This window comes from Artemia sp. Qi Xiang Cuo, chromosome 7 (assembly GCF_049724085.1).
Source record: "Artemia sp. Qi Xiang Cuo chromosome 7, ASM4972408v1, whole genome shotgun sequence".
NCBI classification, from domain to species: Eukaryota; Metazoa; Arthropoda; class Branchiopoda; order Anostraca; family Artemiidae; genus Artemia; species Artemia sp. Qi Xiang Cuo.
This window is the reverse complement of record NC_142800.1, coordinates 126204-675369: the sequence shown is the minus strand read 5'-3', so window position 1 is coordinate 675369 and position 549166 is coordinate 126204. Positions and strand designations below refer to the sequence as shown.

General features: G+C 36.0%; 4 protein-coding genes across 7 annotated transcripts; 1 reads left to right on the top strand and 3 right to left on the bottom strand.

The window, feature by feature from the left end:
• Positions 1-42074: 42074 nt before the first annotated feature.
• On the bottom strand, positions 42075-63098 carry LOC148949837 (dol-P-Man:Man(7)GlcNAc(2)-PP-Dol alpha-1,6-mannosyltransferase-like). Its single transcript, XM_089091321.1, has 5 exons — positions 62896-63098; positions 57568-57721; positions 52366-52510; positions 48992-49218; positions 42075-43169 (listed from the first exon to the last, which is right to left on the bottom strand). The coding sequence occupies exons 1-5, from the start codon at positions 63062-63064 to the stop codon at positions 42311-42313; spliced, it is 1554 nt and encodes a 517-aa protein (XP_088947447.1). The 5' UTR covers positions 63065-63098; the 3' UTR covers positions 42075-42310.
• A 32451-nt stretch (positions 63099-95549) lies between these two features.
• Ced-12 (engulfment and cell motility Ced-12) lies at positions 95550-129995 on the top strand. Of its 2 annotated transcripts, none has more exons than XM_089091946.1 (5): positions 95550-95564; positions 107568-109341; positions 119114-119289; positions 123612-123742; positions 125608-129995. In XM_089091946.1, exons 2-5 carry the CDS (start codon positions 107587-107589, stop codon positions 125763-125765), a joined length of 2220 nt encoding a protein of 739 aa, XP_088948072.1. In that variant the 5' UTR covers positions 95550-95564; positions 107568-107586; the 3' UTR covers positions 125766-129995. The 2 variants fall into 2 exon arrangements, with proteins under 2 accessions (XP_088948072.1, XP_088948071.1); XM_089091945.1 differs by lacking the exon at positions 95550-95564 and adding an exon at positions 95566-95589.
• A 1472-nt stretch (positions 129996-131467) lies between these two features.
• Dtd (D-aminoacyl-tRNA deacylase) lies at positions 131468-219633 on the bottom strand. Of its 3 annotated transcripts, none has more exons than XM_089091948.1 (4): positions 219502-219633; positions 171963-172053; positions 154594-154829; positions 131468-131646 (listed from the first exon to the last, which is right to left on the bottom strand). In XM_089091948.1, exons 1-4 carry the CDS (start codon positions 219542-219544, stop codon positions 131525-131527), a joined length of 492 nt encoding a protein of 163 aa, XP_088948074.1. In that variant the 5' UTR covers positions 219545-219633; the 3' UTR covers positions 131468-131524. The 3 variants fall into 3 exon arrangements, with proteins under 3 accessions (XP_088948074.1, XP_088948073.1, XP_088948075.1); XM_089091947.1 differs by having other exon boundaries at positions 131468-131803; positions 219502-219632; XM_089091949.1 differs by lacking the exon at positions 171963-172053 and having other exon boundaries at positions 131468-131803; positions 219502-219598.
• A 7867-nt stretch (positions 219634-227500) lies between these two features.
• On the bottom strand, positions 227501-518416 carry LOC148949834 (RAS guanyl-releasing protein 2-A-like). Its single transcript, XM_089091320.1, has 13 exons — positions 518376-518416; positions 495897-496006; positions 478256-478426; positions 427019-427550; positions 386429-386576; positions 361617-361751; positions 333870-334043; positions 315585-315799; positions 282370-282547; positions 279916-280230; positions 276090-276269; positions 270497-270620; positions 227501-228978 (listed from the first exon to the last, which is right to left on the bottom strand). Exons 2-13 carry the CDS (start codon positions 495943-495945, stop codon positions 228527-228529), a joined length of 2673 nt encoding a protein of 890 aa, XP_088947446.1. The 5' UTR covers positions 495946-496006; positions 518376-518416; the 3' UTR covers positions 227501-228526.
• Between the last annotated feature and the right edge of the window lie 30750 nt (positions 518417-549166).

The window sequence follows — 549166 nt, the reverse complement described above, 5'->3', positions numbered from 1 at the left end:
TTAGCATGTATTATATATATGTATATATATATATATATATATATATATATATATATATATAGAGAGAGAGAGAGAGAGAGAGAGAGAGAGAGAGAGAGAGAGAGAGAGAGAGAGAGAGAGAGAGAGAGAGAGAGAGAGAGAGAGAGAGAGAGACAGAGATAGAGAGAGAGAGAGAGAGAGAGAGAGAGAGAGAGAGAGAGAGAGAGAGACAGAGACACACATAGAGAGACAGAGAGAGAGAAACAGAGACACAGACACACACACACAGACACACACACACACACACACACACACACACATATATATATATATATATATATATATATATATATATATATATATATATATATATATATATATATATATATATATATATATATATATATATATATATATATATATATATATATATATATATATATATATATATATATATATATATATATATATATATGTATATATGTATATATATATATATATATATATATATATATATATATATATATATATATATATATATATATATATATATATATATATATATATATATATATATATATATATATATATATATATATATATATATATATATATATATATATATATATATATATATATATATATATATATATATATATATATATATATATATATATATATATATATAACAAGCCCAACTTCAAACTAGCTGGAAATACCACAAATTAGACATGGACTGTCCCCCCCTTAATGCACGCACGTTACTTGTAGTTTACTGGGAACAACCGATTCCTTTAAAATTGGCACTTTTGAGTTTTAAATTTTTATGTAGATATCAGTTTTCCATACTTTGAATGAAATGTAATTATAAGAAAAATAATGAAACTAAATTGATTACTCCAATTTTATTTATTCCGAGAACTATTTTGTTGCTTCCTGAAAACTTCATAGTTTCTTTTTTTTGTGTGTGTGTTTTCAATGGCTATCACAAAAAAGATGTCAGCTCCGAATATACGTTGTTTTCTGTAAATCGCAAATGACGTTTGTGTCTTTTGAAAGGGGCTTGAGGGGATGCAGCTCAACTCTTATTTTGTGGTCAATTTTGTTATATAAATTACCTTTGCAGCATTTTTTATTTTTGGCTTAAAAAATGAAATACTACATTGTAATTGAGATTATATGTGAAATTAAAGTAAGCGGTACCATCTTTCTGCTAAAAATTCAGTGGGAAGAGGTCTTTATTGGGACCAGTCCCAATTTTACCACCATTTAAACAAATTGAAAATTCATCAAGGAGTTCATTTCAGTCAAGGTGCTAAGTGCTTATATGTGTGCCAGAAATTGCGTTTGGGGGAAGGAGCGCCCTTTGGTTTCCAATTCGTACAAAAGGATAATTCTTTCATGATCCAGATTCAAACGAGGTATAACTTGCCTACCTTTCCGCTTAAACGTTTGACGGGGCCGTGAGCCAATTTATGCATCTAGTCATATAGCACCATCACAGGGAGGCACACGGAACAGCCTTTCGTCGAGAGGCAATGCAGTAGAGTTGTCAACTACGAGCGGTAAACCATAATGCGGTAGACAGAACTTGAAAATACTGGATTTGATTTCAAGATAGAAAATATGTTTTGAGGAGTACTCCCCTACAACCCTTGGGACAAGGGTTTTAAGTTATGCCTTGGGGGCATATAAGGTTTTTATAGAAGGCGTTGTCGTAAAAACTTCAAAAAACAATCATTCGATTTGAAATTCAAAGGGCTAGTGCCTTTTTTAATAGTCGAAAGTGATAAGAGGGCAACTAACCCCCCTTTGACGCCCACCATTTCCCCAAAAACATCCAATAAAAATTTTGAGATAGCCACATTATTCAACGTAGTTTCTAGGTTCTTTAAATTAAGTCTTAGAGGATGACAACCCCCTCACTGCCCTCAGGACAAGGGTTGTAAGCTATGCCCTAGGGGCATATCAAGTTTTCGTAGAACGCGTTGTCGTAGAAACTTCAAAATGGGCTCATTCAGTTAGAAATTGAAATGGCTAGTGCCCTTTTTAATAGTCAAAAGTAATTGGAAGGCAACTAACGCCCCTTCCAAGCCCACCATTTCACCAAACACATCCAATCAATATTTTGAGATAGCCATTTTGATTAACGCAGTTAAAAATCAGGAAATCATACCTTTGAGCAGGACACTCCCCCCACAGTCTTCTGGGCAAAGGTTATAAGTTATGCCCTGGGGGCATATACGTTTTTACTGTAATTTTTGTCGTAGAAAATTGAAAAAGGGCTCATTCGATTTGAAATTCAAAGGTCTAGTGTCCTTTTTGATAGTCAAAAGTGATTTGAGGGCAACTAGCCCCCCTCTCTCGCCCACTTTTTCCCCAAACACATTCAATCAAAATTTTTAGATAGCCATTTTGTTCAGTGTTGTGGATTTCCAGATAGAAAATATGTTTTTGAGGGGGACACTACCCCACAGCCTTCAGAGTTGTACGTTATGCCCTGGGGGCATATAAAGTTTTTATAGAACGCATCGTCGTAGAAACTTCAAAATGGGCTCATTCGATTAGAAATTGAAATGGCCGGTGCCCTTTTTAATAGTCGAAAGTGATTGGAAGGCAACTAACACCCATTCCACGACCACCGTTTCCCCAATCATATCCAATCAAAATTTTTGGATAGCCATTTTGTTCCACGAAGTTTAAAGTTCAGAAAATTATATCTTTGAGCAGGATACTTTCCCCACAGTCCTCAGACCAAGGGTTATAAGTCATGCCCTGGGGGCATATTAGGTTTGTACTAATATCTTTGTCCTAGAAACTTGGAAAAGGTCTCATTTGATTGGAAATGTAAATAGCTAGTGCCCTTTTCAATAGTCGAAAGTGATTTGAGGGCAACTAACCCCTCTCTCAAACCCACATTTTCCCCAAACACATCCAATCAAAATTTTTAGATGTCCATTTTATTCAACCCAGTTGAAAGTTTTGGAAATTAGGTCTTTAAAGATGACAACCCATCCCCCCACAACCCTCAGGCTAAGGGTAGTAAGTTATGTCCTGGGAGCATGTAAGGTTTTTATAGAAAGCGGTGTTGTAAAAACATCAAAAAGGGCTCATTCAATTGAAAATTGATAGGGCTAGTGTCCTTTTAATAGTCGTTTGTGATTGATAGGCAACTAACCCTCCTCTTACGCTCACCAATTCCCCAAACATATTCAATCAAAATTTTGAGGTGTCCATTCTCTTCAACGTAGTTGAAGGTTCTGGAAATCAGGTCTTTTAGGATGATAGCCCCATCAGAGCGCTTAGTGCAATGGTTGTAAGTTATGCCCTGGGGGCATATAAGGTTTATATGGAAAGTTGTTGTAAATATTTCAAAAGGGGCTCATTTGATTGGGAATTAAAATTGCGCTTTTTAATAGTCGAAAGTGAGCGGAGACTAACTAACCCCCTCTCACGCCCACCATTTTCCCAAACATGTTCCATCAAAGTTTAGAGATAGCCATTTTGTTCAACCTAGTTGAAAGTTCTGGAAATTATGTATTTAAGGATGACAAACTCCCCAGAATCCCCAAGGCTAAGGTTGTAAGTTATGCCCTAGGGGCATAAAATGTTTTTAATGATAGAGTTGTCGTAAAAAATTCAAAAGGGGCTCATTCAATTGGGAGTTGAGAGGGCTAGTGCTCTTTTTAATAGTTAAAAGTGATTAGAGGGTAACTAACCCCCCTCTCACGCCCACCATTCCCCGACACATCCAATCAAATTTTCAGATAGCCATTTTGTTCAAAATAGTAGAAAATTCTGAAAATTAGGCCTTTGAGGATGACAACCCCTCCCCTCCCCCTCAGCCCTCAGGGGGAGGGTTGTAAGTTAGCCCCTGGGGGCATATAAGTTTTTTATTGAAAGAGTTGTCGTAGAAACTTCAAAAGGGCTCATTTGATTGGAAATAGAAAGGGCTAGTGCCTTTTTTAATAGTTGAAAGTGATTGGAGTTAGACTAACGCCCCTCTCACGCCCACAATTTTTCCAGACATATCCAATCAAACGTTTGAGATAGCCATTTTGTTTAACGTAGTTGAAAGTTCTGGAAATTAGGTCTTAGAGGATGACAACCACCCTCACAGCCCTTTGGGTAAGGGTTGCAATTTATGCCTCTCGTTTATAGAAAGTGTTGTCGTAAAAAGTCAAAAAGGGCTCATTAGATTGAAAATCGAAAGGCCTATTGCCCTTTTTAATAGTCGAAAGTGATTGGAAGGCTTGACATTTTTATAGTAAAGATCGATATGGGTATAATATGTTAGTTTTTGTTGTTGGTGTTGTTTAGACCAGGGTACTTTGTATCAAAGGAGTTGTCGTAGGAACTTCGAAAAGGGGTCATTCGATTGAAAATGGAAAGGGCTGAAGCCCTTTTTAATAGTCGAAAGTGATTGGAGGGAAACTAATCCCCCTCCCACGCCCCCCCTCCTATTTGACTTTGTGTTTAAAAACTAAACGTTGCCAGAAGATTATATCAAAATGGACTGCGTTAATGCTAATTCCCAATAAGGCATCTCAGCAGTATCAATCTTGACCTGATCAATCTTTTCATTACCCAACGTCACCTTTTCATCTTCACTTATTCCTAGACTTAGTAACTTAGTCTTCCTAACCCAGGAGACTTTTTCCTCCCCATTTGATTCCGTGGTCTCCCATTGCCTTTCCTGTGCTCCTTAAAACAAAGTCCAACAAAATAATCCATACAAAGGGAGATAGAACATAACCCTGCTTAACTCCTGATTTAATACAAAACCAGCTGCTAACCTCATTTCCTACCTTAACCGCAGCAGTGTTATTCTCGTATATAGCACTAATCACTTTAATGTATTTGTCTGGTATACCATACAAAGATAAAAACCTTTACTAAAGCTCTTCTATCAACAGAATCGAACGCTTGCTCATAATCTATAAAACTGAGGACCAAAGGTAGCCTGAAAACTCAGGCACTTCTCAATTATTAGCTTAAGCAGTGAAAATTTGGTCGACACATCCTCTACCTTTCAAATCCCACTGTCTCTCTTAAAACTTTGTCTACAGCATCTTTCAGTCTAAAAAGTATCATATTACTAAGTAATTTACTACCTACAGAGACCAGACTAGACTACCTACAGACCAGACTACCTACAGAGACCAGACAGTGTGATAATTACCCACTCACTTTTATCACCTTTCTTACAAAGTGGCTTAATTAAGGTTTTCCTAAAACCGTTAGGTACTTCCCCTTTTTGAAAAATCATATTCATTATCTTCAGTAACTTATTTCTAACCTCCGAGCCCCCATATTATTTATGAAACTCATTTACCACCCTATTAGCACCTGAAGCCTTATTATTTTTTAATCCTTTTCGTACTGTTGCTAATTCCGCCTCACAAAACAAATCTTCCTTCACATTCAAGGTATTACAAACCAAAAATAAAGTTTTACTTAAACAATTTGTTGAATTTTTATTAAAATATTGTTTTAAAACAAAATGTTCTTTATTTTCTTGTTTGTTGACTCAGGAAGCGGTTTCATGGCTGAGGAACAGAGGCCATACAAGGAGCAGAAGAGCTTGGATGAGCAGCAATTCGTTTATCAAAGGGTTGAGCAAAAAATTTGAAGGGTTCTATTTCTTTTAAATTGTGAAAAGGGGAGAGAAAGAAGCACAAAAAATTTTTTACTGATGATTTAATAAATTTAAGGTTGAGAACCCTTGATATTCATTTAAATTTTACGATTAGAAGAAGTCTGTTCTGTTGCAACGACTTTTTATGTATAAATGAACGACATGGAAAACGATTATTTAAATAGCAGTACGGACAACATCTATTGTTTTAATACGGGATTAAAATATATTTTAATAACAACTAAATTCAACTTAGAATAGAAAAAGGACGTCAATCGATTGAAGATAAAAGACATGAAAGGAAGTGATAAAAAAAATAAAATTCATGATTGTCAAAAATTTTAAGTGCATTGATGGGCTGCTGCAACTCAAGAAGGGGTATGTGCAAGGCCGTTGTCAAGAGGGGGTTACTGGGCTTGATCCCCCCCCCCACGAAAATTTCTGTTCAACTCTCGCTTTTTGTGGGGTAGTCATTCTAAATGCGTTTATGGATAGGTACAGGTTCAAGGTCATCTTTTGATTTGATATTACTAAGAGAGGGCTGGAGGATGTTAAAACAAAAGATTAGACTTTATTAGGGATATTCTTTTTGGCAATGGTTAGTTTACCCTATCGTTTTCACAGACAATGTAATTGCTAAAATTTTAATAATACCCAAACCCTAAGATATAGTTTATTTTCTCATATCTCGGAGGTTATTTGAAAAATTGCCCAACGTCCATCTAATGCCAAGTGAGAAAAAAATAAAGTGGGTATACTTTTAATGACGACAGTTATTAAAAGTATACACTTTCCCCATACACTCAGAACATAAGGGGAAATTTGTCAGTTTTAGATTCTATCAAAACTTCTGAAAGTATCATAAAGAGTCTGTGACACTTTTATTTTTAAGTTTTTAAACTTATGTTTATTTGAATAATATTGGAATAATATGACATTCTAGCTAAATTCTACTCTATTATAATCCATTCTCTGCCTTTATTCTATTACATGTTCTTTATTATTTTTAAGGTTTTTAGCTTCTGGACAATAAAAAAACTTTTTCAAAGAACTTCAATGTCCGTATTGTTTTCATTTTCCCTTTTACGCGACTTTATATATTATATAAGTTATCATATTATATATATATATATATATATATATATATATATATATATATATATATATATATATATATATATATATATATATATATATATATATATATATATATATATATATATATATATATATATATATATATATATATATATATATATATATATATATATATATATATATATATATATATATATATATATATATATATATATATATATATATATATATATATATATATATATATATATATATATATATATATATATATATATATATATATATATATATATATATATATATATATATATATATATATATATATATATATATATATATATGTATATATGAATATATATATGTGTATATATATGGGTAACCCCTGGGTGCAGACCTAGTTCTAGTGTCGACAAAGAAAATCGCCAACGCCATCTAGCTTTTGGCGTTTTTAGATTTGCTTCAGGATTCAAAATTGTATTTTTTTAGAAAACGAGGTAGAAAGTTATTGCTACATTGATTTTTCCAGTTATACTAATTTTGCTTTATTATTACACTAAAAAAAAATGTCCAAAAAAGTTTGAACGCTTCATGGCGATGGTAGTCTTTGTCGACTCAACCGCCAGTTTCCACTCTTATACGTTAGTCATACTTTTTGACAAATTTATAATCAATACAATCAAAATAACTTTCATAAAGCCAATATTTCATTAAGACGAAGCCATAATATTACTGGTTTGCATATTTTGTGAAACAATTTCTGGATATTCCCTTCTGGTTACTGATGACCCATTTTGTCAAGATATTGACAACAAATCTTGTGGAATAGAATATTTAGAGTCCTGGAATCAGAAGAAAAGATGAGGGTAGGGACAGGGAAACAAAACAGAAGAAGAACACAGATACGTAAACTCTAACAAAACTGTTACCGAGTCCCACTAAAAGTAGCATAGTCAGGGGTAGCGATTTTGGGCTTTTACCACCACCCTCTCTTCCTCCTTAAAGTTCAATTTGAATGCGGACTTATTTTGACATACTGGCAAAGAAAGGCATTTTTCGTGAGCCCCCTCCCTCAAAAATGGTCTTATTTCTTCCTTAAGGCCCTTCAATTACTGGAACTTGAATCACCGAACAACAGCTGCCAAAATCTTATCATCAATTTTGGACAATATAAGAAGCTTATTAAGAGGACAATATTTAAGAACCTTAAAACACAGGTGAATCCTCCCCCCAAACACACTCACCAGAGGACAGAAAAAGTTTGAACCAGTATTTTGCCGCACAACGTGGTAGCAGCATTCTTTTATACCCTTTTTCACAGGTCTGTTTAACAGCATAAAGTAATTGTAACTCGTGTTTGTGCAATTTTTATGTACCTTGTAAACAACTCGGTTTTAGTGCTTCTTGGTGCTATGTTGAGTTTTTCAATAGATATGTCTATGTCTAGCAGAGTTTGAATTTCACAACTTATACCAATTTAGATAGTATAGTGTTTACTATATGCTATGTTGTAATATACAAAGGGTTTAACATTTAATTTCAAATATTTCCATATTCTTATTAAATTGTTTAATAATTTTATGTGAACAAAGAGTGCTAAATTAGGACTGTACAGTGAGACAATCAGAATCACTGTTAGGCTCCTCTAAAATAATCAGTTCCTCTTTTCCTCAACAAATTCCTCACCTAAACACGTGAGTAAAGTTTATCATAAAGTAGAAAATTGAGCCTAAGACTGTTGACGTTATTGATGATGATAGGAATTGGGAGAACTGTTCCAAACGAATGAGCTGAGGCTGCTTATCTCATCTACCCCCCCCCCCCCTAAGACACAAAAAAATCTAGCTGTGTACATTTAATTTTGCTATTTGTGTAGGAATCAATAAATGACAGAAACTAAAAGTTGACATTTCCTTAGAGAATCTTATATATATATATATATATATATATATATATATATATATATATATATATATATATATATATATATATATATATATATATATATATATATATATATATATATATATATATATATATATATATATATATATATATATATATATATATATATATATATATATATATATATATATATATATATATATATATATATATTATATATATATATATATGTATATATATATATATATATAGCCTTTATGCCGGGTTGTCTGACATCGGGCTGTCAGTCGCTTCGGCTAAAAATAAATTTCTCGTTTTTGGTTGTCATTACCCTCCCGATTCAAAAATTCAGGTTGGCCCTGATTAAATTTCTGCCACTTCTTCACTCAAGTACCTTGGAGTTGCATTCGGGACTTCAGTTCGAACAACAAGATCATTAAAAATAAATGTGTAGAAAGCGAAGTTGAGAAAGTCCTGTGGACGTTTTTCTAGAGAAGAAGGTCAATTTGACAAAAAAAACACTCGTTGAGCTTTATAACTCGTTTTTACCCCCCATGTATTTTTTATGGTGCCATTATGGAAACTTTTTACCACGTCTGAACGTCAACAAATTCAATCCGTCTATTTCAAATTTGTAAGTATTTTCTTCGTGTTCCTATTTGGTCTCGTAACAGTTATATCTCCAAATGTTACGGTGTTTTCGAGATATGTGATAAGATAGATGTTTTAGAAGGGAGATTCAGACAGCAATCTGAGTCAGTCGTAGATTTTCCGTTGGGATGTATTAATCGTTTTGTGCTTAGTGTTTTTTTTTGTGTTTGTGATGATAAGTGTTAATATTTTGTTTATATAAACACTACATATTTGACATGCATATTTGTGCTTCGACGTGACGCACAAGGCCGTCTTTTTGACTGGTTGAGGCCGATCTCTTGTGTTTTTCTTCCAAGTAATGATATAAAAAATGTTTTAATGCTTGCCGATTGATCGAGCCGATTCGAACCAAAATTTAGGAGTTTGAAATTCAATTTAAAGAGATATGGAACAAAAAACACATATTAGGGCGCATTCAACCTAATCCTATGTATTCTGATTACTATGTATTCTGAATTCACGAATCATAATATTTTACGCATGATAACATCCACAAGATTGATTAAAAACCCTATACAAAAAAGGATAAATTTAGTCAACAAATCAAGGTCTTTTTAACCCCCACCATTTTCAAGGGAGAAAACAGGTAGAGTACAAAACCTCTCGGAATTAAGTTCAATTTAAAATAATAACAAAAAAAATATATATACACCTTGTTAATATTTTAAACAGTTGAAACACTTCTAAAGTTAAAACAGTAAAAGGTAAAAAGACCCAATTGTATTCACTATGAATATTTTCTTTTTATTTGAGTTGCTTACTCTCGCCAACCCTCCTTCAAAGTACGCTTATGATGGTGACATTGCAAATCATTTTCTACTTTAAAATTTCACAGTTTCACTTTATACTATGCTGAGTAACACCAGATGGTGTTGGTTATTTTATTCTTCATTACTAAGAGACCTACCTACCAATATCGAAGTAAAAAAAAGAAAAAAACAGACGAGGTAGGTCTATTTTTTTTCAAAACTAACTTTATACTATGCTGAGTAACACCAGATGGTGTTGGTTGTTTTATTCTTTATTACTAAGAGACCTACCTAACAATATCAAAGTAAAAAAATCAAGGAAAAAACAGACGAGGTAGGTCTATTTTTTTCCAAACTAACTATATACTATGCTGAGTAACACCAGATGGTGCTGGTTGTTTTATTCTTCATTACTCAGAGACTTACCTACCAATATCAAAGTAAAATAAAGGGAAGAAAAACAGACGAAGTAGGTATATTTTTTTTTCCCAGACCAGCTTTATACTATGCTGAGTAGCACCAGATGGTGCTGGTTGTTTTATTCTTCATTACTGAGCGACCTACCTACCAATATCAAAGTAAAAAAAGGAAAAAGACAGACGAGGTAGGTGTATTTTTTTAAAAACTAACTTTTTACTTTGCTGAGTAACACCAGATGGTGTTGTTTGTGTTATTCTCCATTATTTAGGGGTGAAACTAATTTTTTTTTCTTTTCTTTTTTGTATTTGTTTATTTATTTATTTTATTTTTTTCGGTATCCTAATACTTTGGGTGCTACTATGAAAACTAAGGTTGAATTACCTCAATCTTAACAATTTTCGTTGATTGCTCAGAACTCCCGTCACTTTTCCTTTTATTTTCTACTTGAATTCCTGTCTTCGTCAAAATGTCAAATGTGAAGCTGCTGTTCAACGCCATGCTCTGATCAAGGCTATTGTCTTGTTTGATATCACTAAACAAACATGGTAATAAGTTATTCTTTCCTAATATATAACTTAGATTATAACTTAGTTTGACATTAGAATGAAAAGCTGAATTCATAGCAACTCAGGATTAATGTACCTTTCACAAGTTAGCAATACCTACAGTTGCGAACACCAAAGTAAACAGAAAAACTGAGGAAACAATTACAAAAGATTTTCTTGGTCTTTCAACTGGATTAAATTTTCCCACGGGAGGACGAATCACGCAGATTTTAAATTTCGTTCTTTAAACTGGCGTAACATTACATAAAGAATCTCCGATCAAGTTTTTAAAACGCTAAGTAATTTCTATCTCCAGAATAAAGAGTAATATGATTGGCTTACGACGATAATAATCAAATATCAAAGCACAGATTCTATCACTGAATACTTTTAAAATAATCATACTTTCTCTTTTTGAAAAATATTCATAAAAACAAATTATTTAAAAGAGAAAAAAAATTGTTTACCAAGTTACAAGCAGTCTAATCTCAAAATTTATTTCAACATCCAGTAGCTGTTAGGCTGCTTTAGCTATTCTGAAAGGAAAAAGTTACATTTTTATAGAATTGGAGAAGGATTAATCTGGGATAACTGCACTCAATGAAGCTTCCAGTATGATTTTTAGGGTGGAGGGTACAAAAGAAAACTCCTCCTCAACCCTCCCTCATTACACCGAAGTTTTATAGTCATTTAAAAATAGTCTTTGCTCCAATTCAATGGCACTTGCGTTTGAGCAGTCGTTCTTAAAGTATTAGGACAAAAAACCGAATTTAAAAGAATGGAGTGTGAGGGTTGAGGATGGGGCAGCCCTCCAGATATACAAAATAGTTTCTGTTCCTTTTAAGTTTTGATGTTACTCTTTAGTTTCGTATGAGAAAACTTTTTTTTTCAAGCTTAACCCAGGGTTACCCTGGATACCAGAAGGTTTACAGTCCTCCAAAGCCGACTCTTTAGAGTCGGTTTTTTAACAGAAATGTTCTAAGAAAAATTTATCATTCAGTGTGTTTGCTTTTTGAGAACAAGTATATTCTCAATCATAATATGTTAATATGCATTTTTACTACTTTGTTTTACGAATCGGACACAAATTTTGGAGCGGGGGGAAAAGGCTGAACCGGGTAGCCCCTCTCCCTGGATACTGCGTTGACTGCATCTACATTCCAAGCTTGTGCTGAAAACACTAAATATAAGAGTTTTTTGGCTATCCCACACCGGACCATTAGGCGATTAGCTTTGATAAGTTACTACCTGTTATGGCAGTCAAATCTTTAAGCGCTCTAAATCCTTAGCGCTATGCATTAAGTACTTTGACTTAGGTTATACAGAAAATGATGGCACAAATTGAAGCTTGATTTAGGATTTATAGAAAGCTTTGTCAAAGAAACTTCAAAAAAGACTCACTCGATTGGATATTCAAAAGGCTAGTGCCCTTTTTAATGCTCGAAAGTGATTGGAGGGCAACTAACCCCCCTCTCACGCCCACCTTTTCCCCAAACACATCCAATCAAAATTTTGAGATAACCATTTTGATCAACGTAGTTCAAAATTCAGGAAATAAGGTCTTTGAGGATAACAACCCCCCACAGCCCTCAGGGTAAGGGTTGTAAGTTTTGCCCTGGGGGCATATAAGGTTTTTATAGAACGCTATGTCGTATAGACTTCATAAAGGCCTCATTGATTTGAAATTTAAATGGCTAGTTCCCTTTTTAATAATCGAAAGTGATTGGAAGGCAACTAACACCCTTTCCACGCCCACCATTTCCCCAAACACATCCAATCGAAATTTTGATATAGCCATTTTTTTCAACGTAGTTGAAAGTTCTGGAAATTATATGTTTAAGCAGGGCACTCCCCCCACAGTTTTCAAGGCAAGGGTTAGAAGCTATGCACTGGGGGCACATATGGTTCTTATGGAAGGAATGCTCGTATAAACTTCAGAGAGGGCTCATTTGATTGGAAATTGAAAGTTCTAGTTCACTTTTAAGCGTCAAAAGATATCGGAGGGTAACCAGCTTCCCCCTAACCCGTTTTTCCCAAATGCATCCGATAAAAATTTTGAGATAGCTATTTTGTTAAAAATAGTTCAAAGATCATATAACAAAAATTCCAGACTCGACACGACACCCCAGGGCCCGGGGGCAGGCGCTGTAATTTATACCCTGGGGACCTATATTGGTGTTATGGAAGGGATGCTCGTATTAACTTCAAAGAGGGCTCATTTTATTGGTAATTGAATGTTCTAATTCCCTTTTTAAGAGCCAAAAGAGATTGGAGGGCACCTAGCCTCCCCCCTCCACGACCTTTTTTCCTCAAACCCATCCGAGAAGAATTTTGAGATAGATTTTAAAAAATAGTTCAAAGACCATATAAAGAAAACTCTGGGGTCAACACAGCCCCCCAGGGCCCAAGGGCAGGCGTTGTAAGTTATGCCCTGGGGGAACATATGGTTCTTATTGAAGGGATGTTCGTAAAAACCTCAGAAGGGGGCTCATTTGATTGGAAATTGAAAGTTCTAGTTCCATTTTTTAGAGTCAAAAGAAGCCCTCCCACCCTCCACAACTTTGGGTTTATCGGATGGATAAACCCATCCAATAGAAACTTAAGGTGACCATTTTGTTAAAAATAGTTCAACCATCAGATATTAAAACTGTGGGGTCGATACAGCCCCCCAAGGCCCAGGGACAGGCGTTGTAAGTTATAGTCTGGGGACTTATAAATGGTTCTTATAGAAGGAATGCTCGTATAAACTTCAGAGAGGGCTCATTTGATTGGAAATAGAAAGTTCTAGTTCACTTTTAAAGAGCTAAAAGTGACCGAAAGCTAATTAACCCCGTCCCCCATGCCCTTTTTCTCCAAACCCATCCGATCAAAATTTTCAGATAGCTATTTTGTTAAAAAAAAAGTTCATCAGACATCAAACATCAAACATCAGATAATAAAAACTCCGAGGTTGACACTAACCCATTTTTTCACTATGATATTGTTACTTTGATACCAGTTTTGATACTTCGATGAACATTTGATTTTGTTTTAAAGTTTTATTTTGAAATAAGGAATTTTAAAAAATTTAAAACTTTTTGCAATCAAAACCAAACAAAAGTTAATTAAAAATAACTTTCCGAAAAATAAATTTTTCAATTAAAAGTAAAGGACATTTTAAATTTAAGCTCAGCAGATACAAATTCCTGTTAAAATTCAAACTTAGAACGTCCAGAAATTAATACTAAAGAATAAACGAAACCTAAAGAGGACAGAAATTAAATAAACAATCATAGAAAATAACATATAACAAGTAATATTATAAATGACTAAATTGATCTTAAAGCGAGTAATGCTTAGATTGAATATGAAAATCAAGCTTAAAATAATAATAAAAAATCCTATTGAAGTATAAATGAAACTAAAAACGAACAGAAATTGAATAAACAATCAATGCAAACAAACATACAATATATAGTCATAAAAATGAATAAATAAATCTTAAAACGAGTACAACTTAAATTGAATATGCAAATCAAGCTTGAAACAAACAAAAATCACAACAAACAAGAGTTTTTGTTTGACCCCCTTCTCTCACTGTAAAAGTCTAAAACCTACTACGTCAATTGCGCTTTACTGAAAACTATGTGGGTTTTGAACAGTCTTGGAAAGTATAAACAACATCAAACTGAATGTTTCATGTATAATAATATTAATTGATGAAAGATCAATTAGTTCAAGAATGTTATTTCACTGTAATTTTATTTTCAATGCTGTAAGAGTTGGAAAAGAAAATATTTTTTAAATAATTCGTTTTCAGTTAAGCTCCAATGACGCAGTATTCTTTTGGTTTTTATTTACAGTTAAGGAAGGGGACAGTATTTAAACGCTTGTATTTAGTGAAACTGTATTCGTCTTGAACAACTTTAAAAAGAGCTAATAAATTAAACTGAGCATTTGATGTATAATGATATTAATTGCTGAAAGCTCATCAGTTCAAAATGTTACTATAATTTTAAAGTTTATTTTCAATATTAAGTACAAAAGAAAATATTTGTCATAAAATTGGTTTTTAGTAAAGCGACAATGACGCAGTAGGTCTTGGAATTTTACAGTGAGAGAAGGAGGTGACACCAAAGTTCTTGTTTATAGTGATTTTTGTTCGTTTCAAGTTTGATTTGCATATTAAATTTAAGTTTCACTCGTTTTAAGATTTATTTATTAATTTACATTAATATCTATTGTGTATTTGTTTGCATTGATTGTTTATTTAATTTCTGTTCGTTTAAAGTTTCATTTATGCTTCAATAGGAAATTTTTTCTTTTCGTTTTAAGCTTGATTTTCATATTCAATCTCAGCATTACTCTTTTGAAGATCTATTTATTCATTTATGTTATTACTTATTGTATGTTTTTTCTATGATTGTTTATTTAATTAATTGTTCTTTTTGGGTTTCATTTATTCTTTGATAGTATTTCTGGTTGTTTTGAGTTTGAAGTTTAGCAGGTATTTGTATCTGCTGAGCTTAAGTTTAAAATGGCCTTTACTTTTCATTTAAAAACTTATTTTTCGGAAAGTTTTTTTTTTAATCAATACGTCTAAAGGATTCATTTAGTTCAGTTATACTGAGGGCTATAAGGATATTAGGGGCTTCTTGCTTTCAGGAGTTCTAGAATGGGTCAAATGTTGAAATTTTGGAAGAAAATAATTAGGTAGCCTAGAGTTAGGCTTCTTAAGTAAGCTTGTTTGGATAGTTTGAAGGATGATAGACGTTATTCGTGGTCTGAAAATAACCTTATGGATGGTAGCGTGGGCACATAACAACAAAATGTACACCCTTTTTTCCTTTCCGACGAGAAAATAATTAACGAATTTTAAGCATTCCAATCACAGCTATTCTGACAAGCTGTCGCGAAAGTATTCCACGAAACATTCCATTGTCAATTTTAATGCAAAAAAAAGCAATACTTTGCCTATGTCGATTAAATTTTTCAGAGAAAATTTTTCAAATTGATTATTTTTCTCAGAGAATTTCTACCACCAAAGAGAATCGAGTATGCAAATACCAGCTTGACAGATTCTAAATCTGTACAATGTCAGAGTAATACTATGTATCTTATCGGCGGAGTTTTAATGAACAAAGACTTTTCATAATAAACTCTAACAAAGAGTATTGTATATTCTAAAATATTCTTTACAGATTCTTAAATGTAACAAATGTATTACTTTGTATTGTCAATAGAAATTCAACCTTTTTTAGCATGAATTCCTTCCAAATGTAGCAAAAAGTGTTACACTATTTGGTCAATTGAATTCCAGTCCTTTTGTGTTACTACTGCAAAATTGTTTGAGTATTTTGTAGTGCCTAATAAGGGATGAAATTATTTGGGCATTTCATAGTACATAATACGGGAAGGGGCAATGCCCAAGAACGATTTGGGCCAATTATAGATTAGGCTTTAGCGTCCCGGAAGAAAATAAGAAAATATATCTGAGTAAAAATATGCGTTTTGAGTTAGTCTTTTTCAGTCTGGAGAAATTTAATTTAAATATTATATCCCTGTGTTAGACTCAAAATTATGATCTATTTGACAGCCTAATGTGTGTTGCCCAGTAGCACTCAGTGTAACAGACCCAAGTGATTTTTATTATACCCGTAGCCAATAAACGTATCTTGTTCATGCCTGAATATTAAAGTGCTCTTATATAATGCTTACATGTGTGCGTTCCTGTCGTCACCCATATCATGACAGCAGAGCTGAAACCTATTCGAAAAGCAATCATCGATACAGAATTTATTTCAATAACAAATGCGAAGGAAAACGTTATATACGTAGCGGCTATGAAAGTAGTGGACGAAGAAGGGAAGGATATATATTTGGAAAGTTGGGATCTTACTTATAACTTCAAAGGATATGCCCCCCACACCTATAGATATGGTTTAGCACTTGCCAATTCCCCCAAATATCGCCCGGCCAGAGGGGAAGAAGCAACCAGGTATTGAAAAAAAAGTGCGAAGCAACTTGGTTGTTTACAATTAACAATAAGTAGATTACAGAAAAACTTAAACATTAAATATTTTTAATGCCAAAGGGCCCACTCAAACAGATCTTTTGCGTCTAGGAAATTCCGTGCCCCCATTATTTGCTATATACTCGAAAAGAACCCAAAATGCGTCAAAAACAAAGGCGTGCACCATCCTTTACTCGAAATCTAATGCTACAAACAATTTTATTTGACCGAGAATCCGAGGAACAGGAAGCCAAATGAAGTGAACTATTCCTGAGATGTAACAAAGTACAGCAAAGTAAAAGAAACGCCCATAAAAATGAAAAGAACAAAGAAAGTAACACAAAATTCTAAATCTAGCTCTATCACCATATAAATTGATTCAAAGCACTTCAAGTCCCTTTTCCCTAAATTAATTAAAAAAAACTTTCCGAAAAATAAGTTTTTCAAAGAAAAGTAAAGGCAATTTTATTCTTTAGCTCAGGATACATGAATACCTTTTAAAATTAAAACTCAAAACGACCAGAAATTACTATTAAAGAATAAATGAAACCCAAAAGGAGCAGAAATTAAATAAATAATCATAGCAAAAAACACACAACAAGTAATAATTTAAAATAATAAATAGAATTTAAAGCGAGTAATGTTTAGATTGAATATTAAAATCAAGCTTAAAACGAAAAAAAATAGTTTGCTATTAAAGTATAAATGAAACTTAAAACGAACAGAAATTAAATAAACGATCAATGTAAACAATCACACAATATATATTAATGTAAATGAATAAATAAATCTTAAAACGAGTGAAACTTAAACTGAATATGCAAATCAAGTTTGAATCGAATAAAAATAACTGCAAACAAGTGTTTGGGTATCGCCTCACTGCAGAAGCCTAAAACCTACTGCGTCATTGGCGCCTTACTGAAAACTATATGAGTCTTGAACAGTCTTGGAAAGTATAAACAAAATCAAATTAATATTCGATATATAATGATATTAATTGTTGAAAGATCAATCAGTTCAAGATTTTTTTTCACTGTAATTTGTATTTTCATTATCAATGCTGTAAGAACCGGAAAGAATAAATTTTTAATAGACGAAAAATTTATTTTTTTTGAAATGCGAACCATGTGGATTATCTTTGGCTTCTACCGTGAAGGAAGGGGGCAGTGTTAAAGCATCTCCTCTTTCAAAACTATATTTGCTTTAACCAATTATGAAAAGAACTAACAGATTAAACTGATTATTTTATGCATAATGATATTAATTGCTGATAGCTCATCAATTCAAAATTTTACTGTAATTTTAATATTTATTTTCAATATTAAGTACAAAAGAAAACACTTGTAATATACTTCGTTTTCAGTAAAGCGCTAATGACGCAGTAGGTTTTAGTTTTCTGCAGTGAGGCGATACCGAAACTCTTTTTTGTAGTTATTTTTATTCGATTCAAACATGATTTGCATATTCAATTTAAGTTTAACTCGTTTTAAGATTTATTTATTCATTTACATTAATATATATTTTATGTTTGTTCGCATTGATTGTTTATTTAATTTTTGTTCGTTTTAAGTTTGATTTATAATTTAATAGCAAACTATTTTTTTTTCGTTTTAAGCTGGATTTTCATATTCAATTTAAGCATTACTCGCTTTAAAATCTATTTATTCATTTATATTATTACTTTTTTGTATGTTTTTTGCTATGATTGTTTATTTAATTTCTGTTCGTTTTGGGTTTCATATATTCTTTAATAGTAATTTCTGGTCGTTTTGAGGTTGAATTTTAACAGGTCTTAATATATACTGATCTTAAGTTTAAAATTGCCGTTAATTTTCTTTTAAAAACTTATGTTTCGGAAAGCTTTTTTAATTATTTTTTGTTCGTTTTTTATTGTAAAAAGTTTCATGTTGTTATTGCATGGGGGGGGGGGGTTGCTTACTGTCCGATTATTCCTGACTTCAAAAATCGGATCTAAAACTTTTAATTTAAATCGAATGAGGCTTTTTTCAAAGTCTATACGATTACCTCTTTGATAAAAGCCTTATATTTGAACAATAGACAGCTTGCATAACTTGTGGACAGCGATTGGCAAAAATGAATGGATTGGAAAAATAGCTCCAATAAGGGTGTTTTGAACATTTCACTTGCTGACACAAAGAGATCACGACTGTTTGGAATTGACCTTAATAGGATTTTGTGTGCCAAAGTAATTTTGCATCTATCACAGAGTATGTATTTTAACCTTATAATTGGATAATTATAATTGATTTATTATGTGTTCTTCCCATACAAAACTTTACCTTATTAAAGTCTTTAGAGTGGGGGAGGCGTAGTTGGCAGAAGGAAGAAAACTTTAGCGTAGACAGTAGGGGAGGGAGAGGGTGAGGTTGAAGAATCATCCAATACGGGGCAGAACTTCACTTATCTCCTCAGTTCCCGATTTCGGAGATTAGACAGAATCATTGGGCTGTAGAATGTTGGACCGTTTGAGTTGTGGAAGAAGTTAAAATACTCGAGAATACTTTATATTTTCAGTTATTGCAGGATTGATTTCATAGATTGTGGAATGGTGAGCCACCTGGCCCATCATTTGGGTAAGCCTCAACACATAATATGCAATTTTGATTAATTGTTCCGTGTTATGTGCATATATTATTCTATATATGTTATTTTGAGTTATACTTTAATCGCATTGCTTTCATTTTTAAGGCTTGAGATAAAAACTGAAACCTTAACGGAGACAGTGGTGGGGGGAAGTCTCCCCCCTCACATGCATAATTGAGCAGCCACAGAGAAAATAAAACAAATGAAATTAATCAGTCTTTTGAAAATGTTTTTTTCCAAAGACACGAACAAAATCGTCTAAAGGAACCTGAAGAGCTATCTCTTTCAGATGTAAAATTTAAAATATTATCGAATGGATTTAGTCGTTCCCTCCCTCAATAATTCACATTTGGAAAACCCACCCCTGGAAAATTCCTCCCCCCTCAAAGAACATTTTCTTTTCCTGCTGATAATTCCCCCGCGTTAAATTCCACCCTGCAGAAATTTCCCAGCCTTGGAATATGCTCCTCTCAGATAATTTCGGATATTCATAAAAATGAAAAATGAAATTTCTACTCAGCTTTTTAGCTCAGAAGCAATGCTATAGCGTTACCTAAGTAAAGAGCAGTAAGGGTTCAATGAATTAATACTTTTTTATTTTTCCAGGGGCACTTTATGTGGAAGAGGTGTTCGCATAAACTTTGGAACGGGGTTCATTGAATTACAAATTAAAATTTATAGTGCCCTTACACCAGGAGCGGATCCAGGATTTTTTAGGGGGGGGGGCGCAAAATAGGTTGATCCGATAAACTTGCGTTAGGAGCAAGTTTGATTAACGCAATATTGCATTAATTAAGTAAATTACATTGCTTTATACTACGTTAGGTGGGGGGGGGGAATCCCTTGACCCTCCCCTGGATCCGCCACTGCCTTACACTCTCTGTTTCTTTCCTTGTTAGGGAGGAGAGCAGATGCCTAATAGGTGTGTTAGTACCAAAACATTCTAACTCTCATTGGGCCTTCAGGTATAAACAGAATTATTTCAAAGGGACGGGTGGGGGAAAAGGACGTGGGGGGGTATTTGCCCTTCGATCGATTTTGACTCGTAAGAGCTGGACTAGAACTTCCAATTTCCAATCAAATGAGCCCTCTCTGAAGTTTATACGAGAATCCCTTCCTGCCCCCGGGCCCGTGCCCGGGTTTCGTCGACGAGTTTGTTACTTAACCTTTCAACTATTTTGAACAAAATTTTTATCTGATGCATTTAGGGCTTGGAGGAGGGGGGGGAGCTAGTTGCCCTCCAATCTCTTTTAACTCTTAAAAAGTGAACAAAAACTTCAATTTCCAATCAAATAAGCCCTCTCTTAAGTTTATACGAGTATTCCTTCCATTAAAAATAATATGAAGGATTCGGAGAATCCTTAAATTAAACCCTTGCCCTGAGGGCTGTGGGGGGGTTGTCATCCTCAAAGACATAATTTTCAGAGCTTAAAACTACGTTCAATAAAATGGCTGTCTCAAAATTTTGAGTGGATGTGTTTGGGGACAAGGTGGGCGTTAGAGGGGGTTAGTTGCCCACAAATCACTTTCGACTATTAAAAAGGGCACTAGTCCTTTGAATTTACAATCGAATGAGCTTTTTTTGAAGTTTCTACGACACCGCCTTCTATAAAAACCTTATGAGCCCCCAGGGTATAACTTAAAACCCTTGCCCTGGGGGTTGTGGGGGAGTGTCCTCCTAAAAAAAATATTTTCTATCTGAAATTCAACTGCGCTGAACAAAATGGCTATCCCAAAAGTTTGATTGAATGTGTTTGGGGGAATGATGGTCGAGAGGGAGGGCTAGTTGCACTCCAATAAATTTAGACTATTGAAAAGAGCCCTAGTCCTTTGAATTTCCAATCGAATGGGCCTTTTTTGAAGTTTCTACGACAACGCCTTCTACAAAAACCTTATATGCCCTCAGGATATAAATTAAAACCCTTGCCCTGAGGAATGTGGGGGATTGTCCTCCTCAAAAACTTATTTTCTATCTGAAAATCAACTACGCTGAACAAAATGGCTATCTCAAAATTTTGATTGGATGTGTTTAGGGGAATGATGGGCATGGGGGGGGGGGGCTAGTTGCCCTCCAATCACTTTCGACAATTAAAAAGGGCACTAGCCCTTTGAATTTCCAATCGAATGAGCCACTTTTGAAGTTTCTACGACAAAGCCTTCTACAAAAACCTTATATGCCCCCAGGGCATAACTTAAAACCCTTGCCCTGAGGGTTGTGGGGGATTGTCTTCCTCAAAAACACATTTTTATCTGGAAATAAACTACGCTGAACAAAATGGCTATCTCAAATTTTTGATTGTAGGTGTTTGGGGGAATGATGGGCTGGGGGGTGGGGGGCTAGTTGCCCTCCAATGACTTTCGACTATTCAAAAGGGCACTATCCCTTTGAATTTCCAATCAAATGAGCCTTTTTTGAAGTTTCTATGACTACGCCTTCTATAAAAACCTTATATGCCCCCAGGGCATAACTTAAAACCCTTGCCCTGAGGGTTTTGGGGGACTGTCCTCCTCAAAAATATATTTCCTATCTGGAAATCAACTACGCTGAACAAAATGGCTATCTCAAAATTTTGATTGGACATGTTTGGGGGAATGATTGGCGTGGGGGGGGGGCTAGTTGCCCTCCAATCACTTTAGACTATTAAAAAGGGCACTAGCCCTCTGAATTTCCAATCGAATAAGCCTTTTTTAAGTTTCTACGACGATGCCTCCTACAAAAACCTTATATGCCCCCAGGGTATAACTTTGCCCTCCAATGACTTTCGACTATTAAAAAGGGCACTATCCCTTTGAATTTCCAATCGAATGAGCCTTTTCTGAAGTTTCTATGACAGCGCCTTCTATAAAAACCTTATATGCCCCCAGGGCATAACTTAAAACCCTTACCCTGAGGATTATGGGGGATTGTCCTCCTCAAAAACATATTTTTTATCTGGAAATAATTTACGCTGCAAAAAATGGCTATCTCAAAATTTGGCTGGATGTGTTTGGGGGAATGATGGGCGTGGGGGGGGGGGGGGCTAGTTACCCTCCAATCACTTTCGACTATTGAAAAGGGCCCTTTAATTTCCAATCGAATGAGCCAGTTTTTCAGTTTCTACGACAACACTTTCTATACTTAATTAAAAAAAGACTTTCCGAAAAATAAGTTTTTCAAAGAAAAGTAAAGGCCATTTCAAACTTAAGCTCAGGAGATATGAATACCTTTTAAAATTCAAATTTCAAAACGACCAGAAATTACTATTAGAGAATAAATGAAACCCAAAACGAACAGAAATTAAATAAACAATCATAGGAAAAAACATACAACCAGTAATAAAATAAATGAATTAATATATCCTAAAGTCAGTAATGCTTAGATTGAATATGAAAATCAAGCTTAGAACGAAAAAGAATAGTTTGCTATTAAAGTATAAATGAAACTTAAAACCAACAGAAATTAAATAAACAATCACTGCGAACAAACATGCAGTTAAGAGCAGGAAAGAGAAGTACCTAAGTAAAGAGCAGTAAGGGTTCAATGAATTAATACTTTTTTATTTTTCCAGTGGCACTTTATGTGGAAGAGGTGGTCGCATAAACTTTGGAACGGGGTTCATTGAATTACAAATTAAAATTTATAATGCCCTAACACCAGGGGCAGATCCAGGATTTTTTAGGGGGGGGGGTGCAAAATAGGTTGATCCGATAAACTTGCGTTAGGAGCAAGTTTAATGAACGCAATATTGCGTTAACTAAGTAAATTACATTACTTTAGACTACGTTAGGAGGAAGAACCCCCTCGCCCCTCTCCTGGATCCACCAATGCCTTACACTCTCTGTTTCTTTCCTTGTTAGGGAGGAGAGTAGATGCCTAATAGGTGTTTGTTAATACCAAAACATTCCGACTCTCATTGGGCCTTCAGGTATAAACAGAAATAGTTCAAAGGGAGGGGTGGGGAAAAAGGGCGTGGGGGAGGGAATTTGCCCTTAGATCAATTTTGACTCGTAAGTGCTGGACTAGAACTTCCAATTTACAATCAAATGAGCCCTCTCTGAAGTTTCTACGAGAAGCCTTTCCTGCCCCTGCGTCCTGGGGGGTTTTGTCGACGCCAGAGTTTTGTTGATTAACCTTTCAACTATTTTTAACCAAATTTTTATCTGATGCATTTAGGGCGTGGAGTAGGGGAAGGCTAGTTGCCCTCACATCTCTTTTGACTCGTAAAAATTGAACAAGAACTTTCAATTTCTAATCAAATGAGCCCTCTCTAAAGTTTATACGAATATCCCTTCCATAAAAAATAATATGAAGGATTCGGAGAATGCTTAAATTACAACCCTTGCCCTGAGGGCTGTGGGAGAGTTGTCATCCTCAAAGACTTAATTTACAGACCTTAAAACTACATTTAATAAAATGGCTGTCTCAAAATTTTGATTGGATGTGTTTGGGGAAAAGTTGGGCGTGAGACGGTGGTTAGTTGTCCTCAAATCACTTTTGATTATTAAAAATGGCAGGAACCCTTTGAATTTCCAATCGAATGAGCCTTTTATGAAGTTTCTACGACACCGCCTTCTATAAAAACCTTATATGCCCCCAGGGTATAACTCAAAACCCTTGCCTTGAGGGTTGTGGGGAGTGTCCTCCTCAAAAACATATTTTCTATCAGAAAATCAACTATGCTGAACAAAATTGCTATTTCAAAATTTCGATTGGATGTGATAGGTGGAATGATGGGCGTGGGGGGGGGGGCCCTAGTTTCCCTCTAATCACTTTCGACTATTAAAAAGGGCACTAGCACTTTGAATATTCAATCGAATGAGCCTTTTTTGAATTTTCTACGACAACACCTTCTAAAAAAACCTTATATGCCCCCAGGGTATAAATTAAAACCCTTGCCCTGAGGGTTGTGGGAGATTGTCCTCCTCAGAAAACATTTTCTATCGGGAAAGCAACTACACTGAACAAAATAGCTATCTCAAAATTTTGATATGATGTATTTGAGGGAATGATGGGCGTGGGGGGGGGGGGGGCTATTTGCCATCCAATCACTTTCGACTATTAAAAAGGGCGCTATCCCTTTGAATTTCTAATCGAATTAGCCTTTTTTGAAGTTTATACGAGAACTATCCCTTAGAATTTTCAATCGAATTAGCCTTTCTTGAAGTTTCTACGACAACGCCTTCTATAAAAACTTTATATGCCCCCAGGGCATAACTTAAAACCGTTGCCCTGAGGGTTGTTGGGGATTGTCCTCCTAAAAACATGTTTTCTATCTGAAAATCAACTACGCTGAACAAAATGGCTATTTCAAAATTTAGATTGGATGTGATTGGGGGAATGATGGGCGTGGGGGGCCAGTTGCCCTCCAATCACTTTCGACTATTAAAAAAAGGGCACTAGCACTTTGAATATCCAATCGAATGAGCCTATTTTGAATTTTCTACGACAACGCCTTCTACAAAAACCTTATATGCCCCCAGGGTATAACTTAAAACCCTTGCCCTAAGGGTTCTGGGGGATTGTCCTCCTCAAAAACATATTAGCTATTTGAAAATCAACTACGCTGAACAAAATAGATATCTCAAAATTTTGATATGATGTGTTTGAGGGAATGATGGGCGTGGGGGGGGCTAGGTACCATCCAATCACTTTAGACTATTAAAAAGGGCACTATCCCTTTGAATTTCTAATCGAATGAGCCTTTTTTGAAGTTTATACGAGAACTATCCCTTAGAATTTTCAATCGAATGAGCCTGTTTTGAAGTTTCTACGACAACGCCTTCTATAACAACTTTATATGCCCCCAGGGCATAACTTAAAACCCTTGCCCTGAGGGTTGTTGGGGATTGTCCTCCTAAAACATGTTTTCTATCTGAAAATCAACTACGCTGAACAAAATGGATATATCAAAATTTTGATTGGATGTGTTTGGGGGAATGATGGACATGGTTTGGGGGGCTAGTTGCCCTCCAATCATTTTCAACTATTAAAAAGGGCACTATCCCTTTGAATTTCCAACCAAGTGAGCCTTTTTTGAAGTTTCTACGACAACACCTTCTATAAAAACCTTATATGCCCCCAGGGCATAACTGAAAACCCTCGCCCGGAAGGTTGTGGGGGAGTTTCCTCCTCAAAAATATATTTTCTATCCTGAAATCAACTACGCTGAACAAAATGGCTATATAGTTGCACTCTAATAAATTTTGACTATTAAAATGGGCACTAGCCCTTTAAATTCCAATCGAATGAGCCTTTCTTGAAGTTTCTACGACAGCGCCTTCTATAAAAACCTTATATGCCCCCAGGGCATAACTTAAAACCCTTGCCCTGTGGGTTGTGGGGGATGGTCCTCCTCAGAAACATATTTTCTATCTGGAAATCAACTACGCTGAGCAAAATGGCTATCTCAAAATTTTGATTGGATGTGTTTGGGGGAATGCTGGGCTTGGGGGGAGGCTAGTTGCACTCCAATCACTTTCGACTATTAAAAATGGCACTAGCCCTTTAATTTCCAATCGAATGAGCCTGTTTTGAAGTTTCTGCGACAACGCCTTCTATAAAAACCTTACAAGCCCACAAGGCATAGCTTAAAACCCTTGCCCTGAGGGTTGTGGGGGAGTGTCCTCCTCAAAAATATATTTTCTATCTGAAAATCAACTACGTTGAACAAAATGGCTATCTCAAAATTTTGCTTGGCTGTGTTTGGGGGAATAATGGGCGTGGGGGGGGGGGGGCGAGTTGCCCTCCAATCACTTTCGACTATTAAAAAGGGCACAAGCTCTTTGAATTTCCAAACGAATGAGCCTTTTTTGAAGTTTTAACGACAACGCCTTCTATAAAAAACCTTATTTGCCCCCAGGGCATAACTTAAAACCCTTGCCATGAGGGTTATTGGGGTGTGTCCTCCTCAAAAATATATTTTCTATCCAGAAATCAACTTCGCTGAACGAAAAGGGTATCTCAAATTTTGATTGGATGTGTTTGGGGAAATGATAGGCGTGGGGGGGGCTAGTTACATTCCAATCACTTTCGAATATTAAAAAGGGCAATAGCCATTTAATTTTCAATCGAATGACCCTGTTTTGAAGTTTCTACGACGTCTTCTATAAAAACCTTATATGCCCCCAGGGCATAACTTAAAACCCTTGCCCATAGGGTTTTGGGGGAGTGTCCTCCTGAAAAAAAATATTTTCTATCTGGAAATCAACTACGCTGAACAAAATGGCTATCTCAAAATTTTGATTGGATGTGTTTGGGGGAATGATGGAAGTAGGGGGGCTAGTTGCCCTCCAATCACTTTTTACTATTAAAAAGGGCACTAGATTTTTGAATTTCCAATCGAATGAGCCTTTTTTGAAGTTTCTACGACAACGCCTTCTATAAAAACCTTATATGCCCCAAGGGCACAACTTAAAAACCTTGCCCTGAGGGTTGTGGGGGAGTGTCCTCCTCAAAAATATATATTCTATCTGGAAATCAACTACGCTGAACAAAATGGCTATCTCAAAATTTTTATTGGATGTGTTTCGGGGAATTATGGGCTTGGGGGGGGTCTACTTGCCCTCCAATCACTTTCAACTATTAAAAGGGCACTAGCTCTTTGAATTTCCAATCGAATGAGCCTTTTTTGAAGTTTCTACGACAACGCCTTCTATAAAAACCTTATATGCCCGCAGGGTATAACTTAAAACCCTTGCCCTGAGGGTTGTGGGGGAATGTCTTCCTCAAAAATATATTTTCTATGTGGAAATCGACTACGCCGAACAAAATGGCTATGTCAAAATTTTGATTGGATGTGTTTTGGGGAAGTGATAGGCGTTGGGTGGGGGGGGGGCTAGTTACACTCCAATCAGTTTCTACTATTAAAAAGGGCACCAGCCATTTAATTTCCAATCCAATGAGCCTGTTTTGCAGTTTCTACGACAACGCCTTCTATAAAAACCTGATATGCCCCCAGGGCATAACTTAAAATCCTTGCCCTGAGGGTTGTGGGGGAGTGTCCTGCTCAAAAATTTATTTTTATCTAGAAATCAACTACGGTGAACAAAATGGCAATCCCAAGATTTTGATTGGATGTGTTTGGGGTAATGATGGGCGTGGGGGGGGGGGGCGCTAGTTGTCATCCTATCACTTTCGAATATTAAAAAGGGCTCTATAACTCTCGATTTCCAATTGAATGAGCCCCCTTTGTAGTTCCTACGACGAACCCTTCCATATGAAGTGCCTCTGGGAAAAAAAATAAATAATAAAACATTGGAGCCGTACTATAGGCAACTATGGCCTTTACTATAGGCAACGCTACAGCGTTGCCTCTGAAAACCTTATATGCCCCAGGGCATAACTTAAAACCCGTGCCCTGAGAGGTGTGGGAGAGTCTCAAAATATATTTTCTATCTGGAAAGCAACTACGCTGAACAAAATGGTTATCTCAAAATTTTGATTGCATGTGTTTGGGGAAATGATATGCTTAGGGGGGGGGGCTATTTGCACTCCAATCACTTTCGACTTTTACAAAGGGCACTAGCCCTTTAATTTCCAATCGAATGAGCCTATTTTTATATTTTTACGACAACACCTTCAATAAAAACATTATACACCCCCAGGGCATAACTTAAAACCCTTGCCCTGAGGGTTGTGGGGGAGTGTCCTCCTCTAAAATATATTTTCAATCTAGAAATCAACTATGCTGAACAAAATGGCTATCTCAAAATTTGGATTGGATGTGTTTTGGGGAATGATGGGGGGGATAGTTGCCCTCCAATCATTTTCGACTATTAAAAAGGGCACTAGAACTCTTGATTTCCATTAAAATGAGCCCCCTTTGAAGTTTCTACGACGTTCCCTTCCATATGAAGTGTCTCTGGAAAAAAATAATAATAATAGAACATTGGAGCCGTATGGCCTTTACTATAGACAACTCTACGGCGTTATCTCTGATAAAAGATTTTGAATAATACAAGTTCTCTTAAATCCCATAAAAATATGCCATCCATGAAAATTGAAATCACGCATTTTCAGATACACGAGCAGCCATCAATTACTGGCCCAATGAAACATCGAAAGAGGTAATTTATATGGCATATTGCTAACCCCACTACATAGAACATAACTTACTAACCAGAAATAAATAATAACTTTCAAAAAAATTGAAAATGATAAGATCACGCAGTAATTCACAATTAAATAAACCAAATCCAGCAACCAGAATCCTTTAGGAAAACCGAAAAAGTATTAGTACAGATAATTTAAATGAATTATTGAGAGAACATAATCTAGTTAAAATAATAGAAGACCTCAACTTCAACACACTGCATATCCTCCTGAAATTTCCTAGGAAAACCTTGGAGGACAGGGTAATTCTAAGAATAATTGCAATTTTATTATATTATAACTTTAATGCACGTTTTTTTACGAGAACAATTGAATATACAAGGTCAGCTTCCAACTCGGCGTTTAATATTTTCATACAAAAATCCCAAGGTTCAAGTACCCCCTAGTATCTGAAGTCCTCGTAGAAAACCTTTAGCACATTAATGACGACAATGATTTCACCACGAATTAGCCCCTTCGATTTCTTTCCATATTAATAGATCAGGGATATAATCAGTTGAGGGGAGGAAACTTCCTTAAAACCCTATATAACAACTGTAGAACCTTACTCATATAAACCCAATTACAAAATCTAGTACATTCTAAGTTAGCCCGAGGGATACCGATATTAAGAAAATTACCTTAAATCTCTTCAAAGAAGATGAGAATTTCGGGTCCAAAGTGTTCTCTGGCTTTGAAATCATTGTGCGTGAACTAAGATGTTGCAATGAATCATATATACAATTAATTTTTACCGTTGTAGAAATCATAAAGAATTCTCTTTCCTTGGCCGAATGGTGCCGCAAGGTCATTCAAGAAAGTATACAAAAAGGTGACATAGCTACCACATTGAGAGGTTTACATCCTCCAAACCAGCTACTAGTGTGTTTAATGCACTTAAACAAGAGCAAACAGGACGATAATAACACAATTTTTGAATTAAATTTTTTTAGCGCAAATATATCGCTTTAGGAAGGCTACTGACTTAACCACACATTGATTTTGTTAGATTCAAACATCGTAAAACCCAAGGATATGGCTCTATTTAAACTAAATGCCGATGACCATGGACTGAACCATATATGCAATTAATTATGCCAAAAATTTCGCTAAAATCATCAATACCTCAAAATAGCATCTTAACTTTTTCTTCCATTTACAAAAAGAAATCGAAATCAAACAGTCGAAACAATCGAAAATAAAATCGCTAATACCACCGCAAGTGCTTTATGCTAAAATAACAAACCCTTCACCCCTACAGCTTAAAAGTGACTGTCTATTGTAGTCACCCAACTATCTAGTGTATTACTATCTATTTTAGTAATCCATTATAATAAAAAGATCTTATTTAAGTGGTGCATGATAAAATTAGAACACTAGTGTATTAATATGATATTTACTCCATGATTCAACAACCTATATATCCCACAATATATTACACAAGATATATTGTCCTTTATAAAACAGAAAAAAAGCTATAACATAAAAAAAATTGGAAAAAATAAGGATGCAAAGTCCAAGATAACAATATGTCATACCTTAACATAAAAATCCTTGAAATAACAATACGTCATAACGTGACATAAAATTGTTTTGAAAAAAAGAAAAGAGAGAATATGTATATATAAGAAGGGAGCCGATGTAAAAACAAAGAATGATTCACAAATAGCTAAAACCCTCGAACCCCTAGTTTAAGAACAATAAATTCGATATCTTAATTTCATTCGTCAATCTCCCTAGTAAAAATTATCCTTTAACAAATCGATACGGTCAAAAAGTCCATGCAACAACAACCCAAACTGACTAAAAAAACCAATAGCATAAAAATTACTGAAAGAAAGAAAGAAATATAAAAATTTGCTTTATAACACTATAAATTAATAATAAATTAATTCTAGAGAAAAAAAGATGTAACTAGCGAATATCATCATAATTCTCATGGGTTCACCCGGCAGCCCAAGAGATCGTAAAACATGGAATCATATTCAAACATGATAATTCATTAGTAGCAAGCGATAACGCATAAAAAATATTTATGAAACTAGATCCCAAAACATTTGAAACCTTATTCCAACCAGTAATGAGACTAGAGAAAAAAACCAACGAGCTCAAAGAATCCATATTTCAATTCTTAAGATCAGATAAGAGCTTACAAACTTATAAAATCATGTACGGTAAGGATCCATTCCCACGATTCCAAAATTAAAGTCAAAGTATATAATACATGATTTAAAAAATGGCAAAATTTGATGTGGCTCTAGGAACCAACACAAGAGAAAGCAGAAGGAAAAGATTACCAAATGATACTGAAAATTCAACAAGTGGCCTTACTACAATGACATCCACTGAAAACCCACACATACCTACTACCAGGAAAAGAAAACTCTATGATAGAAATTATGCCATGTTGAATGAATTACTAAGCATATGGACTTTTTCTTAGAGAATTGTCGCTATACCACACATAAACCAACATCATTAAGGAGGCACCACCTGGAGTAAAAATAAAATTATTATAGACAAACCCTAGATCACACCAGAACCTGATGTTCCAAGTACTTAATTAGGAAAAGTAGAATTTGATAGAGAAACAACAACAGTTGATACAACACATGAAATGTTAGATGAATCAACAAAAGAATACTCAACCCCCCAACTAGAGTATGAGTATACAAATCCAACACAGGAAATTGAGACAGATACACCGACAACCACCCCTATATCCGAAACACAAGCCGGAGAAGTACAGTCCTTGATATAAAAAACTACAACCAATAGTCTCCCAGGTCTAATCAAACTCAATAAAGAATCATCAAGGAAGTCAATTACAATAACTTATCGGAAACTAACTTCACTTACAAAATGGGTATGGACAACACAAACAACACTAACAAAAACCTATTCTTATGGCAAATTCCTAATAAAAAAAATAGCAAGGATCCCAATAGTTCACACCGAATACGGTATCGACAATAAGAAAAGAGATGAAAACGTTCCCAAAAAATGCTGGACAATAGACGGCAAGTATATGTGTGCCAGATTATCAATGGCCGACGAGCCAGTAAAGGATGATATTAAGCCCTTACCTGAACTAAATGAGAAAAAACCTTGAAATTATCAATCCACCAATCCTTTTTAATATTATATAGGCAAAGATTACATTCAATACTGAGATAAAAAAAAATAAAAACAAAGTGCCACGAGAATCTTCGAAGTAATCTTTCGAAGAAGCAAATACTAATACCTGAAGTAAATGAGAAAAATGCCTTCAAAGTCTCAATCGACCAATCCTTCTTAATATTATATAGGCAAAGACTACAAACCCTATTCAAGTTATTCAATACTGAGATAAAAAATAAAAACAATGTACCGCGAGAATCTTCGAAGTAATCTTTCGAAGAAGCAAATACCGTAGATCCATCAGTCTAATTCCCCATAGTTGGAGAAGTCACTTTCCGCCTATTCGGCAATCAGCAGAGGAAGATATGAATATCCTAAGGGAAAACTGGAAGGAAGTGAATCACGCCATGAACGTAACCCTACACGTCCAGAAAATGCAATCTAGCATAGTCAATTATCAAAGAGATAAAATTGAAGCGATATCATAGAAAATTTCAAAAACAGTAAGCGTAATGAATTACTTAAAAACAAAGTAGATGGTACAATAACAGATTCAAGCATTACTACTGTATCACTTGATATAGTCACAATGTCATTGGTAAACCTAGCGACAGATGTTAGTAAATTCGAGTTCGAATTATGTGCCCTAACCGGAGGAACCTTATCATATGACCTAGTAGGTCCTACTAACCTAAAAAATACACTGTACTAAATATAAACATATCTAACGTTTGGTCTACATCTGCCCACAGAACCCAAAGTAGCAAACTTATTCCTATATTACACAAAACCACAGGTCCACATCATAAAGATATATGAACAATTATTCGCGGCTGTAACAATTCCGTTGATAAATTAGCAATCCATATATGACTTGTAAAAAATTTCCACCCTTCCATCTAACATTAAAAGGAAAAATTCATTCATGACTATTACACCCAAAGGAGAATATTTACTTGTTGATCAAGACAGAAGAAAATACGCCTTGACCACGCCCACAACGCCAAAAAGAGTGCGTATCATTCTAAAACCTAGTTTCTCAGCTAACATTGCCTATTTACAATGTCAAATCTGGATCTTGTATGTTAGATATATTCTTAAGGGAAACCCAAGAAGAGGAAATCTATAGTACTTGTGAAGCTTAAATGGAGAGATATTCATGCATCTTAAAAAAGACCTTTGGCTATTTTTGAGTCCTAAAGAAACCGTCGGAACCATATCTTGTTATAATAACACGGAACGAATCGACCCAGGCTATAGGACCAAATTATTATTACAAGATAGAACAATAACCCTAAAACAGGGATGTCGACTAGTAACCAAAGGAACGACGGTACAAACGCCATTATTTACTACAATCAAAATATAATAAGTCCTAACATAACCGATTTCAAGGAATCAACTTATCGTACACCATTCTAAATATTGATGATGAGCAACTAAGTACCTCAATATGGTGGAGAATAGAAAAGTTTAAAGGAACATTACCGTTCGCAAAAATGAGAGAAGCATTAGACTCCCAGATTCCCCTGTTCACTAATGCAGACCAAAGATTAACGTATGCGGAGAGTAGATACGGGTTATTTTCAACAAACTTCTTGTGGCATATACTTTCAACCATATGTTTTGTATTCATGATGTCCGTGACTATAAAGACTTTGATAACCCTAAATTATGGAAGAATTCTGAGACCACGAAGACAAAACCCGAAGGAAGACCATGCAGAAACGACTGGAATGCAGAAGCTAAGCCCGAAGCCTTTAGAAAATGTTTAAGCCAATAAAAAGGGAAGACATTATCAAAAGAGTAGGTATAGAGGTTTGCTCGCTCATGCCAAGACCAGTCCCCAACACTAAGTATTTTTTACATACAACCGTGTGGCTCTGATGCTGCAATATGTGTTTCTTAAACAACATGGACGTGCGTGAACAATAAAGGCATGAAAATGTATAGTAATTTAAGACCTCATAATTAATCATGTAGTCTACCTCATGTTTCATTAAATAGTTAAACTTTATTGTAGAATACGACAAGCGTTAACGGACATTTATAATAAGATAAGTGAAGCTATATATACTAAAGTGTATATTAAGATTTTTGCATGAATTTATTATTATATTAATCTATTTGACGATATCATTTTTCTAACTGTTACTGATTTTTTCTGACAGTAATTCTATGCATTTGAAATAGAATAAGCACAGAAATAATGCCAAGACGTACATGAAGTTTTATTTTTGAATTGAATATTGTATTAATTGATTATATAATGTCAGTGCATTTACCCATAACTGATTTGTCCAATAATAATTGCCATTGAATGAGCTTCCTTATGTTACATACTATCATTTTTATGTATTATAGTCTGTGCGTTATAGAGAACATGTGATTCTGCGTAGGTATTTCTATTTCGGCAATTGGAGCGTTGTAGTGGAAGTCAATCATTATGAATATACGATTCAGTACAGATACAACCTAGTACCATCTATCATTATCATTCGACAACCAACGAAGAGTACTCACAAACAAGACTTCAAACAGCAATGTTGTGACGATAATCGCAGTTACCACAACCTGTTAACAGGTAACACTGCCTTATAAACCCTATCGATCGGCACGTCGTAAAACTGGATAAAATCTGTCAAATACCTATCTTGAGATTCCCATCGATTTGCTTGTCAGAAAATTGCAAAACAATTTCCAGAATAACTATTTTGAGGACCCCATTGACCAGTATGTCGTATATCCCCGTAGCATAATCTTCGATAAACCCCATAGACCAACATATCGCAAAACTGCGTAGCCATAATCATCGACAAACCCCTACAACCGGCATGTCGTAAAACTATGAGATCGTAGCCGAGTGATTATTCTGAAGACACAAGTATTGAATCCTGAAGACCCAAAGTAATCCCAGTGATGAACCCCTTGACGATTAAGTACCTTAACCATGGACCAAAGACAATATGTTGAAACCGACCCTAAGATTAAGTTTCGACCCATATGTAAAAATAAGTATTAATTCCCTTATGATTAATTAGAAACCGGTCCATCGTGCATGATAAGAGCCACGCACGAACGTTTTTATATTTGAAACACAAACTGTAAGCGTTTTGAGAATTTCTCAAAAGTATAGTGCCCAAAAGGAAACCCAACCCAACTATTAACAAAATTCATATCTCAATGACTAACCGCTCGACCTTTAACCCCTCGAACCGATTAACCCCTCGTACCGATTAACCCCTCGTACCTTAATTACAGATCAAGAACAATACGTTGAAACGGACTATAAGATTAAGTTTCGACCAACCTGCAAAATACAAGTGTTATGCCTTATGATGAATTAGAAACCAGCCCATCGTTCATGATAAGAAGAGCCGCGCGAGAACAATATTATACAGGAAATGCAAACTATAAGTATTTTAAAAATGTTTCCAAAGACAAAGTGCTAAAAAGGAAACCCAAGAAGACAAACCCATAAACAATTAAACCATCAGACAAAAACCTAGGGAAAACCAATGGTCAAGCAACAGAATGTGTGACTACGGTAGAGACACGTACAGTGATGAAATAGATCTGAATTTACATGTATCAATTAATAACAATAGTAACATATTGTCCGTGTTAGAAGAGAAATGATACAAGTGACATTTTCAATGCTACTACCAGTGAGCATGTTAAACCTTGTTGTCATGTATATTAACTTGGCCATACATATGTTGCTATTTACTTAGATAGAATTATGTTAGAATTTACTGCCATATCACATTAATTTAGCGTCAGGTGAAGGTATAATTATCCCATATATTTAGCGTCAGGTGGAAGTATAATTTCAGTATTATAGGAAAAATAGCCTATTTTCAATCAATATGATTACTATCATATTAAGTGAAGTAATAATATTTTGCAGTAGTAAGAGAATATAGTCTCAACCATGTAAAATAATATCATAGCAGGTGAGGGTTTTTCCAGTATCAGGAGAAGAGAAAAAATATCAAAAAGTAGCACAGTCTATAGATTGTAACCATAGCAAAACTTTAGTCTGGTGAAGGAACCTTGGAAAAGAAAAAAAAATAAGAAATGTAATTCCTGTATAAGAACAACAAAATAATTAGGAATCTTTACACAAAAGTATTAGTTGTATAGAATGTTGATCAAAATTTTAAAAGAGCGTGGCTTCACCAGAAAAAAAAAAAAATAAAAAACGACCGATCAGGAGAATAATGATGGGGACATCATTAAACAATGGGAAGGGTAATATGTATTGTGTGCTGATAGCAAAAAAATCAAACCCTTTTTTTCTTTTCCGACGAGAAAACAATTACGAGATTTTAAGCATTCCAATCACAGCTATTCTGAACAGCTGTTGCGAAAGTATTCCATGAAACATTCCATTTCCCATTTTAATCCAACAAAAAAACAATACTCTGCATATGTCGATTGAATTTCAATATTTTTTTCAGCACATATTCCTTCCAAGTACTTCCAAAGAGAATCGAGTGTTCAAATACCAGCTTGACAGATTCTAAATCTATACATTGTCAGAGTAATACTATGTATCTTATCGACGGAGTTTTGATGAACAAAGACTTTTCATAATAAATCCTAAAAAAGAGGATTGTATATTCGAAAATACGCTTGAAAAATTCTTAAATATAATAAATGTAATAATTTGTATTGTCAATGAAATTTCAACCTTTTTTTAGCATGAATTCCTTCCAAATGTAGCAAAAAGTGTTACATTGTGTGGTCGATAGAATTCCAGTCCTTTTGTGTTATAACTACGAAACTATTGGAGTATTTTGTAGCTCATAATAAGGGATGAAATTATTGGGGCATTTTGTATTGCATAATACGGGAAGGGGCAATGCTCGAGAACGATTTGGGCCCATTATAGATTAGGCTTCAGCGTCCCGGGGGAAAATTAGAAATTATATCTTAGTAAAAATATACGTTTGAGTTCGTCTATTTTCAGTCTGAAGAAAGTCAAGTTCGATATTATATCCTTGTGTTAGACTCAAAATTATGAACTATTTGATAGCCTAATATGTGTTTGCATGTAGCATTCACTGATACATACCCAAGTGATTTTTATTTTTCCTATGCCCAATAAACTTATCGTGTTCAGGCCTTAATATTGAAGTGTTCTTATATTATAACACCTGTGTGAATTCCTGTCTACATCCTTGTGAGTAACAATAAAACTATAACCTTCTTATTTACGTCTTTCCATGATAGTATATCACAGAAATTAATCTCGTGTCTCTAATCACTCCCTAAGGAATCTGATATTTATGACCTAATGTATAGGCATTAAAAAGTAACCTAGTAAAGCGACCGCTCTAAATGTTATGGCTATGCCATCGTAGTAACGGTTCTTTAGCAGTAGAATTGAGATTCAGTGAAAAAATAAGGCAATTAACCTAACTAATTACCATAGCCCCTCCCCCGTAACAGGATGAAAGCGTGTCAGTGTGGAAGGAAGTGCAGCTATGGAAGAAACCCCAAAACAATTCAAAAATTAAAGGATGGCAAGCCCGAAAGAACCAATCTATGTCTTAGAAGTTTTACTCCTGAACTAAAGAGTGTAGGAGGAGGAGGATTTTTAAATTCAGGTTGAGAAAAAAAAGATTTGAAGAATCAGTTTTTGGTGGGGGGATACTTCAGATTTCGGAAAAAGAAGAAATTTTTTGGGGAGAATTAGGTTTGTTGCCGATACCTACTTTTTCTAGATGTGTGACTGAGAATATCTTTCATCTTGCATGCAAGTCTGAATAGTTATCTGAGTTACGTAGCGAATTTTTAACAGTTCTGTAAGTTCGTTCGTATGGGGGCTAAAAATAGGAAAATAGTTTTGAGGGAATAGCTTTTTAAGGGTTGTAGGCGTTCTAATTTATTATGGTTGTTTCTGTCGATTCGAAATATTCACCTTGTTGGGTTTTTGTGTGTGTGTCATTGGACGTTGTGTTTTGTTTTTATGTAATTTTTTTTATTTGTGTGTTTAGCTACGGCCCACGTACTTTTACAACTAAAAATTCTTATCTATCAGGATCAATAGACGGTAACCAACTAGGAAAGTTTGTAAACCCCCATCGACAAGGATGGCCTCAGTCCTACTGCCGAGTGGAACTTCCAAGTCTATAAATTGTCTGCCACTTTTAATCCAAGTTCTTTTTTCAACGTGTACGTAAAAACTGAAGTTGTCAGCCAATCGAAACTTTTTAGATGAAATTTGTCATGAAAGTGCCCAAAATTTATAATATAATATTATCGCACCTGGTTGGGACTATAAAGCTAAACGCCGTTCCTTATAGTCATATCACTCAGTAGATAAATGGTACTAAAAATAAATGGATCGTCTGTCGATTCGAAATATTCATCTTGTTGTGTTTTTGTGTGTATAATTTGAAGTTGTGTTTTGTTTTTATGTGTTTTTTTTTATTTGTGTATGTAGCTACGGCCCGCGTACTTTTAAAATTCAAAATTCTTATCAATCTGGAATCAATATACAGTAACCAACTAGGAAAATGTTTAATCCTCCATTGACAAAGATGGCCACAGTCCAACTGCCGAGTGATACTTTCAAGTCTATAAATTGTCTCCCACTTTTAATCCAAGTTCTTTTTTCAACATTTTCGTTAAAACTGAAGTTGTCAGCCCTTCAAAACTTTTTAGATGAAAGTTGTCATGAAGGTGCCCAAAACTTAGAATACAATCTTATCGCACCTGGTTGGGACTATGAAGCTAAACGCCGTTCCTTATAGTCATATCACTCAGTAGGTAAATGGCGCTAAAAATAAAAGGATCGCGCACCAGTTAGAAAAAGTACACAGGCGCTCTTCCTCGATGATTATCCACTGGGCCTTTATCAGAGAGTTTTTCTATCTGAAGTACCTTTAAGCGGCGTCCTTTTTAACTTAATTGCAATAAAGTTGCATCAAGCTCTAAGTCCGAAACAAGAGAATTTTCGATAGACACAACCATATCGCTGTACTAGTCCCGGACTATTTTATATCTAAGGTTTTCCAGATACAATAATTTATGTCCAAAACGACAATGTGTCAGGAAAAAAGGCTGTAAATTTAGAAACAATGTATATCATTTAAAAGATATCTTGTGTTCTGTAGAAGAGGTCAGAATTTTGACACCTAACTAATGTTGAATAGTCATTGTCAGCAAATTTGATTGGCCTGGTTGATAGACGTTTGAAGGACATACGATAGTTTCTCTAAGGAATCAAATGATTCAATTCTAACGTATGTTGTACACATGGACGTAAAATAGTTTGATGTTAACAGTCTGGATAAAACAGAAGCAAAAAATTGATGACTCAATTCTCTGATTACTCCAGATCCAACATTGATCATGTTTTTTCTGCTCAATTAACCTGTTCCAGACCCAAAGAACTAATTAATAAGGCAGTACTACCTTATGCAATTAAGTGCAAAAAAATGGATTGACCCAGTAAGAATAGTAATGACACGATTTCTATTTACCCTTTTACCAAGATTATCGTCGTAGCAAAAACTGAATATTGAGCCGACGAGGAGAGTAATCTTCCCAGGTTTAAAATGATAATTCCTAGAAATCTCTTTAAAACTCACATTTTTGTGTATTTTTCTATAAATAGTTGTATTGTCATTAATTCAAATATTTTGATTAATCATCAAGATATAACAACTCAAGCACAAAGAGTTAAACGTATGATCTTTTATTAATAAAACTTGACATGTATCAGTGGTGTCAATCATTAAAATGTAAAGGGGACCAAGGATGTATATATTTTTAATGTAGATACAAATTAAAAGGCAATTTTTGAAGTCTATAGGATAATTGTCCCCCTCCAGTCGGCATTCCTGCGGTACAGATGCTAAAAGATGTTATTCTGGTGTTGGGTTGTTAATAAATGTGACGGGATTTTACAAACAAACCACAAACCACAAAAATAAATTCAAAATAAATATTTCCACATCTGCGAAACGTCGTATATAAAAATGAAAAGTCCCAAGATATTTTATAGAACATCTTTTTTTCTATACAAAATTATAATTTTCGTAATAGTTGTTTAATCATTTCTTTGGCTTCTTTGTTTATAAATTACCGAGTTTAACTTTTTAATCCTTATTCAAAGACATGCAAAAAAAGAGTTCAGCACTTTGAACCTCAAAACTGATGAGATTTCTGTGATTCCCCGCCAACATCTAATATTCCTGTATCATTGCCCAAATTATGAAGTTGTCTCTCACTCTTCAATGCATGCTCCCTTCAGACTAAAATCTGCTATATATTCCCTGTTGTAATTCTGGAAGATTTTATGATAAGAAAACCAGTTCAAAGCATCATGAAGATGACAAATCATTAGAAATAAATGCAGTAAAGAAGTATTAGGTAATCAACTGAGATAAACTGAATACGAATATCATCTTAACTTAATCAATGGATCGAAGACATGGCTTCTTTAAATAAGTAAGGTACGCCAAAAGGCTTGGGATAACCATCCCCTAGAAATAGAAAAATACCTGTTTGTGGTATTTAAACAGTAACAAAATAGAAAAAGTTCCCTCCCTACCCTAATTATTAACAGCAAAAGCATGAAGAACAATGAGGAATTCCTTTTGCAGGACAGTGAAGATAATTTAAATGAATGTTTCGGCCCTTTGTCCAAGGGCCGTGCTCAGAAAGACAAAAAATATATAAAAGAAAAAAGACTCACAACAACAAACGACCAATAAAACCAAAAATAAACAAATTTCAAAGCAGTCTTAGCATCCTTACCTCAATGAAGTTCAACCAGGACTGATAAAAAGTAAGTTAAAACAAGGCGATTCAAGGAGATGAAATAAAAAGAATTTAAAAACACGTTCTTATTGCTAATCCAGCCGTTTTGGCAGCTAGCCCCAACGATCTTTTTGTGACGAGTTCTGTGTTTATGTCTATTGGTTTTTTAAAATATTTTGTAAGATCATTTCTGTGATTCCCCGCCAACATCTAATATTCCTGTATCATTGCCCAAATTATGAAGTTGTCTCTCACTCTTCAATGCATGCTCCTTTCAGACTAAAATCTGCTATATATTCCCTGTTGTAATTCTGGAAGATTTTATGATAAGAAAACCAGTTCAAAGCATCATGAAGATGGAAAATCATTAGAAATAAATGCAGTAAAGAAGTATTAGGTAATCAACTGAGATAAACTGAATACGAATATCATCTTAACTTAATCAATGGATCGAAGACATGGAACTTCTTTAAATAAGTAAGGTACGCCAAAAGGCTTGGGATAACCATCCCCTAGAAATAGAAAAATACCTGTTTCGTGTATTTAAACAGTAACAAAATAGAAAAAGTTCCCTCCCTACCCTAATTATTAACAACAAAAGCACGAAGAACAACGGGGAAATCTTTCTCCCTAATATTTTGGCCTTCGTCAGGCTAATCTATGGCCTAATCTGTTTAGTAAAACAGATCACGGTAAATCCTGATTTCCACCATTTTGTGCTGCAAAACAACTTGTTGTTCCAAATAAGGCCAAAATAATAATACAAAATATACCAAAATGCTCTAAACACGCTCGAAGAAAGAAACGCGTCTATATGACCCTTGATTGAATATGACATATAGCACATATTTAAATGCGTCGAATTGCATGCGCCTTCTAGCTTCCCTTTCTATTCGTATTGGTTTTACACGACAAGTTTTGTTGGATTTCCCCTTTGAGTTTGTGTAGATTTGTTACATTATTGTTTTTTATTTCATTGTTTACGCAGTTGATCTATAATGACTCATGACAATGTTTATCCCTTTCTTTGTTCTTTATAACTGCTCAAAGATACAAACTCGGGGTGTTTCACTTATGATAGTTGTTATGAAATAAAATTTTTGTCTTATCTTAAGCGAAAACCTCCCCATTATTTTTATTCAAACAGGAGGGGGGGGGGGATGGAGTGTCAGCTGTTGGTATGTAACGCCCTTTTCATAATATTTGCACTTTATGTAGTATGCTCGACTTCCCCAAGTATGTTTATATTTTGTATGTGTACCTTTTAACGTTATGAGTTATGTAAAAAAAAGGTTATGATCCAGTTCTTAATTGGCTGGCCTCAGCTAAACTTCAAAAATATTCAGGCAAACTGGATTTCGGTGCTATTGCAGAATTTGGTTAAACCTTATTATGAATGGGTCTAAAACTAGCTATTTCCCAATTTTCGCTTGAACTAATTTTCATTGTCGATATGCCCTTACTTGGAACTACTCAACCATATGATTTCATCCTGAAATAGTAAAAAAGTTAAAATAAACTGGACTTTTCATAAATTTTCAAAAAAATTTATTAAGGCACGAAAACAATCCATCGACTAGTTTCATCACAAAATACACATCCTATCTCCCCAAAGTGTTGTCAAAAAAGGTTAAAAAAAACAATGTTTCTGGGATAACTGGATCTAAAAAGATCTCTAGACTTTGGAATCAGAAATAGACTTAAAATACTTCAAACTCCAGTACTCCTTGGGCGCAACTCTGTCAGACTCCTTTTTGAAATTCATAAATTCTCATTAGATTCATTTCCTAACCACTGGCCAATGTCTTCCAAGCTATCATGAATTAAAAGGTGACCTGGATTTTCTTCATGTTCAACTTCATAACTATCAAGTACATAATCATTCAGGAATTTATCATTCAAGTCAATAAAAACATCCGGATCAAAATTTTCTGTTTCATCACTTTCAACGTATAAATCAGCTTTCCTTATTACTTGATCATTCAAATTTTCTTTCTTCAAATTTATTTTTGCAGCGCTGTCACCTTGAGAAGAGGGCTTTCGTGGTGAATCTTTGACTTTCCTTACATTTGTATCCGGCACTTCATTTCTTTTTAACTTGTTTTCTAGCGTCTTTCGTCGGCGATTTTTCTTAAAAATGGGCACGTTTCTATGTAAATTTTTTAAAATAAAGATCGACGGTTTCAACCGTACTTTAAATGGAGGAAAAGAGGAATAAGAAAAATGTAGTTGGTTAAAAGCCTCCTCAATGGCAAAAATTTGATGTGTTTCTATAAAAGGCTTCAGCGTCGTTGAATATTTACTTCTGCCTTCAACTAACAAATACTCAAATCTATGCAAACTGACAACATCTAAATTTTCACTTTTGTTATATTCCCAGTGGGGGTTGAGTTGGGAAAATCTAGAGATTCCAGTTTGGGCTGAAAATACGTCTATATGCACACTTTGATTTTTGGGAGAATGTTCCAAGCTGTGAAGCTTAGCTAAGGCAAAACCACCAGGATAGTTGGTACTTGAAACGCTTAGAAGAAATAAGCTGAGAAGTGAGTTGGCAAGTAAATGCCCAATAGCACTTACGGCTAATGTCATTTGCCAATTTCCCTTTAGTCGATTTTCCCACCTGAAAGGAAGAAAATGTTAGAAATAAATTTCTTCACTATTATTTAAGCTCTGAGACGACGATAGATAAGATAATGAAAAACAACAATGAAGCAAAACAGAGGAAAGATTTTCTACTGATGAGCAATTATATCGAGAAAGCAAAACCTTGAAAAAAAATAAACAACCGAAACAAAAACCATGAATAAGCTAGATAAAAAATAAGCAACCTAAAAAACGTGAACTAAAAAAGCTCCACATGAACTCTTTTAGTTTGTTTTTAAGATTGGGTTTAACTTTGGCTTTATTTGCAGTTTTCACCTTTCAGCTGTATTTTTATTTCTTAGAGTTTTTTTTTTCTTGCACTGAAGACGACGGAGCAGAGTTCTCTGAAAAGACATTTACTTTTTCTTGAAATTTTTGTAAGGCCGTGAAAGGGCTTAGGGGGAATCTAAAAAACTAAACAATTTTTTAAGGAGGCTTATTGAGCTAATCTTAAAAAAAAATTACCCAAGTACAATATCCAATAGCTCAATAAAAATCACCGCAAAGTCACAAGAAACAATACAACCATACTAGCTTGTATATAGATTTGACTATTTTGCCAAATCCTCAAAGGTTTCTTAGTGTTTTGAAATGTTTAGGCTTTTTTTTTTAAGTGGCTTCAAATGTAACCTTTTTTATGCTTTTATAGCTAAACATTAGCTATAAAAGGTACATATAATACATATAATAAGGTACATATAATAAATAGAAACTCAATAAAAAGTCCAAATAATTCGGGACAAATGTCTTCCATGAAAGCAATTCCCTGGGAAAATTTCGCCAGGTAGAAAAACTGATCACTAAAATAAGTAACAAATCACATGGAGATGGCGACTATAGCTGCCAGAAGCTGCTTAACAGTAAAGTTTCTAGCTTCAAATTTTCGTAGTATATAGATGGGGCACTATAAAGATGGCATAATGATATGAAAAGTACAGCTTCCAAACGAAGAGCAGGCCGTCCCCAACTTGGGTGGGAGAAGGTCGCAAAGAAAGATTTAAAGGAAACTGGAACTTCTTGGGAGGGTCTTAAGAATGAGGCTAAGGAAGGGTCTAAAACTAGATTGGGATGGAGGAGGAGGACGTGAAGCTGTGTCGACCTCAGGCAGCTCGGGGCTGCAGTGAGTTGTACATATATGCAACCATGATTAATGGGGATGGGAGGAGAGGGTAAAAGGGACGGCTTCTTTTAAACCTCCAGGGAAGACTTTTGGAGCATAATTACAAGGATGGTACCGTTTTATGCTTCCAAGTTTTTCCACTTAAGAAGTGGCACCAAAGGTACTGTGTTTAGTGCTATATCACACTTACGGATGGTAGAATTGATAAAAGCACGTAGATATAAGTAATAGCTTTAAACTGAGCTATTAAACACCTCTCTAAAAAGTTGACGTATCCCACGCGTTCCAGCTTTTGCACTTTAGACATGTCACCAAAAGATCCATTTGGCACTTGCAGATGGTGGAATTTATAGGAAGAACGTAGACATGAATGATATTAGCTAGTAAATGTCGGTATACGATGTTCTGGTAGCCCGATAGCCCCGACCCTTGAGAAATGGTGCAAAAAGTGCCAATTTTTGTGCCATATGGCACTTGCAGAGTATACGGGAGGGGTTCTTGGAAATCTGCAGATAAGAGTTTTGGACCATAATTGTTATAACGGAACCGTTTTATGCTTCGAAGCTTTTCCACTTAAGAAGTGGCAGAAAAGGTGCCGATTTTGTGCTATTTGGCACTTACTAATGGTAAAACTGATTAAAAGCACGTAGATACGAGCAATGCCTTTCAGTGAGTTGTACGCATATAACATATATGCGGGGATACGACGGCGTCAATAAAGTTAATAAAATTTTTCATAAAAGTAAGAACCATAGTTTGTTCCACTCCCACAAGGATTTCACCTTTTTGACTTTACAGCAATTTTTCATTGAAAGTAACTGAAATAGTCAGACATGGAGCTGAGAAAACCATCTTCTTAAGTATTGTTTCCTTTAATAATAAACGGAAATATTTTTTTGTTTCTTTTACCAAGCTATTGGTTGAACTTTACGAACTTTCTTAAAAAGTTAAATAAAGTTCAACTTTTTCCCGTAAGCAATAAAGGCAACAAAATAATGCGAGGAATATGGTTTATTAACTTTGGGGACAGTTTTGTTAACTTTATTGACACCGTGGGAGCCCCGCATTAATGGTAACACCCTCAAGATCCTCCCCATAAATTCTCAAAGCAATAAACGCTTTGTGGCTCAGTCTTTCTGAAAATTTCTCTGTTAAACGCTAATTCAATTAACGTTAATTCAAAAACGTTAACTAATTCAAAAATTTTCTTCAAGAGAAGTAGAGGGTCATTTTAAAACCTAAACTTCAAAAAAACTTTTTCGCAGGCCTACCAATAGTCTTCGTTGAGCTGGTTCCGATCTCCTGATTCACGGCCTTCAGCGGGGAGTGCAATGCGTGGTTGAGGGCAAATCATCTCACCCTTCTCCTGTTTTTGCTCCAGATTTCTCCTAGGTACCCATTTAAAGTTGGGTCGTTTCCAGGGTTGCCAACTGAACATATTTTATCCAAAGGACATATTTCTATGTGCCTGGACACAATGACATAATAGGGCAAAAAATGGACACATTTTAATATAATATATATATATATATATATATATATATATATATATATATATATATATATATATATATATATATATATATATATATATATATATATATATATATATATATATATATATATATATATATATATATATATTTCAGGGGGGGACAGCTCTTTTCATATACGGATTAATTTCTGTTCGTTTTAATTTTTAATATTGCTCCTTACTTTCAGTTAAAAAAAAACTTGTTTTTTTTTATTTAATTTCTTAACGTTTTTGAGTTAATGCAGCTTTGATGTTGGCTCACCGTACATGAACAATTATACCGAATAATTATTTACATATTAATTTTACTTTTTTTGGTAAATGGCTTTCGCGTACTTTTGATCTGACGTAACTTACGAATTAACTTACGTAACCCCTAGTTAATACCTCGCTCTTTACGCCAAAGTTCAAATTTTCTTCCAGTTTTCTAAGAATGGCCCCATAATCACAAATGCCGTTAATTAGAATAAATAGCTCTGATGAAACTAAAAAAAAAAACAAATTAGTGCAAAGAGCGAGGTAATGACTAGGGGGCGAACCCAATCATGTACGTATTAATTTCTGTTTGTTTTAAGTTTTGGTGTTGCTCCTTGCTTTCAGTTGAAAAAATAGTTTTTTATTTTATTTCTTATCGTTTCTTAAATAATGCTGGGAAATCCGGCGCCCCCTTCATAGCAATGTCTCTTCCTCCATGGAAATATCCTCCCACGTAAAACCCGACCCCCCCCTCCCCCAACTACCAGAAAAAATTTGCCCTGAAAACTTCTGTATACTTCCCAATAACCAATATTATATGTAAACATTGGACATAGTTCATAACTTGTAGACCGTCCCCCGGAGACTGTGGGGGTCATCCTCAAAGACAGTTATTGTATTTTTCGAACATGCTGAACAAAATGGCTATCTAAAAATTATGATTCAGCGACTTTGGGAAAAACGAGCGGGGGGGGGGGGCTTAGTTGCCCTCCATTCTTTTTGGTCACTGAAAAAAAGCACTAGAACTTTTAATTTCCGTTCTGAATAAGCAAATCCATCAGTTTTCTGGTCTGCCCTAAGAAAATGTAAGGACGCCAAGGATCAAGAAAAATACAAGGATCTTTTTGATTTTATGCTAGCGTTATGTGGCCTGCCACAATCTTCAGCAGCTGTTGAAAGACAGTTTACGCTACTTGATAACATCAAAACCAAATTGCGGAATGGTCTTCTAATACAAACGACTAGTTGTTTAATGCATGTCAAGCAACTAATTTGGCGTTCTGGAACGTTGCTGGAATCCTGGATTATACATTTTGAAATGCCCAAGAAATACTCCGATTGGCAAACAGCTATCACAGGAAGAAATAAGGCTGACTCTCAAGCTGAACATAATTTTCAAGATGAATTCTTGCTAAAAGACTAATCTTAGACCCCATAAACTATTTTTAGTTTTTACTTGTTTTTATGAGTATTGCGCTTGTATTAAATTTTCAATATATTTAGTGTTGACTGGCCATTTTGAAAGATGTTTCCAAAGCGTCTTCTGGTCAATATCCCAATTGATAAGAAAAATATCCTATAGGTTCTAAGGTTTCAAGATGGACATATTTAAGACAAGATAAGAACATATTTTGGCTTAAAATTACACAGTTTTGGATGATGTGGGGATTTATTTATGGGCTAAAATGTTGGCAACCCTGTTCGTTTCTAGCTGAGCTTACAGAGTCACACTATTGACTCCCTTCCCAAACCAAATAACCATCGACACCAAGACTCGAACCCCTGTCCTCAGGATTTCAAGTCTAACGCTTCGACCACTCGGCTAGGACGGCTCAAAACATAAAACTTAATACAAAACATTATGATTCAAGCTTAAAATTAACAGAAATATACGATTGAATAAAGGAAACCCCAAGCTCAAATAAATTAACATGAATGAATAAATGAGACCCAAAACGAACAAAAATCAAAATGAATAATAAGACCAAACAAAACGGTAAAAACAAAGAGAAATTACACAAATAAGATTACACCCTTGGAGTCTGTAAATGATAGAACGTCAATGGGGCTTTGCTGAAAACAATCTAAATTTCAATCGATGCCTTTCTATTTGTCATGACAACAACAAAATAATACTATATTACTATATAACTAATAATACAATAAGAAACATACTAAGGAATAATTCCGTTTGTGACTTTCAATTTAATTTTCTATTTTACAAGGAAACTTTTTTATCAAATTTACCTTTAGATTCTCATTCAAACAAATGAAAAAAAAAGATACCTACAAAACTTTTAAATTGAACATTGGTAATTTGTGAAACGGTTGTTTAGTTTTCTTAAACAATATGCGGAATCAGCGAGTTAATAAACGATTTATCACTTGATTTTTCCTATATTTGAAAGGAATGTCATTAAAAGGAAGAAATAAGGAATAAAAATTTACTGTATATCCGACTAATGAAACTAGACAGATTGGTAAAAATATAATGCGGTTGTTCTCGAAACCTTTTCTTTTGATATGACAAAATGTCAAAATGATAAAATAATAAAAAAGGATGTTAAAATGATAAAAGGGAAACTGTTTAAAATATATTTTGTTTTCAGTAAAGCATAAATCACGCTCTGGCCTTTAGATGCTTTAGCGAGTAGAAAGTGGCAGCCATACTACTATTTGTGGCTATTGCTGTTGGTTTTTACTTATTTTAGTTTCTATCTTTTATCTTTATGTTTGATACGATTATTCATTTTAATTCATGGTCATTTTGGGTTTCATTTATTCATTCATAGTATTTTCTATTAGTTTTAAATCTGAATCATTATCTGACTTTATATCTGTTCGTTTTATGTTTTAATAAAACGCTGCAGATCTGCTGTTTTGATAATTTCTCAAGACGTACCGTCTCTTGATTTACCTCGCCACTTAACCATGTAAGATTATAATATAATATGATATACTAAAATTATAGATTCTATTATAGATTAACCATGAATAGATGGTAAGTGCTTAAGGGCTTATGGTACAAATACGTTCAAGCGGATCGGAGACAGAAAATTCCAGCCGCAATATTTTACAACTGATACATTGTGCGTTCCAACTGGCGAACCGAGGTCAGGCAGATCTTTCCCCTTATATTCATAAATACAATAAAAAAAAAAAAACTTACAATCTATGGCAGCCCATTGCAGCCGCCAAATCCAGGAGAGGAATGGCATAAATAATAAACCGAAGTTCTTTATGCCCAAGAAAAGAATAAATCAAGACGAATCCAACAGGTGGTAATAAAAATTCGATTGTTCTCCTATCGAAGTAAACGCTAAGAAGCACTAACAGCAATGACACATCCAGGGCTCGAGGCAAGGCTGAATAGAAGTACCAAAAGAAAGGCGAGGTCTGAAAAAGAACAAAACAAATGATCCATAGTCACAAGATGATTTCTTAAAAGAGGGCGGGGTTTTAAATCTAAACCCCCTGAAGTGATCAGTGACATAATTACCAAAGATCGCAATATTAAACCGACTGATTTTCAACTTTTTGTTGTGTTTGGCTAGTTCGTAAAACATTGAATCAGTAGAATTATGGCGTCAGGCATGCCTCAGCTTTGGAACTTTGTGATACTAAAATATTTGGCCTGTATTAAGCTACGTTTTCATTCTTTTATGATATCCACTCAAAATATCTTGGATCTAATAGTTGTACTTTTTGGCTGGTATAGTGGTAAAAAACACTTCCAGCCACTTTTGCGTAATTTCTGTCTGGGAAGTATCACAAGTATCTTTGCAAGAACGGCACAAATGGGTGCCGAAAGGCTTTACTTATTCATTTTTTTATCTTGGTTGTCAAACCCATAGAAATCATACATAAACTACAAAAACAGTCAGGTAATGTTTCAGAAGAAACTAGCGACTATCATACTTCTCTCCAATTTTTTTATTTAGCTCCACAAAATACAAGCTATAAGGCCTAAAATATAACAGGTTTTAAATCCAAGACCCCCCCCCCCGTTCACTCAAAAATAAGCTCGGATTTGAACTTTCCAGATATCTTGATAATTGGTTGCACTGGTTTCCAATTCATTGTAACAACAGTGAATTCAATATTAAATAAGATTAGAATAATAAGATTTTGAGCTTTAAGAATAATTGTCTCTAACTCTTTCTTGATTGGCTAAGTTCTATCGTGCTTTTCAAAAACTAACACACAAGTACTTGTCCAATAAGAGAGTCATACTTCCTCCCACCATTATACCCGTGCCATTTAAACATTTTTGCCTCTCAATTACTCGGACTATCTGTCTTGGCTTTTTTCCTACAATTAGTCTTGTTTTGATGCCTACTGCCGAATACTTGATTTTCAATATAAAATCAACGGTAATTCAAAAACGATAATTTTTATGATGTTTATGATAACAAAGATAACAATCGTGAATGCGTAAAAAATATATGGAACAACGGAGAATCTTTTTTTTTATACAAGACAGTGGAACGCAACTTTTAAATGAATATTTCGGCCCTATGTCCAAGGGCCGTCCTCAGCAAGACGAAAATATATAAAACCAAAAAGATTCACAACAACGTGTGACCAATAAAACCAAAAATTAAAAAATCTTTCAAAGCAGCCCTAGCATCCTTACTTCAGCGAAGTTCAACCAGGACTGATAAAAAGTAAGTTAAACAAGGCGATTCAATGAGATGAAAGAAAAATAATTTAAAAACACGTTCTTATTGTTGATCCAACGTGTTAAATTATTAAATTATGTTTATATTATTAAATATATATATATATATATATATATATATATATATATATATATATATATATATATATATATATATATATATATATATATATATATATATATATATATATATATATATATATATATATATATATATATATATATATATATATATATATATATATATATATATATATATATATATATATATATATATATATATATATATATATATATATATATATATATATATATATATATATATATATATATCAAAAGAATCGCATTTGTATGTTGATTTAAAACGTTTAAGTTTCATTAGGTTTAGTCTTACCCATCAAGGTTTACGAGCCTGAGAAAATTTGCCTTATTTTCGAAAAAGGGGGGAAACACACCCTAACAATAAAGAATCTTAATGAAAATCACACCATAAGATTCAGCGTATTAGAGAACCATACTGTAGAGGTTTCAAACTCCTATCTGCATAAATGTGAAATTTATATTTTTTACCAGAAGAAAGATCATGGATGCATGTTTATTTGCTGTTTTTTTCCCCATGGGTGATAGTATCGATCCAGTTGTCCAATAATATCGGGAGAGGGCTCATTCAAACGAAAATCAAAATTTTTACTGCCCTTCTTAAGCCATCAAAACATTGGAGGGCAACTAGCCCCCTCCCACTCCCCATTTTTTTCTCAAAATCGTCCGATCAAAATTTTCAGATAGCCATTTTGTTCAGCATAGTTGAAAGGCCGAATAACAAAGCCTTTGAAGATATCATGATCCTCCACAGCCCCTGAGGAAAGCTCTTTAAGTTAAAGAATTTGCCCATTGTTTACGTATAGTTTTTTTGTTATGGGAACTATGCATATATTTTTCAGATGGGGGGGGGGAGGCGATTTTCTGCTGGAGGGATTTTCCACGGGGATAATTTTCCATAGGGAGGGAAGTTTCCAGGGAGTGAATTTTACACTGGGGAATATTCCAGAATTCCTATACCAAAATCGTCTTATGTCTTGCTTTCTCTTTGCCAACTCAATTTTACGCGTGGAGATGTTAAGAGTAATTGTCCGGAGTAAATTCTCACCAAGATTAAATTGTATAGAGAATAAATCCATGAGGAGGAGGAATTTTCCAAAAGCGATCAGAAATTAAATAAAAAAACAGGTTTAATTCAACTGAAAGTAAGGAGCAACATTAAAACTTAAAACGAACAGAAATTGTTACGTATATGAGAGGGGATGCTGTTCCTCAACACCTCACTCCTTACTCTAAAGCTTTTCTGCTATCTTTTATGCTATTTTAACCAATAAATCGTATTCTATTCTATTTTAAAGTTTGAATTATGTCCCAACTCTCTAAGAACCACTCCTGAAACACTATACTCGTTTAATTAGAACAATAAGAATCTTTTTTAAAAGTACTAAAACACTTTAGCGTATAGAACGAGGTTTCGAGGAAGAGCAACTCTCATATACGTAATAATTTCTGTTCGTTTTAAGTTTTAATGTTGCTCCTTACTTTCAGTTGAAAGAATTTGTTTTTTTTATTTAATCGTTGGCAAATTCGACAAGATACATTTGAAACTAAATTAATTTGATTTTCCTTTGGCTGACTAATAGCGACAGTATCGTAAGTGCAGTACACTTGCAATATGATATTATTTATTGCAAAATTCCAAGAATTAAGTTTAATTGTTTGACAGTTGTAAGGTCCCCAAACTAATTCCTCTGTGTTGTCATCATCACATAATTAAAGCCAAATCAAAACTAAAATAATTCTTTAAGAAACATTTTACATACCCCCCAGTCTGAGCTTTTATTCTCGACAATGTTAAACCAGAGAACCTCTCCTTCAGGCCATAGCAATCGCTTCCGAAATATAGAATCGATCATAATGGTGGCTGCTAGAGAGACTACGCCACACGGTACAGCAATCCTAATTGCCCTGAAATAAAAGGAGGAAAAATTCCAAGGTATAACAAATATAAGGAATAAAATAGCGTATGTTCCTTCAAATGTGTGATAATTCTTGAAATCAATAAATACACTAAATTTTATAAGAAACTAATCATAGGGAATAAATAGTCAAGACGAAACACACAATAGATCACAGCTATTCCTAGTTCAGTTAATATAGTTACATCTTTTTCATAGACAGTGCAATAGCGCCGCATAAGTAAAGAGCGATGTGAGCAAAATGTATTATTTTTTTTTTTCACCAAGACACTTCGTATAAGAGTTGTAGAAACTTCGAAAAGGGCTCATTCGATTGGAAATTGAAGAGGTTAGTACCTTTTTTAAAAGCCAAAATTAATTAGAGTGCTACCAGCCCCCATGACACGCCCATCATTTCCCCAAACACATCCAGTCAAAATTTTGATATAGTCATTTTGTTAAGCGTAGTTGAAAGATCCAGAAACTATATTTTTGGGTTGACAGCCCCTCTACAGCCCTCAGCATAAGGGTTGTAAGTTACGCCCTGAGGGGATGTAAGGTTTTTATGGAAAGGATAGTCGTATAAACTTCAGATGGGGCTCATTGGACTGGAGATCATAAGTTCTAGCGGCCTTTTTAAGAGTCATAGTGACGGGAGGGCAGCCACCCCCCCCCCTTCACGTTGTATTTTCCCCGAATGCATCCAATAGAAATTTTGAGATGGCCATTTTTTGTCGTAAAAACTTCAAAAAGGGCTCGTTTGATTGGAAATTGAAGGTGCTAAAAGGGCTAGTGCCCTTATTAATAATCAAAAGTGATTGGAGGGTAACCCCCAACCCCCCGCACGGCCATTATTTCTCCAAACACATCCAATCAAAATTATGAGATAGCCATTTTGTTCAGCGTAGTTAAAAGGCCTGGAAATTATGTCTTTAAGGATGACAACAGACCCCAGCCCTCAGCGCAAGGGTAGTAAGTCATGCCCCAAGGGCATATAAGGTTTTTTATAGAAAGGGTGGTCGTATTAACTTTGGATACGGCTCATTGGATTGGAAATCAGAAGTTCCAGTGCCCTTTTAAGAGTCAAAGTGATCGGAGGGAGCGCCCCCCCCCACGTCGTATTTTCCCCAAATGTATCCGATAGAAATTTTGAGATAGACATTTGTTCAAAAATCGTCAAAAGATCATATAACAACGCCTTTGTGGTTGACAGAATCCGCCAAAGTCTGGGGGTATGGGTTGTGAGTTATGCCCCAAGGGATAAGTTTTTATGGATGGGGTGGTCGTGTGAACTATAGAAGAGTCTCATTTGATTGGAAAATGTATAATCCTAGTTCCCTTGCAAGAGTCAAAAGTGATGAAGCAACTAGCCCCCTCCCCACTCCCTGACATCCTCATTTCCCAAAACGCATTCAATTGAAGTTGTGAGATAGTCATTTTGTTACTTATAGTCCAAAAACCATACAAGAATGTCTATATGGTGGAAACACACCCTAGAGCCCAGGGGAAAGGGTTGTAAGTTATAACCTGGGCCATATAAGATTCTTATGGAACGGGTGGTCGTATAAACTCTGGATCGGATGGAGCTCATTCGATTGGAAGTCGGAAGTCTTAGTGCTCTTTTTAAGAGTGAAAAGTGAATGGAGGGCAATCAGTCCCACCCAAGCCTGCCATTTGCTAAGACACATCCGATCAAAATTTTGAGAGAGTTATTTTGTTCAGTATAGGTGAAAGGTCCAGTAATTATGTCTTAGGGGATATTAACCTTCCTACAGTTCTCAGGGCAAGGGCTGTAAGTTAGGCAATTCGTTCTTTGTTTAAATCACTGTTAAAGCTGAAATATCGGAGGGGTAACTACCTGCCGGGAAGTTATTATGTTGGTCGATTCAAGGATGAGAATTTGAGAGAAACCTTCCAGGAACAGTTGAATACTAAACTTCCGAGTTTGAAATTTGATAATGTGGAAGATGGTTGCAATAACTTTAGAAAAATAATTTGTGAAGTTGCTGAAGGTGTCGTAGAGAAGAAAGCTAGAACTGCAGCTAAGAATATTGGTGAAAAAGCTTTATGTTTAATAGAAAGAAGAAAGGACTTGTACAAGAACTATCTGAGTGATAGATCATATGAAAACAAAAGAAATGTAAAGAAAGTAGAGAAAGCATTAAAATATGAACTAAGGAGGTGTGAAGTGGAGGCCATGGATAAAATTGCTGAGGATCTGGAAGATGCAGCTAGACGCCATGATAGTAAAATATTGTACTGGCATGTTAACAAATTGAGAGGGAGTAGTCAATCCGGACTTGGCCCAGTTAAAGATAGGAATGGGGTCGCAATTAGCGATAAGGAAAAAACCAAAGAGAGATGGGCCGAACATTTTGAGAATTTTCTTAACCGAGATAGAGTTGCAGGAAAAAATATAGAGGAAAATGAAAAAGTTTGTGATACCTTGGATGCGAAGGAAGATTTGTTTTGTGAGAGGAATTATCAACAGTACTAAAAGGATTAAAAAATAATAAGGCTCCAGGTGCTGATAGTATAGTAAATGAGTTTCTTAAATATGGTAGCTCTGAAGTTAAAAATGATTTACTGAAGATTATGAATATGATTATTGAAAAAAGGGAAGTACCTAATGATTTTAGGGAAACCTTAATTAAACCTCTGTATAAGAAAAAATACAAGAGTGAGTGTGGTAATTATCGAGGCATTAGTCTGGTCTCTGTAGGTAGTAAATTACTTAGTAATATGATACTTTTTAGACTGAGAGATGCCGTAGACAAAGTTTTAAGAGAAGAGCAGTGCGGTTTTAGAAAAGGTAGAGGATGTGTCGACCAAATTTTCAAACTTAGGCTAATAATTGAGAATTGCCTGAGTTTTCAAACACCTTTGGTCCTCAGTTTTATAGATTATGAGCAAGTGTTCGATTCTGTTGAAGAACTTTGGTAAAGGTTTTATCGTTGTATGGTATACCAGACAAATACATTAAAGTGATTATTGCTATGTACGAGAATAACACTGTTGAGGTTAAGGTAGGAAATGAGGTTAGCAGCTGGTTTTGTATTAAATCAGGAGTTAAGCAGGGCTGTGTTCTATCCCCCTTTATATGGATTACTTTAATGGACTTTGTTTTAAGAAGTAAGGAAAGGCAATGGGAGACCACGGAATCAAATGGGGAGGAAAAAGTCTCCTGGACTTAGATTATGCTGATGATTTAAGCATCCTAGATGAAAGTTTGAGCAAAATGAATGAGGTTTTAGAGGTTTTGCGAGTTCAGGGTGCTAGAATTGGTTTGGAATTTAATGTTAGGAAGACTAAGTCACTAAGGCTAGGAATAAGTGAAGATGAAAAGCTGACGTTGGGTATTGAAAAGATTGATCAGGTGGGCAGCTTCACTTACCTTGGTAGGATTATTAGTAAAGATGTTGGGAGCAGTGAAGAGGTTAAAAATAGAATAGCCAAGGATCAGGGTGTTTTTTTTCACAGTTAAAAAAAAGTCTGGAAGAAAAGGAAGATAAGTCTGCAAACCAAGATTAGAATATTAGAAGCTACAGTAGTCAAATATGGCTCTGAAGCATGGACGCTTCGAAAAGCAGATGAAGATTTGCTAGATGTTTTCCAGAGAAATTGCTTAAGGATTGTTCTGGGTATCCGACTGACTGACCGTATTTCAAACAATAGGCAGTACGTAAAATGTGGTTCAATACCGCTCTCTAGGGCTATAATGAAAGAAAGGTTGAGGTGGCTATGGCACGTTGTGCGGATGAAGGATGACAGATTGCCGAAGATTGTTCTTTTCGGCCAACCATATAGGACTAAACGGAAAACAGGTCATCCCCGTCTGGGGTGGGAGGACGTCATAAAGAAATATTTAAAGGAAATGGGAACTTCGTGGGCGGGTGGAAAAAGGGAGGCTTTGAATAGATTTTGGTGGAGGAGGAGAGTGCGTGGCTGTGTTGGCCTCAGGCGGCTTGGTGCTGCGGTGAGCTGTTTGTAGTAGTAGTGGTATATTCTTACTCGTATGTAATGACCTGAGGAGTTTTCCTTTTATAAAAAACTTAAAAACCAAAGTAAAACTGGTCTTGACTGTATTTGAGATAAGACTTATTGCGCCGATTTAAAATAAACACAATTTTTCGAACAAAATTCTTAAAAGTTTAAATAGGACAAATATAGAAATTAGAATCCCGCTGAAAAAAGTCAAATTTGCATGGAAGAAGCAACAAAAACTTTCATTTTCAGGGGGTGGGGGACTTTTATACAGCAGCTAATTGTCTATTACTGGTTTGTGACGCACGTAGAACAAATTAAAATCTAAAAAGTCATGGAGTATTTATCTTCAGGGCGAGGGGTTACATACTTGTACTAATGGATTTACCCTTTATTCACTACCTACACCTTTTCACGGGGTGGGGGAAAATATGAGAATTTTCAGGGGGTGGGGGGACTTGCATACTTCAGCTAATTGTCTATTACTGGTTTGTGACGCACGTTGAACAAATTAAAATCTAAAAAGTCATGGAGTATTTATCTTCAGGGCGAGGGGTTACATGCTTGTACTATTGGATTTACCCTTTATTCACTACCTACACCTTTTGTGTTTCACAGGTTTAGTACAATTGAACGAAAAGAAATCTATTTCACATATCCAGCGATTACATTTCGTGAAAGACGGTTAAACAAAATAGTGGATCATGCAAAAAAAGCTGGATTAAAAATAGTTTAAGTTTCAAATTTATTGAGTGAATTCATGATAAACTTCTATATGACAGGCTTTTTGCTCTCTTTGAAAGTAGCCGAATGAATTATTCAGGTGAATTAAATGTTCAGGAATATATCCAGTGTCTAAATTATGCACTGAATATTTCAAGCACCTCCCTCTACTCTTTCTCAGTTTCTAAAGCTTAGAAGATTGCTAGGTACGCCCGTCTTAGCTTTGGCAAGAAAAGTATTTGCGAATACGAATTTGCGAATTTTACATAAAATAAGAACCAAGCACACAAGACACTTTTCTGCTCATTAATCTTATTCCTAGGAGTTAAAACAAAGATACCGAATACTAAACAATCTTACCTTTCAATTGTTATTCTTTGCTTCACAAGATCAGAAAGTAGAAACAAGCCTAGAAGAATCGCTAATTCCCCGCGGAATATGAGAATAGCAGCCGCAGATGTGGCAATGAAGTTCTCATGCTTCTGTTCAAACCAAAACTTGTAAGACCACAAAACTGCAAAAATGTCAATGATAAGGATATTTTCTAACATTAGTATAGCACCTTTCATACTATATTTATTCCCAATTTCTAGAGTCACGTACATTGCCAATCTAAGAGAGAACGGTATGAAAAAAAAAATCAAGAAAATACCAGGCTTTTGTAAACTAACAAGAATATACTTAAGATTTTGCCGGTCCCAGGTTTTAAAGTTTAAATTTTCTCGGTCTCAGGTTTTCAAGGTATTTGCTCAAGGGCTCTGGAACATGAGATTTTCTGAATGGCCTATAGCGGTAACTTGCATCGAAAGGACAAGGTATCCTTCAGGTCTACACATTCACCAAGACAGATTTATGATATCGCTTGGACTTTTTCTTAGAGAATTATCTAAACTTGGTTAAAAATCAGAAAATTATCCAATTTTCGAATGGTTCGGCCATTTTCTTAACTTTTTTTTTATTAAAAAAAAATGGAAGACCAATTTCAAAAATGTAATTCGATAGACAGTGCATCCTCATACACGAGAGGTTTCACAAAATATAGACACTACTTTCAATAAAGTATAAGCTAAGCTTTACTTAGCATAAAGAGTAGGTGTTCAGAAGTGCAGAACCTCCCCCCCCAGAAGTGAGGAGTGAGAGGTCTCAGAAGTGAATAGTGTAGTAGGTGTTCAGAAGTGCAGTAGCAACCAGATGTGAGAGGTCTCAGAAATGAGAAGTGCAGTAGGTGTTCAAAAGTGCAAGTGTAGAATACGAAAAGTGCATTCTTAAGCTGCAATTTATCCAGGGTGAATCCGTCAGACCAATTCGGGAAATGGAAAAAGATTCAAACATCTGCCCTCTAATTGCAGACATGTTCTTAAGCTTAATCTCGGATACCTTTGTATCAAAATCCTCCTTAATGTTTGATATATTAAAAAGATATATATATATATATATATATATATATATATATATATATATATATATATATATATATATATATATATATATATATATATATATATATATATATATATATATATATATATATATATATATATATATATATATATATATATATATATATATATATATATATATATATATATATATATATATATATATATATATATATATATATATATATATATATATATATATATATATATATATATATATATCTCTATATATATATATATATATATATATATCTATATATATATATATATATATATATATATATATATATATATATATATATATATATATATATATATATATATATATATATATATATATATATATATATATATATATATATATATATATATATATATATATATATATATATATATATATATATATATATATATATATATATATATATATATATATGGGAAATAAGAACTAAAATACAACCCACCTATTTACTAGCTTTTTGAGGGACAAAATAGGTTAAAAGATTTTTATTCAGGTGCAGAGCTAGAACGTGACAAAAAGACCTAGTTGTCAATTGTCACTGCCAATAGGTCTAGTTGCCACTGCCAAGTGCTGAATCAACAATGAACCACGTGTTACAGCTGCAGGGCCACAAAATCGATTAAGCAATTTACTAACCCAGTCTAAAAATGTTGTACCTGAATCCGTTTTAGAACAGCAAGAAATGTGTACTCGTTTATGTCCATTGTTGTTGGTTTTTTTTTCATTTCCAAGTTTGCTATAAACGTGCCCTGGATTATCTTCACTTAAATACTCTGAGTAAATCTTTAATTATAAATCCAATTTAGTGACACTGTTCGCATTCCAGCAACACCAAGACTGTAGTCAGATTTTAATTGATTTATTTCTTCTTGAGAAAGTAGAACAACCTACACTTAAGTGCTCAGAAAACTCATATGATTGGCTCGAGAGATGTAACCTTACATCATACAATTGGTAAGCGTCTGTAATACACAGCCAATCACGTGAGATTATACGGTAGGTAGCTACAATTAATGTTTTTTCTGAGTACTTTTACTGTCACAATCAAGTTGGTTTACAATGATCACACAAGATTTTTCTAGGGGGAGGCTTATAATTATGTTTTTGCCGGGAAGCAGGTAAAAGATTTTTTTTAAAGTAATCAAAAAGGAGTATGCACTACAGTTTTTTATTTAATTTTTTACACCTTTTGTCCGACGGGCTTTTTGGATAGTAATGTATGTTACCTGCTGAAGTAACACACATATAAGACGAGCACATAATAAAGAAAAAAGAAAAGTCCCAAGATAACACGGAAAACTTATTATTAAAATACCAAACAAGATATTGAGTTAAAAGGGCCAAAGGGTTAACAAAATTCAGGCACGGAATCCAGTTTAAAAAATTATTTGTCAAAACATGAGTTGCTAAGACTAGATATTTCAGGAAAAGTATTTAGCTAAAAAAAAATTTATTCTGGCGCATAAAAATTTGGCGTATATTGGATAAAAAGTTTAAAAAGAATACAAATTTTTATTCTGGCGTATAAAAACTTGGCGTATATTGGATAAAGTCTAAAAAGAATAAAAAGTTTTATTCTGGCGTATAACAATTTGGCGTCTATCGAGTAAAAAGTATAAAAGAATAAAGTTTTTTCTGGCGTATACAAAATTGGATAAAAAATTTAAAAAGTTTAAAAAGAATAAAAAGTTTTATTCTGGCGCATAAAAGATTGGCGTATATTGGATAAAAATTTTAAAAAGAATAAAAAGTTTTATTCTGGCGTAAAAAATTTTGGCGTATAGTGGATAAAAAGTTTAAAAAGAATAAAAAGTTTTATTCTGGCGTATAAAAATTTGGCGTATATTGGATAAAAAGTATAAAAAGAATAAAAAAATTTATTCTGGCGCATAAAATTTGGCGTATATTGGATAAGAATTTTAAAAGAATAAAATTTTTTATTCTGGCGTATAAAAATTTGGCGTATATTGGATAAAAAAATTAAACAGAATAAAAAGTCTTATTCTGGCGCCAAAAAATTTGGCGCATATTGGATAAAAAGTTTAAAAAGAATGAAAAGTTTTATTATGGCGCATAAAAATTTGGCGTATATTGGATAAAAAGTTTAAAAAGAATAAAAAGTTTTATTCTGGCGCATAAAAACTTGGCGTATATTGGATAAAGTCTAAAAAAATAAAAAGCTTTATTCTGGCGTATAACAATTTGGCGTCTATCGAATAAAAAGTATAAAAGAATAAAGTTTTTTCTGACGTATACAAAATTGGATAAAAATTTAAAAAGTTTAAAAAGAATAAAAAGTTTTATTCTGGCGCATAAAAGATTGGCGTATATTGGATAAAAATTTTAAAAAGAATAAAAAGTTTTATTCTGGCGTAAAAAATTTTGGCGTATAGTGGATAAAAAGTTTAAAAAGAATAAAAAGTTTTATTCTGGCGTATAAAAATTTGGCGTATATTGGATAAAAAGTTTAAAAAGAATAAAAAAATTTATTCTGGCGCATAAAATTTGGCGTATATTGGATAAGAATTTTAAAAGAATAAAAATTTTTATTCTGGCGTATAAAAATTTGGCGTATATTGGATAAAAAAAAATTAAACAGAATAAAAAGTCTTATTCTGGCGCCAAAAAATTTGGCGCATATTTGATAAAAAGTTTAAAAAGAATGAAAATCTTTATTATGGCGTAAAAATTTTTGGCGTATATTGGATAAAAAGTTTAAAAAGAATAAAAAGTTTTATTCTGGCGCATAAAAAATTTGGCGTATATTGGATAAAAAGTATAAAAAGAATAAAAAATTTATTCTGGCGTATAAAATTTGGCGTATATTGTATAAGAATTTTAAAAGAATAAAATTTTTCATTCTGGCGTATAAAAATTTGGCGTATATTGGATAAAAAAAAATTAAACAGAATAAAAAGTCTTATTCTGGCGCAAAAAAATTTGGCGTATATTGGATAAAAAGTTTAAAAAGAATGAAAAGTTTTATTCTGGCGTATACAAATTTGGCGTATATTGGATAAAAAGTTTAAAAAGAGTTTTATTCTGGAATATAAAAATTTTGCGTATATTGGATAAAAAGTTTAAAAAGAATAAAAAGTTTTATTCTGGCGTATAAAATTGTTTTGACCTCTATCGACAACAAATTTTGCACGGCTAATATTTAATTACCATCATTATTTTTTACTAATGAAAAGAGAATTTAGCCATGCTAAATTCTCACCCTTAGAACTTCAAATGGATTGCAATTAAGAAAATTGTGCTCATTTGAAAGGATATAGAAAGCCCTAGCGCCCTATCTAGGATATAAAAAAGATTGCATCACAGTCAAGTGGAGTTTTATGGCACAAAACAACAATTTTGGCCTAGAAGGCCGAAACTGTAGAAGGCCAAGAAGGCCGAAGCATTATAAAGTGAAAATTCTGAGATAGTCATTCAATCTAGAACAATGCCAAACTATTTATATAGCCTCTCCATTTCTTCGTTCATCAACATAGTAGCGAAATAAACCAATGGTACACAAAATTATTATTATAATTCGTCATAATTAGTTGATTCATTTGAGGCTGCATTAACACATGTAGATTGGGGTATAGTCATGCACCAGCTGCTGGGGTACAGGTTCTGTGGGTGGAAGGGTACCAAAAACCTTAAAAAGTGCATTTGTAGGTCTAATTTTTCGAGCTTCCAGTGAGAGATGAATGTAATTGAAGAAAAATTTAAGTATAGCATAAAAAATGACATTAATTTACTGACCTGTTTAGTTGGGGGGGGGGGTCATAATAGGTGGGTCATAAGGGGGGTCATAAAGGGGAGTCATAAGGGTTATCATAAGACAACTTCCATAACTCCAGGTGATTAAAAATGACAGTCTATTAAGCACCCATACAAATAACTAAAAACAAAGATTTTACTTAATTATAATAAAATAATAATATAATAATATTTTCTTAAAATAAAAAAATAATATTTTCTTAATGAGACTAGAAATGCAAATTCAATTATGCGCAGAGGCCGAATTATGGCCGAATTTTAATGATTATGGCCGAATTTTAGAACTTCAACAAGAATGACTGTGGTGGGTAAATGGTTTCACCCCACTTTCCACCCGTCTAGCATATAGATCGACATAACACTTTAACAAAAAAGGTGATTTACAGAGCCAGATCATAAAACCGTTTGGCCAAATTGGGCGATTAAATAGTCCTAAACAGACCAACAATTTCTTACCAATAATCAATGCAAAAATATTTGGGAGAGGTCGACTGAGATAAAACATGAAATGAAATTGTGTCCCAATAATGAAAGTAAACCATGAGGTAACACCTTCGCCAAAGTGCTTTTGGGCACTGGATTTGAATGCTTCCAGTGAGACTAGAACACTATAGCCAATAGTCATGCGAACTGAAAAAGATAAAACGAATATAGGTACATTAGGATGCGGGTGCCTTCAAAATGGAGGAGATGAAGCCTCAAATGTTACATACTGATGCTGGTGGTGTATTCTATTCTATGCACCATGCCCAAGGAATATTACAATTTTCATATTATTTCCTAATAAGATTTTTCTTTACATTTCTCATTTCCTTTTATTCTCGTCATTCTCTAAAAATAGCGCAAGTTTTCGTGAGCAATGGGTCTAAAACCGTATTTTCTAATACATCAATGTATTTTCCATCGTGGAATTGTTACCTAATTCTGTCCTTTTTTATTATCTTATTTCAGGCTCAATTGAGCTGTCTGGACTAGCTTTTACCTTAGGACTAGCTTGAATTGTATTTAATAATATATTATACACATATATAAAGTACCGCCACCGGGCTACGTGGCAGGCTTCTATACATAGATTGATATTGCTGCTTGTCTTCTAAATGCAGACAGTGTGAATTTATTTTTCATGATATGGCGTCACCAAAGGTTCGATAGAACCACCCTGGAAGAATACGAATTCTTCCTTAAAATTGTGACCTATTTAGATCGCTTTTATGGCCAGAAATGTTAATGTGCCAGTTTTAATAGAAAAAAAACCTATGCAGTTGATTTCAAGGCCGGGTAGCGGCACGGCTACTCGCCAGGCGTGTATATATTGATTCTTGTTCTTGCTTGATTTGTAGCCGCAGATGATGTGAGACTCTTCTTGACGTCATGGGGTCGCCATAGGTTCGGTTCAACAACTCTGGGAAAAATATAAATTCTTCCTTAAAAGTGTGTTCTTTTTATATCGTTTTAGTGGCCAGAAATGTCAATATACCAGTTGAGAAAAAAAAACAACTGTGTAGCCGATTTAGAAGCCGGGCCCCGGCACTCGGCATATAATAGGCTTATATATGCTGATTCTCGTTGTGAGTAGCAACTTCCAAATGAGTCATCTTTGTCTGCTACTTTTACTCAGGAAAATGGGGGGCTCCCCAGGGAAAACTTATAACGTTGAAGTGTCCCAATGACTTGTCACCAACAGTTCACCTTGTGAAAGCAAGAACGTCGTAACCGCACTATTTAAAATTCCGAGAAAAAAGCAATCGAAAAATCAGTTTTTCTGGAGGTGAACGTATGGTAGATAGAGAAACGAATGAAACGCCAATTTAAAGTCATTAATCAGGGAGACTGCAGCTTCTTCTTCAGGGCATGCTCTCTGTACTGCAGTAGTTGGGTGGTTGTTGTCTTGATTTATGCTTGCAAAAACACACTTGTAGTACACCATATTTAGAGGAGACATAAATCTGTAGGTTGATTGTACATCTTTGATTTTTTTTTTTTTTTCAATAGGAATAACAGGTATGAAATCCAACAGCTTTGGGACAACAATAAACTCAACCACCTTTGTTGAAGAAGTATGATTCCTCGCCTCCAGTTTACCCTAGATAGCAATTTTTATTTCAGAGATCGACTTGCTAGAAAACAGCAGTTTGTAACCGAGTCTTTCCAAGAACCTTATTTAAATTGAAGTTGTTTAATTTTGGAAAAGGGAACAATAGCGAATTTATAGACCTTGGAGGTCTGCTGAAAATCCAGCATTTTGTTTATTTTATGGACAAATTTTATTCATTTAATGTCGTAACTGGCCAGAGGTTAATCAGGTCAGTTACGACAATTTCCGCCTTCACAAAAGTGAAGAACATGCACTTACGATAAAGTTGAATTTTTTATTTACTCAAGCCAGGAGGCATCGTACAAAAAAAAAACTAAACCATTAGAAATCTCGTAAAAAATAGCTCTAGCAGGCTTAGTAACTCAATTTTGACTAGGGGTGTCTGTTACAACATTCTTGCATTGACAAGGCGAGTTGCGTAATTTATGGCATCTGTGTATGTTTTTATTGAGTTTTACGCCGCATTTTGTTGGCGTCGAAGATTTTTGAGAGAGATAAATTTATTAAAAAAAAAAAAAAAAAAAAAAAAAAAAAATATCAGTATTAACAGCCACCCCGAGAAGTAGAAAAACACATTAAATTATAATACAGGACTAAATAAATTATAAAAAAACTAAAACAAATCGTACATCCTATTCGGCATCACTGACCTTACAACAAAACAAAACAAACTCAACATTACTGCTAAGGTCGTACCCCAAGATGCCATAATAAGCAATTCAAATATTTATTTGTTTCCCCCCCCCACAAAAAACAAGCAACAAAAGAACTAACACTTACTAAAAAAGATCTCTTTAATTGCACTCTTAAATATAGAAATATCACTATTAATTTTATTACTCTGATCTAGATGATTCCAGCTTCTCCTCCCCCTATGAAGCACAGAAAAAGTCGACAGGTCGATACGATCAATGGAGTATTAATCTTCCCAGAGGATCGAGTGTCATACTAGTGGATCATGGATCTCAAATTAACTAAAGTGTCAAAACATGAGAGATTTATATCACGTTGGAGTCTAAAAATAAACAAAAGTGTATATAGCTCTCGTAGTCCAGAAGCTGGCAGTATCCTTATTTGCTCGTGGACGTTCCGTACTGAATTTTGGGGTTGCAGGCCAACCAACAAACGAACAGCGTTATTTTGAAGAACTCGTACATGCCGGACAATGGAAGTAAATTTACCAAGCCAAACGCTACTACAGTACAGAATATCTCGATGGATAAGGGAAAAATAAAAGAGGTGCAGGACATATGTAGGGAGAAGATGTTTTAGTTTTCTTATTGTACCTAGGTTACGAGACAAAATTTTACTCACAGATTGTGCCTGGCACTTGAATGATAGAATATCATCAATATAAACCCCTAGGTACTTAATCGATAAAGCACACTTTAAAATTTTACAATGCGTTACAATTTCATGAATCCAATGATAAAAAACAGGAGATCGGGAAAAAAGACAAAATTTGACAAAGATTAATCTTAAGCCTATTTACTCTCAACCAGGAATGTAATCTATTCACATTATCTTCCATTGATTTCAGGAGTAATTTTTCCGTCTTTGAGGTGCTGATAGCCACAGTGTCATCCGCAAATAATGACACGGTTTTATTCCCGAGACTTTTAGTCATATCACCAACACTAAAAAAACAACCATGGATACAATTTGGCATATAATTGAAAAACAAAAGGAAGAGAATCGGGCCAATAACAGATCCCTGAGGGACACCACAAGTGATTGGGCGCAATTCAGACAATTTGACGGCGTTGTTCTTCTAACATAATATTTATTTTCATTTCTAATTCGTTCTTCTCCTTATTGTCGCATATATTGTAACCAAATATTTATTTGTTCTTCACTTTTGTTTTGACTTGTTTTAATTCTTGCTGCCGCTTATACTCGAATCGGACATTTCTTCGTTCTTCACTTTTGTTTTTGACTCGTTGCAATTTTCACTGACGCAAGTATTCTGACTGTTTATTACTTTGTTTTTTATTTTCGTTTATCATTGCTTTAGGCAATATATTCAATACCCTTTACCTTAGCTGCTCGGATTGGTCAGATCTGGTCAGACCGGATTGGTCTTGTCACGTTTGATGGTTCTTCATTAGTCCTCTAGGCATTATACTTACTCTAAGCATTATGAAACTGCTTAAAACGCGTTTTGTAATAATTACACTTGTTATTTTATACTTAGCTATGTTCCTTTTGTAATGTCGCATGAGTCATAGATACAAAAACGGTAAGTTCACTCCTGGGGGATGGGGGGGGGGGAGCAGAAATGATGTGATTTATTCGCTTGAAATTTAATTAAATATGACGTCACTCACATGAATCTTTTTTTTTTCGAAGTGAAGGCGCTTAAAAAATTTCTCAAACTTCTGACCTATATAGATCGTAAACACTCATACAGATATTACACACACAGAGAGACGACACACACACAGAGACGACACGCAAGAAGAGACTACACACACACAGAGACGACAAACAGACAGAGACGACACAAACACAGAGACGACACACACAAAAAGACGACAAACACACAGAGACGAAAAACAAACAGAGACGACACACAAACAGAGACGAAACTCACAGAGACGATTTACAAACAGAGACGACACACACACAGAGACGACACACACACAGAGACCACACAAACACAGAAACGATACTCACACAGAGACGACAAATGCACACAGAGACGATACACACACACAGACTACATACAAACAGAGACGAAATACACAGAGAAACAACTTACACACAGAGACGACACAGACACAGGGACGAAACACACAAACAGGGACGACAAAAACACAGAGATGACAGACACACAGAGACGACAAACACACAGACTTGACACACACACAGACACGACACACATACAGAGACAACAAACCGAGATACGACACAAACACACACACACACACACAGACGACACACACAAAAAGATGAAACACACACAGAGAAACACAAACACAGAGACGACAACAAACACAAACAGACGACGCACACAATGAGAAACACACACAGAGACGACAAAACACACACAGAGACGACAGACACACACAGAGACGACACAAACAAAGAGACAACACACACACAGAGACGACACACACACATAAACGACATAAACACAGAGACGACACACACACACAAAGACGAGACACACACAGAAACGACACACACACAGAAACAACACGCATACAGAGTTGACAAACAAACAGAGGCAACACACACATAGAGACGACACAAACACACAGACGACACACAGACAGAAACGAAACTCACACAGAAATAACACACAAACAGAGACGACACACTCGCAGAGACGACACACACAAAGGCAACACACATACTGAGACGACACACATAGAGACGAAACACACACAGAGACGACACAAACAGAGACGACCCACATACAGAGATGACATACACATAGACGACACAAACACACAGAGACGGCACACACCCAGAGATGACACACACAGAGACGACACACAGAGAGAAACAACACACACAAACACAGACAACACTCACACAGAAACGACAGACAAACAGAGACGACACAAACGCAGAGACGACACACACAGTGGCAACACACACACAGACGACACGCACACAGAGAAGACACACCCAGAGACGACACACACAGAGACGACTCACACAAACAGAGACGACGCACACATACAGATATCACACACGCACGGAAATGACACACACACAGAGACGACACACAGAGAGACGATACACACACAGAGACGACACACAAACAGAGACGAAACACACAGAGACGACAGACAAACACAGACGACACACACGCAGATACGACACACACAGAGGCAACACACAAACGGAGACGACACACAAACAGAGACGAAACACACACAGAGACTACACTCACAAAGACGACACACACACAGAGACGACACACACCCAGAGATGACATACACAGAGACGACTCACACAAACACAGACGACACCCACACAGAGACAACACACACAGAGAGACGAGACACAAACAGAGACGAAACACAAATACAGATATTACACACACACGGAGATGAAACACACACAGAGACGACAAGCACAAAGAGATGATACACACACAGAGACGACACACAAACAGAGACAAAACACACAGAGACGATACACACACAGACTAAATACAAATAGAGACGACACACACACACACAAACGACAGACACACAGAGAGACACACACACACACACAGACGACACATACACAGAGACAAAACATACACACAGAGATGACAAACACACACAGAGACAAAACACATACAGATACGATACACACACACACACAGACGAGACACACAGAGAGACGAAATACACATACAGATATTACACACAAAGAGAGAAAACACACACAGAAACGACAGAAACAAAGAGACGACACACACACGGAGACGACACACTAACAGAGACGACACACACACAGAAACAACACACACACAGACGACACACACAGAGAGACGACACAAACACAGAGACGACACACACACACAGACAAAAAACACACAAAGACGACACACTCAGAGACGAAACAAACACAGAGGCAACACACAGACACAGAAACGACACAAGCAGAGACGATACACACAGAGAGGAGACACACACATAGACGACACACAAACAGAGACGACACACACACAGAGAAGACACGCAAACACAGAGACGACACACAAAAAATGATGAAACACATACAGAGACGGAACACACACAGAGACGAAACAAACACAGAGACGACAACACACACAAACAGACGACACACACAAAGACAAACACACACATAGACGACAAAACACACACAGAGACGACACACACACAGAGAAGACACATACAGAGACGACACACACACACAGAGACAACACACACAAAGAGACGACACAGACACAGAGACTATACACACAGAGAGACGACAAACAAACACACGGAGACGACACACAAAGAACGACAGAAACACAGAGACGAGACACACACAGATACGACAACACACACAGACAACACAAATACAGAGACGACAAACACATAGAGACGACACACACACAGAGACGACACACACACATAGACAACACACACACACACAGACGAAACACACACAGAGACGACATACACACAGAAACGACTTACAAACAGAGACGACACAGGCACAGGGACGAAACACACACACAGGGACGACAAACAAACAGAGACGACAGACATACAGAGACGACAAACACACAGAGACGACAACACACAGAGACAACGAACCGAGATATGACACACACACACACAGACGACAAACACAAAAAGATGAAACACACACATAAACGTAGTACACACAGAGACGACACAAACACAGACCTGACGACAAACACAAACAGACGCAGCACACAATGAGAAACACACACAGAGACGACAAAACAGACACAGAGACGACACACACACAGAGACGACACAAACAAAGAGACGACACAGACACAGACACGATACACACACAGAGACGACAAACAAACACACGGAGACGACAAACACAGAGACGACACACACACAGACGACACAAACACAGAGACGACACACATACAGAGACGACAACACACAAAGACGACACACACACAGACAACACAAATACAGAGACGACAAACACATAGAGACGAAACACACACAGAGACGACACACACACAGACAGAGACACAGAGACACACAAACAGAGACGTCACACACACAGATTTGACACCCACACACAGACGACACAAAAACCTAGACGACACATACACACAGAGACGACACACACACAGAAACAACACACACACAGAGTTGACACACACACAGACACGCACACATATTGAGACGACACACACACACAGACGACACATAGACAGAGACGACACAAACACACACACAGAAACAACACACAAACAGAGACGACACACACGCAGAGACGAAACACACAGAGGCTACACGCATACAGAGACGAAACAGAGAGAGACAAAATACACACAGAGACGACACACACAGAGACGACATACACACAGAGATGACACACACATACAGACAACACACACACACACAGAGACGAAACACACACACAGACGACACACACACAGAGACGAGACACAAACAGAGACGAAACACACATACAGATATTACACACACAGAGAGACGACACACACAGAGACGACACGCAAGAAGAGACTCCACACACACAGAGATGACAAACAGACAGAGACGACACACACACAGAGACGACACGCACAAAAAGACGACAAACACACAGAGACAAAAAACAAACAGAGACGACACACAAACAGAGACGAAACACGCAGAGACGATACACAAACAGAGACGACACACACAGAGACGACAAAAACACAGAGACGACACTCACACAGAGACTACAAACACACACAGAGACGATACACACACACAGACTACATACAAACAGAGACGACATACACAGAGAAACGACTTACACACAGAGACGACACAGACACAGGGACGAAACACACAAACAGGGACGACAAAAACACAGAGACGACAGACAAACAGAGACGACAAACACACAGACCCGACACACACACAGACACAACACACATACAGAGACAACAAACCGAGATATGACACAAACACACACACACAAACAGACGACACACGCACAAAGATGAAACACACACAGAGACGACACAAACACAGAGACGACGACAAACACAAACACACACAATGAGAAAAACACACAGAGACGACAAAACACACACAGAGACGACACACACACACAGAGACGACACAAACAAAGAGACAACACACACATACAGAGACGACACACACACAGAGACGACACAAACACAGAGACGACACACACACAGAGACGACAAACACACACAAAAATGACACACACACAGAGACGACACACAATGAGACGACACACACATAGAAACACCACACACACAGACATGACATACACACAGACGACACATACACAGAGACGACACACACACACAGAGACGACACACACACAGAAAAAACACGCGCACAGAGTTGACAAACACACAGAGGCAACAAACACATAGAGATGACACAAACACACAGACGACACTTAGACAGAAACGACACTCACACAGAAACGACACACAAACAGAGACGACACACACAGAGGCAACACACATACAGAGACGACACACACAGAGACGAAACACACACAGAGACGACACATATACAGAGATGACATACACACAGACGACACACAAACAGAGACAACACACACAGAGACAGCGCACACCCAGAGACGACACACACAGAAACGAGACAAATACAGAAACGACACAGACAAACACAGTTGACACTCAGAGAGAAACGACAGACAAACAGAGACGACACACACGCAGAGACGACACACAAAGAGACGACTCACACAAACAGAGACGAAACACACATACAGATATTACACACGCACGGAGATGACACACACACAGAGACGACACGCGCAAAGAGACGATACACACACAGAGACGACAAACAAACAGAGACGAAACACCCAGAGACGACACACAAACAGAGACGATACACACACAGAGACGACACACAAACAGAGACGAAACTCACACAGAGACGACAGACAAACAGAGACGACACACACGCAGAGACGACACACACAGAGGCAACACACAAACAGAGACGACACACACAGAGATGAAACACACACAGAGACGACACACACAAAGACGACACACACACAGAGACGACACACAACCAGAGATGACATACACAGAGACGACTCACACAAACAGAGACGAAACATACACAGAGACAACACACACAGAGAGACGAGACACAAACAGAGACGAAACACACATACAGATATTACACACACACGGAGATGAAACACACAGAGAGACGACACGCACAAAGAGACGATGCACACACAGAGACGACACACAAACAGAGACGAAACACACAGAGACGACACACAAACAGAGACAACACACACACAGAGACGATACACACACACACAGACTATATCCAAATAAAGACTACACACACACAGAGACAACAGACACACAGGGACGACACTCACACACAGAGAGACGACACACACACACAGAGAGACGACACATACACAAAGACAACACACACAGAGAGATGACAAACACACACAAAGACAAAACACATACAGATACGACACACACACACACACACACACACACACAGACGAGGCACACACAGAGACGAAATACAGATACAGATATTACACACAAAGAGAGACAACACACACAGAAACTACAGACACAAAGAAACGACACACACATGGAGACGACACAAACAGAGACGACACACTAACAGAGACGACACACACACAGAAACAACACACAAACAGACGACACACACAGAGAGACGACACAAACACAGAGACGACACACACACAGAGACGAAAAACACACAAAGACGACACACACAGAGACGAAACAAACACAGAAGACACACACACAGAAACGACACACGCAGAGACGATACACACAGAGAGGTGACACACACAGAGACGACACACACAGAGACGACACACAAACAGAGACGACACACACACACAGAAGACACACACACACGACCCACACACACGCAAACACAGACACGACACACAAAAAAGATGAAACACATACAGAGACGGAACACACACAGAGACGAAACAAACAGACGACAACACACACAAACAAACGACACACACAAAGATAAACACACACAGAGACGACAAAACACACACAGAGATGACACACACAGAGACGACACACACACACAGAGGCGACAAACACAAAGAGACGACACAGATACAAAGACTATGCACAAACAGAGACGACAAACAAACACATGGAGACGACACACACGGAACGACACAAACACAGAGACAACACAAATACAGAGACGACAAACACATAGAGACGACGCACACACAGAGACGACAAATACACACAGACGAAACACACACAGAGACAAAACACACACAGAGACGACATACACACAGAAACGACTTACACACAGAGACGACACAGACACAGGGACGAAACACACACGCAGGGACGACAAACAAACAGAGACGACAGACATACAGAGACGACAAACACACAGAGACGACACACACACAGAGACAACGAACCGAGATACGACACACACACACAGACGACACACACAAAAAGATGAAACACACACAGAGACGCAGCACACACAGAGACGACATAAACACAGACCCGACGACAAACACAAACAGACGATGCACACAATAAAGAAACACACACAGAGACGACACACACACAGAGACTACACAAAAAAAGAGACATCACACACACAGAGAGACGACATACACACAGAGACGAAACACACACAGAGACGACAAACACACAGAAACGACACACACACACAAAAACCACACACAAACAGAGACTACACACAATGAGACGACACACACACAGACATGACACACAAACACACTACACATACACAGAGACGACACACACACAGAGACGACAAACACACAGAAACAACACGCACACAGAGTTGACGAACACACAGAGACGACAAACACATAGATACGACACACACACAGACGACACACATACAGAAACGACACACACACAAACAGACGACACTCACACAGAAACAACACACAAACAGGGAAGACACACACGCAGAGACGACAAACACAGAGGCAACAAACAAACAGAGACGACACACATAGAGACGAACCACACACAGAGACGATAACCACAGAGACGAAACACACACAGAGATGACACTCACACAGACGACACACACAGAGAGACGACACACACACAGAGACGACACACACAGAGAGACCACACACAGAGAGAGACGAAACACAAACAGAGACGAAACACACATACAGATATTACACACACAGAGAGACGACACACACACAAAGATGACACGGAAAAAGAGACGACACACACGCAGAGACGACAGACAGACAGACACGACACACACACATAGACGACAAACACAGACGAAGATCAAACAGAGATGACACACAAACAGAGACAAAACACAGAGACGACACACAAACAGAGACGACACACACACAAAGACGACAAACAAACAGAGACGACACTCACACAGAGACGACGAACACACAGAGACGACACACACACACACACTACACACAAACAGAGACGACACACACACAGAGACGACACCGACAGAGAGACGACACATACATAGAGACGACACACACACAGAGATGAAAAACACACAGAGAGACAAAACACATACAGATAAGACAAACACACAGATACGACACACACACATAGACGAAATACACATACAGATATTACACACACAGAGAGACGACACACACAGAGACGACACACACAAAGAGACGAAACACACACGGAGACGACACAAACAGAGACAACACACACACAGAAACGACACACACACAGAGAAGACACACTCAGAGACGACACACACACAGAGAAGACACACACACAGTGGCAACAAACACACAGAAACGAAAAACACAAAGAGACGATACACAGAGAGAGGCGACACACACAGAGAGACGACACACACAGAAACGACACACAAACAGAGACGACACACACACAGACGATGCACAAACACAGAGACGATATGACAAACACACAGAGATACCACACACACAGACGCCAAACATAGATAGACAAAACAAACACAGAGACGACACACACACTGAGACGAAACACACACAAGGACGACACACACAGAGACGACACAAACACAGAGACGACACACACATAGAGGCAACAAAAACACAGAAACGAAACACAAACACAGAGACAATACACACAGAGAGGCGCAACACAAACAGAGACGACACACACAAAGAAGACACACAAACAGAGACGACACACACACAGAAGACACACACACAGAGACGTGACACGCACACAGTGACGACAGGCACACAGAGATGAAACACACACAGAGACGACACACACAGAGACGACAAACACAAAGAGATGACGCATACACAGAGATGACACACACACAGACGATACAAACACAGAGACGACACACACACAGAGACGACACACACAGAGACGACACACACAGAGAAGACACACACATACGACACACACAGAGACAACACACACAGAGAGATGAAACACACACCCAGAGACAATACACACAAAGAGGGGATACACACACAAAGATGACACAAACACAGAAACGACACACACACATAGACGACATACGCACAGAGATGACACAGAGACAACACACACACAGAGACGATGACACACACACAGAGACGATACACAATGAGACGACACACACACAAAAACGCCACACACACAGAGACGACAAACACAAAAAAAACGACACATACACAGAGATGACACACACACACAGACGAAACAAACACAGAGACGACAGACACACAGAGACAACACACACAGAGACGACACACTCAGAGACGACACACACACAGACGACTCACACACAGAGACAACACACACAAAGAGACGAAACACACACCCAGAGACGATACACACAAAGAGGGGACACACACACACAAAGACGACACAAACACAGAGACGACACACACACATAGACGACATACGCACAGAGATGACACACAAAGAGACGACACACATACAGAGATGGCGTCACACACACAGAGATGATACACAATGGGACGACACACACACAAAAACGCCACACACACAGACATGACACACACACAGACGACACATACACAGAGACGACACACACACACAGAGACAACACACACACAGAAACAACACGCACAAAGAGTTGACAAGCACACAGAGACGACACACACATAGAGAAAACACACACACACAGACGACACACAGACAGAAACGACACACACACACCCAACGACACTCACACAGAAACGACACACAAACAGAGACGACACACATGCAAAGACGACACACACAGAGGCAATACACATACAGAGACGACACATACAGAGACGACACACACACAGAGACGACAAACACACACAGACGACACACACACAGAGACGACACACACACAGAGATGACAAACACACACACAGACGACAAACACACAGAGACGACACACACCCAGAGACGACACACACAGACACGACTCACACAAACAGAGACGACACACACACAGAGACAACACACACAGCGAGACGAGACACAAACAGAGACGAAACACACATACAGATATTACACACACAGAGACAACACACACACAGAGACGACACGCAAAAAGAGACGACACATACACACAGACGACAAACAGACAGAGACAACACACACACAGAGACGACACACACACAAAGACGAAAAACACACAGAGACGAAGAACAAACAGAGATGACGCACAAATAGAGACAAAACGCAGAGACGACGCACAAACAGAGACGACACACACACAGAGACGACACACAAACAGAGACGACACTCACACAGAGACGACCAACACACAGAGACGACACACACACACAGAGACGACGCTTTCATAGGACGACACACACGCAGAGATGAAAAACACTAAACACACTAAACACATAAAGATACGACACACAGACAGAGACGACACACGAACATTGACGAAAGACACATACAGATATTACAGACAAACAGAGACCACACACAAAGAGACTACACACACAAAGAGACGACACACACACGGAAACGACACACACAGAGACGACACACAAACAGAGACGAGACACACACAGAGACGACACACTCAGAGAGGACACACACAGAGAGACGACACACACAGAGGCAACAAACACACAGAAACGAAACACACACAGAGACGATACACACAGAGAGGCGACACACACACAGAGACGACACACTCACACAGAGACGATATGACAAACACAAGGAAACAACACGCACAAAGACGACACACACAGAGAGACGAAACAAACACACAGACAACACACACGCAGAGACGAAACACACACAAAGACAACACACTCAGAGACGACACACACATAGAGGTGACACACACACAGAGACGACAAACACAGAGACGACAGACAAACAGAGACGACAGACACACAGAGAAGACACACATACAGACACGACACACACACAAAGACGACACACACACAAAGACGACACACACAGAGACGACAAACACAAAGAGATTACACAAACACAGAGATGACACACACACAGTCGATTTAAACACAGAGACGAAACACACACAGACACGACACACACAGAAAGACGACACACACAGACACGACACACACACAGACGACACACACACAGAGACTACACACACACAGAGAGTACACACACACACAAAGACGACACAAACACAGAGACGACACACACACATAGACGACATACACAAAGAGACGATGACACACACACAGAGACGACACACACACAGAGACGACATGCACATAGAGACGAAATACACACACAGACGACACACAAACACAGAGACGACACACACAGAGAGACGACACACACACAGAGACTACAAACACACACACGCAGAAGACACACACAGAGAAGACACACACATAGATACGACACACACACACAGACGACAAACACACACAGAGACGACACACAGACAGAGAAGACACACACAGAGACGACACACACACAAAGATGATACACACAAAGAGACGACACATACACAGAGGCGACACACACACAGAGACGACACAAACACAGAGAGGACACGCACACAGAAACGACATACACACAGAGAGACGACACACACAAAGGGAGGACACTCAAATATGGATGACACACACACACAGAGACGACAGACAAACAGAGACGAAAGACACACAGAGACGACACACACAGAGACGACACACAGATAGAGACGACACACACACAGAGACGACACAAAATCACAGACGACGATACACACACGCAGACGACACACACACACAGATAAAAAAACAAATAGAAGACAAAACACACAGAGAGACGACACACACACAGAGACGACACACACACACAGACGACACACAATGAGACGAAACACACACAGAAATCGTCAAACACACAGAGATGACACACCGACGACACACACACAGAGACGACACACACACACAGAGACGACCCATACACAGAAATGACACGCTCACAGAGTTGACACACACACACACACAGAGACGACACACACACAGAGAATACACACACACAGAGACGATACACACACAGAGACGACACACACATACAGAATACACACCAACAGAGAAGACACACACAGAGACGACACACACACAGAGACGACACTTTCATAGAGATGACACACACGCAGAGATGAAAAACACTAAACACACTAAACACATAAAGATACGACACACAGACAGAGACGACACACAAACATTGACGAAAGACACATACAGATATTACAGACAAACAGAGACCACACACAAAGAGACGACACACACACTGAAACGACACACACAGAGACGACACACAAACAGAGACGAGACACACACAGAGACGACACACTCAGAGAGGACACACACAGAGAGACGACACACAAAGAGGCAACAAATACACACAAACGAAACACACACAGAGACGATACACACAGAGAGGCGACACACACACAGAGACGACACACTCACACAGAGACGATATGACAAACACAAGGAAGCAACACACACAAAGACGACACACACAGAGAGGCGAAACAAACACAGAGACGACACACACGCAGAGGCGAAACACACACAAAGACAACACACTCAGAGACGACACACACACAGAGGCGACATACACACAGAGACGACAAACACAGAGACGACACACAAACAGAGACGACACTCACACAGAGACAACCAACACCCAGAGACGACACACACACACAGAGACGACACTATCATAGAGACGACACACACGCAGAGATGAAAAACACTAAACACACTAAACACAAAGATACGACACACAGACAGAGACGACACACAAACATTGACGAAAGACACATACAGATATTACAGACAAACAGAGACCACACACAAAGAGACGACACACACAAAGAGACGACACACACACGGAAACGACACACACAGAGACGACACACAAACAGAGACAGAGACACACACAGAGAAGACACACTCAGAGACGACACACACAGAGAGACGACACACACAGAGTGGCAACAAACACACATAAACGATACACACACAGAGACGATACACAGACAGAGGCGACACACACACAGAGACGACACACACACACACAGACTATATGACCAACACAAGTACGCAACACACACAAAGACTACACACACACAGAGGCTCAACACACCCACAGACGACACACACGCAGAGGCGAAATACACACACAGACAACACACACACAGATGACACACAGAGAGAGATGACACAAAAAGAGAGGTGACAAACACAGAGACGACAAACAAACAGAAACGAAAGACACACAGAGACGACAAACACACAGAGACGACACACACTAAGAGACTACAAACACATACAAAGACGACACACACAGAGACGAAAAACACAAAGAGATTACACAAACACAGAGATGACACACACACAGTCGATTTAAACACAGAGACGACACACACAGACACTACAAACACACACAGACGACACACACAGACACGACACACACACAGACGACACACACACAGAGACGATACACACACAGAGAGGACACACACACACAAAGACGACACAAACACAGAGACGACACACACACATAGAGGCAACAAAAACACAGAAACGAAACACAAACACAGAGACAATACACACAGAGAGGCGACACACACACAGAGACGACACACACAAAGAAGACACACAAACAGAGACGACACACACACAGACTACACACACACAGAGACGACACACGCACACAGTGACGACACGCACACAGAGATGAAACACACACAGAGACGACACACACAGAGACGACAAACACAAAGAGATGACGCATACACAGAGATGACACACACACAGACGATACAAACACAGAGACGACACACACACAGAGACGACACACACAGAGACGACACACACAGAGAAGACACACACATACGACACACACAGAGACAACACACACAGAGAGACGAAACACACACCCAGAGACAATACACACAAAGAGGGGATACACACACAAAGATGACACAAACACAGAAACGACACACACACATAGACGACATACGCACAGAGATTACACAGAGACAACACACACACAGAGACGATGACACACACACAGAGACGATACACAATGAGACCACACACACACAAAAACGCCACACACACAGAGACTACAAACACAAAAAAACGACACATACACAGAGACGACACACACAAAGACGATACAAACACAGAGACTACACACACACAGAGACGACACGCACAGAGACGACACACACAGAGACGACACACACACAGACGACTCACACACAGAGACAACACACACACATAGACGAAACACACACCCAGAGACGATACACACAAAGAGGGGACACACACACACAAAGACGACACAAACACAGAGACGACACACACACATAGACGACATACACACAGAGAAGACACACAAAGAGACGACACACATACAGAGATGGCGTCACACACACAGAGATGATACACAATGTGACGACACACACACAAAAACGCCACACACACAGACATGACACACACACAGACGACACATACACAGAGACGACACACACACACAGAGACAAAACACACAAAGAAACAACACGCACAAAGAGTTGACAAGCACACAGAGACGACACACACAAAGAGACAACACACACACACAGACGACACACAGACAGAAACGACACACACACACAGACGACACTCACACAGAAACGACACACAAACAGAGACGACACACATGCAAACACGACACACACAGAGGCAACACACATACAGAGACGACACAACCAGAGACGACACACACACAGAGACGACACACACACAGAGACAACACACACACACAGAACCGACACACACACAGAGACGACACACACACAGAGAGACGTCACACACACAGAGACAACACACACCCACAGACGACACACACAGACACGACTCACACAAACAGAGACGACACACACACAGAGACAACACACACAGCGAGACGAGATACAAACAGAGACGAAACACACATACAGATATTACAAACACAGAGACAACACACACACAGAGACGACACGCAAAAAGAGACGACACATACACACAGACGACAAACAGACAGAGACAACACACACACAGAGACGACACGCACACAAAGACGAAAAACACTCAGAGACGAAGAACAAACAGAGATGACGCACAAATAGAGACAAAACGCAGAGACGACGCACAAACAGAGACGACACACACACAGAGACGACACACAAACAGAGACGACACTCACACAGAGACAACCAACACACAGAGACGACACACACACACAGAGACGACACTTTCATAGAGACGACACACACTCAGAGATGAAAAACACTAAACACACTAAACACATAAAGATACGACACACAGACAGAGACGACACACGAACATTGACGAAAGACACATACAGATATTACAGACAAACAGAGACCACACACAAAGAGACGACACACACAAAGAGACGACACACACACGGAAACCACACACACAGAGACGACACACACACAGAGACGACACACACACAGAGACGACACACTCAGAGAGGACACACACAGAGAGACGACACACACAGAGGCAACAAACACACAGAAACGAAACACACACAGAGACGATACACACACAGAGGCGACACACACACAGAGACGACACACTCACACAGAGAAGATAGGACAAACACAAGGAAACAACACACACAAAGACGACACACACAGAGAGACGAAACAAACACACAGACGACACACACGCAGAGACGAAACACACACAAAGACAACACACTCAGAGACGACACACACACAGAGGTGACACACACAGAGAGACGACAAACACAGAAACGACACACACACACAGACGACACACACAAAGAGACGACAGACACACATAGACACGACCTACACACTGAGAAATGACACACACACAAAGACGACACACACACAAAGACGACACACACAGAGACGACAAACACAAAGAGATTACACAAACACAGAGATGACACACACACAGTCGATTTAAACACAGAGACGACACACACACAGACACGACACACACAGACACGACACACACACAGACGACACACACACAGAGACGAAACACACACAGAGAGGACACACACACACAAAGACGACACAAACACAGAGACGACACACACACAGAGAAGACACACACACAGAGACGACAAACACACACACGGAGACGACACACACAGAGACGACACACAAATAGGTACGACACACACACAGAGACGAAACACACACAGAGACGAAACACACACAGAGAAGACAAACCCACAGAGATGACACACACACAAAGACGACACACACAAAGAGACCACACATACACAGAGACGACACACACACAGAGACGACACAAACACAGAGACGACACGCACACAGAAACGACATACACACAGAGAGACGACACAGACACAGGGATGACACATACATAGGGATGACACACACACACAGAGACCACAGACAAACCGAGACGAAAGACACACAGAGACGACACACACAGACACGAAACACACATAGAAACGACACACACACAGAGACGACACAAAATCAGAGACGACGATACACACACGCAGACGACACACACACAGAGAAACACACAAAGAGACGACAAAACACACAGAGAGACGACACACACACAGAGACGACACACACACACAGACGACACACAATGAGACGAAACACACACAGAAATCGTCAAACACACATAGATGACACACTGACGACACACACACAGAGACGACACACACACACAGAGACGACACACACACAGAAATGACACGCACACAGAGTTGACACACACACACAGAGACGACACACACACAGAGACGATACACACACAGAGACGACACACACACACAGACTACACACCCACAGAGACGACACACACAGAGACGACACACACACACAGAGACGACACTTTCATAGAGACGACACACACGCAGAGATGAAAAACACTAAACACACTAAACACATAAAGATACGACACACAGACAGAGACGACACACAAACATTGACGAAAGACACATACAGATATTACAGACAAACAGAGACCACACACAAAGAGACGACACACACACGGAAACGACACACACAGAGACGACACACAAACAGAGACGAGACACACACAGAGACGACACACTCAGAGAGGACACACACAGAGAGACGACACACAAAGAGGCAACAAATACACAGAAACAAAACACACACAGAGACGATACACATAGAGAGGCGACACACACACAGAGACGATATGACAAACACAAGGAAGCAACACACAAAAAGACGACACACACAGAGAGACGAAACAAACACACAGACAACACACACGCAGAGACTAAATACACACAAAGACCACACACTCAGACACGACACACACACAGAGGTGACACACACACAGAGACGACAAACACACAGACGACAAACAAACCGAGACGACACACACAAAGAGACAACCAACACACAGAGACGACACACACACACAGAGACGACACTTTCATAGAGACGACACACACGCAGAGATGAAAAACACTAAACACACTCAACACATAAAGATACGACACACAGACAGAGACGACACACAAACATTGACGAACGACACATACAGATATTACAGACAAACAGAGACCACACACAAAGAGACGACACACACACAGAGACGACACACACACGGAAACGACACACACAGAGACGACACACACACAGAAACGACACACACACAGAGACGACACACTCAGAGAGGACACACACACAGAGACGACACACACAGAGTGGCACCAAACACACAGAAACGAAACACACACAGAGACGATACACACAGAGAGGCGACACACACACAGAGGCGACACACACACAGAGACGACACACTCACACAGAGACGATATGACAAACACAAGGAAACAACACACACAAAGACGACACACACAGAGAGACGAAACAAACACAGAGACGACACACACGCAGACACTAAATACACACAAAGACAACACACACAGAGACGACACACACACACAGGCCACACACAAACATAGACGACAAACACAGAGACGACACACAAAAAGAGACAACACACACAAAGAGACGACACACACACAGACACGACACACACTGAGAGACGACACACACACAAAGACGACACACACAGAGACGACAAACACAAAGAGATTACACAAACACAGAGATGACAAACACACAGTCGATTTAAACACAGAGACGACACACACACAGACACGACACACACACACACAGACGACACACACAGACACGACACACACACAGACGACACACACACACAAAGACGACACAAACACAGAGACGACACACACACATAGACGACATACACAAAGAGACGATGACACACACACAGAGACGACACACACACAGAGACGACACTCACATAGAGACGAAAAACACACACAGACGACACACACACACAGAGACGACACACACATAGAGAAGACACACACACAGAGACTACAAACACACAGAGACGACACACACAGAGAAGACACACAAACAGGAACGACACAGAAACAGAGACGGCAAACACACACAGAGACCAGACAAAGATGCAGACGAAATACGCAAAGAGACGACACACACACAAAGACGATACCAACAAACAGATGTCTCTTACACACAGGCTACACAGAAAAACAGACGAAAAAAACATACAGAGGACACACACACAGAGACGACAAACACACAGAGAGACGACACAGACACAGTGATGACACATACATAGGGATGACACACACACACAGAGACGACACACAGACAGAGACGACAGACACACAGAGACTACACACACAGAGACGAAACACAGATATAGACGACACACACACAGAGACGACACAAAAACACAGACGACGATACACACAAGCAGACGACACACACACACAGAGAAACATCCAAAGAGACGACAAAACACACAGAGAGACCACACACACACAGAGACGACACACACACACAGACGACACACAATGAGACGAACCACACACAGAAATCGTCAAACACACAGAGATGACACACTGACGACACACACACAGAGACGACACACACACACAGAGACGACCCACACACAGAAATGACACGCTCACAGAGTTGACACACACACACAGAGACGACACACACACAGAGACGATACACACACAGAGACGACACACACATACAGAATACACACCAACCGAGACGACACACACAGAGACGACACACACACACAGAGACGACACTTTCATAGAGACGACACACACGCAGAGATGAAAAACACTAAACACACTAAACACATAAAGATACGACACACAGACAGAGACGACACACAAACATTGACGAAAGACACATACAGATATTACAGACAAACAGAGACCACACACAAAGAGACGACACACACAAAGAGACGACACACACACTGAGACGACACAAACAGAGACAACACACACACAGAAACGACACACACACAGAGAAGACACACTCAGAGACGACACACACACAGAGAAGACACACACACAGTGGCAACAAACACACAGAAACGAAAAACACAAAGAGACTATACACACAGAGAGGCGACACACACACAGAGACGACACACTCACACAGAGACGATATGACAAACACAAGGCAACAACACACAAAAAGACGACACACACAGAGAGGCGAAACAAACACAGAGACGACACACACGCAGAGGCGAAACACACACAGAGACAACACACACAGAGACGACACACAAACTGAGATGACTCACACAAAGAGACGACAAACACACAGACGACACACAAACAGAGACAACCTACACAAAGAGACGAAAGACACACAGAGACGACACACACTGAGAGACGACACCCACACAAAGACGACACACACAGAGACGAAACACACACAGAGATGACACACACACAGAGATGACAAACACACAGTCGATTTAAACAAAGAGAAGAAACACACACAGAGCCGACCAACACACACAGACGACACACACAGAGACGACACACACACACACGACACACACACAGACACTATACACACACACAGACGACAAACACACACAAAGACGACACAAACACAGAGACGACACACACACATAGACGACATACACAAAGAGACGATGATACACACACAGAGACGACACACACACAGAGACGACACGCACATAGAGACGAAATACACACACAGACGACACACACACACAGAGACGACACACACAGAGAGAAGACTCACACACAGAGGCTAGAAACACACACAGAGACGACAAACACACAAACACAGAATAGGCACACACACACAGAGACGACAAACACACACAGAGACGACAAACACACACAGAGTCGACAAACACAAACACAAGCGACAAAAACAAACAGACACGACAAACACACACAGAAACCACACACACACAGAGAAGCCAAACACACACAGAGCAGACACACACACAAAGATGATACACACAAAGAGACGACACATACACAGAGGCGACACACACACAGAGACGACACACACACAGAGACGACACGCACACAGAAACGACATACACACAGAGAGACGACACAGACACAGGGATGACACATACATAGGGATGACACACACACACAGAGACGACAGACAAACCGAGACGACAGACACACAGAGACGACTTACACACAGAAACGAAACACACACAGAAACGACACACACACAGAGACGACACAAAATCAGAGACGACGATACACACACGCAGACGACACACACACAGAGAAACATACAAAGAGACGACAAAACACACAGAGAGACGACACACACACAGAGACGATACACACACAGTGAAGACGCACACACAGAAACAAAACACACACACACACAGACGACATACACACAGAGACGACACAAAAAAAGAGACGACACACACGCAAAGACTACACACACGCAGAGGTGACACACATACGTAGACGACACACATTGAGACGACACAAACACAGAGACGACACAGACACAGAGACGACACACAGACAGAGACAATACTCACACAGACGACACACACACAGAGACAACACACACACAGAGACGACACCCACACAGAGACGATACACAAACAGAGACGAAACACACATACAGATATTACGCACACACAGAGATGAAATACATACAGAGACGACACACACACAGAGACGACAAACACACAGGGAGGACACAAAGACACAGATTGTCAACACAGAGAGACGACAAAGACCCAGAGACGAAAAACAAACAGAGACGACACACAAACAGAGACGACACACACACGGAGATGACACACAAACAGAGACGACACACCCACAGAGACGACACACATACAGAGACGACACACACACAGAGACGACTTACACACAGAGACGACTTACACACAGAGACGACACACATACACACAGACGACACACAAACATAGACGATACACACACAGAGAGACGACACATACAGAGAGAAAACACACACGCACAGAAACGACACATACACTGAGACGACACACACACACACAGACGACAAACACACACAGAGACGACACACACACAGAAACAAATCACACACAGATACGATACACACACAGAAAGGCGACAAACACACAGAGAAGAAACACACATACAGATATTACACACACACACACACAGAGAGAGAGATGACACACGCAGAGACGAAACACATAGAGACGACACACACACAGAGACAACACACAGACAGAGACGACACACACAGAGAGACAACACACACACATAAACGAAACATACAGAGACGACACACACACAGAAACAGCACACAAATAGAGACGATACACACACAGAGACGACACACACATAGAGACGACACAAACACAGAGACGACACACACACAGAGCAGAGACGACACACTCAGAGACCACACACGCAGAGGCAACACACACACAGAAATGACACACACACAGAGACGACACATACTGAGAGGCGACACCCAGTTGGTTCCAGGATGAGAACTTGAGAGAAACTTTACAAGACCCATTGAATAATAAACTGGAGAGCTTAAAATTTGACAATGTATAAGATGGATATTTTGGGAAAACAATTTGTGAAGCTGCTGATAGCGTCTTAAGGAATAAAGTTAGGAACCCAGCTAAGAATATTAGTGAAAACGCTTTTTGTTTAAGAGAGAGGAGAAGGGGCTTGTACAAGAATTATATGAGTGATAGATCATATGAACAAAACGACTCTAAATTATGTTAATATTTTAACATTAAAATATTAGCTAAGGAGGTTAGAAGTGGAGGCCATGGATAAAATTACCAAGGATCTGGAATATACAGCTAGACGGCATAATAGTAAAATATTGTGCTAGTATGTTAATAAATTCTGAGGAAGTAGTAAATTCGGATTTGTCCCAGTCATTCAGATGAGGGTAACAACTGTAAGTAAGGAGCGATGTGGCTCAAAAGTAACTGAAATTCTAAATAACGGAATTTTGATATGAAAAGATAAATCAAAGAATTGGCTTATTATGTTGATTCCAAATATATAAGATTCATAAGTTTAGTTTTACGTATTAAAAGCTACGAACCCAAGAAAATTCGCTTGATGCTTGAAAACGGAGGAAACACCGTTTAAAAGAAAATGAATGTTAATTGGAATCTCACCATCACATTCAGCATATCTGATAACCCTAATTTAGAAATTTCAAGGTTCCGCCTGCAAAAAAGTGGAATTTTGTATTGTTTGCCAGAAGATGGATCACGTTCGCGTGTTTATTTGTTTTTGTTTTTTCCAAGGGGTGATTGCATTGAAGCGTCAGTCCTAGATTATCGAGCAAGAGCTCATTCAAAAGAAAATTCAAAGTTTTAGTGCCCTTTTTGAGTGACCTAAATGATTTGAGGGCAACTGGCCCCCCTCTCGCCACCTTTTTTTCTAAAATTCATCCTATCAAAGTTCTGAGATAGCTATTTTGTTCAACATAGTTGAAAATCCCAGTAACTTTGTCTTTGAGGATAATATAACCCCTCGTAGTCCCTGGGAAAACGTTTGTAAGTCAGGAACTTTCCCATTGTTGACGTATGGTATTTCTTATTGGAAAGTATGCGGACATTTTTCGAAGAGGAGAAGAATTTTCTACTGAGGGGTTTTCTACGTGGATAATTTTCCGCGGGGAGATCTTTTTTGGGGGCGTTTACTATCCAAGAGAGATTTTTACGCTGAGGGATTTATCCAAGATTCCTATACAAAATTATTTTTGTTAGTCTTACTTTCTCTTTTCCAACACAATTTTACATGTCGAGATATTAAGGCGAATTGTCCGGGGAAAATATTTAGGCTACCGGGTTGGAATTATCTAGAGTATCTTTCCGTAAAATGTTTCATATTTTATTGGCTGTTGGAAAGCCTACAGGTATTTTCTCAAGGGAAGTGTTTTCGGTGGGGGAGTGGCCATTTTATACCGGGTGCATGGGGATGGTAGTTTTTGGAGGGAAATTTTCCAGAGGAAATTTTACATGGTAGGAAACTTTGCCATAGTTAAATACACGAATTCCGTTTTAATTTTATATTTACAGTGAGCCCAATTCAAACCTGCATTAGTTGAAAAACGTTGATAAATTAAATATAAAAAAAATTTTTAACTGAAAGTAACGAGCGACATTAAAACTAAAAACGAACAGAAATTATTCCGCATGTGATAGGGGCTCTCCCCTCCTCAACACCTCGCTCCTTACGCTAAATGTTTGACTCTCCGTCACAACTCTTTTGTTTAAAGTAACAAAAAAACTTTAGTGTAAAGACCCGGGCGTTTAGAAAGGGACATCCCCTTTCATATACTGAATAATTTCTGTTAGTTTTAAGTTTTAAAGTCGCTTCTAACTTTCAGTTTAAAAAAGTGTGTTTTTTTGTTTAATTAAAGATCGGAATGCAGCCACAATTAGTGATAAGGAAAGAGATAAAAAGAGATGGGCAGAACATTTTCAAAATGTGCTAGACAGAGATAGAGTTGCAGGAAAAGATATAGAGGAAAATGAAAAGTCTGGGATACTTTAGCTATGAAGGAAGATTTGTTTTGTGAGGAAGTATTAGCGACAGTACTAAAAGGAATAAAAAACAATAAGGCCCTGTGTGCTGATAGTAGGGTAAATGTGGTTTTTAAATATGGTGGGTCTGAGGTTAGAAATATGCTACTGAAGATCATGAATATGATTTTGAAAAAAGGGGAAATACCTAGCAATCTCAGGGAAACCCTAATTAAACCCATATATAAGAAAGGTGACCAAATTGAGCGTGATAGTTATTGAGGCATTAGCCTGGTCTTGATAGGTTAATAGGCATTATATGCTATCCTATCAACCATATCCTATCCCTATATCCTTATATCCTATCAACCATGATAGGTTGATAGGCATTATATGATAGGCATTACTTAGTAATATTATACTTTTGGACTGAGAGGTTTTGTGGACAAAATTATAAGAGAAGAACCATGCAGTTTTAAAAAGGGTAGTGGATGCGTCAACAAAATTTTCACTCTTAGGTCAATAATTAAGAAAAACCTGAGTTATCAAACACCTTTGGTCCTTGGTTTAATAGCTTATGAGCAAACGATCGATTCTAATGCTAGAAGAGCCTTAGCAAAGGTCTTATCCTTGTATGGTTTACTCACTGAATATAAACAATATACAATAGAATCATACCCTATCACAACCATTATACAAAGCCTTTCCGAGATGCAAGTGCTCCAGAGAGCATTTAAACAAGCAGAAACATAAGCGACATTAGATTTTTTCACGATTAGACAGGTCAGATTTCTCTTGAACACAAAACTTGGCTTCACCTTTGTAACACTAAATTTTAAAGAATCTAATTTTAAATTAATTTATTCCAATGCATACATAAAATTGGTAATTACTACTACAATGTTAGAATTAGATGTTTTTAGAAATTAAAAGTAGGTTTCGAAGTTTCAAGTTGGTTTCAAAGGCATTTAGAGTAAGTTTCTGCGAAAATACGTGTTCCAAGGTAATATACACTAAACTGTTGATGGACGAGGAAGGACGAGGACATAAGCAAACTATTATTTATATACTGTAGGTATACCAGACAAATACGTTGAAGTAATTAGTGCTATGTACAAGAATAACACGTCTGCGGTTAAGATAGGAAATTAGGTTAGCAGCTTGTTCTGTATTAAATCAAAAGTTAAGCAGGGTTGTGTTCTACTCCCCTTTATATGGAACATTTTGATAGACGGAGCACAGGAAAGGCAATAGGATAACAAAGAATCAAATAAGGAGTGAAAAATTTCATGTACTTAGATTATGCTGATGATTTAAGAATCCTAGATGAAGTAGGAGCAAAATGAATGAACATTTAGAGGTCTTGCGAGTTCAGGGCGCTAGAATAAGTTCGAAAATTAATGTTGAAGACTAAGTTGCTAAGGTTAAGAACGAGTGAAGATGAAAAGGTGACGTTGGATAACAAAAACATTGATCAGGTGGAAATATTAGCTTACCTTGGTGATATTATAGGTAAAGACTGTGGGAGCAGTGAAGATAATAAAAGTGATATAGCCAATGTTCCGGGTGTTTCTTCAAAATTGAAAAAGATTTAGATTGAATAGGAAGATAAGTCTGCAAATCAAGATTAGAATATTGGGAGCTACTTTAATAACAATAGTCTTATGTGGTTCTGAAGCATTGGCGCTCAGAAAAGCGGATGAAAATTTACTAGAAGTTTTTCAGAGAAATTGCCTACGTATTGTTCTGAATACCCAGCTCACTGACCATATTTCAAACAGTAGGCTGTGAGAAAAAGAATGATCCAATCCTGTTTTATAGGGCTATAATAAGAGAAAGGTTGAGATGGCTAGGGCACATTCTGTGGATGAAGGATGACAGATTGCCGAAGATTGTCCTTTCCGACCAACCGCCTAGGGATAAACGGAAAGCAGGTGGCCCGTGATTGGGGTGTAAGGATATCATCTAAAGAGGGAGGCTTTGAATAGATAGAAATAGAGAGAAGAGCGCGTAGTTGTGTTAGCCTCATATGGCATCGTGCTGCGGTGAGTTATTAGTAGTAATAGTAATAGTGGTAGGGTGTTTTTCAAAGTCGGAAAAAAGTTTGGAATATTAGGAAAATGTCTTTACAAATCAAGAAAAGAATTTTGGAAGCTGCAGTGATATGTGGTTTTAAAGCATTTGCACTCTCATAAGCGGAGGAAGATTTGTTAGATGTTTTCCAGGGAAAATGGTTTAAGGATTGTTTAGGCTATCTGACTGACTGACCGTATTTCAAATAGAAGGCTGTACGAAAACCGCGGTTCAATCCCGCTTTCTAGGGCTCTAATAAGATGAAGATTTAGATGGCTACGGCACGTTCTGTGGATGAAGGATGACAGATTGCCAAAGATTGTCCTTTTTGACCCACTATCTAGGGATAAACGGCAAGCAGTTCAACTATGGTTGGGGCGAGATGATATCGTAAAGTAAGATATAAGAAAAAATGGTAACTTCTTGAGAGAGTGTAAAAGAGGCACGCTTTCAATACATTGGGATGGAGGCGGCGCGTGCTTAGCTTTAATGGCTTCAGGCAGCTTGGCTCTGCGGTAAGTTAGTAGTAGTAATGTGGAAATCTATTCAATATAATGTAAAACTGTTCGAATTGCAGCTTAAATTAATTGTATTTTTTCAATTTTATTTTTAATTTTCTTTTTTTCTTTTTTTTTGGTTTGAGTGAGGTAAATTTGTTCAAAAGACTCATTATGCATCCTTATCTGTCGTTTGTATGTATACAGAAGAGAAGAAGAAGATTAAAAAACAAATAAACAAACAAAAATCAAGGAGGCACACTTGTGCCTCTTTAAAGAGGCAACCCACCACAATGTTAAGCGATTTCCGGTCCTATCGCTCGCAGAGAGACGGCGGTGATCATATTTTGTAGGCTAAGCTCAAACTAAGAAACATGCAAAATTTCATCCCCCTCCGACTTTATCTTAATGGGGGAAAGTGGGCTGGAAGTTTCGACCCTCTTACCACAGCCCCCCTTTAACGTTGTCCGATCTGGCTGAAATTTAGAGGATAAACTTTCCTGGGCCCTGGGAGCCTATTCTCAAAATTTCAGCTCAATCTGATCACTCCTTCCGTGTTTTCCAAAAACCAAACATAGCCACTTAATGTTCATCAAGTTATTTTTTTTATCAGCCACGCCTACAGGCCACAGTTGGCAACGGATCCGGGTGAATGAGGACTCATTCGAAGCGGAATTCGACCTGTTAGGGCCTTTTGATATTTTCAGACCGAAAAAAATTATCCCCCAAATTTACATTTACAAAAAACCTCGTTTTTCTATAAAAGCTCATGTTAAATTTTCCCACTACAGCCCCCCTTTAACATTATCCGATCGGGCTAAAATTTACAAGATATTTTTTCCTAGAGCCTGGGAGCTTATCCTCAAAATTTCAGCTCAATCCGATCACTTCTTCCCTGTTTTCCAAAAATCAAATATAACCACTTAATGTTCATCAAGTTATTTTTTTTATCAGCCACGCCTACAGGCCACAGTAGGCAACGGATCCGGGTGAATGAGGACTCATTCGAAGCGGAATTCAACCTCTTAGGGCCTTTTGATATTTTCTGACCGAAAAAATTATCCCCCCAAATTTACATTTACGAAAAACCTCGTTTTCCTATAAGAGCCCATGTTAATTTTCGAAATTCCTAAAAGCATTGTATTTCATTATTAAATTAGATCAAAATAGTCCTCTTAACCTAACAAGACCGACTGCAAGCTTCCGAAAGTTCTAGCTCTTTCCCAGAAGTTTTTTTTTGTCGAAAAACGGAAATCCTACTTTGTATTTGCTTGCGTCGAAAATAGATTGCAGAGACTAAAAATAATTTAACAAGAGTCTCTGATATAACAGTGGTCACAATTCCAGTCTGTCATTCGGAAGACCCAGGTTCGATTACCCGTCAGAGTAAATTTTTTATATATTGAATTTAAAGTTGTGTCTCTTAAATTTAAAGTTTAAAAAAGAAACTCAGCTTCTTTTCTAAATCTAATCTATCAAATCCTTCGGCTCAACAGGCGTCTCCATAAGAATATCACAGTCGGCCTTCAGCTTACAAGTAAGTCTCCACTGCTTTGATAACATGCCGTATATCCGCTTGCTCGAGGAAAAGTTGAAAAAAGAAAATCTTACTGTGCATTTAATTTGAGTATTCAGGAATTGAAAGTCTTAACACAAGAATCTTCAAAAGCGGGGGGTTTGGGGGCGGCAGCCCCCCAACTTTAACTACTGACACGATCAGCTAACAGTTAGTCAAGTAATAATAAGTAATAAACTGTACAAATCGTGTAAAAATTATTTGAAAAAAAAACACGTTTTCTAAAGAGTTAATGAGGCTGAGTCACAAGTTCGAACCTTAAAACGTACAGGGATTAGGAGGTACAGTTGGGGGGCTGCCGCCCCCAAACCTCCCGCTTTTACAGCCTCTTTTGTTAAGGTTTTTTAAGTCCAGTAGCCTGCAATCAGTTGGTCGTACCAAGTTCATCACATTATACCTTGTTATCGGTTAGGGAAAAATCTCCTGTAAAAAATCCAGCAAACAGGCTCAGAACTGTTTCTAATCAAAGAGATGCAATAGGATGTTCTTACGGTAAAAAATTCAAGCTGACTTCGTTCGTGTTGAAAAGCATTTCTTTGCAAGGGAAAAAGCGGGGGTTTAGGGGGGCGGTAGACCCCCAACATAAAAATCTTAACAAAAGAGGCTGCAAAAGCGGGGGGTTTGGGGGGTGGTAGCCCCCCAACTGTACCTCCTAATCCCTGTTGTTTTAAGGTTCGAACTTGTGACTCAGTCTCTTTAACTCTTTAGAAAACGTTTTTTTTTCAAATAATACCAAAAGAAGAAGAATATTAAAAAGAATTGTGTTAGAGAATTTGTAAGTTTTGTGAAAAAAGGACTAAGTGAAGTTTTTTTTTACTTTTGATTTAAATAAAGTGGGGAATTTATCTCAACCATGATCCCAATGAAATTACCCCCTAAGAAGGGATATACTGATAACCAAATCTTAGGCCCCATTACCAAGTAGGGTAAAAGACCTCTTTTTGGGAAAGACCAATTTTCTTTGGCATTCCAGAAAAATAGCAATGGGTTTTTGGACCACCCCTTTTTACTACAACATGAAGCAATGTGAGGGAAGTAACAAGAACCCCGCCTCAAATTTTCACCAATGATTTGTCAGCATAAATTGAAAATGTGGTCTGTTTTCAAAAGCAATTGAAAAGAAAATTAGGTAAAATTCTACTTTAGCTACTTTTGGCTATCTTGGAAAGGGGTTAGGTTAGGAAAATGAAACTTTCAGGGATAGGTCCACAGGCTAAAGTATGTCCAGGGAAGGCATTTTGGAGTCCCCTATCTCCACTCCTTCTCCCTCTAGAGGGTCCTGACCTCTGATGACCTTTAAAAATCTGTGTGTTATAAAACTGAAACCTAGTACAATAGATCTTCTGCTTAAAATGCAGTCCAACAAAATTGTTTTCAGCCTCACAACTTTGCTCAATCATGATTTATAGAGTTTTAAAGATACGCAAATACATTTCCAAAATTTTGATAATTAACATTGATATGGCTAAAAATACTACTCAAATAACAGAAATTGCATTTTCAGAACTAAAGCCAGAGAAAAAGAATCTTATAACTGAAAATTAAGGTAAAATGTTGTTTTGTCAAAATTTCAATAGGTATAGGACCTGTCATGTAGGCAAATTTCAGGATCCTCTAGAGGGAGAAGGAGAGGAGATAATTACTTCAAAATACCTTCCCAGGACATATTTTAGCCTGTAGACCCATCCCTGAAAGTTTCATTTTCCTAACCTCACCCCTTTCCAGGATAGGTAAAAGTAACTAAAGTAGAATTTTACCGATCTTCAGACTATTTTGAAAAAATACGTTTATTTTTATTTTGATTGGATGTATTTGGGGGGGGGGGGGTGTCGGTTAAGAGGGAAAGGCTGATTGTCCTGTGATTACCTTTGATTCTTCAAAATTGAACTTGAACTTTCAATTTTCAATTGAATGAGCCTCCTTCATAGTTTTTACAATCATCCCGTCTATAAAAACCTTATATTTTAACAATTTGTAACTTGCAATAACATTCAGATTGCTGATACAGGTGTATCAGCAATTTTTTTTTAAACAGCTTAGAGTATCAAGATGAAACTTCTGGGTCATCTACCTGCTACTACTGCTATTAATACTGCTACTACTACTACTAATTCAACACTATTATTACTTCTATTGCTCCTACTATGACCTCTGCTGCTATTAAACTACCACAATTAAGGCTATGCATATCAAGTTGAAAATTTGACAGATTAAGGTATTTGAGGTGCAACTTGAACTAAATCAAAAGACACTATGTGTATGCAGATTTTCAAAATGACATATCCCAAAAAGAAATTTGTGTATTAAGTTGGAACTTTCAGAGAGTGCTTAAAAGGAAAGTCAGTTCACCAAAAGGAAATATGTGCAGGCTCAGGTCTGGATTTACCACTAGGTCCCTAGGCCCAGATCTAGAAGCTCATAATGCTAGCAGGAGCAATAAATTATCCCTGAGTAATTTTTTTCCTGGCAAAAACTGGACTGATGTGATTTATTGTTGTCAGGTGCACTCTGCTGCCACTCTGCCTATTCACAGAAAAGTGACTTTAAAACAACACAGGAATTCCATGGTCACTTATAAACTGTCAGATGTCTCCCAAGAATGGTAGATGAGAGTTTGGTATTACCCCTCTCTTTCATCACTTTTTGCTCATCAGTTGTGTTCTGTTAACACACAGTTTCATGGTTACACACAGTTACAGTTACATGGGGGGTCAATTACACAGGGGTTTAGTTAAATGGGGTTGAGTTGCACAAGGATTCAGTTAAAGGGGGTTCAGTTTCACAGGGGTTCGGTTATATGGGGGTTCAGTTGCACAGAGTTAAGTTACAGGGGGTTCAGTTACATAGGGGATTAATTAAATAGGGTTGAGTTGAACAAGGGTTCAGTTAAAGGGGGTTCAATAGCATGAGGGTTCAGTTGCACAAGAGTTCAGTTGCACAGGAGTTTGGTTTTACAGGGGCTCAGTTGCATGGGGTTTTGGTTATACGGGGTTTCATTTGCAGGGGCTCAGTTGCTTGGGGTTCTGTTACAATGGAACCCTGGCAAATAGATAGAGGAATTCCTCACCAACTTTACCAATATTGTACTAGTGACTCCTAGACATCTAAATGCCTACTTCAGTAAAAGAAGTGGGAGCTATTCAACTATTGGTCTTCAATTAATCTCATCAAATCTAATAAATAAAATTACTGTCAATAGAATTGACAACCTCCTAAGCAACCATTTTGCCATATGCACAAAGATTGGCGACCCAGCCATCATTGATAACTTCATTCCCCATTATGTGTGCCAAAAAAACAGATTGGCCAAATTTCTCCCATATTCTCTCAGACCATGACTACTCTTCACTATCCACTGGCCAAAATCAGCTCTCTGAAAATCTCACATCAATACTTCTTGATGTTGCAAAACTTACCATACCCTAGTCCCAATGCCCAAAAACATTGAAGAATAATAAACCCCCTAATCCATGGTGGACAGCCTTTTGCCAATAAGCTTGGCCTCAATAAAAGGAATGCCATCAGATCCTTTAAGAGAAATCCATCCACTGGAAAATATATAGCAAAACTACATGTAGAGGCAAAACTTACAAGAACAATCAAACGTGCAAAAGAACAGGCATTCAAAAACTTTCTCCTATCAGTTTCCCATGAAACACGAGAGTCAAAGATTCATAAATTTCTAGAAAAGATGCATGGCAGATTCTCCACACAGAACCCCTTCCATTATCAGCTAACTCTAAATGGTCAGCAGCTGGAAACCAACAAAGAAAAAGCTGAATTTTTTGCAGATTTTTTTGAGAAGAAATTCAAAAACACCTCTCATAGTTCACCTCAGATCAGCCTAACACCCCATTTTGACTTGCCTGAGTCCCAGTATCTACTCCAAAATTTTACAATGATTGAGCTAGATAAAGCAATCAATTCAATTAAACCTAAAACATCTTGTAACCATGACCAGATCCATCCATCTTTGCTCTGACACCTTCCAATTGAGTTTAAAAAAGCACTTTTGTCTCTCATCAACAATGCTTGGAGAAATTCCTTCTTCCCATCCACTTGGAAAGCTTCACTTATCATCCCTATATCAAACCAAAATAAACCCAAAGATGACCCCAACTCTTTCAGACCCATTATGATTACCCCAGTTCTGGGAAAATTATATGAGAAGATAATTCACTCCCAATTGTATTGGTTTGCTGAGTCTAACCACCTCATCCCACATACCCAAACAGCCTTTAGGAAATATCATTCTTCCGTTGACACATTTGTTTGCTTAACTGTATTGGGACAAAAAACCAAAATTTAGCGTAAAGAGTGATGCATTGAAAAGGGGGGCATCCTCCCTCATTTAGTGGATAATTTCTGTTTGTATTAATTTTTAATTTTGCTCCTTACTTTTAGTTGGAAAACATAGTTTTTTATTTAATCTCTGTTCGTTTTCAAATAATATAGGAAGATCCACCTTCTCTCCATGTAAAATTCCCTCCTTCTGCGTAAGATCCCCCTTCCTCTAGACAATTCTATCCCTGCTTAAGACTCCACCCAAAAGATTACTTGCGAACAATTCCGCCTGAATTTTTTAGCCTACTTTCATTTGAAAAAAGACTTCGTTTTTTTAAATTTCAAATCATGCCAGAAATCCTCCCTCTGTGAAAATTTTTTTCTGGTAATTCTCCCCTCCCAGTATCCCAATGGAAAGTTTCTCCTGCAGAAAATACCCTCACTGGTGAATTTCTCCCGCTGAAAATCCCCCCCCTCAGAAAAATGTACTAGGGAATTTCATTTCCATTGAAAATTTACCAAGGGGAATTTCTCCGGAATATCTCCACATGTAAAATTGAATTGACAAAGAGAAAGTAAGTCAAATAAAGAGAATTTTGTATAGGTATTGTGGTAAATTCCCTGTCTAACAAATAAACACGCACCTGGCAAAAAAATATAAATTCCATATTTTTGCAGATGGAAGCTAGAAGCCTTTACAATGGGTCAGGCATGAGCCTGACCCATGCGGCTACTGGTGAAGCTTGTCTTGCATTGACTACTGAAATTTCGTCGTGTGATCCCCACAAACTAACTCGATTCTGTAGGGGCTGAAGCACATGGACTGTTACGGCACTTGCATTTATTGATAAAGATTCCAGCAAGGCCAAATCCTTGTCTCTTGCTATTTTACTCTCAACTTGGACAAAATCATCCGAGGATATATACAGTTCCTAGAAACGCGGGTTAAGGTGTGTAGAAATTGTGACGAGTTTGATCTGAACAAGGCCTAGAAGGTATTTTATCTACTCAAGCCTTTCGGAGGTCCTCAGCATTATTTGAGAGTCCATCCTCACTAAACGTAGTTTGACTTTGAAAACATGCTACGCCAACTTATGGATACAGCTATATATGCTGTGTATCAGTGTGTATGTCTTCTTCTATTTCAGCAGACGGGCTTTTCAGTCGAGACTATTCGAACCTTTTCATTTTGCTTCACTCTGTGTGCTGAACAGAGCTACTGACTTCGTTGCCTCTTATTTAATGGATATCCTCAGATTTCTTTCAGTAAATCTTTTGACTCTAAGAGTTGAAATATAAGAAGATAGATATTGACTTCTGTGCTCTGAGGGCAGGTATAGTCAGCTAGACTCTTGGCTGATAGTGAGATTTTGTGGCGTTTGAAGGCTGCAGACGTCAGCATAGTACATTCAAATAGGCAATGGTCAATTGTCTCATTATGAATATTACAATACCTGCAAAGAAGGGAAGAGGAAACTGAGCCGCTTGAATTAGCGAACTGATAAGAGAATGCCAGGAAATTTAGCCCATTTGAGCCAGAACAAATTCTATGATAAATTTTAGAAAAATCCTTGTTGGGAAAGGGAGGTAAAATTGGATTATTTCTTATTAACCATAACCTTTGATAATCTCCGGCGGTAAATATCTCTAATAGAGATTGGTCTCCCACTTGGCTCGTCAATATTTATAGCATTTTTTGCTATTTCATCTGCCTGATGGTAAGTTCTTATGCCTTTTGTAGCTAAATTATCAATAATACTAAGACAATGATAAGTGTCAATATCCAACTTATACTGAGGAGTTGAAGAAGTATGAGTCGATGGATTTAAGACATTATTCTTCTTCTTCTCAGTCATTTGCGAAACAATTTTCTGCTAGAAGTTCACCAGTAGATATCAGAAAAAACGAAAAATATTCGAGAATTTTGCTTTCAATCTCAATATTTACATTTCAATATTCGATGTCGATATTTGGTCCAATATATTGACATATCGAATTCGATATCCAAAATTGTCCACCAACTATTTTCTCTACTCAAAACGAAGAAATCTTTCTGGGGCTGCCAGATATTGCTCTGAAGCATCTTAGCGTATATGCTATTTACAAGTGTGTCAAGCAAACCAGCATTTTTGATCACCGATTATTTCACGCGAAAGCAGTATGCCAGGATAATGTGTTAAACGCTGTAAAAATCGTATTTTTTAAGCGATAAGCATTAAAGTGGTGTTCACATGCGTGTTTAGCTAGAATCCCATGTCTAGACATGTTTCCGGACAGACATCAATGTCTAGACAACTACCTTTCACAAGTAAAGTTTGTGCTTGGCTAGACAAGTTACAGCTAAGTATCCAGTTCTTGACCCTATAACTCAAAGTCTTGGATTTTTGATTACAGTCAATCAGATTGCGTCACGTTCCACTATTTTCATCATCTATGTTTACATTTTTAAACTGAAATTTTTTTCTCATTAACTGTTTCTTTTCATTTAAGGCAAATATACAACACCAGACATAATAGTGAAGCACACTAAGGCAATTGTTTGGCTTGTCTCATCCATTATCTTCTGACAGTAAAAATTGGGATTGCAATTTTGAAAGTTTCGCCCGCATAAGCTCTGTTGATTGGCTAGAAATGACAACTGTAATCTATTTGAAACTAAATTTGTAGTTTTAGCTATCCACTGACTTCTTGTGAATCGTAATTTTCTAGACATTGATTTCTGGCCAGACACGTGTCTAGACATGAGATTCTAGCTAGACACGCATGTGAATGCTACTTAAGGCTTGAACAAATGATGCTATTATTAACTTCTTGATGATAAACTAAAAATTATCACTTAAAATTTCTATAAGCTTAGTGCAAAAGCTTATTTCTCTTCCCATCACCCTCCTTCTGTTAAAAGAGGGGTAATAATCTCTTTAGTCGACCGAGTTTTAAAAATTTGTTCCCGTAATCATATAAATTCTGAATTAAATTATGTCAAGGATATTCTTTTCTGCAATGGTTACCTAATCAAACTCATTGAAAATATAATAGTTAAAAGATTAAAAAAGATAAAAGAACAAAATAGGGAGCTTGTCCCCCTTGATTCAGTTACACCAGCAATTGAGAAAAAAACTTTCATTGTTTTACCATACATCCCGAAACTTGGCGATAAACTTGCAAGAATTTTAAAAAAACATAATCTCTCTGTTTCTTTCAAAACCGAACAAAAAGTTGAACACTTTTTTAACTCAGGAAAGGATAAAACAGACCCTGTACTGGGTAGTGGTGTCTACAGAATCCCGTGTTCTTGTGGAAAATTTTACATTGGTAGGATCCATCAACAACTAGGTGAACGTTTGCATGAGCACAAAATTTCAATAGATAAGTCCCTGAGATTAAAAAATAACAATGACAACTTTGACTCGGCATTGGCTTCGTATATTTTCGTAAATCCGACCCATCTAGTTCTGTTTGACGAGGCAACCTTAATATCAACTGTAAATGGCGTACCACAAACTTTTAAAGAGGTAATTGAGATAAAAAAAACATATAAACCAAAATTTAGCAATAAATAGAGATACTGGAGATATTTCATTAAGCCCAATTTACGACAGTTTAATCTTGAAGGACTCAATCAATATTTTCACCCGAAATAACGAAAAAGAACCTATTTGCATATCTAATGAAAACCGAAATTGTAGACCAGCTAAAACTATTGCAAGGCGAAAGATCCTTGCCCAATCATCTTGGTAAATTCATTTTCATTGATTCCTGCCTGGTTTTTATTCAGTGTCTGTTCTGTCTTTGTAGGGTAAACTTCGAAAGGTTAGAGTTTCGTGTTTTTTTTTCTTCTTTTTTTCTTTTTTGTTTAGCACTGAGGACGACTTGGCGGAGGTCCTTGTCGAAATATTTGCTTATACTTTGTCATTTTCATGATTAGCCACTGGCTGACAAAATCCTCGTTTTTTCACCCTTTTTGATTTTATTTTTCATTTTGTTACTTTCTCTCCTCTCTGAGTTTCATTTGTTAAGCTTAGTGCTAAAAAAAACCAGCTGTCTTCTGTTTTTGTTGATCTGTTCTGTTGCTGTTCTGTTTCATTCAAGCCCTTTATATTTTTTTCTGTATCTTCAGAAAAACACAGCAGTGCCCATGCTTGTTCCTGATGCTCTTACTATTATTTCTGATACTATGACTACTACTATTGATGTTGCTAAGGGTAGACCCAATTGGTAAAACTGTCAGGCAATGGTGAGGATGGTGTTGAACTGAATGAAAATACAATATGTACATGTGGGTTGTCAGAGGCCTGTATTAGCAATTTACCAGGAACGTCCTAGGTTATCAAGCTAAAATTTCCATTGCTACCAAAATTACTACCACTTTCGATACTACTTCTAGTGTTACTGCTGCTACTGTTGGATTAAACCAAAATAGTTTAAGTACATCCAGGTTTTAAGCATAGACCAGTTTATTGGGACAGGGATAGGGTAAAAGTAGAAACCTCCTGGGTAAACTTATTTTGCTTTAAAATGAAAATAAATATGCTGGTTGCCAATAAGACGTCTGTAAAGATTGTTGCTAGGCTTACGCAAGTTAGATATAAGTGTATTTCTCTTATTTAGTGTTTTATTACCTTAAGGGTATATTTTTGGTATTTAGTGCATGTTCCACTTCAAGGGTATAGTTGGGTATGTGTTGTTTTTAAGTACTTGTTTCTGCCTTCTTTTCTATTCAAGGTAGTGGGTCACCATGACCAAAAACCTGCCAGCCAATGAGAGGCTACTTTGAGGGGTCATGGAACCAGAATTCTATGCTTGGGCCTTGGAAGATAAGAAGGGGGAAAAGACAACTTGTGGAGAGTTCAGCTTTGAGAGCCAACAGTGACAAATGGTTAGAGGAACACCGCTGGGAGAGTTCGTGCAACCTCCACCTTTCTATAATATACGGTGCGCTGGGAGAGTTTAACAATAACCTCCACATCAACTGCCGTCGGAGAGTTCCAGTAACCTCCACTAGCCAACCATAGACGGCGAGCTTTTAGGATGCAGCAGCAACCTCCAAATCAACTGTGCCAGCCGGTGCAAGTTGACTATAGCTCGGATTCTCTACGGCTTCAAGAAGACTGTTCACGAGTTTACTCTAGTATTGTATTTTGTTCATTAGTTTATTAAAGTAGTTTTAGCAACATCTTCAGTAGATACGAATCCTGCCTATCACGCTACCCAAGGTCTTGTCCTCGTGGAGGCTTGATCACCCCCCACTGAGGACCAATAAGACGGTATTTCTTTAGAGAAATATACCATACATCACACGTCTCAGCAATATCTCAAGAATGGCTGGGGGTATCAAGTTGAAACTTTTAGGGCCACTAGTATTCCTAGTTGTGCTCTTACTTTTGGACTAATTGAAAACGGTGGAAGTACACTCAGGTTGTCAAAATAGCATAGATACAATGTCTTAGGAACATAATCCGGTATTAAGTTGTATTTTTCACGGAAAGTCGTGGTGTGTTATTCTAAATCAAAATATTCTATGGGTATCCAGATTTTCAAAAGGGTTTATCTTATTAAGTATTTTTGAAAAAAAATGTCCAACACATAAGACAAAATCTGAATTCTTCCAGAGAAAAATCAAAAAGTTTAAAAATATTACTTTCTTAAACAATTTAAAGGATTATATCAGTTAAAAATAAACAGAAATTAATTTTAAAAGATTTTGTCCACTTAAGAAGTTTGTTGAAGGAAAGTAAAAAGCTAATATTAAACCAAATATTAACAATAAATTTTTGAAAGATTTGGTCCACTTAAGAACTTTGTTGAAGGAAAGTAAAAAAGCTAACACTAAACCAAAGATGAACATAAATGAAGTAAAATAATTTTTCAAGCGTAAAACTACTATATATCACCATCAATAAGTAAATGAAACCCAAAACGAAAAGAAATTACAGTAAATAAGCGATTCTAACTCAAAAGCAGCAGAAACTTTGCTGGTGGTGAAAAAAAGCTTAGCACTTCAGATACTTGAATTATTAGATTGTATTAAAAAAGAATGTCTTCTCTGCATTTTCACTTAATGCACTTCAGTCTCTACGGGAGAGGGGAGGGTATATGTAGGGACACATCCAAAGGGGGGGGGGGGCAAATATCCAAGGTTTCGGCTCTACTTGCCGACGCCTTGGAACTTTGGTTGTCTTTGGCGTCTTGATTTAGCTGACGTGTCCACATTTGTTGGCATATTGGTTGATTTGGTTGGCACATTCTTTATATCACCTCTCAAAGCTTAAAACTCTAGCTTCGTCCTGAGGTGGATGTTTTTAAAAATTAGGCAGTATTTTCCCAAATTTTGTGTAATGATAAATTGCATTAAATCTCTTGACTTAAGAAAAAAGATTTATAGATTCGCCATCTACTACTTTTCACCATGACCTATAGGCTTTTCGAAATTTACTTCGATTTTTCAGAATTTTTGCTTATTTTAGACTTGACATGTTACATGAGTTAATTTTTTAAGTTTAATAATTTTTTAAGTTTAAGATTTTTTAAGTAAAATTTTTATTTTTTTAAGTTTTTAAAGTTCTTTAGATTCCATATAAAAGCATAAGCTTATAAAATTAACGATTAAAGAGTAAAAACAATGGAAAGAGCATAAGAATGTGTTTTGGGTGTATTTTATTTTCTTGTTACTATATAAATTAAAACAAAGAATTTTGTTGATTGTTATGACTCCAAGGGGGATTGGAGGATGGTAGTAAAAAAAAATCATGCATATTGTTAATGCAATGTTTTCTTTTCTTAATTGAAGCGTGTATTTTTTTTTGAAAAATTGTCCTAGATAACCCTAATAGGAAGCAAATATGAACCTAACGGACAGAGAATGTTAAAAAAAAAGAAGTAAAGTTGAATTGAAGTGCTGGGAAATAAGGAGGTTATTTGATACAATATTCAGTAATTTAAAGCTTAAATTAATTTAAAACAAGTTTAAAACAAACCAAGAATAATTTTAATTTAATATTTTCCTTTTTTCTTTAAGTATTCTTTAAGTATTTAAATTGTTTTAGATAACCCTAATGGGAGTGACCCCGAACGTTTGTCAGGTAGAAAAAAGTAAAAGCGGAACTGAAAAGAGCAGAAAAAAGTACAAACTGAAGACCATTAGTCCTGAGAAATGAGGCTATTTGAAAGAATAGGAAATAATTCGAAACTTAAATTAATTTTAAACAAAAATTTCTTTGCATGAACGACAAAGAAATGACCAAGCAAACTCTGCTAGAATTGCTGGAGTCAGCACTAACATCATAAGCCATTGTACTCATATGGAAGGATTCACATTAGAAACATTTTTGAATGCCAAACACTTCAAAACCTATCACATGTGAAGAAGTTTGGGTAAAACTAAATCTTTGTAAAAGCCATTAAATCATCTGGCTTTATATATGATTTTATACCAAATCAGGGGTCAAAATCTCTACCATCTCTGGATACCGATTTTTGTGGACGTAGGTTATAGTCAATCCCTTATTTCAACTTTATTAATTCAATAGAATAAAATGTTGAGACTATGGTGCTACTGCTAGTATTTCATTCTTCTTCAGGGTTTGGTCATTAAGTTAGAGTATTTTAGAGACGCCAATTAGAGGAAGGGGGTAGTCCCAACACTAAATTCTCCCCCTTCTGGATTTTGAAAATAATTGGCCCCTTTCATCACTACTTTTTAGTGACCTGGCATGACTAAGTCTGTTGTCTCTAAGAATCTATTAAAAAACACTCAGTTACAGCTTTACTGGTAGTGAAAAAGGCTTAATACTTGAAATACTCGAATTCTTCGACAGCATTAAAAAAAAATTGCTCTTTGCATTTCCACTTAATGTGCTTGATTCTCTATTGGGGAAAGAAGGGTTAGAGTTCCTTTCCAGAAAAGTGAATGTTAGGCAATATTTTCCCAGACGTTATTTATTTAAAAAGATTAATAAATCTCTTGACTCGAGAAAACAGATTTATAGATACTCTATCTACTACTTTTCCCTGACCTTATTAGTTTTCACCCTATCCTCCTAAGTTTTTGAGAAATTGCCACCCCTGTAAATGTTGTGAATTGGTGTCCCTGCGATCATATTATATATAACCTCCTTATGACTAGGAATTCATTAATTAGTGACCTCCTAATGCATAGGAGATAGACTTACCTTGGTTACGTCCTTTGTATGCCAAAGGATCTCAAAAACATTATATGAGTGGCGCCCCGAGGGGAGACGCATAAGAGGTTGACCAAGACACTCCATACGACGGCAATTACTGGGACCTCGGAAGTGTAGAGCTGTCTCTTCAACCACAGTGGGAGGACTTCACGGCTGCAGCTCAGTTCCGAGATGTCTGGCGAGGCTTCGTAGACGCTCTATGCGCCTTTCCTGGCTCTGGAGGGTCTAAGGTAAGGTATGACTAGGAATATTTGGAAAATCATTAATTGTTACAACCATTCTCAATATTTTTAATAAACTTTGTTTCTTTTCAGCCCTCCAATTGATGATACAATGGCAGCAGCTCATAATAGCACAATTAAAGTCAGGCAAGTTCCATCCAAGGGAAATGTAATTAAACTTGCTGTCACATTCGACAAATTTCTTCTTGATAAGATAAAAAGTATGACTGATCTTGATGGAGCAAAAAAAAATGAAGCTGCTGTTGGAACTCTTGTGGACTTTGACCAGACTGAGACACTATCCGTTATACTATCTAGGATATTATCTGCTTATCGTCTTCAAGATGAAGGATATGATCTTTATCTAACGACCAACACTAGAAAATATGTCACCAGTGAAAATCGAAGTGACCTTAGTGACGGGGACTTCGTAATGATAACCACATCTGTAAAAAAGCTAGTCGATGATATAATGCAGAAACTTGGCCAATCTACTAATGAAAGAAATGAGACTTTGAAAAAACTGAATTTGCATTTAAAAGATGCTACTGTAGCAAGGGAATTTGTGCGCAAAGAAGGACACAAAATTTTGACCAATTTGATTGAAAGCTCGAAGTTGGACTCTTATGTAACAGTCTATATCCTACAAAGCATAATACAGCTTATGGACCATAATATTCTCTCTTGGGAGTTTGTAGAGGCTGCCTTTGTGAACAAAGTGACTGGTTATGTAAATTCTAATGTTTCAGATGCTCAATTGCTACAGCATTCACTTTCAATCCTGGAGGCTTTATTAGGGACTTCAAAAGCACATTATGTTGAAAGAGGGGTGACTATACCTAATTTAGCCAGTAAGGTTCAGTCAAAAACAAATGATCCAAAAGTTCACTTAAACGCAATATCATTAATTAATGCTTTATTTTTAAGAGCAGATGAGAAGCAGCGAACAGCAATCGTGCCCACAATTTCTACTAGAAATATTCGAAATTTGATTGCAGTAAACATCATCAAAGATGGCTTGAATATTGGAGCTGAGATGCTTCATCAACTTTACATTTTACAAACTCTCTGCTTGAGTACCCTGGCAGAAAAGAAAAATGCGATTCTCTGTCCACAAGACCCAGAGGTTCTCGATAAAATAAGAGAACTAAGGGCAATAGCGTTTGAAGTCGAATATGGAATGACAGACACTATTCGGCAGCATGGTCTTACAAGAGAATATAGGAAACTTGGATTTAATAATGATGTTAATCCTGCTTCTGAGCTACAAAACCCTCCAGGTAAACTAGCTCTCGACTGCATGTGTTATTTTGCTAGGAATCATACAGATCGTTATAGAAAATTTATCTTCGAAAACTCTAAAGGAAGTGATCGTGACTGTCCGTTTGGTTCAACGGGTATTGAGCTGACAAGACTTTTGTGTGATATTCTTCAAATAGGTGAGGCAATGCAAGAGCAGGGTGGGACATTTTACCCTATGTTTCTTGGCAGTGATAGCCCATTCTTTGAAATGTTTAGTATTAGTATCCAAGCAGTCAATAAAACTTGGAAAGAAATGCATGCCACAACTGCGGATATAAGCAAAGTCTTTCAAATAGTTCGTGAACAAGTAATTCGCACTTTAGTCAAAGAAGAAGAAGTTCGTTCTTTTGATACATTCCGTTCAGAATTGCAGAGGCTTTCATATAATGAAATTAATAATCTCTTGCAACAAGAGAGGCAACTCAAAGAAGAGTCTGGATCAAATTCAAAGCAAATTTTAAAGTTACGAGAAATGCTTGCTCCTGAGCTATTAGAGCTCGTCCAGCAGCAACGCATTGGTTATCTTGTCAGAGGAACAAGATTTACTAAATATGTCCGCGGACAGGTGAGTTTTTGGATTCTCTCTCTGAATATTTGAAAAGTTGGGTATCTTTTCTGATGTATATTAGGCCATATATGCATCAAAACGCATAGGTTACGTTACAGCCACTATCACCATAGCTTCTTCCAGAAGTTTATGCTGACTAGATCCACGTGGTAAAAAAAAAAACAAAAGTTTGTACATTTCCTTAAAGTATTTGAAACCTAAAAAGCCATGAAAAGGGCTTATAATCATTTGCAAATGCGTCTGAATGTAACAGTGATTTCTAAGTTCTCATGTTAAAATTACTATACCAGTTACAATAGTAAATTCTTTTTTTTCATTGTAATGAAAACTACACTTAATAAGACAAGTCTATGATACAGGGCTCCTATGAAGGAGGGTGGTTAACACCAGGCATTTGCACCCTCCTCTCCAAACATTAAATATACATAAAGTATTTCACTCTCCTGAACAATAGGTTTTCTTTTAATCTTTGTCTCCTTCAGAAATCATTTTCAGGGCTGCTTCCCTCCCCAAACCACTTTCTCTGTAACTTATGAATGCAAAGCTATACACGGGAACAGGTTGCTTAGGCTTGCCGACAAGAAACCTCCTCCCATAGTTCCTTGCATCTTTAATGTAATTTTATCTTTTTTTATGCTGTTTTGGCCCCCACATGCCCTAGGTGAGATTCTGTGCTCAACTTCCAAAATAAATTCGTAATCAAGCACCTTGTTCAAGAATTTTTTTTTCCGTGACAGAACTGTATTGTATACTTGATGTGAACATAACAAGTGACCTATGAATCTATTAAATAAAAAATTCTAAATGAAAGTAAAGAGCAACATTAAAATCTAAAATGGAAAAATATTGCTCCTTATACGAGGGAGGCGGTCGCTTCCCCAACCCCTTGCTCTTTACGCTAAAGTCTTATGGTTTTTAAAAGGAATCTTATTCCGATTAATTGGTCCTTGTGTTTGAACAGCCGTTCTGATAGAACTAGGAGAAAGTCATACTTTAGCATAAAGGGCGAAGGGTTGAGGAAGGGACAACCTCCTTATGTAGGCTACAGAAAAATTTTTGTTTGTTCTAAGTTTTAATGTTGCTCTTTATTTTCTTGTGGAAAAAAACTTTTATTTGATATATTTTTGCTCGTTTTTCTAAACCACATCCTGGGTTACCCTATATTTGAGGAGAGCAACCACCCTCTCAAACTCAATTTTTTAAATTAAAATTCAGCTTTGGAACAACCGTGCCTTTAGAGCAAAAGCTCATTTGGTATATTAGATTTCGAAATAAAGTATGATTATCTGAATTATAGTCATCGCTGCCATATGAGAGGCGTCTTCACCCTCTCAGGCCTCTAACTGAGCGATTCATTTTGTATTCATGTATATATCAGCGCTGCCACCAAGTCTGATTTTCTACAAAATTCAGGAATTCGGTGAAGTCAGAGAAAGGGCAGAAATTTGGTGAAAAGTCAAAAACGCCAAATTTTTCTCTTTTTTGGCAAGCAAACAACTTCAAATCGATCAAAATTTTGTATTTTCGGTCACGAAATGTCTGCGAGGTTATTTTTTTTGTTCATGCAATACATTACCAGGATTGATTGCCTTTGTTTCTTTCTTTTTGTCACTACTGATTGATGTTGTTCTCTGAGATCTCTTTAGGTGAGAATGATTACGATGTTATAAAATTCCTTTTCTTCCCAGTTCTCTGTTGGTTCTCTGTATCTAATTCAATTCTTTTTTGTCTTTTAAGTCGCGTAAATTTTGGTTACAAGGAAATTCTATTTCTGCTATTTTTGGCTGTCTGTATTAAATGCAACTGATAATGTAACTTGGTTTTGGAGTGCTTGAGCAAAATTAAATGCTGAGCTTGCTTTCTGGAAAATATGTGTTTGAAACTTAAATTTTGCTGGTGGATTCCAATCGTTTGTGCGATATGCCGTAGGCTCAAAACATACGGAAATCCTGAAGTAAGGAATTCAAATCAGCTGATAATCGAAATGCCTAGTGGCTGACAAATAGAGCAGGTCTCCCTTCCGTTAAGATTGATTCGTAGCACTGATGCTAGCCTGAAAAAAAACAGATTTTACGTACTGTTGAGAAGCTTATTCATAGATATGTCTTCTTTATCTTGCAATGAGATTAGCGAACTATTTCGAGCAATGTTCTCATCACTTTATGGATCGAAAGACTTCAGCCTTTGCAGAACTAAAATTAGCTGTGTACTCACAAAGCCATTATATCCCTACTCTCCGCGACATTCAGTGGGAGATATTGGTGACTTATGTAATTTTCTGATATAAAATGAAACAATTAATGCCGAACGCGTTAAAGAGATCAGTTTGATGTTAAAGTCTGACGGGTCTGAGAACTATTTAATAGTGGTCACGATTCATTTGGAGACTTTGTTCATGGAACAAGCCACTGATGAGGAGCTGCTTGAGGGATTGAAGATTGGTATCTCTAACGTCCCTCTGAAATCAGGAAAGCTTTTGATGCTGGAAAGCAATGATGAGATATTGGTAAATCATGTTACTTTCTTACATACGATGAAACAACTAATGCCGAACGTGTTAAAGAGATCTGGGTGATGTTAGGGTCTGAGAACTATGGACAAGTGGTCGTGATTCATTTTGAGACTTTGTTCATGGAAAAAACCAAAGATGAGGAGCTGCTTGAGCGATTGAAGATTGGTGTCTCCAACATCTCTCTGAAATTATGAAAGCTTTTGATGCTGGAAAGGGATGGTTCCAAGCTACTGTTTCTTTTTTTCACCAGGCCACTTCATATGGAAGGAGTTGTAGAAACTTAAGAGGAGGCTCATTAGATGGGAAACTGAAAGTTTTCGTGTCCTTTTTAAGAGTCAAATGAGATTGTAACTCAACGAGCCACTCCCACGCGCTCTTTGTTTTCTCTCTGTCCCCTAATTGCTCATTTTAAAAGTAGGGAGAAGATACTTTTGTTTGAACTTGACATAAAAAAGATGATTTTATGTGATTTTTTGTCTGTCCGCTCTGTTCATGAAAAAAAAAACGAGTGTAAAATTACTCCTTTGATTCATATTTTCAAAAATTTATAAGTTAAAGTTATGAATCAGCTATCAGCCAAGTAACATCGTATGGCTAGTGCTTTTAACCTAGGTTGATGTGAGATAAAATGAATTGAAATAGCAAAGTGGGCGGAGTTTTGCTCTGTGAATGCGAACAAGTTCTTTTTATGTAAGGAGTCTGCTAATTAATGATGACGCATAAAAAGAAGTCCATTTATTAGCTGAGGGTTCCAATGCGAAGATTTGAGGAGTTCCTGTTTGGCAATTTAAGTGTTAGCCGTGCATTAACGGCTTAGCGAACTGCACGACGGTCCTTACGTGGATAAATAAGAAGTACTTTTTCCGGTAAGAATATTCTAATTTTTTATTTACTGGTTTGTGATGACGAGGAATAAGCGTAAATGTAAAACAGAGGACCAATTTGGATCGGTTTCGCATGACGAATCTGGGCTTTCATCTTCAAAGCAAAAGTCAATAAGTCGTGCTTCGATCCAGTCATTAGCGGACGATTTCTTGAAAATTCTTGAAATCGTAACGGAGTCTCAAAGTACATTAAAATCAATTGACACGAGATTGGCTAATCTAGAAAATCGAGTAATTTCTGTGGAAAATCTTATAATCCAATGTTGCTCAAGTTGATAAAAATTGCGATGCAGTAAATGAAGAAGTAATTTCACTAAAAACGCAAATGCATATTGTATCCACTGAAGCAAAATATTACCGTGAAATGACGTCTTCGTTGTCGGCAAGATTAATGTCAGTGGAATATTTATCTACAGAAAATAACATTATTGTGTGGAATACGGTTTGTGATGATGTAGCCACTGCTAAAAGTTTATTTCAAGAAATATGTACCATCGTTTTAGAATTAACAAAGGTTCCAGAATTTACAATTGTTACGAACAAAAAAGAGCACAAGTTTTCAAAGTGAATGTTAAATCACGCGAGGCGAAGTTTATGATCTTACGTAATGGGAAAAAACTTAAGAATAAGACTTTCGGTTCAAATACAGCTATGAACAATGTTTACGTCAGCGATGATGCTCCATTGTGTTTTCGTGAAGCGCGGAAGAGACTTTACGAGACTAAATCTAAATTGAGTAGAAAGAGTATTCCAGCTTGGGTATCTAATACTGTTCCTCCCTTCATTCAGATTGAGAGAGAAGGTGTTGGAAAAGTGAAATATATGTATAATGAGCCAATACTAGAGCTACTTGATTGTTGATTCTAGACTTTCATTTGTTTTGTTTTGAAGTTAAGAGTCATTTTTTGCTATTATTAGATGAATTTTTTTTATCGTGGTTAGCGGCACTAGCACAAGTATGTGCCTGATGAAGAAAACCAATTATATTTTTCTTCGATTGCATTATCCTGTATTTTTTAATTTGAGTGAGATGTTTCCCTTTTTATTTTCCATGAGTTTTTTTGTTATGTTGTATGGGCAGTGGGTGGAGCGTCGGGGAGGTTTTTTTTGTACGAGACGGTGGAACATGTTCTACTGTCTTGTATGGAGGGTTTCATGTTGTTATACTTATTGTTTATGATGAAATGGCAGGGTGGTCTTCGTCGTTATTTATGTTATGTTGTATCTTTTTATTTTGTATTTTATTTATGATAAATTTTATTTTTCATTTATTTTCTCTTTTTCAGTTTTTTTTCTTTTGTTATTGATTGCGGCCCTCCTGGATACTGGAGATCACTTGTGGTTTTTGTAAGTAGAGTTAATTTTTCTATGAGTTTCCTCGTTTGCCTCCTAAGCTTGTGTCTTGAAAAAATGAGCTGGATTATGACAATAATAGATTGAAAAAACTTGAGAGAAATTCGTTGAGTTGGGATATTCTGGAGAATGGGGTCTTAAATCTGGATTATGATGAAGGATCGATGGAGGATTTTCCAGTGGTTAAATATAAATTTCCAGTTGATATTGGAAATAAATCTACTATGGGTCAGCAAAGTTTGAGCATTTTCCATTTGAATTGTCAAGATCTTTCTAGTTCATTTAATTTTTTAACCGAACTATGTAAGTTTTCTGAGTTGGATGTGCTTGCATTGAATGAAACGTGGCTTCGTAATCATGCAATGAGTCTACTTGAAATTGATAGTTATGACTGTGACGCAGAATAGGGAATCACGATTACATGGTGGATTGGCTTTATATTGCAGGAAGAATATTGCAATGAAAATACGGAATGATCTACGTGTGAATAAAGAGATGGTTTTTGAATCAATGGTGGTTGAACTTTGTAAGTCGGGAAAAATTTTCTTTGTGGTGGTTGTTTATCGACCTCCATCTGGAAATGTGCAGGAATTAAATGATTTGCTGGAGCGGCAAATGGATAAGTTGTCAGGTTTAAATCGCCCATACTTTGTTTGTGGAGACTTTAATCCTGATGTATTTTCAGTAAATGTAAACCCGAGAGTTCGTGATTTTTTAAATGTTATGTTGGGTTACGGTTTAAGGCCGACAGTTAATATATGTAGTCGAGTGACTTTGGGCTCAGAATCAATTTTGGATAATATATTTGTTAATGTGAAGTATGATTTTGCTGATGTTATTTTGAATGATGTTTCTGATCTATTTGGTGTTCTTGTTGTTATTAGAGAGTTTGGTGTCCCTGCAGCTATGAATATACCACCATAAATTTCTGCATTGAAAATGGATGCTGAGGCTCTTAACATATTCAGAAGAAAATTAAAGAACACTCAATTTGACTTTTTAGAAAGTAGTGATCTGCAAGTAAATGAAAAGTTATCATTGTGGTATTCAGAAATAACTAAATTACTAAAAGAAAGTTGTACAGTTATTAAAAATCAGACTTTTCATGTCACCCCTAGAAAACCCTGAGTTACTAGAGGACTGACGAAGGCCATACCAAATTGAAGACTGCTATATAAATATTATGTATTCTCTTCTGAGGCGAAAGCGAGATACTAGAAATATAATTTTGAACTCGATAAACTACTACAAACAGCGAGATTTAATTATTATAGAAATGAGTTTAAAAAAAGTGTAGGTAATCCCAGGCAAACGTGGAAAGTAGTTCAGTCTGTTCTCAGCCCTTCCAAAAGTTCAATTTTACCTGAAAATTTCAACACTGATGCTTCAATTGTTGATAATATGTGTGACCATTTTTCTATTGTTGGTAAACGGATAGCGAACTCCACGAGAAAATTTCCTGAGGATGGAACATACCACCAGTTTTTACATGAGGAAAGTGATGTATCTGCATATCTGAAACCAGTAACTGCTAGTGAATTATGTACCACATCGTGGAACATGAGAAATAATGCTTCGGGTGCTGACTTCCTTTCATTGCGTGTACTTAAGTATGTTTTCTCGGAAATATGCGACCAGGTTTGTGTTCTATTTAATATGTGCCTAAAAGTTGGTGTTTTTCCCGATTTTATGAAAATTACTAGAGTGGTTCTGCTTTTTAAGGGCGGAGAAAAAAATTTGCCGAATAATTATAGGCCTATTTCATTGCTGCCAGTTTTATCGAGAGTTTTTGAAAAATTGATTAGTGGCATTAGTATTTTAGTAAAACTCAGTTTGGATTCCGTAAAGCAATGTCGACAGATCAAGCTCTTCTTTTTCTCACGACTTTTGTGAACGATGCTCTGGACCAAGGGTGGAAAGTTGCATCTGTTTTTTTGGACATTGTGAAAGCCTTTGATGCAGTAGACCATGGAATTCTTCTGGTGAAGCTGAGGAATTTTGGTTTTCGAGCTATGTTTTATCGTCTATTGGAATCTTTTCTCCAGGATAGAAAGCAGTTTGTCAGTGCTGGTGAAATTAAATCGCAAGTTAAAAGTGTTGAATTCGGTGTCCCTCAAGGGTCTGTTTTGGGGCCATGACTGTTTCTTAGATATATTGATGACCTGCGAAATGCTATCAATGGACTGTCTTTTGATTTAAAATCTCGTGATACTGGAGCATCAAAATCTATTTTGCCTTATTTTGCTGATGACACGCATCTAACTGTTGCTGCAGAAACCGGGGAAATGCTTATACAGAATCTTCAGGCTAGCATGTTAAACATTGAAAAATGGATGAGGGTTAACAGATTTCAGCTAAACCATGCAAAATCCCATTTTGTAATGTGTGGGAGAAGTAGCAATTACTACCCTTGGATTGACAAAATACAGTTCGGTGAAAATATTCTGCCTCGGGAAGTTTCGACAAAGTATCTAGGGGTGATTGTTGATGAGTGCCTTAACTTCAAAGAGCACATTTCATGCGTTAGTGGCAAGGTTTCAAGATATGTTGGGACGATGAGGAAACTGAAGCACTTTTTTCCGAAAGACATTATGAGATTGCTTTATTTTTCTTTTGTTCACCCATACCTTCTATATGATTGTCTTGTGTGGTCAAGTACGCTTTTAATTCACCTTCGTCCCCTTAGAAGCTTACAAAATAATGCCCTACGTGTTTTAACTGGAGATAATCATAATATGTCTGTTAGACATGGATATAATCAAGTAAATATATTACCGATGGCTGGATTATTCCGTTTTTATAATGCTCTTTTTATGTTTAAATATACACACGCGTTATTACCTGAGTGTTTTAGGGAAATGTTTACAAGTGGTGTTAATGTTCATAATTACTCGACTAGAACATCAACACTAGTTCGGCGACCTCAGGTTATTACAAAGCGATCCGTTTTTTCCATAAGACATGTTGGCCCTCGGGTGTGGGAACCATTAACGCAGGCAATTTCAACAATTGATGAGCTAAATGAATTTCGCAGTAAATTAAAAGGACAGTGTTTGTCTACATAAGAGTTTTAATCCTTGCTGGACGAATTTTCTCTCAAGTGATTGTGACACTTTTTTTTTGGGAGGGCGACGAGGAGGTAGAATAGAATGAATGATTTTTAGTTTTGTGTCTTCGGTATCCAATTAGGTCGTGAAATTTTTAGATATTAATTTATTTCGTTTATTTTTATTTATTTTCTTATTATTATTTTTTGCTCTTTTTTTTGGGGGGGGGGGTCGAAGGATGGCTGGTAGTAATTGTGTATGTAGGGTTTTGTAAAGGGTGATTTGTCGGGTTTCGGGTTTTGTTTTTAATGTGTTATATTTTTTTTAATAAAACCTTTTTCTCTCTCTCTCAAAGTCCTGAGAAAAAATCCGTCCTGAAACTACAAACGTTGTTTTTACAGAAAGAAAAAAATCGCGACTATAACATACATATACCATTTTCATTTCATATTCTAAAAAAAATTCATAACAAAACTTTTCGGCTGAGGACCTGGAGCTCAAGATGGTGGGAGGTATGGAGGGCCAGGATTATATTTCCTTTTTGGGGGGAGGTCGGGCAAAGGAGGGCCAGGGGTCAGCTTCCATAAGTTTTGGAATAAAATATCGTTAAGAAGTGTTTTTGAGGGAGGTAGGGGTTGGGCCCTGGAGGAACCAGGAGTCTTTCGTCGGCCCTGGAGTATTGCCAACATACGAGGAATCACAGTATCCATATAACCGTTCAAAATAAACCGGTTTGGTACCTATGTGAAATGTTGGGAATAAAGTGATTTAGTATAAAAGGTGTTTTATACAAGCAGTAGTTTTCATTAGCTTAAAATATGCCTTGAAGACGACCCAAAAAAAAGTTTAATGGCCTTTTAATGTTTCTTCAGGTGAATGCACGTAAATTTTTGAATACATTTTTGAACTGTTGTGCAACTAGTTAAGCGACGGGATGCTCCTATGGCCACCATCTTAACTCGTTGTGCATAAAATCATTAACCTTTACTCAATGTCAAAGAATGCTGTTACACAACTAGTATACGAGCCAATTGAAAGTTTATTGGCCCCAAGAGTGCCGGGGGGGGGGGGGTGACCATGGTACATAGGCTCCCACAGAAGTATAGCTCCATATACTACTTAAGTGATATCAGTAGTACGTCGTATTAATTTTGTTTCAAAGGGGACTGGACAGCACTGGCCATTTGTTTTGAGTCCAAGTTGCACAAGCATAAATGATATTAGGGATTATAAGCAAGTTTTGTAGCTTCGCTAAGCTTTGTAGATCTAGCTCCCCCTGATGGGCCTCAAAGTTTTAAAGCTAAGATTTGAAAGTGGAAGGCGTCTCTTCATGTCTGTAGAGTGGTGTAGGTAAAATAGGAGAAAGATACCAAGGTAGGTAAACTCCTCGACCCAATGTGTTATCATACCAAAGCTGGGGGCTGGGATTTACCTGGGAATCAGGTTTACATGAGCAGCACATGGCTTCCGTTTTTGAGGTAGGCCACTGGTGATTTCCCAAAAAGTTTGGTGGTGGGGTTTAAACTTGTTGTTTAAATTAAAGGACAGAAGTTTTCCTCGAGTTTTCTTGATCAATTTTAGAAACCAAGAGGAACAAAACCATATACCCCTGTCTTTCAGAAATGCAAAGAACACTTTTAATTGCAGAACCTCAGGCATCTTTTAAGGGATATTGACTAAATGAATTTTTAGGTTTTCATGAAGTTAATCATTATAACATAGCTTGTTAGAATTTTTTCTTTCAGTTTCTTACTTCTCTATTTGTTGACATAGCTTTTTTTTGGAGCGGGGAAGACATGTAAGGCGTATCCCAACGCCATCATTCAAGAACGTGTATGTTGTGGTATCAGTTAAGGTGGCTGTTTGCTCCCTTTTCTTGTTTTCCTTCTACCATTGAAATTGTCATATTCTGTTTCTTATTTTCTACTATGTGCTATAACCTTGATTCTAACTATTTCTGTATATTGTAATAGAGACTCAAAGACAAATTTTGGTTTATACGATTGACTCCTAGTCATAAAGTGTTTCATTACGGAGATTGTGACGACAAGACTATTCCGTCTCTTGAAGATCTAAAACATAAAGTACCTGTCATGGAAATCAAAGATGTGCTTATTGGAAAAGATTGTCCACATGTCAAAGATATCAAGTGAGTTATTTTCAAGGCATTGCTTAAAAGTATGTGGTTTTGAGGCCGATTTTGTGATCCTACATTATAACTAGTAAGTTTAATGTGTTTTTATTTCATTAGTAAATGGAAAGGACATTAGCCGTTTTTGTCTGCCAGCTTGTAAGGTGACTATAAATTGTCATAATGGGAAGGAGTCATTATCTAGTTTGGGATTTATTAAAACCTCCCAGCCAAATCCTGGGAAAGGCTAAGACTCCCAGTATCTCCTGTGAGATGATTGACTCTGACTTGGAAAAAGAAAAAAATAAGCGTTGAGTATTTAAGTTTCAAAGATTGCTTGCGATACAAATTATAAAAAAATGTGTTCATAAACAAAATAAAAATTAGAAAACAAATACAAGGTTCTGATCCTCATAAAAACTCCATGGTCTTTCAAAGAAGGAGAAGATGCACATAGTATTTAAACACTGGCTCATAAACCAAGACAATGGAAGAAGAGATACAGTAAAAAAAAATTCACCGATGTTTAGGAATTTATTCTTTTCTCAGCAACAATTTGTGCGGCTCAAATCAATCCGTGACGTAAGTAAGAAAAAATGTAAGTAAACCAAATAATGGTAGACAAAAATATTTGTAAGTTTTAACCAATGCAAAACTATGAAATTTCATTCGCAAGCTCCTTCCTCTGTCTGTTCCCGACAGATAATGGCGTCAGGATGGACCATTGACGACTTTCCCTAACCAGAACTGTGACTTCAAACGGCGCTGAAGGGTCACCTTGAGAATTGGTGCCCCTCAAGGATATTGTAATCTATTAAACGATACAGTGTTCGCACTGGATTCTGATTGATGGAGGATTTTTCTGCATTTCTTTGTTTTGAAGGGATATTTTGACCTAAAAATCATAGCTACTTATCTATTATTGGCTTCCCCCCATAGTAGCATGAGTCGTATATAATATTTGTATGAATTGGAGGTAATAAGCTTGAGATTACTTGTGTAGGATTTCGACTCTCGTTGACAGACGGACATCACCAAGTGTGGAAAACCTTTTCGTCACCAAGATGGTCCCAGGATTGAACAAAGCCTTCATTCTTACGAGAGGTCCTATGGAATTCTTTTTGTGCGGTTTTAAGGTGGCTTAAGCACTTCATGTAGATTTGAGGAGATGCATTAGTCCCTATTCTAATTTGGTTTAGGACCCATTGCTTTTTCTTAGGCCATAATAATTTCAATAACATGGGAATTTAGACTTAGAATGTTACAACGTTAAAAAAACAACTATCGTATTGCCTGACGAATTCAGATGTTTTCAACTGGGGGAAAAAGGGTAGTGCCTAAAGACTTTTAGGAAAACTGTATGTAAACCCTTTTATAAGAAAGTTGAAAAGAGTGATTGTGATAATTATAGGGGCATCAGTTTGGTTTCTATTGGAAGCAAATTACTTATTAAAATGATGCTGTTTAAAATTAGAGATGCTGTAGATAGAGTTTAATCAGAAGTACAGTTTGGTTTTAGGAAGGAGAGTGGGCGCGAGAATGTGCAAGCGAAATTTTTACTATTAGACTCGTAATTGAAAAGTGCCTGAGCCATCAGACCTCTTTAGTTCTCAGTTATATTGGCGGTTGATTCAGAGGATAGAAGAGCTTTAGCGAAGGTTCTATCCTGGCATGGTATACCGGATCAATACAATTAAGTGATTAGTAATGTGTGCAAGAATGAACTCCTGCTGTTAAGGTAGGAACTGAGGTTAGTAGCTGGTTTCGTTTTAAATCAGGGGTTAAGCAGGGTCGTGATCTATCCTCATTTGTATGGGTTATTTTGATGGACTTTGTCCTAAGAAACACGGCAATGAGCATGGAATCAAATGGGGAAGTAAAACTCCTTAGACTAAGGTTATTCCGATAATTTAATTGTCCGAAATGAAATTTTTAGGCAAATTAACTAATGTTTGGAGATTTTGTGGGTTCTGGGTGCAAGAATAGATTTCAAATTATTAAGAAGACTAAGGCGCATTGACTGGGAATAAGTGAAGGTGAAGAGGTGAATGTTGGGTAATTAGAAGATCAAGGGGATAGCTTCTCTAACCTTGGTAGTATTATTGGTAAAGATGATGGATGTAAGGGAGATCTTAAAAGAGAAATAGCCATGGCTCGTGGTGTTTTTCACAGTAAAAGAAAGTTAAACTGTTTGCGAACCAAGAATAGAATATTGGAAGCTATAGTGATGACAGTGGTTAAGTGCGGTTATGTAAAGTAGGCGCTTCTACTTGAGGAGGAGGAGCATTTTTTAGGTGTTTTTCAAAGGAATTGTCTACGGAGCCTTTTGCGTACCCCTCTTACCGAATTTCAAACAGTAAGCTATATTAAAAATGTGGTTCAATCCCGCTCTCTAGGGCTATTAAATAAAAAGCAAGTTTTTTTCTCAACAGAAAGGAAGTTGCAACATAAAAACTTCAAACGAACAGGAATTATTCCGTATATGAGGGGGCTGCTCCATCCTCAACGGTTCGCTCTATACGCTAAAGATTGACTTTTGATCTGAATTCTGTAAGAACGACTCCTGAAGCACTTATTAGACCATTTATTAGAGTAAGAAGGTTTTTCTTTAATTACTGAAAAACTTCAGCGTAAAGAGCAAGGTATTGAGGACGGGGCAGCCTCGTGTAAGGAAGACTTTCTGTTTGCTATAAATTTTAATGTTGCTCCTTACTTTCAGGTGATTTTTTTTAATTTATTTATTTAATTTCTAATCATTTTTCAAATAATGCCAGACAATCTACCTCCCTTCTCCGTCAGAAATTCCCTCCACGAAAAAATCGTCCACGGAAAGATTATCGCGTGTAACACCCCCCCCCTCACCCGGACAATTCCATCCTTACTGAAAATTCCCCTCGGAAAACGTCTTCAAGACATTTCCGCCTGGAAAATTCTCCTTATCCTACTTTTATTTGAAAAATGACTTCTTTCTTGTTAAATTTTTGGTCATTTTTAAATCATGCCTGAATTCCCTCCCTCTGTCAAATTGACAGAGGGAGGGGGGCAGACAATTCAAACCCCACTTACAATTTTTCCGGGACAGTACCCACCTCCCCCTAACATATCCATGTGTAAAATTGAGTCGCCAAAGAGAAAGTAAGACAAGTCATAAGAATTATACCAAGAATGCTTGCAAATTCCCTAATTATGAAATTTCCTCTGGAGAGTTCAACCCCGGAATCTTTATTTTCACACAAAACACTCTCCCTGTCAAACCTCCCCCCCCCCCCCTCTCCCAAAAAATGTTTATACATCCCAATAACGAATGCATTATTTGTATCTTTCAGCCCTTTTTCCAGGAGCTCTGAGAGGTCACGTTATCCCCAGAGATATGGGTATTTAACTTGTCACGGATCCTTAACAAGATGGCTGTCTCAAAATTTAGATCGGATGACGCTGGGGCAAAAGGGGGTTGGAGGTGCGTCTAGTTGCAATCCGATCATTTGGATCTCTGAAATAGAACACTAGAACTTATGATTTCCGTTTGAATGAGCTCCCTCCCAATCTTATAGGACCATTGGTTCGAAGTAATCCCCCCTGGTGGAAAAAAGATAGCACCCATCCCTGATCTTTCTTCTGGCAAGAAATATAAAAATCCCACGCTTTTGCGGATTTGAGCCATTTATTGTAGGTTTCTCTGGTACGCTGAATCTGATGGTGATATTTTCATTAAGATTTATGGCCTTTTGGGGGGTATTTCTGTTCTTTTTCTGAAACTGACACAACTTTTTTCAGACTCGTAGCTTTTGATGGTTAACATTAAATATGATTAACTATATGTAATATTACTCCAGGCCAAGGTTGTATCCAGGGAGAGGATTATTGGGTTGGACCCCCTTCCTCCGAAATTTTTGTACAACTTGTAAAACGTAACAAAATGCAAATTAACAATTTTTTATTAGTTTTTAAAAAGTTCTTTTAGTAAGCCCTTCCCCCCTTCGGAACAAAAATCCTGCATATGCCCTTGTTCAAGGCTTTCCTTTCTCACCGGGCTAGAAGTCCGTTACTCTACCTGTTTTCGCCATAGCTGCATATAGCCAAACTTTGAAAGCTTGGTGCTGTGAGAACGTTTTGGAATAGAGATTGTTGTAAAGTAGGTGAAAGCCCTATTTTATGTCTGAACTTTTAGTTTCTCTGTAGGAGTAGGAATCTCTCTGACCAATTTTTAATAGAATTCCTTCTTACTTTCCCCCTGTATAGTGATGCTGACATCACTTTCTAGGTATATAGCTTCTTTGATTCGACTGATAATATGTTAAACAAAAATTCACTGAAAGCAACCTACTGCTTTTGTCTTTTAGGAGTAAGAAAATGACGCATCCTTACGTATTTTCTATCGTCTTAGACACACCTGAGCCATCAACTCTTGATTTTGTTGCACCAGATGAACAGACCTATGAATACTGGCTTGATGGCATCAATTCCTTGCAGGGTAATTATTTTCTTGAATTGTTGTCATTTACTTTTATTCTGATCTCTTTGAATTTTCAAATTGGCATGCTGATATTGAACATTAAGCTTATAGGCCATTCAATAGAAATTTGTGAAGAAAAAATTCTTCTTTTTCGTTGCTGTTAGTATATTAGTAGAAAAGAAACAAAACTACAATAACAATCAAACACATTGAAAGAAAAGGGAATATCCTATAGTTATCGCCTGAGGCCTCACCAAGAAAAGTTGCAAAAAAGTATGCCCCAACGAACAGAAAAATTTGACCTGGAAACTGTTTTTAATTAAAACTGCATAGTCAAACTGACTTGCCAGATCAAAATAAACTGGAGCGACATAGGAAGTGCTCTTTTTTTTCGCTTTTTTCTAGCTCAGTACAAGGATATATTTTTTGTTGACCTTCGACAAATTTCGAGACAAGTTCAGTTCCCAAGTTCGTTTATTAACAACATATGTAGAACAACAAAACACGAGAATAGACATATAACAAATGGCTATCTGCATCTAACAAATAACTTAAAACCAGCTCTTCAAATGACCAAAGTTGACAATGATTACAAATGACTTTGTATGCCACTGTATCATCCAAACTGCAACGGGATAAATTGATGACGTTAAACTAAATCTAATAGAAGTATCAGACTATGCTGGCAAAACTAAATACTTTCAGGCATAAGCTAAGTTCTGGCCAATAGGGAAGTTACACCAGTGGTAGAAGAGGACCGTTTTACTTATTTAAAACAATTTTTTTCCCTGCCAAAATAACGGCTGACAAAGAAAAGGCTTTAGTCTGATATTTCTACGTGACTAAGTTTAACGCTACCAAATTATTACGTTGAAGTTTAGATGTTACAGTGCAATCCAAAGTCATTTTTGGTCATTGTTGACTTTGGTCATTTTAGAGCTGGTTTTAGGTTTCTTGTTAGATGCATAGACATGTCTGTTAGATGTCTCGTCTTCATTATTACTTTTTTAGCTCAGTACTAGGATATATTTCTTTGTAGACCATCGGTAAATTTAGAGACACTAGAAACAAGTTCAAGTTCGTTTATTAATAATTTATGCACAGCATATGGGCCCAAATTAGAGTCTGAAAAAATGTTTTGAAGGATCCAACTTCTGTCCATTCTTCTTCCAGAGCCCTGACTTCAAATGGATTTGTAAAATCGTTTAGGTTAATGAAAATTGAGTAACGTGGCTACAGCCTAACTTTGGCTGTCGGAACGGGGTAGCGGTAGAAACTTATGTGCCCCTGAGTGTATCGAGCATGCCAGAAATTTGCCGCCAGATTAACGCTAGTGTTCAGACATTCTTGAAACGCGAAGCCAGAGCTCTTTGCAAGTCTTCTAGCAAGAAGACAGCACTAGAGGAGAAGAGATGTGGTGAGGAATAAAGGGTGCAATGAAAGCTGCTGGATTTCTCCCAGCTCGTAAAGAAGCAAAGCACAAAGGGGTGTGAGAAAATCCTATATTTTCGTGACTTGTAGCCTCTGAAAAGCCACACGTAAGCTAAAGTAACCTTGTATGAGAGCCCGGTGCTACAAAATTAAGCCTTGTTCCCTAATTATGGGGTTCTCCGCCCGTTCTTGGCTGCTGGTTTTAAAAATGACAAAGTAGAGGTAAAAGGAGGGTACCGCTAGAAGTTTGGTCTAAAGAATATTTCCAGGGAAAGAGTTTGACATGACAATTATTTTTGTTTCTGAACGCTAAATTTACGCGCCGAAAAAGTAATAAGCTACCCAATTTTCGATTGGTCTTTTTATTTTGTTTCTTTTCTGATCCCCGTGGTATGTAAGCAAAGATTCTTCCTAAATATCAAGTGATATACGTCTAGCACATTTATTTTCAGGTCGACCCTTAGTCAGTAAAGAAGCGAAGAATGATCTTGATATGTTGTTAGCTATGGAAGTTAAATTGCAAACACTTGAATTAGAAGGAATTGAGATACCGGAGGAGCTGCCAGTGTTGCCACCTGAGCCGGAAACCTACGAATTCTATTTCCAATGAAACTTATTTTGTCATTTAACATTCCTGTTTCTGATTCTTGTTAAAACTTAGTCTTGTCTAAAGATTTTAAATACCGAAAAGCAAATTAAACATCATAAAAAATCCCTGGGCAAATTTCATTGTGGTTGCAGATGGAATAATTTCTTCGACTGCCTTAACTTTTACAAATATAAATAAATACTCTAAAGAGTCGTATAGACGACAATCGTGGCTAGAACTTGACTGAAGACCAAAAATAAGGGCGTGCAGGGGCGGATCCAGGATTTTTTTTTAGGGGGGGATTTTTTTTTTATAAGGATTTTTTTTTTCATAAGCGTCAATTCATATTTAAACATTTGTAATGACAAGCTTTAATCATTAAAATTTATATTTTGAAAATTTCCCCCTGAACTCACCATAGTTTTTTATCTTATTGTTTCAAAAAGTCGAGTGAATACTAACAAATAAAAATTATTCTCGGCCTAGTCTAGGGAATAATATTCAAGTCGGAGCTGTGAAATTGCAATTCAAGTTGAAATTGCAACCTGTCAACATTTGTTTAAAATTTCACGATATATGAAATGATTGCCACAATGACTGCTTCTGAAATAATGGTGATAATATCTTAAACCATTTAGCCATTGATTTAATTTAGGCAGTCCAGATGCTATTATTCCTCAAATATTATTTTCAATTTCATGTTTACATTTCGGTTGCGTAACGATTTATTTTATGTAAAGAGTGATTATTGGACTTAAATTTATCTAATATCCCATACGTTTTTTGTGGGGTTTTCTCCTTTTTTAAGTTTTATAAATGGTAAATATAGAATTGAAAAATAAAATACAAGGCGAATCAGGCGCGATTTCATGAAACTTAATTTCGTCCTTGCTGATTCCAAGGATTTCAAAGATCGATGTAGATTATTGCTATTCTTAGCCTCTCGGCAAAATTCTTTTATAGTTGGAAAAGAAGAAATTCATTCCTGGATCCCGCTAGAGCAAGAAAATTAGCATTGTCCATCTGTGTTTTCGATAACTATTAATAAAAAAGAATTCAAAGGAGTAGAATTCCTAGTTTTTCATGATTAATTCATCTAATAAACAGCCAATAGATTCTGATGTTATGCGTAGACACTTACAGGGGTTCCCGGGCATTTTCCCAAAGAACGGCGAAGTCTACAGAAATTGTGAGGAGGATGCGGTTATGGACAAAACGACTTTTTTGACAGGAATTTCCAGTTTTTCTAGTATTTTGTCAAATTTAGTACTTTTTGGTCCGAGAGGGTGGGCGGAAGCTATGGATTTAAATTTCTAAAACTCGATTTTATTTTGCAGAGATTGTGAATATTTACTGAACAACTGAGAAAAATTAAAATATGGGATAAATGTCAGGGAAGATAATGGAAATAGCTAAATAGCTCAGTGGCTGTATCATGACATTGAATATTAATCTGCATCTATTATTCCATATTTTCTGGATATGTCATTCAGATGTTATACAAATTAAATTAAAGTCTTGCAAGTTAATCTGAGTTTATTACTGCAAGTTATATTAGTTCAATTTCACCAAAAGTTTAAGGTTTTTTGTGGAGGGGTGGTTCTGACGGTCCCCACGTGCATACTTGCCGGACACCGAGTATCGGAAATAGAAGAACCTAACAAAGACGATGTAGACAAGATGTGAAAATGTGCTTATTTTTTCAAGATATATGTTTTTTTAATTTGAGATATTATTTAAGATGTTTTATTTGTATTTATTTCTGAAAGAGAAATTAATTTTGATCAGTCTGGCTTTTTGATTGTGCAAAGAAAAGGGTGCTTGCAGCCAAGGTTCCTTTAAAATATTGTTATTTCTACGATATTTCCGGTAATTTCCTTAATATTTTTGCCTCTTCTTGTTACCAATTGGGAGTTGCGAGAAAAAAGACGCTATACAAAACTAATTTACTACTTAATCTGCTTCAGGCTCACTTGATTAAATAGCAGTTTTAATAAAATTTATTAAGAATCGTCCCGCAAAAAAAAACAGCACATTGTTTTAAATGTGAGAACAATTAAAAGTGAGAAAACTTATGAGAAAAAGCAAGTATTTCACCGCTATCTATTTAAATCTTAATGAATGTAAGACAATCCGCCTGAATGAATTTGAATCTGTTCTAGCATATTGTTCAGATGTGTTGTTTTGGAAGACTGCTCATACTGAAAGAGCGTAGGTGTAAGTAGGAAATTAAAATCAACTATAAATAGTAATTTATATAGCATTAATGTAAAAAAAATAATCAGCTGTGTAAATTATTTTTTTTGGGATTCAGAGTCACTCCAAGATTTTCGGCTTATAATGGTGGCTAAAAACACAGGCTAATTATCAAACACTGTTTTTAAGTTTCTTTTTAATATTGTTCTTTAAATACTTGCCACAACTACTTGGCGTTGTCCGGGAATCTTTATAATAGTTTATTATATACTTTCGGTATCACAACTCGTGTTTTTTTTTTTTTTTTTCTGAACTTACATAATGTGATGGAAATTGAGGCTTTTCCGGGTATTAAAATATATCTAAGATGTGTATTTGCTCGTCTGGATTTTGTAAAGGCTTAGTGATGTCTGGAGATTTTTTCGTAGGAAAACCTGAGTTAATTTTATACGCCAATTATGAGCTACAATGATGGGACTTTTGTGTGTGATCAGTAGATGTGAAACAGAACATGATGTAGGATCTAATGACTGACCTGTCCAAGTTTTTGCACTGGTGGTTAAACTTACGTCCCAATGTTTCCAAAAATTGTTTGTATTGACATTTAAGAAGTCTTAGAATTTGTAATAAATTGTTTTTAAATAAGTCAATTAACTATTAAGTTCATTAGGGGCGTCGTGATTTCCTGGATATTTTTGAAATAGTCAAATATTAAACTTTATTACTTTAGGATTTCTGCTGGTGACTTAAAATTATGTTTATGTTATTTTTTTTTAGGGAGATCTGACTAATGTCGAAAGGGTCGAAATGGTTTCGAGTTCAGAAAGAACTGTTCTCACAGCTTTTTCTATACAACAAAATTATTGTTTTTTTGTTTTTTTTAATTATAAAATCAAAACAACGTAAGTCAAAATTGCCTTGTCTTTAGATAATACAATTAAATATACTACATTTTCTACCCGACATTTTTGGGATGGATGGTGAATTTGTGATCGATCGAAGGCAGTGTAACCAAAATTTAAATTCGGCATCATTTGCTTTTTTCAGGGGGGAGTGTGGAGGAAGGGTCAAGGCACTTCCTGATCACACTAGTGGTCAACTATAAATTAGTTGATAATATTATAACGCACAGAAAAGATTGCTCCTTTTGCGTATCAAGTAGAAGGAAATCTTTGTCTTTGTTTGCATCCAGGATAGGCTTTTAATCATTTCCCCATTTTAGATTGTATCCAGTGGTGTCAATTCGGGGGGGGGGGATTTGACCCTATTCCCCCCCCCCCTCGTATATTTCCATTGATTGACGCTACTGGTAGTATTTACGAAGTTCAAACGAATTGAACTTTTTCTGTATACGCTTCAGTTTGTTTTAAATATTTGTGCTGATTTTTTAGCTTTGTTTAGTCTCTTAACTATATTGTGTTGTATGTTTTAGAAAATGTGTGTTCGGCAAGAGTACAAATTCTGTTATGGTTTGCCTTTAGTAAAAATAAATGCCCTTTGCCATCAAATGCATTTACAGTTTAATGGAGTGGAGCCATAGAAAGTGGGAAAGAGGAAAGAACACAGCTATTGCTCATTAAGTGTCGCTTTTGAAAAAAGAAAGCATAAAAGATTTAAAAAAAAATGTATTGTTGCAAGAGTGAATTGTTCTTTTTATCTTAAAAAATGTATGTTTTTAGCCTACAGATCAATTTCTAGATAATCAGCATTTTAATAAAATAGTCAACTGTATCAAACTATTAATTAAGACTAGTGTTTGAAATAGTTTTGTGTTCCATTGTTTTTATAAAAAACAAAGTTCGTCTAACTGACTTCCCTCCTGAGCCTAAAAGGGAAATTTTAAGAAACCATAACCTTTAAATAAAGCCATTTTACTTACTTCTTATGGCTTTTCTGTTTCAAATGAGCCAAACACTAATTCTCCGAATTTTTATAGGTATTTTTAGAAGGACCGTCTTATAACTCCTCCACTGGAGTTTCCATACGCTGCCCAAATTAAGGCTTCACTTTATTTGTGCATCTTTGAGAGCGTCTCGGCGTGCAGAGTTGTCTTGAACTCTGATAGCTTTGTGCTCCCATTTGTTATTAATTACAGTAATTTTTAGATTTAAATTAAAATCTTTGCATTGGCACATAGGGTAAGTTGACGCTCAGAGGCGCAAAAAAAATGTAGAAAAAGAAGTATAATATAGAAAAAAAAGCTCCCGCTCCTCCCTGAGCCCATCTATGGTTTATTCATACTCAAAAACCGCCGCTTCCCATTTTGGTTGTTTCAAAACAAAGTTATTATAGTGGCACATTTTCCTCAATGTCGCCTTCACGTTGGATCGTGAAAACGAATAAGCTGCTAATAATTTAAACTTCATAGCGCTTTTCGTCTCTAAGGAATAAATCATTAACCCTCTGTTGATTTTCAAAACAGCTAAGCCTTTAAAGGAAAACTATACCTTCTTGATCTATTTGGGGCCATATATTTTTGCCAGCTTTTTCACTCACGTTTCTATCTTCTAAATTTGATGCCTGGTTCTACCAAAAACTGCACAAGGAGATTGCTTTCAATAAAAGTAGTATTCTCGATGGTATTCATATTTTTCAAGACTTATATGGTTGTGTAAGTTCCTATTTAACCAATTCAAACTCACAAGTTTCCCTTTCACTGTCCTTGGTAATTGGACATTTATAATTAGGAAAACAATTCAAAATGTAATTGTTTTTCAAACTAGGTATAGTTGCAGAAGAATGCGTAGTTGAATTGGGAAACCTTAAGGCACTAGGGTCACAAACAGAATAACGGCAACTTGATGAAAAATTAAAATGCCCCCAACATAGTTACAGAACTCGGTCAATAGATGGCGATGGTGGTTTTTCAAAAGAACGTATTTTTAGTTTCTGATTTTTATAGAGTAAAAGATTAACGCTCCTTGTAACGTGGCAAAGACCCTACAGATTTCTCAAAAATGTAATTAACATTTAAAATGTTCACTTTATCCTTAAAGTTCTCGCAGTCTTAAGTCATCAAGCCAAAATCATAGCATTAAGGCAAAGTAGAACGCTAGTATGCACTTAACTGCAAAAGTAAACGTTTACAGATGTTTGATTTTCTTTGTTAAAATTAAGACACACGCCTCACTCTATGCAAAGGATTCAGGTATCACAGTTTCCTGACTTTTCTTTGAAAAGTATGTTTTTATAAATTTCATCAGAAAAATACGTGTTTTTTTATATCACGAAAGCAGTATTTATTCTTTCGAAGATTTCCTATTTACTTTTGTCCATAAGTTGAAAAAAAGGAAAGAATTCACGTCCAAGATTTACCAAGCTTTTCGGACATACTGTGAATGGTAATTGAATGAATGACATTCACGGACATGCATAAAAATTCAATTCAACTGCCTGGTAAGCGTTACACTGCCCCTAGTCTGATATCTAGCGCAAACAAAGACACAACCTTCCAGAGAATAATTTAAAAATCTTTACTCCATATTAATCTCCATTCAAAAATGAAGTTCTAAAAAATGCAGCGGTCGTCACTCTGATTCTTTTATTTGCAAACACAAGCTTGGTTAAAAATGCACAAGTATGTTCTATTTTTCGTCCTTTTCCAGTTCAGCTTTATCTTTGGTGACTTTTAGAGGAGATTCAATTTCAACAGTAAGGGGCCCGTCACTTTCAACTAGCACTGAACGAACCTTTCCAAAGACCCCATCTGAAAAAGATATTAGAAATTCAAATAAATCACTGGCGTTCATTTTGATTGATTCCGGTTTTAGAATCGTTTTGCTCATCTTTTGGCGAAATAACTTCAACAGTTACAGGGCCGTCATTTACGATTTGAACGGACATCATGGCTCCGAATATTCCATCTGGAAAAAACCAGTCGATAGAAAGTATATTTGTTGTCTTCGTGTAAAAGAGTGAATACAAATAACCCAATCGGGGTTACTGTTAGTATAGAACAGAACTAACTCAGCTAGAACTAACTAGGCTCAGCAAGCCTTAAAGGAATGTGATAGCTTAAAGAATGTCTCGTCCTTTATAAACTTTTTTAGTTTGTGTGGCTAGACTATTCAGAATGGATTCGGTTGTCTTGACATAACTTATAAAACTTGGATAAGAGAACCGAATAAACGACAAAAACTAAAAGCGATACCTATTTTCCTGTTTTCTTGGAAAAACTACTTAACTTCCCCGTTTTCAGCCGGAAATGGAGCTATTCAGTTTTAATAAAAAAAATACATCATCAGAATTTTTTTTTTTATTAAACGGAGCAGAATTTTCTTTTTACGGTTCAGGAAAGAGAAGTCCCTAAATACGTTCTAAAATACGAAAAATTGAGCAAGAAAAAACGGGTTTCAATTTTGATAAAACAGTGAAATAAAACAAATAAACACTTTAATTGAAAAATATTCGGAATATTTCGGCCCCTCGCCCGGGAGCCTTTCTCAATGGGGAAAAAAAACCGGAAAAACACAAAAAAATGTTTTTCTTTTAAATAATACATATAAAAAAAAACGAAAACTAAACACAAGAAGAAGAACAAGAAAAAAAAACATATAAAGAAATAAGTAAGAAACAAACTTACATATTAAACAAACTTCCAGCACTGGCGTTTTAACACAAGAAACAAAAGCGAATGTCTAAAGTGAAATCATGTGTCACTCTCCTCTTACAATCAGTGTATAAATGGGAATATACGTATTAAACAAACTTCCAGCACTGGCGTTTTACCGCAAGAAACAAAAGCAAATGTGTATATTGAAACGACGTGTCACTCTCCTCTTACAATCAGTGTATAAATGGGCTAAAACCCTAGTGCTGGAAGTTTGTTTAATATGTTAGCTTGTTTCTTACTTATTTATATTTCTTTTTCTTCTTCGTGTGTTTAGTTGCGTATTTTTTATGTGTGTTATTTCTTTTAAAAAAAAAACTTTTTTTTTTTGTTTTTTTTTTCATTGAGAAAGGCTCCCGGACATGGGGACAAAATATTCGGAATTTTTTTAATTAAGTGTTAATTTGTTTTTATTAATTTTTGTTTCACTGCTTTATTAAAATTGAAACCTGTTTTTTCTTGCTTTATTCTTCGTAAATGAAAAAGCAGTGGGGTGTGAGAAATTATTTGTCCTAAAATACCTACTCGGAAAATGCTAACTATCATTCCAAAGGAATTATCATTTGAGTAATTTAGCCGCTTTAGGACTTCCCTGTGGTGGTGCCTGCTTTGATTGGCAGTAACAGCAGAAAACTAGCAGACAAAAAGGAAGTAAAATTTCACAGTGTTGTCGGTCAAATTGAAAAGTAAAACCACAACATCTCGACAAAATCCCTGGGAGAATTCGCCAACGGACTCTGTGTCTTTGACCGGTCAGCCGACTGAGGCTCGGAAAATGATTTTTAAGGTATCGTATTACCTTAACAAAATAAGTAAATTAACACAACAATATAATAATTAGAAAACAAACGCACATAATCTGACAAATCTTAAACTTTTTTCTTTAAACAAAGCAAAGGAGGAACATTTTAAAGAAAGCAAAGAATAAAATATCATATTGCCAGATGACAAGAGTCAATTTATCATTTGAGACATGGATACGCTAAAATTAAAAGGCTGCCCCCATCTAATCCTTGTAAAACTTTGATAATTAACAAAATAAAATTTGATTGGCATTTAACTTTTTATTTCTTTTTTTATTTTATTCAGACTAGTATTATTTATCCAAATTTCAATCAATGGAAAACTCTAGTACAAAAGAAAAAGACATATACAGATGTTCATTTGAAGGGGGAGGGGGTTTCAGAATCGAGAAACCACACAAAACAAGTGAATTAGATGTGGGATGCAAGAGGTTCTAGGACGTTATTAATTTTTTTTTATTTAGGTTGGAAAGACAAGCACAAAAATTGGTCACTGTTAAAATCATAGGATGAACAGGTATGCTAGAATTATCAAATTAATTAACAGAACAGCTTTTTAAAACCAAGACATTTGGAACAGTTGTTATTCTTAAGCATCAAGTAATTATTTAACTCGATTTCTCTTCATTCTGAAAAGTCAAGCTGAAGTTCCATTTATTTCATTAAATATACAATAACACGGACAATATCCCAAAAGGCTCGGTGGCCCGTTATTTGGGAGGGAAATTACAATAGCTAGTTAATAATAAAACTGGACATATTAAAACTAAACAACGCCTGAAACTAAATCGATAAGGAATAAGAAATCAGCTCGCCAATACTCCCATCATCCGACATTCAAAATCAGAATGAGGTTGTCTCTACGTCATCGAGAAACCAACGCTAACTATTCAACACTCAACAAATCAATAAAATCTTATAACATATTACTGAAACTTATTCAACAATTACTCTTAATAAAAAAAAAAATCTTTATCTGTTTCTTGAAAGAACTTAGTATTTGGGACTACCAGATCTCAGCGGGGATCGATCCAGAAAAACAACATGGGAGCTCTTCGTGGAAGTATTGATACACCAGTGAAGATAGGGAAAGAATATAAATATTTTTCCTCTTTAGGAGATCACAGGAGTGTGCAGTTGACTGTAGGACTCTAGTCACTTTCTCTTGAACCTGGCGAACAGAAAAAGTAAAGATTGAAATGTAGACATCGAAACAGTAGCGCGCATAAGGACAAAAAGGAGAGAACTATAAAAGACGGAGCATAGGAAAATAGGAAATTTTTAATCTGGTTACCTAAATATGCCACTTAAACGATAGGTTTTCATCCGACAGGTTTTTAAATTTCTAGGAATCGCACACATCGATACAGGGGGTTGACTTCTGAAACTTCTTAGTGAACGACGTTTAGTTATTTTTGGGCAGCTCTTACCTGCACGAGAAAAAGCAAGAATGTACGAATATTTTACATTTAAAGCTAGCAGATTTACGTTAAACCAATTGAATATGTTCTCAGCCATTCTGTTGAACTTGAATATAAGGGATGATTCATCTGGAGCTACGGTACGTAGAGTACAGTCTTCTGCATGTGCCACTAATTCTTCCTGGCTATCAGGTGTAGACGTTGACGAAGTCCGAGAGTAACTCTTCTAACACAATCCGCAGCAGACATTGTTAATTGGGATGCTAAAAAGTCATTAGAGGTCGTTAACATAGATGAGGATGAGGGTTGGCCCAAGGATAGAACCTTAGGGTACTCCGTATTTAATTGGAACTTGCTCGTCTGCAGCTTCAGCAGCAATAAATCTGCCAGCTAGGTATGAAGAGAACCATGACAATGCTTCCCGAAGTACAACATGATGAAAAAGCTTACCAAAGAGGATCTTGTGTGTAATGCTGTCAAAAGCTTGGCTGTCAAAATAGAGTCTAAATGGATGTAAGCATCGTTTGCAATGTAGAATAAATCTTTCAGATCCTAAATTTTTCCCAGAAAATCATGGATACACAATTAATGTGTTGTGATCTTTGACGGCCAAAGTGAACTAAAAGAAATCTTGGTTCCCCAATTAACAAACTGAGCCAAATCAACTTGTCTTTGTTTTGATTTGTTCTTCTTAGTTTTTACTGGATCTGATCTCGCAGAAGAAAATACTGTTCTTACAGAATTGTTTGACCAATGTACAAAAAGAAGGTGTAATATCACCAATGTAAATTTCTGAAGTAACTAAAAATATATTTTGGCTCCCCCCATGGTAACAGCGAAGCAAATTCACTTGCGGTTACACATGATTGCAGGCAAGAGTATACCATCCGCCCGCCCCTAAAAGGGACTTGAGCCCTTCAAAACAGTATGCACCCTAGTCCTTGTACAAGAGGACTCCTGGTCATACTTCTGCGTGTGAAACATCGGTCGTGTTGATGGTTCCTAGCAAAGTTAATGATATAAAAACAACTTAGAGAGAATAAAGAACTTGAGCTAAACCAGCATCCTTGGAAGAACATACAAAAGATAGAGACACAAGTACGGGCAGCCAAATGAGAAGCTTCTCTACCCAGTGTGCAGCAGCTTATTATACCCCTATGACAATTTCATCCATTTTCTAGGGGCGGGCCTCCTCCGGTCCTTTTAATACGTAGGGTAAATCAATGTTCTCCACTAAAAGTGATTAGGTAGTGATTATTTAGTGCCCGATAAAAATCAACTGTGTTTTCACCTATAGGAAAACCAACGTATGAGAGCTTCAAAGAACAAAATTTCATGCATTCAAATAAACGAAATTTCAACAAGTCCTGGTTTACTAAGCATCTTAACCAATACTTTCAGCTGTTTTTTATGTTCTGGATCAGAACTAGTATTACCTGATTTAAAAACCAAATCCTTAACCATACTTGTACCTCATTTTTTGCATATTTTGGGTTAGAATCAAGAGTTCAGTTTTCTGAAAAATATTTTAGCTCCTTCTTCTTAACATTTTTGTCAGAACTAACATTTCCTGAATTAAAAAACCAAATAACCCATTAGAGCAGCAATTTAGCTCATTATTTTCACATTTTTTATCAGAGCTAAGATTTCTTAATTTAAAACCGAAATACGTCCTTTGAGTTTTAGTATTATCTTTAATTCTTTTTTCATATCTGGCGTTAGAACGAACATTTCCTGACTTGAAAACCCAACCATGTCTTCTGAGCAGTATTTTTGCCCCATTTTTCAGTAATTTTTATAAAAACAAAAACTTCCTGAATTAAAAAAACTAAATAGCTCGTTTGAGGAGTATCTTTAGCACATTATTTCTCATTTTTGTCCGAACTAAGATTTCCTAATTTAAAAGCCCAAATGCGTCCTTTGATTTTTAGCATTAAAACTAAAACTTTAACTAATTCTTTTTCAAATTTGATGTTAGAACTAACATTTTCCGATTTTAAAACCCAGCCATGTCTTCTGTGCAGTATTTGTCTCGATGTTTCTATATTTTTTATCAAAACTAAAATTTCCTGAATTAAAAAAGTACATAACCCATTTGAGCAGTATTTTTAGCTTATAATTTTTCACATTTTTGTCAAAACTAAGATTTCCTAATTTAAAACTCCAAATGCGTCCTTTGTGTTTTAGCATTATCTTTAACTAATTCCTTTTTTCCATTTGGTGTTAGAACTAGCATTTCCCGGCTTGAAAATTCAGCCACGTCTTCCGGGCTGCATTTTTGTCTCGTTTTTCTATATTTTTTATCCAAACTAAAATTTTCTGAATTTAAAAACCAAAAAAACTTATTTGAGCAGTATTTTTAACTCATTATTTTTCACATTTTGTCACAACTACAATTTCCTGACTCTAAAAGTCCAAATGCATCCTTTGAATTTTAGAATTATCTTTAACTAATTCTTTTTCCCTATTTGGTGTTAGAACTAACACTTCCCGACTTGAAAACTCAGCCATGTTTTCTGAGCTGTATTTGTATCTTTTTTTTCTATATTTTTTATCACAACTAAAAACTACTCTAATAGGTTTCTTCAGCAAGCTCACTGTTTTTTAGCTCTCTGTTTTTATATTATTGGTCAGAACTAACAATTTTTAGTTTAAAGACAGAAATATGTCTGTTAATCGACATTTTGGTCCATTCTTATTTATCTATCGCTTTTTGTGCCTCAAACTGAGATTGCTGTGGATGAGTTGGGTGAGTCTTCTTTTAGAACTTTCACAGATAAAGAAATATCTAATTTAATACGTAGTCTTCAGAGTAATCATTGGCCTAGTGTTCTTGAAACTAGTAATGTTGAATGTGCTACGAGTTTATTTTTGTGTCGTATGGGAGGTCTGTTGGATAACCATTTTCCTCTTAGAAAGAGGCCAAGGAATTCCACACCCAAATGCCCATGGATGTCTAGAGGTCTGATCAATGCTACACATATGAAGGCGTCTCTGTTCAAGGCTGCATGTAAAAGTAAGACCCAGGATGATCTTTTGAAGTATAAACTTTATAAAAATGTGCTTACTTCTTCAAAACCTGCAGCCAAAATGCTTTATATTTGTGTCGAATTGATGAGTGTAAGGGGACTTTTCGAAAGGTATCAACTGTAGTTAATGAAGCTCTTTCCCGCAAGAAACTCAAACAGTCCCCCCAACGCCATTATAGGAAAGGTGATGGATCTATTGTGGAAAAAAATTCTTCAACGAGCGTCTTCAATTCGTATTTCACCAGACTTCCTTTGGTTCCTATTCCACCCCGGAGTAGAGTAAGTAGTTTTTCCTTAGCAGAAAAGCCATTTTTCCTTTCCCCATGCAGTGATATCGAAATTTCTAGTATTATTTCTCAGCTTTCAAGTAGCCGTTCAGTTGATGGTTTTGGTTTGAGTTTTAATGTTCTTTGAAAAATTCGTCAGTTTCTTTCTAACCCCATCTCACTGGTGTTTTTCCTCATTTATTCAAAGTTGCTAATGTTGTACCTTTGCATAAAAAAGGTGATTCATCTCTAATTTCAAACTATAGACCTATTTCTCTTTTTCGTGTCATCTTTAAAGCTGTTGAAAAAGTAGTGTATCGTAGACTCTCTTGATTTGTATTTAGTACTAATACGACTGCAGGAAATTCCCTCATAACTAACCATCAGTGTGGCTTTCGTCCCAGTTTTTCTACCTTGCATGCACTTTCAGACTTTTCAAAGGTATTTGATATAGTCGATCACTCTGTTCTTCTGTCTAAATTATCTTTATTTGGAGTGCATGGAGTCCCACTTGAATGGTTTAGGTCTTACCTCTCAGGGAGATCTCAGTATGTTTCGGTTAATGGTACTTCTTCCTCTACTTTGCCTATTTTGAAATGTGGCCCACAGGGCTTTGTACTTGGCCCACTTTTGTTTTTAATTTATATTAATGATCTTGTTGATGGTCTTCATCCCCTTGTGCACCCTATTCTTTTTGCTGACGACAGTAACTTTTTCATTGCTGCAGTGGACCTGCCATCTGCCACTTCCCTAGTTCAAGGTTTTCTTGATAAAGTAATTGATTGGTTCTGGTCAAATGGCATGACTCAACAGCCGAAAACGTTCCATTCTACACTTCAGGACCCCATATCGTATGAGAGCCGTACTGGAGCCAATCATCCTGACTTATCGGAACGATGTTATCCCGCAAGCTACTATGGTGAAATTTCTTAGTGTGTATCTTGACTGTTTTCTTTCTTTTAAACCCCATATAACTCATACTCGCTCCCTTGTCCTCCGCCAGTGTTCAATGTTACACAGGGTTGACTCATTTCTACCCCAGATGTTATGCTTTCTCTTTATTATGCCTTTATTTTTCCTTGTCTTTCTTATTGCTGTTCTGTCTGGGGTAGTACTAATAAATCTCTTCTCTGCTCACTTCAAAGAGCCCAAAATAGAGCAGTGAAGGCTACTTTTCTTCTACCTTGGTTCTACCCTTCCTCTGATCTTTATAATGATACTGGAATAGCTCCACTGGATCGTATTGTGGGTAAAAGTTACCTTTATTTAGTGCATTCTGCTTTTCTAGGTACACTTCCACCGCCTCTGCAGCAGTTTTTCTTACGGACAGGCTCAGGTAGATACTCTTCTTCCTTACGTAGCGCGAATTTATTTTACCCAAACGATCATCAACAGCAGCTCAGAGGTCTCCTGTTTATCAATCAGTTCTACTATGGAACTCCATCCCTCCTGATGTACATCTATTTCTCTCTGTAAAGGCAGTTTCTCGTCGGGTGTTTCATTTTAGAATTTTCTTCTTTTTTTCAATCCTAATTTATGTTTCTCTCTTCTCTTCATTTAATATATTTTTCAGATTATTAAATCTTTTTGGATTCTATCCTAGTTATTTATCTCTTTTCTTTATTTAATTTTTTGCTCAGTTATATGTTAAGTTTCCTTCTAAATCCCCTATTCGATAAATGTCCTTGTCTTGTTTTTTTCTTTTCTTTTATATATATATATATATATATATATATATATATATATATATATATATATATATATATATATATATATATATATATATATATATATATATATATATATATATATATATATATATATATATATATATATATATATATATATATATATATATATATATATATATATATATATATATATATATATATATATATATATATATATATATATATATATATATATATATATATATATATATTATTGTAATAAAAATACTTTTATATGTATGTGCTTTATTGTATGTGCTTTTTTGTGTGCTTTATAAAAGTGTTTTATTTTTGTTTTGTTGGCCCATTACAAGCTAGGCTTTTTGGGATTGTAATTACTTTACATTTTGTGATTGTTTTCTTTTAGTATTAATAAATTGATTGATTGATTGATTGATTGATCAGAGGGCAACTATCCGCCCACTCCCTCTTTCCACCAAATGTATCAGATCAATATTTTTAGATAGCCATTTTATTCAAAATAGTCCAAAGATCATATAATAATGCCTGCACGGTTGACACAACACCCCAGGGCCCGAGAACAAATTCGTAAATTATGGCCCGGGCTATATTATGAGGCTTGTTTGATTGGGAATTGAAAGTTCTAGTTCCCTTTTCAAGAGAGATCGAAGGGCAACTATTCCCCTCCCCCTCCACGCCCTCTTTCCCCCAAATGGATACACTAAATTTTGAGATAGTCATTTTGTTCGGAAGAATCGAAAGATCAGATAACAATACCTACGGGGTTGACACAAAATCCCCAGAGCTTGAAGGCAAGAGCAGCCTGGGTTGTTTGATCCTGAGTCTTTTCAAAAAGGCTAAGAATATTAAGGTAAGGCTTTTAGAAAATATCGAGAGGATATCCAACAAAATCAATGCACACTATATGCAGGAGGGTTTTCAAAAGAAAACAACAGTAATATCTAAGAAACGGCTAAGAGTGTTAACTCGAAACTTCTAAAGCATGTTGGGAGGCAAGCTGAAAAAAATGAGTGGCAGTCGCCCCTCCCCCTCTTACCCTTTTAGATTATCTCCTTAGCACTGATAGATATCTTAAAGTCATTTTATTAAAAAAAAGTCGCAACTTCGAATAGCTAAGCCTCTGTGGATACCATGCCCCCGAAGCCCCCGGATCAAGGAATATAAATTATATTACGACTGCAAATGAGACTGGTTATGACTCCAACTGTGACTGCTTGAAATTGCGACAACTTGCAACTGTGACTGCTTGCAACTGCTACTTCATCTATTTTTGACTACTTTCAGGGAATATTGAGGGCGATGTTGAATTTTAAAACTTTAAACATAGGCGCTATAAGTAAAGAACGATGTGGGCACAATGTGTTATTTTTTTTCCTCCATACCCGGGCACTTCGTATTGAAGGAGTTGTCGAAGAAACTTTGAAAAGGGCTCATTCGATTGGAAATTGGAGTGGCTAGTGCCCTTTTTAATAGTCAAAAGTGATTGAAGGGCAACTAGCCCCCTAGTTGCCCTTTAGTCACTATGCGACTATGTTTAGCATAGTCGAAAATTTAATAAATATGTCTTTGAGGATGACTTAATCCCTCACAGTTCCCGGGGGAAGGGCTGGAAGTTATGAACTTTGCCCATTGTCAGACAGTTCGTGGTAACGAACTGCAAGTAAGCAGCGACCCGGCTCAATAGTGACCGACACTCTAAAAAAAGGAATTTTGATACCAAGAGATACCTCAGAAGAATCAGATTCATCTGTTAATTTCAAATATATAAGGTTTATTAAGTTTGGTTTCACCTAGCAGAAGTTAAGCCTGAGAAGATTTTCGCTGATTTTCGAAAAAAAGGGGAAACAGCCCCTAAAAATTATATAATTTTAGTGAAAATTCCCCCATTAAGTTCAACGTATCGGAGAATCCTACAATAGAGGTTTATAGCTCCTATCTGCAAAAATGTGGAATTTTGTAATTTTTGCCAGAAGAAAGATCACGGATGCGTGTTTATTTGTTTGTTGTTTTTTTTTCCCTAGGGGTGATCGTATCGATCCAGTAGTCCTAGAATATCGTGAAAGGGCTCATTCGAATGGAAATTAAAAGTTCTAGTGCCCTTCTTTAGTGATCAAAAAAATTGGAGGGCAACTTGGCCCCCTCCCAAGCTCATTTTTTTCCCAAAGTCACCCAATCAAAATTTTGAGATAGCCGTTTTTTTCAGCAGAGTCGAAAATCTAATTAATATGTCTTAAAGGATGACTTAATCCCCCACAGTTCCCGGGGGAAGGGCTGCAAGTTATAAACTTTGCCTATTGTTAACATATAGTATTGGTTATTGGGAAGCACACAGGTGTTTTCAGGAGGAATTTTTTTCTAGTGGGGGTCAGGGTCGGAGTAGGGGTTACGGGGGAGGATCTTTCCATGGACGATATTTCCTAGGGGGAAGGAGCATTTCCATGAAGGGGGCGCCAGATTTCGCAGCATTATTTGCTGCGAAATAATGCTAAAACGATCAGAAATTAAATGAAAAAACAAGTTTTTTTCAACTGAAAATAAGGAGCAACATTAAAACTTAAAACGAACAGAAATTATTACGTATATGAGAGGGTTCGCCTCCTAGTCAATACCTTGCTCTTTACGCTAAAGTTTTTTAGTACTTTCAAAAGAGCTATCTATTCTAATTAACCGGCCTTTGTGATTCAGGTGTTTGTGATTCGAACAATTTTCGAACTTTAGCGTAAAGAGCGAGGTATTGACTAGGAAGTGAACTCCCTAATATACGTAATAAAAACATACGAATATAGAAATTTGTTACGTAAGTTAATTCGTAAGTTACGTCAGAACAAAATTTCCAGAAAGCCAATTAGCCAAAAAAGGGAAAATTAATATGCGAATTTCGTTTTAATTATTCATGTACGGTAAGCCAAAATCAAAGCTGCATTAATTCAAAAACGTTCAGAACGTAACAAAAAAAAACAAGTTTTTTTAAGTGAAAGTAAGGAGCGACATTAAAACTTAAAACGAACAGAAACTATTCTGTATATGAAAGGGGCTGTCCCCTCCTCAACGCCTCGCTCTTTACGCTAAAGTTTGACTCTGTCTCACAACTTTATTATTTTAAGCAAGAAAAAACTTTAGCGTAAAGAGCGAGGCGTTTAGGAGGGTACAGCCCCTTTCATATACAGAATAATTTCTGTTCGTTTTAAGTTTTAATGTCGCTCTTTACTTTCAGTTAAAAAAACCTGTTTTTTTAGTTAATAATAGTCGAAAGTGATTAGAGGGCAACTAACCCACCTCTCACGCCCACCTTTTCCCCAACACATTCTAATCAAAACTTTGAGATAGCCATTTTATTCAACGTAGTTTTAAGTTCTGGAAATTAGGTCTTTGAGGATGACAACTCCCCCACAGCCCTCAGGGCAAGGGTTGTAAATTATGCCCAGGGGGCATATAAGGTTTTTATATAACGAGTAGTCGTAGAAACTTCAAAAAGGGCTCATTCGATTGGAAATTGAAATGGGTAATGCCCTTTTCAATAGTCGAACGTGATAGGAAAGCAACTAACACCCCTTTCACGCCCACCATTTCCCCAAACATATCCAATAAAAATTTTGAGATTGCCATTTTGTTCCACGCAATTCAAAGTTTAGGAAATTATACCTTAGAGCAGGGCACTCCCCCCACAGTCTTCAGGGCAAGTGTTATAAGTTTTGCCCTGGTGGCATATAAGGTTTTTTATTAAATCTTTGTCGTAGAAACTTAAAAAAGGGCTCATTCGGTTGGAAATTCAAAGGGCTAGTCCCCTTTTTAGTCAAAAGTGATTTGAGGGCAACTAACCCCCCTCTCACGCCCATCTTTTCCCCAAACACATCCAATCAATATTTTAGATAGCCATTTTATTCAACGTAGTTGAAAGTTTTTGAAAATAGATCTTCAAGGGTGACAACCCCTCCCCCTCCCCCCACAGCTCTCAGGGCAAGGGTTGTAAGTTATGCCCTGGGGACATATAAGATTTTTATCGAAAGCATTGAAACTTCAAAAGGGCTCATTCAATTGGAAATTGAAAGGGCTAGTGCCTTTTTTAATAGTTGAAAGTGATTGGAGAGCGACTAACGCCCCTCTCTCGCCCACCATTTTCCCAAACACATCCAATCAAACTTTTGAGATATCTATGATGTTTTCCAGAGTAATTTCTTAAGGATTGTTCTGGGTACCTGGCTGACTGACCATATTTCAAACAATAGGCAAAATAGGAAAAATGTGGTTCAATACCGCTCTCTAGGGCTATAATGAAAGAAAGGTTGAGGTGGTTAGGGCACGTTGTGCGGATAAAGGATGGCAGATTGTTCTTTTCTGCCAACCATCTAGGGCTAAACGGAAAGCAGGTCGTCCCCGTCTGGGGTGGGAGGACGTCATAAAGAAAGATTTAAAGGAAATGGGAACTTTGTGGGAGGGTGTAAAAAGGGAGGCTTTGAATAGATTGGGGTGGAGGAGGATCGTGCGAGGCTGTGTTGGCCTCAGGCGGCTTGGTGCTGCGGTGAGTTGTTAGTAGTAGTAGTAGTAGTGCCCTTTGTCATAGTCAAAAGTGATTGGAGGGTAACTAACCCCTCTCTCACGCCCACCATTTCTCCGAACACATTCAATAAAAATTTTCAGATAGCCATTTTGTTCAACGTAGCAGAAAGTTCTGGAAATTAGGTCTTTGAGAATGATACCCCCCTTCCAGCACTCAGAGCAAGGGTTGTAAGTTATGCCCTGGGGGCATATAAGATCTTTATTGAAAGTTTTGTCGTAGAAACTTCAAAAGGGCTCATTTGATTGGAAATTGAAAGGGCTAGGGCCATTTTTAATAGTTGAAAGTGATTGGAGAGCAACTACCGCCCCTCTAACGTTCACCATTTCCCCAAACATATCCAATAAAAATTTTGAGATAGCCATTTTGTTTAACGTAGTTGAAAGTTCTGGAATTCTGTCTTAAAGGATGACAACCACCGTAACAGCCCTTAGGGTAAGGGTTGTAATATATGCCCTGGGGACATATAAGCTGTTTATAGAAAGCGTTGTCGTTTCAAAAAGGGCTCATTCGATTGGAAGTCGAAAGGCCAAGTGCCCTTTTTAATAATCGAAAGTGATTGGAAGGCTTGACATTTTTATAGTAAAGACCGATGTGGGTATAATGTAGGCTATTATTTTTTGTTGTTGTTGTTGTTTAGACCAGGGCATTTGGCATCGAAGGAATTGTTGTGGGAACTTCAAAAAGGGTTCCTTCGATTGAAAATAGAAAGGGCTGATGCCCTTTTTAATAGTCGAAAGTGATTGGAGGGCAACTAATCCACCTTCCACTACCACCCTACCACGACCCCCCTCCCATTTTCCCATTTTGTTTAAAAACTAAATGTTGCCTCAAGATTAAATCAAAACACACTGTGTTAATGCTAACTCCCAATAAGGCATCTCAGCAGTATCCAAAGAACGACTGAGGGTATTATGTTCAAACTTTTGGGGCTACTTCTGCTCTTAAAATTTAACCAAATCAAAAAAGCGTAAGTGTATCCAACCTATCAAAGAAATTAAATTGATTTTTTTGCGAATGGTATCAAGTTTTCCATTTCAGGTCAACTGGAGGAGGTATGAAACTAAATTAAACAGTACTATTTGTGTCCAGATTTTTAAAAGGGTGTATATTGTTAAAAATTGCTGAAAATTTTTCTCCAGCATACAAATAGCAGGCCAAACTATAAAGTCTTAAAAAACCAAAAGATTTAAAGTATTATTTGCTTTTTCCCTGGAAAGACTATGTCAATATAAAACGAACAGAAATTAATTTAAAAAAACTTTCCACAAAATAAGTTTTTCATAGAAAAGTAAAAAACTCCATTAAACAAAAAATGAGCAAAATAAAATCAAATAATCTACCAAGCGTGAAACTACCACAAATCAGCATCGATAAATAAATGAAACCCAAAACAAACAGAAATTACAAAAAATAACCGTGCCAAACTCAAAACGTGCAAAAATTAACATAATTTTGGCGCAAAACCCCTGTGGCTTCCCAAGGCCAGAACATAATTTGCACTTTACTGAAAAAAAATACAAATGAATGTGCATTGTCAGTTTAATATACATATACTTATATTTAGTAATCAAAATGTTAATATTATTTGATTTATTAAAGTTATAAAAGTAAAAACATTTATATTTTTCAGTAAAGAGCAAATTTTGTTCTGATCTTGGGAAGGCATTTTTGCGCCAAACTTATAATGTATTACGGTAATTACTTGGCTAAAAAAAAAAAAAAAAAAAAAAAACTGTCTTCCTACTTTAGTAACTGAAATAAATGAGCACTTGAACAAGGTCTAGACCCTACTCATCCATCCAGTTCCCCAGGACAAAACAGTATATCCAATTCGACAATCCGAAAATCAAGTCCAAAATAGAGCGAAAATCAACATCAATAAGTTTACGTCAATGTTCCGAAACCAAGCTATAGCACCTTAACTCTACAAACACATTATAGTCTTAAGGTGATCACCACATATAGGGGCGCATCAGATGAAAACTCATTGCCTAAATGAGTTTTAGTGCTTAAATTTCATTACCCAAGCACTATGAGCAGGCAATGCCATAATCTGGCATACCCCAATGTAGTGACACCTATGGAATAAACATAAACAAAATTCAAAAATTCAAAAAATAAAAATAAATACCCCAGAATGCTCGTTTGAGTTTGACTCGGTTATTTATTGTAATTTCTGTTTGTTTTTAGTTTCCTTTATTTATAGATTCATATTTGTGGTAGTTTTACACATGGTAGATTATTTGATTTTATTTTTGTTCACTTTTTTTTTAATGTAGTTATTTACTTTTCTTTTAAAAAATTATTTTTTTTAGAAAGTTTTTTAAATTAATGTTTTAAAAATGCCACTTTGATGTTTTTATACTTCGAAGAAACTTTGATGTCGAAAAAAAAATCTGATTTTGAAAAACTTTAAACTTTGGCAATAAAAAACGAACAGAAATAAAAAAAAATCGGAAAAAATAAGTTTTTCAAAGAAAAGTAAAGCAGATATTAAACTAAATATAAGAAGAAATAAATTTCTATCATAATTCAAACTTAAAACGACCAGAAATTACTATTAAAGAATAAATGAAACGCAAAACGAACAGAAATTAAATAAACAATCATAGCAAACAAACTTACAACAGGTAAAAATATAAATGAACAAATAAATACTGGAACAAGTAAAACTTACATTGAATACGCAAATCAAGCTTAAAACGAGCAAAATCACTACAAACAAGAGTTTGGCTACTGTCTCCTTCCCTATCTGTAAAGCCTGCTATGTCATTTGCGTTTTTTTAACTATATGTGTCCCTGGAACAGTCCCATATAACGGCCCCTGGAAAGAACTCATAAAATTAAACTGAATATTTGATTTACAATGATATTAATTGCTGAAAGCTCATTAGTTCATGATTTTATTTCACTGTAATTTTTATTCTTATTTTCAATGCTGTAATAACTACAAAAGAAAATATTTGTAATATAATTCGTTTTCAGTTAAGCGCAAATCATGATGTAGGCTTTAAAATTTTACAGTTAGGGAAGGAGGCTGTAGCCAAACTCTTGTTTCTAGTAATTTATGCTCATTTTGTGATTAATTTGCATAATCAGTTTAAGTTTTACTCGTTTTAAGATTTATTTATTCATTTATATTAGTACCTGATGTATGTTTGTTTGTTATGTGTTTTTCTGGTTGTTTTGTGTTTCATTTATTTTTTAATAGATATTTCAGGTCACTTTGAGTTTGAATTATTATAGGAATTTATTTCTGCTGATCTTACGTTTAATATGGCATTTACTTTTCTTTGAAAAACTTCTTTTTCAGAGAGTTTTTTTTATCAATTGCATATACATAGACAAACTGCTGACTGATTCTGGTGCGTTAAGTACTCTGACTGTATCTAGATACTTCGCATACTTCTATTCAAGTTCACATTCCCATAACCTGGCGAAAGCCTAGATCAATCCCTTGCCATCTCAGATAGTGTGTATAGACTAACACGAAGAAGAAATTATGAAAGGTTCTGAACTGACCTCGTAACCACTTTCCGTACATATAATGAAAAATCTAAGCTGACATAAAATAGAAAGGTAGAATTTACGAAAGGTTATGAACCAAATTCGTCCCCCTCTTCTCGTACTCATAATGAAAAGTCTAAGCTCACATAAAATAGAAAGGTAGAATTTACGAAAGGTTCTAAACCAACTTCGACCCCCTCTTCCCGTACTCATAGTAAAAAGTCTAAGATAACACAAAATAGAAAGGTAGAATTTACGAAAGGTTCTGAACCGAATTTGACCTCCTCTTCCCGTAATCATAGTAAAAAGTCTAAGATAACATAAAATAGAAAGGCAGATTTTACAAAAGGTTCTAAACCAAATTCGTCCCCCTCTTCCCGTACTCATAATGAAAAGTCTCAGCTGACATAAAATGGACAGGTAGAATTTACGAAAGGTTCTGAACCGACTTCGCCCCCTCTTCCCGTACTCATTGTAAAAAGTCAAGGATAACATAAAATAAAAAGGTAGAATTTACGAAAGGTTCTGAACCGACTTTGACCTCCTCTTCCCGTAATCATAGTAAAAAGTCTAAGATAACATAAAATAGAAAAGTAAGATTTTATGACAGGTTCTAAACCAAATTCGTCCCCCTCATCCCGTACTCATAATGAAAAGTCTAAGCTGACGTAAAATAGAAAGGTAAAATTTACGAAAGGTTCTGAACCAAATTCGTCCCCCTCTTCCCGTACTTATAATGAAAAGTCTAAGCTGACATAAAATAGAAAGGTAGAATTTACGAAAGGTTCTGAGCCGACTTCGACCCCCTCTTCCCGTACTCATAGTAAAAAGTCAAGGATAACATAAAATAGAAAGGTAGAATTTACGAAAGGTTCTGAACCGACTTCGACCCCCTCTTCCCGTACTCATGATGAAAAGTCTAAGCTGACATGAAATACAAAGGTATAATTTACGAAAGGTTCTTAACCAAATTCATCCCCCTCTTCCCGTACTCATAATGAAAAGCCTAAGCTGACATAAAATAGAAAGGTAGAATTTACGAAAAGTTCTGAACCGACTTCGACCTCCTCTTCCCGAACTCATACTAAAAAGTCTAAGCTGACATAAAATAGAAAGGTAGAATTTACGAAAGGTTCTGAACCAAATTCGTCCCCCTCTTCCCGTGCTCATAATGAAAAGTCAAAAAGCTGACATAAAACAGAAAGGCAGAATTTACGAAAGGTTCTGAACCAAATTCGTCCCCCTCTTCCCGTACTCATAATGAAAAGTCTAAGCTGACATAAAATAGAAAGGTAGAATTTACGAAAGGTTCTGAACCAACTTCGGCCCCCTCTTCCCGTACTCATAGTAAAAAGTCTAAGATATCATAAAATAGAAAGGTAGAATTTACAAAAGGTTTTGAACCGACTTCGTCCCCCTCTTCCAGTATTCATAATGAAAAGTCTAAGCTGACATAAAATGGAAAGGTAGAATTAACGAAAGGTTCTGAACCGACTTCGTCCCGAAACGTTTTGAATGGTTCTGAAACGAACCTTTTATGTCAGCTTAGACTTTTCATTATGAGTACGGGAAGAGATTGACGAATTTAGTTCAGAATCTTTCGTAAATTCTACCTTTCCATTTTATGTCAGCTTAGGCTTTTTATTATGAGTACTGGAAGAGGGGGACAAAGTTGGTTCAGAACCTTTCGTAAATTCTACCTTTCTATTTTATGTCAGCTTAGACTTATCATCATGAGTACGGGAAGAGGGGGACGAATTTGGTTCAGAACCTTCCGTAAATTCTACCTTTCCATTTTATGTAAGGACGAATAAAATAGAAAGGTAGAATTTACTAAAGGTTCTGAACCGACTTCATCCCCCTCTTCCGGTACTCAAAATGAAAAGTATAAGCTGAAATAAAATGGAAAGGTAGAATTTACGAAAGGTATGAACCGACTTCGACCCCCTCTTCCCGTACTCATAGCAAAAAGTCTAAGCTGACATAAAATGGAAAGGCAGAATTTACAAAAGGTTCTGAACCAAATTCGTCCCCCTCTTCCCTTACTCATAATGAAAAGTCTAAGCTGACACAAAATTTAAAGGCAGAATTTACGAAAGTTCTGAACCAATTTCGTCCCCCTCTTCCTGTAATCATAATGAAAAGTCTAAGCTGACATAAAATAGAAAGTTAGAATTTACGAAAGATTCTGAAATGACTTCGACCCCTCTTCCCGTACTCATAGTAAAAAGTCTAAGCTGACATAAAATAGAAAGGTAGAATTTACGGATGTTTCTGAACCGAATTCGTCCCCTCTTCCCGTACTCAAAATGAAAAGTCCAAGCTGACATAAAATAGAAAGATATAATTTACGAAAGGTCCTGAACCGACTTCGTCCCCCTCTTCCCGTACTCATAGTAAAAAGTCTAAGATAACATATAATAGAAAGGTAGAATTTACGAAAGGTTCTCAACCGACTTCGTCCCCCTCTTCCAGTACCCATAATGAAGTCTAAGCTGACATAAAATGGAAAGGAAGAATTTACGAAAGGTTCTGAACTAAATTCGTCCCCCTCTTCCCGGACTCATAATGAAAAGTCTAAGCTGACATAACATAGAAAGGTAGAAGTTACGAAAGGTTCTGAACCGACTTCGACCCCCTCTTCCCGTGCTCATAGTAAAAAGTCTAAGATAACATAAAATAGAAAGGTGAAATTTACGAAAGGTTCTAACCGACTTCGTCCCCCTCTTCCAGCACTCATTAAGAAAAGTTTTAGCTGACATAAATTAGAAAGGTAGAATTTACGAAAGGTTCTGAACCGACTTCGACCCCTCTTCCCGTACTTGATGCCCGTTCTTGATGCCCTGGGTGCTTCTAGAGGCACAGGCGGATCTAAGGTCTAAGGTCTTCCCGTATTCATAATGAAAAGTCTAAGCTGACATAAAATAGAAAGATAGAATTTACGAAAGGTTCTGAACCAAATTCGTCCCACTCTTCCCGTACTCATAATGAAAAGTCTAAGCTGACATAAAATAGAAAAGTAGAATATACGAAAGGTTCCGAACCAAATTCGTCCCACTCTTTCCTTACTCATAAATAAAAGTCTAAGCTGACCTAAAATAGAAAGGTAGAATTTACGAAAGGTTCTGAACCAAATTTGTCCTCCTCTTCCCGTACTCATTATGAAAAGTCTAAGCTGACATAAAATAGAAAGGAAGAATTTACGAAAGGTTCTGAACCGACTTCGACCCCCCTCTTCCCGTACTCACAGTAAAAAGTCTAAGATAACAGAAAATAGAAAGGTTGAATTTACGAAAGGTTCTGAACCGAATTCGTCCCCTCTTCCCGTACTCAAAATGAAAAGTCCAAGCTGACATAAAATAGAAAGATAGAATTTACCAAAGGTCCTGAACCGACTTCGTCCCCCTCTTCCCGTACTCATAGTAAAAAGTCTAAGATAACATATAATAGAAAGGTATAATTTACGAAAGGTTCTCAACCGACTTCGTCCCCCTCTTCCAGTACCCATAATGAAGTCTAAGCTGACATAAAATGGAAAGGTAGAATTTACGAAAGGTTCTGAACCAAATTCGTCCCCCTCTTCCCGTACTCATAATGAAAAGTCTAAGCTGACATAACATAGAAAGGTAGAAGTTACGAAAGGTTCTGAACCGACTTTGACCCCCTCCTCCCGTGCTCATAGTAAAAAGTCTTAGATAACATAAAATAGAAAGGTGAAATTTACGAAAGGTTCTAACCGACTTCGTCCCCCTCTTCCAGCACTCATTAAGAAAAGTTTTAGCTGACATAAATTAGAAAGGTAGAATTTACGAAAGGTTCTGAACCGACTTCGACCCCTCTTCCCGTACTTGATGCCCGTTCTTGATGCCCTGGGTGCCTCTAGAGGCACAGGAGGATCTAAGGTCTAAGGTCTTCCCGTATTCATAATGAAAAGTCTAAGCTGACATAAAATAAAAAGATAGAATTTACGAAAGGTTCTGAACCAAATTCGTCCCACTCTTCCCGTACTCATAATGAAAAGTCTAAGCTGACATAAAATAGAAAGTTAGAATATACGAAAGGTTCCGAACCAAATTCGTCCCACTCTTTCCGTACTCATAAATAAAAGTCTAAACTGACCTAAAATAGAAAGGTAGAATTTACGAAAGGTTCTGAACCAAATTTGTCCTCCTCTTCCAGTACTCATTATGAAAAGTATAAGCTGACATAAAATAGAAAGAAAGAATTTACGAAAGGTTCTGAACCGACTTCGACCCCCCTCTTCCCGTACTCACAGTAAAAAGTCTAAGATAACAGAAAATAGAATTTACGAAAGGTTCTGAATTGACTTCATCCCCCTCTTCCAGTACTCATAATGAAAAGTCTAAGCTGACATAAAATAGAAAGTTAGAATTTACGAAAGGTTCTGAGCCGACTTCGACCCCCTCTTCCCGTACTCATAGTAAAAAGTCTAAGCTTACATAAAATAGAAAGGTAGGTTCTAAACCAAATTCGTTCCCCTCTTCCCGTACTCATAATGAAAAGCCTAAGCTGACATAAAATAGAAAGATAGAACTTACGAAAGGTTCTGAACCGACTTCGTCCCCCTCTTCCAGTACTCATAATGAAAAGTCTAAGCTGACGACTTCGTCCCCCTCTTCCAGTACTCATAATGAAAAGTCTAAGCTGACATAAAATAGAAAGGTAGAATTTACGAAAGGTTCTGAACCAAATTCGCCCCCCCCCCTCTTCCCGTACTCATAATGAAAAGTCTAAACTGACATAAAATAGAAAGGTAGAATTTACGAAAGGCTCTGAACTGACTTCGACCCCCTCTTCCCGTACTCATACTAAAAAGTCTAAGCTGACATAAAATGGAAAGGTAGAATTTACGAAAGGTTCTGAACCAAATTCGTCAACCTTTCGTAGAATTTACGAAAGGTTCTGAAACGACTTCGACCCCTCTTCCCGTACTCATAGTATTAAGTCTAAGCTTACATAAAATGGAAAGGTAGAATTTACGACTGTTTCTGAACCGAATTCGTCCCCCTCTTCCCGTACTCATAATGAAAAGCCTAAGCTGACATAAAATTTTAAGGCAGAATTTACGAAAGTTGTGAACCAATTTCTTCCCCCTCTTCCTGTACTCATAATGAAAAGTCTAAGCTGCCATAAAATAGAAAGGCAGAATTTACGACAGTTTCTGAACCAAATTCGCCCCCCTCTTCCCGTACTCATAATGAAATGTTTAAGCTGACATAAAATAGAAAGTTAGAATTTACGAAAGATTCTGAAACGACTTCGACCCCTCTTCCCGTACTCATAGTAAAAAGTCTAAGCTGACATAAAATAGAAAGGTAGAATTTGCGAATGTTTCTGAACCGAATTCGTCCCCTCTTCCCGTACTCAAAATGAAAAGTCCAAGCTGACATAAAATAGAAAGATATAATTTACGAAAGGTCCTGAACCGACTTCGGCCCCCTCTTCCCGTACTCATAGTAAAAAGTCTAAGATAACATATAATAGAAAGGTAGAATTTACGAAAGGTTCTCAACCGACTTCGTCCCCCTCTTCCAGTACCCATAATGAAGTCTAAGCTGACATAAAATGGAAAGGTAGAATTTACGAAAGGTTCTGAACCAAATTCGTCCCCCTCTTCCCGTACTCATAATGAAAAGTCTAAGCTGACATAACATAGAAAGGTAGAAGTTACGAAAGGTTCTGAACCGACTTCGACCCCCTCTTCCCGTGCTCATAGTAAAAAGTCTAAGATAACATAAAATAGAAAGGTAGAATTTACGAAAGGTTCTGAACCGACTTAGTCCCCTACTTCAAGTACTCATAATGAAAAGTCTAAGCTGCAATAAAATGGAAAGGTAGAATTTAAGAAAGGTTCTGAACCGACTTTGACCCCCCTCTTCCCGTACTTATAGTAAAAACTCTAAGCTGACATAAAATGGAAAGGTAGAATTTACGAAAGGTTCTGAACCAAATTCGTCCCCCTTTTTCCCGTGCTCATAATGAAAAGTCAAGCTGATATAAAATAGAAAGGTAGAATTTACAAAAGGTTCTGAACCGACTTCGTCCCCCTCTTCCAGTACTCATAATGAAAAGTCTAAGCTGACATAAAATGGAAAGATAGAATTTACGAAAGGTTCTGAACCAAATCCGTCCCTCTCTACCCGTACTCATAATGAAAAGTCTAAGCTGACACAAAATGGAAAGGTAGAATTTACAAAAAGTTCTGAACCAAATTCGTCCCCCTCTTCCCGTACTCATAAGGAAAAGTCTAAGCTGACATAAAATGGAAAGGTAGAATTTACGAAAGGTTCTTGAACAGACTTCGTCCCCCACTTCCCGTACACATAATGAAAAGTCTAAGCTGACAAAAAAAAAGAAAGGTAGAATTTACGAAAGTTTCTGAACCAAATTACTAATTTGGTTCAGAACCTCCTCTCTCCCGTACTCATACTGAAAAGTCTAAGATAACATAAAATAGCTACAAGATAAACAAGGTGCTGATCTTCACTTTGGGGCAAAATCCTGTTTAGATGAGAAACACGAAGAATGAAGACATGAAAGAATAAAGATGTAGATTCAAATTAATTTAATCCCACTTATAAAAAAAAGAAAAGAAAATGTATATGTGGCATATTGTTATAGGGAAAATTAATCAGTAGCGCCAGTAGTAATTTTAGTCTCTTGTAAGACAATGAGAAAACACAAAAGATTCCCTTCTTTTCACTTTCCTATTTACGTTGAAACAAACCTTTGACCAGTTCTGGTTTATGAAGTGTTTTTACTCTTTCCAGGAATGCATTATACAATTTCTTTGAGTCTTCCGTTGGCATGGCCTGGCGAAAGTCTGGCTTATTCCCTTTCCATGTGTGATACAAAGTAAACTGACTTATACAAAGAAGCTCCAGTGAAAGATCTTTGACTGACTTCATCCACCTCTTTTCATCTTCATCATCGAAAAGTCTAATTGACAAAACTTTCTGTGCCCTACAAGAATGTAATGACTGAACAGGTCAGTGGTAAAGTATAAAATTCACAGTGCATCACACATCATAGTAATTACAATGCATAGCTAGTCGCACAGAAACTTGTCACGAAATTTAATATTAACTTCTCATAGTGAAAATTGCTGCCTCTTTCTTATCAAATAGATCAAAAGTAGTAAAGTACCAGAATCATTATGCAAACCCCTTCTTGCTTACAAAGAAGTAGGCTACTCCGAAGTACTTCTCGGAAGGAAAGAAATAGCCCAAAATTTTCTAAATCTATGATAATACCAATTTGTTTCATTAAATCTACGCCTTTTTTCAATTCTATCCCTTGAAAAATTTTCGCACCCAGTTTGAAATTACTTGGTGTCACAGTTTCTTTTAATTTAAAGTGGGATATCAATATCAATAACGTTTTCCGCAAAGCCGGTGGGTCTATCTCATTATTTAAGCTCCTAAATAAATTTTGTATCCCTCCTTTCCATTCTTGACAGATTTGTACCTTCTTTGTCTACCCACAACTTGAATATACTTGTCCGGTTTGGAGCCCTAGTATTTCACGAGAAGAGTTAGATAAAATTGAATTTTGTCGACCTCCGTTTAAAAAAAAAATGCAACACAAAACCATCACACGCAAAAATCTCTTACCTAAAGACATTCCTAACCCCCGGGCCGTCTCTCAGCCTGTTCCTATCTTGTCCCCCATTTGCAGCCTAACTTAAAGATACGAGAAATGTCTGTGCCTTATATTACCGAAAAATTAACAAAATATTATTCATTGCTTGTTATTTGTTTGCTTTTCTACTCCTTTCTGTGCTTTTCATGACCCTTTTTAATTTATTAATTTTATTTGCTTTAATTTTTAGGCAATTTTAAGGCACGAATGTGTATATAAATGTTTTTTTTTATTGATTTGTTTGTTGTTTTTGACAATTTTGATAAAATGACAATGCATTCTTTTGAGTTATATGAATGATTATTTTTTAATCTTTTTTGACGTTATTTTGTTTTTGTTTTGATTCCAAAATACGAATTCGGCCCAGCCAGGCTTCCATAAAAAACCATGTTTTCAAAACCAGAACAAAAAAGGCCTCTGAATATTGAAAAAAATACTGATGAATATTTTCTGTTAAATAATCTTACGTATTGAATTGGCAGGTTAGCTTAGCAGATAACGTCGACCTGATGTTACAGACATTCTAAATTGGACATCTAAATTGACATCTAACAATGAATAGATATCTAAATTGGTTAAAGACAATGCAACTACGTAAGATGATCACTATGTAAGAAGACTTAAACCGAGGATGACCGAGATTAGACAACCTGTAACAAAGTCAAAAACAAAAGTAGGACAAACAAAGGTAAAAGCGATTATTCTTAAGTCTGACAGTAAAAAACTAAAGAGCCGTATATACATACGTGCATTTAAATGCCTGTGATCATATATACAAAAACAACCCTTCTATCCTAGCCAGTGAAAACTAATTTTGAGGTCCCAGTTACCTAGGATGAAATTAAGAAAGTAAAGACATATTTCAAACATGTTAGTGTGGGGCAAATACGATGAGACATTAACTATGAAAATTAAAAGCACGTGATACAGAAAACACTAGAACTATCTTTAATTCTGCAGTTTAGGATAGTGTAGGTATAAACGATTGGTAAAAGTGCAGAATAGATGATTTTATTTAGTCACAATTTTAAAACAGATCAAAGAGCTCCGTGATAAACATATTTTAGGAATAAAAGAAAAAACAACTGTTTTGAAAGTATTGATTCTGCGAGTTTCTTATATTTTGTCGAAGTTAAATGCACTAGCTTCGAAGCTTAACTTTATAGAAATCAAATAACTGAATACTGATAGAACTCAATATTTTATTTTCAAAAATCTAAGAGAAAATTTAGCATTTCTCATAATTTTTTAGGAAATTATACTATATATACTGAATTCCATCACAAGTTCTGTTCGAATCTTTTACTTTACCATTTTAATGTTTGTTGCATTTTAGATGGTATGAAACATCTAAAATATAACAAACATTAAAATGGTAAAGTAAAAGATTCGAACAGAACTTCTAAAAAAAATAATTTCCATTCTGGAAATTATTTTGTTTAAAATTAAACAAAAGGACGTGTACTCTACTATATCTGAATATGAACTGTTCACTAAGAAATAATTTCTAAATTTGTCATCGCGCATCTATTTCCTTGACATCGTACAGGTAACATTCGTTACAGACAAGGTAGACTTTTTTTTCCAGCGCAGATAGACGCATCTTAATTTTCTAAGAACTGAAGCCCACAATACTAGTTTTCAGTTGAATAATACTGGAAATCCTGATTTCGAAATAGAAACCAGATTCTTCTATACAACCAAGAAGATCCTCCAGTTCTATAAATTTCTATCCCTGTCAAAGCAGCTCGAAGACCACTCGCTGCAGTGGTACAGTCATCTTCTTTGCCTGCTCACTCAAACACCCATCCAACATATCTTCAGCTTGGATTCATCGGCAAACGGCTGGAAGCGCCACACAGGTAAACCCCAATCAAAATAGACAATTTTGCCACAGTACCCGGATTTGACCCCAGCGAAGCTCTAAACCTTACCTACAACAGACCATTCTGGAGACGACTCCCTCATTGTATTCAAGTCTGGGTTTGAATAATTTAGGGTTTTTATGCCAAATAATCATTTATTGAACTATTTTAAATTTGTTTTTAACTTAACTACTCATTTCTTAGAAAAATAAAACACTTCAATCTTTAACTTCCAATGAACAATAAAAATACTTGAAAGTTCAATATTGTGCTACTAAAAGACTAAAAACTTGTTTAATAAGAAAATATTTGTATAAAATCTACTAGATTAGCTATGATGCTGAGCAACACCACTTCTTTTGTGGGGTTTTTTTCTCGTAATCGGCGGTCTGCAGCTCAGGAATTATAAGAAATACAAGCACATAACTAAAACTGGGTATGAAAATCGTGAAACGGGGCAGAAAAGTTCCAGTGAAGTTTACAAAATTTTAAATAATTTTACGAAAAAAAAAAGAAGATTATTTTTTATAGTGCATAGGTGTCGAAACAAACTGTCAAAGCTTGGAAAGTAAACAGTTTCAAAACAAATTTGTATCATACTCCAGGACAATAGATTATATCTCAAAGAACCGGAGAACAAGATTCGTAACTGTTCTAGATTTCATGGAAATAATTCTGGAAAAGACGATCTTGAATGCCAAATTCAAACTGTTTGGGTTGTTTTTTAAAGTTTCTGATTTGATGAGTCAAGTACTTTTATCAAGTAAAACTGAGAAAAGTGCGCATGATGACGAGAAATTTTTTATATACAAAATTGCTTCGTTTACTTCGAAATGATTTCGAAAGTTTTAACGAAAAGTTAAGTTTCTTTGATACCCTAGAGGTAACTTTTTTTGACAAATTGCTTCTGTGACTTTTTCTATTTTGGAACATTGACTTCAAAAATTCCCTGCATTTTGTCTCGTTAAAATGCCTTAGCTTCAAAGCTAAACTTCATAGAAATCAACTAATTTTGCATACTGGTAAGCCTTCAAATTATATCTTCAACACCACCTTAGCTCAACATATTTATGATAACTCTCACCTTTTCATCATAGGCAGCGCAGTAGCGCTGCCTAAGTAAAGAACGATGTTGGCACAATGTATTATTTTTTTTATTTTTTTTTCTAGACCAGGGCACTTCGTATCGAAGGAGTTATCGTAGAAACTTCGAAAAGGACTCATTCGATTGGGAATTGGAATGGCTAGTGCCTTTCTTAATAGTCGAAAGTGATTGGAGGGTAACTAACACCCACTCACGCCCACCATTTCCCCAATCACATCCAATCAAAATTTTCAGAGGCATTTTGTTCAACGCAGTTGAAAATTCTGGAAATTAGAACTTTGACGATGACACTCCCCCCAGAGCCCTCAGGGCTAAGGTTGTAGGTTATTCCCTGGGGGCATATAAGGCTTTTATTGAAATCTTTGTCGTAGAAACTTGAAAAATGGCTGATTCGATTGGAAGTTCAAAGAGACAGTGCCCTTTTTAACAGTCGAAAGTGATTGGAGGGCAACTAACCCCCTATCACGGTTATTTTGGGCATGTTTATTTTTAATATATTAAAAAAAGACGTTACAGTCAGCATAACTAAAATAAAACATTCCAAAATTCTTTTAAATGTTTTCGCTTTTATAACTTTAAGAAATAAAAAATTAATTCAGATTTTAAGGAATAAATATGAGCATATGTATATTAAACTTACAATGCTCATTTTTCCAGTAAATTCTTTTGAATTTTTTTCGGTAAAGTACAAATTATATTCTGGCTTTTAGAAATCATAGGGTTTAGAACCTTACTTAGATTGGTGTCTAATCATTCTGACTTTGACTAATATTAATATCTGTTTGTTTTTTGTTTCCTCTATTTATTGATATTGATTTGTGATAGTTGTATACTTGGCAGATTATTTGGTTCTATTTCTTTTCATTATTGGTTTAAGGTATGTTGGAACCCTTGGTCCCAGTTTTGTCAGATAAATGTCCCTCCCAGATTCAGTTCTTTCGGCCCCTTAATTATTTTCCTTCCTTAAGTAAGAAATATTAATTTTCCTATTATTTTTTGACGCCATTTTGGGTCCTCTTAACTGCGTACGTGCTTAATAGACCACGAGGGAAAAATTGCGCAATTAGGGCGGTTGACCATTTCAATTAGTAGTCCTAGGATTGGCTGGAAAGATTCATTTACCACCCTAGTAACCCCAGCCGAGCACGCGGCTAGCGGGCCGGGAGGAAGTGTTCATTTTTAGTGAGTTCATTTTATACCGCGTGATTGTGAATACAGTAAGCATTTTCTATGTACTCTTTAACGTTTCAGCTTAGGTCGAATCTAAAAGAGTTAATTAAAGATCTTATTGGTAAACTTTGACTTTAAATGTGGCCATAGACCATGCCACCACGTTAGTATACGGAGCCGTTGGAGTAACCACGCAAATCCCTCTAATTTTGGGCCAAAGAGGGATCGTCCCCCTTTGAGTAAGTGGCATAGCAACCTTTTTGCGCCATTTTTGCCTTTAAAAGTGGTGACCCCGCACGATAAACCTCCAATAAGTGGTGCCAGCGGTGCCCACCATCCAATAAGTGGTGGCAGCAAAAACAGGAATTATTAACAGCGTTGATAATAAAAGAATTCCACGTTTTCGAAGAGACGATTAATTCGGCCTAGACTGTAGCCTATTGTGGTGACATATAAAAAGACAAAATTACGCATTTAATTACTAAAATTATGAAAGTCTATAATGGACTGTGGGCCTTGTTAGGCGAAAATAAAAAAGAATCACGTGAAATTAATGAGTCGAGTCTACAGTGGGGGAATCTCCGTATTTAAAAGTATTACAGGGTTTAAGGACAGATAAGAAAACGTTGAAAGTTGGGTTATTATTTGAGTGAATTGGCGGACTTAGAGATAATCTTCAGTAACGAAGGTTATAAGAGTATTGAGGACGGCAAATTAGGAGAATTTGTCAGTTTATGCGCATATTGGACAGGCAAGGAACCACCTGTCCTATTGAGTAATCTGCCCAGGAGGAGATTATATTTGGAATACGAGTATCCACGAGGGATACGTGATTTGTTTTACAGGGTAGTTCCCCTGTTTGAGTTTAGTCCAGCTAATTCACTAGTGGAATATTTGCGCGGTTTTTCTGATTATTTTCTCGTCCAACCCCTGTTAATTCATTTTTCGGAGATATATTTCGCTCGCGTACAACTGCTTGTTGTGAAAGAAGTCGTTAATCCCTAATGAAGTCTAGACATTCCGGTTATTTGAAAAATTGTTGAATCTTATTACACGGAGCTGATAATTCACAATAGTAATTGCGTACCATAATTTTTGCGTGACAGTTTTGAACTTACCAAGATTGACTAATTGAATAAGAGATAAAATAATCGGAAAGAAGTATACGCGGTAAAATGAGAGGGTACGAAATAAACAAAGAAGAAATAATATATGAAAAACAAGACGAACTCATCCCACAGAGGCTGTGCCAAATGAAGGGAAGTTGCGGGATAGAGATAGTACAGATATGGAACAGGTGAATTCAGAAAAAGAATTGAGTAGAAATAATGACAAATGGAATTTTGAAATAATGTCGGACAGAGATAAGATGAACTCAAAACCGAGAAGGGCGAGTGAAGCCCATAAAAAAATGGGAAAATAGAAAGAAAGGCAAATATAGAGGCCTTTGAAAGAGAGCACCAAGAATATAAGGGAAAAATGCAAGCTGAGAAAGATGAAAGTAGAAAGAATAGAAAACAGAACGAAAAGGCTAGAGTAGCCTATAAAGAAAGAGACAATACGGATAAAGAACGAACAGATTCAGAAAATGAATTAGGAAGAAATAATTACAGAAGGAGTCAAAGTAGTCCAAGTAGAAGGAGCAGTGTTAAATGGAGGCCCAGCAGGAACTCACGAAAAAGCACTAAAATCGATATGACACAACGACTTTTAAATTTCATAGAGAATGAAAGAATAGTCAGAGAACGATAAGAGGAAAACGATAAAATAGCAAGAGAGAAAGAAGAAAGATATCACCAGGATTTTAAAAAAACCCTGATAGGCCTAACCGAAGCCCGCTGGGGAAGTCCAGAAAGGGAGATTTTATCACAACTAACTTCTAGGCCCTCAAACAGGCATAATAATTTGTCTAAGAATCAATTGGGAGAAAACAAAAATTACAAAACATTAAACACTTTCACGAGAAAATATAATACTTCGCTAACTACGGGAGGAGGTGAACCGGCCCATAAAACAAATGGGAAGGTTGTGCCACCCTATCGGAAAAACGAAATACATGAGACGTTGTTCAAAATGTTGATAATCCACAAAGGGGTTCGGAAATAAATAGACAAGATAATATTGAAAATAAGACGCGCAAAATTGATTTTTCAGGAAAATTTACAAATAATAGAAAACTTGAAAACACTTTTAATGAATATGAGACACGAACAAGTATAGGCCAAAACGAAACGCTAATTGTACCAGAGAAAAAGGAGAAGAAATTTATTGTACGCGCTTTTCCTCGGAAAATTCGAGAAATTTTTGTAGAATATGAAAAACCAAATGTCGGAGTACAGTTCCCATTTGATGACGAAATAATTGTTTCTGCGGTAAGAATAAAGAAGACTAAAAGAGAAAAAAAAAATATTAAACGGAGATACAATGCAGAAATGCAGTCAAGGATGAACACTGAAGTCCAATTCAGATTTCATGACGATTTATTTAATGCTACTACAAAACAAAAGAAAACTAAGAGAGAGAAAAGAGATATTAAACGGAGCTACAATGAAATTATTCAGTCAAAGATAGTGGACACTGGAGTCCAAATTAGATATAACGGTGATATATTATTTTGCGCGAATGACAGAATTGAGAAAAGTAGAGACGAAAAGAGGAATGTAAAGAAGAGACAAAAGTTGGAGATTCAGCCTGCAGTGGCGAAAAATAAAAAATGTTGGATGGGCTATGCCTTGAAAACCTGGATAATAGGGGGGACAAAGAGGTGCAAGAGCCACTAGGAAAATTACGAAATTATGATAAGACGAAAAAACTTAGGAGGGAGGAGAAGACCCATGACATAGAACTGACTTGTCAACAACGACTTACGGAAAAATTGGGAGATACAGAATTGTGGGTTGGATTGAAAAAAATTAGGAAGAAATCTGAGAATGGTTTTATTAAATCAAAAGAGGGTTTGTTCCTTTATGAGGGGGAGTAATCCCTTGGGGAAGATCCCCTGCGGGAAGTCGCAAAAGATAGCCCTTTTCCTCAATGCACAACTGGCGGACAAGTTGTGATCCCTTTACCGAGATCTTGCCTTTCTGATCTGGAGTCCATGGGGGATACTCTCTCCCAGTCACCTTATACTTCACCCAAACCTTAGTCCAGTAGCCCTATTCATAGTTGTTATTCTTCATGTGAATCGACAATTATTTCCGGCAAATTGTATTCAGTGGGAGATGTACCCAAATTTCATTTTCAATTAGCATCAACGCATATTCTGCATTTGATTATCCCAGGGGAGGGAACCCAGAAAAAAGGCGATTCATGGTTCGCTCAGAATTTTACTTCATTCCCAGTACCCTTATCGTTGTCATAGGCCTTTGCATTTTCGGCCTTAGATTATTTGAAATTATGCCAAGGGGCAATTTACTTTTCGATTGAGATGTGGGGTTGTTTCCACAGATGGAAATTAAGAGGCTAGTCCAGCCAATTTTTCACGATGGCTGGCATCATCACATGTGCCAGAAACTGATTCTCTGCTCCTCTCAAATGTAAATTCGTAAGAGCAAGAAAATTTTTGTTTTTGATTGTGCTGTGCACAATGAATTTCTACGAGTCCCGAAGACGACATCCTGCAATTATTTCCAACGGAGGAGGAAGAGAGGCTACTGAAAAACGAGGAAAACTTCATAGTACCCCATACTACTCGGCAGGGCAGAAACCCACGCACGGCAGGAGCTCTCAGGAAGAAATGAACCTGGAAGACCAGGAAGACCAGAGGAAGAAAAAAGGAAACTTAGTGTTTATTTTAATTTGATATTGTGTTTGAATTTCCAGCCAATCCAACGGGGATGTGGGCAATTTATCTTAGGAGGGAGGTGTTGGAACCTTTGGTCCCAGTTTTTTTAGATAAATATCCCTCCCAGATTTATTTCTTTGGGCCCCTTAATTATTGTCCTTCCTTAAGTATTAAATATTAATTTTCCTATTATTTTTTTTGACGCCATTTTTTGTCCTCTTATCTGTGTATGTGTTTAATAGACCATGAGGGAAAAAGTACGCAGTTAGGGCGGTTGACTAGTAAATTAGTAGTTCTAGGATTGGCTGGAAAGAGTCATTTACCACCCTAGTAACCCCCGCCGAGCACGCGGCTAGCGGGCGAGGAGCAGGAGGAAGTGTTAATTTTTTAGTGAGTTCATTTTATACCGCGTGATTGTGAATACAGTAAGCATTTTCTATGTACTCTTTAACGTTTCAGCTTAGGTCGAATCTAAAAGAGTTGATTAGAAATCTTATCGGTAAACTTTGGATTTAAATGTGGCCTTAGACCATCCGACCACGTTAGTATACGGAACCGTTGGAGTAACCGCGGAAATCCCACTACTTTGGGGCCAAAGAGGGATCGTCCCCCTTTGAGTAAGTGGCATAGCAACCTTTTTGCGCCATTTTTGCCTTTAAAAGTGGTGACCCCGCACGATAAACCTCCAATAAGTGGTGCCAGCGGTGCCCACACATCCAATAAGGGAGTTCTTTACTCTTTTTTGAAAAATTTATTTTGTGCAAAAGTTTTTTTGATTAATTTTATGAAAAGCCGAAGGCATTTTAATTTTATGACTGAGAACCTTTGATTTGACTGAGGAAAAACACCAGGTAGTCTTTTTAGAAATGTGATCCTAAGCCAAAAATACTGCCAAATTTTGGTTAAGGATATGGGTTGCCTGTGGTAGGCCCCTTAGTGGCCAATTTTTTTGTGTAAAACAGAAAACAAAGCGTGAATTTCAGCATCATCAGCGCGCTGTTCCGTCGTCTGGCGATGAATTTCTTAAGAGTTAGGATTTACAAAAACATTTTACAAACATTTACAAACAGTAAAGAAATGTTTTGAATGTGTCTAAGCTCGACCGTTCACCAACCGGTGATATAATTCCCCATGGATAAAATACTATTCACATATTTCTTCCAAACTTAATCATGAAGTACATTGTCGTTTTACAATATTAGCTACTAAATTTTTGCCGTCTACAATCAGTCAGAAACATTTAATACCGGTTGATAGATATGGTATTGTAAAGAATATTCGTGCCTTAAATCAAAATTTGACGAACTTGACGGTATTAGCGTTAACCATCTCAATATAAGCTCTCCTGAACTTATTTTGTACCTACAGTTTTTGTTTCAAATGTGATTTGCTATGTCTCTTGTCCCTGAATCTTTTCTATATGGTAGGATTACATCTATCTTGAAAAAAGGCAAAAATCCAAACTCTTGCAATTCTTACAGGTCCATTACTGTGGCATGTGCGCTAAGTAAGCTTTTTGAGTAAATATTGCCACCACATATTTCTGATTTAGTTAAAAATAAATGCAATCGATTTGGTTTCAGGGAAAATCCTAGTTGTCAACATGCTCATCGGTCATTAGTTCATATTTTGAAGATAGCTAGTTAAAATCGGTATAGTCATCATCAGTATATTCGGTTTCATTTGGTTTCAAATCAATTTGGTTTCAGAGCAAATCATAGCTATCAAAAACATGATCATCGGACACTAGTTCATATTTTGAAGGAGGCTAGTAAACATTGGTAGAGTCATCATCAGTATATTCGGTTTCATTTGGTTTCAAATCAATTTGGTTTCAGAGCAAATCATAGCTGTCAGCATGATCATCAGACACTAGTTCATATTTTGAAGGAGGCTAGTCAAAATCGGTATAGTCATCATCAGTATATTCGGTTTCATTTGGTTTCCAATTAATTTGGCTTCAGGGCAAATCATAGTTGTAAACATGATCATCGGACACCAGTTCATATTTTGAAGGAGGCTAGTCAAAATCGGTATAGTCACTATCAGTATATTCGGTTTCATTTGGTTTCAGAGCAAATCATAGCTACCAACACGATCACCGGGCACTAGTTCATAATTTGAAGGAGGCTAATCAAAATCAGCTGGTTCCAATTTGTTTCAATCAATTTGGTTTCAGGGAAAAACCTAGTTGTAAACATGCTCATCGGGCACTAGTTATATTTTGAAGGAGGTTAGTCAAAATCAGTATAGTCTTCATCAGTATATTCAGTTTAAAAGCAAATCATAGCTATCAACATGATCATTGGACACTAATTCACAATTTGAATGAGGCTAATCATAATCAGTTGGTTCCAATTAATTTCAAATCAATTTGGTTTCGGGGCAAATCATAGTTGTCAACGTGATCATCAGACATTAGTTCATATTTTCAAGGCGGCTAGTCAAAATCGGTATAGTCATTATCAGTATATTCAGTTTCATTTGGTTTCAGAGCAAATCATAGCTGTCAAGATGATCATTGGGCACTAGTTCATAATTTGAAGGAGTCTAATCAAAATCAGTTGGTTTCAATTGGTTTCAAATCAATTTGGTGTCAGGGTAAATCATAGTTGACAATATGATCATCGGACACTAGTTCACATTTTGAAGGCGGCTAGTCAAAATCGGTATAGTCATCATCAGTATATTCCAAAAGCATTTGTTAAGCAGATCCGGACTTTCTATTTCAGATATTGTAAATTTTTCCTTTATCTCCCCCCCCCCCCTGGAATAGTAATGGTAATTCGTAAGATTGATGTCCCTGATATAACTGCAAAGTTGGCCTTGCTGCATGGAAGGTTGTCCGAATCAGCTTTTTATCTTTTATCACCTCATCGTCCTTTGGTCGGTTTGTTCGGTTAATCTCATTGTAGTTTTTTTATTTTTTTATTTGTAGTGTATTTTATTTGCAGTGTATTTCATTTTCTTTTTTTTTTCCTTGTGTTACTCCACAAGTATCATAACTTGTTATGATGTGGGTTATAAATAAATTATTATTATTATTAGTTGAAAGTGTTTGTCATTCGAAAGCACGGTTTGCTTTTCATCAGCTTGTGGTTAATGCTTCAGTGATTTTGGTTTAAAGTTTGGTATTCGCATTCCTTTTTGCGGCTTAAGTTGGACTGTGGAGAATGTTTTGGGCATATCCCTGCGCGTAGTGGAGTTAGGCAAGGGGAGGTACCTTCACCCCATATTTTTCACGCTTATATGACTAGTGTACTGTCTGGGATTAAAAGTACTTGTCTGAGAGGTTTTTCAGACTCATTGTATTAAGCATATGAAGATGATTTGCTTTTAGTTAGCTGTTCTAAAGTTGGTCTTTTGCGTTCAGTCCAGTGATTTGCCACTTATACTGAAAATAGGTGGTTATTTCTTATTGTAGGTGAATGTTAATATCTTGTGTTTAACGGTGTTGTTGGATCCCTTCCCTTGTATTGCAACCTTTTTGCTTATTCGACAAGTAGATTCTTTTTGCTGGCTAGGTCTAACTGTTTGTAGATCACTTGAGTTTTTCCGGTCTCAAGTTCTTAAGGTTGTTAAAAAGAAACTTAAGCTAAATTATCCGAAAATTGATGGAAATCGGAGCTATTATCGAAGACGAGCTTAATCCGGACAATTCTCCAGCTTTTGTGACCATTCTGTACTTTTTATGCCGGTTTTAGCAGTATTCTTAATGTAAATGCTTAAACGGATAGAAATTAACTATTACCGGTATGTCAAATTTCTGCTTTATCTTTCCGAACCTTTCCGGAACAGCAATTTAATTTCGTTATCTTCAGCGATAGATATTATTCAAAAACTACAAATATGAAGTTTTAAACTGTTAAATGGTACTCCATTACGTCTTGGTCCGTTCCACCGTCTTATCCACCTTTTTTCGTAAACAGTTTAATTTTTTTGCGTTTTCGTATTTTGAATATTTTTTTCCTTTGATTAGGCTACTCTGTTCTTCTAAATTTTTAAGTTTTCATGAATTCATGTATATATTAGCTAAATCAAAATTTATTTCAAAGTATAATAAATCTGATAAGATTGTTAATAAGAATAATAGATTATATTTGTTTGTTAATTTTAGTACTAAACAAATAGAAGATAGTAATTTACCCGGGATCTTAAGCCAGCGGAGAGTGAAAAATGCCCTTCCAAGTAATTTGGTGCATAAGGATAGTCAGATTTTAACATATAAATTTTCAAAAACGATGGGTCAAATGATTTTTAACTATAATTTAATACTTGAAAAATTTGACAAGGAGAGTAATTGGAAACCGGTTTGTAGTTGCGATCAATTTTTACTATATGTGAATCAAACTTACGAACATGTTGTAACAGAGGATTTGTCCATTATAAAGCATCTTAATCTTCAAAATATAATGAAGATGGGGTCTGAATTACGTCTTTCCTACCACATAAGGCCAGCAAGTATTCTTATTGGGTTAAATAATGTCTTAAATTTACTTATTGATAATTTGTGCAAGAAGGAGAAAATTATTAAAGAAAGTTTCCAAGATAGGAGGAACTTGATTTTGACTAGTGCACGAAATAACATATATAGAATTAATCCAAATAATTCTGAGAAAAATTCAATATTTTATAATGCAAATATGAAACAAGCAATAGCTAATATACAGAATGAATTTGTAATTGTACCATTTGATAGAGCTAGCAATAATTTTGCCATAATTTGTCAGCAACTCTATTGTGATATTTTATCAAAAGAGTTACAAACAAAAAATACCAACGAAAAGGCTCATCTAGAGGAGAATAGTTTAATTGAAAATATAGAAGGTAAGAATTTTCAAAAAATTCAATATTAAAATTAATGATAATGGTAAAAAGTTTCCTTTCTTATATTGGACGGTAAAATTTCATAAAAATCCACCAAAACCCCTTTTTATTGCTGGGGCAGCGAGGTGCCCAACCAGAGTTGCGGCCACTGACCTGTCTATAATTTCAGGAGAAATTAGAAATAAATTTAAAGCATATTGCTCTGGAATTAAAAATTTTGGTAACTTTAATCCATATTGGAGTGTCAGTAATTCATTACAAGTGATAGATTCTTTGGCTGTTATTTCAGCTAAAAGAGTCACTTCATTTGATTTTACTACTCTGAATACAAATCTGTCACTTAATTTAGTATTCAAAAAATTGAAAACTGCCATTAAGAAATCTTTTCTTTCGTCGAATATCGGATTTTTGAAAATTGATACTTTTAATAAAAAAGCCCGATGGACAAATTTCTTTAGAAGTACTATTAGTTCAAGATGTTATAGCTTGGATATGATATGCAATTTATTCGACTTTGTTCTGGTCAATACTTTTATAAGGTTTGATGGAAATTTATACAAGCAAATTGTTGGCATTCCTATGGGTGGGAACGGTATTCCATTTATAGCGGAGTTGTTTTTAAGTCAATTAGAATATGAATATATGATAAATAAAAATAGAGCAAGTAGTGTAAAATATTACCTTTCAAATAGTAAAAGATATCTGGATGATCTCTTAGTAATAAATCGCGCGGAGTTTACGAAGATTTCAAAAAAAAAATTCCCACAAGAGTTAATTCTGGAGCCTAGCTATGGGACAGGACACTCTGAGCATTTCTTAGATTTAAACGTTAATATTTCAGATAATAATAAATTAGTTCTAAAAATATATTATAAAACTGATGATTTTAATTTTGAAGTAATTTATTTTCCATTCCTTGAAAGTAATATACATTCAAATATTACTTATTCAGCGTGTTATTCCCAATTACTTAGGTATGCAAGAATTTGCAGTAATTACACAGATTTTAAAAATAGATGTAAAACGCTGAGCCAAAAACTGGTCTTAAGAGGTTTTTCTGCCAATAAAATTAGTTGGCAATTTTAAAAATTTAGTTTTCTGTATCATGAGCTTTTAGGTAAATATACAAAAAATTATAATAAAATACTGAAAGATATTTTAATATAATTTCTCTTTCACTTTTCTTTTTTGGAATTTTGTATTTGTACATTGTTTCCAAACCAGCTTGAAGGACTTTAAATCTATAATTGGTTCCAGATACCAATAAAACACTTTGTTTTATAACTCACGTCCAGACCATAGTCTTTAATTGTTCCAGAATTGTTTTTACGTTTCATTGACCCATGGGATTTAGTTAAGGGTTGAACTAATCTTATTTTGTATGTATTTTTTGAATAGTTTTACTAGTGTGCATGTATTTCACAAGTTTTACCTAATATAGGGATACCATAAAAGATCTTATGGTAGACGCTCCACTGTGCCGGGTAAAGAAAGTAAAGCGTCGAAACCCATTAAGGCAAGTGGTATTCTTCTGATGAACTCTAATCAAAGGTTACTAGTTGGAAATATTTCGTTAGATTTAAGGTGCTTTTGCTTGTAAATTTACAACGACTTACATTTATTGATGACGACTTTCCATGGATTTGGACATTTCGATTTGGTTGACGGTTCGGTTATACTGTTTTGTCCTAGGTAATTGAATAGATGAGTAAGCTTAAAACCTTGTTCAAGTGCACATTTATCTCAATTGCTGGATTAGGATGACAGTTCTTTTCTTCGTCTCTCGCTTTTTTTCTTTTTTAGCCAAGTAATTACCTCTAAAACATTATAGTGTACAGTTTTCTTTTTTTTAGAGTCCACAATTGCCATTTTTGTATATGATATGGGTTTAAATAAAAATTCAAATAGATATAAAATCCTTTTAATAGATAGTGATGATGATTACAGTGATAAGAATTCACAAAAATTACCAGATATTTCGGTTACATATGCAGTGACCGTCATCAGTAGTAAAACTAAACTAAAACAATTTAAAACAAAAGTTTATATACAAAATCAAATAAAACTACATATTGTTTAATTCTCTAATTCTTTTCGTAGCAAAGGCGGAAGCTGGCATCTTTGACCTTCTTGGATTCGGTTCATTAGCGTTCAATGATATAACGCATAGCCAGAGGTCAACTACATTGGGTGAATTGAACTTTACTCTGTCAGATTTAACAGATTATCGTAGATAGAATTTAGCCCACATTCACCTGTGTTCCGATTCAAAGCAATGTTCTTGAATAAAATTTTCTTTATTTCAAGAGTTTCACGAAAATTTTGCGCTAAACCCCGATCCCTAGAAATCAAAGAGACATTATCGAACAAAATAAAATGGTCTGGAAAATTGAAAATATGTTCTGAAAGGGCTGAAGTAAAATCTTCAGACTTAGAATCTTGCTTTAAAGCCGAAGAAATAGAATCTTTATGATTTAACAATCTCATTTCCAAATTCTGGTAAGTGCGTCCCACATATGAGCTTCAGCAAGTACATGGGATCTGATAGACCTAACTTTGTTACCCCAATGAAGTTAGATCCTTCCCAGGATTTAGAAAACTACCCAAGTATTACTACTTTTTAAAGCTACCTTTGGACCATTAATCTGTAAAATTCTTTTGAGTTTTTCACTTCGCCTAGGGACATATGGTAAGGAACAAAAAACACTCTTCTCTCGAGTTGTTTCCAAAACTTCCTTAGAAACCTCTAGAAACCTTTTTCTTCTATTTGAAAAAGTCTGGTTAATTAACCACTCTGGATACATGTTGCTTATTAGCATTTTTCTTAGAAAAGACAACTCCCCAAAAAATTTTGGAGAGCAAATACTAAAGATCCGGTCAGTTAAAGAAATGATCAAGCCAATTTTTACTTGGCGAGCGTGACCGGAACTATAAGACAAAAATCTATTTTTATTTTTTGGTTTTCTGTGAATTTTAAAATCCAGAATATTTTCATTTCTTAAAGGAAGAACATCAAGAAAAGGAAGTTTCCCATCCTATTCTAATTCAACATTAAATTTAACCCCCCCCCCCCAAAAAAAAAAACAATTAAGATGTTCCAAAAATCCTTTTAATTCCTCCTCCCCATAATCCTATACTGATATTATGTCATCCATATGCAGGCCCCAAAAAATATGTTTTAAAATATATGAATCTAACGCAATTGTTTCAATATTCTCCACAAAAATATTAGCTAATAAAGGAGATAACGGAGCCCCCATAGGTAAACCATTTACATGTTCGAAAAACTCCCCTCTAAATTGAAAACAAAGAGAACTTATTGCACAACCTTACAAAATACATAATTACAGAAACTTCCAAATCTGTTTTGTCTCTAATCAAGTCCAAATTTCTTAACAGCTTCCTTTCTAGAACAGTTTCGGCTGCTCCTACATCAATATTTGTGTACACTGATACAACGTCGAAGCTTGAAAGCAAAGAACTTGAAGAAATTTCTACTTTTTTCAGTTTTTCAACCAAATTCAAAGAATTTTTAATGTACGAAATTTGTGTAGACAAAAGTGGTTCTGGGTGCATTCTGGATGGCATGATTTACATAATTCTCTGTTGTAGATTCCATATTTGTGTTACTAAAGTATTATACTTTCATCATTACAAAGGATATTTGAATAATCACTAGTAATTGGCGACTAAAAGTTACTCACATATAATTCACATCCTCAATTTTGTCATCTTTTGAAATTCCAAGAAAGATACATAGTCCTTTTTTAATCTCACTGACCAGTTCACCATCAACTGAAACAGCAGAAAACATTTTGCGCATTAGAAATGAAAAAAAGTAGTTTTAATTTGTCGAGAGATGAGTAATCAGACTCAAAAACAGGAAGCAAAAGAGAAAAAGCTCGCCCAGCGTACTGTTCGGTGGTACGGCCACCTCCTTCGCATGTCACGCGACACCCCAGGGCGGGTCACATTCGACTTCGACCCCACCCTACACGGATGGAAGCGAATCAGAGGACGCCCTCCCCCCCCCCACTAGGTAGAAACACAAAGCCGATGAATTCCTCACCCAAGCCCACATCCTGGTGGAAGAAGCTGCGAGCCTGGCAAGCGACAGGTAAACCTACAGGCGCCGGGTCTCATCGTTCTCTACGCCGAACCCTCGGCAGGAGCCTTAAGTCAAGTAAGTAAGTCTTATTGCTGTTAAGTTTATCCATCAAATCTTCGATAATAATACTGGAATGTGTTTGGCTAGTATGATTGTCTCTAATAATGTGTTACAATATGAGGCAGTCTGATTATATTAAGATGCAAATAACATTCTCAGTACCCTCAGAATTGCATTTTCTTGTCCAGGGTCCTATAAATTGGTCCAAAGTTCTTATAATGTTCAAAGTGTTGTAGACCCTAACACTTTTAAAAATAACATTAATAAAAATGTTATTTCGTGTAGGGTCATGGTCATTAGTTGCTCTCCAGAACAGATCTTTTCTCCCCTTTTGGATAGTTTAAGGTAAATTAACATATTTCTGTTTTTTCTAATATCCCCTTATTAATATTGTTTATGTATTTTCTAGGTTTAGAAGAACTACAGTAATTTAATAACGCTGAATAAACTTGTTCATACAAAAAGTTTTTTGTAATTTGTTTTGATTCTTTTTTTTCTTTGTTTTTTTTCTCTCTTGGTCGTTTTATGAAAGAGATATCGTATAGCCTATTCTAGCCAAATAGGCTTTCTAGAGCTTAATGCCTGACGGTTTTCACATAATTTTTTCCTTGTATTCCCCCTTTTCAATTATTTATTCTTCTTCTTTCTTTTCAAAAATAAATTTAGGTAGAAACTATACCAAATACTTTCAAGACCTACTTTCAAACCTAAGCAGCCCACCCCCTCTCCTAGCCTCATCATTTCATTCACCCAATATAAAACTTCAATTTTCTTTTGACTCTATTTTGAAAATTAATTACATCTAGTCCTCCTAAGACTTTGTTTCGAGATTTTGAAATTTTCCCGGGAAAAGAAACGAAATAACAGATAATAATACCAACAAGGCTGACAGAGCTTACCCCATATCCCTAACATTTTATTTACTTATTATATAGTTCTATTTTCCTTTTCAACTTTGATTTTAATTTTGTACTATTTAAACATCAGAGGCAACGCTATAGCGTTGCCTAGAGTAAAGGCCATACGGATCCAATGTTTGATTTTTTTTTTCCAGAGGCACTTCATATGGAAGGGGCCGTCGTATAAACTTCAAAGGGGGCTCATTCGATCATAAATCGAGAGTTCTAGTGCCCTTTTTAAGGTTCTAAAGTGATTGGAAGGCAACTAACACCCCTTCCCCACCCACCATTTCCCAAAACACATCCAATCAAAATATTCAGATAGTTATTTTGCTCTACGTAGTTGATTTCCAGATAGAAATTATGTTTTTGAGGAGGACACTCCCCCCACAGCCCTCAGGGCAAGGGTTACAAGTTATGCCTTGGGGGCATATAAGCTTTTTATAGAAAGCTTTGTCGTAGAAACTTCAAAAAGAGCTCATTCGACTGGAAATTCAAAGGGCTAGTGCCCTTTTTAATAGTCGAAAGTAATTGTAGGGCAATTAACTTTACGCCCACCTTTTCCCCAAACACATTCAATCAAAATTTTGAGATAGCCCTTTTGGTTCAACGTAGTTGAAAATTCTGGAAATTAGATCTTTGAGGGTGACAACCCCCCCCCCCCACAGCCCTCAGGGAAAGGGTTGTTAAGTTATGCCCTGGGGGCATATAAGATTTTTAGAGAAAGCGTTGTCGTAGAAACTACAAAAGGGGTTCATTGGATTGGAAATTTAAATGGCTAGTGCCCTTTTTGATAGTCGAAAGTGATTGGAAGGCAACTAACACCCCTTCCATGCCCACCATTTCCCCAAACATATCCAATCAAAATTTTGAGATAGCCATTATCTTCAACGTAGTTTAAAGTTCTGGAAATTATATCTTTGAGCCGGAAACTCCCCCCAAAGTCTTCAGGGCAAGGGTTATAAGTTATGCCCTGGGGGCATATATGGTTCTTCTGGAAGGAATGCTCGTATAAACTTCAGAGAGGACACATTTGATTGGATATTGAAAGTCATAGTTCACTTTTTAAGCGTCAAAAGATATCGGAGGGTAACCAGCCCCCCCCCCCCCCCTCACACTCTTTTTTCCCGAATACATCCGATGAAAATTTTGAGATAGCTATTTTGTTAAAAAATGCAAAGATCATATAACAAAAACTCCGGTGTCGACACAACCCTCCAGGGCCCAGGGGCAGGCGTTGTGAGTTATGCCCTGAAGGCATATATGGTTTTTATGGAAGGGACGCTCGTATAAACTTCAAAGAGGGCTCATTTTTTTGGATATTGAAAGTTCTAGTTCACTTTTTAAGAGTCAAAAGAGATTGGAGGGCACCTATCCCCCCCCCCCCTCCACGCCTTTTTTCCTCAAATCCATCCGACAAGAACTTTTGAGATAGCCATTTTTTTCAAACAGTTCAAAGACTATATAACAAAAACTCCAGGGTGGACACAGCCCCCCAGGGCCTGATGACAGGCGTTGTAAGTTATGCCCTAAGAGATTATATGGTTCTTATGGAACGGATGCTCATAAAAACTTCAGAGAGGGCTAAATTGATTGGAAATTGAAAGTTTTAGTTCAGTTTTTGAGAGTCAAAAGAGATTGGAAGGCAACTAGCCCCCCATGCCCCCTTTTCCCCAATTGCATCCGATAAAAATTTTGAGATAGCCATTAAGTTAAAAATTGTTCAAAAGTCAGATAACAAAAACTCAGGTGTCGACAAAACCCCCCAGGGCCAGGAGGCAGACGCTGTAACTTATGCCCTGGGGCATATATGGTTCTTATGAAAGGGATGCTCGTATAAACATCAGAGAGGGCTCATTTAATTGGAAATTGACAGTTCGAGCTCACTTTTTCAATAGTCAAAAGAAATCCGAGGGCAACTAACCCCCCCCCCCACACGCCTCCTTTTTCCAAACCCATTTGATGAAAATTTTGAGATAGACATTTTATTAAAAAATACTTATAACTTCGGATAAGAAAAACTCCAGTGTCAATACAACCCGCCAGGGCCCGGGGGAAGGCGTTCTAAGTTATGCCCTAAAGGCATGTATGGCTCTTATGAAAGGGATACTCGTATAAACATCAGAGAGGGCTCATTTGATTGGAAATCGAAATTTCTAGTTCACTTTTTAAGAGTCAAAAGATATCCGAGGGCAACTCTTCCCCCCCCCCCAAACCCTTTTTCCCCAAACCCATCCGCTACAAATTTTAAGATAGCCATTTTTTTAATAGTTCAAAGGTCAGATAACAAAAACTCCGGTGTCAACACAACCCCCCAGGGACCGAGGTATAGGCATTCTAAGCTATGTTCTGGGGCCATATATGGTTCTTATGAAAGAGATACTCGTATAAACTTCAGAGAGGGGTCATTTAAATGAAAATTAAAAGTTCTAGTTCAATTTCTCAGAGTAAAAAAGATCGGAGGGCAACTAGCCCCTCCCACCCTCCACACCTTTGGGCTTATCGGACGGATAAACCCATCCGATAAAAATTTGAGATGACTGTTTTGCTAAAAAAAGTTAGAACATCATATATTAAAACCCCGGGGTCAACACAACCCCCCAGGGCCCAGGGATAGGCGTTGTAAGTTATATTCTGGGGGTATATATGGTTCTTATAGAAGGGATGATCGTATAAACTTCAGAGAGGGCTCATTTGATTAAAAATAGAAAGTTCTAGTTCACTTTTAAAGGGTCAAAAGAGACCGAAGGGCAATTAGGCCCCCCCCCACGCCATTTTTTCCCTAACCCATCTGATAGAAAATTTGATGTAGCCATTTTGTTAAAAAATAGTTCAAACATCAGATAATAATAACCCTAAGGCTAACACATACCCATTTTTTCACCTTGAAAGGGCTACTATGATCGCAGTTTTGATACTTTGATAAGCGTTTGAATTTTTTTTAAAGTTTTATTCTGAAATAAGGAATTTTTAAAAACTTAAAATTTTTTGCAGTAAAAAACGAACAAAAATGAATTTTAAAAATAATTCCGAAAAATAAGTTTTTCAAAGAAAAGTAAAAGCAATTTTAAAGTTAAGCTAAGCAGATACAAATAACTGTTAAAATTCGAACTCAAAACGACCAAAAATTACTATTAAAGAATAAATGAAACCCAAAACAAACAGAAATTATATAAACAATCATAGCAAAAAACAAACAAATAAACTTTCAAATGGGGATAAATCCATATATATAGACAAGTGAAAAAACAGGTACAAAAGTCCAGATATTTCGGTCACATATACAGCAACCGTCTTAAGTAGAAATGCTGAAATGATAAAATTGAAACTAGCATATTTATATAAAGCAGAATAAATAAATTTTCGGTTCATTCACAAAATAATGAACTTCTGGATTATTCACTAGATGATTTTCAGAGAGAGTTCACTGACAAAGTTCATTCAAAGTTCTTGATGTAAATTTTCTACTTTAATCTTGCCCAAATGTAAAACAAATTTCCAATGAAAGTGGCAAAGCCTTCCGTATCTTCTAATTCCTATCAATGATATCTCATCAACCCAAGAATCCCAGCGCAAACGCTTGGAAATTTATTTGGCATTATTTGAACTCATTTTTGGATTAATAATGTGGCTTTTTACTTTTCTTTGAAAAACCTATTTAGTAAAATAAAACATTTTCTAATTAATTTCTGGTTGTTTTCATTGATATAGTCTTCTTCACTGGAGAACAAAAGAATATTTTAAATCTTTTCGTTTTTTTTTCAATAGTTTGGCATATTATTTATATATTGGAGAAAATTTTCCAACATGTTTTTATAAGCCCTTACAAATATTTAGTTTTATACCTCCACAAGTTTTCTTGAAAAATAAAACTTAATACCATTCCCAAAATATTGTATCTATGCTATTTTGACAACCTGGATGCACTTACACTCTTTTGATTTAGTTCAATAGTACGAGCAGAAGTAGCAATGGAATTAGCCCCGAAACTTTCAACTGAATACCCTCTTTCGTTCTTGAGATAATGCTGAGACGTCTTAATTGTCACCATTATACACATAGTGCCTTTTGATTTAGTTTTGAAGCAGCATAAAACTTTCCGTGAACGTTTCTACTTATACGCTATTCTAGGGTATAGGGTATACCTTATTCCTTTTTTACCCTATACCTAAGCACAAGTAATAGTTGGAGAAATAGGAGTAATATTAGTGATAGCAGTAATAGTGTTAGTAGTAAGCAGCAATGGTATTTATATTTCGCCTTTTTGGTCTGATACAAGATCCTCCCCCCCCCCCCGCCTGGCAGTTTCAACTTAATACTTTAAGTCGTTTTGAGACATTTCTGATACATCTTGATGATAACCTGCATGCACATTTGTTTTTATTTAGACCAACATGCCCTATAACAGTCGCTGAACGTTATACGTTAATACAATCATCCTTACTAAAGTTAGTACTACTACTAGCTGCTAACTACTGGCTACTAATGGTAAAAATAGTATTACTACTAGTAGTAGTAGTAATATGCACATAGTGCATTCTTATTAGCTCAACATACCCCTAAGCATGCTTTAAAAGTTTCAACATAGTACTATGAGCTGTTCCTAATATACTGTGGATCAGCCCATTTCAAAGCCAGCATACATGCAGTGTGTATACTCCCTAACATTCTCTGAAAATGTCTCCTTAATAACCTCCTTAATAGTGTTTGTTGTAGTAGTAGACACATAGTATCTTCTGGTTGGTTCAATATCACCCTTAACATGCACTGAAAGTTTCAACTCTAAGCCGTTCCTGGTATATAGCTATTATGGCCTTTTAATAGCCTCTTTTCTACTCTTTTCTTCTGCATTCTATTTTTTATTTCAACATTCTATTTTCAAGTAGTAGCAGTAGGAGTAATGGTTGTAGTAGTAGTAGCCATAGTAGTGCTTGTGATTCAAAACTGCAAGAAATCCGCAACTAGTCTAAAGAGAATCCCCAGCTAGTCGCACTCAGAAAAATTATAGAAGCTGGCTGGCCGTCTTGCCGCAAGCTATGTCCTAATCATATACTGCCATTTTGGGGAGTCGGACATGAACTGTACATCAATAAGAAAGTCATCTTCAAGGGAGACAGGATAGTGGTACCAGCATGTTTGAGATCCGACACGTTAGAAAAGCTACACGCTTCCCATCTAGGGTTGGAGAAAACAAGACACAGAGCCAGGATGCTCATCTACAGCAAGAAATCCGCAAATAGTCTAAAGAGGATCCCCAGCTAGTTGCACTCAAACAAATCATAGAAACTGGCTGGCCGTCTTGCGGCAAGCTATGCCCTAGTCATGTACTGCCATTTTGGGGAGTCCGATATGAACTCTACATCAGTGACGAAATCATCTTCAAAGGAGACAGGATAGCGGTACCAGCCTGTTTGATATCCAACACGTCAAAACAGCTAAACACTTCCCATCAAGGGTTGGAGAAAACAAGACAGAGAGCCAGGATGCTCATCTACTGGCCTCGACTAAACACAGACATAGAAAGTCTGATTGTCAGCTGCTGCACATGCCAAAACATAGCAGGAGTCTACAAAAAGAGCTACTAATCTGCTCACCAGTATCAGTTCTCGCATGGCAACAAGTTGCCTGTGACATATTCTCCTGGCATGGAGCCAGCTTCTTCCTAGTGGTGGACTACCATAGCCGCTTTTTCGAAACTGATCTGTTGCATGATTTAACATTGGCAGAAGTCATTTTGAAGCTGAAGTCGCATTTTGCCTATCATGGCATACCCCAGGTCATGATGTCCGATAATGGTAGCCAATTCGTATCCCAGGAATTCAAGAAGTTTGCCAGAGACTGGGGATTCGAGCTAAAAAAAAAACTTCGAGCCCAATAAACCCCCTGTCAAATGGATTAGTGGAAAAGATTATCCAGACGTGCAAGAGCATCATGATCAAGGCAAGTGAAAATGGACTGGAGCCATACCTTGGAATTCGGGAATACCATAATACACCGGTTGACGGTTTAGCTGCCCCCTCACAAATGCTCATGAGCCGCAAACTCTGCTCGAAACTCCCATGCACAGAAAAACACTTCGAAAAGAGAGTGGCACAGACCTTTGAATTGTTGGCAAGCAGAGAGATGGCTCAACAAAGGCACAAATCTTATCATGACCGGCATGCTAGAGAACATCCCAAATTCAGAGGAGGTGACCAGGTTTTCTTCAGGAAACAGCCAGAAGCACCGCGGAAAAGTGGGGAAATAATAAAAGAGGCAGATGAACCTAAATCATACTACTTGTCATCTAAAGATGGTTTGATCCTTTGCTGGAACCGAAGACACTTAATCAAAGCAGCCTCTCATTCCACGCCTGATGATAGACCTGCCATGGACTACCCCCCCCCCCCCCCCAAGGCTGTATCAAAGTCACTAGATCCGAGTCGGGGTTACGGATTTTCCTGACAATACGTCAAACATGACTCCACACAGATCATTGCAGATATTCCCGACGACTACCACCGAGCCTGATATGGCCGTGGCTGAGACTCACCTGCCAGTAGGTGAACCGTCTAGCACAATTCCAGCACAGGCCACGGCTGCTCAGGCTATGAGATCCGGCAGAGTGGTGAAGGCACCAGAGAGACTAAACCTATAAGGAATAACCAAGTGACAATGTGGCATTTGCGTCTAGTGTTGTTCTGTCAAAACCCATTGGCAGATGAGGGAAGTGAGCCTCACCCCTCCCGGTATAGTGTTCTGTTTTGTCCTGTAGTGAGAGACAATTTGCGAAGTCATTGGCAGTTAGTGGAGTAAGCCTAGTGCCTCCATGCCTAGAGGTAAAGGTGCTCATCCTTTGGAAATATCTAAAGGAGGATGTAGCATTATATGATGCCTTGCTCTTATGCTTGTGATTGTGCACTAGCTTGCTATTATGTGCTTATGCTTATTTGCCTTTATGCGCTTATGCTTGTGCTTCGCTTATAGTGTTCTTTATTATATGTGCCTGGGTTTTAAATAAATATTTATCTACCAAACATGGCATAGATGACATGTCAGTATTTTGTGGTCTTAATTTAACTGAACAAAAATTTTTACTGAGCCATTTTTTATCAAGTGCCCAAAACATTGGGGGGTGTCTTCCATCCCCCATATGTGATGGCCCTACCTGGATGTGGCCAAATAGGGTTAGGGTACTGAGACAAAATTTCAGGAATTTTTGAGGGATATTTTGAGCTAACTAAAAAAAACTTATTTGTATCCAGTCGTTAAAAACACATATCTGCAATATCTTGGAACAGGTAAAGGTATTAACGTGAAACTTTCAGGGTCACTGCTAGTACTGCTACTATTGTGGCTCAAAACGAGACTGTTTGTGACTGCAACTGTGACTGTGATTGCTTACAATTTCTACTAAATCTATTTGTGACTACTTATAGGAACTGGTGAGGGGTAAGTTGAACTTTGAAACTTTAATGTATAAAAAAAAATATCACTTTGATATTTTGATACTTTGATTTGAAAAAAAAAACTTTGATGTTGAAATGGGGAATGTCAAAAAACTTGAAACTTAGGCAACAAAAACAAAAACAAATTTATTATAAAAAAAAAAACTTTCCAAAACAGAATTTTTTGCAAAGAAAAGTAAAGACACTTAAGGTAAGCAAAAATAAACTCCTATACCGTACTAATTTAAACTCAAAATGACCAGAAATTACTATTTAAGAATAAGCAAAACCTGAAACGAACTGAAATTAAATAAAAAAAAATACAATAGGTACTAATATAAATGAATAAATAGATCTTAAAACGATTCAAACTTAAATTGAATATGCAAATCAAACTTAAAACAAACAAAAAATCACTAAAAACATGAGTTTGACTACTGATCCTTCCTAAACTGTAAAAGTCTAAAGCCTACTGCATCATTTGCGCTTTACTGAAAACGAATTGCATTACAAGTATTTTCTTTTGGACTTACAAATTTGAAAATAAACATTACAATGAAATTAGATCTTGAACTGCTGGGCTTTTAGCAATTAATATCAGTATTTATCAAATATTCAGTTCAATTTTATTAGTTCTTTCTATAAATTGTTCAAGAAACATATAGCATTCATAAAATGCGAATAACACAGTAGGCTTTAGACTTTTACACTTACGGAAGGGGCGGTATTCAGACTCTTATTTTTAGTGTTTTTGTTTGTTTAAGTTTTATTTGCATATTCAATTTAAATTTTACTTGTTCTAAAATTTAAATATAAATACATAAATGTATTTATGTTAGTACCATTGTATGTTTGTTTGCTATGATTGTTTTTTTTTATTTACGGTAGTTTTGAGTTTGAATTTTTATAAAAATTTATTTCTGCTGTTCTTAAGTTTAATATGGCTCTTCCTTTTTTTTGAAAAAATTCTTTTGCGGATAGTTTTTTACAATTAATATGCAGAAAGGAGGAACCTACTGATCATCCAACAACACATAATCACTAGCCTAAACAAGATTTCTAAGAACTTATCAACTCTGGAGCTTCACAAGGAAAAACCCTGAGATAGCTCCAAGCTGCATTTTCAGGTAAGCTTCTATTATTCAGTTGACAATATTTTCTTCAGTTTTCATCCTTGTTTTGAAATAAATTTTAACTAATTTATTTATCCATCTACTCTCATTGTTTCCTGATGACTTGATGTTACTGAACTTTTTAAGAATGAAGTGTCTGTTAATCAAGGGATGTGGGATGATTCAAACAATGAAGAACTATGGATAGGCTGTAGATAATAGCACTGCTGTTTTGTTATAGCAGTGGTTCCCTGAGATGATAACACTGGCATGAATTAAAGAATAAAATATTTTCTGGTTGACAGTACACACTAACTATTAAAAGGAAATAGTTAAAAAACATAATACAAACCAACAAATTTTCTTAACATGACAAATTTAAAGACAAGTTCATTTCTTGCATAGAGACAAGGTGAAGGTACTACCTAATGCTTTTATTAAGCTCCTCCCAAATATGATAATTAGTTTACTCACAAATCCAATTTAAATCCCTAAAAATGGGCCCCAAAGTGACACCTAATCCCTGTCACTGATTGACAAGAGTGTCGACAATAAAAGTAGGCTAGTACCATTACACTGCTTGTTTTATGCTTATTTTCAGTGTAAGACTCAAATTTAGCGGTTGGCCTCTTCTGGAGAAAATATGCTATACAAATAAAAGTAGCATCATTAAATTTGTCGTTTTATACTATCTTCAAGTATTATGTCACTTTTCTGACTGTGCACCCCCCCCCCCCCCTGATGGTCCCTCATATAGCCATAGGAGTACATAGATATTGACATATTTCTGACAAAAGCCCCATAGGCCATGGATATTACAAATACAACAAAATGCATAAAACATAATAAGTACAAACACTTTTGAAAATAACACTAAAATAGAAAACCCTCCCTATGTCTCGTCCCCACACTCACAAAAGTTCCCAAATTTTTAATATACACTTTGCAACTACTTCCTATTTTATTTTCTAAACAGCTTCTATGCATGACATCCCTCCCAAAAATTTACCTTCTAAGTATCTTCAGTTTTTCACAATAACATATAAAATGTTCTAAATCTTCAGACTCCCTACACATTGGACAAGTGAAGGGATCACTCTGTATCTTAACCCTCCCTAAATACTTTCTTCTCCTCCCCAAGCGGCATAAAATTCCCCCTTGCTGATAAAACCCATCTTAAAGTACCATTTTGGAGCCCAAATTTTAGATATATTTCTTCTCCCCAGGCTTCTTTAATTTTCTGTATATTCCAAGGGATTGTGACTTTAGCTTGTCTTCTTACCAAACCTGGATCTCTTGATCTTGTAGCAATTTTTCCACAGCTTTTGCAATCAACCCTGTTTCCACCCCAGGTCCAACGCCATCATTCCACTAGCCTGATAGTCTACAATTGTCTAGTATACTCTTAATTTGCACAGGCCAAGAATCAAGAATCTACCATGTGTACTAACCGTTTATATCTTAAGCTAAAAAGACCCAGGTCACCCTTTATAACAATGCTATTAAACTTTTTATCCAACCCTATTAATCTTTCAAAATAATAAAGCTGTGACCTCTCCATTTCCAATGTATAAAACACTAGATCAATGAAATTTTTATTTTAAAGTATTCAGCACGTTTCTATTCAAATTTTCATGTTTCCTGCCATTGTTATCTACCTTTTAAAATCATTTCAAATACCATTTATATTTATAATTCAGTAAATATTTAGTGCTTGCTCTTTTTGGAAGGAAACGTGCTCATGAAAATAATTCTCACTTCATGATATACATTAAAAATTGTAATCAACAAATTTTCTATAGCTACCTTTTTACTTCCAATCTCACTTTTCCTCTTTTTTTCTCTTTTTGTAAATGTTTATATTAACATGTGTACAAAAAATATATATAGTAACATATTTTCAATGTGGCAATTCATGGAGGTGTATTGGGTTAATGATGCTTCTTGACTCCTAAGGTTATTGCATTGGTCCTGCAGTGTGTTACTATAGCTGACTTCAATATCTGGGTCCCATATTACTAAGCTGAGACCACACCCACTTTACCAGCACAGGACAAGCAATAATTTAAGATCTATTATGGATTCGTTGAAACCAATGGCCAGAAAGTGGTCATGTTGTGGTCACCATGACAAAACGAAAATATAGATGATGCTTGTTATTGCCAGTATTTAAATTACAAAGGCAAACAATATCAGCAACTAAGAATGTCCTGTGGTGGTACAGTTTTTTTGTTTTTATTTTTTTATCTAAGCTTGGTTAAATAGGACCCAGGGTTTGAACTCAGCTGTATAAACACACTGCAGTGTAACATAACCACCTTAGCCGTTGAGGAGAATTGTTAGTTCAATATATAAATACACACATTTTGGAGACTCTGGATTAAACAAGCCAGCTTCTCCCAATAATCAATGGATAAAACAATAACCATTGTATACAAACAATGGACAATTTATATAACTCAAAACACTCTCCAGGGACTGTCGGGGTTAAGTCATCCTCAGAGGTAGAGTTGTTTAACTTTATCAACTAGTTTGAACAAGATGACTATTCCAAAATTTCGATAAAATGTCTTTGGGGGAGGGCAGCTAAAAAGAGATTGGGAGGGGGGCTGGTTGTTCTCAAAGCAATTTTTGATACTCCTCCTCAAAACGCTCTGAAAGTTTAAACTTAATACCCTCAGATGTTCTTGTGATATTGCAGATACGCCTTGTTGATCAACAGGATGCACAAAATATCTTTATATTTAGTTTAACATGCCCCTTAACATTCACCTTAATACCATTAGCCTTTTTTAACACAACCAGAATAAAAAATTCCACTTTGTTAGTGATTAATCACAAAAACTTTTTGCACAAAATAAGTTTTTCCAAAAAAAGTAAATAGCTCCATTAAACCAAAAATGAAAAAAAATAGAATCAAATAATCTACCAAACATACAACTATCACTAATCAGTATCAATAAATAAATGAAGCCCAAAACAAACAGAAATTAAAATAAGTCAAACTCAAAACGAGCAGAAATTAATCTGAGTAGGGTTCTAAACCCTATGATTTCTAAGTGCCAGAATATAATTTGGACTTTACTGAAAAAATTCAACTAAATTTATTTAGAAAAATAAATATTGTCGGTTTAATATGTATATGCTGATATTTATTCCTTAAAATCTTAATTAATTTTTGATTTCTTAAAGTTATAAAAGTGGAAACATTTAAAAGGAGTTTTTTCAGTAAAGTACAAATTAAATTCTGGCTCTAAGAAATCATAGAGTTTAGAACCCTACTCAGATTAATTTCTGCTCGTTTTGAGTTTGACTTATTTTAATTTCTGCTTGTTTTGGGTTTCACTTATATATTAATGCTGATTTGTGGTAGTTGTATGCTTGGTAGATTATTTGATCCTATTTTTATTAATTTTTGGTTAAATGGAGTTCTTTACTTTTTTGAAAAACTTATTTTGTGCAAAAATTTTGTTTTGATTAATTTCTGTTCGTTTTATATTGACATAGTCTTTTTTGGGGAGAAAGACTGAGCCTCATTTGAAGTTAAAGAACTATCCTTCCATAAAAACCTTTAGTACCCCCTGGGCATAACTTACAACCCTTGCCCCTAATTTTCGGGGTTTGTTTCAGTTCCAAAAGCCATGTTATATCCTAGTTAGACTATTTTGAATAGAATAGCTATCTCCAAATTTCTATTAGACGCATTTCAGGACACTAAGACGTGTTTTTAGGGGGAGGGTGCAGCTGCGGTATGATCACTTTTACTCTTAAAAAGAGCACTAGAGCGTCTGATTACGAATCCAATGAGCCATTTTTAAGTTTATATGACCACACTTTCTACAAAAACCCTATATGTCCCCAGGACAAAACTTACAACCCTTGCCCATAGGGCTGGGGGGATTTGTTATCCTCAAAGACATAATTTCCACACCTTTCTGATAGGCTTAACTAAATGGCTATATCAAAATCTGATCGGAAGTGTTTGAGGAAATTACAGGCGTGGAGAGACATTTACCCTCTGATCACTTTCAACTTATAAAAAAAGCACTACTCCTCTCAATTTCCAATCAAATGAGCCCTTTTTGAAGCTTCTACAACAAAAATTTCTATAAAACGTTAAATGCCCCAAAGGCATAACTTACGATCCTTGTCCTGAGAGCTATGGGGGGGGGGCTGTCACACTCAGAGACATAAATTCCAGACCTTTCAACTACGTTGAACAAAATGGCTATCTAAAAATATTGATTGGATGTGTTATGGGAAATGGTGAGCGTGAGAGGGGGGCTAGTTACCCTCCAATCACTTTCGACTATTAAAAAGAGCACCAGCCCTCTCAATTTCCAATTGAATGAGCCTCTTTTGAAATTTCTACGACAGCGCTATCTTAAAAACCTTATATGCCCCCAGGGCATAACTTACAACCTTTGCCCTGGGGGCTCTCGGGGGTTTGTCATCCTCAAATACATAATTTCCAGAACTTTCAACTACGTTGAACAACATGGCTATACAAAAACTTTGATTGAATGTGTTTCTGGAAATAGTGGGCATGAGAGGGGAGTTAGTTACTCTCTATTCCCTTTCGACTATTAAAAAGGGCACTAGCCCTTTCAATTTCCAATCAAAGGAGCCCTTTTTGAAGCTCCTACGACAAAACTTTCTATAAAAACCATATATGCCCCAAGGGCATAACTTACAACCCTTGCGCAGAGGCTTGTGGGGGGGAGGGGTTGTCATCCTCAAAGACCTAATTTCCAGAACTTTCAACTATGTTGAACAAAATGACTATCTCAAAATTTTGATTGGATGTGTTTGGGGAAATGGTGGGCCTGAGAGGGAGGTTAGTTGTTCTTCAATCACCTTCGACTATTAAAAATGGCTCCCTTTTCTGTTTCCAATCATATAAGCCCTTTTTGAAGTTTCTATGACAACCCCTTCTATAAGAACTTCATATGCCCCCAGGGCTTAACTTGAAACCCTTGCCCTGAGGGCTGTAGGGGGGGGGTGTCACCCTCACAGACATAATTTCAAGAACTTTCAACTACGTTGAAAAAAATGGCCATCTCAAAATTTTTATTGTATGTGCTTGGGGAAATGGTGGGCGTGAGAGAGGGGTTAGTAGCCCTTCAATTACTTTTGACTATTAGAAAGGGCACTAGCCATTTCATTTTTAAATCGAATAAGCCCTTTTTGAAGTTTCTACGACAAAGCTTTCTATAAAAACTTCATATGTCCCCAGGGCATAACTTACAACCCCTGCCCTGAGGGCTGTGGGGGGGGGGAGGGTTGTCATCCTCAAAGACCTAATTTCCAGAACTTTCAACTACGTTGAAAAAAATTGCTCTCTCAAAACTTTGATTGGACGGGTTTAGGGAAAGAGCGGGCGTGAGAGGGGGGTATTTGCCCTCCAATCACTTTCGACATTTAAAAAGGGCACTAGCCATACCAATTTCCAATAGAATAAGACCTTTTTGAAGTTTCTACGACAAAACTTTCTATAAAAATATTATATGCCCCCAGGGCATAACTTAAAACCCTTGTCCTGAGGGCTGTGGGGGAGGGGGGGGGGGTGTCATCCTTAAAAACCCAATTTCCAAAACTTTCAACTACGTTGAACAAAATGGTTATCTGAAAATTTGATTGGATATGGTCGGGGAAAAGGTGGGCATGAGAGGGGGGTTAGTTGCCCTTCAATTACTTTCGACTATTAAAAAGAGCACTAGCCCTAGTAGAAGGGCCTTATTGAGCCCCACGAGGCACCCCTGCTGCCACCTATAACTTTTTTGCACCCCATATCTGGGCATAGAGTCCCTAGGGAGAAAGATTGCGTAGTCAGTCAATGACCTCTTTTTCCAAGGTCGATTTATTTGATGTTTCTATGTGTAATAACTCCGGAACGAAGGTTGCACATGCGCATTGAATTCTAACGGGAACAATGTTATTGATCTAGGACTCGAGGGGGAAGTGAATTTCCGAGAACTTGATTGCGTAATCGATCGTGACTGTTATGATCCAGAAATAGTATTTGTTGTTGTTGCTCTCGGCAATGCTATGAGTTTCCTGGAAAAAGCTAGATCACGTGGTTCCTTCTCAGCCAACCAGAGGGCTTGTTACATATTAGCGACAGAGTGAATATGAGAAAAGGGTTTTTTGCTAAAGTTTTATCAGTCTGTGAATAGAATTCAAAGGAGTGAGAAGAACAGTTTTGACTTTACTCATTTGGATATATATTTGTAATAATGAGTGGAATGTTTACCCTATTAGAAGTTGATAGTGGAGTTGATGGTAATAATACAAGAGCACCAAACATTGCGGTGGAAATCACGAAAGGATCACGGCTTTGTCTGGAATGGGATGCAGTATATGCAAGATTTGTGATATCCTTGATCAGATTTCACATAGAGGATTAATTATGCTTTTACACAAAATTTGATATAGCACATTCGAATAGACTTTAACGCGATTGATGTGCATTAGTGAAACATAATGAAGGAAATAAACACTATCGCTGATTGTATATGCTATGTATTATTGATGTTGTTGTAATTATTCAATAAAATTGTTTCGAAATCGAAAATGTTTTCTTTCTTTTCTGGTTAGGGCTAACGAATCAGGGTCAGTCTAGAGTCAGCAGTCGGAGTGAAAGGATTGAAAAATGAATAAATTTGAGAAAGAGAGAATTAGATCAAATCTAGTGTTTATGGAAAAACATTTGATTTTGGATAATGATTTTCTCGAGTTATCTCTTAAACACAGGATATTCTCTTGTCGGGGAGCACTTCACAATATAATGAGGAGTGATTCTCCCCCATTGGACTATTGTATGAAGCTTTTAAAATGTGACTCAAGTGCTTATAGTTAATTCATTGATATATTAATTAGAACAACGCAGAATCATATTTTGGATATACTTTTGAAAATATTGCCAATGGATTCAATGTAGATGGCCCCCCCATCCTTCGCACGAGGTAACGTTACAGAGCTACTCCTCTCTCCCTCATTTCCCTCTCATTGAATTTATCGATCGAAGAGGATCAGTTTCGGTTTAGCTGTGAGTGAGTTGACATCGGAAACCGGAAAATGTTCTATATATGTCCATTGTGCATGTACACTCTTGGCAGTTGGAATCAATGTGAGACTTGTACAATTATTGATGACTATAGTGAAAAGTGTAAATTATGTAATCCTTGCAAATTACATAGAGGCTATGCAGTAAAAATTAAAAGATGTAATTCATGTCTTGAGGAGGTGTGTGACTCTCATCCCAGAGGGCACCTCTGCTCCAATTGTCACAATGATAAATGTGATCAGTGGGAGAATACTTACACCGCTATGATTGGAAAGAATCCCAAACGTGATTTTAGTTTATTTCTACAAGATTGGTATCGTCGTGGATTTAAATTATTCTGGGAAGAGGAATCTGGTCTACGATTCAACTGTTGGGGTAACAAGACAATCTGGTTTCTACATCATCGTTGTGATGACACTACCTACTATGACTATAAACCAAGTGATTTTTATTTGGCAGTTACCGAATGTGATTCACCATTTGAAAACACTGTATGTGATATTTCTTCAAATTGACAGATTGAAACTCGTGAATCTCATAATATGAATGTAAATAGTATCATTGACCATACAAAGAGATATGACAAGAGTGAAGTTACATTGTACTGTAGAAAATGTGACCCTGACTTTACAGTCAATCAAGATCAATATACAGTGAATCCAGATGATTTAACAGCATTAGTGGTTCACGATAGTTGCCTATACATCGAAGATGAAGAAATCTAAAGTGAACATTTAGAAACATTCTTGTATATATGCATTTTATTAATAAACAAATTCACAATCATTTTTTAAGCAGTTTACTCTTAGGGCACTGAAATCAATACTATATAGGTCTGAGAGGATATTTTCCACTAGAAAGTCATTCAGACGTGGATTGTCAACATAAATGTGGAGAAACTGCTTGTAAGTATAGCCGCGACATCGGAACACAAAATATAGTAGTGCATGGAAACCACAGCTTTTAATCGTTAGATCCTGAACCCTCTTCCGATTTTGAATAATAGTTTTCCCGCTGCTCTCAATATAGTTGCTGATGTGAGGTGTGTAGAATGTATAGGGTAGACGAAGAGGATCAAAAAATTCAATCGCCTTCATTGTTTGAAAGATGCACAGCCAATGACCCGTCAGCACAGTCGACGGACTGCTATTAACAATAATCAAGGTATTGTTGACACTTTGAATTTTTCCAAGATAGTCTGAGGGCAGGCAATAGGATTTGTACTGAGACATGTAGGGGTCCATATTAAATACATTGATTATTTGACTGGTGTTCATGGTGCCAAGTCTAGTAGAACACTGCCTTCGGGAGTGATTTCCCAATAGGTTTCATATTGATTTAGTGAGATTAGTGCAATACTCTCAGCCAATGGGTCGGTAAATGTACACTCTAAACGCACACTCCCCGTACGTACTAGACTAATATCCTGTGTGCCCGACAAATCCAATACAATGATACCATGTGTTTTAGCAAATATATCTTCTGTTATAACATTTCCAAATAATTGAGAGTCGTGATATAGGGTTTGCATGGTCAACTCATACAATGTTCTAAAGAATTTATCAAAGGATAGATTGTAGAGTGGGATACGATTTACTTTACACACAAGAGATGAAAGTCCAAACATCTCGAATTTATTTGGGCATTCAGTCCATGATCCTATTGCACTGGCGCTCTTTACAAATGCCAAAGAGAGTTTTGACGGGATTTCACCATTGATAAAGGATGAATCGGTGAAGGTGCGTGAGCCCATTGCAATATGACGCTGATTGGTGATTGTATGAGGAACAAGTAGTTTAATATTGTTGCCATTGGCTCTCAGTTTTTCCACTGCCAAAGCAACAGAACTCATGACCTGTTGTTTGCGTACATGAAGTATTGCCGAGGTGAGGGAGAGACTTACATCAGGATTGGCAGCAAGTTCATTTCTCAATATGAAATTGGAGGTTCCAAGCGTTAGTTTTATATCCACTTTAACAGTGTGCGGCAGCCATTGGGGTATATTAAATATTTCATGATATATTTTTCCAACTAGATGCAATTCACTAGTTGTAGCATTTTTAAGTGCATCTGTACTATCAGTATTAGTAATATATTCTAATCAAATGGAGGTGCATCTCAATTCCTTGTATGACTTGGGTGTCATCAGAATGAATTGCATATATCTTGTATAATTTGAGAGATTGTTGCTTGTGCTCACCAGCGTGCCATTGATGTAGACACTAATTTGACGAAATAAATTATGTAGTATACAATTTTCATAGGACATTCCATCGGCCCGAATTGGCATTGTATTATCGGATTTTCGGACTTTCATTTGTAAATCTATAAATGTTGAAGACATGTCCATAAAGTAGTCTTCATTGGAATAAATTTGAAAGTGGATATTATCGGAGAGGGGTTGTTGTGGATAAAATTGTTCATAGTATCCATGCTTGACACTCACATCCACATTTTCAGCATTGAATAGATTCAATGAGGCGGTGATTGAAGGTTGAGAATCCTTATGTGGTAGATAGGACATTTCAGCAGAAGAAATCTAGTTTCGATCTAACAATTTTCTTCCTGGGACTTCTGGTTACAGCACGTGTCCACTTTTTACTTCTTTTCTGTGACAAGAGGGATGTCTTTCGTTTCCGTCCTGAGTGGAGACTGATGAGTGATGCGTTGTTTCTCGACCTTTTTAAGCCTTTACCATTTTGTTTTAATCTCTCGCCAAGGGTTCGCGCACTGGACCTAAATTTTCCGAAGCAATTTTTTTAAAATCCTTGCCAGACCCCCAATCGTATAGTGTAGAGGATGCAAAATCCGTCGCAGCCGCTACAAGATATTTTCTAGCTAGTGGTAGTGAAGAGCGAAACAGCTTAGCAAACCAACTGCCAAGACCGTAGCCAGACATTGACGTGCGACCTTTGTAATAGTCCATTACATTGCCCTGTTGTCTTGGGCCAAGAGTATTAACATAGCAGTCAATATCAGGACAAGTGAATACCACTTTTCTATTAGACATCTTGCTTTTGAAGGATGGCTCGAAAATGGCATGTAATCACAGCCAAACCTTTTGAAATTGCTATGGGATCACCCAATTCGGTTCTTAGTGTTAACTGACAAGGTTCCAAATAGGAAGTGTTTACGGGAATATATTGAAGATGCTTTATATTGTAGTGGTGAATATGTTCTTGATTGGTTTTTCGTTCAAGAACTCGTAGGAGGGGAACATTTGAATTACCAACCCGTGATGTTTCCACAAATGAAGCGTAGAGAAATATACAAGTGTCTGTGGAGAGGGCAGGTTGGTAGTCGGCAAAAATGAAATGAGTGTTTTTCGCAATTTTGCCATTGATTATATTCAGGTTAACGCCAAGAACATACTGTAGATTATCGTTTAGAATAACCTTTTCATTGGCACTGGGTGAACTAACGTAGACATTGCCCTCCTCCTTAGAATAGTTGAAATGAAAAGCTCTTTTTTTACGAGTGGAAATTCTTTTATTAATGGAATGACATAAATCATTCATACAGGTGAGTTCCTCGCATGGTATTTCAATGTACAGATAAACCATCGAATTAATTTTTAGAATTTGATCTTGATCACCTGGTGGTGGCGGCGGCCAATCATAGGGTCGAATTTTTATTTCATATTTACGATCCTTTCTCAGGATGTCGTAGGTATTTTTGAGAATACAGTCGACAAGAGCCACTTCATACTTTCCATTGTCATCAAATTTGATGGTAGGGGACAGTTTTTGTCCAAAAATCACTTGTTCTATTCAAGTCATTGTAGAGAGGATCAGAAACATTGAACATGAAGGTCACATAGAAATCATTAGGCATTGTCAATGTCTTCAGCACTGACCCAAGAATCAAAATCTGAGTTGTATCCTAGCCAGCGAACAAGCAACTGTCTCTTGCCATGGCGTGTACGACTCTTTAATATCTTTTCAATTTGATAACTTTCACTAGTGTTTCTAACTTTTTGCTGTTCATATTCATAAAAACCGCCGAGAATCTCATCATCTTTGGTGTCTCGCAGTCGATATGTCGTGGGCTCAGTGTCCAGAATTTTGGACACTCTAAAAAGTTCAGTGCTCCATAAATAATTCTCCTTTTCAAAAATATTGGTGGTTCTATTAATTCGAACAGCATCACCAACATTGAATTTCTTCTTTTTTTCCTCTTTTTCACCATTGGAGTATTGCTTTAGAAAAGCATCAAATGTATTTTCATTATAGTGAACATCCTAAGGGCTTGAGTTGGACAGAGATCGATGAGGTCGATGGTTGTATATCTGCATGATTTTATCTAAATCATAAATATAAGCCGATGTATTTTTTCAGGGTACAATATCTTGAAATTAATAGACGAATCGTTCTTATTAATCGTTCAGCCAATGCAGCTTTTATCGGGCTGTGACTATGATGATGTGTTGTAATATATTTCAAAAGAATCTTTTTCATATATGGATTAACGAAGTAATTGCCGCGATCCAATTGAATTTTTATGTACAAATCCAGTTCAAAAATACTTTCAATGACCTTAGCACATTCATAACCTTTCTTTGATCGTAGTTGAATGGCAGATGCGAAGCATCTAAGGATGCTGATTGCCACTAGAATATATTTGTATGGCGCATTGTGATGTTGTTTAATTGAGTCTAGAGTTAAAAGATCCGTTTCCATTATATGCAGAGGGAAAAGGGCTTTAGTTTGTCGATATTGTTTACTGTGAAGCCTGTGATTTCGATGCAGTGTGTAACTCGGTTCATTTTCTAGATACTCTTTTGCATTTTTCAATGTGGTGGTGCCGGAGACAGCTTTGGAAAGCGTTTTGGGATAATTTAAACGTCCCGCTTCGCCAACATTTTCATTGAAACCTTTCAGAACTTCATCCATTTTGAGCGTAGACACGTAGTGTAATGTCCACTCCCTTTTTGCACACTGGTGGGCGAGTCAATTCGTCTTCGCTTTTGACTAGCAGCCACAGGTGTTGTAAAATCAGTGACGATGCTAGTAGTATCTTCAAATATTGAATCTTCTTCTTTTTTAAATGGTGTTGGAGGTGGACTATATTCTCTTAGTTTCTTTAGAATTTTCTTATTGCCAACAAGACTTTTGGGAAAGTTTGATACACACAGAGAGGTGTATAGATTATCGTCAAAGGATATGAGTCCCTTACGATTCGTCACCATATAACAAATTAAATCAACTAGATAATAACTTTTTCCATGAATTATAATTCCTTTCCCTGTGCTTTCGACTTGAACGTGATCGCCAGTTTCCAACATGAGATAAGATAATACTCTTTTACTCTGTTTTCGATAGGTCAATGGCAATAGGTTTCAAATTTTCAATACAATTGAATTCAATTTCTTCTCCTTTGATGCTGCTGCAGAATCTTGGGATTTTTCCTGTTTAGAGGGATCGGCGACGGGTCTCTCACGATATAGTTTATGTTTGTCCACACGTCGCAATGCATCTTGAAGTAAATGCAGTTTTTGGTCGTCGTCAATATTCTCATCGTTAATGAATTTGATTAGATTGTACTCAAAATGTTCGACGGGTAAGAGGACAAGTTCAATTGGTGTTAAGTTATATGCTTTAGCCATTCTCTAGAGAAAACTGTTTACAAGTCCTGAAATTATCGGTAGTACAAGTGTGAAGATGCTACCACCTGCTTGAAGGAGTCGTTTTCTTTTAAATTTATTTCCCTTGTTTTTACAAGCCAAGGCGCGTACAGTGGAACGATGTTGCTTTGTCTGTTGTCTAACACCTTCTGACAGTTGAACATTGCCCTCAGTTAAATTTAAACAAAGTTCAGATATTAGATTAATGAAATCATTGTCAACCCCATGTTTGAGTATAGCCTTCCTAAGCGGAGGTTTTGAAGTGATTAAAACGGAAAACAGATGCCGTTGTTCGTGTAGATTCTTCAGTGTCATAATGGCAACTAATAGTCTTTTCTACTGTTCACTGGAAGATATACTGTAATTTCATTGTTTGAAAATGTCGGTGACTACACGTAGATCCTCGGGCGTGCTCTGATTAAGATCCAGCAAAATGTAACCGTAGGGCTTGCTAGTCGCCTGAGTGTGCGCTGACAACAGAAATTTAGGGGCGCCGGGGTATATCTGCTTATTGAGAGTTATGAGCGAGCTAGAATCACGTACAACTCGATAGATAATATAGACGGTGCAATTCAAAGCAAGGGTTCGCATACATTTGCTCTGATGAAACAGATTGTGTAGAACCAGAGTAACGGAAATGTGTTCATGATGGGAGCGAACGGTGAACAGTTGTAGCATTTCCTGTGAGAACTGTTCAATGGATTCAGCCAAATCGTCAATAATCAGCCACGAGTTCGGTTCAATACTATTGAAAACATCAAGTCCCCGTATGAATTGTTTTGATGTGGATGGGTCAATAGCTTTTATTTTATCATATGACTCCTGCCAAATACTATAGCAATAGCAGATTTTTTTTCGGCTTTTCCAAAAGCATTTTATTGCAATTTTGAATTATTCTAGGTAAAAGCGTTGTTTTCCCCGACATTGAGGGACCACACAGACATTATCTGAAGGGTATTTTAAATTGATACATGCTGTTGACAACAGTCGGACTATGACTAACTGTAAATCATACGTGTCCAATGAATAAGTAGTAATTTTCCCCATAGATCTATCTATTCAAGAACAACAAAAAAACAATATTTCATGGCAGCATTTATTTCGACACTGCATGAAAACAAATATTTGCAGTTAACATGAACAATGATAAAAATAACACTTGTTCAACAAGAACAGTTGACAGGTCAACATGGTCAACATGAAAACTCTATTTGTTCAACATGAACAACGATAACACTTTATGTACAATATAAAACACTTTTTGTCCATCAGCAGCACTTATTGTCAGTACAGCACTTTTCTGTACAACACTTTTGTCCATCTACAGCACTTTTTGTACAACACTTTTCTGTACAATAACACTTTCTGTACAATAAAAAATACACTTGGAACATGAACTAGCACAGTTGAACATTATGAATTTAAAGGTGGGACCCCCCACCCCCCCGGGGACCGCGGGGCCGAAGGCCGGCTGGCCGCGGGCGGGACCCCCCCCCCCTGGGCGGCCGCGGGAAGGGACCCCCCCCGGGAACTGCGGTGGAAAAACAATAGTTGTCGTCCCTGCTATGGGTTAGGTTAGTGGATGGGTTAGTGGTGGTGGTTAGTGCTTGGGTTAGATTAGCTGGTTAGGTTAATTTATGAAAGGTTGAGTGGTGGTGGTTAGTTGGTTAGGTTAATTTATCCAGACCAAGTTGATTGCGATAGTCTATGCATTCAACTCGGTCTGAAATACGGTAGTGGCCATGAGGTAGGACACTCACACCATTCTCGAGCACATAGACCTTGTCGGATATACACGACATTGCATTTTTTTCTACTCTCACAGTATAATTTCTATACTGTAGAGAGCGAATTGCAAGCACTTGTGCTCTTGGCACTAGGCTACTTTCTACACAGTCTCTGTACACGCTCATGTTGAAATTGCTCTTTACAAAATGTGTAGGCACCCCTTTACACGCCTTCTTTTCTTCCCCACTATGAGTTTCAACGCAATAAACTTTGGGACCCTGGAACACCCCCCGTGATATCAAATCACTCCACGTCTCAGATTTTAATTTTAATAGTTGGTTGGGTGCTTGACGTTTCACCAGCTCGGGGTAGAGTGATGGATTCCAGTTGGTGAAATCCATCTGCGAGCTGATGTACACCCCATTTTGCAAATCACCCAATAAATCTTCAGGCCCATTTACCTTTAACAGCAGAGAATCTGTATCACCATAGTAAACTTGAACCTCCCCCTCCCGTGGCCATTGCACCTTGCACACATTGTAAAAGAACGACAACATGAGCTTCTTTGAAATTTCTAGTACTGAACTACCGACTGCAATATTCTTGTTCAGTACTACATTTCGCTTGTTCCTGTGTAGAAGAACCATGCCGGCCTCTATGCTCGTGAATGATGTAAAATTGGGGTCGGCAATAATTCGTGCACACTCTAGAGGGTCAGTCACGACGTGACAGCGAGATCTGTTGCGAACGCTTTCACACATTTTGCCAAACGCTGAATTTAGAATGAGCTTATACATTTCCTTCTCCACCTTTGAATTTGCCCTAGAGCGTTTATCGACAAAAGTGTCGATAAACGTTTTCAAGTAGGGTCGCTGATTGAACTGCAGGACCCTGTGTATTTTGGTGATTTTGAAACCATTGCTCACCATCCAGTGCAAAAGCACATGGTGAACAACGACATTCTCTTTAGGGTCCAAATCAGCAATCAGTTTCTGTTTGGAGGGGGTCCAGTGCATCCCCATATCCTCAACCAATGAACGATTGTAGGGGCTCAGAGAGTCCCTGCTCACGGGCTTATTGATACAGGGAAAGACTAAATCTTTGACTGAGTCGTGAAGCGCCAGTGGAATGTGAACGTCAACTTAAAAGAACCATCCTTGTGGCCCATTGTGCTCGACGGTGGTAATATTGGGGAACTCACAAGAATTCTTAAGCCATTGATAGTTCCCACACGGCAAAGAGTAGTGAGACTTTGCCGAGGGGTACAATGAGTTCATGTCCAAGAACACTCCATTTGACTTTGCACCGGTGCTTTGTCCGCTCGGATCGGTTGATAAGACGCGGTCCCCATGAAAAAAATACCCTCCCCTCATTGAACGCTCTACAAAAAGGTGCTGATCTACGTCGGTGATTAGGCCTATTTCCTCCCTGCTAATTTTTAAAATTAAATCCATCACTAAATGGGGTGTAGAAAAATAATAACCTATATCTAACCCGAACTCTGAATAGATTTGGTCTGTGTTCTTACAGATTATATCCAACAGAGTTAGAACATCACTGGCCAAGTAAAGTCTACAATAATCCCACCCATTTTTACAATCCCCCTTGGACCACACCTTCTTGGCAAACTCATAGTCCTCAGCTGTGCATTCACTGTTGGTCAGTGAATTGTGAAAAGCTTCAATTGGAGGTAGTTTCTCCTCACTTAAGCGTGCGCCAGAACAGTAATAATCGTATGCGTATATACCTTTGCAGGTCAACAGGTCATACATTTCACTGTCTGGAAAGTGCTGTTTAAGCAATGGAAAACTATCAAAATTGTCGCTTTTTTGCACTTGAATCAATTGACTCAATGCCTTGGGGAAAAAACTAAAGGAATCTAAAAACCTGATTTTATTCCAGCACATACGCCCATTATCCACTGCCTGCAATGTCAGTTCGAGAAGCAATAACTTCTGGGCTGATTTGGGAATGATGTTATAGGTAAAAGAAATATTTACCCATGGACACTCTAGTCCCCCCCCCTCTCTATGATAACGTGCCCGTGCTGGTCAACTAAATTTTAAATCATAATTGGAATTATGAATAAAAACTGGGATAAAAAAACTGCTGGCAAACGTTTAAATTACACGATTGATACGCACCTCCTCTAAAATTACTACCCCCCGAGGATATTTCCTGCCACAAATGGTCATGATCTCTGACTTTCCCCCTCCCCCTCTTTTCCCTTTAGTCCCCTTATCCCCCTCTGCAAACTCCCCCTTACAGACCCAACATATTTTTTGATTTTTAATCGCGAGACGATCCTCTTCAGACAACACCATTGGATAATGCGTATTTCTCAAACGAGAAATAGCTCCATGAGCCGTGCCAATCAGTTTATTCAATGCCTTGACCATGCACTCGTTCTCATCCAATGTTTGAACTATTTCTAACAACCGCATGGTGTTAGATTTATCTCTTTGTGCGTGGTCGTTGGACACTGCAATAACCTGATGTTCTTTGACTTGGTTTGGATTTTGGGGGTCATTCACCTCCACCAACTTAGCTTCACAGTCTAAAGATATTTTGTTGCACTAGAGAAGGGTATTTTGGAAATTTTTAAATCGTAAAATAGCCCTATCCCCTGAAACCGTTTCCACTGTCTGATATCCATGACGGCTACAATGCCTCATATGAGTCCGTAGTCTTATATCACTACGGAATCTAGAGAGGCATGTTGTACAGTAGAAACATTCCCCCCTCTGCTGACCCGCCCCCAGACCGCTACTAATGTTGGTAATCGGATTAAAATGACCGATTGTGTTCGGTTAACTAGGTGGCGTGTAAAGCAACCAAACCCAGTGTTTAACCAAATCAACTGAGGGGCTCCTTACGGGGAAAACCACCCCCTTCTTTTTAGAACGAGCCCCATCTTCAAATTCTGTTTCGTATTGTACCACAGTAACGCCGATATTTAAATGGGCATTAGCCCTTTCAAAAATGTCAATGGATCTTAGCGTTACTGGGTATTTTCCCTCTAAGAAAGAGAAATCTGAAACTGAGAAATAGGACCCCTTCTTCCCTTGTTCAGCTCAGTGATCTAAATTCGTCTTGGAAGCGTTATCTGCTAGAGGCTGAAATGCTGGTAGGAGGAAAGCATACTTGAAACAGTTTTGATCTGTTTCAAAACAGATCCGCTGGACACCACGACAACCTACTAGATCTGGATTATAATTTAAAATAGTATCCCTTTCATAACTAGCCCCCCCTCTTAAAATAAAATCTTTCTTAATTTTATAAATATAAACACTTAAATTTTCAATAAATAAAACTACTGAATCACTACCATTTTCGTTATAGTTCTAGAGATGCGGTATAATCTGATCCACCCAATGCATGAAAACACCCTCAAAATTTTCCAAATTCGAATAAACCAAATGCATCTCGGAATGTATAAAATGATAATACACTTCGCTTTTCCCCTCATTCGAATAAAAAACCTTTAAAACAATGTAAACCTTAATTGAATCCCTACCCCCCCCACAATTGTATCTGGTTATCCCAACGTGCAAGACGTTTATATACATAGTCCTGCAGAAGTTATATCGTGCCAAAACCAGATTTTCCACCAATACGTGCTTAAAAACTATACCCCAACTGTGCATTGAAAACTACTATATAATTTAAAATTATATTCGACAATTGAAAATTTGGGAAAGATATACCCTCTCCCCCCAGTTGTTCAAAAATATCTGGCGAATGCTCCACTTCCGTTTTTCGAAGTGGATTCGAGTTGGGATAGGAAGTTTGAGGGGTCCCTGGTTAATCCCGTGGAAAATAATCAAAAATCTGCAAACTATTAGGACATATCAAAGGTAAGTCCCCCAGTTCAACTGTGCTACTATCTAAATTAAAAAGAAAATCATCTAAAAACTCGTCAATATTAAAAGGTACTTCAATGCTATCGTCCCATGTTAAATTGTTGGGGGACTCCACGTGTGCCTCCTCTCCTTCTCCAACTGACGAGCAGGGGGGAATTGGCGAGTAAGGAACCAGGACAACCTATAAATGAAAAAATAGCTTATTTTCAAAGTGTTCAAATCATCCCTGCTGTTAAAATTTGTATTATTATTGCTTAATAACATTTGGTTAATTCAACTGAAAGTTCCAACTTAAGATATGACATAGAAGGCAACAATTTGTTCGTTTATTTTCAGTGTTCAATTTTTTTTTTATTTTTATTTTTTTTTTTCGGTGGGCCCCCCCGTACTTCCCTAACCTTTCCCCACAGCCCTTCCCCGTCCACTCGTGGCGCTTCTTGGGCCCAGCGCTTCCCGGTCCCCACCGCGGCTCCCGTCCATTTACATAATGTCCGCAAAAAGTTGAAATATTCGCTTAGACTGCATAAGTCCAAGTTTCTATCTAATTCCGTTCTACAGGTTCGGTGAACTCTTCATTAGCTCACAATTATTGTAAGCCACCGCGCGAGTGTTCCGATTTCCAAGCCTGAACTTTAGACGAGGAAACAGTACAATTAAATGCTGTAAACCGTTAACTCAGTATATTGTCAACAATGTTTCCCCATCACTAAAATATTGGCATGGGTTTGTAAGATTGAAGGCTATTTTAAAAATATCCTTGCACAAATTACGGGGTCCATATGTGACAGATAGATAAATGGGAATAATCTCTCAGTTCCTTCTCTTAAAACTATGTGATATTCAATTGTGAAAAATAGGGGATTTTGAGTTACAAATGGTGAGCATTAATTGACTTTAAATGACCCAATAAAAATATTAGCTTATGAGATAGAGGTGAGGAGATAGGGGGAATGCATAGAAAATAGCAACGATTAGAAAAAGAGGAGCGGTTTGCTTTGACTAGCAAGCAAAAAATTTATATTATATTTAGATATCTCCGAGGGAGGGGGGAGCAGAGAAAACAATGGTTGGGGGGTGCGGGGTTAATATCCCGCTGCGATAAGTTTGTATTGGGAATTGAAAAAGAAAAAAACATTGGAAGAAATAGAAAGGTAGGAAAAAATGCTTACATTTGCATAATCCTTCTGGGCTTGGGCACCCGAAGTACCTGTTAACGTGTGTGGGTGGGGGGGCGGGGCGGCAGCGCTATGTTCTTGCGCGGCTGGGCCGGCTATTTCACGATCTTGCGTAGCTTCGGCATTGTAGTTATCCGACCACTCTCTCTTTAACTTTCTGCCAGGCTGCATTGGGGCTGGCACTGATGGGGCTGCCTCACCCTCTCTGGCTTTCTTGGAAGGAGGGGGCACGCATTCTTCATAATTTGCCTTAAAAAGAAGAGAAAAAATTAGTATCAAAATAATTTGCCCCCTTTTTTTTACAGAAAGAAAGTTACTACCCACATCCATGTAATTTATCTCTTTTCAGTAAAGCAAAGAGTAAAAATTTCGCGAGAAATTTATAATGCTTAGAAATCAAACGTTTTTATTAGACAATCAGTAGTCTATAGCCATAGGATAGGAATAATTGTTTCTATTTTTACCATTTAGAAAAATATTAAATTTTCCGGTTTATAGGCTTTAAATTAGATCGTTAACCCATCGACCTGTAGGCATATATTTTGCAAACATATGTTAAAATGCTATTCAATTTATACATAATAGTAGCTTCATGCAACTCCCAAAGACTTTTCTAGCCCTGCACTGCTTGTTTTCATTTTACACTGATGGCGGTAGAATTGAAGGCATTGCCCTCCCCCGTTACAGAATTTAATTACAACGAAGCTTTTAGAAGCAAGGTATTGCCCCCTCCACCCTTTCTCATAATTTTCTAACTATATTGTTAAACTTAATTTAAAAATAATCTCTTTCACCAGCTCTCTGACAAATACAAGGCCCTTACTTTTAATGCGAAGAAATAGTTTGTTTTCATTTTACACTGATGGCGGTAGAATTGAAGGCATTGCCCTCCCTCTGTGCATAATTTAGTTACACCGAAGCTTTTAGAAGCACTTTATTGCCCCCTCCGCCCGTTCTCATACTGCGCTAAAAATAATGTTAAAACATAAATCGAAATAAAACTACTTAGCAGTATATCTGAAAAAAAAACGAGACGAAATGTTAATGCGACTACCTATTTTGTTTTCATTTACACTGATGTAGATGGAATTGAAGACATTGCCCGCCCTCTTTGCATAATTTACTTACAACGAAGCTATTCGACGCCATATATTGCCCCCTCCCCCCTTCACATAATGTTCTAAATATATTGTTAAACTTAATTTGAAAATAATCTCTTTGACCGGCTCTCTGACAACTACATGGTTACGAAACTACAAGCTTAATATACAGCAATCTCTTTTTGCTTAAAACCGTTTTAGTTTGGAAGCCAAAACAAAACCCTTCGGATAGACCGATAGCGTGAACACAGCGGAAAAAGGGTGACAGCTAATTATAGGCCTCACCGTGGAGACGTGTGTCAAATCAGAGCGAGCTAAGAACCAGAGATCGATGGATGTATCAGAGAAAAGATTAAAATGTAGAAAAGTCAAACTTTAACAAAAAGAGAATTATTTCTTTTTGTGAGAATTTGGGATTGTAGAACAATGGTGGGGGGGGTTAGGTTTCGAGGGTAAAAGAATATATTTTATGTTTTTCATTGATTATAATGATGTTTGTATGGTTTGGGGGGGGTTAGGTTTCGAGGGTAAAAGAATATATTTTATGTTTTCCATTGATTATAATGATGTTTGTATGGTTTGGGGGGGGGTTAGGTTTCGAGGGTAAAAGAATATATTTTATGTTTTCCATTGATTATAATGATGTTTGTATGGTTTGGGGGGGGGATTTGGGGTAAAGGAATATATTTACGTTTTAGCTGAATATACTGGAGGATGTCTAAGGAAAATTCGTTTGAAAATAAAAAATGTACTTACATTGCAAATTGAAGTTGACATGGCTTCTAATTCATCAAATTTATCCATTGTTGTTTCAATTGTGTCACAATACTTTCTGATAATTGAATTACATTGCATGCCCGTTATATACGAAATCTCAAGGGCGAATTGTTATGTAACGGGGAAAACCATATGTAACAAGCCCTCTGATTGGTTGAGAAGGGGGATGTAACCGACTCTCTGATTGGCTGAGAAGGAAACACATGATCTAACTGTTTCCGGGAAACTCATAACATTGCCTAGAGCAACAACAACAAATACTATTTCTGGATCATAACATTCACGATCGATTACGCAATCAAGTTCTCGGAAATTCACTTCCCCCTCGAGTCCTAGATCAATAACATTGTTCCCGTTAGAATTCAATGCGCATGTGCAACCTTCGTTCCGGAGTTATTACACATAGAAACATCAAATAAATCGACCTTGGAAAAAGAGGTCATTGACCGATTACGCAATCTTTCTCCCTAGGGACTCTATGCCCTTATTTGGGGTGCAAAAAAGTTATAGGTGGCAGCAGGGGTGCCTCGTGGGGCTCAATAAGGCCCTTCTACTAGCCCTTTGAATTTCCAATCGAATGAGCCCTTTTTGAAGTTTCTACGACAAAGCTTTCAATAAAAAACCTTATATGCCCCCAGGGCATAACTTATAACCCGTGCCCTGAAAAATGTGGGGGAGTTTCCAGCTCAAAGATATTATTTCCAAAACTTTGAACTACATTGAGCAAAAAAGCTATCTCATAATTTTGATTAGATGTATATGGCGAAATGGTGGATGTGGAAGGGATGTTAGTGGCCTTCCAATTACTTTCAACAAGTAAAACGTGCACTAGCAATTTCAATTTCAAATCGTATGAGCCCATTTTGAATTTTCTATGACAGTGCTTGTTATGAGAATCCTATATGCCCCCAGGGAATAACATATAACCCCTGTCCTGAGGGCTGTGGGGGGAAGGGGGGGGGGGGTTGTCATCCTCAAAGACCTAATTTCCAGAACTTTCAACTACGTTGAACAAAATGGCTATCTCAAAATTTTGATTGGATGTGTTCGTGGAAACGGTGGGCGTGAGAGGGGGGTTTGTTGCCCTCCAATTACTTTCGACTATTAAAAAGGGCACTATTCCTTTGAATTTCCAAACGAATGAGCTTTTTTTGGCAGTTTCTACGACAACACTTTCTATAAAAATCTTACATGCACCCAATGCTCAGCTTACAACCCGGGCTCTGAGGGCTGTGGGGGAGTGTTTACCGCAAAAAGATAATTTATATCTAGAAATCAACTACGCTGAACAAAATGGTTATCTCAAAATTTTGATTGGATGTATTTGGGGAAATGGTGCGCGTAGAAGGGGTTTTAGTTGCCTTCTAATCACTTTGAACTAATAAAAAGCGCACAAGCCACTCCAATTTCCAATCGAATGAGCCCTTTTCGAAGTTTCTACGACGAATCCTTTGATCCGAAGTACCCTGGTCTAAAGAAAAAATAAATGAATAAATAATACATTGTGCCAACATCGTTCTTTACTTAGGCAGCGCTATTGCCCTGCCTATGATGATAAATTTTCCAAGGTTTCACCTTAATGTCCTTACCCTTGGACTCACCCTTTTTGGATACACCCAGAATCAAATATTTCCCTATTTCCTAATGATAAATCCTACATGTAAGCAGAGGGCAAATTTTATAGTTTACAATCCTTGCCCTGGGGCTATAGGGGCATGGCATTCCTGGAAGTGCATTCCTGGATGTTTTGACTAGTTTGAACAAAACGACAATTCAAAAATTTTGATCAGAGTTAAGCAGAAGGGACGCCTAAAAAGAGCACGGAGGGGGGGGGCTGGTTACCCTAAAACCTCTTTTCAAATACCTTCAAAATTTATAACTTAGTAACCTAAGTTGTTCATTAAATATTGCTGATATTCCCTTTTCATAGCCAGCAAGCTCATAGTGTTTTCTTTGTGTTTGGCATTCCTCTAAACACTCTCTTAAAGTTTATCTTAATACCCTGAGCCTTTTTGGAGACCCCGGATCAAACATGCCATCTTTTCCAATCCTTATATGTTTACAATGGGCAAATGGCATAACTTATAACCATTGCCTGGAGGCTGCAAGGAAGTTTGTCAACCCATGAGAAATAGTCATTTGACCTTTGAACTATTTTGAACAAAATGGCTATTTCAAAATTTTGATCTGATCATTTGAGGTGGGAAAGGGTTCAGGGGGCTGGTTGCCCTTTTATTCCTTTTGACTCTAAACAAGGATTGATCAACAAGACTCCAAACCATTGATTTCAAGTCGAACTTTATAAAATCACCTCTTCCATAAAAACCTTATATATTAACAATAATAACTTACATAACTTACTGCCTTTGCCCCCGGGGTTAGAGGGGGGTCAACCCAGAAAGCATAGTTATTTGGTCTTTGGTATTTTGAACAAAATGGCTATCTCAATCTTTAGACTGGATGTATTTGGGAAAAAGGGTTTTGGGGGCTGATTGCCCTTCGATCAATTTGGACTCTTAAAAAAGGAACTAGAACTTTTGATTTCTAATCAAATGAGCCCTCTCCAAAGTTAATATGACCACCCCTTCAACAAAAACCTTGTATTTTTGCAATGGGCAATATGCATAAGTTACAGCCCTTGGCTTGGGGGCTGTGGAAGATTTGTCAACCTCTGAGTTATATTAATTTGACTTCTGGGCTATTTTGAATAAACTGGCTATCTCAAAATTTTTAATGAATGCATTTGGGGAGAAGGGGCATGATCGGGAGAGGGCTGGTTACCCTTCGATCACTTTCAACTCTTAAAAGGGGCAATAGAGCTTTTGATTTCCAATTGAATGTTCCCCTCTCCTAAGTTTATACAGCCACCCCTTCCATATAAGCTTTATATTTAAACAACAGGCAATTAGCATAACTTTTAGCCCTTGTCTCAAGTGCTGGGGAGGTATTAAACCTTTAGCCTAACCATATTTATTTGACCTTTGAAATATTTTGAACAAACTGATTATCTCAAAATTTATATTTAAATCATTTGTGGAAAATGGTGTGTGGGGGGGGGCTTCTAATCACCTTTGATTCTTAAAAAGGGAACTAGAGACTTGATATTGGATACATTTGAGGAAAAGAAGGCGGGGGGGGGTCTAGTTGGTCTCTAATAACTTTTGACTCTTAACAGTGAAATAGAACTTCTAATTTCCAATCAAATGAGTCCCCTCCAAAGTTTATGCAACCACCCCTTTAATATAAAGTATCTCTGGGTAAAAAATAATCATAAAACATTTAAGCCATATGGCCTTTACTAGGGATACCACCAAATGCCTAATAGAAAATAGTACAGTTTATATATAGAGAAAAAAAACCTTAGCCAAAACATTATATAAGGAAAAAATGTCTAGCCAACTAGGTGGCTAAAATGAATGACAGTGTATATATACGTAATCTTTAAATTAACCAAGGAGTTTGCAATTAAATCTCACCTAAATACAGGTGTCGGCCGCAACGATGCTCCCGAAAAAAGTGACTAGTTATCTTACAACAAACAATAAGTGACAAAAAGTGACTACCAAGAGGCACTCAGAGCACATACAGATGAGCAACACAAGCCCAGTTATTGCTTTATGATCATCATTGCTCTCTAAAAGCCCGTAAGGTTACGGAAATGAAGGCTAGAAGTCTTATTTTATGTTCGATTAATTTATTTGCTCATACAAAAAGAGAACTTTAATGAAAGCACAACTTAGATTCAGGTACAAGGAACAAACAACCTTAGTAAAACAGAACTTTTGAATGTTTACGCACAGGAATAAACCGTACGATTGGCGTCCATGAGCAAATGTAACAAATTACTGATAGAATTACACGTAACATGATTAGCGTCATCGTTTCTTAGGCTTTTTTGAAAGGCGATCGATCAGTTCTGATTTCCTCTTCAAAACAAGCACCTCCATACATTAAGAATCATTTGCCTTTTTCCTTTCTTTGGAACAAGCTTTTAGTGCTGCTTCCAGCATGCTTTGAGCCAGACCAATGTTCAAAATGTACTTTTCTTCTACTGCTTTCTTTAGACATTCTCCTGCTTTTTCCGAAGAGTATAACCAATTTCTTTCTTCTTTTTAACCATCTCTTTTGGTAAAATGTCTGACTATAGATCCGCTATTTTTTGCTTCCTCTGGACCAGGTCCTGAACTGCCATTGCAGCATCTTTCTTTTCAGTTTTAAGATTTTCTATTTCCAATTCATCCTGTTTTCGTCCCATAAGGTAAAGTTTATAGCTAGTTCTAGCTGACCTGGTCAAACACAGCAGCTTCTTCGTGATCAGCACAAGCTCAGGTTTGATGTCATAGTTGCGCCTAGCATCAGCAACAAAAGCTTTAGCGTTTACAGTCTGTTCCTTTGTACGAGCTCTCATGCCAGTCATCAAGACTACAGAGCTGAACAAGAAAACCCTCGCTCCACGTCTGCGCTTCCATGAAAGAGCGAAAGAGTTGCTCTAACTACTGAACCCAAGGCCTATATTTCACATCACCACCTGGTGTTTCCATTTCTAGAATCTTTTGCCAAAATCTATCGATTCGTACTGTTCTTGGCTAGTGACACAGAACCATTTTCCCTCAACTTTCTCTATGTTCGTCTCAAACGGAAGTTCTCTTGCAACGTAGAGAATATCATTGCAACCCATCGGCTGGGAATCTGGCTTGGGAAGACTGAAGCAGCTAAGGTTTCTGAAAAACCCGTTGTTCACAGGGCATTTTGCTAAAAAAAAAAAAAAAAAAAATAAATAAATACTGTACAGCAGCTTTGACGTGCTTCCTAATTCTCAGGAAAAAAAAAATTTCCTATCTTTCTGAGTTGCTTTTGAAGAAGCAAAAACTGTCAGGATTTGCTCATTACGCAAAGTTTTCTTTCTTAGCCAACTGACACTTTTCAGATATTTCACATTTGAAATAAAGTAGCTCTTTTTCTTTGGCATGAATTCCATAAAATATTCAACCAGAACAGGCAACTGTTCGAGCAAGCGGTTTGCAGCTTCTCCTATGGTAAGCCACCTAGTGGGGACATGCTTTACGAACTTGTGTCGCGGAGCCTTAACTTTTAGCTCACACTGTCTAAAATCGGCACAACGAGCAGACCCTCCGCAAAAGAAATGGTAGACATTAATTATCATATCAGAACCCCCCCCCCCCTCGAGTTCCTGTAGTCCTTTTTGGGATGCATTGTGCAATGCGTGGATGTTGCAGGTACCAATATTCAAAATACATTTTGAATACCACTTATTCAAGAGGGCGCTGCTAGCGCTATTACAGCTGCTTTTGCGCCAATCTAGTTTAGCTTGTTCGTGTGGAGTTTTCGACATATTTTCGTTGTGATGGTGCATTCTTTCAAAGAATTGGCTACCTAGCTTTGTAAGTGTAATCATAATGACTTTTAACTATCAAAAAGACTTTCTAAGAAGACTTAATTCACTTCAACTGACCACAGTGCCATCTACATTTGTCAGTCTGTTCAAAGAATTGGCCTACCTAGCTGTTTAAATGCAATCATAATGACCTTTACCTATCAAAAAGAATGTTTAAGAAGACCTACCTAGCTTTTTAAGTGCAATCATAATGATTTTTACCTATTAAAAAAACTTTACAAGAATTTAATTCACTTCAACTGACTAGATCGCCATCTATATTTGTCAGTCTGTTCAAAGAATTGGCCTACCTAGCTTTGTAAGTACAATCATAATGACTTTTACCTATTAAAAAGACTGTTCAAGAAGGCCCACATAGATTTGTAAGTGCAATCATAATGACTTACACCTATCAAAAAGACCGTTTAAGAAGATTTGATTCACTTCAATTTACTACAGTGCCATCTACTTTTGTCAGTCTGTGGCTTTTTGGATTACTCAAACGGCCACCAGAGGACTCACTGTTTATGGTGCTTCGGAAAAAGCGTAGACGGCGTGGAAAGAGAAGCGGGCGACGAAACAGACAGATGACGATACCCGTTCCTATTTTTGAAGAACGTCGTTCTGACTGGAGGATGGCAGTATGTGAACCAAGGACTTGTGAAAATAAGATGTTTACAAAGGTATGAAATTCCTCCCGCTCTTTCTTCATCGCAGCTGCAGCCAATCTTACCATCCTCTGATGAGCTTTCCCCACTATTACAACCTGAACAGTTATCAGCTCAGGGAAAGCTTCCAAATTTTATTCTGTGTAATTCCAAATTGTTAACAAACAAAGTTGACGAGTTGGAGATACTGCTGAGAAAAGTGAGTGTTCCTATTGCCGCAGTTACCGAATGCTGGTATATAACTGACGAAACGGGTAGAATAAAAGGCTATACTAGCTACTTCAACACTCGCCATGATAGAGGCTTAAGTAGAAAAGGTGGTGGCGCTGGTATTTATATTCGTAATGACATTTCGTCTAAGCCGTTAAATATACCAACCGATTCGTGTCACGAAGCTGTCTGGGTATAGTGCAAGCCATCCAAACTATCAAAAAAGTTCTCCTGTTTGATAATTGCATCTGTGTATTACCCAGAGAGTGCAAGGAATAGGAAATAGCTTATCAGCTACTTGAAGACCTACAATGACAAACATCGTCGTGCCCATGCCTATCCTGGCTTGATAATAGCTGGCGATTTTAACCAGACAAATACACAATGGGTATCTAGTGTCCTTGATCTGAAGCAGGTAGTTACCATTGCTACCCACCAGAGTGGCAGTACGCTAGATCTAATTTTTACAAACGTGAGTGACAATTATTACTCTCCTTGGTCGTTAGGTCCTCTCCAGAGTTCAGATCATTACGTAATCCTTTGGCAAGCCAAAAATAACCAAAAGAAGCCAAAGAAAACCAAAGTGACTCTTCGTCCACTTAAACCTCAATCAATTGGCGATTTTGGTCGGTGGATCGGACTTATTGCTTCGACGACCTGTGTTCTGTAGTAGACCTGAATAGTAAAGTTCAGCAGTTTAACTCTCTTCTGTTAGAGATGTTTCACAAGTTTTTTCCCGCTAAAGTTTTAGTGGTAAGTGAGTCCGATAAGCCATGGATCACAAGCAATCTCAAACAAATGATCAAGGTGAGGTGCAGGCTGCACAGTTCCGGACAGATAGCCGCGACGGCGAAACTTAGATACCGAATCGTGGCCGTCAATCTTCAAGGGAAGAAATTATGTTCGGGAAAAGGTAGTAGCCTTTCTCCAAACTAGCAGTCGGAAGTGGCATTCCACAGTGAAACAGATGACTGGCAAGTCAGTTAACAATGAGCTAAAAATACCCAAGCCTGACTGGTTTCTTACGAGCGCTTCAGACGTGTACGAGTTCTTTGCTAGCATTTGTACCACCTACCCCTCAATTACAGAGGCCGAAGTAATTAATCTCTTAGTCGATTGTGAAACTAACGAAATAAAACAGTTTACCGAATTTGCTGTTTTTAAAGAACTTAAAAAACTAAAACTGAACTGTTCTTCCTACCCAGGTGAGTTGCCGGTCAAACTTATTTGCGAATATGCCATGTGTTTAGCCAAGCCATTGGCATCGATCATTAATCAGTGCTTTAGTGAACAAACCTTTCCCGATGCTTGGAAGCGAGCCTATGTTCGCGTAATATCCAAAGTTAAAGGACCTATGACATGTGATCAGTTAAGGCCTATTTCAATCACACCAAACTTTACTAAAGTTGCAGAATCTTTCATATATTGTGAACTTCTTACCCAAATTTCACCGTCACTTGACCCCTTCCAGTACGTTTGTTTGAAGGGATGCAGCACGTCTGTTTATTTAGTACGGCTTTATCACCTAGTAGTTGAATGGTTGGAGTTAGGAAGCTCTTTTGTCGATTTGCGTCTGGTAGACTACTGAAAGCCATTTGACTTGATTAAGCACCCTCTTGCCGCCCAGAATCTCAAGTCAATGGGTGCCCGTAAGCACATACTCCTATTGGTAGTTGATTTCTTACGTCACAGGTATCAAAAAGTGTATGCCCTTATTCCCGGTGATATTGAATCGGAATGGGTGGAAATTACATGTGGTGCCCCACAAGGTACCAAATTAGCAGCTCTTCTTTTCCTGGCTGTTATCAACTACGTCCTTTCTGGCTTCGATGATCGCTTTAAATTCGTCAATGATTTGTTTGCGCTTCTTAAATACCATGTAAATTCGCAAGCTGTAGCCCAGCTTGACCCAATTTTTTTCGATCAGTTTAAATCACAGTGTACTGCTAACAGTCTTCAAATTAACGAGAATAAATCAAAGGTTTTGATATTTAACCTACTTAAACGCGATTTTACCTGCCCCGCGACTTTGTTCCCTTCTGCTTCATGTGCGACTATCTTGGGCGTCACCTTTAGTGTGGAATGTTCGTTCTCTATTTATGTACAAGAGCTGGTAAAGAAGGGGCATTATGCTATGCGGACACTAGTGGCGATGCACCGCCTAGGTTTTCCAATATATCAACTGAAAACGGCGTACCTCACTTTTATTCGACCCATCCTTGAATATGCGTGTCCCGTCTGGGGTCTGCAAGTTCCTCACATAGATTATTTAAGTGATGATTTAGAGGGGATCTGGAAACGAGCTGTAAAGGTCATTTTTTGTGACAAATATGTAGATTACAGCTCCGCTCTGAAGTCACTTGAAATACGAAGCCTTCGTGATCGCCTTTTTCAGCTGATGATTCGTTTTGGCCAGTTTTTATTGTCTAGTCCTGTACATCAGACAATATTACAACCTGAAATGCCTGTCCGCGCTAATACCAGAAGCAAGAGCAAGCTTATGCCTGTCTCGTGCTACACAAACAGACTCAGTAACTCCTTTGTTCTTTTCTTTACAAGTGCTTTTAATAAAATGTAGTGAAGTGTTTTTCATGTAGTGAAGCGTTTTTCATGTAAAAACAGCACCTTTTAGCGCATTTTTTTTAATGTGTCTATGACAGCTGTTTTCATTAAACTGAATCTGATTCTGATTCTGGACCATCGTTTCCAAGCATCAACAATCTTTCAAGTGTAAGTTCTTCCTCTTCTATACACTGGAGGAGCATTTTGCTCAGATCTTCACTAGTAGGAAATCCCAGATAATATGTTCTAAGATGCCTAGTAATAGCTAGTTTTTGCTCCTTTGACCAGTACTGGACCCTGATTCGAAGCTCTTTCAGCACAACATTGTTTGTGGTCAAAACTGTTTTCAACCAAAATTTCGCTAAAATAACATTAAATTGCCTCTGTCTACAAGTACATCCTTTTCTTGGCATTTAACTAGAAGCCTTTCGGGACAGCACTTGGGAGCATAGTTCGCAAGACATCGACAACATCATCACACAAAGATGCAGCAAAAGAACTGACTATGTTTTTAAACACCCATATTATTTCTACCTTTGAAGCCGCATCTCTCTCACCGAACATCTCAAGCTTCTTCTCTGCTACAGCATTTCCAGCTTGTGATTTGTATTTGGTTGAAGTTGATCCAGTGATTCTGAGTTGAATCGGATTTAGCACAGCAGATGTTCTCATCTTGTGCTCCTCTTTGGTGGCATGTTGAAGAAGAGCTTGAAACCTTTTTTGGCAGCACAGTGTCTTTTTGCATATTTTGCATTAAAATGTACTATAACCATCACTACTCTTGGCACACCACACTTGCACTATGCATCAAGTCCTGTCTCCAAACCATTTTTTCGAAAATTTTGCCTTACCCATCACTTGAAGTGACCTGAAAAAAGAACAGGTGTTAGAATGGGTTTTGAAAGCCTTCTCACCAACTCATATATTTACGCAAACAAGTATAAACTCATAAAGCCAATGAAAGGCACTTATTTCTTCTTATGTTTTGATGTCCCCTAGGCTTATGGGTCTTAATTTGTACCCTCTACAGGCAACAGCCAAACACAAAAAGAGAAGCAAATACTTTGAAACATAACTTAAGAAGCTGGGCCAAAATATCCATCTTCTCATCACTCAATTTGGGTGGATGCTCAGTGAAAAGAGGCCTATGAGCAGGTATAGGAAGATTATTTATCAAGAGTGAACTTACCTTTTCTAGGAACTTGAATGTCCAGCCTTCGGTTAGCTCACTAAATTGTAAAAAAAACTCAAAACATGAAAAAAAAGTGACTTTAGTGACAAATCCAGTGATAAGTGACAAAAAGTAAAACGTCCTAAAAAAAAGTGACTGCACCCAATATCTGTAAATATACATTTCAGCCTTAATTAGCCCACTAGTAAGCTAATATTAGAAATATAGATACATTATTAAATTATTTAACTAGTTGGCTATTAATATCCCAGGTATACATAAACTTTATATTAAAATAGCCAACTAGTCAGCTATCAATAAAGTTTTGAATACACTTGTGGAATTAGCTTAACTAGTTGGCTATTAAGATCCCTAGTATAAATAAGCTTTATTTTAAAATAGCCAACTAGTCAGCTATCAATAAAGTTTCAAATATACAGTTTGAATTAGCTAACTAGTTTGCTATTGAAGTCTCAGCTATATAAACATGTTTAGATTAGCCAACCAGTTGGCTATTACATCCCACATTTATATACACTTCAACCTGAATTAGCCAACTAGTCAGCTAATAAGAAAAATATATTTATTTTATAGAATTAGCTAACTAGTTGGCTATAAATATCCCAAGTACATATAAACTTTAGTTTAAAATAGCCAACTAGTCAGCTATATATACAATATCTAAAACACTTGTGGAAACAGCTAACTAGTTGGCTATTAAGATCCCCAGGTAAACTATATATAAGCTTTAGTTTAAAATAGCAAACTAGTCAGCTATCAATAAAGTTTCAAATACACAACAGAATTAGCTGACTAGTTGGCTATTAAAGTCTCAGCTATATAAATATGTTTAGATTAGCCAACCAGTTGGCTATTATATCTCACCTTTATATTTACTTCAACCTGAATTAGCCAACTAGTCAGCTAATAAGAAAGCTGTATATACTTTATAGAATCAGAGCCGCCAATCATCCCTCATATGTGCTGCTGCCCATATATCTTCCCACTGGGGCTGGACCATCGTATTGATGTGTTTGAGGTCCTGCTGGTAGGTGCAACGAAGTGTATTTTTCGGCCTTCCTCTTCTACCGGATCCCTGCGGCTGCCATTCGAGTACAGTTTTAGGAAGTCTATCCTCTGTCATACGGATAACATGCCCCAAGTAACGCCATCTTTGTTGGCGGATGACATCTGTTACCAGGGGCTGGCACGACATAGATCGAACTGACTGGTTTGTTACATGTGCTCTCCAGTCGATGTTTAGTATTCTTTGAAGACAGTTGTACTCAAATGCAAGAATCCTATTTTCCTGTTGTTGGTTAAGTTTCCAGCACTTGCTACTATACAGGAGGGCCAAGAGGAAGTTACTGTTGAAAAGCCTTAGTTTCAGTTTGGTGGAGTACTTTTTCGATCGCCAAACTGGCTTTAGTCGATTAAAAGCTCCACTGGCTTGTCCAATCCTTGACTGCACCTCTTTTTTGCTAGATCTTTTTTGTTCAATGGTATTTCCAAGACATTTAAACTCCACCACCTGCTCTACTGCGGTATCCCCGCATCTTATGTCCAGTGGCGAGTCGCTTGTTACCATGCTTTTTGTCTTTCCCGAGTTGATCTTCAATCCTAAAAGGCTCGCCTTCTCTCGGACGACATCGAGAAGGTCCTGGAGCCTTTTCTTGTTTGCCTCCATAAGGGCTATGTTGTCAGCAAAATCGAGATCTGCTAGTTGTTTATTGTTGCAGAGTTGAATACCAAACCCCCATGCAATCTCGGAGCACATAATCAATTACAAAGACAAAAAGGAGGGGAGAGAGGACACATCCCTGTTTGACAACAGACATAATATGGAAATATCTTGTACTTCCTTCATTGGTCTGAACGCAACACTTGGTATTTTCATACAGAGCAATGATCAAGGATACAAGTTTCTCAGGGATGCTATTATAACAGAGGATTTTCCAAAGCAACTCTTGATGTATTGAGTCGAAGGCTTTTTCAAAATCCACAAAGACAAGGTACATCTTTTGCTTCCATTTGTTGCATTCTTTGATCATCAATTCATCATGTGCAGGACGTATATAAGGTTGGAGCAGGAGAGAGATGGATGGAAGCCATGTTGTTGTTGGCTATTAATATCCTTGTGTATATATAAACTTTAGTTTAAAATAGCCAACTAGTCAGCTATCAATAAAATTTCTAATAGACAGTAGAATTGAAAATAGATGGCCAGTATTAAGAAAAAATATGATTATTTTAGCAGAATGCAAATTATAATTGATTTGAAGTGCCAATGAATTTGGATTTAATCTTTCCCATCATTTTACTATGATTTGGCAGGGAGGGTGGGGATGTAGAATATCTTGCTTTCTGCTCATTATCTGTACATAATATTTAGACTACTTGGCTAGATTTAATCTTTCCCATCTTTTTATTATGATTTGGCAGGAAGGGTAGGGATTTGCCATATCTTGCTTTCTGCCCATAATTGTCAGGTGACATTTAGACTATTTAGCTTATATCAAACCACTTTACATATAAATATCCTAAAAAAAAGCCAACCAGTTGGCAATTGAAAAACAGTTGAAGTACACACAAGAGTGTAAAATATTGAACTGGTTAGCTACTGAATTGAGTCTATGTATATGGAATGAAAATTAGCAAAGTATTATTGTCTACCAACAAGGGCTAAAATTCTTTTTAGATAGAGGGGGAAGTGATAGGGACAAGAATGCTGAATGGATTTTATTTAAGGAAAAGGGGGTAAGAGGAAGGTTAGGGAAAAGGGGGTAAGAGGAAGATTAGGGAAAAGGGGGTTTGAAAAGTAGTGGCCAGGATTAAGAAAAAAAGTGATTATTTTAGCAAAGTGCAAATTATAATTGATTTGAACTGCCAATTAATTTATTTATTTTGTTTTAATCAGAAATAGAATAAGCCATAGGCTTGTATCATATAACACAAATTACATATTGCAAGCAACACTTATAAACAATGAAAAAAAATATAAACTTCCTAATAAAAAAAAATGAAGACACCCTACAACAAATATACACTTCATGATCTTAAGTACTGCCTTCCATAAAAAGAGGACCCAACTAATGCTGTTTTGAAAGCTGCAACATCATTAACCAGAACTACATGGTTGGGTAATGTGTTCCATGATTTACAAAGGAACTCTGTCCAACTTTCCTTGATAACCTTGGCTGGTACAAATTCAAAGAGTTCTGCTGCATAGATTGATAATAACTAAACTTAAAGAAATCTTCACAGGACACATGGTCAATATCCTTGATGATATGGAAAATTTCAAAAAGGTTCATTCTGTCCCTTCTGAATTGCAGAGATCGTAAGCTCAGGCTACTCAATCTTGGCTCATAAGGTAGGTATTTCAGATAGGGGAAGATTTTGACACTTGTATTTGCACTTTTTGAATCAACTGTGCATCAGATTTTCTAGTTGGATACAACACAAATGAGCAGTATTCAACAACAGGGCACACCATCATCTTATACAATGTGGTAAAACTTTGCAGATTAAACCTTCTGAATGATCTTTTGATGCAAAGCAAGCCATAGTTTGCTTTCTGCAAAACAGCTGATGCTTGCTCATCAAACCTCAGCTGATCATCAAAAATAATACTGAGATCCCTGATAAAGTTAACAGGGCATACCAACACATCACCAATGAAGTACTGGTATGCCACATCTTTCTCAAAGTAATGTATTACATGACATTTATTCTAGTTAACAAACATGGAATTTAAACTACACCATTCAAACAATGCTTCTAAATCTCCCTGTAGAAGTGTCCCATCAACTGGGGAGGTGACACCTCTGTATAACTTTACATCATCTGTAAACAATTTAATGGTGCTGTGTTAGATTATCTGCAGCAAATCATGGTAAAATTCTACTTTAGCTACTTTTGGCTATCTCCAAAAGGGGTTAGATTAGGAAAATGAAAGCATCAGGGATGGGTCTACAGGCTAAAGTATGTCCTGGGAAGGTATTTTGAAGTACCTACCTCTTCTTTTGAAGTACTTATGTCCACTCCTTTTCCCCTAGATGGTCGTGACATTTGAAAATCTATGTGTTATAAAAGTGAAACCTTCCAAAATAGATCTTCTGCTTAAATGAAGTACAACAAAATTGTTTTCAGCTTCACAATTTTGCTCAATCCAAATTTATAAGGTTTTAAATATATGCAATTACATTTCCTAAATTTTGAAAAAGAGCATTGATATGACTTGAAATTCTACATAAATAACAGGAATTGCATTTTCAGAACTAAAGCCAGAGAAAAAGAAACTCATAGTTGAAAATTAAGGTAAAATGTTGTTTTGTCAAAATTTCAATAGGTCATATAGGGAAACTTCAGGACCCTCTAGAGGGAGGAGTAGAGGTAAGTACTTCAAATTACCTTCCCATGACATACTTTAGCCTGTAGACCCATTCCTGAAATTTCATTTTCCTTACCTAACCCCTTTCCAAGATAGCCAAAAGTAGCTAATATAGAATTTTACCACAAATAATTTATAGATAAACAGAAAAAAACTGGTCCTAGGCAGCTACCCTGAGGGACCCTGCTTAGAACTCTACATCCTTCAGATAGTACCTCAGCAGGTCATGCTTCTACATCCAGTCCCATACTTTCAACATTTTTCCACCAGCAAAGATATCAAAACCTTGCCAAATTCCTAGCAAAAATCAATGTAAATATAATCAAACTTTAGACCTGAATCATTTGAAAATCTTTGATTACTTCTGTTAACTGCATGTTACACAATCAATTTTTTTCAAAAACTGCTGTGCCTTATTCCACAAGTAATTTTTTTCAAAATAATTTTGGATCCAATACACAATTACTTTTTACATAATTCTCAAAAAAATTGATGGGTTTGAGATAGGGCAATAATTTGTAAAATCTGACCTTGGTTTACCCTTATGAAGTGGTTTTATGACAGCTTTTTTCCATGCAGCAGGGCACTTACCAGACTCCAAACAAAGATTAAAAAAAAATGCAAGTGGAGCTGCTAAAGAAGAAGCCAACTCTAATATTTGAGACACCATCTATATCAGGGGATTTGTCAACAGAAAGCTCACACATAATTTTTTGGATATGCTCAGGTGTTTCATCAGAGTCATCATATTGTGACTTATTCTGTAACATAAAATCAGTCAATATTTACCAAATCACATTATTGAGTTAGGAATAAAGTGAATACACCATTCAATGCCTTTTTTTATGCTGACTATGAATATAACAATCATTTCTATCAGAAATGAATTTTAGCCCCCCCCCCCCTATTTATGCCAATTCAGGGTATATATTTCTACATTAGGAGGGGGGGGTGGTAAAGTTTAAACTAACCTCCCATTTACATCAGAAATAGAATTTGCCTGCACCCCCCTAATGTAGAAATATACCCTGAATTGGCATATATATGGGGGGGGCTAAAATTCATTTCCAATAGAAATGATTGTTATATTTGTAATCAGCATAAAAAAAAGGCATCAAACAGTATATTTCACTTTATTTGAAACTCAATAATATGATTTGGTAAATATTGGAAGTTCTACAAAATCATATTATTGAGTTAGGAATAAAGTGAATACACTATTTGATGCCTTTTTTTATGCTGATTATGAATATAATAATCATTTTTATCGGAAATGAATTTTAGCCCCCCCCCCCACCCCTATATATGCTAATTCAGGGTTAGGTTAGGTATATATAGGGGGGGGGGCTGAAATTCATTTCCAATAGAAATGATTAGGCCTATTATATTGGTAATCAGCATAAAAAAGGTATTGAATGGTGTATTCAATTTATTTCTAACTCAATAATATGATTTGGTAGAACTTTACCAAATATTGACTGCAAAAGCTTCCAGTGTTGGTGATATAGCCTATTAGATCTCATATGTGAAGCAGGATTAACAAAATCAGATGAAAAAGTTTCATTAAAAATAGCTGCTTTTCTGTTATCAACATCAACAGTTTTGCCAGTGACTGGGTCACTGAAGACTGTGGACAATGGCAACTGCACTTTTTTGCCCCTATTCCCATACTTCCAATATTTTTTTTTGGCAACTTTGTGCGCAACCAATCATTGAAACAACAAAACGATACCCCTGATGACTGCATTGCTGCAACAAAGAAATACACTACACTATTAGGACTACATATAGCATTATCATGTGGGGAGTACCTGCTCATGTTCATCTTGTCTCTGTGTCATTTATGGAATCTTGTATATGTAGAAAATTTTTGTTACTACAAGTAAAAATTGTCTTGATCAATTACCAGAAACCGAAGCTTTTGTAACTCTCTGCACTACAGCTTTCATTTCCCTGTGGACTCAAGCACATGAAATGCAGGTCAAATATTTTTGGTCCCTAGTTTAATGCGACATTGCCGATGCTTTGAGATTGGAATTAGGGTGATTCTTTTACTCATCTTTGTGCTAAGATCTTACATCTTTTGACAAAGAAGCGCCAATGACGCAGAAGGCTTTAGGTTTTTTACAGTTAAAGAAGCGGGCAGTATCCAAATTTTGTTTGTTATGAAACTATATTTGTCTTGACCAATCTTGAAAAGAACTAATAAATTGAACTGAATATTTGATGTATAATGATTTTAATTGCTGAAAGCTCATCAGTTATAAATTTTACTGTAATTTTAATATTTATTTTCAATATTAAGTACAAAAGAAAACATTTGTAATATTATTCGTTTTCAGTGAAGCGCCAATGACGCAGTAGGTTTTAGGCTTCTGCAGTGAGGCGATACCCAAACTCTTGTTTGTAGTTATTTTTATTTGATTCAAACTTGATTTGCATATTCAATTTAAGTTTCACTCTTTTTAAGGTTTATTTATTCATTTACATTAATATATATTGTATCTTTGTTTGCATTGATTGTTTATTTAATTTCTATTCGTTTTAGTTTTATTTATACTTCAATAGTAAAAAATTTTTTTTTCGTTTTAAGCTTGATTTTCATATTCAATCTAATCATTACTCGCTTTAAGATCTATTTATTCATTTAGATTATTAATTGTTGTATGTTTTTTGCTGTGATTGTTTATTTAATTTCTGCGTTTTGGGTTTCATTGATTCTTTATTAGTAATTTCTGGTCGTTTTGAGTTTGAATTATAACAGGTATTTGTATATCCTGAGCTTAAGTTTAAAATGGCCTTTACTTTTCATTGAAAAACTTATTTTTTGGAAAGTTTTTTTTAATTAATTTTTGTTCGTTTCTTTATGGCAAAAAGTTTCAAGTTTCTATGGCATGGGGGGTGCTTACTGTCCGATTATTCTTGACTTTATAAAACGGATCTAGAACTTTCAATGTAAATTGAATGAGGTTTTTTTAAAAGTCTACACCATTACCTCTTTGATAAAAACCTTATATATGAACGATAGACAGCTTGCATAACTTGTGGACAGCGATTGAAAACAATGAATGGATTGAAAAAATAGCTCCAATAAGGAGGTTTACACTATTTCACTTGCTGACACAAAGGGATCACGACTGTTTGGAATTGACCTTAATAGGATTTTGTTTGCCAAAGCAATTTTGCATCTATCACAGAGTATGTACTTTAACCTTACAATTGGATAATTATAATAGATTTACTATGTGTTCTTCCCATATAAAACTTTACCTTATTAAAGTCTTTGGGGTGGGGGCGGCGTATTTGGCATAAAGAAGAAAACTTTAGCGTAGACAGAAGGAGAGGGGGAGGGTGAGGTTGGAGACTCATCGAATAAGAGGCGGAACTTCACTTATCTCCTCCGTTCCCGACTTTGGACATTAGACAGACTCATTGGGCTGTAGAATGTTGGACAGTTTGAGTTGTGGAAGACGTTAAAATACTCAAAAATACTTTATCTTTTCAGTTATTGCAGGATTGATTTCATAAATTGCGGAATGGTGAGCCCCTTGGACCATCATTTGGGTGAACCTGAACTCATAATATGCAATTTTGATTAATTGTTCCGTGTTATGTGCATATATTATTCTATATATGTTATTTTGAGTTATACTTTTATCGCATTGCGTTCATTTTTAAGCCTTGAGATAAAAACTGAAACCTTAGCGTAGACAGAGGGGGGGGGAATCCCTCACATGCATAATTGAGTTGCCACAGAGAAAGTAATACAAATGAAAATAATCTTTCTTTTGAAAATGTCTTTTTTCAAAAGACACGAACAAAATCGTGTAAAGGAACCTGGAGTGCTATCTCTGACATTTTCGTTGATTCTTTACTCTCGTTACTTTCACATGTAAAATTTAGAATATTATCGAATGGGTTTAGTCGTCCCCTCCCTGAATAATTCACATTTGGAAAACCCACCCCTGGGAAATTCCTCCCTCCTCAAAGAACATTTTCTTTTCCTGCTGTTTTAGTTTGTGCCTTTTTAACTTTCTTACATTTGACACTTCTTGTTTTTTAGACTAATGAATGGATTTGCCTTTCTGATATTGTTGTTTTTGTCATTGTTTAGCCAGTTTTTTAGTTGTTGTGCTATTTCTATGTTTTGATTTATTATATGACCCCGAAATGTGAATTCGGCCCTTCGGGGCTTGTGATAGTCATTTTTTGAATCTTATCTAGGCTTCACAGATCTTCATTCCAGCAGCTCGTTTGATCATTGGCTTCTTCTAAAAATGGCTCAGCCTAGGAGAGACAAAAGAGGCCTCAGTCTAGCAAGTAACATGTTTATAGTCAACGCACTCGTCCAAAGATGTCATAGAACAAAGCTTTATAAAACAAAGATTAAGGCTTTGGCTGAAACTTTGTTCTATCAGGCACCAGCATTTGGATGCACTGCCATGAGTTTTGTCTTCTTTCAGTTAATGGATAGTCTGGTTCCCAAATCTTCGTTGCTGCATGTTTAATTTGGAATGAGTCCTCATTCTGCTCCAGGAATGACCCCAGGGACGTAATTTGCCATGGGGCAGGGAAGAGAGGGGGGGGGGCAACTGCCCCTCCTAGACCTCGGTTTGCCCCCCCATACCCGATTTTGCCCCCCCCCCCCTCCCAGCTGAAATTCGGTTTCTTCCAAAATCTTGTCAAAACTAACATAAACCTGCATAATTGAATCATCAACAGAAACAGATCAGTATTTTAATACATATTTACCTTTATAGTACTAGTACTATGAAGTACCTTTATAGTACTTTTATAGTACTAAAAAGCACCTTTATGGTACCAATAGCTTATCTTTTAGTTTTTACAGTCATTTCCACTTGATTTGAGAAAATTGGATCCAACTTTGCCCCCCTCCCCCAGGATTTTGACGATATTACGCCACTGAATGAGCCCCTGTAATTTTAGTGACTGTAAAACAGAATCAAATCAGTGTGTAAAGCAAAATCCTCCTTATTCGGTTTTCGGCTCTTTCTGCTAATAAGATTATACAAATTGAAAACAACAACATGAACCACAAGAAAATCCTGCTATGCCAACATTCCCACATATATGGTTTTGGCTTGAAATTTCAGTTCTTAAAAATATATTGAAACTTTTGATGTCTGCTTGAATGAACTGTCTCCTAAGTTATTATGACAAAATACAAATGAAAAAATACATAAGAAATACATAATGAAAAATGAATGAAAAAATACATAAAGGTCACATCGTTTATTACTGAATGCCTCCAACAGGGAAAATTTGACAAGTCAAGGATTGACTTAACTTCATGCCTGCAAATTCTTTATTTTTGGATGAAGATGCGAAAAACCAAAAGAAGGGTGGGTAAAAATTAAATTGAAGAAGGGTGGGTAAAAATTAAATGAGATACAACGACGAGCAAAAGTCTTTGAATCCATCAAAAATTGAAAAAGAATTAAGTACCACTCATCAGTAAGCTGTCATTGCAATTGTGTTTTAAAGACTCGACTTTTAGAATGTTCAATAGATATGCTAATTCCTTATAAAAGGATTAAGAAGAGTAAGCCATTGAAAATTAAGGAAGGGTCAAAGTCCTAATACAGCTATCGGAAACACTGCGAAAAGCAGGCACTTCTGGTAGTACAGCTGATGAAAATCATAGAGGACTTTTCTAAAAGTTTAAGATTCATGCCTACTGTGACCCACAATTCGTTGTGGGAGAGAGCCGTGAAAAAAAAAGTACGGTGCCTTTTCTTAAAAATATTTCACAGAGCCTGGTCCTATAGGAATTAGATAGCCAGACTAAGATCCCAACTGCAACCAATCTGAAAAATAGCAGTGCATATTTTAGTTACTTCAGGTACCCCTTCAGATTGAGTAAAAATAAAAATATTTAAAGTATGCGTGAGCCTTGCGGTTGTAAAGGCATTATCCATGGGCTTCCGTTAACTACAGTAGAGCTGAATCAGAAAAAGAAAAAAACCTGCCGAGAATTTTAGAAATCTTAGGGAAAAGGTTGTGAGGCAATCATTATGCGAGCAACATGGAATATACTCAAATAGATGTTTTGGTATACACATCAGCTGAACTGCAAAAAAAAGATGCTGTTTTTGACACATGGCTTACAGATAAAGCCTTGTCTTGGTTCAGACTTATAGCAACAATGCCAGAGTTATAATATGCTTAAAGTAACGCTGGACTTGTAAGCCGGCTTCGCAGGAGAAATTTAAAAAGCTCAGTTTACGAAAAAATCCATCAAAGCTGCTCGATTGTGTTGTTGATTTCTTGCAACCATAATCCCATATTGTCATTATTGGATATTTTGCTTCTGTATCAATTAATTACTCTCGATATCTTACTTGTAGGCTACATTTCTCCTGGAGACTGGAAAGAAAAGGCTCTATATTTGAAGCATAACTCATAGATGAATCTTTGTAATGGAGCATACTTGTAGCAAGACTTCCAGAGAAATAAAATGTATAAATAACTGCAGGAGTTGTATGGCTTCTTCACAGGAGTCAACAATCCGCATCTTACAAATGATCTTTTGATAGAGCAAAATTAACACAGAAGCAAAATCGAGCAACTTTGATTCCATTACTGAGGTTCTTGAACATTGAATGAACGAAAATTAAATTAAGATGCTCTAGCTCTGCATGACAACATAACTAGCTTTGCTATGGTTTTGGCACTAAGGTTCATGTACCAAAGTATCTCCAAAGTGAAGGTTCTTCTAAAAAAAACAGTAAAAGGAACAGATTGATCAAATGAGTGGAAACAAAAAACATTAGGGTAAAATTGATATATTTGACGCTTTCCTTCAAGATAAAGCTCGGAAAGGAAGGTGGCACCTCAGATTGGAGCATGAAAAACAGCAGCATTAAAATTTGGTTTGATATTTCAAGGCAAGTTCCAAGTCAACTATCGACCATATCATCCACCTCCTTTGTATCCAAAAACAATTTCTAATTTAGAAGCTATCCTGCTGGATAACTGGGAATAGTTTTTATTAAGAAACTTTGTGGTATCCTCAGAAATTTTAAAAAAGAGAATTGATTCCTTTAATTCGACAAAAAGAGTGTGTTTTAGGTGGAAGCTGCAATTTGATTTGTATTTACTTTAAATTCAATCTGAGTTAACTGCAGGCTTGGAACGCTTTTATTATCTATTCTCTCTCATAAGAGCTTATATTCCCAACACAAGGGCTCATATTCCCTGCATAAGGAATATTTTTCTCTCCATGACGAATCATATTCCTTACACTAAATATAAGGGATATCATCCATCATTGGTTATATTGGTTATTTACCCCCGTTTTTTCGATATATGATGTACTTTCCTGAAAGAAAAGCACAAAGGAAATATTCCAAATTTAATACAAAGTTAATTCTCCATCCTCCCTGCTGTTAACTCGCTCTCACCTGGATCAAAAATTCTAATTTTAATCTCATATAATAAGCTTTTTATCACAGTGAGAACATAGTGAAATGTTCCTAAATGTTTTGTAATTGGGTTTTTAATGGTCAATTTTGATTCTATGTAAAAGGGCTAGTATTTTATTAGTGTTCTATCAGCAATTTCGTTTTTCTATTTATTTTATAATAAGCTCCAAAATAATTGTGTTCCTTTGCTTTTTATATCATCCCTCAAGAAAATTGCAAGAAAATTTTGTAAGTCGGGAGGGGTTGAATTATCCAGGGAATGAGTGCAATGGCAATAAATTAATCCACTTTAAATGTGTTAACTGGTAGTCGCATCTTCATCGAAATGAAAATGATGTTGTTTTAAAAAACCTGAGGACAAAGAAACGAAAATGTACGGAAAATTTATGGGCAAATACTACCAGCATCGGTATCGTCACTATGATCTTCTCTCCACTTTCTTATCAAAACAGTAACTTGTATTTATTTGAAGTTCGTAATATAAAACATTATATTACGAATTATATTACGAATCTCTTTCCTTTTCCGGGGGGGGGGGAGAGGGTATCGTTTTAAAACTGGAAACAAATGTAGAAAAATAAATGAATTTATGGAAAAATACTACCAACATCGATATCGTCATTATGAGCTTCTCTTCACTTTCTTATCAAAACAGTAACTTTAATTTATTTGAAATTCATAATATAAAACATTAAATACGTTTGAGGTACTTTATATCTTTGACAATTCTATTAGCTAGATTACAAGGTAGAACAAGCTGATTTCCTCAATAGATCTAAAAAAACAGTAACACCTTATAAATAAACAACATTTGAAAAAACTTTGAAGCCTAATAAAACATTTCTGAATTATCGTATTAGGTTGTATTTGAAGAGAGAGAGAGAGAGAGAGAGAGAGAGAGAGAGAGAGAGAGAGAGAGAGAGAGAGAGAGAGAGAGAGAGAGAGAGAGAGAGAGAGAGAGAGAGAGAGAGAGAGAGAGATATATATATATATATATATATATATATATATATATAAAGGTAGAGAGAGAGAGATTCTGAAACTAGATCGTACGAATTCAAAGTCAACTTCATTTGGAATGGATGTTTCTGTTCAAAAAAGAGAATTGATTCCTTTAAATCTACAAAAAGAGTGTGTTCTAGGTGGAAGCTGCAATTTGATTTGTATTTACTTTAAATTTAATCCGAGTTAACTGCAGGCTTGGAACGCTTTTATTATCTATTCTCTCTCATAAGAGCTTATATTCCCAACACAAGGGCTCATATTCCCTGCATAAGGAATATTTTTCTCTCCATGACGAATCATATTCCTTACATTGAATATAAGGGATATCATCCATCAGTGGTTACATTGGTTATTTACCCCCATTTTTTCGATATATGATGTACTTTCCTGAAAAGCACAAAGGAAACATTCCAAATTTAATACAAAGTTAATTTTCCATCCTCCCTGCTGTTAACTCGCTCTCACCTGGATCAAAATTCTAATTTTAATCTCGTATAATAAGCTTTTTATCACAGTGAGAACATAGTGAAATGTTCCTAATTGTTTTGTAATTGGGTTTTTAATGGTCAATTTTGATTCTATGTAAAAGGGCTAGTTTTTTTTATTAGTGTTCTATCAGCAATTCCGTTTTTCCATGTATTTTATAATAAGCTCCAAAATAATTGTGTTCCTTTGCTTTTTATATCATCCCTCAAGAACATTGCAAGAAAATTTTGTAAGTCGGGAGGGAAGGGGTTGAATTATCCAGGGAATGAGTGCAATGGCAATAAATTAATCCACTTTAAATGTGTTAACTGGTAGTCGCATCTTCATCGAAATGAAAATGATGTTGTTTTAAAAAACCTGAGGGCAAAGAAACGAAAATGTACGGAAAATTTATGGACAAATACTACCAGCATCGGTATCGTCACTATGATCTTCTCTTCACTTTCTTATCAAAACAGTAACTTGTATTTATTTGAAGTTCGTAATATAAAACATTATATTACGAATTATATTACGAATCTCTTTCCTTTTCCGGGGGGGGAGGAGGGTATCGTTTTAAAACTGGAAACAAATGTAGAAAAATAAATGAATTTATGGAAAAATACTACCAGCATCGATATCGTCATTATGAGCTTCTCTTCACTTTCTTATCAAAACAGTAACTTTAATTTATTTGAAATTCGTAATATAAAACATTAAATACGTTTGAGGTACTTTATATCTTTGACAATTCTATTAGCTAGATTACAAGGTAGAACAATCTGATTTCCTCGATAGATCTAAAAAACAGTAACACCTTATAAATAAACAACATTTGAAAAAACTTTGAAGCCTAATAAAACATTTTTGAATTGTCGTATTAGGTTTTACTTGAAGAGAGAGAGATATAGAGATAGAGATTGTTATAGTGAGAGAGAGAGTGATTTTGTTAAACTGATAAACACATTGTGTGGTAGAGAGAGAGAGAGAGAAAAAAAGAGAGAGATAAAAAGAGAGAGAGATAAAGGTAGAGAGAGAGAGAGATTCTGAAACTAGATCGTACAAATTCAAAGTCAACTTCATTTGGAATGGATGTTTCTGTTCAATGATTGACCTAATAGCCACAGCGGGGGAAGCAAACCTTTTCATTTATTCCATCTTAATTCATTCAGTATTTTGGATATACACAAAGGCTATGTTCCAAAAGCCAATTAATATAACTAATCGTTGACAAGTAGCTAATATCTCTGCATTAACGCACCAGATAAACAGTTTCTTGTGGCAAGTTATAAGATTAGAATAATTGCAAGAGGAAAAAATACAAATCCTGCTTTAAGTTCATTAGGTGGAGAGGAACAAAATTTTATCGTTATCGTGCATTTCAGCAAATAAAAATTGGGCAGCCTCAGAAATATGTTTAAAATCCAAATTGTCTAAAGATACTTTTTTTTGAATATTGAGAGTTAAGGTGAGCTCCGATGAAGGACAGCCAATTCTGTGAAGTGCAATACTAATGTTGCATTTTATATACCAGTAGCCTTTGTAGGCTTTCAACACAATTTTGGAATCTAAGAAAAAAGAATTTTTAAAATCAAATCCAAAACAAGGCAAACCAGATTATCGTCCCTATAAAAGGGTTTTCTTCTCAGGCAACATTAAACCTGGCTGTTAAAGTGAAATGAAGCTCCAGTTAGAACCTAGTTTTAAACAATTGTCACTTAAATTTGCACTAAAGCGAGCTTTTCACTTACAAATCCACCTTGAAAGGAATCAAAAGAGCTGTCACTTTTAATTTTAAACTTTCTTTTTCTTTGGACAAGTTAAAATGCTTTTAAGAAATAATGTAATGTATTCGGCATACAGCACGAACAACCAGAAAGAGATAAATATTTTAATAATTGTTAATCCTAAATAATGTACTAGTTTTCTTGAGCGCAAAACAGTACCTATTAACAATAAAAATCTCGGGCGAAGTCATAACTCAAAAATTATGATATGTCATATTGAGATAACTGATTATAACTTTGATGTATGCCCATCACACGTACAAATGTTTGCAATTGAACGATTTTCAGAGAATCTTATGTTTCCCTTTTTATGAGTAATAGGCTCGTTATCCGTGTCTGAGCTGCTTGCATTTCCTAGGATTGGGAAGCTTTGAGACTGGCAAGAAGATGCTAGGGAAGATTTTCGCTTTCCTGGCATGGGGCTGCCTGGCAAAAGATTAAATTTCTTTGGAGACAAGTTCATATACTGGCAGAGAGGTTGTTGATATTTCGAATAAAAGCGGCTTGCAGGTGTTGTGGCATCAAAACCAGATATGCTGTGTATTCTGTCCATCCGTGGTCTGCTTTTACATGGTTCATAGCAGTACACTTCGCAGGTGCAGTTTTTGAAGGTTGAAGACACGTCTATAGATTTTTTCTTTCTTCTATAGCGCAGCTTCATAGAAGACCCGGAATCAGAATCTGAAATTAAATAATTTTGAAAGTTCATAAGTTAGTTCATAAGTTTATATATCCACATTCATAAACAAATAAATAAATTAAACAACACTTTCACGCTGGAGAAAACCTACGAAGGTTTGCGATCGCGCGAAAGTCCACGTAACTACTTACCTATTAACTCAACTATTTACATAAACCTCAACTATTTAACTAAAACTATTATAAATAAAACAAAAATAGATAAACTATAACCTACATATATATATATATATATATATATATATATATATATATAAAATAAATAATATTAAAAAATAAATACATAGATAACTGATTAAAAATAATAATAGATAAATAAAATATAAAAGGAAAATAATAATAAAAAATCCAGTCTCCATCACTCATTATACTCAACTCCCTCTCCCCTCCCCCACCCTGCCCTTCCAACCTTAACTTAGCCCCTACCCACCCTTACCTTCCCAGCCCACCCTTACCTCTCCAGCTCCTCTTCCTCCCCTACCCAACCTACCAGCCATAATAAAATTTAACAAATACAACAAATTCCCCCCCCCCCAAGAATAATCTGTTAAATTCTTTTTAAACTGAGGTACATGTTCCGCCACTCTAATTCTCAATGGTAGCTCATTCCATACTGATGGACCCAGGTGTTTCATCGAAAATGAAGACCTGGTACCATGACACAAATCAACAACTATATTATCAGTTTGCCTAGTTCTATAATTATGCAGGTCACTATTAATTTGGTAAAAAATCTTAAAAACATCAGGGGTTAAACCATTCTTACACTGAAAGACAAATACTGCAGCCTGGTAATCTCTTATCTGATCTACATTAAGGAGCTTCAGGGACTCAAAACAAGCACATGCGTCATGTACATCCTGGAAATACCTACCGATTGTTTTAACAGCTTTATTTTGTAGAACTTGCACTCTTCTATAGTTGCATAAGAAGTTACTGCTCCATAGGAGGCAACCGTAGGAGATATATAGATAAACCGACGAATAATATATAGTTAAAAGTATTCTTTGAGGCAGAAAGTGCTGCAGACCTCGAAGTATTCCTACCCCACGGGCAATTTTTGAAGAAATTGCGTCACTGTGACGCTTCCATGTTAGATGGCAATCAAGATAAAAACCAAGGTAGCGGAGATGATCAACTTGCTGAACTAGATTACCACATAAAATTACCTGGCCAGATACATCCAGTGGTGTATCAAATCTACAAAACGTCATTAAAAATGTTTTGCGAACATTTACACACAATAGACTTAAGGAAGTGAAAATCTCCAGCCTTTTCAATGCGAGATTCACTTTTACCACCAGGTCCTTCACAGATGAGGCAAACACAGTTTAAATGACTGCATATCGTCGACAAAGAAGATAAGACGTACATCTTTCAAGTGAAAACGAATTACATCAACGTAGACAAGGGAAAGTAGTAAACATAACACTGGTTCATTCGTAGCTCCACACGTCACTGGAAATGCTGCTGAGCCCACAACATTGAATACTACTTTGAGGGATCTTCTTGTGAGATAACTTTCAAACCACTTTAAGCACTTAAATTGGATGTACAACTTGAAAAACGTTATTTATAGAATAGTTTTAAATACAAAAAAAAAAAACAAAGAAAAAACAGTTAGGTTCTCAAAAATAAAAATTACATTTTTATACCTTGAATTTTTTCACAATGATCGGTAAATAGGATATACCTAATAACTGCAGAAGTGCCATTTTATGTATGCTTTGTCTCTTTTTAACATTTTGTTTTTACAACAGTTGGGTTACGTGTGGAGTGCCTGGGTTTATTCCTTTTTTTCTTTGTATTTGCTTCTGTGCCTGATTCAAATTCATTGCTAGAAAGTAACAAGGGAAAGTAACCTCTGCAGTTCGAAAAAAAAAGTTTAGAACTTCACCGGGATTGATGAATACTATATTAAAAAATGAATGCCACGTGTACTTTTTTTCTGGGACAAAAGATGGTTATAGTAATTAATCACATTTTATTGTGCGTCAAAATGTACAAAAGAACAAAAATAATGGAGTAGGAAAACACACAATGAATATAAAATCAACACTTAGCCAATGACAAGCCTATAGCGATACGTTCAGATAAATAGTGAGTAGCTTCTGAGGTGACTGAGTTCTTCTTCAGATACAATCTAAAGGATTAGTGACTACACATACAGTGGTTTTACAGCCAGAGAAGCTATTTTGCCTATTTATAAAAACACTTCCTAATGACAGCAAGATCACTTTGAGTAAAAAGCTGCCAAAAAGGTGAAAGAGCAAGAAAATACGGGACTATAAAAGCATTGTAAACAGATCCTAGGATATGGCGACTAAACTTAGATTTCATAGCAACTAAAAGGCCATATGCTTTCCTACACTTATTCGCCAAAAATCTCTCAACAGAGTTCTTCTTGCATGCAAATTTTTCCCAGTTAGTACTCCAAGGTAAATAAGGTGATCTTTTTCATGAACGAAATGAGTACCAAGAGACAAAGAGACTGGCTCTTGGATACTGCGGCTTAAAACCAAGAGTTCAGTTCTACTCACGTTGAACTTTAGTCGGATATGGTCATAGCCTACTCCTCTGAATGTATACAGAAATTCTGATCTATTCCTGTCTGCATTCGACTAACGTTCAAAATATAATCAGCCTAATTTGCTATTGAGACATCAACCCCCCTAAACAAATTAGTCATAACAGCTTTATGCTGAGGTTCAACAATGCTATTATAACAAGGGTGGAGAAGCCAGAGTTCTCTGTCTAATACTTTTCTTAATCGGGATTTACAGAGTAAGTTCAATAACAGCAAGCGATACAACAACCTTAACTCTAGCATTTATCTTCTTATACATATCACGAAAAACCTTTACAACTGAAGAATTCGCACCGCGTTTGTAAGCAACCAGTAGAATATGAGCATGGATACTGAAGTCGAACGCTCTTCAGATATCAAGACTGGCAAAATAAAATACCTCATCTTTTTCAGCAGCATGTACTAACAAATTAGCGATAAGATGATATGCAGGATCGTGACAAAACCTTTTCTTAAACCAAAACTTATTATACGGTGCATGACATTTGTCGTTATTTCATAAATAATCATTAGTTTAAACAATGTAAACAATTTTACAATGTAAAGGGGGAATTGTAATTGGTCTGAACGAAGAGCGCTAGTTAGCAGGATTTCGCTTTTTAAGTTCAGGACTAATTATACCAGTACTAAATAGATCTGGCACCAATTCAGAGCAAAAATTCATTTGATAGAGCGGTCAATTTCTAAAAAAAAGGTTCTAAAAGCTCTAAAAACCTTCTAAACTAAGACAGGGGAATCAGTTTGAATCATTACATGCCATATAGGACATTGCGACCATAGAATTTGCTTGATGTTATTTCAGATCTTTACCGACGTGTCTCTTTGTATGAAGGCAGAAATCATTCACTGCACAAGTACGAGGCACACCACATTTTTTCCAAATATTAAATTAAAAAAAAAAGTTTTTTTTAACTGAAAGTAAGGTGCGACATTAAAACTTAAAACGAACAGAAATTATTCCGTATATGAAAGGGACTGTCCCCTCCTCAACGCCTCGCTCTTTACGCTAAATTTTTTTATTGTTTTAAAAAATAAAGTTGTAAGACAGAGTCAAACTTGGTTCTCGCTATAGCGTAAGCATAAGCATTTATTGAATTTTTCTGTTGTCCTTTTTCTTTTTCTTTTAGATGGTTTCTATTTAGATGGTTTCTCAAGGCAGGTAACAATGTGTCATTTTGGTTGTATTAATTATATTGATTTTAAATGAAAGTTCTGTCATCTTTTAGCTTAATAGAAAAGATGTACTTCCCTTGGAAATATTTAAAACAACTGATACAATAAAACATATCTGAAGTAAGGCAATATTTAAGGCAGGGTTACGAATATGAGCAGTGTTGCAACTTTCTTCTAGGATGCTTAAATTAAATAAAAAAAAACGAGTTTTTAACTGAAAGTAAGAAGCGACATTAAAACTTAAAACGAACAGAAATTATTCTGTATATGAAAGGGGCTGTCCCCTCCTCAACGCCTCGCTTTTTACGCTAAAGTTTTTTTTACTGTTTTAAAAATAAAGTTGTAAGACAGAGTCAAACTTTAGTGTAAAGAGCGAGTCGTTGAGGAGGGGACAGCCCTTTTCATAACGGAATAATTTCTGTTCGTTTTAAGTTTTAATGTCGCTCCTTACTTTCAGTTAAAAAAGCTTGTTTTTTATTTAATTTCTGAACGTTTTTGAATTAATGCAGCTTTGATTTTGGCTCACTGTACATGAATAATTAGAATGAAATTTGCATATTAATTTTATTGTTTTGGCTAAATGGCTTTCTCGAAATTTTGTTATGACGTAACTTATGAATTAAATCACGTAACGAACTTCTATATTTGTATGTTTTTATTACATACTTTAGGGAGTTTACCCCTAGTCAATACCTCTCTCTTTACGCTAAAGTTCGAATTTTGTTCGAATCACAAACCCCTGAATCACAAAGGCCGGTTAATTAGAATAGATAGCTCTTTTGAAAGTATTAAAAAAACTTTAGCGTAAAGGGCGAGGTATTGATTAGGGGGCAAACCCCTTCATATACATAATAGTTTCTGTTCGTTTTAAGTTTTAATGTCGCTCCTTACTTTCAGTTAAAAAAGCTTGTTTTTTATTTAATTTCTGAACGTTTTTGAATTAATGCAGCTTTGATTTTGGCTCACTGTACATGAATAATTAGAATGAAATTTGCATATTAATTTTATTGTTTTGGCTAAATGGCTTTCTCGAAATTTTGTTATGACGTAACTTATGAATTAAATCACGTAACGAACTTCTATATTTGTATGTTTTTATTACATATTTTAGGGAGTTTACCCCTAGTCAATACCTCGCTTTTTACGCTAAAGTTCGAATTTTGTTCGAATCACAAACCCCTGAATCACAAAGGCCGGTTAATTAGAACAGATAGCTCTTTTGAAAGTATTAAAAAAACTTTAGCGCAAAGGGCGAGGTATTGATTAGGCGGCAAACCCCTTCATATACGTAATAATTTCTGTTTGTTGTAAGTTTTAATGTTGCTCCTTACTTTCAGTTGAAAAAACTCGTTTTTTTTTTAATTTCTGATCGTTTATTAAATAATGCTGGGAAATCCGGTGCCCTCTTCATAAAATTGTCCCTTCCCCAACGGAAACATACTCCATGGAAAGATCCTCGCTCGAACCCCCCCCCCCCCCACAACAGTAAAAAATCCCTCCTAAAACGTCTGTATGCTTCCCATTAACCAATACTATATGTAAACAATGGTCAAAGTTCATAACTTGCAGCCCTTCCCGCGAGAACTGTGGGGGATTAAGTCATCCTTAAAGACATATTTATTAGATTTTCGACAATGCTGAACAAAATTGCTATCTTAAAATTTTAACTGGGTGACTTTGGGAAAAAATGAGCGTGGGAGGGGGCCAAGTTGCCCTCCAATTTTTTGGTCGCTTAAAAAGGGCACTAGAACTTTTAATTTCCATTCAGATGAGCCCTCTCCCAACATTCTAGGATTACTGGTTTAATACGATCACCCTGGGGTCGCTCCTTAGTTACAGTTCGTTACCACGAACTGTTTGATCGAGCTTAGTGAAGCAACAAATAGTAAAGCAAACAGTCACTAACACACTAGGCTAAAAAACACTGATGTTGTGTACAACTAAGGTTATGCAGAGAGAAAATTTAAATAAACACAAATTAAATTCAGGAAATCCAGTTAAATCCAGCAGGACAATGTTCCAAAGCACTAAATGAGTAAGTAACAAAACAATCCTAATCGGTTTTTGTTTGTAACAAATTTGTTTTACCAGGCTAAGTTAGTATGCAGCAAATTTGTTTGATAGGCTAATTTGTTTTGCTTTAGCGTAGCTGTAAGATTGCTGTTGTTGTTGTAGAAAATGGCATTCTCGGCTTTCGTCACGAAAAAAATAAAAATATAAATGCATCTAATGCAGATGTAAAACTACAACATTGATTTACTTTGGGGGAGGGAGTGGTGCAGGCTAGGTTCATGGACTTTACATGTTTTAAATCAACTAAATTCTCTTGACATATCTGTTATTATCAAAACTCTGTTTTTTTTAGTTTTGGTTATTATGGATTCGCGTCACACCTTACTAGCAATTCGTTACCACGAACTGTTTGAAACACATTAACCTTTAATTTTTCCTGCGTGAGAGATGGGTAAGCCCATCTTCAACACCTTCCTCTTCACGCTTCAGTTTATAATATTTAAAAAAAATACTTGCAATTGTTCTAATTAAACAACCCTTGTGTTTCAGGCGTCGTTGTTAAAGAATTGGGAAAAAATTCAACTTTCAGCGTAAAGAGTAAGGTGTTGAGGAGAAGGCACCCCCACATATAAATAATAATTTCTGTTTGTTTTAAGTTTTAATAATGTTTCCTACTTTCAGTTAGTAGAATAGGTCTTTTGAATTTGCTGGGGCCCCCGTACCAAACAGGTTTTTCTAGTAGTTACGGATCATCACACTCTTTGCCAAGAGGAATGACGCGATTTCAAAGTTCAATGCCTTTTTGGTGATAAACCCAAAAAACCAGCATGTCTTGTTTCATAGTTATGCAATTATTTTTGTATATATTTAGATTCCATATTTGATTCTCCATCAGTTTCGAATCGTTTATACTCGAGAGGTTTCGCTTCATGGGTTCATTAATAGAAGGACTAATGTTTATGAAAAGGGTAATTACGTCTTTAGTTTACGAGATTTGCGAATTTTTTGCGAAAAGATATTTGCATAGACGCTTACAAGGGACATTGCTAGAAAGTATTCAATAGCTTAATTGAAAAGTAACTATAGAATGAAATTGTGACTTTACATATATTTCCCTCGCGGTTGTGTTATTTATAATACGTAATTAACGTTTGAAAATTATTTTCATTTTAAAAAAAAATGGCTTAAAAGTGTTTTGTGTGGGGTGGGTTGCATAGAGGGGTGAGTTGCACGAGGGTTCAGTTAAAGGGGGTACAGTTGCACGGAGGGTTTCGGTTATATACGGGTTCAGTTACAAGGGGGTTCAGTTGCACGGCGGGTATCCCTTTTTTTTTCATAAATCGGGCTCCCTGTTGTCAAAATCCCTTTTTCGTCTGAGAGCTGGAGCATTTGGTGATTAGATATTAAACTTAATGAAATTTAGCACGGAGGTCCAGTTGTACAGGGGTTTCAGTTATACAGGGGTTTAGTTAATTAGGGGTTCTGTGTGTTAAATGAGTAGTTTTTGTATCTTTTAAAAGAACTTTACTGGGATTGAGAGACTCAGTTGACTAATTCCGAGTGATTATTATTTACTTGATGGTCATTAAAAAATAAATAGTTGTGTTAAATAAGTAGTTATTGTATATTTTAATAGATCTTTACGGGGATTGAGAGATTCAGTTGCCTAATTCCGTGTGATTTTTTTTTAATTGATTGTAATTAAAAACTAAATTTTTGTTTTAAATAATTAGTTTTTGTATCTTTTAAAAGAACTTTACGGGGATTGAGAGACTCAGTTGCCTAATTCCGTGTGATTTTTCTTTACTTGATGGTCATTAAAAAGGAAATTTTTGTGTTAAATAAGTAGTTTTTGTATCTTTTAAAAGAGCTTTACGGGGATTGAGAGACTCAGTTGCCTAATTCCGTGTGATTTTTATTTACTTGATGGTCATTAAAAACGAAATTTTTGTGTTAAATAAGTAGTTTTTGTATCTTTTAAAAGATCTTTACGGGGATTGAGAGACTCAGTTGCCTAATTCCGTGTGATTTTTCTTTACTTGGTGGTCATTAAAAACGAAATTTTTGTGTTAAATAATTAGTTTTTGTATATTTTAAAAGAGTTTTACGGGGATTGAGAGACTCAGTTGCCTAATTCCGTGTGATTTTTATTTACTTGGTGGTCATTAAAAACGAAATTTTTGCGTTAAATAAGTAGTTTTTGTAACTTTTAAAGGAGCTTTACGGGGATTGAGAGACTCAGTTGCCTAATTCCGTGTGATTTTTCTTTAAGTGATGGTCATTAAAAACGAAATTTTTGTGTTAATTAATTAGTTTTGTATCTTTTAAAAGAGCTTTACGGGGATTGAGAGAGTCATTTGCATAATTCCGTGTGATTTTTCTTTACTTGATGGTCATTAAAAACGAAATTTTTTTGTTAAATAAGTAGTTTTTTGTACCTTTTAAAATAGCTTTAAGGGGATTGAGAGACTCAGTTGCCTTATTCCGTGTGATTTTTCTTTACTTGTTAGTCATTAAAAAAATAAATTTTGTGTTTAATAATTAGATATTTTATATTTTAAAAGAGCTTTACGGGGATTGAGAGACACAGTTGACCAAGTCCGTGTGATTTTTCTTTACTTGGTGGTCGTTAATTACTACAGTTTGTTTTTATAACAGTATTTTTTGAATCTTTTAATAGAGCTGTACGGGGATTGAGAGACTCTGTTGCCTTAGTCCGTGTGTTTTTTGTTTACTTGGTAGTAATTAAAAACTAAATTTCATTGTTAAATAAGTAGTTTTTCTATATTTTAAAATAGCTTTATGGGGTTTGAGAGACTCTGATGCCTGTTTCCGTGTGTTTTATGTTTACTTGGTGGTCTTTAAAAACGAAATTTTTGTGTTAAATAAGTAGTTTTTGAATCTTTTAAAAGAGCTTTACGGGGATTGAGAGACTCAGTTGCCTAATTCCGTGTGGTTTTTCTTTACTTGGTAGTCATTAAAAAATAAATTTTAGTGTTAAATAAGTAGTTTTTGTATCTTTTAAAAGAGCTTTAAGGGGTTTGAGAGACTCAGATGCCGGTGTCCGTGTGGTTTTTGTTTACTTGGTGGTCGTTAAAAAAGAAATTTTTGTGTTAAATAAGTAGTTTTTGTATCCTTTAAAATAGCTTTAAGGGGTTTGAGAGACTCTGTAATGCATTAGTTTTTCAGTAAAGACACTCGATATCCTAAAAGTGTTTAATTCAAACTTTTTTTAAACTTCGAAATTTTTCAACTTTTTATTTATTTCTTTATTTCTGTACATAACTTAAAATGTCAAAATATGCTTACAGTTCTAGCAATTGAGCTCTGTGATTGGTCAGAGACACGATGTGACTTTCCCACTGGAATTCTATGACAGGTTATTGACAGCGCTCTGTGATTGGTCAGAGACACGATGTGACTTTCCCACTGGTATTCTATGACCGGTTATTGACACAACCTAATCTATTGCATGTATTAAATCAGTATTTTTTACGCAGTGGAACGATAAACACATAAGTCATATCTTTAAAAAAAAGTGAAGATGGAGCATTTTAATAAAGTGTGTTTACATAACAAGGTTATTGTAGCATTGAATGCCGACAAAAAGAAATATTTAAACTTTTAAACAAGTACAGGTGGTAGCACTATTGGAAATTTATGCATGCATTGTCATGACAGTAAGGAATTAAATTTCTTTGGAATACCGAAAAAATTCAACTCTTATGTTGGTGGTTATGCGAGATTGAGATCTTCAGAGATGATTGCACTCAAAGAGAATGCCAACATAAAAATAATCATTGATGATAGAGGACAACTCCTTGCTACTGTTGCAGGTAACACATTACCTACTGATACATCCAATCGTCACCTTTCAGGTATTATCATTCAACGGAAGATCAATAAAAGAAATGCCTACTCTTCTACTAATATCGTAAACCATATCTTGTCTACGTGCCGAAACTGTTACCTGTGTAAAAATAATGTGATAATAGACAGTGAAATTGCCAGAAAAATAAAAAGGGCATTGTCGGAAAATATCACGATGGAATATAAAGATGAATCGATGAAAAACAAAGCACCAGCAAACGTTACTGACATTGGTCAAACAGTCATTGAACCAAATAATACCAAAGACGAAAAGCATATTGAGCCTTTTGATGAGACACCAGTAAAAATTGTGTATGACTCAAAATTGAATAATGATTATTCTACTGATTACGAACTAAGAGAAGACAATAGCTATAATATCAAGAGAGAACATGGTAAACTATTCTATGGAACAGATTCAAAATGTCCAAAGTCAAATGTTGATATTAATAATGTATCATAATATATTTTTTGTATTAATATTCTACATAGCATTATTTCATTAAAAATATATTTTGCATTACATTTTTATGTGTTCATTATTTTTAGAGTAAGCTAGCTTATCAAACGTTAAGAATGTCTAATAAAACGTCGGAGATGTAAGAAAAGGAATTTGCATACATCTATTGTCAGACACATGGGGACAAATTTTTTCTTGAATTCACCTCCTGGATAAATAAAAAAGACATTTCATTCAAGAAATTATGACGAAACTCTAAGTAAGCTACAAACTCTGTCTTGAAGTTACCTCATGGATACACAATGCAGAAATTTCATTTAAGAAATTATCAAAAATTGTAAGTAAGTAGCAAATTCTTTCAAAAATATATTAATACGTTTAAGCAATAAATATCTTTAAGCTTAACCCGTCTTTACTCTTTAGAATAGTTTTATTCATTTCATTAAATTATGAAGAAATTGTAAGTAAGTAACAATAGCTTTCTTGAATTCGCTTCCTGCACACAATACAGATATTTATTTCAAGAAATAATAATAAAATCGCAAGTAAGTAATACAGTCTTTATTATTTTCCACTATTTGATACAAAATTCAGAAATTTCATTTAATAAATTATGAAGTAATTCTAAATAGGTAACACACTCGTGTTACCTCATGAATACACAAAGAAGAAATTTCATTTAAGAAATTATAAAAAATTTTAAGTAAGTAGAAAATTCTTTATTTAATTCTCCTCCTGGGTAAAAAAAAAATAAAATTCATTAAAGAAATTATGAAAAAATTGTAAGTAAGTAGCAAATTCTTTCTTGAATTCACCTGCTGAATATACAAAAAAGACATTTTGTTCTAGAAATTACGACAAAATTCCAAGTAAGTAACAAACTTTATATTGTTTTCATAACTTAGATACACGATGTAGAAATTTAATTCAAGACATTATGAAAAAATTCTCAGTCAGTAGCAATTTCTTTCTTGAAGTCAACTATTGTATACACAATACTTAAATTTCATTTAAGAAATTATGAAAAAAAACAATTTCTTTCTTGAAGTCAACTCTTGGATACACAATACAGAAATTTAATTTAAGAAATTATGAAAATATTTGTAAGTAAGTAACAAACTCTTTTGTTTTCACCTCTTGGATATACAGTACAGATACTTCATTCAAGAAATTATGAAAAAATCGCAAGTAAGTAACTTTTTTTTTTCTCTTTATCAAAAACAATTTTCACTTAGCTAAAAGATGTAGAAATTTAATTCAAGAAATTAGGAAAAAATTATAAGTAATTAAAAATTTATTTATTTAAGTAAACTCATTTATACACAATACTTAAATTTAATTCAATAATTTAATGACTTAGATACACGATGTATAAATTTTATTCAAGAAATTATGAAAAAATTCTCAGTAAGTAACAATTTCTTTCTTGAAGTCATCTCTTGGATACACAATGCAGAAATTTCATTCAAGAAATTATTAAAATATTTGTAAGTAAGTAACACACTTTTTTTATTTCACCTCTTTGATATACAGTACAGATGCTTCATTCAAGAAATTGTGAAAAAAATCGCAAGTAAGTAACTTTTTTTTTCTCTCTTTATAAGAAACAAAGTTCACTTAGATAAATGATGTAGAAAATTAATTCAAGAAATTATTTAAAAATTATCACTAAGTAACAATTTATTTCTTGAAGTCAACTCTTGGATACGCAATACTGAAATTTGATTCAATAAATTATGAAAAAATTGTAACTAAGGAGCAAATTCTTTCTTGAATTTACCTTCTGGACAAACAAAAAAGAAATTTCGTTAAAGAAATTATGACAAAATTCTAAGTAATTAAAAAAATCTTTTTTGTTTTCACTATTTATATATACTACCTAGAAATTTAATTAAAGAAATTATTAAAAAATTCTCATTATAATTATAAAATTCTTTTTTTAATTAACCTTTTGGATAAACAAAAAACAAAAAAACAAAAAAGACATTTCGTTCAAGAAATTATGACAAAATTCTAAGTAAGTAACAAACTTTATTGTTTTCACGAGTTAGATATACGATGTAGAAATTAAATTCATGAAATTATGAAAAAAATTCTCAGTAAGTAACCATTTCTTTCTTTAATTTAACTCATTGATAAAAAATACTTAATTTTAATTAAAAAAATTGTTATATTATTTTTTAGTAATTAACAAACTATTTATAAATTTAACCTCTTGTATATACAGTAAAGATAATTAATTCAAGAAATTATGAAAAAATAGCCCTTCCGAAGCTTTTTTTTCTTTATAAAAAACAATTTTAAATTATATAAAAGATGTTTTAAATTAAATTAATGTAATTATGAAAAAATATTCATTTAGTAAAAATTTCTTTTTTTGATTTAATATCTTTGATAAACACAAAACGGAAATTTCATTCAAGAAATTATAAAAAATATTTGTAAGTAAGTAACAAGCTATTTATTGATTTCACCTCTTGAATATACAGTACAGATACTTCATTCAAGAAACGTGATTAAACACGTTTTGAAACTACATACTATTTGTATGCCTTTCCTTGGCACCTTTCCAAACGAGCAGGGATTCCCCACTGGTTCCTACACATTGCAAAAAGTGAGCAGTACGAAAACTCCACGTTTTCAACCAGACTGTTTTTTTATTGTAAAATTATTATATATATTCAAATTCGACATAGCTTTATTTCATTTTTTTAAGGTTCATTTAGACGAAGTTACGTGCGCGCACGTAACTTCGTCTAAATGAACCTTAAAAAATTTTTTTTAAAGAGTTTTCGTACTGCTCACTTTTTTGCAATGTGTAGGAGCCAGTGGGGAATCCCTGCTCGTTTGGAAAGGTGCCAAGGAAAGGCATACAAATAGCATGTAGTTTCAAAACGTGTTTAATCACCTTTCTTGAATGAAGTATCTGTACTGTATATTCAAGAGGTGAAATCAATAAAGAGCTTGTTACTTACTTACAAATATTTTTTATAATTTCTTGAATGAAATTTCCGTATTGTGTGTATCCATGAGTTGACTAAGATAAGTAATTTTTTAATTAAAGAAAATTTTTTCATAATTTCGTTAATTAAAGGTCAAACCTCCTTCTTCTACTTTAACATTTATTTTGATAAAGAAAAAAAAAAGATCATTAATTGCGATTTTTTCATAGTATAAGGAATTAAGTATTTGCACTGTATATAAAATAGGTGAAATTAATAAATAGTTTGTTACTTACTTACAAATATTTTCATAATTTGTTGAATTAAATTTCCGTATTGTGTATCCAAGAGTTAACTTCAAGAAAGAAATGGTTACTTACTGAGAATTTTTTTCATAATTTCATGAATTTAATTTCTACATCGTATATCTAACTCGTGAAAAAAATAAAGATTGTTAATTAGTTAGAATTTTGTCATAAATTCTTGAACGACATGTCTTTTTTGTTTTTTTCTTTTTTGTTTATCCAACAGGAGAATTCAAGAAAGAATTTGCTACTTAGACTGAGAATTTTTTCATAATTTCTTGAATTAAATTTCTAGGTCGTATATATAACTCGTTAAAACAATAAAGATTTTGTTAATTACTTAGAATTTTGTCATAATTTCTTGAACGAAATTTCTTTTTTTTTTGTCCAGCAGGTAAATTCAAGAAAGAATTTGCTACTTAGTTACAATTTTTTCATAATTTCTTGAATCAAATTTAAGAATTGCGTATCTAAGAGTTGACTTCAAGAAAGATATTGTTACTTACTGATAATTCTTAAATAATTTCTTGAATTAAATTACTACATAATTTAGCTAAGTGAAATTTTTTTCTGATAAAGAGAAAAAAAAAGTTAATTACTTTCGATTTACTAACAATTTATTGAATGAAGCATCTGTACTGTATATCCAATAGGTGAAATAAATAAAGAGTTTGTTACTTACTTACAAATATTTTCATAATTTCTTGAAGGAAATTTCCGCATTGTGTATCCAAGAGATGACTTCAAGAAAGAAATTGTTACTTACTGAGAATTTTTTCATAATTTCTTGAATAAAATTTATACATCGTGTATATAAGTAATTAAATTCTTTAATGAAATTTAAGTATTGTGTATCTATGAGTTGAATTCAAGAAATAAATTGTTAATTAATTAGAATTTTTTCCTAATTTCTTGAATTAAATTTCTACATCTTGTAGTTAAGTGAAAATTGTTTTTTATAAAGAGAAAAAAAAGTTACTTACTTGCGATTTTTTCATAATTTCTTGAATGAAGTATCTGTACTGTATATCCAAGAGGTGAAAACAAAAAGAGTTTGTTACTTACTTACAAATATTTTCATAATTTCTTGAATGAAATTTCTGTATTGTGTATCCAAGAGTTGACTTCAAGAAAGAAATTGTTTTTTTTCATAATTTATTAAATGAAATTTACTTATTGTGTATCCAAGAGTTGACTTCAAGAAAGAAATTGCTACTTACTGAGAATTTTTTCATAATTTCTTGAATTAAATTTCTACAACGTGTATCTAAGTCATGAAAACAATATAGAGTTTGTTACTTAGTTGGAATTTTGTCATAATTTCTCGAACGAAATGTCTTTTTTGTTTATCCAGCAGGTGAATTCAAGAAAGAATTTGATACTTACTTAAAATTTTTTAATAATTTATTTAATTAACTGTATTTTTTATTTACAAATGAGGCGACTTCAAGAAAGAAATTGCTACTTAAATACAATTTTTGATAGTTTCTTAAATTAAATTTCTGCATATTGTATTAATGAGGTAACATGATTGTGTTACCTATTTAGAATTACTTCATAATTTCTTGAATGAAATTTCAGTATTGCGTATCCAATAGGGGAAAATAATAAATAATTTATTACTTACTTGCGATTTTATTATTATTTCTTGAATTAAATATCTGTAGTGTGTGCAGGAAGCGAATTCAAGAAAGCTATTGTTACTTACTTACAATTTCTTCATAATTTAATGAAATGACTAAAACTATTCTGAAGAATAAAGACGTGTTAAGCTTAAAGATATTTATTGGTTAAACGTATTAACATATTTTTGAAAGAATTTGCTACTTACTTACAATCTTTGATAATTTCTTAAATGAAATTTCTGCATTGTGTATCCATGAGGTAACTTCAAGACAGAGTTTGTAGCTTACTTAGAGTTTCGTCATAATTTCTTGAATGAAATGTCTTTTTTATTTATCCAGGAGGTGAATTCAAGAAAAATTTGTCCCCATGTGTTTGACAATAGATGTATGCAAATTCCTTTTCTTACATCTCCGACGTTTTATTAGACATTCTAAACGTTTGATATGCTAGCTTACTCTAAAAATAATGAACACATAACAATGTAATGCATAATATATTTTTAATGAAATAATGCTATGTAGAATATTAATAGAAAAAATATATTATGATACATTATTAATATCAACAATAAACTTTGGACATTTTGAATCTGTTCCATAAAATAGTTCACCATGTTCTCTCTTGATATTATAGCTATTGTCTTCTCTTAGTTCGTAATCAGAAGAATAATCATTATTCCATTTTGAGTCATACACAATTTTTACTGGTGTCTCATCAAAAGGCTCAATATGCTTTTCGTCTTTGTTATTATTTGGTTCAATGACTGTTTGACCAATGGCAGTAACGTTTGATGGTGCTTTGTTTTTCATCGATTCATCTTTATATTCCATCGTGATATTTTCAGACAATGCCCTTTTTATTTTTCTGTCACTTTCACTGTCTATTATCACATTATTTTTACACAGGTAACAGTTTCGGCACGTAGACAAGATATGGTTTACGATATTAGTAGAAGAGTAGGCCTTTCTATTATTGATCTTCCGATGAATGCTAATACCTGAAAGGTGACGATTGGATGTATCAGTAGGTAATGTGTTACCTGCAACAGTAGCAAGGAGTTGTCCTCTATCATCAATGATTATTTTTATGTTGGCATTCTCTTTGAGTGCAATCATCTCTGGAGATCTCAATCTCGCATAACCACCAACATAAGAGTTGAATTTTTCGGTATTCCAAAGAAATTTAATTCCTTACTGTCATGACAATGCATGCATACATTTCCAATAGTGCTACCACCTGTACTTGTTTCAAAGTTTAAATAATTCTCTTTGTCGGCATTCAATGATACAAAAACCATGTTATGTAAACACACTTTATTAAAATGTTCCATCTTCACTTTTTTTTTTAAATATATTAATTATGTGTTTATCTTTCAACTGCGAAAAAAATAATTATTTAATACATGCAATAGATTAGTTTGTGTCAATAACCAGTCATAGAATACCAGTGGGAAAGTCACATCGTGTCTCTGACCAATCACAGAGCGCTGTCAATAACATGTCATCGAATGCCAGTGGGAAAGTCACATTGTGTCTCTGACCAATCACAGAGCGCAATTGTTAGAACTGTAAGCATATTTTGACATTTTAAGTTATGTACAGAATGAAAAAAATAAATAAAGTTGAAAAATTTCGAAGTTTTAAAAAAGTTTGAATTAAACACTTTTAGGATATCGAGTGTCTTTACTGAAAAACTACTGCATTACAGAGTCTCTCAAACCCCTTAAAGCTCTTTTAAAATATAAAAAAACTAATTATTTAACACAAAAATTTCGTTTTTAATGACCACCAAGTAAAGAAAAACCACACGGAAACAGTCATCTGAGTCTCTCAAACCCCTTAAAGCTCTTTTAAAAGATAAAATAACTAATTATTTAACACTAAAATTTATTTTTTAATGACTACCAAGTAATGAAAAAACACAAGGAATTAGGCAACTGAGTCTCTCAATCCCCTTAAAGCTCTTTTAAAAGATTAAAAAACTCCTTATTTAACAAAAAAATTTCGTTTTTAAAGACTACCAATTAAACAAAAACCACACGGAATCAGGCAACTGAGTCTCTAAAACCCATTTAATATATTTTAAAATATAGAAAAACTACTTATTTAACACAAAATTTTCGTTTTTAATGACTACCAAGTAAAGAAAAAACACACGGAATTAGGCAACTGAGTCTCTCAATCCCCTTAAAGCTCTTTTAAAAGATACAAAAACTACTTATTTCACCCCAACCTTTCGTTTTGAAAGAAAACCAAGTACAGAAAAAACACACGGAATTGGGCAACTGAGTCTCTCAATCCCCGTAAAGCTCTTTTAAAATATACAAAAACTACTTATTTAAAACAAAACTTTCTATTTTAATTACTACCAAGTAAAGAAAAATCACACGGAATAAGGCATCTGAGTCTCTCAAACCCCTTAAAGCTCTTTTAAAAGATACAAAAACTACTTATTTAACACAAAAATTTCGTTTTTAATGACCATCAAGTAAAGAAAAATCACACGGAATTATGCAACTGACTCTCTCAATCCCCGAAAAGCTCTTTTAAAATATACAAAACTACTTATTTAAAACAAAAATTTCGTTTTTAATGACCAACACGTAAAGACAAATCACACGGACTTAGGCAACTGAGTCTCTCCATCCCCGTAAAGATCCTTTAAAATTTAAAATAACTACTTATTTAACACTAAAATTTCGTTTTTAATGACCAACATGTAAAGAAAAATCACACGGAATTAGGCCACTGAGTCTCTCAATCCCCGTAAAGTTCATTTAAAAGATACAAAAACTACTTATTTAACACAAAATTTTCGTTTTTAATGACAAACAAGTAAAGAAAAATCACACTGCATTAGGCAACTGAGTCTCTCAATCCCCGTAAAGATCTTTTAAAAGATACAAAAACTACTTATTTAACACTAAAATTTCGTTTTTAATGACAATCAAGTAAAGAAAAATCACACGGACTTAGGCAACTGAGTCTCTCAATCCCCGTATAGATCTTTTAAAAGATACAAAAACTACTTATTTAACAAAAAAATTTCGTTTTTAATGACCAGCAAGTAAATAAAAATCACACGGAATTAATCAACTGAGTCTATCAATCCCCGTAAAGATCTGTTAAAATATACAAAAACTACTTATTAAACAAAAAAATTTCGTTTTTAATTAACATCAAGTAAATAAAAATCACGCGTAAGTATGCAACTGAATCTCTCAATCCCCGTAAAGATCTTTTAAAAGATACAAAAACTACTTATTTAACAAAAAAATTTCGTTTTTAATGACCATCAAGTAAAGAAAAATCACACGGAATTAGGCAACTGAGTCTCTCAATCCCCGTAAAGTTCTTTTAAAAGATACAAAAACTACTTATTTAACACAAAGAACACCCAAGTAACTGAAACCCTGTATAACTGAAAACCCTGAACAACAGAACCTCCGAGCTAAATTTCATTACGTTTAATATCTAGCCACCAAATGCTCCAAGCCTCAGAAGAAAAAGGGATTTTGAAAACAGGGAGCCCGATTTACGAAAAAAAAAAGGGATGCCCCCCGTGCAACGGGACCCCCCTTGTTACTGGCCCCGTGGATACCCGCCACCCTCCGTGCCCCTGTCGCCCCTTTAACTGAACCCGCGTGCCCCTCACCCCTCTATGCGACCCACCCCCCTCATAACACTTTTCAGCCATTTCTTTTTAAATTGACAATATTTTTCAAACGTTACTTACGTATTATACAGACCACATCGGCGAGGTAAAGCTAGGTCAAGTCACAATGTCATTCTATCGTTACTTTTCAATTAAGCAATTGAATACTTTCTAGCAATGTCACTTGTAAGCGTCTATGCAAATATCTTTTCGCAAAAAATTCGCAAATCTCGTAAACTAAAGAAGTAATTACCCTTTTCATAAACATTAGTCCTTCTATTAATGAACCCATGAAGCGAAACCCCTCGAGTATAAACGATTCAAAACTGATGGAGAATCAAATATGGAATCTAAATATATACAAAAATAATTGCATAACAATGAAACAAGACATGCTGGTTTTTTGGGTTTATCACCAAAAAGGCAGTGAACTTTGAAACCGCGTCATTCCTCTTGGCAAAGAGTGTGATGATCCGTAACTACTAGAAAAACCTGTTTGGTACGGGGGCCCCAGCAAATTCAATAGACCTATTCTACTTCAGTTGAAGAAATTAGTTTTTTCATTTAATTTCTGACCGTTTTTGAAATAATGCCAGGAAATCTGGCTCCACCTCCACAGAAAGATCCCTCCTCCCTACAGAAATATTCTCTAGATAATTCAATCTTGGTGATATTTACCCCACACAATTACTTTTAACATGTCCACGCGTAAAAGTGAGTCGGCAAAATGAAAGCAAGAAACATAAAAAGAATTTCACATTGGAATTCTGGCAAATTCCCCCAGTGTAAAATTTCCCGTGAAAAGTTTCCTCCCTTGAAACTTACCTCCTCATGGAAAATCTTCCTTGTGGAAAAAAACTCCAGTAGAAAATTCACCCCCCCCCCAAACAAGAAATGCATGCATAGTTCCCAATAACAAATACTATACGTATACAATTGGGAAATTTTAAAACTTTAAGACCTTTCCATAAGGGCTCTAGGGGGAATTTGTTACCTTCAAAGATATATTTTGGGGTTTTTCCACTATGCTGAACAGAATGGCTATCTCAAAGTTTTGATCAGAAGAAATTGGGAAAAAAGGGGCGTGGGAAGGGGCCAAGTTGCCCTCCAGCATTTTTAGTCACTGAAAAGGGCACTATAACTTTTAATTTCCGTTCGAATGAGCTCTCTCTTGATGTTCTAGGACCACTGGGTCTGTACGATTACCCATGAAAAAAAACACAAAAAAACACGCATCCGTGATCTTTCTTGTGGAAAAAAATACAAATTTGCACATTTTGCAGATATGAGCTTGAAACCTATGTAATAAGGTTTTCTGATACGCTGAATCTGATGGTGTGATTTTCATTAAAATTCTTTCACTTGTAGGGGGTGTTTCCCCCCTCTTTCAAATATCAGGTAAATTTTCCCAGGCTCGTAGCCTTTGATGAGTAATACTAAACTTGATAAAATTTATATATTTAGAATCAGCATTATAAGCCCATTCTTTTGATACATTTATTGACACAAAATTCCACTTTTTGAAGTTTTGATTACTATTGAGCCGTATCGCTTTTTTTTTTTTTATTGTTTTTTATTACTTATATGTTATTGCGTATATGAGGGGGTTCTCCCCTTCTTCAATACCACAATCTTTAAGCTAAGACTAAAATTTTGTTTAAATCACAAACCCCTGAATCACAAAGGCCGTTTAATTAGAATGCATAGCTCTTTTGAAAGCACTAAAAAAAACTGTAGCGTAAAGAGCGAGGTATTGACTTGTGGTCGCTCCTTACTTACAGTTTGTTACCACGAACTGTTTGATTAGGCATAAATTTTCACTTTGCGCACGAATCGGTGAGCTCCAGATTGCTGGTCCAGCAAGGTTTTTCTGCTGCGACCTACACTCTATGGGCTGGTACCCTTGCCTTTTCGACAACGCGTATGCTATCCCCAATTTCAGCATAATTCGTGTTGAGTAAATTCTGACTTTCAGAATCACTACTTCCAGACTTCTGAGACAAGAGCTGGAACGGTACTTCCATTTACTAAGGATAACATCACGTAATTTTTTAAAATTAGGTAGGTCAATTTTACCCAGTCACTATTTCATGCCACTTACTGGCGTAACTTGATGTGAGGCGATCAATTGAAGTTAACATGACGAGAAATAAGAGAGGTTTTCGAGTTCGGCAGTAATTCAGGCGATAAAAACATGAGATCAAGAGAACAAGGGCTGCCAAAGCTCTGGATGTATGTGAATCTAAGCCTATTTTGTACTGGAACAAGATGTGGGTACCTGCTAGACCCCAGCGCCACGCCGACGGGTCGACCGAACGCCGCTGACAAAGGCCTGGTCGACCGTCACCAAAGTGTCTAAACGCCGCCAGCGCACCGCCGCCGGCAGAGGCGGTGGCGTTCGGTCGACTTTAAATTAATTTTGCGGCAATTCTTTATTGCGTCAACTGCAAAGTTGGAGCTTTTCCTTCTCGTGTGATTTAGTATTTCGATTTTTTTTTTTTTTAAATTGGAAATCAAGCAGGGCTTGCACTATCCAAGACTTTTTGGGTATTTCCCTGAAAATCTATGAAATCTATGTGTAAACCTGAAAAAAAATATTTGGTTCCCCGAATCCCCGAAAATCACGCAATCACGGTGCTATCCCTAGCGATTTATCACCAGTGACTTTCCCTGCCAAATATTACTTTGTGTACCATAATTCTTCACTACTCTCTTGTTTGTTAATTTTCGTCTCTTTTGTTACTTTGCATAAAAACCAGACAGATGCAATATGCAACTGCAAATATTGCAATATACACAGTTCTTCATATGTTGACAGAAAAGTATCGTTTTTATGAAATAAGTTTAAATCATTTCGACTGCAGTTTCCCAATCGCTATTTCTTACATCATTCGTAGTCAAGAACTTATTTTCAAGTTGAATAGAATTATAGAACGCATTCACTACTATACAGATTCAGCCTTCTGTTGGATTTTGAAATTGACAGCCGACAGATTGTTTTTACAGGTGAATTGTAAGTTTGCAGAATTTTTTTTTCTTTTGCTGTTTTTCGATAAGGTTTTATTAATGTTTAATACTCAATTGTTGAACGCCTGATAGAAAAAACAATCTTCTTTCTGAAACATTTTTACCCTACCCCCCCCCCAAAAAAAAAACCATTTAGACAAAATTTAGCTATAGACTAAGCTATGTACACGGTTGGGGAATTAAACATTGAAACGGAAGTTACCCCAAAAATATGATTCATAAATAAATTGTAAAGTATTGCCTATAGGGGGGGGGGAAGGGGGCTATCATTTTAAAATGATAATACCTATTTATTTTTTTTTATTGAAAGCAGGGATGCCAAAAAGATAATTATTTTTATCCTTTAAAGTGAAGACAGAAGAAAATTATATCAAAGTCCCTGGGAAACCATTGAAATATTTTGATAGAACCAGGGCCCCCCATTGGGACTTGTTCATTGTCTTGGGTATTTTGCGATTTCTCATAGGCTACTGGCCTAATTTGGATTTTGTGTGTGCTCCCTTTTAATTAGATTCTTTGGATCTTATTGAACGCTACGGCGAATCTATGAATCAGTTTTCCAATAATTTGAGGTAAGTCTGAATAATTTCGACATTTTTTGTTGTCTTCGTACCCCTTTACTCATACCCTCAGTTTTTTTTTCAAGGAACACTAAGGTGTTTAACGTTATTTTGCGTGTTTGTTTGAACCATATAGTGACCTAGTTAATTATTAAGTAAACTATTTACTAATGCAAAGCTGAGATGGTATCCTATCAAGGTGGAGGAGGTTACCTCCACCCAAAGGAGAGGAGGTTAGGGAGGTATTATATTTAAATGATAATATCTCGAAATTGTTTTTATCGAAAGCAGGGATGCCAAAAAGTTGAAAAGTTGACAAAAATTAACAAGATTTTCGTGAGTTATACTTGATACAGAACTTGTATACTTTTATCGTCCAAAGGGAAAGGGACATATGGGTCCAACCCGTTTTTTTTTCTTATTGATGAAACGGGTTTACTTTGAAAACATTCATTCATAAGTACCAGGCAGATTCACCCAAAAACGAATTGGTGTGACGAAAGCGATATCGACATCCCCACCTAACGTTGCGCTCGAGTGTCAATGGCACCCTTGGTCCAGTGCCCAAATTACTTTAAAATGCAAGGTCATAATAAAAGCTTTCAATATGGGAGGTTTCAATATGGGAGGTACAAGGAGGAGTCTTATGACCTCAGGGTACTAGATGTTGAAACGTTCTTACGTATCTACAGTGGCTTAAAAAATTCAATCACCCCAAAAATGATTACTAAAAATATACACAAATATAAGAAATGTAACATTTGGAATATTATAACACTTTTTTCAAAGCTTTGAAGAAAAGCAAAAAAGGCTAAATACCCCTAACTACGCTTGAAAGCTATTTTAAAAAGAATATTCTTTGGATATTTCCATGGATATATCCATAGCAGATGCTTTGAGCCTGGGTGGGGATAAAAGAGGAGTCTTTGAGTATTTTGACCAAAGGTGACTTATTGTTGCGACTTTCTTAAATTTTTTAATTTTTGTGAGCATTTGGAAATCAAAGCTTAAACTCAATAACTGATACTAAGTGTCCTAACATTTTGCTTTGATTAAAAGTGACATACTAGGAAGAAAATCTCAATATCTTCCTGGAGTTACTTCAGTCTGCACATTATTTCATTTACTTACATTTAAAACGGATGAGCTTTTCATTTTTTTCCTAAGAAAATAGCTGGCACTTCATTTTTCTTCATACCGAATAAACCGTTAAGTGTTTTTTTGTTTCGTTGTAATTGAAGTGTTCTCATGTGGTGTTCATCATGTATTTTTCAATTTCATAAATTTACTCCTTATAGATGCAGTTTATAATTTGACTGATATTATGTATTTACGAGTTTATAATTTTGAATTAATCCCCAAAAGAAAAAATGAATAATATCCAAAAGAGCAGCCAAAAGCAATAAAAAAGCAACATTTCAGCCTTAGCCTACATAATATATATTCTATAAGGAAGCCAAAGAAACTTCAAAGTGAATTTTTTTTAATTATTATTAAAAAACAGTTTTTGAATACAAGAAGGCTTTTTAGGAATCCAAAAGAGCAAAAAACAATCAATATAAAAGTCGTCCATTTCAACTGTTTTAAAGGTGACAAAACAGATAAAGGTAAAGGGCATTTAGAAAAAATTCAGCTTCTAAGTTCAAACTTATATTCAAAGTTTTTACCCAGATAACTGACGAATTTTGTGATACGGTATTTGAAGTTTTGTATGCAGTAATCTTCGATGAAAAAAACTATTAATTTTGATAATTATTTATGTTAAGAGTAGGCCTACATAGCTAATAAATACTTCAACTACTCGTATTATGCAAGGGTTCTGAAACGCCAAAGCCATTTCGTTTCTACTAGATAATAAAAAAAAACAAGTTTTTTTAACTGAAAGTAAGGAGCGACATTAAAAAAAATCCCGAAAATACATTTTTCCTTATATGAAAGGGGCTGTCCCTTCAAACCCGCCGCTATATTTAATCTAAATTTTTTTATTTAAAAAAAAATTAATTTGGCGAGCACGATTCAACCTTCTTCTTCCCTAGCACGGGATTGCAGCGGGGGCACTCCCTTTCAAATACGGAATAATTTTTGTTTGTTTTAAGTTTTGATGTCGCTCCTTACTTTCAGTTTAAAAAACTTGTTTTTTTTTATTTAATTTCTCATCGTTTTTTAGTTAATGCAGCTTTTATTTGCATAAAAATTTTACCTTTCTTTTGCGAAATGGATGTCTTTACAAATTAACTTACGTAACTAACTTCTATATTCGTATATTTTTCTTCTGGCAAAAAATACAAAGTTGCAGATTTTTGCAGATATGTGCTTGAAACCTATGTAATAGTGTTTTCTGATAAGCTTAATCTGACGGTGTGATTTTCATTAAAATTATTTCACTTGTAGGGGATGTTTCCTCCCTCTTTAAAAAATCGAGTAAATTTTCTCAGGCTCGTAGCCTTTAATGAGTAATACTAAACTTAATAAAATTTATATATTTAGAATCAGCATTACAAACACATTCTTTTGATACGTTTATTGACATCAAAATTCCGTTTTTAAAAGTTTCGATTACTATTGAGCCGTATCGCTTGTTTTTTTATTGTTTTTTTTTATTACGTATATGTTATTACGTATATGAGGCGGTTATGCTCGGAGTCAATAAAACGCACTTTGAGTTAAAAGTTAAAAAAAAAATTTATTCACAAACCTACTTACTTACTTACTTAACTCCCATCCAGCCGGATTGACCGACTCGGGGCTTCTCCTCTGACAGAACTATGGCAAAGCTTCTTATACGATTCCCTGTTCGCTGCAGTCCGAAGGAGTACCGACAGGGGATGGCTGGGAAAGTTTTCCCTCCAGCGCTTGGGAGGTCGTCCTTTTGGGCGGGAGACATCAATCCTTCCTTCAAACACAATTTTTGGAAGTTGGGCTGGGGACATCCGCTGAACGTGGCCTAACCATCGAAGCTGTTGAAGCTGGATGGTCTGCATGATGGTCTGGGAATAGTTGAGCGAAGACAATTGCCGTTCGTTTGATATTCGGTCAAGGTAGGTGATGCCAGCAAGCTTCCTGAGGGATTTTGCTTGAAAGGCCGCCAACCCGCGTGTGTCTTCTGCTTTCAAGGGCCCTGTCTCTGCTCCGTACGTTGCTACTGGAACCACCAGAGCTCGAAAAATTCATGTTTTTAGTTTCAGCGACAGATGTTTGTTTTTCCAGATCGATCGCAATGACTTGAAGCCTGCTGAGGCAAGGGCGAGGCGTCGTTTAATGTCTTTTGAGGAGTCCTGCGTGGACGTCAGCGCACTTCCTTGGTAAAAGAAATTGTCAACCCACACGATCTCTTACCCCCGGGTCATAATTTTGCTGGGTTGAAGGCCTGTATCTATTTGCCGCGTTACCTTCATGGCTTTTGTCTTGTTAGCATTGATTTCCATCCCAAAGGAACTAGCTGCATGATCAATATCGTTAGCGCTTGATTGCAGTTCCTCTAGTTGTTCGTTAAGGCGATTAATGTCATTGGCGTATGCAAGCAGATCAAAGAGGTGTCCACTCATGAGTGCTCCCGTGTCATTGGGCACCAGTGCCAGTACAGCATTCAGGAATAGGCAGAACAGAGTGGGGGAGAGTAGGCATCCTTGCAGCACTCCTGAAGAGGTTGAGAATTCTTCAGTAAAGCCTTCGCTGGTCACAAACCCCTGAATCACAAAGGCCGTTTAATTAGAATAGATAGCTCTTTTGAAAGCACTAAAAAAAACTGTAGCGTAAAGAGCGAGGTATTGACTTGGGGGAGAACCTCCTCACATACGTTATAATTTCTGTTGGTTTTAAGTTCTAATATTCCTTCTTACATTTCAGTTTAAAAAACTTGTTTTTTTTATTTTAGTTCTGCTCGTTTCTTAAATAATTCTGGGAAATCCGGCGCCCCCTTCATAGAGATGTCATTTCCCCCAACGAAACATCCTTCACGGAAATATTCTCCAGAGTAACCCCCTCCACTAGCCCCCCCCCCTCCAGAAAAAATCCTTCCTGAAAATGGTTGTATACTTCCCAATAACCAATAAATAATGCTGGCAAGTCCGGCGCCCCCTTCATGGCAATTTCCTTCCCCCATGAAAACTTCCTTCATTAACAGATCCTCCAACCTAACCCCGGACCCACCCATCCCACCCACTACCAGAAAAAAAACCTCCTGAAAACTTCTGTATACTTCCGAATAACCAATACTATATGTTAACATTGGGTAAAGTTCATAACTTTTAGCCCTCCCTCTGGGTACTTCGGGGATTAAGTCATCCTAAAAGACATATTTATCATATTTTCGACCCTGCTGAACAAAATGGCTATCTCATAATTTTGATCGGGTGACTGTGGGAAAAAAATAAGCGTGGGAGGGGGCCTAGTTGCCCTCCATTTTTTTTGGTTACTTGAAAAGGGAACTAGAACTTTCAATTTCCGTTCTAATAAACTCTTCCAAAATATTATCGGACCCCGGGTTCGTTGTAATTATCCCTGGGGAAAAAAAACAAAAACAACTGCACCCTTGCCCCTTATCTTTCTTCAGGCAAAAAAATATGAAATTCTAAAGTGTCTCATATAGGAGCTTAAACACTATCAAGTAGGGTTTTCTGATACTCTGAATATGATGGTGTGATTTTCATTAAGGTTCTATAACTTTTAGAGGGTCTTTCCCTCTTTTTTTTAAAATCAGCCAAATTTTCTCAGGCGTGTTACTTTTGATGGGTACCACTAAACGTGATGAAAGTTATATATTTGAAATCAGCATTGAAATTTGATTCTTTTGATTCATCTATTGGTATCAAAAACCCGTTTTCTAGAGTTTCGGTTACCATTGAGCTGGGTCGCTCCTTACTTACAGTTCGTTACCACGAACTGTTTGATCTACTCTTCTTGATGAATAATGAAGACGACCAGTTTCCAGCCAGCGACTTGTGAACTTTTGAGCTCATGAATAGGCTCAAATCTGTTGTAAATTTAAGCTGTGATTTGAGAAAGACTGATGAAAACATTAACGTTTGTGGTAAACATTGATTGCGCCGGCGGCGCGGCGGTGGCGCGCTGTTTTTGACCCCACGGCCGCCGGTCTTCCCTCATCGGCGCGGCACCGGGGTCTAGTACCTGCTATACAGAATGTTTTCTCTGAAACTGGAGTCATCAAACAGATTACAGTTCAACTTGTTACTTAATATGACTGTCAGACTGCACGATACATAATCAATGGCAAGAACGCTAAAATCTTGGCACGCTTAATCAAAGAGCATATAAGAACTTAAATTGCGATCTTCTCTACGATGTTAACTTCGGCAACAACGTAGTTTTGTATTTTGACTGCCACAAAATTGTATTGATTTTTGTTTGTCCTTGAGCCTTAGCCTGCAGCGTGTGATCTAAAGTGCATTTTTACAACCCGGGTCAGTGAAGACAACCCAAGCTATTTCACAGAGCTTTTGTTTCTTTAAGGGGTGTTACAACTTTCTAGTGGGAAGCCCTGTTCAAGCATGCAGGCAGCCAGGATTCTCCAATCATTAGATTAATACCTAAGTGGGTCTAAGATATGCGACAGTTACTTGGCCCCATTTCCCATTATTTTCTCAGAAAAATACATGAAAAAAGGGTTATAAGAGAAACAGTATTGTACCACTGGTTTGAGGGTCCTGCCATTCACTTTAACAAGTCATTTCTACTTGTAAAACTTTTCAGTTTACAATTTCATTTCAAATGTTTGGGAATGTGATAGACGTTATCACATATGCTTCCTAAGGTTTGTCATTCCTGTCGTTAGTAAAGAAAAGTTCCCTTTTGTTCCTTTCTTAGCACTGGCATTAGAAAGTTAGCCCACGGCAAGAAGATCCATTTTTGAGCTAGGATCTGATCTTGAACCTCCTTGAAAATAAAATGGATGCAAAAATTAGACTCATAGTGCCTCCATCACCTCTCCTACACCAGTTACAGCTCTTTGGCAGAAAGGTATCTATATATCATCTTTATAAACCCGAATCACGCTTAGATTTTCTATTTTTGCGATTGAAGAACCAAAGGGGCCAGCAGTAGCTTTCCTCCCCCGCAATGCCAGGCCTACATAATTATTTTTGCACAGAGCAAATGAGATGGCATGTTGCATCGCATTCGAAGCAAGATTATGCTAAGCTTTTCAATCCGTGTTTCTAAAGGACCAAACCGAGTTATTAAAATGTTTGTGTGTGTGGGGGGGGTGTGTAGGTGGCAAACCTCAAAATATAATAAGAACTAGTCTAAAATTTCCTTCTCAAACCTTAACATACTAGGGAATAAATAAAAGTAGGCTTAGATAATGTAACTCACATTTATTCACCAGATTATGAGACTAAATGCTTAAGCCCGAACCTGCAACTGGAAACTTATCAAGGACTGCTAGGGAAACATATATACACATACCAAGTAAAGTGCCACTTTCTCAGGCCCGTGGGACAACGACAAATCAGACGAAAGTTCAATTGAATGGGCAGTGTTACCCACATTACTAATTCACTAGCTATGAAAGTGACACTCTGACACTGTGTACTCTGACACTGGTTAATACAAGGTAGTTGATTTTTACTATTAGATGTAAAGAAAAGATAATGCCTTTAAAGTACACTACTAGATGTAAAAAAGGTAATGACTTTAAAAAGCGGCTGAAAGCACTTTATATATAGGAGAAAGAGGACATTTATATGACGATTTGGGCCAGGAGACAAACAAGGGCAATTTGCCTGTCTAAAATTCCCTCAAACTTCACTGCCAACTTTTTCGTCCCAAACGTAGGCGTGGCACATCTTCTTTGAACTGAGATCAAACAAGCAGTTTCATCTAGTATTATTAGCAAGTGCAAAGTATTCCCTGTGATACTCCAATGCCCCCTTTCCTTGTCTTCCTTTTTTTACATTAAGGTAGGATTGCTACATCTTCTTTGAGGTGGAATCATGCAATGATTCTCACTCAATGTTATTAAAGGCATCAAGTGAGCCCCTGGACCCTCTAAAATCACCCCTATTTCCAATCATCAGCTTTTCAACAGAAAATTTACTTGTAGTACTTGTTTGAACAGGGTTATGCGAGAATTTACAATTCGTACAATTCGATAACCAAAGCCGAAAAGAGGCCTTCAAATTCTGTCCTAATCCTACCACACCAAATTCTAGTGCAAAGATATGAGCGTTGTACCTTGTTTGAATGGAGTCATGGAATGATTTTAATATGAATGATTAGAGGCACAAATTGGAGCCAAGGCCATCCAAAGAAGCTCTTTCCACCACTTGCGCAGCTTTGAAGTATTAATTGAAAAAAGTTATTTTTACAATTTTTTCTACAAAAGAAGTATTTCAAAGAAAATTAAAGAGCTTTCTTAAACCAAAGACGATCAGAAATAAGGTCAAGGGACTTTTCAAGAGCAAAATTACTATAAATTCCTATCAATAAATAAATGAAACCAAAAACAAACAAAAATTACAATAGGTAGCTATGAAAACACCAAACGAATAGAAACTACCACAAACAGTAATAGATTTAACGCCGGCTGTACCCATTAATGAACAGAACATATTTTACATTTTTGAAAACAATATGTATTTTGAGCAATGTGTTTTATTTCTCATAATGAATCTGGATTGATAGTTTATTATATACTAATATTCAGTCCTAAAAGTTTTGAGAAAAACTGGATTTAATAAGAGCTAAGAAACCAGTAATTTAAATCTGTTAGGTTTTTCTTTATAAGAATCTAGATTATGGCTTACTATTTGCGTGTTGGTCAATGTTTAATAATAGTTGTACTATAATACTTTGGCTTACTGGGCACAGGGAAAAGTATTCAAATATATGGTTTGGAAACCTCCAAAATCTTCGGGGTTCTATAGGGCTGACAGAATTCCAGCCTCCGCCATGTAAAAACCTTGGGTATAGAAAAATGTTTATCAATCATGGCCCTCTACATATCCTGACAGTTTCAACTTATTTCCCTTAGTATTTCCTGAGATATCGCATATAAACCCTTTTGAAAATCTTGGATATATATAGTGCAAGTGATCAAATTTAATTTTCTGCTCAGTAAGCCCTGACAATATGAGCTTTGAACCCGTAGATCTTCCTGAGATATCGTAGATATACCCATTGGACAAAATTTGGTGCACTTATTGTCGTTTGAGTTGGGTTAACATAACCAAAAACATACCCTGAAAGTCCAACTAAACACCCCTGCAGAGACACACTTTGAAAATCCGGATAATCACCGGGTTATTTTGATTTAGTTTCAAATCCCATTAACATTCCCTAGACGTTTCAACTTAGCCCACTAGCGCCCAAGACCAGTTACCGGTATATTTTGCGATAGTTTCTTTAGCGCAGTGAAAGAGGGCTTTAACTTAAAGATTTGTGGTGTAAGATATTTTTTCACACCAGCAGTGCAACCCTGGCGCTATGTTACCATATGGGAACGTTGGGCGTTAATGGTGTCCTTGGAACTGAAGGACGTATATGGATACATATATTTTGTCATGATTCAAGATTATCTGAGGTCTTGAAATGAGGAAGATAATGCTCATTTTAGACATATTCGGAATTTGGCGAACTCGCTGAAAAGAAAAAAAAATGAAACAGTATAACTCGACACTTTTTGAGGAAAATAAAGCAGATCCGAAAAGAACTTGGAAAGCTATCAATGAACTGGTTAGTGGGGCTTGAAGAACTCAAGACCCTCGAATTGGAATCGAAGGAGTGGTTGTAGAGGATAGACAATAGTTGGTGATATTATTAAGTTTGGTGATTATTTTACTCATATTGGGACGAAGATACAAGCGGAAACCAGAAATTCCCATACTCTTGTGAACGGCTACTCGTTTGCTGGTGAGCATGGCCTGGGAATGGAAATGTACTTTCAACCCTACGATTCACCTGAATTAATAAAGATCATCAGCTCTATTGGGTCCCACAGTGCCGGGCTGGATGGTATTAACCTGAAGACTAGTCGATCAATTCTGGTGTACATTCTTCCTGTGCTAGTGCACCTAATAAATTTATCAATGGAGAAAGGAGTTTTTCCTAAATTATTGAAAGCAGCAAAGATCTCTCTCTCTCTCTACAAAGGGGGGGAGGAACTCAAATGGGTATATCGAATTGGAGGGCTATTTTTATTTAGTAGTGTTTTCGAAATTTTATGAAAAAGTTATCCATGGAAGACTTTATTGTCACCTCACGAGCCTGCATGTATTCTATGATGGTCAGTTCGGATTCTGAAAGGGTCATTCGAACTTCGCATGCTGTACAACATCTTTTAGAGAATGTTAATTAGCTTTAGAAAAGGGTGAGTATTGTGTTAGTATTTTTATAGATTTTAAAAAAGGGTTTGATACCGTTAATTTCAGTATTTTGTTGGATAGATTAAGATATTTGGGTGTAAAAGGGAGATGCTTGGATTGGTTTAGTTCGTATTTAAAGGGTAGGTCAATGACGGTAAATCTAGGAGAGAAGTTTTCTAACAAACAATAAAAGCACGAAGACCAATAAGGAAATCTTTTTGTAAGACAATGGAGATAATTTGAATGAATATTTCGGCCCTATGTCCAAGGGCCGTCCTCAGCAAGACAAAAATATATAAAAGATGAAATACTCACAACAACAGGCGACCAATAAAACAAAAAATTAAAAAAAAAAAATTCAAAGCAGTCCTAGCATCCTTACTTCAGCGAAGTTCAACCAGGACTGATAACAAGTGAATTAAAACAAGGGGATTCAATGAGATGAAGGAAAAATGATTTAAAAACACGTTCTTATTGCTAATCCAGCCTTTTTGGCAGCTAATCTCAAAGGTCTTTTTGTGACCGGTTCTGTGTTAATTTCTATTGTTTTTTTTAAATATTTTGTAAGATCATTTTTAATTAAATTTGTGTACAGAGCATTTAGTGTATATTCCCCCAAGTCCCTGTTTAAGGAAATATTATTATTAATCTTAAGTCTGATTTCAATTGATTCTCGGACTACCTGCTTTATGCCTAGGTCATTGCTAATAAAGGCGGATTTATCAAAAAGTATATTGTGGCTATGATTTTCAAAAATATGGCTCCCTAATGCAGAATCAAATGAAACAGTGGAAATATTAGAATTTAGAGCTTTGACTAAATCATCTTTATGCTCTTGTATGCGCTTTTCTAAATTCTTGTGTGTTCTACCTACATAATATTTGCCACAATCGCATGGTATTTGATAGACCCCTCTTTGGCGAGTAACAGCGGTTTTATCTTTACCAGGATTTTTGACATTTAGAATTTTGAAATTTATTGTAAAAACTACATACAGATTATTTTTTGTACCAATTTTTTTAAGATTTGCAATGATTTTTGGAATGTAGGGGAAGTAAATTATGTTTCAGGGCTTGTCAGAAATTTCACATGGTAAGCTATCCTTATTTTTACGGGAGTGTCTTTTCAGTCTACAGTTAATTAGACTATTAATAAATAAAATTGGATACCCATTTCCAAAAAGTATGTCCTTGATAAAGTTTACTTCTGCTGTGATGTGGGAATCAGAACAAATGTTTAGGGCACGATCGATGAGGGATATTACGACTACGGTTTTAACTTGTGGGGGGTTATCTCCACTGTCTTACAAAAAGATTTCCCTATTGTTCTTCGTGCTTTTGTTGTTTGTTATGAAAAGGCATTGTGGTCTTCGTCGCTATTTTAGAAGTTTTCTATGTCTTTTCCTGTTCCATGTGGGGTTTCTCAGGGTTTCGTCTTAGGACCCCTATTGCATTTAGTGTATAATAGTAATAATAATTGATTTTTAACCCACATCATACACAAAAATGATAATCGTGGAGTATAACGAAAAAAGTAGATAATACACTACATACATGGTTACATAAAACTTAAAAACTTAACAAAAGCAGAGTAACCAAACAAAAGAAAAACATCCAAGATACAAAACACAAAAAAAAATAAAGAAAAAAACACTTAAAAAAAGAGAAAAAGTACAGCAAACGAGTAAGGCCATTGTGGTCTGGCAGATACTTATATGTAGACTGGGCTAGTTTTCTAGCAAGTTCCGTAAGCTTTGACTCCATATCCGGAAGACCGTAAACAGATATGAGATTCCGATTTCTATACCGTGGAGGCAGATACAATAGAAAGCAGGAAAACCGGAAATGATATGAATGAACTCATCTGATGTCTTTTTGGTGAAAAATAGGGTAAATTCCAGACAGAAACAAAACCGAGTGATCTGTAAAAACCGAATGTAATTTAGCAAGAGACGTTCTATTTTATCTACCTCGATTTGCAACAATTTAATAGCTTAAATGAATTTTTTTCTTGCAATCAGCGAAGACGAGCATTTGGAAAGGTTTTAGTGTTTTACTAACGTTGATACCCACCCACCGGAAAGAAGGAACAAACAGGACAGAAAAAGATCCGAAAAATAGAAGGGTCATATTGTTACTATTAAATAAGATATTCACACTCTGAAAGATCAAGAGAAAGTAAAATGGTATGAAGTTTAGAAACTATTGTTGGACCAGATGGGGAAAACCCTTCTTAGTCCTGCTGATCAAAAGGATACCATCTGCATATCATCTAGATGTTGGGCAAGAGCTGGGCAATCAACCTTTAAGTGTTTGGCACTTATGACATCCCCATCAGTAGAACTTGACTTGAGCTTCTTTATAGCTAGTACCACCGAAGATAAATGAACTGGGAGGATCTGGTTCTGGCGGAGTGAGGTAGGAAGCGCAAAATTAAGAAGCTTCATGAAAGTAGCATGAACGAGATGGTTTACGGTGTTAAAAATCTGATCATAATATTTGCACCAAGCAGCAGGGCTCATTAGGGTACTCGTTGAAAAAGAATAATCAATTTTATCTGTGTTTACTATCTTTTTCCAATCTAAATTATTTGTCGGGAACTTACAAGTTTTAGATTTTGTAGACCGTAAATACTTTTTATACTCTAGTTTAGTTTTTGTTTAAGCTCAAATACTGCGCCGTTAAGTGGCCGTCCGAAAGAAACCCATATACGCAGCCAAAATTTGGCTTTATTTTTTGCTGTTCTTAGACCTTGGTCCCACGACCATTCAGGCTTCCGCGTATTAAGTCTTACACATTCCTCCGGAACTACCATTCTTTCGGCTTCCTACATACATGATATAATATCAAAATAATACTTGTTCAAAACATTTTTATCATTTACAATCTTTCCAACCCGAAGTAGCTGAAAAAAAACTTTTATAGTAGACAAAAGAGCTGTAAGAGTAGAAATGTAGTGCACCCAATTAGCCTTATTCCAATTTTACCTGGTAAACCATCTACGGTTCATGCGTGAAATATCTGGTGACAGAGAGACATCAAACGAAAAGGAAATTGGTAGGTCGTTTATATCACTTTCTGTTTTGTGAACAAAAACAATCGAAATCGATAAATTTGGAGAACAATAAATGTGATCTATATTAGTATGGCTCCAAAAATGATTGATATATAAAAATAAACAATTCTTATCCAGTAGCTTAAACTCGGACAAAGACTGGAAAACCATATCCAATCGGAGGTTTAAATTCAATAAATCAGCATTAAAATTTCCAGCGACAACAAATTGGTAACCAAAAGATGATGCGGATTCTACCACTTTTTTCAATACACTACAAGTCTTGGCAAACTTATTCAGTGACTGAAAAGATTTACGATCATAAGGAAAATATACATTAATAAATACCAGATGGGTAATTCACACGGCCAAGATGTTTTCTTCACTGTGGAACAGGACTGGCGTCGCGGATGAAAAATAATTACTTTTCAAAATACAGTCGAGGCCTCCGGAAGGTCTACCAAACGCAGACCGTGCTGCATTCACAAACGCAACGTGATTTCCACTCTATTTCAGCAGATTGGTATTAGCTGATGATAAAAGATATTCTTAAAGATATACGATATCGTATTTGTACGAAAGTTCGTCAATGATGTACTCTTTCCTACGTGTTCCGCTTATATTGTACGAGATAACCGAGAACTTTTGCAACATCATTTTTTCACACCGGCTGCAATGCAAGACTTGAGCACTGGACACAATAGACTATACGAAGTGTGTGACCTGCCACAGTTCGCACAATTAGGGCTGTTAGTACAGGGCACATCTTTCGAGGAAGAGTGATTGCCTGCACAGTGTGCACATTTTTCCACTTGACTGTTGCGTTCGTTTAGAACTTGATCAGAAGACCTCCACTTAAAAAAACAACGAGGTACCTTTATAAAGTCATAAACGCTGAAAATCTTGTATTCGATTTTCACACCATTTTTTATCTTGTAACTTTCACCGAACGAATCTGAAAAGACTAGCTTGATAGTTTGGGACGATCCAAATCGACTTGAGTCCTCGACTCCTGGGTGCATTTTGAATTCACTAGCACTAAATAATGGCGGTATTCCTTTTACTATTCCAAGGTACCACTTCTGCGAAATCTTTGTGCCAGCACCCGAAACAACAGACTTCACAGACTCAGAGAAATCAGAGGCTACAGACTACTCAATATTAACAAAAAGTTTATCTCCCAACGACCGAACACTAGCAATCGAATCATGACCACTTAGTTGGTCAATAAAGTCCTTATGGCTTGTCGGATCACTAATAGACAGTGGCGATTTAGAGACAACAATAGTAGAGTGACTATAGACTGGTTTTGCAGGACTGGCTACAGACTGTGGTAGTGGCGGGAAATGGTTAGAATATACCTCGAACTGTTTGAAAATTTTCTTTAGCTGGGTATGCAGCTTATTCACTCTCGAAAAAAGAGCAGAATAAGCTGTGGCTGGTATGGATGGGACTTCATTGGGGCTTAGAATAACAAATACTGGGATGTCGGAATCTTCATTCTTGATAAAGTCCAGAATAACACCTAGGTGGCTCAGTGACGCTTTCGATCCAGTTTGCTTCTGAAATAAAGCTTCTGGATCTAGCTTGAACCCAAGCCATTTCTTCGCCTTCACAATATCATCAACGTCAAAAAACTCCGCACCTATCTTCTTAATCGTCTCATCATCAGTTCCTTTCGAAACGTTTTGCTGAACAAAAATCCACACCGGACAATAATGCAAATTTTCTTCATCCCCTCCGTACATGATAAACAGCTATAGCACGCCCACAATACGTCTTGCTCGTTCAGATGCTAAATGAATATTGAACTAATTAGGGAGAAATCGCAGGTGAAAAAATAATTGTTGTGCAAAACGGAGTACGGCGGTTAGAATAGGGCCTTCGCTATCCAAAAGAATGGTAAACCCTTTGGAAATTAAGAAAAAGCGGCAGTAACCATTTTAATTCATTCAATTTTCTTTGGTGGTTTCCTTGCGAGAGAAGTAAGGGAAGCTTTGAAGGCTGTCTACCTTGTCCCCACAATTTAAGGGGCAAGCCCAGCGGGTACCGCAGCTCTTGCTAACAACTCTCCGCCCTCCTTCTGTTTACTTTTCTTTCTCCACCTCAATCGTGGCGTAATTGCTTCTAAATATCGGATGTCCTGTTTATTTATATTCGCACTGCTTGATGGCTATTCCACAATATTATCACTGAATTGTATTTTAATTCGTTTAGTTGAACAAACCAGTTCTATATTATCCGTTTTCAAGCTAGATGTTCACTGAATGAATGCTAGTGAAATAATAATTCACAAGTATGTCGACAATAAGCGGTTCTATATTCCTGGTGCGTCTATGACATCTTCCGTCGAAGATACAGCACCTGTTGTGGCAGCGAAGACTCTTGAAGAATTGGTCCACAAGGCAAGCAGAGCTCTGCAAGAGTTGATTGAGTTTGTAGGCACTAACTCTCTTAGCATTAACACGGCAAATAGTAATTATATTCTGTTAAATTGGACTGGTGTATCTTCAAATCTTCCTAGTGAAATAGCAATAAATTGTTCTTTATTAAAGCCGGTTGAGATAGTGGGGTACCTAGGATTCATTCTCGATGAGAACTTCAGCTGGAGAAGACATGCTGATATTTTTGTGTGTAAAATAGCGCGTGGCTTTGGAATTTTCAGACGTTTTCAACATTTTTGACCTTCTCACATTTTAGTTTTTTTATGCTACTCTTTGATTACGCCGTATAAAATTATGGATGTATGATTTGGGCTAGTAATCTTATGTGTAATTTTAAACGATTACAGATTCAGCAAAATAAAACAGTGAGGTTAATTGGTAAGTATAATACAGGAGTTTTATATGCAGAGTCCATTTTTAGGAAGCTTAGGATTTTGAATGTTGGTCAAATTAGAGAACTTCAGATTGGCATTTTTATGTCTCAGAGTTTGAATAGTTTTGCACCTGATGTTTTTAATAACTGTTTTCGTTTTAAATCATTCTATCATGGATATGCTACGAGAAATGCTGAAGACCTGGTAAGTGAGGCAAGAAGTATGGTTCGTTCTAGCCATGTGACAAAGCACACGAATCTGAGGGTCTGGGATACTTTTACAGACTCAATTCGGGAAGCGGAAAGAGTGCCGCAGTTTAAAAACCGGTTAATGAAGCATCTCCTTGCGGGCAGTTGGTGAGTGTGGGAATGGATTGCGATAGAGGACAATATAATTTTTTTTTTAATAATATTTTTTTTAATTTATCGTTTTGTAATTTTTATTAACATTTCTTTTTTTATTGTTCTTTATTTGTGTTTATTTCAGTGATGATTTGTTAATTGTATAATTTAGTAATTGTTCACTTGTTGCGTTTATCAAGCATATTTGTGATTTCTTTGTAACGGGCCGTTAAGCCAGCATGAATTATATTTAATAAGGACGTTGAATGTTGAAAATGTTGAAATAAATAAGAGTTAGTATAAAAGATAAATTAAAGTTTGGCATGGAATTGCTCGTAACACATTCGCAAGTGAAGTCTGACACTCTCTTTACTCTAGTCATGCATTTTTTCTGCTTACTTTGCATCGATCCTACCTCTTCGATGTCACCATTACATGAGTGGTTGATTTTTAGAGTGGATCTGTGAAGATCCTGAGCTCCGACCATAACCTGGACCAGTGGCTTCGTTTTGGTGAACAAAACTAGATTTTTCCCTGGTGAAGCGGTCACATAGAATCGTAGTTTGTTGCTACATAAGCAGCTGTACTATCTTCCAGTTTCACAGCCAAACCACTCCATTTGACCTCTAGTGATAATAACGTCATTTCTTCTTTTGAATAACTTTTTTTTCGAGACCACATCTCTTCAATCAATTTTCGGGTACAATGAGTGTGGCACGAAATCCTTATGAATGAAACTGTGTGTGAAGATCGTGCCTTGTGAAGAAATTATAAGAAAATATGGGTTGCTTTTTCAACAGCAAACAATAGGCATGTGACAAAATATAGACCTAGGGGTATTGCTGGCTGTTACTCATTCTTTGCACAATACAGATCAATATTGTAAGAATATCCATTAGAAAAAACTAGTACCCATGTTTATTATCCAAATCCGTTCGGTTTTCATTCGATAAACATTTTACAGATGTGACGATTTTATGACCAAAGAAATGTATCATTTGATCGCCCATGGGAAGTTTTGTGACAGAACGTTCCACATTGCCGAAGTTTAGTGTTCATGGCATCTACAAGTGGCTTCAATATAGCCATTTTGTCGCTGTCCTAGAGGTCATTATTTTTTGTTAGGGGTAGTTTCTAGGTCATCTGACCGAACCAGCACATGCTTTTACTGGAAATATACTAATTGTAGCACAATTCCCTAAAAACCGTCAAGTTTTTCATTGCTCAATGTGAAGCTGATATAACCATTATCAGAGGCATATTGTCTTGTTTTCCATGATCATAGTTCGAATAGTATTGTCCTAAAACTGACAAAAAAGCCTTGAATTGAGGTATGCCTGTCATGCGACTTACCTTGTCTCCAAGTCTTGGTAGTGATTCAGAAGGACGATCTCCAGGCTATGCCATCTTTTTACATTTCGGTGCATCCCTTGTTTTTTTGTTTTTTTTAAGCTTCACAGTTTTTAGATACCAGTTTTGAAGACTATCCTTGTGATACTGTTGGGACTGTTTTTTTAGAACGGCTTAGTGATCCAAATAAAAGTTCAAATAGGGATAAAAATACTTTTAATAGACAGTGTTTCATAAACAGTGATAGAAATTCACAAAAATACCAGATAATTCGGTCACATATGCAGTGACCGTCATCAGTACTCAGTAGTAAAACTACTGATGACGTAAAAGTTTTACTACTGATAATGGTCACTGCATATGTGCATATGTGGGTATTTTTGTGAATTTCTATTACTGTTTGTGAAACACTGTCTACCAAAAGGATTTTATCCCTATTTGAACTTTTATTTATCGTCATGGAAAGGCAGTGTGATCTCCAAAATTACCTCAGTTATACATCGTACAAATAATCAGAAACGAAAGTAAAAGCATTATACTGGTAGCATATATGATTAACATAGCGCAGTGTGTTTGAATCCAATCATATCACTAAACGTACTGTACCATTTCTGAATCAGAATCATAACCGATTTGTTCATCCGTAAGACTGGAAGACCAAAGAGGGCCAGTTGCCCTTCCAACACTCTCTGCCCCTCTTGTCTCCTGCTTTTAGTAGAATAGTATGTAGTTTACCTATTTTTTAAATCGATAACACGCAACGATTTTCAATTTTACGATTTCAGGCATGAAATAGTCCAACAGTCACTCCGAAAGCCTCTTCTTCCCATCAATTATCTTACATTCCACAAGAATTTCAAATTTATATTGATGGAGGGATGAAGTGGGGCCCTAGATCCTTCAACATGCCCTTTTCTCTCCTTCCAATGTAAAATCTTCATAAATACGTTAAGTATGCTGCACTTTTTGAAAAGGAACCACGGACAGATTTTCAATCTATATGACTGAAGACTAATGTAGAACAGTTGACCCTTCAACAAATCTTACCCCTTCAACATATCCTAGCTTTTTAACACCTCCGACCTCTCCTATGCCCAATCCTTAGCAAAAAAAGTTAAAATGTTCCACATTGCCAGAATTGAGAACTTGCAATTATTTTCAGTCTATATGATCTGAGGCACTTGAAGACGTTTCCCCGACCATATTCTTGCAATAATCTTTTTTTATCTGAGATACAAAAAGTAGGCTCTTCGAAACTCCAAAATCATCTCCTATCACCTGCTTTTCGTTTGAGAGGTAGGCAGACATTTTTTTTCACTGATCTGTAAGGAATCAATAAGACAGATATTCTTATTGAATGACACATTACAATGGTGATTTTCACATGCATCTTCATTACGCTCGACCCCCCACCCCAATTATATCAAAATTTTAGGGGGAAGTAAGTTTGAACCAAGAGGACAGAGCCTATGGATTTTACAAATGTCTCTACTGCTTCTAAGACCCACCTATTTTCCACAGTAAAGTGACTGCATTCACTTAAAATTTGGCAGGAGGATGCCTGCAGCCAAGAAAATGCTAAGTAAGAAATTTGAACAATTTCAGGTTCAGAGCAGAGGTATTAATATGGTTGAAAATTTTACTGTTCAAGGAATAGCTCTCTCATTTATAAAAGTAATTTGTGAGCAAGATTAGTTAAGGAAGTTTCTCTTCAGGGACGTGAGGCTGCTGTACATTTATAGTATCTAAACGGGCAAATGTGAACTATCACGTCTCTTTACCCAATCCTTGTAGAAATTCAAAAATTGTAAAGATTTTTCATAACAGTTGTCAAAAGTAAACTTTTCAATGCTACGATGCTTTTCCATTCTTTTTTTTTACTAGGTTCACATACTAAGCTCAATTAAACTTTTTTTTTATCAATCGACTACTCTCAAACCTGAGTTTGAAACAGCGGGAGAGAAAATGATTGGAAGGAGGTTGGATTTTTAAAGCTTGTCTGCTTTTTTTTTATTTCGTCAATACGGCTGTATTTTAAGCCAGCTTTCTACTACAGAATATTAAGTTATTCTTGGAATGATACCCTTCTGGTCAATATGCCCCTCTCTCTTTTGGTCACATTAAATTTGCATTGCTCATAAGGTGGACTTCTATTCACACAGAAAATATAAAACCCAGGTCCCAGATTTGCTTAAGTAATTCTGGATCCATCCGAGAAGATACTTAAGCAAATATACTGAGCTAAAAAAAAAGAAAAGAAAACCTGACTTCTTTGTGTAGGACATGAACAAGACTTCCCCACTTTGAAAACCATGAATGTAAGTTGGTGTAAATATGCATATTAAATATGCAAGTAACGGACATCAGAAAGGGTGTTATGATAAAACAATGTGGAAATACCTGAATGCGTACTACTGTGATCCTTCCTTGGTTTGCAACCATTGTTTAGCATATCTTTACATGGTCCATGAGCGGTTATACCACAGCTTCGACATCGAAATCCTTGCTTTATGGGGCCCCAAAGCTGAATAGAAAAATAAAATTATTTCACTTTTTAACTTCAGATGATGTGTATTAATGCAAAAATAAATCATTAAAAATATGAAAAAACAAAAAGAAACAGCCATTAAATGTAAGAAAACAACCAAAGAAACACTGAAACTACTTCTCTCCCTTCAAAATTTTAAAAGAAATGAGGAGAAACAGGGATTTCAGAGTCAAAATGGACGAGTCATACCAAAGATATGAGTAGAAGTAACTTCCAACTGTCACCTAAGCCACTACAAAAATCCCTTGAAGTTTGATATAGTTGACAGATTCTTATCATTTGCTAATTGTTATCTATTTAATTGTTTTCCTCTCTTTGTTTCTAGGAAAAACTATTTGATATCTTCATTAATTATTTACCTTTGGGAATTTTCTAATTTTATTTCCAACATCCCCTTATTCACAATTTTCGTCGAGTTCACAATTTAAAGATGTGCTACTAAGTAAATGGGACATAGGCTAGAAATTAAAGAAAATTAAACTGAAAGCTTTGGAACATCGGCAACACGATATTTCAATCTTCCCTAAAATGGGAGTGAGATAAAGTTGAGCATCAGTTTTTCCTTAAGAATTTGTTTTCAAGTGTTCCTGATTTTTTTTTTTTTCTTTATCTCATTTGTTTGAATTGTGAATCTTGCTTCAAGCGTAAAATTACAAATGTGCCAGAAGTGATATAAACGAAGTATCAAATCGATTAAATTGATTTCTTTAGGCTCATTTATCTGTTTTATCTATCTTTTTCGAATTTACTTGACGGAGAGGGACCTGCTACCACTCTTAGGAATATACATTGCTTTTGAAAAAGTAAACATTCCGTACAATTTGTAACAGTATACCTATAAACAATAGTCTATAAATAGACCGATTTATATGACACAGCTCAAAGACATACTCTAACCTTTGATGGGGTTGACATTCACATAGACATTCACTGTTATTGCTTACTAAGAGAGGTTAATATCTTGGCTTGCATATAGATAAATTTTGTTGCTGTTTGTTTGTTAAATGATTAATTGTTTTAGGCATAAAAACCTGTAAATGATATTCCAGACGAATTTAGGAACATTTACTGGCTTATTTTTAATCCATTTCTCAGGGTCCGTGTTGTATCAAATGTTAAACATCTATTTTTTTAATGAATTGCTACAAAATAAACAAAGAATTAGAGGCAATAGAATGAAAACTAAAGATAGAAGAAGTCAAAATCTAGATAACAAAATTGTAAACAAGAGAAACAGGGATGGTTAACTCTTTTTGGAAATGTTAATGTACGATCCAATTTTAATACAAATGATTATATAAAATTTTAGAGTAGCATACATTCAAAAAATAAGGCTCGAACATATTTATAGAACAAGTATATTATCTACAAACAAAAGTTTATGCTATGAAGCACCTTGAGTATTAAATTTGTCAATCCATAACACGTCTTTTTCCACCTGATATAAACACTTGAATCTATGAATTCTTATAAGGGGTAATAAAACCTTTGGGGCGGTGCCCCTTACACTGTCTAGCTAAACTAATGCAAATATATATTCTCAAACGAGCAGTTGCAGATTATATGAAGGGTCAGGCACGCATCCGGGGAGGGAGGTTGCGTGCGCCCAGAGATCCTCTAAAAGCTGCAGTTTATTCTGGATTTCTAGGCTTTTGTTATTCAAACTATCAATTTTTATTACGAGCTCTCCTACCCTCGATAGATTCCTATTTGTGTGTTCGCGAGGAGCGCTTTTACACAGGAATAAGGATGTAGTGTAGACGCCTACTCTTGCTCTGTAGCGACGCTGATGTTAAAGTGCCAAAAGTCTCTCCAATATCGGCCTCCTGATTTCATAGGTATCAATCCCCCACATAAGCTTCATGAAGTTTTTACTTTTTGTGCTATTGCTCTATTGTGCATCATCATTGCTTCAATGTTTTGTAACTTAATGCTTCTTATACCATCTTTGGAAAATATCGAAATCAGATCTACCAATTCTGAACAGTTATAGCTATGTGTAAGTTTGATGTACTTCTAATTGTATTAGTGTCCAATTTATATCGGCATAGAAGTTTAATTCAACCGTTTTTTTATGTTATTAATTTAAAAAACTTTTTCCACAAAATAAGTTTTTCAAAGAAAAGTAAAGAACTTCATTAAAGAAAAAACGAGCAAAAATAAAATCAAATAATCTACCAAGCGTGAAACTACCACAAATCAGTATTGATAAATAAATGAAACCAAAAACGAACAGAAATTACAATAATTAACTGGGTCAAACTCAAAAGGGGAAGAAATTAACATAAGTTGGGCTTAAAACCCCTATGCTTTCTCAAGGCCAGAAAATAATTTGCACTTTACTGAAAAAAAAAATACAAAAGAATGTGCATTGTCAGTTTAATATACATATACTGATATTTAGTAATCAAAATCTTAATATTATTTGACTTATTAAAGTTATAAAAGTAAAACAATTTTTGGTTTTAATTTTGACCTGGGGCATATAAAAGTTTTTATTGAAAGCGTTGTCATAGAAACTTCAAAAGGGATCATTCAAATGGAAATTGAAAGGGCTAGTGTCTTTTTTAATAGTTGAAAGTGACTGGATAGCGACTAACGCCCCTCTCACGCCCGCCATTTTACAAAACACATCCAATCAAAATTTTTAGATATCCATTTTGTTCAACGTATTTGAACGTTCTGGAAATTAGGTCTTTTAGGAGGACACTCACCCACAACCCTCAGGACACGGGTTTTAAGTTATGACCTGGGGGCATACCAGAACGATATTGACACAATGTATTATTTATTAATTTTTTCCTTTAGATCAGGGTACTTCGTATCGAAGAAGTTGTCGTAGAAACTTCGAGAGGCACTCATTCAAATAAAAATTGGAGTGACTTGTGCCCTTTTTAATGGTCAAAAGTGATTGGAAGGTGACTAACACTCCTCTCAAGCTCACCATTTCCCCAAACACATCCAATCAAAATTTTGAGATAGCCATGTTGTTTAACGTAGTTGAAAATTCTAGAAATTCGGTCTTAGAGGATGACAACCACCCTAACAGACCTTAGAGAAAGGGTTGTAATTTAGGCCCTGGCCCTGAGGGTTGTGGGGGAGTGTCCTCCTCAAAAACTCATTTTCTATCTGGAAATCAACTACGCTGAACAAAATGGCTATCCCTAAATTTTGATTGGATGTGTTTGGGGGAATGATGGGCGTGAGGGAGGCTAATTGCCCTCCTATCACTTTCGACTATTAAAGAGGGCACTAGAACTCTCCATTTCCAATCGAATGAGCCCCTTTTGAAGTTCCTACGACGACCCCTTCCATATGAAGTGCCCTGTTCTAAAGGGGGAAAAAATAGTACATTGTGCCAACATCGTTCTTATATGCCCTCAGGGCATAACTTAAAACCCTTGCCCCGAGGATTGTGGGGGAATCTCCTCCTCAAAAACATATTTTCTATCTGGAAATCAACTACGCTGAACAAAATAGCTATGTCAAAATTTTGATTGGATGTGTTTGCAGAAATGATGGGCGTGGGGGGCTAGTTGCCCACCAATCCCTTTCGACTATTAAAAAGGGCACAAGCCCTTTGAATGTCCGATCGAATGAGCCTTTTTTGAAGTTTCTATGACAACACCTTCCATAAAAACCTTATATGCCCCCAGGGCATAAATTAAAACCCTTGCCCCGATGGTTGTGGGGGAGTGTCCTCCTCCAAAACATATTTTCTATCCGGAAATCAACTACGCTGAAAAAATGGCAATCTCAGAATTTCGATTGGATGTGTTTGGAGGACTGATGGGCGTGGCGGGTGGGGGGGCTATTTGCCCTCCAATTACTTTCGACTATTAAAAAAGGCACTCGAACTCTCAATTTCCAATCGAATGAGCCCCTTCTGAAGTTTCTACGACGACCACTTCCATAAGTGCCCTGCTCTAAAAGAAAATATAATAAATAGTACACTGTGCCAATATCGTTCTTATATGCCCTCAGGGCATAACTCAAAACCCTTGTCCCGAGGGTTGTGGGGGAGTTTCCTCCTCAATAACATATTTTCTATCTGAAAATCAACTACGTTGAACAAAATGGCTATCTCAAAATTTTGATTGGATGTATTTTGGGGAATGATGGGGTTGGGGGGGGGGGGGGGGCTAGTTGCCCTCCAATAACTTTCGAATATTAAAAAGGGCACTAGACACTCCAATTTCTAATCGAATGAGCCCTTTTCGAAGTTTCTACGACAACTCCTTCGATACGAAGTGCCCGGGGGGAGAAAAAAAAAAAACAAAAAAAAACACATTGTGCCCACATCGTTCTTTACTTAGGCAGCGCTAGCGCACAGCCTATGATCTGGCAGCCCTAATCAATAGTACAAAAAAACTGTAAAAACGGCAGTTCCTACATCAACTATTTTACTTATTACAGTGGGTACACAAAAAAAATAAGACCATTATCTATAGTTCCGTGAATTGTCTGTGAACTATACAGGTTTACGCTCCGTGAGACTGGGCAACTGAGGAAATAGTATAGCAAACAAGAATTGCAAACAAGCAAAACTATAGTAAGCAAAACTATAAGAAATAGGTATTTAAAGTTATCCTTGACAGACCTTAGCTTAAGACAATTTGCAAAAGTCATTTTTGGTAATGCTCTTTTTAGTATAATTACCTTAAATTTTGAAATAACACCAATTTCCTTTCATCATATTCAGTGTCGTACAGTTTGAAATCTCATCCGTATCAATATTCTTTATGAAGTTGAATAGTTAAACAGTGCTAAATTTTTGGAGTAAAGTTATTAAAGAGAATAAGATTTGTCTTTGCAAAAGTTTCTTTAATTTTTTAATTGGTTTGGGGTTGGGTGTTAGTAATTATTTTTTAGGAGATATAGAACTGTAGAATAGTACTTCTCGATCTATAATTCCAGTATATTTTCCCTTGTTGGGGTTTATTTTATAGATTTTCCTTATGTTTTGGGGATTCTGGCACCTTGTAGTCTATAAATAAGGAATAAAAATAAATATAAGAGGAAGTCAATTTTGAATTCCAATCACACCTACAGTAAAGTGACAAGGGTTATCTTCCGATAACATCAGAAGAGAAACCTTTACTTCGTGTATATTTTACGCTTGTCGTTTGTTGTTGCAACCAAGAAATGCGCTTTCGGCAATTTTTCTTACAAAAACCATTTTAAAATAAAACTTAATTGTATCCATTTAGTTGCCTGTGGTGACACAGTGGATCGGTATCTGACTGGGATACGGATCAGGGTTAAACCCCAACTGCCGCAGGGTCAAATCAATGGTCTATTACAGTCAAGACGCATTGTGAGTTCAATGACTTTATTATCTACTCGTTTTCTTAATTCTGGAATTGCATAGAGATCGGGCAGTAGCTTCTGTGAATATCTAGCAAGAAGAAGAAGATAAGAAAGTGAGTATTAAGAAAAACATACCAGCCCTGAACAGTGAGCGCACAAGGTAGGCTTAATACAGATCGTTTCATAAAAGGAATGAGTACTGAGATCCACCAACGATTCAGCTGAGTGACTTTCTGTATCATCAAAAGGATCTCCACTTGAATCTCTCCGATATGTGGAAGCTAGTAGAGAAGTGGACGGAATGTTGAGTGCTATCTGGAAAATTAAAAGACAATAACAATACAGTTTTTAGATGTATTTTTGCAGTAACTTGGATTGATAAATTTTGTATGACGAAATCGGTCAAGTAGATATTTAAGATGTTGAGTTTCTTACGTTCTTTACATATCTTTGAGTGGTACATGAACAGAAAGACTTACTCAGGTGCTCTACATGTGTTGACTAAGATAATCTAGTAGCCAGAACATGGTATATATAACTTGACTTGGACTTTGAAAATTTATAGTTTGACTTTCATTCAACTAAAATTCAAAATGTATTTCCAAATATAAAGTGCATTCACTCGAAAATAGAAGCCGTAAAATTCATATATGAACAATACCTTTATTTCATTATTAATTATCTCAAAGTACGCACCATCAGTTAATAGGCACCATCAAAACTGCTAGGAACTTAACTAGAAACTGCAAATAGCAGGCCAAACTATAAAGTCTTAAAAAAAGAATAGATTTAAAGTATTATTTTCTTTTACCCTGGAAAGGCTATGTCAATATAAAACAAACAGAAATTAATTAAAAAGCTTTTTCCACAAAATAAGTTTTTCAAAGAAAAGTAAAGAACTCCATTAAACATTAAATGAGCAAAAATAAAATCAGATAATCTACCAAGCGTGAAACAACCACAAATCAGCATCGATAAACAAATGAAACCCAATAGAACAGATGTTACAATAAATAGCCGAGTCAAACTCAAAACGAGCAGAAATTAACATAAGTTGAGCTCAGAACCTCTATACCTTCCCAAGGCCAGAACATAATTTGCACTTTACTGAAAAAAATACAAATGAATGTGCATTTTCAGTTTAATATACATATACTGATATTTAGTAATCAAAATGTTAATATTATTTGATTTTTTAAAGTTATAAAAGAAAAAAACATTTATAATTTTTTCAGTAAAATGGAAATAGAGGTTTCAAGCTCCTATCTGCAAAAACGTGGAATTTTGTATTTTTTGCAAGAAGACAGATCACGGATGCGTGTTTATTTGTTTATTTGCCATCAGTTAATAGGTACCCTCAAAACATCTAGGAACTTGGCATTTCGCCTAGAAAAAAAGGATAGTATTGTGTTAGATAGAATACTAATAAAACGAGACTCGTGCAAAAACAGGTGCATTATCTTATGTTTGGTTATCCAATTCCCAAATCCTGCGCTTAAATCTCTTCTAACCTTACATCATAGCTAAAAGCTTAATTTTTAACTGTTGAGGTAAGATTAAAAGACGTGTTTCAATTATTACTTTATCAAGTCTTTTGTAACATGAAACTATTTCGATGAGGATGGTTTTTAGTGACAAAATTAATCACACTGTCCGTAATAATAAACAGTGAGCTCATATGCATAGAGTGCACTACATTCAGAGAACATTCTAAAAAATTCAAGTTTGAAAACATGCTCGTGCTAAGAAAATCTAGCTTCTATGCTGAAGAGAAACACGAAAATGTTATCAAGTTAAAGGTTGTCTATTATAATTTACTGCACACGACAGAGCTTACTTTTGGTCAAACGAGCAACTTTAATATGTCACATTTAGTATGTTTGATAACAAAAATTAATGTACCTTCCATTGTCTCCAAGAAATAAAATAAACTTGATTAGTGGAGCCCCGTGTGCATGTAGTAAGTGAAATGGAAGAGTAAAACCGTGTGTTAACAAAGAAGAAGAAGCGGAATGGTGATTCTAGTCCATAATAAGAAAAATGGTCAAGACATCAGAAGTTTGAGCTTCTATCTAAGACATAATAAACTTTATTCTGCTGCTTGGGTATGATTAAGCATGCGGGTTTATTTAGTTGTCAGTTTTTCTCTCACTTGGATTGTATTGAATCAGTCATTGTGAAAAATTGGCAGTCCCTTAAAAAACAAAAATTTGATTTCTAACAGGGGTTTCACAGAACCAAGGTACCATTTTGCGCCTTAGATCCACGAGTTTCTTCAACCGAGTTAGAACAAAACGTAATTAGAGATAATTACCTCTAAATATTTTAACTAGGATTTGATAAGTTCTAGAGTATGGTACTAGAATAATGCTTAACTTGATGAATATGTCACATGGCTAAGATCTTTGAATAACATATCAGGTTTTAAGTTTAAATGTATTCTATTATATCATTCTTTATTCTGCTCGTGGTTGAAAATCTTTAATAGAATTACGTGGTTCAATTTTAATTTGTTAGTGGGTTGAAAGGCAATAAGTAAGAAGGCTAAACCTAACTAGAGGAAAGTTAAACTTGAACTTAAACAGAAGCTTTTCCTGATGTATTGGGAAAATTTTATTCCTTTCAAGTTACTTTTTTATTTTAAACGCTACTTTATGCTTATATACGTAAGAACACTAGCAAACTTTTAAAGCAATACAATTCAGTAAACACAACTAAGCCGACAATATGCGGAGAAAGAAGTCCTTTTTCAACTACTGAAAATTGTCTAAATCGTTCATTTATCGTGGCAAATTAGTTATACATTGGAAACAGATCTTTGGCTTGACTCCTTTAAATAGCAGATTTTTAATAGCATATTTTTACTATTGTTCTTTATCTTGTATCTTGGGAGCGTCATAAATTCAATCGACCTTATTGGTTAACTTAAAAAATACACATGAATCATAAATAATCTTAAACTACTTATAAAATACACAGTATATAAATTCAGTACCATATAAGGCAACATTAGAATACTAATTGCCCTAAGTCCAAGGTTAACCATTCCACCGTTTATGGCACTAATTTTAACAGTTCTGAAACTTTTAACCAACAAAAATGGACGTTTTAGTAATGAATCTGTGTCATTTATAGGGTTTAAAATCATTGTGCATCATTGAGATTCTTTGTCATTGTTAAACCAATATATTTCTTAGTAGTTTACGACATTTCACAATTGTGAAATAGCTGTCAAGGAACTGTTGGTTTTAATTTGATAAATTTAGCTTAGCATTCAACACATTTTCTAGAGCACAACTTTATTGAAAAAAAGCAGATGCTAAAAAGAAAGTGGCCAATAGCAAAAACACCACGCCTGTATGATTCTCAGAGTGTGCTTCTTCCAATAAACTAAAAATTGTTTTGGTGACGACAGCAAACTATTAGAATCTTCTAAATGGCTGTAATATAAATTATGTACACGTCGTAATTCATTATTATTATGGGTAGTCGAGCTCTGGAACATACCCTTTGACTAGAAATAATAGCTACGTAGTTATATCATTCTAATTAGTTGCTCATAATTTCAAGGCAGATAACAAAAAAATAACTTGTTAAATATAGTTTAAAACTCATTTGTATTAGAAATTTCCTTTTAAACTGAATTTCAATCAATTACACATAATTTTTTTCAGATTGTTTCAGGATTTTCGTTTATTTTTACGTGGACCCCTTTTTTAAGAGATTACAACCCTACTCATAGAGCTTTCACTTGGTAGATACAACAGGACAATGTCTCCAGACCCGTTTCTGGGTAATCATTTTTCCTGAAGATCCTTGGATGATCTCACTTGTCTTTACTCCATGAAGATAAAATGTTTCTGTCGACTTCTTTTATGTTTCATAAGCTCGTATATATTGGTGTTTTGTTTCAGCGCAAAATTCAAAAGTTGGCACTAAAATAGAAAAAATATAAACTTACAGTAGGATGGCTTATGCCTGAAGCTGAGGAAGAACTAGAACTTCTGCATCTTCGAGAGTTGATAAGGGGCTTAACACTTTTATACTCATCGGATCGCTGTTTCACGAATTGCCTGACTGGAGTACAGTTGAGATGAGATGGTGGGGAGAGATTCTTCGACATTTGGGGCCTAGCAATGCTTGGAATGTGGCATGGAGAACTCCATTCAGAAGAATGCACTCGAGTAGGGGAACAATGTGGGGAAAAACTTCGTGGTTCCCTTGATAAGGACAGTTCATATATCTCGTCTTCTGAATATGCTAGATCAAGTGATACCTAATATGAAACCAAAAAATTACTTTCTGGTAAGATAGACCCCCTGATTTCATTATTGGACGTAAATCAGAATATTGATGAAACACAAAAAAAGTTGTATCCAAGCTCAGACTAAGCTTTTGTGAAGGCTTGAACATTAGTGAGCACTAGACCTCCTTCGAACAAAACAGTAAGCTCAATGGCCTCCACATCCATTGTCCATATTTAATGGCTAAAAATCGAATTACTAGCTAAGATTAAGGGAAAATTATTTGAAACATTTTTTATTTTCATTTTGTTTCATTGACATGTAATGTGTTTCACTCTTGGTTATTGATCTTATTAATCTATTTTTATTTTTGAATGAGATTTAAACTCTGAAAATAAAAACTAAGCTGAAAAGGTATGTCTTTTGCGTATATTTGATTTCATTAATGCTGTAGTAATCCTAAGGGGTATGATGTTATCATAACAATTTAATACTATTACTCAGTTAATGAATAACATTTCTCATGGACATAAGTGGGTGTCCCAAACGTCAAATTTAAAAAGAAAAAGAAGATTTCCGCATTAAAATTAAACGATCTTACCCATAACTCTTAGAATAATCAACATACAAAAAATATTGATAATATATATTTTTTTTTTTATTTAGTAGTTATAGAGCTGCATAATGATGGATTTGCAACCATTGAGAACAAACCTTCGGGTTTTTGTAGATGGCTGCTATAAATTTGTTTGTATTTCTTATGTCAAATAAATTAATTTGATTTGAAAATAAATAATCAGAAATATTAAGAAGTAAATAAATAATAATCTTTGTAATAATACAAAAAACTAATATAATATGTAAGCTTAGTCTTCATAATAAGGGTTCTAGTTTTGTCTCTTCGAAATCTTGATTATCTCAAGTTTTCAAAACTCCTTAGGACTTTTCCTTTGGACGTACTTTCAACCCTTAAACTTTTTTTAACCTTAAAGAGTTTCCCTTTGTTTTCAACATTGGGTCTTTCTAAACCATATATACAAAATTTGAACTACTTTCATGTCACTGAACTAATGACAGGTCAACAAATATCAATTTCAAAAAGCTTATGTAGTTACTGCTTTAGTAGAAATAAAGTGGTTTGAACTTAAGTGACTCTTGACAAGTCTTAGGAAATGCAGAGAAAAATAACTCTTGATCTATGCAATGAAATAAGATCCAGAATAAGTAAATGGCATTGATTCATCTTTCAAACTGAAAACGGACTTCAAACGAGAACTAAGACTTTCGATCCGAGAACTAATTTACCTATCCTCGTCAACTAATACTTGACGTTCAAAAAATTCATTGGTGAAATCAAGGGTGATTTTAAAGAAAAAACTGGAGATTATATGTTTACACGATACCAAAATAACAAATCATTTGAGAACAAATTTAAGATTAGTCCTATAAGAAAAAGTATTAGAAAACATAAGAAAACACAAAATATTTCAAGGAACTTCTTTATTTATTTACCACATAAGAAATACATTGTATTTAGTTACATTGAGTTGTAAAATAGAATGACAGCAAAAATCCCACTGTAAGTCATTATTCAGTAAAAAACAGTTGCTACCTTTTTAGCATAGATGAGTGGATAATTTTTAATTTGCTTTTAAAAATGAGCGCTGAAGAAGATTACCCTCCAGTATTTTTGGTCACTTAAAAAGGGAACTGAAAATTTTAATTTCCGTTTGAATTAGCCATCTGTCAATCTTCTAGGACCATCACCACTGGGGAAGACAAAAACAAATGGCAAAAAATAAAAATCCATATTCTTGTAGATTGAAATTTGAAGCCTCTACAATAGCGTTCTCTGATGTACCGAATCTGATGGCGCATTTTTCTTTTAGATTGCTTGAATTTTTGAGGGTGTTTCTACCCTTCTCCGAACATCAAATATTTTTTTCAGGCTCGTAGTTTTTGAGGGGTATCACTAACTTTTTTGAATTTTACATATTTGGAATCACCATAAGAAGCCAATTCTTTTGATGTCTTAACTGTTGTCAAAATGAATTTTTTAGAGTTTATGTTACTATTAGGCTGAGTCACTCTTTATTTACAGCTTGTTATCACGAACTGTTGGAATCATCTCATTTATTTTTTTTTCTTTGTTAACTCTATAAACTACTTACTCGGAGCGTATTCACCAGGTCCATATTTGCGCCGTCTGGTGGAGGGGTTGACTGAACTTCTTGCAACTCTTGAAAAATTGATGCTAGCTGTTGCATCTTGCGGAAGTTTAGCAACTCCCCATCTACAAAATCTTCCATAGCAACATTGACAGATATCAAGTCCTTCAAATGAATTCCTCTGAATATGAAAAAAGTAGTTTTTTATTTTTTGTTCTACAAAATCTTGTTTAGTATTTGGAACTTACACTAAGAACTCATTACTCCCGTAAAAAAGAAAGGTAACAATCAAGATTTTGATGCTGTCAATCCCATTACTCTTATTCCAGTTTGTTCGAAGTTATATGAAAGCTTTTTAGCTGAGTGGTTGAAAGTAAAGATAATCCCGAATGTTGACCAAAGACAGTTTGAAAACCTACGCTCTACATCTACTACCCACCATCTTGTTCACCTTATGGACGCAATATGTAACACACTCGAAAAACACAATACCTGGCTCAATGTTATCGCTGTTGACTTGCAAAAAGCTTTTGATTTAATCAACCACAATATACTATTAGAAAAGCTATCTAATAACTTTCAAGTTGACCCTTGTTTAATTAGAATAATTGCGTCTTTCCTCTCTAACAGAACGCAAGTCGTGAAATACCTGAATGTATATTCTGATCCCCTCCCAATTTATAATAGTGTGCCCCAAGGAACCCTCTTAGGTCAAATTTTATTTCTTACAATAATAAACAACCTTGGTATTTATTTTCCGGATATATGGAAATTCGTTGATGATCTAACTGTCTCTAGAGACATGTCCCAAAAATTTAAAAAGCAACCCAATGGACATCTTGGAATCGATATCAGCCGAAGCTCTTACTGATGATATGAAAGTCAACCCTTTAAAGGCAACTGTTCTTACTATTAATTTCCTTAAAACTCCTTCTTCTTTCTCCTGTCCAATCCCCCCTGAAATGTCCGTTACCACTATGAAATTACTGGGCGTTACCATCTCAAGCGACTTAAAATCGGATTGTCATATTAATGACATCTTAAAACGTGCAAATGCTGTAATATCCCTCCTTAAACTCCTTCACAAAATTAAATGCCCTAGATTCCACTGTTTGAGGATTTTACTGTCATTTGTAGGCCAAGCCCTTGAGTACGCCTGTGCTGTTTGGCATCATGGCATTTCCAGTGAATTGTCAGATAGAATAGTGGCAGTACAAAAAAAGTGCCTAAGAATTATCTTCAATGAGGGTAAAGTACCTTATATTTCCCTTCTTAGGAGAGCTAATCTTGTTACCCTTAAGGAAAGGAGAGCAAAAATTACCTTGCGTTTTGCTAACAATGCCCTTCATAACCCTCGAACAACTCCCCTTTTCCTGGTCAATATTCACCCCTTCGACCCCGCCTCCCACGTTCTGTATCAACAAAATCCCCCTTCTTGCCCCAATAAGAGTTTGCACTGAAAGATATAGAAGAACTTTTATCTCTTACATAGTTGACATTTTCAACCAGTGAATCTCTGCTGCCTCCCCTCCCCCCCCCCCCTCACTCACTCTTTACCTCTTAGTTATTAATTTTAATGCCCATTTTGCAAATTTGGAGGTTTTATATTTATGTTTGTTAGTCACCAACTAATTTATATTTTTGTTTTAATTTTAATTTATCCCCTTGTTAATTTTACGAGTTTTCGTTTTTTTGGCATTTTTGCTGACTTGATATTAGCCTTCTAATTTTATGAGTTTATTTTATTTTTGTTTTTAACATTTTTACGTATATAACCTTGACCCTTTTATAATTTCCTGTTGTTTTTTTTACTGTTTGTTTTTGTTGTTCTTTATTCGCTTTATTTGACGCTAAAGTGCGAATTCGGCCCTTTTGGGCTTGTGATAGCCGTTTTTCAGCAATAAATATTATCATTCCTTTTTTTCTGAAATACCACTTTCTCTATTTATAGTACTTTGCAATAAAAAGTCACTTTTTCTTTAATTAGCTCGAATGTTGAATTACTTTGGATACTCTCAGAATATTCGTTAAGTAATTCGTTAAGTAATCTGGATGTTAGAAGATATCTCTGATTACGTGTAGAGTTGGACAAATGATTTTATTTTCTCTCCTTCCCCGCCCTATTTCTAAATCAATTTACGGGTACAATAGATTGATCGATGTTGTACTGCAAGAGTCTAAGAGGATGTTTAAAAATTTAACCCCACCCTCTCTATTGGAGTTCCAAAATTGGTATTTTGTTCAGCTAATTGGTCTTACTTTCACGCTTTCGGTCTCCCAACCCAATTTGCGTCACTCTGCATTTTTGAATTTGCCTTCATAGTGCGCAAATTTCCCTGTAGAATGAAGAAATGCCTTAACAGTAAATAGAAAAATTAACATTTATAGAATATCTTCTTTATTTATTTTGTTAGCTGAAAATTTGTAAAGGGAATTTTTTTTGACAACCTGAATCAATGATATGTTATATGGGGCTCCCCTGTTGTTGTTTTTTTGCGAAGGAAAATTAGAAGTGGAATTTGCGAGGGAAAATTATACATAAAAAAATTGGCGTTATGTCAAACTAACAAAAGAGGAATATATTGCATATTCATGCAAGGGCACCAGACTGGAGCAGGACTCATAGCCCCTTCCCTTCCCTCCCTCTCCAGAGAAGCCAAAATGTTTATAAGGGCAGAGTTTGGTAACTCAGACAAAATTGAAGTTTTTCTAGCAAAATCCTAGCCCCCTCCCCCACCCAAGAACACTTACGGTCATTAAAATGAGCAGCACGGACATTATTATATACTTTTCATCCTTGCCATTGCAATTGTTTTACTAGTTATTCAAAAGTGTAATCGTTTTTCTGCAGAATTTGTTGTATTAGTTTTATGTTACGCTTGCGTCTATTGAGACTAAATTACCCCCCCCCCCCTCCCCCCTATTCCCCCTATTCGAAAATGATCGAATAAATAAATCATTTTCCTGATATCACCAGAAAAGGTTCATTATTTTGCGTGGCACTGCAAAATGTTTACGGGGAAGGAGTGGCACAGATATTGACTCATACAGCTACCATCCATAACCTCATAGACTGTATACTAGGATGAATCAATGTTGCTCAGCTACAAAATTATTATACTGATTCCAAATATATATCATTCATAAAGTTTAGTGTTACCCATCAAAAGCTGCGAGTCTAAGAACATTTAATTGAATTTTGAAAAAGTGAGGATGTCAAGCCCTTAAATGTCAAGAAATCAGAATGAAAATCACACCAACAAATTCAGCATATCAGAGAAATCTACAGTATAAGTTTCACGCTCCTAAATACAAAAATATGGAATTCTGCTAGAAACATCACGGATACGTGTTTATTTTTTTTATTTTCTTTTTCAGGAAGAACCTCACTTTCAGTTGAAAAAAATTGTTTCTTTATTTTTATTTAATAGGTCTCAAGAACAACTTCCAAAGAACATGAAAAGCGAAACACTGCACATTTGTTCTCCTTTGAATAATCGTGAGGAAATGAAACATTCTTTTCAGTTTTAAGCGTGGAGATATAAAAACAATGACACTTTGCCGTATACGAAAAAAATGGTAATACTTTTTGCAATGACACATGAAAACAACAACGCTTGTCTGATCATAGAAAAAATCTTGAGACTCATATAATAACAGAGAAAACACTGAAACTTTTAATGACAGAAGAAAAAAAGATGAAGCTTATACCAAGACAGATAAAGCAATAAAACTTTGCCTGTCGGCGGGAAAAAATTATGTCATTCTTTGCTATATCAGAAACAGTTATTATAAACTATCTGATGACTGAGGAAAACGTAATGGATTTTAAAATAGCAATTTTGGCGATGAATAAAAAATTGATGACATAAAAAGTATTGACAAGATGTTTGAATGCAAATTTTCAAAGACAGCTAACAAAACAGGTGTAAAAACGTGCTCATTCACGTTTTTGACGTCGAATTTTAGTATAAATTTTCAAAAACGTTTGATTAAGTGAGATAATATAAATATATCAGCAAACATCTCATCTTTTTAATAGATCACTTCTCGGTGACGACCAGTCTGCCTTTAAACTGATCCATTAGCAACATATTTCTTCACGTAAGAAGGTTATAAGTTAACCGGTTGAAGAACTTTCGACAAAAATTATGTTCTGGTAGAACGGTTTAAATAATTTATTTCTTTTGCAATGGTTGAGATTTGTAAAATGTAAAAAAGCACCAGCCAGTGGTCCATTTCCCTGGCAAAAGCTAGTATACAGCTGCCACTGGAACGAAAAAGCATTTTTGCTAGCAAAGAAGGGGAGGAGTGGGCTTAAATAGAGTGATATAAGTTATTTTTCAAGGGTATTTCTACAAGACATTCCACAAGGTCTATTCCAAAATAGAAACCATGATTATTTTAAAACTTTATTTTTAATTAAACGTTCTTTTACTTACAATATTGGATATTTTTCAAGGGTATTTCGACAAGACCTTCCACAAGGTCTATTCCAAGATTACTTTACAACTTTATTCTTAATTAAACGTCCTCTTACTTACAATATTGGGTATTTTTCAAGGATATCTCTACAAGACCTTCCATAAGGTCTATTCCAAAATAGAAACCATGATTACTTTACAACTTTATTCTTAATTAAACGTCCTTTTACTTACAATATTGGATATTTTTCAAGGGTATTTCTACAAGACCTTCCCCAAGGTCTATTCCAAAATAGAAACCATTATTACTTTACAACTTTATTCTTAATTAAACGTCCTTTTACTTACAATATAGGGTATTTTTCAAAGGTATTTCTAAAAGAACTTCCACAAGGTCTATTATCTATAGACTAAATCTAAATAGAAATCTAAATATCTAATCTAAATAGAAACCATGATTACTTAACAACTTTATTCTTAATTAATCGTATTAATTAATCGAATTGAAGTTATCAAGTATTTTGCAGTAGGTTGCATAGTTTGTATCAAGACATGGCTAATTGTAGACAGAGAAAAGCCAAGACAGATAGTCCAAGTAATTGAGAGGCCAATGTTTAAATGGCTGGGGCACGGGTAAATGGAAGGAGTATGCATGGTTTCTTTTATTGGACACATATTTGTATGTTAGTTTTTGGAACAGTTTTTGGTTACTTTTTGCAATATTGGGTATTTTTCAAGGGTATTTCTACAAGACCTTCCACAAGGTTTATTCCAAAATAGAACCCATGTACTTTAGAACTTTATTTTTAATAAAACATCCTTTTACTTAAAATATTGGGTATTTTTCAAGGGTATTTCTACAAGACCTTCCACAAGCTCTATTCCAAAATAGAAACCATGATTACTTTACAACTTAATCCTTAATTAAACGTCCTTTTACTTACAATATTGGATATTTTTCAAGGGTATTTCTACAAGACCTTCCACAAGGTCTATTCCTAAATAGAAACCATAATTACTTTATAACTTTATACTTAATTAATCGTATTAATTAATCGAATTGAAATTATCAAGTATTTTGCAGTAGGTTGCATAGGTTGCATCAAGACATGGCTAATTGTAGACAGAGAAAATCCAAGACAGATAGTCCAAGTAATTGAGAGGCAAATGTTTAAATGGCTGGGGCACGGGTAAATGGCAGGAGTATGCATGGTTTCTCTTATTGGACACATATTTGTTTGTTAGTTTTTGGAACAGTTTTTGGTTAGTTTTTGCGATATTGGGTATTTTTCAAGGGTATTTCTACAAGACCTTCCACAAGCTTTATTCCAAAATAGAAACCATGATTACTTAACAAATTTATTCTTAATTAAACGTCCTTTTACTTACAATATCGGGTGTTTTTCAAGAGTATTTCTACAAAAACTTCCACAAGGTCTATTCCAAAATAGAAACCATGATTACTTTACAACTTTATTCTTAATTAAACGTCCTTTTACTTACAATATTGGAAATTTTTCAAGGGTATTCCTAAGAGAAATAAAATGATTATTTTAGAACTTTATTCTTAATTAAACGTGCTTTTACTTACAATATTGGGTATTTTTCAAGGGTATTTCTGCAATACCTTCCACAAGGTCTATTCCAAAATAGAAACCATGATTACTTTACAACTTTATTCTTAATTAAACGTCCTTTTACTTGCAATATTGGGTATTTTCCAAGGGTATTTCTACAAGACCTTCCACAAGGTCTATTCCAACATCAAAAACATGATTACTTTAGAACTTTATTCTTAATTAAACATCCTTTTACTTACAATATTGGGTATTTTTCAAAGGTATTTCTACAAGACCTTCCACAAGGTCTATTCCAAAATAGAAACCATTATTACTTTACAACTTTATTCTTAATTAAACGTCCTTTTACTTACAATATTGGGTATTTTTTAAGAGTATTTCTACAATACCTTCCACAAGGTCTATTCCAAAATAGAACTTTTACTTACAATATTGGGTATTTTTCAAGGGTATTTCTACAAGACCTTCCACAAGGTCTATTCCAAAATAGAAACCATGATTACTTTACAACTTTATTCTTAATTAAACGTCCTCTTACTTACAATATTGGGTATTTTTCAAAGGTATTCCTAAGAGAAATAAAATGATTACTTTAGAACTTTATTTTTAATTAAACGTGCTTTTACTTACAATATTGGGTATTTTTCAAGGGTATTTCTACAAAAACTTCCACAAAGTCTATTCCAAAATAAAAAACATGATTACTTTACAACTTTATTCTTAATTAAACGTCCTATTACTTACAATATTGGGTATTTTTCAAGAGTATTCCTAAGAGAAATAAAATTATTACATTGGAAATTTATTCTTAATTAAACGTGCATTTACTTAGAATATTGGGTATTTTTCAAGGGTATTTCTACAATACCTTCCACAAGGTCTATTCCAAAATAGAAACCATGATTACTTTACAACTTTATTCTTAACTAAACCTCCTTTTACTCACAATATGTATTTTTCAAGGGTACTTCTTCAAGGCCTTCCACAAGGTCTACTCCAACATCAAAACCATGATTAATTTAGAACTTTATTCTTAATTAAACGTCCTTTTACTTACAATATTGGATATTTTTCTTACAATATTGGTTTATTTTTCAAGGGTATTTCTACAAAACCTTCCACAGGGTGTATTCCAAAATAGAAACCATGATTACTTTTCAACTTTATTCTTAATTAAACGTCCTTTTACTTGCAATATTGGGTATTTTTCAAGGGTATTTCTACAATACCTTCCACAAGGTCTATTCCAAAATAGAAACCATGATTACTTTAGAACTTTATTCTTAATTAAACGTCTTTTTATTTACAATATTGGGTATTTTTCAAGGATATCTCTACAAGACCTGCCATAAGGTCTACTCCAAAATAGAAACCATAATTACTTTAGAACTTTATTCTTAATTAAATTTCCTTTTACTTAAAATATTGGGTATTTTTCAAAGGTATTTCTACAAGACCTTCCACAATGTCTATTCCAAAATAGAAACCATGATTACTTCAGAACTTTATTCTTAATTAAATGTCCTTTTACTCACAATATGTATTTTTCAAGGGTACTTCTACAAGGCCTTCCACAAGGACTATTCCAAAATAGAAACCATGATTACTTTACAACTTTATTCTTAACTAAACCTCCTTTTACTCACAATATGTATTTTTCAAGGGTACTTCTTCAAGGCCTTCCACAAGGTCTACTCCAACATCAAAACCATGATTACTTTAGAACTTTATTCTTAATTAAACGTCCTTTTACTTACAATATTGGGTATTTTTCAAGGGTATTTCTACAAGACCTTGGTCTTGTAGGGTATTTCTAGGGTATTGCTATTTCTACAATACCTTCCACAAGGTCTATTCCAAAATAAAAACCATGATTACTTTACAACTTTATTCTTAATTAAATGTCCATTTACTTACAATATTGGGTATTTTTCAAAGGTATTTCTACAAGACCTTCCACAATGTCTATTCCAAGAACCCATGATTACTTCAGAACTTTATTCCTAATTAAATGTCCTTTTACTCACAATATGTATTTTTCAAGGGTATTTCTACAATACCTTCCACAAGGTGTATTCCAAAATAGAAACCATGATTAAGTCCAAAATAGAAACCATGATAAACGTCCTTTTACTTACAATATTGGGTATTTTTCAAGGGTATTTCTACAAGACCTTCCACCAGGTCTATTCCAAAATAGAAACCATGATTACTTTAGAACTTTATTCTTAATTAAACATCCTTTTACTTACAAGATTGGGTATTTTTCAAGGGTATTTCTACAAGACCTTCCACAAGGTCTATTCCAAAATAGAAACCATTATTACTTTACAACTTTATTCTTAATTAAACGTCCTATTACTTACAATATTGTGTATTTTTAAAAGGTATTCGTAATAGAAATAAAATTATTACTTTAGAACTTTATTTTTAACTAAACGTGCTTTTACTTACAATATTGGGTATTTTCAAGGGTATTTCTATAATACCTTCCACAAGGTCTATTCCAAAATAGAAACCATTATTACTTTACAACTTTATTCTTAATTAAACGTCCTTTTACTTACAATATTGGGTATTTTTCAAGGGTATTTCTACAATACCTTCCACAAGGTCTATTCCAAAATAGAAACCATTATTACTTTACAACTTTATTCTTAATTAAACGTCCTTTTACTTACAATATTGGGTATTTTTCAAGGGTATTTCTACAAGACCTTCCACGAAGTCTATCCAAAATAGAAACCATGATTACTTTAGAACTTTATTCTTAATTAAATGTCCTTTTATTTACGATATTGGGTGTTTTTCAAGGATATCTCTACAACACCTGCTATAAGGTCTACTCCAAAATAGAAACCATGATTACTTTAGAACTTTATTCTTAATTAAATGTCCTTTTACTTACAATATTAGGTATTTTTCAAAGGTATTTCTACAAGCCCTTCCACAATGTCTATTCCAAAATAGAAACCATGATTACTTCAGAACTTTATTCTTAATTAAATGTCCTTTTACTCACAATATGTATTTTTCAAGGGTACTTCTACAAGACCTTCCACAAGGTCTATTCCAAAATAGAAACCATGATTACTTTACAACTTTATTCTTAATTAAACGTCCTTTTACTTACAATATGGGGTATTTTTCAAGGGTATTTCTACAAGACCTTCCACGAGGTCTATCCAAAATAGAAACCTGGATTACTTTAGAACTTTATTCTTAATTAAATGTCCTTTTATTTACGATATTGGGTGTTTTTCAAGGATATCTCTACAAGACCTGCTATAAGGTCTACTCCAAAATAGAAACCATGATTACTTTAGAACTTTATTCTTAATTAAATGTCCTTTTACTTACAATATTAGGTATTTTTCAAAGGTATTTCTACAAGCCCTTCCAAAATGTCTATTCCAAAATAGAAACCATGATTACTTCAGAACTTTATTCTTAATTAAATGTCCTTTTACTCACAATATGTATTTTTCAAGGGTATTTCTACAAGACCTTCCACAAGGTCTATTCCAAAATAGAAACCATGATTACTTTAAAACTTTATTCTTAATTAAACATCCTTTTACTTACAATATTGGGTATTTTTCAAGGGTATTTCTACAAGACCTTCCACAAGGTCTATTCCAAAATAGAAACCAAGATTACTTTACAACTTTATTCTTAACTAAACGTCCTCTTACTTACAATATTGGGTATTTTTCAAGGGTATTTCTGCAAGACCTTCCACAAGGTCTATTCCAAAATAGAAACCATGATTACTTTAGAACTTTATTCTTAATTAAACGTTCTTTTATTTACAATATTGAGTATTTTTCAAGGATATCTCTACAAGACCTGCCACAAGCTCTATTCCAAAATATAAACCATGATTACTTTAGAACTTTAATCTTAATTAAATGTCCTTTTACTTACAATATTGGGTATTTTTCAATGGTATTTCTACAAGACCTTCCACAAGGTTTATTCCAAAATAGAAACCATGATTGCTTTAGAACTTTATTCTTAATTAAACATACTTTTACTTACAATATTGGGTATTTTTCAAAGGTATATCTACAAGACCTTCCACAAGGTCTATTCCAAAATAGAAACCATGATTACTTTACAACTTTATTCTTAATTAAACATCCTTTTACTTACAATATTGGGTATTTTTCAAGGGTATTTCTACAAGACCTTCCACAAGGTTTATTCCAAAATAGAAACCATGATTACTTTACAACTTTATTCTTAATTAAACGTCCTCTTACTTACAATATTGGGTATTTTTCAAGGGTATTCCTAGGAGAAATAAAATCATTACTTTAGAACTTTATTCTTAATTAAACGTGCTTTTACTTACAATATTGGGTATTTTTCAAGGGTATTTCTACAAGACCTTCCACAAGGTCTATTCCAAAATACAAACCATGATTACTTTACAACTTATTCTAAATTAAACGTCCTCTTACTTACAATATTGGGTATTTTTCAAGGGTATTTCTACAAGACCTTCCACAAGCTTTATTCCAAAATAGAAACCATGATTACTTTACAAATTTATTCTTAATTAAACGTCCTTTTACTTACAATATCGGGTGTTTTTCAAGAGTATTTCTACAAAAACTTCCACAAGGTCTATTCCAAAATAGAAACCATGATTACTTTACAACTTTATTCTTAATTAAACGTCCTTTTACTTACAATATTGGAAATTTTTCAAGGGTATTCCTAAGAGAAATAAAATGATTATTTTAGAACTTTATTCTTAATTAAACGTGCTTTTACTTACAATATTGGGTATTTTTCAAGGGTATTTCTGCAATACCTTCCACAAGGTCTATTCCAAAATAGAAACCATGATTACTTTACAACTTTATTCTTAATTAAACGTCCTTTTACTTGCAATATTGGGTATTTTCCAAGGGTATTTCTACAAGACCTTCCACAAGGTCTATTCCAACATCAAAACCATGATTACTTTAGAACTTTATTCTTAATTAAACATCCTTTTACTTACAATATTGGGTATTTTTCAAAGGTATTTCTACAAGACCTTCCACAATGTCTCTTCCAAAATAGAAACCATGATTACTTCAGAACTTTATTCTTAATAAAATGTCCTTTTACTCACAATACGTATTTTTAAAGGGTATTTCTACAAGGCCTTCCAAAAGGTCTATTCCAAAATAGAAACCATGATTACTTTAAAGCTTTATTCTTAATTAAAAATCCTTTTACTTACAATATTGAGTATTTTTCAAGGATATTTCTACAAGACCTTCCACAAGGTCTATTCCAAAATAGAAACCATGATTACTTTAGAGCTTAATTCTTAATTAAATGTCCTTTTACTTACAAGATTGGGTATTTTTCAAAGGTATTTCTACAAGACCTTCCACAAGGTTTATTCCAAAATAGAAACCATGATTACTTTCGAACTTTATTCTTAATTAAACATCCTTTTACTTACAATATTGGGTATTTTTCAAGGGTATTTCTACAAGACCTTCCACAAGGTCTATTCCAAAATAGAAACCATGATTACTTTACAACTAAAGAGAAATAAAATGATTACTTTAGAACTTTATTCTTAATTAAACGTGCTTTTACTTACAATACTGGGTATTTTTCAAGGGTATTTCTACAAGACCTTCCACAAGGTCTATTCCAAAATAGAAACCATGATTACTTTACAACTTTATTCTTAATTAAACGTCCTCTTACTTACAATATTGGGTATTTTTCAAGGGGATTCCTAAGAGAAATAAAATATTACTTTAGAACTTTATTCTTAATTAAACGTGCTTTTACTTACAATATTGGGTATTTTGAAGGGTATTTCTACAATACCTTCCACAAGGTCTATTCCAAAATAGAAACCATTATTACTTTACAACTTTATTCTTAATTAAACGTCCTTTTACTTACAATATTGGGTATTTTTTAAGAGTATTTCTACAATACCTTCCACAAGGTCTATTCCAAAATAGAAATTTTACTTACAATATTGGGTATTTTTCAAGGGTATTTCTACAAGACCTTCCACAAGGTCTATTCCAAAATAGAAACCATGATTACTTTACAACTTTATTCTTAATTAAACGTCCTCTTACTTACAATATTGGGTATTTTTCAAGGGTATTCCTAAGAGAAATAAAATGATTAATTTAGAACTTTATTCTTAATTAAACGTGCTTTTACTTACAATATTGGGTATTTTTCAAGGGTATTTCTACAAAAACTTCCACAAAGTCTATTCCAAAATAAAAAACATGATTACTTTACAACTTTATTCTTAATTAAACGTCCTATTACTTACAATATTGGGTATTTTTCAAGGGTATTTCTACAATACCTTCCACAAGGTCTATTCCAAAATAGAAACCATGATTACTTTACAACTTTATTCTTAACTAAACCTCCTTTTACTCACAATATGTATTTTTCAAGGGTACTTCTTCAAGGCCTTCCACAAGGTCTACTCCAACATCAAAACCATGATTACTTTAGAACTTTATTCTTAATTAAACGTCCTTTTACTTACAATATTGGATATTTTTCTTACAATATTGGATATTTTTCAAGGGTATTTCTACAAAACCTTCCACAGGGTGTATTCCAAAATAGAAACCATGATTACTTTACAACTTTATTCTTAATTAAACGTCCTTTTACTTGCAATATTGGGTATTTTTCAAGGGTATTTCTACAATACCTTCCACAAGGTCTATTCCAAAATAGAAACCATGATTACTTTAGAACTTTATTCTTAATTAAACGTCTTTTTATTTACAATATTGGGTATTTTTCAAGGATATCTCTACAAGACCTGCCATAAGGTCTACTCCAAAATAGAAACCATAATTACTTTAGAACTTTATTCTTAATTAAATTTCCTTTTACTTAAAATATTGGGTATTTTTCAAAGGTATTTCTACAAGACCTTCCACAATGTCTATTCCAAAATAGAAACCATGATTACTTCAGAATTTTATTCTTAATTAAATGTCCTTTTACTCACAATATGTATTTTTCAAGGGTACTTCTACAAGGCCTTCCACAAGGACTATTCCAAAATAGAAACCATGATTACTTTACAACTTTATTCTTAACTAAACCTCCTTTTACTCACAATATGTATTTTTCAAGGGTACTTCTTCAAGGCCTTCCACAAGGTCTACTCCAACATCAAAACCATGATTACTTTAGAACTTTATTCTTAATTAAACGTCCTTTTACTTACAATATTGGGTATTTTTCAAGGGTATTTCTACAAGACCTTGGTCTTGTAGGGTATTTCTAGGGTATTGCTATTTCTACAATACCTTCCACAAGGTCTATTCCAAAATAAAAACCATGATTACTTTACAACTTTATTCTTAATTAAATGTCCATTTACTTACAATATTGGGTATTTTTCAAAGGTATTTCTACAAGACCTTCCACAATGTCTATTCCAAGAACCCATGATTACTTCAGAACTTTATTCCTAATTAAATGTCCTTTTACTCACAATATGTATTTTTCAAGGGTATTTCTACAATACCTTCCACAAGGTGTATTCCAAAATAGAAACCATGATTAAGTCCAAAATAGAAACCATGATAAACGTCCTTTTACTTACAATATTGGGTATTTTTCAAGGGTATTTCTACAAGACCTTCCACCAGGTCTATTCCAAAATAGAAACCATGATTACTTTAGAACTTTATTCTTAATTAAACATCCTTTTACTTACAAGATTGGGTATTTTTCAAGGGTATTTCTACAATACCTTCCACAAGGTCTATTCCAAAATAGAAACCATGATTACTTTACAACTTTATTCTTAATTAAACGTCCTCTTACTTACAATATTGGGTATTTTTCAAAGGTATTCCTAAGAGAAATAAAATGATTACTTTAGAACTTTATTTTTAACTAAACGTGCTTTTACTTACAATATTGGGTATTTTCAAGGGTATTTCTATAATACCTTCCACAAGGTCTATTCCAAAATAGAAACCATTATTACTTTACAACTTTATTCTTAATTAAACGTCCTTTTACTTACAATATTGGGTATTTTTCAAGGGTATTTCTACAATACCTTCCACAAGGTCTATTCCAAAATAGAAACCATGATTACTTTACAACTTTATTCTTAATTAAACGTCCTTTTACTTACAATATGGGGTATTTTTCAAGGGTATTTCTACAAGACCTTCCACGAGGTCTATCCAAAATAGAAACCATGATTACTTTAGAACTTTATTCTTAATTAAATGTCCTTTTATTTACGATATTGGGTGTTTTTCAAGGATATCTCTACAAGACCTGCTATAAGGTCTACTCCAAAATAGAAACCATGATTACTTTAGAACTTTATTCTTAATTAAATGTCCTTTTACTTACAATATTAGGTATTTTTCAAAGGTATTTCTACAAGCCCTTCCACAATGTCTATTCCAAAATAGAAACCATGATTACTTCAGAACTTTATTCTTAATTAAATGTCCTTTTACTCACAATATGTATTTTTCAAGGGTATTTCTACAAGACCTTCCACAAGGTCTATTCCAAAATAGAAACCATGATTACTTTACAACTTTATTCTTAATTAAACGTCCTTTTACTTACAATATGGGGTATTTTTCAAGGGTATTTCTACAAGACCTTCCACGAGGTCTATCCAAAATAGAAACCAGGATTACTTTAGAACTTTATTCTTAATTAAATGTCCTTTTATTTACGATATTGGGTGTTTTTCAAGGATATCTCTACAAGACCTGCTATAAGGTCTACTCCAAAATAGAAACCATGATTACTTTAGAACTTTATTCTTAATTAAATGTCCTTTTACTTACAATATTAGGTATTTTTCAAAGGTATTTCTACAAGCCCTTCCACAATGTCTATTCCAAAATAGAAACCATGATTACTTCAGAACTTCATTCTTAATTAAATGTCCTTTTACTCACAATATGTATTTTTCAAGGGTATTTCTACAAGACCTTCCACAAGGTCTATTCCAAAATAGAAACCATGATTACTTTAAAACTTTATTCTTAATTAAACATCCTTTTACTTACAATATTGGGTATTTTTCAAGGGTATTTCTACAAGACCTTCCACAAGGTCTATTCCAAAATAGAAACCAAGATTACTTTACAACTTTATTCTTAATTAAACGTCCTCTTACTTACAATATTGGGTATTTTTCAAGGGTATTTCTGCAAGACCTTCCACAAGGTCTATTCCAAAATAGAAACCATGATTACTTTAGAACTTTATTCTTAATTAAACTTTCTTTTATTTACAATATTGAGTATTTTTCAAGGATATCTCTACAAGACCTGCCACAAGCTCTATTCCAAAATATAAACCATGATTACTTTAGAACTTTAATCTTAATTAAATGTCCTTTTACTTACAATATTGGGTATTTTTCAAAGGTATTTCTACAAGACCTTCCACAAGGTTTATTCCAAAATAGAAACCATGATTGCTTTAGAACTTTATTCTTAAATAAACATCCTTTTACTTACAATATTGGGTATTTTTCAAAGGTATATCTACAAGACCTTCCCCAAGGTCTATTCCAAAATAGAAACCATGATTACTTTACAACTTTATTCTTAATTAAACATCCTTTTACTTACAATATTGGGTATTTTTCAAGGGTATTTCTACAAGACCTTCCACAAGGTTTATTCCAAAATAGAAACCATGATTACTTTACAACTTTATTCTTAATTAAACGTCCTATTACTTACAATATTGGGTATTTTTCAAGGGTATTCCTAGGAGAAATAAAATCATTACTTTAGAACTTTATTCTTAATTAAACGTGCTTTTACTTACAATATTGGGTATTTTTCAAGGGTATTTCTACAAGACCTTCCACAAGGTCTATTCCAAAATACAAACCATGATTACTTTACAACTTATTCTAAATTAAACGTCCTCTTACTTACAATATTGGGTATTTTTCAAGGGTATTCCTAAGAGAAATAAAAAGATTACTTTAGAACTTTATTCTTAATTAAACGTGCTGTTACTTACAATATTGGGTATTTTTCAAGGGTATTTCTACAAGACCTTCCACAAGGTCTATTCCAAAATAGACACCATGATTACTTTAAAAATTTATTCTTAATTAAATGTCCTCTTACTAACAATATTGGGTATTTTTCAAGGGTATTCCTAAGAGAAATAAAATGATTACTTTAGAACTTTAATCTTAATTAAACGTGCTTTTACTTACAATATTGGGTATTTTTCAAAGGTATTTCTACAATACCTTCCACAAGGTCTATTCCAAAATAGAAACCATTATTACTTTACAACTTTGTTCTTAGTTAAACGTCCTTTTACTTACAATATTGGGTATTTTTCAAGGGTATTTCTACAATACCTTCCACAAGGTCTATTCCAAAATAGAAACCATGATTACTTTACAACTTTATTCTGAATTAAACGTCCTTTTACTTACAATATTGGATATTTTTCTTACAATATTGGATATTTTTCAAGGGTATTTCTACAAAACCTTCCACAAGGTGTATTCCAAAATGGAAACCATGATTACTTTACAACTTAATTCTTAATTAAAAGTCCTTTTACTTGCAATATTGGGTATTTTTCAAGGGTATTACTACAATACCTTCCACAAGGTCTATTCCAAAATAGAAACCATGATTACTTTACAACTTTTTTCTTGATTAAACGTCCTTTTACTTACAATATTGGGTAGTTTTCAAGGGTATTTCTACAACACCTTCCACAAGGTCTATTCCAAAATAGAAACCATGATTACTTTACAACTTTATTCTTAATTAAACATCCTTTTACTCACAATATGTATTTTTCGAGGGTACTTCTACAAGGCCTTCCACAAGGTCTATTTCAAAATAGAAACCATGATTACTTTAAAACTTTATTCTTAATTAAACATCCTTTTACTTACAATATTGGGTATTTTTCAAGGGTATTTCTACAAGACCTTCCACGAGGTCTATTCCAAAATAGAAACCATGATTACTTTAAAACTTTATTCTTAATTAAACGTCCTTTTATTTAAAATATTGGGTATTTTTCAAAAATATATCTACAAGACCTGCCATAAGGTCTACTCCAAAATAGAAACCATGATTACTTTAGAACTTTATTCTTAATTAAATGTCCTTTTACTTACAATATTGGGTATTTTTCAAAGGTATTTCTACAACACCTTCCACAAGGTCTATTCCAAAATAGAAACCATGATTACTTCAGAACTTTATTCTTAATTAAATGTCCTTATACTCACAATATGTATTTTTCAAGGGTATTTCTACAAGGCCTTCCACAAGGTGTATTCCAAAATAGAAACCATGATTACTTTAAAACTTTATTCTTAATTAAACATCCTTTTACTTACAATATTGGGTATTTTTTAAGTGTATTTCTGCAAGACCTTCCACAATGTCTATTCCAAAATAGAAACCATGATTACTTTAAAATTTTATTCTTAATTAAACGTTCTTTTATTTACAATATTGAGTATTTTTCAAGGATATCTCTACAAGACCTGCCACAAGCTCTATTCCAAAATAGAAACCATGATTTCTTTAGAACTTTATTCTTAATTAAACATCCTTTTACTTACAATATTGGGTATTTTTCAAGGGTATTTCTACAAAACCTTCCACAAGGCCTATTCCAAAATAGAAACCATGATTACTTTACAACTTTATTCTTAATTAAACATCCTTTTACTTATAATATTGGGTATTTTTCAAGGGTATTTCTACAAGACCTTCCACAAGGTCTATTCCAAAATAGAAACCATGATTACTTTACAACTTTATTCTTAATTAAACGTCCTCTTACTTACAATATTGGGTATTTTTCAAGGGTATTCCTAGGAGAAATAAAATGATTACTTTAGAACTTTATTCTTAATTAAACGTGCTTTTACTTACAATATTGGTTATTTTTCAATGGTAATTCTACAATACCTTCCACAAGGTCTATTCCAAAATAGAAACCAAGATTACTTTACAACTTTATTCTTAATTAAACGTCCTTTTACTTACAATATTGGGTATTTTTCAAGGGTATTTCTACAATACCTTCCACAAGGTCTATTCCAAAATAGAAACCATGATTACTTTACAACTTTATTCTTAATTAAACTTCCTTTTACTTACAATATTGGGTATTTTTCAAGGGTATTTCTACAAGACCTTCCACGAGGTCTATCCAAAATAGAAACCAGGATTACTTTAGAACTTTATTCTTAATTAAATGTCCTTTTATTTACGATATTGGGTGTTTTTCAAGGATATCTCTACAAGACCTGCTATAAGGTCTACTCCAAAATAGAAACCATGATTACTTTAGAACTTTATTCTTAATTAAATGTCCTTTTACTTACAATATTAGGTATTTTTCAAAGGTATTTCTACAAGCCCTTCCACAATGTCTATTCCAAAATAGAAACCATGATTACTTCAGAACTTCATTCTTAATTAAATGTCCTTTTACTCACAATATGTATTTTTCAAGGGTATTTCTACAAGACCTTCCACAAGGTCTATTCCAAAATAGAAACCATGATTACTTTAAAACTTTATTCTTAATTAAACATCCTTTTACTTACAATATTGGGTATTTTTCAAGGGTATTTCTACAATACCTTCCACAAGGTCTATTCCAAAATAGAAACCAATATTACTTTACAACTTTATTCTTAATTAAACGTCCTTTTACTTACAATATTGGGTATTTTTCAAGGGTATTTCTACAATACCTTCCACAAGGTCTATTCCAAAATAGAAACCATTATTACTTTACAACTTTATTCTTAATTAAACGTCCTTTTACTTACAATATTGGGTATTTTTCAAGGGTATTTCTACAAGACCTTCCACGAGGTCTATCCAAAATAGAAACCAGGATTACTTTAGAACTTTATTCTTAATTAAATGTCCTTTTATTTACGATATTGGGTGTTTTTCAAGGATATCTCTACAAGACCTGCTATAAGGTCTACTCCAAAATAGAAACCATGATTACTTTAGAACTTTATTCTTAATTAAATGTCCTCTTACTTACAATATTGGGTATTTTTCAAGGGTATTTCTGCAAGACCTTCCACAAGGTCTATTCCAAAATAGAAACCATGATTACTTTAGAACTTTATTCTTAATTAAACGTTCTTTTATTTACAATATTGAGTATTTTTCAAGGATATCTCTACAAGACCTGCCACAAGCTCTATTCCAAAATATAAACCATGATTACTTTAGAACTTTAATCTTAATTAAATGTCCTTTTACTTACAATATTGGGTATTTTTCAAAGGTATTTCTACAAGACCTTCCACAAGGTTTATTCCAAAATAGAAACCATGATTGCTTTAGAACTTTATTCTTAATTAAACATCCTTTTACTTACAATATTGGGTATTTTTCAAAGGTATATCTACAAGACCTTCCACAAGGTCTATTCCAAAATAGAAACCATGATTACTTTACAACTTTATTCTTAATTAAACATCCTTTTACTTACAATATTGGGTATTTTTCAAGGGTATTTCTACAAGACCTTCCACAAGGTTTATTCCAAAATAGAAACCATGATTACTTTACAACTTTATTCTTAATTAAACGTCCTCTTACTTACAATATTGGGTATTTTTCAAGGGTATTCCTAGGAGAAATAAAATCATTACTTTAGAACTTTATTCTTAATTAAACGTGCTTTTACTTACAATATTGGGTATTTTTCAAGGGTATTTCTACAAGACCTTCCACAAGGTATATTCCAAAATACAAACCATGATTACTTTACAACTTATTCTAAATTAAACGTCCTCTTACTTACAATATTGGGTATTTTTCAAGGGTATTCTTAAGAGAAATAAAAAGATTACTTTAGAACTTTATTCTTAATTAAACGTGCTGTTACTTACAATATTGGGTATTTTTCAAGGGTATTTCTACAAGACCTTCCACAAGGTCTATTCCAAAATAGAAACCATGATTACTTTACAAATTTATTCTTAATTAAACGTCCTCTTACTAACAATATTGGGTATTTTTCAAGGGTATTCCTAAGAGAAATAAAATGATTACTTTAGAACTTTAATCTTAATTAAACGTGCTTTTACTTACAATATTGGGTATTTTTCAAGGGTATTTCTACAATACCTTCCACAAGGTCTATTCCAAAATAGAAACCATTATTACTTTACAACTTTGTTCTTAGTTAAACGTCCTTTTACTTACAATATTGGGTATTTTTCAAGGGTATTTCTACAATACCTTCTGCAAGGTCTATTCCAAAATAGAAACCATGATTACTTTACAACTTTATTCTGAATTAAACGTCCTTTTACTTACAATATTGGATATTTTTCTTACAATATTGGATATTTTTCAAGGGTATTTCTACAAAACCTTCCACAAGGTGTATTCCAAAATGGAAACCATGATTACTTTACAACTTAATTCTTAATTAAACGTCCTTTTACTTGCAATATTGGGTATTTTTCAAGGGTATTACTACAATACCTTCCACAAGGTCTATTCCAAAATAGAAACCATGATTACTTTACAACTTTTTTCTTGATTAAACGTCCTTTTACTTACAATATTGGGTAGTTTTCAAGGGTATTTCTACAACCCCTTCCACAAGGTCTATTCCAAAATAGAAACCATGATTACTTTACAACTTTATTCTTAATTAAACATCCTTTTACTCACAATATGTATTTTTCGAGGGTACTTCTACAAGGCCTTCCACAAGGTCTATTTCAAAATAGAAACCATGATTACTTTAAAACTTTATTCTTAATTAAACATCCTTTTACTTACAATATTGGGTATTTTTCAAGGGTATTTCTACAAGACCTTCCACGAGGTCTATTCCAAAATAGAAACCATGATTACTTTAAAACTTTATTCTTAATTAAACGTCCTTTTATTTAAAATATTGGGTATTTTTCAAAAATATATCTACAAGACCTGCCATAAGGTCTACTCCAAAATAGAAACCATGATTACTTTAGAACTTTATTCTTAATTAAATGTCCTTTTACTTACAATATTGGGTATTTTTCAAAGGTATTTCTACAACACCTTCCACAAGGTCTATTCCAAAATAGAAACCATGATTACTTCAGAACTTTATTCTTAATTAAATGTCCTTATACTCACAATATGTATTTTTCAAGGGTATTTCTACAAGGCCTTCCACAAGGTGTATTCCAAAATAGAAACCATGATTACTTTAAAACTTTATTCTTAATTAAACATCCTTTTACTTACAATATTGGGTATTTTTTAAGTGTATTTCTGCAAGACCTTCCACAATGTCTATTCCAAAATAGAAACCATGATTACTTTAAAATTTTATTCTTAATTAAACGTTCTTTTATTTACAATATTGAGTATTTTTCAAGGATATCTCTACAAGACCTGCCACAAGCTCTATTCCAAAATAGAAACCATGATTACTTTAGAACTTTATTCTTAATTAAATGTCCTTTTACTTACAATATTGGGTATTTTTCAAAGGTATTTCTACAAGACCTTCCACTAGGTTAATTCCAAAATAGAAACCATGATTGCTTTAGAACTTTATTCTTAATTAAACATCCTTTTACTTACAATATTGGGTATTTTTCAAGGGTATTTCTACAAAACCTTCCACAAGGCCTATTCCAAAATAGAAACCATGATTACTTTACAACTTTATTCTTAATTAAACATCCTTTTACTTATAATATTGGGTATTTTTCAAGGGTATTTCTACTAGAACTTCCACAAGGTCTATTCCAAAATAGAAACCATGATTACTTTACAACTTTATTCTTAATTAAACGTCCTCTTACTTACAATATTGGGTATTTTTCAAGGGTATTCCTAGGAGAAATAAAATGATTACTTTAGAACTTTATTCTTAATTAAACGTGCTTTTACTTACAATATTGGGTATTTTTCAAGGGTAATTCTACAATACCTTCCACAAGGTCTATTCCAAAATAGAAACCATGATTACTTTACAACTTTATTCTTAATTAAACGTCCTTTTACTTACAATATTGGGTATTTTTCAAGGGTATTTCTACAATACCTTCCACAAGGTCTATTCCAAAATAGAAACCATGATTACTTTACAACTTTATTCTTAATTAAACTTCCTTTTACTTACAATATTGGATATTTTTCAAGGGTATTTCTACAAAACCTTCCACAAGGTGTATTCCAAAATAGAAACCATGATTACTTTACAACTTTATTCTTAATTAAAAGTCCTTTTACTTGCAATATTGGGTATTTTTCAAGGGTATTTCTACAATACCTTCCACAAGGTCTATTTCAAAATAGAAACCATGATTACTTTACAACTTTATTCTTAATTAAACGTCCTTTTACTTACAATACTGGGTATTTTTCAAGGGTATTTCTACAATACCTTCCACAAGGTCTATTCCAAAATAGAAACCATGATTACTTTACAACTTTATTCTTAACTACTATTCTTACAACTTTATTTTAACAACTTTATCCAAAACGTCCTCATACTAACAATATTGGGTATTTTTCAAGGGTATTCCTAAGAGAAATAAAATGATTACTTTAGAACTTTAATCTTAATTAAACGTGCTTTTACTTACAATATTGGGTATTTTTCAAGGGTATTTCTACAAGACCTGCCATAAGGTCTACTCCAAAATAGAAACCATGATTACTTTAGAACTTTATTCTTAATTAAATGTCCTTTTACTTACAATATTGGGTATTTTTGAAAGGTATTTCTACAAGACCTTCCACAAGGTCTATTCCAAAATGAGCGCAAAACCCCTATGCCTCCAAGGCCAGAACCAAATTTGCACTTTACTGAAAAAATATACATGTTTTTACTTTTATAACTTTAATAAATCAAATAATATTAACTTTTTGATTACTAAATATCAGTATATATATATTAAACTGACAATGCACATTCATTTGTATTTTTTCGGTAAAGTGCAAATTTTGTTCTGGCCTTGGGAAGGCATAGGGGTTTTGCGCCCAACGTTAATTTATGTTAATTTTTGCTAGTTTTGAGTTTGACTCGGTTAATTATTGTAATTTCTGTTCGCTTTGGGTTTCATTTATTTATCGATGCTGATTTGTGGTAGTTTCACTCTTGGAAGATTATTTTATTTTATTTTTGCTCATTTTTTGTTTAATGGAGTTCTTTACTTTTCTTTGAAAAACTTATTTTGTGGAAAAAGTTAAATTCTGTTCATTTTATATTGACATAGTCTTTTCAGGGACAAAGAAAATAATACTTTAAATCTTTTCTTTTTTTTATGACTTTATAGTTTGGCCTGCTATTTGTATGCTGGAGAAAAATTTTCAGTAATATTTAACAACATACACCCTTCTAAAAATCTGGACACAAATATTACTGATTAATTTAGTTTCATACCTCCTCTAGTTGACCTGAAATGGAAAACCTGATACCATTCGCAAAAAAATCTGTTTACTTTCATTGATAGCTTGGATACTCTTACGCTATTTTAATTTGGTTAAATTTTAAGAGCAAAAATGGGAGGGTTAGCGTGGGAGGGAGGGAATGGAAGGGAGATTAGTTGCCCTCAAATCACTTTCGACTATTAAAAAGGGCATCAGCCCTTTCTATTTTCAATCGAATGAGCCCTTTTCGAAGTTCCCACGACAGCTCCTTTGAAACGAAGTGCCATGGTCTAAACAACAACAACAACAAAAAATAATATATTATACCCACTTCAATTTTTACAATAAAAATGTCAAGCCTTCCAATCACGTTCGACTATTAAAAAGGGCACTAGGCCTTTTAATTTCACATCGAATGAGCCCTTCTGGAAACGACAACGCTCTCTATAAACAACTTATATGCCCCCAGGGCATAAATTGCAACCCTTACCCTAAGGTCTTTTAGGGTGGTTGTCATCCTCTAAGACCGAATTTCCAGAACTTTCAACCACGTTAAACAACATGGCTATTTCAAAATTTTGATTGGATGTGATTGGGAAAATGGTGGGCGTGAGAGGGGTGTTAGTCGCCTTCCAATCACTTTTGACTATTAAAAAGGGCACAGGCCACTTTCGTCTCCAATTGAATGAGTGCTTTCCGAAGTTTCCACGACAACTTCTTCGATACGAAGTGCCCTGCTGTAAAGGAAAAAATTAATAAATAATACATTGTGCCAACATCGTTCTTATATGCCCCCACGGCATAACTTAACACCCTTGTCCTGAGGGTTGTGGGGGAGTGTCCTCCTCTTTACTTAAGCAGCGCGATCGTGCTGCCTATGATTTATACAACAACTTTCTATATAAATCTTATATGCCCCCAGGGCATAACTTACAACCCTTGCAATGAGGTTTCTGAGGGGATTACAAACCTTAAATACCTAATTTTTCGAGATTTCAACTAAGTTGAACAAAATGTATATCTCAAAAGTTTGATCGGATGTGTTTTGGAAAATGGGGGGCGTGAGAGGGGCTTTAGTTGCTATCCAATCACTTTCAACTACAAAAAATGCACCAGCCCTTTCAATTTCCAATCGAATGAGCCCTTTTGAAGTTTCTACGACAATGCTTTCAATAAAAACCTTGTAGGCCCAAGGGCATAACTTACAAGCATTGCTCTGAGGGCTGTGGAGGGAGAGGTTGTAAGCCTTAAGGATCTTTTTTCCAAAAAATCAAACTACGTTGAATAAAATGGCTATCTAAAAATTTTGATTGGATGTTGTTTAGGAAAAGGTGGGCTTAGGAGGGGGGTTAGTTGCCCTCAAATCACTTTCGCCTATTAAAAAGGGTACCATCTCTTTGAATTTCAAATCGAATGAGCCCTTTTTCAAGTTTCTACGACAAATATTTCAATAAAAACCTTATATGTCCCCAGGGCACAACGTATAAACCTTGCCCTGAGGGTTTTGGTGGAGTATCCTCTTCAAAAACAAAACTTTCTATCTGGTTATCAGCTACGCTGAACAAAATGGTTATCTCAAAATTTTTATTGGATGTGTTTGGGGGAATCATGGGCGTGGGGGGGCTAGTTACCCTCCAATCAAATTCGACTATTAAAAAGGGTACTAGCCCTTCGAATTTGCAATTGAATGAGCCTGTTTTGAAGTTTCTACAACGCCTTCTGTAAAAAACTTAGATGCCCCCAGGGCATAACTTTAAACCCTTGCCCTGAGAGTTGTGGGGGAGTGTCCTCCTTAAAAACATATTTTCTATCTGGAAATCAACTACGCTAAACAAATGACCATCTCAATATTTTAATTGTATGTGTTTGGGGGAATGATGGGCTTGGGGTGGGGGGTCTAGTTTCCCTCCAATCACTTTCAACTATTGAAAAGGGCACTAGAACTCTTCATTTTCAATCGAATGAGCTCTTGTTAAATTTTCTACGGCGACCCCTTCGATATAAAGTGCCCAGCTCACAGGTAAAAAAATACTAATAGTACATTGTGCCAACATCGTTCTTATATACCCCCAGAGCATAGCTTAAAACCTTTGCCCTGAGGGTGTCCACCTCAAAAACATATTTTCTATCTGAAAATTAACTACGCTGAACAAAATGGCTATCTCAAAATTTTGATTGGATGTGTTTGGGGGAATGATGGGCGTTGGGGGGGGGGGGCTTAGTTGCCCTCCAATCACTTTCGACTATTAAAAAGGGCACTAAGCCTTTCAATTTCTATCGAATGAGCCCTTTTGGAAACGACAACGTTTTCTATAAACACCTTATATTGTCCAAGGGCACAAATTACAACCCTTACCCTAAGGCCTGTAAGGGTGGTTGTCATCCTCTAAGACCAAATTTCCAGAACTTTCAACTACGTTAAACATTATGGCTATCTCAGAATTTTGATTGGATGTGATTGGGAAAATGGTGAGCGTTACAGAGATGTTAGTCACCTTCCAATCACTTTCGACTATTGAAAAGGGCACAAGCCATTCCAATTTCCAATTGAATGAGCGCTTTTCGAATTTTCTACGACAGCTTTTTTAATACGAAGAGACCTGCTCAAAAGGAAAAAAATAATAAATAATATATTGTGCCAACATCGTTCTTATGTGCCGCCAGAGCATAGCTTAAATCCCTTTCCCCGACGGATGTTGGTGAACTTCCACTTCTTTACTTAGTCAGCGCGATCGCGCTGCCTATGATGTATGCAACAACTTTCTATATAAACCTTATATGTCCTCAGGGTATAACTTATAACCTTTGCATTGAGGCCTCAGAGAGGGTTATCTTCCTAAAAGACCTAAATTCCAGAACGTTCAACTACGTTGAACAAAATGGATATATCAAAATTTTGATTGGATGTGTTTTGGAAAATGGTGGGCGTGAGAGGGGTGTTAGTTGCTATCCAATCACTTTCAACTATTAAAAAAGAAACTAACCCTTTCAATTTCCAATTGAATGAGCCCTTTTGAAGTTTCTACGACAACGCTTTCAATAAAAACTATATTTGTCCCAGGGCATAACTTACAGCCCTTGCCCTGAGGGCTGTGGGGGGGGGGGGTTTGTCATCCTTAAGACCAAATTTCCAAAACTTTCAACTACGTTGAATAAAATAGCTATCTAAAAATTTTGATTGGATGTGTTTGGGGAAAAGGTGGGCGTGAGAGGAGGGTTAGTTACCCTCAAATCCCTTTCGACTATTAAAAAGGGTACTAACCCTTTGAAGTTTAAATCGAATGAGCCCTTTTTCAAGTTTCTATGACAAATATTTCAATAAAAACCTTATATGCCCCTAGGGCATAACTTATAATCCTTGCCCTAAGGGTTGTGCCCTCCTAAAAAATGCATTTTCTATCTGGAGATCAGCTACGCTGAACAAAATGGCTATCTCAAAATTTTTATTGGATGTGATTGGGGTAGCCCTCCAATCACTTTCGACTATTAAAAAAGGCACTAGCCCTTTGAATTTCCAATCGAATAAGCTTTTTTTGAATTTTCTACGACAACGCCTTCTATAAAAACCTTATATGTCCCCAGGGCATAAATTAAAACCCTTGCCCTGAGGGCTGTGGGGGAGTGTTCTCCTCAAAACATATTTTCTATCTGGAAATCAACTACACTGAATAAAATGGCTATCTCGAAATTTTGATTGGATTTGTTTGGGGAAATGATGGGCGTGGGGGGGCTATATGCCCTCCAATCACTTTCGATTTTGAAAAAAGGCACTAGCCCTTTGAATTTCAAATCGAATGAGCCTTTTTTGAAGTTTCTATGACAACGCCTTCTATAAAAACATTATATGCTCCCAGAGCATAACTTAAAACCCTTTCCCCGAGGGTTGTGGGGGAGTTTCCTCCTCTTTACTTAGTCCCCGTTTATTGTCTCGTTCTCGAGTGTCCCCGTTCTTTTTTAGGCAGCGAGATCGTGGTGTCTATGATTTATACAACACCTTTCTATATAAACCTATATGCCCCCAGGGCATAACTTACAACCCTTGCACTGAGGGCTCTGAGGGGGTTATCATCCTAAAAGACATAATTTCAAAAATTTTAATTGGAAGTGTTTGGGGGAATGATGGGCTTGGGGGGGCTAGTTGCCCTCCAATCACTTTCGACTATTAAAAAGGGCACTAGAACTCTTAATTTTTAATCGAATGATCCCCTTTTGAAGTTTCTACGACGACATATGAAGTGCCCAGCTCTAAAGGAAAAAAAATAATAAATATTTCATTGTGCCAACATCGTTCTTATATGCCCCCAGGGCATAAGTTACAACTCTTGCCTTGAGGGCTATGGAGGGAGGGGTTGTCATCCTTAAAGACCTAATTTCCAAAACTTTCAATTACGTTGAATAAAATGGCTATCTAAAAATTTTGATTGGATGTTCTTGGGGGAAAGGTGGGCATAGGAGGGGGGAGGGGGGGGGGTTAGTTGCCCTCGAATCACATTCGACTATTAAAAAAGGTACTATCCCTTTGAATTTCAAATCGAATGCGCCCTTTTTCAAGTTTCTACGACAAATATTTCAATAAGAACCTTTTATCTCCCCAGGGCACAACGTATAAACCTTGCCCTGAGGGTTTTGGTGGAGTATCCTCTTCAAAAACATATTTTCTATCTGGTAATCAACTACGCTGAACAAAATGCCTATCTCAAAATTTTTATTGGATGTGTTTGGGGGAATCATAGGCGTGGGGGGGGCTAGTTACCCTCCAATCAATTTCAACTATTAAAAAGGGTACTAGCCCTTCGAATTTCCAATTGACTGAGCCTGTTTTGAAGTTTCTACGATAACGCCTTCTATAAAAACCTTATATGCCCCCCGGGCATAACTTGAAACCCTTGCCTTGAGAGTTTTGGGGGAGTGTCCTCCTCAAAAACATATTTTCTATCTGGAAATCAGCTACGCTAAACAAAATGACTATCTCAAAATTTTAATTGGATGTGATTGGGGGAATGATGGTCATGGGGGGGATGAGTTGCCCTCCAATTACTTTCAACTATTCAAAATGCACTAGAACTCTCAATTTCCAATCGAATGATCCCCTTTTGAAGTTTCTACGACGACCCCTTCCATATGAAGTGCCCAGTTCTAAAGGAAAAAATTAATAAATCGTACATTGTGCCAACATCGTTCTTGTATGCCCTCAGGGCATAACTTAAAACCCTTGCGCCGAGGGTTGTGGGGGAGTGTCCACCTCAAAAACATATTTTCTATCTGGAAATCATCTACGCTGATCAAAATGGCTATCTCAAAATTTTGATTGGATGTGTTTGGTGGAATGATGGGCGTTGGGGGGGGGGGGGGGGTAGTTGCCCTCCAATCACTTTAGACTATTAAAAAGTGTCCTCTTCTAAAATTTATTTTCTATCTGGAATTCAACTACGCTGAACAAAATGTCTCTCTCTAAATTTTGATTGGATGTTATTGGGGGAATGTTGGGCTTTGGGAGGGTAGTTGCCCTCCAATCGCTTTAGACTATTAAAAAAGGCACTAGCCCTTTGAATTTCCAATCGAATAAGCTTTTTTTGAATTTTCTACGACAACACCTTCTTTAAAAACCTCATGTGTTTGGGAAAATGATGGGCGTGGGGGTGGCTAGTTACCCTTCAATCACTTTCGACTTTTAAAAAAGGCACTAGCCCTTTGAATTTCCAATCGAATGAGCCTTTTTTGAAGTTTCTATGACAACACCTTCTATAAAAACCTTATATGTCCCCAGGGTCTAACTGAAAACCATTTCCCCGAGGGTTGTGGGGGAGTTTCCTCCTCTTTACTTAGTCCCCGTTTATTGTCTCGTTTTCGAGTGTCTCCGTTCTTTTTTAGGCAGCGCGATCGTGCTGTCTATGATTTATACAACAACTTTCTATATAAACCTTATAAGCCCCCAGGCCATGACTTACAACCCTTGCACTGAGGGCTTTGATGGGGTTATCATCCTAAAAGACATAATCTCAAAAAGTTTAATTGGATGTGTTTAGGGGAATGATGGGCTTGGGGGGGGGATAGTTGCCCTCCAATCACTTTCGAATATTAAAAAGGGCACTAGAACTCTTAATTTTTAATCGAATGAGCCCCTTTTGAAGTTTCTACGACGACATATGAAGTGCCCAGCTCTAAAGGAAAAAAAAAATATTTCATTGTGCCAACATCGTTCTTATATGCCCCCAGGGCATAAGTTAGGCAGCGCGATCGTGCTGTCTATGATTTATACAACAACTTTCTATATAAACCTTATAAGCCCCCAGGCCATGACTTACAACCCTTGCACTGAGGGCTCTGAGGGGGTTATCATCCTAAAAGACATAATCTCAAAAATTTTAATTGGATGTGTTTGGGGGACTGAGGGGCTTGGGGGGGGCTAATTGCCCTCCAATCACTTTCGACTATTAAAAAGGGCACTAGAACTCTTAATTTTTAATCGAATGAGCCCCTTTTGAAGTTTCTACGACGACATATGAAGTGCCCAGCTCTAAAGGAAAAAAAAAAATTTCATTGTGCCAACATCGTTCTTATATGCCCCCAGGGCATAAGTTACAACCCTTGCCCCGAGGGCTGTGGAGGGAGGGGTTGTCATCCTTAAAGACCTAATTTCCAAAACTTTCAACTAAGTTGAATAAAATGGATATCTAAAAATTTTGATTTGATGTTTTTGGGAGAAAGGTGGGAGTAGGAGGGGGGGTTAGTTGCCCTCAAATCACTTTCGACTATTAAAAAGGGTACTATCCCTTTGAATTTCAAATCGAATGAGCCCTTTTTCAAGTTTCTACGACAAATATTTTATTAAAAACTTTATATCTCCCCAGGGAACAACGTTTAAACATTGCCCTGAGGGTTTTAGTGGAGTATCCTCTTCAAAAACATATTTTCTATCTGATAATCAACTACGCTGATTAAAATGGCTATCTCAAAATTTTTATTGGATGTGTTTGGGGGAATCATGGGCGTGGGGGGCTAGTATCCCTCCAATCAATTTCGACTATTAAAAAGGGTACTAGCCCTTCGAATTTCCAATGGACTGAGCCTGTTTTGAAGTTTTTACGACAACGCCTTCTATAAAAACCTTATATGCCCCCAGGGCATTACTTGAAACCCTTGCCCTGAGAGTTGTGGGGGAGTGTCCTCCTCAAAAACATATTTTCTATCTGGAAATGAACTACGCTAAACAAAATGACCATCTAAAAATTTTAATTGGATGTGTTTGGGGGATTGATGGGTTTGGGAGTGGTGGGGGGGCTAGTTTCCCTCCAATCACTTTCAACTATTAAAAAGGGCACTAGAACTCTCAATTTCCAATCGAATGAGCCCCTTTTAAAGTTTCTACGACGACCCCTTCCATATGAAGTGCCCAGCTCTAAAGGAAAAAAAAATAATAAATAGTACATTGTGCCAACATCGTTCTTATATGTCCCTAGGGCATAACTTAATACCCTTGCCCCGAGGGTTTTGGGGGAGTGTCCACCTCAAAAACATATTTTCTATCTGGAAATCATCTACGCTGATCAAAATGGTTATCTCAAAATTTTGATTGGATGTGTTTGGGGGAATGATGGGCGTGGGGGGGTGGGGGGCGGGGGGGGGGGGGTTGGTTGCCCTCCAATCAATTTCGACTATTAAAAAGGGCACTAGAACTCTCAATTTCCAATCGAATGAGCCCCTTTTGAAGTTTCTAGGACGACCCCTTCCATAGGAAGTGCCAAGCTCTAAAGGAAAAAAATAATAAATAGTACATTGTGCCAACATCGTTCTTATATGTCCCTAGGGCATAACTTAAAAGCCTTGCCCTGAGGGCTGTGGGGGAGTGTCCTCCTCAAATTTTCTATCTGGAAATCAACTACGCTGAATTAAATGGCTATCTCAAAATTTTGATTGGATTTGTTTGGGGAAATGATGGGCGTGGGGGGGGGGCTAGTTGCCCTCCAATCACTTTCGACTTTTAAAAAAGGCACTAGCCCTTTGAATTTCAAATCGAATGAGCCTTTTTTGAAGTTTCTACGACAATGCCTTCTATAAAAACCTTATATGCCCCCAGGGCATAACTTAAAACCCTTCCCCTGAGGGTTGTAGGGGATTGTCCTCCTCAAAAACATATTTTCTATCTGGAAATCAACTACACTGAACAATATGGCTATCTCAAAATTTTGAATGGATGTGTTTGGGGGAATAAAGGGCGTGGGGGGTGGGGGGGTGGCCCTAGTTGCCCTCCAATCACTTTCGACTATTAAAAAGGGTACTAGCCCTTCGAATTTCCAATTGAATGAAACTTTTTTTTAAGTTTTCTACGACAACACCTTCTATAAAAACCTTATATGTCCCCAGGGCACAACTTGAAACCCTTTCCCTGAGGGTCGTGCGGGAGTGTCCACCTCAAAAACATATTTTCTCTCTGGAAATCAATTACGCTGATCAAAATTGCTATCTCAAAGTTTTGATTAGATGTGTTTTGGGGAATGAAGGGCGTTGGGGGGGGGAGGCTAGTTGCCCTCCAATCACTTTCGACTATTAAAAATTACACTAGAACTCTCAGTTTCCAATCGAATGAGCCCCTTTTGAAGTTTCTACGACGACATTGAAGTGCCCAGCTCTAAAGGAAAAAAATAATAAATATTTCATTGTGCCAACATCGTTCTTATATGCCCCCAGGGCATAAGTTAAAGCCCTTGCTCTGAGGGTTATGGGGGAGTGTCCACCTCAAAAACATATTTTCTATCTTGAAACCAACTACGCTGAGCAAAACAGTCATCTCAAAATTTTGATTGGATGTGTTTGGGGAAATGATGGGCGTGGGGGGCTTCAATCACATTTGACTATTAAAAAGGGTACTAGCCCTTCAAATTTCCGATCGAATGAACCTGTTTTGAAGTTTCTACGACAATACCTTCTATAAAAACCTTATATGCCCCCAGGGCTTAACTTAAAACCCTTGCCCTGAGGGTTGTGGGGGAGTTTCTTCCTCAAAAACATATTTTCTATCTGGAAATCAACTACATTGAACAAAATGGCTATCTCAAAATTTTTATTGGATGTGTTTGGAGGAATCATGGGCGTGGGGGGGGGGGTAGTTGCCCGCTAATCACTTTCGTCTATTAAAAAGAGGACTAGAACTCACAATTTCCAGGCGAATGAGCCTCTTTTGAAATGTATACTACGATCCCTTCCATTTGAAGTGCCCTGCTCTAAATGAAAAAAGTAATACATAGTACATTGTGCCAACATCGTTCGTATATTCCCTAAGGGCATAACTTAAAACCCTTGCCCCGAGTGTTGTGGGGGAGTGTCCTCCTCAAAAACTTACTATCTATCAGGAAATCAACTACGCTGAACAAAATAGCTATCTCAAAATTTTGATTGGATGTATTTGGGGGAAAGATGGGCGCGGGGGGGCTAGTTGCCCTCCAATCGCTTTCGACTATTAAAGAGGGCCCTAGCCACTCCAATTTCTAATCAAATGAGCCCTTTTCGAAGTTTCTACGACAACTCCCTCGATACGAAGTGCCCGGCTGAAGGTAAAAAAAACATTGTGCCCACATCGTTTTTTACTTTTGCAGCGCTAGCGCGCTGCCTATGATAGAAACCATGATTACTTTACAACTTTATTCTTAATTAAACTTCCTTTTACTTACAATATTGGGTATTTTTCAAGGGTATTTCTACAAGACCTTCCACAAAGTCTATTTCAAAATAGAAACCATGATTACTTTACAATTTTATTCTTAATTAAAAGTCTTTTTACTTACAATATTGGGATTTTAAATCCTTTGTATTCATGGATCGCCCTCCTGTAGTTAGCGAAGTTTGAGTTGGATGACAACAATTCGGCAAATTCAGCCAGATCTCTTTGTGCCTCAACCGGGATGCAAGCTGCCGTCCTTGTGAGACGTGCCAAGGAACTATGACTTAACCCTCCAACGACAGCCATCAAGGAGTTGTAATTACGGAGTTCTAGGAGTTTCTGAAATAAATTAATTCATTTATTTAGTAAAGCTGTCATAAGTTATTAGGATTCCAATCAGACAGCTTTCGGGACCATTTTGTAAAGTGACTAGAGACGACTGAAGAGCAAATAAAGCACTTTGTTGCCCACAAAAGTTCTGAAATTATGTTGATGAGCAAAAACCGACCATCCGACTAATATTTTATGTTTACACACCTCAATTCTAAAATAAAAAAACAGTTTACTGGAATACTGGTAGGCCGTTACGGCCCATCCACGCTGAAATTTCATAACATCGACGTTTAGGTAGTACTAATATGAGCCAATCAAATTTTTTACAGTAATATTTTCCGATTGGCTGAAAAATTGTATGAAAAATTCCGATTGGCTTAAATTCACTCAGGGAAATTTTCGGTACTAGTAAATATTTTATTGTGACTGGGCGTTTACTTTATATAGCTGACTTTAGTATGTACTACAATTACACTGATTTTCAATTCTTGAAATTTACAGCATTTTGAACAGTTTCGATGTAGATGGTTTTTCAAATGATAAATCATTTTACTTAAGAAATTTTGGAGCCTTTTATTTTCAAAATTAATTTGTTCTATACACAGAACTATTGGCTTCTGGTTAGAGCAAGCTTTATTGAAACATCTAGTAAAAAAGGGATCTAATTTGATTTAAACTAAATTTTCAATTAAAAAAAAACAATTCAACAAATAATCACCCATTTCCATTGCATCAACATTTTCCAAACACTCTCTTCTAGTAATTTAAATTATATTCGACTATTCATGATCTCCAATGCTGATGATGACAATGATTATTCTGAATTTTACACACGGAGTGCTTCCATTATTTAAACATTTTATTAGATTGAGAAGTTTTGCAAAGAAAATTCCTATGAAAACAAATGGGAGAGAATTCAAATTTTTCAATTACTTTCATAGCTATAATATAAATACACTCCTTAATGTGCGTTTTGACCTTCATTGCAAATATTCTGATCACTACCCTCCCAAACGCACCTATTCACCACCCCTAATGATGTCGTAATGATGTCGTATATTTTGATTAAGTATTTTATTTTTCTATTGGGCAATAATTTTTCCGATCTTAATCTGGAAATAATCAATTATTTTCTAACCCCCCATCATGTCACAACCTCGAATATAGAGAAACACTAATCAACTATTCCCCTCTCCATGCCTGAAAGCTTCAATTTGATTTTCTTAATCTTTCGGAAGTTATCGCATATAGCACCATTTTGACAACCATGGATGCACACAGTGCATTTTGATTTATTTCAGTTTGCCACTCATTGTGATCTGACAATTTTTACTGAATATCCTTAGTCGTTCCTGAGATATCAGAGTTATGCCCTTTGGACAAGATCGGATGCATATAGTGGGTTTCGCTTCTTTTTTTACATCCCCAAAACATACCCTGAAATTCATATACAATACCCTGAGTTTTTTCCTGAGATTTTTTCAGACTCCCTATTTACCATTTGGATAACCATAGTTTAGATGAATTTAGTTTTACATATCCCCAAAAGTTGAATTGAACTACAACAGTCTCGTAAGGTGTTGAAAAATACTGACCACATATTTTATTTTTAGTGACCAAAAACAGAAGGAAATAATTGAGTAGTATATCCCCAAACATGACCAAAGCTTCATTACGGACATATCATCTATATAACCTTCGAATAATTGGTAATTGGAATAAATGACCAAATTTTTAATTATTTCTGCTGATGTCATCAATAACTTCCGCCCCATAACACATAACACATACAAAGGTGCATTGGGATCAAAGAAATTATATTTGATGTGGCTGGTTTCCAAAAATATGTTTAGGAAATAACAACTGAATTCTATTTATTTTTTTAATATGTGTAATATTTTATTCAAGTATGGATATACAAAGAAAGTAAAATGAGAGGGGACCATTTACCATATATACTGAAAATAGACGAGCTCTTAGAAATGATCATATCTTCTGACGTAGAGAAATTTACTAATCTGTACTGTGTTGTATATAGACATACAAAATTATGTACTAACCATATAAGGAATACGTGCTGAAACTAACCGCACACTTAAAAATGAGTTTTAAAGTAACATGGTGGTGCAACGGATCTCAGCTTGGTAATACAGTTTGAAGTCACCAGTAGCAATACAATACAGGGCCGGCAAAAGCACCTTAGTTGTCAAGAAACATGGCTAGTCCAATACATGCATGCATAAACACAAATATGATTTCTAAATTCACATCAATTTATTCTAATGTCACTTTAAAAATGACTTAAACTGATGTACAATATAGGCTACTAATCTTAAATGCTGATGTGTCGATGTACGGATGTACTGTATGCTGGTAAGATTTTATACTGTCATATACATATGTACTAATGAAATACGCAGATACATGCTGACATTTTAGAGTGATTAATTAAAAAAAACTTTTTCCACAAAACAAGTTTTTCAAAGCAAAGTAAAGAACTCCATTAAACGAAAAATTAGCAAAAATAAAACAAATAATCTACCAAGTGTGAAACTACCACAAATCAGCATCTATAAATAAATGAAACCCAAAACAAACAGAAATTAATATAAATAAGCCAGTTAAACTCAAAACAAGCAGAAATTAACATAAGTTGGGCGCAAAACCCCTATGCCTTCCCAAGGCCAGAACAAAATTTGCACTTTACTGAAAAAAATACAAATGTTTTTACTTTTATAACTTTAATAAATCAAATAATTTTAAAATTTTGATTACTAAATATCAGTATATGTATATTAAACTGACAATGCACATTCATCTGTAGTTTTTTCAGTAAAGTGTTAATTTTGTTCTGGCCTTGGGAAGGCATAGAGGTTTTGAGCCCTATTTATGTTAATTTCTGCTCGTTTTGAGTTTTGCTCAGTTATTTATTGTAATTTCTATTAGTTTTGGGTTTCATTTATTTATCGATGCTGATTTGTGGTAGTTTCACGCTTTGTTGATTGTTTGATTTTATTTTTGCTTATTTTTTGTTTAATGGAGGTCTTTACTTTTATTTGCAAAACTTATTTTGTGGAAAAAGTTTTTTTTAATTAATTTCTGTTCGTTTTATATTGACATAGTCTTTTCAGGGAAAAAGAAAATAATACTCTAAATCTTTTCGTTTTTTAAGACTTAACGCTTTGGCCTGCTATTTGTATGCTGGAGAAAAATTTTCAGCAATTTTTAACAACATACACCTTTTTAAAAATCTGGACACAAATAGCACTGTTTAATTCAGTTTCATACCTCCTCTAGTTGACCTGAAATGGAAAACTTGATAACATTCGTAAAAAAACGTGTTTACTTTCTTTGATAGCTTGGGTACACTTACGCTATTTTGATTTGGTTAAATTTTAAGAGCAGAAGTAGCCCCAAAAGTTTGAACATAATACCCTCATTCGTTCTTGGGATACTGCTGAGATGCCTTATTGGGAATTAGCATTATCACAGTGCATTTTGATTTAATCTTAAGGCAACATTTAGTTTTTAAACATAATGGGCAAATGGGAGGGTTGGCGTGGGAGGGGGATTAGTTGCCCTCCAATCACTTTCGACTATTAAAAAGGGCATCAGCCCTTTCTATTTTCAATCGAATGAGCTCTTTTCGAAGTTCCTACGACAACTCCTTCGATACGCAGTGCCCTGGTCTAAACAACAACAACAAAAAAATAATACATTATACCAACATCGATCTTTACTATAAAAATATCAAGCCTTCCAATCACTTTCGACTATTAAAAAGGGCACTAGGCCTTTCGATTTCCAATCGAATGAGACCTTTTGGAAACGACAACGATTTCTATAAACACCTTATATGCCCCCCGGGCATAAATTACAACCCTTTCCCTAAGGTCTGTTAGGGTGGTTGTTATCCTCTAAGACCAAATTTCCAGAATTTTCAACTACTTTAAACAAAATGGCTATCTCAAAATTTTCATTGGATGTGTTTGGGGACATGGTGGGCGTGAGAGGGGCGGTAGTCGCTCTCCAAACACTTTCAACTATTAAAAATGGCCCTAAGCCCTTTCAATTTCCAATCAAATGAGCCCTTTTAAAGTTTCTACGACAAAACTTTCAATAGAAATCTTATATGCCCCCAGGGCATAAGTTACAACCCTTGCCCTGAGTGCTGGGGGGATGTCATTCTCAAAGACCTAATTTCCAGAATTTTCCACTACGTTGAACAAAATGGCTATCTGAAAATTTTGATTGGATGTGTTTGAAGAAATGGTGGGCGTGAGAGGGGGGTTAGTTACCCTCCAATCACTTTCGACTATTACAAAGGTCACAAGCCCTCTCAATTTCCAATTGAATGAGCCCCTTTTGAAGTTTTACGACAACTCTATCTATAAAAACCTTATATGCCCCAAGGGCAGAACGTACAACCTTGCCCTTGGGGCTCTGAGGGGTTTGTCATCCTTAAAAACATAATTTCCGGAATTTTCAACTACATTTAACAAAATGGCTATCTCTAGACTTTGATTAAATATTTTTTGGGAAATGGTAGGCGTAAGAGGGGGGTTAATTACTCTCCACTCACTTTTGACTATTAAAAATGGCAATTTCAATATCCAATCAAATGAGCTCTTTTGGAAATTTCTATAACAACTTTCTATATTAACTTTATATGCCCTCCGGGCATAACTTAAAACCCTTACACTGAGGGTTCTGAGGGGGTTATCATCCTAAAAGACCTAATTTCAAGAACTTTCAACTACGTTGAACAAAATAGACATCTCAAAATTTTGATTGGATGTGTTTGGCAAAATGGTGGGCGTGAGATGGGCGTTAGTCGCTCTCCAATCACTTTCAACTATTAAAAAGGCTCTATACCTTTCAATTTCCAATTGAATGAGCCTTTTTGAAGTTTCTACGCTTTCAATAAAAACCATATATGCACCCAGGGCATAACTTAGAACCTTTGACCTGAGGGCTGTGGCGGGAGGAGGGCTTGTCATTCTTAAGGACCTAATTTACAGAACTTTCAAATACGTTGAATAAAATATCTATCTAAAATATTGATTGGATGTGTTTGGGGAAAAGATGGGCGTGAGAGGGGGGTTAGTTGCCCTCAAATCACTTTCGACCATTAAAAAGGGCACAGGTTCTTTGAATTTCCAATCGAATGAGCCCTTTTTCAAGTTTCTACGACAAAGATTTCAATAAAAACCTTATAAGTCCCCGAGGCATAACTTATAATCCTTGCCTTGAAGATTGTGGGGGGAGTGGCCTGCTCACAGGTATAATTTCCTGAACTTTGAACTGCAAGGGACAAAACGGCTATCTCAAAATATTTATTGGATGTGTTTGGGGAAATTGGTCGGCGTGGAAGGGGTGTTAGTTGCTTTCCAATCACTTTCGACAATTAAAAAGAGCACTAGCCATTTCAATTTCCAATCGAATGAGCCCTTTTTGACGATTCTACGACCACGCCTTATATAAAAACCTTATAAGTCCCCTTGACATAATTTACAACCCTTGCCCTAAGGGCTGCGGGGGGGTTGTCATCCTCAAAGACCTATTTTCCAGAACTTAAAACTATGTTGAATAAAATGGCTATCTCAAAGTTTTGATTATATGTGTTTGGGGAAAACGTGGACGTGAGAGGCGGGTTAGTTGCCCTCTAATCACTTCCGACTATTAAAAAGGGCACTATCCCTTTGAATTTCTAATCGAATAAGCCTTTTCTGAAGTTTTTACGACAATACCTTCTATAAAAAAAACCTTATATTCTCTCAGGGCATAACTTACAACCCTTGTCCTAAGGGCTGTGGGGGCTAAGGACTGTGGGGGCTCCTCCTCAAAAACATAATTTCCATCTGGAAATCAACTACGCTGAACAAAATAACTATCTCAAAATTTTGAATGGATGTGTTTCGACATATGGTGGGCGTGGAAGGGGTGTTAGCCTCCCAATCACTTTCAACTCTTAAAAATGGCAAAGGCGATTCTAATTTCTAATTTAACGAGCCCTTTTCAATTTTTCTACGACAACTTCTTTGATACGAAGTCCCCTGCTCTAAAGGACAAAATTAATAAATAATAAATATTGCCAATATCGTTCTTATATTCCCCCAGTGCATAACTGAAAACCCTTGCCCTGAGGGTTGTGCGGGAGTCTCCTCCTCTTTACTTAATCCCCGTTTCTTGTCTTGTTCTCGAGTGTCCCCGTTGTTTACTTAGGCAGCGCGATCACGCTGCCCATGATTTATACAACAACTTTCTATATAAACCTTATATGCCCCCAGGGCATAACTTACAAACCTTGCGCTGAGGATTCTGAGGGGGTTATGATCCTAAAAGATCTAATTTCCAGAACGTTCAACTACGTTGAACAAAATGGATATCTCGAAATTTTGATTGGATGTGTTTTGGAAAATGGTGGGTGTGAGAGGGGCGTTAGTCACTATCCAATCACTTTCAACTATTAAAAAATGTACTAACTTTCAATTTCCAATTGAATGAGCCCTTTTGAAGTTTCTACGACAACGCTTTCAATAAAACTTTATATGCCCTAAGGGCGTAACATACAACCCTTGCACTGAGGGCTCTGAGGGGGTTATCATCCTAAAAGACCTAATTTCCAGAACTTTCAACTATGTTGAACAAAATGCATATCTTAAATTTTGATTGGATGTGTTTGGGAAAATGAAGGGTGTGAGAGGGTCGTTAATCTCTACCAAATCACTTTTAACTATTAAAAAGGCGATATCTCTTTCAGTTTCCAACCGAAAGAGGCCATGATAAGTTTATATGACAACGCTTTCAATAAAAACCTTTTATTCCCCCAGGGTCTAAATTAAAAACCTTGTCCCAAGGTCTGTGGGGGTAGGGGTTTTCGTCCTTGAAGACCTAATTTCCAAAACTTTCAACTACGTTGAATAAAATGGCTATCTAAAAATTTGGATTGGATGTGTTTGGGGGAATGATGGACATGGGGGGGGGGCTAGTTGCCCTCCAATCACTTTCGACTATTAAAAAGGATATTAGTCCTTTGAATTTCCAATCGAATGAGCTTTTTTTAAGTTTTTACGACAACACCTTCTATAAAAACTTTATATGCCCCCGGGGCATAACTTAAAACCCTTACACTGAGGGTTGTGGGGGAGTTTCCTCCTCAAAAATACTTTCTCTCTGAAAATCAACTACGCTGAACTAAATGATTATCTCAAAATTTTGATTGGATGTGTTTGGAGGAAGGATAGGCGAGGGGGGGGGGCTATTTTCCCTCCAATCAATTTCGACTATTAAAAAGAGCACTAGCCCTTTGAATTTCTAATAGAATGAGCCTGTTTTGAAGTTTCTACAACAACTCCTTCTATAAAAACCTTAAATGCCCCCAGGGCATAACTTAAAACCCTTGCCCTGAGGGTTATGAGGGAGTGTCCTCCTCAAAAACATATTTTCTGTCTGGAAATCAACTACGCTGAACAAAATGGCTATCTAAAAATTTTGATTGGATGTGTTTGGGGGAAAGAGGGGCGGGGGGGGCCTAGTTGCCCTCTAATCACTTTCGACTATTAAAAAGAGGCAATAGAACTCTCGATCTCCAATAAAATGAGCCCATTTGAAGTTTCTTCGACAACCCCTTCCATATGAAATGCCTTGCTCTAAAGAAAAAAATAATAAATGATAAATTGTGCACACATCGTTCTTATATGCCCTCAGGGCGTAACTTAAAACCCTTGCCTTGAGAGTTATGGGGGAGTGTCCTCCTCAAAACATATTTTCTATCTGGAAATCAACTACGCTGATCAAAATGGGTATCTCAAAATTTTAATTGGATGTGTTGGGGGGAATGATGGGCTTGGGGGGGGGGGGGGGCTAGTTGCCCTCCAATCACTTTTGACTATCAAAGAGGGCACTAGAACTCTCGATTTGCAATCGAATGAACCCCTTTTGAAGTTTCTAGGACGACCCATTTCATTTGAATTGCCTGTTCTAAACGAAAAAAATAATAAATAATACATTGTGCCAAAATCGTTCTTATATACACTCAGGGCATAACTTAAAACCCTTGCCCTGAGGGTTGTGGGGGAGAGTCCTCCTCAAAAACATATTTTCTATCTGGAAATCAACCACGCTGAACAAAATGGCTATCTCAAAATTTTGACTGGATGTGTTTCGAGAAATGGTGGGAGAGGAAGGGGTGTTAGTCACCTTCCAATCAAGTAAAAATAGTAGTAGTAACATTAGTAGCCCTAAAATTTTTACCTTAATACTCTTAGGGGTTGCTGGGATGTTTCTGACATACCCTTTTGATAACCCACATATTCATTGGGAATTTTGACTTAGCCAAACATACCTTTCAAAATACCCTGAAAGTTTCAACTTAATACTTTAAGCCATTCCTGAGATATCTTTAATACACACTTTTGACAACCTGTATGCACATTCTGCGTTTCGATATATTTCAACACAACCCTCATTATTCCCTGGAACTTTACCTTAAGACCCTTGACCTTAGAGATAACAGTAATCGTAGTAGCGAAGGGCGTAGTAGTATTGATAGAAGTATTATTTTTAGTATTAGCAGTGGTAGTAGTATACATATATTGTCTTTTTGGTTAGTTCACCCCCCTCCAACATGCCCTAATAGTTTCTACTTAATATTCTACGCCGTTTTAAAAACTTACTCACACACCCTGTTGATAACCTACCAGCAATTAGCGTGATTTGATCTAGTTTAACATCCCGTAAACATTCGCTAAATTCCACCTTATACCCTCAGTCATCAAAATCCCCTCAAGATTCTCTGAAAAATAGTATTAGTAGTAGTGTTAGTAATAGTAGTAATATCAGTATTACTAGCAGCAGTAGTAACATACATTTAGTGGCTTTTATTCATTTTAACATCCCATTAAACATGGCCAGGAAAGTTTTAACTTAATACCCAAATTCATTCTAGTGATATCATGTTACGTCTTTTCGACAACCTGCATGCACGTAGTGTGTTTTGATGCAATTCAACACCCCCCTCGATAATCCCTAAAAGTTTCATCTGAATACACATAACATTAAAAATAGTAATACTAGTAATAGTTGAAGTATAAGTAATAATACTACTACAAGTAGAAGTAGTAGTAGGCCTAGTAGTATGCACGTAGTGCCTTTTCAATAGTTCAACATCCCATCAACATGTCCTGAAAGTTTCAACTAAATACGCTGAGAAGTTGCTGAGACATTACTGGTATGCCCATTAGACAGATTACATACACATAGCATATTTCATTTAATTCCACATTCCCCTTCAAGATTTCCTGAAAATTACACTTTAATACTCATAGTCTCAGAAGAAGTAGTAGTAGAGTAGTAGTAGCAGTAGTAATAGTAGTAATATTAGTAGTAGTTGCAGCAGTAGTAGTAGTAGTAGTGGCAGTATTATTAGTAGTAGTAGTAGTAACAGTAGTAGTAGTAGTAAAGGTAGTAGTAATGCTACTACTACTACTACTTTTAATATTAATAGCGCGTTATATAAATTATAGTTGTTTGATTTGGGCGAGTAGTTTTAGTTGCACTTTTAGAAGAGTCCAAGTTTTGCACAATAAAGCTATAAGGTTGATTGGAAGGTATGATTGCTGTATGGATAGCACTGAATCACTTTTTAGAAAGTTTAAAATTTTAAAGGTTGGTGAAATAAGAGATTATCAAATTGGAGTATTTGTATTTTAGCGTCTGAACGGTCTTGCACCAGATTTTCTTATGAATATTCTTAAGCCTAATTCGTTTTATCACGATTATTCGACTAGGAGTGCGGATAGTCTTGCATCTGAACCACGGAACACAACGAGAGCGAGTCATGTGACCAGACACATGGGCCCGTCAGTTTGGAATTCGTTCCCAGATACCGTTTGTCAAGCTGAAAGTGTCTTACAACTTAAAACCCGTATTAAAATCATTTCTTTTCAGGAATTTGGTAGTGTTAAAGGTTTGAGAGAAGAACTTTTTCTTCTTTTTTTTTTGCGATCATTTTTTTATCATCATACTAATTATTATTCTTGTTATCCCCTTTTTTCAGGGGCTTGCATGATATCGAACCGGTCGCTTTTTCAAGCATCTTTTTGCTTTAGTGCGACTTGTTGTCACATTGAACTGTTTTTGTATTAATAAAATTGTCTGAACCTGAACCTGAAGTAGTAGAAGTAGTAGCGGTAGAATTAGAATTAGTATCAATTCTAGTAGTAGTTGTAGTAGCAGTAGTAGTAGTAGTAATAGTGCCAGTAGAAGCAGCAGTCGTGGTAGTAACAGTAGAAATGGTATAGAAGTAGTACTGGTAGTAGTAGCAGCAGCACTAGTAGTAGACGCAGCAGTAGTAGTAGTAACAGTTTTAATAGTATCGTAGTAGTACTGGTAGTAGTAGCAGTAACAGTAGCAGTGTTAGCAGCAGAAATAGTAATAGCAGAAGGAGTCGTAGAAGTATTTATATTGTACCTAATGGGAGTTCAACATCCAAGTCAAAGTGCACTAAAAATTTCAGCTTAATACTCAATCTGTTCTTGGGATATTAATAATTCACCCTTTTGATGGCCTGCATCCACATATTATATTCTGACTTAGTTCAAAATCCCTCTTCACATTTCCTGGAAGTTTTACCTGAATACTTTTAGCCTCAGAAGAAGTAGTAGCAGCAGTAATAGCAGCTGTAGTAATAGTAGTAGCAGCTGTAGTAGTAGTAGTAACATATAAATGGTGCCCTTTGATTAGTCCAACCTTCTCTTAACATGCCCTGAAGGTTTCAACTTAATGCTCTAGACCAGGGCTTCCTAAACTTTTTTCGTTTACGACCCTATTTATGATTGCAAGCTTCCTGGCGACCCCATATGAATATAATTAAAAGACAAATACATATTTTAGATATTTAATTTATTAGGTAACAAAATATGGTTCTAGGCGTTCCCCCCCCCCCCACAGGGAAAATACTCCCACGGAAAATAGCCCCGCAGAAAATACCGCCCCCCGAAAAATACTCCCCGCGGAAAATAAACCCCCGGCAAATATCACCCCTGGAAAAAATCCCTCCCTGTGGAAAGTAAGGCTTTCCAAATTTGAGAAATATCATCAATCCAGACATGCAAACAAATAGAATCAGACACAAAAACAGAGACATACATGCACTTTAGACATTCAAACAAACAAAGACAAATTCTTTGACTTGCAAACATTCACCCAGACATTCAAACTAATAGAATCAAAGATACAAACAGAGTAGCACAGACACTTTAGACATTCAAACCAAGAAAGACAAATTCTTGGACATGCAAACATAAGCCCAAACATCCAAACAAATATAATCAGACACGCAAACAGAGAAAGGCAGACGCTTTAGACATTCAAACCAACAAAGACAAATTCTTGGACATGCAAACACCAACCCAGACATGCAAACAAATAGAATCAGACAAACAAACAGAGAAAGACAGACAGTTTAGACATTTAAACCAACAAAGACAAATACTTGGACTTGCAAACACCAACCCAGACATGCAAACAAATAGAATCAGACACACAAACAGAGAAAGACAGACACTTTAGACATTCAAGCCAACAAAGACAAATTCTTGGACTTGCAAACACCAACCCTGACATGCAAACAAATAGAATCAGACAAACAAACAGAGAAAGACAGACACTTTAGACATTCAAACCAACAAAGACAAATTCTTGAACTTGCTAACACCAACCCAGACACTCAAACAAATAGAATCAGACACACAAACAGAGAAATACAGACACTTCAGACATTCAAACCAACAAAGACAAGTACTTGGACTTGTAAAACATCAACCCAGACATGCAAACAAATAGATTCAAACACACAAACAGAGAAAGACTGACACTTTAGACATTCAAACCAACAAAGACAAATTCTTGGACTTGCTAACACCAACCCAGACACTCAAACAAAGGGAATCAGACACACAAACAGAGAAAGAAAGACACTTCAGACATTCAAACCAACAAAGACAAGTACTTGGACTTGCAAACACCAACCCAGACATGCAAACAAATAGAATCAAACACACAAACAGAGAAAGACAGACACTTTAGACATTCAAACCAACAAAGACAAATTATTGGACTTGCAAACACCAGCCCAGACATGCAAACAAATAGAATCAGACACACAAACAGAGAAAGACAGACACTTTAAACATTCAAACCAACAAAGACAAATACTTAGACTTGCAAACACCAACCCAGACATGAAAACAAATAGAATCAGACACATAAACAGATAAAGACAGACACTTTAGACATTCGAACCAACAAAGACAAATTCTTGGACTTGCAAACACCAACCCAGACATGTAAACAAATAGAATCAGACACACAAACTAAGAAAGACAGACACTTTAGACATTCAAATCAACAAAGACAAATACTTGGACTTGCAAACACCAACCTAGACATATAAACAAATAGAATCAGACACACAAACAGAGAAAGACAGACACTTTAGACATTCAAACCAACAAAGACAAATACTTGGACTTGCAAACACCATCCCAGACATGTAAACAAATAGAATCAGACATACAAACCGAGAAAGACAGACACTTTAGACATTCAAATCAACAAAGACAAATACTTGGACTTGTAAACACCAACCCAGATATGTAAACAAATAGAATCAGACACACAAACAGAGAAAGATATGCACTTTAGACATTCAAACCAACAAAGACAAATACTTGGACTTGCAAACATCAACCCAGACAGGCAAAGAAACTGAATCAGACACGCAAACAAAGAAACACAGACACTTTAGACATTCAAATCAACAAAGACAAATACTTGGACTTGCAAACACCAACCCAGACATGCCAACAAATAGAATCAGACTCACAAACAGAGAAAGACAGACACTTTAGACATTCAAACCCACAAAGACAAATTCTTGGACATGCAAACACCAACCCAGACATGCAAACAAATAGAATCAGACACAAACAGAGAAAGACATGCACTTTAGACATTCAAACCAACAAAGACAAATACTTGGACTTGCAAACACCAACCCAGACATGCAAACAAATAGAATCAGACACACAAATAGAGAAATTCATGCACTTTAGACATTCAAATCAACAAAGACAAATACTTGGACTTGCAAACACCAACCCAAACATGCAAACAAATAGAATCAGACACACAAACAGAGAAAGACATGCACTTTAGACATTCAAACCAACAAAGACAAATACTTGGACTTGCAAACTCCAACCCAGACATGCAAACAAATAGAATCAGACACAAAAACAAGGAAAGACAGGCACTTTAGACATTCAAACCAACAAAGACAAATTCTTTGACTTGCAAACACCAACCCAGACATGATAAAAAATAGAATCAGACATACAAAGAGAGAAAGAAATACACTTTAGACATTCAAACCAACAAAGACAAATACTTGGACTAGCAAACACAAACCCAAACATACAAACAAATAGAATCAGACACACAAACAAAGAAAGACATTCACTTTAAACATTCAAACCAAAAAATACAAATACTTTGACTTGAAAACACAAACCCAGACATGCAAAAAAATAGAATCAGACAAAAAAACAAAGAAAGACTGTCAATTTATACATTCAAACCAACAAATACAAATTATTGGACTTGCAAACACCAACCTAGACATACAAACAAATAGAATCAGACACACAAACACAGAAAGACATGCACTTTAGACATTCAAACCAACAAAGAAAAATACTTGGAATTGCAAACACCAACCCAGACATGCAAAGAAATAGAATCAGACACACAAACAGAGAAAGACATGCACTTTAGACATTCAAACCAACAAAGACAAATACTTAGACTTGCACACACCAACCCAGACATGCAAACAAATAGAATCAGACATACAAACATAGAAAGACATGCACTTTAGATATTCAAACCAACAAAGACAAATACTAGGACTTGCAAACACCAACCCAGACATGCAAACAAATAGAATCAGACACACAAACAAAGAAAGACAGACACTTTAGACATACCAACAAAGACAAATTCTTGAACTTGTAATCATCAACCCAGACATGCAAACAAATCGAATCAGACATACAAACAGAGAATGACAGGCACTTTTGACATTCAAACCAACAAAGACAAATTCTTGGACTTGCAAACACCAAACCAGACATGCAAACAAATAGAATCAGACACACAAACAGAGAAAGACAGACACTTTAGACATTCAAACCAACAAAGACAAATTCTTGGACTTGCAAACACAAAACCGGACATGCAAACAAATAGAATCAGACACGCAAACAGAGGAAGACATGCACTTTAGACATTCAAACGAACAAAGACAAATACTTGTACTTGCAAACAGCAACCCAGACAAGCAAGCAAATAGAATCAGACACACAAACAGAGAAAGACAGACACTTTAGACATTCAAACCAACAAAGACAAATTCTTGGACTTGCAAACAAATAGAATCAGACACACAAACCGAGAAAGACATGCACTTTAGACATTCAGACCAACAAAGACAAATTCTTGAACTTGTAAACACCAGCCAAGACATGCAAACAAATAGAATCAAACACTCAAACAGAGAAAGATAGACACTTTAGACATTCAAACCAACAAAGACAAATTCTTGGATTTGCAAACACCAACCCAGACATGCAAACAAATAGATTCAGACAAACAAACCGAGAAAGACAGAAACTTTAGACATACAAACCAACAAAGACAAATTCTTTAACTTGCAAACACCAACCCAGACATGCAAACAAATAGATTCAGACATACAAACAGAGAATGACAGGCACTTTAGACATTCAAACCAACAAAGACAAATTCTTGGACTTGCAAACACCAACCCAGACATGCAAACAAATAGATTCAGACATGCTAACAGAGAGACAGGCACTTTAGACATAATAACAAACCATGACAAATTCTTGAACTTGGAAACACCAACCCAGACATACAAACAAATTGATTCAAAATAGTATTAAAAAAAAGTGTGGGGCCCGGGGGGCCTTTGGGGGCTCGCGGGGCATTTTGGGCCCGAGGGGGCCTGCGGAGGCCCGGGGCATTTGGGGGTCCGGGGGCGTTTGGGGGGCTCGGGGGCATTTGGGAGGCCGAGGGCCTTTGGGGGCTCCGGTGGCATTCTGGGCTCAGGGGGCCCATTGGGGTCCTCACAACAGTGTTCAAATGGAACTTGTGTATTATAACGACCACGGAGTTTCGCCCTAATCATCTTCTAAAATCATCTTCTAAAATGTCTCAACGGTTTCGCCTAAATAATCCCCTAAAATGTCTTAAACTGTTTCGCCCAAATAATCCCTAAACGTAATTTCTGCGTGTTCCTTTTGTTTTGGCATCCCTACGCTGTAACATTTGAAATTCCTATGAAAGCCTTTCCCGCGTTAATCTTTTCATCTCTAAGGTGTTCCTAGCTACACTATTATGGCTTCGATAGAATATTAATTTATCCCTCAGACCTAAAGATCAAAGAAGCCATATTTAAAAATAGAATATCAATTTATCTCTGCCACTAAAGATCAGAGAAGCTTTATTTAAAAATAGAATTTCTATCTCTTTAGAGTCCCATATAATTCCCGTAAACAAGTGATGTCATTTCTAATTCCCCTTTCGTAGATCAATAATTCCCCTCGATTATGCAAATCAATTTCTCGGAAATTCTCTCCCCTCGATTATGCAAATCAAGCTTTCAGAAATTTAGTTCCCCTCTTGTGGATCAATACATTGTCTATATGGTTAGGCACATGCGCACTCAATTGTAGGTGGCATTAGTGGTGTGGGTCAGGGCTGGTACCCCCTTCTCTACTCATATCTGGTAGATGTTTTTGGTTGCAAATTAGAGGAAGCAATTAGAGAATTTAGTCTGAAACGGCCACCAGGAATATACAAACAGGTATACATTGACGGATTGTATAGAATGTGGCGAAAAGTTAGAAGTAAAATGGTCAAATTATCTCCAAACACTTCGTGGAATTTAGAAAAAAGTAAAAGTCAGAGACGAAGCAAAAGGAGAAAACTAGCGAATTAGGCAGAAACAACAATGATTAACAAGAGAAGAAAAATAAAGTTACTAAGAGAAGACAGTTAAAAGTTGAAATACTGAAGTTATATCGGATAAAAAACAGGTTTTTAGGAAATAATAAAAAATATTTTAATATATGAACAGTGAAATTGATAACGGTACTTGTATGACAAACACCCTACCGCTCAAGTTGTTCATTCATTGACGCATTATAGAACCTTTTTTTCGTTAGTTTCTTTCAGCAAAGCGTGAGACAGGACAAAGAGAAGTGATAGAATAGATTGAAAATATAAAGTTTAGGCAATATATTTGCAGATTACGGGCAATGTTGGTAAAAGTATTTGGACAGTGTGAAGTTAGAAAACAATAAATACTACATAATTTGCAAAATAATTGTACCTAACACCAATAGCGGATCCAGGATTTTTGTTCGGGGGGGGGGGGTTACTAATTTTCGACTCGGTTTTCGACTAATTTTACTAATTTTTACTAAGGTTTTACTAATTTTCGAATAATTTTCGACTCGGTCAAAAATTTCGGGGGGGGGGGGTTAAAAACGGGGAACCCCCCCCCCCCTGGATACGGCCATGCCTAACACATTAGGCATGCAGACCCACTATACTTTATCCCTGCCACCCCCAAATGTGCAAATATATGGCCCGAATTTGTTTCTGAAGTATTATATTTTTATCTTATTTCGATATATTTCATTAGGATGGAGCGTCAGAAAAACACATTAGAAGAGCATTAGGTAGGGCGTATAACATACAAGTACCTTAATAACTTTTAGACAGACTAGTTTCCTGGAATTTTCAAAATTCAATTAGAAAATTCATTTAAATACTGTGAAACAAGAAAGCCGTCATATATAAACAAATCTATTAGAAGCCTTCGTACACACGCTAGATCAATCTAAGCTCGCCTTGTTCATCAACAAAAGGCTTATAAGCGAAACAGTGAAAACTGAATTCAATTCAGATAATATCATAAAGAAACAGGAAATGAGTAGATATCTTTGGTCCCCACAGTTACTCGAAGCGGCTTTGTACATTGTGCTATGACAAGAAATTATTCAGCACTGCAATAAATTATTTTGCGGAAATAAAAGACTTGAGATTAGGAAAGCAACTGAATAATAATAACAAAAAACTGAACACTGCACAATAATCACATTACAGTATGGGTAATAAGGAAGACAAAAATAGGAATCTAAGATTAAACAATTTTGAAATGACATTTACTTTGTTTTATTTAAAAAAGCGGAATTCTTTTAATGAGTATGAAAATTAGTCGTCTAGACCAAAATAAACAGGAATAATTCTTCAGATGAAGGAAGTATACCACTACCCTTAACACCACACTCCTTCCTAAAGTTTAATTATTAAGCATCTGTGTTGTTTGCACTCCACAATGATTTCAATTAAGGATTGGTTAAACTTAGGCTTAAAAACAAGGTTGAGGTGACAGCTACACTCCTTGATGCATAAAATAATGTGTTTGCTTCAAATTTTAATTTAGGCTTTTTTTTCATTTGGAAAATCTTAGTTCATATAGGCATGAATGACGAGGACAGGGATTTTTTAGAACTGGTTCCTGAGCTTATTTAAGAAGCAACAAAACTAAAAAAATCATCACGCATATTATTCTCACAGCTCGGGTCACGCTACCTTCAGAGAGACATGATTCTTTGTTTCGATAATTTGACTTAAATGTCTATTTTGAAACTCTGGCATGACGTACAATTTCTGTACGTGAAAACTGACGTATAGTGCGGTATAGCTCCCCTTTGATCCCTCGCAGCTCTTAAAAAGGGAACTAGAAGTTGCGATTTGGTTCTAACGAGACTCCTTCCAATGTTTTAAGACCATTGAATTAATATGACCACATCTGGAGAAAAAGAAGAACAAAACTAAGCAAAAATAAGTGGTATATTATTGCTAAATATAACAGAAATGTCTTGGAATTTTTACCTCGATCAATAATAATTTTCCATACCTTAGTAACGGCCACCAATTTTACAATTGATTCTGCTCTTTGTTGGGGTGTACTCCTTCCAAGGACCATACATTGCACCCATTGGGTAAGTCCATTAAATAAGGCTACCGACCTTTCAAGCCGTGGTACAGCTGACAAGGATCCAGATACTGCATACTCTTTGTACTCTTGAAACTAAAAACATTTATATTTAGTTAGGCCTATATACAGGGGTACATCCATTTTTTCAGGGTTGAGGGGGGCTACAAAAAAACTCTTGGGGGCAAAAAAAAATTTATATGCCTTTTTGCTATGTTTTTTACGATTCAGAAAAAAATATGGGGGGGCGGTGAAACCCAGCAACCCCCTCCCTCCGGGATATGGTTTTGCCCATATATCATTGAAAGATGAGTGAAAACTTGCTAATTTGTTATTGAACCTTTTCAAATTGCACAACTACTCATTTGTATGAAACAAGAACAAGCGAAGCCGCTTCAGGTAAAATTCGCCCCCTCTGTCAGGGCCTCTCTTATTAGTCTTTTTCGTTTGGCTATTTGAACACTGCTTAAAAATTCTATTTGTTTTTTTCCTCAACAGTTGGGATATACCTAATCAAATATGTGGCTGAGCTCAGTAAGGGTAGGGTTCGGTCATTTTCTTTAGTTGAACGATGACCATTTGGTCATACAGAAATGCCTGTCTGTGGTAGCCATTTTATATCGCAGGCGTGGACATTCTTCCTATTTTTTTCGTTTAGAGTTTCTTAATGGAGATGAAAAACTCCTCTAAAATTTGCAAAATTTCTATTATTTATCTGAATAGTAAACTAGAAATAATTTTTTTCTAACCTAATAAATGATATAAACAAGAAGCAATCAATGCCACCTTAGCTCCGAAAGTAACCTTCTTACAAATCATGTACGGTGGGAATTACCCATTGGACATGAAACTTTATTTTTGAGACCTTGTATCAATAATTCTTTGTCTCCTCGATATTTCTAGCAAATAACTCTGAAAAGGTAAATATGAAAAAAATCTGAAAAAAAATTTGACCTTGACAGGTTTTTCTGAAGTTTCTCACACATTTAAGGCCCACCCCTAGAGATAAAGTAAAACATGTCTAGCTGCGGTATAACTCTTAGGTAGATGCCCACCTCCAAATTCCTAGAGACCTAAACTTTTTGAAATCGTAAGAATTGGAAGAGTTAAAATAAGGGGGTTCCCCAAATTGCAAATCACATTATTGGATCTCAATTGAACTTTAAGGGTAGGAAGAGCATGTATATTGGTTGGTCCTGTTGGGCTTCATTTTTATTCCAGGCTCTTTGGCAATTCCTGTAACCAACGATAATTCCGTTCTACCCAGTGACGATAGCACTTTTCTAGCAACTTCAAACCCAGTAAACAATGGTAATTTAGTATGAAGTAATAACGTGTTTGTTGAGGTGCTTTTGGCTATGTTTGTTGTTTTGTTCCAACGCTCCGGTGCTCTTTTGTTCCTGTGTTTCTCCATTGATTTGTCTTGTATTTATCCTTGTCTCTGTTACTGTGTTCCTTCGCTCCTTCGTTCTTTATATTTTCTTTTTTTTGTGCCTCTGTCATTTCCAGAGTTCGCTCCTTTTCTCCTTCTTTCCTGTGTTACTTTGTTCTTATGGTCATTTTTTTCTGTTTTTGTTCCTGGGTTTGACGATGGGTTTATTCCTATTTTCTTAGTTTCAATAAGGTTTGGCATTGGTGTGATGGGATACGAACAGTCATCTCTTTTGTTATAAAAATGCGCTTGAGTGTTCAATTGTTATTTATTGATTTTGGTAATCACTGTAGCCTTCATTTATCTGTTAACTGACGATTTATGTCAGCACGGAACTCACTATGGCATCCACGTCGTACTGTAGAGTTTGATCTGCATACCCTAGAGATATTTTACAACATGGAGAGTGGGGCTCTAAACCTTCTGGTAAAGGCCGTGGAAGATAAAAACAATTATCTAACAACGAGCCTATCCGAAACTTTCTTACAATCTCCATTCCACAGCATTTTGGCCCTCTTTAAAGTACGTAAGTACCAGAATTGTATTATTTCTAAAAATTCGATCTTACTTCTATCCAGTCACTTTTGACTTTTGAAAAGAGAAGTACAACTGATAATTTTCAATTACATGTAACTCCACCAAGTTTCTACGACGTCCCATTCAAAACGAAGTGGTCGGAAAAAGACAAACAATAGATCGAGACCATATCGTTCTGTAGAAAAAAAAACCGAATGGGGACGCTTTGGTCAGGTTAGAATTCATCTTCTACTTATGGGATGAAGGTAGGCTGTCAAATGTGTAGCCTACTGTTAGGAAATTGGACATGAAAGATGGCTGAATCTCTACCAAGCGTTATGGAAACTCATAGACAACGCTCTAGTCGTGTCTTTTGACAGCCTTTGCGGGGGAAGAAAAGGGAGGGATCTATATCTTTTTGTCGTTGAAATATCTAGAAGGCGAGGTTACTGGATTCCAAACAGACTTAGTTGTGAGTATAAATGTCGTAATTATGTTTTTTTTTTTCGGGTCAGTAGCCATCCTGACCCATGTGGGAAAAGGCTAAATTAAATTTATACAGTCAGCCAGAAACTGTTTTAGTATGTCCGCTAAACTTTGTGAACACGTGTTCACAAGGGCAGGACCCTTAAATGCTAGTTACTGTCATGATTCAGTTCACAACCAGTTAAGACATCAGTGCTTCCTATTGCCTACATATGAGTGACGTCATGAAAAGAATGAACGTTGATTATCGCTAAATCTTTATGCTCAAGTCTAGAGAATATTTTATATAAACAGATGAAGGTTTATTGAGGATACAAGCCTTTGTGGTAGAATGCAGATAATGGATATAATTATTACTGCTTGTATGAGTATTTTCTGTAACTAATTTATGTGGGAAAAGTAGATTTGAATTCTACCAAAGTTGTTTTAAGGTGGTAGCATTGCCAATTAGCAATATTGAACGCACGGTCGCACCAGTAGAAAGGGGGGTGCTACTCCAACGCGCACCACGTGGTTTATGGTTTTCTCACTGAGAATGAAAAAACAGGAATTTTCTCACTTGGAAAACCATGAATTTTCTCACATTTATGTCTGTTTTCTTGGATGGTTATGTGTGTTGGTCAATTTATTTGATGTTTTTCATGGATGTCAACATCAAATTATGGATGTTTTATGGTTTTTGTCAGTGAGAATGGAAAAACAAGAACTTTGTCACTCCTTTCTTGTTGTTGTTCGATGCAGATGTTATGAGTTTCCGGGAAACAGTATTTGTTGTTGTTGTTCAAGCCAAATGTTATGAGTTTCCATGGTAACGGTTAGATCACGTGTTTCCTTCTCAGCCAATCAGAGGACTTTGTTTACATAACAATTTGACCTTGAGATTTCGTATATAACGGACATGCAATGTGATTCAATTATCAAAAAGTATTGTGACACAATGGATAGAACAATTAACATAATTGATGAGCTTGAGGCCTTGGCAGCCAGAATTAGCAATGTAAGTGCATTTTTATTTTCAAACGAATTTTCCTTGGACACCCTCCAGTATATTCAGCTAAAAGGTAAATATATTCCTTTACCCTCAAACCCCCCCCCCCAAACCATACAATCTTTATAGTCACTAGAAAACGTAAAATATATTCTTTTTACCCTAACCCCCCCCCACCATTTTTTTACAATCAAATTCTTGCAAAAATAAATAACTATCCTTTCGTTAATTTCCTTCCTTCTATATTTCCAGCTACAGCGATCACTGACTGCTTTAAATTTTTAATGAAAATGCCACTCTGTTTTGACACAATACTCCAATGTGAGGCCTATAATTAGCTATCATCCTTTCCGGTTTACAAACGCGGTCAACGGAACTATTCTTCCGTCAAATTAAAACAAAATGATGCTATAATTAAGCTAGGCCTACACAACCTTTATGGAAGTAGAGAAACAATTTATTTTCGAATTAGGGTCTAACAATACCCCCCCCTCCCCCATTGTCTTACAATCCCAAATTCTCGCAAAAAGAAATACCATTTCGATAAATTCCTTCCCTCTATATTTCCAGCTAAATCCCCCCCCCACTCTAATACAAACATCACTTTGCAATGAAAACGAAAATATATTCTTTTACCATCGAAACCTAACCACCGCAAAAAGAAATACCTTTTCTCAAATTTATTTTTTCTGTAAGCCTATCAACTTCTCTCTACCTCTTAGCTATTAACCCGCTATGTTTTGACTTAAGCTCTCCGCACAAGCATATAATTACTTTATCACCCTTTTCCGGTGTGTTCACGGTATCGGTCTAGCCAAAGGGTTTGTTTTGGTTGTCAAATTAAAACGATTTTAATAAATAATTAAGCTACGCCTATTCAACCTTTATATAAGTATATAAATAAATTATAAACAAAATAATTTCCAACAATATATTTAGAACATTCTGTGAAAGGGGGGAGGGGGCAATACATCGCTTCTAACAGCTTCTTTTTAAGTAAATTATGTAAAAGGGGGGGAGGCAATACATCGCTTCTACCGCCATCAGTGTAAAATGAAAACAAACTATTTCTTCGCATTAAAAGTAAGGGGGGATTCGGTGTGTAGACATGTACACCCATTGACAAGAAAAATAATGTGTAAATATATGTGTTGCGTCTCTAGGCATGTTTTTAATTTTTTTCAAGCTTTCAATAAAGTTTATTTTATATTCCAGGGCGCGAATCCTGGATTTTTGTTGGGGGAGGGGGTTAGCAATTCTAATAGTTGAAAAATAGAAAATATAATTGTTTCTTGCCTTAAATGCTTATTTGTTATTTAATTATTTTAGCAGTAACATTTGAATAAAAGGTAGTAAGATATGCCTTTTTCTTGAATAAAACCCTTGATTAACTAAATGAGAGGGTAGACATAGGGTGGGTTAATTTTCATAAATTTAGGGGGGGGGGAGAATATGGGTTTTTTGCTTTACTAAAATGAGATAAATACTTTTCTAATCAAAATTATAGTTAATAATTTTCTTTCTGTAAAAAGGGAGAAATTATTTTGATTTGATTTTTTCTTCTCTTCTTTAAGGCAAATTATGAAGAATTTGCGGCCCCTACATCGAAGAGAGCTATGACTGGCGCAAATAGCGAAGAATGCTCCTCGCCACCAGCCGCTAAGAAAGCAAGGGCTAATAATGCGCCTCTTGGGAAGGCTACTATCGTACAATATGATCGCTGGCCAAAATTCTACAGCTTCAAGCTACTTGACCCTATGCAGCCTCTCAGAAAAGCAACGAGAGAGTGGGTGACTAGTTAAAATGCTAAAGCCCCACCTACGCCAGCTTTTTCAAGGGTCTCAGAAGCTATCCCGACTGCACAGCCATATGATATTGCTGGCCCGGCTGCGAAAGAAATTAACGTCACCGGTCCCTCCACCCTCCAACACACGTTACCTGGACCTCTAATAGCTGCCCCATCGACGCTAGATCAGGAGGTTACCCTCCAACACGCACTACCTGGTCCTTCGGGCACCCAAGCCCAGACGGATTATGCAAATGTAAGCATTTTTTCCTACCTATCTATTTCTTCCAATGTTTTAGTCCTTTTCAATCCCAATATAAACTTATCTCTGCGAGATATTAACAAATATTACATATCAAAATATAATTTTTTGCTAAAAAACCACTCTTTTCTCTGTTGCTATTGCTTCACATATACCTTAGATACCATTGAAACTCAAAATGCTATTCCGTTCACAATTGAATACTATCTTGCTTTAATTTTTGGCATAAAGCTCCGCACAAGCATATAAATAGATCTGTTTCATCCCCTTTTCCTGTTCTATCATTAGCGAGGGTTAGACTGCCAAGTCTAGGCTTTTCAATGCTTTTAACATAATTCTATTGTTTGGTCAAGAAAATTAGCTCTGTATTGTCTGCAAAATTAAGAAATTGGAATTTTAGGTAAGAGCGAAACAACTTATACCACCAAAAATAATAATTGCTATTTATGACATTGCTGAAAAGGGGGAGCCTAGTTGCCCTCGAATCTTTTTGGTCACTTAAAAAGCGCACTAGAACTTTTAATTTCCATTCACATAGTTTTAAGAGAGATTATTCTTTTGTCACATATTGGCGTCCTAATTTACACTGAATATTTCTATCGTACCAAAGATTTTAGTGAGGGGGAAAGCGAGTTAACGGTTCTCGACATTTTGAAGTTCAAACTCGTTCATGTAACCTCCATAATTAAACTCAAGTGTTTACTGAACCTGTATGGAATTAGAAATATTTCAACTTTTGACGATCATTATGTAAAGGGGGCCGGGAAGAGCTACGGGGGTGCGCTACGGACCCGAGAAGCGCCGCAGGATGCGCCGCAGGGATGCGCCGCGAAAAAAAATGAACACTTTGAAAATAAATGGACAAATTGCCACCTTCTATGTCATATCTTAGATTATCTTAAGTTGGAACTTTCAGTTGAATTAACCAAATGTTATTAAGCAATAATAATCCAAATGTTAAAAGCAGTAGGGGTGATTTGAACCCTTTGAAAATAAGCTATTTTTCATTTATAGGTTGGTGCATTGGTCCCTTACTCGACATCGAGTGAAGAAGAGGAGGAAGGGGCAATTCATGACAATTCGACCATCAGCGATTGGCATCGTATTAATGATTTCACTGCAACACCATCTCATATTGACGATTTTTTTAATAATTTTCTTTTCAAGGTAGAACCTAGTAGAGTTAAGCAAGTAGACTTGATTCCAAATACCCTACCAATTTTATAGAATTTTACAGGGAACCCTCCTCCCACTGATTACCTACTTCAAACAACTGAAGCGGAGCATAGCCCAAATATAGTTGAACAACTTGAGGGAGGGGTAATATACAAGAAGGGGAGGGGGTACAACTTTTCCCGATTTTCAATTGACCAACAGAATTTTAAATGCAATAGTTGTTTACACTGCGACCTTTGGAGACCCTTTTAATACACTTATGGGGGGAAAATTTGTTTTTGACCCCGTAGAAATTGTGCATGACTATGTAGATAAAATTTGTGCACTACTGGTGAGTCAAATTCAATTGTGGGGGAGGGATTCAATTAAGGTTTCAATTGTTTTAAAAGTGTTCTATTTAAATGAGGGGAAAGGCGAAGTTTATTATCATTATTTACATTCCGAGATGCGTTTGGTTTTTTCGAATTTGGACAATTTTGAAGGTGCTTTCGTGGATTGGGTAGATCAAATTATAACGCATCTTGAGAACTTTAATGAAAACGGTAGTGGATCTCTAGTTCTTTTTGTTGAAAATTTAAGTGTTAATATATGTAAATTTAAGAAAGATTTTATTTTAAGAGGGGGGCAGGGTCTGAGGGGTCAGTAGTTTTAAATTATAATCCAGATCTAGTAGGTTGTCAAGGTGTCCAGCGGATACGTTTTGAAACATATCAAATGTGTTTCCGATATACTTTCCTCATATCAGCATTTCAGCCTCTAGCAGATGACGCTTCCAAGACGAATTTAGACAATTGGGCTGTACATGGGAAGGACGGGTCCGATTTCCCTATTGTAGATTTTTCTAGTTTAGAGGTGAAATACCCAGTAACGCTACGATCTATTGATATTTTTGAAAGGGCTTATGCCCACTTAAATATCGGCGTTTCTGTGGTTCAGTATGAAACTGAATTTGAAGATGGGGTTCGTTTAAAAAAGAAAGGGATGGTTTTCCCTGTAAGGGGCCCGTCAATTGATTTGGTCACACACTGGGTTTGCTTGTTATACACACCACCTAGTGACCCTGCCAATTCAATTGGCCATTTTAATCCGATTACCGACATTAGTAGAGTTCTGGGGGGTGGTAAGCATAAGGTGGAATGGTTCTACTGTCCAACATGCCTGTCACAATTCCGTAGTGATATAAAACTACGGGATCACATGAGGCATTGTAGCCGGCAGGGCTACCAGACAGTGGAAACGGTTTCAGGGGATAGGGCCATTTTACGTTTCAAAAATTTCCAGAAAACACTTCTCCAGTGCGACAAAATATCTTTAGACTGTGAAGCTAAGCTGGTGGAGGTGAGCGACCCTCAATTTCAAAACCGAGTCAAAGAACATCAGGCTATTGCAGTTTCCTATGCTCACGCGCAAAAAGACAGTTCTAACACCATGCGGTTGTTAGAAATAGCTGAAAAACTGGATGAGAGCGAATGCATGGTCAACCCACTGACTAAACTAATTGGCACGGCTAATGGTACTATTTCTCGCTTGATAAATACCAATTATCCATTGGTGCTGTCTGCCGAGGATCGTCTTGATATTAAAAATCAAAAAATATGTTGGGTATGTAACGGAGAGTGTGTGGAGGGGGATATGGGGACTAACGGGAAAAGAGGGGGGCGGGGAAACGTCAGAGATCATAATCACTTGTGGCAGGAAATAGCCTCGGGGGTTAGTAATTTTTGGGGGTCGCGCATCAATCGTGTAATTTAAATGTTAGCCAACAGTTTTTTATCCCTGTTTTCATCCACAACTCTACATCCGACTTATACTTTATTGGAACAGCCCGGGCCGGTAGGCATAGGGAGGGAGGGGGAGTAGACTGGCCATGGGCAAGTAATTAATTTGATAAGAACATGCATCCCACCGCGGTTAAAACGGTTTTACTGTTTGAAATTATTTAGATGGCACTAGGGCTTGGGCCTACAAGTTGTAATCAAATCAGGGTTGTAGAGTCCTTTAGTTTTTTTCACAAGGCCGTGATTACATTGATTAAACTAAAGAAGAGTGACAATTTTGATAGCTTTCCCTTGCTTAAACAGCACTTTCCAGACGGTGAAATGTATGACCTGTTGACCTGCCAAGGTATATACGCATACGACTATTACTGTTCTGGCACTCGCTTAAGTGAGGTGAAACTACCTCCAATTAAAGATTTTTACAATTCACTGACCAACAGTGAATGCACAGCCGAGGAGTATGAGTTTGCCAAGAAGGTGTGGTCCAAGGGGGATTGTAAAAATGGGTGGGATTATTGTAGACTGTACTTTGCCAGTGACGTTCTAACTCTGTTGGATATAGTCTGTAAGAACACAGACCGAATCTATTCAGAGTTCGGGTTAGATATAGGCTATTATTTTTCCACACCCCATTTAGTGATGGATTTAATTTTAAAAATTAGCAGGGAGGAAATAGGCCTAATCACCGACGTAGATCAACACCTTTTTGTAGAGCGTTCGATGAGGGGGGGGGGGGTAGGTTTTTCATGGGGACCGCGTCTTATCAACCGATCCGAGCGGACAAAGCACCGGTGCAAATTCAAATGCAGTGTTCTTGGACATGAACTCATTGTACCCCTCGGCAATGTCTCACTACTCTTTGCCGTGTGGGAACTATCAAGGGCTTGAGAATCCTTGTGAGTTCCCCGACATTACCACCATCGAGGACAACGGGCTACAAGGATGGTTCTTTGAAATTGACGGTCATATTCCGCTGGCGCTTCACGACTCAGTCAAAGATTTTGTCTTTCCCTGTATCAATCGGCCAGTGAGCAGGGACTCTCTGAGCCCCTACAATCGATCATTGGTTGAGGATATGGGGATGCACTGGACTCCCTCAAAACAGAAACTGATTGCTGATTTGGACCCTAAGGAGAATATCGTTGTTCACCATGTGCTTTTGCACTGGATGGTGAGCAATGGTTTCAAGATCACCAAAATACATAGGGTCCTGCAGTTCAATCAGCGACTATATTTAAAAACGTTTATCGATACCTTTGTCGATAAACGCTCTAGGGCAAACTCAAAGGTGGAGAAGGAAATGTATAAGCTCATTCTAAATTCAGCGTTTGGCAAAATGTGTGAAAGGGTACGTAATAGATCTCGCTGCGACGTCGTGACTGACCCTCTAGAGTGTGCACGAATTATTGCCGATCCCAATTTTATATCGTTCATGAGCATAGAGACTGGCATGCTTCTTCTACACAGGCGAAAGCGAAATGTGGCACTGAACAAGAATATAGCAGGAGGCAGTTCAGTACTGGAAATTTCAAAAAAGCTCATGTTGTCGTTCTTTTAGAATGTGTGCAAGGTGCAATGGCCACGGGAGGGGAGGTTCAAGTTTACTATGGGGATACAGATTCTCTGCTGCTAAAGGTAAATGGGACTGAAGATTTATTGGGTGATTTAGAAAAGGGGGAACACATCAGCTCGCGGATGGATTTCACCAACTGGAATCCATCCCTCTAACCCGAGTGGTTAAAACTCCAAGCCCCAAGACTAATATTCCTTTTACCATTAGAGACGAGGAGATATTGAATGTCTCAGGGAGGTGTTCTAGTCCCCAAATTCTCCTTCCTTGAACCTAAGAGTAGGGAAAACACGATGATAGGTAAAGGGATGACTACACACAGCTTAAAGAGCAATTTCAACATGAGCATGTACAGAGACTGTGCAGAAAGTAGCCTAGTGCCGAGAGAACAAGTGCTTGCAATTCGCTCTCTACAGTATAGAAATTATACTGTGAGAGTGGAAAAGAATGCAATGTCATGTATATCTGACAAAGTCTATGTGCTCGAGAATGGTGTGAGTGTCCTGCTTCATGGCCACTACTGTATTTCAGACCGAGTAGAATGCATAGACTATCGTAATCAATTTGGTCTGGATAAATTAACCTAACCTGACCTAACCCAACCAACTAACCACTAACCACCACCACCCAACCCATGCATAAATTAACTAACCCAATCTAACCCCCTTAACTTAACCTCATCTAACCTGACAATCTAACCACCTTCACTCGACATCATCTAACCCAATCTAACCACCACCACCACTAACCCAACCTTAACCTAACCTGTAGCAGTGACCGGACAACTATTGTAGTGTTTTTTCCACCGCTGCGCCCGGGGGGGGGGGGGGTCCCTTCCCGTGGCCGCCCAGGGGGGGGGTCCCGCCCGCGGCTGGTCGGCCTTCGGCCCTGCGGCCCTGGGGGGAGGGGTCCCACCTTTTAAATTCACTGTAATGTTCAACTGTGCTATCCCGTGATTTTCAAGTGTTTTCTGTTTTTTTGTTGTATAGAAAAGTGTTTGTTTTTTTTTGTACAGGAGTGTGTTTAAATACAAAAAGTGCTGTTGTTGTTGATTTACCGAAAAGTGTTTAAAGACAATAATTGATGTTGTTGGACAAAAGTGTTTTTTTTATAGAGCATAATAAGTGCCGAGTTCATGTTATACAAATAGAGTTTTTATGTCGCGAATGAAATTATGTCAATTGTTCTTGTTTAACAAGTGTTATTTTTATTTTTGCAGTTCATGTTGAACAAATATTTGTTTTCATATTGCCGAAATAAATGCTGCCATGAAATATTGTTTTTTTTGTTGTTCTTGAATAGATTGATCTATGGGGAAATTACTACTTATTCATTGGACACGTATGATTTACAGTTAGTTGTAGTCCGACTGTTGTCAGCAGCATGTATCAATTTAAAACACCCTTCAGATCGTTTCTGTGTGGTCCCTCAATGTCGGGGAAAACAAAACTCTTAGCTAAAATAATTCAAAATTGCGATAAAATGTTTTTGGAAAAGCCGAAAAAAATCTACTATTGCTATAGTATTTGGCAGGAGTCCTATGATAAAATAAAAGCTATTGCCACATCCATACCAATACAATTCATACGGGGACTTGATGTTTTCGATAGTATTGAATCGAACTCGTGGCTGATTATTGATGTTTTGGCTGAATCCATTGAACAGTTCTCACAGGAAATGCTGCAACTGTTCACCGTTCGCTCCCATCATGAACACATTTCCATAACACTAGTTCTACACAATCTGTTACATCAGAGCAAATGTATGCAAACCCTTGCTTTGAATTGCACCGTCTATATTATCTATCGAGTTGTTCGTGATTCTAGCTCGCTCATAACTCTTAATAAACAGATATACCCCGGCGCTCCAAAATTTCTGTTTTCAGCGTACACTCAGGCGACTAGCAAGCCCTACGGTTACATTTTGCTGGATCTTAATCAGAGCACACCCAAGGATCTACGTGTAGTCACCGACATTTTCAGCAATGAAATTACAGTATATCTTCCGGTGAACAGTAGAAAAGGTTATTAGTTGCCATTATGACACTGAAGAAACTACACGAATAACGACATTTATTTTCCGTTCTAATCACTTCAAAACATCTACATAGGAAAGCAATACTTAAACATGGTGTCGACAGTGATTTCATTAATCTAATATCTTAAATTTTTTTAAATTTAACGGAGGGCATTTTTCAACTGCCAGATGTTTTTAGACAACATAAAAAGAAAATTCTTTCCAGTTTACGTGCGTGGGCTTTTAAAAAAAAGGTTAAAAATTTTAAAATAACACGGCTCCTTCAAGCAGGCGGTAGCTTTTTCACACTTTTACTGCCAATAATTGCAGGACTTGTAAACAGTTTTCTCTAGAAAATGGCTAAACCATATAAATTGACACAATTTGAACTTATCCTCTCGCCCATCGAACATTTTGAAGACAATCTAAGTCAATTCATTAATGATGAAAACATTGCTGATGATAAAATCTGCTTTTACTTCAAGATGCATTGCGACGTGTGGACAAACATAAACCTTATCGTGAGAGACCCCCCGTCGCCGCCGCCACCGCCGCCACTGATCCCTCTAAACAGGAAACATCTCAAGATTCTGCAGCAGTGCAATCAAAGGAGATAGAATTGAATTCAATTGTATCGAAAATTGGAAACCTATTGCCACTGCCCTATCGAGAACAGAGTAAAAGAGTTATCTTATCTCATGTTGGAAACTGGTGATGAACATCAAGTTCAAGTTGATAGCAAAGGGAAACGAGTTATAATTCAGGGAAAAAGTTATAATCTAGTTGATTTAATTTGTGATATGGTGACGAATCGTAAAGGACTCTTATCCTTTGACGATAGTCTATACACCTTTCTAAGTGTATCAAACTTTCCCAAAAGTCTTATTGGCAATAAGCAAATTCTAAAGAAACTAAGAGAATATAGTCCTCCTCCAACACCATTTAAAAAAGAAGAAGATTCAATATCTGATGATACTATCAGCGCCACTGATTTTACAACACCTGTGGCTGCTACTCAAAAGCGAAAACGAATTGATTCCCCCTCCAGTGTGCAAAAGGGGAGTGGACATTACACTACGTGTTTACGCTCAAAATGGATGAAGTTCTGAAAGGTGTCTATGAAAATATTGGTGAAGCGGGAAGTTTAAGTTCTCCCAAAACGCTTTCTAAAGCTGTCTCCGGCACCACCACCACCACATTGAAAAAAGCAAAAGAGTATCTAGAGAATGAACCGAGTTACACACTGCATCGGAATCACAGACTTCGCAGCAAACAATATCGACAAACTAAAGCCCTTTTCCCTCTACATATAATACAAATGGATCTTTTAACTATAGATGCAATTCAACAACGTCACAATGCACACTACAAATATAGTCTGGTGACAATCAGTGTCTTTAGTCGTTATGCATCTGCAATTCCACTACGGTCAAAGAGAGGTAAAGAAGTTGCTAGAGCCATTGAAAGTATTCTTGAACAGGATTCATATAGAAAAATTCAATCGGATCGTGACAGTGAATTTGTTAATCCCCATGTGCAAAAGGTTCTTTTGAAATATAATACAACACTTTATCATCGTCACAGCCCGATAAAGGCTGCATTGGCTGAACGATTACTAAGAACGATTCGTCTATTAATTTCAAGATATTGTACACTGTAAAATACATCGGCTTTTATTCATGATTTAGATAAAATCATGCAGATATACAACCATCGACCCCATCGATCTCTGTCCAACTCAAGCCGTCGGGATGTTCACTACAATGAAAATACATTTGATGCTTTTCTAAAGCAATATTCCAATGGCAATGAGAAGAAGAAAAATAAATTCAATGTTGGTGATACTGTTCGAATTAATAGAACCACCAATATTTTTGAAAAGGGGAATTATTTATGGAGCACAGAACTTTTTAAAGTGTCCAAAATCCTGGACACCGAACCCATAACTTATCGACTGCGAGACACCAAAGATGACGAGATTCTCGGCGGTTTTTATGAATATGAACTGCAAAAAGTTAGAAACACTAGCGAACTTTATCAAATTGAAAAGATATTAAAGAGTCATACTCGTAGGGGCAAAAGACAGTTGCTTGTTCGCTGGCTAGGATACAACTCAGATTTTGATTCTTGGGTCAGTGCTGAAGATATTAACAATGCCCAATTATTTCTATGTGACTTTCGTGTCCAATGTTTCTGATCCTCTCTACAATGACTTGAACAGAACAAGTGATTTTTGGACGAAACTGTCCCCCACCATCAAATTCAACGGAAAGTATGAAGTGGCTCTTGTCGACTGTATTCTCAAAAATACCTACGACATCCTGAGAAAGGATCGTAAATATGAAATAAAAATTAGACCCTATGATTGGCCGCCTCCACCATCATTAAGTGATCAAGAAAAAATTAAAAAGAACAAATAGACGAATTACCGATTCGTTGAACTACCCTACAAGGAGCTTACCTGTGTAAACAATTTACATCATAACATTAATAAAATAAGTTTCGCTCGTAAAAAACATGCTTTCCATTTAATCTCCTTAAAGGAGAAGGGCAGGATTTATATTATTTCAACTATTGTCAGTGAAAAGGTTACTCTCAATGATAATCTAAAGGATGTTCTTGGCTTTAAGCTCAATATAATCAATGGTAAAAGTGCCGGAAACACTAATTTCATTTTTGCTGACTACCCGCCTGCCTTCACCACAGACACCTGTATATTTCTCTACGCTTCATTTGTGGAAACATTTCGGTTTGTTAATTCAAATGTTCCCCTCCTACGAGGTCTTGAACGACAAACCAATCATGAACATATTCACCACTTCAATATAAAGCATCTTCAGTATATTCCCGTAAACACTTCCTATTTGGAACTAAGTCAGTTAACACTAAGAACTGAATTGGGTGATCCCATAGCAATTTCAAAAGGTTTGGCTGTGATTACGTGCCATTTTCGACCCATCGTTCAAAATCAAGATGTCTAATAAAAAAGTGGTATTCACTTGTCCTGATATTGACTGCTATGTTTATACTCTTGGGCCAAGACAACAGGGCAATGGAATGGACTACTACAAAGGACAATCGTCAATGTCTGGCTACGGGCTTGGCAGCTGGTTTGCTAAGCTGTTTCGCTCTTCACTACCTCTGGCTAGAAAATATATTGTACCGGCTGCGACAGATTTTGCATCCTCTACACTATACGATTGGGGCTCTGGGAAGGATTTTAAAAAAAGTGCTACGGAAAATCTTAGGTCCAGTGCGAGAACCCTTGGTGAGAGATTAAAACAAAATGGAAAAGGCTTAAAAAGATCAAGAAACAATGCATCACTCATCAGTCTCCACTCAGGTCGGAAACGAAAGACATCATCCCTCTTGTCAAAGAAAAGAAGGAAAAAGCCGAAAAGTGCTATAAACAGAAGAAGAAGTCCCAGGAAGAAAATTGTTATATCAAAACTAGATTTCTTCTCCTAAAATGTCCTACCTACCGCATAAGGATTCACAATCTTCAATCACCGCCTCATTGAATCTGTTCAATGCTGAAAATGTTGATGTGAGTGTGTAGCATGGATACTATGAACAATTTTATCCACAACAATACCTCTCCGATAATATCCACTTTCAAATTTATTCCAATGAAGTCTACTTTATGGACATGTCTTCAATATTTATAGATTTACAAATGAAAGTCCGGAAATCCGATAATGCAATGCCAATTCGGACTGATGGAATATCCTATGAAAATTGTATATTACATAATTTATTTCGTCAAATCAGTGTCTACATCAATGGCACGCTGGTGAGCACAAGCAACAATCTCTCAAATTATAGAAGCTATATGCAATTTATGCTGATGACACCCAAGTCATACAAGGAATTGAGAGGCACTTCCAATGGATATGAATATATTACTAATACTGATAGTACAGATGCACTTAAAAATGCTACAACTAGTGAATTACATCTAGTTGGAAAAATATATCATGAAATATTTAATATAGCCCAATGGCTGCCGCCCAATGTTAAAGTGGATATAAAATTGACGCTTGCACCCTCCAATTTCATATTGAGAAAGGAACTTGCTGTCAATCCTGATGTAAGTCTCTCCCTCACCTCGGCAAAATTTCATGTACGCAAACAACAGGTCATGAGTTCTGTTGCTTTGGCCGTGGAAAAACTGAGAGCCAATGGAAATAACATTAAACTACTTGTTCCTCATACAATCACCAATCAGCGTCATATTGCAATGGGCTCACGCACCTTCACCGATTCATCCTTTATCAATGGTGAAATTCCGTCAAAACTGGCTTTGGCATTTGTAAAAAGTGCCAGTGCATAGGATCATGGACTGAATGCCTACATAAATTCGAGATGTTTGGACTTTCATCTCTTGTGTGCAAAGTAAACGGCATCCCACTCTACAATCTATCCTTTGATAAATCCTATAGAACATTGTACGAGTTGACCATGCAAACCCTAGATCATGACTCTCAACTATTTGAAAATGGTATAACCGAAGATATGTTTGCTAAAACAAATGGTATCATTGTACTGGATTTGTCTGGCACGCAGGATATGAGTATAGTACGTACGGGGAGTGTGCGTTTAGAGTGTACATTTGCCAACCCATTGGCTGAGAGTATTGCGCTAATCTCACTAAATAAATATGAAACCTATTGGGAAATCGCTCCCGAAGGCAGTGTTCTACTAGACTTAGCGCAATGAACACCAGTCAAATAATCAATGTATTTAATATGGATCCCTACACGTCCCAGTGCAAATTCTATTGTCTGCCCACGGACTTTCTTTGAAAAATCCAAAGTGTCAACAATACCTTGATTATTATTAATAGCATTCCGTCGACTGTGTTGACGGGTCATTGGCTGTGCATCCTTCAAACAATGAAGGCTATTAACTTTTTTGATCCTCCTGGTCTATCCTTCACAGTTTACACATCCCATATCAGCAACTATATAGAGAGCAGTGGGAAAACTATTATTCAAAATCGGAAGAGGGTTCAGGATCTAACGACTAAAAGCTGTGGCTTCCATGCACTACTATATTTTGTGTTCCAATGTCGCGGCTATACTTACAAGCAGTTTCTCCACATTTATGTTGACAATCCACGTCTGAACGACTTTCTAGTGGAAAATACCCTCTCGGACCTATATATTATTGATTTCAGTGCTCTAAGAGTAAAGTGCTTAAAAAATGTTTGTGAATTTGCTTATTAATAAAATGCATATATATACAACAATGTCTTTAAATCTTAACTTTAGATTTCTTCTTCTTCGGTGTATAGTCAAATGTCGTGAACCAATAATGCAGGTAAATCATTTTGATTCACTATATATTGATATTGATTGACTGCAAAGTCAGGGTCACATTTTCTGCAGTATAATGTAACCTCACTCTTAACATATCTCTTTGTATAGTCAATGATACTATTTGCATTCATATTATGAAATTCACGAGTTTCAATCTGTCTATTTGAAGGAATATCACATACAATGTTTTTAAATTTTGAAACAAATTTTGTAACTGTCAAATAAAAATTACTTGGTTTATTGTCATAGTAGGTAGTGTCATCACAAGGATGACGTAGAAACCGAATTGTCTTGTTACCCCAAAAGTTGAATCTTAAACCAGATTCCTCTTCCCAGAATAATTTAAATCCACGACGATACCAATCTCGTAGAAATAAACTATAATCTCGTTTGGGATTCTTTCCAATCATAGCGGGGTAAGTATTCTCCCACTGATCACATTTATCATAGTGACAATTGGAGCACAGGTGCCCTCTAGGATGTGAGTCACACACCTCCTCAAGACATGAATTACATCCTTTAATTTGTACTGCATAGCTTCTATGTAATTTACAAGGATTACATAATTTACACTTGTCACTATAGTCATCTATAAATGTACAATTCTCACATTGAGTCCAACTGCCAAGAGTGTACATGCACAATGGACATATATAGAACATTTTTTGGTTTCCGATGTCAACTCTCTAACAGCTAAAACCAAACTGATCATCCTTGCGCCATAAATTCAATGAGAGGGAAATGGGGGAGAGGAGTAACTCTGTAACGTTACCTCTTTCGAATGACGGAGGAGCCATCTACATTGAATCCATTGGCAATATTTTCAAAAGTATATCCACAATATGATTCTGCTTTGTTCCAATTAATATATCAATAAATTGAGTATAAGCATTTGAATCACATTTTAAAAGTTTTATACAATAGTCCAATGGGGGAGAATCACTCCTCATTATATTTTCAAGTGTTCCCTGACAAGAGAATATCCTGCGTTAAAGAGATAACTCGAGAAAATCATCATCCAAAATCAAAAGTTTTTCCATAAACACTAGATTTGATCTAATTCTCTTTTTCTCAAATTTATTCATTTTTCAGTCCTTTCACTCCGACTGCTGACTCTAGACTAACCCTGAATCGTTAGCCCCATAGCCTAACCAGAAAAGAAAGATAACATTTTCGATTTTGAAACATTTTTATAGAATAATTACAACAAATTCAATAATACAGAGCATGTACATTTAGCGATACTGTTTATTGTTTTCAATATGTTTCACCAATGCACTTAAAGCACATTGAAGTCTATTCACATGTGCTATATCAACTTTAGCGGCGAAACATAATTGATTTTCCATTTTAATTCTGTTCAAGGATATCACATATCTTGCATATACTGCATCCCATTCCAGACAAAGACGTGATCCTTTCGTGATTTCCACCGCAATGTTTGGTGCTCTTGTACTATTATCATCAACTCCACTATCAACTTCTAATAGGGTAAACATTCCACTCGTCATCACCATCAACACAAATATATATCCAAATGAGTAAAGTCAAAACTGTTCTTCTCACTCCTTTGGATTCTATTCACAGACTAATAAAACTATAGAAAAAAACCCTTTCCTTATATTCACACCACCGCGGATATGTAACCAGCCGTCTGATTGGCTGAAACGGGGGTTGTATCCGACTCGCTGATTGGCTGAGAAGGAAACACGTGATCTAACTGTTTCCCCGAAACTCATAACATCTGCATCAAACAACAACAAGAAGGGAGTGACAAAGTTCCTGTTTTTCCATTCTCACTGACAAAAACCATAAAACATACATAATTTGATGTTGACATCCATGAAAAACATCAAATAAATTGACCAACACACATAACCATCCATGAAAACAGACATAAATGTGAGAAAATTCCTGTTTTTCCAAGTGAGAAAATTCCTGTTTTTTCATTGTCAGTGAGAAAACCATAAACCACGTGGTGCGCGTTGGAGTAGCACCCCCCTTTCTACTCGCACCAGAGTGGATAAGGGACTGGCTTCCTTTTTTTTTACCGGTAAGACAGTTTTAGTTATCGCTAAGTTTAGGTGGGCAAGAAAAAAAACACAAGAGGAATCTTCCAGATATTGAATCAAGCAAGGATATACCTACAAGCACCCCAAATGTGTCAGAGAACCCAGATATTCGGAAGACTTCTCGAAAATGATGGACATTTTGTCGTGAAACTCGTAACTCAGTCCATTCGATTGATCATCGATTTACTGTATTAGAAAATTGATTACAAACATTAGATTCACTGCAAATAGCAATACGGTCTGAATTCTCCGGTTAAATTCTCGTTTGACTACTGCATAAAATGAGGCTTCTATGTTCAAAAAATCGTGTTTTTAACCTGCGAATAGAAATGAAGTATTGTCGCCTGCATAGTGGTTTTGCAGAAAATACAAATTTCTGTCGAACTAAGTTAGAAACGATATTTTGTATAAAAAAAATCTCTTTTGAATGGTCTAATTAACATTGCTGTAAGACCTCTCTAACTGCCTGTATTTTGCAGTTCTCCTTTGCCGAATAGCATATTTTTTGGTTTATTTAAAGCGTTTTTGCTGATTCACATACAGTATGGTCTGTTTTGCTGAAAGTTACTGATTTGCAGAACAAAAGTTGGTTTCATGGTCAGAAAGTTGGTTACATGGTCAGATTTATGTTTGCCTCAAAATCGTAATAAGATTATGAGCTACATTACGCAAGAAATCCTGAAGAAGTATTCACATGTCTAAAGTTTAACAATGACGTATTCTAAGCCTGGCCACTCCACGATTCAAAAGATCTATTTTAGCCTAGGGAAGTATGTCAAAGAAAAGAACCTGTGTATGCAGTTTACAGCTGCAGAGTATCTACCGAGTGAAAATAATATGGTAATATGGAATGCAGTCTGCGAGGATGAAGATCAAGCTAAACGTATGTTGAACGAAATGTGTAAAAAAAAGAATGGATTTACCAGTTATGCCTCAGTTTTCAGTTGCTGCAGTAAAATTGATAAGAAATATTTCAAGGCTAAGGTAAGAAACTGCGGGAATAAGATTGTAATACTTAAAACTGGGCAGAAACTTAAAGGGAAAGCAGCTCAGGAAGATATTTATGTGAGTGATGATGCACCTTTTTCTGTGAAAGAGACAAGAAAATATTATATGAATATTTTTATTGTAACTCGATGGGTATCATTTCATGGGTATCAAGCACAGTGCCACCATATCTTCAGTTTTTACGTCCGTGAGGTAGGAAAGTGAAGCTTATTTCTGATGAATAGATTGAGAAACCGGTGAAGGAACCTCCTTCTTCCACTGGTGCCAGATGTCGTTTTATTCATCTTTGGCCCAATTCCCGAAGAATTTAAAGGTGATCCTCATATATTGTACCCCTGGTGTTCCATTTTCAAACTGTAAATGTATCACGTTTTGTGTAATTATTGTGCTTGTATTATGTTTTGAGTCTCGATTTTGTTATATTTGATATTGTACGCCTTTCTTCACTTTTTATTATATTATATTCCGTTTTTCATTGAATTTGCAACGTGTCATAAATAAATTTTGTTCAATATATCTTGTCATAGTGGATGCTCTATATTTCTACAGTGTTTTGATTCTTGGTAAATACTCGGAAGAGTATGGAAAAATTGAAATTGGATAAAAAGGAGGTTTCTGCACTTCTGGCCTTGCTTACCTACGTATGAGATTGTTCCTGTTTTGTGTGTGTCCCATTCCCTTTTAACAGCATATGCAGATTGATCTAGCATGAGTAGAAAATAAGTTGATGCTAAGATAGGCAATTTTGATTTTGTTATTATGAGAAAAAAGGCAAGAGGTAGACGTGACCGAACTGAAGCTTAATTATCAAATCCGCTGATGAACTCGACAAGTAATTCTGATGGTAATTTTCTCGCTGATTGTCAGAGATCAAATGCGGAGAGTATTGTGAAAATCCTGGAAATGGTACAATCCAATCCATATTGAGGAAATTAAGCATAATATTTTGGACATCAAATGATTTGAGTGCAGTGACCAATAGCGTTACATTGATTGAAAATGAAAATAAAGCCCTAAAAATGAGCTTGTAACAGTTAAATCGTAATTATTGGTTTAAAAGATTATTCTAGTGGACCAGAGGGAGATAATTAACAAATGTAATGAGGATATAAATTCGGTTGTCTGTCAAACGTTTGTTGCAATTTGTTATTCTGGGATGTGAATGAGGTACCTAATAAGGACACTGAGCTTTTAATTTCAAACATGCTTGTGCATGGGTTATCATTTGATTGGAGATATCTACCATCTTTTAGTTTTTTTCTAAGTGTTGCACAAAATGGTGTAAATTTTTTGCAAGGGTAAATCTATTTTTACTGATGATGTTACCCCCTTGTCCTCATTATGTCTAAAAGTACTGCTTTATTTCCATAAATGCCTAGTGAAAAAAGGAATGGAATGTTTGGTACTCCCTAGCTTACTGCCTGTTACCTGTGTCAGGAAAGTCAGTACTGTATCTAAAGTGCCTTGGTACAAAACAAAGGTCCGCTTGATATCGTAACTTGTGTTTAACACGTTATGTTATAATTTTTTTTTAAATTTAATTGTTAGATCGTTGGGTGACATTATGTAATTAGGGTCTGTGTGATTTCAGAGAAAGGATGTAATAATAAAAAATTTATAGAGAAATATCACGAATAATGTAAAAAAAAGGAAATCTTGGCAGCCGTTGTGTCAAGCACTTTGATATATGATTGGGTTACATGCAGATTTTTTTTGGCATATTCTGTTTTTTCTATTAATTTAATAAACTTTTACCGCAAAAAAAAATCAAAGAAGTTTAAAGAGCTACGTTAAACCAAAAAGGAGCAGAAATAAAGTCAAACATTTTTCCAAGCGCAAAACTACCATAACATAGCCATCAATAAATAAATGAAACCCAAAACGAATAGAAATTACAATCAATAGCCGAGTCAAACTCAAAACAAGCAAAAAATAAGAAGAGTGGGGCTGGCGCAACTATGCCTTTTGAAGACCAGAATATAATTTGCCCTTTACTGAAAACAGAATACTATTAAAATGATATTACTTTTTAACTTTAACAACATATGCATATTAAACTGTAAATCCACATTCATTAGTTGTTTTGTTCAATAAACTTGGTTATAATGTTTTGTTTTGTTGTTTTTTTCGATATTATGATAAATAGGAACATTCAGCTCGAAATAAGGATTGTTTTCAGTAATGTACAAATTGTATTCTGATATTCAGAAGGTATCGAGAGGATCTCAGTCCCGTTCATCTTAGTTTCTAGTCATTTTGAGTTTGAGTGGGTTATTTCTCCAGAGACACAGCTACTGAACCTTTCAACTATGCTGGACAAAATGGCTACCTCAATATGTAATAAATGGGTTGGGAGAATTAATGGACTTTTAGGGGCTACTTGCCCTCCATTTGTTTTACTCTTGAAAAGGCCACCATAAATTTTCATATAAAATCAAATGAGCTCTTTAAAATTTCTATGACACTGCTGCGCTGCCAATGATATTACATATATACACTTTTGAAAAAAAACATACAAAAAGTTTTTCTCCTTTAATTGAACCCCCCTCCCCTGAAACTTTCCTTGAGAGTTTCACCTTAATACCCTTGCTTTTATTAGCTAAATCAATCATAGTAGCAGAATTAGTAGCACACACATAGTGCCTTTTGGTTAATACAAAATCCACCGCAACATACCCTGAAATTTGCAACTTATTAACATGAACTCCTTGAAAGCTTCACCTTAATACCTTTGGCTTCAGTAGTAGCAATAGATGTAGTAGTAGTAGTAGCAATTGTAGGAGTATACACATGGCACCTTTGTTTTTTTTTCAACATGCCTCACAGGACACGCTGGAATTTTCAACTTAATGCCATAAAGTATTCCTGAGGTATTGCTGATTCATTCTCGTGACAACTTGTTTGCGCATAGTGAATTTTGGTTTAGTTCAACATTGTTTTTATATTCCCAAAAATTTTCTCCTTAATACCTCTGGCCTCACTAGAAGTAGTACTTAACAATAGTAGTAGTAGCAATAGTAATAGTAGAATTAGTAGTAGCCTTAGGTTTAGAAGTAATAGTAGTAGTAGTAGCAGTAGTAGTAGTAGTAGTTATTATAATAGTAGTACTAGTAGTAGCAGTAATAGCAATAGAAGCAGTAGTAGTAGTAAGTAGTAATAGCAGTATTAGTAGTAGTAGTAGTTATAGTTTTAGCGTACAATTATTGCCTTTTGGTCAATTGATCTTCACCTTTTTTCATTCCTTAATAGTTCCATTTTAGCACCCTAATCCATTACTGAGATACACCTTTTCGACAATCTGGATGCACATAATGTGTTTCGATTTAGTTCAAATTTCCCCTTTAAATTCTCTAAAATTTTTACCTTTATGCGCTTAGTCTTAATAGTACCAGTATCATAGCAGTATTGGTAATAGTAGCAACATTAGTAGCCGTAGTTGCGCTACATTAGCAGTAGCAGTAACGGTAGTAGTAGCAGTGTTGATAGCAGTAGTAGTAGCCACTATATATGTTACCTTTTGGCCAGTTGAATATCCCCTCACGAAGCCCTGGAAGTTTCAGTTTGACATTACTAGCAGTAGTTGCGCTGTATTAGCAGTAGCAGTAACGATAGTCGTATTGAAAGTAATAGTAGTAGGCACTATATATGTTTCCTTTTATCCAGTTGAATATCCCCTCACGAAACCCTGGAAGTTTCAGTTGGATACAGTAGGCCGTTCCAAAGGTATTTCTGCTACGCCCTTTAGACATTCTTCATGCACATAGAATGTTTTGGTTTAGTTAGACTTTTCCCTCAACATTTGCTCAAATTTTCACTTCAATGTTTCCCAAAGCATTAGCCGTCTTGAAAATCTGGAAGCTTCACATGCGGACTTTGGAGGTGTCTTTACGGAGCAGCTACATTGATGATATGATATTGGATGAAAGGAAAATATAACTCTATTGGTTCTAAATATTCGTTTAAAGATAGGATCCAATCCAAGCAAGGTGTTGGTCTAACGCGATGCCTCAAAGCTTAACTGCAAGAATTAAATTCCTCTATTTATTTTTAAATGAGATGTAATAATAATAATAATAATATAGCTTTATTGCCCGTCATAAATGTAAGATACATCACTGATGGAGTAATAAAGAAAGCAAAGGAAAAGAAACAAGTATAATTCTGACAAATACAAACAAAACCAAAACACAGAACTGTAAAGAAAAAAACACAAATAAGGGCAGTCGTAATATAAGGACAAACGCGTGATCAACGAAGGACAATTTCAGAGTTCCTTTCACCAATAATCTGCCTCCGATATCTCTCATTTCTTTTCTGTACCGCAGACGCTGGACTAGCGGCTCCGTACCGCAAGGATAGGGAGCTGTTTATTAGTCCAGAGAGGCCTTTTCGGTAGTTTCGGATATTTTTGAGGCTATCGATACTACCGAAATTTGGCTAAATGACCGTAATTCAACTCTCCTACAAATTCCAGCATAAAAATTTTATTTCAGGAATCTAAAAACTACATAAAGGGAATGGAGCATACATACGAAGTGATATGGGGACTGTAGTAAAAAAGAAGACCTAGCAGTATATTAGAAAATGTTGTTGAACGTTTTGCTCTTCAGCGTAAACAGAAAACAAAAGATGTATATGCAATTGTATTGTATATGCTGCCATCTAGTTCTACATCAATTTTAGTGGATCTTCTAGATAAGAAGCTTCAGAAATTATTTACCGGTTCAAATTTGCTAATGATGCCTGGGAATGTTAACATTGACATTAATGAGCTTTATACAACCGCTTCTATGGATTTTCTACAACTTTGCATGTCTTTTGATTTATCTCCTACTCTTAATAAATTTAAGCTGGGCGCTACCTCCTTATCAAAGCTTATTGACAAGACTTAGGTTTGTATACCCCCAAAGACAGCAGTGAAAATTCCTAAGAGTCCAATGACCGTGTTTAACCAAAGTGACCTGGAAAATTTTCAGTAGGAAAATTGGGAAAATTTATTGGAATATTTTAGTGGGTCTCATGAATAACATAAATACGAAATTATTAAGAAATACAAAACAAATAATAATATATTTCAAGAAATTTCTGGTAGCCCTGCGAAAACACGGATGGTAATTAAGACTGTGATATTAAAAGTAGGTTCAGTTTCCCCTGATGAAGTATTAATGTACGAAATTTTGTCATCTAATAAACCAAAAGAGGCTCTTTCTCAATACTTTTCTGCTAATTGTACCATCTATGTATTGTACCATCTGAGGATGATCCTCCTTTGGAGTCTTTCAAAAAGTGCTCCAATTGATGCATCAATGTGTGAGAAACCCGACACTCATGTCTAAGTACCAAAGATTGTTTTTGACATGAGAAGTGGGTTGGCCGATAGGGATTCATCCAATCTCCTTGAATTAAATTCAGTTTATCCTCATATTTCAAATATTTTTACTTATCTTTTTAATGTATGTTTCAAGCAAGGAATGTTTCTTGATTGTTTGAAAGTTGCTAGGATAACTCCTGTTTTTAAGGGTGATAGCAAGAACAATCTTGGAAATTACCAGCTTATTTCGGTTTACCCATTTTACCTCTTGTTCTTGAAATCTGAATTAATACTAGAATGTATGATCAATTGGAGATGCATAAACTGTTACGTCTAATTCAATTTGGTTTCATGAAGGGTAGAACTATAGAGATGGCAGTATCTTATATAACTTCAGTAATTAACAAGGATCATGATAGAAATCTTAGAATAGCTGGTTTTCTTATATATTTGATACATGCATTTGACACTACAGCGTAGACCATCAAATATTATTACAAAATGTGAATTATATAATTAAAGAGGTGCTACCTTGGGTTTGCTTTGTGATTGCTCCCAGAATAGAGACCAGTATGCTTACCTGAGTGAATTCTCTTCAAGTAAAAGTTTTGTTAGTTGCGGTGTTCCTCAAGGTTCTGTCTAGGGCCTACTCTTTTTCTGATTTTTATTAATGATCCACCCAATGCTGTTACAAGTACTATTAGAATGAAAGATTTAGAATATACTGCATCTTCCGGGACTAGGATCACAACCGCCTTGTTTGCTGATGATACAACATTAATGTGTTTTGTGCCTACTGAACAACTGCTTATTTCTACAATTAATGCAGTATTGACTAAAGCATGTCCAGGGTTAAAGGTAGACCAGCTTAACGCAAATACAGGCAAATCTTTTTTTTACCTTTATTGATCTCCAAACTACTATTCTTGGATTAGAGAAATAGCTTTACAATAGGGAACCGTTAAGGGGTCAAGGTGTGCTAAGTACCTGAGAATCGCCATTAATGACAATTTATCATTTAAGTATCTTATGAAAGCTATTAGTAAAACATTATCACTTAATTTAGGGATTCTTCGTAAATTAAAACATGTGTTTTTATTTGATAAACCCATTTCGGGTTGTGTTTTACGCAAGGATTTTTTTTCAGGGGGTTTTACATAAAAAAAAACAACTTAAAAACGCATAAAAGATTTGTTTGTGTTACGTTTTTATGAGTCAGAAAAACATTTCGCGGGGAGGGGGGCTCAAGCCCACTTTTTTATACTATAGTTAAGCTTATTCCTTTTAAAATATTAATATTCTTGCCCAGAGAGTATATACAATTTAGGAGTATTAAAGCAAAAATTCCAACTATTAAATTTCTAGTGCTTGTAAGTAATCTTATCTGAGGTAAGAAAAACAAAACATTGGTCAGTGACCTTTTCTAGAAGAATGCAAAAAAAAACGAATGAGCAGCAAAGGTTTTATTCTTTCCAAATTGCTCATGTATTTTTTCATTATTTTGTCTTTATGGGGGAAGACATATCCAGTCTGAACCCCAATCCATCGGGCTTCCGCATAGTTTAGGGTGTATCGCTCAAGCATATTGCTTTTTTGTCCGAGCAAAAACAAAGAGTTTGATCCCAAGAATTTTTTTCATTCGTCATAAATTGAGCTCTGGGTGAGCCAAAGAGGCATATATAGCTCAGGAGCACCCTCAAATTTCCTAATTTCCATGAAATGAGTACTACCCCAAGATCCTTGACGTGAATCCTTCCCCCCCCCCTGCCATTTAATAACAAACAAAATCTTTCGTAAGTGCGATATATATATATACTTGGTAAATTGCCTTTTGTGAAGAAATATTCTGCCATAATTTATATTCCCTTCCAAAGTCTTGTTTTAAACTATTCCATCAATATTAAAAATAATAATTAAATAATTTTCATAGAATAATTCAATACTCACACTTATTCGACGCATTATTCTGTGCTCAAGAAACGTCAGATGTTCGGCAAGTTCATTTGGCTCTAAATGATTGAAAACAAGAGAGACTTTCCGAGAATGTCGAACACTTGGGTCTCGGACAGACACGTTTCTCACCTAAAAATGGGCTAAACTTCATTAAGGCTGCATAAAATATAACAAAACACAACAATGAAAAAAAATCATATTGAAGTACAACGTTTGCTGTAGCGTTAAGCCACCCAAGATCTCCACGTGTAACACTGCTCCTCTACTTCATCCTATTCAAAACTTCTACTCCAGAAACCCATGAAAGAATCCTCAAAGATTTAAAATATCTTTTTGTACTCTCATTCTAGCATAATAAATGTTCAGGCTTCCTTTCACCAACTTGGGGGCTATTTACCAGAATAATTCTAGATTACTGATCATCATCCTTCCAGAAGCTAAACCACCTAAGCTGTCCTTTCATGATGTATATCCATGATAGAATAATTCAATACTTTCAAAAAATACTCACAAAGAAAAATGGTCAATTTTCTGTCAGTAAACAGAATTAGCAGGCAGGTCTCACTCAGGTAACCTTAGCACTTGTCTTGGGGCCCTCAGCACTTCTTCTAAAAGACGGGCTCAGACAAGAGTCATTTTAAAGTGGAAGTAATCATATATAGAAGGGGCAGCAAGCAGCTTCGGGTCGTGCGTCAACAATGGCAACAATGCAACAACCGTGCGTCAACAATGGCAACAATTGTGCGTCGACAATGGCAAACCTAAATGAGCTTGGGCTCTACAGGCCACTGAGGATGGTTAATACTAGGCAAAGACTGGGTATTAATCCGAGCAGTTTCTGGTTGTCCTTTCCCTCTGTTTGAGAAAGTACTGCAGCAGCGGTTGTCAACTGTTTCTCTGTTCTTCTCTTTTCAGTACTCCTTGTGAATAGGGATGAATTTTAAATTTTTTGCCCCAGATGACATAAGGGGGGGGGGGGACAAATATTTTCATAATCAAGAGTATGATAGTTTAAGACTTAAAAATTGTGCCCCCTTCAAATGATATTAATTTTCGACAAGGATCTTGTCTCTTCTTTACTTACCGGGATCTTTTACAGTGTGCAAAATTGCCTTCCCCATTATTCCCCTTTTTGGTCATTTACAGAATTTTTTCAATTTCCCAAATTAGAATGTTAAGAATGAATAAAGAACTCACCCAAGTACATACATGTCAACTTTTTATTCCGTTGAGAATAAAACAACCTTTATTAAATCCATTAATTATATGTGGGATCCTCACAAAATTTGGGTATAGGGTCAAAAACAAGTTCACTGACGGCTAAAGTGAAATTCCAATGCTCTGGGATGCTGGATCAAAAGACCTCCAAATTCTAACTTCAATGATAAAAACTATTCAAAAAGCCATGGTATCCCCTATGAACCCACATCTTGCAGATACCCTGTGAAACGTCCGAAATTAAATATAAACTGGATGACAAGTATGTGATATTTAGCCGAAAGGATATATGAATATTTTAAAATACCCTATGAAAGGTAATTTGGTGTCGAACTGTTCCTATAACATTAGTATTATAAGGGGAAGAAAGTGATTTTACTTACTTGGTACTACTTTTTCATTACAACTCAACTTGCACTTATTCAAATTTGTATAAGCAGATCTAATAAGTACACGACTAGTTTCATGCTAGTATGCTGCTGGTGGTAGGCTGCTGGTTGGTGGTGAATGGAGCTCGCCCGGAGGGATGCAAATTTTGTTTGCTGGCCACGTACCACTGGATATGGGGCTTAAACCCTTAACTAATCACTCCAAATAGGGCCGCTCCAACCTCATGGGTACGGGTGGAGCCCACCCCAGGGGTTCTTAATCAGAACCCAGACCTAGGGACGGTTGGGCTTGCGACCCTCCTCCTGAAAATAATTGCACTGAAAAGAAATGAAACACAAGCCTTGGATCTTATTGGTTTTAATTTATTATGACCTCGGCACGCCTCTGGACATCGTTTGAACCTTGCTAACCAGGTTGGGTTGAGAATAGCCACCTGGAATGTTTTAACCATGAATAAGCCGGGGTCCAAAGACCTTCTAGCCGGAGAGGTTAAGATGCGGGATTGACATACTTGGAATGACAGAAACACGTTTGACTGGATCGGGCGGTGAAGAAATCGCTAGTACAGGTCACAGGATGATTTGGTCAGGGCAAACCTCCAGTACAAGCAGCGGTGATTGCCTACTCCTAAACAAGAAGGCAAAGGAATGCCTCATATCCCACAACCCAATATCGGAAAGACTACTCACTGCTCGCTTCAACCACAAGCATGGGAAGATGTTGGTTATTGTGTGCTTCGCACCAAAAAACGTCTCCCGAGAGGTCGAAAAAGACAATTTCTACTCACTTCTGACCTCTGCTCTATCGCAGATTTCCCCTCACGGTGTTTTGGCCGTGGTGGGCGATTTCAATGCAACTGTATCAAACCCAAGCGGAGCTTTTAAATCTGTAGTTGGACCGGTTACCCCTGACTCGTTGAATGAAAATGGGACCAGACTCCTCCAGCTGTGCCCTATACACGAATTGGTCATTGCCAACACCCTGTTTCACAGGAAAGACATCTATAAGCCAACATGGTATAGCAACAACGGGCGAACGCGGAAGATGATTGACTATATCATAGTCAACAAAAGATGGCGCTCATAAGTTACGAATTGTAGAACATATCGTGGTGCTTAGATTGGGAATACAGACCATCGATTAGTTGCCACAAACTTCCGCCTGCGTCTTAAAGCCCAGCCTTCAGAACGGGGACATCCAGAAACTAAAAATTGAGGCATTCCATCAAAAGTTCTCAGTTGAAATTCAGAATAGGTTTGAATGCCTGGATACACTTGTTGATCCGGACACGTCCTGGCAGACTTACAAAAAGGATGTACTAGAGGTTGCCACTAATACCGTCTGTCATATGATGTCTTCAAAGAAGCCCTGGCTATCACAAGAAGCACTACAAACCATTGAACAGCGCCGAAAAGCGCGGTTGGCCGGAGATATGCCCTCCTACAGACGGCTAAACGGGATTAGAAACAATATTATTCACCGTGATAAACAACAATTTGTTGATAAAAAAGCTGAAGAGCTAGAAGATGCGGCACGAAAAGGTGACGTCATGTCGCTTTTCAAGCTTGTCAGAGATCTTAGCGATGGGAAACCATCAAAGATAGGCGCAGTTAAAACCATCTCTGGCGGAATACTAGAAGATGAAAACGCGCAACTTGATCAATGGAGGTAGCACTTCGCAAAGCTATTAAACGCCGAAAGAATCGTCGTTGACCCCAACCTAACTACATCAACTCAACAAACAACATTAAAAATCTACCAGAGCCTGATGCTCCTTCGGTAGAAGAGATACAAAATGCCCTGCGGAGAATGAAGAACAACAAGGCACCAGGAACCTGCGGGATCACCGTCAAGCTGCTAAAGTTCGGAGGACTCGCAATACTACTTTGGCTGCAAATGCTCTTCTCCCTCGTCTGGTCAACCGGATTGATACCTGAAGAATGAAAGGAAGGGATAATCCTTCCTCTATAGAAGCGGAAAAGTAGCCGTAGCTATTGCTCGAATTACAGAGGAATCACCTTCCTGTCAGTGCCTGGCAAACTATTCACCATGACGTTGCTTGATAAGAGCATCCAGTTCATTCGTAAGTGCCGCCGGATTCGGCAAGCAGGTTTCATGCCCAGCAGATCCACGACCAAGCAGGTATACAGTATTCAACAGGTCATCAAGAAAGCCCGCGAGTTCCAGCGTACAGCATATATTGCATTTGTTGACTTTAAAGCAGCTTTTAACTCGATCGACCGTGAGTCCCTTTGACTGATACTAAAACGAACCGGACTCCCTGATAAATACTGCCGCCTGTTCAAGGCTCTCTACACTGGTACAAAAAGCTTCGTCCAAGTTAATGGTCACCGAAGCCCACTATTCGAGATAGACACTGGTGTAAGGCAAGACTGTGTTGCTGCTACTGAACTTTTCAATGCGGTGAGTAATTACGTCATAGATCGAACCATGAATCGCCTCCAATTCGGACTGAAATATGGCGATAGATTCCTAGTCGATTGCGACTTCGCAGATGATATTGCCCTGATATGCACTTCTGCAGTTGAACTCGGGGCAGCTCTCAATACACTGTCGGAAAAAGCCCTGATAGTGGGACTACATACTAGCTGGCAGAAAACAAAAATAATGATCATCGACCCGGCAGGTAATTCCACCAACTGACCATAACGTATTAGGGCACACTATCGAAGTTGTCAAGTCTTTTACTTACCTTGGATCTGTCGTCTCGGATAACGGCTCAATTGAAATGGAAGTCCAGTCGCACATCGCGAAAACTGCGTCTATTATGGCTCGATTATGCCGTTCCTTGTGGTCAAAGCCCAGCATTAGCTGAAGAACAAAAATACATATCTACAACACAACCATAACGCAAGACCTTCTCTACGGTGCTAAAGCTTGACCGGCAGCTGCTTCTGTTCGTGATGCCAGAGATGTGGCCCAAACAAAATTTTTAAGACGAATCGAAGGGATCAAGTCGTACGACTTTATCTCAAACACCCGACTTCTGACACTAACGGATTTGACCCCCAACTCTTGTCAGCTCCCCATAAGAACTCTACGGTGGCATGGCCACTTGATTTGCATGCCAGAAGAAGTACCCATCAGCATACATTTTAATTTTGATCCCCCCTCAACATGGCTGAAAGCGCCCCCGTGGAAGACCCCGGTTCAGATGGAGAGACAGCCTTACCCAGTACTTCTCCATGATTGGTATTGATTTCAAAGAAGCAGTCACGCTTGCGCAGGACCGTTCGGAATGGAGGCAAAGAGTCACATCTCTCTCTACGCTGGACCACCAGCAGGAGCCTTAAGTCAAGTAAGTCATGCTGCTTACTGAGTTCTGCCATTTATCATCTAGAATTAGATTATACGCAACGCTAAAATCAGAAAAAGTTATAGATCTTGTTGAAAGCAAGCTATTTGTGAATTCAGGCAAGCTTCACTAAGGAGCGAATTTTTTTTTATCCAAGTTCATTGTTGTAGTTTTGTCTGTACAACGGAAAAAAGGCTCAATAGTCGTTTGACGTTACGTCACTGCTAGCCTCAACATGTCAGCAGAAGGTTTCCACTAAATAGCTCTTGGCCATGATTGAAAGGCCAGAAATACAGATTAGGGTGAGTGAGATCATTTTAGCCAAAGTGGTCTGCCACTTTATATGATCTTTTAGCCGAACTCATTTAACGGTCCATGGCACCACACTTTGCTTGACCACGCGGGCCTCCGATACTCATGAATTCAAGGAGTCTTGCAAAGAAACATCTTAATGCTTCTTTTAAAAAATTCTTACAAAAGAAACATCTTATGTGTAGCTCAGCAAGTGTTTGATCGACGTCCCAATTTTTATTTATTCTGAAACACGTTACACTTCTAACACACACTAAAAAATATTTCCATATAAGAGAAAAAGGAGGGAATTGCCTTAAAAAAAGTTAAATTCTGCAGAAGCCCAGATCCTGAATAAATTATCCACACTCCGATTGAAATAACCAACTACTCCTCTATTCCCCATACCTCTGTTAAATTTTAGTTATGTGCAACAATCAAAACTTTCAAACAGTTCGTGGTAACGAATTCTAAGGAAGAAGTGACCCGGCTCAATAGTAACAAAAACTCTAAAAAACGGAACTTTTATACGAATAGATATATGAAAAGAATTGGCTTTTTATACTGATTTCAAATAAATAAACTTCATTAAGTTCAGTGTTACCCATCAAAAGTTATGAGCCTAATTTTCGAAATCCAACCATCAGATTCAGCATATCAGAGAACCCTATTGTAGAGATTTCAAGCTTCTATCTGCAAAAATGTGGAATTTCGTATTTTTTGCCCGAATAAAGATCAAAGATATGTGTTTATTTGTTTTTTTTTTTTTTTTTTTTTTTTTTATCAGGGTTGATTGTATCGATCTAGTGATCCTAGAATATCGGTAATGGGCTCATTTGAAAGGAAATTAAAAGTTATAATCCCCCTTTTAATGACCAAAAAATCGTAGGTCAACTAGGCCCCCGCCCACGCCCCTTTTTCTCAAAATCGTCCGATCAAAATTTTGAGATAGCAAATTTGTTCAACATAGTTCAAAAGCCGAATAACTGTGCCTTTGGAGATATCATGACCCTCCAAATCCCCTGGGGAAAGGTCTTTAAGTTACAAAATTTGCCCCATTGTTTACGTATAGTATTTGTTGTTGGGAAGTATCCATACATTTTTCGGTTAGGGAGGGGGAAATTTTCTGATGGTGGGATTTTCCAAGGGGATTATTTTCCATGGGAAGGGAAGTTTCAGGGGGTTAATTTTCCAGGGGAAATTTTGCACTGTAGGAATTTGCCTGAATTCCTATACGAAATTCTTATTATGGTTTGCAATCTCTTTGCCGACTCACTTTTATGCATGGAGACCTTAAGGGTAATTGTCCAGGATAAATTTTCACCATTATTGAATTGTCTAGAGAATAAATCTGTAGGGAGGAGGGATTTTTCCTTGGAGGCGTAGTCAGATTTCCTTGCGTTATTTAAAAAACGATCAGAAATTAAACAAAAAAAATTTTTCAACTGAAAGTAAGGGGCAACATTAAAACTTAAAACAAACAGAACTCATTACGTATATGAGGGGGGTTATTCCTCCTCAACATCTCGTTCTTCGCTAAAGTTTGAATTCTGTCACAATTATTTAAGAACGACTGCTGAAACACTATGTTCGTTTAATTAGAACAATAAGAAGATTTTTAAAAGTACTAAAAAAAACTCTGGCGCAAGGAGCGAAGTGTTGAGAAGGAGCAGCCCATCTCATGTTTTAATAATATCTGTTCGTTTTAAGTTTTAATGTTGCTACTTACTTTCAGTTGAAAAAGCTGTTTTTTTTTATTTTATAATTTGTTAAGATAGCCTGCATCTCAAGGACTCAAACCCATGACCATTTTCACGCTAGGTAACTATCCTAACTCACTAGACCATGATAGTATGTTCAGGAGCATGTCAGCTAAGGGGCCAAATTCTGACTCAGGGAAGAATCTAGCCTTTCGATTTGTCACAAAAAAACACGGGGCATCCAAATTCCTTTGATTAGGCATGTGTGTTATTTGATTTTTGTTGGCAAAAGAATAACGATTACCAATGAAAATTGACTCTTGAGTTATACTCCTTGTCGCAAGCAATGTTAATATTAATCGATAAAGCATCCAAGCTTAAACCAAATAATATACTCCTTGTTCTGGGAATTGTTCTACACGGAGAAAGGCGAACTGCAGAACAAATTGTATAGACCGATTTATTCAGCACGAGTTTACTATAAAAAAAAAGACCTCACATCATATAATAGACGATCACAATATTGCAAAAGTAAGGAAAATCGTCACCTACAAGTGCAATTTTAGCAGCTGCAAATGTCAAAAATAGATCTGAAATTTTAGAACTCGTTTCTAGGCGTTTACTCCTCCCCCAGAAAATACTCCCCCCCCCCCAGATTATACATCCTCGTTTAAAGGAAATTATTCCTAAAAATTTACTCCCAACAGGAAATTCTCCCAGACAATCCTCCCTCTGCAGAAAGCTCCCCCGGAGCTTTCTGCAGAAAGCTCCGAAGATGTCTGTATATTACCCAATAACAAATACTATCTGTAATTAACGGACATATTACAAAACTTAAAAAGGCACTTAAACTTCTACAATGGGGTTCTCTGGTTGTTTTGTAGTTTGGGAGGGAGAGAAATACGTTAAAAGGTGCATTTTAATGCCAAAACATCCCAGATGCCATTCAGCCATCAAATATATACAGAATTAGTTCTAAGGGAGAGACAGGGAGATGGGGGTAGAAATAAATAATCCCCAAGGCCGTAACAAGGATTTATGTTGGGTGGTGGGTATCGAGGGGGGTACGAAAGAAACTTTAAAAAAAGCATCAAAAATATAAAATTGATATCTACTCCCTTATGATTTCTGGGAATATTTCTGGTCTATGCTATTATTATGAAACTAAACGGTAATAATAAACCGAAAAAATGAACATAATTTATTCAGCATAATAGGGGGACTACCACATCCTCATCCACACCTCCACCTCATGGTCAAAGAAACTTCGGAGGGTGCTCATTCGATCGGAAATTGAGAGTTAAGTCCTATTTTTATAAGTCGAAAGTGATTGGGAACCCACCTGCCGCGGGGGGGGGAGGGTATTTTCCAGGGAGGTATTTTCCCAAGGGAGTATTTTCCGTGGTTGGGTATTTTTCATGGACTGTTTTTTTTTCTGGGGAAAGAGGTTATTTTCTGGGGATATTTTCTGCGGGGTGTATTTTCCAGAGGGGGGGGGTATTTTCCAGGAAGTTATTTTCCGTTTTTTGTGGCGGGGGGAGGGGGGGGGTATTTTCCGGGGGCATTTTTTTGGAGCGTATTTTACGGGGGGGGAGGTCTATTTTCAGGGGGAAACTCCGGCCACCGATTCCAAACTATAAGCTGTTTCAGGTGGTAAATTATAATAAGAAAGACTCAATAAACGAAACTGAACTATTATGCTTTTATAAAGTTTTTATTAAGATGTTAGTCCCCAAAACACACCCCATTGATTCCAGTCTACGAAAATTCAAATGCGACATAGCACACAATGCCACAGCGAATGTTAGCCAGCAGCAGTACCCCTACAGAAAATGTTTCAGTAGGAATGTCTAAGGAATCCTTGAGTTTACACTTCAACCATATTTCGCAAATGACTTTTGTTGCCTTTAGTTTTTCAAACAGTTCGTGGTAACGAACTGTGAGAAGCGACTTGACTCAACAGTAACCGGAACCCCAAAAAACGAAATTTTGATATCAATACATACATAAAAAAATTGGCTTATAATGCTGGTTCCAAATATATAACATTCGTCAAGTTTAGTGTTACCCATGAAAAGTTACGAGCCTGAGAAAGCATGTCTTATTTTTGAATAAGGGGGTAATCATACCCAAAAAGTCAATGAATTTTAATAAAAGTCACACCATCAGATTCAGCGTATCAGAAAACCGTGCTGTAGAAGTTTCAAGCTCCTATGTGCAAATTTTTTTTGCCAGAAGAAGGATCACGGATGCGTGTTTATTTGCTTTTTGTTTGTTTTTTTGTTCTTTGTTTTTTTTTTCAGGGATGATCGTAACGAACGGAAATAAAAGTTGTATTGCCTGTTTTAAGTAACCAAACAGATTGAAGGGCATCTAGACCCACACCCACGCCCCCTTTTTCTCCAAAGTAATCCGATCAAAATTTGGGATGGTCTTTTTGTGCAATATAGTAGAAAGATCAAATAATTATGCCTTTAGGGGTAACATGACCCTCGTAGCCCGTGGGGAAAGGGCTATAAGTCACAGAATTTACCCTTTGTTTGCGTTTAGTATTTGTTATTGGGAAGTACACAGACAGTTGGGAGGGGGGACTTTGTGCTTGGAGCGGGCTTCCATGGAGAGAATTTTCCGCGGGGACGGAAATTTCCGGGGGTAAACTCTCCAGGGGAAATCTTACACTGGGGGAAATTGTCTGTGGAAAATTTTCAGCAGGTTTGGATTTCAATGAAAATTCTCCATTGAAGGGGGGATTTCTGGAGTGACCGAAAAAACTATTAGAAATTAAAGTACTTTTCAATTAAAAGTATGCTAAGGATAATTTTTCAGACTGAATCATCTGCAAGACATTTTACGGATGGTAGGGAGATTTTCAGTGAGGATGGAATTGTCCAGAGGAATTTTACGGAGGACTATATTTTACGTGGGAGGAACTTTCCATGGATGAGTTTCTCGTGAGAGAGAGAATTCTTCATGGAGAATAAGCCAAATTTGCCGGTATTATTTGGCAAAGGATCAGAAATTAAATAAAAAAAGTGATTTCAACTGAAAGTAAGGAGCAACATTAAAACTCCAAAAGATCAGAAATTATTCCGTATAAGAAGGGGTTGCTCCCCTAATTACCTTGCTCTTTACGCTAAAGCTTGACTGTTGATAATTTCGGAGACCACACTGCTTTTCCATGACGATAAATAAAAGTTCAAATAGGGATAAAATCCTTTTAATAGACAGTGAAGATGATAACAGTGATAGAAATTCACAAAAATACTAGATATTTCGGTCACATTTGCAGTGACCGTCATCAGTAGTAAAAATTTTTTGGAGCCGGTATATGGATGACATAATTTCAGTATGGGATTATGGAAAGGAGGAATTAAAAGGATTTTTGGAACATCTTAATTGTTTGGGAAGGGATTTAAAATTTACTGTTAAACTAGAAGAGGATGGGAAACATCCTTTTCTTGATGTTCTTCTTTTAAAAAACGAAAATAGTCTGGATTTTAAAATTAACAGAAAACCGACAATTAACAATAGATTTTTGTCTCAAGATTCCGGTCAAGATCGCAAAGTAAAAATTAGCTTGATCATTTCTTTAACTGACCGGATCTTTAGTATTTTCCCTCCCAAATTTACTGAGGGGGAGTTGTCCTTTCTAAGAAAAATACTAATAAGCAACATGTATCCAAGTGGTTAATTAACCAGACTTTTTTAAAAAGAAGAAAAAGGTTCCTAGAGATTTCTAAGGAAGTCTTGGAAACAACTCGAGAAAAGGGTGTTCTTGTTCCTTACCATATGTACCCGGGCTAAGTGAAAAACTTGAAAGAATTTTACAAAGTAATCGTCTAAAGGTAGCCTTAAGTTAAAGTTAAAGAGCAAGTTTAAAAGTTAAAGAGTAATAATACTTTGGGTAGATTTCTAAATTCTGGGAAGGATCTAACTTCATTAGGGCAACAAAGTGGAGTCTATCAGATCCCATGTACTTGCGGAAGCTCGTATGTGGGACGTACTAACCAGAATTTAGAAATGAGATTGTTACATCATAAAGATTATATTTTTTCGGCTTTAAAGCAAGATTCTAAGTCTGAAAATTTTAGTTCAGCCCTTTCCGAACATACTTTCAATTTTTCAGACCATTTCATTTTGTTCGATAATGTATCTTTGATTTCTAGGGATCGGGGTTTAAAGCAAAATTTTTGTGAAACTCTTGATATAAAGAAAACCTTATTCAAGCACATTGCTTTGAATCGTGACACAGGTGAATTTGGGCTAGATGCTATCGACGATAATTTATTAAAATCTGACAGAGTAAAGTTCAATTCACCAAATGTAGTTGACCTTTGTCCAAGTGTTAGATCATTGAACGCTAATAAACCGAATCCAAGAAGGTCAAAGAGGCTAGCTTCCGACTTTGCTTTGAAAATAATTAGAGAATTAAACAATATATAGTTTTATTTGATTTTGTATATAAACTATTGTTTTAAATTGTTGTAGTTTATTTTACTACTGATGACGGTCACTGCATATGTGACCGAAATATCTAGTCTTTTTGTAAATTTCTATCACTGTTATCATCTTCACTGTCTATTAAAAGGATTTTATCCCTATTTGGACTTTTATTTATAGCTTGACTGTTTGTCCCATTTTCTTAAGAACGAATCCTGAAACCTAATCCTGAGGAGGAGAGCAACCGCTTTTTGAACAGAAAAATGTCTCTTCATTTCGAGTTTTAATGTTGATCGGGTGACTTTCGGGAAAAAATGAGCGTGGAAGGGGGGCTAGCTGCCCTCCAATATTTTTGGTCACTTAAAAAGGGCACTAAGAACTTTTTATTTCAGATGAAATGAGCCCTCTTCCCGATCTTCTACGATCACTGGTTCGATATGATCACCCCTGGGGGAAAAAACGCAGACAAAAAAAAACAAATAAACATGCAACCGTGATCTTTCTTCTGGCAAAAAATTCAAAAATCGACATTTTTGTACATAGGAGCTTAAAACCTATACAGTAGGCTTCTATAGCATGCTAAATCTGATGAGTGATGTTTATTAAGATCACATGATTTTTTGGGGGTGTTTCCTCCCTATTTCAAAAAATGTTCCTCCCTACTTTGAGTTGAAAAAAACTTGTGTTTTTGTTTAATCAGTATATAGACCCAACATGCATACATTGAGCTTTTAAAGATAAAACGTATAAAATCCAGGATTTTAGGCAGAACCAGAGTTTTCCTTCTAAAATCCGATTTCTTTAAGTCCGATTAAAAGATTTGATTTTCCATTACAAAAACAAACTGAAATGAATCAGATCTTTGGAGCTTCAATAATTTACCTCAATCAGCACAAATAACACTGTAAAATGGAACAGCAGAAAACTTTGAGATATTACGATGAAACACTTGGGGCGTTAATATTTCCATCCTGGAAACCACCCTGAGCTTCTAGATCTTACCACTTTACCATGCTCCATGCCCCATGTATTAAGTTAAAATTGTTAAGGAATCTTAAAGGGGATTTGGAACTCAATCAAAAGATGCTCTGTGCATCCTGGTTATCAGAAGGGTGTATTTGCCATGTCTCAGGAACAGTTAATGGTATCTAGTTAAAACTTTCAGGGTATATTGAGGGGATTTTCAAATAAATCAAAACACACTGGTTAGAACTAATACTGGGATCGGATATTTTGATTGTTAAGTCTAAGAAGTTGAAACTGGAGAAATACATGAATAACTTACTTACTTGACTTAAGTCCCATCCGTCCTTGAAGGTCGTCTCGGGGCCTCTTTCTTCGTAATGGCGTCTATGTGCCTTTTGTATGCTTCACGGTCTTCTGCTAGGTTAATAAGGTTCGAGAGGCGGTGAGGTGCCAAGTTTTCCTTCCACCTTTTTTGGGGACGACCACGAGGACAAGAACCGTGAATTTGGCCTTCGAAGGTGATTTTTGGGAGACGGGACCGACTCATCCGTTGTACGTGACCGAGCCATCAAAGTTGCTGGAACTGGATCTTCATGAGAATTGTTTGTTGTACTTTAAGGCGCTCAAGAAGTTCGACATTTGAGATTCTATCAAGGTAAGTGATCCCGGCGATGCGGCGGAGGCACTTAGTTTCAAATGCTGCGAGTCGACGCTTGTCATTTACCTTCAGCGTCCATGTTTCACATGAGTATATTGCGATGGGGATGATCAAGGTATCAAAAAGTCGTGTCTTAAGCCGCAGAGACAAATCCTTGCTTCGCCATATTGGCATAAGGGCCTTGAAACTGGAACTTGCGAGGGCGAGACGTCTTTTAATGTCTTTTGATAGACTGTTGTCGCTGGTGATTAGACTACCGAGGTAAGGGAACTCGTCGAACCACTGGATACTCTCTCCATTAAGTTTCAGGTCTGGCTTAACTGTAACCTGCGATTTACGTGAATAGCACATAGCCTTTGTTTTTGATACATTTATGATCATTCCAAAAGAACTAGTGGCTTCGAGGACGTCGTTAGCAACGGCTTGTAGATCTTCGGGTGTTTCAGCCCTTTAATCGATACCGTCGATGTTGGATAGCTTATCTGCCTGAACACCCCCTATATGGGAGTCGCAAGCTGTTTCCACCAAGGATAAGACTGTTATGAGTGAGAGGTTGAACAGCTCCGGAGACCATAGGCATCGTTGAAGGACACCTGCGGAAGTCTGTCAAGAAACTGTCAGTGAGACCTTCACTAGTCATGACGCGACTCCCAAATTTGGAGTACATATCTTTGATAAGGTCGACTAGGTTTCGTGGAATTCCGTAATGGAGGAGGATATACCATAGAACATTTCTCCAAGTAAGGTCAAATGCTTGCTTAAAGTCAATGAAGAGCTGCTACAGGTCACGATCTCAGTCCAAATATTTCTTTAAAATCTGGCGACCAGTGAAAATTTGGTCAACGGTCGATCTCCAAGGGCGAAAACCGACTTGGTATTCTTGGATGACTAAGGGTGGCACGGCTCTGATCCGTTGGAGCATAATTCGGGTGAAAATCTTGGCAGTTTGACTTTTTAGGCTAATAGGACGGTAATTATCAAAAATCACCTTTGACCCCTTCTCGTGTAGTGAAACAATTGTGGCTTCGCACCAAGAAGTTGGGAAATAACTCTTTTGCCAGCCAGCTGATACAATCTTGTTGAAAAGATCTTTAAGTGGTTCACACCGTACTTTCAGCAGTTCTGCCTGTATTCCGTCCGGGCCAGGGGCCTTGTTAGTCTTCAGCACTTGGATGGCATCCTAGACCTCAGAACGGAGAGGAGGTGGGCTGAGGTCTGAGACACTAACGGGAAACAGGTCCAGGACAGCAGGCTTTGGAAGGATATCAGAATTAAGCTTTTCTTTGAAATGCTCTATCCGTCTCGATCAGATACCTTCTGTGCTTTGTATCTGGGAGCCGTTTTTATCTAGCAGTGCACAAGAACTGAGACTTTTCTTGCTTGTTAGCTCACGAACCCTCTTATACATAAAGTATGAGTCGCCTTTCTTAAAATCAGATTCTCACTGTTCGCATTTGTCTTTAATGTAGGTGCGATGGGCTCTACGGGTGACTTTTTGTACAGCACTTTTCAACTGCTTATATCTGTCCCTCATCTCTCTGTCTGACATGTTATTGTGTTTTGTTTCTCAGTGAATAATAAAATGATTTCGCTGGTTATCCAAGGCATTTTATCACCCTTTTTGGTCCCTAGGACGGATATCGCTACTTTTCTGATGATCTCAGAGGAGTCTGTGACCAGTTTATCGATATCCTCTTTAGATAGAGTTATAGGAATAATAGAAAGAAGGTCCAATATTTGAGTAGACAGTTCATCGATATAGGTCTTGCGGGTTTGAGGGTCTTTGAGAAAATGTATATTGAAACGACTAGGTATCTTATTCAGCCTAGCGGAAGATTTCAGGCATATCTTTAGTGCAGACATGACCAGGGACTGGTCGCTTTCGAAATCGCCACCTGCGAGGGTGACAGTATCTAGCACAGACGATTTCCAGCACCTAGAGATGAGCACGTAATCAATAAGATTACGGGTTTTTCCATCCGGCGAGGTCCATGTCACCTTACGACGTTCTCTGTTTTTGAAGAAAGTGTTGGTATTGGCTAGATCACTGTCTCTGCAAAATTCAATGAGGCGTTCTCCCTCTTGTTAAGTCTTCCAAGGCCAAATTTACCACTAACATCTTCGTTTCCAGCAGAATCGTTACGAACAATAGCATTGAAGTCGTCAATGACAACAACAAGGTCTTTTTGGGAAATTATTTCGAGTAATAGTTTAACTACTTCCCCTTTCCCTTCCTCTAAGGGTAAAACTTCTAAAGTCTATCGTTTCATTTGCACTTTATTGAAAACAAATATATTACAGTCATGTTTTTCCACTTTTATAATTTGGCAAAAATTAATTAAAAACAGAAAAACAAAATCTTGAACTGTTGAGATTTCCATGAATATATATCGTTAGATATGTTTATTTTCATTAGGTCTTTCTTGCTACGTTGATTATTGTAGGGATTTATATTTTATTTGTCGTCGATGTTTTGATAAACTCACTGTTCTCACTAAGCTTACTGTTCAAAATATGAATAATTTTCAGTAAAACACAAATGGCACAACAGGCTTTGAACATTTAGATAGAGTTATAGGAATATTAGAAAGAAGGTACGATATTTGAGTAGACAGTTCATCGATGTAGGTCTGGCGGGTTTGAGGGTCTTTGAGAAGATGTGTGTTGAAACGAGCAGGTCTATTATTCAGCTTTGTGGAAGATTTCAGGCGTATCTTTAGTGCAGACATGACCAGGGAATGGTCACTGTCGAAATCGCAACCTGCGAGGGTGACAGTATCTAACACAGACGATTTCCACCACCTAGAGACGAGCGCGTAATCAATAAGATTACAGGTTTTTCCATCCGGCGAGGTCCATGTCACCTTACTACGTTCTCTGTGTTTGAAGAGAGTGTTGGTAATGGCTAGATCACTGTCTCTGCAAAATTCAATGAGGCGTTCTCCCTCTTGTTAAGTCTTCCAAGGCCAAATTTACCACTAACATCTTCGTTTCCAGCAGAATCGTTACGAACAATAGCATTGAAGTCGTCAATGACAACAACAAGGTCTTTTTGGGAAATTATTTCGAGTAATAGTTTAACTACTTCCCCTTTCCCTTCCTCTAAGGGTAAAACTTCTAAAGTCTATTGTTTCATTTGCACTTTATTGAAAACAAATATATTACAGTCATGTTTTTCCACTTTTATAATTTGGCAAAAATTAATTAAAAACAGAGAAACAAAATCTTGAACTGTTGAGATTTCCATGAATATATAGCGTTAGATATGTTTATTTTCATTAGGTCTTTCTTGCTACGTTGATTATTGTAGGGATTTATATTTTATTTGTCGTCGATGTTTTGATAAACTCACTGTTCTCACTAAGCTTACTGTTCAAAATATGAATAATTTTCAGTAAAACACAAATGGCACAACAGGCTTTGAACATTTAGATAGAGTTATAGGAATATTAGAAAGAAGGTCCAATATTTGAGTAGACAGTTCATCGATGTAGGTCTGGCGGGTTTGAGGGTCTTTGAGAAGATGTGTGTTGAAACGAGCGGGTCTATTATTCAGCTTTGTGGAAGATTTCAGGCGTATCTTTAGTGCAGACATGACCAGGGAATGGTCGCTGTCCGCAACCTGCGAGGGTGACAGTATCTAACACAGACGATTTCCACCACCTAGAGACGAGCGCTTAATCAATAAGATTACAGGTTTTTCCATCCGTTGAGGTCCATGTCACCTTACTACGTTCTCTGTGTTTGAAGAGAGTGTTGGTAATGGCTAGATCACTGTCTCTGCAAAATTCAATGAGGCGTTCTCCCTCTTGTTAAGTCTTCCAAGGCCAAATTTACCCATAACATCTTCGTTTCCAGCAGAATCGTTGCGAACAATAGCATTGAAGTCGTCAATGACAACAACAAGGTCTTTTTTGGGAAATTATTTCGAGTAATAGTTTAACTACTTCCCCTTAGTAATGTTAGATCATATTGCGGAACTTAGCTTTTAGTTTTGATAAACAAGGATACATATTTTCAAAATGCATCTGATATCCTTAACAATGCCAGATTATTTTGAGGATCTTATCATTTAGTTGAGAGAAAAAAGGATGCATAGGTTTAAAATACATCTGATGTCCTTACCAATGTTAGATTATTTTGAGGAACTTATCATTTAGTTGAGAGAAACATGGATGCATAGGGTCAAAATGCGTCTGATATCCTCAGCAATGTTAGATCATTTTGAGGAACTTAGCTTTCAGTTTTGAGAAAAAAGGATGTATGTGGTCAAAATGCATCTGATGTCCTTAGCAATTTTAGATCATTTTTAGGAACTTATCATTTTGTTGACAGAAACAAGGATAAATAGGGTTAAAATGCATCCGATATTTTGGTGTCCTTATCAACGTTAGATCATTTTGAGGAACTTAGCTTTTAGTTTTGAGAAACAAGGATGGATGTGGACAAAACGCATCTGATATCCTTTACAGTGTTATATCATTTTGAGGAACTTATCTTTTAGTTGAGAGGATCAAGGATGGATAGGGTCAAAATGCATCTGATATACTTAGCAATATTGGATTATTTTGAGGAACTGAGCTTTTAGTTTTGAGAAACAAGGATACAAATTGTCAAAATTAATCTCATATTCGTAGCAATGTTAGATCATTATGAGGAACTGAGCTTTTAGTTTTGAGAAACAAGGATACATATTTCCAAAATGCATCTGATATACTTAGCAATATTAGATTATTTTGAGGGACTCAGCTTTTAGTTTTGAGAAACAAGGATACATATTGTCAAAATGAATTTCATATTCGTAGCAATGTTAGATCATTATGAGGAACTGAGCTTTTAGTTTTGAGAAACAAGGATACATATTTTCAAAATGCATCTGATATACTTAGCAATATTAGATTACTTTGAGGAACTTAGATTTTAGTTTTGAGAAACAAGGATGGATGTTGACAAAATTCTTCTGATATTCCTATCAATGTTAGATAATTTTTGGGAACTTATCATTTAGTTGAGAGAAACAAAGATGCATAGGGTCAAAATGCATCTGATAACATTAGCAGTGTTAGATGATTTTTTAGGAACTTAGCTTTTAATTTTGAGAAACAAGGATGGATGTGGAGAAAATGCATCTGATACCCTTAGCAATGTTAGATCGTTTTGAGGAACTTATCTTCTAGCTGTGAGAAACAAAGATGCATAGGGTCAACATAAATCTGATAGCCTTAGCAATGTTAGATCTTTTGGAGGATCTTACCTTTTAGTTTTCAGAAACAAGGATACATTTTGTCAAAATGCATCTGATATCCTTAGCAATGTTAGATTATTTTGAGGATCTTATCATTTAGTTCAGAAAAACATGAATCCATAGGGTCAAAATGCATCTCATATCCTTAGCAATGTTAGAACATTTTGAGGAACTTAGCATTCATTTTTGAGAAAAATGGATACATGTGGTCAAAATGTAATTGATATCATTAGCAATTTTAGATCATTCTTAGGAATTTATCATTTTGTTGAAAGAAACAAGGATGCGTAGGGTTAAAATGCATCCGATATTCTGGTGTCCTTAGCAATGTTAGATCATTTTGAGGAACTTAGCTTTTAGTTTTGAGAAACAAGGATGGATGTGGACAAAATGCATCTGATATTCTTTGCAGTGTTATATCATTTTTAGGAACTTATCATTTAGTTGAGAGAAACAAGGATGGATAGGGTCAAAATGCATCTGATATACTTAGCAATATTAAATTATTTTGAGGAACTTAGCTTTTAGTTTTAAGAAACAAGGATACATATTGTCAAAATGAATTTCATATTCGTAGCAATGTTAGATCATTATGATGAACTGAGCTTTTAGTTTTGAAAAACAAGGATACATATTTTCAAAATACATCTGATATCCTTAGCAATGTTACATCATTTTGAGGAACTTAGCTTTTAGTTTTGAGAAACAAGGATGGATGTTGAAAAAATTCTTCTGATATTCCTATCAATGTTAGATAATTTTTGGGAACTTATCATTTAGTTGAGACAAACAAAGATGCATAGGATCAAAATGCATCTGATATCATTAGCAGTGTTAGATCATTTTTAGGAACTTAGCTTTTAATGTAGAGAAACAAGGATGCATGTGGTCAATATGCTTCTGATATCCTTAGCAATGTTAGATCATTTTGAGGAACTGAAAATTTAGTTGAGAGAAACAAGGATGCATAGGGTAAAAATAAATCTGATATCCTTAGCAATATTACATCATTTTGAGGAACTTAGCTTTTAGTTTTGATAAACAAGGAAACATATTTTCAAAATGTATCTGATATCCTTAGCAATGTTACATCATTTTGAGGAACTTAACTTTTAGTTTTGAGAAACAAGGATAGATGTTGACAAAATGCTTCTAATATACCTATCAATGTTAGATAATTTTTGGGAACTTATCATTTAGTTGAGAGAAACAAAGATGCATAGGGTCCAAATGCATCTGATATCATTAGCAGTGTTATATCATTTTTAGGAACTTAGCTTTTAATTTAGAGAAACAAGGATGGATGTGGACAAAATGCTTCTGATATCCTTAGCAATGTTAGATTATTTTGAGGAACTTATCATTTAGTTGAGAGAAAAAAGGATGCATAGGGTCAAATGGGGAGGGGGAGTTAGGGTAGGGGTAGGGGGGAAGGGCAAAAAGATTGGGGGGGGGGGTGGTAAAAAGTTGGGGGGAGGGGGTTCTTGGGGTTGGGACAGGGGAACTAACAACACTGTTCAAATGGTAGTTGTGTATTATACCAAACACAGTTGAGAATCGCCCAAATAAAAAAAAATATGTATCTCTGAATAAGAGCTAGCATTCCCTCAGATCGCTTACCATTTTCATTTCTGTCCAGGCCTATAATCATACCATAATGAAGAATCATGTTTAGCCTTAAATCTGTGAACGGGCATGACTCTATCAGAAATAATGATAATTAATTCCAAAATCATGGTCTCGTGATCAGCACAAATTTTCATGGTAGGTTGAATACGGTCATTGTACTGTCTGCTTGTATGGCGGGAGTACTGTGCGCTACTTATCATTATGTCTACATTGGGTACCTGTCTTGTACCTATCGTTATAGCTACAGTAATGCCCCACCTGCCCGCTCTCTTTAATTGATACAGTTATTTGCTACCTGCCCCGTCTCTTTAATTGACACAGTAATTTCCTACCTGCCCCGTACCTTAGATTGAACCAGTAATTTCCTACCTGTCCTGTACCTTAGACTGTACCAGTAATTTACTACCTACCCCGTACCTATCATTATAGCTACATGGGGGGACTGCCCGCTTGAAACTGTTATAGCTACACCTGCCTGCTCTCTTTAATTTATACAGTAATTTTCTACCTGCCCCGTACCTATCATTATGGCTACATGGGGGGACACTCTGCTACCTTTTATTATACCTATAAGGGGGGACACTCTGCTACCTTATATTATAGCTATATGCGGGGACTGTGCGCTTGAATCTGTTATAGCTATATGAGGAGACACCCTCGTTGAACAGATTGACCTATCACTACTGTAATAATTTCTGTTCGTTTTAGTTTTAATGTTGCTCCTTGCTTTCAGTTAGAAAAATCTGTTTTTTATTTCATTTCTGACCTTTTTTTAAACGATGCTGGGATATCTGGTTCCCCTTTCAAGGAAAATTCTCTTCCCCCATAAACATTTCTTCCAAGGGAAGATCCTCCCACGTACCACCCTGCCCCCCCACCGAAAAAATACCGCCTGAAAATGTCTGTATATTTCCCAATAACCAATACTATATGTAAACAATGGGCAAAGTTCATAAATTGCAACCCTTCCCCCGGAAACTGTGGGGGGTTAAGATATCCTCAGAGACATAGCTATTAGATTTGTTTACCATACTGAACAAAATGGCTATCTCAAAATTTTTATCGGACGACTTTGGGGAAGAAAGGGGTGTGGAAGCGGGGCTATATCCCGTCTAGTCTTTCGGGTTACTTAAAGGACACCAAAAACTTTTGATTTCCGATCAAATGAGCCCTCTTCCCGATTGTCTACGATCACTGGTTCAATACAATCACCCCTGGAAAAAAAACAGACAAAAAAAAGCAACAAATAAACCGTGATCTTTCTTCTGGCAAAAAATGCAAAATTCAACATTTTGGTACATAGGAGCTAGAAACCTCTACAGTAGGGTTCTCTGGCATGCTAAACCTGATGGAGTGATGTTTATTTAGATCACGTTATTTTGTTTTTTTTTGGGGGGGGAGGTTCCTCCCTATTTGAAAAATTGGGCAATTTTTTCAGGGTCGTAAATTTTGATATGTACTATTAAATTTGATGAATTTTACATATTTTTATTAAGTATCAAAATTCGATTCTTTTGATGGATCTATTGTTATTAAGACTCTGTTTCTTAGAGTTTAGGGTACTATTCTGCCCCATCGTTCCTTAATTACAGTTTGTTACCATGAACTGTTTGATACGGATCTTTATTTTCAGAGGGAATGATCGATTCTGGGTGCGTCGGAAAAAGCAAAGGGTGTTAAGGTGAAACTTCAACAAAATTTGGGGGGATACCGAAATAAATCAGAATACACTATGTGCGTCCAGGCTAGCAGTAAGGGGAATATACAACATCTTTGGAACGAGTAAGGGTATTAACATCAAAAACTTCCAGGGCCACTGTTGTTACTGCTCCTGCGACTGTGACTGTAACTACTTGTGACTGAAACTCTTTGTGATTGTGAGTGTGACTACTTACGATTCAACTATGAATAATTTGTAACCACTTGAGACTGTGACTACTTTTACCTGTGATTGCCTTGAGTAAATTTTTGAGGAACATTGAAGAGAATCAAAGGACACTATGGGCCCAACGTGCGCTATCCCACAAAGGTACATCATCAATGTTTCAGAAACGGCCAAGGATATTCAGCTGAATGTTTTTGGGCATGTTAAAAAGTGCTTGGAAGGCAAAGAGCCCCCTTGTCCCTTTTAGATGTCCCCCTAAACACTGATCAAAACTATAGAATAGCCACTTTGTTCAAAACATTTAAAAGGTCTCATAATTATGGCTCTGGGACTTTCATACTCCCCCTTCCCCAACCCTTAGAGAAATTGTTGTCAATTATGCAATGTGCTCTTAGTTTACATACAGGACATACAGGATTGATGATTGGGAAAGGGGGAAATGTTTGATCATGGGTGTGTCAGAAAAGGCAAAGGGTATTTAGGTAAAATTCAGGGAATGTTGAAGGGATTGTTAGAGAAAATAAAAAAATATTATGTGCATTCAGCGTAAAAAAAGGTCTAACTGCAATATCTTAAGAGCGGCTAAGGGTACTAACTTAAAACTTGCAGAACCCCTATTGCTAAAACTACTGTGACTTTAGCTGCGACTACTTGCGACTGCTTATGACTGAAATTGCAACTACATGTGAGTGCAAATACTTTTGCAACTTGACTGCTACTTTGGCTACATGCGACTGTGACTAATTGCAACAGCGACTGCAGCCACTTGTGACTGCAAGTGCAACAACTTGCAACTACGAATGCGAAAACTCGTGAGTGCAACTGCTTTTACTTGGGATTGTGGCTGCTACTACAATTTCTACTATTATAACTAAAGTCACTAACTAAATCAAAAGAGATTAACTGCATCCTCCGTGTCAAATTGGCATAGAGCACCCAGATGGTCAAAAGGGCTTATCTACAATATTTCAATGGCTAAGTTTATTAAATTGAAAATTTCAGAGAGCATTGAGAAGGATTTTGCACTAAATCAAGACACATCCAGGTTGTAAAAAAAATGATCAAAAGACACAATATACATTCAGGATGACAAAATAGTTTATCTTCAATATTTCAGGAGTAGGTAAGGGTATTAAGTTAAGGGTATTAAGGGGTATTAAAAAACTTAGGAAGAAATTGCAAAATATAAAATTACGAACCTGATAAAATTTAATTCATTTTGAAATAATATCCGTTAATGTGATGCCTCCATCCCCCTACCCAAAAGACCTATAAATGTAGTACATATGAGCCATGAAAATCAACAGTATTTATATGTGTAACAGAGTACTCGTGGTTGCTCCAACAGAGGAAAAATTTCGCTTTTTCCCACACAGACCAATAAAAATATCAGAGCTGATATTCAGTTGGTAGAATTGTCTATGGTACTGGAACTATCGAGCTGCTAACATAACTTTAGATGTCTTTGGGGTGCCACTGAAGCATGGGCGCTCCAAAAAAACGGAAGAGGATTTTCTAGAGAAATAACCTGCGGATTGCTTTGGGCATCCAACTGACTGACCTTATCAAAAAGTTCGTGGTAACGAACTGTAAGTAACAAGCGACATGGCTCAATAATAACCGAAACTCTAAAAACGAAATTTTGATACCGATAGATAAATCAAAAGAATTGACTTATCATGCTGATTCCAAATATATAAGTTTCATTATGTTTACCTATCAAAGGATGCAAACCTACAGGAAATTTGCCTTATTTTCCAAAAAGGGAGAAAATGCCCTTAAAGATAAAAGAATCTTAATGAAAATCGTACCATCAAATTCAGCGTATCAGAGAACCTTATTGTAGAAGTTTCAACCTCTACATATACATACGCTAATATTTTAAAATGTCAAACTTTCTATTTTTGCCTGAAGACAGATCACGGATGCGTGTATATTTGGGTTTTTTCCCAACGGTGATCGTATCGACTAAGTGATCCTAGAATATTGGGAGAGAACTCATTCGAACAGAAATTAAAAGCTCTAGTACCCTTTTTGAGTGACCAAAAATATTCGAGGGTAGGCCTAACTAGTCCCACCTACAACCCTTTTTATCAAAATCGCCTGATCAAAATTTTGAGATAGCCATTTTGTTCATCATAGTTGAAACGCCCAAAAACTATGCCTTTAGATATAACATGACCCCCCACAGACCCAGGGGAAAGGTCTTTAAGTTATAAAATTTGCCCATTGTTAACGCATAGTATTTGTTATTGGGAAGTATGCATACATTTTCGGGTTGGGGGGGGGCGAATTCAAAAGTTAGAATTTTGTCCCAATTCTGTAAGAATTACTCCTGAAACACAAGGGTTGTTCAACTAGAACAAAAGAAGCTTTTGTAAAAAAAAAAACTAAAAAACTTTAGCGTAAAGAGTGAGGTTTTGAGTAAGGAGCAAGCCCCTTCATATACATAATAATTTATGTTCGTTTTAAGTTTTAATGTTGCTGCTCCTTACTTGTAGTTGATAAAACCTTGTTTTTTTAATCTAATTTCAATAGGAGGTTGTACGAAAAGTGTTGTTCAGTCCTGCTTTCTAGGGCTATAATCAGGGAAAGGTTAAGATGGCTAGGGCACGTTCTGCGGATGAAAAATGACAGATTTTCAAAGATTGTCCTTTTGGTCCAACCGTCCAGGGACAGACAAAAAGCAGTTCGTCCTCGGTTGCTGTGGAAGGATGTCGCAAAGAAAGATTTAAGGGAAATGAGAACTTCCCAGGAAAAAGTAAAGAGGGAGGCTTTGAACAGATTTAGATGAAGGAGGAGCGTTCGAAGCTGTGTTGGCCTGAAGCGACTCTGTACTGCGGCGAGTTGTTAGTGGTGGTAGTAAGTCATTATCTTTGCTCAAAAATCAGATGCGTCACCAATTTATGACTTAATCATTTAACCGCTTATTTGAAAATTTTTTTAATTCTCCAAATTAGATTAATAATGTGAATTTTAATTTATATCGATTTGAAGACGAGATATATGTTTTTTTTCTTTAATTTAAATTTATACTCAATTATCATAATACGACAAAATGTACTTACCCAATCATAGGATGGAAGACAAGATAGATCCAAGAGTGAACTTAGACTATACTGTTGGGATTCCGAAAGGTACTCGGAAAAATCGCGAAGCAAATTTGACAGTTTTGTGTCCAAACTAAAATGGACGGGAAATTCGTGGAGCCAAAACCTAAAATAAAAGATGCATTAAGTGATTCAAAGTGAAAATCAAGGATCTTTTGAATGTTCCATACTGTACATGGTAACGAACAAAAAAGTAAAAGAATTTGTTTTTCAATGCTCAATCCAAACACCCATATTCCAAATACCCAAGTTACCCATCGAAAAATACTAGCCCGAGAAAATTTGTATGATTTTTGAAAGGGGGAAAAATATCTCTAATAAGGCAATTGATCCTGATGGGATTCGCACCAGCCAATTCAGCATATCAGAAAACCCTTCATTTTCTTCTTTTCATGTTTAGTATAAGCATGGAGACTCTATCGCATAATTTTATCACTTTTACTAAATTCCGAGCACAAAACCTATTGTAGAGTTTTCAAGCTCCTATCTACAAAAGAAATGTGTAATTTTGAATTGTTTCCTCCAAAATAAAGATGACCGATGCGTGTTTGATTTTAAGAGGCCGAAAAGATTTGACTACGGAAAGTGGTATTTTTTGCCATTTTATTGCACCAACCAGCGATTTTACCCCAAAGAGGACAAAAATAGGATCTATTGAGCCCTCTAGAATAACCAATCGATTTGAAGGTATAGAAAAACGATATATCGAGCATCCCAGTTGCAGAGGAAGTAATGCCGCACGGTGGCAAATTCGTTCGACGGAAGTCACACAGTCATAAGAAGTCACAGAAGCCATACAAGATAAATGGTTAATATAGACCTTTATTTTAATTAATTAAAAATATAACTTTCCGAAAAAGAAGTTTTACAAAGAAAAGTAAAGGCCATATTATGCTTAAAATCAGAACAAATAAAAACCTACAATAACTCAAACTCAAAACGACCAGATATTGCTATTAAAGAATAAATGAAACCCAAAACGAACAGAAATCAAATAAACAAACATAGGCAGCACAATAGCGCTGCCTACGTAAAGAACGATGTTGGCAAAATGTATTATTCATTTATTAGTATTATATATATAATATATAGTACTATAATATAATATATACTATTAGCATTATACATATATATAGAATATAATTTATACTTTACTGAAAAAATTTTTTTTTTAATGTTTTCACTTTTATAAGCTTAAGAAGTCAAAACTTAATTAGGAATTTAAGGAATAAATATCAGCACATGTATATTAGACTGACAATGCACATTTTTTTCAGTAAAGTACAACTTATATTCTGGCTTTTAGAAAGCATGGGGTTTAGAACCCTACTCAGATTAATTTCTGCTCGTTTTTAGTTTGACATATTTTAATTTTAGTTTTTTTTTTGTTTCATTTATTTCTTGATACTGATTTGTGGTAGTTGTGTGCTTGGTAGATTATTTGATTCTATTTTTGCCCATTTTTGGTTTAATGGATTTCTTTAATTCTTTTGAAAAATTTTATTGTGGAAAAAGTTTTTTTAATTAATTATAGCAAAGAAACATACAACATGTGCTAATATAAATCAATAAATAAATATTAAAATGAGTAGAGCTTAAATTGAATATACAAATTTAGCTTAAAACGAACAAGAATATTTTGCTATTGAAAAATAAATGAAACCCAAAACGAAAATATATTAAATGAGCGATCGTAGCGAACAAATATACAACAGCTTCTAATATAAATGAACAAATAAATCTTAAAACGAGTGAAACTTAAATTGAATATGCAAATCAAGCTTGGAAACGAAAAAAAATCACTACAAACAAGAGTCAGGGTACTGCCTCCTTTCACTATAAATGTCTAAAGCCTACTGCGTCATTGGCGCTTTGCTGAAAACTATATGTGTCTTGAAGAGTCTTGGAGAGTACAAATAAAATCAAAATGAAATTTGGCATATAATGAATAAATTTTTTGAAAGATCATCAGTTCAAGATTTTATTTCACGGTTATTTTTATTTTCATTATCAAGGCTGAAATAACTGGAAAAGAAAATATTTGATATGCACAAGAGAATACTTCTAGTGTAATTCGTTTTCAGTGAAGCGCCAATGACGCAGTAGGCTTTAGAGTCTTACAGTTAGGAAAACGGGCAGTATCCATATTTTTGTTATTAGTGAAACTATATTTGTTTTGAACAGTCAATAGGCCTGCTTTTCTTTGAAACACTTCTTTTACTTCTTTTTCGGAGAATTTTTTTTATTAGTTTCTGTTCGTTTTTTATTGCCAAAGTTTTAAGTTTTTCAAAGTTCTCTTTTTCAAATTAATTTTTGTTCCAAAATAAAATCCAAAGTAAAACAATATGTGTCTGGAAGCAGTCTTGGCAAGAACTAATAAAATTAAACTGAATAGTTGATGCATAATGATATTAGCTACTGAAAGCTCATCCGCTCAAGATTTTATTTAAGTGCAATTTTCCTTTTTTTCAAACAAGTGCAAAAGAAAATATTTGTAATATAATGTGTTTTAGTAAGGCACCAAATGCGCAGCAGATTTTATGCTTTAGTAGTATGGGGTTAGGCACCGCGAGAGAAACACCCGAGGACCTAAAGATTATACCCTAGACCTCATTGCATATACCCTAAACCACATTAGCATATTACAGACGAAATATCTCATGCATATTCCTGTCAGAAAATTATTAACATATATTCAAACTTCACTGAATAAGAGGAAGGACCAGCTAAGCAATCCGGTTTATTTGAATTTCGGTGGTCTAGTAGAATCAGGTTAATCAGAAGAATGACCACTTAAGTAAGCCGGTTTATTTCATTTCAAATGAACTAATAGATTTGTGAAATTGAAAATTGTAATTCACTTTTAATGAGTGAAAAGTGATTGGAGGCAGCTAGCCTCCCCCCACACTCCATTTTATTTTTTCCCAGAGGCACTTCATATAGAAGGGGTCGTCGTATAAACTTCAAAGGGGCTTCATTCGATTGGAAATCGAGAGTTCTAGTGCCATTTTTAAGATTCAAAAGTGATCAGCGGGCCACTGGCCCCCCCCCAATTTGAGGTAGCCATTTAATTAAAAATAGTTCAAAGATCATATAACAAAAACTCCTCTACGTATGATTATTTCGTTAAAACTAGTTCAAAGGTCAGATAAAAAAAACTCCTGTTTCGACACAACCCCCCCCCCAGGGCCAGGGCAGGCGTTGTAAGAATTGCTCTGGGGGTATATATGGTTCTTATGGAAGGTATGCTCGTAGAAACTTCAAAGAGGGTTCATTTGAATGGAAATTAAACGTTGTAGTTCATTTTCTCACAGTGAAAAAAGATCGGAGGGCAACTAACCCTTCCCGCCCTCCGAGCCTTTGGGTGTAACGGATGGACCAACCCATCTGATAAAAATTTCAGGTGATCATTTTTTTAAAAATAGTTCAACCATCAGATATTAAAACTCTGGGGTCGGCACAACTTCCCAGGGCCCACGAACAGGCGTTGTAAGTTATACTCAGGGGATATATATGGCTATTATAGAAGGTATACTCATATAAACTTCAGAGAGGGCTCATTTGATTAAAAATAGAAAGTTCTAGTACACTTTTAAAGAGTCAAAAGAGACCGAAGCTTGATCTAGTCCCCACACGTCCCTTTTCCCCAAACCCATTCGATAAAAAATTTGAGATAGTAATTTTGTTAAAAATAGTTCAAAAATCAGATAATAAAAACTGCGAGGTTGACACAAACCCATTTTTTCCCTTTGATATGAGTTTTGATACTTTGATGAATATTTGATTTTTTTGAAAAGTTAGATTTTGAAATAAAGAATTTTTTTAAACTTGAAATTTTTTTCAATCAAAAACAAACAAAAATTAATTAGAAAAACTTTCCGAAAAATAAGTTTTTCAAAGAAAAGTAAAGGTCATTTTAAACTTAAGCTCAGCAGATACAAATACCTTTCAAAATTCAAACTCAAAACGGCCAGAAATTACTATTAAAGAATAAATGAAACCCCAAACGAACAGAAACTAAATAAACAATCATAGCAAAAACATACAACAAGTAATAATATAAAAGAATAAATAAATCTTAAAGCGAGTAATGCTTACATTGAATACGAAAATCAAGCTTAAAACAAAAAAAAATTTTTCCTATCGAAGTATAAATGAAACTTAAAACGAACAGAAATTAAATAAACAATCAATGCAAACGATCATAAAATAGATATTAATATAAATTAATCAATAAATCTTAAAACGAGTGAAACTTAAATTGAATATTCAAATCAAGCTTGAAACAATCAAAAATCACCACAAACAAGAGTTTGGGTATGACCTCCTTCTCTCACTGTAAAAGTCTAAAACCTACTGCGTCATTGGCGCTTTACTGAAAACCAATTTTGTGACAAATATTTTCTTTTGTACTTAATATTGAAAATAAACATTAAAATTATAGTAACATTTTGAACTGATGAGCTTTCAGCAATTAATATCATTATGCATCAAATATTCAGTTTAATTTATTAGCTCTTTTTAAAGTTGTTAAAGACGAATATTGTTTCCCTACAAACAAATGATTGGATACTACCCCCTTTCCTAACTGTAAATAAAAGCATAAAGCCTACTGCGTCATTGGCGCTTAACTGAAAACGGATTATATTACAAGTATTTTCTTTTCCAGTTCTTATAGCATTGAAAATAAAAGTACAATTACATTGAAATAGATTCTTGAACTGATGGATCTTTCAACAATTAATATCATTATACAATATACATCAAATATTCAATTTGATGTTGTTTATACTTTCCAAGATTGTTCAAGACGCATATAGTTTTCAGTAAAGCGACAATGACGCAGTAGATTTTAGACTTTTACAGTGAGAGAAGGAGGTCATACCCAAACTCTTATTTGTGGTGATTTTTGTTCGTTTCAAGCTTGGTTTGCATATTCAATTTAAGTTTCACTTGTTTTAAGATTTATTTATTCATTTACATTAATGTCTATTGTATGTTTGTTTGCATTGAGTGTTTATTTAATTTCTGTTCGTTTTAAGTTTCATTTATACTTCAATGGAAAAATATTTTTTTTTGTTTTAAGCTTGATTTTCATATTCAGTCTAAGCATTACTCGTTTTAAGATTTATTTATTCATATATATTATTACTTCTTGTATGTTTTTGCTATGATTGTTTATTTAATTTCTGTTTCTTTTGGGTTTCATTTATTCTTTAATAGTAATTTTTGGTCGTTTTGATTTTGAATTTTAAAAGGTATTTGTATCTGCTGAGCTTAAGTTTAAAATGGCCTTTACTTTGTTTTAAAAACTTATTTTTCGGATACCTTTTTTTTAATCAAAATAATAAAACGTTGGAGCCGTATGGCCTTTACTATAAGCAACGCTTTAGCGTTGCCTCTGAGAACTTATGGTCATCCATGTCCGACCTCCAAAGGCTCATGGAGAATTACACTACGCCATATGATTCTTTTATATGTAAATATGTAGTATTGTATGTGCCAGTATTTCAATAAGAATGCTCCGTTGGATTACTTTGTTATGTTTCCAATATTTATGTGAACACCCCTGTGGTACTCTTTTATTGGTAATTGACAGTATCTGGTTTATTGCATGTTTTGATCAATATTAATTCAGAGAGAGAGAGAGAGATAGAGAGAGAGAGGAGGGCAGAAACGGTCAAACAGACTGTCAGACACACAAACACAGAGAGAGAGAGAGAGAGTCCTCTCTCTCTCTTTCTTTCTTTCTCTCTCTCTCTTTCTTTCTGTGTATCTCTCTCTCTCTCTCTCTCTCTCTCTATATCTCTGTCTCTCTGTCTCTCTCTCTCTCTCTCTCTCTCTCTCTCTCTCTCTCTCTCTCTCTCTCTATCTCTCTCTCTCTCTCTCTCTCTCTCTCTCTCTCTCTCTCTCTCTCTCTGTGCCTGGGTATCTGAGTGGCTGTAGTGTTCCATAAGCTTTTATCATACTCAAACACATTATATTTTTTTTTTCCAGTGATAACAGTCAATTTCTTCATGTTTCAGTAGTCAATAACAAAAGTACACATTCAAATATATTACCACATGATGATTTTTTCCAAGCGAATAGCAAAAGAAGTTTACTTGTAATAATTTTGAAATGCTAAATGAAAATAGTATGTATAGGATTGTCGTGATTTTTCATTTTAGAAAAAACAATTTTTGTAGTGACATATTTTTTACTTTTTTTGGGGGGGGGGGAAGGGGGGCAAAAATTGGGGGAGGGGCATTGGGGGCCATTGGAGATGGGATATGGATTACCAAAAGTTCCCTCTAAAAAAAAAGGGTTTATATAAGAGGACATTCCCATGAATATACTGATACAAGCGGTTGCACTACGGCTATGTCAATATATGCTGTTAAGTAAAGTTCAATACCATATCATAAATTATTTAAGTCCATTTGAAATCAAATAAAACAGTTTACTTAACTGGTCATTCTTCTTATTCAGTGAAGGTTGAATATATGTTAATCATGTTCTGACAGAAATATGCTAATGAGATGTTCCGTCTGTAGTATGTTAATGCGGTTTAGGGTGTAATTTTTAGAGCCTCAGGTGTCTCTCTCGCAGTGTCTAACCCCATACTTCCTGCTTTTACCGCTAGGGAAACGAACAGTAGCCAAACTCTAGTGTAAACTTTGGAAATAGGTTTTTCTTGGTTAAAACCAATAATTAAAATTCTAAGTATATGTCAGAAATTCATATGTATAATCCTTCCCATTGTCACTTGAACCCAGAATAACCCTACTATCTAAAATACAATCATTGCAAATTATCAACAATCAACAACCCCACTTCTTAGAATAAAGCAATAATATGTCCTATCTGGAAGAAATTCAATGGTCAACAACCCAACCCAAATTCTCTTTATCAGAAGTTTACAGTTTTGTAAAATGCCCGGATGTGTATCTGCAGATTGTGCTGAATATAAGTTACCAATTTAGATTATTTGAGTCAGTTTGAATTCTGTATCTGTCCTCGCCATATGTACATTCACTGTATTATATGTATAAATAAACATTTTATACTCTAAACATAATCTATGTGATGGTTAGAGGTTCTAGACATCCTTCACCGGTAGAAACCAGATAATAGGCCAACGCTACCATAAGGCCCTAAAGAGAAGAAGTCTCACTGTACAGAGAAGTAGATAATTCACAGAGAAGTGAACAAAGAAGGTTTACAAAGTGGTGCAGCGGTTTTTGCCGGAGAGGAATGCAGTTAACATTTTCTTTTGAGGCCCTTCACCTACAAGATTGCAGTAAATATTTTATTTTGAGGCCCGTCACCTACAGTGTCGTCGTTCCAGCTTCAGTTCCAGGTTCCAGTGCAGTTCCAGCTTCAGTTCCAGGTCCCAGTTCAGTTCCAGGTTCCAGCTTCAGTTCCAGGTTCCAGTTCAGTTCCAGGTTCCAGCTTCAATTCCAAGTTCCAGTTCAGTTCCAGTTCAGTTCCAGGTTCCAGCTTCAGTTCCAGGTTCCAGCTTCAATTTAAAGTTCCCGCTCCAGATTGCAGTTTTTGAGAAAAAGTGAAGAACGTCGAAGGACAATTTACGAAAGTAAGTCATGCATTTTAAGTTCGCACGCGAGTAGGAAATCTATTAGGAGTGTTGAATAACGATTTTACCTTGTTTTTACAGCGTTGACTTAATTAATTTGTTTTACTAATTCTTTTTTTCTCGTTTAAAATGAGCGCAATTCCAATTTTAGATCCTTCATATCCTGAATTTAAAAAATATGTTGCTTCATCCTTTTTTAAAGGAATAGGAAGTAAAGGTTTAAGTATCCATTTGAATTTTGATTCTTCAAGTCGGGATTATAATCCCATTACAATCGTAAAATTTTTGACTACTGTAGGTCATTTAATGGCCAAAGAAAATGCCACGGTAAGAAGTAATGTAAATATGGGGGATAATTCTGAGGATGATATAACAGATAAACCTATTGAGGATAAGAGCAAAAAGGAGAATTTGAATCAAAGAGTAATTGGGTCAGTAATCGATTCCCTGGGAAATATTCCAGTGCTTGAAAATGCAAAATTTATAAAACCTTTTTTTAGCCAATTGAGAAGGGTAAAAACATTGCTGGGCTGGTCAGACTCGCATGTGATAGATGCAGTACCGCTTAGAGTAACAAGGCCATTACTTAATTTTTTGGAGGATAGAGAGTCCTCCGACATTACAAATTCAGAGGAACTTAAAAAAGAAATTACGTAGTCTAATTTACCAAGAAATACAGATGGAAAAAAATTCAAACATTTAGCTGTATTGATACGAATGTCCAATGAAACAGTGCGTCAGTTTTATAAGAGGGTGGAGCTTGCCGGAAAATCATATCGATCTGGATATGATGTATTAGTAGGTTTTTCTGATAGTATAGGCCTGGATTGTTTTATTGAAGGCTCGAGACTAAATATTAAGAGATATTTATTAGAACACCAGGATGATTATAATTCCCTCTCTGAAGCGTATAAGATAGCGAGATTGAAGGCTCGAGACTAAATATTAAGAGATATTTATTAGAACAGCAGGATGATTATAATTCCCTCTCTGAAGCGTATAAGATAGCGCAACGTTTTGAAGCTATTGGAAATTCAATTGGTGAAGAAAGGCAGGATTTATTATCAGCAGCCGTAGATACTGAATTTTGTTGGACAGGACAGAAGGAAGGACTCCGTCAGAACTGGCCTGACGTAAAACATGACCAGGGGAGGGGGAGATATTTTAGTGCAGGAAGTAGGGGTCAGAATAGGAACATAGGTAGAAATTTTAGGGGAAAAAAATATTTATAGGAACTCAGATTTGAGTAAAACCTATGGTGATGAGTCCCCTCGAGATAAAAGTGTTGTTCCCGCCAATAGACAATGTTACAACTGTCAGAGCTTCAATCATTTAGTAGCTAAGTGCCCCAGTAGAGTATGCAACAGTTGTGGAAAAAGGGGACATACTGCCAAGTTTTGTTACAAGGGGAATCACAAGCATGAGAGGGGTGCCTGTTTTGTGTGTGGTAGTTTGGATCATAGAGCCTATGAATGTATGAATCGTTTTCAAGCTCAATCGTCTGGAGCCTCCCCTGTGAAGCCGGGAATGTTAGAGGAAAACAAGTAGGCCAGATTGACCAAGAGGGGACGATATCTGGCAAAGTTGAGAATTCCCCTCATTGCGAGTATTTTTGTTATATGGGGTTAGGTTAAAGTTAGTACCCTATCATGAAAAAAGTTATAGTGAATAGTATTGAGTGTCAAGCTTTCATAGACTCTGGTTGTCATAAATCTTTGATAGATGAAAGACTTTTTGAGATATTTGACAAACAAAAAGTGAAAGCTGAGCCGTCTTTGGCTAGAATAAAACCCATTGGTAGAAATTCAAAGGCAATTCCTACTTCATTAAAAGTAGCTTCGGATGTTACAATTTTTGGAGGAAATAATTCACGAAAATTTTCTTGGGAATTTTTGGTGGTCCCAGCCTTAGGCTTTGATGTTATTCTTGGGTGGGATATACTCCGAGAAATAGGCTCAAATCTTGATTTCCGGACTAATACATTGACTTTCTTGAATGGTGAGAATGATAAGTCGATTAATCTGTTATTTTCTGGAAGTATAGTAATGCCCAAGAAAATAATTGTAGACCCATTCTCAATAAAAGCGGTAGAAGTTCTTTTTAGGTCAAAAGAAGGGTTGTCTTTACCTGATGGGATAACGGTCATTACAGAACCTGCTGATAAATGTTCTGATTTTTTATGCGGCCTCTGTAAAAGTTGTAGAGGATAAGGGGATAATTTTTATTTTTAATAATAGTGAAAGCCCTTAAAGTTGAACCGACGAGAGGTAATTGGCAGTTTTATTGAAGTGTCCGATGATGTAATTACAGCCTACAGAGCTGAAATTATTAATAATGAGGGAAGGGTTGATGAATTTGAAGATAGGACAAATATGGAAAACCCTTGGACGGATGCAAACTTTTTAGAGAAATTTGACCTAAAACATTTAAATCGAAAACCTGAGTTGTGTGAAAAATTGAAAGATTTGCTTAAAAAGTATAAAACCATATTTTCGGTCCATGCATATGATATAGGTCAGAATAGCCTGATGGAGTTTAAAGTAGATATTGACAAAAGTATACCACCACCTAAACCCAAGTCCTTTAATTTACCACTGAAAATGTAGGAGGTTTTGCAACAGCATATTTATGCTATGACAAAGGCAGGTATTATAAAACCCGGTAGAAGTGAATATTGTTGCCCTATATTTGTTATTGCAAAAAAGCTCAGGGGGAAAAATACCCCCTAAGCAGGAGTGGACTATGGAGAATACGAGGGATATCTATGATTGCCGGGAGATTAATAAATTAGTCAAGGACAGTGCCTGGTCCATTAGGAGGATCCAGGATGTGCTGAACCAACTTAGCTCAAAAAGAAATTTTAGTATTCTTGATTTAAAACATGCCTTTTTCAATGTATCATTGACAGAGGAAAGCCAACAGTATTACTCATTTAGCGGACTAGATGGTGTACAACATGTGTATTGTAAACTACCCCAAGTTAGTAATGTCAGCCCTAAGACATTTTGTCAATAAGCTTCAATTCTATTTCAGTAGGAAATTTTTCATTCTATTATTTCGATGTACATTGACGATTTGGTTGTGACATCCAAGAGGGATTAAAGTGAGCATCTTCGAGATTTAGAGAAGGTCTTTTCCAGATTGTTGGAGTGTGACGTGAAGATAGGTGTAAAGAAATGCAAGTTTTTTGTAGAGAATTTCGAGCTGCTTGGTTTTTCTGTTTCTTCTCGAGGTATTTCACCTCTAGCTAATAAACTTGACAGTATCCAAAAGATAAGCAGACCGCGTAATGTCAGTGAGCTACGTAGCTTCATTGGCTTGGTCAACTGGTATAGAATATTTTACTTTAATTTTGGGGAGTTGATTTACCCTTTGAATAAGCTTTTGAGGAAAGGAGTTCCGTTTGAATGGGGCCCTGAGCAGGAAGAAAGTTTTTTAAAGTTAAAACAGGAATTAAGTAATCCAGAAACAATATTTTTGTCATTCCCAGATTACTCAAAAATCTTTTATATTGCAGTCGACACAAGTGCCATCGCTTGCGGAGCATTGCTCATGCAAAAGGATGATCTTGGTCGATTTAGACTTATATCAACTTTCAGTAAAGTTCTTTCTTTAAATTTTGGGAAAATGGATAATATGTCAAGAGAATTGTATGGTGTTGTCCAAGCAGTTAAGTACTTTGAGTACTATATTTTTGAGAGAGACACATCTCTTAGTTGATTGTAAAGCTCTAACTTACTTAAGAAGGAGTAAAGATCATTCCTCTAAGCTATATAGAATAGCTTTAATCTTAGATAACGAGTTATTCCATTGGTCACATTTGCCTGGAAAATATCACCCTGCGGATTTACTATCGCGTCCGGAGATAATTGAGGAATGTCACCCATTAAATTTTACAGAAGAAGAAGCAGAATTTTTCGCATCTGGGGTTGAAATAGACTTTTTAGGATTGGAATTGTCAGAGGTAGAAAAATTTCAAAGAAAAGATCGCGAATTACAGAAGGCCATCAAGTGCCTTGAGTCAACAACTGAGAATTTATTAGGAACCAACGTAATGAGGCGCTGTGTCGAGAGAGATTAGGCTGGTGAAGGGGCGGACGACGGTCGACCGACAGACCAGCGGTTAACGGATTCAGAGGATCCTGAGAATGGAAGGTCTGAGCGGTTAACGGGTTCAGAGGATCCTGGGAAAGGAAGGTCTGAGCTCCCATGGGCGAAGAGAGAGGTAGGCGGTGGAGAACCCAACCTCGAAAACCCTACAGGTTTTTTACCATGGAAAATAGTCGACAGGGCGAAAAAGAGCGTGCCAGACGTCGACAGGGTAGAAAAGAGTTCCGTGCCAGAGAAAAAATATCCGACAGGGCGGAAAAGAGTTCCGTGCCAGAAGTCGACAGGGCGGAAAAGAATTCCGTGCCAGGGGGAGTGACAGATAACAATTTTGTGTCTTGGCTGTTGAAAATTTTTGACGGTCTGTTTCTGAAGGAAGGTGTTCTTTATTGTTATCCGCTAGGAGGCGTTGGCAAGGACAAAGGGATCCCTAGAACAGCTAAAATAGTCTTGCCAAGTGTCCTAGTAGATTCGGCAATAAAACTGGCTCATGATCACTTACTCATTGGTGGTCACATGTCTATGGAGAAGACATTAGATCGAGTGAGCCGTATCTTTGTATTTGATAGAATGAGTGCAAAAGTTCGAGAGTATTGCGAAAACTATAATTTGTGCTTGCGTAGGAATAAAATGCATCAGAACATCAAACCTCCGTTAGGAAAAAATGAAGAACCAAAATACCCATTCCGTGTTTTCGGTACTCTGCTGGTCCCATGGGGGGGGCGCATTATGTGGACCTACTGAAAACGGAAATTTTCATATGTTAATTGGCGTTGACCATTTTTCAAAATTTTGTATACTGAAAGCTGTGCCAAGGATAACAGCAGAAGCTATATGTAACTTTCCTTGCGAGTCAGTGATAGCATAATTTGGTCTTTTTCAAGTTTTGATCACTGATTCCCACCAATCTTTCCGTTCAAATCTCATTTCACAGATGTGTGAAAAATTGAAAATTAAACATCATTTTTAGTCAAGTTATAATCCTCAATTGAATGGGTTATGTGAGAATCGTGTGAAGGTAACAAAATCCGTACTAAAAGCTTATTGTCAGGATCATCCCAATTCTTGGGATATTTATTTACCTTTCGTTCAGAATGTATTAAATTCTACTATTTCTTCCGCAACTAAATATTCACCACATAACGTAATTTTTGGTAGGCAGCTTCTTTCATTTTTCGATATTTAACTATCATTGCCTTCAATTGACTATTTTGACAATTATGAGGATTATATTGTTAATTTAGTAAAAAATTTATTTCCGATTTGCACGATTTGTGAAGAACAAATATGAAAACAGAGAAAATCTCAAAAAATACAATATAATAAAAATGTTTTAGAGCTACCAGTTCTTTAACAAGGGGCTTAGTTTATTACCAAGAAAAAGCCCCTAATCCAAATGAAATTAATGGTTTAAGTGTAAAATTTTATTTAACATGCAAAGTTTTAGAAGTTTTAAAAGATAAAACATTGCTGGTACAAGAACTTTCGCGTGACTCTGTAAGAGGGACAGTAAACGGTCGTCTGATAAAGCCTGTAAATTATCCAGAAACCTTTTTACGTTTGAATTCTATTTTTCAGGACAAAATTGATATTATCAAGAAATTTAATATTTCAACTAGTAGATTAATATGTAATGAAGAAGAGAAACGTAGTAACGATTATAGCTTATGTCAATGTCCGGTTAACAAATTTTTGGTTGTTCAAAATTGTCTGGAGCAACCAGTAATAACAAATAAATCACTATCAGAGGACTCAAGACTTGTAGACTTGGAGTTAGAGAATCGTGGGCATAGGAGAATCGATTCAACATCATCTGTATACCCGCTTCCAGTGGAAACTCCAGTAGTAACTTCAGAAATAATGGAGGATAGCTCCGTTTCTAGCGAACAACATGAGGTTCAAATGGAGCCTTGTCTAGTTAGTGTAGAAGTAGATAAAGGGGAAATAGAGGTTAAGGCAGGCTCGAGTGGAGAATCAAGTAGTCTTAGGAGAAGCAATAGGAAAACAAGAAATAAACCTCCAGGTTATTATAGAGAGTATTGAAACAATTATAGAGATAAGTAGAGTAAGATGATTGTAGAGATTAGTATGTTATTGCAGTACAAACGGTGTTGGGAATTGATGTTAAGTCAAAATGAGGATGTAGCTGATTTTCATGCTGATTAACTGGACAGGAGAAATGCTTTCTTTGAAATAGGAAAAATAGAAAGATAAAAATGACAAGCGAAAGATGTTTGACCAACCTTTTTCAAATGATGTATTTACTTCCTTTTGATATCTTATGGATAGTAAAATAACCGAATAATTTGGGAAAAAAAAGAATTAAGGCTTTGGTAAAAGGAAAGTAAAAGAAAATCTTATTGTGTTTCTGTCGAAGATTATCATTTTTGTTCAAGTTTTCTGTTCAAATTTAAATTCTTTTAAAAGATATTCTGACGATGTCCAAATTTTTATATTAGGTGTAGCAATGCGAATTTTATGCGAACTTAGCATGACAATATAAAGTGAAATGAAAATGCCTATCGGGAAAATATTTTCTTATGACTTGTTGATTCAGTTTTAGTGGCGGTATTTTATTTTTTGCCCTTGTGATTTGTACCATTGTTTGAGGATAGAAAATCGTTTTTTTTTAGGAAAAAAAAAGTTTTTTAAAACCCCGGGGAAAAAATTTAAAAATTTGAAGTATGTTTTTATTGCTTAAAAAAAAAAATTAAGATTATAATTATATTTCAGAAGTTCATATGTATAATCGTTCCCAAGGTCACTTGAACCCAGAATAACCCCACTATCTAAAATACAAACATTGTAAATTATCAACAATCAACAAACAATCAATTGCATAGATTAAAGTTTCTGTTTCCATACCAAATCATTAGAACTTTATATTTTTCATTAATTGATTGTTATTTCCAGTATTGTTCGACTGTTTGGATCCTGACTTTCCCTTCACATTTACGAGGACTCCAAATTGTTCCAAATAAATCAATAAGAATTCTGGACCATTTTTTAGCACATCCGGGGAAGACAGAAGAATTATCTGAAACTTAAACATCTTTTCTATTTCTTGATATTCTGGATTTACAACAAATTTTGCACCTTAATTTGGGCATATGGTTTTTGAAAATTCAACATAAAGATCATTTTTTCAATAGTATGAAACTTTTGGTTGAAAATAAACATAGCCATTTATCAAGAGCTGGGATTAAGTTTCTTTTCCCCTTTGGTAAAATTGAGAGATCCAGACTAAGTTTAAGATATCAAATTCCTCATATTGCGAATAAATATAAGTTATTTGAATTAGTAAGTGAATCACCATCACTATACATATATAAAAAAATCAAAAAAAATGGTCCTTACTTCCTATAGTAGCGGGGATTGATTGTATTATCGATTAATTTATAAATTTTTAAGTAAATCCCATTCCTATCTCCGTGACTCGATAGTTAAGTTATGTATGTTTTTTTTTTTTTTTTTTCTCAATTATTATTTAAATTTAATATAAATAATTTTATTTTATTATACAATTTTCTTTTCTTTCTGAAGCTATGTTAGCGGGAAGTGTTATTTTTTTTTCCCCTATTGTTTGATAAAGGAGACATTACGAGATTCCTCTCTTCTCCTTTGTATAAAATTTATGTATATGTTTTTGTTAAATAAAGTTAAGTCAAGTCAACAATCAGCAACCCCACTTCTTACAATAAAGCAATAATATTTCCTATCTGGAAGAAATTCAATGGTCAACAACCCAACCCAAATTCTCTTTATCGGAAGTTTACAGTTTTGTAAAATGCCCGGATGTGTATCTGCATATTGTGCTGAATATAAGTTACCAATTTAGATTATTTGAGTCAGTTCGAATTCTGTATCTGTCCTCGCCATATGTACATTCACTGTATTATATGTATAAATAAACATTTTATACTCTAAACATAAACTATGTGATGGTTAGAGTTTCTAGACATCCTCCACCGGTAGAACCCAGATAATAGGCCAACGCTACCATAAGGCCCTAAAGAGAAGAAGTCTCACTGTACAGAGAAGTAGATAATTCACAGAGAAGTGAACACAGAAAGTTTACACTAGTTTGTAGTGAAAATTATAGGCGTCTTGAAAAATCCCAAAAACATCTAATGAAATTAATCTAATTTCCATGATTTTTGGAATAATATATCGTTAAATGAGTTTTTTATGGGGGGAGAGTCGAGAAATGGAAGGAGGGCCAGTAGTTAGCTCCGATTATTTTTGGGCCGTTATTTAGAATAAATAGCTCTTATGAAAGTACTAAAAAAAACTTAAAGTTAAAAAGCGAGGTACTGTCAAGGGAGCGAACCCAATGATATGCGTAATAATTTCTGTTTCGTTATAAGTTTTGATGTTGCTCCTTACTTTCAGTTGAATACTTACTTCCTTTTTCTTAATTTAATTTCTGATCTTTTTTAAATAATGCTGGGAAATCCGGTGCCCCCTTTATAGCAATGTCCCTTTCTCCATGAAAACTTGCTTCACGGAAAGAAAAATCCCCCCTGAAAATGTCTGCATGCTTCCCAATAACCAATACTATATGTAAACATTAGGCGAAGTTCATAACTTGCAGCCCTTCCCCCGGGACTGTGGGGGATTAGTCATCCTCAAAGACATAGTTTTTATAATTTTACACCATGCTGAACAAAATGGCTATCTCAAAATTTTGATCGGGTGAATTTGGGGAAAAATGAGCGTGGGAGGGGGCCTAGTTGCCCTCCATTTTTTTGTTCACTTAAAAATAGAACTAGAACTTTTAATTTTAGTTCGAATGAGCCCTCTCGCGATATTCTAGGACCACTGGGTCGATACAATCACCGCTGGGAAAAAAAAACAAAAAAACACGCATCCGTGACCTTTCTTCTGGCCAAAAATACAAAATTCCATATTTTTGCAGATAGGAGCTTGAAAACTCTACTGCAGGGCTCTCTGATACGCTGAATCTGATGTTGTGATTTTCATTAACGTTCTATTACTTTTAGGGGGTTTTCCCCTTTTTTCAAAAATAAAGTAAATTTTCTTAGGCGCGTAACTTTTGATGGGTAAGACTCAACTTGATGGTTAAGACTGAAAGTTATATATTTGAAATCAGCATAAATATCTGATTCTTTTGATGTATCTATTGGTATCAAAATTTCGTTTTTTAGAGTTTAAATTACTATTGAGCCGGGCAGGGGCGGGTCCACGATTTTCTTAGGGGGGAGGGGCGCAAAATAGGTTGATCCGATAAACTTGCGTTAGGATCAAGTTTAATTAACGCAAACTTGCGTTAATTCAGTAAACTACACTACTTTAGACTACGTTAGGGGGCGTCCACCCCCTCACTCCCCTGGATCTGCCACTGGAGCCGGGTCACTCATTATACTTGATTGATATCAAAGCTTGTTTGATTGATTAAATAGATTTTTCATAAAATTGTCTTTGGTGATGAATAATTAAGCATCAGCTATTACGAAGGAGGGTCGATGGGTTATTGCGTACGTGTTCGAGAGGGAGGAGGGAACGTGTATCAAATAGTACATTCCAATGCCCAAATTGTTTAACTCCATGAGCCTTCTGATAAATATAGAAAGATATTGTCTCTTATTTCCATTCATTTAGACTAAGCCTGAATAAGGGTAATAAGGGGCCATAACACCTTTCTTACTGCAAAAACAATATTTCAGGCATTCATTTTAAAGCTTCATTTAACTAAACTGACCCACTCGGCACGCGGCAGGCTTCTATATATAAATTCTCACTGTCGCTTGTCTTCTAAACACAGACAATTTAAGCCTTTTCTTGATGTTATGACGTCCAAATTAACCTTAAATCACAAGTGGTGCCTTTGTATAATTAATTTTTTTTAATTGGACCTTTAACTTTTGCCTCCGCTTGTCTTTTGTCATTATGAAAGACATATCGCCAAACCTTAGTTTCTTTTAATTGCTCAGGTGGTGGGACAAAAACTTATTTTTCTTCCAACGATTTATCTAGTCTATATTTTTGATTTTAAAAGGTACGGTAGGCATTGATGACCTTATCCATGTCAAAATCAAATATTTGCCTCTCAATTACTTGGACTATCTGTCTTGGCTTTTCTCTGTCTACAATTAACCAGCGTCTTGATGCAACCTATGCAACCTATTGCAACTACTACTAACATCTCATCGCAGCACCATGTCGCCTGAGGCTAACATAGCTACGCAAGCTTCTCCTCCATCCCAATATATTCAAAGCCTCCCTCTTTACACTCGCTCACGAAGTTTCTACTTTCTTTAAATCTTTCTTTCTGACATCCTCCCACCCCAGACGGGGACGACCTGCTTTCCGTTTAGCCCTAGACGGTTGGCCGAAAAGAACAAATCTTCGGCAATCTGTCATCCTTCATCCGCACAACATGCCCTAACCACCTCAACCTTTCTTTCATTATAGGCCTAGAAAGCGGTATTGAACCACATTTTTCGTATAGCCTATTTTTTGAAATACGGTCAGTCAGCCGGGTACCTACAATAATCCTTAAGCAATTTCTCTGGAAAAAAATCTAGCAAATCTTCATCCGCTTTTCGGAGCGTCCATGCTTCAGAACCATATTTGACCCCTATCATCACTGTAGCTTCTAATATTCTAATCTTGGTTTGCAGACTTATCTTCCTATTCTTCCAGACTTTTTTTTAACTGTGAAAAAACATCCTGAGCCCTGGCTATTCTATTTTGAACATCTTCACTGATCCCATCGTCTTTACTAATAATACTACAAAGGTAAATGAAGCTGCCCACCTGGTCAATCTTTTCATTACCCAACGTCACCTTTCCATCTTCACTTATTCCTAGCCTTAGTGACTTATTCTTCCCAACATTAATTTTCAAACCAATACTAGCACCCTGAACTCGCAAAACCTCTAAAACTTAATTCATTTTGCTCACACTTTCATCTAGGATGCTTAAATCATCAGTATAATCCAAGTCCAGGAGACTTTTTCCTCCCCATTTGATTTCGTGGTCTCACATTGCTTTTCCTGTGCTCCTTAAGACAAAGTCCATCAAAATAATCGATATAAAGGGGGATAGAATACAGCCCTGCTTAAGTCAAGATTTAATACAAAACCAGATGCTAACCTCCTTTTCTACCTTAACCACAGCAGTGTTATTCTTATACGTAGCACTAATCAGTGTAATGTATTTGTCTGGTATACCATACAAGGATAAAACCTTTACTAAAGCTCTTCTATCAACAGAATCGAACGGTTGCTCATAATCTATAAAACTGAGGACCAAAGGTGTTCGAAAACTTAGGCACTTCTCAATTATTAACCTAAGAGTGAAAATTTGGTCAACACATCCTCTACCTTTTCTAAAACTGCACTGCTCTTCTCTTATAACCTTGTCTACGGCATCTCTCAGTCTAAAAAGTATCATATTACTAAGTAATTTACTACCTACAGAGACCAGACTAATGCCTCGATAATTGCCACACTCACTTTTATCACCTGTCTTATAAAGTGGCTTAATTAAGGTTTTACTAAAATCGTTAGGTACTTCCCCTTTTTCAAAAATCATATTCATAATCTTCAATAACTTATATGTAACCTCAGAGCCACCATATTTAAAAAACTCATTTACTACCCTATCAGCACCTGGAGCCTTTTTATTCTTTAATCCTTTTAGTACTGTTGCTAATTCCTCCTCACAAAACAAATCTTCCTTCAAATCCAAGGTATCACAAACTTTTTAATTTTCCTCTATATTTTTTCCTGCAACCTATTGTCGAAATCCTCGGCAACCTATTGCAAAATACTTGATAACTTCAATTCAAAATCAACGGATCTTTTGTCATTATGATATACATATTGCCGAACCTTTGTTTTCTTAACAAAGGTATGGTAGGCATTGATAACATTATTCATGTCAAAATCCCATCATTGCTATCATTTCCAATTTTGACATGTTTTGATTCTGGCTGTCCATGTTGATTTTAATTGATTCGCTAGCATGTGCAATATTGCATGTCTTCTAATCACATGTGTCTTTGCTCTTCATTTTCATTTTGACATCCCACCGCTGTTTTTCTAACCACATGTGTATTTGCTCTTCATTTTCATTTTTGACTTGCTCACCTGTTTGGTGTCGCATGTCTTATAACTGTGTGTGTCTTTGCTCTTCATTTTAATTTTTGAAACGCCTCCGCTTTTCTTTTAGCTTTGTGTGTCTTGGCTCTTCATTTTCATTTTTGACTCGCTCACTTGCACGGTGTCGTATGTCTTCTAATCGCGTGTGTATTTGCTCTTCATTTTTATTTTTAACACGGTCTAATCGTCATTTTTGTCATTTCGTCATATCTTCTAACTGCCCGTGTATTTGCTCTTCATTTCCATTTTTGACACGTGTTTGGAAATCGATAACTTCAGACAATTTAGCAATGGCCTTTGCTTTAGCTGTCCGTATTGGTATTGTCGTAATTGATAGTCTAGGTTGTCGAATTTCACATATTACCACTTATGATAGTTCAGGTGTTGGTTCCAAGGAATCATCATTTATAGCAACTACAACTGCAAATTTTCGTTTTTTGGGCCTTTCAACAGACATTATATTATATAAATGACTGTTGCGTTGGAAACTCAACAATCTTACTTTTGCTTATGCATGACATCGTATGAGAAAATGCTTTTATGATGCCATATATGATGTCATATGGAACTGAGGAAAGGGGTGTAAATAAGTTAAAGGTTTCATCATATGCATAGATTTTGTGTCAACAAATTCTTTAAATAGTTTTTGTTTCAGATTTCTGGGAAATGGACTTTGTACTAATAGACTCAAAATAGTATCATAGCATGGAAGAGAATGGCATCGCTGGAATTTGTCTTACTGTCTAACTATTTTCAAAATTGGTTTGCGGTTCCCATGAGGTTTATTTCTTATTTATTTATTTGATTGCATTATTATTATTATTTTTCCATTATATATGTGAGTAAGTTTTTTTTTTCAATATATATATGAGTAAAATAGTGAATCCTGCCACAAACAAATCTGTATAGATTTTCACGTGGTAGGTCTGTTTGATATGTTTTTTTTGTGAATATTGGTATTTAATAAAAATGAATTTCTCTCTCTAGAACTACTGCTGAGAATTTATTGTCAGAGCTCAGGGCGTATTCTACTCACAAAATCAAGAATTAGAGATCGCCAAATATAGCACGATTTATTGGAATTGATACAGTATTATGATTAATATAGTATAAAATTGTGAATTTTGTAAAGTTTCTTCTCTCCTTTTTTTAAGTTCGTGTTAGTTCCGTAGTGCAATTTTTTTGGGCTTTATCTGGAAATAATATCTGAAAATTTAAACTTCTAAGATAATTGCCACAAATCATCAAACAGTTCGCGGTAACGAACTGTAAGTAAGGAGCGACCCGGCTCAATAGTTACCGAAACTCTAAGAAACGGAATTTTGATACCAATAGATGCATCAAAAGAATTGCATTTTTATGCCGACTTTAAAAATTTAATTTTTATCAAATTCAGTCATACCCATCAAAAGTTACGAACCTGAGAAAATTTGCCTTTTTTCGAAAAAGGGAGACAAAAACCCACTAAAAGTCATAGAATATAAATCACACCATCAGATTCAGCGTATCAGAGAACCTTACTGTAAAATTTTCTAGCTCCATCTGCAAAAATGGGGAATTTTGTATTTTTTGCCAGAAGAAAGATCACGGATGCCTGCTAATTTGTTTCTTGTTTTTTCTGTTGTTTTTTTTTTTTACCCAGGGGTGATCTTATCGACCCAGTGGTCCTAGAATGTCGCGAGAGGGCTCATTCGAACGGATTGAGGATCTTGCATGGGAGGATCTTTCCATGGAGGAATTTTTCATGGGGGAAGAGAATTTCCATGAAGGGGGCGCTGGGTTTCCCAGCTTTATTTAAAAAACAATCAGAAATTAATTTTTTTTTTAAAACAAGATTTTTCAACTGAAAGTAAGGAGTTACATTAAAACTTAAAACGAACATAAAGTATTATGCATATGAGGGGTTTCGCCCCCTCGTCAATACCTCGCTCTTTACGCTAAAGTATTTTTAGTAATTTCAAAAGAGCTATTTATTCTAATTAAACTGCCTTTGTGATCCACAGGTCATTCTTAAAGAATTGGAACAAAATTCAAACCTAAGCGTAAAGAGCGAGGCATTGATGAGAGGGAGAAACCCCTCATTACGTAATAATTTCTGTTCGTTCTTTAAGGTTTAGTGTAGCTCTTTACTTTCAGTTGAAAAAACTTGTTTTTTATTTAATTTGCTTAAAGGAGCAACTCGGCAAAATAGCAACGAAACTCTAAAACACGGAATTTCGATAAAAATATATACAGCAAAAGAATTGGATTTTTATCCTGATTCCAAATATATAAATTCATCAAGTTTAAGTTTACCCAACAAAAGGTACACGCCTGAGAAAATTTATATGATTTTCCGAAAAGCAAGAAACACCCCCAAAAATGCAAGTAATCTTAATGAAAACCTAGATTCAGCGTATTAGAGAACCCTAATGTAGATGTTTCAAGCTGCCATCTGCAAAAATATGGTTTTTGTCAGAAGAAAGATTATGGATGCGTGTTTGTATGTTTTTTTTTCTCTCTCTCTTTTTTTTTCTCCAGGGGTGATTGTACCGAACAAATAGTCCTAGAAGATCGAAGGAAGGCTCATTCACAGAAATTAAAAGTTCTACTGTATTTTTTAAGTGACCTAAAAGGTGCGAGGGCAACTAGCCACCCTCTCATGCCCCTTTTTTCCACAAAGTCATCCGATCGGAATTCTGACACAGGCATTTTGTTCAGCATAGTTGAAAGGCTCAATGACTATGTCTCTGGGGATGAATTAACCCCCTCTCCCCATAGTCCCCAGTGAACGGGCTTTAAGTTGTGCAATCTGGCTATTGTTTACATATTGGGCTAGTATTCGTTATTCAGAATTTCTTGGGGGCGTGGATTTTATACGAGGAAAAGATATTTTCCAAGGAAAAAATTTTCCTTGCGAAAGTTATCTTCAAGGGGGAATTTTATTTGGGGGGGAACTTACCAACATTCATATATGAAATCTTTTTATTTGTCTTATTCTCTCTTCAACTGCGCAATTCTTCATGGAGAGAGAATGAGCTTCCCATAGCGGAATTTTTTGAAGGGGAGGGAACTTTCCATGGATGGGGGAGGCGGATTTCCCTGCTTTATTTGAAAAGTGATCAGAAATAAATAAGAATAACAAGTTTTTTCAATTGAAAGTAAAGAGCAAAATTAAAACTTAAACGAACTGAAATTTTTCTGTATATGAAGGGAGCTACCCTCTCCAACACCCTCGCTCTTTACACTAAAGCCTTACAGTTCTTAAAAAAAAGTCTCATTTAAATTTGACGACCCTTGTGTTTGAGCAGTCTATCGTAAAAAATATTGACAAAAAGTCAAACTTTAGTGTAAAGAGCAAGGGCTGAGTAGAGGGCAGCCCCCCTCTACTCAGCTCAATAATTTCTTTTCGTTTTAAGTTTTAAACCTACTCTTTACTTTCAGTCGAAAAAACTTTTTTTTTATTTAGCGAAAAGAAGGATCAGTAGGGCAATTTATGTTGAATCACATTTCTATTCTCCTGACGTACACTGCCCTACTAAAGCTCCCTTTGAGAACAGCTTAGCAAACAACTTTTTGGAAAATATTTCAGAAAAGTGAAAATTTAAGATACGACGTTTTGGCATGACAGTGATGAAATACTGTCAACATTTCATAGTTGACTTGGACGTCAACATATTTAACTTCTAAATTAAAGAGGGATCTCTAACGTTTTGACGTAGCCTAATATAATCTGCCGACTATTAAGGGAAAAAGAGGAATACTGGAAGCAAATATATTCCCCTTTCAAAACGCAATAACAGATACTAAGACAGCATAAACAAGAATTGATTTTTGGGGAAAAAAGCTCACGTAATTCTATGAAACATCACTTAGGCTGTCCGAAGAAGTAGTTTAAAGGTAACTCAGAAATGCATTATGAAATAAATATCCGTGATGGCCCCCTTTCAAATAATCATTTTTCCTTAGCTTTAATTTTATTTTTTTTTTCAATGCGGAACTCCAGATAAAAACAAATGAAAAATAATAGGATCTGTAATTTCACAACTGCGTCGCATATCTCTTCTATTTATCTTAACGAGCGAAAAGTAGTTCTTTGTCTTCCAATCACAAATCCGAATACAATAGACAAATGTTCTCTGTTATAACTATTAATCACAAGATTACCAAGCGGTTCAATGAACTATACGCGGGGCTCATCAAAATTATAAACACTTTCCCAATATAAAGAGAATCGCATATTAATACGAATAAAGTTGTTGCAGTGCACCATTCTTTGGACTGGACTCTATGCAAAAAACGGGTTGCTACCATTTCGACTAACCGTCACAAGCACTAAACGTCATAACATCTAAAAATGTTATAAGTTTATATAATAGTAGTAAGTATATAAAAGTTTAGAAACAAAGTTCGGCTATATATTAGCACATCAAGGGGTGGGGGTATAGCATAGCATATATCCAATACGTAACCTAACCTAGGTACCTTTTCCCCCCTAAACCCCTAAAAACTAGAGTTTTTAATATTTCGATGTTATGACGGGTAGTGGTTCTGGCGGATTTCTTTGTTGATGTTATGACGGATTTTGTAGTGCTCCTGACGTTAATGCTCCTGACGGTTAGATGTTATGACGCCTTCCCGTAGAAGTACCATATGGGTGAAATATTTTTTTTTTTTAGATTATAAAGATCTTTTTAGATGTTAATTTTTTATATGTTATGACATGTCGATGTTATGGTTGTCGACATTCTGACGGGTAGCAATTGTGACTATCGATGAGCTGACTTTTCGATGTTATGAATGTTGACGTTGTGACGGTTAGTGGTTCTGACGGATTTTTTGTAGATATTATGACGGATTTTGTCGTGCTCCTGACGTTAGTGCTCCTGACGGTTATATGTTATGACGCCTTCCCCTAGAAGTACCATAGAAGTCAAATATTTTTTTTTAGATGTTAAAGATCTTTTTAGATGTTTAATTTTTTAGATGTTATGACGTGTCGATGTTATGACTGTCAACGTTCTGACGGATAGCGATTGTGACTGTCGATGAACTGATGTGTTGATGTTATGACTGTCAATGTTGTGACGGTTAGTGGTTCTGACGGATTTTTTTGTCGATGTTATGACGAATTTTGTAGTGCTCCTGACGTTAGTGCTCCTGACAGTTAGAAGTTATGACGTCTTCCCCAAAAAACACGCCGATTGCTAGCTACAAACTGACTCGATGCAAAAACAAGTTACTTTCTAACTTGGAGCAAAAATGGCATGAGTTCAATCGTGCAGTGTAAAAATGAGCTATAATCGGAATCGGTGTCATAGGAAGCTAAGTCCTAATTTGACCAAAAACCAGTTAAGTCCCTAGCTATGGACCAACTTATTATATAAAAACATGAGCTAAATCATGGTTCAATGATAAATGATGTAGTAAAACAAGTTCCAGCAGTGACATGACTTGGTTTAAAATTGAATTGTGTCTTAATTTGTGTAGAAACGACTCCATTCAAAGCTGCAGAATCCTGGTGACTTGTTGCAAAAACAAGCAGAGTTTTGACTCGGCACACAAACAAGCTACGTCTTAACTCGATTTTAAAACGAGCTGACTCCAAGCTGCGCTTAGTCCTCTCTCTCTGCTGACTTTTGTAAGAAAAAGGTGGTCTTTTTAAATCTGAAACATGTGATGATTCTCGATTTGTATGTTCGGAGGCACTAATCGGGTTCACAATATTAGTTTTTAGCAGAAAGATGGGCCGGTAGCATGTTGCTTGAATCGGAAATACGTACCGATTTTAAACGTTTATGTTCAGAGGCATTCAGTGGGCCCACAGCCCCTGCAAAACAGAAATAAATGGATTATTAGTCGTTATGACTGGAGGCACAAATTCACCCAAGATTCGTCCAAAACTATAAATCGTTCTATAAATGACAAAATATAATCTTATTTAAACACACTAACAGTTACAACAATAACAACAAGAAACCCGAAAATATTCTTGAATTAGACACACGGAATAAAATACCTCAATGTTCAAGAGTACCCTCGGAAGTGGGTTCAGGATGGTTTCAGCTCCTGCAATTAAGCAGCCTGTCTGCAATTAAGCAGCAATATTCAATTCTTGAAATTTGTAGCCTTCCTCTTAGTCCACTCCTAATTTCATAGTAAAAATTATTTACTATGACTATTATTTATTACTATATATTACTATAATTACTATAATATATATCAGTGTTCTACGATTGTTTTTCTTAATTCCTGTTCTACTATTTTCTCTGTTCCTGCACTATTTTCATGTTTTAACTGTATCATTTTTCATTTTTCCTGTTATACCATTTTTCTTCCTTTTTTTCGTGTTCTACCTTAGCACTATTCACCTTGATTACACTATTGTATAAATTTTTATACTGTACAATTTATTGTATAAATATATATTAATATATATTACTATAATATATATTACTATATATTACTATTATAACTATATAAAACATTATTTTAAAATTATTACCGAAAACAGTTTCTAATCGAAAATTTTTACCAAACATTCAAACATTTCCAAAAATTCATATGGTAATCCAATATTTTAGTTTTTGAAGAGAAAAGCTATAAATAAAACCTTTATCAATACTTTTACAATTAACTTACAATTATAAACTATTTCATTGAACAGCAAACAAACCAATTTGATCCCTCTTTACTTTTCTTTGGAAAACTATTTTTGGAAAAAAAATTTCTTTTAAATTAACAATATTAAAGCTCTATTTGAAAGAGTTCACTCATTTGGGACTTAAATCATAATTGCGCATTATTGAATTTTGCATAACAGCTTCTAATACACTGAACAGGGGATTTGTTAGCAAGTCATCAAGGAAGGATAAACGAAGCCTAAAAAATGGATTTATAAGCTTAAATTTTCGTGTAAAGCTAGTCAAACAATTTAAAGAGAGGGTAAGTTACCCCTCCATCGTCCCACGCTCATTGCCCGCTTACAGGAATACGTTTAAACTAAGAACTACAAAATAGTTTATAGCAGGTGAGATGCCGGGGGAGGGGTAAGGGATACATTCATGAATTAGCATTTACAGAAGGAATTGGAGGTGGAGGAGAAACTGCCCGAAATCAAGATCTTTCAAAATAATTTTGTTAATAAAAATTTATAGCTGGATTTCACTATTTTGGCATTCCACACCCCCTCCTCACCCCAAAATATACCCTTGTCCTTCCGATCAAACTTAAGAGAGATACAATGTATCCTCAACCTGCCTTCACTTGATTGAATATATTTGGACTTAACATGAAATGTTGTTGGGAAAGAACTACCCCCATCCCTCATTGATGACCTCAAGTGCTAAACAAAAGAATAGAGTCTTACTCCTACGGGCAAAAAGAGGATGGGACGGTAGGAGACACTACCTCAAGCTCAAGATTCCTATGAAAATGCGAATCCTTTTGAAAACCTGACCATTTTGGTAAAAACTATTTTTAATTATTGAAGACTCCTTTCCCCGAAAACAATACTCTTCTTCGTGAATAATTGTATTGCGCCAATGGTCATAGGAAACTAACAGAATACTTCTTTAAGCGGTTTCTTTAGTTTTTTTTCCGATTTTTAGTCCGATTTTTAGTCCGATTTTTAGGTAGCCAAAATTAGCGCACCTCAATAAACGGCTCATTTTGGCTCAGGATGAACCGAAATTTATTAAGGAAAATTATCATCAAGAAATGTCTGTTCGGATTAAGCTTCTGAAAAGTCTTCTAAGAATCAGGCAACTATAAAGGGAAAGCCTAAAGTGATTACTTTTTTTTTCGAATTCAAGCAGGTCGTGGTGAAAACAATAGATAGCCTACCTCAAAAGAATTAACTTGTCATGCCCATTCTAAATATATGAAAGTCCCCAAGTTTAATGTTACTAATAAAAAAAAATACAAGCCTGAGATAATTTGCCTGATTTTTAAAAAAGTAGGGAACACCGCCAAAAGGTCAAGCAATCTTAATGAAAATCATAACATCAGATTCAGCATATCTGAGAACCCAACTGTTGAGGCTTCACGCTCCTATCTACAAACATGTGGAATTTTGCATTCTTTGGCAAAACAAGATCACTGCTGCGTGTTTTTTTTGTTTGTTTTCTTGTTTGTCGGTTTCCCCAGGGGTGATTGTATTGAACCATTGGGCCTAGAAAATTGAAAGATAGCTCATTCGAAAGGAAATAAAGGTTCTAATATTCTTTTTTAACCACTGAAAAAATTGAAGGGGATTTTGCCCCCCTCCCACACCCTTTTTCTCCAAACCCGTCTGAAAGAGTATATGAAAGGGATGTACCAGCGGGTACAATGGGTCCAAAGGGTCCATCTGAAAGAGTAAGTCTGAACTATAGCTAAGTCTTGTATAGCATTAAAATGAAAGAAGAAAAAAACTATAAATATACGAGCACACCGTAGCAAGACCATGTCCAGGAGGGGGGATTAGGGTGTTTGAACCTCCCGAAATGTTTGTCCGAATCGTAAAAATGCAATAAAACTGAATATAAACAGATTTTTAATGCATTTTTTCTAAGTTTTTTTTAATTCTCTGCAGAGGAGAGGAGGATTTTACATGGGAGAATTTACCATATTGAGAAACTTCTATGGGGAGGGCTGTTTCTGAGGGTGATCTTTCCAGGGAAAATTTTATTCTAGGGGGGGGGGATTGCAAGAGCTCCTTTATGAAATCCTTCTCATTTGTCGTACTTTATCTTTGGCCTGGAAACGTTTTTACACGTGGAGACGTTCTGCGGGAATTGTCTTATTTTCATTTTTCCGTGGGGGAGGAATTTTCTGCGGGAGAAATAATCCACGGGGAAATTTTTTGCGGCGGAAATTCTACGTGGGTTATTTCTCCGTGGTGATAAATTTCCATTGGAGGGGTTGGGGGTATTTCTGGGAACAATTTTCCACCTAAGGGTGAATCTCCAGAATGATTTGAAAGACGATCAAAATTTAAATAACAAACAAGTCTTTTTAAAATGAAAGAAGGCCCAGAAAAATTTTCCACGGGAATTTTCTGGGGGGAGTTTTTAGCGAGGACGGAATTGTTTGGGGGGGATTTTCTAGGGAAGGATTTTACACGGGAGAAACTTTCCATGGGAAATATTTTCTGGAGGGGATGGAATTTTTCATAGAGAAGGGAGGCAGATTTCCCGACATTATTTGAAAAATGATCAGAAACTGAACAAAAATACAAGGTTTCTGTATATGAAGGGGCTCTCTCCTCCTTAATACCTTACTCTTTACTTTACAGTTTGAGTTTTTGTTCCAATTCTTTAAGAACGTCTCCTGAGACACAAGATCCATTTAACTGAAAAATGAATCTTGTTTTAAGTACTAAAAAACTTCAGCGTGAAGAGCAAGGGATTGAGGAGGGGGCAGGCCCTTCAAATACGGAATAATTGATGTCATTTTAATTTTAATTTTGCTCCTTAATTTCAGCTGTAAGAAACTTGTTTTTTTTAGTCAAAATAAGATCAAAAATAGGATGCCTGTAAAAAAAACTACATGTGGATTTATTATGCAGCGGGCCATGCACAACAGATTCAATATGCTTAAAACTATTTTTACAAGCTTTTGCTTTTACATTTTAATTGTAGTCCCAAATTTCCAGGGGGGTCATGGCCCCCCTACCGGCACCCATGGTGAAATATGGTAAAGAAGCGTAATAAAAGAGGCATTGGCTTGGTGACTGTGCAGAAGCACAGGGAAAAACTAAAGCAAAAATACAAAAAGCTTGGAAGACGACGACTTGCTAAACATTTATTCAACTTGAAGGAAACCTCTCTTCAAGAAGAGCCTACAGCAGAACTCCCAAGACTGAAACTCTTAGGAAGTTGTTCAGACGAATTAAATAGATTTAGACTGATAAACAAAGCAACACGGGCAACGGAGGAGAGGGCAAATACACATTTTATGTTTAAGTTTAATTAATCATTTTCTTTCTTTTTCAATTCTATTCACCAAGACTTTCAAATTAAAACACACTGAATTTGCCTTAGGAAGAAGCATGTGACTTATGACCCTTCAATTTTTATCTTAATTGGTCCCTAGTAGAAAAAATAGCATACAACTATAATTCATTCTATTCTGTAGCGTAAACCTTGAAAAAAACTAGACTTTGATCTATGAGCTTCTACTTAGTCACTGGCAGATCCAGAGATGGGCCATCCCCCCTAAACATTTTCCTGGAACCGATTTGGTCAATTATTGGCACTCTTGCCACATTGCCCTCCACCCCCCAAGATTCTACTATAGATTCGCCCCCGTATTTAGTGATATTTCTGCAAATAAAAACACCACAATTATACAGGCAAATGAAACAGGCGAATGTTTTATAATAGCGGATAAATATAGGAAATGCTACCAAAGCTAGAAAGATTCTTCTTTGAAGCACTTCTGCCAGAAATAGTTGATGGTAGGGTTCCAAAAAGCATGGACATTCGGGAACCATTCCTTTGAAGCAATTAACTTAGTTTCGAATAGATATATTTCTTTTTATTCAATGAATTCAGCTTGAATAAATTTTTGAACCACGTACTATCATATAAAAAAATAAAAATAAAAGCCGTACCTCCACAATTCATACTGTTTTATCATTATAGTTCGTTTAACTTAGGTTTCAGCATAAGTGAGGAAGCAGCTGTTTTGCCTATTTTTTATGGTTTTATTAAGATTGTTGTTACAAGATGCCGTCGTTTACTAAAAGATGGGTTCCTTATCTTCTTTTTTTTGTACTTGTCATGTTCATTTTTATTTTGCAGAATTTGGAACCTTTTTAAAATCAACAGACCGATCCTATAGTCGGACTTTTACGTTATCAATGGGATAATATGGAGACAGTAGTTGTAATGGACAACATTTTTGGCTCTTTTGGAGGGAGAAGGGATGCAGCTGAAGAAATATACTCTGTTTGGCCTTTTCAGTTATTTATTTGTCCTCTTTCTATGGCTTCTTTTTTTAAACAATGCTTTACGATGCAGTTCAGTACAATTTTTCTAATGATTAATATAACTATTTAAAGGGAATATCATACGCATTTACATTTAAGGGATCTGTCTTTCACACATATACAGGGCTCCTCAAAGGGGGAGAGGGTACAAGGAGGTCATATACCGGACAAGGAGACGTTGAAAGTAGTAGTAGAAGAGTTGGTATTAGTAATAGTAATAACAGTAGTAGTAATAGCACTAGCAGCAGTAGAAGCAGTTGCAGCATGTACATAGTGCTCTTGAGTAAGTTAAACCTCCCCCTCAACATATCCTATAAGTTTTCAATTCAATGCACGAAACCAGCCCGATGATATTACTGATATGCTCCTTTGACAGCTTGAATGCAAATAGTGTCTTTTGATTTGGTTAAATTTTTTCCTCGATATTTCCTGAAAACTTTCCCCGTAATACCTTTATACCACTGTAATAGCCTACCGTAATAGTAGCGGTAGGAGTATTATTAGCAGTAACGACAGTAGGAGTGGTAGTACACTCTAAAAAATAAATTGGATTTCCAACTAATTTTTGCTGGAATTTAAACCGGTCAAAAAAAGACCCAATTTTTTGTTGAAATTTTGATTCGAGTTTGAAGTCCATCAAATTTTTGAAATTACTAAAATTTATGTAGTTTTCAGCAGAAAAAATGTAGTTCCCGACGAAAACAGACTTTATTAATCAATATTGTTTGGATTTGTATTCTATATCAAATTTTCTTGAATATCATATTGAATTTGACCAAGGTGACATTTAAAGTAGTATGTCATATAGTAATTACAATCAAAGGTTGGAATTACGACAGAAAAAAAGAAGCTAATTGTCTTTTTGAGTAAAAGAAAGAGTATAAAATTTGGGTTGATTGAGTTCAATAAAGTTTAATTTACACGTCTACAAAGTGCTGACGCAAAAATTGTCTACAAATATTATATTTGCATAAAACTATTATTGGCAATTCTGTTTCGTAATACATTTCTTTTGTGACTTTCCTAAGCTAGAAAATTTTTGAAGCTGCTACCCTATTCTTAAAAATATCAATGATCAACACATGTTACCCTCTGTATCCAATGTTTTTGCAACTAATACCAAGAATCCTTGTGTGATTTTTGTTGATAAATATTACAAACAGTTTTTGTTGAATCTCAAACAATTTTTTTTACAGTGTAGTGTATGCAAGTATTGCCTTTATATCAGTTGAACATTCGACCCAAAAGCCTAATAGCCAAGCGAACTTCGTAGCAAACTTTGACGTCTTAGTTTTTACCCTGATCCTTAGTGTGATTAAACAAAAAAAAACAAGTTTTTTAAACTGGAAGTAAGGAGCGACATTAAAACTTAAAACGAACAGAAATTATTCCGTATATGAAAGGGGCTGTCCCCTCCTCAACGCCTTGCTCTTTACGCCAAAGTTTTTTATTGTTTACGTTTATTGTAACGCTAAAGTTTTTTTTCTCACAAATAAATTTGTGAGACAGAGTCAAACTTTAGCGTAAAGAGCGAGGCGTTGAGGAGGGGACAGCCCCTTTCATATACGGAATAATTTCTGTTCGTTTTAAGTTTCAATGTCGCTCCTTACTTCCAGTTTAAAAAACTTGTTTTTTTATTTAATTTCTGATCGTTTTTTAGTTAATGCAGCTTTTATTTTGGCTCACCGTCATTGAATAAGTAAACAAAATTTGCATAAAATTTTTACTTTTCTTTTGCTAAATGGCTGTCTCTAAATTTGGCTCTGACGTAATTTACAAATTAACTAATGTAACGAACTTCTATATTCGTATATTTTTCTTCTAGCAAAAAATACAAAGTTGCAGATTTTTGAAGATACGAGCTAGAAACCTATGTAATAGGGTTTTTCGATAAGCTGAATATGACGGTGGGATTTTCATTAAAATTCTTTCACTTGTAGGGGATGTTTCCCCCCTCTTAAAAAGATCAGGTAAATTTTCTCGGACTCGTAGCCTTTGATGAGTAATACTAAACTTAATAAAATTTATATATTTAGAATCAGCATTATAAGCCCATTCTTTTGATACATTTATTAACATCAAAATTCCGTTTTTAAAAGTTTCGATTACTATTGAGTCGTATCGCTTGTTTTTTTTTATTTTTTTTATTACATATATGTTATTACGTATATGAGGGGGTTCTCCCCTTAGTCAATACCACGCTCTTTACGTTAAAAGTCAAAAAAAATTTATTCACAAACCCCTTAATCAAAAAGGTCGTTTAATTAGAAAATATAGCTATTTTGAAAGCACTGAAAAAAAAAAATGTAGCGTAAAGAGCAAGGTTTTGACTTGGGGGAGAACCCCCTCATATACGTAATAATTTCTGATCGTTTTCATTTCGAATGTTGCTCCTTATTTTCTGTTGAAAAAACTTGTTTATTTTTAAAATTTAATTTCTGATCGTTTTTTAAATAATGCTTGGAAATCCGGCACCCCCTTCATAGTAATGTCCCTGACCCCAAAGAAACATCCTCCACTGAAAGATTCTCCCGATTAACCCCCTCTTCTATCCCCCCCACCAGAAAGAAAATCCTTCCTGAAAATGTCTATACTTCCCAATAACCAATACAATATGTAAGCAATAGGCAAAGTTCATAACTTGCACCCCTTCCCCTGGGAACTGTGGGGTATTAAGTCATCCTAAAAGACATATTTATTAAATATTTGACTATGCTGAACAAAATGGCTATCTCAAAATTTCAATTGGGTGACTTTGAGAAAAAATGAGTGTGGGAGGGGGCCTTGTTGCCCTCCATTTTTTTTGGTCACTTAAAAAGGGCACTAGAACTTTTAATATTCGTTCCATTGAGCCCTCCCGCGATATTCTAGGACCACTGGGTAAATACGATTACCACTGGGAAAAAGAAAAAAAAACAGCAAAAAAAAAAAATAAACACGCATCCGTGATTTTTCTTCTGGCAAAAAATGGAAAATTCCACATTTTTATAGATAGGAGCTTGAAACCTCTACAGTAGGGTTCTCTAATCCGCTAAATATGATGGTGTGATTTTCATCAAGGTTCTGAAACTTTTAGGGGGTCTCTCACCCTTTTTTCGAAAATCAGCCCAATTTTCTCAGGCACGTAACTTTTGATAAGTAAGATTAAACTTGATGAAACTTATATATTTGAAATCAGAATTAAAATTTGATTCTTTTGATGTATCTATTGGTATCAAAATACTGTTTTCTAGAGTTTCGGTTACCATTGAGCCGGGTCGCTCCTTAGTTACAGTTCGTTACCACGAAATGTTTGAAAAGAGGATAAACATAATAGCTAGGTCCTACTTGAGGACGTTAACAGAATTTTACCTCAGGAGACACTAACATTTTGTGAAAAGCAAAGATTTCAAGAAGGACAAGAATGGAAGGAACTTATAACCTTGGAGAAGAACGATTCTTCTAATTCATCATCATTCATAAAGCATGTTTTTGCTGAATACTTATATTTACTCAAATGTTTTCCCATAGCTAACTCTGTTGGGATACTTTCAAATTTTTTTGGACAGAGTTAAATTGGAAGCAAGTCTAAAAATTCAATATATAAATTTTCGAAGCGCAATAAGAATTTTGCTGGTAAAGTGTTTAGGTTAGAAGAAAGGATGAATTACACTGTTTCTGTATCTTTTTTTTTCATACCATGCCGAATAATTAATACTACAAAGTATTTTTTTTTCTTTTAAGTTAATAACATTATTTTATATTTGATCATGCTATGTAGGGAAAGAGGTATGAAATGTGTTTTGCGCAGTATGCTTGGTTACGACCTAGTGATATACGTATTTTTATTTATATAGGGCGTGTTGTTTCTCTCCACTCACTGTGATCAGTTTTTGTGTACCAGAATAAATTATTTTTTCAAAATTTAATTAGCGCTCTTTAAATTTTGTGTTGAGATGAAGAAATTGTTGGCGGTTTTCAATAATAATTTCTGAAACGCAATATAAGTAAAGAGCAATAAAGTTTCAATCTATTAAGCATTCGGCATGGAAGGAGTTTTCGTAAAAGCTTTGGAAGGTGCTTATTCAGCTGAAATTTGAAATTTTTTGCGCTTTTTATAAGAATCAAAGGGATTGACACCAATCTGTTTCCCTCCCAAGCCCGTTTTCACTACCCTTCTCCCAGAGACATTTGGTCAAAATTAGCCATTTTGTTCAAAATGGTGAAAACGTCATGAAGTTTCACCGTAATATCTTCATCCTTTTTTTTGTTAACCCAGGATATAACCCTCTCTGCCCCGCCCTTCTCAATCATAAATACTGCATGGAAACAATCAATAAATTGCATAATTTTTCATTCTTGTCCCTGGGTCTATTGGGGGCGAGGCATAATAGATATATGAATCTGAGTTGTCAGGTATTTAGCCCCCTTCCCCTCAATTACTTTCCGACATCCCTTTCAACAATGCCTGAAAGTTTCACCTTAATACCATCGGCTCTTCTAAGGCTATTGCTGATAGAAATTTTTAACAACCCGCATGCAAACAATATGCTCTGGTGTTGATCAAAAACATTTTTAAAATTGCCTGAAAGCAGTCGCAATTGGAAGTGGTCATAGTCGCAAGTAGTCGCAGTCAAATTAATGAATGGTCGCAGCCGTTGCTAAAGTAGCAGCAGTAGGGGGTCTGAAAGTTTCAAGTTAAAACCCTTAGCTATTCCTAAGATATTACAGATATGCATTTTTTATAAGCCATTTGTCCATAGGGTCCTTTGATTTAGTTAAAAAATACCCCTCAACATTCACTAGCGTTTCGCGTTGACACTCTTAGTCTTTTGGGACACATGTGGTTTGAAACATTCCCTCCTTTCTTAGTGATAAATTTTGTGTGTAAACAGTCGAAAAATTGCATAATTTTAACTTGCCAAATAATTTGCCCCAAAATAACCGTATTCTTTATTGTCAATATTTTATCAATCATCCTTACAATTTTTCTCTAAAAAATTATATTTCAGATTTTATTCCTCCTTCCATATAACCAGGATGCACACAGTGGTTTTTTATTTAGTTCGAAATGCGCCTAAGCATCCAATTGAGTTTCACATTTAGACCTTTACTATTTTGTGACACAACCAGGTTTGAACATTTTTCCCTTCCCTAATGACAAATCCTGTGTAAAAAATCAAAAAATTGCATAATCTATCAATTGTCAAATAATTTACCTCTAAATAATATGGGTGCCGGCAGGGGGGCCATGCCCCTCCCCCTGTAAATTTCGTACTATAAAGTAATTATAAGCAAAGCAAAGGAAAGAGAGCAGAATAAAGAAAAACCATGGAAAAAATGTGCGTTGTTCCATTGTTGGCTGCCTGCGAATAGATTTTGACCCTTAATAAGGAAAATGCAAGTTCTAATTTGTGACTGAGTGACCCTCTTCTAGTTTTCCAGAAACATTTTTGCTATATGATTTGGTTCGAGCAACAACAAAAAAAAATCAAATTCTTCATAGTAACAAATGGTAAGTAAATAACGATCCTTGTCAATAACGAAAGTATTAGAGTCTAACTATTGATAACATTAAATCAAAGAATCAGCTTCTTATGATGGTCCTAAATATGTATCTGTTAATTAGTAATTAGTGCAGTTATAAGCACACAATAAAGTTCTTATGACTATAGTAAATAACTTAATAAGGGGTAATTTTGGTAAAAATATTCTTTCAACTTTTGCTTGCATTGCAAGAGTACCCATGAGCTGATATATGAAGCCACCATAATCAGAAATGTTCCCCTAAACGGAATGCTGGGAATCTTTTCCCCCTGAACAGATACATTTTTTGTCTTTTCCAGGAGTGGTGGTATTTACCTAGTTGCCACTTTGAAAAAAATTCAATTTTCTACGGTTATGAAGTATAAAGGTGTCAAATATATTGGTTTTTGGTATTCAAAATTAAACCGAAAATATTTTATGATTTTTTTTTTTTTGATTTTCTTAATCTTATTTTTAACGTTTTACTTTGACCAAACTACTTTGATAATGCGTTACTTTTGATAAACACTGAGTAGTCTAAAGGCATTATATATTTTGCTGTTTGATAACCAAATTCAAAACTGTCGATATTGGTAAAAAATTACCGTCCAACGCTTCGACATTGCTCAACAGAACAGACATCTGGGAGTTTATATCTAGTATTTGTAAGTAGGCTATCTTTTCGTCTATTATTTTTCAATTACTTACTTTTTTCATTTTCATATACTTTTACTTTAATTGATATGCTTATTCCATTGCCTTTAGAAACATGTTTGTCTCTAAGCATCATTAAATAAAAAAAAATAAGAGTTTTCAACTGATAGTAAGGAGCAGCATTAAAACTTAAAACGAACAGAGATTATTATGTATATGAGTGGGGCTGTCCCCTCTTCAACACCTCGATCTTCACGGTAAGTTTTTCGGCACTTTAAAAAAAAGTTATGTATTACTCTAATTAAACGACCTTCGTGTTTCAGAAGGGGTTTTTATAGAATTGGGACAAAATTTGAAGAGCGAGGTGTTGAGGAAGGGATAACCCCCCTCATATACGTTTTAATTTCTCCTTACTTACAGTTCGTTACCACTGATGTTTTTTCTGCGTTACCAAAAGTACTGCATTCATAATTCTTTACAGTCTCATGAAATGTAATTAAACAAATAGAAAAGATTTTTCAACTAAAGTAAGGAGCAAGTTTAAAACTCAAAACAAATTGAAATTACTGTGTATATAAGGGGGACTGCCCCCTTTTCAACACCCTGTTCATTAAACCAAAGTTTTTTAGAGCTTTGAATTCTTTTTTCCAATTGCAAATTTTCTTTTAAAATTTGAACAAAAGCCATACTTCACAGTAAAGAGTAAGGGATTAAGAATGAGATAGCCTTTTGATCTTTTGCATAACTGAACTCATCACAAGCTCTACAATAGGATTTTCTTATCGATAAATATATTGCATTCATTTGTTAAATACATTGAAGTACTTCATATAAAAAGAAAAATATTACCAATTTAAACTACTGAAAACTAAGTTCCTAGCAGTATTTGCCACCCCAAAGAAAATTCCTGGCGGAGCTGATGATGGCCTGCCTTGTCTTTTCCACCTCTGTGCTGGTAGACATGGAAACGTAATATTTTAGCTGTATTGAGAAACATTTTGATTATTTCCGCCTCCCCTATACCTCTTTTAATATTTATCTGAAGCCTCATGAAGAGTAAGCAGTGTATCCATTAATATGTACTTTTTTAGCAATCTACCCTATCCCCACCTAAATAATTACTCCCTCGCCCCTCATTGTAGCTGATACGCAATTACAGATCACCAAACGTAGCCTAATTTCATTACAAATAAAGTGAATCAACTTGGTTGAATCCAGTACTGCCACCGTTTGGCATTACTTCTTTTGCAACTGGGAAGTATAAAATATAGTTATTGATTCTTTTAAATCAATTGGCTTCTCATAATTTGAAATTGATTGCCAATTCATCCTCTTTGGGGTAAAGCCGTAGTTTGGTGCCATAAAATGGCAGAAAACTAGACTTTCCTCTGGCTCAACGTGTATGCTCATTTAAAAAAGAGCTTTCAATTTACGTTTGAATGAGCTCCCTCCCAAGTATCTTGGACCTTCCCTTTGATACAATCAACCCTGGGAAAAAGCAAAACAAATAAACAGGCATCGACGATGTTTCTTCTGAAAAAAAATGCGACACTCCACATTTTGAAGATTGGAGCTTGAAATCTCTATCGTAGAGTTCTCTGATATGATTTTTTTTTTATTAAGGGATTTTCAATAAGATCGCTCACATTTCTGGGGGTGTTCCCCTTTTTTCAAAAACTAGGCAAATTTTCTCAAATTTTTAGCTTTTGGTGGGTAACAATAAACTGAAATAATTTTATATATTTAGAATCAGCATAAAAAGCCAATACTTTCGGTCTAGCAATTGTCAAGAGAATTCCATATTTAGTTTTGATGAATATTTGCCCAAGTCACTTTTTACTTCCAGTTTTTTTATCACAAAATATTTGATAAGGTTCTCCTGTGACAAATTTTTTTTTAGTCTGTTCATTTTATTTAGTTGAACAGGCTAATAAAAAGAAAGAGGATCAACTTGACAGCTGGATAGTAAGTTTAAATTTAGTTTTTCTTTCGCTGTCCTGTAATTTTTTAAATGTCTTAATATAAAAGGGATTTAAGTTCTAAGTGGAGAACTGTCCTGTTGTGAAAGAGGTACATTTTACATGGCCGGTCTAAAATCAAGACGTGGTATATATGCAGGCAGGATGATTTTTGAGCATCTCTACTCTTTCTGTAAACTATTCTAAGGAGTAGGAAATTGCATAAAGACAAGTCTACATCTGTTATAATCCATGGAAGCAATAAATCTTTCTATAATTTTGGTTTGAATCCGATTTTCTTTTAAGATTAAAGGCATAATAATTACATATATTATTGATTAAATAAAGTGATCCCTTTGCCAGGAACCCTTGTTGCTTAGAATATACTAATGTTGAGAGGGAAACAAAATTCTACATATGTGTCCGCTTTTTACCTTTTTTGCGATTTTGTCTTTTAAAATCAGGTCAGAGCTTGAAACCCTGCTATTCAAATTTTGCAGAGTCAAGTTAAGGACCGCCTTCTAAGCCCGTTTGTATTCATCAAAAGATAACCGCCCCGTTTTTGCACAGTAAAATCTCTTCTGCATAGCTAATTTTCGGTTTTCATACCGTCCAGCCTTAACAGCCGATTGGTCGAATATACATGTTAAAATAGGTTTAGCAATATGTTCTAAGATCTTATTTGGCCAAACTCTTCGACACTTTCAGGATATTTGCATGAGCCAACACATACACAAAGTAAGTCAAACTTGCAGATTCCAGCACAGGAGCACTTTCCAATACACATATTTCTACATTTGCAATAAACTGGAATATCACTTATAGAAATCGTCCAGCGTGACAATGGATTTGTCAGAGGAATAAACTCAAAAGCGTCGCTGCATATCCATCTAAAATTTAGGGGGTCTAAAACTATTGGTTCACATTCCGTAGCCTCAAAAATCATTCCTCATTAATATACAACTGTAGGGATGTGATATTTATACTTTTTTCAGAGGGTGGAAGGTTTATCAACGATTTTTCAGCTTTTATTATTTATTATCCTTGAAGTATCATGCCAGTATTCATAATAACACCAAGACCAAGACGACAAGAATAATTGCAGTGCCATCTATTTATGAGGAATTCTTAAGTCCCAACTTTGACCTCGTACTAAGATATGAAGCGCACCTGTGACAATTCCCGAAATAAATGAAATCACTATGTTCAAAACTATGATTTCCAAAAGTCACAACTGGTATACGAAGCAAAAATCTTTAATCGTTATTTGAAGACTTTTGCAACTTCGGCTCTCCGACTAGTGTTGAAAATAGTGCCCTGCGTCAACTACCCTGGCATATGGTTAATAAAGCCAAGGTTTCATTATGTATTTAACCCTACAAAAAACTTATTAGGGTAAATATTTACCTTTCAGATACATTTTCTTGAGTGTTAAAAAAATTAGTCAATCTAAGAGGATGTAATTTCAAGGAGTCACTTTAAATACCAATTTCTAAAAACCCTGAAAGTTTCATTTATTAGTATCTGAACTACTATTTTAGAAAATCGAGGGAAGTAGTGTTGAAAAAATAATTATGTACCCTAACTGTCTCTTAATTTGAAGTTCAAACATTTCATATTTCGCTTATGAAACTTGATTTAAGAAGAGAAGAATAAGGAGCTTACCTTAAAGCATGGCACACTTGTCTACGATACAAGCAAACAGAGCAATGCCTACCATTCCTATAGCACAAGTCATGTTCACTTGTTTGTCCGTTGCCATATCGGCCCAGGTTTTTCTCAAAGGCACTATTAATTCGACCGAGTGAAGAGAAACTTTCTCTTCTTTTCGTTTCTTCTTTTACTTCCTTCGAATATTTCTGCCAAGACTTTCGACGAGCCTGAAGCTTCTGATTCGGCTGCAAGAATTCACCGTCTAATATTTTTTTTTGGGTAATTTGTATACGTTCAAGATTTTCACGAAACATTCTTTCGTACACTGGCTGGGAATTATCTACTTTGGGCTTTCGATGAAGATCACCTGAAGAAGTTAACTTCTGAAAAAATTTATGAGGATTGCACATAACAGTTTTTTCGGCGTCTCTATAGAGGCCAAAAAAAGTTTGAGCAACAGTTTCTGACGACGTAAACCACTTATGAACCAGAAGGAATGTCCTCGGGAAATATGCAGAATTGGCGTTAACAGAACCGTCTGGACCTATAATGAAATAAAAAATCATGATTGTTATAAATTGTACCTGTAAAATTATAAGGATTATAGCATAGAAGCTATAATCAAATAGAAATTGGTTTAAAGTTATTAGTGCTATGTACGAAAAGAACATTTCTGCGGTTAAGGTAGGAAATGAGGTTAGTAACTGGTTTTGTATTAAATCAGTGGTTAAGCAGGCTCGCATTCTATCCCCCTTTATACGGATCATTTTGATGGACTTTGTCCTAAAGAGCACAGCAAAGGCAATGCGAGAACATGGAATCAATTGGGGAAGTACAACTCTCCAAGACTTAGATTACGCTGATGATTTAAGCGTCTTAAATGAAAATCTTAGCAAAATGTACGAATTTTGGACGTTTTGAGGGTTAAGGGTAAAACTTTAGATTTCAAATTAATGTTGAGAAGACTAGAGCGCTAAGACTAGGAATAAGTGAAGGTGAAGAGGCGTTTTTGGGTAATGAGAAAATCGGTCAAGTGAATAGCGTCACTAATCTGAGTAGTCTCAAACAGTTCGTGGTAATGAACTTTAAGTAAGGAGCGACCCGGCTCAAAAGTAACCGAAACACTAAAAAAAAGGGATTTTATACCAATAAATACATCAAAAGAATCAAATTTTTATGCTGATTTCAAATATATAAGTTTCATCAAGTTTAGTCTTACCCATCAAAAGTTATTTACGCGCCTGATAAAATTTGCCTGATTTTCAAAAAAAGGGGTAAAAACCCCTAAAAGTCATTAATCTTAATGCAATTTCCACCATCAAATTCAGCGCATCAGAGAACCCATCTGTAGAGGTTTCAAGCTTCAATCTGCAAAAATGTGGAATTTTGTATTTTTTGCCAGAAGAAAGATCACGGATGCGTGTTTATTTGTTTTTTTTGTTGTTTTTTTTTTCCCTGGGTGATCGTATCGACCCAGTGGTCCTAGAATATCATAGGAGAGCTCATTTGAATAAAAATTAAACGTTCTAGTGCTCTTTTTAAGTGACCAAAAAAATGGAGGGCAACTAGGCCCCTTCCGCAATCATATTTTTCCCTAAGTCACCCGATAAAAATTTTGAGATAGCCATTTTGTTCAGCATGGTCGAAAAAAATAATAACTATGTCTTTGAGGATGCTTAATCCCCCACAGTCTCCGGGGGAAAGGCTGCAAGTTATGAACTTTGCCCAATGTTTACATATAGCATTGATCATTGGGAAGTATACAGACGTTTTCAGGGAGATGTTTTCTGGTAGTGGGGGGGGGGAGTGCATCGGGTGTTACTAGGGAGGATACGGCGCCGGATTTCCCAGCATTATTTATAAAAAAAGGATCAGATATTAAATAAAAAAACAAGTTTTCACTGAAAAATTTTCAACTGAAAACTTTTCAACATCAAAACTTAAAACAAACAAAAACTATTACGTATGTGATTGGCTTCCCCTCCTAGTCAATACCCTGCTCTTTACGGTAAAGTTGTTTTAGTACTTTCATAAGAGCCATTTATTCTAGTTAACGGCCTTTGTGATTAAGGGGTCATTCTTAGAGAATTGGGAAAAAATTCGAACTTTAGCGTAAAGAGCGAGGTATTCACTAGGGGGGCGAACCCCCCTAATTAATATACGTAATAAAAATATACGAATATAGAAGTTCGTTATCTAAGTTAATTCGTAAGTTACGTATATTTATAACTAATAAAACTTTCGTAAATAAAATTAAACAACTTTCGAGAAAGCCATTTAGCCAAAAAAAGTAAAACTAATATGCAAATTTCGTTTTAATTATTCATATACGGTGAGCCAAAATAAAAAACTGCATTAATTTTAAAGCGTTCAGAAATTAAATTAAAAAAAACAAGTTTTTTTAACTGAAAGTAAGGAGCGACAATAAAACTGAAAACGAACAGAGATTATTCCGTATATGAAAGGGGCAGTCCCCTCCTCAACGTCTCGCTCTTTACGCTAATGTATGGCTCTTTCTCACAACTCTATTTTTGTAAAACAATAAAAAAAACTTTAGCGTAAAGAGCGAGGCGTTGAGGAGGGGACAGTCCCTTTCATATAAGGAATAATTTCTGTTCGTTTTCAGTTTTAATGTCGCTCCTTAATTCCAGTTAAAAAAAACTTGTTTTTTTCTTATTAGTAAAGACGGTTGGTGCAGTAAAGATGTTAAACTAAATAATTTCTGAGACCACACTGGCTAATCATGATAAAATAAAAAATCGCGAAGAAAGGAAGAAAACGAAGACAATTAACAGCCAGTGAAAAAATAATCAAATATTTCGGTCAAGACCTCCGCTTGACCGTCCAAAGTGCAGAATAAAACTGATAAAAATATAAAAACCAAGCCTTAAAATAAAATAAAAACACCAAACTAAATTTGAACGACCCTTTCTTAGTAACGGTGAAAGGGTAACTGAATAAAAACACAACACACAAGTCTAAATGGCATTTCAGAATTTCATTTTGCGTAAAGCACTCTTGAAGGCTAATCGCTTTCCAGTTTGACTATTATCGGAGACTCGATTGCATTATTCGATTGCACAATATAACTTTGTGGATGTATGTAAAAACGATCAGAATTAATAATTTCCTCATAAATGGGACTTACAAAAATTTCTCCAGTATCCCTATTGAGAGCTACCTTTTGGTGAATGTGCTTTTTTATTTCAACTGCCTCCCTGAAAACCTGCGTGAGACCTTTAACAGGTGCAACAATCGAGGTTTCGTCAAAAAAAATGAAATGGTATGGACTCTTATACACATGTTGTGCCAAGGCGGAATCAACAACCTTCGGCCTTTGTCATAGCCTCATGGCCTTTTCAATTGAGGACTTGCGTTCAGACAGCCTCTCCCCTAATTGCTTTTGGGTTCTACCAACATAAAAACTGCCACAAGAACAATGAATTCTATAAACATCACTACCCAGTATGGGGCTGGTTTTATCTTTGCTGTTGTTAAAAAAAATTCTGTATAATATTTGAATTCTTAAATTCGACATTAAGTTTATGTTTTTTAAGGATTCTTTTCAATTTGTCACTCAATTTTGGAATGTAGGGTAGAACAGTGAAAAGTTTCTTATCATCCACCATTGGGACGGTATCTGTTGGGGTTTGTGGATTTGATGCATTCTTTTCTGTCTTTTTTCGTCTTTTGTCTATAAGGGTCTCAAGAATTTTTATAGGGTAGCCATTGCAAAATAAAATGTCCTTAATATAGTTTAATTCGGAGTCTATGTGAGGCTCTGAGCATATTTTTATTACTCGGTCAACCAAAGAAATAACAACTCCTCTTTTTATGCAGGGAGATTGGTTGGAGGAAAAATGCAAATACCTATCGTTGTGCGTAGGCTTTCTATAAATAGAAAATTCAAGGCCGGGAAGTGTTCCTCAATAGGGACACTGGAGAAATTTTTCTAAGTCCCATTTATGACAAAATTATTAATTCTGATCGTTCTTACATACATCCACAAAGTTATATTATGCAATCGAATAGAGTCTCCGATAACAGTCAACCTGGAAGGCGATCAGCCTTTAAGAGTGCTTTACGCAAAATTAAATTCTGAAATTCCATTTAGACTTTTGGTTTTTATTCAGTTACCCTTTCGCCGTTACTAAGAAAGGGTAGTCCAATTTTAGTTCGGTGTTTTTATTTTATTTTAAGGTTTGGTTTTTATATTTTTATCAGTTTTATTCTGCACTTTGGACGGTCAAGAGGAGGTCTTGACCGAAATATTTGCATAATTTTTTAATTTTTTCACTAGTTGTTAATTGTCCTCGTTTTCTTCCTTTCTTCGCGATTTTCTGTTTTAAGACGTTTTTTTAACAAACAAATTACATGAATAGATAATTTTCTAAACGTAGAAACGTTAACACGTTAGAAACATTTTCTAAACGTTAAAAGTAGAATAACCAAGGCTTGGGGTGTTTTTTCACAGTTACAAAAAATTTTGGAACAACAAGAAGATAAGCCTGAAAGCCAAAATTAGAATATCGAAATCTACAGTGATGCCATTGGTCAAGTCAGTGCTTCCATCTCTACTATAACTTAGAGTAGACTACTTTATTTTGAATGTTTCTCCTCTAATATTTTTAGACCTACTTTAGTACTTTATTTTACTTTAAATTTGGATTTTCCACTTTTTTCATTGCCGAGCCTGTGGATTTTTGTTACGGAAATAGGAATTTTGGATACAACGGCGGGATTTCGGCAAAAGCGATTGGCAAACATTCTAGTTTTTGCCGGACTTGGATAGACCCGCGAAATTTGAAATAAAATAACCAACGGGGAAGGACTGAAGGTTTGATTTTTGGAATCGGGTGGCATCCATCAAGACGCCAAGTAGAGTGCTAGAGTTCACTAGCGTTCTTCATGTCATTCGGTTTATTAGTAGGAATGACCTAATGAATACTGGGCGAAGACATGTGCTGCCATCTACAATTTAGTCTAACGCTGACGAGACATAATTTATTCAAGGATTATCGATCCACGAACGGGAGAGAATTTCTGAGAACTTGATTTGCATAATCGAGGGGGATATATTGATTGACTCGAGGGGAATTAATTTGTTGTTTCTAAGGGGAATTATTGATTCACGAAAGGGGAAGTAGAAATGACATCACTTGTTTCCTAGGAATTATACGGGACTCTAAAGAGATAAATTAATATTCTATTTTTAAAATACGGCTTCTCTGATCTTTAGACTTAGCAACAAAATTAATATTCTATCGATACCATAATAGTGTAGCTAGGAACACCTATGAGATGAAGAGATTAACGCGAGAAAGGGTTTCCTAGGAATTTCAAATGTGACAGCGCAGGGATTCCGAAAAAAAAGGAACACGCAGAAATTACGTTTAGGGCTTATTTGGGCGAAAAAGCTCGAGACATTTTAGGGGATTATTTAAGCGAAACCGTTTGATGCATTTTAGAAGATGACTTTAGAAAATGGTTTAGAATAGTATTTGAGGGTGAAAATCTGTGGTCGTTATAATACAAAGGTTCCATTTGAACAATGTTGTGATGTCCCCTACCCCAACCCCAAAGGGCCTCCCTACCCCAACCCCAAAGGACCCCGATCCCCCTACCCCAACCCCAAAGGGCCCCCCTACCCCAACCCCAAAGGGCCCTATCCCCCCGCCCCCAAGGCCCCCCTAGCCCTCAAAGGGCCCCCGTACCCCGAAATGCCCCCGTCCCCCCAAGTGTCCCCAAGGCCCCACATTTTTTTAAAATACTTTTTTGAATCAATTTGTTTGCATGTCTGGGTTGGTGTTTCCAAGTCCAAGTATTTGTCTTTGTTGGTTTGCATATCTAAAGTGCCTGTCTTTTTCTGTTTTCATGTCTGATTCTACCTGTCTGCATGTCTGGGTTGGTGTTTGCAAGTCCAAGTATTTTTCTTTGTTGGTTTGTATATCTAAAGTGCCTGTCTTTCTCTGTTTGCATGTCTGATTCTATTTGTTTGCATGTCTGGGTTGATGTTTCCAAGTCCGAGTATTTGTCTTTGTTGGTTTGTATATCTAAAGTGCCTGTTTTTTCTCTGTTTGCATATGTGATTCTATTTGTTTGCATGTCTGGGTATGTGTTTGCAAGTCCAAGTATTTGTCTTCGTTGGTTTGTATATCTAAAGTGCCTGTCTTTTCTCTGTTTGCATGTCTGATTCTATTTGTTTGCATGTCTGGGTTGATGTTTGCAAGTCCAAGTATTTGTCTTTGTTGTTTTGTATATCTAAAGTGCCTGTCTTTTTCTGTTTGCATATCTGATTCTATTTGTTTGCATGTCTGGGTTGGTGTTTGCAAGTCCAAGTATTTGTCTTTGTTGGTTTGTATATCTAAAGTGCCTGTCTTTTTTCTGTTTGCATGTCTGATTCTATTTGTTTGTATGTCAGGGTTGGTGTTTGCAAGTCCAAGTATTTGTCTTTGTTGGTTTGTATATCTAAAGTACATGTCTTTTCTCTGTTTGCGTGTCTGATTCTATTTGTTTTCATGTCTGGGTTGGTGTTTGCAAGTCCAAGTATTTGTCTTTATTGGTTTGTCTATATAAAGTACCTGTCTTTCTCTGTTAACATGTCTGATTCTATTTGTTTGCATGTCTGGGTTGGTGTTTGCAAGTCCAAGTTTTTGTCTTTGTTGGTTTGTATACCTAAAGTGCATGTCTTTCTCTGTTGGCATGGCTGATTCTATTTGTTTGCATTTCTGGGCTGGTGTTTGCAAGTCCAAGTTTTTGTCTTTATTGGTTTGTATATATAAAGTGGCTATCTTTCTCTGTTTGCATGTCTGATTCTATTTGTTTACATGTCTGGGTCGGTGTATGAAAGTCCAAATATTTGTCTTTGTTGCTTTGTATATCTAAAGTGCCTGTCTTTCTCTGTTGGCAAGTCTGATTCTTTTTGTTTGCATGTAAGTGTTGATGTTTGCAAGTCAAAGTATCTTTTTTTGTTGGTTTGTATATCTAAAGTGCCTGTCTTTCTCTGTTTGATTGTCTGATTCTATTTGTTTACATGTCTGGGTTGGTGTTTGCAAGTCCAAGTATTTGTCTTTGTTGGTTTGTATATCGAAAGTGCCTGTCTTTCTCTGTTTGCAAGTTTGATTCTATTTGTTTGCATGTCTTGGTTGGTGTTTGCAAGTCCAAGTATTAGTCTTTGTTGGTTTGTATATCTAAAGTGCCTGTCTTTCTCTGTTTGCATTTATGATTCTATTTGTTTGCATGTCTTGGTTGGTGTTTGCAAGTCCCAGGAATTTGTCTTTGTTGGTTTGTATATCTAAAGCCCCTGTCTTTCTCTGTTTGCATGTCTGATTCTATCTGTTTGCATGTCTGGGCTGGTGTTTGCAAATCCAAGTATTTGTCTTTGTTTGTTTGTATATCTACAGAGCCTGTCGTTCTATGTTTGCATGTCTGATTCTATTTGTTTGCATATCTGGGTTAGTGTTTGCAAGTCCTTGTATTTGTCGTTTTTGGTTTTTATATATAAAGTGCATGTCTTTCTTTGTTTCCATGTCTGATTCTATTTTTTTGCATGTCTGGGTTGGTGTTTGCAAGTCCGACTATTTGTTTTTGTTGGTTTGTGTATCTAAAGCACCTGTCTTTCTCTGTTTGCATGTCTGATTCTATCTGTTTGCATGTGTGGGCTGGTGTTTGCAAATCCAAGTATTTGTCTTTGTTTGTTTGTATATCTAAAGTGCCTGTCTTTCTCTGTTTGCATGTCTGATTCTATTTGTTTGCATGTCCGGGTTGGTGTTTGCAAGTCCAAGTATTTGTCTTTGTTGGTTTGTATATCTAAAGTGCCTCTCTGTCTCTGTTTGCATGTCTGATTCTATTTGTTTGCATGTCTGGGTTGGTGTTTGCAAGTCCAAGGATTTGTCTTTGCTGGTTTGTATATCTAAAGGGCCTGTCTTTTTCTGTTTGAATGTCTGATTCTATTTGTTTGCATGTCTGGGTTGGTCTTTGCAAGTCCAAGTATTTGTCTTTATTGGTTTGTATATCTAAAGTCCCTTTTTTCTCTGTTTGCATGTCTGATTCTATTTGTTTGCATGCCTGAGTTGATGTTTGCTAGTCCAAGTATTTGTCTTTATTGGTTTGTATATCTAAAGTGACTGTCTTTTTCTATTTGCATGTCTGATTCTATTTGTTTGCATGTCTGGGTTGGTGTTTGCAAGTCTAAGAATTTGTCTTTGTTGATTTGTATATCTAAAGTGACTGTCATTTTCTGTTTGCATGTCTGATTCTATTTGTTTGCATGTCTGGGCTGGTGTTTGCAAGTCCAAGTATTTGTCTTTGCTGGTTTGTATATCTAAAGTACCTGTCTTTCTCTGTTTGCATGTCTGATTCTATCTGTTTACATGTCTGGGTAGGTGTTTGCAAGCCCAAGAATTTGTCTTTGTTGGTTTGCATATCTAAAGTGCCTGTCTTTCTCTGTTTGCATGTCTGATTCTACCTGTCTGCATGTCTGGGTTGATGTTGGCCAGTCCTAGTATTTTTCTGTGTTGGGTTGTATATCTAAAGTGTCTGTCTTTCTCTGTTTGCATGTCTGATTCTATTTGTTTGCATGTCTGGGCTGGTGTTTGCAAGTCCAAGTATTTGTCTTTGTTGGTTTGTATATCTAAAGTGCCTGTCCTTACTCTGTTTGCATGTCTGAGTCTTTTTGTTTGCATGGCTGGGTTGGTGTTTGCAAATCCAAGTTTTGATCTTTTTTGGTTTGTATATCTAAAGTACCTGTCTTTCTCTTTTTACATGTCTGATTCTATTTGTTTGAATGTATGCGTTGGGGTTTGCAAGTCCAAGGATTTGTCTTTGTTGGTTTGGATATCTAAAGTGCCTGTCTTTCTCTGTTTGCATGTCTGATTCTATTTGTTTGCATGTCTGGGTTGGTGTTTGCAAGTCCAAGTATTTGTCTTTGTTGGTTTGTATATCTAAAGTGCCTGTCTTTCTCTGTTTGCATGTCTGATTCTATCTGTTTGCATGTCTGGGTTGGTGTTTGCAAGTCCCAGGAATTTGTCTTTGTTGGTTTGTATATCTAAAGCACCTGTCTTTCTCTGTTTGCATTTCTGATTCTATCTGTTTGCATGTCTGGGGTTGTGTTTGCAATTCCAAGTATTTGTCGTTGTTGGTTTTTATCTCTTTAGTTCCTGTGTTTCTATGTTTTCATGTCTGATTCTTTTTGTTTTCATGTCCTGGTTGGTGATTGCTAGTCCAAGTATATGTCTTTGTTGGTTTGTATATCTAAAGTGCCTGTCTTTCTCTGTTTGCTTGTCTGTTTCTTTTTGTTTGTATGTCTGGGTTGGTGTTTACAAGTAAATGAGTGTGTCTTTGTTTGTTTGTATATATAAAGTTACTTTGTTTCTCTGTTTTCGTTTCTAATTATACTTGTGGGCAGGTATGGGCAAATTTTTAAAATTCTCAGTATCGGTTTTTATATCTAGAGTACCTGTCTTTATCTGTTCTCATGTGTGATTCTATTTGTGTGAATGTATGGGTTGGTGTTTTAAAGTCCAAGTATTTGTTTTTGTTGGTTTGTATATCTAAAGTGCCTGTCTTTCTCTGTTTGCAAGTCCAAGAATTTGTCTTTGTTGGTTTGTATATCTAAAGCACCTGTCTTTCTCTGTTTGCATATCTGATTCTACCTGTTTGCATGTCTGGGCTGATGTTTTCAAGTCCAAGTATTTGTCTTTGTTGGTTTGTATATCTAAAGTGCCTGTCTTTCTCTGTTTGTATGTCTGATTCTATTTGTTTGCATGTCTGGGTTGGTGTAACTGCATGTCCAAATACTTGGACTTGCAAACACCACCAAGACATGCAAACAAATAGAATCAGACATGCAAACAGAGGAAGACATGCACTTTAGATATACAAACCAACAAAGACAAATACATGGACTTGCAAACACCAGCCCAGACATGCAAACAAATAGAATCAGACATGCAAACACAGAAAGATATGAAATGTATATACACACAAAAACAAACAAAAATACTTTGAGTTGCAAACACCAACCCTGACTTGAAAACATATTTATTCAAACCTGCAAACAGAGAAACACAGGCACTTTAGATATACAAACCAACAAAGCAAAATACTTTTACTTGCAAACACCAGCCCTGACATGCAAACAAATAGAATCAGACATGCAAACAGAGAAAGACAGTCACTTTAGATATACAAAACAACAAAGACAAATACTTGGACTTGCAAACACCAACCCAGACATTCAAACAAATAGAATCAGACATGCAAACAGAGAAAGACAGTCACTTTAGATATATAAACCAACAAAGACAAATACTTTGACTTGCAAACATCAACTCAGACATGCAAACAAATAGAATCAGACATGCAAAAGAGAAAGACAGGCACTTTAGATATACAAACCATCAAAGATAAATACTTTGACTTGCAAACACCAACCCAGACATGCAAACAAATAGAATCAGACATGCAAACATAGAAAGACAGGCACTTTAGATATGCAAACCAACAAAGACAAATACTTGGACTTGCAAACACCAGCCCAGACATGCAAACAGGTAGAATCAGACATGCAAACAGAGAAAGACAGGCGCTTTAGATATACAAACCAACAAAGACAAATTCTTGGACTTGCAAACAGAGAAAGACAGGCACTTTAGATATACAAACCAACAAAAACAAATACTTGGACTTGCAAACACCAACCCATACATGCAAACAAATAGAATCAGACATGCAAACAGAGAAAGACAGGCACTTTAGATATACAAACCAAAAAAGACAAATACTTGGACTTGCAAACAAAAACCCAGACATGCAAAAAAATAGAATCAGACATGCAAACAGAGAAAGACAGGCACTTTAGATATACAAACCAACAAAGACAAATACTTGGACTTGCAAACATCAACCCAGGCATGCAAACAAATAGAATCAGACATGCAAACAGAGAAAGACAGGCACTTTAGGTATAAAAACCAATAAAGACAAATACTTGGACTTGCAAACACCAACCCAGACATGCAAACAAATAGAATCAGACATGCAAACAGAGAAAGACAGGCACTTTAGATATACAAACCAACAAAGACAAATACTTGGACTTGCAAACACCAACCCAGACATACAAACAAATAGAATCAGACATGTTAACAGAGAAAGACAGGTACTTTAGATATACAAATCAATAAAGACAAATACTTGGACTTGCAAACACCAACCCAGCTTGTTGGTTTGTATATCTAAAGTGCCTGTCTTTCTCTGTTTGCATGTCTGATTCTATTTGTTTGCATGTATGGGTTGGTGTTTGCAAGTCCAAGTATTTGTTTTTGTTGGTTTGTATATCTAAAGTGCCTGTCTTTCTCTGTTTGCAAGTCCAAGAATTTGTCTTTGTTGGTTTGTATATCTAAAGCGCCTGTCTTTCTCTGTTTGCATGTCTGATTCTACCTGTTTGCATGTCTGGGCTGGTGTTTGCAAGTCCAAGTATTTGTCTTTGTTGGTTTGAATATCTAAAGTACCTGTCTTTCTATGTTTGCATGTCTGATTCTATTTGTTTGCAGGTCTGGGTTGGTGTTTGCAAGTCAAAGTATTTGTCTTTGTTGGTTTGTATATCTAAAGTGCCTGTCTTTCTCTGTTTGCATGTCTGATTCTATTTGTTTGCATGTCTGAGTTGATGTTTGCAAGTCCAAGTATTTGTCTTTGTTGGTTTTTATATCTAAAGTGCCTGTCTTTCTCTGTTTGCATGTCTGATTCTATTTGTTTGCATGTCTGGGTTGGTGTTTGCAAGTCCAAGTATTTGTCTTTGTTGGTTTGTATAACTAAAGTGACTGTCTTTCTCTGTTTGCATGTCTGATTCTATTTGTTTGCATGTCTGGGTTGGTGTTTGCAAGTCAAAGAATTTATCTTTTTTTGTTTGTATATCAATAGTACCTGTCTTTCTCTGTTTGTATGTCTGATTCTATTTGTTTGCATATGTGGGTTGGTGTTTTCAAGTCAAAGTATCTGTCTTTTATGTTGTGTATATCTAAAGTTACTGTCTTTCTCTGTTTGAATGTCTGATTCTATGTGTTTGCATGTCTGGGTTGATGTTTGCAAGTCCAAGTATTTGTCTTTGTTGGTTTTTATATCTAAAGTGCATATCTTTCTCTGTTTGCATGTCTGATTCTATTTGTTTGCATGTCTGGGTTGGTGTTTGCAAGTCCAAGTATTTGTCTTTGTTGGTTTGTATAACTAAAGTGACTGTCTTTCTCTGTTTGCATGTCTGATTCTATTTGTTTTCATGTCAGGGCTGGTGTTTGCAAGTCCAAGTATTTGGCTTTGATGGTTTTTATATCTAAAGTGACTGTCTTTCTCTGTTGGCAAGTTTGATTCTTTATGTTTATAAGTCATGGTTGGTGTTTGCAAGTACAAGAATTTGTCTTTGTTGGTTTGTAAATCTAAAGTGACTATCTTTCTGTGTTTGCATGTCTGATTCTTATTTGTTTGCATGTCTGGGTTGGTGTTTGCAAGTCCAAGTATTTGTCTTTGTTGGTTTGTATATCTAAAGTGCCTGTCTTTCTCTGTTTGCATGTCTGATTCTATTTGTTTGCATGTCTTGGTGGTGTTTGCAAGTCCAAGTATTTGGACATGCAGTTACACCAACCCAGACATGCAAACAAATAGAATCAGACATGCAAACAGAGAAAGACAGGCACTTTAGATATACAAACCAACAAAAACAAATACTTGGACTTGCAAACACAAACCCATACATGCAAACAAATAGAGTCAGACATGCAAACAGAGAAAGACAGGTGCTTTAGATATACAAACCAATAAAGACAAATTCTTGGACTTGCAAACAGAGAAAGACAGGCACTTTAGATATACAAACCAACAAAAACAAATACTTGGACTTGCAAACATCAAACAATACATGTAAAAAAATAGACTCAGACATTCAAACAGAGAAAGATATGCACTTTATATACAAAAAGAAATAAAGAACGAAACTTTGACTTTCAAAAACCAACCCAGATATGCAAACAAGTAGAATCAGACATGAAAACCGAAACATAAATTAACATTATATATAAAAACAAACAACAAAAAATACTTGTACTTGCACACACCAGCCCAGACATGCAAAAAAAAAGAATCAGACATGCAAACAGAGAAAGACAGGCACTTTAGATATACAAACCAACAAAGACAAATACTTGGACTAGCAATCACCAACCCAGACATGCAAACAAAAAGAATCAGACATGCAAACAGAGAAAGACAGGCACTTTAGATATACAAACAAACAAAGACAAATACTTGGATTTGCAAACACCAGCCCACACATGCAAACATATAGAATCAGAAATGCAAACAGAGAAAGACAGGGACTTTAGATATACAAACCAACAAAGACAAATACTGGGACTTGCAAACACCAACCCAGACATGCAAACAGATAGAATCAGACATGCAAACAGAGAAAGACAGGCACTTTAGACATACAAACCAGCAAAGACAAATTCTTGTACTTGTAAACACCAAACCGGACATGCAAACAAATTAAATCACACAGGCAAACAGAGAAAGACAGTCACTTTAGATATACAAACAAATAAAGAAAGATACTTGGACTTGCAAACACCAACCCAGACGTGCAAACAAATAGAATCAGACATGCAAACAGAAAAAGACAGATACTTTAGATATACAAACCAATAAAAACAAATACTTGGACTTGCAAACACCAACCCAGACATACAAACAAATTGAATCAGACATGCAAACAGAGTAAGGACAGGCACTTTAGATATACAAACAAACAAAGACAAATACTTGAACTTGCAAACACCAACCCGGATAAGTAAACAAATAGAATCAGACATGCAAACAGAGAAAGACAGATACTTTAGATATACAAACCAACAAAAACAAATACTTGGACTTGCAAACACAAACCCATACATGCAAACAAATAGAATCAGACATGCAAACAGATAAAGACAGGCACTTTAGATATACAAAGCAAAAAAAACAAATACTTGGATTTGCAAACACCAACCCAGACATGCAAACAAATAGAATCAGACATGCAAACAGAGAAAAACAGGCACTTTAGATATACAAACCAATAAATACAGATACCTTGACTTGCAAAAACCAACCTAGCCATACAAACAAATAGAATCAGACATGAAAACACAGAAAGACAGCCATTTTAGATATAAAAACCAACAAACAACAACTATATGAAAAGAAAACACATAAACTTAAATTCCAACAAATAGAATCAGACATGCAAACAGAAAAAAACAGATACTTTAGATATACAAACCAATAAAAACAAATACTTGGACTTGCAAACAACAACCCAGCCATACAAACAAATTGAATCAGATATGCAAACAGATAAAGACAGTCACTTTAGATATACAAACCAACAAAGACAAATACTTGGACTTGCAAACACCAACCAGACATGCAAACAGAGAAAGACAGTCACTTTAGATATACAAACCAACAAAGACAAATACTTGGACTTGTAAACACCAACCCAGACATGCAAAATCATATAATCGGCATTGCAAACAGAGCAAGACATGTACTTTAGATATACAAAACAAAAGAGACACATACTTGGACTTTTAAAAACCTACTCAGACATGTAAACAAAAAGAATCAGACATGCCAACAGAGAAAGACAGGCACTTTAGATATACAAACAAACAAAGACAAATACTTGGATTTGCAAACACCAGCCCAGACATGCAAACATATAGAATCAGAAATGCAAACAGAGAAAGACAGGTGCTTTAGATATACAAACCAACAAAGACAAATTCCTTGGACCTGCAAACACCAACCCAGACATGAAAACAGATAGAATCAGACATGCAAACAGAGAAAGACTGGCACTTTAGACATATAAACCAACAAACAAAAATGCTTGGACTTGCAAACATAATCAAAGACATGCAAACTAATAGAATCAGACATGTAAACAGAAAAAAACAGGCACTTTAGATATACAAACCAACAAAGACAAATACTTGGACTTGCAAACACCAACCCAGACATGCAAACAAATAGAATCAGACATGCTAACAGAGAAAGACAGGTACTTTAGATATACAAACCAAAAAAGATAAATAATTGGACTTGAAAACACAAACCCAGACATGCAAACAAATAGAATCATACGTTCAAACAGAGAAACACAGTCACTTTAGATATACAAAGCAACACAGACAAAAACTTTGACTCGCAAACACCAACCCAGACATGCAAAGAAATAGAATCATACATGCAAACAGAGAAAGAAAGCCAGTTTAGATATACAAACCAACAAAGACAATAACTTGGATTTGCAAACACCAGCCGAGACATGCGAACAAAATTGATTCAAAAAAGTATTTTAAAAAATGTGGGGCCCCGGGGGCACTTGGAGTGACTGGGGGGCATTTGGGGGCCCGTGGGCCCTTTGAGGGCTCGGGGGGCCTCGGGAGGGGCCGGGGGGATAGGGTCCTTTGGGGTTGGGGTAGGGGTACCCTTTGGGGTTGGGGTAGGGGGATCGGGGCCCTTTGGGGTTGGGGTAGGGAGGCCCTTTGGGGTTGGGGTAGGGGACCTCACAACATTGTTCAAATGGAACTTGTGTATTATAACGACCACATAGTTTCACCCTAAAATCCTCTTCTAAATCATCTTCTAAAATCATCTTTTAAAATGCATCAAATGGTTTCGCTTAAATAATCCCCTAAAATGTGTCGAGCGGTTTAGCCCAAATAATCCCTAAACGTAATTTCTGCGTGTTCCTTTTGTTCGGCATCCTGTCACATTTGAAATTCCTAAGTAACCGTTTCCCGCGTTAATCTCTTCATCTCATAGGTGTTCCTTTCTACACTATTATGGTTTCGATAGAATATTAATTTTATCGCTAAGTCTACAGATCAGAGAAGCCATACTTAAAAAATAGAATATTAATCTACCTCTTTAGAGTCCCGTATAATTCCTAGGAAACAAGTGATGTCATTTCTAATTCCCCTTTCGTGAATCAGTAATTCCCCTTAGAAACAAAAGATAAATTCCCCTTGAGTCGATCAATACATTCCCCTCGATTATGCAAATCAATTACTCGGAAATTCTCTCCCCTTGATTATGCAAATCCAGTTCTCAGAAATTCGTTCCCCTTCGTGGATCGATAATCCTTGAACAAATTATCTCCCGTCAGCATTAGACTAAATTGTAGATGGCAGCACATGTGTTCGCCCAGTATTCTTTAGGTCATTCATACTTTTATTTTTGGACTTCCCTGCACAAATTTCGTTGTGGAAAGACTTTTCAGCATTCTGAAAACAGTAAAAAATGAAAAGAGTAATGGGCTCAAAATCGTAACTTTGGCTGCGAAGATTTCTGTCAAGTATGGGATGAAACGTAAAGGCCCCCCCCCACGTTCACCGAGAGTTTGAAGAGACAAATGAAGTCCATGAAATCCGATGCTACTGCGTCCGAATGCGTCGCTTTTTGAGGCACTGGGAAAGACGATGGGGATGGCGACGACAATGCTGACTCGGGGTATCAATCTTAGTATTTGGTGTTTTCTCTTGGATCTTATTGTTTGGTAATTCTCATTAACTTTTCCTGAATACAAATTAAAGGGCGTCTGCATTCGGCATTTTCTGGAAAACTGGGAGGCAGGTAGCAGTATACACTAGTTAAAATCGAATAATTCAAAACATCAAAGCTTTCCTTAAATCAAGCTTTATGTGATTCATTTTTGCTACTATACTCTGCTTCAAATTAACAACTCAATATATATAATAAAAAAAACATCAAAACAAAATATTTCGTGAAAAAGCGACCGGTTGGATATCGTTCATGTCAATCCTTCGTAGCAATCAAACAGTTCGTGGTAACAAACTGTAACTAAGGAGCGACCCGGCTCAATGGTGACCGAAACTCTAAAAAACAGAATTTTGGTACCAATAGATACATCAAAAGAATCAAATTTTAATTCTGATTTCAAATATATAAAATTCATCAAGTTTAATCGTACCCATCAAAAGTTACGCGCCTGAGAAAATGTGGTTGATTTTCGAAAAAAAGGGGAAAGACCCCATAAAAGCTATAAAAAATTAATGACAATTACATCGTTATATGAAGTGTATGAGAAAACCCCACTTTAAAACCTTTAATCTTTCATCATTATCACTGTAGACTTTTGCATTTTTTGCAAGAAGAAAGATCACGGATACGTGTTTATTTGTTTGTTTTTTGTTCCCAGGGGTAATCGTATTGACCCATTGGTCCTAGAATATCGTAGGAGGGCTCATTGGAACGGAAATTAAAAGTTCTAGTGCCCTTTTTAAGTGGCCAAAAAATGGAGGGCAACTAGGCCCCCTCCCACGCTCATTTTTTTCTCAAAGTCACCCAATTAAAATTTTGAGATAGTCATTTTGTTCAGCATAGTCGAAAATCTAATAAATATGTCTTTTACGATGACTTAATCCCCCACAGTTCCCAGGGGAAGGGCTGCAAGTTATGAACTTTGCCCATTGCTTGCATATTGTATTGGTTATTGGAAAGTATACAGACATTTTCAGGAAGAATTTTTTTCTGGTGGGGGGGGGGGGCGGGGGGAGGGGGATACTTGGGAGAATCTATCCGTGGAGGATGTTTCTTTGGGGTATGGGACATTTATATGAAGGGGGCGCCGGATTTCCAAGCATTATTTAAAAAACGATCAGAAATCAAATTAAAAAAAACAAGTTTTTTCAACTGAAAGTAAGAAGCAACATTAGAACTTAAAACGAAAAGAAATTATTACGTATATGAGGGGGTTATCCCTCAAGTCCATACCTCGCTCTTTACGCTACAGTTTTTTTTAGTGCTTTCAAAAGAGCTATCTATTCTAATTAAAAGGCCTTTGTGATTCAGGGGTTTTTGAATTAAAATTTTTTTAACTTTTAACACAAAGAGCGTGGTATTGACTAACGGGAGAACCCCATCATAGACGTAATAACATATACGTAATAAAAAAAACGATAAGAAAAACAAGCGATACGGCTCAATATTTATCTAAACATTTAAAAACGGAACTTTGATGTCAATAAATACATTAAAAGGATGGGTTTATAGTGCTGATTCTAAATATATGAATATTATTAAGTTCTGTATTACTCATCAAAGGATACTAACTACTACTACTAACAACTCATCGCAGCACCAAGCCGCCTGAGGCCAACACAGCTACGCACGCTCCTCCTCCACCCCAATCTATTCAAAGCCTCCCTTTTTACACCCGCCCACGAAGTTCCTATTTCCTTTAAATCTTTCTTTATGACGTCCTCCCAACCCAGACGGGGACGACCTGCTTTCCGCTTAGCCCTAGATGGTTGGCCAAAAAGAACAATCTTCGGCAATCTGTCATCCTTCATCCGAACAACATGCCCTAACCACCTCAACCTTTCTTTCATTATAGACCTAGAAAGCGGTATTGAACCACATTTTTCGTATAGCCTATTGTTTGAAATACGGTCAGTCAGCCGGGAACCCAGAACAATCCTTAAGCAATTTCTCTGGAAGACATCTAGCAAATCTTTATCCCCTTTTCGGAACGCCCATGCTTCAGGGCCATATTTGACCACTGTCATCACTGTAGCTTCCAATATTCTATTCTTGGTTTGCAGACTTATCTTCCTATTCTTCCAGACTTTTTTTTAACTGTGAAAAAATACCCTGAGCCTTGGCTATTCTATTTTGAACATTTTCACTGCCCCCACCATCTTTACTAATAATACTACCAAGGTAAGTGAAACTGCCCACCTGATCAATCTTTTCATTACCCAACGTCACCTTTTCATCTTCACTTATTCCTAGCCTTAGTGACTTGGTCTTCCTAACATTAATTTTCAAACCAATTCTAGCACCCTGAACTCGCAAAACCTCTAAAACTTCATTCATTTTGCTCACACTTTCATCTAGGATGCTTAAATCATCAGCATAATCTAATTCCAGGTGATTTCTTCCTCCCCATTTGATTCCGTGGTCTCCCATTGCCTTTCCTGTGCTCCTTAAAACAAAGTCCATCAAAGTAATCCATATAAAGGGTGATAGAACTCAACCCTGCTTAACTCCTGATTTAATACAAAACCAGCTGCTAACCTCATTTCCTACCTTAACCGCAGCAGTGGTATTCTCGTGCATAGCACTAATAACTTTAATGTATTTGTCTGGTATACCACACAAAAATAAAACCTTTACTTAAGCTCTTCCATCAACAGAATCGAACACTTGCTCATAATCTATAAAACTGAGGACCAAAGGTGTTTGAAAACTTAGGCACTTCTCAATTATTAACCTAAGAGTGAAAATTTGGTCAACACATCCTCTACCTTTTCTAAAACCGCACTGTTCTTCTCTTAAAACTTTGTCTACGGCTTCTCTCAGTCTAAAAAGTATAATATTACTAAGTAGTGTGCTACCTACAGAGACCAGACTAATGCCTCGATAATTACCACACTCACTTTTATCACCTTTCTTATAAAGTGGCTTAATTAAGGTTTTCCTAAAATCGTTAGGTACTTCCCCTTTTTCAAAAATCATATTCATAATCTCCAATAACTTATTTCTAACCTCAGAGCCACCATATTTAAGAAACTCATTTACGACCCTCTCAGCACCTGGAGCCTTATTATTCTTTAATCCTTTTAGTACTGTTTCTAATTCCTCCTCACAAAACAAATCTTCCTTCACCTCCAAGGTATCACAAACTTTTTCATTTTCCTCTATATTTTTTCCTGCAACTCTATCTCGGTTAAGCAAATTCTCAAAATGTTCGGCCCATCTCGCTTTAGCTTTTGTCTTATCGCTAATTGCCACCCCATTCCTATCTTTAACTGGGACAAGTCCGGATTGACTACTACCTCTCAATTTGTTAACGTGCCAGTACAATATTTTACTATTATGCCGTCTAGCTGCATCTTCTAAATCCTCGGCAATTTTATCCATGGCCTCCACTTCACACCTCCTTAGTTCATATTTCAATGCTTTCTCCACTTTCTTCACATTTCTTTTGTTTTCATGTGATCTCTCACTCAGATAATTCTTGTACAAGTCCTTTCTCCTTTCTATTAAACTTAAAGCTTTTTCACTAATATTCTTAGCTGCAGTTCTAGCTTTCTTCCCTAATACACCTTCAGCAACTTCACAAATTATTTTTCTAAAATTATTCCAACCATCTTCCACATTATCAAATTTTAAACTCTCAAGTTTAGTATTCAACTGTTCCTGGAAAGTTTTTCTCAAATTCTCATCCTGGAGTCTACTAACATCATAACTTCTCGGGAGATACTTACCCTTCCGATTTTTCAGCTTTAAATTAACCCTTGACACTACTAGATGGAGATCTTTATTTTTAACATCAATAACAGCACTCCTATATACCCTAGTATCTTGTATTGATCCTACTAGTCTTCGGTTTACTATAACATAATCTATAGGGTTTGCTGTCTTACCATCACGTGAATACCATGTTAGCTTATGAGCCATTTTATGACCAAACACCGTATTGGTTATAACTAGATTGTTATACCTACAAAATTGCAAAAGTCTGTATCCATTACTGTTTTCTTTTCCTACACCAAATTTACCTAAGCTGGGATACCATCTATCCTTATTTCTACCAACCTGGGCGTTAAAATCTCCCAGCAATAACATCATATTTCTACGTGGGACCTTGTCTATTTGATCCTGTAACTGTAAGTAGAATTCATCTGAGTCACTAGTATCTCCATCAGTCGGTTCTACAGGGGCGTATACTACTATAACTGATACCTTGAACTTTCTAGTCATAAAATGAGCAATTAGTATTCTGTTATTAATACATTCCCAGCCTAAACAAGACTTAGCCGCTTCCTTATTCATCATGAGCCCTACTCCCTGTCTATGTAACCCATCCTTCCTGCCTGAGTAAACAAATTCTATATCACCTATTTTCATGCTTCCTACCCCTGGGATATGAGTTTCTGAAACTCCTAATAAATCCAGTCCGAATCGTCTGAATTCGTCAGTCAAAATGTCGATACGATAGTCATTTTTTAATGTCGTAACATTCCAAGTTCCAATTTTCATGTTCTTTCAATCATTGAAATTTTTTTCGCCTCAGGAAAAGCAATGATCCCGGATACCAGTGCCGGACGGGGACTAACACATCTTCTCAAGTCTACACCGAAGTGCTTAAGCCGGCTTAGACCCGGACAGCAAGAAATCCCTGGGACCTCCATTTGAATGGAGGCTTTGTGTAATCCTGGGCCCATCTCGGTCACAACATGGTTTTCAGCACTTGGCGATGCTCTTCTATCAACAAGAGTTGAAATTCTGCACGGACAATCTCAAGCCTATTACCTCCGGCTCATAATATATTCATGCCTACAAATATTATGCTACTATGGGGAGCCCACACATAATAGATAGATTAGCTAAGAAGAGGTTTTTCAGCCCAAATACGCCCATCAAAACATACCAATCCCAGAAGAATTGTCCATTAGTCAGAATCACGTGCGAATGCTGTGTCGTTTACTAGGCTATAATTTCCTCGAGGGGCGCCACTCCTCCAGTAGGAATAGAGTTGACCGCAAGGTCCCCAGTCTTGCAGGGACCCCAAAAGTGTTGAGGCAGCCCTTTGCAGAGGCCGTTTTTCATAGATCTAAAACTTACGCCCTGCCGCAGTTGTCCTCCTATAGAGGACAAAGGCTACGAGCCTGAGAAAATTTACCTGATTTTTTAAAGAGAGGGGAAACATCCCCTAAAAGTGAAAGAATTTTATTGAAAATAACACCTTCAGATTCGGCGTATCAGAAAACCCTATAACATAGGTTTCAAGCTCATATCTGCAAAAATCTGTAACTTTGTATTTTTTGCCAGAAGAAAAATATACGAATATAGAAGTTCGTTACGTAAGTTAATTTGTAAATTACGTCAGAACCAAATTTAGAGACAGCCATTTAGCAAAAGAAAAGTAATATTTTTATGCAAATTTTGTTTACTCATTCAATGACGGTGAGCCAAAATAAAAGCTGCATTAACTAAAAAATGATCAGAAATTAAATAAAAAAAAACAAGTTTTTTAAACTGAAAGTAAGGAGTGACATTAAAACTTAAAACGAACAGAAATTATTCCGTATATGAAAGGGGTTGTCCCCTCCTCAACGCCTCGCTCTTTACGCTAAAGTTTAACTCTGTCTCACAACACTTTAGCGTAAAGAGCGAGGCGTTGAGGAAGGGACAGCCCCTTTCATATACAGAATAATTTCTGTTCGTTTTAAGTTTTAATGTCGCTCCTTACTTTCAGTTTAAAAAACTTGTTTTTTTATTTAATTCAAATAAAAACGAGGGTGTTGCAAAAGTAGCAATAGGGAAGGAAAAAATAATGGCAAAGAAAAACAAACAAATAAAATATATTCCTATCGTCCAGAATTTGGAATCTGGACCCGGAATCTATAAATCAAAACCGAACTTAACTAGTCGATAAATACAAAGCATTGTTTTAAAAGTCAAAAGAATATATTTTGGTAATCGTAAAAGGTCTTGAGTTTCAAAATAAGTCGTCTTGAACAAATGCTATTAGCAGTCCTCCCAATAGGTCTTTACTTGTAATTAAATAAAAAAAACAAGTTTTTAAACTCAAAGGAAGGAGCGACATTAAAACTTAAAACGAACAGAAATTATTCTGTATATGAAAGGGGCTGTCCCCTCCTCAACGCCTCGCTCTTTACGCTAAAGTTTTTTATTGTTTTAAAAAATAAAGTTGTGAGACAGAGTCAAAATTTAGCGTAAAGAGCGAGGCGTTGAGGAGGGGACAGCCCCTTTCATATACGGACTAATTTCTGTTCGTTTTAAGTTTTAATGTCGCTCCTTACTTTCAGTTTAAAAAACTTGTTGTTTTTTTAAATTCAAATAAAAACGAGGGTGTTGCAAAAGTAGCAATAGGGAAGGAAATAATAATGGCAAAGAAAAACAAATAAAATATATTCCTATCGTCCAGAATTTGAGATCTGGACCCGGAATCTATAAATCGAAACCGAACTTAACTAGTCGATAAATACAAAGCATTGTTTTAAAAGTCAAAAGAATATATTTTGGTAATCGTAAAAGGTCTTGAGTTTCAAAATAAGTCGTCTTGAACAAATGCTATTAGCAGTCATCCTAATAGGTCTTTACTTGTAATTAAATAAAAAAAACAAGTTTTTTAAACTGAAAGTAAGGAGCGACATTAAAACTTAAAACGAAGAGAAATTATTCTGTATATGAAAGGGACTGTCCCCTCCTCAACGCCTCGCTCTTTACGATAAAGTTTTTATTATTTAAAAAAAAAGAGTTATGAGAAAGAGTCAACCTTTAGCGAAAAGCGCGAGGCGTGGCGGAGGGGACAGTCTCTTTCAAATACGGAATAATTTCTGTTCGTTTTAAGTTTTAATGTCGCTCCTTACTTTCATTTTAAAAAACTTGTTTTTTTTATTTAATTCAAATAAAAACGAAGGTGTTGCAAAAGTAGCAATAGGGAAGGAAATAATAATGGCAAAGAAAAACAAACAAATAAAATATATTCCTATCGTCCAGAATTTGAGATCTGGACCCGGAATCTATAAAGAAAGAAAAACGAGCAAAAATGGGGTTTTTATAGGCCAAATGAAGATACTGAAAAAACGAAGCGAATATTTCGAGAGGACAAACGCCTCTCTTCTTCAGCGCGAAACGAAACGATGTATCAATAAAAGCCAAAAATTAAAACCAACTACCTAACAACCATAAAATCGAGTTATTCGCCAATATCCGCGATTTGCACAAAATCCAAAAAATATGAACTGCCATCGACGGATACTAGCAAACAACTGAACAAGGAAAGGAATCAATTCATTCAATCGAAAAACAAAACGAACCAGCAATTAAATAAGTTGGAAAACTATGTCATTTGATTTCGGATTTTAATTAAGGCATTTCTTGCAGACACCCTTTGAGACCTAAGGGGTTGTTCATGTGTTTGATTAGATGATTGGGAAAGTGGTTCAAGGTTTATTTCAGGGATCACTAAAGTATCGGCTTCTCTTTTGAGAAAACCGAAATATGACTCGTTTATTCTTAAATAACCGGAATATCTTTTTAAAGCTAGACCTAAATGTTGGTATTTATAAATTTCAACAGCTTCTCTGTAGTGCTGGACAATACCTTTATCATTCGAAATAAGACTATCTTGATTAAACAAAATAGTATGGTCTGTTTTTTCAAAAATGTGCTCTGCAAGGGCAGAGTCAAAATTTTCTGTTGTTTTCCACTTTTTAAGTGTATTATTAATTGAACTAGAGTGCTGAGTTAATCTATCTGTTAGTCGCTGATTAGTTCTTCCAATATACCAAAGACCACACGAACAAGGAATTCTGTAGACACCGGAGTTTTCACCTATAGGGATAGGGTCTTTTCCTTGATAAATTTGGGACCTGATAGACCGATGAACCGAACTTAACTAGTCGATAAATACAAAGCATTGTTTTAAAAGTCAAAAGAATATATTTTGGTAATCGTAAAAGGTCTTGAGTTTCAAAATAAGTCGTCTTGAACAAATGCTATTAGCAGTCATCCTAATAGGTCTTTACTTGTAATTAAATAAAAAAAACAAGTTTTTTAAACCGAAAGTAAGGAGCGACATTAAAACTTAAAACGAACAGAAATTATTCTGTACATGAAAGGGGCTGTCCCCTCCTCAACGCCTCGCTCTGTACGCTAAAGTTTTTTATTGTTTTAAAGAATAAAGTTGTGAGACAGAGTCAAACTTTAGCGTAAAGAGCGAGTTGTTGAGGAGGGGACAGTCCCTTTCATATACGGAATAATTTCTGTTCGTTTTAAGTTTTAATGTCACTCCTTACTTTCAGTTGAAAAAACTTGTTTTTTTTATTTATTTTCTGATCGTTTTTTAGCTAATGCAGCTTTTATTTTGGCTCACCGTCATTAAATAAGTAAACAAACTTTGCATAAAAATTTTACTTCTCTTTTGCTAAATGGATGTCTCTAAATTTGGTTATGACGTAATTTACAAATTAACTTACGTAACGAACTTCTATATTCGTATATTTTTCTTCTGGCAAAAAATACAAAGTTGCAGATTTGCAGATATGAGTTTGAAACCTATGTAATTGGGTTTTCTGATACGCTGAATCTGACGGGGTGATTTTCATTAAAATTCTTTCACTTGTAGGGGACGTTTCCCCCCTCTTTAAAAAATCGGGTAAATTTTCTCAGGCTCGTAGCCTTTGATGAGTAGTACTAAACTTAATAAAATTTATATATTTAGAATCAGCATTATAAACACATTCTTTTGATACATTTATTGACATCAAAATTCCGTTTTTAAAAGTTTCGATTACTATTGACCCGTATCGCTTGTTTTATTTAATTGTTTTTTTTTATTATGTATATGTTATTACGTATATGAGGGGGTTCTCCCCGTAGTCAATACCACGCTATTTAAGTTAAAAGTTAAAAAAAAATTGATTCACAAACCCCATAATCAAAAAGTCCTTTTAATTAGAATATATAGCTCTTTTTAAATAACTAAAAAAAACTGTCGCGTATAGAGCGTGTTTTTGACTTGGGGGAGAACCCCCTCACATACGTTATAATTTCTGTTCGTTTTAATTTCTAATGTTGCTTCTTACTTTCAGTTGAAAAAACTTGTTTTTTTTATTTAATTTCTGATCGTTTTTTAAATAATGCTTGGAAATCCGGCCCCCCCTTCATAGAAATGTCCCTTACCCCAGAGAAACATCCTCCACGGAAAGATTCTCCAGAGTCATCCCCTCCTCTCGCCCCCCCCCCCCTCCAGAAAAAAAAATCCTTCCTGAAATGTCTGTATACTTCCCAATAACCAATAAATAATGCTGGCAAGTCCGGCGCCCCCTTCATGGCAATTTCCCTTCCACCATGAAAACGTCCTTCATGGAAAGGTCCTCCAACATAACCCCTGACCCACCCACCCCCGCCCACTACCAGAAAAAAACCCTCCTGAAAACTTCTGTATACTTCCCAACACAGTTTATATAATTATCCAGTATGATCTTTCCCTATCTCACCCATTATAAAAACCCGGACCAAGGTGCAAGTGCTCCAGAGAACGTTTTTGCAGATAGAAACATGGCGGCATCAGATCTTTTCACGGGTAGACAAGTCAGGCTGTGATCTAATCGGAAACAAGTGGAAACCCGCTATTACGAATAATGCACTTTGTTGGAAACAATCGGAAACAGACTAACCCGCTAATGTAGAAAGAAGTGGGAGGAGCTTTTTGTTCGCACCGAGAACGAAGACCAGAAATGATCTGCGATAAGTTTACTGGATAATTATATGAACTGTGCTTCCCAATAACCAATACTGTATGTTAACATTGGGTAAAGTTCATAACTTTTAGCCCTCCCCCTGGGGACTTCGGGGGATTAAGTCATCCTAAAAGACATATTTATCATATTTTAGACCATGCTGAACAAAATGGCTATCTCAAAATTTTGATCGGGTGACTTTGGGAAAACAATGAGCGTGGGAGGGGGCCTAGTTGCCCTCCATTTTTTTTTGTTCACTTAGAAAGGGCTCCAGAACTTTTAATTTCCGTTAAATGAGCCCTTCCACGATATTCTAGGACCACTGGGTCAATACGATCACCCCTGGGGAAAAAAAACAAAAAAAAAAACCCATCCGTGATCTTTCTTCTGGCAAAAAAAATGCAAAATTCCACGTCTTTGTAGATAGGAGCTTGAAACCTCTACAGTAGGGTTCTCTGATACGCTGAATATGATGGTGTGATTTTTTTTAAGGTTGTACAATTTGTAGGGGGTCTCTCCCCCTTTTTTTGAAAATCAGTCAAATTTTCTCAGGCGCCTAACTTTTGATGGGTAGCACTAAACTTGATGAAAATTATATATTTGAAATCAGCATCGAAATCTGATTCTTTTGATTTATCTATTGGTATCGAAAACCCGTTTTCTAGAGTTTCGGTTACCATTGAGCCGGGTCGCTCCTTACTTACAGTTCGTTACCACGAACTGTTTGACTTGGAAAGAAGTCAGAAAATGGGGAAACTTTGACCGATTTTGGTATTGAAAATAGGGATTTTTAGGGGTTTTCCACCAGCCTTTAAGGGATTCAAAAAATTTAAAGCAGAAACACTGGTAATATAGCGTAAGAATCAACATTGTTAACTTTCCTGTTCAAATAGTAAGCAAGATACAATACTTACTTACGGGTTGTGTCCTACTGTAATTCTACTCTTTTTTTTTCGCACTTAAATACTTTATTCCCACATTAGTGGAATGGAATCACTGGGTCAAGTGTGTCTCTGAAGAATGGTTGTCCTAAAGACGGAAGAGGATTGGTAGATGTTTCCAGAGAAATTGCCTACGGCTTCTTTTGGGTACCCAACTGACTGAACGTATCTCAAACAGTAGGCTCTGCGAAAAATGTGGTTCAAGTCCGCTTACTAGGGCTATAATGAGTGAAAGGTTGAAATGGCTAGGATACATTCTGCGGTTGAATGATGATAGATTGCCAAAGAACGTCCTTGTCAACCAGCCATCTGTGCCAAACAAAAAGCACGTTGTCATGAATCGTGTGGGGGTTGTTGCAAGAAAAGATCTAAGGGAAATGGGAGCTTCTTAGGTAGGTGTAAAGAGGGATGCTTTGAATAGATTGGGACGAAGGAGAAGCGTGCATAGCTATGTTGGCCTGAAGCAGCATGGTGTTGCAGTGGGTTTTTAGTAACAGTAGTTGTAGTATTGGTAGTAGTATAAAGAAAATATGCAGTTTTTATGAGCCTACTAAGGAGGCGTGGCATTTTCGGCACTGATAACATCTGATAAGAGTCAAATACTACTTTTTGGAGTGATCACACATGCGTAATGGATGACTAATCTACCCCCCCCCCCCCCCCCGAAAAAGACACATATTTGAAGGGATGGTAAAAACTGAACCCAGAAAATGGCAGCTAGTGATGATTCAGCTATTTAGTAAAATAATTTATGTCAATAAAAATAAATAGTAACAGTCAGAGAAGACGCAAAATAATGATTTCCTATCAACTAAAGTGTTAAGCTCAGTGACTTATAATATATAAGTAAACTATATGTAAAGCGTGACACGCTTATGAAAAAACCGAAATTTTGAGGGGAAACAGATATGGATCCTTTTTTTAACGTATTATTAACTCGTCAAATTGCCACAACAGACCGATCACTGTACTACGAATACAACAACTAAAACAAAACAAACAACAAAAAGAAAATAAAAGAAATAACAACAAAGAAAAATTGTAATGCAAGAAAAAATGCTTACTTAATAGAGACCCATAGCTTTGGTTACAGATTAAATAAAACTTTTATCAACGAAAGTAAGTTGGAAATCTAAGGAAATTCTAAAGGTAAACAAAGGTATGTCTAGCAGGGAAGAACCGGGCTTTTTGTGGGAGATTATTTGAAAAAAACTACGTTTTCTAAAGAGTTAAAGAGGCTGAGTTACAAGGTCGAACCTTAAAACGTACAGGGATTAGGAGGCACAGTTGAGGGGGCTGCCGCCCCCCAAACCCCCGCTTTCGCAGCCTTTAAATAAAAAAAAAAAAATTAAACTGAAAGTAAGGAGCGACATTAAATCTTAAAACGAACAGAAATTATTCCGTATATGAAAGAGGCTGTGCCCTCCTCCACGCCTCGCGCTTTACGCTAAAGTTTTAATTTATCAAAACTCTTTTTTTAAAAAAAAAAAACTTTAGCGAAACGAGCGAGGCGTTGAGGAGGGCACTGCCTCAAAAAACCAAATATAGCCACTTACAATTCATCATTTCTTTTTTTTTCTTAGCCACGCCTACAGGCCACAGTTGGCAACGGATCCGGTTGAATGAGGACTCATTTGAAGCAGAATTCGACCTGTTAGGGCCTTTTGATATTTTCAGACCGAAAAAATTATCCACCGAATTTATATTTACGAAAAACCTTGTTTTCCTATATTAGCCCATGTTAATTTTTCCGACCACAACCCCCCTTTAACGTTGTCTGATCGGGCTGAAATTTAGAGGATAAATTTTTCTGGAGCTTGGAAGCTCATCCTCGAAATTTCAGCTCAATCTGATTACTCCTTCCCTGTTTTCCAAAAACCAAATATCAAGTTTTGCTTGCGTCAAAAAGATTCACCACCTCACTAAAAAACAATTTCAATTATGTCTCTTTAGTGTAGCGGTGAGACTTCTGGCAGTCAGGCGGAAAACCCGAGTTTTTTTGATGCGAGGCGGAAATATTTGGTTTTTTTTGGTTTTTTGATCGGATTGAGCTGAAATTTCGAGGATAAGCTCCCGGGCCCTAGGAAACCTTAACCTCGAAATTTCAGCCCAATCGGACAACGTTAAAGGGGGGCTGTGGTGGGAGGTTCCAAACGTCCGGCCCAGTTTACCCCGTGAAGATAAAGTCGGAGGAGGATGAAATTTTGCAAGTTTCTTAGTTTGAGCTTGGGCTACAAAATGCGATTACCGCCGTCTCTCTGCGACCTCTAGGACCTGAAATCGCTTAACATTGTGGTGGGTCGCCTCTTTATAGAGGCACAAGTGTGCCTCCTTGATATTCAGTCAATCTGGGACGATTCAGTCCATCTGGGCGTTGATTTTGACTTGAAATTATCAAGTATTTTGCAGTAGGTTGTATCAAGACATAGCTAATTGTAGACAGAGAAAACCCAAGACGGATAGTCCAAGTAATTGAGATGGCAAACGTTTAAATGGCTGCGGCACGGGTTATGGCGGGAGTCCATCTCAGTCCATCTGGGAGAAAGGAAGGGATTCTATTTAGATGGGGCTAATTTTTCTGTCATTGGAGAAACGAATTTGCGATTTTGCCTTTCAAATAAAGAATGTATTGATTCTATATCTTTGTTAACTTCCAGTGAGGGAGGAGGGGTTCTAAACCAAATTTATAACCCAAAAAGAGGACAAATAATGTACGAGAAGCGTTGTAATATGTGAGCAGGTAGCAAATGAACTGAACGAAAAAGAAAATCTTATAACACTACCGCAGTGCGTTAGTGAAGCGTGAAATTCACAACCTTTAAACGTATATAGGACAGAATTGTAGGATTTTTTCCGGCGACAGGAATGAAAAAGCACATGGAGCTTTGCAAAAATCGATAATGTTTACCGTCAAATGGGAATTGACTTGCTATTCTACTGCTATTTCATAAAATATTGTAAAACACAATATAAACCTATTATTTGGCAGAAATTCAAAAAACTAATATCCAGTTCTGCAAGCTAATAAAAATAATATAAACATTGTAACGGTTGCGGTTGTTTGCCCGCATTTCCAAAACTCGTAACAAGAAGAGAGAAACAAAACAGAATATATCGGTTGGAAACAATTTGAATATAGCTTAAGCAGTTCATTGTACCAGGAAAAGTTTACTTATTTCAAGTTTGATCCAAGTAAATTCTACTTCTAGGTAGAGACGCCATGCAGTCTTTTTTTTGGAGGGGAAGAAAAGTTGAGCGCTGGGAAAAATAGTTTTCCCTTATTTGAAAGACATTTTTAGCTCTGGGCATTTATTAAGAATATATAGGCTTAGGGAAGGCTTCAATCAGACTTTGACGATCTGCCAAGGCCTTCCATCATGAAGGACTGCTGTTCAGGTGTTCTGATGTTAGAAAATTATCGTGCAATTATTTTAGAATGCAAGAATAAGTCATCATTTGGTGTGTATGGAAGAACAGATTTACGAATAAGACTTGTTTTTTAACCGATCACCAGCTATGATGCAGTACCTAGACTAGGTACTAGGTACCTAGACTTCAGTGCTAGACTAGTTAATAATTTTTGTTACTTGTTAAATTATTCAGAACACACCCAAAAAGTGGAGTTAGGTTAATTCAGATTAAATGTACAAAAATATTATGAAAATATAATACGTTATTAACAAAATTATGGAAATAAGAGCAAAAAATTATGAAATACAGGCCGCCCAGAAAGTATTGTATTAAACACCTAATCCAACTTGACTTAACCCCTCGCCACCTCTATATATTAAATATTTAATGAAGATATACCTACATCGTAGTTTTTCTCACTAAAAATAAGCAAATCATAGCCGATTGCAGAGCAGGGGCACAATTTGCTATGGGTCAGGAGGGGGGGGGCGGCAACTGCCCCCTTCAGAACCTATTTTGACCCCTCCAGACCCCAGTTTCCCCTCAGCTGAAATTCACTTTCTGCAAAAAATATTGCCAAAAACCTCAGACAAGCCTGCATAATTCAAGCATCCAGAGAAACAGGACAGTTTTCTTTAGAATATCTTTGCCTTTATGGTACTATATGGCTCATTTTTCACTGTCTTTTTACTTGATTTGGGAAAAATGGCTCCAGCCTTGCCTCCCCCATGATGTTGACGAAATCACGCCACTGTTGCAGAGAGGCAAACCGATTTTGTTCAGATCTTATAGAGCAAAATTCTTGAGTGTTTTATGAATAATTAACAAGTATCTAATTTTGTTACAATGGTTTGTGGAATTTTTAATAAGATTGGGCAATTTTCATCATTAAGGAATAACAAAAAAAATCATCATATATTGACGAAGACCACACTGCCTTTCCATACCAAACAAACAAAACTTAAAAACAATAGGGAATTTTTTTCCAAGACAGTGCAATTTAAATCGGTGAATACTTCGGCCCTATGTCCAAGGGCCGTCTTCAGCACAACATTAAGGAAAATTATATATATATATATATATATATATATATATATATATATATATATATATATATATATATATATATATATATATATATATATATATATATATATATATATATATATATATATATATATATATATATATATATATATATATATATATATATATATATATATATATATATTTATATATATATATATATATATATATATATATATATATATATATATATATATATATATATATATATATATATATATATATATATAAAACTTACATAAAAATACGAAATTTAAAACTAAAAATGCTCTTAAAAACTTTGAAAACAGCCCCAGCATCCTTACTTCAACGTAGTTCAACCAGGACTAATAAATAAAATGATGAGAAAGGATGAATTCATTCAAACGAAATAAAATAAAATTATTAACTGCAAGTTTTCAAAGCTAATCTTGCCTTTTTAACAGCTAGTCTCAAAGGCCTTTTCGTAACGGGTTCAATACTATTGTCAATTGGTTTAATAAAATATTTTGTTACATCATTTTAATATTTCGGCCCTATGTCCAAGGGCCGTCTGCAACGCAACATTAAAGAAAAATTATATATATATATATATATATATATATATATATATATATATATATATATATATATATATATATATATATATATATATATATATATATATAAACACCGTGTTATTTGAGCGACCGTGCGTAATAGTGACTAATTTTATCTCTAATTTTTATTTGTATTTCAGAGAGACTAGGAAAAAGACGAAAATGCATTCTTTCATAAAAACACAAGAAACTATGATTACGATAATTAAAAGGAATCACACTTTAATTTCCTTCCGGGAAAATTAATCATTGAGTAACATGAAGTCAAGTCAAGTCATCAAGCCACAAGCCAATATTTCTATACGTGCAAATCCCAACAGATGGCATAGCTACAGATCGTTTTCCAGTTGTACTGTGTCAAGCTTGTCAAACAGTTCGTGGTAACGAACTGTAAGTAAGTAGCGATGTGGCTCAATAGTAACCGAAACTCTGAGAAATAGAATCTTGATGACAATGGATACATTAAAATAACCCAATTTCGATGGTTATTCAAAATATAGAATATTCATCAAGTTTCTATAGCCCATCAAAAGTTACAAACCTAAGGAAATTTGACTAATTTTTGAAAAAGAGGGGAAACCCCCTGAAAACATCAAGTAATCTCAATGAAAATCACACCACAAGATTCACCATATCATAAAACCCTACTGTAGAGGTTTCAAGTTTTCTGTATACAAAAAAGTGGGATTTTGTACTTTTGCCAGAAGAAAGATCATGGATGTGTCTTTATTTGTTTTTGTTGTTGTTCTTTCCCAAGAGTGATCGTATGGTAAAAGTGATCCTAAACGATTGGGAAAGGGCTCCTTTAATGGGAAAAAGTTCTAGTGCCCTTTTTAAATATCAAAAATACTGACCCCCTCCCGCGTTCCTTTTTCCCCCAAAGTCGTCTGATCAAAATTTTGGGATAGCCATTTTGTTCAGCATAGTCAAAAGGCCTAATAAAATGTCTTTGAGGATGACTTGATCCCCCACAGACGCCAGGGGAAGGGCTGCAACCTATGAACTTCTTTCATGTTTTACGCACACTATTAGGAAGTAAACAGATTTTTTTTTGGGGGGGAGTCTTCCGGGGAGGAGTATTTTCTACGGGAACAAATTTCTAGTTGGGAGGGAAGTTTCTGGGGGTAAACTTTCCAGAGCAAATTTTACACGGGGGGACACTTACCAGAATTCATATACAAAATTGGTTTTAGTTACCTCACTTTCTCTTTGGTGACGCCATGTTATGTATGGAGATGTTATGAGGGAATTTTTCGAGGAATTATTAGGAGGTTTGGAATTCTCTAGGATATTTTTATGTGCGGGGGGATAATCCTCAGAAGGAATTCTCCATGAGGGAATCATCACCGGAAGAAATGTTCCATGGGAGAACTATCACCACGAGAAATTCTCCATTGGGAACTTTGAGCGGGAGAAACCTTCCATTTGGGTGAAGGAAGGAGGGATTTCCGGGAAAAATTTTCGACATTTGGGCGATTCCCACCCTGAGCTGAAAACAGTCAGAAATTAAATAAAAAACCAGTCTTTTGTTTTTCATGCTAAGGAGAAATTCTTCAGGCAGAATTTCCCAGGGGCAGGATTTTCAGCAAAGATAGAGTTGTTTGGGGGAGGGGGGTCTTGCAGCAGTAATTAAGGATGAGTAGCGGGGTTTTTTTACGTAGTGGGAGGGACACAGGTGCCTAATTTATCAAAAAGCATATTTTTACTCTAACATATTTTTTACTTTTTGTTAGTATTTAGGTAAATATCCACGAAGGTCTGGCGAGGGAGGCAGTATAAATTAATCTGTGTCCTACCTTCAGTTGGATTAAGTCTGAAGATAGGTACTGCTCGGTGATAGCACCCTTCTTATTGTAGATTTTGTTGAACGGAAAATATTACTTTCCCTTTCCTATCGGGAAAAAAATTTTGAAGAGGTTGGAGGGGGCCAACTATGTCACCAGGAACTTTAGATAGTTTAGACGTGAGCAAGTACTACCAGAATAGATTTCGGAGCTTGGGAGGGTAATATCTCTCATTTTTCCATTTATATACGATGTTTGATGGCATTTTTCTTTCCTTAAACTTACTGCCGTAAACAAAATTACATTCAAATGCATAGCAGTTCACGAAAATTTACAGTAAGGAAATGTCCTTTCATATCCAGAGGACAGGGGCCAAATTCGACATTGTTCAAGAAAATATAAAAAAGACAACGTCAGTAAAAACATGGTCCAATTAAGGTATTTAAAAAAACTTATGGAGTGGGAAAAATAAATTAGGGAAGCACACAGTCCATCACCTCAAATATCATTACTGTGAGTAGAAAGCTATCTTATACTCCCATGTGGCACCCCTGCTGCCACCTATAACTTTTTTGCACCCCAAATAAGGGCATAGCCTCCCTAGGGAGAATGATTACGTAATCGGTCAATGACCTCTTTTTCCAAGGTCGATTTATTTGATGTTTCTATGTGTAATAACTCCGGAACGAAGGTTGCACATGCGCATTGAGTTCTAACGGGAACAATGTTATTGATCTAGGACTCGAGGGGGAAGTGAATTTCCGAGAACTTGATTGCGTAATCGATCGTGAATGTCATGGTGTCCAGAAATAGTATTTGTTGTTGTTGCTCTAGGCAATGTTATGAGTTTCCCGGAAACAGTTAGATCACGTGTTTCCTTCTCAGCCAATCAGCGAGTCGGATACATCCTCCTTCTCAGCCAATCAGAGGGCTGGTTACATAGTAGCGGCGGAGGGAATATAAGGAAGGGATTTTTGCTATAGTTTTATTAGTCTGTGAATAGAATTCAAGGAGTGAGAAGAAGAACAGTTTTGACTTTACTCATTTGGATATATAATTGTAATAATGAGTGGAAGGTTTACTCTATTAGAAGTTGATTTTGGAGTTGATGGTAATGGTACAAGAGCGACAAACATTGAGGTGGAAATTACGAAAGGATCACGAATTTGTCTGGAATGGGATGCAGTATATGCAGGATATTTGATATCCTTGAGTAAATTTTAGATGGATGATCAATTATGTTTTGCTGCTAAAGTTGATATAGCTCATGTTAATAGACTTCAATGGGCTGGCAACTACAATTTACCATGTAAGTTCCGTTTTATTACATTTTCAAATAAAATTATTTTCCTTGGACATCCTCCAGTATATTCAGCTAAAACGTAAATATATTCCTTTACCCCAAACCCCCCCCCCCCCCAAACCATACAAACATCATTATAATCAATGGAAAACATAAAATATACCCTAACCCCCTCCCACCATTGTTTTACAATCCCAAATTCTCGCAAAAAGAAATAATTTTCCTTCGAGAAATTATAGCCTTTCTCTATTGTGATTTAAAGTGTCTACTGACTCCCGTCACTGTTGTTATTAACCTAACCTGGTTTTGACATAATGCTCTACGCGAGGTTAAAATTAGCTGTCATCCTTTCCCTATGTGTTTACGAACGCGGCAGCCAAAGTCAAAAGGAACTGTTTCTCCGTCAAAATTAAAACACTTTGAGGCAATTGTAATAATTAGGCGCAGACGCACTGCGCTATTTTGGAGAAGAGAAACAGATTATTATCAAGCTTTCTTTCGATACAGTTTCTTTTATATTCCCGGGAGGGGAGCGTGAATCCAGGATTTTTTGCTGGGGAGGGGGTTAGCACTTTTAATAGTGACAAAATAGAAATGAAAGATTGTTTTTTACCATAATTGTCTTCAACTTCAGTGTCTAACCATTTCTCTTTGATATTTTAGTGATTTTAGCTATAGCATTTGAATAAAAGGTAGTAAGATATATTCTTTTTTGATATGCCTTTCGCTTGAATATATCGCAAGATTAACTCAATGAGAGGGATGGCTTAATTTTCCTAGATTTGGGGCCGGAGATTAAAATTAGCTGTCACCCTTTTCCTGTGTGTTTACGAACGCAGCAGCCAAAGTCAAAAGGAACTGTTTCTCCGTCAAAATTAAAACACTTTGAGGCAATTGTAATAATTAAGCGCAGACGCAATGCGGTATTTTGGAGAAGAGAAACAGATTATTTTTAAGCTTTCTTTCGATAAAGCTTCTTTTATAGTCGCGGGAGGGGAGCGTGAATCCAGGATTTTGTTTTGGGGAGGGGGTTAGCACTTTTAATAGTGACAAAATAGAAAAGATAATTGTTTCTTACCTTAATTGCTTCTTCGTCATTTAGTGATTTTAGCTATAACATTTGAATAAAAGATAGTTAGATATGCCTTTTGCTTGAATAAAACACATGATTAACTCAATGAGAGGGTAGACTTAGGGTGGGTTAATTTTCCTAAATTTAGGGGGAGAGAATATGGGTTTTTTGCTTTACTGAAAAGAGATAAAATGCTTTTCTAAACAAAATTATATGGATGAGGGTACTAACTTTCTTTCAGTAAAAAAGGGGCAAATTATTCTGATACTAATTTTTTCTCTTCTTTTTAAGGCAAATTATGAAGAATGCGTGCCCCCTCCTTCCAAGAAAGCCAGAGATGACGAGACAGCCACCATACAGCCCTGTCAAAAACCGAAAAGAGAATGGGCGGCTTCTTATAATATGGTGAACCCTACCGGCTCATCTATGCAAGATCGTGAAATAGCCGGCCCAGCCACGCAAGAACATAGCGCTGCAGTCCCGCCCGCCCTCCAACACGCACTACCTGGTCCTTCGGGCACCCGAGCCGAGCCGGATTATGCAAATGTGAGCATTTTTTCATATCTATCTATTTATTCATTTTTCAGTCCTTTTCAATCCCAATATAAACATATCTCAGTGGGATATTAACCCCTCACCCCCAACCATTGTTTTAAATTTATCTCCCTCGGAGATATCTAAATGTAATTTTTTACAATGAAACCACTCTTTTCTCTGCTCCCCCCTACCTCGGAGATATCTAAATATAATGTAATTTTTTGCAAAGAAACCGCTCTTTTCTAATCTTTGCTATCGCTTCGATATCTCATAAACGAATATTTTTAGGTAATTTCTATTAATAATCACTGCCTTTGAAACCCAAAAAGGCTATTTTTTCTAATCTTTGCTATTTTCTCTGCATTCACCCCTATCTCTTCGCCGCTATCTCATAAGCGAATATTTTTCATGGGTAATTTCTAGTCAATTAATGCTCACCATTTGAAACTCAAAATCTCCTATTTTTCACAATTGAATATCACAAAGTTTTAAGAGAGAAGGAACTGAGAGATTATTCCCATTTATCTATCTTTCACATATGGATCCCGTAATTTGCGCAAGGATATTTTAAAATAACTTTCAATCTTACAAACCCTTGCCAATATTTTAGTGATGGGGAAACATTGTTGACAATATACTGAGTTAACGGTTTACAGCATTTAATTGTACTGTTTTCTCGTCTGAAGTTCAGGCTTGGAAATCGGAACACTCGCGAGGTGGCCTACAATAATTGTGAGCTAATGAAGAGTTCACCGAACCTGTAGAACGGAATAAGAGAGAAACTTGGACTTATGCAGTCTAAGCGAATATTTCAACTTTTGGCGGGCATTATGTAAATGGCCAAGGAGCCCAGAATGCACCGATGGGTCCGGGAAGCTCTGTGGGAAGTACCGTGGGAAGCGCCGCGGGCCCGAGAAGCGCCACGGGCCAGAGAAGCATCGCGGGGAGCGATGCGGGCCCCGAGAAGTGCCACGGGGATGCGCTGTGGCTCCGAAAAGCGCCGAAAAAAAAAATTTTTAGGGGGGGGAGTTAGCACTTTTAATATAAATCGAAATGGCTTTTACGCTAAAACCATACGACCACATAATGAAAATGGCTATGAAATAAAACATGTACAAGAGGAAATTCAGGAAATTTGCAGTTTTTTCGGTGTGCAAGCTGTTTATGTTAATGGAAACGTGCCAACTGATAAACTCTTACTAGAAAAATGTGATAAAAACATAGCATTATTCAATTTAGAAGACTTCAAATGTGAGAAATACCTGCATTCAGTCCATGACCCAGAAGATGAAGTTAGATATTTCGCTAAATGGATACCGGAAAAGATACCTGACATGGAAAAATGCATCAGATATACAAAGCCCTAAACATGGTCCTCCTCATATCAAATGGATTAAGCTTCTTTTTTTTTTAATATGTCATTATTTTTTTTCAAATGTTTTAAATATTTTTAAGCAATAAATATCTTAATCCTCAACCGTTTTTATTCTTTAGAATAGTCCATCACAATGAAAATTAGAAGTTCAGATTCAACCAACCAGTGAACACACTTTCAAGTTCAGCATGTTGGAGAACCATAAAGACTCACCACTATAAAGGTAAGTTAACTCTAAAAGTTTAAATAATTTGTCTGAATTTATCTTAAGACTGAGAAGTGTTTATTCATTAGAATATTCCTTAGCCACGAAAATTAGACTTTCAGATTAAAAATGCCAGGGAACACACTTTAAAGTTCAGCATGTTGGAGAAACCTAAATAGTTATCCATAAAAAGGTAAGTTAATTCTAAAGGGTTAAAGAATTTTTCTGAAATTATCTTAAGCCTGAGACGTTTTTATTCTTTAGAATAGTCCATCGCCACGAAAATTAGACTTTCATATTAAACATGCCAGGGAACACACTTTCAAGTTCATCATGTTGGAGAACCCTAAAAAGTCAACCCTAAAAAGGTAAGTTAACACTAAAAGGTTAAAGAATTTTTCTGAAATTATCTTAAGCCTGAGACGTTTTTATTATTTATAATATTACATCGCCACGAAAAATAGACTTTAATATTCAACATGCCAGGGAACACATATTCAAGTTCAACATGTTGGAGAAACCTAAATAGTCATCCATAAAAAGGTAAGTTAACCCTAAAAGGTTAAAGAATTTTTCTGAAATTACACTTTCAGATCCAGTATGTCAGGGAACACACTTTCAGGTTCAGCATGTAGGAGAACCCTAAATGCTCATCCCTAAAAAGGGAAGTTAACTCTAAATGGTTAAAGAATTTCTCTATTTATGTAGAGTTTCAACTAGCTATGGCTAAGTTTGCTAAAGACAAACTATTTTCTTGCTAAAACACACAAAATCAGAAAAAATGTTCAATGTTCCTTTAGTACCTACGCATTTAGGCTTAAATGAAGATATTTATACAGAGTTTCAACTAGCTATGGCTAAGTTTGCTAAAGACAAGCTATTTTCTTGACAAAACACACAAACTCAGAAAAAATGTTCAATGTTCCTTTAGTACCTACGCAATTAGGCTTAAATGAAGATATTTATGCAGAGTTTCAACTAGCTATGGCTAAGTTTGCTAAAGACAAGCTATTTTCTTGAGAAAACACACAAAATCATAAAAAATTGTTAAATGTATCTTTAGTACCAACGCAATAAGGCTGAAATGAAGATATTTATGCAGAGTTTCAACTAGCTATGGCTAAGTTTGCTAAAAACAAGCTATTTTCTTGTGAAAACACACAAAATCAGAAAAAATGTTCAATGTTCCTTTAGTACCTACGCAATTAGACTAAAATGAAGATATTTATGCAGAGTTTCAACTATCTATGGCTAAGTTTGCTAAAGACAAGCTATTTTCTTGTGAAAACACACAAAATCAGAAAAAAATGTTCAATGTTCATTTAGTACCTACACAATTAGACTAAAAATGAAGATATCTATGCAGAGTTTCAACTAGCTATGGCTAAGTTTGCTAAAGACAAGCTATTTTCTAGTGAAAACACACAAAATCAGAAAAACTGTTCAATGTTCCTTTAGTACCTACACAATTAGACTAAAAATTAAGATATTTATGCAGAGTTTCAACTAGCTATGGCTAAGTTTGATAAAGACAAGCTATTTTCTTGTGAAAAAACACAAAATCAGAAAAAATTTTAAATAGTCCTTTAGTACCTACGCAAGTACACTAAAAATTAATATATCTACTTAGAATTTCAACGAGATATGGCTAAGTTTTCTAAAGACAAGCTATTTTCATGTGAAAACACAAATTCAGAAAAAATGATAAATGGTCCTTTAGTACCTAAACAATTAGACTAAATATTAATATATTTATGCAGAGTTTCAACTATCTATGGCTAAGTTTGCTAAAGACAAGCTATATTCTTGAGAAAACCCACAAACTCAGAAAAAATGTTCAATGTTCCTTTAGTACCTACGCAATTAGACTAAAAATGAAGATATTTATGCAGAGTTTCAAATAGACATGGCTAAGTCTATTAAAGACAAGCTATTTTCTTGCGAAAACCCACAAAATCCGAAAAATGTTCAATGTTCCTTTAGTACCTACGCAATTAGACTTAAAATCAAGATATTTATTCAGAGTTTCAACTAGCTATGGCTAAGTATGCTAAAGACAAGCTATGTTCTGGTGAAAACCCACAAAATCAAAAAAATGTTAAATTGTTCTTTAGCACCTACGAAATTAGGCTGAAATGAAGATATTTATACAAAGTTTTAAGTAGCTATGGCTAAGTTTGCTAAAGACAAGCTATTTTCTTGTGAAAACACACAAAATCAGAAAAAATGTTCAATGTTCCTTTAGTACCTACGCAATTACGCAGTTAGGTTAGGTTAAGTTAGGTTAGGATAGGTTAGATTAAGTTAGGTTAGGCTAAGTTAGGTTAGGCTAGGTTAGCCTACGTACGCACGCGTACGTAGGCTAACCTAGCCTAACCTAACTTAGCCTAACCTAACTTAATCTAACCTATCCTAACCTAACTTGACCTAACCTAACTTAATCTAACCTAACCCAACTTAACCTAACCTAACTTAATCCAACCTAACCTAACCTATATGCGCGCGTACGTAGGCTAACCTAACCTAATCTAACTTAACCTAACCTAACAATATTTTTTCTGATTTTGTGTGTTTTCGCAAGAAAATAGCTTGTCTTTAGCAAACTTAGCCATAGCTATTTGAAACTCTGCATTAATATTTTCATTTCAGCCTAATTGCAAAGGTACTAGAGGAATATTAGACATTTTTTTTTTCTAATTTTGTTTGTTTTCGCAAGAAAATAGCTTGTGTGTAGTAAAATTAGCCGTAGCTAGTTGAAACTCTTAATAAATATATTCATTTAATCCTAATTGCTTAGGTACTAAAGGAACATTGAACAGTTTTTCTGAGTTTGTGTGTTTTCACAAGAAAATAGCTTGTCTTTAGCAAACTTAGACATTGATAGTTGAAACTCTGCATAAATATCTTCATTTCAGCCTAAATTCTTAGGTACTAAATGAAAATTGAAAGTTTTTTTCCGATTTTGTGTGTTTTCACAAGAAAAAAGCTTGTCTTTAGAAAACTTAGCCATAGCTAGTTGAAACTCTGCATAAATAACTTCATTTTTATAATAATTGTGTTGGTACTAAAGGAACATTGAACATTTTACTTCTGATTTTGTGTGTTTTCGCAAGAAAATAGCTTGTCTTTAGCAAACTTAGCCATAGATAGTTGAAACTCTACATAAAAATCTTCAATTTTATCATAACTGCGTATTTACTAAAGGAACATTGAACATTTTTTCTGATTTTTTGTGTTTTCGCAAGAAAATAGCTTGTCTTTAGCAAACTTAGCCATAGCTAGTTGAAACTCTTCTTAAATATCTTCATTTTTAGTCTAATTGTGAGGTTACTAAAGGAACATTTAACATTTTTTCTGATTTTGTGTGTTTTCGCAAGAAAATAGCTTGTCCTAAGCAAACTTAGACACAGATAGTTGAAACTCTTAATATATAACTTCATTTTTAGACTAATTGCGTAGTTACTAGAGTAACATTGAACATTTTTTCTGATTTTGTGTGTTTTCGCAATAAAATATCTTGTCATTAGCAAACTTAGCCATATCTACTTGAAACTCTTTATAAATATCTTCATTTCATCCTAATTGCGTAGGTACTAAAGAAATATTTAAAATTTTTTTGATTTTGTGTGTTTTCGCCCAAAAATAGCTTGTCTTTAGCAAACTTAGCCATAGCTAGTTGAAACTCTGTATAAATATCTTGATTTTAAGTCTAATTGCGTAGGTACTAAAGGAACATTGAACATTTTTCTGATTTTGTGGGTTTTCGCAAGAAAATAGCTTGTCTTTAGCAAACATAGCCATAGCTAGTTGAAACTCTGCATAAATATCTTCATTTTTAGTCTAATTGCGTAGGTACTAAAGGAACATTGAACATTTTTTCTGAGTTTGTGTGTTTTCGCAAGAAAATAGCTTGTCTTTAGAAAACTTAGCCTTATCTAGTTGAAACTCTGCATAAATATCTTCATTTTTAGTCTAATTGCGTAGGGTACTAAAGGAACATTGAACATTTTTTTCTGATTTTGTGTGTTTTCACAAGAAAATAGATTGTCTTTATCAAACTTAGCCATAGCTAGTTGAAACTATGCATAAATATATTCATTTTTATTCTAATTGTGTAGGTACTAAAGGTACATTGAAAATTTTTTCTGATTTTTTGTGTTTTCATAAGAAAATAGCTTGTCTTTAGCAAACTAAGCCATATCTATTTGAAACTCTGTATAGATATCTTCATTTTTAGTCTAATTGCGTAGGTAATAAAGGAACATTGAACATTTTTTTCTGATTTTGTGTGTTTTCACAAGAAAATAGCTTGTCTTTAGCAAACTTAGCCATATATAGTTGAAACTCTGCATATATATCTTCATTTTTAGTCTAATTGCGTAGGTACTAAATGAACATTGAAAATTTTTTCTGATTTTGTGTGTTTTCACATGAAAATAGCTTGACTTTCTCAAACTTAGCCATCGCTAGTTGAAACTCTGCATAATTATCTTCATTTAAGCCTAATTGCGTAGGTACTAAAGGAACATTGAACATTTTTTTCTGATTTTGTGTGTTTACGCAAGAAAATAGATTGTCTTTAGCAAAATTAGCCAAAGCTAGTTGAAATTGTGCATAAATATCTTCATTTAAGCCTAATTGCGTAGGTACTAAAGGAACATTGAACATTTTTTCTGAGTTTGTGTGTTTTCTCAAGAAAATAGCTTGTCTTTAGCAAACTTAGACATAGCTAGTTGAAACTCTGTATAAATATCTTAATTTAAACCACATTGAGTAGGTACTAAAGGAACATTGAAAATTTTTTCTGATTTTGTGTGTTTTCGCAAGAAAATAGTTTGTCTTTAACAAACTTAGCCGTAGCTAGTTGAAAATCTACATAAATAGAGAAATTCTTTAACCATTTAGGGTTAACTTACCTTTTTAGGGATGAGAATTTAGGGTTCTCCTACAGGCTGAACCTGAAAGTGTGTTCCCTGACATACTGGATCTGAAAGTGTAATTTCAGAAAAATTCTTTAACCTTTTAGGTTTAACTTACCTTTTTATGGATGACTATTTAGGGTTCTCAAACATTTTGAACTTTAAAGTGTGTTCTCTGGCATGTTTAATTTGAATGTCTAATTTTAGTGGCGATGGAATATTCTAAATAATAAAAACTTCTCAGTCTTAAGATAATTTCAGAAAAATTCTTTAACCTTTTAGTGTTAACTTACCTTTTTAGGGTTGACTATTTAGGGTTCTCAAACATGCTGAACTTTACAGTGTGTTCCCATGGAATTTTGAATTTTAAAGTCTACTTTTCTTGGCTATTAAATATTCTAAATAATAAAAACGTCTCAGGCTTAAGATAATTTCAGAAAAATTCTTTAACCTTTTAGAGTTAACTTATCTATTTATGGATAACTATTTAGGGTTCTCCAACATGCTGAACTTGAAAGTGTGTTCCCTGGCATGTTGAATCTGAAAGTCTAATTTTCGTGGCGAAGGACTATTCTAAAGAATAAAAACGTCTCAGGCTTAAGATAATTTCAGAAAAATTCTTTAACCATTTAGGGTTAACTTACCTTTATAGGGTTGACTATTTATGGTTCTCCAACATGCTGAACTTGAAAGTGTGTTCCCTGGCATGTTGAATCTGAAAGTATAATTTTCATCGTGATGGACTATTCTAAAGAATAAAAACGGTTGAGGCTTAAGATATTTATTGCTTAAACATATTTAAAACATTTGAAAAAAAATAATGACATATTTAAAAAAAAGAAGCTTAATCCATTTGATATGAGGAGGAGCAAGTTTAGGACTTTGGATATCTGATGCATTTGTCCATTTCAGGTATCTTTTCCGGTATCCATTTAGCGAAATATCTAACTTCATCTTCTGGGTCATGGACTGAATGCAGGTATTTCTCACATTTGAAGTCTTCTAAATTGAATAATGCTATGTTTTTATCACATTTTTCTAGTAAGAGTTTATCAGTTGGCACGTTTCCCTTAACATAAACAGCTTGCACACTGAAAAAACTGCATATTTCCTGAATTTCCTCTTGTACATGTTTTATTTCATAGCCATTTTCATTATGTGGTCGTATGGTATTAACGTAAAAGCCTTTTCGATTTATAAAATTTAGTGTTCGACTCCATCTGTTTTTCTCGTACTTATACATATTGTATCTGATGTTCCATTTATAGCAATGAATTTCACGTCGTTGATTGTCTAGGAGTAAGAAAGCTGCTTCGAATATAATGCCAGTTGCGGAATATTTCAGACCAATATATTCTGTGTCAATCACACCAAACATTATTATATCTGAAAAAAAAAGTGTTTAAATTCAATTTCATTTCTATTTTGTCACTATTAAAAGTGCTAACCCCCTCCCCAACAAAAATCATGGAGTCACGCCCCCTCCCCTAAATTTAGTAAAATTGTTATAGCTAAAATCGCTAAATTTCGAAGAGAAATTGTTAGACACTGAAGTAATTAACCCTTATCATTTCATTTCTATTTTGTCACTATTACAATTGCTCACTCTCCCCCCCTAAAATTTTTTTTTTTTCGGCGCGGTTCGGAGCCCCAGCGCCTCCCCGTGGCGCGGCTCGGGGCCTGAGACGCACCCTACGATACGGTACAGGCCCGAAGCGCGTCTCGGGCCCGCGGCGCTTCCCCCGGTACGTCCCCCCGACCTTCCCGGACCCATTGGTGCCGTCTGGGCTCCTCGCCCCTGTACATAATGTCCGCCAAAAGTTGAAATATTCGCTTAGACTGCATAAGTCCAAGTTTCTCTCTAATTCCGTTCTACAGGTTCGGTGAACTCTTCATTACCTCACAATTATTGTAGGCCACCGCACCAGTGGTCCGATTTCCAAGTCTGAACTTCAGACGAGAAAACAGTACAATTAAATTCTGTAAACCGTTAACTCAGTATATTGTCAACAATGTTTCCCCATCACTAAAATATTGGCAAGGGTTTGTAAGATTGAAAGTTATTTTAAAATATCCTTGCGCAAATTACGGGATCCATATGTGAAAGATAGATAAATGGGAATAATCTCTCAGTTCCTTCTCTCTTAAAACTTTGTGATATTCAATTGTGAAAAATAGGAGATTTTGAGTTTCATGAAAAATATTCGCTTATGAGATAGCGGCGAAGAGATAGGGGTGAATGCAGAGAAAATAGCAAAGATTAGAAAAAATAGCATTTTGAGTTTCAAAGGCAGTGATTATTAATAGAAATTACCTAAAAATATTCGTTTATGAGATATCGAAGCGATAGCAAAGATTAGAAAAGAGCGGTTTCGTTGCAAAAAATTACATTATATTTAGATATCTCTGAGGGAGGGGGGGAGCAGAGAAAAGAGTGGTTTCATTGTAAAAAATTACATTTAGATATCTCCGAGGGAGATAAATTTAAAACAATGGTTGGGGGTGAGGGGTTAATATCCCACTGAGATATGTTTATATTGGGATTGAAAAGGACTGAAAAATGAATAAATAGATAGATATGAAATATGATCACATTTGCATAATCGGGCTTGGCTCGGTTGCCCAATGGACCAGGTCGTGCGTGTTGGTGGGCGGGCGGGACTGCAGCACTATGTTCTTGCGTAGCTGGGCCGGCTATTTCACGATCTTGCATAGATTAGCCGGTAGGGTTCACCATATTATAAGAAGCCGACCATTCTCTTTTCGGTTTTTGACAGGACTGTATGGTGGCCGCCTCGTCATCTCTGGCTTTCTTGGAAGGAGGGGGCACACATTCTTCATAATTTGCCTTAAAAAGAAGAGAAAAAATTAATATCAGAATAATTGGCCCCTTTTTTACAGAAAGAAAGTTAGTACCCTCATCCATATAATTTTGTTTAGAAAAGCATTTTATCTCTTTTCAGTAAAGCAAAAAACCCAGATTCTTTCCCCCTAAATTTAAGAAAATTAACCCACCCTAAGTCTACCCTCTCATTGAGTTAATCATGTGTTTTATTCAAGCGAAAGTCATATCTTACTACCTTTTATTCAAATGTTATAGCTAAAATCACTAAATGACGAAGAAGCAATTAAGGTAAGAAACAATTATCTTTTCTATTTTGTCACTATTAAAAGTGCTAACCCCCTCCCCAGAAAAAAATCCTGGATTCACGCTCCCCTCCCGGGAATATAAAAAAACTTTATCGAAAGAAAGCTTGAAAATAATCTGTTTCTCTTCTCCAAAATAGCGCATTGCGTCTGTGCCTAATTATTACAAATGCCTCAAAGTGCTTTAATTTTGACGGAGAAACAGTTCCTTTTGACTTTGTCTGCTGTGTTCGTAAACACATAGGAAAAGGGTGACAGCTAATTTTAACCTCCGGCCCGAAATTTAGGAAAATTAAGCCATCCCTCTCTTTGAGTTAATCGTGAGATATATTCAAGCGAAAGGCATATCAAAAAAGAATATATCTTACTAGCTTTTATTCAAATGCTATAGCTAAAATCACTAAAATATCAAAGAGAAATTGTTAGACACTGAAGTTGAAGACAATTATGGTAAAAACAATCTTTCATTTCTATTTTGTCACTATTAAAAGTGCTAACCCCCTCCCCAGAAAAAAATCTTGGATTGACGCCCCCCTCCCGGGAATATAAAAGAAACTTTATCGAAAGAAAGCTTGATAATAATCTGTTTCACTTCTCCAAAATAGCGCATTGCGTCTGCGCCTAATTATTACAATTGCCTCAAAGTGTTTTAATTTTGACGGAGAAACAATTCCTTTTGACTTTGGCTGCTGCGTTCGTAAACACATAGGAAAAGGGTGACAGCTAATTTTAACCTCGCGTAGAGCATTATGTCAAAACCAGGTTAGGTTAATAACAACAGTGACGGAAGTCAGTAGACACTTTAAATCACAATAGAGAAAGGCTATAATTTCTCGAAGGAAAATTATTTCTTTTTGCGAGAAGTTGGGATTGTAAAACAATGGTGGGAGGGGGTTAGGGTATATTTTATGTTTTCAATTGATTATAATGATGTTTGTAAGGTTTGGGGGGGGGGTTTGGGGTAAAGGAATACATTTACGTTTTAGCTGAATATACTGGAGGATGTCCAAGGAAAATAATTTTATTTGAAAATGTATTAAAACGGAACTTACATGGTAAATTGTAGTTGCCAGCCCATTGAAGTCTATTCACATGTGCTATATCAACTTTAGCGGCGAAACATAATTGATCCTCCATTTTAAATTTGCTCAAGGATATCACTTATCTTGCATATACTGCATCCCATTCCAGACAAAGCCGCGATCCTATCGTTATTTCCACCGCAATGTTTGGTGCTCTTGTATTATTATCATCAACTCCACTATCAACTTCTAATAGGGTAAACATTCCATTCATTATTACAAATATATATCCAAATGAGTAAAGTCAAAACTGTTCTTCTTCTCACTCCTTTGAATTCTATTCACAGACTAATAAAACTAGGGCAAAAATCCTTTCTTTATATTCCCTCCGCCGCTACTATGTAACCAGCCCCCTGATTGACTTAGAAGGAGGATGTATCTGACTCGCTGATTGGCTGAGAAGGAAACACGTGATCTAACTGTTACCTGGAAAGTCATAACATTGCCTAGAGCAACAACAACAAATACTATTTCTGGACACCATGACATTCCCAATCGATTACGCAATCACGTTCTTGGAAATTCACTTCCCCCTCGAGTCCTAGATCAATAACAATGTTCCCGTTAGAATTCAATGCGCAGGTGCAACCTTCGTTCCGGAGTTATTACACATAGAAACATCAAATAAATCGACCTTGGAAAAAGAGGTCATTGACCGATTACGCAATCATTCTCCCTAGGGAGGCTATGCCCTTATTTGGGGTGCAAAAAAGTTATAGGTGGCAGCAGGGGTGCCACATGGGAGTATAAGATAGCTTTCTACTACTGTGCTTATCAGCACTTAAGGTGAAGAGTCGGGGAGGGGGGCACTTAATCAATAGCTATAGCATACTAGTCTTCCTGGTTCGTTGCATTGTCTTCTTTGTGACATTGTGCTTCACAGTATCCAGCTCTCCAAAGGCTTTTCTTCTTCCATGTATCAATACATTGATTGTGAGGAGACGAATGGTAACATTATAGACATTCGCTTTTGTTTATGGCGTTAAATACCCCAGTGCATGGAAGTTCTATCTAAGATGTGAGTTTGATTCCTACTTATTTATTTATATCTATTTTATTTTCTTTTATTTTCTCTCTCTTTTCGCGTGTTTAGTTTTCGCGTGTTTAGTATTTCGACGTATGTGATTTTTTTTTTAAAAGATTATTTTTTTTTTCTCTCTTTTTTCCGTTGAGAAAGACCCCCGGACGTGGGGCCGAAATATTCGGAGTATTTTTAAATTAAGTGTTTATTTTGTTGTTATTTATTCACTGTTTTATTAAAATTAAAACCCATTTGCTTAATTTTTCGTAAATGGAAAAGCAGTGTGGTCTTAGAAATTATGAAATTGTTTTATTCGTCTGACTTTCTTTTTGCCAACTCAATTTTGCATTTGGAGATTTTTTAGGGATTGTACGGGGAAAATTTTCAGCGGGTTTGGAATTGCTTGGAGGAAATTTTCATTAGAGGGGGGGGGGAGGGATTTCCTGCAGGATGAATTCTCCATGGGATAATTTTCTGCAGGAGTAATTTTGCAGGGGTATTTTCTGGGAAACCAACTTCCCACTGGGGGGGGGGGGGATTTCAGCAGGTTTGGCTTTACGGGGAAAATTTACCACAAAAGGGAGGACTTTGAGAGTGATTGGAAAAGTGATTAGAAATGAAAGTATTTTTCAAATGAAAGCATGCTAAGGACAATTTTTCAGGTGGAATTTCATTTAAATTGGAATTAGCCGGAAGGAGTATGCGGGATGAATTTTCTAATTAGGAATTTTCTGTAAATGAAGAAAATTTTTCATGGAAGTGGGAAGGGGCAGATTTTCCAGCATTATTTGAAAAACGATAAGAAATTAAACAGAAAAAAGTTTTTTTCAGCTGAGAGTAAGGAGCAGTATTAAAACTCAAAACCAACAGAAATTATTCCGTACATGAGGGGGATGCCACCTCCTCGATACCTTGCTCTTTACGCTAAAGTTTGACTGTTTGTCCTAGTTTTTTAACAACGACTCCTGAAACACAAAGGCCGTTTAATTAGATGAAGAAGCTGTTTTAAAAGTGCTAAAAAGACTTCAGCGGGAAGACTAAGGCATCGAGGAGGGGACAACCTCCTTATATACGGAATAATTTATATTTGTTTTAATGCTGTTCCCCATTTTCAGTTGAATTTTGTTTTTATTTTAATTCAATTACAAAAAAGATCTGAAGAGAAACAAAGCTGATTTTAAGCTAGTCAAACAGTTTGTAGTAACGAACTGTTAGTAAGGAGCGATGCGGCTCAATAGTAACCGAAACTCTAAGAGACAGGTTCTTGATAACAATAGATGCACCAAAACATTATAAGTTTGATGCTTAATCAAAACATGTAAAATTCATCAAAATTAATGTTACCCACCAAGAGTTACGAGCCTAAGAAAATATGCCCAATTTTGGAAAAAGTGAGGAAACGACCCCAAAATATCAAATGATCTTAATGAAAATAATATCAGATTCAGCACATCAGAGAACCCTACTGTAGAGGTTTCAAGCACTTATGTACAATAATATGGAATTTTGCATTTTTTTTTTCCGGAAGAAGATCAAGGATGCGTGTTTTTTTTTTTTTTTTTTTGGGGGGGGGGGAAGTGGGGGTTATCGTATCGAACAGGTGATTGTAGAAGATAGGGAGAGGGCTTATTGGAACGGAAATCAAAAGTTCTAGTGCCCTTTTTAAGTGACCAAAAATACTGGAGGGCAGCTAGCCCCCCTCCCACAGTCATTTTCCCCCAAAGTCACCCGATCAACATTTGAAATTGCCATTGTTTCAGTATAGTCAAACAATCTAATAACCATGTCTTTCAGGATGACTTGGCCCCCTCCCACAGTCGCCAGGGAAATCCTGCAAGCTATAAACTTTGCCCATAGTTTACATATAGGCCTAGTATTGGTTATTATGAAGTATAAAGACGTTTTTCAAGAGGGGGGAGATTTTCTGGTGTAGAGGGGGGGGGGGGGTATCGTGGAACGATCTTTCCATGGAGGAATTTTTCGTGGGGAAGGGAGTTTTTCATAGAGGGGGAGCCGGATTTTTCAGGTTATTTAAAAAACGATCAGAAATAAAATTTAAAATAAAACAAGTTTTTTCAACTGAAAGTAAGGAGCAACATTAAAATTTAAAATGAACAGAAACTATTACGTATATGAGGGGTTCGCCCTCTCCTCAATACCTCGCTCTTTATGCTAAAGTTTCTCTGGGAACTTTTAAAAGAGCTCATTATTCTAACTAAACGGCCTTTGTCATTCAGGAGTCATTCTTAAATAGCGGGCACAAAAATCAAACTTTAGCGAAAGAGCGAGGTATTGAGGAGAGAGTGACCCTCTGATTTACGCAATAATTTCTTTTCGTTCTAAGTTTTAATGTTGCTCCTTACTTTCAGTTGAAAAAAACCTGTTTTTTTTTATTTAATTTCAAGTAGATACAAGACCAAATTCTAAAAGAAATATGAGAAACACTTACGAAAGCAAAGAACACATAGCTCAGCCAAAGTTTGAAGACTAACTGCTCGAAGTTTATTAGTCCCTTCTGACGACGAAATACTTTCACAGTCTTCACCAGTTTGATCTTCCGTATCTATCCCTGAGTCGGACCGTCCTCCATAAGTGGAATAATCGCAAGAATCAAATAGATCTAGGAGGTAAATACTAGAGGTCTAAAATGCTATTAAGTAAAATGTCATACAAATTAATGCAAGATTAACGGCTGAACTGAATATAATCCATTTGGGCTGATGGTGGAGAAAAGGACTTCTTCTCGTGGCATCCCCGTGTTTGCTATCATAGTGATACCCTACTACTCTACATTATAAAGCACTTTGTTTTTCTATACATTTTTAGGCAGACAGAGCAATTGGCCTGAAACCTGAAATCTGTAACCCTATCTGGCTGGAGACAATCAAGAAAGGAGGAGGCCCCTTTGTGATTTACTTAAATACCTCAATAATACAAATCGTTTATCTCATGTGTTTCCACAAGGTCACTTCCCCACAACATAGGCTTCTCCGTATGTGCCTATAAGAGAGCCAAACTGGTTTTGACGTTAACTCTCGTCCATTCTTCTGCCATCTTCTTTTCTGCAGATGATAAATATACATTCTTTATAGTCTTCATAGATGTTTCTCGAGAAATTCCATGACGCATTTCATCCTTTCATATCGATCAGGATTAGGATGACGCATAGGTCTTATAAAAGACTGGAAATTAACAGGAAAATGGTTTTGATCTCTGTGAGGCTATGAAAAGGCATACAAATTAATTTGCTGTAAAAGTTGGGAAACATTTTATTAGTGAAATGAGGAACTGTGCAACTGAATATTAATTGTAGGGGGAAGGGGCTGAAAGACCACTACTTCTCGTAATTTTTCTGAATGTATTGAAATTCTAGGCTTGGGCCTGGGAAAAGTACCCGATGTTTACCTTTAAAAAGTGTGTTAAATGTATAACGTTAAGTGCACATTTTATTATTTAACATATTTCCTAACATTGGGATCTTTAGCACGCGAAACTTAATGTTCCTAACTTCTCAGAGGGAGAATTGGGGCTGTAGCCCATCATATGAACAACCCTTTCTTATGGTTTAGATCCAAATATGGATTATATGGTTTATTTCTTTAATGAAACAATATTCTCGTATGAACTACCCTTTTTAGGGTTTAGAACCAAATATGGCTTATATGGTTTATTTCTTTAATGAAACAATATTCTCATATGAACTGACCTTTTTATGGTTTAGATCCAAATGTGGCGTATATGGTTTATTTCCTTAATGAAACAATACTCTCATATGAACTACCCTTTTAATGGTTTAGATCCAAATATGGCTTGTATGGTTTATTTCTTTAATGAAACAATGTTCTTATATGAACTACACTTTTTTACTGTTTAGATCCAAATATGTCTTCTATCGTTTATTTCTTCAATGAAACAAAATTCTCATTTGAACTACCCTTTTTATGGTTCAGATCCAAATATGGCTTATATGGTCTATTTCCTTAATGAAACAATATTTTCATATGAACTACCCTTTTTATGGTTTAGATCCAAATATGGATTATATGGTTTATTTGTTAAATGAACCAATATTCTCATATGAACTACCCTTTTTATGGTTTACATCCAGATATGGCTTGCATGGTTTATTTCTTCAATGAAACAATATTCCATAGCATAATCCTGTATACCAGGGGATGTGATTCTCTTTACCATTTAAAATTCAATTCATCCAAATTATTGACATAGGCTTAAATTTGTTTCGTGGACTAATTTGTAAAAACTTATATTTTTACTCTTTTTCCGTACATTGAATAAAAATTTCTTGGAGGTTCTAAAGACTCCCCACGCTTCTTTAGATTTAGAATTCCACCTTGAAAATAAAATCCAAGAAATTTTGCGTATTATAAATGGGATATGGTCCTCCCCCCCCCCCCCAAAAAAAAAACACACACACAAAACAAATAGCTGGTAGACATGTTGACTGATGTAAACGTTCAATCTTCAATAGAAATAAAAAAGGGGTCGGGAGGTTTTCGGATCCGTGCCCTTCTCCCACCAGATCTAGAAATGTTATTGTAGTTTCCTACAATTTTCATATATTCACTTGGAAGCAAAGTCTTAAGTGGGTTACCCTATTATCCTACCAAAGCCGGCTGTCAATTTCATCAACACGAGGCTCAATATATAAAACTCTAAAACTCTAAAACTCTTTAATAAAAATTATAAAACTAAATAACAAACTTTTTTTTTTTCAGCTTGATTTCTAAATAGGCTAAAAAGAAGAAATTGTTTCTCAAGAATCTACGATATAAGTGAAACAAGGGGCGCAAAACGAAGTCGGCCAAATTTGCATTCTCGTATTTATTAAACCCAAACCGATTAGGTGGGAGAGCGAGTTAAAAAGATCAAGTTACGCAAAGCCAAATTTGCTTTGCACTCCTCGTTTTGACTTAAAATAAATTTCTTTCTAGTTTTTAGTCAATTTTGGAAAAGAGTTAAGAAAAACAATATTTATTATTTTCGAATCTTTAACCTTCTCAAAGACAATAATTTGTCTTCGTACTTAGAAAATTTAGAAGTACTTGAACATTCGGAAGTGGTAGAAAAATGACCCACAAATTTACTTTTATGTGATCAAAGTACAAAGAAAGTCGATGAGCTGGCGAAAACAAGTTGAAAAGAATATCAATAATTCCTGCAGAGGTTAATAAAAACAAATTTAATTTTAGTATCTACAAGGTTATTTTACCCGGATAGTGTATTGATAAAAGTAATCTATTTTTTTTTAGGAATTTCGAAAGTGGTATCAAAGGTGAACCTATGTATCAGTAAAAATGTAAATAAAGTGCCTTCAAACGCTAAAAAATCAGCTATTTTTGTGTTCTTAATGTTTAGTGTAGATGGTGCAGCTAGAGGAGACACCAATAATTCTCTCATGAATCTTTGCATTTGACTAGTCCTAGGTATTTGTTGTCAGCACTAAATATTCTCATGTTTTCAACTTTTTGCGTTTTTTGTCATCGTGTCCTTTTTTCAATATAAAGCTACTTGTCCAAAAACGTCTTGAATTTTTTCAAACGTTTTTGTTGATTTTAGTGATTTTCACAGTAGTAATGAATAGAGACAATCGACGGTACTTTTAATTCGATTATCTATTTAACCAGGCAATCAAATGGTAATGAACAGTTAGTAAAGATTGGCCCTTGTCAAGCCTTCAAGTCATACATGGAAATGAACACTTAGCAAAGAATGGCCCTTATCAGGCCATGGTAATGAACAGTTGAAAGACGCTTGTCTTTCAACTGTTCAAAATATAAATGTTTTTACTTTTATAACTTTAATAAATCAAATAGTATTAACATTTTGATTACTAAATATCAGTATATGTATATTAAACTGGTAATGTACATTCATTTGTATTTTTTTCAGTAGAGTGCAAATTTTGTTCTGACCTTGGGAAGGCACAGGGGTTTTTAGCCCAACTTATGTTAATTTCTGCTCGTTTTCAGTTTGACTCGGTTATTGATTGTAATTTCTGTTCGTTTTGGGTTTCATTTATTTATCGATGCTGAATTGTGGTAGTTTCACGCTTGGTAGATTATTTGATCTCATTTTTTGTTTAATGGATTTGTTTACTTTTCTTCGAAAAACTTTTTGTGGAAAAAGTTTTTTTTAATTAATTTCTGTTCGTTTTATATTGACATAGTCTTTTCAGGGAAAAAGAAAATAATACTTTAAATCTTTTCGTTTTTATAAGACTTTATAGTTATGCCTGCTATTTGTATGCTGGAGAAAAATTTTCAGCAATTTTTAACAACATACACCCTTTTAAAAATCTGGACACAAATAGTAGTGTTTAATTTAGTTTCATACCTCCTCTAGCTGACCTGAAATGGAAAACTTGATACCATTCACAAAAAAAATGTTTACTTTCTTTGATAGCTTGGATACACTTAAGCTATTTAGATTTGGTTAAATTTTAAGAGCAGAAGTAGCCCCGAAAGTTTGAACATAATACCCTCAGTCGTTCTTGGGATACTACTGAGATGCCTTATTGGGAATTAGCATTAACACAGTGCATTTTGATTTAATCTTAAGAGAACATCAAGTTTTTAAACCTCATAGCCAAATGTGGAGGTCTTGGTGAGAGGGAAATTAGTTGTCCTACAATCATTTTCGACTATTAAAAAGGCCTTCAGCCCTTTCCATTTTCAATCGAATGAGCCCTTTTCAAAGTTCCCACGACAACTCCTTCGATACAAAGTGCCCACGTCTAAACACCAACAACAACAAAAATAATACATTATACCCACATCGATCTTTACTATAAAAATGTCACGCCTTCCAATCACTTTCGACTATTAACAAGGGCACTAGGCCTTTCGATTTCCAATCGAATGAGTCCTTTTTGAAACGATAACGCTTTCTAAAGACAAATTATATGCCCCCTAGGGCATATATTACAACCCTTACCTAAGGGCTGTTAGGGTGGTTGTCATCCTCAAAGACCAAATTTCCAGAACTTTCAACTACGTTAAACAAAATGGCTGTCTCAAAATTTTGATTGCATGTGTTTGGGGAAATGGTGGGTGTGAGAGAGGGTTAGTTGCCCTTCAATCACTTTTGACTATTAAAAAGGGCACAATCCCTTTCAATTTCCAATCAAATGATCCCTTTTAAATTTTCTACGACAGAACTTTCTATAAGAGCCTTATATGCCCCCAGGGCATAACTTAAAACCTTTGCCCTGAGGGTTTTAGGGGGGCGGGGGGAGGGTTGTCATCCTTAAAGACCTAAGTTCCAGAACTTTGAACTACGATAAGAAAAATGGCTATCTCGAAACTTTTATTGGATGGGTTTGGGGAAATGGTGGGCGTGAGAGGGGCATTAGTTGCTCTCCAATCACTTTCAACTATTAAAAAAAGCACTTTCCAATCAAATGAGCCCTTTTGAAGTTTCTACGATAACGTTATCAATATAAACCTTATATTCCCCCAGGGCATAACTTACAACACTTGCCCTGAGGGCTGGGGGGTTGTCATCCTCAAAGACCTAATTTCAAGAACTTTTAACTACGTTCAAGAAAATTGCTATCTCAAAATTTTCATTGGATGTGTGAAATGGTGAGCATGAAAGGGGGATTAGTTGCCCTCCAATCACTTCCGACTATTAAAAAGAGCACTAACCCTTTCGATTTCCAATTGAACTAGCCCTTTTTGAAGTTTCTACCACAAGGCTTTCTATAAAAACCTTATGTGCCTCAGGGTATAGCCTAGAGCCCTTGACGTGGGGACTGTGAGAGGGTTGCGATCCTCAAAGATATAATTTCCGGACCTTTCAACTACGTTGAACAAAATGACTATCTCAAAATTTTTATTGGATATTTTTGGGGAAATGGTGGTCGTGAGAGGGGGGTTAATTACCACCCAATCGCTTTCAACAATTTAAAAGAGAACTGGTTGTTTCAATATCCCATTGAATGATTATTTTTTTAAGTTTATACGACAACGGTTTCTATAAAAAAAAACCTTATATGCCCCCAGGACTTAATTTATAACCCTTGCACTGAGGGCTTTGGGGGGAGCGTCATCCTCAAAAACATAATTTCCAGACTTAACTTACAACCCTTGAAGTTTCTACGACAACGCTTTCAATAAAAACCTCATATGGCCCAGGGCATAACTTAAAACCCTTGCCCTATGCCCTAAGGGCTGGGGGGGGGGGGGGGGGGTTGTAATCCTCAAATATCAAATTTCCTGAACTTTCAACTACGTTGAAGAAAATTGCTATCTCAAAATTTTTGATTTGATGTGTTTGGGGAAATGGTGAGCATGAAAGGGGGGTTAGTTGCCCACCAATCACTTCCGACTATTAAAAAGAGCACTAGCCCTTTCAATTTCCAATTGAATTAGCCCTTTTTGAAGTTTCTAAGACAAAACTTTGTATAAAAACCTTATATGCCCCAGGGCATAACTTACAACTCCTGACTTGAGGGCTGTGAGGGGGTTAACATTCCTAAAGACATAATTTCCGGACCTTTGAACTACGTTGAAAAAAATGGCTATCTCAAAATTTTGATTGGATGTATTTGGGGAAATGGTGGTCGTAAAAGGGGGGGGGGTTAATTGCCAATTGCCATGAAGTTTCTACGACAGCGCTTTCTATAAAAACCTTATTTGCCCCCGGGGCATAACTTATAACCCTTGCCCAGAGGGCTCTGAGGGGGTTATCATCCTCAAAGACTTCATTTCTAAAACATTTACCTACGTTGAAAAAATGGCTATCTAAAAATTTGGATTGGATGTGTTTGGGGAAAAGGTGGGCGTGAGAGGGGGGTTAGTTGTATTTTTTTTTCTTTTTTTTGGTTTTTCGATACAAAACGAAAAAAATACTAATGAATGTGCATTGTCAGTTTAATATACATATACTGATATTTAGTAATAGATGCATCAAAAGAATCAGACTTTAATACTGATTTCAAATATGTAAGTTTTATCAAGTTTAGTCTTACCCATCAAAAGTTACGCGCCAGAGAAAATATAGCTGATTTTAAAAAAAAGGGGGAAATACCTCCTAAAAGCTATAAAACCTTAATGAAAATCACACCATCATCTTCAGCGTATAAGAGAACCCTACTGTAGAGGTTTCAAGCTCCTATGTATAAAAATGTGGAATTTTGCATTTTTTGCAAGAAGAAAGATCACGGATGCGTGTTTATTTGTTTGTTTTTTTCCCCAGGGGTGATCGTATCGACCCAGTAGTCCTAGAATATCGTGGGAGGGCTCATTGGAACGTAAATTAAAAGTTTTAGTGCTCTTTTTTAGTGACCAAAAAAATGAAGGGCAACTAGGCCCCCCACGCTCATTTTTTCCCCAAAGTGACCCAATCAAAATTTTGAGATAGCAATTTTTTTCAGCATGGACGAAAATATGATAACTATGTCTTTTAGGATGACTTAATCCCCCGAAGTCCCCAGAGAGAGGGCTGAAAGTTATGAACTTTACCCAATGTTAACATATAGTATTGGTTATTGGGAAGTATACAGACGTTTTCAGGGGGTATTTTTTCTGGTGGGAGGGGGGGGGGTCGGGGGTTATATGGGAAGATCTTTCCATGGAGGAAGTTTTCATGGGGGAAGGGACATTATTATGAAGGGGCGCCGGATTTCCCATCATTATTAAAGAAAAAGATCAGAAATTAAATAAAAAAAAACAAGTTTTTCAACTGAAAGTAAGGAGCAACATCAAAACTTAAAACGAACCGAAAATATTACGTATATGATTGGGTTCACCCCCTTGTCAATACCTCGCTCTTTAAGCCAAAGATTTTTTTAGTACTTTTATAAGAGCTATTTATGTGATTCTGGGGTCATTTTTAAAGAATTGGAATAAAACTCGAACTTTAGCTTAAAGAGCAAAGTATTGACTAGGGGGCGAACCCCCTAATATACGTATTAAAAATATATGAACATAGAATTTCGTTACTTAAGGTAATTCGTAAGTTACGTATATTTATTACTAGTAAAAACGTTCGTAAATAAAATTAAACAAGTTTCGAGAAAGCCATTTAACCAAATAAAAGTAAAATTAATATGCAAATTTTGTTTTGATTATTGATGTACGGTGAGCCAAAAACAAAACCTGCATCAATTCAAAAACGTTCAAAAATTAAATTAAAAAAAAAGATTTTTTAACTGAAAGTAAGGAACGACGTTAAAACTTAAAACGAACAGAAATTATTCCGTATATGAAAGGGGATATCCCCTCCTCAACGCCTCGCTCTTTACGCTAAAGTTTGACTTTCTCTTGACTTTCTGGGGTTATCATCCTAAAAGACCTAATTCCCAGGACTTTCAACTACGTTGAACAAAACAGATACCTCAAAATTTTGATTAGATGCGTCTGGGAAAATGGTGGGCGTGGAGGGGCGTTAGTCGCTATCCAATCACTTTCAACTATTAAAAAAAAGCACTAGCCCTTCAATTTTTAATTGAATGAGTGCTTTTGAAGCTTCTACGAAAACGCTTTCAATAAAAACTTTATTTCCCCCCATTGCATAACTTACAACCCTTGCCCTGAGGGCTGTGGGGGGAGGGGTTGTCATCCTTAAAGACCCAATTTCCAGAACTGTCAACTACGTTGAATAAAATATATATCTAAAAATTTTGATTGGATGTGTTTTTGGATATGGTGAGCATGAAAGGGGGGTTAGTTGCCTTCCAATCACTTTCGACTATTAAAAAGGGCACTATATATATAAATATATATATATATATATATATATATATATATATATATATATATATATATATATATATATATATATATATATATATATATATATATATATATATATATATATATATATATATATATATATATATATATATATATATATGTATATATATATATATATATATATATATATATATATATATATATATATATATATATATATATATATATATATATATATATATATATATATATATATATATATAAGATATATATATATATATATATATATATATATATATATATATATATATATATATATATATATATATATATATATATATATATATATATATATATATATATATATATATATATATATATATATATATATATATATATATATATATATATATATATATATATATAGGGCCCTTTTTAATAGTCGAAAGTGATTGGAAGGCAACTAACCCCCCTTTCATGCTCACCCAATCCAAAACACATCCAATCAAAATTTTTAGATAGATATTTTATTCAACGTAGTTTAAAGTTTGGGAAATTAGGTTTTTAAGGATGACAACCCCTCCCCCCACAGCCCTCAGGGCAAGGGTTGTAAGTTATGCAATGGGGGCATATAAAGTTTTTATTGAATGCGTTTTCGTAGAAACTTCAAAAGCACTCATTCAATTAGAAATTGAAGGGCTAGTGCTTTTTTTAATAGTTGAAAGTGATTGGATAACGACTAACGCCCCTCTCACGCCCACCATTTTCCCAGACGCATCTAATCAAAATTTTGAGATATCTGTTTTGTTCCACGTAGTTGAAAGTTCTGGGAATTAGGTCTTTTAGGATGATAACCCCCTCAGAGCTCTCAGTGCAAGGGTTGTAAGTTATGCCCTGGGGGCATATACGGTTTATGTAGAAAGTTTTTGTAAAAATTTCCAAAAAGGGCTCATTTGATTGGAAATTGAAATTACCCTTTTTGATAGGCAGCGCATTCGCGCTGCCTAAGTAAAGAACGATGTTGGAAAAACGTATTACTTGTTTTTTTATTTTGTTTTTTTCCATATCAGGGCATTTCGTATCAAAGAAGCTGTCTTAGAAACTTCGACAAGGGCTCATTCGATTGGAAATTAGAATGGCTAGTGCCCTTTTTAATAGTCGAAAGTGATTGGAGGGCAACTAATCCCCCTCTCACGCCCACCATTTCCCCAAACACATCCAATCAAAATTTTGAGACAGCCATTTTGTTCAGCGTAGTTGATTCCCAGATAGAAATTATGTTTTTGAGGAGGACACTCCCCCACAGCCCTCAGGGCAATGGTTGTAAGTTATTCCCGGGGAAATATAAGGTTTATATAGAAAGCGTTGTCGCAAAAACTTCAAAAAAAGCTCGTTCGATTGGAAAAAAGGGCTAGTACCGTTTTTAATAGTCGAAAGTGATTGTAGGGCAACTAATCCCCCTCGCACGCCTACCATTTTCCCAAAAACATCCCATCAAAATTTTGAGATAGCCATTTTTTTCAACGTAGTTGAAAGTTCTGGAAACTAGGAATTTGAGGATGACAACCCTCAAGAGCCCTCAGGACAAAGGTTATAAGTTATGTCCTGGGACCAAATAAGGTATTCATAGAAAGCGCTGCCGTAGAAACTTCAAAAAGGGCTCATGTGATTGGAAACTGAAACGGGTAGTACCCTTTTTAATAGTCGAAAGTGACTGGAAGGCAACTAACACCCCTTCCACGCCCACCATTTCCCCAAAGTCGTCCAATCAAAATTTTGAGATCATCAATCAAAATTTTATATATATATATATATATATATATATATATATATATATATATATATATATATATATATATATATATATATATATATATATATATATATATATATATATATATATATATATATATATATATATATATATATATATATATATATATATATATATATATATATATATATATATATATATATATATATATATATATATATATATATATATATAGTTGAAAGGTCCAGAAATTATATCTAAGAGGATAAAACTCCCCCAGAGCCCTCAGGGCAAGGGCTGTAAGTTATGCCCTGGGGGCATATAAGGTTTTTATTGAAAGCTTTGTCGTAGAAACTTGAAAACGGGCTCATTCGATTGGAAATTCATAGGGCTAGTGCCCTTTTGAATAGTCGGGAGTGATTCGAGGGCAACTAACACCCCTCTCAAGCCCACCATTTCCCAAACACGTCCAATCAAAATTTTGAGATAGCCATTTTGTTCAGAGTAGTTGATTCCCAGATAGAAATTATGTTTTTGAGGAGGAAACTCCCCCACAGCCCTCAAGGCAAGGGTTATAAGTTATTCCCGGGGGGCGTATAAGGTTTTTATAGAAAGTGTTGTCGTAGAAACTTCAAAAGAAGGTCGTTCGACTGGAAAAAAGGGCTAGTACACTTTTTAATAGTCAAAATTTTGTTCGGAGTAGTTGAAAGTTCTGGAAACTAGGTATTTAAGGATGACAACCCCCCAAGAGCCCTCAGGGCAAAGATTATAAGTTATGCCCTGGGACCAAATAAGGTATTCATAGAAAGCGCTGCCGTAGAAACTTCAAAAAGGGCTCAAGTGATTGGAAATTGAAATGGCTACTGCCCTTTTCAATAGTCAAAAGTTATTGGAAGGCAACCAACACCCCTTCCACGCCCACCATTTATCCAAACCCATCCAATCAAAATTTTGAGATAACCATTTTGTTCAAAGTAGTTGAAAGGTCCAGAAATTATATCTAAGAGGATAAAACTCCCCCACAGCCCTCAGGGTAAGGGTTGTAAGTTATGCCCTGGGGGCATATAAGGTTTTTATTGAAAGCTTTGTTGTAGAAACTTGAAAAAGGGCTCATTCGATTGGAAATTTCTAGGGCTAGTGCCCTTTTTAATAGTCGAAAGTTATTGGAAGGCAACTAACACCCCTTCCACGCCCGGCATTTCCCCAAAGTCGTCCAATCAAAATTTTGAAATCATCAATCAAAATTATATATATATATATATATATATATATATATATATATATATATATATATATATATATATATATATATATATATATATAACTTGAGGGCTTACCCAGCCCTCAGGGTAAGGGTTGTAAGTTATGCCCTGGGGGCATATAAGGCTTTTATTGAAAGCTTTGTCGTAGAAACTTGAAAAGGGGCTCATTTGATTGGAAATTCCTAGGGCTAGTGCCCTATTTAATAGTCGAAAGTGATTGGAAGCCAACTAACACCCCTTCCACGCCCCCCTTTTCCCCAAAGTCGACCAATCAAAATTTTGAGATAGCCTTTTTATTCCATGCAGTTTAAAGTTCAGGAAATTATACCTTTGAGCAGGACACTTCCCACAGTCTTCAGGGCAAGAGTTATAAGTTATGCCCTGGGGGCATATAAGTTTCTATTGAAATCTTTGTCGTAGACACTTGAAAAAGGGCTCATTCGATTGGAAATTCAAAGGTCTAGTGCCCTTTTTAATAGTCGGAAGTGATTGGAGGGCAACTAATACCCATCGCACGCCCACCTTTTCCCCAAACAAATCCAATCAAAATTTTTGAGACATACATTTTGTTCAGCGTAGTTGATTCCCAGATAGAAATTATGTTTTTAAGGAGGACACTCCCCCAGAGCCTTCAGGGTAAGCGTTGTAAGTTATGCCCTGGGGGCATATAAGGTTTTTATAGAAAGCGTTGTCGTAGAAACTTCAAAAAAAGCTTGTTCGATTGAAAAAAAGGGCTAGTGCCCTTTTTAATAGTCGAAAGTGATTGGAGGGCAACTAGTCCCCCTCTCACGCCCACCTTTTCCCCAGATACATCCAATCAAAGTTTTGAGATAGCCATTTTGTTCGACGTTGTTGAAAGTTCTGGAAATTAGGTCTTTGAGGATGACAACTCCCCAACAGGCCTCAGGGCAAGGTTTATAAGTTATGCCCTGGGACCAAATGAGGTATTCATAGCGCTGTCGTAGAAACTTCAAAAAGGGCTCATTTGATTGGAGATTGAAATGGCTTGAGCCCTTTTTAGTAGTCTAAACTGACCGAAAGGCCATTAACACCCCTTCCACACCCACCATACATCGACAAACATACAATTAAAATTTTTAGAAATCTGCTATGTTCTAAGTAGTAGATAGGTCCGGAAATTATATCTAAGAGGATGACACTCCCCCAGAGCCCTCAGGTTAAGGCTTTGAAGTTATGCCCTGGGGGCATATAAGGTTTTTATTGAAATCTTAGTCGTAGAAACTTCAAAAGGGGCTCATTCGATTGGAAATTCAAAGGGCTAGTGCCCTGTTTAATAGTCGAAAGTGATTGGAGGGCAACTAACACCCCTTCCACGCCCACCATTTCCCCAAAGTCATCCAATCAAAATTTTGAGATAGCCATTTTATTCCACGCAGTTTAAAGTTCAGGAAATTATACCTTTGAACAGGACACTCCCCCCACAGTTTATAGGTCAAGAGTTATAAGTTAAGTCCAGGGGGCATTTACGTTTTTATTGAAATCTTTGTCGTAAAAACTTGAAAAAGGCCTCATTCAATTGGAAATTCTAAGGTCTATCGCCCTTTTTAATAGTCAGAAGTGATTCGAGGGCAACTAACACCCCTCTCAAGCCCACCTTTTCCCCAAACACATCCAATCAAAATTTTTAGATAGGTCTTTGAGGATGACAACCCCCCCCCCACAGACCTCAGAGCAAGGGTTGTAGTTTATGCCCTTGGTGCATATACGGATTTTAAAGAACGCGTTGTCGTAGAATCTTCAAAAAGGGCTCATTCGATTTGAAACTGAAATGGCAAGTGCCCTTTTTAATAGTCGAAAGTGATTGGAAGACAACTAACACCGCTTCCACGCCCACCATTTCGCCAAAAACATACAATCAAAATTTTCAGATAGCCATTTTGTTCCACGCAGTTTTAATTTCAGGAAATTATACCTTTGATTAGAACACTCCCCCCATAGTCTTAGGGGCAAGGGTTATAAGTTATACCCTGGGGGCATATTAGTTTTTATTGAAATCTTTGTCGTAGAAACTTGAAAATGGGCTCATTTGATTGGAAATTCAAAGGGCTAGTGCCCTTTTTAATAGTCTCGAAAGCGATTTGAGGGCAACTATCCTCCCTCTCACGCCAACCTTTTTCCCAAACACATCCAATCAAAATCTTTAGATAGCAATTTTATTCAGCGTAGTTGAAAGTTTGGAAATTAGGTCTTTAAGGATGACAACCACTCCACCCCCACAACCTTCAGGGCAAGGATTGTTATTTATGCCCTGGGGGCATATAAGGTTCTTATAGAAAGTGATGGTGTAGAAACTTCAAAAAGGGCTCATTCAATTGGAAATTGAAAAGGCTAGTGCCCTTTTAATAGTCGAAAGTGGTTGAAGAACAACTAACCCCCTCTCATGCCCACGATCTCCCCAAATACATCCAATCAAAATTTTGAGATATCCTTTTTGTTCAACGTAGTCGAAAAAAGTTCTGGAAATTAGGTCTTTTAGGATGATAACCCCATCAGAGCCCCCAGTCCAAGGTTTGTAAGTTGTGCCCTGTGGGCATATAAGTTTTATATAGAAAGTTGTTGTAGAAATTTCAAAAAGGGCTCATTTGATTAGAAATTGAAATTTCCCTTTTTAATAGTTGAAAGTGAGCACAGAGTAATTAACCCCCTCTCACGCCCACCATTTCCCCAAACACATTCAATCAAAGTTTTGAGATAGCCATTTTGTTCAACGTAGTTGAAAGTTCTGTAAATTATGTATTTAAGGATGAAAAAAAAAACAGAGCCCCCAGGGCTCATACTAATAATATATGTAAAAATTTCTTTTCGTTTTAAGTCTTAATGTTGCTTTTTACTTTCAGTTGAAAAAACTTTTTTTTATTTAATCTCTGATCGTTTTTTTAAATAATGCTAGGAAATCTGGGCCCGCCTTCACGGAGAAACCTCCTCCCCACGGATATATCCTCTATACAATTCAATCCCGGTGAAAATTTACCCTGATAATTACTCTTAACCACTCTGCGTATAAAACTAAGACGGAAAAGAGAAAGCAAGAGATATAAAAAAAGAATTTTGTATAAGAATTCTGGGAAATTCCCCTAGTGTATAACTTCACCAGAAATTTACTCGCTAGAAACTTCCCTCCCCATGGAAAATGTTCCCGTGAAAAAACACCAAGCAGAAAATGTCTCCCCTCCCCCTCCCCCTCCAACCGAAAATGTATGCCTACATCCCAATAACAAATACTATGCGCAAACAAAGAGCAAATTTTATAACTTAAAGACCTTTCCCCTGGGTTTGTGGGGAGGGGAAGTCATTTTATACCCAAAGGCAAAGTTATTGGGCCTTTCAATTATGATGAATAAAAGGGTTATCTCAAAATTTTGATCGGACGATTTTGGGGAAAAAGGAGCGGGGAGAGGGCCTAATTGTCCTCAAATTTTTGGGTTACTTAAAAAGGGCACTAGAACTTTTAAGTTTCGTTCCAATGAGCCATTTCCTGATGTTCTAGGACCACTGGGTCGATATGATCACCTCTAGGGGAAAAAATAAAATAAACACGAATCCGTGATCTTTCTTCTGTCAAAAATACAAAATTCCACATTTTTCCAGATTGGAACTTAAAACCTATACAGTAAGACTCTCTGATATGCCAAATCTGATGGTGTGATTTTCATTGAGTCACTTGACTTTTAGGGGCTGTTTTCTCTTTTTTCAAATATCAGGAAAATTTTCTCAGGCTCGTGACCTTTGATGGGTAAAACTAAACTTAATGAAACTTATATATTTGAAATTTGCATAAAAAGCCTATTCTTTTGGTGTATCTATTGGTAACAAAATTCCGTTTTTTAGAGTTTTGGTTACTATTGAGCCGGGTCGCTCCTTACGTAAAGTTCGTTACCACGAACTGTTTGATTGCGGTCATGGATGCATTTTTACTCCTTTTTTTCGTTATTTCAGTATTGGTTTTGTTGAGACATTGTCAATAATCGCAGAATATTGAAAGAGGGATGGTTCAGACGGATATGTAAAGTAATAGTACCCTGAATAAGTGATAAAAGAGATTGTCGCACGGCAAATGGCCAATTTTTACATTGTATGGTGGAAAAGGTCAATTTATTACCGAATAGGACCAAATCATGTCAAGCACAAATCTGAGTTAGGTCTAAGGCATAGACCTATCCTAAAATCTGATAGTATAACTTACTAGTTTTTAGCTTGTACTACCGCGGGATGGAGCTGAACGGCAATAAACATACAGGAAGAACATAAAAACTGATGTATTGAACGTAAAGTATTATCAATATTAAGAGATGAAGTATAGAAGTATTGAACATTGCTTTCAAAAATTGAACCTAAAAATTGAACAACTTTTGTCCCAATGTAGAAGGAGATCGTAAAAATTGAAGTATCGACACCTATATCATACAAAAATATAGTTTTGTGAGGAAATTTTCTTAATTTAATTCAATATCCTCTGACTCTTAAAGAAGAGACTAGAACTTTCAATTTACAATTGAATTGGCACTCTTCGGATTCTACGCGACCAGACCTTTCATGTGAAGTGGTTGGGAGAAAAACACACACTTATAACATTTTTCTTTATTAAATTAAAACTTTCTCATAGCTTAACATATTCTCAAATTGTTTTTTTAAGAACTTTTAAAAAAGCTTATTATTCTAACTAAACGACCTTCGTGTCTCGGGCGTCCTTCTTAAAGAATTGGGACAGAAAGTCAAACTTTAGCGTAAAGAACGAGGTATAGACCCCTCATATAGACCTATGGAATAATTTCTGTTCGTTTTGATTTTTAATGTTGCTCTTTACTCTTAGTTGAATTTTTTCATTTATTTAAGTTTTGATCGTCTTCAAATAATGCCGGTAAATCTGACTCCCTTCATGAAAAATTCCCTCCCCTCACTAAAAACTCCTCCGTGGAATGTTCCTCCCACGTAAAATACCCCCCTTGAAATTCTCTCTGTAAAATTCCCCTGTATAATTCCCTCCGGACAATTCCATCGTCACTGACCCCCCCCCCACCATAAAATTTCTTGCGGACGATCTGTCTTGAAGAATTCTCCTTAGCATAGTTTCATTAGAAAAAGACTTTATTAGAATGTTTTCCCGATCACTACGGAAATCCTCTCTTCCATGGAAATTTTTCCCTGCAAATCCAAAAACGCTGAAAATAGCAGCTGGATAATTCCCCCGGAATATCTCCTCATGCAAAATTGAGTTGGCAAAGAGAAAGTAAGATAAATAAAAAGAATTTTGTATAGGAATTCTGTCTAATCCCTCTGTGTAAAATTTCTCCTGGAAAGTTCACCGCCGGAAAATTCTCCCCCATCACAGAAAACTCTCTTTATGGAAGCCCACCCTATGCACAAAATCCCCCCCCCAAAAAAGAAACGTCTTTCTACTTCCCAATAACAAATACTATCCGTAAACAACGAGCAAATTTTATAACTTACAGGCCTCTCTGTAAGGGCTACGGGGGGCCATGTTACCCCTGAAGGCACAGTTACTGGATTTTTCAACTATGTTGAACAGACAACCAAAAAATTAAAAGATGAATAAAAATCAATAAAATTGGATTTTATTGATTTTTATTCATCTTTTAATTTTTTGGTGTTTTTCATTGTTTTTTTTTTCACATTTACATTGACTTTCCGCGTTTTATTTGTTGTTTTGTTCTTAGGCACTCGTATTGATTATATTTTTTCTTATCGCGCTGAAGAAGAGAGGCGTTTGTCCTCTCGAAATATTCGCTTTGTTGTGTTTTGTTAATATTTTCATTTGGCCTTTGATAACCCCATTTTTGCTCGTTTTTCTTTCTTTATGTTATGTCAGGCCAATGTGGTTTAAGAAATTATCTTAATAAGTTACAAATACTAAGCGACGAAGTAAATTTAGTAACAAATACTTGTCGCCCTTGTGTTGGCAATGTGGTGCTGCAGCCGAGTTCAAACTCTGAAACCCGTTTACTAAGCTGGGGTCACATCAACTGCTTCACCACAGGACGGAGAACAATCTCATTTTACTTTTATTACGGTAATAGCTTCTGAATATTACCCTAGATTTTAAAAATGCTACTCGATTTCAATAATATCGAAAAAAAATTGACTGCATATAAAATATGTTTTATTTTTTTAACCTGACTATTTGATTCTGAAAAGCTTAGATAATTTGTTTCGATTCTATGCTTAACCAAGAAAGTTAAGACACCATGAAATCGTAACAATAAAGTATGCACATTCCCTTAATTATTAAACGAAGATTTGTCTATATATAGAAATGAGCCGAGCAGCTTAGGATAGCGTCTATAAAAAGAGCCTTACCTTGAGAAGGAGATTTCAAATCCATGGTATAAATTGAAAAGGGGGACATCTCAGTTTGGCATAAAGTTTAACTCATTGTTTTACCAAACGTTGAGATTCTTTGTCATTTCCTAGAAAAACATTTTGACATTTAATCAACCCATTAATTAACTTAAAATAGTATAAAATTTCATGCGAAAAATTTAAGATATAGTTTAGGTAATATACAGCAATTTGATCGCCTTCGCCTCCGGAAGAACTATTTTTTTTTATTCACAGGTTTTTTAGTAATTTAACTCCACTAATTCAGGCATTTGGCTAAAACATTCCTGTTAATATGACGGCATAGTCCCAGTTCGTGGCTTAGTTTGCTATTTTTTTAATATTATATCGTGCAGCCAGGCTGTCAAAAGGCCGTATCTGCAATCCCTCAGATAAAGCTAAGGGTGTGAACTAAAGGCTTAAGACACCCAGCCAAAAAATTGAGGGAATATAGGACAGGGAACAAATTGGGTTTTAAATCTTAACTTGGAAGACGAAGTGTGGATTATCAAGGACAATAATTTTGAAAAAGTAGTGGTTGTATTAATTCTTAGTCCAAAATATGATGGCACTAGTGGACACCTTCTTGTGGTGTCCCTGAGTGTAACAGGCTTTTAGTGGGTGGTGGGGGAGGGCGTCCTAATCTCAGGATGTGCGTGGGCCTTCAGAGCCTTCTATGTGAAATCATAAGCCCGGAGCCAGTGATAGACAATGGTGACAGAGACAATCATTAGCCCAGAACAGAAATGGTGGAGGATGATTAGAGCAACGGAGGTGGATGGCAGAGATACCAGTAACGCGGGTGATAATATGCGTTTTGGACGAACGTCGGACGCTCCCTCCTTAATACCGGCCAGGTGCATCTTTTCCATCCCCTAGTACCATTTCCACTCTCAAATGACCTCGTTTGAGGGCCTGATACAGTCAGGTTAAGTCACCCCCCCCCCAATTTGGGGTGCTCCTGGACCCTTTGTTGGCCATTGAGATGGTGAGTGAGGAACACTGCTGAGGGATGGAATGATGGAGTTGGACGTAAGTCATGAAGGGGCCTAAACCACAATGAAGTTCCAGAACTTCATTGGTTAAGGGTTAAGGGTTAAGGGAAATGGTACAGGGGACAAAACTTGTTTTTTCTGTGTCCAAGGCTACTGTTTAGAAAGAGGCCCTGGCCTGCGGGCCGTAAATCGTAAAAAACTGTAAATCGTTGTCGACTGTCATAGGCTCCCAGAGCCCGGAACCAGAAACGGTAGAGGGCTCAAAGAATTCCAAGGTTGAGAAACGTGCGGACAACACAAGTTGTCGCTGTCACCCAGAACAGAGGAAGCCTAAATTGGGTGTAGATCCAATTAAAAATCAGAACGGTGAGCACTGGGAAAAGTCCTGGCACAGAAAGAGACACAACCGGAGGATGAGGAGGGAAGCCAGGGGGCTTGGGGTGGGTGGTCTGCAGGAGACATCTCCCCACACCGGGACGCATCAAGGGGGATGGCCTAGAGTGAAGTGCAGAAATACGTCCCTGGCCAGCGACCCACCTCAACTGAAGGGCAAGAAGAGAGATAGGGCCACCTGTCTCAAAATACATCCCCGCAGGCTGCTCCGATTAGACGGTGTCTCTTGGTGGAGAGGAGAAGAAAAGAGGCCCATGGGGCACCCAGAAAAAAGAGGGGCTGTGCAGAAGTATCTAAATGGATACCCGTAAGGTTAAGTAGGAGCGACTGGCAACCCCTCCAAGAAAATGATGTCATCCTACTGATGGAAGCCTTCGAGGCCGATATCATGGAAGGGAATCTTGAATTTGTTCCTGACGTCACCTCTACGAGATTGGAGAAGGGCATTATAAAAGTGAGGTGCCAGGATGAGAGGACGGCATCATGGATTAAGGAGGTTGTGAAGAGGTTGGAGCAGGGCTATGCTGCCCTCGCCCCAGAAGACTCATCTCCGAGAAGAAATTTCTCTATTGAGTGTCATGTCACCAAATGTCATGTCACCAGAGAAGCTGGTGGGGCTGTTGGTAGCCTCCAATCGTTTCCTCACTAAAGAGAAAATGGAAGTGACCAAGATCCAAGTCAAGTGAGAAACAACCCCTAAAAGACTTGGAACTTTAATGAAAATCACACCATCAGATTCAGCGTATCAGAGAACACTACTATAGAAGTTTCAAGCTCCTATCTGCAAAAATGTGGGATTTTGCATTTTTTGCCAGAAGAAAGATCATGGATGCGTGTATTTGTTTTTGTTGTTGTTTTTTTCCCAGGGTTGATCGTATCGATCCAGTAGTCCTAGAATATCGTGAGAGGGCTTATTCGAACTGAAATAAAAAGTTCTAGTACCCTTTTTAAATGACCAAAATAATTGGAGAGCAACTTAGCCCCCTCCCACACTCATTTTTTTTCCTAAAGTCACCCAATCAAAATTTTGATTTAGCCATTTTGTTTAGCATAGTCGAAAATCTAATAAATATGTCTTTGAGGATGACTTAATGCCCCATAGTTCTCGGGAGAAGGGCTGCAAGTTATGAAGTTTGCCCTTTTTTACATATAGTATTGGTTGATTGGTTAATATTTTCAGGAGGTATTTTTTCTAGTGGGGGGGTCGGAGGAGGGGGTTTTGGGGAAGGATGTTTCCATGGAGGATGTTTCCTAAGCGGAAGGGACATTTCTATGAAGGGGGTGCCGGATTCCCAGCATTATTTAAAAACGATTAGAAATTAAATAAAAAAACAAGTTTTTTCAACTGAAAGTAAGGAGCAAATTAAATCTTAAAGCGAACAGAAATTATTACGTATATGAGGGGGGTCGCCCCCTAGTCAAAACCTAGCCCTTTACGCTAAAGTTCTTCTTAGTACTTTCAAAAGAGCTATCTATTCTAATTAACCGACCTTTGTGATTCAGGGGTTTGTGATTCGAAAAAAATTCGAACTTTAGCGTAAAGACCGAGGTTTTGACTAGGGGGCGAATTCCTTAATATACGTAATGAAAACATACGAATATAGAAGTTCGTTACGTAAGTTAATTCGCAAGTTACGTCAGAACAAAATTTCGAGAAAGCCATTTACCTAAAAAAAAAGTACAATTAATGTGCAAATTTCGCTTTAATTATTCATGTGCGGAGAGCCAAAATCAAAGCTGCATTAATTCAAAAACATTCATAAATTAAATAAAAAAAAAATTAAACTGAAAGTAAGGAGTGACATTAAAATTAAAATGAACAGAAATTATTATGTGTATGAAAGGGGCTGCCCCTCCTCAACGCCTCGCTCTTTACGCTAAAGTTTGACAACTTTATTTTTGAAAACAATAAAAAACTTTACCGTAAAGAGCGAGGCGTTGAGGAGGGAACAGCCCCTTTCATAGAAGGAACAATTTCTGTTCGTGTTGAGTTTTAATGTCCCACCTTACTTTCAGTTTTAAAAAGCTTTTTTTTATTGAATCAAAGACATAAATTGTAAGCCAAAACTTAATTCTAAAGCATACTAGCGAAAAAGACTTTAAACATATTCCTTTTATTTACCAATAAAAAAACAGTACCAAATTAGAAACGACTAGAAATTATTTAAAAAAAATCAATAATACAACTTTTTCAAAGAAAAACAAAAACCTATATTAAACCAAAGACAACCAGTAATAAATTCGAATAATAATTCAAAGTTAAAATGGACAAAAACCATTATTAATTCCTTAAAGAGACCAAAAACCAACAGAAGTTTGGTTTTTTAAATGAATAATCAAGAAAAAGTTCAAACGAAAAGAAATCACTGCAAAGATAAGTAGGATAACAACCTCTATGCCATTTAAAGACCAAAGCATCATTAGCCCTTTACTGAAAACAAAATAAATTTAAAACATTTTTTATTTTATAGCGTTCATAAATTCATAATTGTTGAAACTTCCAGAAAGTCTTATAATTATATTTTAAACAGTCAGTCTGGTTCCACTTGTTCTTTTCAGTAATCATGGTTATTACCAAGATTTCCTTTCCTTTTCTGTTGTTGCTGTTGATGTTTTGACAAACAAAAACCATACTGCCCGAAATAAAAATTCTTTTTAGTAAAACCCAGTTGACATTCTCCCTCTGATAAACTTATGTGACGCTAGCTCTACTCCTCTGTGTGGTAATTTGTGTTTGTTTTAAGTTTGATTTGACTATTCTTTATATTTAATCTTCGTTTTGGCTCTCATTTATTATTAAAATAGTGATTTCAGTTCATTTTACGTTTGAATTCCGCTCATCTATGGTTTAATGTGGCTCTTCCTTTTTCGTTGATAAACTTCTTTTTGAAAAAGTTCTTTTTAATTAATGCTAAATAAAAATGATTTCTTAAGCAACAAAATCTGATTTATGTAAATTTTGGAAAAAAAAACTATTCCAACGAAAAGTCTAATTTAAAGCATATTGAAATCAGGAGCCATTCAATCAGGTAAATTCAGCCATTCATTCAATCAGGTATATATATATATATATATATATATATATATATATATATATATATATATATATATATATATATATATATATATATATATATATATATATATATATATATATATATATATATATATATATATATATATATATATATATATATATATATATATATATATATATATATATATATATATATATATATATATATATATATATATATATATATATATATATATATATATATATATATATATATATATATATATATATATATATATATATATATATATATATATATATATATATATATATATATATATATATATATATATATATATATATATATATATATATATATATATATATATATATATATATATATATATATATATATATATATATATATATATATATATATATATATATATATATATATATATATATATATATAAGTAAAGAATACGGTACTGGACTTTACAGTCCCTACCGGCGGTGTTGATCACCGCTTCTTGGCCCTTCAGCCAGGAAGTGCAAGGGGGGACGGGGGCCAACCATTCTATGCTCTCGCACACGCTTCCTGTATACCTTCCCCAAATTTCCCCAGGTACCCATTTAAAGCTGGATGGACTCTGGCTGAGCTTACAGAGTCACGGCACTGACTCCCGTCCCAAACCAAATAATTGGATACGCTAGGATTCGAATATTTATATGCATAAATATTGATTTATTTAGTTGGATTTACTGATGCCTGAAACTGGAGACCAATATCGATACTGCCTTTTTTTTCAAAAATTTTGGAAAAAGTGATTCATCGCCGTCTATACGACCATCTCACGAAACATAGCCTACTCAGTGACACCCAATTCGGGTTTCGAAAAAGTCATTCCACTAGTCATGCTTTCATTCATCTTGTTGATTTTGTAAATAATTGTTTAGTAAAAGGTGAAATCCCCCTAACAGTATTTTTTTATTTTAGGAAAGCATTTGATACGGTGGATTTTACAATTTTATTGCAAAGATTAGAATGCTTAGGTGTTAAAGGAGTGAGTTTGAAGTGGTTTGAAAGTTATTTGTGTGGGAGGTCTATTAAAGTGATGATCGATGATGCTTTTTCTTCCCCTTATCAAGTGTCGTGCGGTGTGCCACAGGGATCGGTCCTTGGCCCACTTCTGTATCTGGTTTATGTGGATACCATGAGGTTTTATCTTCCAGATTGTTGTTTAACGTCATTCGCTGATGACACTGCAGTTACGTTTTCTAGTCGTTCTTTGGATAGTCTTGTGTTGAAAGTGAATTGTGTTCTGAGAAATTTCCATGTTTTTACTAGTTTGAGTTTGTTATCAGTTAATGTTCGTAAGACTAATTTTATTGTATATTCTAGAGAAGGCAATCCCAGTGATATTGATGGTAGAATTCTGTTTTTCAAGTTCAAGAAATCAGGTACTTAGGTTTTTACATTGATTGTAATTTTTCGTGGAAACGCCACAGTGATGTTGTTGCCACAAAGATTGCACGTGGCCTTGGAGTGATTCGTCGTTTTTAAAATTTTTTACCTCAGAGAGTTTTATTGCTTTTATACCATGCTTTGATTCACCCATATGTTTCGTATGGATGCATGTTATGGGTAAGTAATTTTTATGTGAATTTTAAAGGTGTTCAGACTCTTCAAAATAAAGCGATGCGTCTTATTAGCGGGTATGTTAAAGGTATATATAAAACTTAAGCTTGGTTCAAGAAGATGCAAGTGTTGAATGTAGGATAACTACGGGACTACCAAATAGGAATCTTTGTCTATCAATGCTGGAATGATAGTAGTCCAGAGGTTTTTCGTGAATATTTTAGTGGTCTTTGCACCATTATGAAACTCGTCATGCTAGTGACTTTATTGTTCCGAATAGAAGTGGAACCAGGGCCGGCTTCCATACTAGATTTTCAGGACCTAATGTGTGGAACTCTGTTCCAGAGAGCATTCGGGCGGTTGAGCACCAGGGGTTATTTAAAAAGAATTTGAAAAAAATATTTGTTAGGTCAAGGTTCATAGTATTTTGTTTTTTTTCTTTTTTCTTCTTTTCTTTCTTCTTTTTAGTGTTTTTGTTCTTTAATATTTTTTTTGTTGTTGTTCTTCCTTTGTTTATAGTTAATCATTAATTAGTAAATGAGTTGTAAGTACCCGCCCAGTCGCAAGTGCTTTTTTGTATCTTTCTTGGGGCGGGTATTGGCATATTAGTTAATTGTATTTTGATGTTAAATAAAATGAACTGAACCGAACTGAACTGATATTGGTTGTTGTAGGCATTGGTCCTTAGAGTTTTGTTTCTTCTTGAACGACTACTAGTTCAGCAGAACGGCTACTACTTCTAGAACGACAATTCATTTCAAAAAATAATTCAATTCATAAAAAAGAATAATTATCCAATACTACCCGATAGGTAGGCTAATAATCCTAACCTTATTGTTCAAATACTTATAAAATTCAAAAATTCCATCATTATTTTACATGTGGAGAAAACTTTCGTTGTGGAATTGTCGAGGAAAGGGTAATTTCCATGGGGACAAATGCCTGAGGGAATTTTGCAGGGGAGTCCTGGGGAAGATTTTCCAACCCTTCCGGAGAATTTTCTACGGGATGAGGGATTTTACACGGAGAAGGAGCTTTCCAAAGAGGATTTTCCTCAAGGGAAGTTTTCTGGATTAGACTTATCTGGGGGGGGGGACATTTAAATGGATCCAACAAAACGAATTCTATACAATGCGGGTCATAATAATCTGAAACGGGGCATTCCCCTCCCCCAAAGGAAGAATTTGAGTTTCGCTTTCACCAGCCTCGTCCCTGCTTTTCTTAACAATGCCTTCAAGTTCTAACTTCACACCCCAATCCATACTCAAGAGATATTGCAGATAAGGTGTAATATCTTGCTTATCTATGAGACTATAAACAAGTTAAGCATCAAAATAAGAAAATTTTAATGGCCTGGATATACACACTGTCTTTCGATTTACCTCTATCTCCTCCTCTAAATCAATATTTGAGGTCCTGTTAACCTTATCCTTAATCCTCCCCAACATAATCCTCAAAGCCGCTCCTGATGTGTTGCAGATAATTCAAAAACTCTGGCACCTATAGCGTCTTTTGGCTTATTCAGGTACTTGTTCCATCTCATGATCATATCCTTTAGAAACTTCGGAAATCTCTATTTAGAGAACACCCCGTAAGAAAGCCAAGCTGATCAGGCAACCAAGATCAAATATTGCCACCTATTCTACAATTAAAAAAACAACAATATTTTTAACTGAAAGCAGGGACCAACATTAAAACTTGAAATGTGCGAAATTTATTCCGTATACGAGGAGGCTGCCCCTTTCTGAACTCTTGCTATCTATGCTAAAATTATAAGGCTCATTAAAAATACTTCTAATTAAAGTTTGACCGCCATTGTTTTGAGTAGTTTTTCTTAAAGAACTATGAAAATAAGTCAAACTTAGGTGTAAAGATTAAGGAATGGTTCAACAGTAGCCAATTTGTATTATTTACGATCCTGGTCCTAGGGCCTATGGGGGTCATGTTATTTTTAGAGGTATTTTAATTGGACCTTTTGACTATCTTAAATGAAATGTATCTATCAAAATTTTGATTGGATGTCTTTCAGGTTTACGGGGGAGGGACGCATGTAGCAGAAAGTTGGCTGAAATGGGGTTTCGATGACTTTCAATCACTTTTGACTCTTAAAATGGGCACTAGAATTATCATATTCCAATCGGATGAGTCCCCTCTGGACTTTCTACAGTAGCCCTTTCAATACGGGGAGACACTTAAAAAAATAAATGGAAAATACACGGAAGGTCTATACCTCCTCACTACCTCTGATTAATTACCAATCTAAATATTGTGTTTATTTTGTGTTCTTTTTCCTTGACGTTAGGCAATCATCTTTTGGTTCGTCCTCATTCAATTAGTGCAATTTTAAAAGTATTTATTTGTCTGCCTTTCGAGAAGAAAAATATTTCTGTTGTGCCAAAAATGAAATATAGTGGGTAGAAACCTTGCATACGAGTATATAAGATTATCCTTACACAGAAGTTTCTCAGGGATAGCAAATATAATTGCTTTTACGAAAGAGGAACACGAGGATCTTGTAACTAATAAGGGATAGTGAGGGTTTCCTTACAACAATTCTGTGATATGGTGTGGAAAAAAAAGAAAAACGAAGAAAAAACAAGTTGTCAAAGGAAATTTTGCAATATCTTGTTGCCAGGAAAAAAAAATAGAATTTCCAAAAATAAACATTGCAGCAAAACAACGTAAAGGTCAACTTGGGTCTTACAGATCTATTTTGGGGATAGTAATTGTAACTCTTCTTACGAAAAAAGAACCTAGAAGATCTTGCAACTAATTGAATGCTCAAGATTTCTTTACTCAAGATATACCCCCTACCTAATATTTCTCCAATATGTTTATCTTACGCTCAATCCTAATGAAGCATACCAAAGTAAGATAAAAACATAATACCTTAGAAACAAATTTGGGCTATATATTTACATATTAGGAGGGGGGAGTGTAAAGTATAGTGGTTCTGCATGTCTAATGTGTTAGGTACAATTATTATGTAGTATGAATTGTTTTCTAATTTCACACTGTCCAAAAACTTTAACACCCCCCCCCCCTCTAGTTTGCAAATATATAGCCCAAATTATATATCTTTCATCTATTCTGTCACTTTTCTTCGTCTTGTTTCACGCTAAGCTGCAAGAAAGTAACAAAAAAATGGTTCTATAATACGTCAATGAATGAACAACTTGAGCGGTAGGGGGTTTCTCATACAAGCACCTTTGTCAGAAAAGGACACAAGTATATGAACAGCAAAGTCAAATTGAAAAAATAAACTCAAGCGTTTGAACCAAAAATGGGTCTTAAAAGTAGAACAGTTCCCGCTTGTAGATGCAAGCTTTCACGATCCTTATGGGAAAGGTATTATAGGGGCTACTTTTTCAAAGAGAAAAATCATGCTAAATTTATTCAGCTTTCGGGGCTAATAAATATTTCAATGGTTCCAAGTATTCGAACATTTCTCTTTCTCTTGCAGTTTTATATTGTAATAATAATCCGTTAATCAATCAATCAGTCAATTTATTCAACCAATAAATTTACGCTTGAGACTGTCTGTGCAGGATTTCGACTCTTGTAGATAGAAGAGCATCACCAAATGCTGAAATCCATGTTGTGACCAAGATGGGCCCAGGATTGCACAAAGCCTCTATTCATACTCGAGGTCCCAGGGACTTCTTGCTGCCCGGTTCTAAGCCGGCTTAAGCGCTTCTGTGTAAACTTGAGAAGATGTTAGCCCCCGTCCTGCACTGGTATCCGGGATCATTGCTTTTCCTGAGGCCAAAATAATATCAATGATTTAAAGAACATGAAAATTGGAACTTGATATGTTACGACGTTAAAAATGACTATCGTATCGACATTTTGACTGATGAATTCAGACGATTCGAACTGTAGGGGAGACCCGCCCACATTCATCACTTTTTTAGAAAATAATTTTTTTCTGCTATGCTTGTCAACCTACAGTCAACATTTTCCCAGCAAAATGTACCTACACATTTAGGACATCAAGCAATATTTTGATATTTTTTTAGCCTATCAGTTATAGACATAATTCAAAGAACAATGACCTTGGTCAGATATGGCGAACCTGTACGACCCCGGTACAGCTTCGCCATCCCCCGGTTCTGGTTCGCCAAGCATTGAAAACCACTTTTAAAAAGATCAGAAGAGCCATTCTGATTTAAGAATATGTTTAATACTCATCAGCTATTGGTATAAGAAAATTTAATACAGGTAACTCATATTAAGTTTGTCTGATCATTTTATATTGTATTTCGAAAGATCGACACTGAATGTCAGCTTTTCTGATTGCCTTTTAGTCCCTCCGCATGAGACGGGTTGATCAAGTTTAATTTTTACTGATTGTCTCTCTACAAAAGCCTGTTCATCTGTATAAACAAACTTGTTTAGTTGAACCTTTTGGAGTAATTTAACATCAAGATTATCATCGATGATTTTTAGCCCCGACGCAACATAGTTTGTTTTCCCACTTCTTTTCCCATCGATTCCGGTGAGAATGAAATCACCGACTGTAATCTCTCCAGATATTTCAGTTTCAGCCTCGACATCGCCAGTATTCAGACTCTCGTCGCTGCAACAATCAGAAACAACTACAAAATCTTCAGAGCTGCTTTCCTACTCAACTGCTTCGCGATACAGCTTCCTTTTCGGTAATTTATATTGCTTTGCAACTGTTTTGCTTAGTTTCTTCATTTCTAGCACTTATTGTTTCTTGTTTTTCTTTTCCACCTCTTGTTGAATTCTTTCCTTTACTGGAGTATCTGTTAGGATTTCTGTTTTCTTTCTATTTGCAGTTCTTCTTTTCTGCTCCCTGGGGGATCCTTTCGGCAATGGGAAAAGATCTATAATTTCTGAATAGCTATCGTTAACAGAACCAGATATTGTAACAGGCAGCTGTTCTGGACTCGAGTCTCTCAGGGGTGGTTCACTTGCACATGGTGCTTCTAAATATCGCGCAGAGTTACTTTCTGAGCTGAAAGGGGCCAGTGGTGGTACTTCTGGTCTATCGGAAACGGATGAACTTAGGTATTCATGGTCTTGAAAAATTTCTGGGTTGAATGGATGAATTCCTGTGCAGCGGAACCCGCTGATTATGCTTTCTTGAGTAACAGCCTTGAAGTAAGATTAGCCAAGAATTTTTTCGATATTAGCAATGGCTATGGTTTCGCATTTGCTTCTGCCCATAAAAGCTGCGGCTTCTTGATTGTAGTATGTCTTAATCGGAAACATAACAGAGCGATCAAAAGGCTTCAATTTATGAGTCGTATGTGGGGGCACGGTCAAAAGATGAACACCATTTTTCTTAGCCAGTTCAAGCAGATCGCCAGAATATCTGGTAATATGGTTGTCGAAAAAAAAAGAAGCACAGGTTTTGTTTTTGTTGGTTTTACATGACCAATAAAGTGATTCAGCCAAATGACAAATAGCTCAGTCGTCCTCCATACTGAATCTTTTTCATTTCCAAACCCAATGGTCCCTGGTGGAGCTCGCTTTAGTAGGATATCAGGGCACGTTTTTCTGGGAAAAATCATCATTGGAGGAACTGTATTTCCAATAGCGCTAACACAGATACAAAGCGGGATATTCTGCCCTCTTTCGCCAGACGTTACCTTTCCGACTTGCCTTTGGCCCTTTTCAGTAATGACAGTGCCTGGCTTGTGAACAGTCGATAATCCTGTCTCATCGACGTTCCAAATATTTTCTTGGCTAAAGCAGTGACGATCGTATAGAGTCTGAAGATTGTTAAAGAACTGCTGAACTGTTAATCGGTTGAAGGCAGTAGCCCTTCCCAGACTGGTAGCTTCTGCCTGTCGGATTGTAAGCTCGGGGTGTCGCTGCATAAACACCCGATACCAATCCTCTCCCGCAGCTTGATTTTTCTCACCACATGTCCATGAATCTGGAATTTTAAGCTGCTTCGGCGTGGCGTATTTGTAACAAAGTTGACGTAGCTCGAGTCGTGATAGTCCATAATGCATATGGCATATTATTTGCAGGTATTTGACAAGAGCCCATTCTTGTTCGTCGGTAAAAATTCTACGAGTGGCGTATCGTCGTGAAAAAAAAGAGAGAGGCAAACTTCTAACCTCCAGGCCGTTCTTGATGATTCTTTTCACATAATCTCGTAAGGTTGCACGAGGAATCTGGTATTTTCTCGAAGCTGTTGCCTTTGGAAGTTGATTCTCAATAACTTCTAGCACAGCTTCACGAAGCAGTTCTGGTTCAGTCGTACCTTTTTTTCCTTTCTGTAGCAGGCTTTGGTGTTCGCATGATGTCTGAAAACAAAAGAAAATGTACTATTAATAAAATACAGAATAGTGCACCAATATGCTTGATGTAACATTGAAGACTTTTGCAGAAGAAGTTTAGCCTACATGTCCAGTCTTAAATTTTTCAATGTTTTCAACCTTGTCTTTTGTCATGATGTATAACCTACTTATTTTGGCAATGAAACAACATTGACTGCTTCAATCTTTTAGAATATGTTAGTTGGATTCCTCTGTTTGTTTTTATCAGAAATATGATGTGTTTTGAACTTGAAAGATCAAATAAAATTTCAAGAGGTCTTTTTTACGTAGTAACCTCAAGGTAATACGTTTTGCCTCAATATTCTTTGTCGAATGTTACATCAACATAACAAACTCTTAAATTTCGAATCAATGTCGCAACTTCTGGGCATGCAAATCGACTCGATCCAATTGTTTTTATCCTATTATTATTGCCAGTAACAACTCTTCATTTAGATGGGCTAGTAAAATACAGAATATTACAAGTAAAATGCACAATATTTCTGAAAAATACAGAGCTAGTAAAATACAGAACAGTACAACAACACATAACAAAATACTACAATGAAAACAAAATGAAAGCTCACCAGCCCAGGTTCGCCAGCCATGGTTCGCCATACCCTAGCCTGGCGAACCTGAGCAGGAAATTTGTGGCGAACGTGGGCAGAGGGTCATCTACATGAAGTTTTGATCTAATATGTAATTCTTGATAGATGGTGCCAAATGATTTTGAGGAGAGTGGTAGCATAAACTGAGAGATATATTAGGTAACAGACAATTACCAAATCTTTTAAAATAGCTCTTGAATAGCTTTTTTTCTAAGACATAAAATATAGCATTCTGCAGGAAAAAGATATACCAATTATTAAAAAAATTTACTTACAGCTGAAGGCGAATTCTCTGCACTAATAAAGTATCGCTATTAGATGGCTCTTCCATTGGCAAAGTTTCCTGGGTTTTGAACGCTATGTGTTCGAGTAATTTTGAAATGACGAACCTGGGCTGTGGTGAAGGTGAGCTGGTCTCCCTACTTATTAGGAGTTTCAGAAACTCATATCCCAGGGTTAGTAAGCATGAAAGTAAGTAATATAGACTTTTTTTTACTCAGACAGGAAGAATGGGGTACATAGACAGGGAGTAGGGCTCATGATGAATAAGGAATAAGCTGCTAAGTCTTGTTTAGGCTGGCAAGGTATTAATAATAGAATAATAATTACTCATTTCATGATTAAAAAGTTCAGGGTATCAGTTATAGTAGTATACGCCCCTATAGAACCGACTGACGGAGATACTAGTGACTCAGATGAGTTTTACTTACAGTTACAGGAGCAAATAGATAGGGTCCCAGGTAGAAATATGATGTTATTACTGGGATATTTTAACGCCCAGGTCGGTAGAAATAGGAATAGATGGTATCCTAGCCTAGGTAAATTTGATGTAGGAAAAGAAAACAGTAATGGATTCAGACTTTTGCAATTTTGTAGGTATAACAATCTAGTTATAACCAATACGGTGTTTGATCATAAAATGGCCAATAAGTTAACATGGTATTCACGTGATGATAGGACAGCAAACCTTATTGATTATGTAAAAAACAATTTTTTTTTAGCTGAAAGTAAGGAGCGACATTAAAACTTAAAACGCACAGAAATTATTCCGTATATGAAAGGGGCTGTTCCCTCCTCAACGCCTCGCGCTTGCTAAAGTTTTTTATTGTTTTAAAAAATAAAGTTTCGAGACGGAGTCTTTCATTTGCAGCCATGATTATATTATCACCTAATTTATATTAATCTTAAAAAAAATTAATACAGAAGTAAAGGACGAAGTTGAGATAACGAACGCAAATTATTGCTTTGCTGATTACACAAGACATTTCTACAAACTAGCTGAAATAGACTGAGTTACTATACTTTGCAAGATTTGTAGAATTCTAAAAACTTACACTATACTGAAAACACGGAACCAGCCCTAAACGACAACCCTAAGCCAACCCTAACTTTGAGTATGCAATAGTTATTCTGTAAACAACACAAGGAAGCTCAATTTACAGTAAATTGCTATTACTTAGAATTCTACAGATATTGGAAAGGAAAATATCACAAGTCAGTGTATTTGAACTAGTTTTGGAGATGCATCTTGAATTATCAGCTTAGCAATAGCTTTCGTATGTTTTAGTTTCAATTTTGCTCCATACTTCCGTAAGAAAAACTTTGCTTTTAAGTGAATTTTGGCTCTTCTTTTAATGTGTACAAATAAACTTTACAAAAATATATTTACTTAACTTGTACGATGAAACTAAAGAAGTCAAAATTATTTTTTTTTTTGCCGTTATATATAGGTTTGATTTCTGACATCCTTTAATTTTCGCATAAGATATGTGCAGGTTGTCGAGCAATTCAAGGGTATGACGTGTTCCGCATTTTCGCTATGTTTAAGAATTTGTAAGAAAAATTAAATTTTGCCATAAAAATTGAAATAAATAAATGCCATTTTATTCATTACATAGTTACTTTTCCTAAGCGTGTTCTTTAATTTTTCACTTACTAAGGGAGAGGGAAAGGGAGTATACAAGATAGAGGACTGCGAACTTTCAATTAAGGATGTAGCCATGGTGATTGTAATAGTACCCTTGTAATGCTTCTCAGCTTTTTCACCCCTGAAGTGGTACCGAAAACTACCGTACGGTGACATGGCTCTTTGCGGCTGAGTTATGAAGACGAATTAATATGAAATAGCAGCTTAAAAGACTATGACCGTTTTTTAAGATGGGAGGGGGGACTCAAAACCTCATAATTCAGGATTTTAGGCCATAAAAATTGATTCATGCTATTAAAGTTTAGTTTTCCCGATATTTTTATCCTCTTTGGGGAAAAATTATATTTTGCAACCATCTGACGATCTATGAATAAAGACATAACTTACTGTGTCACTCACATCGCACTCCAAGGCTTAAGCTGCATAATCCAGTGCCATTTCACAATATGAAGAGGGATTTACCTCTGTTTAAAGTTTTAGACAGGTAAACATTGATTGGCTACCTTAGAATTTGCATTTCCTTGCCCTTTCACCCTCTTTGGACAAAAATCGATGGTTAGTGGAACAAAATGATAGAAAACTCTACTTTTCTGTGGCACAATATCTTTGTTCGAGGTACGGGTCTAAATTCGCCCTTTGTGGAGCTTTTGACCATGAAAATTTCAATGGTTGACTTTTTATTTCGATCCGACGTCATTTCCAAGGGGTTAAAGGCTCTTTTTTATTTCCTATAAATTTGTTTCTTCAACAAAGTCTGACCATTAATAAAATATAATTCCAGTGCCACAATCCTGTCAGTTTGTTACAAAAACTGGAATGCATATATAATCAATCAATCAATCAGTCAATTTATTCAACCAATAAATTTACGACAAAAACACCAACATATGGTGGCCAGGCTTCTGGCCAGGAAAAAAAAAACAGGGAAAAAATAGAAATGACACAAATACTAAAAAAAGAGAAGAAAAGTATTTTCGATACAATGCATTTCAACCTTTCAAAGACTCAACAAACACACACACACACACACACACACACACACACACACACACACACACACACACACACACACACACACACACACACACACACACACACACACACACACACACACACACACACACATACACACACACACACACACACACACACACACACACACAAATATAAACATACACAAACAAATACACAAACAAAAACACAAACACACACAAAAAAATAAACAAACACACATACACAAACATACACACACACAAAAACAAAAATAACAACAATAACACACACAAACACACACACGCACAAAACCCACACACGAACACAAAAATATACACACACACACACACACACATACATACGCACAAAATATACACATAAACTTGAAAAATCAAGACATTAAAAACTTCTTAAAATTTTTTTTAAACTACCAAACGAGTGACTTTCTTGAGCTGACTCATGTAGGCTATTCCAAACAATATGAAAAACAGTTAATGGATTAATGTAAGACCTCACCGATGGAGTAAATAAAATATTAATATTCCTTGAATTGCAAAGATGATACGAAGACCTATTAGTGACGAAAGAAGGAGTAGTTTGAAGGGCTGTGGGAACATCACCATGAATTTGATGAAAAGTGAAAGACGCGCACGAAAGAATGTAGAGAGACTGCAAATCAAGTATGGGCTAGTTGGGTTAGTTGTAGAACAATGCCCTGGGGGCATATAAGGTTTTTTATAGAAGGTGTTATCGTAGAAACTTCAAAAAAGGCTCATTCGATTGTAAATTTAAAGGACTAGTGCCCTTTTTAATAGTCGATTGGAGGGCATTGGAGGGATTGGAGGGATTGGAAGTGATTGGAGGGCAACCAACCCCCCTTTCACGTCCACTTTTTTCCCAAACACATCCAATCAAAATTTTGAGATATCAATTCTATTCAACGTAGTTTTAAGTTCTGGAAATTAGGTGTTTGAGGATGACAACCCCCCCCCCCACAGCCCTCAGGGCAAGGGTGTTCAGTTATGCCCTGGGGACATATAAGGTTTTTATAGAAAGTGTTATCGTAGAAACTCCAAAAAGGGCTCATTCGATTGGAAATTGAAATTGCTAGTGCCCTTTTTAACAGTCGAGAGTGATTGGAATGCAACTAACACACCTTCCACGCCCAACATTTTCCCAAACACATCCAATAAAAAGCTTAAGATAGTCATTTTTTTCCACGTAATTCAAAGTTCAGGAAATTATACCTTTGAGCAGCAGACTCCCCCCACAGTCTTCAGGGCAAGGGTTATAAGTTATGCCCTGGGGCATATAAGGTTTTTATTGAAATTTTTGTCGTAGAAACTTGAAAAAGAGCTCATTCGATTGGAACTTCAAAGGGCTAGTGCCTTTTTTAATAGGCGAAAATGATTTGAGGGCAACTAGCCCCCCTCTCACGCCCACCTTTTCCCCAAACACATCCAATCAAAATTTTTAGATAGCCATTTTATTCAACATAGTTGAAAGTCTTAGAAACTAGGTCTTTAAGGATGACAACCCCTCCTCCCCACAACCCTCAGGGCAAGGGCTGTAAGCCATGCCCTGGGGGCATATAAGGTTTTTAAAGGACGCTTTGTCGCAGACAAATCAAAAGGACTCATCCAATTGAAAATTGAAAGGGAAAGTCCCTTTTTTAATAGTTGAAAGTGATTGGAGAGCGACTAAAGCCCCTCTCACGCCCACCATTTTCCCAAACACATCCAATCAAAATTTGAGATATCTATTTTGTTCAACATAGTTGACAGTTCTTGAAATTAAGTATTTTATGATGATAACCCCCTCAGAGCCCTCAGTGCAAGGGTTGTAAGTTATGCCCTGGGGGCATATAAGGTTTATATAGAAAGTTGTTGTAGAAACTTCAAAGGGGCTCATTTGATTGGAAATTGAAATTGCCCTTTTTAATAGTCGAAAGTGAGTGGAGAGTAATTACCCCCTGCCCCTCTTACGCCCATTATTTCCCCAAAAACATTCAATCAAAGTTTAGAAATAACCATTTTGTTCAAAGTAGTTGATAGTTCTGAAAATTATGTACTTAAGGATGACAAACCCCCCAGAGCCCCAAGGGAAATGTTTGTAAATTATGCCCTGGGAGCATATAAGGTTTTCATAGATAGAGTTGTCGTAAAACTTCGAAAGGGGCTCATTCAATTGGAAATTGGGAGGGTTAGTGCCCGCTTTAATAGTCAAAAGAGATTGGAAGGCTTGAAATTTTTATAGTGAAGATCGATATGGGTATAATGTATTATTTTTTGTTGTTGTTGTTGTTTAGACCAGGGCACTTTGCATCGAAGGAGATGTCGTGGGAACTTTGAAAAGGGCTCATTCAATTGAAAATAGAAAGGGCTTATGCCCTTTTTAATAGTCGAAAGAGATTGGAGGGCAACTAATCCCTCTCCCACGCCCACCCTCCCACGGCCACCCTCTCATTTTCCCATTATTTTTAAAAACTAAATGTTGCCTTAAGATTAAGTCAAAATGCAATGTGTTAATGCCAATTCCCAATAAGGCATCCCATTAGTATCCCAAGAACGACTGAGGGTATTTTGTTCAAACTTTCGGGGCTACTTCTGCTCTTAAAATTTAACCAAATCAAAATAACTTAAGTGTATCCAAGCTATCAAAGAAAATAAACAGATTTTTTTGCGAATGGTATCAAGTTTTCCATTTCAGGTCAGCTAGAGGAGATATGAAACTAAATTAAATTAAACGAAATTTGTGTCCAGATTTTAGAAGGGTGTACGTTGTTAAAAATGGCTGAAAATTTTTCTCCAGCATAAAAATAGCAGGCCAAACTATAGGCCAGAACAAAATTTGCACTTTACTGAAAAATACAAATGAATGTGCATTGTCAGTTTAATATACATATACTGATATTTAGTAATCAAAATGTTGATATTATTTGATCTATTAAAGTTATAAAATTAAAAACATTTATAATATTTTAGTAAAGTGCAAATTTTGTTCTGGTCTTGAGAAGGCATAGGGGTTTTGAGCCCAACTTATATTATTACGTATATGAGGGGTGTTGCCCCCTCCTCAACACCTCGCTCTTTACGCTAAAGTTTAAATTTTGTCCCAATTCTTTAAAACCGACTCCTGAAACTCAAGGGTCGTTTAATTAGAACAATAAGTAACTTTTTTTTATAGTGCCAAAAAACTGTAACGTTTTTCGACTATTAAAAAGGGAACTAGCTCTTTCAATTTCCAATCGAATGAGCCCTTTTTTGGGTTTCTTCGACAACGCTTTCTATAAAAACCTTAGTTTCCTCCAGGGCATATATTACAATCCTTACCCTGAGGGCTGTGAGGGGGTTGTAATCCTCAAAGACCTAATTTCCAGAACATTCAACTACGTTAAACAAAATGGCTACATCAAAATTTTGATTGCATGTGTTTGGGGATATGGTGGGCGTGAGAGGGGCGTTAGTTGCTCTCCAATCACTTTCGGCTATTAAAAAAATGCACTAGCTCATTCAATTTCCAATCGAAGCTATTTTGAAGTTTCTACGACAACCCTTTCAATAAAAACCTTGTATACCCCCAGGGCATAACTTACAACCCTTGCCCTGAGGGCTGGGAAGGGGGGTTGTCTTCCTCCAGGACTTCCAATTACGTTGAAGAAAATTGCTATCTCAAAATTTTTCTTGCATGTGTTTGGGGAAATAGTTGGCGTGAGAGGGGGGTTAGTTGCCCTCCAGTCACTTCCAACTATTAAAAAGGGCACTAGCCCTTTCAATTTCCAATCGAATGAGCCGTTTTTGAAGTTTCTAAGACAACTCTTTCTATAAAGAGAACCTTATATACTCCCAGGGCATAACTTACAACCCTTGCCATGAGGCCTGTGAGGGGAGTGTCATCCTCAAAAACATAATTTCCGGACTTTTTAACTACGTAAAACAAAATGGCTATCTCAATATTTTGATTGGATGTGTTTGGGAAAATGGTGGGTGTAAGAGGGGTGTTAGTTATACTCCGATCACTTTCTACTATTTAAAAGGGCACAAAATCAAATGAGTCCTATTTGAAGTTTCTACAATATCACTATCTATAAAAACCTTGTATGCCCCCATGACAAAGTTTTGTCATATTTTTTTTTAAACATCGCGATTTCTCGTTTTTCTCGATTGTTACAAATTTATGGTGTTTTGCATTTAGTCAGGCAAAATGGTTGCCTATAGCTATAGCTGTAGCTGTGCAAATAGCCGTAACTACAAAATAATTTCACCGATTTATTCAAACGAATTTCGTTTGTTTTCAACTTTCAACTTCAGATTGTTTATAAAGATAAATGTTTTAGATAAGTGGTTAAAAACTACTGATACAAGAATAAATCTTATAAAAATCTTTTAATTACTTTAAAAAATTGTACTTATGGCATTGTCATTAATTTCTAAATAGTAATAGTTTATGCTCCAGCAAATCCTTTCCCATGGCCCTGTAATTAAACAGTTAATGTAATGGTAACGACCAAGAATTCTTTCCACATGCTGTATGGAAAAGATTTTTACTGAGTTCATTGGAGTATGATTTCAAGTTGATTAATTTCCAATCACAACTGATGTGTAGTTTGAACATGATTTAAGAGACATAAAGCTGGGCCAGTGAAAGCAAAGGGGTCAAAATCCTCTGGTCCTATAATTGGACCAGTAAACTACCCAATGAAGGCAAATATGAAAGGAAATATTGAGCAGCCATATATAAATCATGCATCAGGGAAATATTAAACAGTGAGTTTATCCAAAAACATCAAAAATCAAAGCGTGTATTTCATTCAATAGCTTCAAAGAACACCAGAAACAATGCTTTTAAGCTCTGAACGAAAAGAACTTTTCTTCATTCAGAACTCAAACATTTTTAAGAATTCCAATGTGGAATTGAGTAATGTGGCTTTAACTCGATAACTAGTAATGTAAAAATGTATTAGATAGTCCTTTGAAAAGTCTTGTGAAGGATTGTCAACGCAAACAACACGCAAAACTCATCAAACCAGAAAATAAGCCAATTTATAGGGTAATCTTTAGTCCTTGACACAATCAGGATCAAAAGATGGGAAGGTGTAAGGCGTGCAAATGGAAGGAAAAACGCCCGAGCACCCAATCCCGTCCTTCAGTACCAGCCAATGAGAACACGTCGAAGGAGGAAGCTTAAGAAGGCGCTTTGAGAAACATGCCACAGGCAGGGTTACCACCTGTGGCACGAAAGTACTGTTATAGCACTATTTCATCATGTGTACCACTGTAGCACGTACTCGGGGTTGCTAAAATAGTTTTAAAATAGCACGAAAGTGCTATTTTAGCATTACTATTTTAGCATTATTACAGTCAATTTTTTGACTATAGCATTGAAAATTGCTGTGTAGCACGCAAATTTGGGCAATTGTAGCACTTTAGGAACTGACCATGGTAGCAACCCTGTTGGGAAGAGATAATAGTACACTTTGGAGGCTACGGGCGTTTCTTCATTAACGTCCTGGGTACCTCTGGGTGCACAAAAAGATTTAAGGTGCAAAGCAAGTCTTTGAGCTACAACAATGTTTCCAAAGTTTTTACACAAGCCCCATTCCAAAGTTTTCCCAACATAGAGTACACTTCGTGTATTCTTTAGTTGGTTGAATCAGTTTTCAAAATTACCTTCTCCATCGATTTTTTAAATATCTTTATTGTAAAAAATTTACGCCGAAGGAAAAATATGGCAGAACATGTGGTAAAAATATAAAAATCTAAATAATTTGGGCAAAAGCAGTGATACTGGGATTAAACTAAATATTTAATGAAGTTATGCTGATAAGAGCTAAGCAGGAATTTTACCGTTTTATCCACTTTTCTGGTAAATTGAAACTGTATAATTACAAAATAAGAGTGGAAAATGCTAAAAATAAGGCCTTTCGTTTTGACTTGGACGGCACACACTTTCTGGTAGAAAAGGCACCCAGGAATATTAAATTTTCCCAAGCTGATTAAAGTGAACACTAGTCGGTCTTGCCAGAAGTAGAAAGTATAACTAAGTCGCAGGCACCGTCAAGAGGAGGGGAAATCCCTCTCCCCCGTATTTCTACATGTGTAAAGAAAAAAGAAGTATTTTCTTTGGATGTGGACCACTGTGTATTCCCCCCTTTCCCTCTTTTATCCCTTGATTCACATAAAACGAAGTGATTTCAGTTTAATAAATGTATCACTGCCTTTTACCGCATTTAAAATATTTTAATTCATTAGCGTCCCACCTTTTTATTAGAAAATAACCTCCTGTACGATATGTAAGACGATCCTTCACATCCATTGCATTTCAGTAGAAACGATAGAATACCACAAATACTGTGTTCATTCAATCTTCTCATTTGTATGGCCCTTATTACTAACCACTAGAATACTTTTAAAGCTCAATTATTCCAAAAATAATAAAAATCAGGGAAAAAAGAACTTTGATCATTACAAACTTTTTAACTAGCAATCCTTAATCCGTATATGAATGCAATTTTTGCAGACACCTCAATTTTTCAGAGTTTAATACCACAATTAACACATTTAACAACTACTAATTAAAAAGACTATTCACCTTTGTTTCATGTTTCTTAAAAAATTATTTATTCACCATTATTCACTTATTAGGAAAATTTTTAACTGTTAGGAAGTGCTATATCATTCCAACTTTTACATATAGGAGAGAGATGCGTCTCTTTTTCCAGCATGTCTCTATGGTAACGCTATTCGATAGGACACATCCAAGGTGATGCTAACCTGGAACAGAGAACAGGCTGAGACATCTATTGAAATTAAGTGGTTAAAACAGTGCCAGTTTTGAAATATAGCTGTTCAAAGAAAAACTAAATGCTTCTTTACGTATATGCATTTGTTTTTATCACTGATATGATAAAATGTAGTTTTCTATACAGAGTGTATTTATTTTTATCACTGGATCTATTAATCCTCGGTTTGGGTGGAACTATGTCATAAGCAGGGGCGTGATTTCGTCAAAATCCTGGGGGGAGGGAGGCAAAGGTGGACCAAATTGTTCTAAGATCAAGTGAACCTGACAGCGAAAAAAGGAAAAATGAGCCATGTAGTATCATAAGTGCAAAGAAATACTGAAGAAAACTGACCCATTTCTCTGAATTATGCAGGCTTTTCTTAGTTTAGACATGATTCTTGAACAAACTAAACTTCAGAAGGGGTGAGGGGCAAAATGGAGTCTGGTGATAAACTGGGGTCTGGAGGGGCAGTTGCCCCTTGCCTCAAAGTAAATTAGGCCATTTTTTGTAAGGAAAGAATTAAGAGAAATGGGAACTTCCTGGGATGGTGTAAAGAAAGAGACTTGGAAAAGAATAGGATGGGGAAGGAGCTTGTGAGCTCTGTTGGTCTCAGGCTGCTTGGTGCGGTGGTGAGTAGTGGTATTAGTAATCTATCAAAGTTTGGTGGATGATAAAACACAGTGTTTTTGTTGTTGTTTTTTTTTTTTTTTTTACTTTATTCGTTTTTTAAGGTTGCGTGGTAAAGTTTCTTGTGTTGTTTCATTAACTTCCTTTCTTTTGCCACATAAATTTGTTATATTTGTGAGCTATTTTTTTTTACCACTTTCGGTTGTTCAATCATTTCTGACTTTTGTCAGTATATGCACTTTCGGTGACAGTGCAACAGTACAACATTAAAATTCCCGTTGTGCATGTTCCCCCTTGTATATATAAAACAAAATAAACGGGTGATTGGAAACAGAAAATATTATAAAAAAAAATATTATACGAGAATTGATAGCAGTGGTAAGAACACTTGCTAGTGGCGGTGATAACTTGGGATTGAATCCTAGATATCGTGAATTTTTGTCTAAGAGATTAAAAACCTTTTATTCTTAGAGAAGACTAAATTTAAAGAAATAAATATTCATAGAAGAAAAATGAAAGTTGTTTTCAAAATGAACTAGATAGTAGAAAATAATTTTTTTCTAGATAGTTTATGAATATAATTGAAAACGAAGGACGGAACGTTAAGTAGCCTATCTTTATCGTCAACTACAAGTGAAAAAACGAGCAAAAGTAAGACTGAAAGGAGTGCTCTGCCAAAGAGGCAGAAGAAACTCGGACAAAAATAAATGAGATTTTTCTAAAATTTACCATAGCCTCCTGGGACCTGGTGTCCACGTCTGTGGACACCCCCATAAAATATTTTTTGTGCAAAGGCCTCGCCATCTAGCAAAGATTTCGTTGTTTCAACGTGCTTTTTGGACCTGGAAAGTCATCTACGATTTTTTTCAGAAGGTTTCTGCGACTGTTAGTGGTGTTTTTACAAACTAGAAAAGGCTAAAATAAGGAGATGAAAAAAAGCAAAGGTAAGAAAAAAGAAAAAAAAAAGAAAGTAGTGAGAACGAGTTCTGAGAAAAGTCAGGTGTACTCTCTTGATTGTAGACAGTGCTTAGATAGTTTTAAAAGCAGTTAGTTCGATAAGTGCCATCTTTTGGAACTTGGGAAACCTCCATGTCCACGTCTGTGGACAGGCGGTTCCAATCGAGTAAAAAGCTAGGGTTGATTTTTTGTAGTTCAAATCTTGATTCTAATGGGGATATCAGAGGCCAATGATTGTATTATTTACTAAATTGGCAACAACCTAGCCGCCACTCACCCATAAGAAATCGCCACCCCTGTAAAGTGTCCCCCCCCCCCCCCCATGGGTGTCCCAAAACCTTTTCTTACCTAAATTATAAAAAACATGTGTTCCCGTTTTTTCAAATAAAATAAAACAAAATCACAACCCGTAAGTCTGCTAAAAATTAAACGATTTTGTATATATTATTTTTTCATTGTTGAATATTTGGTTATTTTATTTGTTACCCTTTTTATCTTTTTATATTATGATCTTTAAAATATTTTATAGTTATGACCTATATTTATGACTTTTGTATTTTGTATTTTCTGACTGTTACCTGTCGTGTTTTCTTTACAGTTGTAACTATGTGTTGTTATTGTATTTTTTTTTTTACTAAGAAATGCAAATTGGGTCCACTAGGGTTTGTGATATTTATTTTGCCAATCACAATCAATCTATCTATCTATCTATCTATCTAGCTATTAGTTTCAAGCTTACTAAACCTGTTCCTTTATTGTAGTTTCCCTTGATAACGCCCTTGGAATGCTCGATGAGAGTGACCTGGACATCTCTGATTTAGATGATGATGAGGAATGGATAAAAAACCACTCCTTGTCGTCTTCAGACTCTGACGGTGAACCAGCTGTTGCAGCCATTCTGTCATCAAGCAGTTATGCTGTTCTTCCAAATGTTGAAAGTGAAGAATCTGATGACAACGCACCCTTAGCAACCCGTGCCAAACCCTTGAAGGCTGACAAAGTAGCAGCAACCTTGCCCTGGAGGAAGTCTAGGCGGTTCGATAATCATCGTGGCCCGGACGTGGGTCCTGCTCATTTCCAGGACCACGACAACTGTAGTAGAGAACAATTCTTTTTGAAATATTACCCGGAGATATTCTTCAAACATATAGCTGTCCGCATGAATTACAACTATCAGTTGACCCAACACAAAATCTTGAATGTAACTCCAGACGAGCTGAAAATGTTTGTTTTCATTGTCATCCTTATAAGGTACCTTAAGTTTCCTCGGATCCACACGCACTGATCTGCGAAGTTCAGGGTGGAAGACATATCGCAAAAGATGAGTCGAGACAGATTCTTCACAACCTGGTCGAATCTGAAGTTCGTTGTTGATTCGGAAATCTCAGACGAAGAAAAAAAAAAAATAGGCTTTGGAAGGTGCAGCCGATCCTTGACGACTTCAGGAATATCTGTCTCGAGTTGCCACGGGACAGGAACTGTTCAATTGACGAACAGATGATACCCTTCCAGGGTATGTCGACTCTCAAGCAATATGTCCCTAACAAGCCCAATCCGGTTGGATTAAAGAATTTTGTCCTTGCCAGCTCCTTAGGGCTGATACTTGATTTTCAAATCTACCAGGGAGCCACCACCCTGGGAGAACAGCTGGTAGCACATGGCTTGTCAGCTGGGATCGTACTGCGCTTGTCTGAGACCCTACCAAAAGGTAGATACCTCTATTTTGACCGATTCTTCTCGTCTGTTAAGCTCCTCGACATGCTGGCTGAAAGAAAAATAAATGCGACCGGAACTATCATGAAGAACCGTTTGGGTGCCAACGGCCCAACGCTTTTTACCGAAACAGAAATGAAAAGAAAGGGCAGAGGAACCTCTGTCATGTCTGTGCGCTCAGATAGAAAAGTAGCCGTGACCCAGTGGTATGATAACAAAGTGGTTCTCCTGTCTTCAAACTGCAAAGGTATAGAAGAGGAGAAAGAGGTCAAACGATATGATAAGCGCCAGGGGTCTTACGTGCAGGTCAAATGTCCACAAGTAGTCTCCGACTACAACACCTACATGGTTGGGGTCGACCTTGTGGACCGCATGGTCAGCTATTACCGGTTTGAGACGCGTACTAAAAAATGGACTGTGCGTCTGTTTCATCATTTTGTGGATACTGCACTAGCCAATGCATTTCATGAGCTGAACTGCCATGGCCCAGAAGTTTCTGGTGATCTCAAACAGCTCATTGATCTTCGTTTCAACATGGCCGAGTTTATGCTCAATTCTGGAAGCTCGGAGTCACGAGGTCAAGAAAATAGCAACGAAGAGCCGTTGGGTGAAACTCAACACCGTGTTTTGAGTGTGAAAAAGAGGCCAATCCCTCCACTATATGCCAGAGCTGCACTGCATCTACCAGAATTTTGTGACTTGGCGAATGCAGCCTGGTGCAGAAGGCCTGGATGCTGCAAAAGGTCAAGATGGATGTGCTCGCAGTGTAAAATCATTCTCTGCTTGACACGAGACAACAACTGCTTCAAGAAATTTCATGAAGAGTAATGTTTTTTTTTCAACGTTTTGACAAATCTCTTTTAATAGACGAGACAGATTTTTACTATACTCTTAGCTAGATAGGGACCCAAGGTCCACACATGTGGACAGCCTCCAGACGAAGGGAGGGGGGTTCAACTTTTTTATTTAGTTGATAAATGGTCAAAATGATTTTTTTTAAGTCAACTACATAGAAATGAATATAATCAGAAAAGTATTTCTATGGTCAGGTCTCAGGAGGAATAGAGTTCGTTCTGGAACAAATGGACTAAACTTTCTTGCATTCTTGTATAAGTTTTCTAATTCAAGTGGTTCAATTCCTCTGTCCCCTCTTTGCAGGCATTGTAATATGAATAATGAAACAATTGACCATTGCCTATTTGAATGTAATATGCTGACGTCTGAAACACCACAAAATCTCAATATCAGCCAAGAGCCTAGCCAACTATACCTGCACACAGAGCATAGAAATCGACATCTACCATCTCATAATTGAACTCCTAGAGTCAAAAGATCTACTGACTGATATATGAAAATTTCCATTAAAAATTAGGCAATATATGGCAACAAGCCAATAGCCCTGTAGCCCACAGAGCGAAGCAAAAGGAAAAGGGCTAAATAGTACTACTGAAAAGCCTACCTGCTGTTAAATAGAAGAAGAAGAAGAAGAAGAGATTTGCGACGCTGAACGTTAACGGGATGAAACAGGAAAAACGACAGAGTTTAGTTTTAGATTTTATATAAAGATGAGAATTGATATACTGTGTCTCCAAGAATCAGATACAGTAAAGATAAGAAATATTGAAACACAGGAATTCCACTACATTGCTGGAGGACACCGACCTTACACAGCATACATAGTGAACGAAAGATTTAAGGATATTAGAGGAACACTGTGTTTTCAAGAGGATGGTGAAGTCAGAAGCATTTACTGGAAAGGAGTGGTTTTGTAAATGTGCATTTGCCTTCAGGCACAAATAAAGCAAGAGAAAGACAGTTGGTAATACAAAACTCTCTTCCCCGATATTTAAGAACTGGCCCGCTTTTGCTATTGGGCGACTTTAACTGTGTTTTAGAAGAAAAAGACATTTTGAGTTCGAGCCGAAATAATATTAAAAGGAAGATTACCATCGAATAAAAAGAAGTGGTAAAAACATGGAAACTCGTAGATGTTTGGCAAGACATCGGAATGGAGAGGGGTTTCACGAGAATATAAAAAAGGAGCAGCACGAGGATCAACAGGGTGTATGGTTGGAAAGATGGAATGGAAAAAATAAAAAATATAGAAAATATGGCGGTGCCTTTCTCCGACCACTGTGCACTACTGGTAGGTATAATGCTAGAGGATACGGAATATATTTCACTACCCATGAAGCGACCTTTTTGGCCAATGGATTTACTTCCCTCCAGGGAATTGATAAAGAAGAAATAAAAAAATAAGTAAGAAGGCTTCTTGTCAGTTACCAAGAATCGAGTCACCTAGTGCAATTTTGGTTGAATTTTGAAAGAAAAATAGGATTCTTCCTGCGCGATAAAGAAAAAGAGTCGGAACGCCAAAGAAACGCACATAAAAGGCACTTGTACAGAGTGTTAAACGACTTATAGAAAGAAGTAGAAGAGGGAGAGTCCGTATGGCTCGAATATGAGCAAATTAAGAGAGCAATAAAAGATCTCGAGTTCGGAGAGTATGAGAAACGGAAAACTCGGAATCTAATGGCAGAAATGTTTGCATCGGACCAGGTAAACCTAGCTTCTGTAGTTAAAGCAAGAAGAAAAAGAGAGGAAAATAGCCTGAGGAAAGTAAAAAGGGAAGATGGAAAAGTAGTAGAAGAGCAAAAAGAAGTGGGTGAAGCAGTGACAGAGTGGTTCAAGGGGTTGTTTAAAAGAAAGGAGACGCATGGTGAAGAGGGCCAAAATTATTTTAAAGAATACCGAACGAGCCATATGGTAAGCGAGGAAGAAAACGAAAATTTAAGGAGCCCTGTCTTGAAAGAAGAAATTGAACTAGTTTTAAGGAAAGCTAGAAAGAAAAAATCCCCCGGTATAGACAGGCTGAGCTACGAGTTTTATTTGGAACTATGAGAAGAAATGGGGGATTTTTACGAAAAAGTCGTTAACGCTTTTATTACTGAGGGGTACCTGGAAGAGGAGGCAGTAATATCCCTTGTGCACAAAAAGAGGGAACGATCTTATCTACGCAACTGGAGACCCATCTCCTTGCTTCGCTGCGACTACAAGATTGCTTCCCTAGTGCTAACAAAAAGACTAGGAAAAATACTGCCACATATACTAGGAAGCTACCTGTTCGGGGGGATAAAAGGAAGAAAAGTACAGCATATTTTGAGCGTTCTAAGAGATGTATTATGTAGGAGAGATGAGATGACCCGAAAGAACAATGAAGTGTGGAAACTTGCTTATTTCTTAAGTGTGCATGTTGAGAAAGCATGTGATTTGGTCGACAGGGAAATTTTATGGTCTTTGATGATTTTAAAGTATGGTTTTCCTGAGAATTTTGTTCGTATGTTTAAAAGTCTTTATCAAAAACCATTAGCTGTCATAAATGCAAATGGCTCGCTTACAAGGAGGATTGATTCGGAGATATCGTTGAGAGAGGGCGACCCGACTTCGCCATACCTCATTGAAATATACATTGATCTCTTGTTCAAGTACTTAGAAGAACGTATAATCGGTTTACCTCTCCATAATGAGATATGCTTAAAGGCCCTGGGGTTTATAGATGATGGAACTTTTACCCTATCAATTGTCAAAGATGTAAAGGCAGTTCTACAAGGACTTGATTGGTATCAGAGGAATTTTAGAGTAAAAATCCACAAGGGAAAAAGCAATCTTTTACCAATACTGGAATCAGAAAATATGGAAGAAATGATACTGGAACTTTGGATAGCAAAACTAGAAAAGGTGAAAATACTTGGAGTGACATGCTCCCACGAGATGAAGTTGGGTAAATTATGGGAAGAAAAAATACAAAAAATCGAAGGGATGCTGGCGACGGCAAATGATATTGAAGAGTGTTCTTTGTTTTTCAGAGCGATATATGTAAACACATATTGTCTACCACTACTGTTCTATTTCGCGCAAGCTTTCGAGCTAGATGAAGGGAGTGCTAAGAGAATAGACAAAATTATTTGGAGGTTTGTGTGGAGAGGAAAAATATAAAAGTTGAGCATGAAAATATTGTTTGTACCAAGAGTAAAAAGAGGAATAGGAGTGGTAAATTATAGGAATGTATGCCAGTCACTTTTTTGGAGAAATGCTATTGAGACGCTCCAAAGGGACGATGAAATTGGGTTTTTGGAGAGAGAATGGCTAATACTGGTCTTGAACGAAGTAGTTGAGCAACAAGTTTTGACGCTAGTGGAAGAGGCCCAAGATCAATTAAAAGAAACAGCGGAAACCCCCCTTAAGAGAATTGAGATCAAAGGAGTGTTTCAGGACGGATTCAGGAGTCAGATAGAAAGACAAAGGGTCATAGATGATTACATATAGACCCGAGAGGACGATTTTTCATACCATGTTAAGGAAAAAGAATCTTTCATGGATTTTGATGCGGCTTTCAAAAATCTAAATGAAGTACCGTGTGACACTAGAGAAGGAGAGGTGATGTTTATGCTGATACACCCCATATTACCTTACCGGGATAGAATAAGCCGTTTCAAGAAGGGTAAGATAAAAGAGTGCAGCCCGTTCCATGAAATGGTGGTTGATGGTTTAAAACATGAATATATAGAATGCATTTTTAACAAAGAATTCTTAGTTTTATTTTTGATGTTTTTAGGGGCAAGAATATAGAGGTGGTGAGTTTAAATAGTAAGAAAAAAAAAATTTGAAGTCATATTTTGAAAGAAAAGGTGATGAAAAGAGGCAGAAAGGAATGTTATTAATTGTGATATGGGCATGTACCCATATTTGGAAGATGATGAAAAAGAACTGAGAGTTGAGTTAGAAAGATTTAAAGGAGTAGTTAAGGGGAAAATAGAGCTTTTGAGAAAGAATAGAAAATGGAAAGAAAGAATTGACGAGGAGTGGATAGAGGGTTTTGTAAATAGTTGATTCTTTTTTTTCTTTTTTTTCTTTTTTTAAGGCGATCAAGTAAAATTTGAATTTTATTCGGAATTATAAAGTTTAGGGGTAATTTGTTAGAATTTTTGAACCCTTCTTCCTAAATAAGTATTGTTTTGTTTAAGTATATGTTTTATTGTTTGTTGAGGTTTTTGTAAGGGAAGAATGGTTAAAATTGTATTTTTTTTTTTTTTTTTTTTTTTTTTTGATGGAAGCTTGAATGGGTAATATAAAGTTTGGAATGTAATTGAAGCCATCGCCAAAGGATTCTCCTAAGGAGGGGGAGCATCCTACAAGCGGGACGTGCGTTATATTTTGTTTTGTTTTAATTTGTGTTGTAGTATGTCCCGGAGAGTAACATGTTGTATTTGATTGCCTTAATTCATTTTTAGTTGATAAAAAGGGAAATTATTATTTTCTTTTTCTTTTTCTTTTTTGAAAAAGGGAGTCTATAGTTAGGATGATGAAATTTTTATATTGGATTAATTTAGTTTTTGGAAATAAAGGAGGAGAAAATAGAGGAAGAGAAGTTTTTTGGTGGTTGTACTTGGTTGATGTTTGTAATTTTGTTGAATTTACTTTTTAATAGGAGAAAAATTAAGATGAGGGGTAAGAGGGAAAAAGGGAAAAAAAGGAAAAGAGATAAGGGAAAAAAAGAAATATAGGATAAAAATACAGAAAATGATAATGAAGGCTAATAATCCTTATTAAAAAATTTGATCATGTTAAATATTTGTAGTAGCAGACTGTGTTTTCATCAATATTGTTTGGATACCCAATTCAAAAAATAAATGTCGTTTTTAAATTACTGTAGGTTACATTAAAGTTTTGAATTTATGTGAAAAAGATTATTATGTCACCGACAGGAGAGGAGGTGGGAAATTAAAAAAAAAAGAAAAGAAAAAAAGGAGAGAGAGAGAAGAAGAAGAAAAGGACTGTCATCCTAATCCAGTAATTGAGATAAATGTGGACTTGAACGAGGTCTTAACCTTACTCATCTATCCAATTACCTAGAACCTAGGACCTATTACCTAGGTTATTTACTTTAATTTCTAATGGTTTTGGGTTTCATTTATTTATAGATACTGATTTGTGGTAGTTGTATGCTTGGTACATTATTTGATTCCATTTTTGTTCATTTTTTGGTTTAATGGAGTTATTTACTTTTTTTTGAAAAAATTATTTTTTGGAATTTGTTTTTTTAATTAATAGTAATAAAAAGTCTAACGGTGATTCCAGTTAATAGAATTTATTAAGTTTAAAGTAAGCTACAGAAAATACGAGCCTGAGAAAATTTGCCCCTCTTTCGAAAAAGGAGAAAACGCACCCATTAAAGCAAACAATTTTGATGAAAATTACACCATCGAATTCAGCATATGAGAGCTTTGCTGTAGAGGTAATAAGCCCCTATCTGCAAAAATGTGAAATCTTTTATTATTCCTGAGAGAGATGATCATGGATGCATGTTTACTTATTGTTTTTTGTTTTTTTTCAAGGGTAATTGTACCAAACCAATGGTCCTGGAATAGTGGGCTCAGAGGGCTCATTAGAGAAGGAATGGAAATTTCGACTGACCTTTATAAGTAGCAAAAATTAACAGTCCACAAAAGAGTGTCGTTTTCTGACATTTTGTGACGCAACACGACAATCTTGGCCCAAAGGGTGCGGAAAAGCCATCAAGCAAAAAATTTGATTATTTAAAAATTTGACAATTTGACAAATTTGACAATTTAAAATAATCGAAAAACTACGTATTAAGTTTTCCAGTTTCAGACAGAGTAATGCCACGTGGTGACGAATTTGTTCCTTAACATCCATGTGGTCCATAAAAAATAGAGGGTCTAAAGCCTTTATTTTAAAACCTAATTTAAAATTTATTCTAAATTTGTCTGGGGCTAAATAAGATTATGTATAGTTTTATATAACAGCGATTACCCACTTATGGAGGAGACAAGTAGACCCTTTTGTAGATGGGGGAGGGAAAGAATGTAATTGATGCCTCAAACAGTGTGTTTCTATCCCTCTGTTTCTTAACTTTTTGCTAGCCTTTAGATAAATATAGAAGGAGGCTCAGGAAGAGAGTAAAACTTGATGTCTGATCTTCCTTGATTAATGGAAATATTTTTGGACTATAAAGGTAATATTAGTGCTGGGGAGTAATAGCACCACTCTTATTGCACAGAGTCTGTTCTCTGTAATATAAAAGACTACGTTCCCATACTTTCCAGTAGAGAGGGAGGGACGGGGATATCATGAGTGAGAACTGGGAAATTTCTCGGGGGGGGGGGGCTCAAATGATAATAGGAGCATTGTTTTCCCTGAGATTTGAGCGAGCATATTTCTCATTTTTCTATTTATATAAATTGCTTAATCTCTTTTTGTTTTCCGATGGGCATTGCCTCTTACTGGCCTTCATACAAAAAGCCCCAATAAAAAAAAAATTTCTCGAATAAATCATCTTGCGAGCCTTAGAAATGATGATCTCATAACTAGTTTTTGATTTTTGAGACCCCCCCCCCACCCCTTCGGATAGATATTTGGAGGCATGCTTGTTTTAAATGATGATTTTCATTCTCAAAGCATCGTTTTACAAACATTAAACTTGAATTCCTTCTACCCTGGTAGTTTTGGAATATATTCTACTTTGAAATATTGTGCTGATATCTGTTTAATTTTAATTGACCGTTAGATAGCCCCGCGGTACTCAATTACCTGAATATATTTAGCCGAATAAGAGCTTTTCGCGTCAGGACCTATTACAAGTAGAATGAAATTGGCTACTTGAACCTACTACCTACTACAAGTGGAACGAGCTCGTCAAGTTGAACAGTTAATATTAGCCGTGATTAATTCGATTGCTGTTAGTTGAACTTTGATATCTGAAATTGAATAAGTTTGTCAAGAAGTCACGGTGATGAATTTTCTATAAATTCTTTGGCAGAAAATTTCAGATAGATTTTCGACACAGTGAAAGGAAATACTGGCAGTTTGGACTCATTAGAATCTAACATCAAAGCAATTGAAGATAATGCAAAAAGAATTGGAAGAAACGGTTTCTGAATTGAGCGAAGAAGTAACACAGCTGAGACTTTGAGTTCAGAATGTTGAATTAGAGACGGTAAGTGTCAAAAATCGTGAAATTGGAATGTAAAGAAAATGATAAAGTGAAATAGTGATGTGGAATATAAAAATTCAAGATGATATAAGAGTATGGGCGCCCATAAGAGGGGGGGGGGGCAGGAGGGGCGCCAGCCCCTCCTGGCTGAATGATTCTGCCTTATTTTTCATATTTTGTTTTGAGATTTCTATTTTATAGCATTAAAAGTGCCAATTAGATAAGGTAAGCCCCCCCCCCCTGGAATTCAGCTTATGGACGTTCATGTATAAGAGCATAGGAATTATTATCTAAGGTTCTTATTCAATACCTTGATCTCCCAACCCCAAGCCCAGTTAAGTTGGCGGATTTCAGGGAAAACACAAATTTCTTGAAATTTGAATTGCCATCGAAATTAATCTGGAATGAGATTTTGAGTAACGCCGAGAAACTGACAAATAAAAAAAATTGGAGAATTCGAAAAAATATATATGACGGATAATGGACCGAAGTCTGTTCGTGACGTTCGAAAGACGTTGTTTCATGTAAAAGATTTTAGAATTGACTCTTGATTATTGAAAGGTGTACCCCCCCCCCCCCCGCATAGTCATCAAGCGGCGAGAAGGTTCAAATGAACGACTAACAATTATTGAGGAATTCACTCTAACTACTGATCTTGAAAGGAAACACGGTGGTTTAATCACAAATATGGACACATGATTTCATAAAGTTATTAAATAAAAAAAAAACAAGGTTTGTTAACTGAAAGTAAGGAGTGACATTAAAACTTAAAACGAACAGAAAATATTCTGTATATGAAAGAGGCTGTCCCCTCCTCAACGCCTCGCTCTTTACGCTAAAGACTCTATCACACAACTCTATTTTTTAAAACAATAAAAAAAAACTTTAGCGCAAAGAGCGAGGCGTTGAGGAAGGGACAGCCCCTTTTATATACGGAATAATTTCTGTTTGTTTTAAGTTTTAATGTCGCTCTTTACTTTCAGTTAAAAAAAATTGTTTTTTTATACACCTCTTATACACCCGTGTATTGTTCAAGTACTTTTCTCTCTAGTTTTCCATTTATCCTTAATCCAATAAAAGTTCTAGAAAATCATGTAATAAGGATTTTAGCAGGTATTTCGCCTTGTCCGTCTGTTTTGGAAATTTGCCCAACTTTGAAAATTTTCCCAGCTGCAGGCTTTCGTGAATTCTATGTATTGTGGTTTATTTTTGGATTGCAGCAGGATATTCAGTCTCGTTGTTTTAGTGATTTATTCCCCATTAGGTCTACTGTTGATTCTCACGAAACAAGGGGGAGTGTTAACTTCTACATACCAGAGGCCTTTCTTCCCTAACATGATTTTCTGTTTTTTATAGAGGTACACGGAAATGGAACAGTTTAACTAGTGATACTAACATTATTGGAGACCCTCATATATTTAAAAAAAAAACATTGAGCAACTGCTTTTTATAAAATATGAGTTTTGATTTATTTATTATAAGGGTTATGATGATATTCCAGGGAGGAATTTTTTATATTTATTGTTTAGTGTGATTATATTAGTGGTGTCGGTGGACAGGTGTTCTTTTAGTTTCGTTATCTCCACCTCCCCCACGGACAAGCCTTGCTCTGTAGGCCAGGTATCAATAACTTTTTGCTTAGTATGCGCTTTGTAAATAAATCCTTCTCTCTCACAAAATGATAAAAATAGGTTTGAAGAGAAATTGCTCATTAAAAGCAAATGACATGGAATGAAGGAGCGTGTTATTTTAGCATGTGTGAGTCTGTGAAGGATAAACACAGACTCATAGTATCTATCTACGACATGTGCAAATTACACAAAATGGCAAATAACTTTAAACAGCTAAAAAAAAGGTAAGGAACAAGAAACAGCAAAAATCACATTGAATTGCAAACAAAAGGTACCTTAAACCTAAAGAATAACACGATAATTACACTATTGCGTAATTTAGATAACAATTTCAGAATTTAAAATAGAATAAGGAACGTGTTGCTTTTGCATATGTAAAGATTAAAAATGAAGGAGGAATTGAATTCACGTCAGAATTTCTTAGTTCAACTGAAATTGATCATTTGTCACCATATAACTCCAAAACAGAAGAATATAACAAGGATTATACCAATGCATAATTTAGACATGTCAGAGGACACACGTATTGGAACATTCCTGGTTGTTAAGATAAGATAAGATAAGTTTTATTCTTCATTAAATACACATACAATATTAGATGTTATAAATCCCTCAAAGGCTCATTGGCCTGTACAAAGAGGGAAGACATATGAATTACATACTCAAGGATAAAAAACAAAAGAAAATTTAAAATGATCACTTACTCACATATGAAGGAGAAGGAAAGAAAATATAAATAAAATAGAAACTATAGAAAAAATTAGAATAAATAAACTAAATTAATTAATTATATTAAATAGACTAAAAAAAAAAAAAAAAAAAAAAAAAAAAAAAAAAAAAATATATAATTATTACTATAAGCGAATTCCTGTCGTCGAAACAGAATTGTGTGTATTGTCAAGTATAACCAACATCATAATAGCTGTTACGATATTATTCATAACTCTTATCCAAGATATTAAAATATCATAAAATATCATAAATATTATAAAATAGATATTAAAATATCGTTGTTACTGAATCATGTAATAACACAATTAAAGTGACAATATAAAAACCAGGGAAAATCTGGGGATGAAGTTTTTGGTATGTATGATATAACGCAAAAATGCCCGATCTGTGGCTAGAAGCTACACAACAACAAGCATCACAACGAGTCCCAAATGAAAATAATGGACAAAGAAGTTACAGAACGACAAGCATCACAACGAGTCCCAAATGAAAATAATGGACAAAGAAGTTACACAACAACAAGCATCACAACAAGTCCCAAATGAAAATAATGGACAAAGAAGTTACACAACAACAAGCATCACAACGAGTCCCAAATGAAAATAATGGACAAAGCAGTTACACAACAACAAGCATCACAACGAGTCCCAAATGAAAATAATGGACAAAGAAGTTACACAACAACAAGAATCACAACGAGTCCCAAAGGAAAATAATGGACAAAGAAGTTACACAACAACAAGCATCACAACGAGTCCCAAATGAAAATAATGGACAAAGAAGTTACACAACAACAAGCATCACAACGAGTCCCAAATGAAAATAATGGACAAAGAAGTTACACAACAACAAGCATCACAACGAGTCCCAAATGAAAATAATGGACAAAGAAATATGTGGTTAAAAGTAATATATGTGACAAGGATGCTCACATTGAATCGTAAATGAAATCTGCGGTTAGAATAGAAACAACACTAATAATTACAACAAAGCCCAGAGAAACCAAATTCTGTTAAACAGATAATTATTTGATACATTAGCAGGAAGGAGGAATTGAATACCCACCAGAATTTATTAATTCAACTGAAATTGATGAAATTTTTAGTCAGCTGGGGCTAAACAAAAGTAAGACTTCAAATGTATAGTAGCTTTATAGGAAACTATAAAGTGAAAAAGCAAGCAGAGGGGAAGGGAGAGGGACTGTATTAACCTTGGGAACTTGAGGCTACAGTGAGTTGATAGTAGCGGAAATAGTAAGATTATATCGGATGCAGAAATATGAATTGCTTGAAAGCTCTAATATTACTACCACTATTACGATAAATAAAAGTTCATATAGGGATAATCTTTTTACTAGACAGTGATAAATTTCACAAATATACTAGATATTGCGGTCACATATGCAGTGACCGTCATCAGTAGTAATACTCCTAGGAGTATTGAAAACTCATTGCCTCACCAAGCTGCCTGAAACCACCATTCAGCAAACATCCCTCCTCATTCCCAATTCATTCAAAGCTTTCCTCTTTACCCCCTCCTGTGAAGCTCTGATTAAAAAAAAAAATTCTTGAAACGGCTCTTCACATCCAGTTTAGAGCAACCTCTTTTTCATTTGACCCCACATGGATGCCAATGACGTTTATTTCTTGAATGCCATTTTAACCTTTCTTTCATTACCGACTGTCTTTAATTACAGGACTGCCTAGTAGCTTTCTAAGAAGTGGAAGCTAATAAATTACCAAGGTGGATATAAGTCAAATTTATTTGGAAACAGTTTGTTTCTAGGACCAAGTTTATGATCAATCTGGATACTGGATCCTATTAACAGTAAGCAAATACAGTTATTATAATTCTTGTCAGATAAAATGTACTGCAGAACATTTAACGTTTCACAAGTTTTCTGAGGTGTTGAATATTACTAGATTTTGAGTCATCTCTGTTTGGTCTCTTCATACACAGGGAGCTGTTGTTTGTTTGAAAAAGTTAATGAACTGGAGTTATTATCTGTATAAAGCATTACGAAATGATGATCTATTCAAAATTATCCAGTGAATGCAGTGGACAGTAAAAAAATACAGTATCATCAGTTAAACTTGTAACTGTGAAAAGCTAAAAAAATAAAAATTATCAGTTGAATGTGTTGAAAGTTTGTGAATTATTTGTAGAAAATTTTGACAATCCTCGTTAATTGTGTGATATTACTATTTAACGGAATTGAGCTGCCCAATCTTCTTCTGTTTTTATTCCCCACTTCCACATCAGACCCAGCGTCTATTAGTGTCATATAAATCCTTCTTCTCTGATGCTGCATAATTTCTAGTTGAGTCCAGTGGCCGTGTTCGTGCCTAGCCTATAAGTAGCGAACCACAGTATAGTGATTATTGCCCCAGATGGCCAGTAGAGAGACAAGAGGACTAGTGCCTTCTCGCAAAACACGCTTAGACATCGAAATTAAGTTCTCTGAAACCACTAAAAGGAAAGTCTGATCTTTGGCTCGCACGTATTGAAAAAGACATGGAACTGAGAATTAGCGACGAGGTTTCGAAAGCTATCTCTTTGCAGTCTCACCCGGGCAGTCTAAGTGACGAAGTCATTGAAGGCATTAAGAATGATATCTATAACAGCCTGTCTCTGGATTTAGAAAAAAATGGTTAAAACAAAGTTAGCTGAAATGGAAAGCCAGCTCAAAAGTCTTGAGTAGCTAGTGCTTAACATAAACTCGACGAGTAAAAAAGTTCAGCTTACTATGATGAATCTTGAGGACAAGTTAATTTGTCAGAACGAAACTATTAAACAGAGTCCTCTAAATAATCAGATTATGGTGTTTCGACTTGACGAGGACGTTTCGATCCCGGAAAATAAATTTCTTGAGTTTTGTAGCTCGAACCTCCCGGGAAGTCCACTAGTAGCTGATGACATTATCTCAGCCCGCCGGATTGGTCAGAAAACTAACACTACCGTTCGTCCAATCGTCGTTACTTTCTCCAACCTGAAGCTTCGATCAACCATTTTGAAAAACAGAAAGAACTTAAAGGGTATACATTTCAGTGAATGAATCCCTGACTAAAAATAGACTCAATCTTATTTCCTATGCTAAGAGTAAGCTAGTCTTAAGAAATGCTTGGACAGTAGACGGCAGCATATTTATCAAAACTGATCATACCAGTCCCCGTAAGATAGCGACTAAAGGTGATATTGATCGTGCTGGAGCCTCTGTTCCTGCCAGTCTCAACGCTAATCATGCTTATTGTAGTTCTCAGTGCTTTATTTTTCATTCTTCTTGTTCTTTGCTTGCCATTTGTCTGTATACGAGTAAAGATGTTCAGCTTACTATGATGAATCTTGAGGACAAGTTAATTTGTCAGAACGAAACTATTAAACAGAGTCCTCTAAATAATCAGATTATGGTGTTTCGACTTGACGAGGACGTTTCGATCCCGGAAAATAAATTTCTTGAGTTTTGTAGCTCGAACCTCCCGGGAAGTCCACTAGTAGCTCATGACATTATCTCAGCCCGCCGGATTGGTCGGAAAACTAACACTACCGTTCGTCCAATCGTCGTTACTTTCTCCAACCTGAAGCTTCGATCAACCATTTTGAAAAACTGAAAGAACTTGAAGGGTATACATTTCAGTGAATGAATCCCTGACTAAGAATACACTCAATCTTCTTTCCTATGCTAAGAGTAAGCTAGGCTTAAAAAATGCTTGGACAGTAGATGGCAACATATTTATCAAAACTGATCATACCAGTCCCCGTAAGATAGCGACTAAAGTTGATATATATTGTGCTGGAGCATCTGTTCCTGCCAGTCTCAACGCTAATCATGCTTAGTGTAGTTCTCAGTGCTTTATTTTTCATTCTTCTTGTTGTTTGCTTGCCATTTGTCTGCCCGTATTTTATTTTGTTCACGCAGCTACGTTGTATTGTTCGTATATTTCTGGCTATTTTTCTGCCCACTACTTTAATCGGTCAGTTTTTGCCCTATCTTTTGAATGCTTTCTGTGTGCTCTTTGCATGTTGGCTATATGTTCCTTATATGTTTAATCTTGCTTTTACTCAATTGTCTCTTTCTTTTCACCGTTTTCCCTAAAATTTTACTGTTTTCCCTTCTACCTGCCTCCCAACCAGTTTTCTTTTTTTTATCTTCTGCTTGAATTCTTTTTCTGTATACAATGGACCAACTATAGGCTACTAAATTCTCTCTCTTTCTTTTTACCTTTTCAGTTTCTATGTTTTTCTTCCAAGATTCTTGGCTTGATAGCTATGTCCTACCTCACTGTGTTTTACATTGCTAATGATTTCCTGTTTTTCTTTCATAAGATGATTCTACTTTTTGATCATTGCACAAATTTTTCTATTAATTACCTATTCATTCTTTCTTTTTCTGAGCATTCCTCTTTAACTATGTCCAGATTTTTATTACATCCGCTTTTTATAAATGGCAGATGTTGATGATGATCACTCTAGTTTTGATAACTCTATTCCTATTCAAGTTTAATGGGTTGATAAGGCTCCTCTAAAGGTTTTGAATTTAATTGATGACTCTTCTGGGACCCCACCTAATATCTCTTCTTTGACTAGTAATTCTACTGCAAATTGTGTCTATAGATATGACAAGACCAAAAATGTAAATTCTGGTATTAATTTCTCAGTTCTTCATTTAAAAATTCAAGGACTCTGTTCTTCTCTAAATAATTTAAAGTCTCTCATACATCTATATTGCTGATTACCTAGATTATACTTTGCGTAGTGATCTGTGTAAGCATTTGGATGCTTATGTTTTCATTGAAATTTTGATTGACAACAAGAAAACTATCATTGGAGAAATATACCGCCCATTAAGTGGGTCGATACCTTTTTTCCTATGAATTTCTGACAAGGTTATGTTTAGAATAGGCAGAAGTAATTTTGAAATATTCTTTTTAAAAGACTTCAAAATTGACCTGTTAAAAACTTCGTTTTCAACTTCGTGTGAATTTTTATCCTTTGCTTTATCATTTAATGTATTTCCTTGCATCACCATTTCTACTAGAGTTTCTGATACATCTGTCACATTAATCAACAATATTTTTTCGACTTTAATGCATAATTCGAGGTTTGTCATCATATCTGAACATCTCTGACCACTTTCCATGTATTACAAATTATTCAATATCTGGTCTACCTTCATTTCCTTCCACTCCTTTTAATTTACCAGTTCGTTACCAAAAACATCAACTTGAACAGTTTAAATTTCGATTGTCTGACACCTCCTGGGAGTTTCTCACCGATTCAAGTCGGTCTGTTGATAGTCTTTTCAATCAATTCTATGACCTGGTCAAACAGGCCTTTGTTGATAGTTGCTGTGTAGCCTAAGCTGCTAAAAGCTCCAAGCGATCAGTTCCTCGTGCCCCTTGGATGACTTTAGCTCTTCTTAAGAGCACTAAAAGAAAGAATTACTTGTGGGAGGCATCCAAATCCCCTAACTCTCATCATCACCTTGAAAGGTATAAAAAATATAGAAATTTATTGAATTCCTTAATTCGTAAAGCCAAGTATATTTATTACTCCCAGATGTTCTCTAAATTAGGCAAGAATATGAGAAGGGCCTGGCAACTTATAAACACATTTCATCCTCATAATTCGGAAAGAAATAACTTGCCAAATAAATTGATTTCTAAGGAGTAGAGATAACTAATAGTAAGGTCATAATTCATAAATATTGCTCTTACTTTGCATCCATAGGAAAATTAATTTCTGAAGATATTTTGGTTAGTGCTTCTTCTACCAGTGACTTTAGAAAGTACCTCAGTCCTTCTTGTCAAAAATCGATGGCTTTCAATCCTGTTTCCAAGTTTGAAGTCAGGAAAATCGTCTCTGTGCTAACAGGACTTTCCTCTTGTGGACTTCACGTAATGCCAGTGCTTTAAAGTTTATACTATCCACTATTCTATCTCTTCTCACCACTCTTGTTAACGTATCATTTTTTAATGAAACTTTTCTTAGTACCCTAAAATCTGCCAGATTAGTTGTTCGCCATAAGGGTGGTTCTAGAGAGGATCCTTCTAATTATTGACCAATTTCTCCAAGACCGTACCCAGGATTTTTTTAGGAGGGGGTTTTACACAAATATTTTTTTCGGGTGGGGGGGAGGTGTAAACAAAAAAACTAAAAAATGCATTCAAAATTTGTTTATATCCATTTTTGTTACGTTTTTACGAGTCAGACAAAGTTTTGGGGGGGGGGGGTCAACCCCACCCCCCTCTGGGTTTGGCCTTGAATTTCTCTTGTATCAGCCTTTAGTAAAATTTTTGAAAAATGTATGTACTCTAGACTTTTGTCATTTCTTGATGAAAAATTATTTTTCCATTACAATCAGTTTGGTTTTCGTCCTAACCACTCAACAGAACATGCTTGCATGACATTGCTGAAGTTTATTCACAAGGCAATTGATGAGGGTAGCATTCCAGCTGCAATTTTCCTTGATGTCAGAAAAGCGTTTGACAGCATAGTACATACTATCCTACTCTCCAAAATGGAGTACATAGGGATACAGGCAATCAGTTATCATTGGTTTGAAACTTATTTATCTGGAAGGTCTATCACTATTGACTCTAAGCTTCAAGATCTTCATCAAGATCAAGTTGATTTTGGTGTCCCTCAAGAGTCTATCCTAGAACCTGTTTTATTCCTTATATTCATCAATGACCTTTTTATGGCTGTATCCAAACAAACTAAACGAAGTTGCTATAGTATTCGTGATCATAATTTTGTTCCACCTGGTGACGCAGCTCTAGATCCAGAGCTATTTGTATTTGCAGATGATAGTACCCTTGGGTGTTCAGAAATTAAAGATTCCTCCCTTATCAAGAAAGTGTATTCTGTTCTAGAAAGAACCTTTGCTTGGTTCGGTGCAAATTGCCTTGCCCTGAATCTGGCTAAATCTAGTCTACTTATTTTTTCCAGATCAGGTACTTCTTGTCCTTTGGTTCAAACTATTTCCGCCACTCATGGTGATATAACTCGTCCCCCTGATAGAAATGTTCGATTCCTGGGTATTTTATTGGACAAAAATCTCTTTCAAACATCATTATGCTCTCGTCAAACTTAAGCTCTCCAGAAACCTCGGAGTTCTTCGAAAGCTTCATCATTGCTCTCCTACCTCAAGATCACAGATCCTCTTTCACAATCTTGCTCAACCCTATATATACTACTGTCCAACAGTATGGCTATCGACATTCTCTTCTTTTACCTTTCCTATTTTCAAACTATATTACAGAGCAATTAGTGTCTGAAGTGACAGACCAGCTCAGCATGAATTTATTGTATGGTCAATCCACATACATCTTTCTTTCTTCTTGCTTCATTTTTTAAGTTTTCATGGACTCCTCCCTAACTTCTTCAAACAATTATATCTTTTAAGTTCTGAATAATGCATTGAATCTTGTGTTTCTTTTTCTCTCAGAAATGATATGGATATTTTCATTCATAAAACCAAATCCGCAAGATCATATTCTAATCCGGTATTATGTTGTGCCTCCATATGGAATTCCCTACCAGTTAAAATTCTGCTATATCATTCTTATGGACAATTTAAAAAACATCTAACCGACCATCTATTATGCATAGACAATTAGTTCTTTCCTCCCTTCTCTTTTTCCCCTTTATCTTTCCTTTCCAATTTGTTGAATTCATTTATTTTAATTGGCATGGTAGTTTTTCGTGTTGTTTAGATTGTTGTTCTTTTTCTTCTTTTTTTCTTCTTGTCCTTCTGTTTGGTTTTCGTGCTATTATTTAATGTTACATTTAGTCTCCCATTCTCACAGGCCAAAGAGTCTTTGTAGGGGTGTAAAGTTCTGTAATTTTTTCTGTGTTTCTTTTAAATAAATTGATTGATTGATTGTAGTTGAAATTGAGATCGAACCACATTTTTCGTACAGCATCAAGATTAATATAATTTATTCTGTCATCCAAAGGGGTATCCTAAACTGTCCTTAGATAATTCCTCTGAACAACATTTCGAAGTAGCCCTTACAACGAGGCCTTACAACGTAGCCCTTACAACGAGGACTGTAAGCTATGTAAGCTGCCCATAGCTTACATATAAGTTTAATTTTTGGGAAGGGGACATTTTTGATCATTGGCTCAACAAAAATGCTAAGTGTATTAAGGTGAATCTTTAAGGGAGATCAGAGGCAACACTGTAGCGTTGCCTATAGTAAAGGCCATACGGCTCCAATGTTTTATTATTTATTATTTTTTTTCCCAAAGGCACTTCATACGGAAGGGGTCGTCGTAGAAACTTTAAATGAAGCTCATTCGATTGGAAATCGAGAGTTCTAGTGCCCTTTTTCATAGTCAAAAATGATTAGACGGCAACTATCCCCCCCCCACGCCCATCATTCCCCGAAACACATCCAATCAAAATTTTGAGATAGCCATTTTGTTCAGTGTAGTTGATTTTCAGATAGAAAATATATTTTTGAGGAGGACACTCCCCCGCAACCCTCAGGGCAAGAGTTTTAAGTTATGCCCTGGAGGCATATAAGGTTTTATAGAAGGCTTTGTCATAGAAACTTCAAAATAGGCTCATTCGATTGGAAATTCAAAGGGCTAGTGCCCTTTTTAATAGTCGAAAGTGATTGGAGGGCAACTAGCCTTCCCACGCCCATCATTTCCCCAAACACATCCAATCAAAATTTTGAGATCGCCATTTTGTTCAGCGTAGTTGATTTCCAGATATAAAATATGTTTTTTAGGCGGACAATCCCCCAAAACCCTCAGGGGAAGGGTTTTAAGTTTTGCCCTGGGGGCATATAAGGTTTTTATAGATGGCGTTGTCGTAGACACTTCAAAAAAGGCTCATTCAATTGGAAATGCAAAGGGCTAGTGCCCGTTTTAATAGTCGAAAGTGATTGGAGGGTAACTAGCCCCCCCCCACTCCCATCATTCCCTCAAACACATCCAATCAAAATTTTGAAATAGCCATTTTGTTCAACGTTGTTGATATCCAGACAAAAAATATGTTTTTGAGGATGACACTCCCCCACAACCCTCAAGGCAAGGGTTTTAAGTTATACCCTGGGGGCATATAAGGTTTTTATAGAAGGCGTTGACGTAGAAACTTCAAAAAAGGCTCATTCGATTGGGAATTCAAAGGGCTAGTCCCTTTTTAAAAGTCGAAAGTGATTTGAGGGCAACTAACCCCTCTCTCACACCCACCTTTTCCCCAAACACATCCAATTAAAATTTTGAGACAGCTATTTTATTGAACGTAGTTTTAAGTTCTGGAAATTAGGTCTTTGAGGATGACAACTCCCCCACAGCCCTCAGGGCAAGGGTTGTAAGTTATGCCCTGGGGGCATATAAAGTTTTGTATAGACAACATTGTCGTATAAACTTCAGAGAGGGCTCATTTGATTGGAAATTAAAATTTCTAGTTCACTTTTTAAGCGTCAAAAGATATTGGAGGGTAACCAGCTCCCCCCCCCCCTAAACCCTATTTTCCCAAATGCATCCAATAAAAATTTTAAGATAGCTATTTTGTAAAAAATAGTTCAAAGATCATGTAACAAAAATTCCGGTGTTGACACAACCCACCAGGGCCCGGGGGCAGGCGTTATAAGTTATACCCTGGGGTCAAATATGGGTCTTATTGAAGGGATGCTCGTATTAACTTCAAAGAGGTATCATTTGATTGGAAATTGAAAGTTCTAGTTCACTTTTTTAGATTCTAACGAGCCTAGTGAGCACCTAGCCCGCCCCCCTCTACACTCTTTGTCTCAACTCCCCATTCGATCTGAAATGTGAGAGAGTCTTTTTTAAATAGTTCGATGATACTGTTACAAACACGCAATGGTAGACACAGCCCCCCAAGGCCTACGCGTAGTTGTTGTAAGTTATGCCATGGGGGAATATATGGTTCTCATTGAAGGGATGCTCGTAAAACATTCAAAGATGGCTCATTTGATTGGAAATTGAAAGTTGTAGTTAAGATTTTTCGAGTCAAAAGATATTGGAGGGCAATTAGCCCCCCCCCACGCCCCTTTTCGCCAAATGCATCCAATAAAAAGTTTGAGATATACATTAAGTTAAAAATTTCTCCAAAGTAAGATAACAAAAACTCAGGTGTCGTCACAGCCCCCCCGAGCCTGGGGTCAGGCGTTGTAAGTTATGTCCTTTGGCATATATTGTTCGTATGAAAGGGATGCTCGTATAAACTTCAGAGAGGGCTCATTTGATTGGATATTGAAATCCAGCCCTTTTTAAGAGTCAAAAGTGATCAAAGGGCAACTGGCCCTCCAAGCCCTTTTCCCCCAAATACATCGGATAAAAATTTGAGGTAGCCATTTTGTTAAAAATTGTTCAAAGATCTTATAACAAAAATCCTTTACTCTTGGTTATTTCATTAAAAATAATCCAGACATCCTAAAAGGAAAGCTCCTGGGTTGACACAACCCCCCCCCCCCAGGGCCGGGGTAGGCATGTTATGCATTGATCTGGGGGCCAGTTGTGGTCGGATGGACGAGATGCTCTCATAAGCTTCAGAGAGGGAGCAGTTCAATAGAAATTAAAAGTTGTAGTTCATTTTCTCAGAGTGAAAAAGATCGGAGGGCAACTAGCCCCTCCCACCCTCCAAACCTTTGGGCGTATTGTATAAAAATTTCAGGTGACCATTATGTTAAAAATAGTTCAAACATAAGATATTGAAACTCCAGGGTCAATACAACCTCCCATGGCCCAGGGACAGGCGTTGTAAGTTATACTCTGGGGATTTATATGTTTTTTATAGAAGGGATACTCGTATAAACTTCAGAGAGCTCATTGGATTGAAAATAGAAAGTTCTAGTTCACTTTTAAAGAGTCAAAAGAGACCGAAGCTTAATCTAGTCCCCCCACACCCTTTTTCCCCAAATCCATCCGATAAAAATTTTGAGATAGCCATTGTGTTAAAAATAGTTCAAATATCAGATAATAAAAAATCCGAGGTTGACAAAAACCTATTTTATCAGTTTTATATTGTTACTTTGATATCAGTTTTGATACTTCGATGAATATTTGATTTTTTTATTTTTTAAGTTTGATTTTGAAATAAGGAATTTTTAAAAACTTGAAATTTTTGCAATCAAAAACGAACAAAACTTAATTAAAAAAAAAAATTCCGAAAAAATAAGTTTTTCAAAGAAAAGTAAGGGCCATTTTAAACTTAAGCTCAGCAGATACAAATACCTTTTAAAATTCAAACTCAAAACGACCAGAAATTACTATTAAAGAAGAAATGAAACCCAAAACGAACATAAATTAAATAAACAATCATAGCAAAAACATACAACAAGTAATGATATAAATGAATAAATAGATCTTAAAGTGAGTAATGCTTAGATTGAATATGAAAATCAAGCTTAGGACGAAAAAAATATTTTCCTATTGAAGCACAAATTAAACTTAAAACGAACAAAAATGAAATAAGCAATCAATGCAAACAAACATACAATAGATATTAATGTAAATTAATAATTAAATCTCAAAACAAGTGAAACTTAAATTGAATATGCAAATAAGCTTGAAACAATAAAAAATCACCACAGACAAGAGTTTGAGTATGACCTCCTTCTCTCACTGCAAAAGTCTAAAACCTACTGCGTAATTGGCGTTTTGCTGAAAACTATATGCGTCTTGAACAGTCTTGGAAAGTATTAACAACATCAAATTGAATATTTGATTTATAATGATATTAATTCTTGAAAGATCCATCAGTTCAAGAATTTATTTCGCTGTAATTTTATTGTTACTTTCAATGCTGTAAGAACTGGAAAAGAAAGTATTTTTAATATAATCCGTTTTCAGTTAAGCGCCAGTTAAAAAAAAAAAAAAAAATTTAGTTAAGCGGAAACTATATTCGTCTTTAACAACTTTAAAAAGAGCTAATAAATTAAACTGAATATATGATGTATAATTATATTAATTGCTGAAAGCTCATCAGTTCAAAATGTTACTATAATTTTAATGTTTATTTTCAGAGATAAGTACAAAAGAAAATATTTGTCACAAAATTGGTTTTCAGTAAAGCGCTAATGACGCAGTAGGTTTTAGACTTTTACAGTGAGAGAAGGAGGTCATACCCAAACGGTTGTTTGTGATTTTTGTTTGTTTCAAGCTTAATTTGCATATTCAATTTGAGTTTCACTCGTTTTAAGTTTTATTTTTTAATTTACATTAATATCTATTGTGTGTTTGTTTGCATTGATTGTTTATTTAATTTCTGTTCGTTTTAAGTTTCATTTGTACTTCAATAGGAAAATTTTTTTTCGTCTTAAGCTTGATTTTCATATTCAATCTAGGTATTATTCGCTTTAAGTTCTGTTTATTCATTTATATTACTATTTATAGTATGTTTTTGCTATGATTGTTTACTTAATTTCTCTTCGTTTTGGGTTTGATTTATTTTTTAATGGTAATTTCTTGTCGTTTTGAGTTTAAATTTTAAAAGGTATTTGTATCTGCTGAGCTTAAGTTTAAAATGGCCTTTACTTTTCTTTGAAAACCTTATGTTTTCGGAAAGTTTTTTTTAATTAATATTGAAACAAACCAAATCCACTTTGCAACGGTGGTTACCAAAAAGGCGTATCAGCAAAATATCAGGAACGGCTGAAGGCATTAATTTGAAACTATAAGGGCAAGTGAGGGGCGTGTTGAACTAACCAAAAGACACTATGTGCATTGTGCTGCTGCAGAGTAATACTACTACTACTACCACTACCGCAACTACTATTACTAAAACTATTTCTAGCTAGTTTAAGCCTAAAGTTCTAGCTTAAAGAAGCTTAGAAGCCTGAACTGTAAGCTTAGCTTTGCTAAGTTACATTTCTTCATAAATACCTCTCATTCAAATTAAACGGGCCTGTGAATCAGAATTCATTCTTAAAGATTGGGACAAGAAGTCAAACTTTAGCGTAAAGAGGGAGAGATGAGGAGGAGCAGTCCCTTAAAATACGGAATAATTTCTGTTTGTTTAACTTTTAATGTTTCTCCTTACTTTCGATTGAAAACTTTTTTTTTAATCTATTCTTTGGCTGTTTTTCACATCAAGCCAGGAAATCCCCACCCCCGTGTAAAATTCTGCTTTGGAGAAAATTTCCATATTTTATTCCCAATAACAAATACCATATGTATCAATGGAAAAATTTCTTAGCTTACAGACCTTTCCCCAGGGGCTGTAAGGGATCATGTCATCCTCAGGGGCATATTTAATGGACTTTTCAGCTATGTTGAACCGAATGTCTATCTCAAAATTTTGATTAGATGTCTTTGGGGAAAAAGGTTGTCGGAAAGGGGCTAGTTGCCCTCTAGTATTTAATGGCACTTAAAAAGGACAGTAGAACTGTTTTAGTTCCGTTCAAATGGCCCTACTCCCAACTTTCTAAGGCCATTGGTTCGATAGAACTGCCCCTGGAAAAAAAACAACAAATAAACGCTCATCTGTGACCTCTCCTCTAGCAAAAAAATATCCACATTTTTCTATATAGTAGCTTCAAACCTTCATGGTAAGGTTCTCTGATAAGCTGAATCTAAATGGGGTGATTTTCATTAAGATCGCTTGACGTTTGGTTTTTTCATCCTTTTTTTCGAAAATCAGGCGAATTTTCGCAGGCTCGTGACTTTTGAAAAGCAGCGTTAAAGTTATTTAACTTTATATATTTGGAATCAGCATAAAAAGCCAATTCATTTGATGTATTAGTTGCAATCAAAATTCCTTTTTTTAGAGTTTTGGTTCCTTTGGGCCAAGTTTTGGGGTTTTCAGTTTCTGCTACTAAGCGTTGCTTGATAAGCAACGCTTTTCTCATAACCTTCCAGTTGAGATCGTTTCAGCTGAGTGCATGGGCACACATAGGCTGAATTTTAGGGGGGCGGGGGGGCTTACCTGGTCTAATCGGCACTTCCAGTGCTGTATAATTGAAATCTCAAGACAAAATATCAGAGGCAGCGCGATAGCGCTGCTTATGTAAAGAGCGATGTTTTTACATAAGCGATGTTATGTAAAGAGCGATATTTTTTTTAGACCAGGGCACTTCTTAAAGAAAGAAATGTCATAGGAACTTCAAAAGAGCTCATGGAGGGCAACCAGCTCCCCCTTCCCCACGTCAATCATTTCGCCGAACACATCCAATCAAAATTTTGAGATAGCCATTTCGTTCAGTGTAGTTAAAAGGTCCGTAAATTATGACTTTGAGAATGACCCCCCCCCCCAAAAAAAAACCTCAGAGCGAGGGTTATAAGTTACCCCTGTGGGGATATAAAGTTTTTTTTTATAGAAAGGGTGGTCGGGACTCAGTTGATTGGTAATCAGAAGTTCTACTGGCCTTTTTAACAGTCAAAAGTGATTGGAGGTCATCCAGCAACCCCCCCAACCCCCGTGCACCAATCATTTCCCCCAAACACATTCAATCATAATTTTTGAGATAGCCATTATGGTCAGTGCAATTGAAAGGTCAAGAATTATGTCTTTGAGGATAACTCCCCTCCCAATATATCCCTCAGGTCAAGGGTTGTAAGTTACGCCCTGGGGGCATATAAGGTTTTTATAGAAATGGTGGTCTTATAAGCTTCAAAGAGGGCTCATTGGATTGGTAATCAGAAGTTATAGTGCTCTTTTTAAGAGTAAAAGTGATCAGAAGGCAAATAGCCCCCCCCCCCCCAAACACACGTCGTATTTTCCCGAAACGCATCTGATAGAAATTTTAAGATGGCCATTTGTTATCGTAGAAACTTCGAATAGGGCTCAGTCGGTTGGTAATTGAAAGGGCTAGTGCCTTCTTTAATGGTCAAAAGTGACTGGAGGCCAACCAACCCCCCCCCCCAAACCCATCATTTCCCCAAACATTTCCAGTCAAAATTTCGAGATAGACATTTTGTTTAATGTAATTTTAATTTCCGAAAATTGTGCCTTTGAGGAAGAGAACCCCTCACACTCTCCCGGGCAGAAGTTGTACGGTAAACCTCGACGTCATTTAAGGTTTTTATGTAATTCGGAGACCATAATTTCGGATAATAATAAGATAATTTCGGAGACCACACTGCCTTTCCATGATGATAAAATAAAAGTTCAAAATAGGGATAAAATCCTTTTTAATAGACAGTGTATAGAAAATTCACAGTGGAAACGGCGGTCCTGCAAACTTCGGAGGGATTGGAAATCGGAGCTATTTTTAAGAGTCAATTATATCGGAGGCCAGCTATACCCTCCCCCCACGTCATATTTCCCCCCAATGCATCCGATAGAAATCTTAATATAGCCTTTTGTTCAAAAATAGTCCAAAGATCTCATAACACGGCCTTTAGGGTTGACACAACCCCCCAAAGAATGGGGACAAGGGTTTTAAGTTATGCCCCGGGGGGGATTTAAGGTTTTTATGAAGAGGTGGTCTTGTGAACTTTAGAGGAGGCTCATTTGATTGGAAATGCATAGTTCTAGTTTCATTTTAAGAGTCAAGCGTGATGCAGCAGAAATAGCCCCCCCCCTCCCTGATATCCTCTTTTCCCCAAACACATTCGATCAAAATTGTTAGACAGCCATTTTGTAGCCAATAGTCCAAAGAGAATATAACAATGTCTTTAGTAATCAAATATAAGAAATATTTAGGCGGACGTTGAAATAAATCAAAACAAACCATGAACATGTAAACTTTCAAAAAGGTGACAAAGCAATATCTCAAGAACAATTTATATTATTAAGTTAGATCTTTAAGAGTAAGTTGTGGGGGATTTTGAACTAGCCAGAAGGCTCTTTGTGTATACTTTTAACACTACCACTACAGTTACTGTAACTGATGACGCTAAGAGTATTAAGGTGAAACTTGGGAGTTTCCAATTAAACGAAAAAACTGTATACATGCAGGTTTTCAAAAAGGCATATAAGTAATATCATAGGCAGCACCACTCTTTAATAGCTAGAAATATCATTGAAACATTTAAAGAAGCTAATTAAATTCAAAATTAAAAGTTCTAGGGTCCTTTCTAAGAGTAAAAAACGAGATTGGAGGGCAATCAGCCCGTCTCTCAAGTCGATTTATTTCCCAAACACATCTAGTCAAAATTTTGAGACAACTATTTTGTTCAGCATAGCAGAACGGTCCAGCAACTATGTCTTTAGGGATTTAGGGAATTCTGCCAAACTATGGATTCTTATAGAAAAAAAACGAAAATAAAATATAAAATATATTTTTTTTTTTTTGAAAATGACTGTCAATAAAAAACGAACAGAAATTCATCTAAAAAACCTTCTTCCACAAAACAAGCTTTTCAAAAAAAAGTAAAGAGCTCCATTAAGCCATAAACGGGCAGAAATAAAGTCAAGTAATCATCTAAGCGTAAAACTACCCCAAATCACCATCAATAAATAAATGAAACTCAAAATGAACAGAAATTAGAATAAATAGCCGAGTCAAACTCGAAACGAGCAAGAATTAACATTAGTAGGGCTGATAACCCCCATGGCTTCTCAAAACTAGAACATAATCTGCGCTTTACTGAAAACAGAATATCTGCCATTGTTTTCATTTTTTACTTAAAAAAGTAAAAAAAAATTTTACTCACTTTTTTTTACCCATTTTTATTTTAAGGAATAAATATCAGTATATGTATATTAAACTGGCAATCCATGGTCATTTTTTTTCATTAAAGCCTAAGTTATGTTCTGGTCTTAAGAAGGCATGGGGGTTGTCAGCCCTAGTAATGTTAACTTTGGCTCGTTTTGAATTTGACTCGGCTATTTATTATAATTTCTGTTGGTTTTGAGTTTCATTTAATTGTTGATAGTGATTTGTGGTTGTTTTACGCTTGGAAGATTATTTGACTTTATTTCTGCCCATTTTTGGTATAGTAGAGCTCTTTACTTTTCCTTGAAAACTTATTCTGTTGAAAGTTTTTTAAATTAACACAAATA

Excerpts from the sequence above, each read along its gene's own strand:
- LOC148949837 (XM_089091321.1), bottom strand. The coding sequence starts at position 63,064 with ATGACTATTGGCTATAGTGTTCTAGTCTCACTGGAAGCATTCAAATCC. Across the intron at positions 49,219-52,365 it reads ATAAAAGCTCAGACTGGGGG|ACCTCGCCTTTCTTTTGGTA; the intron begins GTATGTAAAATG and ends GTTCTTTTTCAG. Across the intron at positions 43,170-48,991 it reads GCAATGGGCTGCCATAGATT|GTGGGAAAATCGACTAAAGG; the intron begins GTAAGTTTTTTT and ends TCTTCCTTTCAG.
- Ced-12 (XM_089091946.1), top strand. The coding sequence starts at position 107,587 with ATGGCAGCAGCTCATAATAGCACAATTAAAGTCAGGCAAGTTCCATCC. Across the intron at positions 109,342-119,113 it reads CTAAATATGTCCGCGGACAG|AGACTCAAAGACAAATTTTG; the intron begins GTGAGTTTTTGG and ends ATATTGTAATAG. Across the intron at positions 123,743-125,607 it reads TGGCATCAATTCCTTGCAGG|GTCGACCCTTAGTCAGTAAA; the intron begins GTAATTATTTTC and ends ATTTATTTTCAG.
- Dtd (XM_089091947.1), bottom strand. The coding sequence starts at position 219,544 with ATGAAAGCTGTAGTGCAGAGAGTTACAAAAGCTTCGGTTTCTG. Across the intron at positions 172,054-219,501 it reads TACAAAAGCTTCGGTTTCTG|TTGATGGTGAACTGGTCAGT; the intron begins GTAATTGATCAA and ends CTGCTGTTTCAG. Across the intron at positions 131,804-154,593 it reads TAAACCAGAACTGGTCAAAG|ATGGAATATTCGGAGCCATG; the intron begins GTTTGTTTCAAC and ends GGTTTTTTCCAG.
- LOC148949834 (XM_089091320.1), bottom strand. The coding sequence starts at position 495,945 with ATGTCCCCCTTTTCAATTTATACCATGGATTTGAAATCTCCTTCTCAA. Across the intron at positions 334,044-361,616 it reads GAATAATGCGTCGAATAAGT|TTTCAAGAGTACAAAGAGTA; the intron begins GTGAGTATTGAA and ends AAATGTTTTTAG. Across the intron at positions 282,548-315,584 it reads GGATTTAAAATCCCAATATT|AGGAATTCATTTGAAGGACT; the intron begins GTAAGTAAAAAG and ends TTTCATATTCAG.